This window comes from Tachypleus tridentatus, chromosome 8, assembly GCF_004210375.1.
Source record: "Tachypleus tridentatus isolate NWPU-2018 chromosome 8, ASM421037v1, whole genome shotgun sequence".
Classification (NCBI taxonomy): domain Eukaryota; kingdom Metazoa; phylum Arthropoda; class Merostomata; order Xiphosura; family Limulidae; genus Tachypleus; species Tachypleus tridentatus.
In genome coordinates, this window is record NC_134832.1 from 41,070,073 (window position 1) to 41,640,346 (window position 570,274).

The 570,274-nt window shown below is 33.2% G+C and overlaps 4 protein-coding genes, 6 long non-coding RNA genes and 1 pseudogene across 30 annotated transcripts; 7 read left to right on the forward strand and 4 right to left on the reverse strand.

Moving 5' to 3' along the window:
- Window positions 1-29,594: 29,594 nt before the first annotated feature.
- Window positions 29,595-38,807, reverse strand: LOC143222253 (uncharacterized). The gene is made up of 2 exons (XR_013012129.1): window positions 38,679-38,807; window positions 29,595-29,907 (listed from the first exon to the last, which is right to left on the reverse strand). It is a non-coding gene; the product is annotated as an uncharacterized LOC143222253 (long non-coding RNA).
- A 21,602-nt stretch (window positions 38,808-60,409) lies between these two features.
- On the forward strand, window positions 60,410-216,314 carry LOC143223889 (kalirin-like; annotated as a pseudogene). Its single transcript, XR_013013177.1, has 43 exons — window positions 60,410-60,567; window positions 61,668-61,854; window positions 73,455-73,574; window positions 81,058-81,247; window positions 87,000-87,271; window positions 87,691-87,806; window positions 88,862-88,990; window positions 90,013-90,137; window positions 92,328-92,556; window positions 93,043-93,140; window positions 93,743-93,884; window positions 94,046-94,208; window positions 94,375-94,445; window positions 100,021-100,291; window positions 117,533-117,791; window positions 138,237-138,333; window positions 140,940-141,051; window positions 141,529-141,606; window positions 142,927-143,109; window positions 145,222-145,287; window positions 145,726-145,940; window positions 147,582-147,648; window positions 150,471-150,583; window positions 150,824-150,983; window positions 156,484-156,576; window positions 156,832-156,966; window positions 157,465-157,650; window positions 159,522-159,705; window positions 166,039-166,084; window positions 176,946-177,531; window positions 185,446-185,660; window positions 186,193-186,331; window positions 186,761-187,241; window positions 191,383-191,514; window positions 191,859-192,023; window positions 192,369-192,465; window positions 193,937-193,988; window positions 196,922-197,070; window positions 199,812-199,950; window positions 200,221-200,399; window positions 202,299-202,527; window positions 206,812-206,886; window positions 213,908-216,314. The product of XR_013013177.1 is annotated as a kalirin-like (transcript).
- Window positions 216,315-218,972: 2,658 nt separating this feature from the next.
- LOC143222251 (uncharacterized) lies at window positions 218,973-240,704 on the forward strand. Of its 2 annotated transcripts, none has more exons than XR_013012127.1 (4): window positions 218,973-224,388; window positions 224,572-224,757; window positions 238,804-238,902; window positions 240,516-240,704. It is a non-coding gene; the product is annotated as an uncharacterized LOC143222251 (long non-coding RNA). The 2 variants fall into 2 exon arrangements; XR_013012126.1 differs by having other exon boundaries at window positions 218,980-224,388; window positions 238,804-238,891.
- On the reverse strand, window positions 237,224-308,493 carry LOC143222252 (uncharacterized). The gene is made up of 3 exons (XR_013012128.1): window positions 300,680-308,493; window positions 242,547-242,634; window positions 237,224-241,031 (listed from the first exon to the last, which is right to left on the reverse strand). It is a non-coding gene; the product is annotated as an uncharacterized LOC143222252 (long non-coding RNA).
- LOC143222246 (prolyl endopeptidase FAP-like) lies at window positions 251,937-415,794 on the forward strand. Of its 10 annotated transcripts, none has more exons than XM_076448484.1 (22): window positions 293,379-293,641; window positions 315,401-315,537; window positions 321,732-321,846; window positions 335,385-335,483; window positions 338,098-338,192; window positions 339,120-339,191; window positions 340,261-340,313; window positions 349,831-349,900; window positions 356,705-356,825; window positions 358,568-358,737; window positions 359,245-359,342; window positions 362,531-362,657; window positions 365,316-365,462; window positions 375,997-376,076; window positions 381,728-381,960; window positions 382,292-382,390; window positions 397,198-397,273; window positions 402,590-402,784; window positions 404,861-405,018; window positions 406,002-406,133; window positions 410,579-410,652; window positions 411,219-415,794. In XM_076448484.1, the coding sequence occupies exons 6-22, from the start codon at window positions 339,144-339,146 to the stop codon at window positions 411,366-411,368; spliced, it is 2,031 nt and encodes a 676-aa protein (XP_076304599.1). In that variant the 5' UTR covers window positions 293,379-293,641; window positions 315,401-315,537; window positions 321,732-321,846; window positions 335,385-335,483; window positions 338,098-338,192; window positions 339,120-339,143; the 3' UTR covers window positions 411,369-415,794. The 10 variants fall into 10 exon arrangements, 9 of the variants coding, with proteins under 9 accessions (XP_076304594.1, XP_076304597.1, XP_076304599.1 ...); XM_076448480.1 differs by lacking the exon at window positions 315,401-315,537 and adding an exon at window positions 315,689-315,784; XR_013012124.1 differs by lacking the exons at window positions 293,379-293,641; window positions 315,401-315,537 and adding an exon at window positions 251,937-252,088 and having other exon boundaries at window positions 405,986-406,133.
- Window positions 318,405-321,712, forward strand: LOC143222254 (uncharacterized). The gene is made up of 2 exons (XR_013012130.1): window positions 318,405-320,977; window positions 321,220-321,712. It is a non-coding gene; the product is annotated as an uncharacterized LOC143222254 (long non-coding RNA).
- Window positions 415,795-418,157: 2,363 nt separating the features above from the next.
- On the forward strand, window positions 418,158-419,613 carry LOC143222248 (uncharacterized). The gene is made up of 2 exons (XM_076448488.1): window positions 418,158-418,592; window positions 419,269-419,613. The coding sequence occupies exons 1-2, from the start codon at window positions 418,332-418,334 to the stop codon at window positions 419,611-419,613; spliced, it is 606 nt and encodes a 201-aa protein (XP_076304603.1). The 5' UTR covers window positions 418,158-418,331.
- A 349-nt stretch (window positions 419,614-419,962) lies between these two features.
- Window positions 419,963-420,628, reverse strand: LOC143222250 (uncharacterized). The gene is made up of 2 exons (XR_013012125.1): window positions 420,506-420,628; window positions 419,963-420,052 (listed from the first exon to the last, which is right to left on the reverse strand). It is a non-coding gene; the product is annotated as an uncharacterized LOC143222250 (long non-coding RNA).
- A 28,974-nt stretch (window positions 420,629-449,602) lies between these two features.
- On the reverse strand, window positions 449,603-556,287 carry LOC143222256 (voltage-dependent L-type calcium channel subunit beta-1-like). Of its 8 annotated transcripts, none has more exons than XM_076448496.1 (14): window positions 551,521-551,607; window positions 491,178-491,294; window positions 489,425-489,488; window positions 486,268-486,384; window positions 485,798-485,938; window positions 484,079-484,212; window positions 480,452-480,549; window positions 478,860-478,993; window positions 476,062-476,201; window positions 468,138-468,250; window positions 464,805-464,956; window positions 464,043-464,138; window positions 462,336-462,587; window positions 449,603-459,355 (listed from the first exon to the last, which is right to left on the reverse strand). In XM_076448496.1, the coding sequence occupies exons 3-14, from the start codon at window positions 489,443-489,445 to the stop codon at window positions 459,032-459,034; spliced, it is 1,722 nt and encodes a 573-aa protein (XP_076304611.1). In that variant the 5' UTR covers window positions 489,446-489,488; window positions 491,178-491,294; window positions 551,521-551,607; the 3' UTR covers window positions 449,603-459,031. The 8 variants fall into 8 exon arrangements, with proteins under 8 accessions (XP_076304611.1, XP_076304615.1, XP_076304609.1 ...); XM_076448500.1 differs by lacking the exon at window positions 551,521-551,607 and adding an exon at window positions 520,923-521,089 and having other exon boundaries at window positions 485,798-485,920; XM_076448494.1 differs by lacking the exon at window positions 551,521-551,607 and adding an exon at window positions 520,923-521,089.
- LOC143222255 (uncharacterized) lies at window positions 492,795-500,926 on the forward strand. Of its 2 annotated transcripts, none has more exons than XM_076448490.1 (2): window positions 492,795-492,881; window positions 497,527-500,926. In XM_076448490.1, exon 2 carries the CDS (start codon window positions 498,355-498,357, stop codon window positions 499,078-499,080), a length of 726 nt encoding a protein of 241 aa, XP_076304605.1. In that variant the 5' UTR covers window positions 492,795-492,881; window positions 497,527-498,354; the 3' UTR covers window positions 499,081-500,926. The 2 variants fall into 2 exon arrangements, with proteins under 2 accessions (XP_076304605.1, XP_076304606.1); XM_076448491.1 differs by having other exon boundaries at window positions 492,801-492,881.
- Window positions 525,407-564,019, forward strand: LOC143222257 (uncharacterized). 2 transcript variants are annotated; one of them, XR_013012132.1, is made up of 3 exons: window positions 525,407-525,557; window positions 531,775-531,921; window positions 561,727-564,019. It is a non-coding gene; the product is annotated as an uncharacterized LOC143222257 (long non-coding RNA). The 2 variants fall into 2 exon arrangements; XR_013012131.1 differs by lacking the exon at window positions 525,407-525,557 and adding an exon at window positions 526,633-527,161.
- Window positions 564,020-570,274: the final 6,255 nt, after the last annotated feature.

A 570,274-nucleotide genomic window follows, 5' to 3' on the forward strand; every position in this document is an offset into this window, starting at 1 on the left:
TAAAACAAAATCGATAATAAGCCTCTGAATAATATTCTTAACATAAATAAAAACAGTTTATGTACCGGAAAGTTTGTTATTAGTCTGATAATTTTGATCCTGATAATAGAAATATAAAATATGTAAAGGAACCAACAGAAGAAACTTGTACAGTTAACAAAAACTATGTAATCTAATTAGAAAAAATATTGGCCGAATCGAAGATTCTGATAAAATAATACAAACCAATGTGTATTAGTAAGAAATGCAAATTAAAACTGCTAGAAAATTATAAACAGTTTATTAATAGGAAATGATACGATTGGTCTGCAGAAAACAACGCTGCTAGTAAATCTTACTTGGATAATGTAACTGGAAAATCTATATTTTTGCCAATGGAAATGTTGTCACCAGTGGTGATACAGATGTTTTTTTGATACAAATATTCAATGATAAACTTTTATATATGTATACAATATTTATGGAACTCAAGCGAAATGCAGTACCCAAAATATATACTTACAAAGCTTTGCAATATTAAATGATTTTTTCATTAATAATTAGAAAACAAGAGCAGTTGAGTCCATTTGAAACGATTGAATAATATGTATAAAAATGTTGTTTTCTAGAGATTAAAAAGTGATAAGATAGTGTTCACTGCATAATCTATTGATGATAATGACAGTCATATATCCTTAGAAATATTTAAATTATGGATTGATAAAATATTAGAGAAATGAAATAATGAAATAGTCACAATACAGCGAGTTAAAGTAATATAAATTATAGTTATTGATTTTATAAGGTTATTTTTATTTATTATGAAGAAGTTGGGCAATTCTTCGATATTTTGTTACATTTTTGGATGATATTTTGTTATATATATCTTTTACATTTTAGTGTTGTTTTTTTAAATTGGATCCCTTATATTTTTTATCCCTCCAAATGATGAAGTTAAGCCCAAGTGGCACAGAAACCTCATATCCTCTAACTGAAACCGAACCATTATTCCATTCAAGAGAAAAGGCAAAACGTGAGGACTGGTGGGAAGAGCAACAACAAAACTAAACTACCGTTATTAATTCATTACCTGAGGGTCGCGGTTTCGAATCCCTATACTATCAAACATGCTTATTCTTTCAGCCAGTTGGGGTATTATCATGTGACGCTCAATTTTACTTTTTGTTGGTAAAAGTTTGTTTGTTTGTTTGTTTTGGAATTTCGCGCAAAGCTACACGAGGGCTATTTGCGCTAGCCGCCCCTAATTTAGCAGTGTAAGACTAGAGGGAAGGCAGCTAGTCATCACCACCCACCGCCAACTCTTGGGCTACTCTTTTACCAACGAAAAGTGGGATTGACCGTCACATTATAACGCCCCCATGGCTGGGAGGGCGAGCATGTTTGGCGCGACTCGGGCGCGAACCCGCGACCCTCAGATTACGAAGCGCACGCCTTAACGCGCTTGGCCATGCCAGGGCCCTTCTGTCTCATACTTCTGATTTTCAAGTTAACAATCACATTAGTAGTGATCACCTTCCTGTTTCCTTTCATTTTTTTGATAATTCTACTCGCTCTCCCCCTCCCACATCCCCTACCCTTAAATTTTCTAATACCAACTGGGATGCTTTCAACTCTATTCTGAATAATACCCCTTTCTATGTTTCTCCTTTAATCTCTGGTTCCCAAGTCCCAGACGATCTTGTGCTTAAATTCACTAAATTATTACTGATGCTCTCCATTCTGTCACTCCCACTCAGGCCCGCACTGTGCCATTAAACCATTGAATTTTAACCCCTGAAATCCATAGTCATATTACCGAAAGACGTTGCTTACGCAGACTTTTTATCTCCACACGCAACCAACATCTTGTTTGTTTGTCTTGAATTTCGCGCAAAGCTACTCGAGGGCTAGCTCTGCTAGCCGTCCCTAATTTAGCAGTGTAAGACTAGAGGGAAGGCAGCTAGTCATCACCACCCACCGCTAACTCTTAGGCTACTCTTTTACCGACGAATAGTGGGATTGACCGTCACATTATAACGCCCCCACGGCTGAAACGGCGAGCATGTTTGGTGCGACCGGGATTCGAACCCGCGACCCTCGGATTACGAGTCGAACGCCTTAACCAACATCTTAAAACATTAGTCAATCAATCAATCAATCAAATAATACCATTAAACGACTGATAAAAGAACAACAAATAATTAAATTGGAAAACATTCTGCGCCTAAATAGACAATTCTCGCAACCACCCTAAAGAATTGTGAAAGAAATTTAAATTTGTTTGTAAAACATCACTATACTAAACTCATAATTTGGTATATAACAACCAAACGGCCTCTACTGATAAAGATAAATGCACAATATTCGCCGAAGTCCTCAAGAAATCCTTCACTACACCTAACCTTCCCACTTTTGACAGCACTTACCTCCTCAAAATAAATAATTTCACATCCTAACATCACGAATTGTTAAATCCCAACTTTAGTTTAGACTTTCCCATCCATAACTCCTATATCGGCCTGGCATGGCCAAGCGCGTAAGGCGTGCGACTCGTAATCCGAGGGTCGCGGGTTCGTGCCCGCATCGCGCTAAACATGCTCGCCCTCCCAGCCGTGGGGGTGTATAATGTTACGGTCAATCCCACTATTCGTTGGTAAAAGAGTAGCCCAAGAGTTGGCGGTGGGTGGTGATGACTAGCTGCCTTCCCTCTAGTCTTACACTGCAAAATTAGGGACGGCTAGCACAGATAGCCCTCGAGTAGCTTTGTGCGAAATTCCAAAAACAAACAAACAAAAACTCCTATATCACCAAACCGCTCACGTTAGCCGAGCTCAAAATTTCCATTAAACGACTCAAAATCAATAACGCCCACAAAGAAGATGGCATAAATAACCGCGCCATTAAACATCTACCCTTAAACTTTCTAACTCATTTACGTTCTATTTACAATTACTCCTTTTTGCATGGCTACTATCTTAATTGTTGGAACACAGCAACAATAACTGTCATACTCAAGTCTTCAACTAATTTTTCTGACCCTTCTAATTACTAGAGAAAATCGTTACAAATAGACTTATTTTCTTCGCTGAGACTAATAATTACCTATGAAATATTCAGAACGCCTCCCGGCAAAAACGTAAAACTGCTGACCACCTCGTTAGACTATTTCAAGCTTTCAACCGGAACCAGGGAGCCGTGGGCGTATTCCTTAATGTCAGGCGAGCTTTTGATTCGGTGTGGCATAACGCTCTCCTCTATAAGTTATTCTCCATGAACATTCCGTATACCCTTATCCGTTGGATAGCTAGCTTTTTAAATAACCGTCTCGCCAGAGTTAAAGTTATCAATGAACTCTCTCACTCGTTCCCCTTATTAGCGGGAGTCCTCCAAAGCTCCGTGCTCAGCCCTTTGCAATACATTCTCTTTGTAAATGACATTCCTTTCCCTGCCATTACTCACACTAATGCCTCACAATACGCCGATGACATAGCTGTTTGGAGTACGTCTACTTACCCGGCTACAGCCGCTTATCGTGTTCAGACTACCATCAACGCCATCACACAATGGTGTGGCAAATGGCGGGTAGCACTCAATCCTCACAAATTTCAAGCCATTTTATTTTATAGATGTTTTAAAAATAAAAATAAAAGAATGTCCAAGGTACAAATTAAAATCCATGATACTGTGATCCCCCTCTCAAAATCTGTTAAATTTCTAGGTGTCCATTTTAATTCTAAACTTACCTGGTCAACCCATATTAACATAATTGCATCACATACCAGTCAACGCATCTCCTTCCTTCGAAGGATTAGCGGTATAAACGAAAGATGTACTTCTCAACCTATTATGTTCATATACAAAGTGTATATTAGACCTCTAGTAGAATACGGTTGCATGCTACTCTGTAACATGCCCGACTCTCTCACCAAAAAATTACAAGCAATTACACGGCTATCAGGACTGCCTTCCGTTTACCGTACTACACTTTCCATTGCTACCTTGATAAAGTATACGTCGTACCACCTATCAAAACACGTTTACTTCAACTAGCCATTAAATTTTATAAAAAAGCAGTAAACCATAACTCGCTTACAGCGCGTTTGGGCCCGGCATGGCCTAGCGCGTAAGGCGTGCGACTCGTAATCCGAGGGTCGCGGGTTCGCGCCCGCGTCGGGCTAAACATGTTCGCCCTCCCAGCCGTGGGGGCGTTATAATGTGACAATCAATCCCACTATTCGTTGGTAAAAGAGTAGCCCAAGAGTTGGCGGTGGGTGGTGATGACTAGCTGCCTTCCCTCTAGTCTTACACTGCTAAATTAGGGACGGCTAGCACAGATAGCCCTCGAGTAGCTTTGTGCGAAATTCCAAAACAAACAAACAAACACTTACAGCGCAGTTTAACGATTTATCAGCTACCCCCTCCTCTTGGCAAAAGCACATTTTATCTTTTAATACACTCAATTCTATTTGCTAATGTCTTTTCTCTCAATTTAGTTATGATTATCTTGTCTAATTGTCTTTTTTATTTACAGCTCAGGCACTAACCAGACATATTTTTCGGGATCTGGTTAGTGAAAGTGGGGTTTTTCTCGGGGTACTCCCGTTTTCCTCCCACAGCTAAATTACCGGGTATTAGGATTTACAGATCCCTACCCTCGTATTTTTTTATGGAATCAGTATTTAACCTCTCGCGAAACACCAATGGACCTTTGCTACCAGTTAGTTGACTGCATAATCTCGTTAACTTTAAATTTTGTAGGTATAACTATTACTCATCAGTCCAGCTAAATCTAACTTCGCGTATAAGGCAAAGAGAAGGTCTCTTCTGAGCGTATTCGATTGCTTTGCACCTCTTCTTGAAATGCAAAGTGTTAAATCGAAATACCTGCCACGAATTTTATTTATTTAACCGTTATTATCAAGTGTATTATTATTTTTATATTAAAATATATTTGTGTTACGAAAGAAAATTTTGTTTGTCAATCGTGTTGGTAAATATCAATTAAAATTTCCGGCTACTTGAAATTGTAATACGTAACGTATGTAACAAGTGTTGATTGGCCAGGTCTGTTGGATGTTGAAGAATTTGATGAAATCAAGGTGACAGCTAAATTGCCTGTCCATAGGGAATAAAATCGAAAAGCTAATTGTGATGAAACAAGATATGAAAAAGGTGATGCAACTGTATCATTTATGATTACGTACAGGACCGATACTTTCAATATCATACTGAATCACACAATAGGAAGTCTGACGGCAGTTTTTGCAGAACATGGTCAAATGTATGCTGAAATTCATCGTTTTGACGCAAAGAGTTTTGCTAACATAAAGAAAAAGGACTTGCCTGCCGAATCACTGAAGAAGGTAGGTCAGCTCATTTCACATTTCGATCTAACAAAAGTAAGATCTGAACTGAAACATTTTACAGGTGTGTATCTAAAGTTAATTCGAAGTTTAGAAAACAAGTACATAGCTTTGAAAGAGGTACTGAGTGAGGTAACACAGCTGATGCATATGAGACCGATCATAGAGCAGAACACAATAATGTTACTTCGTACAAGCTTTCAAGAGGTGCAAGTGGTTTGTAACGTGCTTTTCAGTTACTTTAGAATTACATGCTACATTCAAAAGCACGTAGCAATTTAAATAAAGTACCACTTTCTTTGAACACTTTCAATGACTCAATTCGCTGTGAGAAATGTTTCCCGGTGCTAAAGTTATAAAAACCATACCGAGAAGCCTGTTGACAGTTCACCATCTCGAAACCCTCATAATCGTTAGCACTGATACCAACATCCTAACCAAGCAGTTAAATCATAGACATGCTCTCAAAATCATCTGATGAACTCAAACGACTGTGAAATATTGAATTCAGATTTTCAAGTACTGTTAATGCACGCAAACATTGGATAATTACATGTAATATTTCAAGTATGTGTTATGCACATAGAGAACAGGAACATACTATAGTATAAATTATACATGTATTTTCCTTTTTATGCACACCACAACTCTGCGAGAAATTATACTATTATAAAAGAGTTTTGTATACCACCAAAAATTTTAATATCACAAGTGTAAAAAAATAAATACAACTAATTAGAAAGTAGGAATGGGATTACGAAAAAAAATATAAAACAAAAATTAATGGATGGGATAACATTACGACATTTGTTGTTTTTGGACACAATGCAACCTCAGAGTGGGTGCAGCTGTCTCTCTGCACATTCCTACTTCATGTGCTTTTTGTATACTTTGTAATTTTTCAAACTAAGTGAAAGATGTTATGTAGCTAAATTTCTCGTGATCTTTGAAATTTTAAATATTTTTGAGTATTTAGGAAGGATCAGCTATTGATAAAACTCAAATCGAAGTTTAGAGTAAAACATGAAGTAGGATTGGGCAGAATGATGGCTACACCCACTTTGAGGCTACATCTCATAAAAAACCACCGAATGTTGTAATGATATTCCACTGATTCCTTGTTTTGTTACGTTTTTGATGCTTAAATTGTTACGTCCTAATTTTTTATTTACATATATATATATTTTTACTTGTGTTTCATAGCTTTTTTGGTTTGGTTTGGTTTGTTTTGTTTTGAATTTCGTGCAAAGCTACACGAGGGTTATTTGCGCTAGCCGTCCATAATTAACAGAGTAAGACTAGAAGGGAGGCAGCTAGTCATCACCACCCATCGCCAATTCTTGGACTACTCTTTTACCAACGAATAGTGGGATTGACAGTCACATTATGACACCTCACGGCTGAAAGGGCGAGCATGTTTGGTGTAATGGGGATTCGAACCTGCGACCCTCGAACTACGTTATTCGTTCCTCTACATAAAAATTTTCTTAACCCAAACCAACCGTTTTTACATATATATTTCTCTACAAGTGGGTTTTCTCGTCATCACTGATTATTAGTCCGAAAGTATATTTTAAGTTGTTACGGTTTGCTTTCTATGCTTTCTTTTTAGAAAACACCCATTTCGAATATTGTACATAATCAGGTCTCACCTTTAAAAACGGAAATAATAGCAGTGTCATCCTCCCACCAAAAGCAGTTTCAAGAACTTTGTATAGTAGGTTCTCTTACCAGAGCCTTTATCGAGCTACAATGCACTGAGCGAAAAAATTCGTTAAACTGTGGAACACTGTGTTAAAATATGTATCTAGGAGAGAATTATAATAATAACTATAACTGCTATAAAATGATAAATATAGAATATAACTGTTTACAAAACTGCATATAAATTTACTTACGTTATGAGTCTTAAAAAACAACTTTTATATAATAGTTTGATTTATTTCTTAAGTATTGCAACACCGTGACCTAAAATTACTGTTCTACTAATATTGTTAAACATTCCGTCACCATCACTTATCGATGCTATTTGCCATGCTTGCGATTTTCTTTACAACAAGTCTTTTGTTAAAAATAATGAAACTGCTGCTCACTAGTCTCTGTTATAAATCATTACCATATTTTCAATCTATTTCTAATTTATTGTTTCCGCCGCTACGAAAGGATGTTGTGATCTTAGGCATAGTTTGAGAAACTTAATAAAGCAAAGACATCGTGCTCTTAGTCTTAAAGACTTCTTGCAGAACTAAAATTCTCTTTACCAACCTCTGTAGCAGAACAAGAGATGATCAACAAGGATCAACATCAGCAAAGAGCTGAAAACATCCACATGAAAACGGAAATCAAACCTAATGGCGAAAATTATTACTTTGATTTTACATACTTACAACCTCGTGTCTTCTATTATAACAATGAAGTCGCTAGAAATCAAGACTCCAAAGTCACAGGCATGACAACAATTGGCGTTATAAATAACAATGTAATTTACTCTGACCCAAGTCTAAAACAAAGGAGTTATAGCGTTTCTACTGGCCCAGCAAAAGCGAAAAAACCGAAACATACGTTTAGAAAATTTGTTTCAAAAACGACTGTGAAGCTCAATGGTACAAGGCATGTATCTATAAACAGGAGAAACGAAAATTGCGATGATTTGGTAAAAGGTTTAAGTAGCAGATTTCAACTGTTTTCTTGTTCTCCTATAAATTCTTTTTACACCAATAAACAACCGAATTCAATGTCTTGCGGAAGCAATTAATCGATTAAAGAAACAGAGTAAAAAAGGAGACAGTGCCCAGTTCAGTTAAAGGCAATTTTGAAAGAAGATAAGTATGTTATAGAGGAAGATTGCGTTTTCAAAATATCTACAGGGAAAGTTCGAGTTATTAGTTTAGCAATCATACCTAGATAGTTAATATTAACTTAAGATTCTCCAACATACGAATGTTGTAAATAAGTTAATATATTAATGCGAAATTGTGGATTAAAGATATACAAGACTGTTAGAAATTGATATTTTCACCATTAATACTTTTGTTGATGACGAGAAACCCACTTGAAGATACTAAGAAGGAAAACATATATATAAGCAAACTCAAAATCAAAGAAGCCCTACTTATACAGTAAGTAAAACCAAAATTAAACCAATATGAAGGAACACCTTTATACCTATACTAATTAATAACCTAACATCCAACTGAATCGTCCCCTATTCGGCCTGGCATGGCCTAGCGCGTTAAGGCGTGCACTTCGTAATCTGAGGGTCGCGGGTTCGCGCCCGAGTCGCGCCAAACATGCTCGCCCTCCCAGCCGTGGGGGCGTTATAATGTGACGGTCAATCCCACTATTCGTTGGTAAAAGAGTAGCCCAAGAGTTGGCGGTGGGTGGTGATGACTAGCTGCCTTCCCTCTGGTCTTACACTGCTAATTTAGGGACGGCTAGCACAGATAGCCCTCGAGTAGCTTTGTGCGAAATTCCAAAAAACAAACAAACAATCGTCCCCTACAATCCCGTACCTGTTTATACTCTCGTCCCTAAGACATGTGTCCGGCAACAGCACTTTCAAACTCTCTCTTTCTTAACCTGAACATGACATAGGGAAGTCGAAAGGTTGTTCTCTCCTTATCAATAAAAGTGTTAATACCCATACCAGCTGTTCTGAGATACTTTAATGCTTTTGCTTATTTTTAGGTTCTTTTTTTGAGTTAGCTTTGCCAATTTCTTGTTAAAATATTTTTTTCGCCAAACTTGCGAATAAACGGTATTAAACAATAAAATACGTGTATGAATACGTTAGAATTTCACTGAAAATCGGATTTTTTTACAAACTGTCTTAGGCCTTAAAAATTTACAACTGTATCAATACAATAGCAATAAATATTTTATTCGAACATTCTGCACTATGTAATAAATTGAAAGTGGTAATTTTTAAAAAAAAATTACTAAAGTAAATCAAGATACAAGCTTCGATAACAACACCAATAAAAAATTTCAAACGGATGCTGGTTTTTACGGTACACTAACTCGCTGAAACATCGGGTATTCTTTGCACACAGGGGTGTAGATCTTTTACACCCGATGAGGGGATGATTTTTATAACCACTTATGTGGATTGTTCAATTTGCAAATTGGTAATCTCTGATTATGTGAACCTGAAAGCTGTAAACATGCAGTCACAGAGTAATCTTGTTGCCACGATACTTGCATGTATACTTAGGCCTACTGACTGATACGAACTATCGCTTAGATCGAAAAGCTTAGAAGCACGCCTATATTAAAGATGTACATTTCAGCTACTGAAAAAGCCTACATCTAGGCCTAATTATGTAATTCGATTGGTAAGAACACGAGAATCACAAGAACAAACACACAATTTGTAGGCCTGTGATGCAATAAAACAATTCAACAGACCAAACTGTAGGGGGGATGATTGTATGCACTATACCTCCCACCTAAAATGAAGGGCGGATGTATAGCCCCATCTCCCCAGGATCTACGCTCCTGTTTGTACAGGTCGATGTACACATAACAATGAACAATTTAGAAAGCATCTTGAATAATTTATATTTTAAAACTTGTATTTGTTATGATAGAACTGTTCTTCAATATCTGTTTATTTCTTGTTTGTTTGAATTTCGCGCAAAGCTACTCGAAGACTATTTCCCCTAGCCGTCTATAATTTAGCAGTGTAAGACTAGAGGGAATGCAGCTAGCTATCACCACCCAGCCCCAACTCTTTAGCTGCATTTATCAACGAATAGGGAAATTGAGTGCCACGTTATAAATCCTCCACGGCTGAAAGGTCGAACATGTTTGGTGTGACGAGAATTCAAACCTGTTACCCTCAGATTATGTCTCGAGCGCTCTAGCCACCAAGCCATGCCGGGCCGTCTCTTTATTTCTCTCTGTTTTCTTTCTTATAGTACTGTGTTTTATAATATTAACAAAAGCTCCCTCGAAAATAGTTCTATAGAGATCGAACTATCCACAATAGTCCAAATCAGTTGAATAAATATCAGAAGTCTGTATTATGAATTCTTATATCATAAGAGTGAAAGTAAAGAAGAATGTATCGCAATACGTTAACGAACTGCGTATACTGTATTTATCAAATGAATATCAGTGCTCATCAGGCGGGATGGAATGTGACAGACGTTGTAGCAGTTGTAACGGTCTTCGTGTTATCAAGTTACATGAACAAAGACTGTTATGGTGTGAGCTAGTTTAAGCTGGTAAAATATATTTCTTTATCATTTTTGGTTCATTTACAAGTGAGAATAACAATAAGGATTAATGACAGAATATTATTCATTTTAATACCAGTTACTTGTTACTTGAATTAATGTTACCTGTCATTCAGAATAACTGGAGAGGCAGCAAGTTTGTAGTCAGAAAGAGAACACGAGAGAAGCATTGGGAACGGTTTCGAAAAGATCAGTTACCTTCGTAAGGTTCAATTCTATAGGTGCTGTCTTTTGGCTATGATGACAATATTGATAGAACCCAAATGGACAAAGTACACATAATGGAAAATGTGGCGACAAAGACATACACGGAAAACAGTATTTTATCGGCGCTGATGAGCATAAAAAGTGAAACACAAAATAATTGTGTACTGCCGTAGAATTAAAGTGCTTAAATGTCGCAGGGGATCAAGACTTACTGAAAATCTTCGTCACGACGTCTTCCCTTGTCACAGACAGAACAAGCACTGGGAAGAAGGATTGTCTGTGAACCATAATAGAACGCATGCATACAGACAACCGAGATATAAAACTGGTGCTCCTCCTGAAGATTTCATGTACTGTGCCTAGATCCAGTCTAGTTTGATAATCAGTGAAAAGATACAATTATGGAGATCAGCCACATTCTCCAACAACTGACTGCGGTGTTCTTTCTCAGGAATTCGTCTTCATTCCATGAGCTACAGGTAATGACTATTCTTTCTTATAGTACAGTGTTCTATAATATTAACAAAAGCTCTACTGGTGTGGTAAAGATTATTATAACTGAGTAGGGGAGGTCTGATATTATCTTTCCAAAAGCGATCATTTTTCGGCTTCATCACGCTACCCACAGGCCCCCCAGTGGCTCAGCGGTATGTCTGCAGACTTACAACGCTAAAAACCGAGTTTCGATACCCGTGGTGGGCAGAGCACAAATAGCCCATTAAGTAGCTTTGTGCTTAATTCAAAACAACAACAACAACAGCTACCCACAGAACGCTAAACAATACCAAAATGTAATTCAGATATATTTCGTTACACCGTTATTTTCAGACAGTTAATTTGCATATTTAACATTACTTTGTAACATAGTATACTCAGCATTTTCAGATTTGTTTTTCAACTTTTTTGTGTACTTTCGAACGTTTAGTTTCTTTGTATCTTAGGCAACTGTTTTAATACAAGCTAACACTTATTGTTAGCTGGGGCTTGATCATAGAGACATTGTGCTGGAACATCAACATCATGTATTCCCTTAAGTTATCATTGAGGCTAACCCATGTAGTTAGAGAATACAGATGGTCAGTGACAAAGCTTTTTAAGACTATCTACGGTTGTTCCCAGTCTTGAACTGCTAACTAGAAGGAAGACAGCCAGTTATTAGCACTCTGTCACTCATCAATCGTGCCTATGGAGGGATTACCATTACAATGCCCCCAAGCTTAAAGTGGGGAAAATATTTTATAGTATTCCGTGTATTCGTACTGAGCTCATTAGATTTACTACAAGATCAACTGATGTCAAGAGACAATCAAACTGATTTGTTTAGTGATCTTAATATGGTTTTACGAGGAAAATGTCTTCTGTCTTATACCTTGGTCAAATGTCTTGCAACTGTTTTCTTTGTCTACAAATGACACACGTAAGATTATTATAACTGAATAATAAATTACGTTAAATTCATAACAGGTTACGCTAATACATTTTGCTGTTATGGTGGTAAAGATTGCATTATAGTTTTATTTTTAATACAACTGTGTCTAGTCTCGTAATTTCATAAACTCTTACAATATCGTTCATTCTGTCATTGTGTAAAACATTGGTGTTATCTGAGAATCTCCAACATGCTATAACACTCTGTTTATTTTGAGGTCTGTTTTCTAGAAAAGACTGAAAGAATGATAATGAAAATACACTGTGATCATAAAAACGTTATAGTGATACTGATAACTGATGGGTACAGAATGAAATGCATAACATACTACTTTGTAATTCTGATAGTTTAACAATACTAAAATTGAAAGCTCTCGATCAAGAGAACAATGTCATGATACCTAAAATTCAGAGAAAAAAGGAGTATTTGTGAGTCCTACCAGTTTATCTATGGTAATAAGATTAGAAGAGAATTTGCTAAGATAACCGTTTTATAAGTGCAGAGAAGAAAGTCGAAGTGTTATAGTTAAATGACTGAAATTAACATAGTTCATTTTCAGTAAATCAATTTGATATTCTCTCCTCGTGACTCAGTAGTAAGCTTGAGGTCTTATAGCCTTAAAATCTGTCGTTTAATGCTCCTCGTGCATCTTTGTTCTTAACATAAGAGCAGAAATGGAATTAATGCTATTTAACATAAAATGACACTATATGGTATCCTAATTTTAAATATAGCTAATTAAAATAAAATGTTGTCAAGAATTAAACAATTATTTTCACTTTTTATTCTATATTTGCCCATGTATGAAATTAAGACTTTCTTTGCTAAGTCTAATTATTTCTGTTTTCTTCCCACTTCCACTTTTTTCATCTACTTATATTTTCTAGCTTTACTTGTTTCCTGGTCTTGACAAATGCTTGGTATTGAATTAACAATCAATGTATAATTACAACCAAAAACACATGGAAGGAAAAAGAAAATATGTAGATGGTTGAGTACTTTATATTAAAATGGTTTTGATTAGGAAAATCAACGAGTACTTTATAACAACATATAATTTCAAGTCACTATGGAGCAGGATGTATCAAAACTACATTTTGGCATTTTTCTCGACCGAAAATTGATTGCTTTAAGTAACAGTTATTTAAAACAGTTATTTCTTATGACAAATATTCACACACTCAGACCATAAAGACGTGTTTAAATCAAGAATTTAGCATTTACAAGATGGAAATATTCCTTCCTACTTAAAGGAATTAGAAAACAAAGGAATATGGATCAACTTGTGGAACAATTTGTACCCCAGCCATGGTAAGTAAGAAGTGATGTCTTGTAATAGATGAGGATGAACAAATACAAAGCACAGTCGTAAAACCCATTTTAGACAACAGTATTTAACATAATCTGAAGGATCTCTATTGTAAAGAAAGTGTACAAGTCACGTGTACACACGTTTTTTCCACGACATTATTTTAACTGTCATTTACCTCAAGCTTTAAGAAAAGAAAACGAATATTCATCATAAAGTAGCTAGAAATAGTGTCTATGGATTTTTGTTCAGTTGGACTATTTACATCGGCACTGGGAAATCGTCCTCGTACACTAGATTGATTATGGAAAGGTACAGGACAAAACATTTTGCAATGGAAATTACACTGCAGGACCAGACTTCGTGACATGGATTGTTATGAGTTGGGGAAATTCCAAGATTGTTTCAATATAATGCACTCATTCATTGTATTCGAATGCTAAGGATTCCATTAGATGATAATTCAAAATATTTAATTCCATAAATTTGTCATGGAAGAGACTTTTAACATTAGATAAGATAAGGACCACAAGGGACGATTTGATCCCTCAGGACACTTCCTTTCAAACTTAAGTGATCCTTGTAAAAGGTAGAAAATTAACTTCACCTTTTATTTTTCAAAAACATTATCGATTACCCTATAAAAATCCTCTAGAAAGCTGCTCACTAGTATTGCCGATTGCAACTATGGTGCAGAATGGTATCATGTACTGACTATCCCTTATTTGATATGTACATTTTTCAAATTTTGTATTTTTATATCTGTTCAGTGTAGGTGCATAGTCATTACATTAAATAACTCAACTGTCCTTTGTCTGATACCAATGAGATTTGGATCTGCTATTTGGCCATTAGGAATATTCTATTACAGGGAAGAGAAGATAAATGTTATTTCAACCATAACGTCTTGAGGTAGACGGTGTCACAACTCCATCATTGAACAAAGTGGACAAAGTCACAAGCACAAGCATCGTTGTTTTGTGTATTAAACTTGTTAGCATTTAAAGTTTGTTAAACAGACTTAGACTTTATTAATATTTTCGTGCAAAATTGAGAGTTTCTAAGGCTTAACCCTATTGAGCCCAGCTTACCATTCTGTTTTTTCTTCGTTTATATTCAGATTTAATCAATTGACTACAGTTGCTCTGAACGCGCTCGGAATTTTGCAACCCTACAGCGTATATGGCACACTTGTATTCAACTGCCGGAAGCGGGCCGTACCTTATACAGCAAATAAACAGTCAATGGGTTAATTGAGCTTTCAGAGGATGTTTTTAATTTAAACCTTTAGTTACATTTTCTTACAGACAGGCTTTACACTAAACTGATAAAAATGATCTATCGAAAGGTTTTTACACACTTCTCTTACCAATTCGATTCATTCGCAACAAACACCTGCGCTAGCTTGTTTTTGATTGTGTATTTGTGCTTTGATTCTTTCTGTTAATAAAGAGTATTGTTTTGTACCTTCTATTTATTGCATCTTTTTTTACCAACGAACTTAAAATTCTAAGAAAGACACAGGCCCATACTCTATGATTTGACGTCTTACGAGTTTAAGATTTGGAAAAGACAGGATAGACTCCAGAATTAAATAAGGGAAGCAGTCAATGGTGCAAAATCAATGGTGAAGTTAAATAACCAAATGATTCCTTTATTGATTTATTATCCTTATTTTTTAAAGACTTGTAAGGGTACCATTCATTTCTCTTTTATTTAAGATTGTTTTGAAGTCTGTACATGTCACATTACTGAGTGTTAATTTGAAAAGAACCTGAAAATGCACTGTGAATGTGTTTAAGAAATACGCCATGAAAAATATCTTCTACCCTTCTCATAATGTGATTTTAATACAATTTTATTTTTGTGCAAATATGTTTTCTGGATTTATTTAATTATTGGGTTCCTTATTCAAACGAAATCAATTGTTTTAAAATAGTATTTTGTGGCTAATACAGTTGTTAGTTATCCATTTGAAAATAAAACCAATTTCTTTAAACCAATTCAAGTCATGTAGTGTACCTCGAACACGACTTTTAAAATCATCGTTAATAACTAGAATGAATTACACAAATTTAACATCATTGTTAACCCAGACGAAAACTACTGAAAAGGTGAAAAATTCCATTTTAAATATAAAGTACCAGACATAGTTCTAAGATTATCGTCAAAACACTAACTTGTCTTTCTTTTATGCTAAGCAGGTAAAAGCATGCAATTCTTTACATTTCATTCTCTTCAATTCTATCAAAATATTATAGTTGTTTTCTCTTTCTTTGTTGTTAATCCGTTGGATACATATTAAATGTACATTCACACTCATGTTTTAAACATATAATATTCTTATTGATTATATCTGTATAACAGATTGACTTCCGTTTTCTTTATTTCTCTATTCAAAATATAGATTTTTTCCCCATTTTCCTTCATATTAACAAATGTTTTAGGTCTTGTCTTAATTCTCCTCTGAAAAACTGTTTTTGTTCTTCCTCATTCTTTATAAATGTTACAGAATACCATCCAATTTCTTCTTCATATAAGAATTATATTATATTATTTTTTAAATTATATTATTTTTCTTACTCTAGTCAAAGCAAAATGTTAAAACTTGTTGTCTTGCATTGTGTTTCTACTGATAAACTCTCAATGGCACAGCAAAATGTCTGCGGACTCAACCATTAAAAAGCAGGTTTCGATACCCGTGGTGGGCAAAGCATTAATAATCCATTGTGTAGCTGTGTTCTTAATTCTAAACAAGCTTTCTTGTATTTTGTGGAAACATATTTTCATCATTCTTTCCTCTGCTACTCACTCAAAAAATAACTTTTTATTTTATTTTGACTGTTAATGACAAATGTGTATTTTATGTTCCTCATTTTAAAATGCAATCCAGACTTTTAACAATTCACTCCTTGTCAAAATAAACAGGTGTAAACCTTGTGTAACAGGTTGGTTTCCATTTTTGCTCATCCTGTCTTTATGTAAGAAATTATTTAAATTATTTTTCATTCTTCCTCCTTCAGGAATGCATATCTCAAACTACCTAAAATTTTCTGTCATCCCCTCAAGACATAATAAACTGTTTCCTACTCTTCATCATCATACCATAAAGACATTACAACTATCTCTTATTTTGTTTGCACCCTGTCAAAGTATAAAGTGTATTCCATTTTCTCTTATATAGTGTCAAAACCCTGGTTTTGGAAGTGTTTATTGATCAAAAAATTGTCAAAGTGCTTGAAAAAATGAAAATCTGTAGGTAGATGAGGTAGAACCTCGATTCCCAATTCGTCAATTTTTGGAGCGTCATCTTTGATAGGTCTCATTACGCCAATTTTGTTGATCTTCAGTCAGCTCATGCGGAACCCACTTATCCAACTTTTTCGTCTTCCCAATCGCACTCATAATTGATAATGCTTGATTTGCTTGTGCCTAGCTTTTCTGTCGTGCGAAGGTCTGTCTCAACTGCTTCCCTTAATATGTTTTCATCTAAGGATGGCTTCCTTCCATGTCCTTCGTGATCTTCAAGACTTTCTTATCTATGTCGAAACCTTTGGAACCATCGTTGCACTGTACGTTCAGTAACAGATCCAATGTTGAAAGCCTTGTTAATGTTCCGTGTAGTTTCGGTAGCTTTTAGACCAAGTTTGAGGTCGTAGAGGAAAATCAGACGAACGTCCTTCTTGTCCATGCTGCCTTAGGGGTTGCAAAACGTACTCTGAACTTACTTGTGAACGATAATACCAACGACATGTTACTCAATATTCAGCTTCTAAATGCCATCGTAAGAATTCCGACATTTATTTCTGGATAACCTAATATTAACGTTTTATAGTTGTTTCTAAAGAGATTTTGATGTAGATTTCCTTGATATTTTAAATGTTAAGCATAAATATTGCTTTTCTTATAAAGGGTTAATAATCAGATAAAAGCTTAAAGTAATTTACTTGAAAATATATGTCAAAGGAAGTTATTATGTCCAACCAAAGTTTCTTTCATTCTTAAAATAAAGTCATTTTCAACAGTTCAATAATTCCAAACTTCGCGACTGTTAACGGAATATCACTGATATTTAAACGTATTAACCGCTTACTGACACTTATCTCCAGAAGACTTAAAGACAAAGAAACCTTCTGAGAAGAGTCAGACATTGGTAACGGAAAGAAAACTCTTCAACTCTCAGAAAGAGTAGAATAGAGAACCTCGAAACGGGAAAGAGTGCTAAAATTAATAGAAACACTAATCTCCTTACACACATCCATAATGGCCCCCTTCTATAAAAACCGTGGAATCACTTCATATGATAAATCCTGACCTCGTACAATTCTAGCATTTGCAAACTCTTTAAAATAAAGCAAATGTCATTGATTATAAGCCAATAATGGACTGTGACACAATGACAGATTAAAAATATCCAGCGAATTAGAAGCGAGACCCAGGAGAGACCCACCTGTAAAAAAAATGCAACCCCAAAATGCTTCCTGAATAAGAGAATTTAAATACCGTAAACTCCGAGGAACAATTCAACACCTCAAAAACAATTTCAAGATTCGAATATGTACCAAGAAAATAATCTATTAATGAACCCAAAACCTCAAGACAATCCCGGTTGACTCATTTCTGCAATAATTTCAAGCAAAAAGCGTACTAATAATAGATTTAACTTAAATATTAAACTTTAAGGATCCTCTAACTTATCCTTACAGATAAACACTACACAATAAAGTATTGATTCTTGTTTCTTTTTCCAAGACATGTTTTCCAATGACTTATAGTACTGTCGAAGAGTTTTCTTGATACATTCTACACCTCCACTTTACGGGCGGAAGCTCTATTACTGTACTCTTTCATTATCATTATATTTTAAACATAAACTTGAATACACCAAAGCATGGGAAGCTACATATTCAGCTTTTTGTTTCTTAATTTCGTGCAAAGCTACATGAGGGCTATTTGCGCTAACGGTCTCTAATTTAGCAGTGTAAGACTAGAGGGAAGACAGCTAGTCATCACCACCCACCGCCAACTCTTGCGCTACTCTTTTATACCAAAGGATAGTGGGATTGACCGTCAAATTATAATGCCCCCACGGCTGAAAGGGCGAGTATGTTTGGTGTTATGGGGATTCGAACCTGCGACCCTCAGATTACGAGTCGAGTGCCTTAACCACCTGGCCATCCCGGGCCTACACATTCAGCCTCAGATATGTTGTAAGCAAAATTAACCTAGAAAAGTGGTTTTTGTCACAGTGAAGTTACATGAGTAGAATTTCCCATTGTTTAGATGAAAAAATAATGGTGTGATAATATAGAAAAATATGTCATTTGTTGTAAGTTGATTGGAAAAATCAAATGTGCGTCTTTTGCGCGTGTGTGTGTGAAACCTCGTGGAAATTTTGACCCCTTCATGTTATTTGTAGGGAACGCAAGATTCACTATCCCATGTTTGGTGAGCATAGTCAAACAGTCTACTAAATATTAGCAGATAAGCGTACAAGAGACTTTGCTTATATATATAGCCAGAGGCAGACCGGCCTGCTGGATAATTGAAAAAGGTGGATCTCACTTGAATTCGAGTAGTGGGATCCACTCAAATCTTTGGCCCCCAGTGGCTCAGCGGTATGTTTGCGGTCTTACAACGCTATAAACCGGGTTTCGATACCCGTGGTGGGCAGAGCACAGATAGGCCATTGTGTAGCTCTGTGCTTAATTCAAAACAACCCTTCAAATCTTTTAGTTTATCACTTACTAATATCTAAGCCCGTGCTCATGAATTAAAACTAGTGTTCTTTGTCTATCTTGAATGACCAAATTGATGTAGAACGCTACAATAAATACTGAATATATTTAGACCTACATTAAACAGCCAGTATTTATACCACCGTTTTGAAGACCTTATTACAGGTAAATATAAAACACATTCAGAGATTCTTTAGGGAAGTGTTTTAAATGCCTAAATGTTTCACATTCTGCAGACCACTAATTTATTCTTAGAATTTTGCAATTTTCTACGTATAGATGTTGGTGTTTTTCTGTCTTGACATGGCTAAACATGACTGCATGCTGCATGGGCGTATATACAAGCTACAACACCATAATTCTCTCCTGACTATTATCTCATAGTTTTATATGTTGAATAAAAATCTGAGAAAAATCATGAAATGCTTACAGAATAGGAATAAGTCCTAGGCTTATTGCTTAAAGCTGGGAAAAATCTGTAGATTTCATATTTTAAAAATTAAAAACTGTTGTAAAAGATGGAACAAGCCAGTAGATTCCAAAAGTGTAAATCTTCTAAAGTGAGAAAGTTGCAAAAACCTGCAACAGTTACTAGAAATAACTGTTTCGCTCCCATAATAGTGTGTGTGTGTGTTTTTCTTACAGCAACCGAACATCAGGCTATCTGCTTAGTCCACCGAGAGGAATTAAACCCCTGATTTTAGCATTGTAAATCCGAAGAGTTACCGCTGTACCTGCCCATGAGGTAGTCGGTCTCACACTGTTACAGTAGTAAGTCAACGGATTTACAAAGTTAAAATCAAGAGTTTCGATTCTCATCGGTGGAATCAGCAGATAGCCTGATGTGGCTTTGCTATAACGCACACACACCGCTGTACCAGCATAAGATCCCGTAAAAGTAAGGTTCTGAATTCAATTTTCAGCTTATAATTTTTAGTATCTTTTAAAGAAGGCCTTGTTTTTGCTCAGAGTTGTAGTAATCTTAATTTCTAGTACGCTTCAGTTTTCGAGAGCATCTTATATTTAACTTTACATTTAGTGTAGTTTATAAGGGATAGCACACAGAAATGGTAAGAAAAACTATTGAATTTCTCTCACGTTTCTTTTGCATGTTCAACATATCCATAATTTTTGCTTTTGTGTTAGTATTGCTGATTTTTGTTTGTTTGTTTTTACTTTATTTGCTGTACACAGTGACATGTGGATTCGTGTACCGTTTCTTTCTTTGCAATGAACTCAACTGTAGTTCTAAAGAAAACACAACAAATTTTTCAAGCTCCAGTTATTGGGCTTTAAACAATGCCACAAACATATAAGTACTACACAATTAGAACTTCCTTTGTGCTAAAATAGTTAGTAAAATAATAGATTAAATTTAAATTGAATTTGAGTAACTGATGCCAACTTCTACTATGTATGTGTTTTGTAATGCTATAAAACAAAAGTGCACTGTATTACATAAATTATTTAAACTCAAATCCATCTCATAAGGTTGATAATTATCATCTGAAAACTTGTGTGCTAATACAGGGGCTACCTTCACTTTGACTCACGTAGACTTGAGTTCACAAGTAAACGATCCAGCATAATATATTGAAACTACCGTAGGCCCATTATATTAACTAAGCTTAAAAATTTTACTTAATTGATAAAGAATATGACTAACTTGCAAATTAACTTTATTCGATCAACAACTACTTGGTCTTTCATATACTGAATACTTCACTAATTGTCAGTTACTACTCCATAACATCGCAATAAATTATTTACAGCTCATTCACTGAGTACTCATATGTATAAACAATGTACTCGTATCTAGATAATAGGCAAAGTTGATGGCTTCTTGATATTATCATATTCTTTCTCTTTATTCTAAGACTGTGAACTTACTTGGTTTTAATGTCATGCACCCTTTAGCTAATATTAAATATTAAAAATACAACTTATAAAACAGTTATCTTCCTGTATTGTGAAATCCTAATACAAAAATAAAACATTACTCTAAACTGTCCATACACCAAGCTTTTTGGGTGACTTTCTTTTTTTTATGCTTTTGTATACAAATATGATGACTTTGTGTCCCTTGGTGTCCCGTTACTTGGGTAGGTGATCGAACAAATTCACTGATGGCTCTATACTTATTGATCTTTTTAATGTGGCCTCAATAGAATCCTTAGGTTCCTCAGTATGTTGATTTTTTTCACAGGTAAATTCTTTTTTATGCAACACTATTTCCTGTTTTCTTATCAACATAGTTCTAAAACAAATCTTTTACTCTGACTGCCTATCCTTCTGGATTCTTTAATCACATCATTGACTATTCTTCTGAACAATTTATGGTCCTTTCCAACAACTATTATACTTTAAGGTTCATCCTTTCTTGCAAAGACAGTTTTTCATTCTTTCCGTGTTACCTTGGTGAAATTTGGCCTTATCAGCATTGACATCGTAGCAACGTTTCAATTTATTAAAAGCAGATTTAAATACTTCCTGGGTAAATCATCTATGACATCTTTGTTTTCAGATCCACGAGAGATTTTCCAACCATCATCACTTAGAATACGCAAATTGTGTGGTCTTATTATGCCGCAGTCATTAGATACAAATTTATTTTTACTAACTTCTGGTAGAGGTGTTCCACTTCTTGGTAGTACAATCACCAACTACCTTCCTTTTCAACCGCTGGTATAGTAATTGTCATGTAATACATATATAAAGTTTTCCTTGTCATATACTAGAAGGCTATTTGAAGAGAACCTAGCCTTATATATAGATCTTTACAAAAAAATCAATTCCAAGTATGCGCTCTGCAACTTTATCAATCATCCGCACATCATGCGGATCTATTGGCATAGAAAGGCTTCTTAGAGTAAAAATAACTTACAAATTCTCTTTTGCTGAAACTTTGCCCACCAACTGTTTCTAGCAATTCTTCTCCTATCTTCATTTCTGGAGCTAGTTCCTGTCTTTTTTATTGTTTCTGTTTTATTCTTTGTTGTTGTTCCTTTGACCTGGTTGGGCTATGGAGTACATCATTACGGTGTTGTATCCTTGGCTTATTTACAGTTTTAGCCTTAAAGTTTCATTTTTCCATTATCCTCTAGGAACAGTTCTTATATTGTACAAGCATTATTCTATAGTTCTTTGCAATGTATTATCTCAAGTTAAACTTGAAAAATATATTTTCTTGCGATCTTTTTCTTTCATTATATGTAATTAGCTGCCTAATTAATTTTTTCAGCTCTTCTGGACCATCTTCGGGTTGATAGTCACTATAAAAATAAGACTTAGGTTTGCTGAGTACAGTATATAGTAGTTTGTTATTTCAGTACTACAGAACCTGATGATGCTGTAACTTTTAGAGATGCCTTTAGTAGTTTAACTGTGATTTTAATGGGTTAAGTTTCATCACCAACTGGAAAATGTTCTTTAAAGATGTACACATTTTCTTTTTCAACTTAATTAGGATATTGTCGTTTATTATGGCATTTATAAATTTCACATGAAGCATCTATGCAAGATAATTAGACAAGCCTTTCCAAATATTTTACAAGTTCAGGTAATGTCTCTTCTTTCCTTTATATCTTATTCTAGAACTTGGCTCTGGTTACTTTCTTCTGGTGTGTCACTCCTAATCTATAGATAAGACAGATATCAATAATACGAAGTTGTTATGGCTCTCAGCTGAGAGGTTACTCAATGACATTAAATCTGGTCTTTTTAAATGGGAAGCAAGATGAATAGCTTATTTTTTAGTCTTCCATTTGATTATTTTGATTTGACAGGGATTTGAGCCCAAGACCCTCAGATTATGAGTCGAGAGCTCTAACCACCTGGCATGCCGGACCCGGACTTCATTTAATATTATATTTTATTCTTTTGATTTACTATCTCTTTCTTTTATTGATTCTTTTTTGGTTGTTTCATCGTTTCTTAGAAAGTTTCAATCTCGCTTCTTATCTGTATTGTCATCATATTAAAAAAATTAAAGTTTAGTTTGTTTTGGAATTTCGCGCAAAGCTACACGAAGGCTATCTGCGTTAGCCGTCCCTAATTTAGCAGTGTAAGACTAGAGGAAAGGCCGCTTGTCATCACCACCCACAGCCAACTCTTGGGTTGCTCTTTTATTAACAATTAGTAGGATTGGGCGTCACATTACAATGCCCCCCACGGCTGAACATGTTTGGTGTGACGGGGTTGAAGTTTAGTTAAAGTTCTATATAAATTTTACTAAAATAATGCTACTTTTTATGATAGTTGTTGCAACATGGCCCGGCATGGCCATGGCGCTCGACTCGTAATCTGAGAATCATGGTTCGAATCCCCGTCATACAAGGAACATGATATTTTCATAGGCCTTCCACACAATATGATCTTCACTGCGAGTGGCGCTTCTAATTAAAATATTATTTGACAGGTTTTCCAAGCCCCTATACCGAACACAAATCTAGTGCGTTTTTTTTTGTTTGGAAATTTCGCACAAAGCTACTCGAGGGCTATCTGTGCTAGCCGTCCCTAATTTAGCAGTGTAAGACTAGAGGGAAGGCAGCTAGTCATCACCACCCACCGCCAACTCTTGGGCTACTCTTTTACCAACGAATAGTGGGATTGACCGTCACATTATACACCCCCACGGCTGGGAGGGCGAGCATGTTTAGCGCGACGCGGGCGCGAATCCGCGACCCTCGGATTACGAGTCGCACGCCTTACGCGCTAGGCCATGCCGGGCCAAATCTAGTGCGAACAAAACAGCTTCCAGACATAATAGTATTGCCTAGCTTTATTAGCTTGTTGTTAAGCGCTAAGCTACACGATAGTATATCTGTTTAGTACTCACTGCGGGTATTTAAACTCGGTTTTAGTGTTATTAAATTTCAAATATAACTCTGATGATATGGGTGCTAGACTTACAATCTATGGGTCACGAGCTCAAATCTCTCATACCGAACATCTCGCCGTTTCGACCTTTGGACCAGGGACATCGCTAGGCATCAGCACACGCATTATTTGTTCCAGTTTTATTTGAGAATGACCCGAATTTCCAGTTTGTGCCTTGAAAAATTACAATAGAAAATCATGATCGATATCATACTAAAAAATCGAAAATTCCTGCACCTATGAGGCCTAGCTCAATTCTTTAAAATACCTAGCGACATCTCTAGTTGGCACGTTATAATTTAATAGTTAATCGCACTATTCGTTGGTAAAATAAAAGAGTAATCCAAGAGTAGGTGGGTATTGTTGACTAGTTGCGGTTTCTCTAGTATATCTCTACTAAATTTGGGATGGAAAGCATAGACAACCTTTGAGTAGCTTCGCTCGAAATTGTTGTTTTTATGAAACGCACACCTACACAAAATCACAGACAGGATGGTAAATATTTGTCTTCTTTGGTTCCTCGTATTAAACAACCTCCTCTCACCCAACCATTGTAGATTTTAATGACAGCTCTTCACCTTAGACTACCTGAATCGACTAGAAATGACAATAAGTAAAGCCCTTCTCGAGTGATAAGATCTTGTTTTTATTTCTCTTATCTTGGGAAAGCTTATGATATTACGTGGTGGTTGGGCATTTTGTGAGACCTAACAAAAATTTTTAATGGAAAAGTGATTCCAAGTTAGTGTGAGCTCGACACTTTCCTATTTTTTCACACAGGAACTTGGAGTTCCTCAGAGCTATGTATTTGAGTGTCACACTGGACAACTCCCTCCTGCAGTTACAAATGGACTCGATGTTGATGCATTTTGTGTCAGTCGTCGAGCATGAGGTTTATTAAACAGCAGTTACAGACTGCCCTCAATCGTTCGGTGAAGTGAACCACAGCAAATGATTTTACCTTTTCTTTCTCTAAAATTGTTTGCATGGACTTTTGGCCTCATTGGGGTATTTACCCCCATTCAGAGTTCATCTCAGTGAAGATATCCTTCCTGTGATCCCCGAAGCAAAGTTCTTGGAGCTTATATTTAATCGTAAGCTGACTTTCATTCAACACATCAAGCACCTATGTGTACTGAACATCCTCCGTGCCCTCTCTTACACTTGTTGGGATCGATGTTCTTTGCTAAAGATCTATTGTAGCCTCATTTGACTGAAACTGAACTATGGGTTTCTGGTCTATGGCTCTTCCAGAAACTTGATCTTGAAGATGGACTCAATTTATCATCTGGGGTTTGATTCTGCATAGGAGCTTTCCACGCTTCTTCAATCCAGAGTTTGTACATTGAGTCTCATGAACCTCCTCTTCACCTTCGCTGTTTACAACTCTCTTTGTTGTATACTTCAAAAGTTCGATCCTTACTACAGTATCTAACTTGCAGTTGTATTTTCCTTCCTCAGAGGGTCATTCTTTTTCAGAATAAGTGGTTCTGCATTTTCCTCTTGGCTTTCATATCCAGGCATAACTGTAATCCATTAGAATTACCGGTGGAATCGGCGAGTAAATTGACGAAGAACTTGTTGAATTTGGAGACATCTTAGCAGTAATCAATTTGTACATCTGGTCAGCTCGGACACTATACTCGGGAAGAAAATAAAATATGAAAGTAGAATTTATCCAATTTATGAGTATTGGAACCGATGCTCGATAAATAGATCTTTGAGGAATGTTGTCTTTATGAACTTTAGGTAATCCATTAATGAGACCTTGGTGAGAGGCTATAGGGTAAATGTCTTCAAGAACGTTTTCTGAAATGTAGTTGCAATATTTATAATTTTTTAAGGTTGACTGTATATTTTCTTTACGTTTTATGGTGAGCTTTAATCAATCAAAATTAAGAGCTTTGAATTTTATTTATTTACTGAGTATACTTTGCATTTTATTAATGTAATCCGGTTTATTAAGTATAACCACACCTGTACCTTTATGAGGTAGGGTGACAATATTTTTGTTATTAACTAATTCTTTTAGGGGAATATATTCTTAGTGAGTAATAGTAGAAGCAGATTTATTGGAGTTGTAGTTGTTGAACGAAGACAGAGCAGCGTATCTGGATCTTGTTTTTCCAAAGTTCTTAGGGTTAGGGAGCCATTCCTGTTAAAAATAGGTTGAGATTTTATAATTTAATAAGTACTCAAAGTAAGCAAAACTTTAGGCCCTTTGCTAATGCATTTTCACAGTGTTCGCTGAGCACAACATCATTAAAAATCACCTTTTTTAGAGTCTCTAGTGTTGGTATTTTTATGTGGTATTAATTAATTCAGTTTAGCAGTCTCGTTTCAGTTTTGGCACCAATGTTGTTAATGAGGTTAAGCAGGTGGTTGAAGTCGATACATGATATGTTATTCCTTAATTTATTCTTCGTTGATTCATGTTGAATGCTACACTGTTTCTTCTGTTTCAATTTGGACTTCTTCTTTTAAAAGACGACGTTAACAGTAAAAGTGTTAATACCCGTACCAGCCGTCCTGAGATACATTTGGACATGAGAAATTTTTGAGAGATTTCTGTATAAAACGGTTTGTAGTTTTAAAACAGAGGAAATTATTATTAGACACTCATTTATTATCAACTAGCAAACACGATCAAGTCATCCCCAAATTCCTTGGGAATCAAATTCAGGTTTTAAGTGTTATAATTCCGAGTTTACGTCTGTTGTGTTTGTTGGTGAATTGTGCTTCAAGCTTATGTCATCGAACTGTTATCTAGTTATTTTACTTGTTTCCAAAAAGGCCTGGCATGGCCAAGCGCGTTAAGGCGTGCGCTTCGTAATCTGAGGGTCGCGGGTTCGCGCCCGCGTCGCGCCAAAACATGCTTGCCCTCCCAGCCGTGGGGGCGTTATAATGTGACGGTCAATTCCACTATTCGTTGGTAAAAGAGTAGCCCAAGAGTTGGCGGTGGGTGGTGATGACTAGCTGCCTTCCCTCTAGTCTTACACTGCTAAATTAGGGACGGCTAGCACAGATAGCCCTCGAGTAGCTTTGTACGAAATTCCAAAAAACAAACAAACAAACTTCTGTGGCCATTAGATACAGATGTTGTGAATGAGTTAGGTAAACACGCAAACGTAACTCGACGTACTCGAGTTCCCTCGAACACCAGTACTTAATGATAACTGGTTAAAAAAAGGTAGAACGTGAATAAATTGTAATGTATAGGGCGTGATCTTCGTAATTATGTATTTTTCCCGTGTTGATTTAAAGCAACATTTAAATTTGGTGTATATAAATTGGAATTTTTGTTTAAGAAAGTAACAATGATAATACCGTGCAACTTTAATCTTTACAAACTGGTGTTTTAGTTTTGTCAGTTGCCTTTAAAATGTCTTTGTACTATAGTTAGCTTGATACAATTAACTGTTATTAATATATTTGTGGTTAGCTCAAATTATGAGCTAAGTCTAACATTTAAAGTTAATAATACAAAACTAACCAGGAAAGAAGTTAAGAATAAAACTAATTTGATCTAGAGGTTATTGGAATCTGTAATTTCTAAATTTTTCATTTTCAGAAAGGCTTTTATCATGATGTTTTAGTGTGTTAATGTTAATGCAGTTTGAATTATTTCAAGTCTATTTTGAGTGAAGGCCTGCCCTGTATCATTTGCATGTCCAATAGTTCAGAGTTGAAGGGGTACATTTAGTTTGTTTTAAGTGTTTTGGTTCATTATTTCAATAAACGAGAGGTAACTCACTGTTACTTTTCTCATTTACATGTTCCTAGAGTAAAATAATGTATATTTCAAGATAATAACCTACATAAAATTTGTTTAAAAACAAGTACAATCCAAGGTATATATGTGTTAATCAGAAATTGCATGGAGAGAAAGATTGGGAAAATTACCTTAAAATAGGCTTAAATGGTAATATGTTTGCAATGTGGTATCATAATAGCAGTAATAATGATAATAATTTAACTTGTATCATTCTCTACTGACTTGATATGGATACAATATTAATTGTCCTCGGGAGGGCCTTTTACTCAATATTGTAGTTCTTCAGACTATTTGGATTACTGTGTAGAAAGTGGTGGTACCATGCTATTGATATCATTCATTTAAGCTGTGGTTTGTTTGTTTTGGAATTTCGCACAAAGCTACTCGAGGGCTATCTGTGCTAGCCGTCCCTAATTTAGTAGTGTAAGACTAGAGGGAAGGCAGCTAGTCATCACCACCCACCGCCAACTCTTGGGCTACTATTTTACCAACGAATTGGTAAATTGACCGTCACATTATACACCCCCACGGCTGGGAGGGCGAGCAGGTTTAGCGCGACGTGGGCGCGAACCCGCGACTCTCGGATTAGGAGTCGCACGCCTTACGCGCTTGGCCATGCCAGGCCGTGGAATACCTAAGTTAGTGAAATATAATATGTAGTAACAGCAGTGTGTGACATTACAACATATATAGTTGAAATGCTAGTAAAAACACTTCTTATTGGGATAGCAAAAAGAATGATGTGTTTTAAATTATAGGTCTTGTTGTCATGTTATATGTATGTATTATAACTTTCATATTCCATCAGTTAAGGTGTCTAAAAATGTAAATAACTGGGTAACTTAGTAATAAGTTAATCAGGTTTACCAAAAATAAATGAACGAGTTCTATAACATAAGTGTTCTAACCAAAATTATTATTCTGAATGGATGAATAAGGAAGTTAATTATATAGGAAAGTAATCTATACAAATAATAATAATAATAAATAATAAGAGTGACTAAAAGTGTTGGAGGCATTTAGAAAAACAATTTGAAAGCTAGTATGTAGTTTTAATATTTTCAATATATTTCAAAAAGATAATGACCTGTTTTAAAAAAATTTGTTTTTTTTATTATGTGCCAGGCAAAAAAATTAAATTGATAGGTCCATATAAAAGGCATTCTTAAGTAACCTTTGTTTTACCAAAACTTAATAATAGTAGTTACAACTTGCATGTAACATAATTGCAATTAAAGTGTATTCTTGTATAGTGGAAACCAGCATTTGCGAACGTTTCCTACTAGGGACACCTCAAATACCTAAGTAGATAACCCTCTAAAACATGGCTAAGTGTTAACATCAAACTGGAAGCAATAGTTCTATCAATACATCATCATTTATAAAATATACAGGTGTTTTATAGTAGTACTGTGTAAAAAGAAATTATGCTTCATTGTTATTTAATTTTTACAATAACTGTATATTTGTTAATGCTCTTTTAAGAAACAACTTCCCTAATGAGAAGAATAATGCTGTTTTTCATCACACAGTAATTTCAAATCAGGAGGAACAGAAGTCAGTTTGATCCTCAAATTTGGTTCAATGTCTAATCTGTTCCTGTACTTGTTTTTTAAGAAAACCAATGTTGAGAAGGCTGATTTGCATTTTTAAGTCATGACAAAGGACACAAAAAATTTCAATGCTTTTTTTTATCAATTTAGATACTGAGCACAACAGATCAGTCTAAAAATTTATGAGACTTAACTAAAACAGTCTTTCAGTGCAGTATCATGGGACAGTTCAATAACAGATTCAATTTCTGATTCACTGAGTTGTAAACCTTCCTCATTTTCCATATGAACAATAAAGGGTTCCTGATCCACATTTTACTCTTGTCAGTTGGAGGAAAATATTTCTCCAAGCATGATTTTAGCCCCAAAAGATGCTTTTTGATTGATGAGAAAGTCTCATCTGGAATATCATCTTCTTCATCTTAGTTATGCAATTCTATTAAAGTAGAGAAAGACTTATAATTTCTCTTCTTAACTTGAGGTACCCACAATGTAATTTTTTATAGCTGCTTATATTTTTTGTTAGCACCTTGTAAATTTAGATTTAACACACTTAAGAAGCCAAAAATACCACATAAATAGGCCACCTTAATTAACCAATGCAAATTAGGAAAGCTTTCTCTAAATTCAAATATAACATCCTTTGCTGATAGGAGATGTTGCTTCAAAAACAAGATAAGTTCATTCTTCATTTCATTGAGTCTTTTAAAGATGTTTCCTTTTGATAACCAACGAACTTTACAATGTAACAGGAGATGCTTGTGTTCACTTCCTAATTCTTTGCACAAAGCAGTAAATATTCAGGAATTCAATGAACTACATTTTATATAGTTTATTACTTCAACACATTCTTAACACAGCATATTTGAATTCAAAGGTAAGGGCATTTTCTTCACAGCTAATGCCTCTGTGAATACCATAATGCACCTATTAGTTTTGAAATTTCATATGAGACCATAAACAAGTCTTCATTGGAAGATCTCAAGGAAAAAGTGTGTGATATTATTTGTTTGGAAAAACAATTTCATTTTGCTTGTGTAGAAAATAATCTGTTGGCTTAATCAAGTATTCTGGATGTCTGGTACCCAAGTGACGTTTTAGTTTTGAGGGTTTCATGTTCTCATGTTATAATATGGAAGAGCAAGGAGCACATATTCCAATAAGTAGCAAGTAATTATTGCTACCAGCAGTTATAAAATCATACTTCAAATATTCATCACTTGACTGGTGAGTCCAGTTTGTCTTTGTTTTCTTTTCTTGCTACCATGCTCCATATTACTTAAATGTCTATAATTATGCGTATTATTTTCACTAACTTCAGTTTCACTAGAACAAGGCTGCATTTATGCATCATTTGAGGTTTTCTTGTGTGATGCATGTTTCTTTAGCCATCTATCCATATCAGAGAAAAGTTTTCTTAAAAATGAATAACTTAAATTTTTAGGTCACAAACAATTTTTTTTCTCAAAACAAACTGACACTTATAGCACCAGCCACCAATAACTTGTCTGCTACCACCTGTTGCAACTAAAAGTAAGACTCAGGTCTTGCGTGCCTGTCAATTTCCATAAACAGAGTAAGAAAATTTAACACATTTGGAATAAAATTCCTATAATATTGATGTTGAAGAACTGGTTAACTTGAATGAAAAAATGATCCTTTTATGAGAGATAAAATACTTTATTTGATCATACCTGCAGACAGGGAAAGATCAGCTTGGACTCAGCAGGGGGACGTGTCAAGCTAACATGATTAAATTTATGTGCAGTGTATTTAAAAAAAAAAATTTAATTTCAAATGAATGTGTTTTGGTTTAAGGCTTAAATTTTCAAACTATATACCAAAACACATTAACATGAGATAAAATACGCTGCATATTTAAAAAAATAAAAGTCCCTGGGTATAAGCTACAACATGGGATTATAAAATGTATTCGAAGTTTTGAAGGTGACTGTGGAAGTAGGACCCACATTGCACTGAGGATACACTGTCTATCAGTTTCAACCTCTAGTTTGCTAGTCTCTCACCCTAAGTGTGGATTCTTGTATGTGGTGAGGGGACCTCCCAGGGAAGGTTCTGTTTTTTCAGTTGATCTCCTCTGGGATCTAAACATCCACCCATGTGTTTGCTGTGCCTAATGGTTGAGGAGTCCAACAATAAAACACCATTTTGGCCTTGAATTCCTGTAGACAGGCAGCCTTGGGGTGGCTCCCCTAGGATCAGTCAGCTGGTCCACTTGGGCTAGGGTCAACCAAGTACCAGTGTTGGATGTTTTCATCAGGTGTCATGGACATTGTGTCTGGTGTTGGTGTTTGGGTATAGTGCTCATGAAACTGCAGTGTCCTTGTTTGGCATAAAAGTATCCCCTTGTGGGGCTTCATGGTGGGTGGGGTCAGTGGACACTGAAACATTCTTTTTTTTTTTATTATGGATCCTCCAAATAAAAACCATAGTGAAAAACAGTCCATAGGTAAATGACCACGATTTGAAGATTCTGAGCAGCAATCTTCAACATCTGCAACACCTGTACTTCAATTTCTTATATTACATTCTCTTTTAGGCAAACTTTTAGGGCAGATGTCTCCCTTTTTCAATCAGAAGGGACTAGAGGGACTTGCTGGCTCTCCAAAGTCAGTCAAAAAACATCCATATCTCAACACAGTGAATTTCTCTTGTATTCAAAGGTGTTTGGAGATTTACCTATTGAGGTTATGCATCATTTTACTTTGAATTTGTGATGATGAGTTATTGTAAAGAGGGTTTTGAAGAACATCGCTGAGTTGGAGATTCTCACTGGTTTCTCCACCAAAGGAGTTTCTGTTGTGAGGCATATCTCCACTTGCAAAGATGGAATTATGATGCCTACCTATGTCCTCATTCTGATATTTACATCACTGCATCCACCTACCAACATCAAGGTAGGTTATATTAATTGCAAGGTACTGCCATTCACTCCAAACACTCTCAGATGTTTCCAATGCCAGTAGTTCGGTCACTTTAAGACATCATGTTGTGGCTCCTTGATGTTTGCTCATTGCAGTGGCAATGACCACAATGCCTATGAGTGTGAAAAGGACACTCGTGTCAGTTGCAATAGCTGTAAACTGTCTTACTTTTGTTCTTGTGCTAAATTTTTGGATGAAGAAGAAGTGCAGCATTTGAAAACAATTCAAAACATCACTTACCTTGAGGCTCAAAAGTTGCTGTTTACCACTTCATCTTGGACGTATGCTGCTGCACTTTGTTCCACTACCACAGTGGGAGTGCAGACAGATCTCTCTGTGCCTCCAAAAGAATCATTCTCAAACCAAATGAAGTCTTTTGACTTCCATGGTTAAAAAGGTTGATGAATCAATGTCAACACCCATCTCTGTCACTAACACACATTCCAGCAAACTGCTACGGAAAGTCTTTTACAACTTCTTTTACTCTGGTTTCTCTCATAACATTGTAGACTAGATGTCAACATTGGTTTCATGCTATTTATGTTTTTCAATGCTGTTTTGTTTTACCTTCATTTCCTTTTATGAATTTTACTACATTTACTTTTACCTTTTTACCGGACATTTGGCGCAGATAGCCGAGCTGCTTTGGGCCATTAAACACTAAATCAACCAACCATCCAGCAAACCCCAAGATCCACTTCCACTGGTTCCAGGTATGGACATCTCTCCCACTCCAAGATTCAAAGTGATCATTTATTCATTCATGTCCTCAGTTGCTGGAATCCTCTTTTAACAACAATGACCTGCCCAATCAACACAGGGCAGATCCATGGAGGTTGACAGACCCACTGGAACAAAGACAATAAAGAAAAAAGATGTGGTTGTAAACACAAGGGCTCTCCACCCAATTTGCCTACACACAAATAAAAATGGCCACCTTGATATAATGGAACTGTTGAGGTTTATGTTCTAATCTGGATGATATTAAAGCACTGATTGCTTCCTACCATCCTGAATATCTTTCCTTACAGGAAACATTTCTGAAACCTGCTGATACATTCATCTTTCAGCAGTTTTCTTTGTACAGAAATGACATGCTGTGTGATGGATGAGTGCATGGAGGGGTGGCACTGTTGGTTGACCAGCATGTGCCCACCCTGTCTTTGCCACTTGACACACACTTGAAGGCCGTAGCCATCCGTGTTTCCTTGGGTCATATCATCACTGTTTGTTCTGTCTATCTGTCGCCTGGAGAGACATATGATCGACAGACCTTGATGCTCTCATTGAACAGTTGCCATATCCATTTTTAATTCTGGGAGACTTTAATGGGCATCATCCTCTCTGGGGAAGTGCTGATATTGATAGGAGGGGTCGCTCTGTAGAGCATAAGCTTTCTGATCACCACCTTTCTCTTTTCAGTACTGGTTCTTCTTCTTATTATTTTCATGCACCTAGTCAGTCCTGCTATTGATCTCTCAATTTGCTCCCCTTCATTGTTCTCCCATTTTTCATGGAGGGTTGACAATAATCCATAAGGCAGTGATCATTTTCCTATAATTTTGAGAGAGACTGGCTGTGGTTGATGCTACCTGACTCGTGTGCCCCAGTGGAAGCTGGTTCAAGTAAACTGGACCTCTTTCATTGCTCTCGAAGAACTTGATCCTGCCATCGTCTTTAAGCCATTAATAGACAACTATGTGGCTGCAGTAACTGACTGTATTATGCAGGCAGCTGCGCAGTGTATTCCTAAAATCTTGACACATTTTCCACTGTATCCTTTTCAATGGTGGAATCCTGCCTGCCACATCCCACGGAAGGCTCAAAAACGGGTCTGGGATACTTTCTGTAGATATCCCACACTCTTGAACTGCATTGCTTTCCAGCAGGCCTGTGCACATGTTCAGTGAGTAAGACGTCAAAGCCAGAAGGAATCTTGAAATAAATTCACAACTTGGATATCTTCTACCACCAGTTCCAAAGTCATATGGGACAAGATTCGAAAGGTCAGTGAGCAATATAATTCTGTCCCCTCTTGATCTTGCTCTCTGATGGCCAGGAAGTAGCTGATACTCGAGGTGAAAGCTTTTGCCGGGTATCTAGCACTTCTGCTTCTTCCTCCACCTTCTTAGCTATCAAGACTCAGGCAAAGCGATCACCTCTTTCCTTTTGAGCTGATTGTCTCTATGATTATAATCGTCACTTTACACTGGTGGAACTCAAACCGGCCCTTCTTCAGTCTGGCAGTATATCAGTTGGACCTGATGATGTATACTATGAAATGTTGCCCCATCTATCTATGGCTTCTCTTGCTATTCTTTTGATTGTTTTTAAACAGATCTGGCAGGAGAATGTTTTTCCTGATTCCTGGCACCAGGCTATTGCCCTAACTTTCTCTAAGCCTGGGAAGGATCCCAAGATTCCTTCAAACTACCATTCCAATTGCTTTGACGAGCTATTTCTGTAAGACATTAGACAGGATGGTTAATGCCCATCTTGTTTAGTTCCTCAAATCAAACAACTTCCTCTCGCCAACCCAGTGTGGGTTTGACGACAGTACTATACCATGGACCACTTGATTCGACTTGAAGCATTTCTCAAAAGACAATATTTTGTATTAATATTCTTTGACATTGAGAAGGCTTATGATTCAACATGGAGGTATGGCATTTTGTAAGACCTCCATATATATGGGTTACATGGCCATTTGCCCATTTTTATTAAACTTTTTCTAATTTACAGGAGTTTCCAAGTTCGTGTGAGTTCGACACTTTCTCGTTCTTTTTTACAAAAACTTGGAGTCCCTCAGGCCTGTGTTTTGAGTGTCACACTTTCCAGTAAAAAATTATTGCCATCGCTGAACACATCCTTCTCAGTGTTGCAAATGGGCTATTTTTTGACGACTTTCACATTTCGTCAGTCTCCGAACATGAGGTATATTGAGCGGCAGCTATAGACTGCCCTCAATCGTTTACTGAAGTGTACCACAGCAAACAGCTTTAACTTCTCTCTCTCTAAAACCCAATAGGGTATTCACCCTGATCCTGAACTCTGTATCAGTGAAGTTGTGCTGCGTATGGTCTTTGAGACAAAGTTCTTGGGGCTTTTCTTTGACCTTTATACTGACCTTTATACCACACATCAAGTAGCTACGGGTAAAATGTACAAGAGCACTGAACATTCTCCGTGTTCTCTCTTCCACCACTTGGGGAGTAGATCGATGTTCTATGCTAAAAATATATTGTTCCCTTATTTGATTGAAACTCGACTGCGGATCACTGGTCTGTGGCTCTGCTAGACCCTCAGCGTTAACGATGCTGGATCCCATTCATCGTCAAGGACTTCAGCTCTGCACTGGGGCTTTCCACACTTCCCCAGTTCAGAGCTTATACATAGTCTCATGAACCTTCTTTGCAACTGTCTTTACTGTATGCTTCAAAACTTTTGTCCTTACCACAGCATCCTACCTGGGGTTGTGTTTTCCTTCCTTGGTGGGCCATGCTTTTTCAGAACAAATGATCTGCAATTGCTCCTTTTGGCCTTTGTATCCAGGCACAGTTGGATAAATTGGGTCTGTCCTTGGACAATATTGCTGTATCCACTGGTCAACCCATCTCACCATGGCTTCTTACAATCCCCAAATGTGACCTATCATTAAGTCATCTGAGAAAAGCAGACACAGCCAATTGGAAATACTGTCTGCTGTTTGCTGAACATCTTTTGAAAAATCTTTCCATTCCTATTTATTCAGATGGTTTGAAATCAGGTGACTGTGTTGGCTGTGCCATGGTTTGTTGCAGTTCAGTGGTTGCACACAGAATCCCTTCTACAAGCTTCTATGTTCACTGCTGAACTGTATGCCATTTCTTTTGCCCTGGATCACATAGAGTTAAGCAGTACTCAAACTGCAATATTTATATTGACTTGCTTAGTTCTCTACTGGCTCTGGAATTGCTTCACGTTAGTTCACACCCTGTTCTTGCTGATATTCATAACTGACTTGCCCATTTTGGTAACATCTACTTCTATCCAGTTTTACTTGACATTGGGCCACGTTGGTATTTGCCTACCACAACTAACAGATTTCAAACCTCGAAAAACTATCTTTATGCTTCATATGGTTAATAAAGTCAAATACATTTTGCCCAATGCAACAAAACCACTAGACTTCATAATCTAAAAATAGTTCAGTGTTTAATATGATGACTGAAAAATGATTTCACACAGCAAGAAAACTTCGGCTCCAAGATTATACTGTATATTTGAATTACACTAGCCTGCTAGTGGACTCTCAGATTTTATTGAGAGAGTCAAATTACCATACAACTGTCACTATGAGCCTTCAACTTATTCACCAAAAAAAGTGAAAAATGGCCATGGCAAGCTAAACACTTTCTACCCAATACAACTACTGGACTCTAAAAATTGAAAAATGATCTTCATACTTCACAGGGCTAAATACATTCTGCCCATCAAAACTACTGAGATCTAAAACATAAAATATGATCTTCATACTTCATATGGCTGAATAGATCCTGTCCAAAACGTGGCTCGGACATTAGCAGCTTTAACATCTCTTACTGTCACGATACATTTCACACAAGGTCATATATGTTAACAACACAATCTTCCGACAAATAACTTTTTTCTAGAAAACTTCAGTACAAACTGATGATCAGTTTACAGCTCACTAGATGGCATTGCAACAGGTGTTCTCAATGACATTCGACAAGTGGCACAAATTAGAAAGCGTGGCACACGGTTCTTAAAAAAACAACAAAGAAACAGTTCAAGTATTATCATCATTATAACTAAACACACAGTGAGCTATTTTAATGGATTATTCATCCATAACATTCTCGTCATTATCGTCCAATTCTGGTACAAAATCCAACTGCAAAACTGACATGTTTCTATGAAACTTCCCACAACTATGGGGTAGAAGATGTAGAAATATAAACAAATAAAATAATTAGTTCAATAAATATTCAAAATAGAGATGTAAACCCAAAGTATATAATCATTTCATCTAACTGTTTTGCTGTTGATATATTTGATGCTATCTAACACTGAATATCTCCTGGCATAAAAAAAAAAAATTCATACTTAATGTTTCTTTAATTATAATAGATCTAGACTGCATCACCTTACTCCATAACTGTAAGCAAAACAATGTCCTTCCTTTAAAGTCTTAAAGATAAAACTGCTTACTGAGACCTTACAATATCAAAGACTAACTCAGAAACTTAAAAAAAAGTAATGCTCCAAGTCAGGATCAAATAAATAAATTCAGAATATAATCTGTATCAGAAGAGAACTAATATAACAGATAACATAAGCTTTAAAAATATATGCATAACTAGTTACTCAAATATCATATCAGCACACACACATCTATACAAAAGAAACTCACATACGATAAACTAAATTCATTCATAAGTTCTCAAAATAAGAAACCTCTTGATGCTAAAAACATATCGTACCGAACTTAAATAAGTGACCACAGTAGTTGTAACTGCCATATTTTTATAGCAGCCCTACAATAATTGTTGTAAATACTAATATTAAGGCTAGCTGACAATGCTAATAGTATAACTATCTATTGATAACTCTCATAAATAATGTATACACTTAACTACAATATACGTTTGTCTTTAACATACTGGATGGTCATGTTTCTTTGTTCATTACCAAATGCACTATTCTTAGACCAAACAAGTTGTTGCAATGTTCTGTTTCAATGTGTTTACTCTGACATCTACCAACCCATCCATTCCCTGTCAATCTTTTACACCTACAGACATCATATAACTTACACTAAATAAAAAGGAAAAAACAGGAAGCCACTTCACTATTAGATAATGTATATGGTACGCATGAAAAACTCCCTAAACAGTTACTAAGAAATAGCCAAAAATAACACAACTGAGTGCAAAACATGATAATACACAGGCTTATGTAACACAGTGGTTATTCTCAGAAAAAATAATAATACCCATCTCCTTTTATGAATTTTACTAACTTTAACTTTTTAGCGGGTGTTTGACGCAGATAGCCTAGTTGGTTTGCACCGTAAAACGTCAAACCAACCAACCGATCGCTTGTCTCGCATTAGAAAATTAGAAGTTAGGATAGCGAGATGTGGGTGCGCGTGCCCACAACATCCCACATCTATATCACACTTTACTGTCTGCAGACAGTTGTGACTGCTCTCCCAAGTTAAAATAAGAAAAAGATAAAGATGAAAAGTAATAAATAATACCTGAAAATAAGGTACTACCCTATGTGGGTAAGTAAGATAACACTTAGCTTCTGAAGTTAGCATTCCTACCCCCAATATCGTACAGGTACTAATTAACACGACGTTAGTAAAGTGATAGTTTACTGTGACTGTCGTTCCTTGATATTTAACTTATGGTATACATCCACATAAAGTTGTGCCAAGTTCTTAGATGACCTTAATTTTAAATTAAAATAACTTTTAATAATTTTTGTTTTCTTTGTATTTATTTGAATAATTTAATGATTTTGTCATTAACCTTTTTGAAACAGGCTCTGTATAATGTAAAAAGAGTTTGTCTACACATTTGGAAATGTTAAGTATTTGCACTATAACTTTTGATATAGCATGTTCATCTTCACAAAATTCAGTAGACCCTTAGTAAAGATTACAAATGTTTTGTACACAAAAAAATATTTTTAATGAAATATTTTGCTAAAGGTTTGTTTGTGAAAACATCAAGCCTGTTTCTTTGCTAGTCCAAGTGCAAAATGATTTCACGTTAAAATTAAAAAAAAAAAAAACTTCTTTATCCCAAAAATCTCAAATATTTGTGTGACCTCTAAAACCTCCTAAATACATTTCAGACATCTGTTTTCAGTAAGACTATATTTTATATTAATTTCTATACCATAACTATGAGAGGTCAACTGACCAACCTAATAACCATCATAAAAAAATTAGGGAATAAAAATTATGCTTCTTTCATTTTAGAATGACTAAAAATTATGACACAACAATACAAATGTGTTTAGTCTAAGTAGCTTAAGTCTCATAACATTTATATTTATATGTACATTTATGACTATATTGACCTTCCAGTCATGCCTAGCTAACTTGCACTTGTGTTACCATATTCAATAATATAAAACTAACCTTTAGTCTTCCCTGTCTTAGCTGTATTTTAGTGAACTGGTGTTTTATAACATACATTTACATTTAAATTATTATGCATATATGTATATGATACTTGATAAAATAGAAAATATAAGTATTAACAATAAAAGACATGCACTTTGGATAATAGAAAATTTCCAACCTATTTTAGAATATCTAAGAAAGTATGAGCAGGTAAATAGTATTCAAACATTTGATTTTACAACATTATACACCACAATACTATTAAAAGATTTAATCTTTGTTTCAAATTCATTAATACAATAATACTGTTATCCTTTTATTGAACTGGCAAAAAGAAAATATAGTTCCAAAAACATCAGAAATATATTAAGTTTCTTTATTTATAATAATTTTATTTTTTCAATAAACAGGTTTTTAAACAAGTAACAGGAGTTCCAGTGGGAACTAACTATTCAACTTGTGTAGCAAATTCATATTTATATTACTATGAAAATGTATTTATTGAAAACTATGCAAACTCAGATATTTTTACTTTAATTTACAGATATATTGATAATTTACTTAGCATAAATAATGCTGAAGTATATAATGTTATTGACACCATTCATCCACCAGAATTAGAAATTGAAAATACTTCTATTTCTAATACAGATATGCATTATTTAGATTTAGAAGTTAAAGTAATTGATAAAAAGGACATCAATATTTTGACAAAATAAAATATTTTGATCTTCCAATTTATGGTTTACCCTCCTTACATAGTAATGTGCCATACCCATCTATAACAAACATTATAACTTTACAGTTATTCAGATATACTAAAATTTGTAATAAATTACAATATTTTATTTATAACGTTGATATACTGATACAAAAATTAAAAGTTAATGAATTTAATAAAGAAATTTTTGACAAAATCATTAAATTATTCAAATAAATACAAAGAAAACAAAAATTATTAAAAGTTATTTTAATTTAAAATTAAGGTCATTTAAGAACTTGGCACAACTTTATGTGGATGTATACCATAAGTTAAATATCAAGGAATGACAGTCACAGTAAACTATCACTTTACTAACGTCGTGTTAATTAGTACCTGTACGATATTGGGGGTAGGAATGCTAGCTTCAGAAGCTAAGTTTTATCTTACTTACCCACATAGGGTAGTACCTTATTTTCAGGTATTATTTATTACTTTTCATCTTTATCTTTTTCTTATTTTAACTTGAGAGAGCAGTCACAACTGTCTGCAGACAGTAAAGTGTGATATAGATGTGGGATGTTGTGGGCACGCGCACCCACATCTCGCTATCCTAACTTCTAATTTTCTAATGCGAGACAAGCGATCGGTTGGTTGGTTTGACGTTTTACGGTGCAAACCAACTAGGCTATCTGCGTCAAACACCCGCTAAAAAGTTAAAGTTAGTAAAATTCATAAAAGGAGATGGGTATTATTATTTTTTCTGAGAATAACCACTGTGTTACATAAGCCTGTGTATTATCATGTTTTGCACTCAGTTGTGTTATTTTTGGCTATTTCTTAGTAACTGTTTAGGGAGTTTTTCATGCATACCATATACATTATCTAATAGTGAAGTGGCTTCCTGTTTTTTCCTTTTTATTTAGTGTAAGTTATATGATGTCTGTAGGTGTAAAAGATTGACAGGGAATGGATGGGTTGGTAGATGTCAGAGTAAACACATTGAAACAGAACATTGCAACAACTTGTTTGGTCTAAGAATAGTGCATTTGGTAATGAACAAAGAAACATGACCATCCAGTATGTTAAAAACAAACGTATATTGTAGTTAAGTGTATACATTATTTATGAGAGTTATCAATAGATAGTTATACTATTAGCATTGTCAGTTAGCCTTAATATTAGTATTTACAACAATTATTGTAGGGCTGCTATAAAAATATGGCAGTTAGAACTACTGTAGTCACTTATTTAAGTTCGGTACGATATGTTTTTAGCATCAAGAGGTTTCTTATTTTGAGAACTTATGAATGAATTTAGTTTATCGTATGTGAGTTTCTTTTGTATAGATGTGTGTGTGCTGATATGATATTTGAGTAACTAGTTATGCATATATTTTTAAAGCTTATGTTATCTGTTGTATTAGTTCTCTTCTGATACAGATTATATTCTGAATTTATTTATTTGATCCTGACTTGGAGCATGACTTTTTTTTAAGTTTCTGAGTTAGTCTTTGATATTGTAAGGTCTCAGTAAGCAGTTTTATCTTTAAGACTTTAAAGGAAGGACATTGTTTTGCTTACAGTTATGGAGTAAGGTGATGCAGTCTAGATCTATTATAATTAAAGAAACATTAAGTATGAATTTTTTTTTTTTTATGCCAGGAGATATTCAGTGTTAGATAGCATCAAATATATCAACAGCAAAACAGTTAGATGAAATTATTATATACTTTGGGTTTACATCTCTATTTTGAATATTTATTGAACTAATTATTTTATTTGTTTATATTTCTACATCTTCTACCCCATAGTTGTGGGAAGTTTCATAGAAACACGTCAGTTTTGCAGTTGGATTTTGTACCAGAATTGGACGATAATGACGAGAATGTTATGGATGAATAATCCATTAAAATAGCTCACTGTGTGTTTAGTTATAATGATGATAATACTTGAACTGTTTCTTTGTTTTTTTTTAAGAACCATGTGCCACGCTTTCTAATTTGTGCCACTTGTCGAATGTCATTGAGAACACCTGTTGCAATGCCATCTAGCGAGCTGTAAACTGATCATCAGTTTGTACTGAAGTTTTCTAGAAAAAAGTTATTTGTCGGAAGATTGTGTTGTTAACATATATGACCTTGTGTGAAATGTATCGTGACAGTAAGAGATGTTAAAGCTGCTAATGTCCGAGCCACGTTTTGGACAGGATCTATTCAGCCATATGAAGTATGAAGATCATATTTTATGTTTTAGATCTCAGTAGTTTTGATGGGCAGAATGTATTTAGCCCTGTGAAGTATGAAGATCATTTTTCAATTTTTAGAGTCCAGTAGTTGTATTGGGCAGAAAGTGTTTAGCTTGCCATGGCCATTTTTCACCTTTTTTGGTGAATAAGTTGAAGGCTCATAGTGACAGTTGTATGGTAATTTGACTCTCTCAATAAAATCTGAGAGTCCACTAGCAGGCTAGTGTAATTCAAATATACAGTATAATCTTGGAGCCGAAGTTTTCTTGCTGTGTGAAATCATTTTTCAGTCATCATATTAAACACTGAACTATTTTTAGATTATGAAGTCTAGTGGTTTTGTTGCATTGGGCAAAATGTATTTGACTTTATTAACCATATGAAGCATAAAGATAGTTTTTCGAGGTTTGAAATCTGTTAGTTGTGGTAGGCAGAATGTATTTAACCTTGCCAAAGTAAATTTTCAAACTGTATGTAGGGTTTATTTCGTGTCATAAGGTTATAAGAGGAGTTTACAAACTTGGTACATAACAAAAAAAACTTCTAGTGAATAAATAAAATTAACTTGTTAACATCATGTTACACAAAGTTACATTTCTAAGCAAGAATAATGGAATGATCATTCCCTCCATGGAGTTAAGAGGTGGTGTTGTAATTACACTTTCTTCGTATTGCCTTATTTACGTAATAGAAGTCTTGTTTTTGTGGTGCTTAGCTTTCATGTTTATGTTACCCTACTGTTTACTGTTACCTTGTAGTTGCAAAACATAACATATAGATGTGTTAAATATATCTTCCTAATGCCAATTAAAGAACCATTATTTGGTTATGACACTGTGCAATAGATAAATGCAACAATGTTGATAATTAAAATAAGAGTATGTTGTACGTGATGTAATGTCTGTAAATGAAAACCATAACCTAACTTTATTAACCTTGTGTGTCGTTTGTTAGAGATTTATTGGTTACATTAACATTTTTGGTGGATAATTTGGAGGTTCACAATGACAGTTGTTTGGTAATATGACTCCCTCAGTAGAACCTTAGTCTGCTTGCATCCTAGTGTCACTGAAAGTTGAATATAGGGTAGAGAATGACATTGCATTATGAGCAACTGACCTTTTTAGATGTTAGTAAATTGGTTAAACAGACAGTGTTTCAACATGTGGTGACTTTTAAGTCAAAGAGTTTTTGGTCTCATGAATCAGATTGCCCTTCATACATTAATGTATCCATACAGAATGTGGATGCTTGTTTAAAAAATTAAGAGAAAAGTTATTTTTTTATGTTGGTTTGATATCTATTTTAGTTTAAACACCACAATTATATAAAACTCATTCTAGTATAATTTTATAATATGATTTTCATAGTTTGCTAGAAATTAAACAGCATTGTCTTTTCCAAACTGTAGGCCAAAATAGTTTATGTGGGGTGGTTGGCAGTATGACATCCTTTCTTTTAATGTGGTTATGATAGTTAAGTAGGTATGTTTTAGTTATTATTGTTGGTTAATTATTTTAGAACACAATATCAGTGATAGTGGTTATTTTACTACTTAGAAGGATGAAAATTACTTGAATGGACCATTTACACTGTATGGTTTGTTTTTTTATTAGAGTTTTTACTATTCTTTATAACTGGTGACAATATGCATCTACTTTTTTATTATAATATTTCTCCAAGGTTAAAGGTTGTGATTTTCCATGATGGCAGCAATAAATCTGTGAAGGTAATGTTAATGATCTATCTTACTGTGGATGAAAGCTATAACCTTGCTTCACAAGGATTAATTAATCAAAGAACTACTTTACCTTATGGTTGAAATTTGCAGTTGTCCTTTTGGCTTACATCTCTTACAGGGATGTATTAAATGTATCTAATGTTTAATAGTTACACAATAAATTTGAGAACATGTTTCATTTTGAACAGCTTCATTTTAGATTTATTGCATACTATTAAACGTTGATTTGATTTCGTAAAGTGAATGAATTATTTCACACCATCTTGATTCTACATTACTGAAATCTTGTTACAGTTATTTTCATTTACTTATTACCTTTACTAATCCATCTCTACACTCTGTTTGTTGGTTGTCTGTGTGTTTCTTGATAAACCACATTTGTTCTTCCACTTTCCTGAGTCCAAATAAGAATATGTTTTGGTAATCTTACATTTAAACACTTAACATAAAACTGACCATGTTAAATTGTAAAAGGTTCTTGGATGTAACCCTACTACTTAGGGTTTGACCATGTGCTTTGTTTCCTATTTTGTTTCTGGCAAAACTGTGAATGTTTGATATTTTTAATGAAAAACTTAATTTTCCAAGATAATCTAAATTAAGATTCTAGAGAAAACTAAAAAAAGTTAAGAATAAAGATTGGTTCAAGACTGTGGAGTTAAAAATATTTTTTGCTATGGAGCCGAGTACTAACTACTCTGTCGTGTGTATCATACTATGAAGTTTGGTTGAAATTGATCCAAAGAAAATCGTGACCTTGTCTGTAGCAGACGATAATGAGTTTGCACTGAATTGATATTAAGAAGACATATAGTTCCTGGATTGAAAATTATGATCTTTGCTTTGTCAGGTAACAATCTTTTGTAAGTGCAGAAATTAATGTTATAATATTCTCTAATGTGTTGAAAATTATGATGATGAAAGTCCCCAAGAATTGCACAGTTAGTTAAAGGCAGTCTATATATTCTTTAACTTGTTTAGGACATTGAGGTAGCTTGCACATTTCATCACCTTTGAATGTAGAAAATAGAAATCGTCGGGGATGAATGGTTTTGTGGAACATCAACTTCCATGCATAAGAAATATAAGAAAATAGTTATTTACGAACTTTAAAATTTTTTTGTGAAATTACGGTAAACACTAACCAACACCATAGATGTACACACCATGACTGAGGAAGTATTCATAGTTGTTCATCTATATGTATTTAATGCTGAATTATTATAACTCCTTTCAAAAAGTACGTGAAACAAACTGTAATATTACAATCCAAACTGCAATCAGTTTTCACTTTGGGGAGGGAGGGGCAGGCATATTCCAAAATAGAACAAGTTTGAATGTTTTTTTCTTTTCAACATTTATCCTGCCATAAATAACAGAGTGATACATAAAAGTTAATATGCCAGATAATAAATGTTCTTCCTGTCCATGTATGTGCCATGAGGGGGTAATTTTTATGTGGGTAGATTTGTTTTAAGATTTCGTACATGACAGGTTCCTTGAAATGTGCCCATTGAGGTGGCAAGGGCCATGAGGCCTGTAAGTGCACAATAGACCCTCATTGTGTTAACTGTAGTGGCTCTCACCCATCTTACTATTGTTCATGCCCTAGGTGGGTGGAAGAAAAAGAGGAACAGCATTTGAAAACTGTTCACAACATTTCTTACCTTGAGGCTCAAAAATTACCCAATCAACCCAGGGCAGGATTCATGAAGGGGTAAAGACCTCTTTCAAATAAAGAAATTAAATAAAAAAGATGTGGTCAAACACCCAGTTTGCCTATACATAAGTAAAAATGGCCAATTTAATACAATGGAACTTTTGAGGTTTACATTCTTATCTGTGTGACATTAAAGCACTGATTGATTCTTACTAACCTGTATGTCTTTCTTTACAGGAAATATTTCTGAAACCTGCTGATACAGTCACCTTTTGGCAGTTTCCTTTGTACAGAAATGACAGGTTGTGTGATGGAGGGGTGGCACTGCTGGTTGATCAGCATGTGCCCACTCCATGTTTGCTACTCGATATGCCCTTGGAGCCCATAGCCATCCGTGTTTGTTCTCGTTACCTGTCTCTTTGAGAGATCTATGATCAATCAGACTTTGATGCTCTTGTTGAACAGTTGCTGTCTCTCTTTTTAATCCTGGAGAACTTTAATGAATGCAATTCCTTCTGAGGAGGTGCTGATATTGATGGGAGAGGTTGCTCTGTAGAGTGTATGCTCTCAGATCACAACCTTTCTCTTTTCAGTATTGGTGTTTATACTTATTTTCATGCATCTAGTCAGTCTTGTGCTACTATTGGTGTCTCGGTCTGCTCTCCTTCACTCTTCTCCCACTTGTCATGGATGGTTGACAGTAACCTATGAGGCAGTGATTATTTTCTTGTCATTTTGAGAGAGACTGGCCATGGTTGATGCCACCCAACCCAAGTGCCCCACTGTTAGCCAGATTAAGCCAACTGTCCCTCTTTCATTGCTCTCTTGGAACTTGATCCTGCCATTGATAGATGACTGTGTGGCAGCAGTGACTGACTGTATTATACAGGCAGATGCTAAATGTATTTATAAAACCTCAACATATTTTTCACAGTATCCTTGTTCATGGTGGAATCTTACCTGCTACATGACACAGAAGGCTCAATAACAGCCCTGGGATACCTTTCATAGGTATCCCACACTTTCAAACCAAATCACTTATCAGTGGGCTTGTGCACATGCTCAGCAGGTAAGATTGCAAAACCAGAAGGAATCTTGGATTACATTGTCAGCCAGTATCACTTTTACCACAAGTTCCAAAGTCATATGGGACAAGATTCAGAAGGTCACTGGGCAGTATAATTCTGTCCTCCTTTCTATCTTGATCTCTGATGGCCAGGAAGTAGCTGATACGTGGAGCATTGCCGATACTCTAGGTGAAAGATTTTGCCTGGTATCTAGCACTTCTTAGCCATCAAGATTTGGGCAAAGCAATCACCTCTTTCCTTTCAAGCTGATTTTCTGTATGACTATAATCATCCCTTTACACTGGTGGAACTCAAACTGGCCCTTCATCGGTCTGGCAGTACATCACTTGGACCTGATGATGTACACTATGAAATGCTGTGCCGTCTATGTCCTGCTTCTCTTTCTCTTCTGACTGTTTTTAACCACATCTGGCAGGAGAATGTTTTTCCTGACACATGGAGCCAGACTATTGTCCTACCTTTCTCTTAGCCTGGAAAGGGTCCCAAGATTTATTCAAACTACTGTCCAATTGCTTTGACGAGCTATTTCTGTAAGGCCTCGGAGAGAATGGATAATGCTCATCTTGTTTGGCTCTTCGAATCAAATAACCTCCTCTAGCCCAATGACAGAACTCCACTGTGGACCACCTAATTTGACTTGAAATATCAATCAGGGAAGCCCTTCTTAAGTTGCAACATCTTGTGTCATTCTTTTTTCACCTTAAGAAGGCTTATGATACTACGTGGAGATATGGTATTTTGGGTTGCGTGGCCATATACTTTTTAACGGATAGGTGGTTCCACGTCTGTGAGAGTTTAACATTTCCCTGTTCCTTCCTACGCCATTCAGGGCTTTGTCTTTTTTCAGTATAAAGATTAATGCCATCATTGGACAACTCCCTGTTACTGTTGCCAATGGGCTCTATATTGATGACTTCCATGTCTTGTGTCAATCATCAAACATGAGATTTATTGAGTGGCAGTTACATGCTGCTCTCAGTCATTTACTGAAGTGGACTACAGATAGTACTAGGCAATAGATAGGGACAGTGAGAATCTCGTTAATCCATTAATGCACACCACTAATTAGATGCCGAAGCATTTAGCTACCTTAAGAGAGTCATAAGATGCTGTATCCTGTTCATCATCAGGGACTTTCTGCACCCCCAGTCCAGAGTTTGTACATAGTCTCATGAACCTCCTCTACACTGACACTGTTTGCAACTATTTTTACTGTATGCTTCAAAACTTCGATTCTTATTACAGCATCCCATGTGAGGTTGTGCTTTCCTTCCTCAGTAGGCAATACTTTTCAGAACAGATGATCTGCTATTGTTCCTTTTGTCCTTCTTATCCAGGCACAGTTGGATGAATTGGTTCAGTCCTTGGATGACATTACTGGTATCCACTGGTCAGTCCATTCCACCATGACTTATAACCATCCCCAAATGTGACTTTACATTGAGTCAACTGAGAAAAGTGGTTACTCCTAATTGGAAGTACCATCTTTTATTTGTTAAACATCTTTTGAAACATATTTCCATTCCCATTTATATGAATGGTTCAAAATTAGGTGATTCTGTGGGCTCTGCCATGGTTTGTTGTGGTTTGGTGATGTCCACAGAATTCCCTCTACAGTATGGCATTTCTCTTGCCCTGGATCACATAGAAGCTAAGTGCTACTTGAATTGTACTATTTATAGCATTTATACTGATTCACTTTGCTCTCTGTTTGCCCTGAAATCACTTCACATCAATTTTCATCCTATTCTTACTGATATTCAAAATTGACTGGTCCAGTTTTTTTTAACATCTACTTCTATCCAATTCTTCTGGATATCAGATCACGTTGGTATTTGCAGGAACGAGCTTGTTGATACCACAGGTAAGTCTTCTGCTCTGGTGTTATTACTGCTGTACTTGTTCCATACATTGACTATAGTCCTGTATTCACTCCATGCCAGTTGGAGTGAGCATTGTGGAAACAAGCTTTTCCGAATAAAACCCTCTTTTGGACTTTGGCTGTTTTGTTTCCCTAAGGGATTGGAAGGAGGAATTTGTCGTGACTAGACTTGCCCATTGGTCACAGTTTTTTAACTCATTGTTTTCTTTTATTTGGGACACACAAATCACAATGGCCTATATTTTACTGTCATGCTGTGGTTACAATGGTACCATTTTATTTTTGTTTTATCCACAGCCTTCACCGTGATGCTGGACAGTGTCATTGGTGATGGTGACACTGTCCACCTTACAAATGTTTTTAATTTCTTTAGGGCCATTAGCTTTTTTAATGTTATTTACATTTTAAATAAAAATTAGACTTTATTTTGTTTTAACATGATTCCTTTTTACAAATATTAATAATTATACTTTATAATTTATTACCAGTTGTTTGGCGCAGATAGCCTAGATGCTTTGCACCATAAGATGCCAACCAACCAACCAAGTGGACAACAGCAAAATTTCAATAGGCATGCAGACGCTATCAAACTGGTGAGCCTAACAGATAGGGTATGAAGCGTATTCATTTCACTTGGTAATGTTGTTTTAAAACTTTTTCATAGCAACGTTGTTACTGATTAAAAGCGGGAAGTAGAGTATTGAATATTTCAAAAACACATCTTAAAGTATTGTATTGTTTCAAATAAAGCTTGTTAAGTAGGTTCAATGCTATTGATTATTTTTATAATTTTTGCATTTCACTACAATGAACAATTTAAATTTCCTTGTTAATTTCATTTGTGATTATTATTTTACACACTTAAATGTGATACATCTTCCAAATTTTCATCTTATAATTGAAATAGCTGTTATTTTCTGAAAAGAAGGAGAGAGTATGTTCTGGAATAATGTATAATGAACTATAATAAATATAATATGTAAATGTACATTGTATATGTTTTGAGCAGCTAGTCCTTACCATTTATATATTTATTCAGACTTTCTTTAAAACCCCACTAAATTAACTGAATCTGTCAAATCAAAAGGCAACTAGTTCCAAAAGATAACCTTCGTTTTACAAATATAAAAGCTGTCTTATCCGAAGATGACTTCTACCCTGCTAAAACTTGTAATTTTGTCCTGCCTAATCCAAGTGGGAAATTACTGGTGTAGATTACACATATTAAATATACAGCGTGGCACATTGTAGTTTAAAATTGGGAGCACAACATAGCACATATGATGTAGTTTACATTCGAAGAGTGAAACTTAGCATGTTAAAGTTTGCAATTGTGAACATACCATGGCACACTGTAGTTTACAATATAGAGTTCAATGTGACATAATTTGAGATATAGTTTTCTGCTGTATCAGTGGAAAAAGTACTGTCTTGCATCTCAAAAATTTGATTCACTGTAGTGGATTTTAGTTTGGTTTGTTTTGAATTTCACACAAAGCTACACAAGGGCTACCTGCCCAGGATTTTCAGTAAAAAAAACACAAAAAACTTTGACTAAAGACCATTTGATAGGTAGAAGTACTTCATTAATTTGACACTACCGTTGCGTTGGCCTGGCATAGAATATGTTAAGGCTCTTGCCTCGTAATCCAAGGGTTGCGGGTTCTAATCACCATCCCACCAAACATGCTCGCCATTTCAGCCAAGGGGGTGTTATAATGTGGCAGTCAGTTCTACTATTCATTGGTAAAATAGTAACCCAAGAGTTGGTGGTGGGTGGTGATGACTAGCTGCCTTCCCTCTTGTCTTACACTGCTAAATTAGGGACAGCTAGAGTAGCTTTGTGTGAAATTCCAACAACAACAACAACTAGCGATGGATTATTGAAAGACTGGAAAGTCTATACTTTGATTTAAGAAGACCATGCTGAATGTCTGGTATATTGTTTACCACCACCATTACATACATGAGTCAAAATACATCCATAAAAATAGCATTATTTGCAACACATTTAAAATTAGTATTGTATTTAATGATAGAAACTGCATATATGATGTGATTATGTTCTAAAACTTTGAGATTCATTATTAATATTACATTATACACACAATGGTAATAAACTAGTTGACTCGTTACTTCAGATATTATTAATAAAGTACATTTAATGTACTTTATTATATTTAATATTATCTATTAGTGTTCATGAAATGTAGCTTCTTTTTTAAGTACTTGTAGACCACTTTATTTGTGTTGTTGCAAGATGATAGTTTGAGTCCTTTAGGTGTAGCTTTATAGTTATATCATGTTTAGTCCTTACCCCATTGGCATAGATGAGAGTAAAAGTGCACATGCCATTACCTTTTCACAGAATGTCATTCAGTATGATATGTATTTGTTAGTTATGAACTATTCATTTCATCATATGTGCTGATTTACTGACAGTTTGTGGTAAATAACAGAATTATTAAACGAAAATACTGCAAAAAAATATTAATATGCATTTTGGATGTTGCAAAGCTTATGTAAATACAATATACAAAATGTACAGTGACCAAAAGTATTTTTATTTTTCAAATGGACTTACAGCCCAACTTGTCAGAGTGTATTAGACTGTCATCAACCATTTTCAGGCATATCTGGAATAGAAATACTTCTCTAACACACTTTTTGTATGTACAACAGACTTGTAACATTTTACCAAAAGCTTGGTACATTTCATTTGGTTAGACATTTTTCACTAAGTAAAGATAATGCACATTAATGATATGATCTACTGTAGAATAGGTGGTAAAAGACAATGTATTTTACAATCTTAGCATTGATGTGATTGGAATGTTTCTTTACATTTTTTATTAAAAGTTGGTGAGTGAGAATGTTATTGTTTTGTCTTGAATAAATTATAACATTATATTGGAATTATGTATCTCTTGTCTTTTCTGTATAATATTTAAAATCATGGTTAACAAAATCTGTTTTCAAGGTAATAGTATGTTCATCATTGTAGTAATTGTTAAAAGTTTTTAAAACATAAGTAAGATGTACAAAAGTTGAGTATTGGACATTACATGATTATTTTTAAGAATTAAAATAAAGCCAAAAACTGGATTAAAACAAAAAATTATGTGATGTTTTCAACTAAGTTGTACATATTAGCAGTTTTGATTCTGTTTTTAGTTATTTTGTAATTACTTAACTATTCTCCTGTTTAACTAATTTTATTGTAAATTATAAAACCAAGATAAAATTGATACATTATCATTTAAAATAATACCTTCTGTATTTTTTTCTATTGCATTGATGAAGAATACTATTTAAGTATGGTCTTTCAACAAACAAAGTATAATCACAAAATTTTACCATTTAAGTATCACAATGATTATGTGTTATTTAAATTGCCTGTTTACTTAGTAGCACAGTACTGTTTGTTTTAGTTTCTTCATGTTTATGGTACGTTAAAATACACAAATGCAACAGCTTTTATGCAATTTATAAAAGAAATTGCATACAGTTGAAATTTTAAAATTTTATTTATATGAATATAATAACACATACAAGGTGTATAGTGTGACATCCATACTTTAGTATAGACCTTTTATTTTATTTGTTATGTATATCTATATGAGTTTAATTTTAGTGGCAAATGACACAGACAAAGAATACCAAAGGTAAGATTCTATGGTTTAGGTGTGCTCATATTGCATACTCTACAATGACTTGTTAATGGTTGGTTAATATAACCAAATCTTTTATCAACTTTACCTTAGTACACACTAGAGATACATTTATAATGCATATTCATGCCAATTGTGCAGTCTATAGCATTGACAGATCTGAAATTATGAGTTAAAAATCATTATGAGAATGTCAATTTTAAGATTTTGAGAAAAATGTGTTTGAAAATTTTGGCACAGAATTGTCAGTTTAAGGGTCTTTGTATAGTTGAAAAAGGTATATCACATCATAGAAATTGTGAAACTTGCACCCTTAATGTTTCTGGGTTTTATTAAGCTCCTCGAGTACAAGTTTCACCTTCTTTTCTTTCTTTGACTTCTTATCTCCATTTTTCACATTTTCTTATCTATTGGTGCTTTACTCATTTCGTGGAAGCTGTATTTTGTGCTTCAAATAGCCTATTTTTGTCTGCATCAGCAAAGAGTTTGTTGGTGAAATTTCTGACGTTGATGTTAATTAAGCAAATTGAGTTCCTTCTTTCTTGACTGCATTTCATCAATGGAAGTACTGTTAGCATCAGCAGTGGCTCATTTTGTACATTTTGCACTAAAAAAGGTGTTTTTGAGGTAAAGATTCCACATTATATGGTTTAGGAACTCATTAGCATTCTGAGTGATACAATCTAAGCATTTTATCAGGATATCATAACTAGATAATCATTCATAGATGAGCTTGATGGCTTTCATTTTACTCCCTTTGTTAAGCATATAGCTAGCTCTCTTACATTGTATCAATAACCTTATCATTTAGTCTGCCAACACCCCTTATTTCTTTTTCATTTCTGAGTCCTTTCATATCCTTCCAGGTTTTGAAAAACTGTTTATAGCTTTTACTGAACATGCCCTATACACATTTTTTCTCTACAATTGTTTCTTCGTATTGTCATGACTCCTTCACTGTATGAAAGAATCTGCTGTCACCATTCTCAGTGTATTTTGAAATATCATCATGATGCATACTAATTTTATAGAAGGCATGTAACCATCATAGTTTGTTAAGCAAACTGTAAAGTTCCTCTTACTCTTTTGTTCTCCTGTATTATGTTTGAAGAGCAGGAATAATAGCATCTGCTCAGCAGCTCCTGGTGTATGAATTTCCAAGATTCACTTGGAAGAACAGTGATAACACTATGCAAGGAAGAGTAGTTTCATTTCTACCAGGTACCATCATATGTTGCAGGTGTTTCAGTAACTTTGCCATATTTTTACAAATCTTCAGTAGCTTTCTTCATGTTTTTGATGAGTTGTTTCAGTGACATTTAAAACAGATATGAAATGCTTGTTCCAATACTTCTTTGTGTTTGGTGGTTTCATGCTCATAATACCACAAAAAATTTTGTCAGTTTCTACCTTTCCCAGTGCATGATGTAGGATACACAAATTACTTGTTAGTAGGAAACAGTTCTTTTCCATTTTGTACTTCTATGCCAAATTTTCTCATTACAGTTCATCCCTTAGCACACAAGATTTAGAGATGCAGTAAGTCCACATCCATTGGTAATTTCTAAGCTCAATTTATTTTTCCACACAAACAGTGACAAAATTAATTTGTTATTACTGACAGAATTGATATATCAATATACATATTACCACTTTGCATAGAATTTTGTGTGATCTTTTTGTGGAGTACCTTCAAAAGAGTACAAATGTCTACATTTTCTTTTAAAAGCACTTTGCACCATGGAATCTTGCACAGAAGTTAAATTTGTGAAACTGGTACCTGCAGTATGAGTACCAAAATCTTGTGGCAACTTAAGTGGTTCACTTGTACTGTTACTGAGCTTACCAGTCTTTTGTTCACTCATTTGTTTCTGGGGGATCTATACCATGAAATTTCTGCTATGATTTGTGAGGACTACTCCTTCTGTCCATCCTCAAATATTAAGAATTTATGATGAGAATAAACACTTCTGATGGCAAGTTAGACTACAAGAATTAATAAAAGTATTTTCTTTGTTCAATGCATGTGTTTTGTTCAATACTTCAAAGGGAGAATTACTGATATATTTCTTCAAAGTGTTTCAAAACAAAGGAGGAAGAAGAACAATTTTTAATTACATTGGCATATAAATGAAGTGTAAATAAAAGAATTTAAATAGAAAACCTTTTTATTTTACATTCTTCTTAAAGGTTTTTAGTTTGTTTTTTTGCTAGACTTTGAAAGTAAAGGATTTAAGGATTCAAAATATGCAACAAAATAAACTATTTTTTTGACATTTGAAGGATTTATGCTACCTCATTCTGTTCTGATATAATTTACCCTTCTTTGTATATTTATTTTATTACCAGTATGATTCATTATTGTTCATTTTATGCACATAGTTTTACATAGATGTTTATTATGGTTTGTGTGTGTCACTTCAGTTTGAATATTATTTAGTGGACTGTATTAAACTGTATTTATTTATTATTCAGTTATTTAATTTTTATGTTTGTTAGATTTGGATGAACTTGATCTACTCTCAGAGTCATGAGTTTGTGTATTGTATATAATTTGCCAGAGAACTTAGGTGCATATTTCTTACGAGATAGAGAGATAGTGAAATATTACATAAATTGCTAAAATATAGTGTGATTAGAGAGGTGAAACTGCAGATATCATCTGTTTAAAGACAAGTACAGATGTTGAGGAGGTAACAGCTAGACTGCAAAAATTTGTTTTCCAACTTTTCTCTGTTGCAACTTGTTTGTTGCCTGACTGTTGACATGTCCATTGGAGTTTTGTGGTTCACTGCCTGTGAAGGACAAATGATTACATATGGAGACATGCAGTTACATGGTTCTTTATTGTACAATGTGTAAGTGAAATATTTGCTTCATGACCTCACTTTAAAGAAGTGTACAACTTCATCTTTGAATACTAGTTCACTTAGTATCATATGTTAATTACCTGAACTCTCATGGAACACTGTTATTATGACATCTTTGAAAATACAGAATAGATATTATAGAATGGCCTTTGTTAGCACTGTTATATTATTTCATAATTGGATAGTAGTAATCTTTTTAAAACATAACCTTTTATTTTTATGTCTTACTGACAAGACACAGAGGGTTTAGATTTTTGTTTGTGTATTACATATTAAATGAAAAAAAATTAGTATTAATTAGCCTTTCTTCCTTCATTTACTTGTCTTTTGCACTTTAACTTGCAAGATAGGTGTGTACATATAGTGTTTATATATACATGTTGCATGTAAATTGTGATATTTAGTTGTTGGACATAAACCTGTGCATGTGTTATGTGTTACCTTTTCAACCAGGGTTGTTAATTTTTGTGCCTGTATAATAAGAAATGTAGTTTTGTACTTCTTTTATAACAGAAGAACTACATAGTAATTTGTGTGTGTAATATGTAGCTGTGTTTAACTTTTAAATTGTTTGGGCATGATTTAAGTATAAAGATGTCATAAAGATTGAAAGTCAATTTGTAGATGTGATGAAACTAAAATGAATTGAAAACTTCTTTATTTCTGTTTTTCAATGTTTTGAAATTACTGAGTCTGTCATGCTGAATTACTTATTTTTATATGTGACTTGTATGCATAAGATAATGAAGCACTTGCTATAATTATATACCTTCCTGTCATGTTTTCTTTTATATGTTTTAGTGTTATATGTTGATGATGGGTTTAAAAGCTATGTAATTTTCAAGTTCATCTGCTATATCTTAAAAGAAAATATTACACAAGTATATACATATACTATGAATATGATGGTGCACCTTGAATAGCAGAGGAATGATTATTGTGTTGTTTCCATACTGTTTTATATAGAACATGTACTACACCAATGCTGAAAAGCTGCTCGTAGCAGCTGAAGAACTTGCCCAGACTGGAGAGTGTAATGCTGATGAAATATATGGTGTTGCTCAGGAATTGGAGGCTCACATTGCCAATTTTGCCTCTTGGGTAGAACAATGGCACCAACTTCTTCAGCTAGCTGTAATGTTCAATGATTTTGATGTGTTCTTGATATATTAGTTGAACCTTAAGGATTGTAAACTTATTTTGCAGATTGTGTTTCTTTTTAATTTATTCATGACAAGCAGTTTAAATGTTGCAATTTTAAGTTTTATTTCAAAATAATATTATGAACTAAAGAAATTCATTGGATATTATAGTATACATTTGAAACAAATAAAATATATTAGTGGATTGCGTAGGTGAACATAATAAAAAATTAAATTATGGTACAAACAAAATATTTTAACAATTCAAGATTGATATTATGTTACTTAAAGAGCTAGACATTTAATAGGTAGAGACAGAACTTGAGTCTTTAGTATGTGCAATATTTTTCTTTGGAATTGCTGTTTATAATTATGATGATATATGGGTTCATTATTAAACTTTGGCCAAGTCCTATACAAAGTAGAAAGACAAAACATTTCAAAAAATATATAATTTAATATATGAGTATTAGTAGAAATAGATAAGGAAAACATCAAATTTTGGTATTAATACACTTTGGTATTGTTTTGAGATGTAGTTATAGGATGACTATTTATTAGAAACTAATATATAGTAAACAATGTTAGATTAGAAATAACTGGATTGCTCAAATTGTATTTTAAAACATACACTATCACATGTTTTTCTCATTTGTGTGATGCAGTCCGGACTTCATAAGTTATGCTGCCTAGTTTTTATATTGAATTTTCACCTTTGATTTAGACCAAATTTCTACCATAATATATTCTTTTGATTTTTAATAATGTTTAGCATTTAAATTTTCAAAGTCTGTTAAATTTTATATCCATGCTAAAATGAGCATTATTCAGTTCTTGTTCACAAGATTATTGTTCTTATTCACTTTGAAGCAAGAAATTTTTCTTGTTATATGAACTGTATTTATCAGAAATTTTCATTGTTCTTAGCTATTTTAGTGATACATTATATGGGATGTAGTTTTCCCAACTATGAGTGTTAACAGTACTGTTTCACTAAATGAGAAGAAAAACTGTTTTCTGTCAGACTATGTCAGATGAATTTTTAGAAATTTGAAAATATACTTATTCCATCATATGATGAAAAATATAATTTGCAAAAAAAAAAAAAAAATCTTTTTGAAACCCAGCTGAATAGTTGGTTTGAAGAATACAATTTTTTGTCGTTTAACATTTTGTAAAATAGTTATCTTGAAAGCTTTCTCTTTTATGCAATTTTTAGGAACATAGATTTACCAAATCCTTTCATAGATACTAAATAATTCTCCAGCTATAGTTTAGTAATATTTATGAATAAATACTAAATTCAATTACTAAGTTGATTTTCACTTAATTTTTTTAATATTTAGTGGCACAGCTACGTGCAAGTTTTTTTTCATCTTATGTTTCATGAGTTCATATTAAGGAGTATGGAAATTATGCATTAACTATTTTAATATATTAAAACATATGATGAAATATTACAAATGTTTAAGATGTTGAAATATTTAAGTGGATGATAAAATAATTCTCTATTTTAAGGGTTTTGGAATAAATACGTGATGAAGTATTATTCAGTTTCAGTTTTTCTCTCAATTATTTTCATTCAATGTTTAGGAACCTTGGTGTGACAACAGAGACAGATACATCTGGTTCCTTCACAGCTATTGGTATCACCCTAGAAGCTTTAAACAGAAGTCATGAAGAATTGCAGGAACTTTGGTCAACCCATAAGCTTTGATTAGACCTATGCCTCCAACTGAGATTATTTGAAAGATTCGTTGGAGGCAAGTAGTATTTTATTCATGAATTAAAGCTGGTAACATCACATTAGGTGAGCTTAAATTAGTGAAAAAGTCTTTGTAGAGTAGTTGGTTTGTATTATTTAATTAAATTAAAGTTAATTATTTCATAAACATTCCAAATTTAAGTAAATTTTATTATAAATATATAGATATTGGTAAATGTGGCATCAAAATATAATTAAACTCAAATTTTCAAACTGCATAAGTGTTAATTTCTCAAAAAGAAATATTTTAATAAATTTTCACTCATTGCTTTTTTGTATCATGTGATATTTTGTTGTTTCAAATAGCCCATTTGAGATTTTTTTCTATCCTATGTGTGACAATTTAAGTGTTTTGTGAATTTACACACACTCATACTATGGATATTTCTTAGCTAAAATTCAAACATTCAGCATCCAAGCTTTTTGTTTTACTGAGATATAAACAAATAAGTGAAGCACACATTTTTGTTTTACTGAGATATAAACAAATAAGTGAAGCACACATTTTTGTTTTACTGAGATATAAACAAATAAGTGAAGCACACATTTTGTTTTACTGAGATATAAACAAATAAGTGAAGCACACATTTTTGTTTTACTGAGATATAAACAAATAAGTGAAGCACACATTTTTGTTTTACTGAGATATAAACAAATAAGTGAAGCACACATTTTTGTTTTACTGAGATATAAACAAATAAGTGAAGCACACATTTTTGTTTTACTGAGATATAAACAAATAAGTGAAGCACACATGCCATTCCTTTCCTGTCACATCTCGTCTTTCAAAAAATGTGAATAATTCTCTGCAGTTGGATTATTTGTAATCAAGAGAAAGTGAAGATTATACTTTCAATTATACAAAATAAATAAAATCTAACAATTATAAACCTGTCAGGTAAAATAAGAAAACATAAATAGGAAAATAAAAAATTTTTGTATGAGAAATACATGTAAGCTGTTCAACTGCAACGTAATTCGGTACTTTGTTTTACCCTAATTTGCACTGAGCTTTTGTTTAGTGTTTTATTGCTTTGTGATATCAACATAATAGCTACACTGTTCAAAAAGCAATGAAACAATAAAATTAAATATTAGAAGCCTGAAACTGTTAGTATAATTAATTGTAATTGTCTGTCACAATTTAGAAAATAAAATCGATTTCATTTTATATTTTTGAACTTTCACTACGGATGATTTTGCTCCAGTTTTTGTTGAGAGAGAAAATGTGAGGCATAAACATAAAGTTTTACTAAAAAATACTTGATGTTCAATTATGAGGTCCTTGAGGATAAACAAATAACATTTAAAACTATATGATGAATAGTATTAGTATATAAACTAATGGCATGAAAATGGCATTGCAGTCAGGCTAGTTAAGAGTCTGAGTCAACAGGCAAATCTTTAGAAGAAATAATTCAAAATTTAAATTTTTTTTAAAAATGTGTGACATATCTGTATAGTTTTCAAAAAGCTTATGAATTTCATGAAGTTATGTTTCAAGTAAATATGGTATAGTGAACATTAATATTCAAATATAGACCATAGTATTGTAAATAAATTTAAAAATATCAATCCTATGTGCTTGTTTTTGTGGTATAACAACACTAAAAAAAAAGAGTACTTAATGATTAGTTTTTTGTGTGTACTTAATTATTACTTAAGAAATATTAAAGTGAACTTTTTTAAATACTTCACACACACAAATTGACCAATTCTTCCATGTAGTGTTATGTAAATTATTAATAGAATATATTGTAACACATGCAATCAACATCTAACTCATTTTAACTGTTTTGCTTGAATGGTTTGAAAGTTTGGGTAATATAGAAGCAAATGACCTATTTTCATTCAGATTTATTATTCTTTCTAATATCTCAATTTGTAAACTTCTCATCATAAAGATTTATGGTATGTTTAAAACTTAAATGTTTTGATTGGTTTGCTGTGATAATAATTAACATAGATTCACAGCAGAAGAAAGTTGTATAGTTGTAAATTTTTTTTTATCATTGATTAATGGTCAGCTAAAGCAATATTACAAGTCACTATGATTCTAAGAAGCTTGTGTCTTCTACATAGGTTTCTTCTCAGCTGGAATTATGGGTAGAAGAACTTCAGCATGGAGAACTTTCACACGATATAGGAAAGGCTGAGCAGTTAGTTCAGATTCACATCAAGAGTGTCACACACATGCAGCAAGCTACTTATGAAGTTTTACATTGAGAACAGGAATTATATCAGGTATAACATAATGTTGAAAACTGAAATGTTTTGAGGTAGGCTAAAAATTATCTTAGTAAAATAGTGGCATGCAAGCAAGACAGTAACTAATATATTTAAATATTATGAAAATATGTGGTATAATATGTAACTTTATATGTAAGATTATATTTGGCTGAATTTTTCTATATGTGTTAGGTAATAACACGACCAGACCTTGTCAACAATTTTAAATAATACTGTTAAAAATGTTAGTAGCATAAGATAATATCAACTACATTTAGTAGTAAGGTTTAAAAATATATCATGCATAATATATGTAACAGTTTGGCTAGATTAGGAAAGATGTAATAAGTAATGTGGTTAGATTCTGTATATATTTTTAATTTGTAACATGAATCATACTGAATACGGGAAAATTCTTCTGATTGTTTAAATGTTAGTGTGATTAGGTAATGTCAAGTATATTTAAAAATAGCAGGCTTGATTAATGTATGTGATAGTATCATGTTTTAACTGATGTTAAGTAGTAGCAAGGTTAGATATGGTAGATAGTAACGTGGTAAATAGTAGTGTGGTCAGGTAATATTAAATGTGGTAAATAGTAGCATGGTTAGGTGATATTAGATAATGTAAATCATATCATGCTCTGATAATGTTAGATACAGTAAATGGTAGTATGGTTAGATAGCATTAGACATGATAAATTATAGCATGTTCAGATAAAGCCAGGTTTGTCAGGTAGTAACATGGTTAGATGATATTTATTATTGTAAATGGTTAGACATTGTTAAATGTGATAAATGGAATGTTGTATCATGATTATATATTATTAGGTGTGATGAGAAGCTATTTCACTAAATATTGTTGTTTTTATGAGCTAGTAGCATGTACAAACGGTTATAGTAGAAAATGTTTGCAAATTTACAACTTCATGTAGTTTTAACAGTTTCTTATATTTTACCTTAACTTTGTATCAGTTGATGACAGTACTAATAAATGATGGTAATTATTTAGTATTTTAACCTGCAATTGTAATTTTAGGTTATTTGAGTCAACAGCAGTCACTATTAACATACTCGATTATTAGAAGATATTGAGTGTCATATTTTATGGATCAGAAAGATACTAGAGATATCAGGAATGAGACTGATGGCTGACAGTCAATATGATGCACCTTCAAGGGTTCAGAGTTTGTTAGAGTATCTACATGAAAGAGAGATGGACCTAGAGAACTTGGCTGAGATGAAAAGGGTGAAGCTGCAACAGTGTGTTCAACTCTGCCAGTTTAAGAATGATGCCAGTCTGGTAAATTTTGTAAAAAATAAATAAATAAAGAATAGCAGTTAAATTTAATTAATTTATTACATATTAGGAAGATCAGTTTTTAAAAATGTTTTCAACCCTATGACAACAATCTGCTTGCTGTACCCCTTGGTGTGTATTCCTGTATGTGGTGAAGGGACCTCTCAGGGAAGGTTCTGTTCTTTCAGTTTACCTCCTCTGGGATCTAAACATCCACCCATGTGTTTGCTGTGCATGGCAACCTGTGCAGGGGAGGAGAGAATCCTGGTAGTTGAGGGGTCCAACCCTAACACGCCACTTTGGTTTTGGGCGGCCTTGGGATGGACCCCTTGGGTCAGTCGATTGTTCCACTCGGGCTGGGGTCAACCGAGTACCAGTGTTGGATGTTCTCAACAAGTGTTGTGGACATTGTATCTAATGCTGGTGTTTGGGTATAGTGCTCACGAAACCCTGGTGTTGCTGCAGTGTCCTTGTTTGACATTGTGGTGCATCCCCTTGTAGGGCTCCATGGTGGGCATTGAAATTTCTCTTTCATTATTATGGATACTGCAATTAAAAATCTTAATAAAATAGTGAAAAAACAGTCTATAGGTAAATGACCACATCTTGAAGATGCTGTACCACCTGTTGTACCTCATTTTTTTTATATTGCATTCACTTTCAGACTACCTTCAGGGAAAATGTCTACCTTTTTCATTCAGAAGGGACTGGAGGGACTTGCTGGCTCTCCAAAGTCAGTGAAGAAGCTTTGATCTGGTGACATTGATGGAAACATCCACATCTCAACATAGTGAACTCCTCTTGCATTCAAAGGCAATTAGGGATATACGTATTGAGGTTACACATCATGCTATTTTGAATTTATCACGAGGAGTTATTGCTGAGAGGGATTTGAAGAACATCCCAGAGTTGGAGATTCTCGCTGGTTTCTCCACCCAAGGAGTTTCTGCAGTGAGGTGTATATACACTTGCAAAGATGGAATTATGGTGCTGACCAATGCTCTCATTCTCACATTTATATCGCCACGTCCGCCTGCCACCATCAAGGCAGGTTGTCTTAATTGCAGAGTACAGCCATACATTCCAAATCGTCTTTGATGTTTCCAGCATCAGAGGTTCGGTCACTTGAAGAAGTCATGTCATGGTTTTTTGACGTGTGCATGTTGCAGTGGCAAAACCATGATGCCTATGAGTGTGAAACAGACCGTCATTGCATCAATTGCAATGATTCTCTCCCATCCTACTTTCGTTCTTCCCCTAAATGGTTGGAAGAAAAAGAGGTGCAACGTTTGCAAAACGATTCATAACATTATTTATCCTGAGGCTCGAAAATTGCTATCCACCACCTCAACTTGGACGTATGCTGCTGCACTTCATTCAACAACAACAGTGGGAGTGCAGACAGATCTCTCTGTGCCTCCAAAAGAATTGTTCTCTAAACAAATGAAACCTCTTTTGACTTCCATGGTCAAAAAAGTTGATGAATTAACTTCAACACCTATCTCTGTCCCTAACATACATTCTAACAACCCCCAAGATCCACATCCTTTGGTTCCAGGTAAAGGTATTTCTTCAGATACATCTTATTTTCCCACCCCAAGATGCAAAACAATCATTTGTTCACGTCCTCAGTCACTGAAATCCCCTTCCAACAGCAGAGCAGGATCCATGGAGGTCGATATATCTCCCTTGAATAAGGACAATAAAGAAAAAAGATGTGGTCATGAACAGAAGAGTTATTCACCCAATTCGTCTACACATAAATAAAAATGGCCACCCTGATACAGTGGAACTGTTGAGGTTTACGTTTTAATCTGGATGACATCAAAACACTGATTGCTTCCTACCATCCTGTATGTCTTTCCTTACAGGAAACATTTCTGAAACCTGCCGATACAGTCACCTTTTGGCATTTTCTTTGTACAGAAATGACAGGCTGTGTGATGAACAACTGCATGGAGGGGTGGCACTGTTGGTTGATCAGAATGTGCCCACCCTGTCTATGCCACTCGACACATCTTTGGAGGCTGTAGCCATTTGTGTTTCCTTGGGTCATACCATCACTGTTTGTTCTCTCTATCTGTCACCTGGAGAGACATATGATCAATGAGATTTTGATGCTGTTGTTGAACAGAGGCCATCTCCATTTTTAATCGTGGGGGACTTTAATGGACATCATCCCCTCTGGGAAAGTATTGATATTGATAGGAGGGGTCACTCTGTAGAGCGTATGCTCCCTGATCACAACCTTTCTCTTTTAAATACTTGTTCTTCTATTTATTTCTATGCACCTAGTCAGTCAGGCCATGGTTGATGCCTGGTGGAAGCTGGATCAGGCAAACTTGCCCTCTTTCACTGCTCTCACAGAACTTGATCCTGCCATTGTCTGTAAGCCATCAGTAGACGACTGTGTGGCAGCAGCAACTGACTGTATTATTCAGGCATATGCTCAATGTATTCCTAAATCCTCGACACATTTTCCACTATATCCTTGTCCATGGTGGAATCCTGTCTGCTATGTTCCACAGAAGGCTCAGAAATGGGCCTGGGATACTTTCTGTAGATATCCTACACTTGAACCGCATCGCTTTCCAGCGGGCCCGTGTACATGCTTGATGGGTAAAACGTCAAAGCCAGAAGGAATATTGGATTAAGTTCACAACTGGCCTATTTTTTACCACCAGATCCAAAGTCATATGGGACAAGATTCGAAAGGTCAGTGGGCAATATAATTCTGTCCCCCTCTCGATCTTGCTCTCTGATGGTCAGGAAGTAGCTGATACCCAGAGCATTGCCGAACCTAAGTGAAAGCTTTTGCTGGGTATCTATCACTTCTGCTTCTTCCTCCACCTTCTTAGCCATCAAGACTTGGGCAGAGCAATCACCTCTTTCCTTTCGAGCTGATTGTCTCTTTGCCTGTAATTGTCCCTTTTCACTGGTGGAACTCAAACTTTCCCTTCTTTGGTCTAACAGTACATCAGTTGGACCTGATGATGTACATTATGACCTGCTGCATTATCTAGCTCCTTCTTCTCTTGCTGTTCTTCTGATTGTTTTTAACTGGACCCGACAGAAGAATGTTTTTCCTGATGCCTGGTGCCAGGCTATTGTCCTACCTTTCTCTAAGCCTGGCAAGGATCCTGAGATTCCTTCAAACTACTATCCAATTGCTTTGACGAGCTGTCTCTGTAAGACCTTAGAGAGGAAGGTTAATGCTCGTCTTGTTTGGTTCCTCAGATCAAGCAATCTCCTCTTGCTCACCAAGTGTGGGTTCTGACAACAGTGGTCCACCATGGACCACCATATTCTACCTGAAACGTCAGTCAGAGAAGCCTTTCTCAAACGACGTCTCATATCAATATTCTTTGACATTGAGAAGGCTTATGATACTACATGGAGGTATGACATTTTGCGAGACCTCCATATATATGGGTTACATGGCCACTTTCCTATTTTGATTAAAATTTTTTTAACAGACAGGAGATTCCAAGTTAGTGTGGGTTTGACACTTTCTTGTTCTTTTCTGCAGGAACTTGGAGTCCCTCAGAGCTGTGTTCTGAGTATAACACTTTTCAGTATAAAAATTAATACCATCACTGAACAACTCCCTTTCACTGTTGCTGTCGACGACTTTCACATCTGATGTCAGTCATCGAACATGAAGTATATTGAGCGGAAGCTACAGACTGCCCTCAATTATTTACTGAAGTGGGCCACAGTAAACGGCTTTAACTTCTCTCTCTCTCTAAAACAGTTTGCATGCACTTTTGCCTCCAATGGGGTATTCACCCTGATCCTGAACTGTGCTGCCTGTGGTCCCTGAGACAAAGTTCTTGGGGCTTTTCTTTGACTGTAAGCTGACCTTTATACAACACATCAAGCAGCTACGGGTCAAATGTACAAGAGCACTGAACATCCTCCGTGTCCTCTCTTCCACCACTTGGGGAGCAGATCGACGTTGTGTGCTAAAGATATGTGGTGCTCTTATTCGATCAAAACTCAACTCTGGATCACTAATCTATAGCTCTGCCAGACTTTCGGCCTCAAGGATGCTAGACCCTATTCATCATCAAGGTCTTTGGCTCTGCACTAGGGCATTCTACACTTCTTCAGTTCAGAGCTTATACATAGTCTCATGAACCTTTTTTTGCACCTCTGCTGCTTGCAAATGTCTTTACTATGTGCTTCAAAACTTTATTCCTTACCAAAGCATCTCATCTGGGGTTGTGTTTTCCTTTCTCGGTGGGCCATGCTTTTTCAGAGCAGACGGTCTGCCATTGCTCCTTTTGGCCTTCATATCAGGTTCAGTTAGATGAATTGGGTCTGTCCTTAGATAACACTGCTGTATCCACTGGTCAGCCCATCCCACCATGGCTTCTTACGGTCCCAGATTGTGACCTATCTTTCAGTCATCTTAGAAAAGTGGACACTCCCAATTAGAAATACTGTCTGCTATTTGCTGAACATCTTTCGAACCATCTCTCCATTCCTAATTATACAGATGGTTTGAAACCAGGTGACTGTGATGGCTCTGTCATGGTTTGTTGTGGTTCAGTGGTTGCTTGTAGAATTCCCTCTACAGCTTCTGTGTTCACTGCTAAACTGTATGCCATTTCTCTTGCTCTGGATAATATAGAAGCTAAGAAGTACTCAAACTGCACTATTTATAATAACTCTCTTAGTTCTCTACTTGCCCTGGAATCTCTTCACGTTGATTCACACCCTGTTTTTGCCGATATTCAAAACCAACTGGTCCATTTCTCTTTAACAACTACTTCTATTCACGTTGATATTCATTGGAATGATCTCGCTGACATCGCAGCTAAGTCTAGCTGCTCTGGTTCTATCACCGCTGTGCCTGTTCCATACATGGACAATGGTCCTGCATTCAAGTCTCAGCTCCACGCCAGCTGGTAGTTGACTTGAGGTGAGTAATGTGAAAACAAGCTTTTCCAAATAAAACCCTATATTGGACTTTGGCCGTCTTGCTTCCGTAAGGATCAGAAAGAGGAAGTTGTTCTATCCAGACTACGCATTGGTCACAGTTTTTTAACTCATAGTTTTCTTTTATCTGGAACTGAAGCACCAATATGTAGTTTGTGTAACACTCAGATCACTGTAAGCCACATTTTACTTACAACTCTCAGTGACAGTACCATTTTAAACATGTTCTTCCTAAGGTTTGTTCATAATGTTAGACAGTGTTATTGGTGATAGTGACACCCTCCACCTTGGTGATGTTTTTATTTTACAGACCATTAATCTTTTTAATGCCATTTAAGTTTTTTAATTCATACAGTACACCCTTTTTAATGTGGCTCCCTTTAAAAAATAACATTTCATTTAGTTCAATTTGAAATTAGAAACTAGCCGTAACATTAAAGATCTCGAAACCAAGACTGGATAGGCCAACTTCAGGTGACTAATTCTGCTGTTTGAACTATCCATTTGAACTACCTGTTAGTCATCTTATTATTATTATAATTTTGCTACACGTTTTTAAAACTTTTTTTTACTTTCATTTTTGAAAATGGTCATAACACCAAATAACCCAGAACCAGGACTGGAAAGGCCAACTTCAGGTGACTGACGGTGGTTTTTTGTACTTTCCTGTTAGTCTTCCTGGTGAGCTATGATAATTACAGTTATAGTACAGAAAGTCCTTTACAACTTGCATTACTGCAGTTTTTCTCTTAATGTTGTAGACTAGATGTAAACATTTGTTTTATGCTATTTATGTGTTTTTTTTTAAACTTTGTTTTGTTTTACTTTAATTTCCTTCTACGAATTTTACAAAATTTACTTTTAGTTTTTTTACCGGATGTTTGCTGCAGATAGCCTAGCTGATTTGTGCCATAAAACACTAAATCAAGCAACCAACCAATCTACTTACATTATAAATTTGTATGTAACTCATGGGAAAGTTCTTTATAACAATGAAACTAGGTGATTAAATGGTTTTATGTTGAATGATCCTAAGATTATATAATTTTAGAAAATTAAGATATTAATTTTGATTTCTTGTAGTATATATAATAAACATTCGTTATTTAATGCAATGATTTACACCTGCATTATGAATAGTTAACATGCAATGTGATTTTGATTTTGAGTGTAAAAATACTCATTATTACCTTACAGTTTTCAAATTTCATATGCATAATCTTTAGAACCTCCTTAATGAATATCAAATGTGTTTTAAAGTAAATGTTTGTATTTTCTCTATTATGTCATTAACTCCAGATATTATCATCAACATACAATGAAATTAAATGATTAAATTTAAGAAACAGAAATATATAAATACTGTTTAAACTTATCAAGGTGTTTTGTGTAATTTTGTATAATTTCACATTTTTATCTTTTTATTTATAATTTAACTTTTCTTTCCAGTTCTGTGTCTTTTATTCTCGATGCAGATATGCTAAACCTGTTCCTGCCAATGGGACCCAGCAATTATTATAGGGCAAAGGCTGTCCACAAATATTTTAATTAACACTTGCACACACAAATAATGCCATTATGCTTGGATATTTTCACAAGCGAAACTAATCAAGTTAAATGTATAAAATCAGAAAATTTTTAAATATGCATTTATGAATAGAAATAATACATAACTAATTAAGACATAAATTTAAAACCCGAATGTGAAATAACTGTTTAGCAAACTAATACATAGAAACAAAAAACACAAGCCAAGCACCAGATGCACCTCAAGAGAACAATACAGCAAAATTCTTTTCTATCACATGCTACAAATCTATACACTGGTAGAGGTTTCTTCATAATATAACTGAATAGTGTGTAATTTCATCTTTCTGTTGGTTGTAAGCATGCCATTCAACTTTAAACTGCCACATGGCAACACAGCTTTGACTTTACAAGTGGGCATGGCTGACCTTTAACTTAGAAATATTAGAATGCAAAACCATCATCAAAACATTTTTAGAAATTTTTCCAGATACCAATAAAAGACAGATGAAACTTTAATTTGACCATCCGTGCTAACAATCTTTATTCTATTCTCACAATATTATATATGATAGCTCCTAAATTTAGACTTGTAACTGTGAGTGGATTAGTGCATGACAGCAGAAACCTGTTTTAAATGTTTCTAAGGAATAAAACTTAGATAATATAAAACTTTAAGCTTTAACTTGTTTGATAAGTAATTTCATTAAATTATATTTATGTTAAAGTGGCTTAATTAAATTTTGAATGTAAATCAGAAGGGGTTTAAAAATAGCATCAGTGAAATCCGTTGTTGAAAGTTTATACAGTTAATATATGAGGATATCTGACTAAAAAACATACAGTTTACTGAAGAATGCACAGGTATTACTTATAATGTTTGATGTGTTAGATGTGTCCATTTGTGAAAGATGGTGTACACTCAGATTGTGGTGGACGATGAACCAAAACTTGTCTTTGGAAAAATAAAGAACATGGAGCATCCTCATGTTGAGGTTTTTTGAAAGCAGTAAAGTCTAATGGACTGTGTGACAAAAATTAAGTGCCTTATCTTCTCGCCATGCATTCTGTAAGTCACAGACTGGAACTTTGTGCATTAGATGCAATGAAGGATAGAGAGACAAAGATCTTTGATTTTAAAACTGTTTTGTTGGATTTGCACAAACACTGTCATTGAAGTGCAAAAGCACTGAGGAGAGCTTCAAATGCTATCTGAAACTTTGGAGAAGATGATAAAGCCTATAAATTGGCTTTATAGAATTATAAAGGAATGAGTACATATGGATGTACTCCCATATCCAAATACTTTTTTCATTTCCAAAACAGTGGAAAAATCAATCTTTTTCCTCCAGATTGATTTCTCATTCTGCAATCATTGTCTCAGAAATATTTAAAGGAGATATCCACCTTTTTTATTGAAAATGTATTAGAGAAGCTTACTGGCTACCCCAAGCCAGTAAGGAAACTGCATTCAGTAGACATCTTGGTGAAAACATCTTCACCACAACACACCAAACTCTTTTCAAGTTCAAAGAGCATTGGGAATACACCCATCAAGGTTACTCCCCATGCTACTCTGTATTCCACTAAAGGGGTTATTGTTGAGAAGCACTTGAAGAATATTCCAAAGTTAGAGATTCTTGCTGATTTTTCCAGTCAAGGTGTTTCTGTGGTGCACCAAATCTCCACTTGCAAAGACAGTATTATGATGCCTATTAATGTTCTGAATTTGATGTTTACATCACCATATCCAAAGTTATCTGAACTGTAAGGTATGGTCATATATTCCCAACCCTCTGAGAGTCTGTTTCCACTGTCAGTGCTTTGGTCATTCAAAAACATCATGTTGTGGTTCTTTAAAATGTGCTCATTGTGGTAGTAAAGACTATGATTCCTATGAGTGCAAACTGGTACCACACTGTGTGAACTGTAATGGTTCACATTCTTCTTACTCTAGTTCTTGCCCTAAGTGGGTGGAGAAAGAGAGGTGTAATGCTTGAAGACTGAACAGTATCTCCTACCCAAAGGCTAAGAAATTATTATCTCCCACTCCATCTTGGACATACGCTGATGCACTTGGTTTCACTACCACAGTGGGAGTGCAGACAGACTTCTCCTTGCCTCTAGCAGAGTCATTTGCAAAACATCTGTAAGAGTCTTGCTCTCCACAGTTAAAAGAGTTGCTGAATCTATGTCCACTCCCATCTCTGTCCCTGCCATTCCTTTTGGTGGATGCCCAGGTCTACTTTTTTTTACTTTGGGTTTGGGCATTTCCTTAGGTCCATTTTCTTTTCCAGCCCTGAGATGCAAAATGATTACTTCTTCATGCCATCAGTCACTGGAATCTTTATGCACAGACAGAGACTTGCCTATGCTACCTAGGACAGGATCCATGGAGTTTGATAAATCTTTGTCCAACAAAGAAAAAACGTTTTTTAAAATAGAAGGGGTCCCTGCTCCTTTTTCCTCCAGATATATAAAAGTGGCCTCTGACACAGTAGAACTGTCAAGGCTTTTGTTCAAATACAGATAACATTAAGGATTTGATTGATTCTTACCATCCTGTGTGATTCTCCTTACAGGAAACATTTCTAAAACCTGCTGATGTAGTCAACTTTTGGCAGTTTTCTTTGTAGAGAAATGATTGATTGTGTGATGAATGAGTGCATGGAGGGATGGCACTGCTGGTCAGTCAGCATATGCTTGCCCCGTATTTGCCACTCTATACACCCTGGAGGCTGTAGCCATTCATGTTTCCTTGGATCATACCATCACCTTTTGTTCTCTCTATCTGTCTCCTGAAGAGACTTATGATTAGTCAGACCTTGATGCTCTCATTGAACAGTTATCATCTCCCTTTTTTTCCTGGGGGATTTTAATGCACATAATCCCTTCTGGGGTGGTGCTGATATTGATGGGAGGAATCATTCCATAGAGTGTATGCTTTTGGATTACAACTTTTCTCTTTTTCAGTACTGGTTCTGCACTTAGTCTTTTGCTGTTATTGATCACTCTATCTGCTGCCCTTCAATTTTCTTCTACTTTTCTTGGAGGGTTGACAGTTGGCAGTGATCATTTTGAGAGAGTGGCTGTGGTCGATGCCACCCAACCATTGACCTTTTTAATTCTATTTAAGCTTTCATCCATTGTTGGGGCACCGTTTTTGTGTTAACTTAATATCCCTTTATGCTTTTTAATACTTTCACTGTTATTTTATTTTTGTACTGGTTGTTTCACACAAATAGCCTAGTTTCTATGCACAATAAAATGTCAAACAACTGTAATCTTACCCATTACATGCACCTTGTAAAGGATTTATTACCTTTCTTGAGCAATCTCTCATTACAGTTTCAAAAGTATTACCTTCTGTACATTTGTATTTTATTTTCTACAGAAAATTAGAGAATAGCTTGTAAAGAAACATGTTAATGCATTATTATAAAGAAATAAATTGATCTATGTTCTGTTTGTAATATTGATTTGCTTTTTGAATTTACAAAGAGGTTTCAGGATTTACTGCATAAATCAAATAGTTCATGCTTTATTTATCTTTACTGTAAAAAACGAGATTGTCAAATTTTGTTATTTGTCAAATGAGGGTAGTATAAAAATTCATGGCGAGTTTGGTTAGTTAGCTATGTTCACACTAGTCTGTTAGTTTATAATTTAAGGAAAGTTTTTGCCTATATATCAGATTCATCTTCTGTTGCTTTGTGTAAAAATTCTAAAACAAACAAAAAAAGGTCTGAAACATTATAATCTACTTTTTCCCCCTACTAATTCTGACATACAATTAACAAATGTAGTTCATATTGTTTTACAACAAATTAATGATCTGTATCTTTTGTTGTTACTCAAGTTCTTCAACACATTCTAAAAGACATAACTAGCTCTGTATTTAATCATTATTATACAAGATAATATTTATTGAAAAAGTAATATTATGGAATGGGATAATATAATCAAAACACTACCAATTAAATATGTGAATACTTTAAATTACTAGGAATAAACAGGTGAATTAGAATACTGAAGTTGCAGATGTGTAAAGTAATACTTTTTATTCTTAAAGCAATGCCTGATTTTACCAGTGATCTTAGATATAGGTTCCAGTAAGAACTCTCTGGTTAATAGTATATTTAACCAAAACTATGTTGCACTGATATTGTGCTATCTATAACATATTTGTAATTGTGTCATTTATCTTGATTCTTTGTAATTAGAAGTTATTTATCACACATGCTATTTATAATTAGTCAAGATATTTTTTATTTCAAATGTGTTGATCAATTTTGTCGTGTCATACTGAAATATTGCTAATGTTATATGAAAACGTTTGTTTCTAGTGATGTACACTAATTTCCTAAGCATGTTTTTATAGTAATCACTAAAATTTAAAGTTTATTATTTTTTATAATGAAAAAGGATTGAAATTGTGATGAACATTTTGTAAAATTGTTTATTACATATTTGAGACTTAAGTTATGTTGTATTGAGTTGTGTGTGGCATTTGAAGAGCTTAAAATAACACTTTTGGTTGTATTGATTACCCCAGAGTGCATGTTAGAAACAACTTCTAAGAATTTCTTTACAAAAGGTATGTTCCAGACATGCTTGATAGTAGAGGTTGTCCTATACACTAAACCTCTAAGAAATACATAAGATTAGTTTTGAAAAATCCATTCATATATATCACTGAATACAGTGGTTGAATTTTCTGATACAAGTGAATTCCTGGAATGGTAAAGAAAATGTAAGGTGAAAAATTTTAAAACAATACTTGAGTATAAAACACCTGAGATAACATATATCGTACTCATCAAAGAAATGGAAAGAAAGGATGTTTGTTGAAAGGTCAGTATCTTTTACAGATCGTATTCAATGGTAATCTTTCTTATCCTACAGGGAATAGAAAATTCTGTAATTACAACCTGCTAAAGACCCAGTGAGAAGCCATCTCACTAACAAATGAATTTTTTTTTATCTGCAAGCTGCATTTTATATTAAAAAAAGAATTAAATGAGGTTGGGCCTTTTCATACGTCTTTGAATAAACAAAATTCATGACATTTTTGTTATTATATATGAAATACTGTTGTGAAATATTACACTAACATTGATCTGTTTTTACAGGTTTTATCATGGATAAGGAGTAGAAAATCCATGCTAAATGTCAATTTCCTCTTTCCCATCAGCTTACAGGAAGCAGAGCAGCTACAAGCTGAGCACAAGCAGTTTCAACTTGCTATTGAGGTAACTGTTTGTCAGGAAAAGTTATGTTCTCTTCCTTGCAATGAATTATGGTATTAAAAAGCTTTATTTTAGCATAAGATCATATTAATTTAACCACTGATTTCACTTCTATGCCTTTTGAAACATTACTAATTTGATTATTTTCGAAATAGGATCTACCAATTCTTATTAAGACTCACTGAGTTTTAATGAGCTTTTTTTAATTTGTATATTTTTATACTTTAATATGTATATTATTCATTCATCTGTCCATTTACTTGTATCAATGCGTATGAAGCTGTTTTCAAAATTTTAATTAATTAATAATTTTTTAGAATTGATCCTTAAAACTCTTATTAGTTTTCATCTACATTTTTCAGATTAAAGACTGTAAGGAAGTTAATAATGTAGTTTAATGAACTTGTAAGGACAGTTTATTCTCACAAGTCCTCAACAACTTATCTTGCACAAAGGGAAAAAGCCAATGTTGTAAATTAAGATCACTTTATAGGTACTTAAGATTTGTTGACAGCAAATTGTCAGTCACTAAGTGTTGGAGAGACAATGATTAATATTTTTCTCTGAAGTATTTGCTCTGTTATAAATGCATTAGCTGCTTTTGTGTTTTTCTGAAATTTGCTACTATAGTGGCAGTGTCAAGAAGTTAATAACCTTGGAACTGTTACCTAGGTATTAGTTAACTTTGTTACTACTGTAAAGAAGTTAAAGTTTTAAATGCTTTTATAAATATTTAGTAACTTTTCTGGCTTTCTGAATATATTAGTACCTATAGTGGTGGTGTCAAGAAGTTGTTTATTTTGATGTTGCTAATATGTTAGTTGCTTTAGTGTTAATGTAAGTAAGCTAAGGTAATTGGTAAGATAAGAAGACAGACAATGATTTATAAGCATAAATAAATGGTTTACTTGTGCTGAAAAATACTTCATATTTTGACAGAAGAAGACAGATCAATGTTGTTTCAAAACGTATATTCCACTGTAAATAAATCATTTCCTTATGCTTTAAATTGACGTTTGCTTACATATTATTATATTAGTATAATGTGTTTTCTTACTCAAATAATTGTACTATTATTTAGAAGATAGTAATCTTGATGCAGCTGCTGAGATATTAGTTACTGTGTAGAAGTTAAGATCATCAATGCTGTTTAACAAAAGTTGATAATCTTTGTGTTTTTACCAAAAATGTGAAAACATTGGAGGTTTTTGAAAGAATATACAATGTTTTTGCAAAATTTACATAGTTCTAAATGTGTAAATTTATTACAAAGAAATTATGTAAGGTTCTACAAATTTCTACTGGGAGCGCTTACTTTCTTGTTAAGTTTTGTATGTAACAATTATAAAAGATGTTAGGAGCATTTATGCTTCTTTTGTCAAAAAAAACTATCTGGCATATTAATGTTATTTATTATGAGGTTCTGATAAAGACGTTGTTGGAGTCAACAACTAATTATTTTTTTAAAGTATGTAGTATTTTTGTCAAGTGGCTTTGCAAGAAATGAGCTATATAACTATCTTCCACAAGTCAACTCCTTTCTCCTGAAGTTGTTCCACTTCCTCACAAGCAATCAGAATCTGTTCATTCTGATGAAGTTTTTGATAGAAGTTTTTCACCACTGGATTTTGCCATGTGTTTCTGTGCTCACTCTGTGGGAACTTCTAAATCTAATATGATATTTATAGATATGATTTCTCAGGTTTGTGATGTTTTATCCATTTCCCCTGATTTCTGTGATCCTCATTTGTTGCACAATAGTTCTTGTCCTTGTTTAGTTTTCTCACCTTCCCTAGACATAACAGTTCATTTAATCATTTTGCTTCCTGACTGGTTGGAGTGCCAGCATGTCTTGCCCCCATTGACTACAGATCAATTTACTTTGGTATTTCATTATGCAGACTATACATTTCTAGACTCTCAGTTTTTAAGTTCTTCTTTGTCAGTTTGATTGACACTTCGTGATTTTCTGTGGCATTTAACTCATGTGCTCAGTTTCCACACCTTTATCTTACTCTTGCTTCATTTCTACAGTATTTATCTACCATACGTCCACTTTTAGAGGATGTGCAATGAAATTCTTAGTAATTTTTAAGGGACAGCCTCTCCCTTGTTACCTCCACATTGACTCATTAGTCATCCTCTGTTCTTACCTTACATACGTAGTTTTTCTGTTTTAGGGATCTTATGCATCATGATCTGGCCTTGTCACAGGTTTATTTGCCACTCATGTAGCTCAGAAAATTATTTACAGCTTCTTTTGTTAAGCAGTATGTTTTCAACCATATCCCTAACTCTTTGGAATTTTATGGAATCCCCGTGTTAATACTACCCTTTTTTTCTTTGGAAGCTCATTTGTGGCAGTCAGAATGATGACAAGCTCCTATTTCTGTTTTTTGTTCTAGTCTTTCTGAAACCTTTCCTGTTCTTTCTTCCAGGGTTTCTGTATCTTATTGTTTTATTTGATGTAGGTTGGTTCAAAACCAATAGTACCGGTGACTACTTGATGGATTCTGGTCTTGATTGCAAGACTTTTATTTTCCCTTTTGGCAATAATTTTGTCACTGATTAACGGGTTATTTGAGTTTTCTCAGACAGACAGTTCCTTTCCCTTTCTTCTTTGTCACAGATACCAATTTTCTTTTTTGTGTCTTCTGTATCAAAAGATCATTAAACCTGTGACACATCTTTCTTCCAGTTTTTATTCCCAGCTGTTTGTTGTCCCAAAGAAACCTGGAGACTGGCAGTCTATAATAGATTTGTACCACCTCAATCAATTTTTCAGTCTTCCTTATTTTACCATGAAATCACTTCTCTCAGTTAGGTGGGTTTTTCTCAAGGTTAGTGGATGAACAAGATGGATGTCATGAAGTATATACATATACCAGTAGCTTGGCATTTGCAACTATGTCTTCAGTGTGTTCATTGACGGGTGATTTATCAGTTTCTTGCATTGCCCTTTTGACTTGCCTTTGTCCGAAGTTTCATTTTTTTTTTGTCAGATGATTCGAGCTTTTCTCTACAATCTTCATACTCTTTGGATACGTTTTCATTATTATACGGATGACTGGCCACTGTTATCTTCTTTCAAACAGGAGACTGCTTGTCATAATCTTCAGCTGATTCAGAATGTGGCTGAAGTAGGTCTGTTAATCAAACTGATGAAGTCTTTCCTTTGACCTACCTGATAATTGATCCATATGAGTAATTTATTAAACACTCATTTCTGTAGGGTCCAATCTTCTTCTTGTCAACTTTGTTTGATGGAGCTTTCATTTTTCTATGCTTTTACAGCTCTGTTGCTTTTGTGGATATGGTCTATCATGACTACACTTATTCACGTAGATTGTGCTTATATGCTTGCTATTCATGACAAGTGGAATTTTGCAAGGAATCCTTGCAGGCTCTTATTACCCTTCCTCCTACTGTTGTTGACAGTTTTCATTGCAAGTTGGACAGGACCCATATGTTGTCAAATGTTCTCCATTCTTCTTGTCAGGATTTACTTATTTTCATGGATGCTTCTTTCCAGGGATGGGGTGTGTGTGGTTTGATCAGCAAGAGGCTTCAGAGTGTTGGTTTGAGGCCAAGAAATCATTTCAAGTTAACAGTCAAAGCTTTTTGCTGTCCATTGAGCCATGGATCATTTCCTCTATTTGACCACTCGCTGACTGGAAATGATTCATTGCAACAATTCCACAGTGGTTTCTTATCTCAATCACCAGGCTGGCATTCTCAATCCTTATATTTTTGCATGTTGGATCTTCTTTTCTGGGCCTTCACATGTGCAAAATGTTCCAAGTGCTTTCAGTTTCATAGATCCTCTTTTCCTTTTAGACAGAATCTGTCTGATGAAGTTGCCTCTTGATCATATTGTTTTCCAATAACTTTTTCTTCAGTGGGGTACTCCTCACATCAGTGCATTTGTTACATTGCTAAACCACACACTAACTCTGTTTTTGTTTCTGATTCCTCATCCTCTTTCCCATGTTGTTGATGCTTTCTGTCAGGATTGGGCCAACAAATACCTCTGTGTTTATCCTCCTATTCAACCCTTCACTGACTAATTTTAATCATCCCTACCATTCTGTGTTAGGTCCTCCTGATTGCTCCTTCAAGGCCAACTCAGCCATAGTTGCCTCATCTTATCCAGCTCCAACTTATATCTTTGTTTCCCTCCATTCTTCAGCAACTTTAGTCATTGGTGCTTCATCCCAACCTTCAGTTGGTTGTTATCCAGGCCTTGGTGAGGAGGTCTGGAGTGTCCTGATATGTAGCTTTGTTTCTGGCTTATTCCATATGCCTTTCCTTCGTGGAAGTTGATCAGGGTAAATGGAATGTTTACTGCTGTTGGTCTTTTTGCTGGGTTTTTTTCTTCTGATTGACCCACTGTTCCTTGTATTGCAGAATTTGTTACCTGGCCATTTAATCACACATTGACTTTATCCCACACCTACTATTTCTCCTGATACCTCTTCTGCACTTTCCTTGTTGATCTGTTTTTTCCAGATTACTTATCCTTCATAACAGGCTACCCTTCTGGACTGGATGCTAATATGGTCTTCCATTGCCTTACAGTGCCTTTGTTTGAACCACTTTCCACATGTTTCTTTTTTAACCTTTTCCTTAATATTTAATTTTTTCTTCTTTTAACCTGAGAAAATCTGGTGTCTGATTTATTTGCCATTGATGTTTTATGTATGTTCTTTATATATTTTCCCCTTTATCTTTACCAACACTGCCTAGGCCCATTGGACCAAACTTATAACTGTATATTTATTACGGTTTACATACTAGTAACTTACAATAAATGTATCTTCACAAAATTTGGTAGACTTTTAGTAAAATTTACAAGGCTTTTGTACATGAAAAATCAGATTTTTTAATAAAGTATTTTTTAATTAATATTTGTTCATGAAATTGTTGATTTTTTTTAAACAAGTACGAGAGCAAAGTGATTTTCATTTTGAGATTAAGAATACTTTTGTCTTGAAAATCTTGTATCCATTTGTAAAACCTCTAAAACCTTTTAATCACTAGGTCTCAAAGTACATATTCTGAGAATTGCAACTGTTAAACATATCCCATAAATTTTCTGTGTTTATTTTACTTTCAGCATCTATAGTCAAACCCACTGTAAATAAAACTGAAATCACTGACTGTCTTAGCATGTTTAAGCCCATCATTGCACACAGACCCATAATACGACACCCTCGAGAGCAAGAACACGTGCAAAACTGAAAAGTGTCATTCATATGTGCCCTTGCTTCAAGAAACTATTGGACTAAGCAGCTTGTGCTTCCTACAACACTTACAAAAGAAACTCCCAAGGGTAATAAAATTGCATTTAAAATGTGTGAAAACATTTATTATATGGTTCAAAGTTGTGCTTGTCCAATAAACAGTGTAGGTTCTGAGCTTTGCTGATCCATTTACATCACACTGGTTTCAGTACCACTGCTCATCCGTTTGATGTCTATTGAATTTCACAGCATATGTGTATTGTGTTATTTGGTTTATTCCTCTCTGTTGTTTTCCTTATATACTTTGTTCCAGGTATCTTTTCATCAAATATGACACCTAACCTTTTCTCTTGCATCTCATTTTTTTGTCTGTTGAAGGAAATTCTTCTGTGGGTGATGTGGACTACACCTAATACATTAACCTTTCATTTTTTGCATTGGTTTGTTTCTTTCTTTTTAGAATATCATCTTGTACCTGAAGACTTTATTTGGACTTGTGTGTGACTATGAGACTGGATAAGTTATATTTATTCTTTTCTGAATTTTACAGGAGTTAATTTCTTTTTTTTATCATAAATTTCACTGTTTGAATCCCACTCTGTAGTGAGTTTTGCTTGAGCAGGTGTTTTTTAACCTTTAAAATTCACACTGCTCAGCTGTGTCAGTGAGCTTAATATGTTCCATGGCCATGTAATGCATACTGTTGAGATGGGGAGTTCCACAAGGTTGCTTGTAATGAAATTGAATTGTAAGTATGTCCATTTTGGATCATACCACCCATGTACTACATGGGTAAGGCAGGAAGGGATAGCTACCCATCCCTGCTGTGCACTGTATTGAATAAATCTGTATGTACCAAAGGCATGCAATATCAAATTGCAGTTCACACATTTCTTTGGGATCTCCCATCTTACCCCCATGTGGATGGTGGTTTTTGATATATAGATGAACCAATCAACATAAATCTTCACACATGCATTTATGGATATCTTTCTTTGTCAACCATACTTCATCTGTGTTGTTAATCATGGTGGAGGTTCTTGTAATTGTTATGGTTCTTTTCCTTTTGCTCTCCCAAGATGTATCTTATTATGAGTACTTTGCATCTGGGTTGGTTCCATTGATTTTCAATGTTGAGGGTAATCGTCATTTATGATTCCAGATGTTAGGGGCCAACATTGATATATGTACTTTTCTATTCTTAACATGTGCCTTGTTTTAAAGTTAGGGAAGTCTGAGATCTCCTCTGGTTTCTTGAACTTGAGTTGAAGACAGAATCATCCTCATCCTACTGTCTATGGATGTTTGTTCCCAGTGGCATGGGTTTTGGAGGTAGTTGACTTGCTGAGTATGGTCCATTGCACCTTAGCCATTCTACACCTGTGGATACCAGTTTGATGTGCTCTTCTGTTTTCTGCCCAGATATATAACACTTTTCTCAGATGAGTGAAGAGTATATAAGATTCAGACCTTTAAATCTAACTCTGTAGTCTCAAGGTGTGTCCTTCAGATGCTTCATTCCTTCCTTCACACAGTCTCCTCTTCCTATCAGGTAATTATATGACAGAGGATAATGTACCATATCAGAAGTTATAATCTTCCTGTACTAAAAATGTATTTTCGATAAGTACATGTCTCCTCTAACATTTCCAATCTTTTATTTCCACTGAAAACAAGTGCTTCCATTTTCTGCTAAAACTCAGTGTTAATTTGGTGTATGTGGTACTCTCTTTGGTGAAGGGTTGTCTCATGATAATTTGCATGAGAAACAACCTGGAATGAGTCATTTTCAATGGAGAGAAGGCCGAAGGCTTTTGGCATGCATATAGAGTGCACCACTGAGCAAGAATAGCTAATTATATGAGAAGAGGTAACTACCTATTGGAAATACACTTTCAGTATGAGAAAATTGTGACTTTTGTAATTTTGAATGTAAAACTACAAATGTTGTTTTATTGATAATATATAAATTAAGAAAAACATATTTTTTAAAAAGTAATAGTAAACAAACAAAAGGAGAAAACATTATATGAAATAAATAACTCTTCTTAAATTGTAAGAATTCACATGAATTTAAAGTGTATTTCAAAACAAAATTGCTGAAAGGAATTGTATATGGTACTTAAAATCTCTGTAGCTAATGACAGTTTTATAATTCATGAAACATGGATGTATATTAAAATTTATTTTGAAGAAAGCTTTGTTGATTATCCTGCCATTATTTGTGTCTCACGTTTCAATAGAAAACCCACATTAGTGCAGCTCAGGTTCAGCAGCGTACAGAAATATTGATGCAGTCTAATCACTATGATCTGCTGACCATTTGGGAAATCGCTGAACAAGTTGGAAAATGCTGGTACACGTTAATGAGCCATGCTGAAGACTGACAAAATTGTGATGGCATCACTGAATTTATATAAAACTGTAGAACAGGTATGTATATGTAGGATTGGAATTCTCACATGCTACATACATACATATTTAGTGTAGCAATTAGTGTTAACTACAGTTGTTTTATTTTCAGAATTATTTTTAGTTAATTCCTCAGTGTGGATTCCTTTATGTGGTGAGGGGATCTCCCAAGGAAGGTTCTGTTATTTCAGTTTACCTCCTCTGGGATTTAAACATCCACCCATGTGTTTGCTGTGTGTGGTAACCTGTGAAGAGGTGGAGAGGATCCTGGTGGTTGAAGGGTCCAACCCTAACACGCTGCTTTGGCCTTGAATTCCTGTAGGAGGGCAGCCTTGGGGTGGCCCCCTTGGTTCAACCAAATACCAGTATTGGATGTTCTCAACAGGTGTTGTGGACATTGTATCTGATGCTGGTGTTTGGGTATAGTGCTCATGAAATCCTGGCATTGCTGCAGTGTCCTTGTTTGGCATTGTAGTGCATTACCTCATAGGGCTCCATGGAGGGTGGGATTAGTGGGCACCGAAATATTCTTTTTTTTAATATGGATCCTCCAAATAAAAACTTAAATAAAATAGTGAAAAAACAGTCCGTAGGTAAATGACTACATCTTGAAGTTTCTGAGCAGCAATCTTCAACACCTGTAACACCTGTGGTACCTCATTTTCTTATACTACATTCTCTTTGAAACTAACATTTAAAGCATATGCCTTCCTTTCTAATTCTCCCTGGTGACATATTGGTGAAAACATCCACATCTCAACACAGTGAACTCCTCTTGCATTCAAAGATGATTGGGGATATACCTATTGAGATTATACCTCATGCTACTTTGAATTCATCACAAGGAGTTATTGTTGAAAGGGTTTTGAAGAACATCCCCAAGTCAGAGATTCTCACTGGTTTCTCCACCCAAGGAGTTTCTGCAGTGATGAGTATCTCCACTCGCAAAGATGGAATTATGATGCTGACCAATGTCCTCATTCTGACATTTACTTCACCTCATTCACCTGCCACCATCAAGACAGGGTATGGCCGTACATTTCAAACCGTCTCAGATTTTTCCAGTGTCAGTGATTTGGTCACTTAAAGACGTCATGTCATGGTTCTTTAATGTGTGCTTGGTGGCAAGGACCTCGATGCTTATGAGTGTGAAATATATATATGGGTTATCAGACCATTTGCTTATTTTTATTAAAAAGTTTCAATGGACAGTTTGTGTGGGTTCAACACTTTCCCATATTTGGGATGTGTTTTGAGTGTCACAGTTTTCAGTATAAAGATTAATGCCATCACTGAACAACTTTCTCTTACTGTTGCAAACGGGCTCTGTGTCGACGACTTTCACATCTCACGTCAATCATTGAATATGAGGTGGTTTAAGTGGCAGCTACAGACTGACCCTAATCATTTACTGAAGTAGACCACAACAAATGGCTTTAACTTCTCTCTCTCTAAAACTGTTTGCATGCACTTTTGCTTCCAGTCAGGTATTCACCCTGATCCTGAATTTTGTATTGGTGAAGTTGTATTGCCTGTGGTCCCTGAGACAAAGTTCTTTGGGCTTATCTTTGACTGTAAGCTGACCTTCATACCACACATCAAGCAGCTATGTGTCAAATGTACCAGAGCACAGAGCATTCTCCATTTCCACTTGGGGAGTGGATTGATGTTTTGTGCTAAAGATATGTAGTGCTTTTATTTGATCGAAACTCAACTATGGATTACTGGTCTATGGCTCTGCCAGGACCTCGGCCTTAAAGATGCTGGACACCATTCATCATCAATGACTTTGGCTCTGCACTGGGGCTTTCTGCACTTCCTCAGTTCAGAACTTATACATATAGTCTCATGATCTTTCTTTGCATCACTGCTGCTTGCAATTGTCTTTACTCTATGCTTCGAAACTTCGTTCCTTACCAGACCATCCCTCTTTGAGTTGTATTTTCATAATTCAATTGGCCATACGTTTTTAGAACAAATGATTTGCCATTGCTCCTTTTGGCCTTCGTATCCAGACGCAGTTGGATGGATTGGGTCTGTCCTTGGATAACATTGCTGTATCCACTGGTCAGCCCATCCCACCATGGCTTCTTACAGTCCCCAAATGTGACCTACCTTTAAGTCATCTGAGAAAAGCAGGCACTCCCAATTGGAAGTACTATCTGTTATTTGCCAAACATCTTTCGAACCATCCTTCCATTCCTATTTATACAGATGGTTAAAAATCAGGTGACTGTGTGGGCTCTGCCATAGTTTGTTGTGGTTTGGCAGTTGCTCACAGAATCCCCTCTACAGCTTCTGTGTTCATTCACTGCTGAACTGTAGGCCATTTCTTTTGCCCTGGATCACGTAGAACAGTAGTACTCAAACTACACTATTTATACTGACTCGCTTAGTTATCTACTAGCCCTGGAATCGCTTCACGTTGGTTCACACCCTGTTCTTGCAGATATTCAAAACTGACTGGCCCATTTCTCTTTAACATCTACTTCCATCCACGTTGGTATTCATTGGAACAAGCTCGCCGACACCATAACAAAGTCTATCTGCTCTGGCTCTATCACTGCTGTGCCTGTTCCATACATATACAGTGGTCCTGTGTTCAAGGCTCGGATCCATGCCAGCTGGCAGTCTACTTGAAGTGAGTAACATGAAAACAAGCTTTTGTGTACTTTGAATTCTTTTAATCCTATAATAATGTATGCATATCATTACAAAATTTTGCAGTATATTAGCAAAGGTAACAAAGTTTTCATACACGAAGTATAAAATTTCTAAGTCAAGTATGAAGATTTTTTTATTAAAAATTTTCTTGTGAATGTTTTCTTTTAGAATATTGACTATCCAATGTGCAAAGTAATTTTGATTTTAAGATTAAAAGTACTTTTCTTTATATGAAAATTATGAACTTTTATTTGTGTAATCTCTATATTCTTCTAGGTAATCAACAGACGTTTCTAAGAAAAAAACCATTTGCTGTTTTATCATTGTTAATCCTATACGGTGTTAGTTGATTTGATTGAAATTGTAACCATGTTAAAAATTAGGAAATTTAACGTACATTGTTTTTAGAATAATTGTAAATTGTAACAGAAACCACAGCTTTTTATTATAAATATTTTAAATCTTGTAACAGTATACATCTATTTATATTTATTAAGTTTTGTTTTATTATCATTTGAACTATATCTGACTAAAAGTCTCTCAATACAAATTGAAAGGCACACAGCACAGATGCAGCTCACTTTATGATATCAAATAGTGTAATGCTGTAATGTATACTCCCTTAACAATTTTATTCTTTTCTTATTATCTTACATAATAAGTTTCTCTCTTTTTACATTTTAGTTACTTTTATAATAATAAATAGTGAAAATAAATGAAAAGTAAAATACCTCAGAATTAAATATCAAACAATATAATTTTATTTTTAATAAAGCTTAATATTATATCTGCTATTTTCTTTACTGTAACATTATACTTGATTCTCCAGGTTGTAGGTAAGTCATCAAAGTATAACACAAATAAAGATTGCAAATCTAAAATGTAATGTATAGTATTGTTAATAATGATCACAAAATTTCAAACTGTTTTTAGTCGGAGTTTACACTTCTCACCTTTTCACATTTATTTTCTGTAGTTATTTTATTACTAGCAGATGGCTTGGAAATTAGAAGAAGCAAAAGGAATAATAATGTCTGTTCTCTTCAGTACCAATCCAATAAAGTTGTTAGGTATTTGAAGTTAGGTTGATAAGCAGATCAGATCCTAGCTCTGAAATCACAGTTGGGATATGATTTATTGGCTTCTTTACACAGTACAGTAGTTGCAACAAAATCTGTCTGAAGTAATATATAAAAGTGAGAGAAAATATTTGTTATTGTTCTGTACAAAGTTGTATCCAATCCAGTAAATTTGGATGGTCAGGATTTAGTGGTGATATAGGTGTGAAAATGCTTATGAATGTGTTGTTTTTTATGTTATCATGCTTACACAGTAACCAATAAATGTGTAGTTTCCAATTTTTTTGAGGTACGGTGAGGTGTCAGGTACCATACGTAACATGTGTGTTTGATTATTATTTACAAATAAATATTTAAATTTCAGTTATTTTTCTTAATGTATAGCACAGTAACTAAAAAATATTTGGAAAACAATTCATGTTCAACAACCACAACTGTATACAAACAAATGGCCTAAGCATGGGCAACCCAGTATCACCAGTTCCAGCCAATATTAATCAGTGATGTCGAGAAACCCACTTGTAGAGAAATATATATGCAAAAACAGCTTGTTTGGGTTGAGAACGAGGTTCAGTGAACCTGACGATGACCGAAAAAGGTCGAAATGTTGTTCGCTCTTCTATGTAAAATATTTTCTCAACCCAAACGAGCCGTTTTTGCATATATATTTCTCTAGCCAATATTTTTATGACAAAAGTTGAAACACAAGCAATTAACACAGCATTACATCCACCACTATACTGGTACAGATATGTAGATGACACGGTTGCAGGATTCACATCTACAGAACACACACTTAATTTTTTCAATCACATTAACGCTATACATCCCAACACAACTTCACATGTGAACAAGAAGAAAGCAATCAAATATTATTTCTTAACCACAAAATTACAAGAGCCGATACACATTTAAAACAGAAATCCACCAAAAAATCACCCATACTAAACTATACATTTCTTGGGTCTCAGGAAAATGAGGCCCAATGAGGCAAAATGAAACAAAACAAAAACTCAACATACTAAGAAACCAAATAAACACAGCCATAAAACTATGCTCACCAGATAAAATTAATGATGAATTAGATGAAATAAAACAATACTTCATCAACATCAATAAATTTCCTCCACAAACCGTAGGAAACATTACACGCACACACCTAGACAAAAAGCAAAATCAACCAACAAAAGTAAATATATCTCACAAATCAAAAAAGAACGAAACCATATACTGCTGCATACCATATATTCCCGACATCAGCAGAAAAATAACCAACATTTGGCAAAAATTAGTAACAAAATATGACATTTCTGTGAATACCAAATTTATTCAAAAACCAGGCACAAAACTAAGGTCTATACTATGTAAAAACTACACTGGCAAACACCACACCAACATTATTTATAAAATACAATGTGATAACTGCCACAACTTCTGTATTGGAGAAAGAAGTAGAAAAATGGAAACCAGATTCAAAGAACATAAAAAGTCACCTTCACACATTTTCGAACACTGCAAGTCAAATAAACACAACATAACCATAGAAAACACTCAAATACTAAATAAAGAGACAAACATAAACAAATACAAAAGTAGAGAAGTCTTGCTTATACAACAACTCAAGCCCAAAATAAACCAATACAAATGAACACCTTTATACCTATATTAAAAATAATATAATAAGTAATAATAATTAAATAAGTAATATAAAATTATATATTCAAACATCTAAGCATGCCCTCTACATTCCGACACTCAGTTACACAACCCCTTTCAAACTTGTGATCAGCTTCCGGTCAGTTACCTTTTTCTTTCTTTGTAAACCTGACGATGACCGAAGAAGGTTAAAACATTGTTCTCTCCTCTACGTCAAAAATTTTCTCAACCCAAACGAGCCATTTTTACATATATATTTTTCTCTACAAGTGGGTTTTCTCAACATCACTGAGTGTTAAACTAGGATTTTGTGGTTTTACATACACCATAGATTATGGGCTTTGATACTGTGTTAATGGTTTTACATATTTTAGGTTGGTTCTGTGTTAGACAGTCTGGATCAAGAATACAGGTGAAATGAGGACTGGTGTGGAGGGAGTAGTGGAACACCAGGAAGTGAGGAGGGTGATCAGGACAGTCAGAATCGAGTCATGTTTGGTGTCACAGTATCTAACAAAGCATCAGGAACAAGAAGAGAGTTTTCTTCGTGCTTGTACTCATGCCCGTTGGAGTGCAGAGACATTTCTAAAGTATGCAGCACGTTGTGCCCAGTATTACTCTAATAGCAGTGATGCAAAGCTAAGAGGTCCTGAAAATGAAGTCAAAGTTTAGGCTTCATATAACCATTCATATTTTTAATAACAGGCAAATACATACAGCTAGAGTTTAGTGTAAGTGACTTGTGAGTATGTATGTGATGATTCTGTGGGTTACAGCATTCAAATCTTTGTAGCATAAACTAAAACTTGTATGTTATAACAGAGGTTGCATCAGACTTAAATTTATAATTTACGCTATAGATTCCAAACTGGAAGTTACAGTTTAGGATTTCTTTTTCTCCAAGGAATTTTATTACAGTTTTATTAAACACATGAATATTCAGTTGTCTGAAGTGTAACCTTTTATCAGTTGTACTTATACTGTCATAAATGGGTTGATAATCTAAACATTTATTTCTTTGCTTGTTTTTGCACCATTATAACAAGTGTTTATCCTTATTCTCAGGAGTCATGGATCAGATGATGAAACAAGAAAATAGAGTCCTTGAATACTGGACTACGAGAAAGAAATACTTAGATCAGTGTCAGCAGTATGTATTGTTTGAGATGAGTGCTAGGCAGGTACTTAAAATATTTTACAAAAATTTGCAGATTTTATTCACTGCTTCTGGTGAGCACAACACAGATAGCCTATTTTGTAGCTTTGTATTTAATAACAAACAAACTAATGACACTACAACAAGAGGGAATTTTGATTTTCTTGTGTTTTTTTTTTGTATAGTTATGTTACAAAGTTAAGTTTTATAACAAAATTTTAAACTCTAACAACACATTCTTACGATTTTATAACTATTATTAAGTTAATTTTAAGTAACTTATCTCATGACAGTGCTTCTCATTAGTGTAAAAGTTTATGTAAGGTTCTCAAGAAGTTTCTACTTTCTTCAGTATGAGCACATTTCTGAAGCAGTGAATAGAACCTTCACTGTGTCATATAGATAGACAGATAATAAATTAACAAACATTTTGTATTTATTTTGTAGGCTCAGAATTTTGAGGTTTATATGAAGTATTGTATAAACAAACCAGAGTCCAACTCCTTGCTAGTCCATAATGCAGGCAATTTTTTTTAAGTGAGTTACGTTGTACAAGTTGCAATTAAACCCATATCTGTTCCATATTTAGCTATTGTATATAAATGTACATAATTTTATTGAAGCAAGTTCAGTAAGATGTAATTTGATTGTTTGTAATTACTGACTTCTTTGTTGTGACTTTTTAATATGATGTAATGTTCCTCTTTATTTGTTGATGTTGGGACAGGGTTATTTAAACTGTGGTAACTGTGTAAATATAGACATCATAATTGTAACAAAATAGCATCTTCATACAACTTTCCTGAACATTTTATGAAATTGGTGTATTATTAATTAAAGACAAACATCTGTACTTTAAAGTTTAGTAAGACTAAATATATTTTGTTTATTATGTAAATGTGTGGTGAAAAGAGCTTGAGAATATTTAAGGTAACTGTTTCCTGTAAAGATTTGTTACAGTTTTATGTAATTATGTGTGTAAAGATATTTTTATGGTTACAGACTTAAAATAATCTCTAACTTTATTTAAATATATACATTAAAATAATTAAAAATTTTCTATCTTATTCTTTGGTATAGGAGGTACAGCATCACCATTGTATGCCTCATCGCATTGCAGATTATTTGATCAAACCTGTGCAGCGAATAACTAAGTATCAGGTTCTGTTGAAAGATCTGCTGTCATGTTGTGAAGAAGGGCAAATAAAGGTTGTTAGCATGTAGATTTAAACATTTGGTATAGAGAAAGAAATAGTTTGTCAGAACTTAACTGGAAAATATAAATGTTCTTTAAATTTAAATTTGGGGTTCAGAGAAGAAGTAGCTGAATTTTAGGTGTGTAATGGGGAATGTTTAGGAGATACACCAAAGAAATGTAGATACGTTTTGGTATTTAGGTTTAAACTTTAATGTAGAAAAAGTTGGTATAAAGATTTAGTGGAGAGAATGTTTGGCAATTATGTTAAAGTTTTACACAGAGAAATAACAAAGAAGTTTGTTTAGATTTAATGTAAGCAAGAATAGAAATAGCTCTAATGCTTTAAAGCCCTATATTCAGTATTATACCACCTTGAGCTTGCATTAATAATTCATAAATAGCATCAACTCTGATATACAAGCATTTCTATTACATAATGTGTGAAACTGGAATATGGTTAACAATTTTCTGATTGTTCTCTTCAAGAGAGAAAAATGGTATAGATGTGTAGATCTAAAATATGAATGGAAGAATTTTCTAACTGTTGCCTTGAGGAGATAAAAGTATAGATAGGTGGATCTGAAATAGGACTAGGAGAGTTTTCTGATAGTTGTCATGAAGATAAGAAAGTGGTATAAATGTGTGGGTCTAAAATGTTAATGGGAGAGTCTTCTGATAGTTATCTTGGGGAGAGAAAAGTGATGTAGGTGTGTAGATCTGAAGTATAACAAAGAGAGTTTTCTCATAATTATCTTGAGGTGAGAAAAGCCATTGTACAGATGTACAGTATTTGCATCTGAAATATGATGAGCAGTCATAAAAATGATATTTTGAGTACAGGTATGTGTGTACCTGAAATGTACACTACTGGGAAATTCAGGTTATTGGAGAGGCTAAGGGGATTTAAAAAAGGTTTTTTGAATGAAAGATGAGACAGACTTAGAACACCATCTTAAGTGTAAATGTTTTCTTCATTTTGCATGTAGTATTTTTTACCATTTGATATCAACGTTTTAACATACTTTTTTTTCAGGATGAAAAAGATGTGATGTTGAATGTACCAAAAAAAGCCAATGATGTGATGCATCTCAGCATGCTTGATGGGTGTGATGTAACTATGATCAAGTCTCTGAAACATTACATAGTTTTGAATGCCTGAATATGATAGTGATATTTTGTGCCTTGATAAGTTTCTTTTTTTTGTGAGTATATAATATTTTCTTACAAAACTGGTGATTTTATGTAACAATGAAGTAATTTTTCACTCTTAAAACTTGTGCGATCAAAGAAAAACATTTTGTTTTAATATAAGTATGTTGTGGGCAATTTTTATATTTTACTTGTAAACTTATTTCTTGTGTTCAACATTTCTTTTTCTATATCTTTTAAAATATCATTTGATAGACTATGGATTTTTTTTCTTTCTTCCTGCTTGCATTATTTTGGCCACTTATGCATTTGCATTCATAAATGAAACTGTCTGAATTATAGATAAATCAAACATAAAGCCTGATAACCATTAAAAGTTTGAGCCTAAATTAGGTTTTGAAGTGAAATCTACCATTTTTAATAAAATATAACTACTGTATGCAACTGTATATTATGTCATTACAAAACATGACCATAACTATTAATCTGAAAGACACATTTTATTATTGCTTATTAGTGATACTATAATATTGTTGAAACTAATATAAATAGACACTGTTTATAAAAGTTCCCCTGTAATCATTTTAGAAACAGCTGTTTCAAAAAGAATCTTTCCCTGTTAACCTCTAAGCTCATATTGTAGCAAAGTCCAATTTAATGTTCAATATTTTCAGATTGCCAATGGATTGTGTTTTGTATATGAAATAGGAACTGCCAAAGTATTTTATACTTCAGTATAATAAACAAGTAAGGGAGCCACTGGAATTAATTTTATATTTACATTGTGTGAAAAACTACAAAACAATGTAATTAGATTATCTCAAAGTAAGGGGAAGCTTTGACATTTTTATTTACTTATTATTAGTTTTTCTAAAAGAAATGTTAATCACTAAATGTAAAAGACTTGTTCCCTTTGTTGCACTGTCAAGAATGTTTCACTGCTTTGTTTTTGATAATACTGAAAAATATACACCATCACTTAGCAACAAAACTGTTGTCTTATTGTTTTCATGCCAACTGTGTTGTTTATGTTGAATGCTCAATATTCATGTTGACTTGTTAGAAGGGCTTGTTTTTATTATTTATTTTTTATAACTTTAGCGATATAACAGTAAAATAGAGTTTAATTCAAAAGTTTTATGACATTGTTTTGCAGCAGAAACAAAATAAAATTTACAAGGTGGCATTTCAATTAAACCTTATGTAACGTTTATGTATCAGGCCTAATGCTTAAATTAGTGTACAAATAGGTCTACTGTTACTAATGTTATAGAATCAATTCAGTGCTTGAAGATTTTAAGTAGGGAATAAATGTCATTTAATAAATATTCTTTTGTATTTTAGCACACATTATCTACTTGGCCTTAAAGCATCAAGAAAAATAAATATTTATTACTACCAAATATCTTATTTTACAGTTAAAAGAGTTGAAAATTTGAGTTGTAATGTCTGCACTATGTTTTCTACTTCCTAACCCAAATCCCACGGAAAAGACTCAAGAATACTCTTTAAGTCTCTTTCATTGTACACACATACTTCTTTTTTTCATGATAACATTTCATATTTCTGTGTTATTTTTTACTAAATATGAGGTGGTGAAGTGAAGAGTAGATGAATATTGGAGGTACAGACAAATTATACTATTTTTGTTAATGATTCAAAATGAATTCCTATCATTTTTCCTTTTTTACACAAGCAAATTATAAATCAAAACACAATTTTAAAACTAAACTTTTTCCATACCTTTATTTTGGATGTTATTTTTGAGGGGATCAGATCAAAATTTTTAAAACTGTAATGAATTAATTTTCTCTCTAAAAAGCACAAGACACCAGATTAGAATGGGGTTAAAATTTGAAATATAGGTATACTGTTATTTTTCAAATTTTATTCATTTGTGTATGAGAGTTATTTGAAAACAGTACATTTTTACAATTTTTTTTATTGATTCAATTGATAAATTTGCATTTAAAGAGCTGTGTTTTTGTATGTTTAATTGACTCACTTGAAGTTATTTTGAAGTTAGGTTTATAGAATCTTGTTTCTACACATTGTTTTTTCACTTATTTCATTGAATGAGACTGTTATTAAAACTGTAGTTACAAAACCATGCTGTTCATGTATTTCTAATGGTTTGCTTGATCATGTTATTTTTGAGGATTAGACACGGAGAACCTTGTTTCTTGCTGTTTTTCTTAGTTCAACTGAGGTGGTGTTTAGATATCAGAATGACATTTTTTTACAGATTTATTTGGATCAGCTGGGTGAGGTGGTACTCCAGGACACTTTCCAGGTGTTTGAAGCCAAGTCTTTGACCCGAAAAGGACGAGAACGTCACATTTTTCTTTTTGAACTTTATCTGTCATTCAGTAAAGAAGTCAAAGATTCAAATGGCAAGGCCAAATACTCGTACAAACAGAAACTTCTGGTAAGCATTCTGTTGTTTTTTTTAATTTGATACTAGGATTGTGTTCCTTAATCAAAGGTCACAAAATATAAAAAAATTGTTAATTTTTTTTGTTATCTGGATATTTCTTTATTCAATAATAATAAAATTAAGGTAAGTTTGAGGTTAATTGTTTTAATTTTGATCTTGGTTAGGAAGTAAAAGAGTAACCCTTGCAGTTTCAATTAAAGGCTTTTATATGGATTTTGTTTTAAATATCACTAATCTAAGTTTGTTCAAAAATGTTTTACAACTTTGAATCAGTAAGGATAATTAATTTCTTATAAATCTCACTGACAAATAGATTACAATTAATCTAAGTACTCTGCTATAAACTTGATTTAAATTTTAAGTAAATATGTTGGATACTTAGTTCTTCCAAAATAAGTTTGGTTTATATATATATCATAATGAATTTGCCATTTTATTTTTTGACATTTTAACCACATGTAGTTTCAATTTTTTTAGACATCTGAAATAGGAATCACTGAACATGTGGAAAGAAGTGCAAGTTTGCTGTTTGGACTGGCCAAGCTCCTTTTCCTGAGTACAAGATTGTATTAAAGGTAAGGGCTTTGCATAACTGTATGAGACACTAGTTTGATGCCATTACCTTCATATTTTTTCAATAAACATGTATATACAGTAACTGTTAAAAATATGCAAGCTAATTATTAAATTACATTCAGTCAAGTGATTGAGGATTAATTCTATTTATTTCTGAGAGTTTAGTAGCTACATAATTTTTTTATAAAAGAACTGATACATATTAAGGAATGACAACTGAATGGTATTTTAGTTTAAAGATAATTAACAAACCACTCACACTACCTGGAAATATTGAACAATATGAAAAATAGTGAGCAATTGGTACTTAGCAAGAATCAAAGACTGTTATTCTTGACTAACGAGAATTGCAGAGTGATATGGCTTTTAACATGGATCTAGGAATTAGCACTGTCCATAATGATAAAGTACTTAATAATGGGAAGTGGACTTTGATACTGTCTGCAAATAAAACCTGAAAGAGATGCTAATGACCTTTATTGGTTTTGTTGTGAAAAAAAAAAATTATATTGTAATTTAAACATCATAATTGCATAACATATGCTGTGAAATTTCCTTTTATAATGTGTAAATAATTTTTGCCTTGTTAATCTTCATGAAGGCAGCATCCTTCGATACAAAACAAACTTGGGTGAAAAACTGTGGGAAGTAATTCAAGAAACCTATTTCAGTAGTGCTCTTAGAACTCTGAACCTTCCAAAATCTCCACTCAAAGTGACTTCAAAGTCTAATAGATGCAGCAGGTTTGTACATTTAAATTTGTTTAAGTAAACCTTACTAGATATTCTCTCAAACAGACATTAAATTCTACTAACTTTGCAAAATTAGTATATTTTGTGTGTTATTTTCTCCATTTGCTTTTGATTACTATAATTCTTCAAGTCATGTTTTTAAAAAAAAATAGAGATCTTGGTGATTCATCTATAGATGAAGGAAGCACTGATCAACAGGAAGAACAAGGTTCGGTGGCTTCTTTTGGATCAAGCAATACAACTGAAAGTGAAAAGGCAAAAAATATTTTGAAATGGAGTGAATTATATTTAACTATTAACATCAAAGTACATTATTAAACTGAAACTGACAAGTAAGTTGCAAAATGCTTGATCATATACAGTTTGCCAAATAGTTTTGTCATTATGTGAGTGAAATAAGTGACATATTTTCAGTTTTAAATAAACTTAATAAAGTATTGGTTTTTCATTCTGATAAGACTTATCTCTCATAATTTTTTAGGTGAAGAACCAAATTAATATTCCTTTTGTACATGCAGAAAGTTATTCTGTACAGTTTTTAGATTTTGGAGGGTTTGCTTAGAAGTGAAATGAAATTAATTTTTCAGTTGTCAGTCACACACATGCACACACTCACACAAAACAGTTTCGTAAAATATGTTCTTTAAGTCATTGGCTAGATTTAGAAGAAAAGTTGAAACAGAAAATTAAAAAAGAGGAAAATGTGCAAATAGTTTGTTGTGGGAGTGATGTTTTTATTTACTTAATTTTCTTTATATTAGAAGTTCATTGGGTGATTTTATTGTGTCACGGATGGTTTACACAAGTGCCAGTCAGATCTTGCTATTCGATTAGAATAGCCCTTGAATTGATGATGGATGGTATTGACTAGTTAAGTTTTCTCTACTTTTTCAGAATTAGGGATGTCTAGTCTTTAGTTGGCTTTGTACAAAATTCCACTAACAACAACAATTAATTACATTATTTGGACAAACACTAAAATTGTTATTTGTTCCAAAGTGTTAGGAGAAAGCCAGAAATTATATTCCAGGACACTTTCAAAGAATAATGGAAGGAAAATCATAGGTGAAACATCAAAAATGTGTTACTTTTCATATTTAGTACAACAGAAACCCAGTAATTGTGCTTTAGCTCAGCAAACACTTAATACTATGTGTGCATGGTCTGTCCCTTTTGCTTTGTTAACTGCAGACAGTCTTTCAGGCATTGCTGCAACATGTTTAATCAAAGTTTTGTGATTTCTATCTAAATATCTCCAATACACCCACAAAGTTTTATTGAAAGTAACTTTTAATTTGTCAAGTTTTTGGTCTATCAAATCCCAGATCTGCTCAATTGGGCTGAGATTGGGGCTATGTGGGAAACATTGCATCATTTGAATGACTCCAGAAACGTCTTTCTTTGCCAAGTAATTTTTGTATAGAATACAATTTCTATATAGTTTGGATGAGTGTTTGAGGTCATTATCTTCTTGTTAGTAGAATCCTTTACTAATAATACACATATCACTGGATATACTGTGATGAGTCAGTGTCAGATGGTATTGTGCTGTTGCCTCAGCAGAAAAACATTTCCAAACCATCATGTTACTTCCCCTTTTCTTTATGGTAGGGATATACATTGAGGTAAGTGTCTTTCATCTTTCTTCCACTGGACTTAAAACCTACACTTTGAACCAGATATTTGAAAATTGAACTCATCTATTTATAACACCATTTTACAATCATACAATCCAGTATTTCTACTTTTTTTAGCAAATTTTAGTCTCTTGATAATACTTTAAAATCAAATTAAAGATTTTTTAACTGCTGTATGCTCAAATGTTCCATTCTCATTGAGTCTTTTTGATACTGTAAATCTTAACACTTTTCTGTCATTTGGTACTTGGGCAATTATCTTGTACTTGAGATCAGTAGCAGTCTTCCTTCTGTTCCTGAAGACTGCATAAATGAATATACTTAACATCAGTATCATTGAGTGTAGGTGTTCTGCCTCTTCCTTTTCTATTTTTAAGTTTACCTGTCTCACGATATAGTGTACTTGACAGTGTTTGAGGAACATTTCAAGTCTGTAGCAATTTGTCAGAGTCCAACCAACATCACATAAAGCTTTTATGTTAACTCTCTCCTTTACTGACAATCCCTTATGTGTGTTGTTGTGGCTGTGGCAAGACAACAAAACTTATAATGTAGTGTTAAACACTGTTTTTATCAAGATTTATTGTGGAGTGCTGTTAAACTGATTTATGTTAGAAAATATCGATACCAAGTGCTAGTTTCTTACTTCCTCCTTTCTGTGTAGTTAAGATATTGCAAGGGATACCATGACAGTTATTTGAGACCTTAAATTTGATCAGTATGTTCAGTTAGGCAAAGCTCTTATGACATACTCTTGTTATGAATATATGAGAACTTTAAAGAATATGTATTCTCACCTTGAATCATTCAGTTGTCAACAGGAATCAGTAAAGCATTACCATAGTATTAAAATTTATATTCTGTAATTGCCTGAAATACTTAGCCTTATAAAATAGAAAGAATGACAAAATATTCTCTTGTCATAACACTTTTGCATGGTACTGTGTGCAAAAGACTGATCATGAAAGATATGAAGTGGTAGTTTTATCTTTTATCTACACTCATAATTATTCTGCATGACAACAGACACAAACAAGGTTCTATGGTATATAGAGAGGAGCATGAAAGTGGCAGTTTGTCTAGTGGGAGTGTCTTTTAAAGACCATTATTCTTATTGGTTGCTTAAAGTCGTTTGTCACCAGGTGTGTCAGTCAAACAAAAATATCTCCTGTTTGGAAAAATTGTGGCTAGCAATGGCTGGTAATGGACCAAGGAAAATATAATTGGACAAGCATGTTAAGTGAAACTCACTATTATATTATTATGCATCTGACTGACTCAATCAAAAATGACAATGCTTCATTAATATCGAACTGTTTTAACTGAATAACGTTTGAAAACTTGTCTGCTTTACTTGTATCAAAGGTAAATAGAAAACCCATTCTCTTAGTGATGCTTGTACCACATTTTTTTTGCAGTGGGTGACTGGAAGGGCTTTATGAATAATTTTAAAACTTTTTCACTACAGGTAATAAGAGGAATCTGTAGAAAAAAAAACACCAGTATCACTAGGCATTTGACCTTATTCTTTATCATTTCAAAAGTGCAACTTACTGGGGGAGGATAATGTTCTGACATAGAAGGGTTTTTTTAATGTTTAATGTCCTAAATGTTGGGTAATAATGAAGCTCACTTCATAGTGTTGGACATCGAGACTCTTGAACAGAGGCTATTCCAGTAAAAAAAAAATCCATTGCACACAAGTTGTCCAGTGCTGTTTACATTCATTGATATCTGAAGTAGCTGTTTTGTGACTTATTCTTCCCGACTTTTCCTTATTTTTGCGTAATGTAATAATCTGTAGTTATGTGAAATGCAAAGGTAACTGTGAGAAGGGATGTGCTGAACTCTTTGAAGTTATTGAAGATACAGTCCTTATTGACATCAGCACTTTTAGGCTTTACAGTGGTTTAATGTTTCATAAAAGTACAAATAAATTAAATGTGTTTAAAGCATAAAATCGTGATATCATTTATAGTCATTTGAGGTAAAACGAGGTATTTCTTTGGATTACAATTTTCACTTTCAACAATTAATCCAATAAGCAAAAAGAATAATATTGTTAAATATTTCTGTTCTTATAATATTAATAGAAAAATAATGAATACATTTCTGTGGATTATAATTTTCACTTTCAACAATTAATTCAATAAGTAAAAATAATATATTGTTTAAAATTTTTATTATAATGTTAATATAAAGATAATGAAAGTATTACATTCTCTTACGTCGTCTGCAGTGTTTACCAAACTGAGAGACCGCCCCTATGGATTGGAGGGTGGCCTTTCGGTGGTAGAGCCCAAAAATAACGACGGAAGAAAGAGAAGAGTTGGAGACGACGTTACATAAGGAAACTAACACTGCTCACAAAACATATCTCGTTTTGTTTTGGCTCTGGCATTTGTTTTTTCATTTTAAAAACTTTAAAAAAAAAAGGTAAATAATGTGTTGATTTTGCTATTATCGTTTGCTGAAAAATACTTAAATGTGAAAGGGAGCGCGACGAAATCTTTGAGTTGGGGATACTGCTATTTAATATTTGGAAAACTGCTTTAATAGAATCGGGTAAACAACGGGATTCGATATGGCAAATTGTTATAGCGTTTGTTTATATAGAAAAGCTTTTATGTTGGAAATCCTCGGTCTGTTGAGAAAAATCTGCTTATATTAAGCGCGTACAAGGCGTGAAAACTCTTGAGTCATTACTGCATATAAACATTGAGTTTAGAAATTCGAGCTTGTAGAAGTTCGGGTGGGTCTCGTATAGAGATAGGAAACCGGCATATGTGATATAGACTATACTACTGAAGGAAGATACCAGCATACGGTTGCCCTTAGCAGCGTGCGTCTCTTGCTAGAAATAGCTTGTGTATTCCGGAAGTGGGTCATGTACTCGGTGGGACAGTAATGTCGCCTTCCTAAAATATCTACGTGACTCGATGTACTTTACTTAAAACTTGATCTGTACAGTTTGTGCCTAATAAATATTTTATGTAATTATGTTGTAATAATTGCACAGTATTGTAAGGAAGTATATGTAAAATTATATTTAAATAGGTATTTAAAAGGAAATACACATGGTTATATTAAGTTTGTTTGTTGTTGTTTTATCGCACTGTGTGTTTTTCTTCATGAAAGTGATTATATTGTTTGTATTTGAAATAGTGTATAAAGCTCGGTAATGATATCGTAGTACTTGTATTCATTCGAACTATGTCAAGTCATGCTGCTATTTAATTGTATTTTCACCGAATTACCTTCTGTATACTGTAGATACAGGTCAGCAAAATCTATGTTCTAAAGACTCAGTTGATGTTAATTACAGTGCTTAGTGTATTGTTGACAGTTATACTGTTACTGTAAATATTTGCCATACTAAAGTTCTGAAGACTTTATTAATGCTCAGGTTATTCTACAATTTGTAGTTTAACTGGTGCTACATTCGGTATAATTGCTGAACGATTACTTGTTCGTCTAACCACATGGCTGTCTTAGAATTGATTCCACTGGATATCATATCTATAGTATTCCAAGTACCACAATTCATAATATTGTATATTGTACAGTAATTGTATCAACATACACGCCCTTTTCCATATATATATTGTAATACTGTAATCAAGTGGGTTTTTTTTTTTCACGTTAGAACGTGTGTAAAATTCATGGTACCGTAGACTATTTAACCTTAAACTATATAATGTGTGTAGGAAGATTAGACTGGGATTATGCCCTCTACTCTATAATGTTTGTAGAAGGAAAGACCCCGTAACTACTCTGACGTGTACTAAAAATTATGACGGAATCCCGTTGCTACTAAGCATTTGCTAGTTGGTACGGATGGAGTTTCCTGACCACATTCATGTTCCTTATGTCGAAATTGGTTGACGGGCGGGAAGCTCCCCCGTTGACCACAGATGGCAGCTGCGACGCGTTTTCTAGAACTACCTTTACTTGTAGGTGCTGACGTCAGAACATTTGCTAAAAATATCCTTCAGACTGGTGTCGACACACGAGATGTCATGTCAGCTATAATACCAGGCTTCAACGTTAATCTGGGCTACTAGTTTTCTTCTTGACGTAAACAGGCGGGGCTTGTTATTCATCTCTGCTCCACCCATTGACTTGGATAATTTTGGTTGTGGCTCCCATTGCGGTTAAAATATCAGTCCAGAATTATCAGGTATAAGTCGACGAGCTCGTCGCATTTATTTCATGAATTAATTCTATTATGTTCAAGTATGTGTTCTTGTGTTTTGCAATAATATTGATTTACTCCGGTGCAATGCTGGTTCATCCTATTCGTGCGTGTGATGACCTTGTAGGTCACTTTCAGTAATCGGTTTTTCTAACAGTAGCTCTTATTCCTCTTGCGCTAGTTTCTTAACCTTATTGAGATACGACACACCAGTGATGATAAAGTTATTATCTGTATGTCGTAGGTTAAACGAAGTTCTTGTTGTAACAATGTTGTGTGGACACCACTAATGAAGTATGCGAAAGTTCAGTCTTCAGTGGTTTAAAGGATCTTACAGCCCAGCTGAAGCTTCCACTAGCAACCAGGATGGAAAATCTTACTCACAGTATGAACATAACACCGACCAACATAATAAAGGATCAGCTCAACATGCTTGCCGTTCGTACATCCACGGTCGTCATCACACCACACTTCCAGAAGGAGGTGTAAGTGATATCTGTGTACAGGATGAACACCATACATATTTCAATACTACTCGTCCAGAGGATAGTCTAGCGACTACAGAGGTCGTTACTTTATTGTAAATTTTAGATTGTGGTTAAGGCAAAGTAAATAAATTTTGGCGTATATGTAAGATTATTTATATTAATACTTTTTCAGTTCTAGTTATTTCATATTCTTCTGGTAAATACCAGGCAGTGTAATGCAAGCATATTTTTTAACAGAACGCTTTCGAAATGTAGGCTTTTTGTCTGACAGGGAAAAAAACAAACAAAAATCAACTAATGATTGGAAATGAATTCTAAGATATTTATCAATGTAGTGTCAATTCTCAATTTTTACTCATAATCTTTGTAATACTTATCATTTGTTACGTTTGTAGTCATACCTGTTTAACATTTCTTTTTAACTTATCTGCATTTAGCACTTTTATTTTACTTTATCAATACTTAGTGCAATTTCTCTTGGCCATTTTTTTTAAAAGCACATTTCTAAGATCTCTATACCTAACATTTTCGTTTGTGGTAATATTGCATTAGAAATGAGGTGCTTGTATAACAAATACATTGAAGGTACTCCAAACACTTACGGATTTGCATGACGTCACTCACTTCACTTTTGTCACACTTTGCTGTACTCGGTCATTCCCAGTTTGCTTCAGAAGAAGAAAAGCCCTTTGAAAGCAATCGGGCTGTAGAGCATCCTGTCTTTGTGTTAGATTGATTTCTTGAGCTTACTTGTTTTTCTAGCATCACGAATACCAGTCAGTATGATATATTCAGGTAGCTAAAAATGTGTTAAAGTACTAAATTTTATTGTAGTGTATTGGTCTAATGGTTAGTTAGGGTAATTATGTCATTTCTTACTGGTGAGAATTACATTAATGCAATTTATTGTTGTCAACTTTTTTTATTATCAGTGACATTAAGTGTACGAATTAATTGTAGTTAGAAATATAGTCAGAATAATATGAGCACTATAATCACGTTGGGTTGTGTGACTGATGTTGGTGTTTCTGCAGTCAGTCTACTTATCTTGTTTTCAAGTGTATTATTCTGGTTTCGTGGCTCAGCGATAAGCTTGAAAGCATATAACATTAATATTCGTAGTTTGATCACTACGGTGGGCACCAATACAAATATGCCACTATGCAGCTTTATGCTTTAGTAATAAACGTGCTATACAAACATAAAGAACCAAACACGCTCACGTGTGCTACCCGCCGTGACATAACACTGGGTTTTGATGCTCGTGGTGGGCCGAGCACAGATAGCGTATTGTACAGCTTTGTGCTTAACTTCAAAATAACTACAGTCTCTTGTGTGGAGGTTTATGTGCTTTAAAATATAAAATTATGGTTAACAAATACTTTAAAGAAAGGTCTTTCTGAGCTTGAATTTATTTTACTTTGTGTTTCTCTTCAGAACATTGGTTACATGGTTTCCTGTATTAATTAACTCGAGGAAAAAATGTTTAAAACTGTTCAGACTGATTTAGCCAGTTTGTAGATTTTTGTCTATTTGTGATCTGTTGGACTACAACGGACCGATTCTAACTATCCAAAGATGGGTAAGTAGTTATTACGTGATAAAAAAAAACACATTTTAAACTGTGTAGTCAACTTATGTGGTTCAGTTGGATGGAGCATCTGTTGTCTGAGAGTAAGCTTTATGAAGTTAATAATAAAGTCATGTATTTATAAAAAAAAATTAATAATGAGAAATTGAATTATTGGAGCAAAATAAGATGTTTGAGGTCACATCCTGTGACTTGTATACAAGTAAACATACATACAAACATGAAATCTGTGTGTCTTAGGAAACTTGAAACAGATGATAATAAGCATTAAATTATGTAAAATAATGGATTTCTTTTACATTTACGAATCATGAACTATATAGTTAAGATTAACCAATGAATTAGTTAATAACCCATGAAATTAAGACTAACTTCTGGAAAAATATAATTGTAACTTATGTGTTAACAAACTTGACCTGTACAATATTACACTTTAAATATTACAACAATAAATACTAATCACACAGTAACAAACCATTGCTTGTAATTTACCAAACATTATCCTGTACAAGAATAATTATTGATCCTATCAATTGCAGTAATTAACCTAAGTATTATCATCTTTTATAAATCAACCTGCACAAAATGTTGTTGTTAATAAACTTTAATGCTTATAATAAGACGTTTATATTTAGAAAAACAAACATTTGTTACAGCAATAAATAGATATATATTCGTAAAGTAATAACCGGTATTCTATATTAATGTGAACGAAAAGCATGAAATTTACGTTTTCTAATAAAAACTAACTTGCGTATTACTAGTTTAACTTTCTCAGTTAATTTGAACTATTTAATAAATTTTGTTTGCGACGTGAGTGAAATATCGGGATCGAATTTTGACTATCTGCATTTGTATTTCCGGATTTTTCTAATATATACAACACTGGCGTGCGTCAACTTTTAAAATTAAAACTTTTTCAAATAAGTGGCGCAATGTTTGATTACAAAATTATATACTAGATGAAGTTGAAAAACACATCTTTCATGTATTTTTTCATGTAAATCTTTAAACAAATCCTCCATCGCGAAGACGCCTAAATGGATTGCGAATTTTCACAAATAAACAAACTTACTGATTCAACCTCCTTAAAAAATGGGGTCAGAAAAACATGGGAAAATTCTTCAGGTCTAATGGGTATCGGCGGCCTAAACGGACCTCTGTTTTAGGCTTGTATTGCTCTATGCAGTAGTGAATATTAAGTTTTGTAATAAAAAAAGTGCTTGATTGTGAGCATAATTTTTATGTAACGAATTCGAATACCTTATGCTTGAAAGTAAAGATAAATGTAGAAGTATAACATTTCAATTATAATACATTTCGTATAGACCTTATCTTTCATAGGTCAATACAAAGACAGTGGTTTAGGCGCTGTTTATATCGTCAGTTGCATTGAGAACTGTTAAGCTGGTTAAGTGTAATTATAATAAATTTTATTTAAGTTTTGTACAAAGTAAAATTAGTTAAGGATTAATAATACAGTATTATTTTAATTTTTAGCATCAATTATTTATTAATATATTTTTTTAATTAACTCTATCAGAAGAAGTAGCAAATCAACAAGCCATCTTCTGTAACGTGCGATGAAGTATTATTTCGGCGGTAATAAATTTAAATACGTTCTGCAATTGGTGATATCTGTGCAATAATTAAGATTATCGTGTGCAATAAAGAATATTTATATATTCAATTAAGAAATAACATGTTCTAATTTTAGTAAATTGTTGTTACTGAGAAAAAATGTATCGATATTACGGATTGTTAAATAAGTTTGTCAAGATTTTATTGAAAGTTTAAAGATAAAGTAAACGGCTAGAACTTTATACTTATTGTTTTGTTTAAAATATATATTTCTTGACCTCGCAGCGTCACGTAGAAATTTGTAGGTTGAAATACTGATTACATTTTTTGGTATAAATTGAATATGAAATATTCGAATACAAATATTAAACAGAAGTAGTATATGAAAGATTTGTAATAAGCATTGTAAAATCTAATACAATACAAATCTTGATGTTAATTTCTAAAGAATAAGTTCGTATTATGAAGATGTACCTTAGGCTAATGATGAATGCGTAATATATAATTACGTTTCTTCACAAACAAAACAAAACAACAAAAACAAATCGCCTAATTACGACTTTTTTGAGTTGGATTATTGGAATGCAAACTGGCTTTGGGTAGCTTATTCTGGTGTTTATACGAGCGTCTTTTTCCAGTCTCCACAATTTTTGGTATCTGTGACAGCTTCAAGTTCTTCGAAGTACTTTTTCTTTCTAGGGGGAGTGGGTATTGCTGCATAGATTTTTTTATGTACTAACGATCCATACTTTTGTTATCAATATAATGTATAGAGTACATGTCTCTTTACGTCTATAACGGTTTTTTTTTGCTTAAATAAAAGTTATGACTATTTCCAACAATCCTAGTTTCAGTGATGTAACAAAGTATTTAATTATGGGAAAACTTATTAGTGCTGAAAATATGCCGCCAAGCTTTTGGAATCTTTAATGTTGTAATTGTCTTCCGATGGTTTTGCATTTTGTGGCTTTGTGTGTAAGAACAAACACACAAATAAACAGAAAACACACGATCGATTTCTCAAGGCAAATAAACGATATAATTTTTTGTAGCAGTTGCTTCTGGCAGTCAGTTGTATTGGCATTCGTGTTGTTGGTCATATATTCTATAGAATTTCTTCAACAACAAATGGAAATCGCTTATAAAAGTGTATTTTGTGAAGCTAATTTAACTAAACTTCAATAAGTAATTATAATAAAATAGTGTAACGTATTCAGAAGTTTAAGGCCTGCTTCATAAAATATAGTTTTACATTTTTTTCCTAACATTTCAATGGAATTCAGTATAAATAGTTAATTTTACTGTTAAGCATGAAATATTCTATCTTTTCAAAGCATCAAATAATTTTCATCCATAATATCTTTGTATTTTAATGAGGGGAATGTAAATTTTATAATATAATTATTTGGAAGTTTTTAAGAAAAGACTGTATAACTAAAAACAAATGCTGGCTTGTAGTGTGTGCTCCTTAACCCAAGTGAACCATTTGTTAAAGTGATGGCCAAGTGGATAAGGCACTCAACTCGTAATCTGAGGATCGTGGGTTTGAATCCCCGTCATACCGAACATGATCGTCCTCTCAGCCGTGGTGGTGTCATAATGTTACAGTCAATCCCACTATTTGTTGGTAAAAGTGTAACCCAAGAGTTGGTGATGGGTGGTGATGACTAGCTGTTTTTCTTCTTTAGAGACGCCTTGTGCAGATAGCCTTTGAGTTGCTTTGAGCAAAATTCAAAACAAATTTGTTAAAGTAATAATTTTGCAAAATAGGCTATTTATCACCAAATAGTTTTGACTTCAAATAGACATTTTCAGTGTCTCTTTGCTAGTCCTTTGGTGAGACAGCAGTAAGTTTACGAATTTACAACACTACAATCAGGGGCTCAGTTCTCCTTCTTGGACATAATAAATAACCTCATGTGGCTTTGTTAAAGAAAAAACACATTCACTTTATTACTACAAGAAGTATAGAATTATCTTGCATCTAGAACCAATGTTTTTTTAATTAAAAAAACATTAACATTATTTTTTCACACTGTTTGTCATAAAGTTAGGCTTTTTTTTTTTTTAATTTGTACACAGTTTTTGTTTAAAGAGTCTTATTTGTTGTTAATTACAAGATTGGCTTAATTTTTGCATAACTAATGAATTAGTATAACATAAACAATTGAAGAATTAATGAGATATTTGGCACCCTATCCCATACATTTATTTGTATAAAAAATAAGCAGAAAGTGACAAGTCATGGGATCTGATAAATTGTAACTGAAAGAACAGTATGTGTTCTTATTTAGTAATTTGAACATCAGTAGTTTGCATTAAAATATCCATGTTGATAGTTAAGTGTGTCAGAACTCCCAACAAAATACTTGGACATATCCATGACGTGTAAAAGCAGTAAGTTAGCTTGAACATATCATATGTAACAAGCCATTGCATAATATAAAGTTTTAAAGCATCTGGCTAGAAAGGTGTGTACCAGTATGGTTTGCCAGAGCCATAGATAAGATATGTATATTCAATAATTCCACAAGGCTATTTTGTATGCTATGATATGATGCTGGTAATGCCACATGATACAATGTTGCAGCTTAAAAAATTGTAACTTATGCAGTTGGTCAGAATTCTATTCTGATAGATGAATGTGTGCTGACATCATGCACAAGATAACTAGAGAGCAACTGCCTGGAAGAAGAATATATTAAGTGAATGGATAGATCAACAGGTTTCAAATCTTAATCTGACTGAATATGTTGGGATACAGCACATAATTTATTCTAAATATTGACGATGATTTTAAAGTAACTCTGAAAGTATGTGCTTTATTATTTTAGTTGGATTACTCATTTTAAGCATGCTATCTCAATGCCCAACTTGCATTAGTGGTTGAGATAATAAAAGAATGTGGTGAGAAACATTAAATTATCATTTATCGAGCTGCAAAGTCTGTACTACCAATAGACTTTATATTTGCTTTACATGAAAATAAATTTAGGAGTGCCACTGACATAAGCTAATAGTTGTAGTTGTGCATTATCATGGCTAAAATATAGAAAGAAAAAAAAAACGTGATCCATTAACTCTTTCATGATTGCATTTGTTGACTTTCATTTGAAATTTTTTGAACTACTATTTTATTAATTTATGTCAGTAAATTTGGAATCAAATTGTAGTTTATAATTCAATATCAGTTAATATTTTATATGAGACAATTTTTTAATTTAAAAGTAAATATTAAAAGAACCCATGTAAATATAGATATTAGTGTGATGAGGTAGTTGAATGCATCACTGTTTAAAATTAGATGTTTGTGATGTCAAAATAGTAAGTCTCTAGTTTTGTACAAAATAAGAACACAAAATACTACTATTGGTAAGTTAGAAAATAAAATAAGAATTTCATATCTTTTTATTTTGCTGATATGTTGCTTAGGTACTGAATCAAACACTGGTCCCTTTCATCTCTTTCCATTTCTGGAAATGGCCCATTATATACACTTATTTCAATATATGGCATGTGAATAACCAATTGACAGCTGAGAGTGTACACCTCATGGTTTTCTCAACCAATTTAATCTGTGAAAAGGCTATCACATTCACTTAAGTCAATATTTCAAGATTTTATTTCCAAATAGTAGCAATCTATGTACTTATATTATGTATAATAATTGAAATGTGACTATATATTACAAATTACTAGTCCACTAAAACACAGCCAAAACAGGAATGACTAATGGTTCATTTTATATTACTGGATATATAACGTGAGTGTACGTGCACCACATCAATGCAAGTTATGTAATGTTAGTTACGACTGGAAGGTCAGTATAATAAAAAAATAATGAATATAAATATATAACATTATGAGACTTAAGTTACTTAGACTAAACATCTATGCTTTTGTATTATTCTAGCATGAAAAAAAAAAACATAATTTATATTTCCTATTTCTTTTTGTGATGGTTACTGGGTTGGGCAAGTTAAATACTCCACACAGTTAGAGTATCGAGAATAACATAAAATATAAAGTCTTACTGAAAACAAGCATTTCTGATGTAATTAGGAGGTTTTAGAGATTATGCAAATAATAATTTATATTTTTGGGAAGAAGAATAGTTTTTCTTTATTATAATATGATCTCACTTTGCACTGAGATGAAACAGACTTGATATGTTTAGAAATAAATCTTTAGTAAAAATATTTCATTAAAAAGTCTGATTTTTTTGTTTAAAAAACTTGTAATCTTTATTAAACGTTTACAAAATTTTGTGCAGATTAATTGTTTTGAGTAGTGTGAATCATCAGTTGTATTTTCAGTAGTTGGTTTCATTCTATATTTGTTGGACTCTTCTAAAAGAGATGCATAGAAATACAGCTATGGTCATTGAAGTACTCCACACACACACTGTTACTTCAAGTGTTGGTGATAACTCTTAGACGACGACAAAAAAAAAAAAAGTGGTAGATATTCAGTTTTGTAACTTACTTTTTTCTGGCCTCCCATACCTCATGCTGTGGAAACATTTTCATCCACAGATCCATTTTCTCATATTCATTCTCTTTTGTATGATGGCAGTCTTTTCATATGCATTTCTTTGATTAACTGCAAGGTTTTAGTAGTAGAATTTTGTAAATACTAAATTTGATGTGCAGACTCTTTATGACACTTTAAATAGCATATTGTACAGGTCAGCTTCTCAGTGAAACCTTCAGAATATTAAAATAATTTTCATTCTCATCCTTCATTTCCTTTATTATTTCACTTTTATTATTAAAAGTTTAAAAATTTATAAGTTAGAAGGTAGACCTATGTTTTAAATTAGGATCTTTGTTTTAATGTTTTCTGTACCATAGATATGTTGCCATAATTGTAAATGTTTGTGGAAATTAATGATTTTATGGAATATTTGATGTGGGACACTAATTAAGACTTCATTATCAGTATCATCTCGACTTGTATGGTAAATATCTCTCATCACACACAAAGTAATGAATTTGTTTTTAAAATTTTACAAATGGGTACAGAAATTCACCAAATTATTTATATATATGTATTTAACTCTGTATTTTAGTTTGGGAATATACAATTTATTCCTTATTTTTACAAAAGGGAATGTTAAAAAAAACAAAAACTTTTATACTTACTTACTGAGAGCCCTGCCCTTTGTTTTCTTAATATTTTATTTAGTGTTATTCATAGTAATGACCTATATTTTCTTTAATGGTTACTGTTTTTTAATATATTGTTCCTGGTGTTTTTTTCTTTGATTTTTTTGTCACACTTTTTGAGTACATTTACAATGTTTGCTCCTCTTTTATGTGTTTCTGTCAAGATCTCTCATTGTTTTGTATCATTATTTAATCGTCCTTTTTAAATTAGTATCATTGTTGAAAATATTTTATGCAATGTTATCAGTTTACATATCTCAGACTTCTAGCAATTGTTATTGGCTAATGTTTCTTTGATGAAAGTTAAACTTGTTTGTGGTTGGCCTGCTATAGTATAGTGGTTAGAGCACTTAAAGTGCTGCTGAAATGTGGCACTGAATAAGCTTTGCCATTCAGCTGTGAGGACTTTATAATGTGATGGTCACTTTCACTCTTCTTTGATAAAGAGAAACTCAAAAGGTGGTGGTGAAGACTGCAGTTTGTTTGTTTTTCAATGTTCATCAGCTCAAAATTATGGATTGTGGCAGATAGTCATGGCAGTTTTGCTACAAACAAAAGAAACTTGTAAGTTTTATAACAGAACATCTTACTGGAATTTTAATTTTCCATTATCAAAAACAAAAATAGATGATTTGTCTCAAGTATTCAAATTTTTACTTTGCTTGCCTTCAGCTTTAAATATAATTTTCTGCAGAGGTATCACTCATTGTGAGACTTGCAAAATGCTGAAATACTAAAACAGAAGCCTAACATATTAACTACTCTGTATGAAGAGATATTAAGATACTTTTTTTTAAGTAAAGGATGGGCATATCAAAGGAGTTGTGCAAAATATTTTTAACATTTTGTTTTACCTTCCAGACTTTTCCACTTTAAGTAAATATAATGTCATATAAAGACAAGTGAATGTCATAGTTCTGTGTTTTCCAAAACAGCTTCCTGTCAGTCTGGGATATTTTTTGTTATTAAGCTCCAAGTGTTAGCTTTAGACTTACAGTTGTTACTTATAATCCAGGTTAAAGTAATTTCAAGTTAATGATGAGTGGCTGATGACTCTGAGTTTATAACTCCTTGATGGTTTATTAAATTTAAAAACACATCTTTGTCACTTATTTTGTCTTATTAGATTACTTCTATACCAGTCTGTTAACTTTTTATTCTGTGTTGATTTAATAACAAAATCCTGCTTCATTTGTACTTTGAAGCTATGGATGTGATAGGAGAGAGAGATGATCAAGTCTCACTATTCGAACAGAGAAAAGCAGCCCATGAGTCTGCTGCTGTTCACTAGCTGCCTTTTGTTCAATTCAAAAATAGAGTGGCTCAACTCAGATGGCTCTTTGTGTTAATTTAAAAAAAAAAAAACATTTATTGATTTGTTAATGTGTAGTTAAGACTATATACATAATTGCTGAGTTACTGCTAGGTTACTTGTGGGCCTTGTGATTCATTGGTTAACCATAACTTTTAAAGTGGTTTGTAAAAGATATTGGTATGCTCTTATGAGAGGGAAGAAGGTAGAGTTGTTTCATAAGGTGAAACAAAACACTTTCACTATAATTGCAGATACAAAAGCTGCCAGATATATGATTGTAGTAAACCAAAGATATGTGCATATAGTGTTTGCAGCAGTATAATTTTTTCTGTAGTTTTTATTGGTATATCATACTACATTCTTTCAGGTATGCTTACCCTGCCCACTACAACCATTGGTTACTCATGATAGTCTTTAAAATTACTGGTTGGGTTACTTATTTGACTCTTATTTCATTCTGGCACTAGCCAAAGTGCATTCACTCACTAAATCTCTTTGGATTGTTTTCAAAGAAATATTTTAATTTCTTTGTGTATTCATTGGTTTAACAATTAGTCCAAGAGCTTATAACGCCAAATAATGGGTTCAATATCTATGGTTGGTGTAGCACAGATAGCCTATTGAGTAGCTTTATGCTTAATAAGAAGCAAACATTTCTTCATGTAACAGCTTAAACATCTTCCATGTTCTAGTACTAACCATCATCTTTCTTTTTGATGTGCTTGTGACTAAATTCATGCTATTTTTTAGTGTGATGTCTGTCATCCTGCATGATTTTTTTTAGGGAAGTTAAAAATTCATATTATACCATTCATATCATTTAATTTACAGATCCCACATCCCCTCTCTGATACAGTTTTGTAAATATTGATGGATGCTTCTTTTTGGGAATTAGTAGGAATTTCCTTTCATAACAGATCGTTTGACATTAACAGGGCTGTTGTCATATGTTCACAGGGGTGTGAGGATCTAATGGCCACTTCCATTATGCTTTTTTTTTATAGTTAAAATTCATTTAGTATTATATGTCAATTACATGATTAAGTCTTATTGATTGTATTAAATCAGTACATCAGTAGTAATCATCAAATTAATTTTAGACAGTTGCCAAAGAACATTTTAATAATGAGGTTTCAACTTTAGTGTATCATATATTGGTTGTGTGATAATTATTTATATTTCATAAATTTCATTTGCATTCCTGAGAGCTCATGTTTCCTGCAATTCATATCTATACTGCTATTGCAGACATAATTTGATTACATCATATACATCTGTTGAGCATTTCATAATTGGTGGATTGTCATGAATAAAGCTTCTACAGAACAGCTGGTAAGTGATTCAGAAAACAAGAAAGGCAAACAGATCAAAAGAGGAATTATTCAAGTGAAGAATTCAAACCAAGAAATAACTTGGTAAGAAGGATTAAAATGGATATTAAATTAATCAAGAGTTAATGTTAATAAGCATTACTTTAATACCTATTTACTTAGCAAACAAATGTCTAAGAAAGTTACCTTTTAAGCACAAAAAAGAAAAGAGCAAAAGCAATTGCAGAGAGCCCAAAAATTGCAAAAATGCGCACTTCATAAAATTTGGATTTCTAGTATTTTACCAGAGTAATAGCTGACAATGAATTGAAAAAACAAAAGTTACATGGAACAAAAGTCATTGAAGATATTCATGGCCACAAAATCTCTGCCCAACAAGGGTTACATTAAACATGTACTGGTGAAGATAAAAGGATTATTTTTCTAGCTGATGAAGAACAGTGTGAAAGCTGATTTTTAGAAGGTAACTATTTTCAGAAAATGAAAAATGTGGAAAAAATGCAAATATTGGTTTATGGCCACAAAATGTTCTCTGCCCAACATGAGTTGAATTAATAAACATGTATCAGAGCAAGTAAAAAGTATTATTTTTCCACCTAAAGTAAATCAGTGTGGAAACTGATTTTTGGAGGATAACTATTATCAGAAAATGAAAAATATGGGAGAAAACACAAAATACAATTTTTTTTCTTCTTGTAACTTGTGTGATGACAAGAAAATGCAGTGGATTGATGAAAGTTTTATTCCTGGCAATATACAAGATGAATGCACCCTAGAATCTCACAATGAAAGTGGTGTACGTATGAAATGCAAGGAATTAGAATTCCATTTGAAATCATAGTATGATTCAAAATTCAATCAAACTTGAAAGCAAAATTTAGATGTATTTAGTAGGTTAGCTGCAATAGTTATGCATTTCACACACAGAAATCAAGCTTTTGATGGAACTATTGGTGATAGGTTAAATCATTTTGAAAAGGATTTTTATGTTTTCCAGCTCTAATGGAATAGATGGTAAAGGTTTATCCACTGTTGTAGGTTCAGTAAAGAAAGTCACCATCATTTGATCCTGAAAGTTCTTGAATGAGGTATTGTGTATGGTTGTAAAATAAAAGTCATTAATGCAGTTGTTCCAAGTATCAAAGCTATAAAGTACTATTGCATATGGCGCAGGCTGACTCTGTGCTAGAGCTCTGTATTTCAGAACTGGTGAGCTGAGCTTGAATCTGAGTAATTCTACAAAATATCATTCCCCTTGTGTAGGTGCATCATATGAAGGATGAGTGGAATGATGATGCTGACTGGATGTCTTACCTGTGATCAGTAGTTTAAAATCATGTATGGTGGCAAATATCTTTAGCAGCTTTACCATAAATACAGATACTATATACAGATACTCTATAATAGAGGACTGTGCCCCTTACTTTAGTCTCCAAGAGCAGCGACGTTGTTATTAAACATTCAAAAAATGGAGGTAAATGATGAAAAAAAATTCATATCTTTCATTATTGTTTAGGATACCACAAAACATTGTTAGTAGTTATTCTTGAAGAGCTTACAAACAATAAAATACCATTCAAAGATTTACAAGGTGCAATGGGATTAATAACAGCTCAAATATGAGAGGTGAGCAGAAATGTGTACAGTGCAGGTTGTTGCAGCTAAACTAGATGTCATTTTCTCAATCTATTTCTGTAAATGGTCATAAGGTTTTAGCTCAATGAATGTATACTATATTTGTGGAAACATTGCCTGAGGTATTCTTTTGAAATTATTTGTTAGAATCACTCAAAACTTCTTTCTTTTTGTGTTTGTAATTATGTCACAATCATTCAGGAAGAATGTAAACAATAAAACCTGAGTACAACAGATTTCTATTAGTTTATAATGAAGTTTGATTAAGTAACAGCAGTGGTTAAAAATCTGTTTAAACTAGCTGATTTACACACTCAACACACAAAAAGGAAATGAAAATAGTCAGAACTCATTTACATTTCTTTCAGCATCAGTTTGTATTCTTCAGGAGCTTCATTTGACTGTCAGTAATTCTCCTCTGCTTTAATTATCCTGTTTTTTTGCTGATTCCTTTGTTTTACTATACCATTCATCTACTTTTTCTTTCTTCCATTTTTGCTGAACTATTTTTAGTTTTGGTTAGAACTATTAGAATTTATTTCATAGATGGTGTTAGAAATGAAGAGCTGGAGTCACTTGATGCTATGAGGATGTCGTGTTTTAATTCGAGTGGTAATTAACATCTCAGATCCCAGATTTAATCTATAACGGTATTGAAGGAACTTGCAATATATGTGTGTGTGTGTAAAAATAAAATCCCAACTTGACTGGTAGATTCAACGAGAGTCAAGAGCTGAAACCACTGAGCCACTTTGATATTCATTTTTTGAAAATCTGATGTTAACAAATATTTGTAACAACTTTCCCGAATATTGGAAGATTTTACTACAAACATGATCATTTACAATAAAAAAAATCCCTATTGTACTGGAATTTAAACGCTAGATTTCCGTTTCAGGCAATTTGTACGTTACAAAGATATAGTGGCTTGTATTTATGCAGTTAAGGGTAGATCATCAAAAATACAGAAAACAAAAATTGTTTTTGCAGTTCTCATAAAATAAAGCACATTCAGCAAATTGGTTTTTGTGAGCTACCTGAATTTGAGGGCATAAACTACATAGTCTTTTTTTTGTCAATTATCTTACAATAAAATTTTGATAATATCACAACCTAAAAATTGTAAGTATTACTAAATCTAATCAAGTGAATTTTTTATCCAAAACTGGATAATGTTTAGAAAGTTTAAGTTTCTAAAGATGTGGCGATAAATGATACGATTTGTGTATTTTCACGAATTTTTGGAAGCTTTCAGCATACATTTACGTCTTTAATACAGAAAAAAAAAAATTCTAATTAAGTATTTTAGCTTGAAATGATTCAGTGAAGGAAAATGAGTATTGAGAACTACATGTTGTCATCATTTCTTTATCAAAAACGTTAGATGCAATGAAACTTAACAAATTAAGAATAACAAAACAGATAAGACATATATTAATTTGCTTTATTTTACTTCTTTTGCCGGCTAACAAAAAGGTGATCAAAGCAGAGAATTGGAAAAAAAAGAGTGTGAAGTACTTCTAGTAATATAGATAAATTACAAACTGTTGTATCTAGATGCGTATCGTATCGTGGCATCATTATCTAGATAACTATTGTATCGACAACTATGTTAAGATAAGGATCTCTAGAAATTTCACAGTTTGTGCAAGTATCGCCTTGTGAGAAAAAGGAAAAAGTAAAGATATAGAAAGGGGGTAATTAATCAGTACAATTCTTGGAATTATAGCTTTATTAGCATACGTATTCTGAGAGTGCAACCCCTGCTCGTGCTAGACAAAAAGTAATTACTAATATGAAGAGGTCCGGCATGGCCAGGTGGGGTAAGGCGTTCCACGCGTAATCTTGGGGTCGCGGGTTCGAATCCTCGTTGTATCAAACATTTTTGCCCTTTCAGCCGTGGGAGCGTTATAATGTTACGGTCAGTTCCATTATTTGTTGGTAAAAGAGTAGCCTAAGAGTTGGTGGTTGGTGGTGATGACTATCTGCCTTCTCTCTAGTTTTACATTGCTAAATTAGGGACGACTAGTGCAGATAGCCCTTGAGTAGCTTTGCACGAAATTCAAAACAAAGTAATATGAGGACGAGCCGATTACTGCTGTACAATAATTGCTGAAAACTGTGTTTTTCATCGTTGTAGTTGATTGTGTTGTGATGAAGTTAGACGATAAATTCTGGGTTGCTTTCTGATTGCATGCGAATTTTTAAATTTCTGTGTTGTGTTAAAATATTAAATGTGTAGAATACAACAAAGTAGTAAAGTCATGTACTTAGCACCATCTAGAAAGATAGAGGTAAGAGGCATGGCCAGGAAAGAGAAATTGTACGAACGTACTCTAAAAGCAGATGATTATATTGGTATTAAAATTATAATCAAAATAAAGTACAGAACAACGTTTCATCCTTTTTAGGTCATCTTCAGATAAACAAAGAATGAGTTTGCAACTTCCTGTTGCCGGGCTCTTGTCTTAGGGTCGAGAGTATAAACGGGTACGGGATTGTAGGGGATGTTGCAGTTAGATGTTTGGTTATGAATTCAGTGATGTCGAGAAAATCCACTTGTAGAGTAATAAATTTTCTCAACCCAAGCGAGCCGTTTTTACATATATATAGGTTATGAATTATTATAGATATAAAGGTGTTCCATTATATTGGTTTAATTTTGGATTTAGTTGTTTTAGAAGTAGGGCTTCATTGATTTTGCGTTTGTTTATATTCGTTTCTCTACTTACTATTTGGGTGTTTTCTATGGTTTGTATGTTTTGAATTTCGCGCAAAGCTACTTGAGGGCTATCTGCTGCAGCCGTCCATAATTTAACAGTGTAAGACTAGAGGGAAGGCAGCTAGTCATCACCACCCACCGCCAACTCATGGGCTACTCTTTTACCAACAAATAGTGGGATTGACCATCACATTATAACACCACAACGGCTGAAAGGGCGAGCATGTTTGGTGCGACCGGGATTCGACCTCGCGACCCTCGGATTACGAGTCGAACGCCTTAACACGCTTGGCCACGCCGGGCCCGTTTTCTATGGTTATGTTGTGTTTATTTAATTTGCAGTGTTCAACAACGTGTGAAGGTGTTTTCTTGTGTTATTTGGGTCTGGTTTCCATTTTTTTGCTTGTTTCTCCGATATAGAAGTCATGGCAATTGGAGCATTGTATTTTATAAATAATATTGTTACGTTTGTCAATGTAGTTTTTACATAGTATGGATTTTAGGTTTGTATCTAGTTTTTGAATAAATTTAGTGGCTACTGGAATATATGGTGTGCAACAGTGTAAGATTTTATGATAAAGTTTGTTTCTTTGATTTTATCATTGTTTGTTTGTTGTTGGTGTAAGTATGTGTGTTTTGCCACGGTTTTTGAAGGAAATTTGTTGGATGTCATCGTTAATTTTATCGTGTGAGCATAGTTTTGTGACTGTGTTTGTTTGGTTTCGTAATATGCTGAGTTTTTGTTTTGTTTCATGTGTCGAGTCGCAGAGAATGTATAGTCGAGTACGATTATTTTTCTGTGGATTCTCTTTTGAATTATGTATGGGTTCTTGTGATCTTTTAGTTGCGGTATGTTATTTGGGTAGTTTTCTCGTATTCACCAGTTTGAGCAAACATTTTAATGATACAGAATGAATCTCAAGCGATCAATTCAGGCTTACACTCACCATTATACTGATGAAGATATGTTGACGATACAGTTGCTGAATTCACATATACAGAACACACACTTAGTTTTTCAGTCACGTTATCTCCATACAACCCAATCTTTAGTTGTTTCTCAGCTTCGGGCCAAGCGTGACCAATGGCTATCGTGTTAGATTGTAAATCTGAGGACAGTGTTTGCATTCTGTTATCGCAAAAACCAAAGAATAATCACACTGCAATTTGTAGCCATAGGTGTGTGTTATAAGGATAACGATTAAATGTCACTGTTTGTTCGGACAATAATAGCCCAGGAATTGAAGATGGGCGCTGTTGACTAGTTAGTTGCCTTCTCTTTGATCTTAGTCTTTCAATTAAAAAATAGAGACGTCTAACGCAGATAGCACTTTTTAGCTTCATGTCAGGTTTAGGGAATATGCTAGTTCCTTATCTTTAGCTCCACAAACTAAAGTTACTGTTAGTGATAGCAGTTTTATGTCTTGTTAAAACTTGAGTAATAATTAATGAAATCTCAGTTTCACCAGTTTATGTTATCTGAGACCGTCACAAAACTTTGTAATGGCAGAGCCCACAATTTCCTCCGTGCACTCAAGTTTATAAATTACGATATTTTTACAGTTTTAGGTACTGCATTATGAAAAAAAAAATCACGATGGATAGAACGTAATATGTAGAGATGAAAGTGAATTAAATTTCATTCTTTATGTAGCAGAGACTGTCATTCCAAGAATACAGAGAACGTCCGGAAAGCAACATATTTACAAATTAGAATGAGTTTAGAAGACCATCAACCTTTACGTTTTCATATATGAGAAAACAATGAAGTTAATTTTTAAACGCTATGTGTGGTTACAGTTACTTTGATCGATGTGGTTGGTTGGTTTCTTTTCGCCTTGTTTTGTCTAAAATTATGTAGTACGATTTCAGAAAACATGTTATCACACTTACGTCGGTCGTGATCATTGTATTAGTTTCAAGAACGGTAATATAGGTTGTAACTGTTAGAATAACTTAATTTTTTAATCGTTTAGGGAACTGGCGAAGTCACGTGGGTAATAAAAGGACATTCTGCACCGTTGGGTTCTCAAGAGCTAAGTGTTATATCTGGTCAGCAGGTAGAGTTACTAGATTCTGTAACTTCGGGCCCGGATTGGTGTATGGTGCGTTTGTATTCATCTGGCTGTGACGGTATTTATTCTTCATCTCAGGAAGGTTTGGTGCCTTTCTCGTGTTTGAAACCTACACCAAGCATGCGTAGTTCTACTAACACTACTAGTACTGAAAATGAAGGTAAGTTTTCCTGCAGTAGTATCACCATTTTTTTAACGTTTCGTAAATAATATACTGAACTGCCTAAATATTTCAAGAACTGGGTGAAAGTGAAGAGTAATGTGTTACAGTATGTCAAACACATTTTCTTCTATATCCAGTGCCGACGAGACCTTCCGTAAAATGCCGGTTCATCAAGCCTATAAGCATACTACATAAATGTTAATGGTTGCAACTCTTTTTATTTTTTTATTTTTATTTTTGCGTGAACAAACTGTTATGCTGTAAACTAGATTACGTTGATGAAATTTTATATCATATTCAAATGAGTGGTAGAATAAGTTTTATTTTTAGTGTTCCTCTTTTTGATAGCAAATTTTAAGTAACGCGTATTGATTATTTTGTAGCATTTTGTATACGTAGAATATCATATAATAGCATTTAAATATTTAGTTATGATTCATCGAATTGATTTAATTAACAGTTGTTTAGCATAAACTCGTGAAAAAAATTAAGTATTCCTCAGTCAATTACATGTCTCATTCATGACTATTATTTACTACGTGTTTAGACCAATGAAAAGTAACAGAACTTTCCAACATCTGGAAGTTTTATAAATTGTATACTACTTAATTAAAACGGTTTGTTTTCCAGCTGTCTGTGCGTGCGTAGCGCGAGCGAGCATGGGTTGATGTAACTTCTCTCTTGTAAATACGCGCTCTTGAGTCTCTGTGATGGCTTCGTACCATAATAGGACAGTTGGGTCTTGCAGTTATTACAAGGACTTTGTTCGTTTTTTAAGCCTACCGACATCAAGGTTTTGGTTTGACGATATTAAAAAAAAACAAACACGCAAGGTTTCAATATGAAATTGCTTTTCTTATACTTCAAAACTTAGGAGAAACTAACTAACTCATAATTAATTTTAAATTACCAACGCGTCTATTGTTAAATTACTCATAAGGCTGTCCTCTGACTGATCGGTTAGGGTAACCCTTTTTCTCTTAAAACTTCAACAGTATCCAAGCGTTGTGTAATGTATTACCTAACGTCACCGAGTAATAGAGCCAAATTTCCTACATACTATGTACAGATTATGTGAATCTCATTTTAATAATCCCGAATGGTGTGTAATAAAATTCTGTTAAATATATTCTTGGTAATCATATGTAATATTGTAAAAAATGTAGGTAAATAATGAATAGTTTCTTTCAGTGAACTTTAAAACTTCACATCATTAATATACAGCAGTTGAAGATATGTTGTTTAATATACTTAAGATATATAATTTCAAAATAAATAACTGAAGAGATGAATTTGGTTTTCTTGTAACGAAAGTTTTAAAGTTGTTAGTTAAGTGAGTAAATGCTTATTGTTCATTGGGTAATTATAGTTTTACATTTGTGAAATTAAAATATGTTTTGGTTATAATTGATACTTGAAATTGTCGGTACTTGATGAAATTACATAATTACGGAATCGACAGTAAAAAAGAAAGGTTCTTGTACTTTTCACAAATGCTTCCTTTATCAACGATCATTGTTTCGCCTTACTGGTTAAACGAGGGTCGTTAATAAATAAATTTGTTGTTGTTAGGTTAAGGATAATAATACGTATTTCTAATTGGGTGACAAATAAATATTTTGTGGCCTGGTATGGCTTTCGTAATTAGGGCCTTTGATTCGCAATCTGTGGATTGTGGATTCGAAATCTCACGCCGAACATGCTCACTTTTCAGCTGTGGAATGGGTTAAATGTGGCGGTTAATACCATTATTAACTGATAAAAAGTAGTCCAAGATTTCCCTGTGACTGCTGCGGGCTGGTTGTTCTTCCTGTGGTCAGCAGTTCAAAATTAAGGACGGTGGTAGATAAACTAAGCAGTTTTGCCAGAAAACTGAACGACTAAGCAAATAATTAATAGTTCTTTGTTGAAAATACAATAATATTTTACTGATACTTCTAGCCGCTGTATAGCGGCTTATAGAATAGCTCTTAAATTTTTATTTATTTTTTCCTATCTCCATCATCTTGACTCATTTCAGGTCTAATTACAATTTTGGACTCCGGAAGTAAAACCCATGCCCAAAGTCTCAGATCAACCTATTCTAATCCTGCTTAAAATAATTCTAATTTGAGGATAGGATTATTAGAATGGTTAATAAAATCGAATCGCGTATACACTGGTGCACAAAAATATAACTAAAAATGTGGCCCCTGGCTATGGAGTTGCCCACCCCTGTTCTATACTCTTGGTTCATGGTGAAATCTTGATAGTTTGATGTACAATGTCGCCATGCATGGGCTTATAGCTGAAGTTCTTTATCTACAGCTCTTTTCAATAAAGGATATTTTTATGGCAGTACTGTGTAAATGAATACAATGCTTATTTGTGAGAATGTTAACAAGTTACTGCTGATAAAGAGAGATCTACTTCCACATAGGTTATTGAGTTTCTTATTCTTTGATTTATCTGATTTTCGATTTCTTGAATATGTAGTGTTTGAATGCATAGCGAAATTGTTAAACGATGTATAACAAATCGACAGTAGTTCAACGAAGTGAGGATGTATCGTTTCTCATGAAAGTGGAAAACGCCGCGTAGAAGAGATTTAAGAACAATAAAACTTTAAGCCACTATGGAGCAACACCATAAAAGTTGGAAAGTTTAGGCTATGGTTACAAAAGAAAATTCGCTGATTTAAAAAAATAATTGCATTGGAGCTGGGAATATCTCTTGTCATTGGCAGCAAGATTAAAAAGAAGGATTTCAAGTTGATTAAGGCTTACAGTTCGAAATTTTGCATGTTTTCAGCCACATCATCATCAATTTTTCTTGTGCCTAACAACCTAAAAACAGGAGAGAATATTTGTAACTTGTGTTTTTGGTCTGCTTAAATGTTGTCCTTTAAGTCAACATTCACAGATAGTGGAAGGATTTGTATAAAATTTTTAAACATATATGGTACGAGATTACCCTTGCCAACCTTTGTAGATACTGTATGAATTGTTGTGTTTGATAACAGTATTTAATCATGACTATCAGAATGATCATAACGGTTGAAGGAAAGAAGTAGTGTCAAAGATTGAATGAGTTCTGAAACTTCATTCTTTTAAACATTTATTGACCCTAAATAAATAGTAGCAATCAGTAAATATTGAAAAACTTTATCCCTGTTTAAATACCTGCTTGAACTATCAACATTTGTTTCATCGTACTGTTACAGCGGATTGGAGTACGCTATGTTAAAACTATTTTGAAGACATAATTTTGTTACGCTCCATATTGCTAAGCCCAGTCTTTCCCTAACTGAAGACCGTGCATCTCGATAGTAGCCCTTAACGAAGTTTATATTGCACTACCTTCTCTATAACCAACCTTCTTTACAAAGGCAACAATTTTACAGCGCTTACTTTAACTGTCCGATCACATAGAAAATACTTGTTTCATTCACTAACTGCTCGAGGAAAGCATCAGTTGAACAATAAATTTGTCTTTGTCAACCAATTCCTTGTTGGCCTCGTTTCCAGATGTAGATCATTCTTGATTATGTTGAATAATGTTACTTTTGCCATTGTTTTTTGTTCTCAGATTCCCACCCGTTAAACATCGCTGCATTTTGCTTATCACATCTGTAGGTCTATTATGATAGGTCTATTTCTGTAAGGTTCTGGTGCGCCAACTTGAAACGTGTTATCTTGTTTTCAGTGTCAGTAAATACAAGAGATAAATTCCCTCTTTGAAATTCTAAATTCCTTCTGTGAACGCATCCATATGGTGTGTGTGTATATATATATATATATATAGATTACATTAATATTGAAGAGATATGTAAAATAAAAAATCAATATATATATTGCTTTAGAAAGGGCTATATCATTTGCTCCCCAAAAGCGATAATTTTCGTTGCCATGACATTACTTAAGGAAGACGTAGCTTTATATCGGCTGCGGTTATCACGTGACTAGCCGATTTGCGTATATAGTATCATTTTAATATTATGTGCTTAACCCTGTAGACCAGGGGCGTAGATTTTTTACACCCGATGGGGGTGTAAAAATTGCAACCACTTATGTGGACTGTTCAATTTGCAAATTGGTAATCTCTGATTACGTGAACCTGAAAGCTGTAAACATGCATTCACAGAGTAATCTTGTTGCCACGATACTTCAAGGTTTCCATGTAGGTTTGTATAAGTGAGGTGTTGTGAAGTTTTCAAAATGTTAGTAGAATGAAGACAGATGTGTTACAAATTAACTGCCACATGAATTTATTCCTGTAAACTGTACAGTATAAAAGATGGCCATTATACTTGACAAGGTTACTAATAACTTTCATTGCATGAATTACGTTTTCAAATATTAATAAAATTAGTAATTACCATTGATAAGTTTATATCTACTGAAAAACTGTTCATGTTGTTTGATAAAAATAATTAAAATGTCTTTGCGAACTCTTGAAAATTACACATCACTACAATGTAGCACATAATTATCCATGCTTTTTATTGAAGTAAGATTCATTTAGTCCTCTAGTCTACATGTTTCCAAACGTAGACCTCCTTTCTGATGATCTGTTTATGAATTTTTTCATAAGCTCTTCTATATTTATCTTGTCTACCTCATCCTTGTGAGTGTGACAAACTGCCACATGATTGAGGCGGCACTGAGACATAGTTGAACTTAACCACGTCTTCGACAGTCTTAATGCAGAAAAGCTGCGTTCACATTCGCAGCTGGATACTGGACATACAAGCAAAATTTTCATGAGAAGAAACACTTCACTAAACATCTGCTGGCTTGTTTCATGCATTTTACAGTAAGCATCCTTCGCACCTTTCAGAGATACTGCTTTTGTTGTTCCTTTGAACATGGGCAACTGAAACTCGAGCTGTTGTGCAGAGATGTCTGGATAGAAGTTTATAACTGAGTTGTCAATCTTGTCAGATGTGACCATGTTTTTTCTCAAGTGCCAGGTATTGCCTCAAGTCATTGTTGTCTACATTGAATCTTGTGGTCAGATGTTCTATGACTGTGTCCACAAATTCAAAATATTGGCTTCTGTAGTAATCTCTAACTGTTGCAGAGTGATGTGCTGAGCCATCACCTGTGATCCTTCTGCGGGTCTGCGAATGCGTGGTAGTTCAATAGGCACCAGATTTAGGGAAGTTACCTTTTTCTCAGCTTCATCAAATATCTTGTAATTTTCCTCTGTTCGCAATACCCGCAATTGCTCAACTGTCATTGCAGATGGTTCAATCATGCCAGATACTGTCGCTGATTTTGCTTGGAATGCACAGTTTAGTTCCTCTAATGCAGCTAATGGATGCTGAGCCATCAACAATCCTAAAACTGTCTTTCCTTTGTCAAATCTATCCAGCAGACCTCGTGCTTTCACTGCGACATCTGATTTTTCATTTGCTAATTCAGACAAAGAATCAACAATGTCACTGTAGTGATCATTAGCACATGTAATTGCAGATAGGCGGCACAACCAGCGTGTTGGACACAGTGGGCAGATGTATTTAACTGGACCATTGTGGCTGTTTGACGATACAATATTTTCAAAGATTGTCTTGTATTTGCCTGACCTCTGAAGCAAGACACCAAGTTCATGTACCCACTGGATAGAATCTCGAACACTTTCACAAGCTTCAACTGCATGTTGCATTATTAAATTAGCCTTGTGTGCTCCGCAGTGAAAAAACAAAGCTGATGGTTGCTTCTCTTTTATTTTTGCGTGGAATCCACTGTACGCACCACTCAAGTTAGCGGCTTCATCATAAGTTTGTGCTCTTAATCCTGACAGTGGTAAATTGAGTCTAGTCAGTACATCAAATATTGTCGAGGATATTGTTTCACCCCTCGGTGTGGATTCCTGTACGTGGTGAGGGGACCTCCCAGGGAAGGTTCTGTTCTATCTGGTTACCTTCTCTGGGATCTAAACATCCACCCACGTGTTTGCCGTGCGTGGCGACCCGTGAAGGGGAGGAGAGGATCCTGGTGGTTGAGGGGTCCAACCCTAACACACCACTTTGGCCTCGAATTCCTGTAGACGGGCGGCCTTTGGGTGGCCCCCCTTGGGTCAATCGGCTGGTCCACTTGGGCTAGAGTCAACCAAGTACCAGTGTTGGAAGTTCTCAACGGGTGTTGTGGACATTGTGCCTGATGCCGGTGTTTGGGTATAGTGCTCACGAAACCCTGGCGTTGCTGCATTGTCCTTGCGTGACTTTGTAGTGCGTCCCCTTGTAGGGCTCCATGGTGGGTGGGGTCAGTGGGTACCGAAATTTTTTCTTTTTCCTATGGATCCTCTAAAAAATTTAAATAAAATTGTAAAAAAACAGTCAATGGGTAAGCGACCACGTCTTGAATACTCAGAACAGCAATCTTCAACATCAGTAACACACGTACCTCATTTTCTTATATTACATTCTCTTTCGGAAAAACCTTTAGGGCAAATGTCCCCTTTTTTTATTCAAAAGGGACTAGAGTACAGAATCAGTACAGAAACTTCGATCTGGTGACATATTGGTTGAAACATCCACATCCCAACACAGTGAACTCCTCTTGAATTCAAAGGCAATTGGGGATATACCTATTGAGGTTACACCCCATGCTACCTTGAATTCTTCACGATGAGTTATTGTTGAAAGGGATTTGAAGAACATTCCTGAGTCAGAGATTCTCGCTGGTCTTTCCACTCAAGGAGTTTCTGCAGTGAGGCGCATCTCCACTCGCAAAGATGGAATTACACTGCCAACAAATACCCTCGTTTTAACATTTACTTCACCACGTACACCTGCCACCATCAAGGCAGGTTATCTCATTTTGCAGAGTTCGGCCATACATACCAAACCCTCTTCGATGTTTCCAATGTCAGAGATTCGGCCACTCAAAGACATCCTGTCGTGGTTCCCTGACATGTGCTCGTTGTGGAGGCAAGGAACACGATGCCTATGACTGTGACATGAACCCATATTGCGTAAACTGCAATGGTTCTCACCCCTCTTACTTTCATTCTTGCCCAAAATGGTTGGAGGAAAAAGAGGTGCAGCGTTTGAAAACGACACATAACATTAGTTATCCTGAGGCTCGGAAATTGCTGTCCACAACTCCATCTCGGACATATGCTGCTGCACTTCATTCCACAACTACAGTGGGAGTGCAGACAGATCTCTCTGTTCCTCCAAGAGAATCGTTTTCAAAACAAATGAAAAGCCTTTTGACCTCCGTGGTTAAAAAGGTTGATGAATCGACTTCCACACCTATCTCTGTTCCTCCCATACCTTCCAACAAACCTCAAGATCCACGTCCTTCAGTTTCAAATACAGGCATTTCTTCTGATACATCTTTTTCTCCCACCACAAGAGACAAAACAATTATTCGTTCGCGTCCTCACTCACTGGATTCCCCTTCCAATAACAAAAACCTGCCCACCCGACACAGAGCAAGATCCATGGAGGTTGATAGACCTCCTCCGACTAAAGACAGTAAAGAAAAAAGACGTGGTCGTAAACCGAAGGGTTCTCCAGCCACTTCATCTACCCGTTCTTAAAAATGGCCACCTTGATACAATGGAACTGTCGAGGTTTACGTTCTAATCTGGATGATATCAAAACGCTGATTGCTTCCTACAATTCTGTTTGTCTTTCTTTACAAGAAACATTTCTCAAAACTGCTGATACTGTCTCCATTCGGCAGTTTTCTCTGTACAGAAATGACAGGTTGTGTGATGGTCGAGTACATGGAGGGGTGGCACTGTTGGTTGATCAACACGTGCCCACCCTGTCTTTGTCACTCAACACACCTTTGGAGGCTGTAGCCATCCGTGTTTCCTTGGGTCACACCATCACTGTTTGTTCTCTGTACCTGTCCCCTGGAAAGACATATGATCAATCAGATTTTGATGCTCTCGTTGAACAATTGCCATCTCCATTTCTAATCCTAGGGGATTTTAATGGACATCATCCCCTCTGGGGAAGTGCTATTATTGATGGGAGGGGCCGATCTGTAGAGCGGATGCTCTCTGATCACAATCTTTCTCTTTTCAATACTGGTTCTTCCACTTACTTTCATGCACCTAGTCAGTCCTTTACCGCTATTGATCTCTCAGTTTGCTCCCCTTCATTATTCTCCCATTTTTCATGGAGGGTTGACAGTAATCCACTAGGCAGTGATCATTTTCCGATCCTTTTGAGAGAGACTGGCCGTGGTCGATGCCACCCTACCCGCGTGCCCCGGTGGAAGCTGGATCAGGCCGACTGGTCCACTTTCACTGCTCTCGCAGAACTTGATCCTGCCATCGTAAATCAGCCATCAATAGACGACTGTGTAGCAGCGGTAACTGACTGTATTACACATGCAGCTGCTCAGTGTATTCCTAAAACCTCGACACGTTTTCCACGATATCCTCGTCCGTGGTGGAATCCTGCTTGCCACTTAGCACGGAAGGCTCAAAAGTTGGCCTGTGATACTTTTGGTAGATATCCCACACTTTCAAACCGGGTTGCTTTCCAACGGGCCCGTGCACATGCTAGGTGGGTAAGACGTCACAGCCAGAAGGAATCTTGGATTAAGTTCACAACCAGTATATTTTCTACCACCAGTTCCAAGATCATATGGGACAGGATTCGAAAGGTTAATGGACTCTACAATTCTATCCCCCTCTCGATCTTACTCTCTGATGGTCAGGAGGTGACTGATGTTCGGAACATCGCTAACATTCTAGGTGAAAGCTTTTGCCGGGTATCTAGCACTTCTGCTTGTTCCTCCATCTTCCTGGCCATCAAGACTCGGGCAGAGCAATCACCTCTTTCCTTTCGAACTGACTGTTTCTTTGACTATAATTGTCCCTTTACCCTGGTGGAACTAAAAATGGCCCTTCATCGGTCTGCCAGTACGTCTGTTGGACCTGATGATATTCATTATGACATGCTGCACCATCTATCTCCTGCTTCTCTTGATGTCCTTCTGATTGTTTTCAACCGGATCTGGCAGGAGAATGTTTTTCCTGATGCCTGGCGCCAGGCTATTATTTTACCTTTCTCTAAGCCAGGGAAAGATCCCAAGATTCCTTCAAACTACCGTCCAATTGCTTTGACGAGCTGTCTCTGTAAGACATTAGAAAGGATGGTTAATGCTCGTCTTGTTTGGTTCCTTGAATCAAACAACCTCCTCTCGCCAACATCTTGTATCAATATTCTTTGACATAGAGAAGGCTTACGACACAACATGGAGGTATGGCGTTTTGCGAGACCTCCATACATATGGGTTACGTGGCCATCTACCCATGTTTATTAAAAAATTTTTAATGGACAGGAGATTCCAAGTTCGTGTGGGTTCAACACTTTCCCGTTCTTTTGTACAGGAACTTGGAGTCCCTCAAGGCTGTGTATTGAGTGTTACACTCTTCAGTATAAAGATAAATGCCATCACTGAACAACTCCCTCTCACTGTTGCGAATGGGCTGTATGTCGACGACTTTCACATCCCATGTCAGTCATCAAACATGAGATATATTGAGCGGCAACTACAAACCGCCCTCAATTGTGTACGGAAGTGGACTCTGGCGAACGGCTTTAATTTCTCTCTCTCGAAAACTGTATGCCTGCACTTTTGCCGTCGACGGGGTATTCACCCTGATCCTGAACTTCATATCGGTGAAGTTTTGCTGCCAGTGGTCCCGGAGACCAAGTTCTTGGGGCTTATCTTTGATCGTAAACTGACCTTTATACCACACTTAAAGCAGCTTCGGGTCAAATGCACAAGAGCACTGAACATCCTCCGTCTTCTCTCTTCTACCAGTTGGGGGGCAGATCGCTGTTCAATGTTAAAGGTATATCGTGCTCTTATTAGATCGAAACTCGATTATGGATCAATGGTCTATGGCTCTGCCAGACCCTCGGCCTTAAAAATGCTGGACCCCGTTCATCACCAAGGACTTCGACTCTGCACTGGGGCTTTCCGTTCCTCTCCAGTTCAAAGTATATACATTGATTGTTTGTTTGTTTGGAATTTCGCACAAAGCTACTCGAGGGCTATCTGTGCTAGCCGTCCCTAATTTAGCAGTGTAAGACTAGAGGGAAGGCAGCTAGTCAACACCACCCACCGCCAACTCTTGGGCTACTCTTTTACCAACGAAAAGTGGGATTGACCGTCACATTATACGCCCCCACGGCTGGGAGGGCGAGCATGTTTAGCGCGACGCGGGCGCGAACCCGCGACCCTCGGATTACGAGTCGCACGCCTTACGCGCTTGGCCATGCCGGGCCATATATACATTGAATCTCATGAACCTTCTCTACACCTTCGCCGTTTGCAACTATCTTTACAATATATTTCGAAACTTTATTTTTTACCAAAGCATCCCACCTGGAAATGTGTTTTTCTTCCTCGGTGGGCAGTACTTTTTTAGAACAGACGATCTGTCATTGCTCCGTTTGGCCTTCGCATCCGGGAGCAATTGGATGAATTGGGTCTGTCCTTGGATAACATTGCAGATTCCACAGGTCGGCCCATCCCACCATGGCTTATTACAGCCCTCAAATGTGACCTTTCTTTCAGTCACCTAAAAAAGGCAGATACTCCAGATTGGAAGTACCGTCTTTTATTCAATGAATATCTTTCAAACAATCATTCAGTTCCCATTTATACAGATGGTTCCAAATCAGGTAATTCAGTGGGCTCTGCTATGGTTTGCTATGGGTCAGTTGTGCACAGAATCCCTTCTACAGCTTCTGTGTTCACTGCTGAACTGTATGCCATATCTCTTGCCCTGGACCATATTGCAGCTGAGCAGTACTCCAACTGCACTATTTATACTGATTTGCTGAACTCTATACTTGCCTTGGAATCGCTACACGTTAGCTCACATCCTATTCTCGCTGATATTCGAAACCGACTGGCCCATTTCTCATTAGCAGCTACTTCAATCCAGTTTTTCTGGATACCAGGCCATGTTGGTATTTGCGGGAACGAGCTTGCAGACATGGCAGCTAAATATGTCTGCTTCGGCACCATCATTTCTATGCCTATTCCGTACATGGACTATGGTGTTGTCTTCAAGGCTCGGCTCCGTGCCAGCTGGCAGTCCACTTGGAATGAGCAACGTGACAACAAACTTTTTCAAATCAAACCCAAAATTGGACTTTGGCCGTCTAGCTTCCATAAAGTTCGGAAGGAGGAAGTTGTTCTCACTAGGCTACGCATTGGTCACAGTTTTTTAACTCATCATTTTCTTTTATCTGGAACTGATGCACCAATGTGTAGTTTGTGTAACACTCAAATCACTATCAGCCACGTTTTACTTTCTTGCCATCGTTACAATTCTCAACGACGGCAGTATTTTAAACATATTTTTTCCCAGGGTCAGTCTGTAACATTGGACAGAGTTATTGGTGATGGTGTCTCTGTCCACCTTGATAATGTTTTTAATTTTTTAATGACCATTAACCTTTTTAATCTCATTTAAGTGTTGCATATTTATTCATTACACCTTTTTAATTGTGGTTCCTTTTTTACAGTTTTAATCTCTCTTTTTCAATTTGAGATTGGAAAATGGCCAGAACATTAAATAACTCGACACCGGGACTGGAAAGGCCAACTTCAGGTGACTAACGCTCCTGTTTGAACTATCCGTTTGAACTACTCGTTAGTCATCCTGGCGAGTTGTTATTATACTTTTGCTGCATATCATTTCACACTTTTACTACTTAACTTTTTAGCACTGGCCATATTGACTCATAACCCGGAACCAGGACTGGAAAGACCAACTTCAGGTGACTGACGGTGGTTTTTATACTTACCTGTTAGTCTTCCTGGCGGGTTACGATCATTACCATTCTGCTACAGGTAATTCTTTACAACTTTGTTGACTGGATGTCAACATTGGTTTTTACGCCATTTTCTCTTTTAATTGCCGTTTTGCTTTTATCTTCAATTACTTTTACAAATTTTACTCCATTTACTTGACTTTTATCTTTTTACTGGACATTTGGCTACTCATTATTACGATTTTGCGGAGTATCTTTTAAAACTTTTATTCTTTTACATTTTGATAATAGCTGCTATGACACATAACCCGGAACCAGGACTGGAAAGGCCAACTTCAGGTGATTGACGGTGGTTCTTGAACTTACCTGTTAGTCTTCCTGGCGGGTTATGATCATTACCATTTTGCTAGAGTAAATATTTTACAACTTTGAAGACCGGATGTCACCATTGGTTTTTACACCATTTTCTGTTTTAATTGCTGTTTTGTTTTTACCTTCATTTACTTTTACAAATTTTACTCCATTTACTTGACTTTATCTTTTTACTGGACATTTGGCTACTCATTATTACGATTTTGCAGAGTGTCTTTTAAAACTTTTATTCTTTTACATTTTGATAATAGCTGCTATGACACATAACCCGGAACCAGGACTGGAAAGGCCAACTTCAGGTGATTGACGGTGGTTCTTGAACTTACCTGTTAATCTTCCTGGCGGGTTATGATCATTACCTTTTTGCTAGAGTAAATACCTTACAACTTCTTATACTCTGCCTTCTATCTTAACATTGTAGACTAGGTGTCAACATTGGTTTTATACTTTTTTGTTTTACCTTCATTTCCATTTATGTCTATTACTAAATTTATTTTTTTTATTTTTTTTTACATTTTTACCGAATGTCTGGCGCAGATAGCCTCGCTGCTTTGTGCCATAAAACACTAAATCAATCAATCAATCAGTCAATCGATATTGTTTCACCAGTTGTATTGGAAACACTGTACAAACCAAGAAATGTCTCATAGACGTCAAGGTTCTTATCTACGTATCGTACACATATTGCTTCCTGTTCGGTGCCTGTAACATCTTGAATGCCATCAACCATTAATGCAAAGATTTTACTTTGCTACACTTCGTGTGTTATGTTCCTCAGTATTTGATGGCTGAACATCTCCATTATTTCATTCTGAGCCTGGGGTGATGTGAATGTGGTTTTCTTTGACAAGTAGCCCATCAGCTTAGGATCTTCCTCTTCATTAACTGCAGGAAGCTCCCTTCTATATCAGTATGTCCACGTAATGCTAAAGCTTGATGCAGTAAGAAACGTAAACTTCTGAATATTTTGGCTAGACTTCTTTTGCATTCTTCCTGCTGCTTCTTTTTTCCATCATGTAGCTGGACAGTCACTGGAGTTACATCAAGTGAATCTTTTGGAGATATACCAAATCTGTGCTGAGAGGAGGATTGGTGTTCGTTGAATTTCTGTTTTGCCTTTTTCCAGTTGCAAAAACTGGTGGATATGAAGGTATACTTCACTGGCCTCTCCAATTTCCCTGTAAAAAGGGTTCTGTTTTACGCCTTGGCACAATGAAAGTATATGACTATTTGAGTCTGATTGTCAAAGTGCAGCCATGGGAACTCATAAAACCACTTGCCTGGAAGTTGATATTTTGCTTTCTGTCGTGGTATTAGTTGAGCATCTGGATGATATGACTTTCGACACTGTATGTGTGGTGTGTCAGATTTTTCATTCCTGCACAAACTTGTTTCACAACTATCTGGTGGTTCATGATGTACAATAGTTGCACAAGCATTTTCAGACTCGTCCTCTGATGAACATGGTATTTCCTCTGTATGGCAAGTTTCTATTCCTTTGCTTGAGGTTGTTGGATTATCTGTATCTGCATTGTCACTTGTAGTACTAGTAACTGGCTTGCAGAACTGTCTATTATCGGAAAGTTTCAGACGCTTGCTTGTCATAATTGGAATCTGTTTCCCAGGTGGCTCAATAGGCTAAAATACAGTTTTTATTAATGGAAAACTCTAACGTACAACGAACGAAGATAGAACAGAATGGAAGTGGGACTGAACTGTACAATGTATTTAAGTCGAACGCGCGAACCTCACAATGACTATCGAGTCGACTGACCGCCTGGGCATCACTGGGACAATAATGTGTGCTAGTTACGAAACAAGTAATTGCAAGTTTCTCGAAAAATACTTAAACAATCACAAATATATTATATTCCTGTTAAAGCTCATCAAAAGGCAAACACGTTGTGATATAATGTCTATAAGCATGTCTAGTGAATAAAAACACCTAAACGAAAATTAGCAATACAATTCGAGTAGAGGCTTCAAGCCATTGAAATTGCCCCTTTTTGTGTTCCAATTATACAAGAAAACACAATATTTTTACTATCTATGATAAGAGAATATATTGTTCTTTTACCATAAAGCACCAGCACTTTATTAGAGGGCGGTGATAATCTGAAATTTCATGGATTAATGAGGGCCACAAACACAGGTCTAATGAGCCCTGTTGTAAAATCGAAACTCAGACTAAAGGGAGAGGAGGGGGGTGATGTAGGGCGCGTCTGGATCTGAGCGGCCCAAACCTGTCATTAACTGTATACTAAAGGTACAGTATGGTCAGCGGATTCGGCAGCTAAGGAGAGTAAGGTGTTCGACAATAAAACCGGCTAGACATGCATAAGGACAAATAGCGTAGGAAAACCGCACAATATACACATAAGATTGATGCAGCTACAAGCTACAAATGGCCTGCCAGATCTAGATCACAGGAGTTTACGCTTGGGAGTAATATTTTCGAATTTCATGCTCTGTTCAATCTGTTGTGATGAAAAGTTTACTTAATCTTACACTACGTACAAGACGTAGGTAGATTCTGTGATAGTTCTTGCAAGCCTTGTATGTATACTTAGGCCTACTGACTGATACTTACAAACTATTGCTTAGATCGAAGCTCAGAAGCACGCCTATATTAGATGTACATTTCGGCTACTGAAAAAGCCTATATCTAGGCCTAATTATGTAATTCGATTGGTAAGAACACGAGAATCAGAAGAACAAACACACAACTTGTAGGCCTGTTATGTAATAAAACAATTCAACAGACCAAAATGTAGGGGGGATGATTGTATGCACCATACCCCCCACCTAAAATGAAGAGGGGATGTATTCCAACCATCCCCCCAGGATCTACGCCGTGCTGTAGACAGTAAGTATCTACAATTTTCTTATCCCATCTCAAATTATGATCAATGCCTTTAATTACTATCACTTTTTATCTTAACTATTTTCCTTATTTTGTTTTTAAATAATTTCATTTATCACCAAGAATAAGTTTAAAAATCATTATTTTACTTTGTTTTTATAGTTATGTGGGCTTTTTTTTTCTATCGATGAGTAGGGCTAAAACATTTCATTGTGTAGCTTTGTGCTCAACTTCAAAACAAGCAAACCATTCAGGTACATTTGCTAATTGCTAAATAATTAAACATTTATATCAAACAATGCATCTGCAAAAGTACTTCACCTAGATGTACAAGTAAAGAAGGTCTTTACGAAAAGAAAAATGTAAGATTGATGCTTCTAAAATAAACAGTAGAAAAGAATACAAAATAAACTAGACTTATAAGAAACGAACCCAGGTTGTACAAAAACAAACAAACAAAACACACACAAACAGAAGAAGAATAGTGTATATAGTATGTCTGGCACATATGAAGAGAATAAAAGTTACAATCGTACAAACTAGTGAGAAAACGATAAAACACATAATATGTTAAGCTCACAAGGAACAAATAAAACTTGCAGTCAGAAGAAAATACATACTGTGCCAGGCTTAAAATAAAAATTATAAAAGTAGGAAATAAGGAAGAAGTGAGTATCGGATATGTTAGGCTCATAAGGAAATAAATGTTGTACTTCATTAAAGTAGTGTTAGAAAATGAATATTGATTAAGTCTTGATTTTTAAGAAGACACCTGGTTATTTGAAAAAATGCTGAATATGCTTGTTTTTGACAAATTTAATGAAAAAATGTTTCCAATTTTTATTTATTTTTTAATGCGGTACAATAATAATTTTATTCGATGTACAGTTGAATGCCAGAGGTTTGTTATATAATAGAGATAGAAAAGAACGATGTGGATGGCTATGGTGGCAGGTGAATCAATATAGAAAGACTCCTTCTATTAAAGTTCACTCCCCCTACTTCTGGACAAGATGCAGGTGCAAAAAACTCACCTAGCTAAGATGCAGCCGATCTAGGTCTTCTTTATTATCTCTCTTCCATGCCTTGCACATCCATTGCTAGGATACCGTCTAGTTCTTAAAGGAAAACCTTCAACCTCCTTTGCTCATTGACGTAATTCAAGAATTGACCTTGGGGTGTGAGTCGGTGTGAAGCGTGCTCTGTATAGCAAGGCAACATTCAACTATGATGAACATGGATAGAAAACATCACGTGCGCTTCAAACTGTGCGCAAGGCATATCAGTTGATTATTGTGTAACACGGAGGAAATGACCGCATTCTGCCATTATGAGAGATCATATTAGATATATGTTGTGACCATGTACTCAGCCACTGGGCATCATATCGTGTTGTGTTATATCAGGTTGGAGAAGCATTACACTGGTAGAACAGGTGAGGTGAACAACCAGTTCTTGGTGACATTCCTGTGATTCCACTGTTATTTTAATTTTGCTTTATATGTTGCTGCTTTTAAAACAACCAGTATTAATAGCTATTCAACATGTTTTCATGTGATAGTTCAAATGATGTACGAGAACAACTACGTTATACATGTTTTCCAGTATGTTGTATAAATAAATATTCGGGGGACACTGCATTGTGAAAGTTGTGTGTGCTAAGTTTCTTAATTTGGGGCTTTTAAAATATTCCGAATGGGAAGGTTATTTTGATTTTTAGTATAATTTTCTCAGTGTTGATGGTTTGTTTTCTTAATCAAAGGAAGGTGAAGACTAGAGTTGTATTTACATATCAGTGTGGTTGAACTTCAGTTGAAGGAACCAAACAAAGACGAAAATTATAAGAGAGGTAGTAAAGAGGTGATAGGAGGGGACTATATTGATGTTAGCTAAACAGATTTTAATCAGTGATGTCGAGAAACCCACTTGTTGAGAAATTTATATGCAAAAACGGCTTGTTTGGGTTGAGAAAATATTTTACATAGAAGAGCAAACAACGTTTCGACCTTCTTCGGTCATCGTTAGGTTCACAAAGCTTTTTTTTTTTTTCTTCTTTTTGCATATAAATTAAATGGATTTTAGTTAATCTGATCCACAGAAATAAGTTGTTTAAGTGTTTTTGTTTTTTTCTTCTAATTTATACAAGTATTTGTTGAAAAAGAAATGGAACCATGTTCGTCCAGAAGCAGATGTGACCTAGTTCTTCAAAGAACAAAGGACCCTTCTATTATTACAGCTGAAAGGAGGCAATCAATAGTAGTTCTTGTTCTGAAGCTGTTTGTTGACTAATCACAGGCTAGTGGGAGTCTGTAGTCTGGCAAGATAATGCTTGTAGTCTAGCTGAATGTGTAGGATATTTGTAATCTCTTTTAGCATTCTGAGTTGTGATGTAAATAGATATACAATATCTATAATGTGTTGTTATAAGCATAGATTATCTGCAGTGTGAAGTAACAGGAAAATAATATTTGTAAATTTGTTTTTCATTTAAAGTGATACAATACAAAAATCCTCCTTTAAAATTTTTCAACAAACTAATTTCTTAAAATACTACAATATTTTAGAAGGACAGCATAGATATTGGTTTGTAGTTTGAACTAGAGATAGAAATTATGTATATTTAATAAACAAGGTGACGTTTACCTGTAGTGTAATGTAATGTACTAGACATAAGTTGTTTGCAGTGTAATGCACCAGATTTTAAATGCCTGTAATATTTTCCCAGGAGTAGAATGTAGTATAACAATGTTTGCTGTATAATGCATCAGATGTATGAAGTCTGTAATTTGTGTTTCTACCGGTAGTATGTAGTACCAAAATGTTTGCAGTATAATGAACAAATGTAAAATACATGTAATCTATTTTTCTGTCAGTAGAATGCAATATGAAAATGATATAGGAAGTTTAAAATATGATGTGTAACGTGATTTATGAAGTTTACATGTCAGGTTTACAATACAATGTGCAATCAGTTTATCATTTTTATGATACAGTATATGTATGATTATTTGGTTTAAAGTCCAATATATAATGTGCTTTCCTTGGTTTAAAATATACTGTGCAGTGATATTCCAGGTGTGAAGTAAGTTATAGATTCATCTACAACCACTAGTCAATGTATTTTTTTCTACAGTTAGATATCTCAAAAGGCATTGATGCCTTTTCCTTCTTGTAAATAAATGGTGTCATTAAATTTTGTTTTTATCACTAATGATATCATTAATTATTGTTTAGAAGTTGGATGAATTGTAAAGTGATGGTAAGAAATCATATGAATGTTATGAAGGATAAAATTAGTGTATTTCTAGAATCATTTTAAAAAGGTGACCCACAGTCAGACTTCAGGTCATATCTGAAGCTATAAATATATTTATAATAGCTGGATATGAGAAAAAATGTGGTGTTTTGACCAGTTAATATTAAACATGATGGGTTACATTGTATTTGTCTTATAGAGCTAGGTTAGTTTTCTACTTCTTAAAATTGTTGTTGTTGGTTCAGTAGATTTTGGGTAGATAAATCTACTCTTAATTTATTTGTTTGAAATGGTTCAGGTCACAGAAAACATCATTGATCATATGAGTGTTTTGATGCTCAGGTTTGCTCCCACCAAACATCATCATTTATATGTGTAAAGGTTTGAGTCTGGTCAAAGCAAAAATTATCCACCACGTGAGCATTTAGAGGCTTGAGTTTCCTGGTTAGTAGTTTATGTTAAGAAACTTGTATTATGTCAGTACTTATGAAATATTATTTTTTTCGTTTCACTAAATTGAGGCTATTCAACTGACCCTATTATATAATTTCTAAAATGTAAGTATTGTTGTATGTTTAATATCTGTAACTGCAAGTGTGCCATTGGCCATACTGTGATCATTCCATTTGCAGTGTCACAGGAAAGAATGGTGGAAACAGAGCAACTGAACATTAAGATAAAGCACTGTTTGGCATTAAATTGTCTACCAAATTCTCAGCATGGACTGGGTTTGGATGAGTGGTTAGCATGTCAGCAGTTCACATGTCATTGCTACATAATTTTACTGCATATATTGGAACCATGGTGTATTATAAGAGTGATGGTCAAATCCCACTGTTAAATTAGTGTAGTGTTGGTGCTATTGACTAGCTGCCTTTCCTGTAGTCTGTCTGTTGGTTCAAAATTAGTATGATTAACACAGATAGCTCTTGTGGTAGCTTTAGGCAAATATCCATAGCAAAAAAATAAACTGCACTGCTGTGCTTTTGTGGTACAATATGCTTTTAATCTTCTAACTACCTAGTATACTTTGTAATATTTAAACTGCCCATTGAGCAAGTAGTTTACAGATTTAAAATATAAGATACGTGCAACAAACTCATGCAATTCATTAGATACATTTATCTTTGAAGTAGAGTGGGAAAATGCTATAATATATATAAAATAAATATATGATAAATAAACTGATTATCATGATGCACCTTTCTTGGAGTGTGATGTTTAACAGACAAGTGTATGCATCTTATCTAAATGATTCATAAACAAAATGAACCAATAAGAATGAACCTCTTCTATTGTTGCAAGACACTGGGCAGGATTTTATGTATTTATCATACCTGTTACCATCTCTATTCTAGATATTGCACTTAGTGCAATCAACTTTCACTGTTTCATTATAATTTCATTACATTTCTTTTACTGACTGCATATTTAACTGATCTAGCAGTAATTTCATCACTGATGATAAAGTATGTTGTAATTTGCTGCATAAAATCTTCATAATTCTGCTTATTTTTCAAATGTTTTTGACAGTGTTCTTCAATATCATTATGGGTTTACTGGTATATTATTACTCATGCCATGGAACATTATTGCATCACTGTGCCTTTCAGTATTATTTTCAAGTTAGCAGGTGCAACTCTGCTTGTGTCTCTGACCATTTGTTGTATTAGTGTTCTTCAAACTTGTTACGTTAACTGGTATAACTACTTGTCATTGTCTCTTTGCTGTCTCACAGTTCTCTTCAATAATATTTATTAAGATAATTGGTTAACTGTATCCATGTCACTTACAGTTTGTTGTATAAGTGTTATTCAGTGTCATTATTAAGTTAGCTGGTGTTATTGTAATAGCTGTTTTTTAATAGTATTTCAGTATCATTAAGAGCTTTCCTGATGTATCTGTACCATTAGTATTTTATAGTATTTTGTTATTACTTCAAGATTAATTAATGTAACAATGCTTATACCTCTAATCATATGTGTGTGTGTATAATGTTGTAATATTACTTTTCATTTGGAATATACTGTGCTTTGCTAGTGCTATAGTATTAAGATTTGTTTAACTGACTCAACATTACATGTGTTGCTGACTATTTTGTATATTTTCTTACAATACTTCTTTATTAGTATATGTGTAACTGATTTGATCATACAGGGATTCAATCTAACTTTTAATACTGATTTCCTTGTTGTGTTATTCAAGATGCTACAGTGGCTGCAGGTGAAGCTGCATCTGGGAGCTCAACCTACTCCCTGCCTCCTTATGTCTCTCCAGCCAGTAAACATCGAGGACAATTCCGGTAAGCAGGAGAATACTAAAATTAAGTTGTTGTGAAATTAGTTTGAGTTTCTAATTGATAGAACAGGAATGTAATCCGTATAATTAAAAAGTTGTATAAACATGAACTCAGAAGTAATAATGTATAATATTTGTGCCTCAAAAAAAAAAAAGGAAATAAGCTACAATTCTGAAGTTTATGTTGAGCTTTCTCAGAAGATGGGTAGATAGAAAACTTTGATGATTGGTATGAATGTGCTTGTTTTTCTAGAGTAAACAAAATACACACTAGTATACTGAGTTATTTTTAAGTTGATGCTGTTATACAGTGGTGCACAATGAACAGGAAATAAATTTGTGCATTTTCAAACAGGCATAACATTTGTAAAATCATAACTTTTTGGTTTTGAAATTTCATCAAATTACATATAGAACATTATTAGTATGCTATTTTTAACTTCAATTTTAGGTTTATGTTGTGATAGTTATATGACATGATTTTTATTATTTCAAAATTTTAAGAAATTTGTACAGTGAGGTTAGATATTAAAATAGTGAGTTATTAAAAACTTTCATTTGCTGCTATGTCAAGGCTGTCAATAAATTTATTTATTTGGGGTCTTAAATGTATTTTGTAAGAAAGCTATGATGGCACTTGTAAAACTTTTAAAATTACTTAACCTTGTCTTCACTGTGCATCCTATAATATAACTATTTCCATGTAAAATCAGTTTTTTTATAATTTGTCATTATATATTTTGTAAATCACATTAAACATTTTATACTTATTTATTTGTTTGTTCATTTGCATTTCTTTAAAGATCATATAACTGAATTTGTAAGACCAGCTGGGCTAAAAGTCTATCTACAAAAAGGTTAAAGCAGATTGAAAAGTCATTATTTCCTCATAAACACAGTTGAAAGTTAACTACTTGTATATATTATATAGGGTCTAGTCACATAAAATATATATCTTTTTGTGTTAATTTTATTACAGAGGTGCCTATAAAAACAACTAGCTTACTCACAGTTAGATCTGTCATTCCCATATGATCATGTATTCTTTTAGCCTTGAAAGATGTGATATTAAAAAAAAAAATTTGTTTCACTGTAAAGAAAGGATATTGCCCTTCAAACTTCCCAAAGTCTGCCAGTTTGATATTTCAGTTAAGGAATGAAATATTAGTGAGTTTTTTGTTGTTATCGTGTATTTGATTAAACCTGGCACTAGGAGAATTATTTAAATTTTATCAAGAAATATATATATTTATATTGTTTTTATTTTTACATGTGTATATATTGGTACTTGTGTTTTTATATCTACAGATATTCATTACATTATATTAAAATGTGTTTGGAGCCTCTGTACATTGTTACAATCAATGTTGCTGTGTTTGCTCATCCACTATGTTAAAAGTAACTCTGCAGCTTAGTTTTCATTGTAATATACTTTGTTGTAAAACTGCCATACCCAATGGACATCACTCTTCCTTATGTACTTTTCATAATCTTTTTAGTGTATAAAGATAATTTCTCCATATCTATTTCAACAATTGAATCACATAAAAAATCCATGAATGCTGCTTCTTGTGACTTGACTAATATGGTAGGAAATATGGACTCACTATGCCACAATCTGGGGTTTGATTCCCTATGGTAGACATAGCACATAACCCAATGACTTCACTCTAAAATAAACAAACTTTACTGACCTGTCTTCATATGGAATAGCATGAATATCTCTTTTGTTTTCCAGCTGCTTGAGCTAAGAGGTATAACTAGAAGCCTTATCTTGGTGAACTCATGCTCTGTTTGCCTCATTTCCAGTCTCATATTCTTCTTAATAATGTTGCGTATAGTTTTATGTAGCATATGAACAGCTTTTGCCTTTGACTTTTGTATCTGTGGTTCCTCACTTGTTTGTTACAAACACTGCTTGCCACAGCTGGCATGTGTCGTATTCAAGGTCTGTATCTTTATATTTTATTGAGTTAGTTTCAACCAATCGGTTTACTCACTGATCAAGTTTGTTAACAGGAAAATCACTAAATAGGCAAATTTGCAGTATAGACTATTTAAGATTCAGAGATTTAATAAACAGCATTTTTATTATTTGCTCACATCAAGTATTTGAGTAATAAAGCTGGATCCACTGTTTTTCAGTATTAAAAGACTTCAGATTGTACCTGTACTGAAATAAATAATAGATAAGAAATTGCTTTTCTATATTTGTTGTAATTATGCTATATGTAAAAAAGAAATCATATTATGTGTTTGTGTTTTTGTCTAGAATTAAATGGTAACTTCTAAAGTCACAGTTCTTTGTAGTTTTATTCTTTCTGGAACTAGAAACTCACTCTCAAAAGCCACTTTTCTCAATAGTATAGTTCTCTCTATGTCTTGAAATATACTGCCAACCATATGAAACCAGTTTATTTTAGTTTTGGAATTTCCACTTAATCTTTACCATTAATTTTCTTGACATAAAGCAATATAATGTTAATAAATAAATTGTTACTTATAACTTAAAAAGCATATTGTTATTTTGAAAATTTTTGGAAAAATAAATTATTTATACACAAAATTACTTATTTATAATTATTGAATGACTATTCATATTTCTTACAGAAAATGGCTGTCAAATCCTGTAAGGAAACTGAGTCATGGTCGATTGGACAGAGCTTCAAGTGATAATACTAAGCCTGCAACTAAAAAGTCCTCTGCACCACATCACTGGAAGGTTTATATTTCATTTAGTGATAACAGTTGTTTTTAATTTTAGAACAGTATGAAATCATATTAAAAGTTAAATAATCTCTGTTAGAAGTAGATTATTGATTTTTAAACACTATAATTTGAGTAAAGGTTCTTTGTTTCTAAAACCTATTTCTATTTCCATTTTGGTATTTTATTATTAGATTGTTTTTTAGTAAATGTTATTCTTATATTTGCTGGTATATTGTGTTTTCTCACTTTTAAGTTAACTTTTTAAAATGTCTTTATGCAATGGCTCCTGTTTTTAAATTTTTCTCTCCAATTAAGAGTTGTTAGTAAAATTTGAATGTGCTACCTTTTACTGAACAGTTAATACACGTTTATTTGCAATAAATATGAGTTGTTTTTAACTTCCTTATAAGACTTAAACCTTTTTAGTGAAGTTGGATACCAGTTAGTTTAACATCATTCCAATTTAGAACTTAATTGTTGGTTTTCTCAGTTGTTGAAGGAAGAAATGGGAAACAAGCCAGCATCATCTGGTGCAGTAGTCAAACAACCTGACGAACAGGACACAGAGGTTAGGGTATCATTTATTAGTTGACTTCACAGTGTAAGTTAAAATATTTTTCAAAATACCTAAAATTTCTGTTTACGGGTTAAATGACTTACAATTTAGTTTTTAGATATTTCAAAATATCATAATTGGCTTCCCATAGAAACTTTGGTCTTCTCATATTCAGATCATTAACTTTCTTTATATTTTTGGTAATGTTGTTCCTAGAATAATTGCAGATTAAGTTAGACTATCATTTATTAGTTGACTTTACAGTGTAATTTAAAGATTTTTCAAAATACCTAACATTTCTGTTCACAGGTTAAAAGGCTTACAATTTAGTTTTTAAATATTTCAAAATAACCTAATTGGATTCCCATAGAAACTTTGGTCATTTCATATTGAGATCATTAAAAACTTTTTTATATTTTTGATAATGTCACAAACCACTCAAAGAAAGAGGTATTAAAAATGAATAATATAAATATTTTCTAATTTAAAAATTACATAAAAATTTTTCACTTGTTTTTTTTTTAATCTTAAAAATCCAATAATCTTTTATTTTCACTTACAGACATATTCTGTTAATTTTCTATATTTTTTACTTTTCTCCATGTTGTATTTAGTTTCAAATATGTAAAAATTAAATTTGTTTTTAAACTCTGCTTAGCTTCAAAGATACACATTCATTTTATCTCCTAGTCTGTTTCTAGCTACAGAGATATAATATAGTTTTATTTTATCTATTTATATATATAAAAAGCTTCATGTGTGTATTTTTGCTACAGATTTTGTGGTTGTCTTTATAATACACACTTTCATTTTTTTATGTCACTCTTTGCTATTTTACTCTTGGGATAAAAAAAATTGTTATTCTTTGTTGCCATTAGTTTGAGAAATAAGCCATAAATAATTTTATCTCTTTAAATTTTCAGGCATTTATTTTCAGATATAAACATGTTTTTACTGCTGCTATTTCTGTTCTCTCATACCTGCTAATAAGGAAGATTTCAGAAAGTTTTTTTTATGCATAGTATTACACTGTGGATAAGTTTTTATTGTGCTATTTTTAAAATTTTTCTGTGTGAATCCTAGTTTTTGATGAACAAATATTTTAAGCCATTATTCATTATTTTATGTGACTATCCATGGAAACTATTTAGATTTTGAATGTATTTACGTTTTACATATCAGCTAAATATATATTTGGTACATTTTTTGGAGAACAATAGTTTTTATTCTTATTAGTAGTATAAGATGACATAAGTAGATTTAGTGATTAAAGAAAATTGTATCTAAGTCAAAACTTAAACATACTGTATGTCATTTCACTTGATCCACCAGAAATCTTCTCCATTGAAACCTTGGTTGACCCAAAAATCTAAGTCTCTAGAGTTAAATGGTGGTGAATCAACAGAAGAAGTTTGTGATGTTGAAGTTCCACCTCCCATGAAGATTCAAGATCACACTTTCACTCCAGTATCCCCACCTCCTCCTCTTGCATCAGAGGGAGGTGGAAACAAAATAGTAAGACAATTTTATAAAAAGAATGAGTACAAAAAATTCAGTTATATGCATTTTTGTATCATTTCTCTATAGCTAGCATGTTTTCGCTTACCAGTAAACTCCATGGTAAGAATTGATTGAGAAGACAACTTGTACTTATATGAGTATTCAGCTTTCACTTGCAGAAATTTACTTAGGCACTTACACATATGCTTAACTGTTTCTGATGCACTATGAAATTATGGAGGTGTTACACACTAGATCAAACATGGAAGATACAATAGACTCATCAACATTGTTGAGATCATGAAAGAGGCTTTTTGGTATTTACACTGTTTTTTGCATAACTACAAAAGACAAAATCACATTATATCATATCTTACAAACTCACTTTGGTAAAGGATTATGCCATGTTGTCTGATCCTGCCTGGGAAAGTGACAAGTAATCACTTTTGGCAATCTATTTCTAATTTGTTTGTGTGCTGTTCTCTTGAAAATTAACAGTCCATGTAGGTACCTGTCATTGTTCAAAACTTGAAGAACAAAGTTACGTAGTCTCAATATGATTATCTGTATTAACCCTTTTGCTACTGGCTTGGTATAATATACATAAGTTCGTCTACATGTTTGCAGACATTAAATATTTGTGCTTTACCTTTTGATACAATGTGTGTATTTTCACAAAATTCAGTAAACATTTAGTAAACAATACAAGTATTTTTTTTACACAAAAAAAGTCAGATTGTTTAATGAAATATTTTTACTAAAGATTTGTTTGTGAAAATAGTCTATTTCATCACTAGTCTGAGTGCAATGTGATTTCATGTTATGATTAAAAAAAAACTATTTTTTTGTCTCACAAATCTGAAGTATTATTTGCAGAACCTCCAAAATACATTTCAAATATTTGTTTTAGTGATAATTTACATTTTGTTATTTTCTGTACTCTAACTATGTGAGGTCTGTCATTTGACCAACCTCATAAGCATCATTAAAAAAATTGGAAATAGAAATTATGCTTTTTTCATGATAGAATGATCACTTATTTTAACATAAAATTAAAAATGTTTAGTCTAAGTAGCTTAAGTCTCATAATGCTATATATTTACATATAGGTATTTATTATATTGACCTTTCTATCATGCATAGCTAACTTTACATAAGTTGCATTGACACACTGCATGTGCATTCATTACATATCCAGTAGTATAAAACTGTCTTGGCTGTGTTTTAGTCGGCTAGTATTTTGTAATATACCATTACATTTCAATTATTATACATTATACATAAGTATTTATATTATTACTATTTAGAAATAAATTATTAAACTTATTCTTAAAATATAGAGCAATAAATAACAAAGTAAAGAAAATTATTTTTTCTAGTTACGACTTTTGAACTTGATTGCTGCTGGACATACGTTGCTAAGCCTTTTAAAATTTTGCACATGGAGGATATCAAGCAAACAATGATACCAAAGAATTCCACTGTAATTTGTTAAACTTAGAAACTAAGATGTATATAGAATTAAAGAATTATGAAACTGTGAGCAGACTAAAGACACAACTCACTGAAATCTTGTATTGAGAGAATGTGGCAGCTATTTCAAAGATTAAAATGGCTGAGAAAACCACTCTGTGGATTTTCTAAGCTGTAAGTTGGTTATTCACTTGTAATATATTGAAATAAGTGTATATATATAGACTGTGATCTACAAATTTTTGTGTCACTTTGGCTAGAACATACATGCAGATTGTGATGCATTAACCATTCCCTAAGACACAGCTTGTTTGTTACTTTTTGTGTGTTTCCACAATTATATTCATAATTGTACATATGAAGTATTTTCAGATTTTCACCAGATTGCTGCATAATAATAAAACAAAAATGTCTTGTTATGAAACCTAAGAATCAAATATTACTTAAGAGGTCCATTTAGTTTTTTAGAGAATCAAAGTGATGCATTAATCTCAGAAAGTTCTTTCAGATCACTACTAGGATTAGTTATAATATAGATGCTGAGGCACTGTTCTGTAAACCTCCACTTGTTATTAATGTAACAGTGTCTCTAAAGATTGCATGTTGCAAAATGTTTTTTTCTTTTTTGCTTAGCCTTTAATTCATTCTTTCCAGACAACAGAAGGTACAAATTCAGCAGACTTGGCATCTGAAATAGAACAGATCGTGAAAGAAAGAATGGTAAGTGTAAGTTATATATCATTAAGAAAATAAAATGGTAAGTGTGAGTTTTATAACATCACAAGTAAGAACATAATGATAGCAATGAGTTTCAGTATATGAAAAAACAAATAATAAATTGTGTCTCATGTCAACGGAATAAAAAATTTCTGTGGCAAGAAGTTTTATGACCTCAGAAATAAATTATACATCCAAGAAAATTTTACAAACAACTATTAGAGTAGATAGAAAAGAAAAAAAGGATTAGGCTGAGTTTAGTTATAAACTAAAACTACAAATGGTTGAATAGTGAATTTTATAACATTGGAAATAAAATAAATAGTTGAAGAAAGAATTGAAAATATAAATTGGTTTATTTATTAAAAATAAAATATTTGAAATGTGATATAGCTTTAATAAACCAATATAATATTCCAAGGTATTTTCTTCTGATAACAGGAACATCACTTTGAATACAACACAGATTCATCAGAGATTGCACAGGCTAAAACATCAGATGTAACATCTTTTCCGCCCCCACTACTTGAAAGCAAACCAGAGCTGAGAAGTCTTTCATTGCCTAGTCAAGAGGAGCCAGAATCACCACGTCCAGTTTTTAGTGGATCCCTAACCTCTGAATGTGGTGATAAAGAAAAGGCCTTACAGAAAAGAAAGTATGTATTTTATTAAGTATTAATTTTTAGAGATTCTGATGTTTTTTATACTGGACTTTATTTGATATATTAGAAATAAATAAGCATCATTTTAGTTTGCATTACTGCTGATAAAGTATGCATTTCCATGTTTAACAAGTTAGTATATGATTTTATACATCTGCAAAAAACATTTTTTAACCTCTACGTAAATTAAAAAATGGATATTTCCTACACATATGATTTTCTGTGTAGTTACACTGCTCATATTTTGCGGCTGTAGGAATCTTTAGAACAAGGAAAATTTCTACATTTCTGCATTTGCTGGTATAATGCATCATAATTCCTATATTTCTGACATCTCATTAGTGGAGAAAGTTTTTAATTTATCTTAACTTTCTGTGTTTCTTCAGTACAATAATTTGCTTACACCTGTTTACCTTTTTGTATGTTATAGCAGGAATACATTATTTATTTTTGATACCTTTCTGTATACCTTGGCACAGATACTTTCTTAGTTTATGGTATCTTTCTGTTATAGCACATCTGCCTCATTTTTATCGACTATGTAAAATATAAGACAGCTATTTTATACAGATTTCATGGGAACTAGTCAATTTGTTTTTTTAAGAAATTATCCAGTATTTCCATATTTTCTTTTTTTTGGATGGTGTAACCAATATTTAACAATTCAAAATGTGTTTCATTTTGTAGGTTTTTTAAAAAGAAAACTAACAACAACACTGCATCCATAAAATATTATTAAATCTTGTACAGCTTAATACTTTATACTATTTCTTTGGATTAATATATCATTTAAAATAAATATAAAGTGACTTGCTGTTATAGTATTTTTAATCCTATTTTGTTAATTCTGAATTTGCTACATAATCAGACCAAAATCCCAAATAATCTAAAATTTATTACATCAGTAGATCTTGTAGTGTTATTTTTGTACTGTTAATTGTTTTGTTTGTTATACTTGGTTCTAGAGATTTTAGAACTAGCACAAAAACTGTAATTGAGTTTGTTGGTGTAAGTTAGGCCAATAACTTAGATATTTTATTACAAACTTAATGGAGAAATATTTGAATAAGAGCAGTAACACAAGAAGATCTTTACAAACTGTTTTAACAAAGGGAACAATAAATGAGCTGTGTTATCATTTGAATCACAATTTTAAGGATCCGAGAAAACATCAGTTAAAAGAAATGTTTTTTTCACTTCTAGTTTTCTTTTGATGAAACTAGCTCATTTGAAACATCTTTTTAGTCTGATATTGCAAGTAACAGAGTATAATCAACCTTGGATATTTCCATGGTTCTACATTAATGTTGTACATTTTAAACCATCTAAAAAATAATAATAATTGGCAAATGAAGAACAAAAAATATTAAATAATTCTCTTTTATTGAATGGAAATTCTTATCTACAGCTGTCTTTTTTGCATTAATTTTAGTAAATTAAAAAATTTTCTTCATGTTACGTACTTTAGATTTGTCTTTCTTCTGGGCATGATTAAGTTATGGATTTGGAGTTAATTTTGACACAATACTTTATTTGACCTTTTGTCTCTAAAAAGAAATTTTGAGAAAAATTCCCTTTGTCATGCAAAATATATTCTGAAAATTTTTTTCATTTTAATAATTTTTTGCTGTACAGGTATGTGATTGAAGAACTTATTGATACAGAGGAAGATTATGTAAAAGATTTAGGAAGCATTGTGGAGGTAGGTTCTGTTTTATTAATAAAAGGTATAGTATTGTATGATCAGTAATCTGTAATTTTATTGTGTTGTGATCAGCAAGTGGTAGCTAGCTCCTCATTAAGTGAATTGTGCCTATGTTGATTCAGAATTAATTCTCTCATTGTGAACCATAGGAAAAAAATATTCAGTTCCAGACAGATAGTGTTTATTAAGTTTAAAAAACTTTTGTATATAAATCATTATTTATAGTAACCATTATTATAAATTGTAGCATTGTATATTAAAATGTATTTGTATTAAGAAAGGAAACTGTGTGTATCAGTCTTGTTGGCAAATATCATAAATTTGATACATTTCAACACTTCTAAATTCAAATTTAACTCAGTTTCAGGCTATTCAAAATCATAATATGTAACACAGTTAATTGGAGGCTTGTTCAAGATAAATTATAATATGTAGCAACTTGCATTTAAAATTTTATTCAACTACAATTTTATGAATTTGTATAAGTTTAGTGTCAAATTATAGATTATACTTCATTTTAGTATTGTACATTATTGAATTTTTAAATTTAAAAGTAAGTATTAAAGAAATGCATCTAAACATTTATTTCTGGTGTGTCACTGGTTAAAATTAGATATTAATGATGTCCAAATACAAATTCTATAGGTTCTTACAAATTAGGAACACAAATTACTGATAGTGACAATCTAGAATATAAAATAAGAACCTCCTGTCTTTTTTATTTGCTGAGATATTACTCATTTATTGAATCAAACAGTTGTCCCACTCACCTCTTTCCATTTTGGAAACTTCTTCATACACAATTACTTCTGTCTAAGAGATGTGGATAACCAAGTGAATGTTCCACTAGTAGTTTTCTCAGCCTTTTTTAAGTATTATGAAGTCAATTCATTCTTTCAGTACAAGCCTTCTAACTGGTAAGTTAAATAAAGCTTTAGTTAGCTCAAAATTTCATATTTTATTTGGACCCAAGTACAGCTTAGTTACTAAGCTTCATAAATTGTAGATAATTTCTATGGTATCAGTAATTTATGATTTTTTGTTATTTCAAATGTTATTTTGTTTCACATTTTCCATGTGCAAAATTTTATAAAGCTTGGTAACTCATGGTAAACAGCAAACAATTGCAAAGGTTGTAACTAGTAGATATTATTGTTTGCTATTCTTTATTTACTGTTCTATGTTTTAAGAAAATTAAGTTTAAGAACTTATTTGTAACTAGTAATACTGTATCTACATAAGTAATGCATTATAATTAAAATGTGACTGTATTTTACAAAATATTAGTCCTTGAAAACACAGTCGAGACAGGTCACTTTGTAAAAGTCCGTTTTATATTATTGAATATGGTAACGTGCACTTTGTCATTGCCACTTTATAAAGTTAGCTAGGAAGGGCTAAAAGGTCTGTCTTATAAATATATAAAAATGTATAATGTTATGACATTTAAGCTATTTTGATTAAACATATGTGTTTACAAGTTATAATTTGTTTTCATTTTAGAACAAAAAAAGCATAATTTGTATTTATTTCCTAATTTTCTTACAGTGGTTACGAGATTGGTCAAATCTTCCAAACCAGTAAAGAGATTTGATGGTGAAAATAACAGATAAAATATAAAGTTTTAATTTTAGTTAATTGGGTATATAATATGGAACTTTTATATCAGGTATAATAAACAATATAAAATTCTAAATTATAAGAAACTTTTTTATCTAACTTTTAGAAATTTTAATCAAATGAAATCAAATTTTTTAAACTGAAACTGGATACTGTATGGGGAGTTTGCCATAAGTTTCATGCAATTTGTTTAAGCATTTCTAGTGCACGAATGTAAAAGTCAGGGGATGTGAATGATATCCCTTCCCTAGGGAGTCCTTTTTCAGTTATACAAATACTAAGAACTTCTGTTTGGGCTGCTTTATCTGTATTAATATGACACCTTGCTCTACTTTCTAGATATATAGCTGTTATTTACAACATTTAAAACAACATAATTGTTCTTATTGCTTTTGTTATTAGGAGGGGTCCATGAAGAAATACTTTTCAAAGCATTTATAAACATTATTTCTATTTATAGAATATTATTTAATATTAAAATTAAAAATTGTGTATCAATTTGTTGAAATAATAATATTTTAATAATTGTGGTTTTCTTCATTTCAAATGTAATTATGCCATAACTAAGTATAAGATATTTTGTACCTTGAAAACCTCTGATCTTAATTTGTAAGAAAACTGCTTACCTAGGATTTAAAATTGTTTTGGCATTAGAAAGTAAAATCCATTAATGAAGTATTTGTTAAAAGCATAATCATTTTAGTTTTTGTTTGCTTTCCAACAAAGCACAAGTATTGTAGTCTAAGAACCTTCTGGTTTATCTATTTTAGTATTGATTTGTTCTACAAATTAATTATTTATTTATTATTTACTGTCTTGTTATCTTTACTTTAATAACTTAGTCTGTAGGTTTGTCTTGTTTGTTTATGATAAATATGGCCTCTTGTTTTCATAAGGATACTTAAGAAAAACTTAAGGAAGGTTTGCTATATTGTGTAATAAATTTGTTTTTCAGTAAATATAGTTTTAAGTTTAATAATGTTATAATAATAATGTAAGTCTTCAAATAATGTTTTACATGTGATTGCTCAGACTGTTTTTTTTTTATCAAGAGAACACATCATTGTTGCAGTTTCAAGATGTTTTTATTCACTTCGTATGTTCATTTTTGTATTACAGTTTTATTTTAAATATGAAATCTCATTAATCTAGTTTTAAGACATATGTTTTACTTGTATATTAAATTTTTCTTTGGAAAGGGTTATATAGCAATAATGAAGTCTGGGGAAATACCTGTACCAGAAGATTTGAAGAATGGGAAGGATAAGATAGTTTTTGGAAATATTGAAGCTCTGTATGAGTGGCACAGAGAGTAAGTTACTAATTAAAGTTTAGCTAAGTATATGATAATATTTAACTATTGAGGTACTTAGTACATGGTATTAAGGTTATTTTTTTATAGTGATATTTATTATCAACTTTTAATTTATTTAAATATTTATTTTCTCCAACTTTTGAGATTATTATAAGTAAAAAGGTCAGTATCAGTAATAAACTGCTTAATTATTTAGTAAATTCATTTTCTTCTGAGTTTTATTGCTTTACTTTGTAGTACTTTCTTTGGGGAGTTGCAGAAATGTGCAGCTGAACCAGGGAGACTAGGTCCACTATTTCGTCGTTATGAAAGGAGGCTACACATGTATGTTGTGTACTGTCAGAATAAACCAAAATCAGAGTACATTGTTTCAGAGTTTGTTGATACCTATTTTGAGGTAAATAATTTGTCAAAAGTGGAATTTTTTTCAATATTTATTTATTTAATATGTAAGAAGACTTTTCTAACAAATTTTTTTTGTGTTTAATTTCAGTTAAACAAACAACATTTTTAAAAATCTTATTTTTTAAACATAGCCTTTCAGTGGGTTTACCTGGCATCATCATATGGCAAACTTTGAATTGAATTAACAACAGTTCAGGCTTGTGTTGTACAAATCAGAATGATATTACATAATTAAACAATGTAATAGAAATCAACAATTGCTAAATAGCCCTATCCACCTTTGTACTTTTTATTGAGCATGATACAAAGTTTTAGTGTCTTATATTCAAAATTTTATTGAACTACTTTTTGTTTGTTATAATCTATTAGAATAGCATAAAATCTTTGCTTTTTATCCATAAAAGTTTTAAGTTCTTAATTCTACAAAGCAATATGTTAAAATGTCATGAATTTCACCTAGTATGGCACACATGAAACATTTTCTCCTAGCATACCATCATCCCTATTTTAACCACCACTCCTTGAAAAAGCACGATATTAAATGTAAATTATTCTAAATAAAATCATCATTGCTCAGATAAACCACATTTATTATAGTCTTCAACTTTGGTTACAAAGCCATCAGATAGAAAATCAGACTCCTTCTGACACACCCAACTGTTCCATTCTCTCTTTTGTAATTCATTAATAGTTCATTCTTATATTTAATTATATATTACCTACAACCAATAAAAACTTAAGGTCTTCATCTATCAAATGACGTATTTTATAATGTTAAGTTTTGAATGGTTGCAGAGTTAGAAAGCCAAGTAAGGGAATTTGTCTACTATCTGTACAAGTCTCTATCATATAAAACATTATTTAATTAAATAAAAATTATTAATTGAAATACTGTGAGTAGTATAAAATAATTAGGGGGAACTCTCTTTGACAACTGAGAGTGTGAAAAAAGATTTGACAAGTATTGTATTTCTTGTTTTTTATGTGTATCCTTTATCTAATCTCAACTACTTTAAAACATCTTGATTTTCATAGTTTTAGTTGTTTTTATAATTACATATAAAGTAAAATAAATAATAACAAAAATGTTTCATGAGGCACACACATGAGCTACTTGTACTAGTTGTAGTAGCTTGTGGGTATCGTAATTCAATAGAGTAATGTGAGCTGCATGTTCTGTGAGTGATTTACAACTTAAAAGTGCATGGACAGTAATTAGTCACAGCTCAAAGGGCAAGAAAACAAAATTTAACTATAAATAGATGTATGCTGTTAAGAACTTAGAGATAATTTGGATAAATTAATGTGGTTTAATATTACAATGTGAAATCATTAATGAAAAAAGAAAAAGGGTAATTTAGATTTATATCTTTTATTTTTGTGGTTACAAGGTTGGTAAGGTTGAGATAATTAGGATCAATGAATGTGGTTTAATATTATAATATGAAGTCATTAGTGAAAGAAAAAAGGGGCAGTTTAGATTTTTTTGTGGTTACGAGGTCAGTCAGAGAATTTATTTTTGAGTTAGGTAAGAGAAAAACAAATCATCATGTTTTACTGAAACAGAAACATATGAAGTGTATTTAGGAGGTCTTAGGGATTACACAAAGGAAGTTTAAAACTTTTGAGATAATGAAAAGTATTTTTAATTTTAACATGAAAATTACTTTGCACATTGACTATTCAAAACAAATACTCAATATATTTATGGACAAATCTTTATTTTATTTTATTATAAGTACTTCACTAAAAAAATGTAATTTTTGTTCAGTTAAAGACTTATAACATGTAGTGAAACATTTCCAAGTTTTGTGAAAATATACACAATATATTGAAAGTTAGAAGTTTGAGATCTGCAAAGACCTGCAAAGAGGTCATCTGGTCATTGATACAGACTGACTGTGTTGAAAGAGATAAGAAAAACAACAATTAGAATAAATATTATAAATCTAAGCATATTTATTAATGTTAATTTTTTATTTTTGATATACAGAGCTTTAATTTTTTTTTGTTTATTATCTTTGTTAATGATTTCAACATCTGATAAAATCCTAGGATGGTTGGTTGGATTGGTGTTTTATGGTGCAAAACAGCTAAGCTATCTGCACTAAACATCCAGTAAAAAGTTAAAATTAAAGTAAAATTACTAAAATTCACAAAAGAAAATTAAGATAAAACAAGGCAAAGTTGGATATTTGAATTAAAAACATAAATATCATTAAATCCAATTTTTACATCTAGTCTACAGCAGTAAGAGAAAAGCTACAGTAATACAAGTTGTAAAGAACTTTCTGTAGCATAATTGTAATTATCATAACTCACCAGAAAGACTAACAGATAAGTTTAAAAACCACCTTAAGTCACCTGAAATTGGCCTTCCAGTCCTGGTTTCGAGTTATTTGACGTTCAGGCCATTTTCTAATTTCGAATTGAACAAGATGTACTTTGATTCTTAAAAGGGAATCACATTAAAAATGGTTTAATGTATAAATTAAAAAATGTATATACCATTAAAAAGATTAATGGCATTTCAAAAACTAAAAACATTTCTAAGGTGGTCGGTGTCACCATCACCAATAACACCGTCTAACATTACGGATAAACCTCAGGACAAAACATGTTTAAAATGGTGCCATCGTTACGACTCTCAATGAGAGTTAAAAAACTGTGACCAGTGTGTAGTCTAGTTAGAACAAGTTCCTCTTACAGTAGCAAGACAGTGAAAGTCCAGTAGAGGGTTTTAGTTGGAAAAGCTTGTTTTCACATTGCTCACTCCAAGTCGTCTTCCAACTGGCACTGAGCTGAGCCTTGAGTACAGGACCATAGTCTATGTATAGAACAGATACAGCAGTGATAATGCCAGATCAGACAGATTTAGCTGCAGTGTTGGCGAACTCGTTCCTGATAATACAAACGTGGCCTGGTATCCAGAAAAACTGGATAGAAGTAGATGTTAAAGAGAAATGGGCTAGTCGGTTTTGAATATTGACAAGAACTAACATGAAGCAATTCCAGGGCCAGTAGAGAACTAAGTGAGTCAGTACAAATAGTGCAATTTAAGTGAAGTATCAGCAAGAGAAATGGCATACAGTTCAGCAGTGAACTGTCAACTTTTCTCAGATGACTTAAGATCTGTCACATTTGGGGACTATAATAAGCCATGGTGGGATGGACTGACCAGTGGATACAGCAGTGTTATCCAAGGACAGACCCAATAATCAGTGATGATGAGAAAACCCACTTGTAGAGAAAAATATATATGTAAAAACAGCTGGTTTGGGTTGAGAAAATTTTTACGTAGAAGAGCAAACACCATTTTGACCTTCTTCAGTCATCATCAGGTGAACCTGTTGTCTGGGTAACACTCAGGTCACAATAAGCCACATTTTACTGTCTTGCTGTTGTTACGACTCTTAATGATGACCAAAGAAGGTCAAAACGCTGTTCACTCCTCTACATAAAACTTTTTTCAATCCAAACCAGCCATTTTTACATACATATTAAGGACAGACCCAGTTCATCCAACTGCTCCTGGATATGAAGGCCAAAAGGAGCAAAGGCAGATCGTCTGTTCTGAAAAAACATGGCCCACTAAGGAATGAAAGCAGAACCCCAGGTGGGATGCTTTGATAAGGAACCAAGTTTTGAAGCATACAGTAATTATAGTTGCAAACGGTAGATATGCAAAGGAGGTTCGAGAGACTCTGTGTATAAATTCTGAACTTCAGACATGTGGAAAGCCCTGGTGCAGAATCGAAGTCCCTGATGATGAACTGGGTCTGGCAGTCAAAATAACCTACCTTGATGGTGGCAGTTGGACTTGATGATGTAAATGTCAGAATGAGGACATTGGTCGGCATCATAATTTCATCTTTGCGAGTAAAGATGCACCTCACTGCAGAAACTCCTTGGGTGGAGAAACCAGCGAGAATCTCTGACTCTGGGATGTTCTTCAAATCCCTCTCAACAATAACTCCTCATAATGAATTCAAAATAGCATGATGGATAACTTCAATAGGTATATCCCAAACTGCCTTTGAATGCAAGAGGAGTTCACTGTGTTGGGATGTGGATGTTTCCACCTATATGTCACCAGAGCAAAGTTTCTTTTCTGACTGGTGGGTGAGGTCAGTGGGCACTGAAATATTTTTTTCTTATGGATCCTCCAAATAAAAACTTAAATACTATGGTCAAAAAACAGTCCCTAGGTTAACGACCACGTCTTGAGGATTCTGAGAAGCAATCTCCAAAACCTGAAACACCTGTACCACATTTTCTTATACTACATTCTCTTTTGGACAAACCTTTTGGGCAAACGTTTCCCTTTTTCATTCAGAAGGGATTAGAGGGACTTGCTGCTCAGAATCTTCAAGACGTGGTCGTTTACCTAGGGACTGTTTGTTGACCATACTATTTAAGTTTTTATTTGGAGGATCCATAAGAAAAAAAATATTTCGGTGCCCACTGACCTCACCCACCATGGAGCCCTATAAAGGGATGCATTACAATGCTAAACTAGGACACTGCAGTAATGCCAGGGTTTTGTGAGTACTATACCCAAACACCAACATCAGATACAATGTCCACTACACCTGTTGAGAACATCCCATGCTGGTACTTGGTTGACCCAAGGGGGGCCACCCTAAAGCCACCTGTCTGCAGTAATTCAAGGCTAAAGTGATGTGTTAGGGTTGGACCCCTCAGCCACCAGGATCCTCTCCTCCCCTTCACATGTTACTGCACATGGCAAACACATGGGTGAATGTTTAGATGCTAGAGGAAGTAAACTGAAAGAAGAGAACCTTCCCTGGGATGTCCCCTCATCATGTACAGGAATCCACACCTAGGGGAAATCATAGGAGTGACTATGTTTAACCTTATGTTCAAGTATATTATCAAAAGTTGTTTGTGTAGTTATCACCCAGGAGTGATTGTCAGTGTAAAGGGAATAAAAGATGAAAAGATGTGCAGCTGTACTATCTTTAGCTTTCTCAGTAGAATACTTTTTGTAATATTAGTGGAAGAAATCATTATGTGCTTTTATATATGTCTATTCTCTTAAAAATATTTAGCTTTTATTAGACTAAGAGGTAGAATATAAATTAATTTTTATATATCTTTAGTGAAGCTGTTAGTAGTATGTTAAACATTGGACAAAAGATTAAGATTTTTTTTTCTTTAATGAATTTTCAACTTCTGTCAAACATTATACACAAAGTTTGTATGTAATAAAATCTTTATAGTAAGAGTTTTATGTGTTGTAATGTCACTAAAACTGTAATATGCTGTGCTTTCACTCACAGTTCTACTTTATGTTGTTTTCTCCATTACTAGGTGGTAAGTGCATATGTCACCATTTCGATAGATGATTTTGTATATTGTGTTATATAAATACTCTGGTTAGTTAATTTAGGCTTTCATCAAGACTGTAGCTGTATAATATTATTCAATTTCTTGAGTTGTTGTTTATCCAACAAGAGAACCTCTTTCAGGAGGTGAAACAGAAGCTTGGTCATAAACTTCAGCTGCCTGACTTACTAATTAAACCTATTCAGCGAGTGATGAAGTATCAGCTGCTACTGAAGGTGGGAAAATATAGTTGTACAGTTAACCTGAAGCATAAACTTACAAAGTTGATTACATTACACTATCATTAATCTAAAAGATAAACAAGTTGAAAGTACGTATACATTGTATTTAGAATGATGCAACATTTAATTGGTATCAAATGACTAAAGCATTAGAGCAACAGTCTATTTTTAGTGGGGCTATGAATATATTTGCACTTGTTATTAAAGATATCATGATATTTACCTTTAGAAAGTATGTTTGAATTTCAGGATATACTCAAATACACAGAAAAGGTGGGACTTATAAAAGAAGGAGAAGACTTAAGGAAGGCTGTCCATATTATGCATGTGGTACCTAAAGCTGCTAATGATATGATGAATGTGGGACGCTTGCAAGGTTTTGATGTGAGTTTTTGTTGTTGTTATTGGTGTTGTCATAGTAGTTTCTGAATCAGGCAAGTATGTGTTTAAATTTATAGGATAAATTAGAAATACTGCGATGCTTTTTTGTGAAAAAATATAAATAGCATTTAATAAAGCATCTTGTATCACACCAAACTTCTATTTTTATTTAAAATAATTAATAGTACTACTGTATTAATTTTTCTGTTGTGATATAAATGTTCTAAACAAATCTGGACTTTATATGGAAATTACAAAACAACTATATCATATATGTAGGTACTTTTTTTCTAAACAAGGTGCACTTATTTTCATTTGGATTACAATATGTACATGTATATAGGACACACATATACAAAATGATATAATTATTAAAATGTTTTTAAAAGACACAGTTGTATTCATATTCTTTCAGGAGGGGAGCTAAAATTCAGGGAATTACAGTGTGTACATTTTTCTTTTTAAAGTTGAAAGGTTGTTTGTAAATTTTTTTCTTACCAGGGTAAAATTACTGCTCAGGGAAAGCTGTTGCTTCAAGGTACTCTCTTTGTAGGAGAACCACTTTCTGGTGGCAAAATGAAAGAGCGTCAGGTCTTTTTGTTTGAACAGATTATTATCTTTAGTGAATCTGTTGGTCAGAAATCACAGTTTTCAAATCCTGTCTATATCTACAAAAATCATTTACAGGTAAGTCTTTTAAAAAATATAAAATCTTTTCTGTTTCAGTTACTATATAATTATGTTATTATTTTCTTTATTTTAGTATATTGAAGAAAGAAGCATGAAACTGTATGATTAAAACATTGTACAAAACTTAAAGGAAAGGGAATTAAAATCTGACTATTTGTTACTGGCATTCTTTTTTAAGGAAGATGCATGAATGATCACTTGAGATGCATTATAAGAAAACACCAGATTTTTGCAAAATTACATGACAGTATTTGAATAGCATAAGAGAAAATAAATTTTAAGAATATGTCTTAACCTTCTCAGATGGGCCACAAGTCAAAGTCACAATTTGTTGACTTGCATTCAAAATTTTATTGAACTTCTATTTTATGAATTTATCCTGGTAACTTTGGTATCAAATTGTAGATTATAATTCAAATTCTCATATTATATGTTATTTAATTTCTTAATTTGAAAGTAAGTGTTAAAAAACACACTTAAACATTGATTTTTGTGTCTCATGTGGTATGTTGAATGCAGCACTGGTTCAGATTAGATGTTTGTGATATCAAAGTACAAAGTTTGTAATTGTGTACAAATTAGGAACTGGTTACAAATATCAAAAGGTAGGCAATAATGTAACAATCTTTTTTCCTTTCTATTTGCTCGGCTATCACTATATTTAGTGAATCAAACAGTGACCTCTGCTCACCTCTTTCCATTTTTGGAAACAGTCTTATATACACTTCTATATGTAACATGCTAATAACCAATCAGGAGCTCAAATTATTTTTTAATGATTTTCTCACTAATTTTCAAATATATTGGCATCCTCTCTTTCTTTTGAGACACAAATTGGAGCTGGAAAATTGAATCTTTTGTCTGATTTCATATTTTATACAGCTGAGTTACTAAACTTCATCAGTTATAATGGAATTCTTTGTATGGATGAAGTAAAAAATTTTCTTTCACATCCTCCATCTGTGAAATTTCTTATGGCTTAACAAGCTAGGACAAGCAGCAGTAACTAGAAAGGTCATAACTAAAGAGAGAAAGTTTTATTTCTTTATTTACTGTTCTATGTTTTAATAAAAATAAGTTTAAGAACTTGCTTGTAAATTGTAATTCTTCATATACATATAAATTTATAATAATTGAAATGTGACTGTATTTTACCAAATTTCTCATAAGATTTCTATGAGGTAGTTTGTGTAACTAAACATACACAGATTTGAGGGACAAGTTTGTGTAGTAAGTATTTGTTGAAGTACATTTCTTGTTTCTTGCATATCACGTGTAAAGGAATTTGATTTTGTTTGTTTTTCACCTACATTATGTTTAGCATAATTTTTACCCAGCTTCATGTTTTTTACTCTTGTATTTTATTTTTTATATTTTGAAATTTTTTAAGCTTCTTCAGGTATATTTTAGTCTTAGGTGAAATTTATTACTTTCAATACATTTTATTTTACACTTCTATCCCAACCAGGTGCTCATTAGAGGATCATATTCAATATAATATAAAATAGAACATAAACTGATATAAAATATGATATAAAATAAAATTTTAACATAATTTAAACACAGAGAATGGTTAAAATTTATACAAAGAGATTTGAGTTTTTCATGTTATCCATGTGTTCTGTGATAACCTCATTTATTATAAGTATAAGAGACATAGTTAATGACATTAAAAATTTTAGTATAAAAATGCATATGCATTGTTGTCTAGATCTTCATTTGCAGTAAGTTCTAAGTTGTTTTTGTTCTTTTTTGTTGCAAAAAAGCAGTTAAATATTTGTATATGATTAAATGTGTGGTAAAGTTTTGTGGTATTTCTCTTGTAGTATTGTCAGTTGGTATTAGATTTCTTCCTTGCATTTCTTTAGGTTAATAAAATGTCACTGGGTGAAAAAGTTGATGATGAAGATAATCTAAAGTTTGTTCTAAAGTCAAAAGACCCAAATCAGCAGGGTTTATGTTTTGTTATTCAAGGAACATCTCAAGAAGAACGAGATGAATGGGTTGCAAATATTCAAGCTATTCTAGACACACAGTTAGATTTCTTAAGAGGTAAGTAACTCTTGCATATTTATGGAATTTATATAGCTGAAGTCAGTCAAGGTATTTAGTGATCATATGGTCTAATACCAAATTATTTAGTGGTTATAGAAGTGCATATAAATTAAAGCAGTTTGCATTGACATGCTTATAAAATGCTTATTACACTTGAAGTGTGTCAAAGAGAAGTGTGTTAAATATTTATATAGCGATATTGTTGAGCAGTGTAGTTTCAAAAGATACACCAATTTGAAAAAGTGAGCAGCCAGTGTTTTACATGGAACTGGAAGATGCCACACAACATGGCATTTATGACCATCACTATAATTTGCAGAGTGAAGATTATTATTACAGAAGAGAACCTTCTATCTTAAACAATCATTGTGCTAAAACTGCTACTTTGATAATGGACAAGGATATGTAATTAATGGAGTTTGAATCCACATTTTTCTTCAACCCTTTTGCAAAGGGTCATGTGTCACAGACCGTTTCATCGTGTTTGTTGACTTGAATTCAAAATTTTATTGAACTACTTATTTTATGAATTTCTATCATTAAGTATGGAATCATTTGGTACATTATGATTCAAAATTTATTATTACATTTCTTAATTTTAAAATATGTATTAAAAACACACCTTAATAGATATTTGTTGAATGCAATACTGTTTAAAATTAGATGTTTGTTATGTCAAAATACTAAGTCTATAGTTTCATACATTAGGAACTAAAATTACCAATATTAACAAGCTAGGATATAAAATAAGAACTTGGTATCTTTTTATTTTGCTGAGATGTGGCTTACAGATTGAATCAAACACACTTACTTCGATATATGATGTTAATAACCAATCGACAGCTTACAATGTTTCCCTAGTGGTTTTCTCAGCTATGCTAATCTGTGAAAAGGCTACCTTGTTCTCTTGAACCACGATTTCTATGAGGTAGTTTGTGTCTTTAGTCTGTTCAAAGTTTTATATTTCGTAAAACCTAAATACATCTCGGTTACTATGCTTAATAAATTATAGTGGAATTCTATGGTATCAGTATAGTTATTTGTGATTTTTTGGTTTTCAAATGCATATATGAAACCTTTAAAAAAAAAAAGTCTGATATCCTTCATATGCAAAATTTTAAAAAGCTTGGCAACTTATGTCCAGCAGCAACTTAATTCAAAGGTCATAGTTAGAAGAGATAATTGTTTGCTTTACTTCTTTTTTTATTGTTTTATATTTTACAAAAAATAAGTTTAATGATTTTTATCTTATGAGTAATATTGATATACATATATATTGTACACTGGTTGAAATGTGACTGTATGTAACAAAATACTAGTCCACTAAAACCCAGTCAATACAAGGAAGACTAAAGGTCAGTTTCATATTATAGGTTATGTAATATGAGTGCATGTGCACCACATTAATGTTAGCTAGGCATGACTGAAAGGTCAATATAATAATAAATATATTGTGTTATAAGACTTAAGCTATTTAGACTAAATATTAGTAATTTCTTATTATAATATGTAGCCATTCTAGCACAAAAAAACCATATTTTATATTTATTTCCTGATTTCTTTTTGATTATTACTAAGTTGATCAAGTTAAATCCCCACATAGTTAGAGTATAGAGAGTAACATAAAATATAAAGTATCACCAAAAACAAATCTTTGAAATGTATTTAAGATTTGAGAGGTTACAAAATCATTATCTGAGATTTTTGGGATGAGGAATAGTTTCTTTAATAATAAGATAAAATCACTTTCCACTTGGACTGTTTAGACTTGATATTTTCACAAACATGTCCTTAGAAAAAATATTTCATAAAAAAATCTAATTTTTTTGTATACAAAAGCCAGGGTTCCTGCAGGTGCTGGAAAGCCTGAAAGATCATGGAATTTGAAAAGGGTATATATATAAGTCATGGAAAGTCCTTAAATTTTACATTGTAACAAAAAAGCTAGTAAATATTATAAGCATCAACAACGTTTAGTACTAATCTCTCGAGGCAAAGCTGAAACCTAAATGTAGTAATGTGGTATTTCCCTATTGTGTTTGGTTAATCAGAATTCATTATATTTTTTTTAATAAGGTGGTGAATAAAAGTGAGGCAATTATCCACAGAGCACAGTATGCCCTCAAGCTGACCAATCAGGGATAAGCTTATTTAGAACAGTTCATGTCACAGTTACATTCATCATTTTGTCAGACTAATTTTGCTGTGCACTGTTCAAAATGTTTGAAAGTGGCTAAAATACATGTAAAGAGCTGCTTACAGTTCTGGAACTCCTGTTACCATATGATAATGATTTTGATTTTGTTTTTGAATTATTTTCACATGATGCCAGTGAAGTGTAAATATCAGGAGAACTGAAAAGAGAATGAACTCTCTATAATGTGGCTTGAACAAGTGCTTACAAATAAACATGTGGCATGCTGCAGCACATGTAAAAAGACTTTCAGCCTTGGGAGCATGGGTGAACCTGCTGATAAATCACATAGAGATGGGAAAAAGTATAAAAACAACATGAAGCATATGAACAGCAATCTATACATTAATTCATTCATAAGCGAGGACAAACCAAGTACCAGTATAATTAAACATGTATATGATGACATAACTGAGAATGTTTCATCTGCAGGATGTACTTAGAGCTGAAATTATTTGGGCTATAAAATGTGTGACATCTCACTTCAGCTACAGTAGTTGTAATAATATTTACGAAACATTTAATCAAGTGTGTCCTGTTAGCAATATAGCTGAAAAATAATTTACATGTGGTGAAACAAGTGTGTTTACCTTGTAGGCTCTGGATTTGGCCCATATATTTATAATCATTGGGCCAAACACTTGAAATGAGTGAATAAAATTGTACTCATGTTTGATGAATTTTGCAACAGCAGTTTGAATAAGAAGCAAGTGGACTTTCATGTTAGATACTGGGATTCCATTGATTATTGCATTGTATCACAGTACCTCTGCTTTCATTGGTCATGGCAAGGCTGAGGATCTGCTTCCTGTGTTATTGGAATTCATTTCAAACATTAGAATGAAGAAAATTATCCAAATTTTCATGGGTGAACCAACAGTGAACTGGAAGCTGCATTGTTTACTATGTGATGAACTTGAACTAATAAACTTTGGAAGCTGTAGCTTTCATATGGTTCACAACTCCTTTAAAAATGGATGTGAAAAATTACAGTTGGGTCATCTGAACTAGTTAAAGTGATTCTGTTTTTGGTATTTTTACTATATATGTATGTTTGAAGTATATAAAAATCCTGGAAAGCCATTGATAAATGGGTAGATAAATCATGAAAAATCATTGAATACTGTAAAAGAAAGTCATGGAATCTAGTCAACTTTTATGTGCAAAAACCCTGAAAAGAATTGTAATTTATAATAAAAGTCTACCAAATGTTGTGAAGGTACATATGCTGTACCAAAAATTGTAGTACAAATAATTAACATGTGCAAATGTGTAAAATAACTCGTGTATATCAAATTTGTTGTGAAAGGGTTAAAATCAGCAGGTGTTTTTCATGAGAAAGATGGGGGGTTGGGGAAACAGAAATTTCATAGCCCTATTTAATCACACACTTTTTAAGTTCCAGTGGATTCTTGTACTTTTATTTGTTTAATCATGAAGTATTCAACCTAAGTCATTAGCCAATTTTATATAGAAAGCAGCATAGGAAGAGTTGGGCAATGTAATATGGCCAATCTCTTGTAAATATTGCTGCAGGATCATTAAGATGTGGAAGAAACACTACAAGTGGTAGTTTGATATTCATGCCAATAATTACATGAAGTTTTACATTTTTTAAAATTTAACAGTTAACTTAGTAAGAACAAAGAGCATGTCCACTATCTGAATTTGTATAACTCACATAATCCATAATTCTTCATGTTTTAACAGTTATTAACTTCTATTAACTAATTTCACTATATTTATAAATGTGTCATTAATACAAAACAACTGAGATGTATCATTTTTTTACGCATGTTACTTTCATTAACCAATACATGGATATTTGTAAATACAACATTGTTATACTAACTAATGTTGATAATTAATTTACTTGTACGTATTACCTTCTACATATGTATGTGATTATTTTGTAGAGCTTTGGAAGCTCTTTGTTGTAATACCAGGAAATGTATTTATAGTGATATATCACAAATAATAATTAAGCTAATAAATGAGTATAATTAATAAAATCACCATGCACTATCAGCACTCTAGAAACATCACTCAGTAACCCAATGTGTGGATTTTGTATTTACTGATGACTGACTTTATGAGGGCAACTCATTAAATAGTGTAGTCATATTAAATATGTAATAAAGGTAGAAATTGTCTGAAAAGTGAAGGTAGATGTTTTGATAATGGACAAAAAATATGTTTTAACTCTGTAACAACAATGTGCTGAAAGTGTAGCACATTAAGTATTTGTTATATTTCATCCTAGAAGTAAAACAAGTGGATAAAATTGTTTAACACTTGACAAGAGATTTGAGAAAAAATAAGTAAGTTAAGAAAAATAAAATATTTAATTTTGCTTTCTTCCAGTATTTCTAATAAAAATTTATTTAGTTTAGTTATTTGCACCTAGACTGAATAATTTACCTTCAAGTTAGTTTTCATTTTAAGTATTAAAATACTATTTATTATCTTACTTTGTTCACTTTTCACTCACATAAACTCTAGAATCTTCCAAATGAAATTTTTTTAAACTAAATGTTTATTCTTTATTTTCTCTTTTCTATACCATTTCACTAATTCTAGCTATTATCATTAACATATGGTGCAATGAAATGCTTGAAATTGCACAACATCAAAAAGATGTTTTAAGATTATTCAAAATATGTACATATTTCTATTTCTTAATTTTATGTCTTTTCTTTTTCACTTATAGCTCATATTTTAATGTTTGATTTTTGTTTCCTGTTCTTTAGCATTGATTATTTTTGGCACACATCACAGGTACCCACAGTGTGAATGGTAAAGATACCTTATTTTCTGGCAAAATCATTTTATGCACATTTGGCAATGCAGACTTGCAGAATGATGTGGACCATTAGTTATTTTAGAAAAATTATTAAACCTTTCAAATATGAATTTTAAAATGCAAGTTATGCATAGTTAACTAAAATATATAAATAAAATCTAAATAGAATTTAACTGTTTCTCTGACTATAACAGATTTAGGTAAGTAACAACTGAAGTGCTATCATGAACATATCAGCCAAAGGTAGCCAAATGCCTCGTCATCTAATTAGTGATGCGCATGAATGGATTAATGAGATTCCCACTGTCCCTATCTACTATCTAGCGAAACCACAGCCAAGGGAACGGGCTTGGAGAAATCAGCGGAAAAAAGGAATGACAATTTGGTGTCAATTTCAAAATAACCATTGTTTGATTATAGCTTTTTTGCAGAACTATAAACACATACATATTGCTTCTACAGCTCAACATTAAACTATAGAAGTTGGACATGGCATCTTTCAAGGGTTGACAGAACTTATTTCTTGTTTCAAATGCATTCAGAAAAGTACTTTGAACCATACATATCAAAAGGTTAGGTAACCTACATTCTTGTCTAGACTTGCATGTACATGACAATTGCTTTATGCTTCAAGGTATACTTTGTCAAATTTTGATATTGTTTGTAGTTCATGCATCATGTGACCCAAACCTATGAGATTTCATTATTGCTTTTACTGTTTCTTTTGAAATAAAGGAATAAAAACTAAATAGTAAAACTTTGAACTGTAACATACTCAATAATAATAATTTGGTTAAAATACATTGACAGTAAAGAGGTTTAATTAAAGTTTGAATATATTTCATTTGCATGCATGGAAAGAAGTTCAAAAATGGTATTGTCATAGGGTTAAAGAGGATGAATATGTACTTTACAAATGAAATAAAACAATGATTATAGTATTATTTTATTATAACAGGTAGTTATTACTTAAATGATTTATGGAAAGTAGATGTAATGCATTGAAAAGATGTGAATTTATTTCTAAAGCTAGGAACAAGCTAATATAACAACAAAAACAAATTTGCATGTGAAAGCCATTTGCTGCAACCAGAAAATAATTGTTTTTTTAAGATGCAAAAAACATCTGTACTACACTCAAATTATATGCAGTGTTTCATTCTTAAATATATATGCATCACATTAAATATTTTGATAACACTGTTAATCTAAAGTTATAATTATTCAGTAGATGTAAAGATTGTTGGTTGTTATTAAAATTAAAAGCTTGAATCATGAAGTAATTATACCAAGTATCAGTGTAATAATTATTTTTTACACTTATCACTCACAGCCTTACAGTCACCTATAGCTTATCAAAAGGAACTCACCAAAGATATGTAAGTAAAAAAACATCTTTGTACTAAAAACATTAAAAGAAATGTGGTTTTAGTATTTAGAAAAGCTCAAAAGGCTGTTTTTTGTTTGCTGTACTATATCTGTTGGTCTCTATAAGTAAATTTATAATCTATTATCAAATACAAATCTCTGATTGTTATAGATATATGTATTATTATTTCACTACATGAATGTAACTTTTGACCTGAAAGCCAGGTAGTGCACATAATTGTTAGTAAAAAATAGTATCATAATGAAATCATGTACTTGCTTATTTTGTTGATGACTTCAAAGATTGCTAAATGTAATAAAAAACATACAAAGTATTTTTATTACTAAAGCTTATTTGTGAAATTTGTTTCTCTTTCCTTTCATAATTTATGAAGAACTGTTTCCAAAACTCCCCTTGCTAATCTGGGTTCATATCAGAGCAAAGGCCACTTTAAAGTTTCATAGTTTCAAGTTACTAGTGTAATATTTCAAAAATTAAAAAGCAACTGTCAAAGTAACTATTTCAGCAAAATAGAAGAGCCATTAAAATTATTTTTTTATTTTTAAAGTAGCATGGAAATTTATATCAAATAAATTGGAATGAATAACTTTATATTTTGTATAGTGCATTTATGATTTTATAAGATATAGAAGATTGAAAAATTATAAAACAAATAATTTGGTTAAAATACATTGATAGTAAAGAGGTTTAATTATCACTTTATACACCACCAGCTTGAAACTACTGTTTCACAAACTGTTTTAGCTGAGGATAAACATGTACAGATACTACAGATTTGCAGATGCTATGTTTTGTATGCTGTCAAGGTTTATCTGTGCAAACAAATTTAAGTTTTGAGAGAGGGAAATTGAAATTAGTGTGAGTAATTTTTTATTACTTTATTAAAACTAAGTGGTTAATACTATGTATATGAACATTTCCAGTATAATTTTATTTTGTGGGCAATTTGAGGAAAGAGGGGAGAACAGAATCTTTTGTTGTAATGTGTTTCAGTAAGAAGAGTGATGTACTGGATTGGAAAGGATTAGTAACCTATAGTAGTTGTAAGATGTTTAGTTGAATGTTTAAAACCAGTTCAAACACTTCAATAATCTCAAATATTATAGTATTTTAATGTGTAGAGGAATAGTTTGACAAATTTATGATAAATAATCATAGCTTTTTGATATTTAATAGAACATTTAAGCCATTCAAAAAGCAATAATCTAAACCCTGTTATGAGACTTAGACTACTTAGACTAAACATTTGTATTTTTTTGTTAAAATGTATAGTCATTCTCGCACAAAAAACTTATATATATTTCCCAATTATTTTTATGAGGGTTATGAAGTTGGTTAGTTGACAGACCCCATATAGTTAGGGTATAAAAAGTAACATGAACAACAAAGTCACTGAAAACAAATGTTTGAAATGTATTTAGGAGATCTTAGAGATTATATAAATGATATTTGAGATTTTTGGGAAGAATAATACTTTTTTAATCATAACATGAAATCACTTTACACTAAGAGTAGTAAGGAATTAGACACAGTATTTTCACAAACAAATCTTTAGTAAAAATACTTAATTAAAAACATTTGATTTTTTGTGTACAAAATTTTGTGAAGATATACATGATGTATCAAAAGTTATAGTGCAAATACTTAGTGTGCAAATGTGTAGATGAACTTGTATATATTATACTGAGCCTGTTGCAAGTGGGTTAATTAAATTATTTGTCTGTGGTCTCTGAATAGTTCACCTACAAGATTATTTTCATGTTAATTATAAAAATACTAGTTTATCTTACAGTTTTCAAACCTCCTAAACTTGTTATATTCTCTACAGCATCACTAACTGTAGCTGTTATCATCAATGAACACTGCAATGTCAAAAATTAATTAATGGAAATATATACATACCTTTTATTTCTATTGAATAATCTTAAAGTATCTTCTTTGGGTCATGCACATTATCATGTTCTTATATTTCCATCATAGTTTATTTGTAATGTTAGTATTTACAGAGACAGTTTTGGCCTATGTCAAAATGTTGTTTTCTCTTGTTAACTTCATGAAAACTGGTTGAGTGAAGCAAAAGATGGAATAAATTAAAAAAATCATTAATTAACTAAAATATAAAAAGTAAATAATAAATACCAATTAAATGTATCAAACTAGTGTTTGTAAAGTGAAAAAAACAAAGTTCTAGGGACAACAATATACATAGAAATTGTACGCCTACATAGTCAAAGTTAACATTGTAGTAGGTATAAGTTAATTTATAGGAAAGCTTCTGCAGAATCTGCTTTTTCTATTGATTTTAAGCATGCCATTCACTTAAGAACTCTCTTAGCAACACAACTTCTGCTATGTTAAGTGTGCATAGCTTATCTCAAAATTGGGAATTTTAGAATGGTACAGTCCAAAACAAGTTCTTGAAATGTTCTTAAGTTACTTGTTAACAACCTGTATACAGTGGTCTTTGAATGTCTGACCAGAAAAATCTAAATTAAACGTAGTTTCTTCTATAACATTTCCTGAAGTTAATAGTTGTAACTATCAACCTTGATGATGGTTCCCACACAAAAATAAACATTGTGCAGTTTTAATTATTGTTTTAAAGGTTTCTTTTGATACAAGTGAATAAAAATTTGGATAATATATAGTTTTGAGTTGTAATATAATTGATGACAATAATTTGAAATACATTTGCAGTAAAGTAGTTTAATTAAATTATAAATTTAATGCAATAATATAAGCAAAAAGGAGTTTAAATGTGCTGTCATCCTTATTGGGCTAATCAGCAGAAGAGTATCAGTAAATTGGTTTGTGTTGTTAACGGTAAATGTGTTGGTATTATAAGTCAACAGACATGTGTCAGTAAATGTGTTGGTGTTATTAGCCAACAAACATGTATCATTAAATGTGTTGGTGTTATCAGCCAACAAACATGTATCAGTAATTATGTTGGTATCATTAGTCAACAGACATGTATCAGTAATTATGTTGGTATCATTAGCCAACAGACATGTATCAGTAATTGTGTTTGTGTCCTTAATCAACAGATATGTATCAGTAATTGTGTTTGTGTCCTTAATCAACAGACATGTATCAGTAATTGTGTTTGTGTCCTTAATCAACAGATGTGTATCAGTAATTGTGTTGGTGTCATTAGCCAACATAAGTGTATTGGTAATTGTGTTGGTGTCATTAACCAACAGGTGTGTATCAGTAAATGTGTTTGTGTCATTAACCAACAGGTGTGTATCAGTAAATGTGTTTGTGTCATTAACCAACAGGTGTGTATCAGTAAATGTATTGGTGTTATTAGCCAACAACCCTCGGTGTGGATTCCTGTATGTGGTGAGGGGACCTCCCAGTGAAGGTTCTGTTCTTTCAGTTTACCTCCTCTGGGATCTAAACATCCACCCACATGTTTGCCGTGCATGGCAACCTGTGAAGGGGAGGAGAGGATCCTGGTGGTTGAGGGGTCTAACCCTAACACACCACTTTGGCCTTGAATTCCTGCAGATGGGCAGCCTTGGGGTGGCCCCCCTTGGGTAATTTGGCTGGTCCACTCGGGCAAGGGTCAACCAAATACCAGTGTTGGATATTCTCAACAGGTGTTGTGGACATTGTATCTGATGCTGGTGTTTGGGTATAGTGCTCACAAAACCCTGGCATTGCTGCAGTGTTATTGTTTGAAATTGTAGTGCATCCCCTCATAGGGGTCCATGGTTGGTGGGGGTCAGTGAGCATTGAAATTTCCTTTCTTTATTATGGATACTCCACTTAAAAATCTTAATAAAATAGTGAGAAAACAGTCTATAGGTAAATGATCACATCTTGAAGATTCTGTACCATCTGTTGTACCTCATTTTCTTATATTGCATTTACTTTCAGACAAACATTTAAGACAAATGTCTCACTTTTTCATTCAGAAGGGACTAGAGGGACTTGCTGGCTCTCCCAAGTCAGTAAAGAAGCTTCGATCTGGTGATATATTGGTAGAAACATCCACATCTCAATACAGTGAACTCCTCTTGCATTCAAAGGCAATCAGGGATATACGTATTGAGGTTATCCATCATGCTGCTTTGAATTCATCATGAGGAGTTATTGTTGAGAGGGATTTGAAGAACATCCCTTCAGTCAGAGGTTCTCGCTGGTTTCTCCACTCAAGGAGTTTCTGCAGTGAGGTGCATTTCCTCTCTCAAAGATGGAATTATGATGCCGACCAATGTCCTCATTCTGACATTTACATCATCAAGTCCACCTGCCACCATTAAGGTAGGTTATTTTGATTGCAAGATACAGTCGTACATTCCAAACCCTCTCTGATGTTTCCAGCATCAGAGGTTTGGTCACTCAAAAACATCATGTTGTGGTTCCTTGACGTGTGCTCGTTGCAGTGGCAAGGACCATGATGCCTATGAGTGTGAAACAGACCATCATTGCATCAATTGCAATGGCTCTCTCCCATCCCACTTTCGTTCTTGCCCTAAATGGTTGGAAGAAAAAGAGGTGCAACATTTGCAAAACGATTCATAACATTACTTATCCTGAGGCTCGAAAATTGCTATCCACCACCTCATCTTGGATGTATGCTGCTGCACTTCGTTCCATAACTACAGTGGGAGTGCAGACAGATCTCTCTGTGCCTCCAAAAGAATCATTCTCCAAACAAATGAAAACTCTTTTGACTTCCATGGTCAAAAAAGTTGATGAATCAACTTCAACACCTATCTCTGTCCCTTCCATACATTCTAACAAACCCCAAGATCCACATCCTTTGGTTCCAGGTAAAGGTATTTCTTCAGATACATCTTATTTTCCCACTCCAAGATGTAAAAAAAAATAATTTGTTCATGTCCTCAGTCACTGAAATCCCATTCCAACAGCAGAGCAGGATCCATGGAGGTCAATATATCTCCCTTGAATAAGGACAATAAAGAAAAAAGATGTGGTCATGAACAGAAGAGTTATCCACCCAATTCGCCTACACATAAATAAAAATGGCCACCCTGATACAGTGGAACTGTTAAGGTTTACCTTTTAATCTAGATGACATCAAAAGACTGATTGCTTCCTACCATCCTGTATGTCTTTCCCTACAGGAAACATTTCTGAAACCTGCCGATACAGTGAGCTTTTGGCATTTTCTTTGTACAGAAATGGCAGGCTGTGTGATGAACAACTGTTTGTTCTCTCTATCTGTCACCTGGAGAGACATATGATCAATCTGATCTTGATGCTGTTGTTGAACAGAGGCCATCTCCATTTTTAATCGTGGGGGACTTTAATAGACATCATCCCCTCTGGGAAAGTGCTGATATTGATAGGAGGGGTCACTCTGTAGAGCGTATGCTCCCTGATCACAACCTTTCTCTTTTAAATACTGGTTTTTCTACTTATTTCCATGCAACTAGTCAGTCCTTAACTGCTATTGATCTCTCAGTTTGCTTCCCTTCATTATTCTCTCACTTTTCATGGAGGGTTGACAATAATCCCCGAGGCAGTGATAATTTTCCTATAAGTTTGAGAGAGACTGGCTATGGTTGATGTCCGGTGGAAGCTGGATCAGGCAAACTGGCTCTCTTTCACTGCTCTTGCAGAACTTGATCCTGCCATCATCTGTAAGCCATCAGTAGACAACTGTGTGGCAGCAGTAGCTGACTGTATTATACAAGCAGATGCTCAATGTTGTCCTAAAACCTCGACAAGTTTTCCAATTATATCCTTGTCCATGGTGGAATGCCACATGGCATGGAAGGATAAAATACGGGCCTGGGATACTTTCCGTAGATATCTCACACTTTTGAACCTCATCACCTTCCAGCGGGCCCGTGCACATGCTCAGTGGATAAGAAGTCAAAGCCAGAAGGAATCTGGATTAAGTTCACAACCAGCATACCTTTTATCACCAGTTCCAAAGTCATATGGGACAAGATTTGAAAGGTCAGTTGTCAGTATAATTCCATCCCCCTCTCAATTTTGCTCTCTTATGGCCAGGAAGTAGCTGATACCCAGAGCATCGCCGATTCTCTAGGTGAAAGCTTTTGCTGGATATTTAGCACGTCTGCTTTTTCTTCTACCTTTTTAGCCATCAAGGCTTGGGCAGAGCAATCACCTCTTTCCTGTCGAGCTGATTGTCTCTATGACTATAATTGTCCCTTTACACTGGTGGAACTCAAACTGGCCCTTCATAAGTCTGGCAGTACATTGGTTGGACCTGATGATATACACTAACATTCTGAGCCATCTATCTCCTGCTTCTCCTGCAAATCTTGTGATTGTTTTTAACTGGATCTGGCAGAAGAATGTTTTTCCTGATGCCTGGCACCAGGCTATTGTCCTACCTTTCTCCAAGCCTGGGAAAGATCCCTAGATTCCTTCAAATTGCTTTGACGAGCTGTCTCTATAAGACATTAGAGAGGATGGTTAATGCTCGTCTTGTTCGGTTTTTTGAATTAAACAACCTCCTCTCGCCCATCGATTGTGGGTTCCAATGACAGTGCTCCACCATGGACCACATGATTCGACTTGAAACGTCAATTAGAGAAGCCTTTGACATTGAGAAGGCTTATGATACAACTTGGAGATATGGCATTTTCTGAAACCTCCATATATATGGGTGAAATGTACAAGAGCATTGAACATTCTCCGTGATCTCTCTTCCACCATTTGGGGAGCAGATCGACGTTCTATGCTATCTTCGGCCTTTAAGACGCTGGACCCTATTCATCATCAATGTATTTGGCTCTGCACTGAGGCTTTCTGCACTTTCCCAGTTCAGAGCTTATACATAGAGTCTCATGAATTTTCTTTGCACCTCTGCCATTTGCAACTGTCTTTACTATATGCTTTGAAACTTTGTTCCTTACCAAAGCATCCTACCTGAGGTTGTGTTTTCCTTCCTTGGTGGACCATGCTTTTTCAGGCCAGACAATCTGCCATTGCTCCTTTTTGCCTTCATACCATCTGCAGTTAGATGAATTGGGTTTGTCGTTAGATAACATTGCTGTATCCAATGGTCAGCCCATCCCACCATGGCTTCTTACGGTCCCTGATTGTGACCTATCTTTCAGTCATCTGAGAAAAGTAGACACTCCTGATTGGAAATTCTTTCTGCTATTTGCTGAACATCTTTCGAACCATTTATACAGATGGTTTGAAATCAGGTGACTGTGTGGGTTCTGCCATGGTTTGTTGTGGTTCAGCAGTTGTATGCATAATCCCCTCTACAGCTTCTGTGTTCATTGCTTAACTGTACAACATTACTCTTGCCCTGGATCACATAGAAGCTAAGGAGTACTCAAACTGCACTATTTATACTGACTTGCTTAGTTCTCTACTGGCTGTGGAATTGCTTCATGTTGGTTTACACCCTGCTCTCCCCGATATTCAAAACCAACTGGCCCATTTCTCTTTAAAATCTACTTCTATCCAGTTTTTCTGGATACTGGGCCACGTTGGTATTTGTGGGAATGAGCTTGCTGACACCGCAGGTAAGTCTATCTGCTCTGGCACTATCACCGCTGTGCCTATTCCATACATGGACTGTGGTCCAGTATTCAAGGTTCGTCTCCATGCCAGCTGGCAGTTGACTTGGAGAGAGCACCACGAAAACAAGCTTTTCCAAATAAAACCCTATATTGGACTTTGGCTGTCTTGCTTCCATAAGGAATCAGAAAGAGGAAGTTGTTCTAACTAGACTACTCATTGGTCACAGTTTTTTAACTCATTGTTTTCTTTTATCTGGAACTGATGCACCAGTGTGTTGTTTGTGTAGCACTCAGATTACAATAAGCCAGGTTTTACTTTCTTGTTGTCATTATGACTCTCAATGATAACACTATTCTAAACATGTTCTGTTCCAAGGTTTGTCCATAATGTTAGACAGTGTTATTGGTGATTTTGACACTGTCCACCTTGGTAATGTTTTTGTTTTTTAAAGGCCATTAATATTTTTGATGCCATTTAAGTTTTTAATGTGGCTCCCTTTTAAAAATCACAGTTCATAACTGTGATACATTATGTCCACATAATACATAACATTTCATGTATGGGTCCTTAAAGTTCTGTGTGTGAGCCCTTTAAAACACAAATTTTTCCTGGGGAATAGGCCTTCTCTGATCTTGCATCAGTGTCATTATCCAAAAGGTATTTGTAAGTAAGTACATTAGTGTCACCTCGTGGCTCTGAACATGGGACGTTTAATATATTGTTGACTTGCTTCACTTCTTTTCGGTATTCTGCATTCAAGCCTGGATTGATTTCTCTCTGTCACCTTGAACCGACTGTACTTTCTCCATTGCTTTTCTCTGAAATAACCTTCACTAGGTCAATCTACACAACAATCTGATAGGAAACAAAAACTAGGAGAATTTAATTCAAACTTCCAATGCACACATCAAATTTCTGTCGTGAGCGGAGCAAAGAGGGATATAAATATCCTTGAACACCCCAGTTGGGAAGTTCATTTTCCTTTAAAACTAAATACCTGCCATGGAATTTTTTGTTTTTTTTACATTGGTGTTATTGGTTAACTATATAAACAGAATGATTTATTGTATATCAGTATTGTTGTCAGCATATATATATGTGGATTTTGTTAATCAACTGGTTATATTCAATAAATATATAAGTTCATTTGTTTAACTGATGTGTATCAGTGTTATGAACCATCTGTATATGAGTAAATATGTAGTGACATTGTTAATCATGTATTTTAGTTGATATGCCAGTTTAATTGTCAACTGGTGTGTCTTTAATAATACTTTTTATGAGAGATCTTAAGTTTTGTATATCAGTGTTATTACCTATATGCTGAAAATCAGTAAATATATTGAAGTCATTATTCAGCTTCTGTATATCAGTATGTATATTTACTAGTATAATCAATCAGCAGTTGTAAGCCAGTGAAAGTATCAATCACTGTCCAGATACTGTGCATCAAAACCAGTAAGTAATTATTAGTACTTAGTGGTGAATTATAATTTGTCAGTAAACATATCAGAGTTATTAACCAATTTTATACAAAAAAACACCTTTAAAAAAGAAAGGAAGTAAATATGGCAATAGGTAGAATCAGAAACTTTGACAAATGATGCATACAAGATAGTAGAGATAGCACTCAATGTAGTATAATGTTAATAGAAGAAATAGGATAATCTAAACTCACTTGTGATTGAATAGTTGCATATATATATTAATTCTTGCCTGTACTATTGTGTAGAGATGATACAAATGCCACATGCCAAATGAGATACTATCTCATTTATATTGTTTTTGAAGGACTGATATTAGCCATCCATAAAATTTCTTCCTTTTTTTGAAAAATATTTTCTCTACCTGTTTGCTTGGTTTTTTAATGCAGTGTTTCAGTAGATGTGGGAAGGTTGCATTTGTAATCAAGTTTTAAGTGCAGTGTGGTTCTTGGTGTAATATTTATTATTGTATTATTGACTGGCATTAACTGCTTTACCTTGCACTTATGGAACACCAACTAAGAACTAAGCTGCCTTCAAGTGATGATAATATTATTTGAGATAGAATTATGATTTTTTTAAAAATTACTACTAGTTATTAATAATGCTAATAATGGTGGATACTCCATTTGAAACTATGTCATCTTAGTAAATTTGGTTGACATCTTTGTTTGGTTTTTGAGTTATGTAATAAAAAAAAGAAGCAAAAGAAAGAAGAATAAGGAATTCAAATTTTTTTATCATGATATTTACAGACAATTCCAGAACTTATGATTCAACTATTACATACACTAACAAATTACCTGTGGCACTAGTGCTCACTTGGGGTGCCAGTAAATTGTGGGGATGACAGTGCACAGTGGCTATGAGCAGTTTACAGCTTTGTATAGTAATCTCTGTTGTATTCTTTTTTTATGTCCAAAGACAAAAACGTGCTGAATACTCAGTAAATGTCAAATCTGCATGTGACCTCTTCACCTTTGTTTTGCTCTACTACATAAAACAGATTCATTTGCCCAATGTTATTCTGTACATTTGAATAGAAAAAACTAAAATTCTTCATAATGGGAAACAGAGGCAAAACAAAAAAATTGTGACCCATATTGCAAATTTACATTCACACAGGATCAAAATTAAACTAAGTTGGGGATTGCACATCATGTAATAAAAATGTTTTTCTAGTATCATACATATAAGCAAAAGTTTCATTATTGTGTGATGTTGTTATAAATGAAAATGTTATATAGTATGGTCAAGTTCTGAAGACCTGCTGAGGAGATATTTAAAATATTATTTTGATGAACAATCCAAGCAATGCCTACATAGGCAGTGCTACTTCTCATCTGATATATCAATGAAAATTTTTTATTTTTTTTTAAATATTAACTTATCAGTATTATTGGTAATACTGCATCTTAGGTTGATCATTTTTATTTAACTATATTTTGTTAAGTGCTATTTTGGTGTAGTTATTCATTGTTATAAACTAATTTTTAAATGTAATTTAATCAGGTGTTCTCATTTGTTGTGAGTAACTACATTTTTGTTGTACTTGTAAAACATTAGAAAAATTTACATTTTACCTGTCACCTATGAGTAAGTAACTATCAAACAAGATCTTTTCACACAGAAAATGTGTTAAGTAGTGTATTAAGATTGTATTTTTATGCTGAGCTTTACATTACCCAACTTATTACAATTATGTAACAAGATACCCTTAACAAAATTGTCCATGGCAAATATATCTATATTTTTTTGCCAAGATATTTTCTTTATGTGGCATTTTATGTTGAAAGCTGTTAGTAAAGAATGATTTACCTTTTAATTGTATTAACCAAAAAAATAAATGTTCTTACTGAAGTAGCTTTCTATCTACAGATCAGCCCCAGAGTTGGGGTCTTTGTGGAATCCAACTTTAAGGAAAACTTTGTCCCACCCACCCACTTCCCATAAAATTTCCAAAGGTTCCAATTCAGAGGGAGTTAGCACTAAATCTTTAAGACAGCCAGGACGGGAGAAGAAGAGTAGATCTCATGAGGTGACACCTACTGAGCTGAGGCGAATCATAGTAAGTGGAGCTTCAGGTGATGTGAGTCAAGATACTGTTTCTGTTGCACCCATTTCTGTATCTCCACCAAGCTCTGCAATTCCCATAGAAGGGAAGCAAGGTTTGATATGGCTGGAAAGTCAGTGTATGCATTCATTTCAACTAGAAAAGCATAGAAATGTCCCACAACAAAGTCCTCCAAAGGGTAAACACAACTTTTTTGAAGGGTTTCGCAACACCCTTCGTCCCAAATCAAAATCTGACCTGATGGCTAGCAGTGTTGTAACTAGCTCACTCTGCACAAGCCAGAGCTTGGATGCTGCTACGTCCAGTCACTCCTGTGAACCCAAAACAGAATCAGACCCAAAAAAAGACAGTGGAGTAAACAGAAGATGGTCAGAAACTTCTTCATATGTGGTAAGGCCTGACTTGGTCTTTGAGTTGTCTGAATCTTCTATTTCACCAAAGTAGTCTTTATCTTCCATCTTTATCTCTTGGTGTCCTCTATTCAGATCTTGTTTTTCTCTTGAAAGTCAGTGGACTTATGCACTCCTCATGTTTTTGACAGAATTATAAGTAATGATGATCAAAACTTTTTCTTCTTTCTGGTTATTGAAACAGTGTTTCCTAATCATATAGAGTTATGAGTGTAAACAGTGACATTAATGAGATTAACTATGAGAAACTGTTTACAAGTGAAGGAAGCTAGTTTCCTATACCTGGGTGTAAATACTAAAGTTGTGTATGTGAGAAGTTAGCCAAGTGATGATGACTTTACTAACTGCTAACTATGCATTGATTTATTAGCTGGTTATGCTGTGCATATGTAAATAAAATAAGCATATATGACTGTATTCTGCAAGTTTGTGCTTATCAACACTTATTATTATAAAATAAAGTATGCTTGATTCCTGGTGTAAGAGTTGTGTTTTTTACTAATAATATATTCTGTTACCTGATATAATAGCATGACTACAGAATTACTGGATGCAGATTTTATATTTTTAATTCATATTTTAAACTTTGAGTATATGACTTCTTGATAATGTGGTTTTATGGAGAAATTAGTGTGTATTGAAAGGGGTGTTAGTGGATGTTTTAAAAACATTTGGTTCTGTAGGTATAGTTGTAAATAAATAGTTAATAAACTGATTTTGTTTATTTGTTACATAATAAAATGTTTGAAGAAAGGTATATTTGACAAAGAAATGGATAGAAAGAGTTTTGAGATATTGTAAAGTAATGTAATTCTTAAAATAGCTACATGTATGTTTTCAATAAGAGAAATACTTAATTAAGATGAAATTTATTGATACAAAAATTATGCATAAATCTGAAGTAACTGTTTGTTTCTCTAGTATTAAAATTTTAAATTTTTTTTATTCTCAAGACTCCTTACATCAGGAGTGTTTCAGTATAATTTTGAAGGAGATATAACTCTACTCAAAATGTTCTTTACTAGACAAAAGGAAAAATGTGTGAAGAGATGAGTCTTTAATCAGATAGTATTAAAACAGATACACAAGAAGTATGCAAGATTTGTATGTATGTATTGTTTATATTTATATAGTTGTGCTACTAGGCCACTTTTTGTTATTAAAGAAAGGTGTACCTTGTGTTTTACTTGAGTTAGTATACACTGAACGTGTGTGAGAGATTGGAATTTTGTCAGTGGTTTGTGTATCATTTTATTTTAATGGTTGGCATAATACAAGTTTAAAGAAAATAATTTATTCAATGTATACAGAGAAATGTTAAACTCCCAATTAGATAACACAGTGATGTTTTAAGTATGAGCTGTCAAAAAAACTATACATGTTAAGACTACCAAGCAGTTTACAGTGTGGGTGGTAAGCCAAAACTGAGACAAGAGTATTTGTTTTTTATATTGAACATATAATGAGCCAATACTGAGAAAGCATTTTCTAAATTTAATAGATAGTAAGCCATAATTGTGACAGCTTTTCTTGCATCAAAGGTGGGGTAGCAAACAAAAACCAAATTGTTACTTCTACAATTTATGGGTAACAAGCCAAAAGCAAGAGTTTGCATACTCCTGATAGATAGTAAGGCAAGACATATAAACTTCACAATACTTTTTCTACATATGATGAGTAATAAACTGTTACATTGACATGAGTTTTATTGCATCTAGTGGGAAGTCAGCCATTGTCCAGATTAGTCTTCTTGCATTTAATAAGTAGTACTCTATAGCCTTAACAAAACTATTCTTACTCCTAGCAGGGAGTGAGCTGTATCCTCAACAAGTTTTCGTACATGTATTGTTAGGCTTAGCCTTGACAAGTTTTTGTTTACTTATTTTATGCTGAGCCAAAACACAGGAAGTTCTACATCTAATGAGCGATAAACTATAGCCTTGACATACATTCCTACATTTAGTGCCCTGGCAATTTTTCCTACATATAATAGATAGTAGGGCTTAATCTTGACAGGTGATTTCTTACATCTGATGTATACTGAGTCAAAGCTAAGGCATTTTTTCTATATTTAACAGATAGTGAACTACAGCTTTCATAAGCTTCCTACATCTAATGTATAGTAAGTTATAGTAATGACAATAGTTTTTCTACATATAATGAGTAGTGGATGAAAATCAAGATGGTACTTCTATGTTTAATGGGTAGCAAGCCACACCCAAGGTGTTTAATGAACAGTGAATCATTTATTTGACAAAAGAATTTCCTTTATGTAGTGGGCATTGAGCCATAGCCTTGACAAGAGTTTTTCTGTGTGTAATGATTAGTGAACCAAAACTAAGACAGTGTTCATACTTTAGGGTAGCAAGTTGAAAATAATAAAATTATCTTACAAATATTGAATAAATAAGTAAGCTAGTGTTTTTATACAAATAATGGACAGTGAGTTACATATTTGACATTTCCCATATGTAATGGGAATTGAACAAAAATCAAGACAGTTCTCTTACATTTAAAGGATAGCAAGTCAACACCGAGACAATTTTTCTACAAAAAATTAATTGTAAGCTGTAGACTTTAAAGCAATTAACAAGTTTTGAATTGCTTAATAAGTATTAAGCCATAAGCTTAACAAGAATTTTCTTACATAGTGAACCAAAACCAAGACATCTCTCTTTCACTGGATTGGCAAATCAAAATTGAAACATCTTTTTTGCATAATGAGCCATAAGCTTACAAGTCTTTCTGCATTTAGTGAACTGTAAACGAAATTGTAGTTCCCAAACTGTTTAGCTTAACAGTATCTTACCTGCAATTATTTAGTTGCAAGGTCTACATGTAATAGATAGAAACATTTCTTCTAATGAGTAGTATGCCAGGTTAGGGTGCTTGACTCACACTCTGCACATTATCAGTTCAAAAATCCCCTTCATTGAATATGTTTTCTCATTCAGCTATGGGGGCATTATTATGAGACAGTGAATCCAACTATTTGTTGGTAAAAGAGTGACCCAAGAGTTGGTAGTAGGTTGTATTGACTAGCTGCCTTCCTTCTAGTCTACCACTGTGAAATTAGAGTAGTACTGTGTGAAGTTCAAAATGATACAAACCAACATAAAGGATGGTAAGAACCAAACCTGAGACAAGAGTTTCTACACATAATAGATAATGAGAGAATACCAAGAAAATGTTTTATTATGCTTAATGCATTGTAAGCTGTAACCTTGACAAGACTTTTGCTACACATTACTGATGGATAGTGAATGAAATGCAAAACTGTACTCTTACATTCAATGGGTGGCAACCCAACCCCAAGACATTTCTGTTACATCCAGTGAATAGTAAACCATAGCCTTGATGGGGTTTTTCTTCGTCTAATTGGTTATAAACCATATGCTCGACAGCAATTTTTATACTTCTAATGGTTTTGACAAACATTTTTCTATATCTAGTGGATAGTGACAATACTTTTTGTACATGTATCATAATGGATAATGAGCTAACACTGTGATGATTCTCTTATATTTAATGAATCGTAAGACATAGCTTTGACAAGACTTTTTATACATGTAGTGAGTATTGAGCCATTGCCTTGGCAAGAATTTTTTGCATTTAATATCCATTAAAACCAAAAACCAAGACATCTCCATTTAATTTGTAGTAAGTCAAAACTGAAACATGAGTTTTTCCCACTCCAAATGGACAATGAACCAAAACTGAGAAGTTTTTTGCAGTTAATGGATTATGAGCCAGCTAAATATGAGAGAAGACTTGTCCTACTTAATGGATAGGAATTAAAAACTGAGACGTTTTTCTACTTAGTTTCATTCATCTAATATGTAGTGAGCCAAAATAAAGACGGTTTTCTGACATTAATATGTAGTGAGCCAAAACAAAGACGGTTTTTTGACATTAATATGTAGTGAGCCAAAACAAAGACGGTTTTTTGACATTAATATGTAGTGAGCCAAAACAAAGACGGTTTGCTGACATTAATATGTAGTGAGCCAAAACAAAAATGAGGTTTTCTAACATCTAATGTGCAGTGAGTCAAAGCCAAGATAGAGCTTTCTTTCATATAGTTCATAGTGAACTGAAACAAAGACACTTTGCCTGCTTTCAATTCCTTTTTTAGTAATTACTGTAATAAAAACAAGCAATAAGGAAAAGTAAACTCTTGAAATGTGTTACTTTAATGTTCAGTTGCTAGCTATGTACAGAAGTTGATATATTCACACAAATTTAGATGCAAACAAGATTGTTTCATAAAAATAATGTTGTAGCTCAGATGTTACAACATAAGTTCATAATGTTAGAAGTAGTATTTCATACTAATATCAATACTGCAGAGTATTTTCATCAATATAAATTTTTCTTGTTAATTTTTCAAGCTAAAATAATGTGTTAGGAAACTTGGTTATTTGACTTTTTAGATCTCTGTAATTGAAATCAAATTTTGGCCTTGTGTTATGCTAGAAAGTGTTCTTGGTATAGTAATTATTTTAACATCAATTACAGTATTTGTTATTAAGCAGCTTTACTGCTTTTTGTATAATTAATCTTTTCAAATGTGCACACCTTTTATAAATGTTTCATTCATTGTAACTGCTACTTTTGCAGAAAAACTGCCAGTTGCAGAAAATTGCTAATTTTAAGAAATTATGTTTAGTAGAGAGTAGTTTGTTAAATTTTAGAAGCTACATTAATTACAAAATCTTGTTACTCTTCATAATCTGTTAACCATAGATTTCTGTTACTTTTCTGAATCTTTGTTAACTATAAAAGTCTCCTACTAGTGTGAATTGCGTTAGTCAAAAAACATTCACAACTATGAGCTCTAATTATGCAAAAAAAGCTTCAAGTCATTGGAATATGCTCTATGCACGTCAGTCTGCTGGCCAATTGGATATCATTAAATACAGAAGTCTACAGTATCCCTCCTTTCTTATTTTATGCAAAAGTATGCTAAACATCTGATGAACCTTTTACAGCAAAAAGTCTGATATTGATTAAAATCTCACTGTATAAAAAATATTTGATATCCACCTGGCTCTTATTGTATAAAAACATCTGATATCCTTTTGCATCTCACTATACAGAAACATCTGATACACACCTTGCTATATAAGAAACACCTGTCATCCTCCTGAATCTTAAAAGGCTAAAATTCAAGGAACTTGTGTAAATATTTAAAATACTTAAATGATCAATATTGAACAATACAGAATAAAAATCTTTAAGAGTTATTGTTGGTCTTAAAAGGCACTCTTTATGTTTTGATTCACATCATCCTCATGATACTTGATATTCACCTGAATCTCACTATTCCAAAAATACCAGTATATAAAATATGTGCTAGAAGTTTACTATATAAAAACATCTGATATCCACCTGATTTTTACTACATAAAAATATCTATTAGGTTGTTTGAAAAATTATGGCAAATTTAAAATTTCAATTGTAATAAGAAATAAAATTCAAAAGCAACTTTATTAATCAAAGTAGGAACCTAGTGAATCTATACACTTTTGCTAACAAGAAACAGTATATTACAATATACTTGTGATATTACAATAAAATTCTGAAGTTTTAGAACTCAAAAAACTATTTAAAGCCATTATTCTCTGCTGCTGCTCTGCTGTTGAATATTTTGTCCTGTAAAAATTTGTCCAAATATTTAAAAAGTGGTATTTGGTGGGCAACAGGTCTGGGGACTAAGCAGGATGAGGCAATGTTTCCACAGCCCATTTCATTCAACTTCTGCAGCATCATTTGAGCAATGTGTAACCAAGCATTATCATGAAGCACGATTGGTTCTCTTCGACTGACTAATACTTGCAACTTTCTCTGAATTTCTTCCAATTCTTGACAGTAAATCTCTGCAGTGGTAATTTGGTCTTGGTGGAGCAAGCTGTAATGGATAATACTGATCACAGACCACCATACAGTGACCATAATCTTTTATTGTTGCAACTTTGGCTTTGGGAAGTGTTTTGGAGCCTCATCATAGTTGAATTCTTGTGCTAATCACTTTCTGTTGTCATAAAGGATCCACTTTTCATCACAAGTGCCAGTTCGATCAAGAGATGGGCCATTTCTGTTGTGTAAAAGCAGCATAGAGCACAGTTCAAAACAGCGATTTTTCTGATTTTTGCTGAATTTGTGTGGAACCCACTTGACAAGCTTTTTCACTTTTACAATTTGCTCAAGATAGTCCAGAATTGTGGAAATGCCAACATCCAATCCTTGTGCCATTTCTTGAACAGTTTGGCATAGGTTTCTTTCCACTAATGTTCTCGGTTGTTTTCAACAGCAGAAGTGCATGTTCTGCACTCCTCATTAACAAGACTCGCATCTCTATTATGAAACTTTTGGAACCAGCACTATACTGTACATTCAGAGGTGGTTCCTTCATCCTGTGGTTGGCTGATATTGTGACCTATTTATGATGTATTATGACCAAATTCAAATGAATGCAAAAAATAATGTGCAACTTTTTTTCCCATCATTAATTGTAAGGGGCTGAAGTATTGGAAATAAAGTTTTAGATAAGAATAAAAGCACTAATGAATAGAAGAAAGCTTTAGTTTTTCAATGGTGTATATGAAGTCAAAGAAGACGGGTTTCTTATCCCTATAAATGACTAAACTTTTGGTATAAAAATTGCTATTATTTTTCAAACAATCTAATACTATACATATAAATCTTGTTTGTATAAAAGTCTGATATCTATCTGAATTTCATTATTCACCGAAGTCTTACTACCACATGCGTTCTCACTGTACATTGAAGTCTAATATTAAAATTTAACTTTTTATACAGTCTACTTGTGCCTGGATGTACATTATACATCCTACCCTACATTGTATACTTTTACCTAAATTTGTTGAAAGGTGTTACTATTATGAAACCATGTTTCCTGTAGAATTTGAATAATAGCCTGAACCTTAAATATCTTTATTAATTATCCTTCCCTGACTGCATGGATGTACATAATTTATCTGACCCTTCATTGTATACTTTTCAGTAAAATTTGTATTATTTACTGAAATGTGTCAACCCTCTTAAATTCTGCTTCATGTACAAATAATAGTTACTAATCTGAACTAAAACAAAAACAAACCAACCAAATTTGTATGATTGTGAGTTTGTATTATCTTTCAAAACCTACACAAAGCCTGAATTAAAATTATGAGGTAAAAGTATTGTCACACATTTGAGCTAATTTTAACTAAAATATTAATATATTTATAAATATTTGATTTATAGGGTAAACATCTGTCTCCAACCTGAGCTTGCATTCTTTATAGCTTGAGTACATACCAAAGGGTCACTTTACCCAACATAGTCAATAATACTTAAAGAAAAAGTAGTTTTATGTGAATGATAGTAACACATCATAAACTTATACCAAAATGTTTATAATTCAAATGGACCTAAAAAAAATAAATTTTGGGTCTTCGTGTAAAGTATGAGATGAATTCAAATGTTTTGGTGTTTATATGTTTGTACTTCAGTGTTTTATTACATAGTAAATTTCAGTCAATTGAACCTGTACAATAATCTGAATAAAAAAAAGGAAAGTCTTTACTTAACCATATGTTTTAAGATATTTTAGATGTACCATAAGTTAAACTGGAAAAGTCCATTTTAGGGAACTGAAATTTTTATGTCAACCCAAGATTTGTACAGTAAACGTAAACATATATACCTTCTTAAATGAATTGAAAATTAATTGTCTAAAATCTGTATCATCAATACTGAGTACTTTTAACTCTTGTACATACAACAGACATAAGCATACATCAACTACTAAAGCAGAATGAACAGAAGCCAGGTTTAAGCATTATATCTTTTTAAACATGCATTTAAAATGTATTTTACTGGTTATTAGGGTTTACCATCTCCAACCTTGGTGCGAGCTATTATGGATTTTGATGGAGTTAATGAAGGAGAAATATCATTGACTAAAGGAGACACTGTCCAGTTACTGGCTACTGACCCTCAGCAGAACCGATTTCACGTACAGAAAACAACTGCTGATTCTTTCTCACCTTATGATGGGTGGGTTCCAGTTAATGTACTAACACAAGTAAAGGAAGGAGGAAGGTAAGTGTTAATTTTACACATAACATTTTTAGGGGTGTCTCTGTTCAGGGCAAGCTAACAACTTATAGTGAAACTGAAAATTAACTTGGTGTTTAGCATAAGCTAAATAAGTATATTTTTCATGTGTTCTTACTTATTAAGATTGATTATTAATAAGTATACTTATTAAGATTAATAAAGGGGATTATTAAAATAAAATTTATTAGGCCATCATATTTGAGACTAGAACATCAACTGCAAGTGCATGTAGCAATTTTTGTCATGAAGGACGACATGCAGCTATCAGTGAAATTCTATTTTCTTAGTAATTATTATGAAAATCTATCTGAAAGTTTCTGTTTGTCAGCTGTACAATAAAAAAGTTACAAACTGTCATACGAATAGATGTAAAATTTCACTGGAAATACTGTTGAGTTACTTGTTATTTTCTTAAGTTTTCAGACAAAAAGTAAGATGTTTTTAAGGTATTTGTAAACACCATTCAGTTATACAGAGGAAGATGTTTATTGATAAAAATAGTACTGTTCATCAGGAAACACTGGTCATTCAAGTTTCGCAAGCCAAGTTTCAAATCAGACAAAAAAGAGAAGGAAAGAAGGTCACTTGATGAAAGTTTAATTCTTACAACACAGAATTTCCCACATTCATCTCTGTCTACTCCCAAAACTGAGGTAAAGGTGTTTCAGAAAGTTTATGCTTGAAAGCATTCGATTGCTTTAATACTTTGCTTGCTCAAATTATTACAACTATGCTTTTACAATAGGTTATAATCAGTGATCATTCTGTGTACATAAATATATCTTTAAAATTATCAGAGAATACAAATTTGTCTAGCAATTTCTTTAGACATATCTTAAGATTGCAGCAGTGGATGGCACTGCTGTAATTACTTTTATATATATTATATAACTTTTATGTGCATTTGTATATATGTGTGTGTTTGGATATTTGTTTAATAAATTGTTTCTTAAAATATATGATTGTTCTAAAACTTGGTCCCATATTTTCATTGCAGTTCCTATAATTATTGTACTGATTATTATTTCTCATAATTAATTTGTGAGAATCTGAAATAAAGTAATATTTATTTCTTCCTTCAGGATGCTCCATTCTTGTCTGCAGATACCTCATTTCATTTTTCAGAGTGTTTAAACAACCTTGTTGTTCCAGAAGGAGCAACAGCAGTTCTCACTTGCAGAGTTGTACCTTTTAAACAAATCAAGATTAACTGGTTGCTTCCTGATGGATCAGAAATCATCAAAATTCATACTGATCACTCCCAAAGAAACAAAGACATTTTTATGGGTGGCCAAAGGTCACCATCTCCTTCAGGCCACAATATTTCTTTTCCACTAGAAGAACGTTTTTCATCACCAGAGGGCAGTTCTCCATCACCAGAAGGATCAATGTGGCCATTAGATGGGGCTCCATTGAAGGAGAGAGTGACTGCAACATATGACAATGATGGCTACTGTACTGTTATTGTCAACAGATGTGTGCTGTCTGATTCAGGAGAGTACACATGTTTAGTGACTGCCAATCACCACATAGCTTCAACCACTGCTCTACTTACAGTTTTAGGTAAAAAAATGTACTTTGTAAACTATAGATATTTTTCTTATCTGGTAATTGCTAGGTAGCAACTCCGAATCATGAAAATAGAATGTGCACGTAAAGAACATATATTTCAGTCTTACAATGTAATGTAAGAAAAAGCAAAAGAAATCAAAATAAAGAAGTTGAACTTGAAATAAAAATGTATCTTAGAATGGCTGGTATGGGTATTAAAACTTTTATTGATAAGCAGAGAATAACATTTTGACCTTTCTAGGTCAACTTCAGATTATGTTTTAGTTTTACTAGTTTAATTATATGTGTAACTGTCAAAGACTGGTTAATTAATTCTTTTGTTAAAAAATTCACAAATATCAACTGCAATATACTCATGTTATGCTAACTGAAAATATTTTACCTTCGATGATGACCCAGGAAGGTCAAGACATTGTTTTATGCTTATCAATAAAAGTGTTAATACCCATGCCAGCCTTTCTGACATACAAAAATGAACATTTGTTTACATGAATAAGTATGTAAACATGTGCACAGATTATAAAGAAACCCATTTTGTAGGTTACATCCACAATAATGAAATAAATTTAAAGCTTTGAAAAAAAAAATCATTATAGACGAACATTAGTAATGTAACTAAATTATGCCTTCTATAAAGAACTCTGTTTATATACTAGTAGAAATGTGACTAAATTATGCATTTCAAACAAGTTTATAGATGAGCATATCTGATCCAATTATTTATTGGAAAGGAATTTTATAATAGAATAGTATAACAGAGTAAATTATACCTTGAAAAGAAATTGCTAAAGATACAATCTCAGAATAATCAACTAAATAATATATTATAAAGACATCTATAGGTTAATAGAGAAACCTGTGGAATAGTAAGTATAACCATTTAAATTATTCTTGTAAATAAATCTGTAGATTAGTTCAACTGAATTATAGCTTGAAAAGAAATTTTGTAGACTGCTATAACTAACTAGCTGCTAGATTGTAAAGAAATGTATAGCTTAGTACAAATGACTAAATTATACCATGTAAAGAAATCTACAGATTTCTATAAATGATTAAATTACACCTTGTAAAGAGATTATAGACCAGTATAACTAACTAAATTGTACCCTTTAAAGAAATCTGTAAACAAGCAACCTAACTACATAATACCTTGTAAAGAAATCTATATACTAGTGTAACTGACTAAATAATACCATTAAATAAATCTGTAGACTTGTGTAAATGATTATGTAAAGAAATTGCTATAAACTAAAATAACTGAACAGTTATAGATTATAGACCAGTATAACTAACTAAATTGTACCCTTTAAAGAAATCTGTAAACAAGCAACCTAACTACATAATACCTTGTAAAGAAATCTATATACTAGTGTAACTGACTAAATAATACCATTAAATAAATCTGTAGACTTGTGTAAATGATTATGTAAAGAAATTGCTATAAACTAGAACAACTGAACAGTTTATATCTTGTAAGAAAAAAATGTGTATAGACTAGTATTGTAAATGACCCAAATTATACCATCTAAAGAAATTTATAAATTTCTATAAATGATTAAATTATACCTGTTAGAGATCTGTAAACTAATATAACTGACTAAATTATAATTTGTAAAGAAATCTATTGACAAGTATATATTTCTAGCTTTTACCTTGTAAGAAAATCTGTAGACTAAATAATACCTTGTAAAGAAATCATTACAGACTAGAATGAGTGACCAAATTATACATTTTACAGACATTTTTATTGACTGGTATAACTGAATAAATTATACTAACATTGCAGACTATATTCTACCCTATATAGAATTTTGTTTAAGAAGTTACTAAAATGAATAGTTTATATCATGTACAGAAATTGCCTTTATGACTGTTAATTGGTAAATGACAAGATGGTACACATAAAGTTATCATTTTAAATTATTTTAAAGAGAAATTAAATTTTAATGATGAAAGTGGTTTTGTATATGCTGATTTTTTAATAATATGCATTTCATACATTGCTCTCAAATGACCTCTAGGTGTGGATTTCTGTACATGGTGAGGGAACCTCTTAGAGAGGGTTCTGTTCTTTCAGTTTACCTCCTGGGATCGAAACATCCATCTACATGTTTGCTATGCATGGCAACACGTGAAGGGGAGGAGAGGATCGTGGGGGTTGAAGGGTCCAATCTTTTTACACTGATTTGGCCTTGAATTCCTGTAGACAGGTGGCCTTGGGGTGGCTCCCCAAAGTACCACTGTTGGATGTTCTCATCAAGTGTTGTGAACATTGTATCTGATGTTGGTGTTTGGGTATGGTGCTGACAGAAACCCTGGCATTACTATGGTGTCTTTGTTTGGCACTGTAGAGCGTCCCATGGTGGGTGGGATCAGTGGGCACTGAAATCTAGCTTCTTTATTATGGATACCTCTCTTTCTGACAAAATAAATAAAAATGAAAGAATTGAAAAAAACAACAGATCATTAGAAAATGATCATGCACGGACGACTGTTGTACACTCAATATTACAGCTAGATTCTGCACTTCAATTTCTGATTATCCATTCTTCATCTGAGAAATCTTTGGGACAGATGTCTCCATTTTTCATTCAGAAGGGATTAGAGGGACTTGCTGGCTCCCCAAAGTCAGTAAAGAAGTTGTGCTCTGGAGACATTTTGGTGGAAACATCTTCATCACAACATACCAAACTCCTCATGAAATCAAAAGCCATTGGGGATATACCCATTGAGGTTACTTGCCATGCAACTTTGAATTCTTCCAGAGGAGTTATGGTTGAGATGGATTTAAAGAACATACCCAAGTCAGAGACCCTTGCTGGTTTCTCCAGCCAAGGAGTGACTGTGGTGTGCCAAATCTTCACTCGTAAAGACGGAATTATGGACCCTACCAATGTTCTGATATTAATGTTTACATCACCACATGAATTGGGTCTATCTTTGGATGACATAGCACTATCCACAGATCAGGTCATCCCACCATGGCTAATTACTATCCAAAAATGTGACCTTTCTTTGCGTCATTTGAAGAAGGCAGATACTCCTGATTGGAAGTATCACCTTCTATTTGCTGAACATTTTTTGAACCATCCTTCCATTTCCATTTATACAGATGGTTTGAAATTAGGTGACTCTGTGGGCTGTGCCACTGTTTGCTGTGACTTGCTTGTTGCACACAGAATCCCATCTTCAGTTTCTGTGTTCACTGCTGAATTGTACACAATTTCTCTTACCCTGGATTATGTAGAAGCTATGTAGTACACAAACTGTACTATTTATGCCAATTCACTTTGCTCTCCATTAGCTTTTGAATCACTTAATGTCAGTTCTCATGCTATTCTCATCGATATTTAAAACTAACTGGCCCATTTCTCTCTACCATCTACTTCTGTCCAGTTTTTCTGGATACCAGGCTATGTTGATATTTGTGGGAACAAGCTTACTGATATGGCAGCTTAGTCAATCTGCTCTGGTACTACCACTGCCGTGCCTGTCCCATATGTGGACTATGGTCCTGTATTTAAGGCTCAGCTCCACGTCAGTTGGCAGTCAACTTGAAGTGAGCAACATGATAATGAGCTTTTCCAAATCAAATCTTCTATTGCTTTTTGACCATTTTGCTTCCATAAGGATTGGTCACAGTTTTTAACTCACCACTTTCTTTTATCTGGTACTGATGCACCAATGTGTTTTCTGTGGACATACATGTTACTGTCATGCTGTCGTTACGATTGAGAGTGATGGCACCATTTTAAACATATTTTTATGGTTGGTTTGCACTTGACATTGGTTGCCATTGGTGAGGGGGATAATGTCCACCTCAGTTGTGTTTTTAAATTTTTAAAGGTCATTGGTCTTTTAACTTTATTAAAGATTTTAATCCAAAAATTGGACTATGAACAATTTTATCATGATTCCTTTTTACATGTTTTTTGATTTTGCTTTTTACTGGCTGTTTGGCACATATATAGCCCAATTGCTTTGTGCCAATAAACACCAAACAACCGACAAACTCTCAAATGAAAAAAAGGAAAAACATTTATGATAATTCATGTTGTTGATCCCTAAATTTAGTGTAACTTAAATGGCATCTTTATTTATTAATGTTCAAGCATTTTTCTTATATCTTCAGGAAAGCCATCACCACCTGGAAAACCATATGTTGTTGAACTTAATGGTAACACTGTGTGTTTACAGTGGAGTCCCCCATTGTATTCTGGGAATTCTCCTCTGGTAGCCTACACACTTGAATACTCTCATTCAGGTAACTTGTAAGCTCTCTCGATGTATTATAAGCTTTCTTTGTGTTATTATATCCAGAAATTTAAAGATAGAAATAGTAGTTGTTTTTGTTTATACTGACCAATTATGTTTAAACATATTTTGAATGCTTTGTGTTATCTGTCTTTTGCTTCACATTATGTGCTTACAGTAAGCGGATTAAACTCTTTAAGTGTCTGCTATATAGGAGAATGTTTAACATACAAAAATAAAATGTGTATTTCATGTTTATGAAATGAAATGAAGTGTGTTACCTCTGAAGAAAGATTATCATTTTCATTTTTAATTTATCAAATATTAATTTACTTTTATATCTCTTTCTTTTAGATTCTATAGTGTGGAATGTTGCCATAGTCTATGCACCCAACTGTTCTCAGGTGTTGGAAAACTTGAATGAGGGACAGTTGTATCTCTTTCGTGTCACAGCTAACAATGAGGTTGGAATAAGTGACCCTGGACAGCAGTCTGACCCTGTCTATATCCCTGTGTCAGGTCTGTTCAAAATCTTTTATTAATCTACACTTCTTCAAGTTTTATTTTATGTACATTTTAATTGAAAAACAATTAACTTAGATAAAATAAACTTCAGTTATAATGAATTTGCAAGACAGTGAAGCATTTCTACATGTAATATGACAAGAAAATTTAGTTCATCAAATGAAGTACAAAAAGTATTTATTTTTACTTCGTTGTAATTATAAATTAACAAATCTTTTGTTACAAATACATAGCCAACAATTGCTCTTACTGTACACAAAATGAACAGTATGTTTAAAAAATCCACAAAAAACTTGATGATATATAATAGCAGCAGTTTTGGTTACTATACCTTCACAGAACCTAAAGGAAATTGTGTGATTCCAAGGAAGGATTCACGTGTCAGGTGGAAAGAAGACTTTCACAAAATTTATGATGAGTTGGAAGAGCTTGGTAGGTAAGTGAAAGATTAACTTGCAGTTAGTATTGTTTTATATTCCAGACATTGTTAGAAGGACTGCGTAGTAATACATTAAGAAACTAGTAGTATCTATTAGTATATATTATGTTCCAAAAGTAAATTATACCCTCTTCCTTTAAATTTTACTTTCACTAACAGCATTAGTTAGAATATTTAATAAATTTATTATTTTAAATCTTGCATTGTCAGCTTGGTATATAAATTGAGGACTTCAAAAATATGAGAACAATGTATTTAATTTGCTAAGGTTCATTACCAGGTTGATCTTTAGTTATAATCTGTTTAGGGAGCATGCTTTGATAACAGAAAATGAACACATCCAGTACACCCCTTTTCACAGATATTTGTTAGGTTTTTAGGTATGTATGGGCAGGGTTCTTTACAGTAGGTGTCAGTGTCATGTTTACAAAAATTTCAAAAATAAACAAACAACACACAGTCCACTTATTTAAAATAACTTATTAAAATAAATTAAACGTGTAAAATTTCAATTACACAGTTAATCCCCTTAGTTGTATCCAGAGCTTCAAATAATTCTCTTTATCAAAGTTCACACAGGTTAGTTCAGTTGTACTTTGTAATGCAGCTGACAAGACAGATTATTCTCCTTTGCTTTGTTATTACAATAAAGTCTGGGATAATTTCACTTGTCACACTAATAATTACTACAGGTGTATCTGGAACTTAAATAACTGTCTCTTTTCATCAAAAGACTACACAAGTTTGTTCAATTACTTTAGAACACAATTGATAGAACAAGTTATTCTTCTTTACTCTGTTGTTATGATACAGTCTGCAATAATTTTACCTAAAAAACACACAACAATATGCTCCTTATAGCTAAACTTACAAAAATACAGTTTAAGTCTTTTTAAATATTTTATTAAATTTGTCTCAACTTGAACTACAATTCAGATGCATAATTATAAATAGCCCAACTGAGGCTTAAAACTTTCCATGTAGTATGAGGTGTTATGATAAAATAATACTCAAGAAAAACTTAAAAGGCTCAAGTAACGTGATTGAAAAATGCAATAAATGCCAATTTATCACAGTCAAACTACACAACATGTGATTTACACAGTTGTGTAAACAAACCTGTGATAAACTATTGATTCTAAAAATAACTAAATTTTACACCTGAACTATACTAACATTTATGTATATTTAACAGTATCATATATTTAATGTTTTATTTTTGTTCATTCTAACTCTAGTGTTGCCCAATATCTTTTCTATCTTGATATGAGTTATCTGTGAAGCCACTTCATCTTCAGTTCACTGGATACTGGGCAGTTTGTTTAAATAAAAAAAATGTATATATAAACTACAAAATATTGTTCCATACTGATGAGGAGTGTTGTTAACATTTTTGTTCATTAAGCAAAACAGAGATTCTAAAATGTGTCCACAACCATAAGGTAAATTTTTATTGTTTATAATGCAGAGGACGTTTTGCTGTAGTAAAGAAGTGTGTCCACAAACTCTCTGGTTCCCAGGTAAATAAATAACAGGAAGTAACTGAGCAGTTAATAATCGTATTATAGCATGTATTTATTTATTATAACTCTTTCAGATATAAAACTCAAATAATGTAGAATTTTATTATAAGGTTTTGATTTCAAAACTGGAAATGTGGATTGTAAGGGTGTTTTAAGTGAAAGATTTGTTTATTTTAAGAATTAATGCCTAAGATAATAAAAAACAGAAGGTATTTTCCTCAAAACCATTTAATTTTCCAGAGTGAAATCAGATAGTCATGTTAAAGTAAGTTTGTGAGTTGTCTGAATTCAAAAACATCAGTGTTATATAAATGAAACTGTAACCACTTTTTTACAAAATATGTTAACCCTTTCTTGATGGCTCAAGAAATAAAGGTCTTGTCATCTTGATTGTTGACTTGCATTCAAAATTTTATTGAAATAATAATTTATGAATTAATCTTGGTAAGTTTGGTATCAAATTGATGATTATGATTTAAACTTTAATATTATATACAAGTTAATTTCTTAATTTAAAAGTAAATATTAAAGGAATATATTTAAATATAGATTTTAATGAGTTGTGGTTTGTTGAATGCAGCACTAGTTAAAATTAGATGTTTGTGATGTCAATTAACAAAAGTTTATAGTTTTGTACAAATTAGTAACTCTAATATTGAAAAGCTAGAATATAAAATAAAAACCTCATATTCAGTGATGTCAAGAAAACCTAGCTTGTAGAGAAATATATATGTAAAAACCTCATATCTTTTTATTTTGCTATGATATGGCTTATGTATTAAATCAATGAGATATATAAATGATCTATGTTTATAAACATAAGGTTTATAATTTTTTCATAGAACTATGAGTAAGGTAAAATACATTTAGTAATGGATAACACATTCCTTCCAAGTTATCCTTCAGCATCATATATTCAGTATTTCTGAGACATGGCTTACATTCTGAAGCTAACACAGTTGCCCTGTTCACCTCTTTTTTATTTATGGAAACCATATTCTTGCTTCAATATATGACATGTGAATTACCAGTCAGTAGTTTACAATCTCCACCTCTTGGTTGTCTCATTCATTTTAATCTGTTAAAAGAATACCATATTCTTTCAAACCATGATAGATATATTATATCTTTAGTCTGCTCTGAGATTCAAATTTTTTTTAACATAAATACATCTTAGTTATTAAGCTTTATAAATTATAATGGAATTTTGTGATATTGATATAGTAATTTATGAGTTTTTTTTGTTATTCAACTGTAAGTGTAAGACCTGAGAAAACATTTTGTTTCATATTCTCCACATGCAAAATTCTAAAAGTCTCTGCATCCCATGTCCAGGAGCAATCGAGTTCAAAAGTCGTAACTAGAAGAGATAATTGTTTGGATTTTCAAGGCAGCTGGTATGGGTATTAAAACTTTAATCAAAATAAAGCACAGAATAATATTTTGATCTTCTTAGGTTTTAATACCCATACCAGCCATCTTGACAATACATTTTTACTTCAAGGGGTTTTCTCATCATCATGAATTACTTCACCATAGCGATTATACAATAAGTGTAAGTCACTTGTGTTTCTTTGTGTATTGTGTTATTTGTTTAAACTCCGTTATGCCTGAACTTACCTATATTACGTCATTGTTAACCATATACTACTTATGCAATCCTAAAGAAACTAAGAAACATAAACCAAAAAATTATCATTAGAAGAAATTATGTTCCTTTCATCTAACAATGCTGAAAGGTAAAACTAATCTGTAATTTTGTGAAGATAAAACTATCCAAGAATTTTTAATTGTTAACCTGAAGATGATCTAAGGAGGTCTAAACATTGTTCTGTACTTTGTTTTAATTAAAGTTTTAATACCCATACCGGCCATCTTAAGAATACATTTTTACTTCAAGTGGGTTTCTCATCATCACAAGACAATTGTTTGCTTTTACTTCTTTACTTCATGTTCTATATTTTAAGGAAAATAAGTTTAATAATTTATTTCTAAACAGTAATAATCTATATACATATATAATATATAATAATTTAAATGTGACTGTGTATTACAAAATACTAGTGTACTAAAACATGTCTAAGACAGGGTCACTTTGTAAAGGTCAGTTTTATATTATTGTATACAGTAACTTGAGTGCTCATGCACCGTGTCATAGCAAATTATGTAATGTTAGTCAGGCACCATTGGAAGGTCAATGTAATAAAAAAAATAATAAATATATAATATCATGAGACATTTGTATTTTTGTGTTATAATTTTTTGTTGTCATTCTAGCACACAAAAAAATGAATAATTTATATATATATTTCTTAATTTTTTGTATGATAGCTACAGTGTTGGTCAAGTTGTTGACAGTCCCATAACAGACAAAATATAAAGTTTTACTGAAAACAAACATTTGAAACATATTTAATATGTTTTAGAGATTACACAAATAATATTTGAGATTTTTGGGACAAATAATAATTTTTTTAATCATAACACAAAATCACTTTCTACTCAGGCTAGTGACAAAACAGATTTGGTATTTTCACATACAAATCTGTAGTAAGAATACTTCATTAAAAATTCTGAAGTTTTGTGTACAAAAAACTTGTATCTTTATTGAAACTTTACCAGATCTTGTGAAGATACATATACCACATCAAAAGTTATAGTATCAGTACACATGCAAATGTGTGTATGAATTAAGCCCATTGAGAAAGGGTTAATACTCCTGAGTACATCTATTTATTAATATATGTATAAAGCTGTAATAAAATATTAAACACTGAACAATCAGAATGATAAAGAAAAATGATTTGAAAATTATAATATTTTCTGCTTTCATTTTCCATTTATTAACATTGGTGGATTTTTCTTTTTTTTTTGATAGAAAATAAAATTCAATAAAAGATGTTTAACAGCATTTTTATATTTTTTTATAGATTGTAGCTAAGTTTATTAGCAAAAAGAGGCAAGATCCGGAAACAGTAGAGAAGGAATTATTGATGTTGCGAGATCTTCACCATCATCAACTAGTGCCAGCACTTGACACTTACTACACGCTACAGCATTTTGTTTTGTTACTTCATCTGTAGGTGATTTATATTGTGTAATATCTGAACATTTATTTATTTTCCAGCCCTTTATTTTGTTGTTACATATGTAGGTAGCTTATGTTGTGTAATGTCTTACCACTATGTTTCTTAGCCCTTTGTTCTGATATTCCATCTGCAAGTGACTTATATTGTTAAGTGTTTCAGGTCTATTATATTTTCAGGCTCCTTTTTGCTTCCACTCAATCTGTAAGTTCTTCATCTTGTTAGCTGCCTTAACATTTACTAGTTTGCAGCATTTTGTTTTGTTGCTACGGCTGTAGGTTGTTTTTATTGTTAAATGTGTGAAACTTCACTTTCTTCTGGTATAACCATTGTAGTTTGTATTGAATGTTTGAAGATATAATACATGTTCCACAACTGTTACTATGTATTTAACTGGTTTATATTTTTAATTAGATGCACATTTACAATATCATTGTGTACTTCAGTATTTTATGTTATTGAACTCTTTAAAACTTACTGTGTGCTTTTGTTTTTTGTAACAAACAAAAATGATTTCTTTGTTATACAGCTCAACATTTACAACTGTTCATCCAAATGCCATTTTAACATTTGTGTGTGCTACTCTTTCTAGCATTTTATTAAACTGTGTAATCCTCTACAGTTATGCACTTGCAGCATTTCACACATTACTTTTTGTGTGTTTTTGTAGAGCAAGGTAAATGTTTTTACAATAAAGAATGTTTTAGCATAAAAGTGTTCTGTACTATAAAAAACAACAACATATATATGTGATAATAATAGCACCAAAGATTGAAATGGCATACATGTTCTAAAAACTAATTTACTTTTGTAAAAGCTGTAAAATGTAATAAAAAAGTATGTGTGTTAAGCTTGTGTACTTGTGTAATATGTCTAAATTTTATCTGAGTTTACCATGATGCAACACGTAGATCTATGTAACTTTAGTACACTCGCTGTGTGCAAACATGTATGATCTTCATTTTCCTTATGCAAACTTTATAAGAATCAAACTTAAATTGTTGTTTATAAATGTATCTTATCAAAAACACCTTAGGTATGAAAAGAAAAAAGTATGGCCAAAAAAGGATTTACTGTGTGACTTAAAGGAGTGAAATAAAATTCCTTTATGTATCAATTCTGTAAGTGTAGCTACTGTATACTTTATGGCTTCAATTTATTTTCACATCTAAGTGTTTTTTATTAGATATCATGACTTTTTTTGTCCAACCACAATGAGTAAGAAAGTGACAGTTGATAGTAACCCATGTTAGCTTTAGGATCACAACCCTATTATTTGGAACAGACCTTTATTTTATAGAACCAGCTGGATTCTTTAAGATATAAAGTGGTAGTTTTCCATCTTTAAAACAGTGTTAATAGCTTCCTTTATAGTAATGGCATGGAATTTAGGTTAACAATTTTTTGTCATCACCCCACGCAATCTATACAGCTGCATCAAGCATCATTATTTATACTAATTGCGTAAGCTAATATCACATTATGCTAAATGCTGGTTAATTAGAATAATTGCTAGAAAGTTTGTAAATTTGAACTGAAAAGTTGAATTAGATACTGCTAATCTAGTTTACTTGGCATAAACAATAGTTTTTTTTATCTGCTCAAAATCAGCTGTCTTTAATCTGAATAACAAAATCTGAAAACCATCTACTTTTGCTCTTAGGTGAAGCTGTTGTAAATCTGTTAGACTTATAGTTCACAAGACTTTTGAGTAGATGTAATTGAGAATTTTTGTCAAATTTGAGTGGTTTTTGAACATTTGTAGATGTGGCATATATTTACCCCAAATAACGCTCCTAATTGTAGGTGGAAAAGATCTGTTAGTGTGCGAAATATGAAAAAAATTCATGAAAGTGTATTTTTCTATCAAATAAAGTTTCTATACTTTTGATACAAAGAAGAAAAAAAAAGAAGAGAAAACTCAATCAGAATTTGAGACGTTATATCTCCATGTATGTCTTAAAATTTGGTACATGAAGTAAGAATCCAGTAGAGCACATTTACTCAAAACAGGTGATAGTTTGGATTTTTAGTCTGAAATACAGAAGGTTGAAAATTTCTAAACTGTTACTTCTCTTAATAACACATGTGTCCTGCAACAGGTTGTTTTAAATGCTTGTTTTTAACTATATCTCATGTTACCTTTTTTTTATATTTTCTTATTTATATTGAGCTTGTCTCCACATTTTATTAATAATTTTTCTTGCTGTGCATGAATATATATAACAAACTTTTGTTATGTTCAAATCTTACATAATCATATCATATCATTGTCACAACTAATGGCAAAAGCAGTTTGACAATTAAGGAGTGGATTTTTACTAAAATTCCAACCACAACTAAGTGAATAACAAATTTTTTAAAGTTTTTTTAAACTGTAAGACAGTTACTTACTATCTGTATATTTTACATAATTTCCTATTGTTAACTTTATGTAATCTACTATGTATGAAAGTCATACATAAATTAGTTATAGATGATGCATAGTACCCTATTTAATGTATAACATTAAATACTGAATTATGTGTACCATAAAGAAACATCAAATTATTACATGACTTTATGAAATGTTCACTTATGTTAAACACTTTCACATGCTGTACATACTAGATTTAAATTTTACTCAACTTATTGTGGTAGAAGTGAAATTTATGCTAATAAAACCTACAGTGCTGTGTTATTCCTTGTTTTGGTACAGAATTTAATATGAAACTGAATAATTTGTATGTCATAGAATCCAAGGTCCACAGCTATTTGAATATATTTGTGACAAGACCAGTTACGATGAAACAACAGTTTGTATGTTTATGCGCCAGTTAGTAGAAGTAGTAAGATATCTTCATCAAAAAGTTATTGTTCATTTGGATATTAAGGTATGTCTTGAAAAATGTTGCATATGCAGTTTTACTGACAAAATATTATGTAACAGAAATGTGATATTAATGAGTAGAATCACAAGCTATCTAATATAGTCTTTTTTTCAATTTTATAAAATTTGAGCTCTTGAAGAAAAGTTTCATCATATTTATGAAAGTGTATTTTATTCTTTCTAATGAAGGATATAAACATTTGTGTTTTTTAAGTAGTATCTGGAAACTGCAAAACAGATGTATCATTATTACATACATACATTATTTTTACAGCCAGAAAATCTGATGGTGGATACCCAGCAGTTATCTCCATGTTTAAAGCTAATCGACTTTGGTGATGCTCACATCCTTGATAGTTGCAGCAAATATTTCCATACACTTTTGGGAAATCCAGAGTTTGCTGCACCAGAGGTTATTTCAGGACAACCTGTCTCCCACTATACTGACATCTGGTGAGTAAAAATTAGTCAAAACTTATGAAAAATATTTGCAAATAAATAATTAGTACTATGTGGTAGTGCTTCATTTGAGTGACCAAAATATTTGTTTACATCCTAGGCAGACTATATTTTCTGTGCTTCACATATATCCAGGCAACTTAAAAATTAAATCAAGAATATGCATTCATGACATTAAATTGATAAGACTCTCATATTTTTTGAATACTTAATTCCCTTGATCATAAATTTCTGTTTTTCATTCCTTCAACCTGTTGTATGCAGTTTACTTTCATATATTGGGCAATTTTAATGTTTTTAGGTGGATTCATTTTATTTGTATTTTCTTCTTGTATTCTTTTTGAGGAATAGCAAAAGCAAATGTTGATCAATTTTAATAAGCTTTTATTTAATATATCGATTTCAGATGTTTAGAAGTGAGTAGTTTTTCGAGATTTGCGACTGTAATGTAAATAACTTTCACGTATCAGCCCCCAAATATAGTCTCCCATCATGTTTTCATTATTTGCCCCTTGGAAGCAGAATTCAAAGTCCAGTATATCTTGGTGGAAGCACTTGCCTTGCTCCTCTGAGTATGGTCCCATGTTCTCCTTGAATTTATCAAGATGAGCATCAAGGGTATGGACTTTCAGAGACATCCTGCAGCCCATTTTGCTGTAATTCTTCACCCGAGCCTCAACCAGTTCCACATAATTGTTGGCCTTGTGACTGCCCAAGAAGCCCCAAACCACTGCGACAAAGCTGCCCCAAGTTTTTTTTTTACATTCCTACTCAGCTTAGGGAATTCTGTGCACTCTTTATTTAGGATCTTTATTTGTGGTCCAACAAAGACACCAGCTTTGACCTTTGCCTTATACAGCTTAGGGAAGAAATCTCGAAGGTACTTGAAGGCTGCAGACTCCTTATCAAGAGCTGTGACAAATTGTTTCATAAGACCCAATTTTATGTGTAATGGTGTGAACAACACCTTCTGGAGGTCCACTAGTAGCTCACACTTGACATTGTGCCACTCCACAAAGAACTTGGTCTGTCGATTGTCCCTGCTATCCTAAAAGCAAAGGTAACAGGGAAACTTGGTAAAGCCTCCTTGGATAGGTCTACGTGTTCACTTAGGCAGCTAGAACTAAAATGAAGTGATGAGTATTGAGCTCCTGTATATATATTACTATGGAAAGTTCTAGAAAATTCTAAAAGGTTCTTGAAAATTCTTGTAAGTTCGAGAAAATTCTCTATCAGTTACTTCATTCAACACTGAATTTACCTGGAATATTCTGGAAAATGTGTAAATTTGAAAATTTCATTACCCAGGTCACAAAAGCAAAGTTTGAAGAGAAAAATAGGTCTTTTCCATTTACTTTAGGCATAAGCAATTGGGAAAAGACATCTTCTGCCCAGAAACAAGAAAAAGTAAACATTTTGTTACATAGTGTAATATATCTTTACAACTGTCACCATGATGTTTGGAATCATTTGTTTTCTTTTGTGAATTGGCAGAAAGATCCAATAAAAGTTCCTGAAAATAAGAAGGTGTTAAAAAGGTAAATGGAAAGATGGTAGAACAAATTTTGAAATATAAATAGCCTGTTTAATATGAGATTATTAAGGGACAACTCCCTTAATTTATTCATTGCTAAAATTAATACACATTAGCTATATAAAAACTCAACTAGTTTTGACTTGCTTACATTAAGGGCATCTCTAAGTGTTAGCATCTTGAACCAATTTCTAAATGAAACTATTACAAGCATTATAATAATTTTAAATTAAAGTTTTCTCTAGAATTTTCCTGCATTATGTCACAGATTTGTACGACAGATTTGATTTTGTTGTATTTTACTCCATTAGAAAAGATGCCGTATCTTAATTAATGTGAATGAATGTTTGATCCTATAGGAGTGTAGGTGTGGTATTGTACGTCTTTCTCAGTGGAGTCTCTCCTTTTATGGAGGAAGGAGATGAAGAAACATGTTCTAACATTCTCAGAAATGATTTTTCCTTCCCAAACCATTATTTTGCTCATGTCACTAGAGAAGCAAGACATCTGATTAGCCAATTACTAATTAAGGAACCTCATCGAAGATTATCTTCAGAAGAGATTTTACAAAATGTCTGGTTACGTCAGGTTAGCTTTACTATATTTGCTATCCATTTCTTAACTTATAACTTTTTTGGTAAGCTGTATGGTTTTTAGGCTGTAACTAATTTATGTATATTCGTATATTATGTTGTATATTCAAGTTTTAATGTTAACTGGAGTGTTAACAAGAATTTTTTTTCCACATTTGTAGAGAAAAACAGTTTTGTTTACTTAAAAATTTTGCCTGTTCATCAAGAATAATTTTAATTCAAAGGTTGAATTTTATTCCTTATTTGTGGGAAAAACTAAGAATGAGTGTCATGATCCTCTCTGGGAAAGTGCTGATATTGATAGGAGGGGTCACTCTGAAGAGCGTATGCTCCCTGATCACAACCTTTCTCTTTTCAACACTGGTTTTTCTTCTTAGTTTCATGCACCTAGTCAGTCCTTTACTGCTATTGAACTCTGAATTTGCTCCCCCTTCATTATTCTCACATTTTTCATGGAGGGTTCACAATAATCAATGAGGCAGTAATCATTTTTCTATAATTTTGAGAGAGACTGGCCGTGGTCGATGCCACCTGACCAACATGCCCTGGTGGAAGCTGGATCAAGTAAACTGACCCTCTTTCACTGCTCTTGCAGAACTTGATCTTGCCATCATCTGTAAGTCATCAATAGACGACTGTATGGCAGCAGCAACTGACTGTATTATACAAGCAGCTGCTCAATGTATTCCTAAAACCTTGACACAATATCCTCGTCTGTGGTGGAATCCTGCCTGCCACATGGCATGGAAGGATAAAAAACGGAAAGCTCAAAAATGGGCCTGGGATACTTTCCATACTTTATTGCACACTCTCGAACCACATCGCTTTCCAGCAGGTACTTGCACATGCTTGGTGGGTAAGACGTTAAAGCCAGAAGGAATCTTGGATTAAATTCACAAGTGGCATATCTTCTACCACCAATTCTAAAGTCATATGGGACAAGATTCGAAAGGTCAGTGGGCAATATAATTCTGTCTCCCTTTTCCTGGTGGCCAGGAAGTAGCTGATGCCTGGAGCATTGCCGATACTCTAGGTGAAAGCTTTTGCCAGGCATCTAGCACTTCTGCTTCTTCCTCCACCTACTTAACCATCAAACTTCAGGCAGAGCGATCACCTCTTTTCTTTCGAGCTGATTGTCTCTATGACTGTAATTGTTCCTTTACACTGGTGGAACTCAGACTTGCCCTTCATTAGTCTGGCAGTACATCGGTTGGACCTGATGATGTATACCATGAAATGCTGTGCCATCTATCTCTTGCTTCCCTTGCTATTCTTTTTATTGTTTTTAACTGGACCTGGCAGGAGAATATTTTTCCTGATGCCTGGTGCCAGCCTATTGTCTTATCTTTCTCTAAGCCTTGGAGGGATCACCAAGATTCCTTCAAACTACCATTCCAATTGCTTTGATGAGCTGTCCCTGTAAGACCTTAGAGTGGATGGTTAATGCTCATCTTGTTTGGTTCCTCGAATTAAACAACGTCCTCTCGCCCACGCAGTGTGGGTTTCAACGACAGTGCTCCACAACGGACAACCTGATTCGACTTGAAACGTTAATCAGAGAAGCCTTTCTCAAAAGACAATATCTTGTATCAATATTCTTTGACGTTGAAAAGGCTTATGATACAACATGGGGTATGTCATTTTGCAAGACCTCCATATATATGGGTTACGTGGCCATTTGGCCATTATTATTACCAATTTTAAATGGACAGGAGATATCAAGTTTGTGTGGGTTTGACACTTTCCCATTCTTTTCTACAGGAACTTGGAGTCCCTCTGGGCTATGTTTTGAATGTCACACTTTTCTGTATAAAAATTAATGCCATCACCTGAACAACTCCCTTTCACTGTTGCAGACGGACTCTATGTCGACGACTTTCATGTCTCGTGTCAGTCCTCAAACATGAGATATACTGAGTGGCAGCAACAGACTGTTCTCAATCATTTATTGAAATGGACCACTGGAAATGGTTTTAACTTCTCTTACTCTAAATCTGATTTAGCCAATCATCTAGCCAATTTAAAACAATCATCTTACTAGTTGATTGTTGGTGAAGTTCTACTTCCCGTTGTCCCTTAGACAAAGTTCTTGGAGCTTACCTTTGACCGTAAGCTGACCTTTATACTACACATCAAGCAGCTATGGGTGAAATGTACAAGAGCACTGAACATCCTCTGTGTCCTCTCTTCCACCACTTAGGGAACAAATAGATGTTTTATGCTAAAGGTACATCATAATCTTATTCGATTAAAACTCATGCTGTTTGGAACTGTCTTTACTATATGCTTTGAAACTTCATTCCTTCCCAAAACATCCCACCTGGGGTTGTGTTTTCCTTCCTTGGTGGGCCATACTTTCTCAGAACAGATGATCTGCCATTGCTTCTTTGGGCCTTCCTATCCAGGCACAGTTGGATGAATTGGGTCTGTCCTTGGATAACATTGCTGTACCAACTGCTTCAGCCCATCCCACCATGGCTTCTTACAGTCCTCAGATGTGATCTTCTTTAAGTTATCTGAGAAAAGCAGACACTCCCAATTAGAAGTACTGTCTATTATTTGCTGAATGTCTTTTGAACCATCCTTCCATTTCTATTTATACAGATGGTTCAAATTCAGGTGACTGTGTGTGCTCTGCCATGGTTTGTTGTGGTTCAGCAGTTGTGTGTAGAATCCCCTCTACAGCTTCTGTGTTCATTCACTGCTGAACTGTGGGCCATTTCTTTTGCCCTGGATCACGTAGAAGCTAAGTAGTACTCAAACTGCACTATTTATACTGACTCGCTTAGTTCTCTGCTGGCCCTAGAATCACTTCACATTAGTTCTTACCCTGTTCTTGACGATATTCAAAACCGACTGGTCCATTTCTCTGTAACATCTACCTCTATTCAGTTTTTATGGATGCCAGGCCATGTTGGTATTCACAGAATGGGCTCGCAGACACTGCAGCTAAAACTTTCTGCTCTGGCACTATCACTGCTCTTCCTGTTCCATACATGAACTATGGTCCTGTATTCAAGGCTCAGCTCAGTGCCAGTTGGCAGTTGATTTGGAGTGAGCAATGTGAAAAAAAGCTTTTCCAAATAAAACCCTCTATTGGACTTTGGCTTCTTGCTTCTGTAAAGATCAGAAAGAGGAAGTTTTTCTAACTTGACTATGTATTGGTCACAGTTTTTAACTCATTGTTTATTTTTATGTGGGACTGATGGCACCAATGTGTTGTCTGTGTAAGACTCAGGTCACAATAAGCACATTTTACTGTATTGCCGTCATTATCACTCTCAATGACGGCACCAGTTTAAACATCTTTTGTCCCAAGGTTTATCTGTAACATTAGACAGTGTTATTGGCAATGGTGACACTGTCCACCTTAGAAATGTTTTTAGTTTTTAAAGGCCATTAATCTTTTTAATGTTATTTACATTTTTTTTTAAATTTATACATTAGACTTTCTTTAAAATGTAATTCCCTTTTAAGAAACAAAGTACATTTAGTTCGATTTAGAAAATTAGAGAATGGCTGTTAACATCAAATAACTTGAAACCGGGACTGGAAAGGCTAACTTCAGGTGACTTATGCTGCTGTTTGAACTGCCTGTTAGTCATCCTGGCAAGTTATAGTAATTAAAATTTTGCTACAAGTCTTTTAAAACTTGTATTACTTTACTTTCTGAAAGTGGCCATAATGCCAAATAACTTGAAACCAGGACTGGAAAGGCCAACTTCAGTTAACTAATGCTGTTTTTTGAACTTACCCGTTAGTCACCCTGGCAAGTTGTGATAATTACAGTTATGCTACAGTAAGTCCTTTACAACTTGTATTACTGTAGTTTTTTTCTTACCACTGTAGACTAGATGTAAAAATTGGATTTAATACTATATTTTCTTTTAATTTAAAAATTAAAGTTGTCTTTGTTTTACTGTAATTTCCATTTATGAATTTTAATAATTTTACTAGATAGCCTAGTTGCTTTGCACCATAAATTACCAAACCAACCAACCAAACATAACTTTTCATGTATGAATAACTACGAAATGAGGTACTTGTATTCTTTCAGAGATTATTGTGGCATAATACCATTGTTGTCAGTTTATCTTTTTCTCATATAAGTAATTCCATTTTTATCAATAGTAGAAGTGTAATAACATTATTGTTAAAACAGATTCACTGAGGTTGATTCTTATTGAGTTTTATTTGGATGTGCATGCAAGAATAAGAGAGGTTTTAATACCTGTTTACAAAATTCAAGTGAATCCATATTTTTCTTTTTTAATTTTAGGGTGGATATCGCTCACCTAATCAGGTACTGTCAACTGCTCGTTTATCCACTTTTGTGGAAAGACGACGTCATGTGGTAAGTGACACATAATTGGGATCTCTATTATGTAATAAAATTGTTTTCATGACAGCACAAATCCTTTGTCACAAAAGAAAATACTAAATGTACAAACTTTTTATTGTTGGTTTCAACACTAATTATATTTGTGTTATTTATTCAAAACTTGAAAGATATTTGACTTAAAGTGCATGTGGTTTCTTAAGATGAAATGCCATGCTCACTTCTTTCTGGTTTAGACAGAAATTTTGCAAATATTTATACTAGGGCACAAAAGTATTGATATTGGGTTTGTTTTTTTAGAATTGCTTTCACTCTTAATAATAATTATCAAGGACATAACCAGTTAAGGTAGTGTCATATTGTTTGTTGATTTTTGAAGTCTTGCTTTCTTTACTGTGCATTCTAGATCTACAATATGCTTGTCTATCTGTTAAACATATATAATAATTCAGTAGTTACAAAGCCTATAAATACATTAATAGGGAATAAGGAGCTTTTTGGTAAGCACTGTAAAACAATAGTGATGAAATTAACATAAACCAAAGTTTTTCCATTACTAGTTCTTGTCATCATTAAGATTCAACAAATAATCAGTGGCTATAGCATCAAAACAGTTTGGGAATATTCCACCTATCAGATAATAAGGAAAATCAGTTAAGGGTTAGGAGCTGATTGTTTGAGCCCACAGTGTCTCAACTTCTACTGTCATTAAAAAAAAAAAAAATTGTGACAGGTATTTAGTTTTTAAAGGAAAGATCTTTCACTTTCTTAAACTAGAGTGTTTGGAGATATTGTTATCCTCCTTCACTCTACTCTCTTAAAGGAAGGATTTTGGTTAAGTTGTGGGATTTAGAGAAATTTTAGACTTGATAAATGTCTGGTGGTTGATTTGTAATGAGAATGAGGACCAAGGCCTGTGACGATGACTATATTAGTGATGACCTTGAAAAGAAGAAACAAGGCGACAGTGTTTGACATGGCATATCTGAGCAAGTTGCCCTGTTTACAGGGTCACATAGTGGCTGGGCTCCATAAATCAAATGTCATGGTGGGGAACATAGGATCCTAGAGTGCCACAAAATGTGATGTTGGAGGAAACAGGGATCTCTGAGTAAACTCATCATAGGACAGGCACCGAATTATCTACCTGTCTTGTGCCCAGAACTGAAGATGAAACAAACATACATAAATTGGAAGAACTTAGTGGTATTATTGAGTTTCTTTCATGGTTAAGTATTCATTGTAAGAGGATATTGTTTTGTATGATGCATTTGTCATGGTGTGAAGTGTGGCAGTTGAGGATTTTCTATGGGCTGCTTCATTCTAGTATTGGAATCCTAAGGAAATTAGTCTATTGTTTATTATTTGTATATTGCCCAATTTGTGTAAGCAACTCATTGGAGTAAAGTTTAGAAATGTTAAAGCTAGTTTAAGAACTCTGTTCTGTTGTACTTGTAACGTGTATTTAATTCTGTTGGGCATATTGAAGGTGACTAGGCATCCATGCTCAGTTAGGGGATGTACATAGACTGAGTAGATTTTCATTATTGTTTTGGATTTGCTACCTTTATTTATTCCTGCTTTTAGTCTTAAGTATGCAGCATGTCTGCTGATGGGTTTGTGTATGTGCTTGAAATGTTCAGCCTGTGTATGATGGCTGTCAAAGTTATAACCTAGAAACTTAACTGTTAGGCACAGTTTTATTTCATTATTGTTTAATTTGATTTTAACATTTTTGAAGTGTTTGTTTAGGCTATGTTGTGTAAAGGATGTACTGTTTTGTATTTATTTTACAATCTGTTTATTACAGCTTAATAGATCTTTAGAAATGCGTATGTGTATTGCAAAAACCCTACCTATTCTCTAAATTTGTATAAGTTTATCAAGTATAAGAATCAATAATGTATATACCAGCATAAATACCAGTATTGTTGGGTCAACTGAACTTTTGAAAACTTCCCTTAAACATTATAAATCAGTACACCGAGAAACAGTTTAATGATATTGTTGATACAGTTTGCTACAGTTCGTATATAGTATAAGCCTTGGAAGCTATAATTGTTAAAAATGCTTATTAAGTAGAAAACTGCAGAAATTTGACTAGGAATGTTTGTAAATTTCAAACATTACAAACTTCAGACATCAGTATTTCTGTGAGGACATTAGATATTTATGTTGGGAAGAAACTTGTATATGAAGGAGCTAGCTTCCTTCTCATTGAGAGGAGTGTACCAGTGTATCAGCAAAGAATTAATTTGCTCCTCATGACCTCATGAACAATTGATAAAATATTTAGTTCTAGACCACAGTATTGTTTATAAGTTTGTAAAACTCTTGTATATAAACCACTATTTGTAATAATCATTATTATCAATTATATTATTATTGGTATATTAAAATATATTTGTGTTAAGAAAGAAAAATTGTGTGTATCAGTCTTGTTAGCAGATATAAATGTATTATGTATCAACATTTAATTAACTTTTAAATTAAAATTTTTAGCTCTTTGCAATCATAATATGTAACATACGTAACATAGAAAATTGGGGTTCATCTGGGATAAATTACAATATGTGGTATAGTAAACTGGGGGCTCATGGCCGAGATTTGAATCATAGACAAAATTTGATCATGTCTGATTATCAAGGTTTTCTTGAATCACCCTTCCTTGAACAACTATTAAGTTATAACAAAAGTGAATTACTTGAAACTGCCAAAATTTAAAATTAGAAGCTACTAAATCAGTGAGAAAAAATGAATTAAAAACATTTAAATATTAGTCAATGATAATTTATTGTCTGAGGAATCATAAGGGAAGTACACTAGTGTTTCCACTAATCAATTAGAGTTGAGTGATAAGTTGAAAGTTCAGTATGATCATTAGGTTATTTGTTTTGATTTTGTTATGTTCTGTCATGATTTTTGAAATTGTACAATTCCTTGAAGTGCATTGTTGTCACACACACACACATATGTATAAAATATCTTGGTTAAAAATGGCCTAACACCAATTTTTAATATGCTAAGGATGGAGGTGTAATTAACTTCCTATTATGTATTTATGTTTGCCATATGTGTTTGTTTCAGTTTAACACTTTCACGAAAGGCTTCATATAAAATACAGATGTTTGGCTACACATTTGGACATGCTAAGTATTTGCACTATAACTTTTGATACAGTGTGAGTGTATCTTAACAAAATTTGGTAGACTTTTAGTAAAAGGTTACAAGTATTTTGTATACAAAAAATCAGTTTTTTTAATGAAATATTTTTACTAAAGATTTGTTTGTGAAAATATCGAATCTATTTTATTACTAGTCTAAGTGTAAAGTGATTTCATGTTATGATTAAGAAAACTTTTCTTCATCCCACAAATCTCAAGTATTATTTGTATAATCTTTAAAACCTCCTAATTACATTTCAAATGTTTTTTTTAATAAGACTTTATATTTTATGTTATTTTCTATGCTCTATGTGTGGTCCGTCATTTGACCAATCTTGTAACCATCATAAAGAAATGATAAAATAAATATAATTTATACTTTTATTGTGCTAAAATGACTACATATTATAACAAGAAAATACAAGTAGTGAAAGTAGCTTAAGTCTTATAAAGATATATATATTTCATTATATTGACCTTCCATTCATGCCTAACTAACATTACATAACTTGCATTGATAAGGTGCACATGCATTCATGTTACATATTGAATAATATAAAACTGACCTTTTGTCTTCCCTGTCTTGGCTGTGTTTTAGTGGACTAGTGTTTTGTAATATGCAGTCACATTTCATTCACACACACACACACATACATAAATTATTACTTTTTACAAATAAATTATTAAACTTATTTTTCTTAAAATATATAACAAGAAATAAAGCAAACAGTTGACTCTTCTATGTTCTTTGAACTGAGTTGCTGCTGAAAATAGGTTGTTAAGCCTTTTAAAATTTTGCATGTATTAAATATCAAACAAAATTTGTTTTTAGGTTTTATATACATAGTTGAATAACCAAAAAAATCGTAAATAACTATACTGATACCATAGAATTTTGCTAATTTATTGTATTAAGCTAAGTGACTAAGATGTATTTACATTAAAATAATATGAAACTTTGAGCAGACTAAAGACACAAAATACTTTCTTGAACTCTTGATTCAAAAGAAAGTGGTAGTCTTTTTTATAGATTAAAATAGCTGAGAAAACCACAAGGAGGACATTCTAAGCTGTCAGTTGATTATTCACATCTAATGTACTGAAGTAAATGTATATAAGGGACTGTTGTCAAAAATGAAAAGAAGTGAATGGGACCAATGTGTTTGGTTCAGTACATAAACTGTATCTCAGCAAAGTAAAAAAATATGGGATTCTTATTTTATATTCTAGCTTGTTCATATTAGTAATTTGAGTCCTAATTTCTATAAAACTATATATAGGTATATATACTTAGTATTTTGACATTACAAACATCTAATTTTAAACATGACTGACTAAGATCTATATTTGGATGTGCTCTTTTAATATTTACTTTTAAGTTAAGAATTTAATTCATATATAATATTACAGTTACAGTTACAATCTACAACTTGATACCAAACTATTGAGATAAATTTATAAAATAGTAGTTCAATAAAATTTAAATGCAAATAAACAGATGTGATATTTAAAAATTTATGTGTGTTGTGAAAGTCCTGCCTGTTCTCTAAATTTGTAGAAGATTCTCAAGTGTGAGAATCAGCAAAACTTAAATACCAGTATTGTTGGTCCAATTGAACTTTCGAGAACTTCACCTAAAGGTTATAAATCAATGCTCCAAGAGACACTTTAATAATGTTGGTTTGCTACAGTTTGTATACTATAAATCTTGGAAGCTATAATTGTGATAAATGCTTGTTAATTGGAAACCTACAGATATTTAACAAGGAACATTTATAGATTTCAGTCATTACAAACTTCAGTGAATTAGCTTTGGATGTTAGTATTTCTTCAAGAACATTAGATATTTTTGTTGGGAAAAAACTGGCATGTGAAGAAGCTAGCTTTCTTCCCATCAAGAGAATTGTATACATGTGTGAACACTAGAATTAATTTGCTCCTTATGAACAGTTTATAAAATATTCACTTGCAGACATGACAGAAGACACAGTATTGTTTGTTTGTAAAACTCTTGTATATAAACCATTATTTGTAATAAGTAGTTGTAATAAAAAATATTATAAATTAATTTGTTTGTGTATTAATATATTTTGTGTTAATAAAGAAAATTGTGTGTATCAATGTTGTTGGCAAATGTCAGAAATTTGATAGGTATCAACATTAACTTCTAAATTAAAATTAAAATTTCCAGCTATTTGAATTTGGAATATATTAAGGTGTATAACATAATAAATCAGAAACTTGTCCTAACTAAATTTTAATATTTAACAATTGGAATATAATTTCTGTTGTTTTGAGTGGGTTAAGAATTACACAAGTTTTTACACCAGTTAACTAGAACATTAATGGAATCTTGGATTCCTAACTCCTATTAGAAGGTTTGTGAAGTGCTCCAAACAGTTAGACAAAATTGGTATATTTTGAGAAATATGTATATGTTAGGTTTTGAAAGAATATAAATAAGTGGTGAGAAAATAGAGCCTTGAGAGGCTCTTGCTGTGATGTTAAATGGGTTTGTATGGTGTTATTAACTTTGACAGAGGCTATTTGATCACTTAGGAAATTGGATGTCCATCTGAGGATTGTGTCATTTAGTTTCCTATTAAGAAAACAGTGTCTAAGGGTGTTTTGTCATACAGAGTTGCAGGGTTTTTTTTACATCTTGGAATACAGCTATAGTAGCTTGGTTATTATTAAATGCTTTGTAGATGGATTTGGTTAATCTATTTAAGTTGTCTACAGTTTTTCTACCTTTATGGAGAAGTTTAGAATGTTTAATAGTAGATTGTTGTTTTTACAAGATAGGAGAAGTCTGTTTAATATGACTCCTTCAAGAAGCTTTCTTAGGTAGCTTAGAAGACCAATTGATTTGAAGTTGTCAGGATTGGAGTTATTGATATCTGATTTAGAAATGAGAGTGACAGTAGCTTTTTTTCCAAGAGTCTGGGTAGTAGCCTGAAAGAAATAATTTCTTAATGTTGAGAAAGTATGCTAACAGATTGTTTGATGCATTTTTAAGTATTGTATTGAGGATACCATTGTGACTGGGAGCTGAGCTTTTTAGCAATCTAATGTTTATTTTAAGTTTGCCAGCAGGGATTTTTCTGTTAAAAAAATTCATTATTGTTGGGTGGTTATTGTGTTTGATTGTGTTTTTAGTTGATGTGGGGGCTATCAATTTAGTTGCTTTAATAATGATATTTGTAGTCTTTTTTTTTACGTAACTATCAAGGTAATTTCTTCAAGCTGACAGGATTAGGTAAGAGTCTAATGAAGTGTTGAAATTGTTCTGGTCAGTTTGTGTAGTTGAAAATCAGTGGAAAATTTGAAATAAAGAAATAGGAAGGTGGTTGCTGGACACAGCAAGGTGGTTCCTTAGTTGCTGGTTAGTTTGATCTTGTCTGATCCCCAACATGTTTGAGTGCTATGGCCACAGACATTATCTGTTATGAGTTTTAATAACGACAACAAGGACTGGTAATAGAAAAATTAATTTTAATTTTTTTAGTCTTTTTGTATTTTTTTTAATATACATTCATACATATACGTATGTATATTGGTGCTTTTTACAAACAGTTTACAATGGAAACTTTGCTATTAGGTTTATTGAGAACTGGTTGTAATTAACCAATACTTTACTTTTCATAACACCCCTGATAATATGGTTTTATTTTTTCTCCACGATGGAAAATGGAGAGTATCCAGTTTTCTCAGATGTTGGTGTATACATTTAATGCCAATGATGGAGCATTTATCTTTACATCTTTCAGTATGATTTATTTCTACATTTATAAGATGAAGAAAAAAGATCCTAACATAAGAATATTTGTTTATTTTTTAACAGTATTTGTAAACAAATCTTTTCTTTTTAGCAACACAGCATCAGAAATATTCAAGCACCAGGTGATGTCTTTGGTCACTTTCATTCAAATGCATCCAGCAGAAGTTGAATTCAAGCACACATGTCATAGGGCATACGGACCAATAGATGGTTTTTAAAGCAAACGTGATGTCACAAGACTTTTCCAAGATTTCTGTGCTTATGATAGGATTGTTTTTTATCAAATAATGATACATATTGGGCATCAGATAATCTCATATATTATAAGAAAAGATTTAGAAGAAGAATTAACAGTGCCAATCAAATGAGTAAAGTTACTAGAATTTGTACAAGATGTGCTTATTTTGCTCTGCAGTACAGAAATTTAGAACTCGCTTTTTTCAGCTACAGCATGGTACCATCAGAAAAATGCATTAGAATAATATAAAGATTTAATGTCAAGGTTTGGTATTTCTAATTCTGTGAAAAGTACTGTTGTGTACTTTGATGAATACAAAAAAAGGATAGAATCTGCATTTCATCATAATTTATATCTTTTTTTGCTGCACATGAAAAACAGGTTGGTATCTCAAAATGTCATTTTATTACATAAAGTGGAAGAACATGTTGATTCCTTAAAGTGCTTCAGATACCATCTCTCCCACAGATGAAGACAATATTGCTCATGTCAAGTGTTCTTTTGTGATTTTGATTAAATGTTACTAATGCTATGAAATACCATGAAAGAACAGATTTTTGCTACTGAGTATTACTTACATTCTGAGTTGTCATAGAAGAACAGATTGATGCTGTGTTATTTACATTCTGAACTATTATGGAAGAATGGTTTGATGCCTTAAAATTTCATACATTTGCATAGTTTCAGTGAAGGAAGAAGTTTGTATCATAAAGTGTAAAGTGATTGTTTTTGTAAAGTGTTGAATGCCTTAATTACAATTCAGAGATAAGTTAGTGCTCTTAAAATGTTTTGTATTTCTCAGCTGCAGTGGGAACACATTATTTTCTTATGGTGTTATTTATCTTTATAACTACACTTGAAGAACATCTAGGTTCTTCTCAAAGAGTGTTGTTAATGAAATGTTGTGCATATTCTAGACTACATGGGCATTTTATGTACCACCTTAATTATCCTGAAAGAACAAGTCAAGACATAAAATTCAATGTTTTAAGGTGTTGTGTATCTTCTCAACTAAAGTGAGAGACTGATGCATTAAAAACATTAAGTACTTTTTTTTAAAAGAAGTAGAAAAGCAGTTTGGCACTTTAATATGATGTTTATCCTATTATGAATGCTTATACATATTGATACTATCTCTAAATGGGTGGATACTATACTGTCTTAAGTTACAAAACATTATGCATTATGCAGATAAATTTATTTGTATTTTGGACTGTGATGATTCGTTTTTTTCATTAAAAAGAGTAGCTTGGTTGGTAATCTCGGTACTAATTACATTTAAGTAAGAAAAAATAGTTTCATGCTCTGTTTTATTAATTTGAACATTTATAAAGCCATTGATTACAAGCTATCTGAATTCATTAAAATATTGCCAACTTTATTAACCTGTTCTGAGATTGAAAGAGAAATGTTGGCTGTTACTCAGTGAATATTTGTACTTGATGAACAGTTGCATTGACTTTTTGGAATATTTGAGGCTCTTGAGCAGGATGTACTTGATTTGAATGTATGAAGATAAACAGAAACAAATTTTCTGGTATCATTGAAGGATACAGACCCTTCTATAGGTTATAATCCTTCTGTATATAATGTACTCTTCTTTTACAGTACAGAGAATGAATGATTATTTGAAATTAAATTCTTTAAAACTTCTCCAGCATTTTCTTGGTAGTCAAGTAAATGTTCAGTCAGATGGTAGGTGCAGTTTCATTTTTAAACCTACCATGTGTTAGTATGTTTCTAGAATTATTATTTATTGGATAGTTAGTGTTTTCAAATACAAAATTGTCAAGGTCTACCTCTACTGACAGCTGTCTTGCTCTTTTGGCAAAATTGAATAAATAAATACTTTGTGTTTATTCTTTCTGTTTAGTTTATTTAAAAAAAAGAAATGTAACTTGTAAAACACCTTTTCTGTGTAGTATTTAGTATAATAGTAACTTTATTTTTTGAATGTATCACAAACCTATGATGCAGATAGTGAAACAAAAAGTATTGTGAAAATGAAAGAGTTTAGTTAATGAGTGAGTTATACTTTTAGTAAAACCTGTTTACTGCCTGTTTTTGTTACTGTTAACTAATTAATTTCTTCTTAAATCCACTCTAGTTTTACTATGAACACTAACATTCCAGGTTACATGGAAAATTACAGTATTGTTAAGAGAAGTATTAAATTAGTTGGATTTTAATACAATCAAATTGTGTGCATTTTACCATTGTTTCAGTGCAAGTCTAGAATAAACAGTGATCAAATTTTCAAGTTGCAGCAATTTCTTAATAGAGTCAGTAAAATATTTATCTTGTGTTACCTATGTTTGTTGCATGTTAAAGCTCAAAACTTCATTGAGATACTACTAATTGGAAAAAAGTTTAAAGTAAAGACCATTAAAAGGTTTTTGCAAGAGCCTCTTGAATAATATGCAACAAGTGAGCAGTAGTTCCATAGGCAAGTTGTTAATTTTCATGTTCATTGTGCAGCGACATTAGTGGCAGACTACTATTTAGTCTGGTGAGAATCAATTGATATATGTTTATTGAATTAAGTGATAAATTTGATATGCATGAAATTCAGAAACAAATATTGAATATAAGTATTTCAGTGACTGTAGACAGTACTGATTAACACATATAGAATACATCAACTAGGGATTGGCTGCTGCTGACTAGGACAGATATGATCTACATGTATACAATAAAGTGGCTGAAGACAGTACTGATTAACAAAAATAAAGTACAGCAACTAATGATAGTACTGATCAAAATGCATAAAGTACAGTGATAAGTGGCAGTACTGATTAACATATGTATATAGTATAATGACTAGTGATAACACTGATTAACATGTCTGGAGTATAGTAAAAGTTGATAATACTCATTACCATGTACAGTGGTTAGTGACAGTACTAATTAATACATATGTTACAAACCATGATAGTGGTTCATAATAAGGATTGCACAAAAGCCTAGTAGAATGTTTGGGCAAAAACATTTTAAACAGTAAATGTGGAGCTCAAACAACACTTTAAAACCTTTACTATTGACTACTAAGGCTGTAAACATAAAAAAATGCACAAAAAGTGTGCAGGTTAGACTTAAAAAAGGAATAAAAAATCTGCTCAAAATTATTCTTCTCTGTCTACAATAAAAATGATTTGGTGTATTACACCCAAACCTTTTTAAAAATATTAAATAAGGTATATGAAAGTCACAGGAGTATTGAAAAGTTGATTTATTTCTTCTATATTTAACAGAAGTTAAAAGAAAATTATAGTATAAACAATGTTATCACTACTTGTTGAAGTTAAATTTTTTTACAAATATTTGGCATTCATTTAAAAAACTTAAGTATGGTGTGAAACAGAAATTACCAGCCAGTAACAGATGAATATTAGATGATTGTACAGTATGTGGCTGGTGTTTTTAAGGAGCCAATCCCTGTATTGTATATGAAGTAAAAGTGTAAGAAAAAATTCAGTACACTTGATATTAAATTACTTTATTTTTTACTGGTGAATTTTATATGCACTTTGTAGGGGTTATGTCTTAGTCTGTGCATATTTTTCCATTGCTGTGCATTATGTAGAGAGAATTTAGTTATGCAGAAAATGTATAGTATAGAATGCAGTAAATAGTGGAGTGCTGAGTAAAACTTATCAAGTTACTAGTGATAGTACTCATAACCATGTATATAGTATAATGATTAGTGATTGTAATGACTGGCATGTATAGAGTACAATGATTAATGACAACACAGATTAGTCTACATGCTGTACAGTGACTACTGACAATACTTATTAGCATGCATAGAGTATAACACTGTGTAACAAAATTTTTACTTTTTCTTGTTCATGGGTAGAAAGTGTTATTTCCCAATTGCTTATGCCTAAAGTAAATGGAAAAGACCTATATTTCTCTTCAAACTTTGCTTTTATGACCTGGGAGTGTATAACGAAAACATGATGGGAGACTATATTTGGGGGCTGATATGCTAAAGTGATTTACATTACAGTCGCAAATCTCAAAAAACTACTCACTTCTAAACATTTTTGTATAACTTTAGTATAAATACATCTAAATCTTGATTCATATGTTGTTTTATTCAGACCTCATGTAAATGAAAATGTGCAAGTTTGCCCATTTTTACATACAAATAGGTTAATTTCTAAATTTCGTTATCCAGGTCACAAAAGCAAAGTTTGAAGGGAATAATGTCCATTTTCTGTACAACATAAGCAATTAAGAAATAACACATGCTATCCAGGAACAAAATTTGTGTTAACATAATCAGTGATGTCGAGAAACCCACTTGTTGAGAAATTTATATGCAAAAACGGCTCGTTTGGGTTGAGAAAATATTTTACATAGAAGAGCGAACAACGTTTCGACCTTCTTCGGTCATCGTCAGGTTCACAAAGAAAGAGGTAACTGACCGGAAGCTGACCACATGTTTGAAAGGGGTTGTGTAACTGTGTGTCGAAATGTAGAGGGCGGTATTAGATGTTTGAATAAAATAAATGTCATTTCTTCTATTAATAATTCGTTGGTTTAAATTTCTTAGTTTCTTAACGATCGTGTGAGCGTGTACTGTTAATAGTGGTGTACGGTATGCTAGTTCAGACATAATGGTAACAGGTAAGTACAAATACACTGAGAAAAACACAAAAACTTACACTTCTCGTAAAATCGCCGTGATGAAATAATAATCAGTGATGTTGTTCGCTCTTCTATGTATTTCTCAACCCAAACGAGCCGTTTTTGCATATAAATTTCTCAACAAGTGGGTTTCTCGACATCACTGATTATTATTTCATCACGGCGATTGTACGAGAAGTGTAAGTTTTTGTGTTTTCACAGTGTATTTGTACTTACTTACCTGTTACCATTATGTCTGAACTAGCATACCGTACACCACTATTAACAGTACACGCTCACACGATCGTTAAGAAACTAAGAAATTTAAACCAACGAATTATTAATAGAAGAAATGACATTTATTTTATTCAAACATCTAATACCGCCCTCTACATTTCGACACACAGTTACCCAACCCCTTTCAAACATGTGGTCATCTTCCGGTCAGTTACCTCTTTCTTTGTGAACCTGACGATGACCGAAGAAGGTCGAAACGTTGTTCGCTCTTCTATGTAAAATATTTTCTCAACCCAAACGAGCCGTTTTTGCATATAAAATTGTGTTAACCTAGTGTAATGATTAGTAACAATACTGGTTAGCATATATATAGAGTTCAGTAAGTAGCAACAGTAATGATTAATGTTTAAAGAGTGCACTGACCAGTGACAATACTGATTAGCATGCATATAGAGTTCAGTAAATAGTAAAAGTACTGATTAACATATACAAAGTGATTAGTGATAATACAGATAAATATGTATAGAGTGCAGTGATTAGTGATAATACAGATAACTATGTACAGAGTGCAATGATTAGTGATAATACAGATAACTATGTATAGGGTGCAATGATTAGTGGTAATACAGGTAACCATGTATAGATTGCAGTGATTAGTGATAATACAGATAACCATATATGGAGTACAGTTATTAATCACAATGTTGATTAATATATTTATATATAGATTACAGTGACTAGTGACAACACTGATTAGCATATATAGGGTAGTAACAATACTAATTATTTAATTACATTCAACACAACTATGCAAGCAACTATCTACTGAAGTTTGCTTTTTGATCCAGATGCTCTCAATTTTATTGTTTATTCTTCAGCTAATATGTTAGTTATGGACTGTGCTACAATATATGTTAATGGATAAGTATCTGTCCACTTAGCAGAGTACTTCATCATGATCCAGTTTTCTTTGTTTCCAATAGAGAATTAACTGCATCTATAGTTATTTCATAAAATATTTTTTTCTGCATACCTCACTTTCCTTTTATCTTCCACAACATTCATTTATATTTAGCAAATCATATATATCGTTTTTAACTGATACAACGTTCATAGTGTCTGTAATTCGTAAAATCCACATCTTCTGTACATTATTAAACATCAATACTTCAAAAGATATTCACATGACCTGTACTTCACATAACACTTACATTACTGATATCTTCAACAACATTTATTGTGTATTTTATACAAAATTCACATTACCTGTACAACATGCATGTTCCACACATAACACACTAATTACCAATAACTTACCCATACAACTTCTGGACCTTATGAATATCTAGGGCTTTTATATATTCAGTCTTAGCACTTAAGATATTTATTTCTCGGCAGCAGATTAATTCCCCCATACTATTGCAACGTTTTGACTACCAGTTCTCTAAAATTCTTTGCTTTGTTAAAGCAGAAATTATGTTAAGTTTCTAGTTATGTCCATTATTTTCTCTACATGTTCTTTATGTATAGCCTAACATTTTTTTAATAGTTATATATAGGTTAACTGTGCCTAGATACGTTCATGTTTAATCCTTTATTTGATATTTTATGTATATTATAATCTTTTTAATTTTTCGTTAACAACAATTAAGTTGGTTGTTTCTAGTTATGTCAACATTTTGTATTTACTCTGAACATCATGCAGATTTTTTCACGTCACTGAAAATCAGTTATTTCGGTCATCTGTTGATTAAATACAACAAAACGCAAATAATTACTTTCTACAAGTATACCGTTTTTACTATAAAAAAGGTTGTTTGCTTTCACAACTATTTGCGAGTTTGTTCAAAACATCCATGTCACGTGCATGCACATCAGTTCTTTGTGCTTTAGTAGCGTTTGCTTAGTTCTCTTTAAAATAACAAAATTAACATAACTTAGTGGTTTTACTGCCCATATCGAATGTGTCGCTAAAAGCTTTCAACTTAGCTGATTACGATTGGCAAGAGGTTATTAACTATTGCTTAGTAAAAGTTTTATATCATGTAATACAAATTAAATAATTATAAAAGCTGTAAATTGTTTTTTACATATGTTTCTTGAGGTTGTAAGATAAAATATTTAGGGTTATAAACCACTTGTAAGCTATTTCTGGGAAACTTTCATTCTTGGACTGAGTGATTATGTAGTTTTGTGAATGTTAATTGCAAGCGTTCGTACATGTAAGCTTGTCTTTTTAGTTCAGTAAACACTTTTGCAAAGATGAAATAAACGGTTCCAAATTGGCTAGCTGGTAAGTTACTTTACTGAGCAAACTACTACTCTTTAGAAAAATAGGCAAAGCAAAAGCTGTTAAACAGGGTATTTGGGAAGTTATTTAAAAACAAACAACAACAATTAAGGAAGTCGGGTTTTCTTTAAAACATGTTCACCGTCTTGATAGGCAGTTTGCAGATCTTCCTTCGTGAGTAATTATATTTTATCAGGATTCTTCTGGCGTAATGAAACCTACCAACGCAGCAGATGAATATCTGATAAAACGATGCTACACTTAGAAAGATAGTTTGTCTTGGAATGCAACAACACACTTTCTTGCATAAATGAGATAATAAACAAAGATGTATTTTTGTAATTTTAGAAAAAGCACGTAATTCTAGTACAGTGAAACCTGTCTTAGGCGGAATCGCACGGGACCAAGTAAAATTTCCAGCTTAAGCAGATTTTTCGGCTTAGACGTAGCGAACATGTATTTTTTTAATTATATATAATTTTTGAGCGGAACGTTATACTTGTTCGACTCAAGGGAAGTAAGACGTTTATGACTAAAGTTATTATACTGTTTACGCTATATTTATTAGAATAAGAACAAAATAGACATTTAAAATATACACAAGTATACAAAATCTTAAATTTATTTGAAAAAAGTGTCCAATTTCAACTGTTTCGGTTTTTTTAATGGGATTTCTCATGCGGTTGAAAGAGAACGCTAATTCTACAGCCTTTTCATGAAGTTCATTTTCCTCCATTTTTGCATACAATTTGATAGCGTTAATATAACTTAACACTTGCGATAGAGTAGGAATTTTTATTTCCTCACTATCTTTTGCATTTTGTTCATCTTCTGAATCTCTCACGCTGTTATCATTTTGCGATTCTTTTATAAATCGATTTTATCAGTTTCTGTTAAAACATTCTTGTCAACGTTCACAAAACTTTCCGCGTTCACAGAATCATCTGCATCAATCTTCTTAGAGTTTGTATATCACTAGAATCGTCATAACAAACAACTTCTCCACAATCTCTGCTATTTTCAAGAATAAACCCATAGTTTCGAAAGCACTTTATTATGACTCATCTTTTACGCATTTGACTGAATGACTTAAAAATGCAATTGCATCTAACACGTCAGTTTTCGTGGTCATTTCAGATGCTCTTCCTCAGTCGTTCATGTTTGCAATAATATGCTGAAGCATCAGTTTTCTGTATTTCAATTTTATACACTGTATAATTCCATTATCTAGTGGCTGTAGAACTGATGTACATGGAGGTAGAAAGACTAAACGAATATTTGAAAGTTGAACTTTTGGGTGACAAATTGCATTATCTAGGAAAAGTAGAATATTTCTATTTTATTGTTTTATTCTTTTGATTAATTTGTTAAGAAATTCCTCGAATATAGGCAATTGTCATCTACGCCTTATTATTCGCTTTCCATTCCACAGGAAGTTGATTCTTCCTTAAATTTTTGGAACAGCGCGTATTTTCACTTTTACCTCAAACCAATGGTTTCTCTTGTTTTCCATCAGCAAATGCGACCAAAAATACAGTCAATCGTTCTTTCGAATAGCGACCTCCGGAATAATGACGACAGGAAAAAGGGCAATGTATTTAACCAACACTTACTGTAACAAAATTTCCGAGAATTTATTAATATTTAAATAAATTATTAATTAAATAAGAAACTAATATTTAATTAAAACATTTTTTCCGCCCTGTTCTAATTCTACTTTGTTGACAGATGATGAGATAGGTGAAAGATAAGTTTTCCGTCCGCGTTACGCAGGTTTCGCCGTATACAAAGCCTTTTATAAGAGAAATGGTAAGATAATGCTGCAAAATTTTGATATTTCCGGTTTATACAGGTTTTCGCCCTATGCAGTTTCCGACTTAGACAGGTTTTACTGTATTTAGTATTCACATATTATTCATGATTATTTCAAATGCTAGATCAGTAAATGTCTGCTGTATTGAAGCTTACCATAAATGTTTATTTTATTAAATGTTCCTGATCCTGAGATTTTGTCTAACTACACACACACGGACACAATATTTGTGACGTAACGTTTGCTCGTGTGTTTAGTAGTAATGCGTGCGTAACATGCCACCACAATTACTGATACTAATTTAAATCGTATCAGTATTTACTGATGCAATTCGGATTCGTATTATAAAGAGTTTAACAAAATGTTTTTCGAAACATATGTCGTTAACAACGTTGTTTATCGCTGAATACCAAAGCTAACTAAGCATATTCGAAATGCTATACATTATATACTACTATTAGAAGCCCGTATTTGTTAATTTAAGTGATTAACAATCTTTATGGTTTTGATCAAATGTTACAAAGAATGCCACTTATGTAAAGACACGTTTGCAAATGTGTCTGCAAAGGTTTGATAGAAAGGAAACTCGTATTTTAGAATAATTGAATCAATTAAACTCTAATATTTAGTATATTACCGCCTTTTTAGTACATTTGATAAATCTTGACATTTGTGTATGTAAAAACAAACTTAAGTTTAGGTAAAATGATAAAAAGTTGTTTATGGAAATAATATGATTTAAGTGAATCAATTGTTAAAAAACGTAACTGTTATTGTGCAACTTTTAAACTGATTGTTCCACTTCGTGAACGTAATAGTAATTGAAAGTTTCAGTACATCGTAAAAGTAACCAAACCAACTGTAATATACAAATTGAAGGTTTTGCTCAACGTATTTTCATTCAAAGTGAGAGAAAATTTCTTTTTAAACAAAAATATCACATTACTGTCAAGAAAAATATGTTACATTTATTGAACATTGCTGCTTTATTTTAGCTACAGATTTAATAGTTTAATGAGTGCCATGTATAGTTTTCTTTTATTTTCAAATACTGATAATTCCATGAAAGAAATGCAGGTTACCCCAGAAATTCTTGAAGGATTTTTCGTGCTTTTGGTCTATGTGTTGGGTCATCCTGTACACGACGCTTTTAGAAGAAAATATTCCTGAAACATTCCTGTTCAAATTAAACATGTTCTCTGCGTATGACTAATCGTGCAACCGGTTTTGATCGAGTTAAACAATGCTGTTTCTCCGCGATAGAGGTTTACAGTCGAGACCTACTTCTAGAATCTAGACAGCCTTTCAAATCTTGGACGTTTTAACGTCAGTTGGAAAACAACAGCTGAGTTAACTGGAGTGGTATATAAAGTATTTATTTCAGTACATAATTTTAAAAAGCTATGCGTTTAAAAAAAGATAATGATATTCTATGTTGTTAAATTGCTTAATATTTAGGTTTATTACTGGTCGTTGTAGAAGAATAATAAACTGATGTGTTTAGAGATTATTTTACTTATGTTTGTTGTTTTTTTATTTGTGTAGGCGTTGTTGACGAGTTTTCTTGCCAGAAAACAATGTGAGACTGAAGAGGAGAGACGAATATATCAAAACTAGTTTCTCTAATTCAAGACTTAAACATTTTAAATAGTTTAGTCTGAGTTGTTTTGTCGATTAATTGCTGAAGAGTGATTGCTGAATCTGTGTACTACCGTTTGAGTTGTTTTGTTGGTGTGTTGCGAATCTGTTTTATCGTTTAAGTTGTTTTGCTAGTTTGTTGTTTGTCTTTCTCGAAGATAAGACTTTTTACTAAATTTCTGAAAGTTTAATGGATATGTAAATAAAAATGTAGTTTTATCCTTTAATTACTACACATGGAGAAATTTAAAAATGTGTCTACACCTTAGTTTGCTTCTCGTTTTATTCATAAAATGTAGAGAGAGAAATAAAATGTTATCACAATACTACTGTTGACAGTTAAGAGTGAAGATTTAAATTGATTAATCAACTGGCTAGTGGAGTGAGAGGAAAGTATGTGTAAAAAATGACGTATTAACAGTTAACTTCCATTATAATTTGTAGAAAGTTAAATACTTTGTCAAGTTAGGTTATTTTAAACATCTTTACTGAATACAGTCATAGATTAGTTATAGTTTAGTTTTCAAGTGATTTGTTAAATTTGGTGATGTGAGTAAATGTGTGTAACAAAATGAGTTTTTTATGGGTTATTTGTAAAATTTTATGAAGAGGGAAATTAATTTTTTTGGTTTTTTACTTTTTAAAACAATAGTAATTGAAATGTAGGAATATTTATCTTCACCAAACGAATCACAGTATTATATTATTTAATACGACATATTTTTAAAGTATGGTTCAGTGTGTTTACTTGTTAACTGTACAGTATAATTAAGTTATTACTATTTACCTTTTATGCAGTCTAGTTAACTTGTTTTTTTTTTCAACTTATGACGACAAACGTTTGATCGAGATGTACTTTAAATTTTGTTTCCTCTCATCATGTTAATGATTTTCACTGTATATTTTTAACATTTAAATAATTGTTACGATGCAACATTTCGCTCCATGGATTTATTTTACAAGTATATTTTTTCTGTGATAAATTTGCTCTTATTGGTACAGCGGTAAGTTTGCGAACTTACGACGCTGGAAACCGAGTTTCGATACCCGTGGTGGGCATAGCACAGATAGCCCATTGTGTTGCGTTGTACTTAACTTCAAGCCCGGCATGGCCAGGTGATTAAAGCACTCAAGTCGTAATCTAAGTGTCGCGGTTTCGAATCCCGGTCGCACCAAACATGCTCGCCCTTTCAGCCATGGGGGCGTTATGATGTCACAGTCAATCCCACTATTCGTTGGTAAAAGAGTAGCCCAAGAGTTGGCGAAGGGTGATGATGATTAGCTACCTTCCTTTTTCTCTTACACTGCTAAATTAGGGACGGCTAGCGCAGATAGCCCTCGTGTAGCTTTGCGCGAAATTCAAAACAAAACAAAAACACATTATTTTAAACTAATTTGTTTTGAATGTCAGACTTTTGTTCAAATTGTTTGTAAGGTGTTAATGGAATGTCAGAGATATGTGATTTTTTTATGTAAAAAATAGTACACTTTGATTTACAGACTGATCTTTAAGTCCGTTACTTAGTGGCTAGCGTGCTCAGACGGTGATTCTGAAAAGTAATGGTTCGCGTTTGCGATCCATTGCTGCTTAACTGCATCCCGCACTTTAGGGTGGTGATGTTCTCAACTTGGTGCCTTCTCTCTACTGTCAGTTCAAAATTAGGGATAACTGGCAGGGATTTCGCAACAATTAAACAATTAGCTATGTTATAAAAGAACACCTCTAAAAGTTATATGAATCAAAAGTGGTCAATATTAATAGTGACACATCCAAGTATTTTAAACATATAATAAAGCGAAGCCGCTGTTTCAAGATATACTTTTATGTAACTATTTATATTTAATATTATTCATTTGATATTTTTAATTAACAGTATTCACTATTTAATTTTCTCCTAGCCACTAAATGGTATCTTCAGTTCATCGTCGGAATTTATTGAGTTAAATTGAAAATGTTGCCAATTTTAGTTGAGATACTGGCTCACTGATAAGCGATTTCATAATTGTAATTGGAGATTGTTTGTATTTCAGTCGACGTTGTTGTAATTGGTCTTTTTTACAAATGTGCCAAGTATTATATTAGTGAACTTAAATTACGAGTAGAGATTCTTAGCGATGCTATAGCTTGGACTGAAAGAATATGGCTGTGTATTCCAGCGCTTAAAGTGTTGACCAACATAAAATTAATGTTTTTCAAGGGTATGATTTTAGGAAAAAGATATATATTAACTTATTTTTTTAACAATCGACTTGGACGTCTTTTATAAGTATCATATTTTTATGAAAAGTTCGTACAGAGACAACTGTAAAGAAAAATTAGATATAAGATAAATATGTTTGTGGTCAGATCCGATGTTTAAATATTACCACTGCCTATAACAAACCAATCCACTGACTTTGTTGTTCTCCTTGTTAGTTTCACCTTGTCGGTATTTGGGTATTGATGATGTTAAATACCCAGGAGGGTCAGGTACATTTGACCTCTTCCTCCCTCCCGAACGATTATAGCGTCTGTCTTTAGGGTTTTTTTTTTTTTTTTTTTAAAGCTTTGGGCCAGAGTAAAAGTATAACATCATACTCAGGTCCATTTCAGGGCTCAGTCCGTGCATGGACGAACAAGAAGTTTTTTTGTTTTTTTTCTTCATTTAATTTTTTATATATATATTTTTGTATTTTCATATATATATATTTTTTTTCTCCTTTTTTTCTCGATTGAGAGAATGCTACTACTGCTTGTAGTAACACACACAAAAGAAAGTAATAATAATTATTATTATTCAAGTATTGAATAATAATTCAAAAAGTGAAAAAATAAATAAAAAAAATGATTAAAAAGAAAATAATAATTATAATAATAAAAAGAAACAAGGACTAAGTGTCTAGTGCATAGTGGCCAGCTTGTGTTACATTTCTTAAATATATGCTAAAAGGGGAGAGGTATTTAGGACCATTTACATCATGTACGTGATATCTGTCGAGATCACACATTAAGTCATTTTTATGCCAATTCTTATTGAAATATTTTAGAGAATTATGCAAGAGTCTTTCAGCTATTGTATCTGTGTTTGCATACTTGTGCATGAATGTGGTTGAGGTGCTACGTGGTACTTTATATGCTGAAGTTAGTACAGAATTTTGTATACGTTGAAGTTTCTGTACATGTGTGGGTGCTATGTTAATCCAGGCAGGTGATGCATATTCTATTGTTGGTCTAATGTACGTTTTGTAGATTTTAAGTATGTTGTCTGGTGATGTTCCTTGGATTTTACCTGAAAGACTTCTTGCATAGTTTGCTCTTTTCCAGATTCGTATCATACATTTTTAATATGTGGTAGCCACGTTAATTTTGAGTCATAGGTTAGACCTAGAAATTTAGCAGAAGTAGCAGTCAGTAAAAGTGATCCATTCATATAGAGTTTTGGTGGATCTTTTTTCAGCTTATTCAGTCTGCTGAATACTATGACTTGGGTTTTTTGGAATATTAATTTTGATTCCGTATTTCTGGCAGTATTCTTCGATGTTATTTATGACTGGTTGTAGGTTCGTTGCTGCTATTGACGGAGTGGGGGCACTTTTCCAGACTGCTACATCGTCAGCGAACTGTGATGCATAACCTAAATTTAGGTCCGACAGAGGCATATTACTCACGTACATGATAAATAATATAGGGCTAACAACCCCTCCCTGCGGGACTCCTGCTTCGGGTGAAAAGGACCCTGAGTGGGCCCCATTTACATTTACTTTACACATTCTGTTATCCAGGAAGTTGGACAGCCAGCGAATAGTTTCCTGGGGTAATGCCATTTCAAGCAATCTATGTCGTAAGCCGTTATGCCACACTGTGTCAAATGCTTTCTCAATGTCGAGAAAGCACGCTACAGTGCATTCTTTTTTTGTTGAAGCTGTCGGTAATTGATTCTGTAAGTCGAATCAGGTGGTCTGTAGTTTGGCGGTTTTTTCGAAATCCGTTTTGAATTTCTGGTAATTTTGAATTTTCTTCTAAGTAAACTGACAGACGATTACTAATTATCCTCTCTAATACTTTGCCAATACAACTGGTTAAGCTAATCGGGCGGTAGTTGTTTGGTTTATTCGCTGGCTTTCCTTCTTTCTGGAACATTAATATTATTGCTTCCTTCCAAGAAACGGGGATATATCCAGCTGATAGTGAGATATTAAATAACGCTGTTAGGTGTTCATATAATCTCTGGGTGCCTTGTTTTAGGAGGATAGCTTGAATACCATCTTCTCCAGGGGCTTTGTTTTTTGTGTTGTTAATAGCAGTTACGACTTCTGTTACAGTGATATGTTTTACCAGTTGATGAGTGCTCCAGTCTTTTGTTTTTCTTGGTGTGTAATAGTGTTGACTGGAAATTTAGGTGTAAAATGCTTCTGTTTTGATCAATATAGTTTGTGACTGTATTATAAAAGTATCTGTTCATGTCTGGTTCATGATGTGTTTTGAACGTGTTTTCTAGGTGTTTTTAAATATCTCGGCTTTTTCTGTGTTAGTGTATGCTGTTTCTCCATCCAGTTCCAGTGGTGGATATACTGTGTTTGTTGTTCCTGTGTTTGTAAATCTTTTCAAATGTGTCCAGAATTGTTTAGGATCAGTTTTGTGATTTAGATCGGAACAGAAGGTGTCCCAGTTTTCTTGTTTCTGTTGTCTGATTAAGTTTCGTATTTTATTCCTTATTGTGTTTATCTGAGTTTTAAGTGTGGGGTTGCGATTTTGAATGTACTGTCTGCGGAGTATACGTCTGTTTTTAATTAAGTGTATTATATCTTTATGTGGTTGCCATGAATGAGTTGTTGTGAAGTGTTTTTGTTTCGGTATCGAACTGTTGGCTGCATGTTTTAGACACTCAGAGATGATATGACAGTATGCATCTATATCTGATGCGTCCGCGGCAATATGTAGTACTTCTGGAGGTAAGGTTTCATTTAATATAGTTTGGAAAACTGGCCAATTAGCTTTTTTGTAGTTCAGTTGGTCTCTCACTATGATTTTATTTAAGTGGGGGGTGAGATTGAAGATACACCAAACTGGGAGGTGGTCACTATCTATATCGTGACCAACATGAAAATTTACGAATTTGCGACTCATATTTGACGAACACAGGCATAGGTCCAGTATTTCACTGGTGCCGTGTGCGTACGAGATATGTGTCGGTGTTGCATCGTTTAATAAAGTCATGTTTGATTCGTCCAAAAATTGAAAAAGTAAATTGTCATTTGCGTTTGAACAACGACAGTTGAATGCTATAGCATTTACTGTTTAGGTCGCCGATAATAATAAGATTACAGTTGCTATTATACAATATATTCAATAGATTTACATCTAACACTGTACTAGGCGAGCAGTAGATGCCCGCCACAGTAACGTCTGTCTGATTTTGCGTTTTTACATTAATAACTATAGATTCATTACTGGAAGGGATAGTAAGTTCCTGAACTATAAGTTCAGTCTTATACAATAATAAAAGACCTCTGTTTGGATCTCTATTATCCTTCCTGTCATGTCTAATAGTAGAGTAGCCGTTTAATTTAAATCTATGGTAGTTATATAGGAGAGTTTCACTAATTATAATTACATCAGGTTTTATGGAGTTTGTTGTATCTTCAATCTCATGTTTCTTGGAAGCAAGAGCACCCTGGATATTGATGTGTAGAACTGTGAAGTTATCCATGTTTAGTAGAGTTTATGATGGAGGTTAAAATTTGCGGCAAGAACTTGTGTATGTTTTACAATATGATTTTAACAATTATGTCTGTGAGACTGTTGGTGTTTGCGGGGTTTGTATATTCTGCCATTATTTCCGAGAAAGTGGAAGTTATGGCAGATGTCAGTGTTGTTTCAATTGTTGTTGGTTGTGTATTTTGAGGTGGTTTTGGTATTTCCTCTTCACTTGGTAATGGTTTATCCTGTCGGGATGATGAATTTTTAACCACTGCAGCGTGTTTGTCTGTGTAGTTGTACTTTGTGGTGCTGGAGTGGTAGGTGTTGGTTCCTTAATTGTTCGTGGTGGTGGCGGCTTGTTCATGTTGGGATTTTTAATTTCGTATAAGTGTGTTTTAATGGATTTATATTTCTGACAACCTTTATAATTTGCCGTGTGTTCTTCCCCACAATTGCAGCATTTGGGTTTGGGGTTCTGTTTTGTACACTGTGTAATGTGGTGATTCTCCCCACAGCCCACACAACGCGCATTTGCTTGGCATGCTGCTGCTACATGTCCAAACCTTTGGCATTGGTAGCACTGAGTGACAACCACTGCTGGTGTTTTTGTTTGTTCTACTGTGTACTTTTGATACCACATAGTGATACCATTATTAATGAATTGGCTGTTGTCTGTGACTACTTTGATTAGGTTTGTGGGTCTTTTAGTAATATTTGAAATTATACGGTCAACTGAAATATGTTTTATGTTTTGTGTACTTAACTCTTCCTTAATGTCTTCTATGTCTATTGAATTATGTACACCTCGTATCACAAAAGATTTCGGTGTTGGTTTAGTTCCTGGTAGGTGTATTGTAATGCTTCCTGTTTTGAACGCGTCTGGAGGCCAAGCTTTTAGTAGACTGTTTAAGTCAGCGGGTTCCTGTCCTTGAACCAGAACACCGCCTCTGGGCAGACGCTTAATATTAGTAATCTTTGTGTTAGGTTTGCACCTGTATATTTCTTTGGCCAATTGTGGTTGGTTGTAACTACCAGGAACTCCTTGGATTATAACTGCGTGCTTAGGTGATTTTGGTGCGAGTTGTGTATGTGTGTCTGTGGTGGTTGTTTTTTGTTTAATTTGTTTTTTCTGGCTTCGAGTCTGCACAAGCGTGAAGCCTTCGTCGTCAGAAAGAACTTCGTCTTTGTCTGAACTTGTTTGTTGTGGAGTATCCAGGGTGGGGTTTGGGTTGCTAGAACTGCTAGTTTTTGGCATATTAAAGTCTATAACCGTAGTCTTAGGTACATTGTCTTCACATGCTGAAATCATAATATCTTTTACTAGTTTTCTTTTTTTTTCTAGTCCTTACAGTATTTTCTTTAACAGGCGTTAACTTTGCTTTTAGTTCTTTTTCGGCTATGAACATTAAATATTTTAATTTTAAATTATCATTATCTATTTGGCCACAGTCACTAGACTTACTTTTTGTCCCTGAAACAGACGGGCTTGCTCCCTCAGTCTCAGACGCTACATCGCTTTCCCTGGTCTCCGTCTCCCCGGCCGGCATGTCGCCTCGTTGTTTAGCGAAGTTGACTTCCTGTCTTGGGCTAATTCAAATGGTAATAAGGTCTTCTGTCTACTGGCGTAAAACTCGAAGTGAAAAGTAAAAACAAAATATGAAGCAAAATATAACACGTAGAAATCTAGAGTCTTTCAGAGGTATGTCCTTCCTTTACCCTGTCCAAGCGCAGAATCTCTCCTTGTTAGTTTGTGGTCAGATCCGATGTTTAAATATTACCACTGTCTATAACAAACCAATCCACTGACTTTGTTGTTCTCCTTGTTAGCTTACGCAGTTTTTATCTATTCGTGTTCGCCCATACCATAAATCAAGTTATTCCATATCAGTGGTCGTATTAGCTTTCGGTGTAACTTCACATTCGTCATGTTAAGCCGCACCATTTTTGAAGTTACCACGAATAATTTATTATTTATATGAACATATTCACACATGAATGTTTATTAGCTATTCCATTTGTCGTTCTAGTATACATTGTACATGCCAATACATATCAGTTTCAAATTAGGCATGTGATTTGTTATCATTGTACACCTCATTTTTCAATTTAACACACATCAGTGTTCACTTTAATACAAATACACATCGTTATTAATGCTAACACGTACCACTGTTCGTGGTAGCCCACCTTATTCAAGCTAGCATACATCATTGTTCATAGCGCGCGCACACACCTTTGTTCAAGTTTGTATGCCATTTTTCATGTCAATTCACCCGGCTGTCCGCGGTAACTCGTGGTTGTTTGAGCTAACATACTGCTTACTATATGTAATCCACACCACTGCTTCGTAGTACTAACAACAGCTTTTACACTCAATTTCAATCTACTGAAGAGTAGAAAAAAAAAAAAACATTTCCTGTGAAGAAAAATTTGATTTATAAGGTTTTCTTTCCTAATGACAATGACGAAAAGGTTGTTTCGGGATGTTCTTTAGTAGGGAAAAGCATATTGTTATGAGCACACCTTATTCAGTGAGAAGTATTTTTGCGCCCGCTTGTTTATGTTACTTAACTCTATAAACTTCTAGTGGGATATAAAGTTAGTTAACTCATACTTCCGTATGGATATCTATTCTGTTGGTAGATAGATATTGTGAGGAATTACAGTTATATTCCATTATCTTCTAATTAATTTTCTTGCATGTTGTATCAAAAACGTGAAATGTTTGGTAATAACGGAGCATCGAAAAGTATCTTAGATATTTCATAAATCTATATTATTATCAAATAGGTAAAAGCAAAAACAAGTTTTAAGTTAAAGCTTAGTAAAATAAAATAAGCGATAACTACTCGAAACGCCTTTTATAGTTTTCATGAGCATATTTGTGGTAAATCACGTATAAACAAAAGATTCATGAATAGTAAAAACAAAATGGTGATTGTATTGAAATATTCTCTGTCAGAAGAGCTGTTTTCTGTTTCACATATCGTTTCCAATTCCAGGCTCAGCATGGCCAGGTGGGTTAAGGCGTTTGACTCGTAAACTGAGTGTCGCGGTTTCGAATTCCCGTCGCACCAAACATGCTCGCCCTTTCAGCCTTGGGGGCATTATAATGTAACGGCCAATCCCACTATTCGTTGGTAAAAAGAGTAGCCCAAGAGTTGGCGGTGGGGTGGTGATGACTAGCTGCCTTCCATTTTGTCTTACACTGTTAAATTAGGGAAGGCTAGCGCAGATGGCCCTCGAGTATCTTTGCGTGAAATTCAAAAACACACACACATCGATTCCAATTCCAGGAAAATGTTAACAGTTTCTTCATGCTATCCAGTATTGTTTTAGAGTGACAAAAACACAGCCGTTCAACTAAAATAAAGTTTACCATTAACTTTTTTTTCTTTTTACATATTCTCAGTCGAAGTGTGAGCAGCATCTAGTATGTTCTTTCTGTTTGTCATCATAAGCTCTCCTGCTTACTTAGCAATGTAGATACACAAACAGACATTGCGCAGTTAATAATTTAACTTCATTATCAAAATACTATTTTCACCCAGATTTAGGTTACAGAGTTCACAGAGCCATAGTAGGCATCTATTTATTTAGAAGGAACAAAATTTCCAATGATCTGCTGATAAATAAAGACAATATTTGTCTTTATTCATCCGCTGGAGATAAAAAGAAAAACACGATACGCTCTCATTCTGCTGAGAAACGCACACACTCTCGAGAGGAAAGTATCTTTAGATAGAGAATTCGGTTGTTTCTTTCTGTTACCAAGAAACACCACGCATATTGCTCAATAAATGAAAATTTAGCTGCCGTTTTCTTAAATTGCACTTAGCCTCTTTTTTTCAGCTCAGTTAAGTCAGGTTTTTCAGTTTTAACCCTGCGATACAAATTCTGGTTATCATTCGTTTTGTCTGCAGTTATTATTGAAAAATAAGACCACAAAATTATGAAGTAAACTTTTAGTGCTTTGACCAGGATTTTTTTTTTTTACAAACATATTTTTGTGAATGTACTTTTGTGCGCTTGTGTAATCTAAATTTTGTGCATCAATAAAACGTGGAAATGGTGCTCCTAAAATAAAGGGCTTATGTATGAGGGAAATATTTCCATATTTTACAGTAGTCTTTGATCCTAGAAAGTAGAAAGGTAAGTAGGTCTTTTGCTGATCCTGCAAAGGGACATACTACTTCGATCCTGCTGCAAACTCAAGAAAAGAATCACAGCTTCCTGAACATTTTCTACTTCTCAACATAACCTTTGACACAGAAAAGACATAGACGACTGTGGTTCAACAAAATTACTTTCAGGATGGAGGTAATGAAATAAAAAAGATGTATATAGGTGTCTTAGTTTGGTATTGACCAAGATATATTGTTTATACAGTCACAGTTCCTTGTGAGTAGGTGAGATAGATATCTGTGATATTTAGGGATACAGCCAAATAACACTTGGACTACTTTCTTAAACATTTCTATCAGATCATTTTGGAACAAGAGAACTAAAATAAAAACGTTACAATGGCTCGTGTTCGTGTATTCGAATGAGAAACAACTCAGAGACAAGGTTGCAGTTGCAGTGTCTGCGTCAGCCAAGCTATTTTCTTACTATACCTACATTGCAGAAGAGCTCGTGTTCTGCCAATGGGCTATCAAGTCACAAACATATTATGGAAACAAAAAACAGTACTGGGAACATTGTATACCAGAGAGTAAATAGTGCTTCCAAAGACCTCTACTAATGGCTGTGCCATAGCAAATGCCACTGGTGCCTATACCCAGACGTTACTGTAGAAAAGAGGACCAAAACATCTATTATGCTTCTGGACTGATAAGGTGTTATAGAATGAACTCCTCATATGATGCCCTGCAGCAAGATAGGTGAAACTTCGTATTCTATTGGAATGAGTAACGTTATAGTAAATGTTTTTTTGTTTTGGAATTTCGCACAAAGCTACTCAAGGGCTATTTATGCTAGCCGTCCCTAATTTAGCAGTGTAAAACTAGAGGGAAGGCAGCTAGTAATCACCACCCACCGCCAACTCTTGGGATACTCTTTTACCAACGAAAAGTGAGATTGACCGTCACATTATAACGCCCTCACGCCTGGGAGGGCGAGCATGTTTGGCGCGACGCGGATGCGAACCCGCGACCCTCAGATTACGAGTCGCACGCCTCAACGCGCTTGGCCATGCCGGGCCTGTAGTAAATGAAGTGGAACTAGTTGTACAACTAGAGTTATTTCTCTTACACCACGTCTAAGAACAAATACATAATTGCTAGAACATCTGATGTCGTCGATTCATGATTGTGTAATCATTTTGTATTCAACACAGCAAAAGAAACTCTGTGAATATGCTGATGTGTTTATGGAGTCAAATGTCAATTTGGGTCAGACAACTGTGATTCATCACTGTATAAATACAGATGACATGTATGCAATAAAACTACCACTGTCAGAATTCTATTTAGTATTGGAATATAGCTTTGAAATGCAATGAATGTTGAAGTGGTTAGTACTAGAATGAAGGAGGTACACTAAGTTTACATGTTATTTTTTTACTAGTAAACACAGTGACCTGCATTCATTTTTTTCCATTACGACTGATAAATGAATAACAATGGAAGGTGCTTGCTGATTCAGTTTAATAGAACTGGTTGTTAGAATATGAGAACAGACTCAAAACCGCTTTAATCACTTGAAATTGTCTGTACGACTTCCACATTATGCCATTCACTGCATTCAAGCAGCTGATAGAGTTCACGCTGAATTGATTGCATTGAAATACATGCTTTATCTATGTCGTTGACATTTTTGTGTTTGATCACGTGTTTAAGTCTGCTGTTGAAAACCTAGATATAGTTCTTCAGCAGATAATAAAGTGAATTTTGAAACTGAAACCAGAAAATGGTGCAATGATATATGCGCAGGTGGAATTCCTTGGACATATTCTAAGAAGAAACAAAGGGTAATTGGGCCCTGTTGTGATTGTAATAGTTATAAATGGATCCATCCCATAAACTGAGAGAAGATTCCACTTTTTTTAAATATTTAGTGGCCATAACTAACGATTTATGGTTTATTTAATCAAGATGCTACACTGACTAAATATATTTTACATGGGCTGATGACTGTAACTGTGCATTTCACTCTTTGCAACGTGCATTAAAAGAAATTTGGAATTAGCCTATCCACTACAAGATTGTCCATTCCTTTGAGATATTGATTCCTTTATAGTCATTGTAGCAGATACAGGACTGCAATATGTACGTTAATTGTATATTGATGGTTGGTAAACATAAATGCTACACAACAAAGCTGCTTGAAGTTCTAGTATTTGTTCAATGTTACCAATGCTAATGGTATGGTTGAAAGTTTACCATTTGTCTGGACCATATGTCACTGAAATGGCTTATTATTACACATTATTTCAATAGTATGAATTTATTGTATGTCATCAGCTGCGCTCACAACATGGATAGGGAGATGGATTGTCTTGGCAAATGGTGTGCTGAGTCATTATTATTAACCACTGATATGTAATTCTCATTATAGGCACAGTTAAATTTTAATCATGAAAGCGAGAACTGAAAGCCACAAGAATATTAAATGCATATATACTAATGTGTGATGGCAGTTTTTATAGACGTATTAATGTTATGGTATTAAACAATAATGTAAACATTGTACTGAGTGTGCAACTCATTAAAAGGAAAGAGGTAAAATAGGGTAATATATAACAGAGAGGTTTTGGATCATGATTGTTTGGAATTGTAATGCTTTAAAGTGAGTCACCGTAGAAAATTAAGGACCAGGTTGTTATCCAATCAAAAGTTACGTTTATTCTAGTAAATATAAGGTTGAGTTAATCACTCACTTGAAAACTTAACGCTTAATTTCTGTATAACTATTCTTAACTTTGAAATGAAGAATCTAGTCAACACATACTAACTGTTCTGAAAGGTAAGATTTCACTGTCAGTGTTACAGTTCATAAACAGTCTGAAAATGCGAAGCGTGCATTTTCGTCAACGAGTCGAACCACTGAATTATGCCTATCCAGATTGTATGTGGGAGTATTCAACTGTAGAGTTAGTGCTTTATAAACATAGTTGCACTCTTTCGAAGAGTTTGTTTCTGATACATGAAGAGAAAAGACTTGCTGTAAAGTGTCAACGTTTGGTTAGCGTAATCATTGCTAACTTTCAGCTGACCATAAGTTTCTTTTCTTTTTCACTACTTAATAGTTAAAGCCATATATATTCGTTGAAAGTTCAGTGTTTTCATTTGTGTTACAAATATTTTTGTTGTACTTACGTAAGTTGACTGTTTTTCATTAACTCAATACAATCTTCTTCCTTGTTTATTTGTATGCTTTGCGAGAGAGATATTGTATTTTAAAATAATCTTGACTCTTTCATGCATCATACAGCAAATATTATACTATTATTACTTTCTTTTTAATGGTGGTTAGTAAAATGTTTTAATTTCAAGTTTTGTAATAAACCAGGAAAATAGCAGAAGTAGTCCAGTTAAGTGTTGAGGTTGAAAGATCTAATTTCGGTTATTTTTCTTAAATACGACTAATTGTTAAGCATAAAGCTACAACTATCTGTGTTCTGCTAATTTCTGAGTTTGAAATCTAATTGTAATCATTACAGACTTGTTACCTCTGAGCTATCGGGAGGGTACATTCTAAGAGGTAAATGTATTAATACAATATTCTCTTTCGTTTTGGCCAGTAAATCAAGAAACTATCTGAAACCAAACATGTGAGAGTAATATTATTTTATACATTCTAATGTGGGGGAGTAAAGTTAACCTCTGCTCACCACGGGGTTTCGAATAAAACATTGTTAGTCCGTAGACATCCCGCTGTGCCACTGTGAGGCGTTTTGTTTGTTACTTTGCAAAATAACTGAGTTGTGCTTATTAGTCAGAATATACCGGATCTTTGGCATCTTTCCTAACTACTCCCTTCAACAATTGATTGTAACACTGATTACGTTTAAACAATAGCTTCTTGTAAAACATGAAGTTGTACAATTGGCTATCAGCGCTCAGCCCATTGCTGCTGTCGTAATATATTTTAATGTTTTAAGCCGACTGACTTATCGCTGAGTGCTGGGGTGGAGCAACAGTTTAAAATACCTTTAGATGTTAAAGTTTTTTTACCGTTATATCCGACAATACCTTCAAATGTTGTTAGCCTTACCAGTAAACGGAAATAAAGAGCCCCCTGTGTAGTATTTTCAGATAAGTATTTATATCCTAATTTTGTTGTTTATTATAAAACTAATTTATTCCCAACATAAATATCAAAATTAAAACTCATTCTCTGAAACATTGATTATAATTTTCTATGGAATAGTTATAAAATATTATTTATTGTTCAAGAGGAGTGACTGTTTTGCTTGTTCAGTACGAATGACAGTCTAAATTCAAATAAATTCCTAGATTTCATCAATACATCACCACCAAGGCAGACCAGGAATAGACGCAAGTAGTTCACAACCAGAGAGTGAAATGGATGCTCTGCTTTTTGGTAGGACTAGGGTAATTTTTTACTTAACAAATATTGGTACACTAAGGTTGAGATTTTAGGGTAGCTCTCATTCTCTAAAGGCCCCAAGAAGAGCTAGAAGCGAAGGTTATATCAAATTCTTTTCAGTTTATTTTAAGAGGTTAGAAAGCAATAAGTATTAGGAGAGGAACTATCATATTGTTTATGGATGACGTTAATAATGTCAGTTGATAGATCTAACGCTATATTAGAAGATTAATGCAGTGTCTATATTGATTTTGTAAAACTGGTACACCGTTGGACGAACTGTGTGAAACAATATCATAAAATATACACTAAAGTATGAATACAAGAAAGCATAGTTCATCGGATGAAAAGTATAAATTCAATGGAGTCCAACATACGACAAATATGAATTCAATAATGTACAGCTGAGATAAGTTCGATACATGTTAAGTATGGATTCAATGGAGTAGATGACAAATACGTGTCCAACAGAGTTTAATAAATGGCAAACATAAATTTTAACTCGTAGAACCATGCATCTAAATCCACGTAGATGGCTATGTAAAGCTCCTTCGAAAGTAATAAATATATCTTAATGTGGGTTAATCAATACAACTTAAATACAAGGCCAATTAAAAAAAAAGAAGCAATTATCGTAACTATTATAGTTTGAAACAGCACTTGCTCCTCTCCTACCTGTATTTATTTATCAGCAAAAAAATGAGAGGCTGAAGAAAAGATGTGACGTCATATGATATTAAATCTAATAACTAAACCATTATTTCATACTTCACTTTAATTAGAATTTCCACCGTATACCTTCGGAAACAGGAAACATATATAAATATTAAATAGACTTCAAATAATGTACGGATATTATTATTTTATGTGTCAGTGACTAATAACTTTGCGGTCAAGACACCTTGATTATGCTTTATATTTTAAAGGTTATTTCGCCAGTGATAAAATTATTAAATTGTTGTAATCTTGCCATTTATTGATAATATGGAAAAACCAAATTTTAAATTTAGTTATTTCATTTCTGATGTTTCTCGAGATATTTCAACAAAATAATTTGTAAGTTAAACATACACACTAACAAATGTTTTTGAAAGTTTGTATATTTAATCATGTTAACATTGATCAACTGTCATTGTTTTTGAAGGAGTATTATTATAACAAGACATTATCAGAGCAGTATGCTACAACAACCATAAAAACAATTGATTTAATACTGATATTCTTTTGTTATAATGTATACATTTATCCATAGCAAAATTCTTATTAACATAGCTATAATAATTCATATTCAACTATTAAATGTTCATAAACATCGATAAATTATTGTTTCTTATTTATGAGTGTCTGCAGTTAAAACATTTCTAAAGCATTTAAAAATACAATGTACTACAGTACGAGACGTCTAAATATATATAATATTAAAATAAACAATTTTCTTGATGATATCAATACGACAATTAATAACTCTTAGATAGCAGTTATTTCATACGGTTATTCAATAGCATATCATTAACGATTTACCAACTGTTTGTTATTACAAGTTTTGAAAATAAATGTGTGTATATATATTCGTAGTATATTTTGTAATTGAATGTATTTGATATTTTTCTTCTTTCAGCTGATTAGCACGTGGTTGTCTGAACTTCGCAAAAAAGAGATTCAAAAAAGAAACGCGTATAGTAATACGTAGTATTGAAATAAAAAAGTTACAAGGAGAAGATGAACTATAGGATAGCTGATGAATATGAACTTGAAAGTGTTAGTGTTTTGTAATGTTGTGTAGATAATAAAGTGCAAATTTAAGAGAATAATTTGTATTTAAATAAGTAAAATACAAATAAAAGGAACTTTCACTGATGAGTAACTGACTTGATCAGGATAAAAACACACGATCAGCACCAAGAGCAGAAGAAAACAAGGTATGATAGAACTTCACAATGGCGATTCTTCTAGACTCTCTCATATCGAGTCTGATCTCCTGAAAGATTAAAACTCCGAAACCATAAAATTACATTTACAATTCACGTTCCCCATATGTAGCCGTTCTGTCGGAAAACTGGATTACAAGAATCTGGAAGTATTTCTTCTCCAAGTGATAGTCTTAGAGCAGCTCTCTATTCTCATATTTGCATAACTGTTTCAGTGGGTAAAGATAATTAACAAAGATAAATAATCGGTGAAAATAAAACAACTTATACCTTGCTAAACATATAACATGAAACTTTCTAATCAATAATAGTTTGTTTCTTAAATCCAGTTTTATTTATTTATTTATTTTCAATATACAAATAACCTCTTGACTATTCATCCGGCTATATGAGCATATAGCCACGATCTTTTGTTTTATGCAGTGATATAAGAAATTACTGTAATAGAGCATTGCCATTCATTTCATTTTTTTTCTATATGTAATATCAATTATACCTGAATCATACATAATGCTTCGTAATTTGTCTGGGCGATGTTTTCTAGCAAGTAGTAAGATTTGACGGGTGTCATAGCAAACGCAATCGCAATCTCTTTCTATAAAGGAATCCATATTATAATATAAAATGCCACTTAGCGACGAGAGATCTATATTTTTATGTATTTGTTTCAAGTTAATCACATTGCTACACAGGGTTATCAGAACTCGGATTCTAGCGTTCTAAGTTTGCAGATTTTCCACTTAGGCGCGGACATCAATATGTAACCTGCGATAAAATTCTTTCCAGATCATGAGCTTTTGCTACTCTATGAAAAAGATGGTTGAAGAAACAAAAGGAAAGTAATCGGCCGTGCAACTCACTACTGAGACCTCTTGTTGGGCATTTCCTACACTGTTTAGAACTTCTTTTTGGTATGGTCTTAAACTTTTGACCAGCTAGTATTTAGGCTAATTTCAATTTTCCCTATTAAATACTAAAAAGTTTTTTATTTTTATTTTCCATTTTCTTATTTTCATCTTTCGAAGCTCTACTCAAATAAGTGGTTGAGTCAAACAACGCAAAATGCATATTTTTTCTTTATGTTCATTGGCCTTAAGATTTTGGCCAGCGGTCTATATATTACTATGGAGAGTTCTAGAAAATTCTAAAAGGTTCTTGAAAATTCTCGTAAGTTCTACAACATTCTAAGAAAGTTCTTGTAAGTTCGAGAAAATTCTCTATCAGCTACTCAGCACTGAATCTACCTGGAATGTTCTATAAAATGGGTAAATTTGGAAATTTCATTACCCAGATCTCAAAGGCAAAGTTTGAAGAGAAAAATAGGGTTTTCCATTTACTTTAGGCATAAGCAATTAGGAAATAACTTTTTCTGCCCAGGAACAAGAAAAAGCAAAAATTTTGTTACATAGTGTAATAGGAAATGAATATAAAATAAAAAAAAAAGATAAAAAAGAAGAGCAGGAAAGCTTGGACATATAGACATAGATAAATACACTGGCACACTGTGAATCACAAGTAGCCTGCAGGATTTTACTTTTTATATTAAGGAACATTATATCACAAACAAAGGTGATTTATCATTAATTTGTTGTATACTATAAAAAATATCAAACATTTAGGTGATTTATCACACTTGGACTAAATATAAATTAGCGGTATGCTGCATTAAAAAAAAAGGAGCTTAAATTTAACGTAACTAAAACTTTTTTTTCTCATTTTACCTCTGAAATCAATACCACTAGCCGTTTACTACTTTATTTCTGATACTCGTGGAGCGATTCCAAAATTCCTGAGCCATCCTGTGGTGGCCTTTAAAAGAAACAAAAATATACACAAACTTGGACATTTCTGTATTATTAACATAACAAATAACAATCACTTAAACATACATCAATTGATTATATTATAATTCTCACATACATTTCCGCATCACAAGAAGCGCTTGCTAATCCTTTCGTATATAAAACATGCAAATACACGCAATATAATGAGAGAACTACAAAGAAACAATATAATAAATTCGGTATATACTATTTTCGTATTTATAGTTGTAGGTGGATATATTCCTCATACACTAATTCCTTCTTTTTTTTTCTGACGATGATTAAAATACATTAAGGTGTTCTATTTTACATTTTTATGCTTGAAGATACATACATATATGTTGGTTAATCAACAGCATAAATTAATTTGTCAAAAGAAGTATATTATGTGTTATCTTGGATTATCATGAACAGTAGTTTTATTGGTATTTTTTTCAACCAACAAAATATATCTGTTTGTGTATTCTAAAGTTCCTTGTACGTGCTGATAAAAAAAATTTCGTAATCTCGTACAAATTAAATTACTCACATCAATTTCTCCAGAGATTTACAATACGTTTCTAAGTACAAGCTGCAGTGCAACCTTTTCACGTAATAAAATAATGTGTAATTTGTTGTAGATTACACACTAGTTTTATTTTTGATTTATGCTAGTCATAATTGCCCATCACATTAGAAAAGCGAATATTATATTAAAGTATAAAATAACAAAATTTTCAAACACATTTTTAAAATACCAAAAATCAGCACGTCGTAAAAACAAGTTTAAAACAAAACGCCTGTATCAGATCAATGTAAACACTGATATAAAATAAACACCTACCACGTAAATATTTGAATACACGTCAACAAAGTAAATAAATTAAACATATCCTAAAGTTATTAAGTGTTAAATTTTTAACAATATAGGCATTTTTATGGTGTTATTTTTCATTCATGTTTTATACAATCGTTTTACCATTAAGAGTAAGTATACATGCTTTTATTGCGATAATGTACAATTAAACCTTATGTCAAATAATTCTGTGAACACATTTAACATGCTACATCATGGAATCCAGTCGTGCTTATGAATAAAAATGTGATTTTCTTAAACATTATTTTGTTGTTTTTCAAAAATTATATCTACTTAATTAGATAACCTAAATTATCACTATTTTGCGTTTCTGTTACCTTTGTAACATGACACGTTTTAGGTTATTACAAATAATAAAATCGCAGTCTAGCACCTAAATTTAGCGATATATATATATTGAATGTATAAATAATTATTAGAATTGTGTTGAAATAAAACGTTTATACCTATTAATAGTGTGTTTATTCATTGAACTAATATTTTTAGGATTTCAGATTTTTTAATGTTTATACGATGCTGTGTAATTGTTAACGTTGAAGATTAGGGCAAATTATCCCGTTAGAACATGTTCTAAGAAAGATACGTGTTTAAGATAACGAAATGAATTATCGTTTAACATCCATTTTGGGTTTGTAACACATACTAAAGCAAATATTATACATTCGTAGTACATTTCCTAGTAATAAGCTAAATTTCTGCTAAATCCAACTCGCGGACAACAGGTACCAATAGTTAAGTGAAACTTTCTGTTCTGAAGCCACATTGATAACGATGCGACTATAAATATTGACGATCGAGTTAATTTTTGTCGTTTAAAATAATTAATATATCAAATCTAACTAGCCAGTGCATTCATACAAATCGAAAGAGATATCCGACTGTTAAACATGAACAAGGAGGGACACGAGCTTTTAGGAGTATCGCAATGGCAACTTAAAAATTGAAATGCGTTTATTATTTTTATCACTTGCTTGTTTCTTTGTTCAGTTATTAAGCATAAGTGTACATAATAGACTATGGGCTCACCGTATGGATGGAGCGCAAAGGTATAGCGTTATCAGAAAATGTTCATCCCAATATATGATGTTTAAGCTCTTAAAATCGCAATCTAGCACCTAATTTTAGCAATAATTAACAGTAAAGATATGAGAGAGACAGATATTAAGGAGGCAATTCTTCCAAAATTTCTTACTAGATAGCGACCTGTGCTTGCTAAGACCAGCATTCGTCACAAAGTAATAGAAGCTCGGTTTACCTAGAATGCGTATACAACTTCTAACTAATCTCAAGAATTGCGAAAAGAAAAAAAAGAGGCATTGGTAATCGCATTATTATAAAAATAATGTATAGCTAAACATAACAGATATAACATTGATTTTTAACTGACATCGGTATCTCACCAAAACTACCATTTACTCAATATCTACTTGTTTTCAAGTATCTCATTCTTTATAAACTTTTTTTACTGACATCGTTTGATTCCTACCATTTACGTAAAAGTTGAGTTTCGTATACAACTCATTGGTTTATTTCCAGATTTTGTTTTTATCTTGTCGTTTGACCAGCTAGTATTTAGGCTAATTTCTTAGTGTTCACATTTCCCCTATTAAATGCTAAATATGTTTTTTTCCCCCTTTTCTTATTTTCATGTTTCGAAGTTCTACTTAAATAAGTGGTTGAGTCTAACAACGCAAAATGCATATTATGTTCATGGGCCTTAAGATTTTGGCTAGCAGTGTGTATACAGGGACTCACCACTTCAGTTTAGATCTAGCTGCCTAAGTGAACACGTAGACCTATCTGATTTTATCAAAGGAGGCATCAAGAAGCTGCAAGCATTCTTTAGACGCATTCTGTTATGTATGTGGCCAATTTATCAAGACAAGAGCGAAAAAGTGCTTTGTGACAGCATCTGCTAAAATGTGTGAAGCCTACATAGCATATTTCGGCATGCCCGTCGGAGATCAAGACAAACCCTGAGCACCTCATTCTACCTGCGAGCACTGCAAAAAAACAACATCAACAACAACAAAAAAACTCTAGAAGGCAAGACGGACAATTTTTGCTTGTTTGAATAGTAAGATTTTATGTTATTCAAATTTTAAACCATTTAAAATTTAAATATCTTTTAATTTATTTTTTTAATTTCCAACAGTATAGAAAAAATATCACATATAAAATATTTTGTATGAATCTCTTGTGGATGAATTAAATTTATTCTTCATAATAACAATTTTGATGAAACTTTGTAGAATGGACGGTAACTGCCTGTTGTGGAGGCACAAGTGTAGAGGACGACGTTTCGAAAATCTTCCGCCTTTCTTCTTCAAGTTGCCGTCTATTCTACAAAGGTTCATCATGAATACTCTGCAGAATTGTCTCTTTTGTTTTTATTAATTTCGCGCATAGCTACACAAGGGTTATCTGCGCTAGCCGTCCCTAATTTAGCAGTGTAAGACTAGAGGAAGGGCAGCTAGTCATTACCTGCCACTGCCAACTCTTGGGCTACTCTTTTACTAACAAATAGTGCGATTGACCGTTACATTATAACACCCCCACGGCTGAAAGAACGAGCATGTTTGGTGCGACGGGGATTTGAACGCCTTAACCCATCTGGCCATGTTGGGCCTTAGTCTGCCTAAACAATCTATCAAAGAATAACAATTTTATTTTTCTCTTTTGCAGGATGGTACAGAGAGGAAAGAGAGCCATGGAATTCACTATTCCAAAACATTGGCGTGAACCCACTGATTACTCAAGCAATTGCTACTTCTGCATGGTGGACCCTTCCAAACGTCGGCTGGCAAGAATGCATCTGCTATCATGTATCCAGACCTTTCATCATCCATCGACCCAGTACTACACTGTCCTAAGCTCTCTGTACCCACTCCGTCAGAAAGAAAGTAGCCATTCTCAGAAAAGAGCAGCAAATCAGAAGTGGAGGTAGAAGTTGAAGATCAGATTACAATTTCAGAGGTGCAGCTGGTGAGAGAAACCCATACTACCCCAACCAAAGAGACCTCAATGACTTGATCAGAAATCTTGGTTTAACAAAGTCGAATGAGGAGCTTTTGACATCTCGGCTCAAGGAGTGGGATTTGTTAGATGAACGTATGGAAGTCGCAAGTCAGAGGAGGCGTCACCGACATTTTCTAAGCTTCTTCATTCGTCAAGATGGACTCTGTTTCTGCCAAAACGTATCCGGTCTGTACGAGGCAATTGAAATTGCCTGTAACCCGAACGAGTGGCGCCTCTTCATTGATAACTCATCCAGAAGCCTCAAAGCCATAACAAGAATAAGTACCCTGGCTGATTCGGTGCATCTCAAAGAGGAATACAACAGCGTCAAGACCTTGAAGTATAATGAGTATGGCTGGGAGGATATCAGAGACTTCAAAATGGTGGCATTCCTGATGAGTTTCCAAGGAGGTTTCACCAAGTTTGCCTGTTATCTTTGCCTTTGGGATAGCAGGAACACCGCAGCGCACTACAACAGGAAACAATGGCCACAACGAACCGAGTTCTCTGTGGGGAGGCACAATGTCAAGTGTGAACCACTAGTGGACCTCCAGAAAATGTTGTTCCCATCATTACACATAAAATTGTGTCTTATGAAACAATTTGTCCCAACTCTTGATAAGGAGTCTGCAGCCTTCAAGTACCTTCGAGACTTCTTCCCTAAACTGTCTGAGGCAAAGGCTGGTGTCTTTGTTGGACCACAAATAAATGAGGTCTTGGAATGCACAGAATTCCCCAAGAAGCTCAGTAGGAAGAAAGAAAAAGCTTGGGGCAGCTTTGTCACAGTAGTTCAGGGCTTCTTGAGCAATCACAAGGTCGAAAGTTATGTGGAACTTGTTGAGGCTCTCGTGAAGGACTATGGCAAAATGAGCTGCAGGATGTCCATGAAAATCCATATCCCTGATCCTCCTCTTGATAAATTCAAGGAGAACATGGGAGCATACTCAAAGGAGCAAGGCGAGTGCTTCCACCAACATATACTGGACTTTGAACGCCGCTACCAAGGAGTGTTTTTTGTTTGTTTTGGAATTTCGCACAAAGCTACTCGAGGGCTATCTGTGCTAGCCGTCCCTAATTTAGCAGTGTAAGACTAGAGGGAAGGCAGCTAGTAATCACCACCCACCGCCAACTCTTGGGCTACTCTTTTACGAACGAATAGTGGGATTGACCGTCACATTATAACGCCCCTACGGCTGAAAGGGCGAGCATGTTTGGCGCGACGGAGATGCGAACCCGCGACCCTCAGATTACGAGTCGCACGCCTTAATATGCTTGGCCATGCCGGGCCAAGGAGTGTATAACGAAAACATGAGGGCCTGGCATGGCCTAGCGCGTTAAGGCGTGCGCTTCGTAATCTGAGGGTCGCGAGTTTGCGCCCGAGTCGCGCCAAACATGCTCGCCCTCCCAGCCGTGGGGGCGTTATAATGTGACGGTCAATCCCACTCTTCGTTGGTAAAAGAGTAGCCCAAGAGTTGGCGGTGGGTGGTGATGACTAGCTGCCTTCCCTTTAGTCTTACACTGCTAAATTAGGGACGGCTAGCACAGATAGCCCTCGAGTAGCTTTGTGCGAAATTCCAAAAACCAAAAAAACCAAACGAAAACATGATGGGAGACTATTTGGGGGCTGTTGCGTGAAAGTGATTTACACTAAAGTCGCAAATATCGAAAAACTATTCACTTCTAAACATTTTTGAATAACTTTAGTATAAATACATGTAAATCTTGATTCATATGTTGTTTTATTCAGACCTTATTTAAACGAAAATGTGCAAATTTACCCGTTTGTACATAGAAAATAGGTTAATTTCTAAATTTTATTTTCTAGGTCACAAAAGCAAAGTTTGAAGGGAATAATGGCCATTTTCTGTACTTTTACAACATAAGCAATTAAGAAATAACAGGAATGAGATTTGTGTTACATAGTGTTATCTTTCTATGCGTATTTTTCCTTTCGTCTTATGTTCAGACGTAATTTTTTTTACTTTTTGTAGATAGTTTCATTTCTCTGTCCTACTATTTATTTTTGTTTCGTGCACGTACACTTCTATTTAGCTATATTTGTTTATGAGTATGTTTGTCTATCTTTTCATTGTTCATGCTCTTAATAAATTGATCTGAACGTTAAAAAACACTCTCTAATCTTTTTTTTTCCTGTTCGATGGATACCTTTTTTATTTAAATTCAAAATCTGACTTAATATCCTCTATTATTGCATTGGAAATAGCTTCCACACTCTACTTGTAAGTTTCTTTGCTTCCTTAGAGAAAATTAAGAGACCAGTATTGTAACTATTTTTCTGTTTTAATGTTAAACTTTAGCCAGTGACAAGCAGAACTTTTGTTTTACGGGGTTGCTGGTATTTTTTAACACTCCAACGAAAAGACGTTTCTAGTCCTGATTTCTCCAAGCCCGTTCCCCTGGCTGTGGTTTCGCTAGATAGTAGATAGGGACAGTGGGAATCTCGTTAATCCATTCATTAATGGATTTAAATGGCAATTTCATTTAAATACAAAATTATTAGCCTAATATTAATAACCTTTCAAGTTGCTCTGGGGCCTATTAGGCCCCACTTTTCGTAGGAGTGTTAAGTTATATCATCCAAATAAAAAATCGGAAACCAATAAATAAGCGTTTCACGCAAGCGGAGGAAGCAATAAATTATTTTTTAAAGCTGATTGACAAAATACATGTTCTGAGTTATGTATTGTTAGTAGCCTTATTTATTTCTTTACTTTGCACTATTTGCTTTTGTTTTAGTTACTGTTATTACTGTTCCTCTTCGAAATTTATTATTATATCTTATATACTAATTATGTTGATAGTTAGTGTGCGTGCGTATTGAAACCGAATTTTTTAGAGAAAATGGTTTCAAGTGAAAATTGTTTTTTAACTGAAAAAAATGCAGCTTCAAATGTATCTAGTACAGTGTATCATAAAGTTGACTTTGTACTCCTATTATTACTTTTCTTAACAAGCAGCCTAGACTAGCAGTTGTTGAGTAAAAGTTAAGTCATCTCTTATTGGCTGTTATCTTGTGTGTGAAAAATACCTGTAACTATTATTGAACTAACTTTATAAAGTAAAAATTCTCGTTAACAGCTGGTACTTAAAAACCTCCTTCTGAGTAAGTTGTGTGGTGCTGTATGTATGATTTTTGTCGTAATGTGTAATATTATTGTTATTAACGTACTGTAATCAACTGTTTCAGTTTTTAAAGAGAAACTGAGGAGAATAGAAACTAGCGCTATTTTTTGGTATAAGTATGTTATATTACAACGATTTTGAATATAGGAATTATCAAGCTACATAACAACCACAACTGAATGATGGAATGTATCAGAACTATATTTTGATATTTATTCGCGTTACGTGGACAGTGTGAGTTCATTGGAGAGGCGTTGGGGAATAATGTGTAACAGCTCTTCCCGACGCAAAATATTCATATACTTGTACAACAAAGATATGTTCAGATCGGACATTTAGAATTTCCAAAACGGAATATCTTTTAACAGCATTGGAAAACGAAGGGCTATGGATCAATTTAGAACATCTCGACCATTCAAAAGTAGACCTGCATAATGTCGGACACCAGCTTGAGTAAGCAAAGGTGAGAACTCACGAAACCAAAGGTCAGTAACAAAAACTTTCCGCATCCCTAGGTACAGAACATAAATGAAAAGGATCTCTGTATGGAAAAGCGACAAGTTATGCGCACACAAGTTGCTTTCACGACATATCCAATGAACTGTCATATACATTAAGTAGCTCGAGAATTAAATGCGAATTCGTGATATTTTATTCGAAAACATGTCAGTAAAGCCGCCTTTACATTTCTATGCGACCAAACTGTTGAAACTAGCACTGGAAAACCATTGTTCTCGTGATGAAATATGTAAAACCGACATGGAAGAGTGATGTGTTTTGGAGATTAAAGCAATGAAATATGTTCTGGAGGGTTATTATCGAAATGCACGGTCGTCAGATAAAGCATGACCGAACGTGACAACGAGGATTATCACGATACGGTGATATCCCAAAATCGTTTTAATCTGATTACTTAATCCCTGTACAACTTAAGCCACATTTCTTCTGTACGACCACCGAGAAGCATAAACAAAAAGTTTAATTAGTCAAAATGAACCTAAGCTAGGTAGTTATGTCATTATTATTTGTCTATAGGGCTGTCAAGCTCATTTTGGTTGCAGCTAACAATTTAGTCTGCGTTATGGTGCCTAGTTAAACTCAGTTATAGCTGTTCAGTTAGCGCCAGTTACAGTTGATGAGTTGATCTAAGGTATGGTGTCTAGTTAATTTTAGCTATGGATGTCCCGTTAGGCCCATTTTTAGCTCAAGAGTTTGTCTAATTTATGGTGCTCAGTTATGGCTGTTGAATTAATTTCAGTTCCTGCTGTCAAGTTGACTTCAGTTACAATAATTGCATTAGTTTAGGTTAGAAGTCTACTTAGCCTCAGTTATGGCTAGCTAATTAGCCTCAGTTACATCTAGTTTCCAAATAGTCACTTTTGATTAAACTTTGTATCATAGATAAAATATTTTCTTGTTGTACATTAGCCAACAAAATTCATATATATATAAGCACGCTTAAAGAGAGAGGGATTCTTTCTGGCTTTCAATCATACTTCAAAAATTTTGTTTCTTCGGGTATAATCATATCATTATTATAAATGCTTTTCTTTTAGTTTCAACTATTTTACACTTCTTCTTTGTTTGTGGGTGAATATTATCCGAGTGAAATCTGTTCTTATTGGCTGACAGTTTATCAAAGAAAAATCTGTAGTCCTATGTTAGAACACTTCTTTCCTCATGTAATTGAGTTTTTCTCGGACGGAATAGTTTTCTCTTGTCTGAAGTTATGAAAACCTATGTAAACGATTTCGTTCTAAAATTCTCATCTAGTATTCCTAGAGTTCTGTTTGAGTGATACTCAAATCTTAACAACGTGGAAACATTCACTTACTGGGCTCGTTTTGAGTTTAATACGTTTCTTTACGTAAAAGATGAACAAAATTAGCTAAATAAAATTGTATCTCTAATTTATTTACTGTATGAATACTTGTAATGAAACTTACTAGTTGAACGCATATTAATGTAATGTATAAACACTTCAATATTCAGGCTAAGCGTGTGCCCAAATTTTCCCGAGTTACGCAGTGCACACTGCGCTGGTCATGTCTCGCTTGTTAAAGGTAGCTGCACTGCAGAATTCCCGTTACTTCATCCACAGCACGATCGGTTTACGATCCACGCCCAGTGGTGAGCTGACAGCAAACAGTGTCCAGCAGTCGGTGTGCTGAGCTATCTTATCAGGTTCCATCCAAGAGTCCCGTTTGCTTTGAAGTGGAATTTATTTAGTATAAAAGTAATCGCTGGTCAGTTAGACACCTAGAATACGTTTGACACCTGTTATATCTAATTAGTTTAACTTATAATGAACTACAGTGGATCAGGAGTGTCCACAGCTCCGCCGAAAGGAGTGTATAGACCGGGATTGAGACAAAGTCAGCATGATAAGAAAGATGACGTATCTTTTACAGATCAGTTTGTGGTAAGTGTTTTTCAATCAGGAAATTAGAGAGATAATCTGTAGATTAGTAAGTACTGATTTCTATCTCTGCAATGACATTAAGTAGAGAAATATTCACATGCTTATTATATAATATTACTAATATCACAGACTATAACGAGAAATCAAAACAAAACGTAGATAATTATTTACAAACCGTATAACGATATTAACTAAATAAATGTTCGTATACTTGTTAACTTAGGTTGTTAGAATCGTGATGGTAAAGAACAGACTTTATAGGTTCCTAAATAACTATTTCTATACTTCATAATTTTGCGAATTAAAGAAATATAAACATTTACAGGGGTGGCTACCAAGCTTATTTTCAACATTGCACTTTCGATTCTGACCAAAATTCACATTTTTGAAGAGATAAAAATACCACTGTAATAAATTAGTTTCGAAGAATTCCACATATTATTATTAACGCAGTACACGAAAACTAAACAAAAGTAATAAAAGACCTTTGATAGTGGTGATCTGCATCTTTATAATGTCTTGTACTAACTACAAGGAATATAAACTGGCATTAATGTAAAGGATTTAATATTATTTTAATATCTGCGTTACTTTCAGTTAAATGTATATTTAGAACTGCATTTAACTTATATTGTTAAATTTGTATTGAACAAGTTCCGCCTGCTCTCTAAATTTGTTGAATATTCTCGAGTATAAGAATCAGCAAAGTACTAGGTGTGTATGTAATATTAATAATTGACGGTATTGTTGCTAAGTGCACTTTCGAGAACGTTTTCTAAAAAGTTTGTAAATCGACGCGCTAAGAGACAGTTATATATTGATGGTCAGTTACAGTCAGTATGCTTTAAGTCTCGGAAGATATAATTGTAGTTAATGCTTATTAATCGGAAGACTATACAATTTGACCAGAAACGTTTATAAATTTCAAACATTATAAAATGGTCAATTTCAGAGAATTAACTTTGGACCTCATTATTTCTACGACGACATTATATATAATCCTCTGTAAAATCTGAGCTCATAAACAGCGTTAGGCCAAACAAGAACAGAGCTAGTTAACATTCCCATCAAGTGAAGTGCATCTGTGTTTTAATATAAAATTAATTCGCTCGTCGTGGACCTGTACTGTCGATAAAATGTTGAGTTACAGAACAGATAGAAGACAGAATATTGTACGTTTGTAAATTTTTTGTATATAAATAATTATTTGTAATAACCATTATTATAAATTATATTGTTGTTTGTATATTAAAATATATTTCAGTCTTGTTGGCAGATATAAATTTCATATATATTGACATTTACTTAACTTCTAAATTGAAAGTAAAATGCCCGGCTCTTTGAAATCGTAATACGAAACGTATGTAACATAATAAATCGGAGACTCATCTAATATAATACGTAACAATAGTATTTGAAAAATAGGTAACATTAATACTACAGTTTAAATTATCATGTTCTAATCTTCATACATATTTACTAAGATATTTAGTTTTCTTGTTATTCTCGTCGTTCGATACAATTGACAAAACGATCACTATTCTTTCTTTCATCTCTTTGCGTGAGAAGAGTTGCAGATATTAATTGTGCGCATTTTTCAAATAGTTACATAAAAGTAAGTTACATTAGAAATATCATATCCTCATGACCTTATAATTTTGATTTTACATAATCGACAATAACAATAATACATTATTTACAAATTAAACATTTCGAAATATAGCTGGATGAAATAATTGTTCGTATATGTCTTGAAAGTTACGTGTACGCTTTTTGTTCCTAGGGAATTTAAAATTATTTAAGAGTTTTATCAGCGAAGTCACCAAATTAATATTTGGATGGAGAACTTGGAATACTGAAATAAATATTATATAACATCTAGTTATAAAAGTTAATTACGAAACATGAGTTAAAGGAATGGTCCATGTGAAAAGTAAAAGCAGTATTTCAAAGATAACAACATTTTCTTGTTTTAATTCTTGGTTTTGCAGTGATTACTGCAACTGGCTTTCTGGATGAGTATGATTTTTGTTTTTAGTTATAGATTAGACGACACTTTTTTCAAACAGAAACGTCAGATAAATAAACAAAGACAATAGGGTCATACAGTTGGTTGTAATGTAAGCTACGTAAAGAATAAATGAAGAGGACTAGTGCTTCTTAGCAGTAACGACTGTTTACATCTGTATTTTGTAGTTAGCCTTAATGTGCAGAATAGTGTTTATGGTTCTTAATAATTTCTAAAATATATATTAAGAAAAATAATGGTCGTTTCATTGCTGTATAATATAGATATACTGTTTTAGCGTAAACTATGCAGATTTGTTGAGTATGCAAATAGTAAAATGTATTTTCTATCTTAAATAATACATCTACTTGCAGCTTATAGATGTATAGTGAAGTAAATGAAGGACTTCATAATTCAAAAACACTTAAGTAACAACTTACTTAATTTAGCGTATTTTTACTAAAATCATTAAACTAAAGAAAGATGTTTTAGCTTTAAAAATAATGAGACTCATCTTTGATTAATTAGTTATTATACTATGGACCATGTGAAGATGGAACAAAGCACTGGGTAGATTAGGTATTTTTAAACTGTGTTACGTATCCTGCGCTTAACTTAGTATATAGAATTTTACTAATTAAAATGTATAGTTCTGACAGATGAAAAACAGAAAATCTGTTCTTGTTCATTTTATGGTTTGGAATAGACAACTACATACATACAAGGTATCAAGTGTACACTATGACCAACTGAGGCTAAACCTTTCTTATAGCTTACATTCACGTCAGTGTTGTTTTATTTGTTTTTAATCGAATAATTTTCGATTTTATGATTACGTAGAAGTGAAACCTTTGGATAGTACTGTTGAAAAATATTTTAATAAATTTTATGAAATACGTCATTAGTTGTGTCAAAAAAAAAGGAAAAGTTTAATAAATCAATTTTGAAGGGCACTGTATTGTTGACGCACGTTTCATAATTTTATTGTAAGAGTTGTAGTATTATCGAAGAACTTTCATGATTATACTTAAAGAGAAATTCTTGATATAATTGTCGAACAAGATGTTTATATATTTGAACGATATACCTTAATTAAGGCCTGTCTTGGCCAAGGTGGTTAGCGCGCTCGCCCTGTAAGCTGAGGGTAGCGGTTCGAAACCTCGTCACATCGAACATGCTCGCCATTTCAACCGTGGGGGAATTATAACGTTCACTCAATCCCACTACTCGTTGATAAAATGTAGCCCAAGAGTTGGCGCTGCACAGAGATGGCTAGAAGATGCCTTCCCTCTAGTCTTACAGTGCTAAAGTAGGGACGGCTAGCGCAGATAGCCTTCATGTAGCTTTGCGCGAAACAAGAAAAAAAATCACCTAAATTAATCAAGCCTTGAATCAATAAATGATTGACATTATTAACTTGACACTTGTAAATCCATCTGAATTGTACTGAGTGACCAACAATATAGTTTCTTTGAAATTATTCTTACTTGAACTATTATTAATCGTTATTGTTATAAGATGAAACACAATTTTGATTAAATTGTGTAACTATATTCTTCTTATACTACTGAAATATCTCATTACCTTTAAAGTTAGTTGAATCACTAAGATACGTTTTAACTTTCATTGCATGACAAATATTCTTCATTGCACAGTTGAAGGCTATTCATGACTATGCTGGAGATTCTTTTATTATGAAACTATTTCTAAACACATATTTTACATTTTACGAACAACTTTAATTATGTCTCAAGTTATATTTGTCATTATATTGTTGAAGGACTCTTTTCATTTTACTGAAAGAAATTATTGATTTATTTTAAGAAAGATATTGTAATTGCATTTTGCTCGGTATTCTTAGTGTGATATAAATTTGTAGTTGCATTACTGAAAATTGGAGAGCTTAATTTTGCAACCATTTGATTGCTAAAATTATTTTTCTTGTTCCATGAAAAGTCTTATGAATATAATCAATAAAAACATTTCACTAAATTATTAAAGAAAGTATGTTTACAAGTTCTCTTTTATAGTTTGAACGAGATTAATGTTGAATAGTCTTGATTTTCACGAATATTCTTGAATTAACTGTTGATAAATTTAGTTAAATTACATAACTGATTCAATATTTGAAGGATATTGTTGTTTGTATTATAGAATAATAGAATGCGTAATTTATAGGTAAGTGGTTTTCATCATAGTTTGTTTTTATTTAGATTGTTAAAGGATGTACTTTGTTTTTGACGAAGATTGGTTATTACAATGTAAAATATTCCTAATTATATTGTAAAATACCATTTTAGTTTACACTGTTGAAAATGATTATTTTTTTTACTGGAAAATATTCGAATGTTTATTACTGAAAGACATTCTCAATTCTAATTTTAAAGGATATCGTTTTGGTTGTGTTGTAAAAAAAAAAGGTATTGAGTCTATTGATTGTATTGGATGGTACATATTATTGATTATCTTGTATGGAGGATAATCTAGTTTATAAAGTTAAAAAAGCAATTATAATTATACTGAAGCAAACCGTCTGGGTTGATGTGATTTTAGATACCGTTTATATTATTTTGAAGGACATCCTAGATTACTTTTCAATAACTTTATTGATTAATTAAACTTTTCGTAAGACATCAGTATGATGCCTCATATATTTTCAACACTGCATTATTTTTTCAGTTCCTTAGGGTTTTTCAAGAAGAATTTAAATAATATTTCGACCATGCTTTGTCTACTAATCCATTGCTAACGATGCGTTAAGCTCAATACAGAACTTGTCAGGTTGGCTGAACCACAATATTTAAACTGGCATTCGGAACACTATTGATACAAACCATTTGTTTACATCAACAACTATTATATTATGGCATGAATTATACAATAACATTTATTGTTTAATTGTTTAAGGAATATCATTAACAAATTCTTGCAAAATATTTATTTGTATTATAAAAGGACGAAACTTGCTGCATGTATGTATTTACGTTTAGAAATATATTTTTGAAAGTCAACTATGATTACATAATAACATTAGTTGTTGAAAGACAGTCACAACTGTCCATGAGTGCTCTTGGTTAGATATCTTACGGGTATTTTTAGTGTAAAATTGAAATATTTTTATACCCTTTAAAGTCATTTGTTATGGAACTGGAAAAGAAAAAAAATTCATTGGACGAAGTACATTCTCAGTTACGAATTAATGATATACTTCATTCCATTATTAGGTTGGGTGTAGCCTTACGGTGATCTTCCCGCCTGTGAATTTGAATATTTATGGTTCGTTCTCTTCTTGTACAAAATTGCGACTCATATTTTGGGGCCATGAGTGCGTTATAATAAAGACGGCCGAATCTTAGTTATAACGAATCGCACTATTCGATTATCCTAGCACAAGATCTCCCTTCCAGTGGCTCAGCGTTATGTCTGTGTACTTAAATACAAAACATAGGGTTTCGATACTCATGGTAGACAATTAGCCTATTGTGTAATTTATGCTAAACTTCAAACAAACAACAATCCTAACTGGAGAGTCAGTGGCAAGTTCCATTAACTTACTGGCTTACTTTCAGTGCATGTTCTCAAAATTAAAGACGACTGACACAAATAATCGTTTTGTACCTTTGCGCAAATATTCGAAACAAACAACGTTTCGTTATTTCTAGCTGCCATTTTATTTTGTTTTTCAACCGAAATATTTCTGCGATAGCCTTGGTTTAGACGAAAAACTTTAGGTTTCGGGACACTTTGAAGTCCCAGACTTCTGGACTACTAAAATACTTTTCTATATCATTACTGCTACCTTTTCCCACTTATTTTGCATTTAAGTACGTACGTATAAATATTTTCCAAAATACATTGTTGCATACATGCTAAAATAGTAAATTTGGTAAAAGGATATCTTACTTACAGTTAATTGAAACACCCCAGTTATTAGCAGTTTTTCTGTTAATTTTCAGACAAATAATATGGGATTTCCTGTATAGTTTAAATTATCATAAAAATTACAAATTTCCATTACGTTATTCTTGATATATGGTATTGTCAGTAAACTATGAATTTGAAATTATTACAATAAACTGATCATTACCAAATCGATAAAAAATTGTGTCATTATTCTGATGGAGTTATCAGCGCGAAATTTTCAGTGACGCGAAAGTTTGATCCTATGATAATTATAAAACTTTTTTCAAGAACCGTTTGAGGAACTTTCATGTAAACAAACAGTGATGGTAATATTACGTCACGTCTTGTCCAGCGAGGTTGAATGGACTGAATTGAGCTTTGTTTGATATGAAAAATAACACATTAACTACTGTTCGTTTTAAACACATTGAAGACCGATATGTCTAAGCCAGGGTATCGTAAGCTAACAAGTTGAGAATTGTTTAAACATATCCTATTGTTTTAAGAAGACAGCAACGTAGATGCACCAAGAACAATTTATATGGTATCACGAGAGAGTGTTACATTATGTAATAAATTTTTTACTTTTTCTTGTTCCTTGGCAGAGATAGTTATTTCCCAATTGCTTACGCCCAAAGTAAATGGAAAAGACCTATTTTTCTTCACAGACTTTGCTTTTGTGACCTGGGAGCGTATAACGAAAACATGATATTTGGGGGCTGATACGCAAATCTTGAAAAACTACTCACTTTTAAACATTTTTGTTCATTTTTGTATAACTTTAATATAAATACATGTAAATCTTGATTCATATGTTGTTTTACTCAGACCTTATGTAAATGAAAATGTGCAAATTTGCCCGTTTTTACATAGAAAATAGGTTAATTTCTAAATTTCATTATACAGGCCACAAAAAGCAAAGTTTGAGAGGAATAATGGCCATTTTCTGTACTTTTACAACATAAGCAATTAAGAAGTACCACATACTATCCAGGAACAAAATTTTTGTTACATAGTGTTATTGTCTATGGTTTATGTAAACAGGTATTTTCCTGATGATTTAAGCAATTAGATCAGCTAAGTATAATTTGTATAACATGATATTCTATTAACTAAGTAACCAAGTTGTACTATGAAATATTCTTGTATAACTAAGCGTTCTGTTGAGAATGAGATCTATTAGAACCCCGGGATGGCCAGGAGGTTAAGGCACTCGACTCTAGTCCGAGGATCGCGAGTTCGAATCTTCCTCACACCAAACATGTTCGTTTTTTCAGCGTTATTAGCGTTCTTGTATTTTCACATGTATGCTAGATATTCTACTATTGCAATCTTAACGACGTAGTACAAAATTATTTTTTCATGTTAATCAAAATTTTATTACGTAAATGTTTAATGTTAAGGAAATGTGAGATATGGTAATTTGCAAAATAAACTCAAGAGATTTTAACCTTTATAAGGGTGTTTGCATTACAGAAAGTTTTAAATATATTTAGACTATCTGTAATTGACTCAAATAAGGGTTTGTTTTGTTGCAATATTTTATTTAAATGTCATAACTGGACTCGTATGAATCGAAAGTAAACATACGGAATATGGATTGTAAATATATACCCATCTTATTCACAAATCAAGGAGCCCGGTATGGCCAAGCGTATTAAGGCGTGCGACTCGTAATCCGAGGGGCGCGGGTTCGCATACCCGTCGCGCCAAACATGCTCACCCTTTCAGCCGTGGGGGCGTTATAATGTCAATCCCACTATTCGTTGGTAAAAAAGTAGCCCAAGAGTTAGCGGTGGGTGGTGATAACTAGCTGCCTTCCCTTATACTGTCTTATACTGCTAAATTAGGGACGGCTAACACAGATTACCCTCGAGTAGCTTCGTGCGAAATTCAAAACAAACATAAATCAAGGTAATGTTTAAAATCTGTTTTTGTGTGTTCACCAAATATTTGAGGGGTGTCGCTGTGACTAAATTTTTGACAATGTTTGCACCACTTCACCATTATACAGAGATATATTTGGAAAGAGAGCAATTGCGGGCATTGCGAACACAGGAAAATTACAACAAGATATATGATGAAGCTGAGGAAAAGGTAACGTCCCTAAATTTAGTGCCTATTGAACTACCACGCATTCGTAGACCCCCCAATTGCAACAACTAGAGATTACTACAGAAGCCAACATTTTGAATTTGTGGACACAGTCATATAACATCTGACCACTAGGTTTAATGCAGACAACAATGACTTGAGGCAATATCTAACACTTATACTGATCACATCTGGCAAGATTCACAACTCCATTATAAACTTCTATCGAGAAATCTCTGCACAACGGCTCGAGTTTCAGTTGTCCATGTTCAAAGGAACAACAAAAGCAGTATCTCTGAAAGGTGCGAAGGACCTTACTGTAAAATGCATGAAACGAGCCAGCAGATATTTAGTGAACATTTTGCTTGTATGTCCAGTATCCAGCTGCGAATGTGAACACTGCTTTTCTGCATTAAGACTGCCGAAGACGTGGTTAAGTTCAACTATGTCTCAGTGCCGCCTCAATCATGTGGCAGTTTGTCACACTCACAAGGATGAGGTCGACAAGATAAATACAGAAAAGCTTATGAAAGAATTCATAAACAAATCATCACAAAGGAGGTCTACGTTTGGGAACATGTAGACTAGAGGACTAAACGAATCTTACTTCAATGAAAAGTATGAATAATTATGTGCTACATTGTATTGATGTGTAATTTTCAAGAGTTCGCAAAGACATTTTAGTTATTTTTATCAAACAACATGTGCAGTTTTTCAGTAGATATAAACTTATGAAGGGTAATTACTAATTTTATTAATATTTGAAAATGTAATTCATTCAATGAAAGTTATTAGTAACCTTTTCAAGTATAATGGCAATCTTTTATACTGCGCAGTGTGCAGGAATAAATTCATGTGGCAGTTAATTTGTGACACATTTGTCTTTATTCTATTAACATTTTGAAAACTGTTCACAACACCTCACTTATACGAATCTAAATGGAAACCTTGAAGTATCGTGGCAACAAGATTACTCTGCGACTGCATGTTTACAGCTTTGAGGTTCACGTAATCAGAGATTACCAATTTGCAAATTGAGCAGTCCACATAAGTGGTTGCAAAAAACATCCCCCCCATCGGGTGTAAAAAATCTACGCCCCTGGACTGTCAACCAATAATTACGCTTAAAGATGTTCTGAAGAGAAATGAAGTTAATTGATATTATCACTTTGGGTGTTGGAGCTAGCGATCTTTGTTCAACTCCAATCGACTCTCCAAAATGTTCCTCGCATATTAAACTGGGGGTACGTTTATAAGAGGGAAGGTCACTCCCTTAGCGTAAAGTTGAGGGTGCTGTTGAATGTCTGTCTTACATTTAGCCATAATTTTAAATAAGGGGCCAGCAGATAACCTTAGTAGTTTGCCATAAATTACAGTACGGCTTAATGTCATTACAAGCTAATGAGTAACTCGTAAAGAAACTGAAAACGTAATGAGAAGGCACCAAATAATTTGCTTGAAATTTTCAAATTCTGTTAGACGTAACGGATTAGTCTCTGGAATGGTTCAAATGGTGTTATTAATTAACAATTTGCGTACAAAGCACAAGCATGGTGAGAAACAATCTATCAAAGAATAAGTAGATTTGTTCTTTTATTAGAGCTACTGAATTTAATCTGTCTATCTATTCAGGGTTCCTTCACAATAGTTCAGTGTATGAAAGAAGTATTAACGTTCTCGCATTCGACTTGATACCTTTTTTTCCCCAATAATTTGTTTTTTTCCACACTGAAGTAGTAGCGTATTTTTGACTTCACTTTTACAAAGCACTTGAGCGAAAAAGTATGCATATTTGATAAAAACAGTAAAATATTAATGCATTGTCAATAATTATGTAGTCTTAGATCATAATAAAATTTAAATTTGAAGTTGGAACTAAATTTCTTCATTTGATCATTTAGATTAATTTGATTTATTTCGTTTGCTCAGATTTATTAAGATAAAAGTAATAACTTTCAAGACACTTAAGTTTTTGTTCTACGATACAATTTTCTCTGCGAATAGTTTTATCAAAAAAATGTTTAACAAAAAATATTTAAACGTTAAGATTTTTTTTTTTTAGATACGCACTCATCATATAACAAGAGTATCGATAAACTACATGCAGAAAATACAAACGAGTTGTTAGTCATGTGAAAAAATTTTCAGGCCAATAATGTAGGTCGTTTGTTCATGTTTTCTGGTCGAACAAAATAAAATTATTTTAAACTGATATATATATAATGATATATATATAAAGTACCCATGAAGAAAGTACCATGCCACTAAAATACTTTTCAAAGTGTAACGGATTTACCATTATACATTTATTTTAGTGCCTACCTTGTTTCTATATAGTTTTCGTTTTTGAATGTGACGTATTTTCTTAACCGTGTATTGTGCAAGTCCTGCCTGTTCTCGAAATTTGTAGAAGATTCTTGAGTAAGAATAAGCAATGTACTAGGTGTGTATGTTATACTAGTGAGTGACAGTATTGTTGTCAAGCGAATTTTGGTGAATATTCTAGCGTCTTGCGTGATTGGTATATAAATATTAACGTGCCGAAAGACAAAGAAGATTATTATTATTATTCAGCTACAGTCAGTTTGCCTAGGAAGCTATAATTGTGATTAATGTCTGTTAATAGGAAAAGTACAGGACATGTCTAGGAACGCTTATAGATTTTGAACATTACAAACTGCTCAACTTCAGTGAATTACTTCGGATGTTAAAATTTCTATAAGAACATTAAATACCTTCATCAATAGGAAGTGAGCTTGTAAGCGATGTGCGGCCAATCAAGAAACGACAGCTAGCTAACTTAAGCGAGGAGTGATAACACCAACTCAGAATTAGTTTGCTTGTCGTGAACCTGGATCGTCGATAAAATATTCAATTCTAGACCAGATATAAAAATTAGTAATGTCTGTAAGTTTGTAATCTCTTGTATATAAACCATCATTTCTAACAACTATTAGTAATAACAGTTATTATAAATTGTATTATTTATATTTGTATATTAAAATATATTTGTGTTAAGAAAGAAAATTATGTGTATCAGTCTTGTTAGCAAATAAATAAATTTGATACATATTAACATTAACATTTTATTAACTTCTAAATTCAAATTCAAATATCCGGTTATTTAAAATAGTAATACGTTAAAATACGTAACATAATAAATCGGCAACTCGTCCGAAATAAATTATAATTATAATATGTAATAAATGTAACAGTTTAAACACTGAAGCTAGCAAAACGTTAGAAACTAATAGGCTTAAAATTTGTCATATAAATCACTTAAATAACAAATATATCTTTGGACTTCAAAATGGACAAATGAGGAAGAATGGGGAGGAGACATTCGTATATCATATATTTTGGGCCTATTGGTTATTAAAGTGCTGGCCCAATAAAATAAGCCAAAATTATTTTAAAATAAAAATATGCACACAGACAAACTGCATTCACTTATTGAGGATGTGAATCTTCAAAAGGTCACACATCTTTTTTGAAAATTTGAAGAGAAGTTGGGACTACAGACTGAGCTGAAGACAATAGGTGCCAAGTTGAGGAAAAAGCTACAAGATACTACGAAACTGTACTTCTCAGAAGAGATGGGAAGCAAGCCACGTCTCCTTCCACACCACGAAACATCTTGGTTAAACTTTGCTGAAAAGTACCAAACATGGGATGTAGAAAAGTGGACGAAGGTTTTGTTTTCTGATGAGAAAAAATTTAACCTGGATGGTCCAGATGGCTTCCAACATTACTGGCACAATAAGGATATCCCACCGGAAACATTTTCTTCACGACACAGTGGAGGAGGTTCCATTATGATCTGGGGTGCTTTCTCCTTTCATGGAACCATGGAACAGGTTATACAGGAGCGTCAAACAGCCGCTGGCTACATTGGCATGTTTGAGAGAGCATCCTTATTGACTGAAGGCCTTCGCTTGTGTGGAAGTGAGTGGATCTTTCAGCAGGACAACGCTGCAATCCACAATGCCCGCAAAACAAAGGACTTTTTCATGGTGAATAGCGTGATTCTTTTCGGGCGTGTTTGCCCGAACTGAACCCCATTGAAAATGTTTGGGGGTAAATGGCAAGGGAAGTCTGTAGAAATGGACGTCAATTCCAAACAGTGCATGATCTTCGTGAAGCCATCTTCACCACTTGGAATAACATTCCTACCCTGTTTAGTACTTCTTTTTGGTATGATCTTAAACTTTTGACCAGCTAGTATTTAAGCTAAAGTGTTCACATTTTCCCTATTAAATGCTAAAAAAAGGTTTTTTTTTTTCTTTTCTTATTTTCATCTTTCAAAGCTCTACTCAACGCAAAATGCATATTTTTTCTGTATGTTCATTGGTCTTAAGATTTTGGCCAGTAGTGTATAAGCAACATCTTTACAAGGATTTTCAGCGGCTTTAAAGGTACTTAAAAGATTTAGGGCTTGGGCCCACAAGTGCGGTAATATTCGTCGTTTTAGTATGATATCGTTCATGGTTATGTATTCTTATTTTTCTAGACAACAAATTGGGATTTGAGGCATTGTGAAATTAAATCGGGGTACCGGCCCCGAATTCCAATGCATATCGATGACTATGGTAATGCTCATTCCTTAAGAAAATTGTTTTAAAACTGTAGCGGAAGTTGAAAACAGTTGCGTCACTTCCTGTATAAAGCAGCCCATTTCACAACAGAGATGTGGTTAAGATTTCTACTGTATGAATTTGGCACATTTAATGCATTATATTTAATAATTATCTTGAATTTTGCTTCTAAGGAAAACTATATGTTACATCAATAACTAAAAATATATATTTAAAGTATATTTCAATTATCAAGTACTTCTCTAATTTAGGCTTAAGCGCTTGTTCTAGTCTGATCTAATGTGGCAATAAAATAGTATGAATCAGAAAAGAGTGGGAAACTTAAATAGCAAGTACATCTTTATTCTCCGCATTTTAGTTGGATATTATATAACTGTATGTGGGAAACAAGTCAAAATGCTTAAAATTTTATTTACAGTTTTTGGCTTATAGAATTTGATTATAATGTGAGTTTTGTTCAAAGTCAACAATTTACAATAGCTACTGCAGTAACAATATAGGAGTTATACTATCAAATATTTTTAATTTTCAGTATATGAGAAAAATTAACATGAATTTCGTTTGCTTTTAAACTACTGAGTTAGCCTGTTAAGTTTCATCTGGATTGATCAACTTGTTTAGGAGGAGATGAGTTCACATATAAACAAAAGCTTCCTCGATATTGAATAAGTCACTGCATTGGTATGGCTTAATCTGTGCAAAGAATTTGTGAAGAATGTCTGTACCCCAATTTTTATAACTAGCTTTGCCTTGTTTTGCTTGCCGGAGATGGATAACATCAGTATTATAAAAAACAACAACTATCATATCAGTATAAATACGAAAACTAAACTAAGTTATAAAGGTAACTATATATAACTAGTATACTACTCTGTGTCATAAAGATTATCTAACTTATATAAAAGCCAACGTGAAACGCTTAATTTCTCGAAATAAGAAAAGTCATACAACCAAAATGCGTTTATCCAGATAGAAAAATTCGACTACTGTCTGCCTATTACATTTTTAGTGACGGTGATGCAAGGAGACCGTGAGGGAGAATGCCGTGAAATCTTACAGGTGTAATGAGTGCTGGTATAATAAGCCTGAAGTCAAGACGTAATGTGGGATCACCTAGCCTAGAGCAATCTCCATAAAAGTTATCATGAAAGTAAAAATATCGATTCAATTTTAAACTTAAATCGTTTCTAAATTAAGCTAATTTTTGTTATATCACCAATGCATGTAACAAAAAACAAACCTCTTTAATCAATAGAGACTCTAAATTAGTTTTCCAATTTTGTTATACAGTTTATTTTATGCCTTCATTACATAGTCTAACAAAAGTATCAGGTTATATACAGGTTATATAAGGTTATACCATTGTTGGAACGTAATGTTACCAAAACACTCTGGATTTTCTAACTCGAGCATTAGAAAAAGCATCATAAACCATGATAGTTATTCATAATAGGGATTGCAAAGCATTTTACAAAACTGTTATAGAATGTTCTGGAAAAAAAGAACCTTAAATAATAAAGATTCAATTCAAACATCACATTAAAATCTTTATTTGTGGCTGTTATGGCTGCACACGTATAAAAATGTACAAAAAAGCACGCACGTTAGACTTACATGAAATTCCGCTCAAAATGGCTCGTTTGTATTTATTATTATCATTATTAACTTGTCAGCCTACAACAAAAATGGTTTCGCGCTCAAACCTTTTCTATAATAGTAAATAACCTGCTGCAAAGCTCATAAGGGTATTGAAAAAGTCGATTTATTTCTTTTGTATTTTGCATAAGCTGAAAAACGTCACAATTCTAGTGTAAACAGCATTATCATTGCCTTTTGAAGTTCGCTTACAAATAATTGGTGCTCGTGTAAAACTAAGTACAGGGTGAAACAGGAATTACATGAACGTTAGATGATTCTAATATGTACATACTCAATGCTCTGTACGCTATGTACAGATGTCTATAGGGATCCAACCCCTATATCATATGTGAAACGAAAACTGTATCAGCTAACTATTACTTATGTTTATTATCATTACAATGTATACATTTAGGCACCAGATCAGATACTCCTCTGTCCATAGTTGAGCATAAAAAAGACTGCAAACAAGATAAATAAAAATTAAAACATTAAAAAAACCTTTAAATAGAGATTATAAAAAATAAGGACAGAAAGTTGGAGATAATATAGACATTATTTATTCAAACTACAAATCCCTATTTTTGGCTCCGTTTTATTACCTAGAACTACATTTGGTAGAATCAAAATGAGGATTTGTCGTTTGAGTATCTCTATTCTGTTTTCTTACTATTTTACAATCCCTGTTTCCAAGTTTTTAAATTAACAACTCTTTATTTATTTTGCACATACATATATGTATATATTGTTTGATTAACTTTTTACAGAGCACTTGGTCTAATTTTCAAGTCACGATTTAGCATTATTAACCGAAATTGTAATCATTCTTTTTAATCCATATACATTTTAATGTGGATTAAAAGTATGCAAGTATGCTCTCTGGTGTTATAATATCGTTTACGCGTATGTATTGTTCCACGCTTAACGTTTTTCATACAGTGGTCACGGAATAAAAAAGCTGAGAAAGAAAATGTAATAAGAATAGACTAGGCATGGAGGGGCAAATAATTTGTCTTGAGTATGAACTTCCATAACTAAGTACAAACGTCTTGAGTAAGGAATACAATAACAAAGTGAAATGACTTCATTAATCTTGTAATAAAGAAATAAGAATCTCTTGCGTAAGGACAGAGTAAAACGATTTCAGTAAACTTGTAACAGCAAAGCACACATATCTTGTGTACTACTGTAATAACGGAATAGGCCAGGGCATGGCCAGGTGGCTACAATATCTTTGTTTGTATTTTAATGAGGGGAATGTCAATTTTATAATATAATAATTTGGAAGTTGAAAAAAATGACTATGTATAAAGCTTAAAAGCTGGCTTACAGTGAACCATTTGTTAAAGTGATGGCTCGGCATAGCCAGGTGGATAAGGCACTCGACTCGTAATCTGAGGGTCGCGGGTCCGATTCCCCGTCACACCAAACATGGCCGCCCGTTCAGCTGTGGGGGCGTTATAATGTGACGGTCAACCCTACTATTCGTTGGTAAAAGAGTAGTCCAAGAGTTGGTGATGGGTGGTGATGACTAACTGCCTTCCCTCTAGTTTTACACTGCTAAATTAGAGATAGCTAGCGCAGATAGCCCTCGCGTAGCTTTACGCGAAATTCAAAAACAAACAAACAATAATGGAATAAAAATGCCTAACTACGCACTGCAATTACAAAATAAAAAAAGTCTTGGGTATGAACTGTAGTAACTGAGTAAAAATGTCTTGACTAGTAAATGCAATAGCAGAGTAAAAATATCTTTAGTACAGGCTAGTGCGGTAACGGTGAACAAATATATTGATCAGGGTCTGCAATAACAGAATAAATATGTTTTGAGTAGCAACTACAGTAACAGAGCCGAAACTTCAAGAAGGAAGTAAAATTGTCTTGAGTGAGAACTGGTATAAAAGCTACACATTCACATTGTTTTAACAAATGTTTCTTTACTGATGAGCACAAGATACCCTGTAATTTGAAACTCTTCTTTATCATGTAGAAAGACTGCATTTTGACATCTGAGATTAAATAAGGATTTTCTATCAAAACGTGCATAAAACACCCTGCAACGTATGTAGATAAACAACCTTTTAAATGTTTTTTGGGCCAAGGCAAACAAATGAAAACAGCAAATAGCTTTCATTATCTCAAATTATCGTTAACATTTAACTAAAGCAAACTATTTACACATATCAGAACAAACCGTTAACACAAAGATTAAAAGTGTCATAGGAAGTATTATCATATTTTATAACTCATTAATCATCATTCTCGGTTTAACAAACTTTATGAAACATTTATAGAAACTTTATGTTTCCTGTTGGTTATAGTGTTCTATACACGCATTCCCAAACGTTGTAAAAATGCATACGGGTATATTTTAGTCAGTTTCCTGGAGTTATGAAACAATGCTATGTGAAGGATTTACCGCTTAACGTTTATTTTAGTACCTACATTTGTTTCAGTATAATTTCAGTGAATTAACTTCGGACGTTAGAATTTCTACGATGACATTAAATATCTTCATCAGTAAAAAGTCAACGGTGTGAGGCAAAATCAAGCGAGCTAGCTGAAGCGATGAGTGACAATACCAACTCAGGATTAATTTGCTTGTCGTGGATCTAGATTATCGATAAATTTCAGTTCTAGACCGGATATAAGACTCATTATTGTCTGTAAGTTTGTAAAACTGTTGTATATAAATCATTATTTGTAATCGTTATTATAAATTGCATTTCGTGATGACGAGAAACCTACTTGAAGTAAAAAAATGTATCTCAAGACGGCTGGTATAGGTATTAAAACTTTTATTAAAATAAAAGAGGGAACAACGTTTTGACCTTCTTAGGTCATCTTCAGGTTGATGATGTTGATATTGTTTCGTATTACCATTTATCTCGGACGAAGTTCCAATTTACGTTATGTACAACAATTTATACACGTGTATCCTGAAACTGAGTTAAATTATAATTTAGATTTAGAAGTTAATAAAACATCAGTATGTATGAAATTTATGACATTTACCAACAAGGTTGATACACATAGTTTTCTTTCTTAATATAAATAATTATTTAGATACAAAATTTTTACAACTTTACAAACAGTATTGAGTCTTCTGTCTGGTCTCGAACTGAATATCTATGTAGTATCACGATGAGCAAATTATTTTAAGTCGATGTAGATACAAGTTACTCGACAGGGAGCGTTTTTCGTTGATGTCACGTGTGTTTTTCACAGATAAGTCATATAATGTCTTCGTAAAAAATGCTAATGCCCGATGTGAATTGTAAAGTTCAAAATTTATAAATGTTCCTAGTCAATATCTAAAGTTCTCGATAAATGAACGTTAATCACAGTTATAGCGAACTGTGGCAACCCAATAATATATACTGTCTTTTGGCGCGATGCGTTGTTACTTTTTTAAGCTTAAGTTTGTTTGCTTTTGCTTTTGAATTTCGCACAAAGCTACTCAAGGGCTATCTGTGCTAGCCGTTCCTAATTTTGCAGTGTAAGACTAGAGGGAAGGCAGCAAGTCATCACCACCCACCGCCAACTCTTGGGATACTCTTTTACCAACGAATAGTGGGATTGATCGTTACATTATAACGCCCCCACGGCTGAAAGGGCGAGCATGTTTTGCGCGATGGGGATTTTAAGCTTAGAGGAGAGTTTTTAAAAAATCAGCCTCCATAAGAATGTTGATGATACATTAGTGTTTTTCTACACAAGTATACTGTTGATATTTTACACTCTAGAATATTTTACAATTTTAGTGAATATGCGTAAATTTCGCAATACATATTTAACAGTGTACAAACATGATAAATTGGGGGGCTCGTGTCCGAGATCTGAATTATAGACAAAATTCGTTTTAAATTCAAATATTAATTTAACTTATATTTATCAGTGTTAATTTCACGATATCCTTGAATAATCCTTTCTCGAACAAGTAAAAAAATATAACAAAGTGAATTGCTAGAAATTGTCAAAGTTTTGGAACTAGAGGTTAAGAAACCAATGAGAAAAAATAAACTAAAAAATCATATTATTGAAAGACTAGTTGATGATGATTTATTGTCTGAGGAAGCATTAGAAGAATAGTCTAGTGTCTCCACTGGCCAATCGAGTGATAAAGTTAGAGATTCAGTTAAAACTCAAAGTAATCGAGCATGACTCATATCGAAGCTGAAAGTGAAAATAAACGTCTTGAAGCCGAACAAGTTCGTATCGAAGCCGAGAAAGAACGAGCTCTCATTGAAGCCAAAAAAAAACTATGCTGAAGGAAATGAAACTTAAGACTCAATTGCGATCGACCAAGGCAAAATGACAACTTTAAACTTAATCGATATGTTAAAGCACCACTATTTAATGAAATTGAAGTTGATAAGTACTTCCAACATTTTGATAAGGTTGCCCAAACCATGGAATGGCTCACCGAAAATTGATCATTATTATTATAAAGTGTTCCAAATGGTAAAGCACAAGAAGTTTATGCCAGTATCTCTCTAGGAGATTGTACATATAATAAGATTAAAGCAGATGCTCTCAGATTTTTAGAAATTCATTTTAAGTGTGAATATTCTGAAATCCTTGTATGGGGAGTTTTTTTTTCACAGTTAAGATTTCTTCTTTGTGAATTGACTCTTAAAGAAAAGGTGTAAACAATTTCAACACTATTTTACAATCAGAAATTTTTTTGTAAGAAATTAATAAATATAGCTGTAAGTAATTGAATTAGATGTTTGCGTAGATTACTTTCTATATTTGTCTTTGACTTCTCTGTTAAAATTAGAGAAAACGGAAGACATCGTTAACGCATGGGAGCTATGATGTTACAGGAATTCTTGCTCATCAACAAGACACAAATTCAGTGTAAGTTTTGCAGTGCAATATTGTTCACAGTAGGCCTGGCATGACCAGATGATAGGGTGCTTTACTTGCAATCTGTAGGTTGCAGATTCATATCCCGTCACACCAAACATGTTCGCCCTTTCAGCCATGGGGGCATTATAATGTGGTCAGTCCCATTATTTGTTTATAAAAGAGTAGCCCAAGAGTTGGCAGTTGGTTGTGGTGACTAGCTGCCTTCTCTCTAGTAAGTTGTACACTACCAATTTAGGGATGGCTAATGCAGATAGCCCTTGTGTGTAGCTTTGCACAAAATTTGAAAACAAACAAATGAGCAATCTATATATGTAAAAACGGCTCGTTTGAGTTGAGAAAATATTTTACGTAGAAAAGTGAACAATGTTTCGACCTTCTTCGGTCATCGTCAGGTTCACAAAGAAAAAAAGAGGTAACTGACCGAAAGGGGTTATGTAACTGAGTGTCTGAATGTAGAGGGCGGTGTTATATGTTTGAATATATAATTTTCTATTATCTTTAATATAGGTATAAAGGTGTTCCTTTGTATTGGTTTATTTTGGGCTTGAGTTATTGTATAAGTAAGGCTTCTTTAATTTTGCGTTTGTTTATGTTTGTTTCTTTATTTAGTATTTGAGTGTTTTCTATGGTTATGTTGTGTTATTCGATTTGCAGTGTTCGAAAACGTGTGAAGTTGACTTTTTGTGTTCTTTGAATCTGGTTTCCATTTTTCTACTTGTTTCTCCAATATAGAAGTCGTGGCAGTTATCACATTGTATTTTATAGATAATGTTGGTGTGGTGTTTGTCAGTGTAGTTTTTACATAGTATAGTTTTGTGCCTGGTTTTTGAATAAATTTGGTATTAACTGGAATGTCATATTTTGTTACTAGTGTTTGCCAAATGTTGGTTATTTTTCTGCTGATGTCGGGAATATATGGTATGCAGCAGTATACGGTTTTGTGATTTTTTGATTCATGAGATATGTTTACTTTTGTTAGTTGATTTTGCTTTTTGTCTGGGTGTGTACGTATAATGTTTTCTACTGTTTGTGGAGGAAACTTACTGATGTTGATGAAGTATTGTTTTATTTTGTCTAATTCATCGTTAATTTTATCTGATGAGCATAGTTTTATGGCTGTGTTTATTTGGTTTCTTAGTATGTTGAGTTTTTGTTTTGTTTCATGTGCTGAGTCCCAAGAAATATATAGTCCAGTATGGTTGATTTTTCGGTGGATTTCTGTTTTAAATTGTGTATCGGTTCTTGTAATTTTGAGGTTAAGAAATGATATTTGATTGCTTTCTTCCTGTTCACATGCGAAGTTGATGTTGGAATGTATAGAGTTAATGTGATTGAAAAAAATAAGTGTGTGTTCTGTAAATGTGAATCCTGCAATCGTGTCATCTACACATCTGTACCAATATAGTGATGGATGTAATGCTGTGTTAATTGCTTGTGTTTCAACTTATGTCATAAAAATATCGCCTACTACTGGTGATACTGGGTTGCCCATGCTTAGGCCATTTGTTTGTATATAGTTGTGGTTGTTGAACATAAAGTTAGTCTTCATCGTGGTGAATTCTAATAGGGTTGCTAATTGGTTGTTGGGAATTTCTATAGTTGGGTTAGGGTCTCGGATATAGAGTTCTAAGGCTACCTTGCAGGCTTCAGCGGTTGATGTAAGATATGCTAGTTCAGACATAATGGTAACAGGTAAGTACAAATACACAAAGAAAACACAAAGACTTACACTTCTCGTGCAATCGCCAACAAAAAGAAGACAATTTTATTGACATCCAACAGACAAACTTCCCAAGAAAAATAAAAAATTTACATTTTCCAGAAACACCTAAAAACAACATCTTAAACGATTTTTTCAAAGAATTTTCTCACAAAATCCATCAACATAATTTCAGAAAACAGAAAGCTAAAAAACAATCTGACAAAAAGAGACATTAATTCCATTAAAAACCTAAAACAAGACAAAAACATAAAAATTCTGAAAGCTGATAAAGGAAACGCTATAGACATAATGATTGTTTGTTTGTTTTGGAATTTCGCACAAAGCTACTCGAGGGCTATCTGTGCTAGCCGTCCCTAATTTAGCAGTGTAAGACTAGAGGGAAGGCAGCTAGTCATCACCACCCACCGCCAACTCTTGGGCTACTCTTTTACCAACGAATAGTGGGATTGACCGTCACATTATACACCCCCACGGCTGGGAGGGCGAGCATGTTTAGCACGACGGGGGCGCGAACCCGCGACCCTCGGATTACGAGTCGCACGCCTTACGCGCTAGGCCATGCCGGGCCAGACATAATGAACACGAATGAATACATCCAAAAAATGAAGAATATCCTCTCAGACACTAACAGATTTAAACCAATAAATACAAATCTAACAAAGACACACGAAACGCAACTAAACAAAATACTACTAAAAATTAAAATAGCCAACACAATTTCACAAACACTTTATTCATACCTACGTAAAACTTACTCACGCACACCACAAATATACGGCATCCTCAAACCTCATAAACCAGATTGTCCATTACGACCAATAATGTCCACATATGAATCGTTTAATTACAATCTTGGTAAATACATAGCGTGGGCGTTCTCCAAATATGTAACATCAGCCAGCTCATTCATCAAAGACTCCTTTAATTTCAAGTCTAATCTTAATCAGCTTAATCATAAAGCCTTAATGGCCAGTTTCTTTACAGAAGTTCCAACCGCTGAAGCCTGCAAGATAGTTTTAGAACTCTATATTCGAGACCCTAACCCATCTATAGACATTCCAAGCAACCAATTAGCAACCTTCATAGAATGCACCACGATGAAGACAAACTTCATGTTCAACAAAGAGATAAGTATTTAATTATTTAATTTCATTTACGAAACCGCAAACAATTTTTTTCTTCTCATTCTTGAACATTAAAGATAAAAATAAAGAATCCCATATTTTTCTCTTTTCCTAAGTAGCAAATGACAAAAGATTTAACACTGGTTAATTTCGAGGGTGAACATCTCTTTTTTTACTTTCTTGCAGTAATTTATCTTCATTATTTTATAAGCTGGGTTCTTGGATATTTCTCGTGAGATCGCTATTTTAATATTTACATGATATATATATATATCACTGATATATTCATTTTTTAAAATACAAACAAGATGACTAATCAGATGTGTAGAGATCTGAGATTGTGAGATCTATAATGAGTCAATTCATAAAAACACTAATAATAATAATTGGCATCATGTTAAGCGTATTATTGTTGGGTTGATTATAAGTTAAAACTGGTTAGTTACAGTAATACAGTAACCATTATCAAGCCTAGTGTCTACAGTGATGATAATAGCTTGTTACTGAAACTAGTCGACTGTAACTATTAACAAAATATTTTGTCTTTCAATGTGAGAAAAAACGTCTGATTTTTTTTTGTTTTTATTTCAAACTTCACATTTATATGCCATTGTGTCCGACTATTACCATATTTCACAAGTGCATCATTTCAAACTTCACAACAATTTGTCATTGTGTCTGATTATTACCATATTTCACTTATGTATCATTTCAAACTTCACATTAATTTGTCATTGTGTCCAACTATTATCATATATTACATAAAACTAAACCTATTTCTGTCGTCATTTTTAACTTGGATGCCCAGTACTGTTACATTAAATCTATTAATGTGAATCACATTCAACTACGTTCGTTGTATTGTTACAGAACTTCGATTATAATGTTTACTTTGACCAAACTTTGCTTTGTAGTCGTATATCTTCCATTACCTTTGCTTTGAAATACCCATAGTTATGTGCATCACATAACTGAACTGTTTCCTTTACTAATAATGTCTTCAACAGTACATACAACTTGTAAGAATGATTTATTTCAAACCTTATATGCACAAATATATTTCGTTAATGAGATTAAAAAGTTTCATCTTGGTTCTTTTTTGCCACTGAAAACTTCTACATGCCATGAAAACATACACAGCGTAAATAAAGACTTCAGGTAATTTATTAACGAAGAATTGTGCTTTCTGGTCAATGAACGTAATATACATGTTTACTTAAAGTCCACTGTTAAAGGAAAACTGATTTCAGGTCGTTCATTTATTGAACTTATTTGAACATAAATGTAGCGCCTAAAATACTGCAAAATTAAATCATTCAAAGTGCTTTGTTGGATTTTGCTAAAACGGTAAGATTTTATCATTGCTATTTCTTCTCTTCTATATATATTATTTTTGAAGCTCTCATAATATATCATATTCTTTGATATGTTGTATGGTAACTTTGAAAGGTATTTATTTATGTTAAAACATACTTTTATCGGCCCGGCATGGCCAAGCGTGTTAAGGCCGCACGTGCGACTCGTAATCTGAGGGTCGCGGGTTCGCATCCCCATCGTGCCAAACATGCTCGCCCTTTCAGCCGTAGGGGCGTTATAATGTTCGGTCAATCCCACTATTCGTTCGTAAAAGAGTAGCCCAACAGTTGGCGGTGGGTGGTGATTACTAGCTGCCTTCCCTCTAGTCTTACACTGCTAAATTAGGGACGGCTAGCGCAGATAGTCATCAAGTATCTTTGTGTGAAATTCAAACAAACAAAACAAACATACTTTTATCATATTTGATGGCACAAATCTATGCTGCCCTTTAGTAGTGGGACTGGCATGGCCTAGCGCGTAAGGCGTGCGACTCGTAATCCGAGGGTCGCGGGTTCGCGCCCGCGTCGTGCCAAAACATGCTTGCCCTCCCAGCCGTGGGGGCGTTATAATGTGACGGTCAATCCCACTATTCGTTGGTACAAGAGTAGCCCAAGAGTTGGCGGTGGGTGGTGATGACTAGCTGCCTTCCCTCTAGTCTTACACTGCTAAATTAATGACGGCTAGCACAGATAGCCCTCGAGTAGTTTTGTGCGAAATTCCAAAAACCAAAACCAACCAAACCAACCTTTAGTAGTGTATAATATTAATACATTCTTATGAGATTTCTGCGTTTGTGAAGCGGTTCGACATGGTCAGGTGATTAGAACACTCGAATCACAAACTGCTTGTCGCTGTCTCGAATACGCGTTCCATCAAACATGTTCGCCCTTTCAGAGATGGGGGCGATATAATCCCACTGTTTGGTAAAGAGAAGCCAAAAACTAGCTGTGGGTGGTTATGACTAGCTGCCTTCCCTCAAGTTTATCACTTCAAAGTTAAGAACAGCTAGCGCAGGTCAGCCTTGAGTAACTTTTCATGAAATTCACATACGCATACGTATACAGCGAGGATACATAGCATCCTAAAATCGTGTCACGTTTAAAAAACAAATATGTCGTACTGTAGCGGAAACTATCAAATACAAATGTTGGCAATCTCTGTGTTAAACATCTTTTATGTTTTGATATTTCCTATGTTTTCCCTACATGGACTACTAGATGAACAATAATCAGTATCTACAATACTTGAAAGTTCGATCTTAATCATGCTCTACTATTGCAGCTTCCTCTTTTACCCCGAAAGATAAATATAATTTAGCTAATTTTAATTGGCTATTCTACTTTGTTTAATAAAAACAAGAGTGAATTCTCATTAGTCACGACACTTGAAATTATTTTAGGCAGTATTACAGAAATGTAATACATGATACTTTTTTTTTGTTCTTCATTTTATTAGCTATATTTTTGTGAGGCGTGTGTATACCCGATTCAATTTTGCTACACACCAGGGTCTCTGCCAGTCCGTTTGTTTGTTTGTTTGTTTTTTAATTTCTCACAAAGCTACTCGAGGGCTATCTGTGCTAGCCGTCCCTAATTTGCGTCAAGAGCGATATGTTTAGAACTTTTTGATTAAGGTGAATTCCTGATCATTTAATCATGTACTTCGCTCAAGACTTGTCTTGAGGATTTGAAAAAAAAATAGTATAAAGGGATTGTTAAACAATGTTTAGTTACACGACACCACTTTTTGAAGAAGAGAACGGAAAACCTTTATTGGAATTGGGAATATTAACCCAATGAGCCAAGTCCCCTCAGCCCCCCAAAATTGTTACCTACATATATTCTTAAAATATGGAAAACACAATCGTCGTTGTTGCTTAACAATTAACATCAAGAGACATAGATCTGTAGAACTCAACGTCTTTATTAAGACGGAAGTATGTGTCATGCGTTTCATAGCAACGTACTGAATGCACTGAAACTCACGCGCTGTATTGCCGCTCCCTGTGTAATGCCATTCTATCTTGAGCTTTAACGAAGATTAGACAACCACGTTGATTTCAAGTTACAACAGATCATCAGGGATTTTACTTGATAAACCAAAGATTTCACAGATATTTACCCATTAATTTCATTTATCTTTTATTGAAAAGTAAAACATAGACATGTATAAGTGTATTGTGTATAGGTTAAAACTATGAAGCATTTAGCCAGTGTTGTGTCCTCTGTGAGATCATTTTGCATTGTGTATCAGCCATCCAAAATTGTACTTATGATTGTGGCATACACTTAAAATTGTGACTTACAATCCAATTAATGTTATACTTATGATTAGATAATAACCTTACATGTTAACTGACCAAATAATATTTCTAAATAATTCTAGAATGGTTTTTGAAATTGTCATTGGGCTATTTAGAAGTGCCTAATATAATGTAATGTAGTAGTTACATTATTATAACAGGTGCTTGTCACACTTATGATAAGAAAAACAATATCACAATCACAGCTTCCTCTTTTACATATACGCATATTTTCATAAACAGATTTCTAATTTGTAATAATGAAGTATTAATCAGAGTATAAGTTTCCAATGAAAACTGCATTGAAAACGCAGTTCAAAATAGCACACCTTTCTGAAATGTATCTTGGTATTTACATTATTATAATTTACCATTTATACTTCATATTGATGGCATTTTGGGAAGCACCTTTACAGTTTACCTCAGTCTCCCCAACGAAAATATCCTGGCGCCTGTAAGACTGAATACCGTCACTAGGACAAGATAGAGTCTTACTGTAAGACTGTGTACTTTCACTACAATAGATTAAATATTAACATAAGACTGCGTCTTGTCATTAAAATAAGCTTATATAATGTCACTAGAGCACGATAAAGTGTTACTGTAAGACTGCGTTGTGCCACTAATGCATGATAACGTATTACTGTAAGACCAGCATAAAAGTTTCATTGTGAACTGCATAATGTTAATATAATTCCTCATAGTAATGCAAGTATAGTCTAGTAAGACTATACATGTTCCCCATAACCTTCATAATAGTGTTATAGCGATATTACCAATATTTTATAATACTGCTTAATAACCTGATAATCCGATTCACAGAAATCCATCAAGGACTGTTTTTTATACCGCATTTGTGTGGATAAAGTTAAATCATGATTGTGGTCAAATTGAAAGACGAAGGTCACCTAAAGAGGTGAAAATTGTCAGGTTTTGCGCTTCTACAATAACAACAACAAAACTTTGCTCAGTTACCTTCATGAATATTTTTAAAACATTTCTTGGATGTACAGGGCACATTGGGTAACGACCTAATTTTTAAAAAAGCTGTAAAACGTTATAGACCTTTATTAATCCCGACTTCAAGCCAAAGTTCTTAAAATAGAGGTAGATACATAGCGCTTATATTCACTTAGTCAAATTTAATTCTTTATCGTTTCACACTTAGGTTGTGAGACTTACCCAAGAAGAAAAGATTTGTCCAAATTATTATGAATTGTGAAATCGTCTCCCCTTGAATATATATATAACACTAATAAACAATGACGCAAATAATTTAGGATTAGACACATTAGACTAGAATTATATTCTGAGATGAAGTTATGATATAGATAGAACTCTCTTTCCTGGATAAAAACAATTTGCTGTAGTATTTTGTCTTAAGAAGGCGTGTTCTTACAGGTACAGCTTCGTCGGAGCTTAAAAGTTAGCCAGTACCGTATAAAGAAGACTTCAGCATGACAGTGATGTTCGTGTAAAATATATTATTGTTCTTTGTCTTACATTAGTGTTTGATTATTTTCTTTAATTTTTGGTCAGGTGGTTAAGGCACTTGACTCGTAATCTGAGGGTCGCGGGTTCGATTCCCTGTCACATCAAACATGGCCGTGGGGTCATTATAATGTAACGATCAATCCCACTATTCGTTGGTAAAAGAGTAGCCCAAGAATTGGTGGTGGGTGGTGATAACTAGTTGCCTTCCCTCTGCTAAATTAAGGACAGCTGAAGCAGATAGTCCTCGAGTAGCTTTGCGCGAAATTCAAAACAAACCAAACCATTCGTGTTCGTTTATTTTCTCGCAAGTATGTTCTTTCGAACCTTCTGTATTGCAGACTTAATGCCTATCTTGTTATTCTACAAATTCGCACACTTACTGCTGAACTACCAGTGGACAGTTGTTTTTGTCTGAATTCACTGAAATGTAAGTAAACTTGATTCGCCACATAAATTTATTATTTTGAGTTTGAAATAATAAAATATCTCAGTAATGTGAAGTTTGTGCAATATGTATTGATTATATTACTATACTTATTTTGTGTAACATTATGTTTTTGAAGAACAGAATTGAAAGTTAATACATTCCTTTTTATCCATATATTTATCCAACCGTAACCACATTTTAAATTTTGTTTTTGCATCATATTTTGTGTTTTGTCGTAAAGTCGGCTGAAGCAGTGTTGGACTCATCTGTTATATATGTATAAACATAAATGATGTTAACAAAATTAACCCACGAAACTTCACGTTTCCCTCGTGCGATTTTGTATACCTAAGCTCTCATAGGTTGGTGATCATTGGATTGGGCTTGAGTAAATGTTTTTACATATTTACAGTCATGGCAAATTAATAATGATTTCTTTATAATTTGTTTTCAGCAATATTCTAGAATAGAAGCACGTTGTAGCAGATAATTATATGATTTCCACTAAAACTGGTCACCAAACGTGCAAAACAAATTTATTGACTTTTCACTAGGCGACTAACAGTTAACACTTCGGGCTGTAAATCGAGGGATTCAAAATATGAAGAATGGTGCTGCTAAGCATATCCTGAACTTTCAACTGTGGACATGTTATAAAATTGATTGTCCCGTGGCAGTAGATGCTTGTAGATAGTTGTGTTTTTTTTCTCAACAGTAGTTAAACATTAGTAACAGTTACACCAAAGCTTTAAGGAGTTCAGATCTGTCCACTTGTGGATAATGTGCCGTTCAGATTTTAAAAATCCAATTCTGATATTTTATTTACATGAATAATAATAATTATTGCTAGTTTTTAAATGACAATAAAATATTATAAAATTATATGGGGGAACAAAGTTCTTACATTTCGCTGTAAGATTACTCAAATTGTACATATCGTACTTTCTAAATTACACAACACTGTATGTCAAAAACAATGCAGACATCAATAACATTATTGTGTACTATATATTCACATTGCTAATTTTTTTGGCTTGGTCGTAAATAAACACGATTTTTTTTAAAATTTAACTTTGTTGATTTTTTGTTGTTGTTTTAGATATTTGCATAAAGCTTTTAAAGAGATTTCAAAGTTAATCGTTCTTAATTATAAACTAATATTTCAGGGTGAAGTCTAGCCAATAGCACTCATAGAAAATTCTTGATGCACCCCCTTTATCACCTAATTTGACTGCCACTCTTATAAAACATGCACAGCCTCAAAATGCAGAGGGCATTTTTTGGTAGCAACGGAACACTAACAGTGGGTCGGTAAATCCATGGCTCACTTGGCCTGCTTTGTTTGTTATGTATTGCGTTAATAAAACAAATTTATGAATATAATAGAAATGCAGTTTACCGCTTAGTTCGCACCTTCTTTCACTGAAGAACCACTATGATTTGGTGCAGAAGTTTCCTACTTTTTTGGGACAAGGAAAAATATGTTGTATTCCTGTTAAATCTCAAGACTTAATTGTGTGGAACTTATCATATTAAAAGTCAGTTAATGATAAAAGAATAATCCCATTATCATCATCGACAGGTAAAACGGGTTAATATTGTACCTTTAATATGGAAATTGATTTAATATAGGAAAGTGTCTGATAAGAGAAATTGAGATAATGTATACTTAATGTAAAACATAATATTCTAATCAAACATGGATTTGGGCCACTAAACATAGTTAATAATTCCTGTCTAAGACCTCTGATATTAATTTTTACAATTTAACTGACTTTACTTAATGTTACAGCGAACAACAACGGGCTTATGGGGCTTGTGAATAATTGTGCTGAATTCACAACAATAAAGAGTTATTCCCTCAACAGGAAGTTTTTAATTCCGTTGATATTTACCAATTTATTTTAATCTTTCGTGGTAAAGATGTTTTTCAGTCTATGCTCTGCTTTGCATTTTTCTTGTGTTAATGTTTCTAGGTATTGAAAAATACATTTTAAAACTTTCATTATTCCATGCATTACATACTATAAACAAATTTTAATTGTAAATACTAAGTTACATCATAAAAATAATACTACGAATTTGTTAAATCATACCGCATGTGTATTTCTAGCCTCTCCCCCAAAAACAAAAACAAAAAAGAAGAATTAAAAGTTTTTTGTTTCTTTACTGATTAGGCCCGGCATGGCCTAGCGCGTCGTAATCCGAGGGTCGCGGGTTCGAGCCCGCGTCGCGCTAAACATACTCGCCCTCCCAGCCGTGGGGGTGTATAATGTGACGGTCAATCCCACTATTCGTTGGTAAAAGAGTAGCCCAAGAGTTGGCGGTGGGTGGTGATGACTAGCTGCCTTCCCTCTAGTCTTACTGCTGTGGCAGTAGTGTTGATAAGCGTGATTATGAGATTTTGGAATTTTAGTGTTTTGAGTCTTCTATGGAATTATTTCTTAGAAAATTAAGAGACGGTTGGAAACTAAAGCTGCATATAAAACAGAAGACATTTAATTACAAATAAAAAGATTTATTTGATTGGCATAAGAATTTCGTTAAAATTTATATACTGAATTATTGCGTGATTTATTTACTGTTTATTATATTACTTTATATTTAAGATACAATGCTGGCTAAAATCTTAAGGCCAATGAACATAAAGAAAAGATTCCCCCTAGTTCAGCGGTATGTTTCCGGATTTATAACGCTACACTGAGGGGTTCAATTCCCCGCGGTGGGCTCAGCAGATAGCCCGGTGTGGCTTTGCTATAAGAAAACACGCAAACACACATAAAGAAAAAATATACATTTTGCGTTGTTAGACTCAACCACTTATTTGAGTAGAGCTTCGAAAGATGAAAATAAGAAAAGGGAAAATAAAAATAAAAAACTTTTTTATCATTTAATAAGGAAAATGTGAACATCCTATGTTCTAGGAGCCAAATCACTTTTAATGTCATACATCACTGGGGACGGATACTTTTTGCTTGTGCTTAATATTTTTTAAGAGTCGTAATTTTAAAAAGTGTTAGGAGAATTAAAATTTGTAGATGCTTTCCACCACTTATTTATAGACTGATAACTAAATGTTTCCGATAAATACACCTCATGGCCATAGGATCAAAAGTAAAGTACCACCTTTTAAAACTTAAATTACCCATCATTGTCTTATTTATGCAACGGGTATAACAGTGCACAATTACAATACATGGCCAATAGTATGTGGACACCCGACCATCACACCCATATGTGCTTGTTGAACATCTCGTTCCAAAACCCCTTTGCCACTATAAATGCCTCCACTCTTCTGGGAAGGCTTTTCACTAGATTTTGGAACATGGCAAGAAGGCCTGGCTTGCAGTCGGCGTTCCAATTCATCCCAAAGGTGTTCGATGGGGTTGAGGTCAGGGCTCTGTGCAGGCCAATCAAGTTCCACGCCAACCCCGGCAAACCATATCTTTATGGACCTCGCTTTGTGCACGGGGGCACTGTCATGCTGAAACAAAAAAGGACCTTCCTAAAACTGTTTTCACAAAGTTGGAAGCACACAATTCTCTATAATGTCATTGTATTCTGTAGCATTAAGATTTCTTTTCACTTGAACTAAAGAGTCTAGCCCAAACCATGAAAAACAGCCCCAGACTATTATCGCTCCTGCACAAAATTTTACAGTTGGCACTATGCATTCAGGTAGATATCGTTCTCCTGGCATCTGCCAACCCCAAATTCGTCCGTGAGACTGCCAGATAGTAAAGTGTGATTCATCACTCCAAAAATCGAATTTTCACTGCTTCAAAGTTTAATGGCGGTGTGCTTTACACCACTTCAGTCGACGCTCGGCATTGCGCATACTTAGACTTATCTTAGACTTGTGCGCGGCTGCTTGGCCATGAAAACCCATTTCATGAAACTCCCGATGAAGAGTTCTTGTACTGACATTGCCTCCAGAGGCAGTTTGGAACTCGGTAGTGAGTGTTGCAACTGCGGACAGACGATTTTTATGCACTTCAGCACTCGGCGGTCCCGTTGTGTGAGATTGTGTGGCCTATCGCTTCGTGGCTGAGCTGTTGTTGCTCCTAGACGTTTCCACTTTACAATAACAGCACTTACAGTTGACCGAGGCAGCTCTAGCAGGGCAGAAATTTGACGAACTGACTTGTAAGAAAGGTGGCATCCTATGACAGTGCCACGTTGAAAGTCACTGAGCTCTTCAATCCGACCCATTCTACTGCCAATGTTTGTCTATGGAGATTGGAGGTTGCATGGCTGTATGCTTGAATTTGCGCACTTGTTAGCAATGGGTGTGGCTGAAATAGCCGAACCCTCTAATTAGAAGGGGTGTCCACATGCTTTTGAACATGTATTGTATATTCGTATAAATGTGTGTATATGCATAATATATGTATACACAAGGGAGGCAATAAGAGGGCTTGATGCCCCAGATCTTCTTTAACCTATTTTGCATCCCTTGCAGCAAAGGAACAATGCTTACTGTAAAAACTAATTCACTTATTAAATACTACAGTATATGTGCTTACAAGATGTGAAGTCCAGTTGCCTCACTGGGAAGAATGTGGCACTGTCACTACGTATATGTACTTGATTTTCGAAATCATGGTTTTGTAATGTTTAACAATATTTAAAGCATGTCTGATATAAAGGATTTAACTGACTGTATTGTCATTTTCCTTATTAGAAAATGAAAATTTAAATATTGACTTTCCGAAGATGTAGTTCAGACTTTTCTCTATACTAACGCGAAAGATCCTACTTCTTGTTATAGAGGTAGTTCTTCAAACACTTTATCAAGTGTACCCATGATATAGGATGTTAGAATGTTTGTAACAAATAAGATAATTATTATCAAGATGGAATGCAAAAACACTTAGCGCTGTCAAAATGAAGAATGCATACTTGTACAACGAGAAAAGTTCTATGAATATTATAAACGAATTATTAGAGCAGTAAACAATTTTATCAGACACTTATAAAAATATGTGTAGTTCAACAATTCACTTACCACAACAAAAATCACCAAAACATATATAATGACAAAATATAACATCAAATTATTATAAACAGTATCTATTTCCTTATATTAGTTCCTATTAAATATTTAATACTACGATGATTCTCCTCGTATTCTAATAACCTCAGCAAGACGACGTGACAAGCAGTCGATGAAGTCATTGATCTAATCCACAGTGATTTGATCCCAACTTGTTGCCCCTCAGTGGCTCAGCGGTATGTCTGCGGACTTACAACGCTAAAATCCGGGTTTCGATACCCGTGGTGGGCAGAGCACAGATAGCCCATTGTGTAGCTTTGTACTTAATTCAAAAACAACTACAACAACAATCCCAACTTGTCACTAGAAGGCGCTGCAACCTAGCTACAGCAACTGGTTTAGATTTATGGTTAGCAATTTTCCTGCTTATTTCTGCCCAACAGCTCTTAATGGGTTCGCAATCTGGAGACCTTACTGGCCATGACAATCTTGTAACGTCCTCTGGTCGAAATAATTCTGTACAACACATGCACTGTGGACATTAGCATTGCCATCCTTTAACGCAAAGTTATTACTAAACCTTGCATACGACAGAAATATCGTCTCCATGTGATGTCTGTAGGAGGCGTCATTGACGTTTCCCTCGAACATATGAAGAACAGTTTTTTCCGTCTGATCATACGCTACCTTCTTTGTTAGCACTAGGAGATTTACTTAAAAACTACTGCATGCATATAGACAATAATATCAACGTAAAATACTATACAAACATTTTGGCCAAGACTACATATCAGAAAAATACACGGCTCAATTGTTAACAAGCTAATTTCAAACCTGTGTTTTACACACCTTTTGTTATCAAAAATATTCAAACTATTTTTACTAGTGAATGCCTAAACCTCAACAACTAGTTTTTTCTTTTTTGGTACAAGTTTCACATATTTCATATCACGCGGTAAATTTGGGTTAAAAGCTCTTTTCAGGACAAAATGTAGAATCACAAAAATGTAGTGTTTATTACACTATAGAAAGTTGTGTTTTAAACTTGTAAATTAACAGAATGGCTAGAATTATTTCACAACACAAATTATCTACAAACACAGATTTGTATGTATTGAAGCACAACTAACTGAAATAATGTTATAGATCCACAGTTTGGTATCAGACGGCTGGAGGTTGTCATGGCGCCATGAAAGTTGATGAAATCATCTGCCTGCTGCCAGAGAGCACATGTTAGATGTCACAGTACACATCATAGCTCGAGGGTTACTCAACAGAGCTCCTTGCTGGAAATAATAATTCCATGAAGTAGTACATAAGGTATTGCTGTCATAGAGCAGGAGTGATTTCATAATTTAATACCATAGAGCAGGGGTTCCCAAACGGTGGGTCGCGAAGCCTTGGCAGGAGAGTCGCGTAGCCTTGTTAGAATTAGCTTGGGATAACATTAATTTTATTTCATGAATTACATTTTCATGCTCTTACATTTTTTTGTTTCGGTGCAAAGCAAAACGTGTGCTACGTTAGTTCAATGTCATTAGTTGATATTATGGGTGTATGTATGCGTGCCTGTGAGTGAATGTGCCTGTGTGAATGTGTATGTGTCTGCAACTGTATGTATGTGTGTACAAGTGAGAAGCGAGTATGCGAGTGCACGCGCATGTACGTATGCTTGTGTGTCTGTTTAGCTGTGATTAAGTGTGTGTGTGCTCGCTGTCGACACGTGAGTCACATGTCCGTTGCTGATTGGTGGATGACGAATCGCGCAACTGGCCACGCTCCCTTCCCTCCTAATACTAACCCCATCATTACTCTACCTGCACCCCCCACAAGTAGTCAGTGTAAGATCTACAGTTGCCAAAGCGTTCATTATTCAACATTTTTATTTTAATTTAACAAGGAAATAAGTAAGCAGTAGAGGTGAGTTGCATCCATGGCTAAACGGCGCAGATACTCAGAATGCTACTTTAACACTGGCTTCACCACTGTGCTCGCCAACGACGGCATCGAGAAACCACAGTGTGTTTTGAAACATCCAGAACACGCAAAGAAGGGTTTGGATTTCTTCAAACGACATGAACGGTGTCTTAAAAGCCAAAGAATCGATAGAAGTGGGTCGTTTCAGCAGCAGAATGCAGCCGTAGTGGAAGCTTCATATGAGATTGCATTCGAAATTGCTGAACAAGAAAAGCCTCACACGATTGGAGAAACACTTCTTAAACCCTGCAGGATGAAAGCAGTAAATCTTATTCTTGGAGAAGCCAGTGCAAAGAAGATGCAGCAAGTTTCCCTGTCAAATAATACTATACAGAGGCTCATTTCTAAAATGTCTATGGATGTGAAGGAACAGGTTTTGACTGAAATCAAGGTTTCCCTTTGTTCTCCTTTCAGCTCGACGAGTCAACAGATGTAAGTTCATGTTCTCAGTTGCTTGTCTTCGTGAGATACATTAATTCAGGTGACATCAAAGACGAATTCTTATTCTGCAGTGCACTTGAAACCACAACAAATGCTGATGATGTCATGGAAAAAGTTTCAACTTTTTTTCAAGACGAAGATCTTCAATGGGAAAACGTGTGTGGGGTTTGTACGGATGGGGCGCCGGCTATGCAGGGATAGAAATCAGGATTCCAGTCGAGAGTGAAGAAGCTAGCACCTCAAGCAAAGGGCATCCACTGCATGATTCACCGATATGCTCTCGCCAGTAAGACTCTCCCTGCCTCTCTGCAGGACGTGCTTGAATCTGTAATCAAAATTGTAAATTATGTGAAGACTCAAGCACTCAACACTCGCCTATTCAAAGAACTATGCAAAGACATGAATGCTGACCACGAAGTTCTTCTCTTCTACACAGCAGTACGTTGGTTGTCGAAAGGAAACGTTATTAATCGTGTCTTTGAAATGAAAGATGGAATAAAGCTATTCCTGGAGACTCAAGAAAGAAAAGATCTTGTAGCTCACTTCGAAGATGAAGCATGGAATAAAAGGGTTGCGTACCTAGCCGACATTTTTGACCAGCTGAACAAGCTCAATTTGAAGCTTCAAGGAAGGGAAACACATGTTCTCCTTTTTCAAGATAGTCTTCGGGCCTTTGTTTCCAAACTGCAGAACTGGCGTCGGAAAACCAATCTTGGAAACATCGCTATGTTTGAAAAACTTTATGGAGTGACGGATGAGTCTCAGATCCAACTGGATCAGTTCCTCAAGGATGAGATTACCGAACATCTTCAGTCTCTAGAAAAGGAAGTCGAGCGTTACTTCCCTGAGCTATCACAGGAACAGGAGGCCGTGGTAAGGAACCCATTTTGTACTGAACTTGATGTATCCAGCATCCCAGATGATATCCAAGATGAATTTCTGGATCTAAGGAACGACTCTTCAGCTCGTGATCTCTTCAAGGTGAAATCCATGACTCAGTTCTGGTGCGCTATGTATCAGTCATACTCCAAAGTCAGCATGATAGCTTTACGTGTCCTTGTTCCATTTGCTTCTACCTACTTGTGTGAGGCAGGATTTTCCACTCTTGTCAATATAAAAACAAAGAATAGGAACAGATTGGATGTTGGAGATGACATGAGACTGGCTCTAACAAACGCTCGGCCACGAATTTCAAAGCTTGCTGCTGAAATGCAACATCAGGCATCTCATTAGCTGGGTTGGATAGCTGTTCAAACCTATGTTAATATTATTTTAAGAAATATATGTTCTTTTTGTGAATTCAGGTTGGACCAATGTGATCATTGGTGAAATTTGCTAATAAATAATTACAGAATTTTTAAATATTTTTTTTAGATGTTTCTTTCCCTCTCCTTCACAGAAAACAAAAGAAAAATTAAGCTGCTGATAGTAAGCCCTAAGTAGGGGGTCACATGGGTTTCAAACTTTTAGGTAAGGGGTCGCGAGTGCCAAAAGGTTGGGAACCCCTGCCATAGAGCCTGGTACTATTGTCACACAGTGTTACTAATGTTTTATAGGCGGGCAGTGTTACTAAAGTTCTATAGGATAATGGACTTATTAGGCATACTGTGTGTATTTTACAAAAGCAGACAATGTTTCTTTAAGCGAACAATGTTGCTGTACTTTTATATACAGATTTCCACTTGTCTCAGCTTATATTTATAGGTTTCACTTAACTGTTTTACATATGTTTTTACAAAGGAAGAGGGTGCACAAGACTAAATTCTATCACTCTATAATGATTAAAACGGAACATTTGTTAACAAATCAGAAAGTCTATTACACTATAATATTTTATCTTAATATTTTACCAATGCAGCAAATTTTTTTCACAAAAAATTAACATAGTTTTTAATCGAAAAATAACTTAAAATAATAATTTTAAAAGGACTTTTAGTCATAAACCAAGTGATTATTCTTTCATGTTTTATAAATCCAAAATGTTTACCGTATATCATTACAGAATATAATGTTTAACAACAACGTAGAATCAAATATTTGATTAGCCTTCAAAACACAATAATATACAACAAGCATCTTAACTTATAACTGTATTAGTTTTCATACAACTTTGTGCATTATACTCATATTACTATTCTAGTTGGAGTTTATGTTGTTAATTTTTGTAAAATTATGGAAATGAATATTAAATTTATCACTAGACGTTTAACACTCCTACGAAAAGTGGAGCCTAATAGGCCCCAGAGCAACTTGAAAAGTTATTAATATTAGGCTAATAATTTTGTATTTAAATGAAATTTAAATGATATTTAATGAAATGAAATCAAATGAAATGGCAATTTCATTTAAATACAAATTTATTAGCCTAATATTAATAACCTTTCAAGTTGCTCTGGGGCCTATTAGGCCCCACTTTTTCGTAGGAGTGTTAAATACATGGTATGAAAGACATGCCTTAAATAAGTAAATGAATAAAAGATTCAAGCACGTGCATTATAGTCAAATATAATTACTTTGTGACACAAGCACTATCATTTGTTCAGATTGCATGCTTAATACATGTAAGATTTCAGGTTTTAGGCTCAGAGAAACTAGTTTATTGATTCTTTCTTAACAGAGCTTTTTCTCGCATAAATTGTTTAACGTGTACTATCTTTCTATTTAAAAATTATACAAATCTGTGGTCAAACTAAAGATCATATTTTACATAATTGCATGTCTAGCTTTGTCTTTTATGATAAATTATACTCCATGAATAACAATTTCCAAGAAGCGTGTTTGAACATCCAATACAAGTCTGCATTTATATTTGTTTTATATAAAACTCATTTTCTTCATAGCCCAATATGCTATTATTAATATATTAGATAAAATCACAGGCTTAAGTATCACACATACTGAAACACACTTGTTAACAAAACTTCAAGGTACACTAACATGCTACTTACAGAATTCACAGTCATCTCAGTTGATAAAATACTCACATATAAATGTGCAGCTTAGTCTTTTTTTATCATGAATTACAAACCTTACACACCATGTATATGAGTTTCTAACAAATGTTTGAATAGCTGATACAAGTCTCTATTTATAATTTTCATATAAAGCTCATGTTTCATTATATCTCAATATTCTACCATTAATGTATGTGAATAAAATCACAGACTGCACAATTACAGTATATTCTGAAACATTTATGAACAAAAATATATATCCATCTTATTCATAAATCAAGGGGCCCGGCATGGCCAAGCGTGTTAAGGCGTGCGACTCGTAATCCGAGGGTCACGGGTTCGCATCCCCGTCGCGCCAAACATGCTCGCCCTATCAGCCGTGGGGGCGTTATAATGTGCGGTAAATCCCACTCTTAGTTGGTAAAAGTAGCCCAAGAGTTGGCGTGGGTGGTGATGACTAGCTACCTTCCCTCTGGTCTTACACTACTAAATTATGGACGGCTAGCACAGATAGCCCTCGAGTAGCTTTGTGCGAAATTCAAAAAAACAAACAAACCAAACTTTCAAGAACAAAATCCGTAAAAGTTGTTGAAAAATATTTTAATTAGGTTACTTCTTACGATAAAAGACATGGTTTGCAAAAAAAGACAGTTCTCTTACATTTTATAAATGCATTACATTTATTGTTTGTCATTACATAATATATCTCACCTCCAAAATAAATTGTATATAAGTCTACCAATGAAGAAAATATTTTAACTGTCACTCAACACAATAATTAGTAAAACAAAATGAATTTATCTATTCTTTCACTTTACTGAAAGCTTAAGGTACATTCAAAACATTTTTAAGATTTGATGGTAAATTAGAAAGTTATGTTTAGTTTTAAGTACTACTTTCTCTTTCCGACCTAGAATTTATATGTGTGTAGTCTAAAACTGCTATTGTTTAGTTTGCATCCGTGTACATCGAAAAGTGTGATAAGTCCAGATGTTTTCCAGATGATTAAGTTATATGCACTTTTCTTTGCCATATTGGGTCCTCCAAGTGGAACTGTGGTGAATTTATAGATTTGCAATGTTAAAATTCGTAGTTTGATTTCTTGTAGTGGACACACTAAAGAGCTTAATGGAGTTTTGATCTAAAACGAATAAATAAGCCATACTTTAGCTATTTAAACATATCTATTAACTCTTTGTTTAACCAGTAAAAAAGACAAAAACACAAAAGGCATGTTAAGACATTATGCTACTAATGTTTCTAAAAGAAAACAGCCGATTCTTATTTTCTTAGTTGTTTTAATCTTTATTGGTTTAGGATGGTTTTAAAATATCTATTTGAATATAAGCGAAAAATTCAAAAACAAAATGTGTTACATATAACATCTAATTAAGGTTTATTTTGTGATGTTACACACATTGACTGACACTTTTAATTTATGCTCTTCATCCACTGGCGATCCTTACAGATATTGAGTAGTTAAGGCTTCTGTGACACTACAAGTATTATGTAGGGACCATACATTCCAATATTATCAATAATTATGTTTCTCTTATATTAAAAAAAAGTATTAAAATGTGGAAATTTGTTGTACATTAAATGTGTATGAGGATCAAGGTTTTGTAAATCACATTTAAAACTTGCACACAAACACAAAACGATATAAACCACAGTACTTCCAAACAGTTTACTAGATCTGTCTTCATCATATACTGTATACAAACCAAATATTTCTAAACAAACATCTAGGACACAGAAGGAAATTCTATATGGCAATAGCGTTAATTGTGTCCTGTAGATCTTGACAAATATTTAATAATGTAATCAGTGAAGAAAAGCAGTACGAAAACTTAAACCTAAAGTACTGCTAACTTTCGAACAATGGATCAGGTACAAGGTTTGGGAATTCTCAATTTACATACATATTTCTATTGCGTTTGTGTATTGTGAACAAATATTTACTTGAAGTCATTTTACCATTGAATATCAACAAGATGTTACGCGATTATAGGCTAATTGAAAAAGTTAATGCATTTTTAAAATATATTACAAAATGCTTGTCACTAGAGGGCAACGCCTTACAATATTCACTTCGCGATTTATTAATAACAATCCAGGTTCAGTTCATGGTTATGTAAATAATTCGTCGGAAGAATTTCTTTAAAGGAACTAATATATAATGAAGCATAATAAATCAAATTGATGAACGGGTCTGTTTTTGTTATTTGTAGATAAACAGAATGTAATTCTGGTGTCGTTGTTTTGTTTAACTAAAATTTCTTATTCAGTTGACAATCAGAGTAAATTTCGTTAACGAAGCGAAATGCATTATTTCTCAGGTTGAAATCGATAACCTCTAAACGAAGTTCCAAAACATATATAAAGAAGAAATGGGACAGACTTGTCATGCATCTTATGGAACTTAATGTGTCTATTTTTAAACACAAAGCTACACAGTGGACTGTCTGTGTTGTGTTCACCTTAGATACTGCACCCCGAATTTCAGCGTTATAAACCCTTAAGGTTACTAATAAATCACCGAGTTTTGGTGGAGTTTAATTTATAGATTACTTCTACATTATTGCTTAAGAGAATGTTTAAAGACAGAAGAGTGCCCTTGATTAAATTTTTCTGAGGACTTATCTGCCTAAGATTTTAGATGACCGTTCGAGTTGCTTGTCTAGATTTTCATTAGATTGAATTGGCTGAGTGATGCTAAACTTACAAAGTATTTCTGTGTTTGGTTTGTAATATAACAGGTAATCATGACAGTAACTTTCACAATTATAATAAATACAAGTCACATTCAGCTTTTCTTTTTCACAGATTTGTAACAATATCACAAATGAGGTATATTCAAGGTAGAATGTGTGGATTTATTGTTAAGTTTTTTAACTGATGAAACACTATAATAGACGGAACCAAACTTTCTTCTTTGACATCATTCTTCACTTCAAAAAAAGACTAAATACTTACTGTTAAATATTTGCACAAGTGTCACTTGGAACTTCAATATTCTTCTGTTGCAAATAAAATTAACAGCAATATACTTTGTCCATGTTATATTTCTAGCAATATTCAGAGCTCTCACACAGGGCTAACCCACGTCCTAGTTTTATAAATATATGTTTACATTATAACAAATGACTCAGATTTTGCTTGAAACAGTTATACGCTGAACATGTATGGCTAACCAAGTTAGTTTTTCGTCTAACATCCCCCTGCAGATGGAATTACAGCATTAGATAACGTTAAAGTGATTTAAAGAGGTACAATAACCCGGATTGGGTCGTGTTATTCGTTACATTCTCGTTTCCAGGAATTGTATATCGCGTGAAATTTGTGTGCTACATACCCTGGTGGTTATCAAACATGTGCATCTGTTGTACGCAGAAAGAACGGTGTTGGTGGTCGAAGACTTCTTAGCAAATTGGCAATCCTTCGGCAACTGTAACTGTAGTGAGCTACTTTTATTTCTGAACATCAGAAAAAGAAAACAAAAGAGAAGCTGCAACGTGTGACTGTGTTTGATTTGACTTACGTTTTAGATTAATTTTAGTCTTGAGTTTACAGTACTTTACGATCAGCAAAGGCGACACGGAATACTAAGTCACTTACAGTGATGAGACAATCTTTAGAAAACATGGTAAGACTTCTTTTTTTTATATATTTTCGTAGGGTTTCTTTACCGTTCCACAAATATGGAATGAGAGCGGAAAGTTCAGTAAAGTGATAAATCTTTCTCTTGTCTCTCTGATGGTAACAGACTAAAGCATGGTTGTAGTTTGTCAACTGGCGTGTATAATGCTCAGAGAAGTTGAATGACAGTGTTTATAATTTTGTTTAGTCACTTCGCATCATTTTGAGACTGATTTCTACTTTCAAAGATGAATTAAGTTGTTTTGAAAGTAGATATCAATTTCCACTGCAGTTATGATGTCAAGATGGTGGGCATTTTCTAGTGTAGAGGACGACTACAACAGGCTGTTACCGTCAGTTAATTTGAATTTTATCATTCTTTGACAGATTGTTTAGGCAGAGTTGGAAGTTTAGGCAAAGTTTCGTCATGTTTTGCCGTGTTTTAGTTATTTGAAGGGCATTCATATCTAGTAAATAATACGTCTGGATACGTTTTCCCGTGTTCTAATTACCAGTAGAACACTAATATCTAGCAACTTTCACTCTGAATATGTTTCATCACGTTTTAAACATCAGAAGGATATTCATATCTAGTAACTTACACCTTCACAAATATATTACCATATTTGAATTATTAGTAGGACATTCATATCTACAATTTATACCTCGAAAAATGTTTTGCCGTATCTTATTTATCAATAACATATTCAGATTTTACAATTTACATCTCAAAATACGTTTTACTGTGTTTCTAATATCTATAGAACACTCATATCTAGCAAAGTATATCTTGTGAAAGAGTGAAACATTTAAATCTAGAAACTTACACTTCTAGAAATGTTTCATCGTGTTTCAAGTAACAGAAGAACATTGTGTTTCAAGTAACAGAAAAACATTCATGTATAGTAGGCCCCACATGGCCAGATGGTTAAGGAACTCGACTCGTAATCTGAGGGTCGTGAGTTCGAATTTCCGTCACACCAAACATGCTCGCTCTTTCAGCCGTGGGAGCGTGATAATGTGACGGTCAATCCCACTATTCGTTGGTAAACGAGTAGCCCAAGAGTTGGCGCTGGGTGATGATAACTAGCTACCTTCCCTCTAGTCTTACACTGCTAAATTAGTAACGTCTAGGTGCAGACAGCTCTTGAATAGCTTTGAGCGAAATCCAAACCAAACCATATATCGTACGATACATTTTTCGACGTGTTCCAAATACGAGCAAAGCATTTGTATTTAGTACCTTACACTCTTAAATACGTTTTACTGTATTTTAAGTATAATTAGGACATTGATAGCTAGTAGGTTGTACCTCTAGATTCGATTCTCCATGTTTTAAATATTAATACAGAATTCATATAACATATCTTACACCTCTAAGTATGTTTTACTGCATTCTAAATTACAAGAAGATTCATATATGTTGTCTTACACATCTAGATATGTTTCATTGTGTTTTAAATATTGATATCTAGCAACTTACACCTAACAAATGTTTCGCCATATTTGCATCTAACAGCTTACACCTGTAACTATATTTTATTGTGCTTTCAATATCAACAAAGCATTCCTATCTACTAACTTAAACTTGAATATATGTTTTAATGTGCTTTAAATATTCATAGATCATCTCTAGATATGTTTCACGGTGTTTAAAATACAAGTAGAACATTTATTTCTGGTAACTGACATCTATATATTTCACCGTGTTTTATACCTCAGTAACATATTCATATCTAGTTCTTACATCGCTGGATATATTTCATTGTGTTTTAAACATCAGTAAAATATTTACATCTAGTAACTTACACCCCTATTCATCCAGTGGCTAAACGGTAAATCTTAAATATTATATATAATACTGTAAACATAATGAGAACGGCACTGATATTCCATTGTGTAACTTTTCGCTTAACAAGGAGACACAAACAAACATCTCCAGTTATTATTCAACTATTTCAGTATATATTTTTTTAAATTTATTACTTTACTAGTTCAGCTGAAATTGGAAAGGAGGTAATTAACAAAGAGCACCCATAGCCAACTCTTGTCTAATGGAATAGTGGAATTTAATTGTCAGTCTTTTGTATCGAATTTTTGCGGAAATGGATTGCAAACCATAAATAATTGTATCCACTATCCATATAAATGTATGGTATGGATATAGATTACCATGTGTAGCTATTTCATAAAATTAGTTAAAAAGAGACGCTACATATCAAACTTTTTATTTTAATAAATTTAAACGTACGTGTTATTTTATAGATTGAACTAAAAAGTAGAAAATGGGTATAATACTTTCCGAAACGTGTTTCGACATGATTGGCTAATCTTAATGAGAGGATTTTATGACAGAGTCGAGCTTTCCTTTCAATATGCTCATCCCCCGGTAGGTCGTCGTTAAGTCTGAGGACTTATAGTGCAAAATATCGGTGCTCGATATCCGCGGTAAGCAGAACAAAGTTAAACCATTGTTTATTTTTGCTTTATACAACAACAACAACAATTTGTTTGTTTGTTTTGGAATTTCCCACAAAGCTACTCGAGGGCTATCTGTGCTAGCCGTCCCTAATTTAGCAGTGTAAGACTAGAGGGAAGGCAGCTAGTCATCACCACCCACCGCCAACTCTTGGGCTACTCTTGTACCAACGAATAGTGGGATTGACCGTCACATTATAACGCCCCCACAGCTGAAAGGGCGAGCATGTTTGGCGCGACCGGGATGCGAACCCGCGACCTCAGATTACGAGTCGCACGCCTTAACACGCTTGGCCATGGCGGGCCCAACAACAACAACAAAAACACATCCGTTTAACATTACTCTTTTCGTTATTCAGAGCCCCCCGCTAGTACAGCGGTATGTCTCCGGATTTACAACGCTAAAATCAGGGGTTCGATTCCCCTCGGTGGGCTGAGCAGATAGCCCTTTGTGGCTTTGCTATACGAAACACACACACACACACACGTTATTCAGAGAATAATGTGTTTTCTGAAACGTTCAATTATTCTCATCTCTAAATGTGAGTTCCGCGATTACTTATAACTTAATATCTTCTACGAAATATTTAAGAGAAATTATTTTTTCTGTGCTTGTATTTTTACTGCTATATTTCATCACGACATCTCATAAATACTAAGGCTTGTGAATGCTTTGTTGTCTCCGGATGAAATGTAGACGTTACTTCCGTAACTGTACGTTGAATTTGGTTTGTTTGTTTGGAATTTCGTGCGAAGTTACACGAGGGCTATCTGCTCTAGCCATCCCTAATTTAACAGTGTAAGGGAAGGCAGCTAGTCATCATCACTCACCAGCCAACTTTAAGGCTACTTTTTTACCAACGAATAGTCTGATTGATCGTCACGTTATAAAGCCCCCACGGCTGAAAGGACAAGCATGTTTAGTGTGATGGGGATTCGAAACTGCGACCCTCAGATTGCGAGTCGAGCACCCTAACCACCTGGCCATGCCGGATTCTGTACATTGAAACTGCATATATGTAATGCTATTCAGTGTTAACAAGTGGCTACAGAGAACAAACTTTAGACTAAGTTTGGCTTCGTAATTAGCGTTTACGATGCTGAGAAGATATTTTTCGCACTTTTGTGTCATTTTTCGCTATAACAGTAATGGATTGATTGTCATATCCATAAAATAGCACAAAAGTTAGCGGTTGGTGCTTGTTGACTACCCGTTTTATTTCTAGTCTATCAAATTCAAATTAGGGTCGATTATACACAAATAACCTTTTGTGTGGGTTTGCATATTCTAGGACAAATACATACAAATATAATTGCTATAGTGAATTTTTATGATCACTTGTATCGAAATTCTTGTAACAGCATGTTTTAACTATATCTACAATATGTTTTGTATTTATTTTTTATGGCTAGCAGTTCACGCTTGTCCTCAGAAGTGAGTACATTAATCTACAGTGTTTTAAAAACATGAATATTTTATAAAGGTCGAAATTCAAAATTCTCCACAAATAAATGCTAATATACAATTTTTAAAGTAAATCCTCCTAGTATTTCATTCAGATAACGTAATGTTAGTTATATCATGAATACTTGGTGTGTATCACATTTTTATCAAAGCATAGGAAAAATAATAATTTAATACTTGATAACTGATAACAGTACAAATATCTTTATAAGCATATGTTCTTTGGAGCTTAGACGGGTTCCTATTTTTATTTTCGAATACATTGAACATTGCTATTAATTCGTGTTGGATTTAACATGCTATTTCACAATACATATTTGTGTTATTTAGTGGTGACGCCTAGTGGCATGCTACTATTTCTGGAATACACCCACAATTCTTGAGTATCGAGAAGCTAGGGCTTCATATTTTTGTGACATCATGGAATCAACTTTGTCTTACAGGAGCATGAACTGCATGATCATTACAGATTTAGGATATTATTATAAAAAATTTTTACTACTTTTCGTTACATACAATCTCTCAAAGCATATGTTTTACACGAAGAATGAATTACACTGTATAAGCTATATATGCTAATAGAGGGGCGTGCTGGACAAGTTATGGTACCAAAATGACGTGTTTGGCATCTATATGTTTTGTGAACTCTTGATCATTAATTACGAATTTCTTATGGCTTAAAAAACATTTCACAAGATTTTCGTACTGGAGATTATTAAATTGATATAACCAAAGGACACGGCGTTTTAAGAAAAGTATTTTCCAAAGAAGGGTGAACACACTCGTGTGATATAATATTTAAAACGGTAAATGGCTAAAATTGCACACCAACTACTCCGAAACAGCTTTTTCATCCTATTGAGGAAGGGTCAAAAGTAAGATGTTTACAAGCTTTCAGTCATGCTTCGAAACCAGTAAATGTTTTTGTTTTTTTTGAGAAACATGATTGAATAAATTAAAATAATAACAACCTCACTCGACCACTGAAGTCCCCTACTGGGATACTTACCACACTAAAATCAGGAATTCGATTTCCCTCAGTGGACACAGCAAATAGCCCGATGTGGCTTTGGTATAAGGAAACACACTCGATGACTGCACCTATCACACCCTTTGACAAAGATTATATGTAATTTAGTGCACCTGGTTCGCTTAACCGTGGTCTTGGAAGTCAACATTCACTTACAATTAAGGATCTGTGAAAAGTTTTCAAGGTGCGTGTGTGCCATTATTCATAGAAGCTTGTCATAATGGAGGTCGTGATAATGAGCAATAATGCTTAATTAATCATAGTCATTAGGTTGAGCACAATCAACGATGTTCCCAGAGCAGCAAGAAATATGGATAATCATTTTTATGGTACATTACATCATTCTTGGTTAAACAGAAATTTTTTATCCAATTTTAGGCAAATACGTTTAATATAATTTTTTTTTGTTTTTTACATTATCATAAATATATGCATCTAACAGTTGATTGAGTAAAAATTTTGAATATACTGATTTACTACTGAAGATTTATGAGATAATAAAATCATAATTTTTTAAAGCGCTGCCCCTAGTTTAGTAACTAGCCTAGCATTGTGAAACACATTTCTAACTAACTTAAATGTATTCAATAGTACATTATATAAAAATTATATATGTCAAAAATTGAAATGTTTAGTGTACGAATTTAACTAGGTTCTGCTTACCATAGTTAAAACGCAGAGCTTTAATGGTATGTAACCTATTGTTGTGGTGATTATTCAGTAAGAAAGCATGATGACTGTATAACTTGGAATATATATAGTGTGGAAATATGTACATTGCCTAAAATATCCAATATTTTATTGGATTATCAAATATACAATAACAAGAGCTGTGATATTTTAAAGTCAATAAATGGTTTCACATTTCTCTCTAAAATGCTTAAATCCACCGGTATTTTTTTTTCTTCGAGGATATATATATATATATACTGTTAACACAGCGGTTTAGAAACGAATAACTATACAGCGAACAACTGTTTGTATTAGAACTTATTTTTTTTACACAACTGACAGAATTAAATTTATATATGTATAAATAGAGTAAAAGCTATTAAAATAAAATTCACATACATTATTAGACTTTTAAAGCATTAATTGAATAAATGTCATATATCTCAGGATGGCTGGTATGGGTATTAACACATTTACTAATAAAGCAGAGAACAACGTTTCGACCTCTTTAGGTCATCTTCAAGTTAACAAAGAAAAAGTTTGCAACTGATCGTTGGCGAGCACATATCTTAGGGACGAGAGTGTAAACGGGTACAAGAATGTAGGGGGTGTTGCAGTTAGATGTTAGGTTATTAAATAGTATATGTAAAAAGGTGTTCCTTTATATTGGTTTAAGTTTGGTTTTAGTTGTTGTGTAAGTAGGGCTTCTCTGATTTTACGTTTGTTTATATTTGTTTTCCTACTTAGTATCTAGGTGTTTTCTATGATTATGTTATGGTTATTTGATTAACAGTATTCAACAACGTGTGAAGGTGTTTTTTTGTGTTTTTTGAATCTAGTTTCCATTTTTCTCCTTGTTTCTCCAATATAGAAGTCGTGGCAGTTGTTGTATCGTATTTTATAAATTATGTTGGTGTTGAGTTTGTCAGTGTAGTTTTTTTACATAGTATGGATTTTAGGTTTGTACCTAGTTTTTGAATAAATTTAATGTTAACTAGAATGTTGTGTATTGTTATAAGTATTTTCAAATTTTGTTATTTTTTCGTTGATATCGAAATTACTCGTATATGGTATGCAGCAGTGTAAGGTTTTGTAGTTTGTCGTATTTTGGGATTTATTATCGTTTGTTTGTTGTTGCTTGCGTTGTTGGTCTAGGTGTGTGCTTATAATTTTTTCAATGATTTTTGGAGGAAATCATAAATGTCTGGTATGGACTCATACAACGCAACATCAGTCAAATCAAAACGACAAGGAAAAGAAGATGCGTCACAATAAAAACTAGATAAACTAAGGTGCAACAAAAAGACACCAACACGACAAACCACCAACAAAGCCTGTAATTAACAGATCCGATCGACAATTAAGAATAAAGAGGTACATCTACTCAACAAAGGACTCACCTTCGCAGTAAGTCCCCCGCTGGTACAGCGGTAAGTCTTGTGATTTACAACGCTAAAATCAGGCGTTCGATTCCCCTCGATGACCACAAAGAGATTGTCCGATGTGGCTTTGCTATAAAACACACACAAGCATACACGCTTCGCAGTAACACCTAGAAATATTCCATCCGTTGAAATGAGAACCTGCCTTGAAGACCTAGCTAGAAGACTTGGTAATCTATTCTACAAAAACTGAAAACACCAACAAAACAACGGAAAACATCCACCAGAAAGAAAACAACTTTGACAACACTTCCATCGACAACCAATAACCTATTTTTCCAGTTAGAACTGAAAACATCTACTTCCCCGAAACACTTCAAAACAGTATCTTCCAAAGAATTTTTACGCAAAACCTTCAATATAATTTCACAGAAAAGAAAACTAAATGCAACCTCACACGAAAATATATTAATTATATAAACAGCTTGAAACAAGACAACAAGATCAAAATTCTAAAAAAAAAATAAAGACAATGCTATAGTTATAATGAATACATTCAAAAAATGAACATCTTATTGGATAACAAAGAAATTTAAACTAATACACACAAATCCAACAAAAACACTTGAAAAACAATTAAACAAAATATTATTACAAATGAAAAAAAAAAACCAACATATTTTCAGAAAATCTTTATTCCTATTTGCAAAGGGCCTACTCACAAAAACCACAACTATACGGCAACCCCAAACTTCACAAACTCGATTGTCAACTATGACCCATAATATCTACCTATCAATCATTTAACTACAACCTTGGTAAATATATAGCATGGGAATTTTCTAAATATGTAAAATCAGCCGCCTCCTTTTTCAAAGACTATTTAACTTTAAGTATATTCTTAATTAACTAAATTATAAAGCCTTAATGACCATTTTTGATGTAATCTCCCTCTTCACCGAAGTTCCAACCACTGAAGCCTGCAAGATAGCTTTAGAACTTTATATCCAAGGCCACAACCCATTGATACACATCCATAGTAACCAATTAGCAATCCTTATAGAACTCACTACCACCAAAACTAACTTTATGTTCAATAACCAAAACTACCTAAGTACAGGGAATCTCGTGTCACCAGTTCTAGCCAACATTTTTATGACACAGATTGAATTTCAAGCGATCAATAGAACCTTACACCCACCACAATACTGGTACTGATATGTTGACGTTACAATTACTAGAATTCACATTTACAGAACACACACTTAGTTTTTTCAACCACGTTAACTCTATACACCCTAACATTAAGTTCACACGTGAACAGGAAAAAAGTAACCAAATAACATTTCTCAACCTCAAGATCACAAGAACAAATATACAATTTAAAACAGAAATCCACAGAAAAATCACCCATACTGGACTATACATTCCATGGAACAAAACAAAAACTCAACATATTAAGAAATTAAATAAACACAGCCACAAAACTATGCTCACCAGATAAAATTAATGATGGAATCAACAAAATAAAATAACTTTTCATCAACATCAATAAACTTCCTTCAAAAACCGTTGAAAAAACTTATACGCACACGCCTAGATCAACAACAAACAAATCAAAGATAATAAATCCCAAGATACAACAGACTACAAAATCTTACACTGCTGCATACCATATATTCCCGACATCAGCGAAAAAAGAACAAACATTTGGAAAAACTTGTAACAAAATACAACATTCCAGCGAACACCAAATTTATTCAAAAACCAGGTACAGAACTAAAGTCCATACTATGTAAAAACTACACTGACAAACCCAGCACCAACATTATTTATAAAATACAATGTAACAACTGTCACGACGTCTATATTGGAGAAACAAGCAGAAAAATGGAAACCAGATTCAAAGTTTGTTTGTTTGTTTTGGAATTTCGCACAAAGCTACTCGAGGGCTATCTGTGCTAGCCGTCCCTAATTTAGCAGTGTAAGACTAGAGGGAAGGCAGCTAGTCATCACCACCCACCGCCAACTCTTGGGCTACTCTTTTACCAACGAATAGTGGGATTGACCGTCACATTATACACCCCCACGGCTGGGAGGGCAAGCATGTTTAGCGCGACGCGGGCACGAACCCGCGACCCTCGGATTACGAGTCGCACGCCTTACGCGCTTGGCCATGCCAGGCCCAGATTCAAAGAACAGCAAAAAACAAACAAATAAAAACGCATTCACACGTTTTTGAACAATGCAACTTAAATAAACACCCAAATACTAAGTAGGAAAACATATAAACAAATGGAAAATCAGAAAATCCCTATTTATAAAACAATTAAAACCAAAATTAAACCAATATAAAGTAACACCTTTATATCTGTACTAATTAAGAACCTAACTGCAACGCTCCCTACAATCCCGTACCCGTTTACGCTCTCGTCCCTAAGACATGAGCCTAGCAACAGTCAGTAGCAAACTCTTTCTTTGTTAAGATGACTGAAGAAGGTCGAAACGTTGTTTCTGCTTTATTAGTAAAAGTATTAATACCAGCCGTCCTGAGATACATATTTACTTGAAGTGGGTTTCTCGTCGTCATGAATAGTTGTAAGTAAGCAATCATAAAAAGAATAAAAATGAAGAAAAATGCCAATCTGAAAAGTTGTTATATCCCATTATAAAATGGTTTTACTTTTCCAAGAAGACGGCCCTAAACATATAATTACTACAAACAACACTGTGAGGTAAAGTGTAAACAAGGTAAGAGATAATGCCAGAGAGAAAACGTAATATCTCATCACGTTAAGCAATACATTTGACAACATGTTTTATTAGAATGAGGGTAAAAGAACAGATAAAATGAAATTAATTACAGTACAAGCTGAGTTCATATGTTATTATATAACAACGTTCACGTAGTGTAGAGTGAAGGTAGTGGTACAGTTTTTGTATCAATATATATAATACAAGCTGCTTATGGTTGCGGTTATCAAAATTACATTAAAGATTTGTTTGTTTGTTTTGGAATTTCGCACAAAGCTACTCGAGGGCTATCTGTGCTAGCCGTCCCTAATTTAGCAGTGTAAGACTAGAGGGAAGGCAGCTAGTCATCACCACCCACCGCCAACTCTTGGGCTACTCTTTTACCAACGAATAGTGGGATTGACCGTCACATTATAACGCCCCCACGGCTGGGAGGGCGAGCATGTTTGGCGCGACTCGGGCGCGAACCCGCGACCCTCAGATTACGAAGCGCACGCCTTAACGCGCTAGGCCATGCCAGGCCCCTACAATAAAGAGCACACATATTATTCAATAGCTTTTCGCCTACTTGTTTGTCCTTAGTAAATGAATAACTCCATAACAACGAGTCATTGTTTGGTTGTATGGTTGAAAAGAAGTGATATACCTGTTCATAACCGATTTAGTGTGAATGTGGATTATGATATTTATCATTTTAATATGTAGTTAAAAATTGATATTTTGGTAATGGTTCATACATTTTCCTCTTTGAAAATAATAGTTGGCGATTAACAGCTTCATAATATATTATCTACAAACCATTTTCCACGTACTACCTACCACATCATTAGTAAACCACATTCTCCTCTCAGCATGTAAAAGCAAGAACCTTCTCTCTTTGCCCATCAGTAGCACAACGTATTCGTACTTACAACGCCAGAAACCGGGTTTCAAAACTCATGGTGGGCAGAGAAAAGATTGTGTATCTTTATGCTTACAAACAGACAAACTCCTGTCTTTTGCACTAAGGACAATCAACTGAAGCAAGCGGTTGAGAACATGTGATCCTCAATAGCCGTAGTACTTGAAATTCTTTTAGGTAGGATTAGAATGAATTAATCTATGAGACCGTTTTTCTTTTCTATTTTATTAGCTATATTTTTGTGCGCCAACAATACCAAGTTTTGTGCGCCCGTATGTTCGATTCAAATTTGTTGCTCACAATGATCTTTATTAATTCTCAAATGTAAATGCTTTTAGGCAAGATTAAATTAATTAGTGAGAGATTGGGCGTGGTCAAATACATCAGTCGAAATGGTTTAACCTCCTGAGTCCAAAGCTGTAATTAAATCACAAATCAGTCATGAGATGTTTGTTTGTTTGTTTATGAATTTCGCACAAAGCTACACGAGGTCTATCTGCGCTAGTCGTCCCTAATTTAGCAGTGTAAGACTAGAGTGAAGGTAGCTAGTCATCACCACCCACCGCTAACTCTTGGGTCACTCTTTTACCAACGAATAGTGGGATTGACCGTCACATTATAACGCCCCTACGGCTAAAACGGCGAGCATGTTTGGAGCGACGGGAATTCGAATCTGCGACCCTGAGATTACGAGTCGAGATGTTTAACCACCTGGCTATGCTAGACCGTCATAAGATGACGGAACTAAAATCATGTTAAAATTGTATCATGAATAAGCTTTGCCAATGTGTCTAATGTTTTGTTATTTTACATTGTCTTTAAATAATGAACTTGAAGAAACTATTATTTTACCAATTTCTCAAATCAAACATAAATAGAAATATAATAATTTAATAAAAACACCTTAGGTGTAAAAAAAGGTGCGGCTATAAAGGTTTTTTTTTCACACCTAAGGTGTTTTTGATTAGATATCATGACTATTTTTCAATACACGCTAACAAACCACAATAAGTAAGAAAGTCACGCTCGATAGTAACCAACGTTAGGTTTGGAATCGCAACCCCATTATTCGGAACAGAATTATATTTTACTTTGCTCTAAATCAGCGGTCCTTAATTCAAATGATAAAAAACTAAAATCAGTCTAGTTGTACTTTAAAGTGAAGTTGTGGTGAAATTTTCAGACCGATAGCTTACGTGAGGGTTTGCGTAGTCGTGCCCAAAAATATTGGCCAAATCTGAGCGTTTTATGTTAAATAACTTTGTGCATGTGGTTTACATTTGTATTGAATAAGACTTCTAACTGTAGTTTCAAAAGATCTATCACTGTATCAACTTTGGAAAACTTTATGCGAATAGCCAGGTAGAGAATATTGCCAGTGCGTTGACCAGTGATGACGCCACATCCTGATGTGCACTGTAGCGAAACCAATAAGATCGTTGTGACCAGTCACCATCAACAATGAATGTAATGCATGGAGGTCACGTCTGGATCAATATCACTAATTATAACCTTTCTTTTCCATTTTCTTACATTAGCTTGACCAATAGCTTTCCCATAAATGTAAAATTAGTAAAATATTATAACAGTTAAATATGTTTATTTTTGTGTTTGTGAAGGGGGTTGATAGTTGTTTTAATAAGAAACAGTTATCTTAGATTATATATATAGCATTACTAAAGAAACCAGGTGCAACTGAAATACATCAAACAATAAGTGTTATGAGTCATTTAACAAAGATATTATTGAGAACAGTTTATGTGTTTTCTTATATCAAAGCCATATCGAGTTATCTTCTGAGTCCACCGAGGGGTATCGAACCCTTGATTTTAGCGTTGTAAATCCGTAGACTTACTACTGCACCAGTGGGGGAGTTGAGAACAGTTATGATGACGGCAAGAAAAAGAATCAACCTGAAATAATCGAGGAACAATGTGGATCTGTTAAAAGTAAAGGCACTGTCAATGCAATTTACATTCTGAGGGTCTTCATAGTGCGTACAATCGAAGTATAGCGAAATTTGTATATTTATTCAATAGACTATGCATAGTTTGACTATGTGAGACATGAAATCATAATGCAAATTCTTGAAAATATCAGTTTAGTTGGCAAAGCTATGAGATTCAAAGCTTAGAATGAGCTTGGCCAATTTCGTAAAATAGAAAGAGGAGTTTGTCAAGTATGTGTGTTATCCCCTGATTTCTTATCCTTGTATAGTGAAATGATCACGAGAAAGATAGAAGACATATTAGGCGTAAGCATTGGAAGCAGCAATGTTAATAATATCAGATATGTTGACCACACAGTGTTAATAGCAGGAACGGAAAAATCTTCGGTCCTTACTTAACACTGTAAATAAAGAAAGTGGAAATATGGGACTCAGCCTAAACAAGAAAATAAACTGTCCAAAATGAGCTTTATTATTAAATGGGACCCTACTCAATCAAACCTACAAATTCAAATATGTAGGGACATGGATTACATCAGATGGAAGATGTCAAAATGAGGTCAAAAGCAGAATTACACAGACTAAAAAACATTTATGAAGATGAAAAATATATTAAACTGACTTTGCCCAGTAGCAAAGCGTATCCATATTTACAACGCTAAAAACCAGGTTTCCATAACGACTTGTGGTGGGTAGAAAATAAGATAACCCATTATGTATCTTTATGCTTAATTGTAAACAAACAAACCCCTATAAAAAGGTTCTTCTCAGCTGCTACGTCGAACCAATCTTGAGGTACGGTTGCGAATCATGGAAATAAAAAAATCAACAAAAAACAAGTGGTAAAATTACTTAATGTGACCGAAATATAGTTCCTGTAGGAAATTCTAAGCATTATACAAAGATTGAAAACAAATGAAGAAGTTCTACAACAAGCAGAAACAAAAAGAGTACTGAAAACAAAAGCATGAAAAAGACGAACAGCAGTCTTTAGTCAAGTGATGAGGAGAAAGGGAATGGAACATCTGGTGACAACTGAAACGTCTGTGAGGAAGTGAAGTAGAGGTAGACAGCGAGAAAAGATCTTGGCCAATTTAACAATTTGGCTACACAAAAAATTGAATGATTGATTGGAATTAAGCAGGGAGCTACGAAGTGGGCTATCTGTGCTCTCCCCACCATGGATATCGAAATCTGTTTTCTAGCGGTGTGAGTCCACAGAAATACCGCGGTGCCACTCGGGGACTCCAGAAAGAGAGGGTAACTGATGTAATGACAAATGCCCGCGAAAGGTGGAAGGATATGATCGCCTCCGCTACAAAGCAAGGAACTTAATGATGGTGATGCTCTTAGATTATATAGTTATAGCATCATAATTGTGAGATTTAAAAATTTTTGGTTCTGTGAATGCTACGAAACATTTGGTAACTGAATGAAGATTTAGTTTTTCTATCCAAACTCTGAGAAAATCCACATTGGGAATTCACGAGGATTCGAACCCCAGATTGTAGCATTGTAATTCTGTAAACTTATTGCTGACTCATCAAGTTACTCCAAACGTTTGTCTTATTCAACTGCATAGAAATATGCCGATATATGTTGAACATTTTACGGAAAAATATGGGAGACAAGTGTACTTTCCTTTACTATGAAGATTTTGCACAATGTACAGCTTGCTGAACCGTACAACGTATGCTTATCTTCACAATACATCTGTAGGGTACCGATCAAATGTACAAAAGTAAAAGAACAACCATAGAAATGATTAAAAAGTCATTTACCTTGCTTAATTTTTTCTACTATAGGCTTCAAATACACCTGAGAACACTTAACTGGAACACTAAGTAATAACATCACTTCTTCTAATTGTGACTAACACCTCCCAGGTGGCAGCACCGTAGATATCTAGATGAACCTCTTCTGCTTGTTCAACACTAAGTTGATTAGTTTCTGTTTCTGTATTGATATTTATCAGCTTCACTATATGACAATGGTTACACTTGAAATTTAAGATGCTTGATAGAGCTTCTCATTCTTTTACATGCCCAAACTCGCTGTAACATACCCTTTTGGGAACCTTTTTCTGTAGATAAGCAGGTTGTGAATACTTTTGTAACAGTCCAAATAACACGTCTTTACAACCAGGTATTTATTCACTTCGTTAAATCACAAGAGTACAACTTATGTGAGCATAAATTTGTCTAATCTTTTGATACATTAATAACATCAATATGTCAATGCTGGTCTCCATTTCATAATACATACATATTTACTCAAAATACAAATTATTATGTAGAAGGTGAGCTAGTGTTTTATCATCACTAAAAATTCATAGATAAACTAAGCTATAGAAAGAATAATAAATGAACAATAAGCAAAACCAGAACCATAAAAAAATAGAATTTTCTCTCTCACACACTAAAGATGGCTCATTGCAAACCAACATTTATGCTAATTTTATTTTCAACATGCTTCGTAACATAAAAATGTATGAAAAAGAGGATGCTTTGTTATGATCACCATAGAAGTTTACAGCTCACCAGAATTAAATGGAAAGAGATAAATGAGTATTTGTTTTGAGTGCAAAGCTATATGATGAGCGATCTACGCTCTGTCCAACACGAGTCATCAAGATTCGGTTTTAGCGTTGTAAGTCCACTCAGCAGCAGTATGTAATATTATGGTTTTGTCTTCCTTCATGTTTGTCGAAAACAAATAAGTATTTTATATTATTTTGTATGCGATTTCAACTAATAACAGGATCTATCTATATCTTATATGTGTGAACGTTTGGAACTTTGAGAAGAGACATCTGCAGAAGTTCGTAAAACTCCTGGTTTTGCTGTTTTTGAGTAAAAAAATTATCCCATGATAAAATTTTATAATAGGAATATAATAATACGTATATATATATATATAAGTGTGTGTGTGAGTGTGTTTGTATATGAAACAGATAATACTGAACCAAGACAGAAGTTATATAACAAGTAATAAAGACATTCTGCCATTATTGACGTTTTTTTGTAACAAATATTATTGGCAAGTAACTTTCTATAAGACTTCTGTAACTAAATTAACAGTAATAAAGATGCTTATAAATAAACGCAACGTTGATCGGATAATAACGGCCACTATCGTTGTAAAGAAGTGTTAGTTGTTCCTTTCCTTGATAATAGGCATATATACTAAGTTGAATTTACATTTTCTGGACACAGAACTAATAATTTTATTGGATGACAAGTGTCTTTAGTTGCATATATCCACTAAACCATACCAGTTTGTTGCTGCTTAACAGCCAATAGAACTAACAGAATCGTTTCATCGCAAGCTATGAAAGAAAGTCATTATGATGCTCTAAAAGAAAACACAACATCATAAAATTACATGGAAATCATGCGAATAACTTCAAATCACAATAAAATAACGCTAAAAACCAAACTAAATACACTCACAAACATTATAAGAAATTAAACAAAAAGTCTCATAGCAGACAAATGGGACGAAAATTGTTTAAAACTTAACACACATACAAAAACAAACACTTAACAAACTTACAAAATGCAAAAGTATTCAGAGAACACTTCGAAAATACCTACAAAACATCAAATGAATCAACAGTGAACACGTCTTTCTATGATAAAGTTAATAATTACATGAATGCAAATAAGGACTTATGCGCACCTTCATTCCTGGTCTCACTTCGACAGACCCAGCCGGAAAGTTTTAACACTCAATATAACACAATAAAAACTATTTAATAAATCAATATGTATAAGACAAATATAAGGTACCTAAAATAAAGCACATAAATAAGGCTTTAGACCAAGATAATATACAATACATACCAATTTTAAAAGGCCCACTGCGATGGTACGAGTATTTAGACTCTGAGAGGCAATATTAAGTCTATCCCTCAAATGAGGCTATATACCAACTGTTTGAAACCTAGCAGATGTCTTAATACTCCTGAAAGAAAGAAAACAAGTCAACAGATCAGAAAGCTATAGACCGATCAGTCTAATCAGCTGTATTGGCAAGCTTCTAGAAAACGTTATCAATTCCATACTATTGACCTGACAACAAAATTACCGGAAAGACAGAATATTCCAAAAACAAAACGAGTTGAAGACCATCTGGTAAGATCTACGATTTTACATACATAGACATACATGATGATGAGAAATCCAGCTGAAGTAAAATTGTATCTCAGGATGACATGCATGGGTATTAACACTTGCTAATAAAGCAGAGAAGAACAAAGAGAAGTTGCAATTGCCGGCCAGTTGCAAACTCTCTCTTTGTTAAACTGAAGATGACCTAAGAAGGTCGAAACGTTTACCTCTGCTTTATTAGTAAGTGTTAATATCCATACCAGCCGTTCTGAGATACACATACTTAGACATAGCCTGAAAAAGGTCACTTGCGCCTATGAACAATTGTAGCGCGCATGCAGTGGCTGCATGATGTTTGATTTTCCTAGCTAACGGACCGAACAATGTCGGATAACAATGTGGGTTTCATGGACTACGTCTAGGTAATGAAACAACAGTCAAGTAGGGATATCCAAGGTTTACCTAGTCCTCCTGGGTCTCATGACCAAATAAAGATAAAAGTAACCAGTCTATTCCCATTTGATGATTTTTATTGTTAATTAACTTCCTCGGATTGTAACCTTAAGAATATAATATTTTATTCACTAATCTTAAGTAACACATTAAAGTTAACAGCATAGTGAAGTATCATATAATATAAAATGTTCAGAAAGCGAAGAAAAAGAAATCTTAAATTAATGTGAGCTTAATTGTTAGTTACCTTGGATATTGATCTTTACTCATCTACCTGCAACAAATTACATTATTCCTAACTTCTGTTTAAAGGTTTAATGTTAATAATAAGAGTTACAAATTTTGTATCTAACGATATTTTCTTCTAAGGTTTTAAAGCAAATGCAAATTTCTTCGTATAAATTTATTTCTGTAATGTGTTGAAAGTTTGTTTTCGGTTTCGCGCAAGGCTACTCGAGGTCTATCTGCGCTAGATATCTCTAATTTTGGAGTAATAGGGAAAGAAAGCAACTAGCCACCACAAGTTCTTGGGTTATTTTTACCAACAAACAATGAGAGTAAATGTCACATTATAACGTCTCTGATGCTGAAAGGAAGATCATACTCCGTGAGGAGATCAGGTCTCTTCTATTTAAGTTGACAGATGTCAGTAAATGCTGGGTAGTTATCTTTATTTTCGTATATATGAATAATAATATCCAGAAGAATGGATGATTTAAACAAACATAATTATTGCTGCCAGAAGAGTATAAAAATAGTATTTGTTGTTATCTTTTTTTCAAGACATTCGCGCAAAGTTATGCAACTGTTACCTGCGATAGCCATTTATAATTTAAGTTGATAGACTAGATCGAGGGTACCCAAATTATAGTTCGCGATATGTTTCAAGAGGTTCTCTGGAAACATTTCGTAATGGCGAAAGCAAAAGTATTTGCGCGCATTCATAAAGACTCCTTGTGAGAGGTGGAAAGGAGAAGGTGATATTATTTGCTGTTTTTTATTTTTATTAAATAGACTCCTAGTCATGTTTTTAAAATTAAAACGATGTTCAAGTTTAGGCTTAATCATAGATTAAAAGACTGAAATCTTAGAAGAGTGTTCCTGTTTTCGTAATGTAATAAATTTAATAATGTAATGATAAATAATTACGTAATAATAAATAGTATGTAATAAAAGTGTCATAAGAAAACCAAATTTTATGTTTCCAAGATCAATATTTTTCATTCATACTGAGGTAAGGGAGAAAACCCCTAAAAGATATTTATTTTTAGAAGAAGGTTAATGAAATTTGACATTTTCATGAAAGGGGTTCTCAGAATGCTAAAGTTTGGGAATCACTGGACTAGAGGGAAAGCAGTTAACCAACAAAGCCCATAAAAGTGTGTAGATAGCGAAATTTTTAATAATTTTCTATTTTCTGAATGAATGAATGAAAGAGGACCCGTGAGATCTACAGTACAGCATGCTGACGACTGGGACATGCTTGGCCCTACACAAAATTAAGATTTTGCAAGAATACACTTAAATTGCCTACTTTTGTAGAGTTGAAAGAAACAGTTGTTTATATAATACGAGCAGCAGTAGAGCTAGAAATATCAAATAATCATCTATATATTTCTTATAGTTATTTTTCTATTACTTAATGTTGGAGTGTATTCTACATATATTTTAAATTAAACCGAAGGCATAATATTTAGTAGTAAATTATTTTTCAGTATTTTTCTTATTACTAAGTTTTAGACTCTTTGGTAAGATGTGTCAATAGATAACAATAACATAAAGCTAAGAAAATTAGATCATTGAATCCCATCATAATATAGTAGACAGACTTTCGAAATATTTCTTTCTAAACAAGCTTTCCTCTTCAAAACTTGTACTACTTTCATTGAGAGAGGTGCATCATTTAAGACCCTGTTTTTTAACTGACTGACTTAAAGCTCCACTTTTGAAGTTAACCTTTAGGGTGTACAAGCTATGTGTATATTTGGCAGCGAGTTTAATAGTGAATTTCTGTTTTAGTTTTTGACTATTTAAATATTTGTTCTGCTATCACGATAGTTTGTAAAAGCGAAATGAAATTAGGTGTAACATTGAAGGATTTGTTTGTTTGATTATGAATTTTGCGCAAAGCTACACGAGGGCTATCTGCGCTAGCCGTCCTTAATTTAGTAGTGTAAGACTAGAGGGAAGGCAGCTAGTCATCACCACTCACTGCCAACTCTTGGCAGATGAAAGGGCGAGCATCTTTGGTGGGACGAGGATTCGAACTCGCGACCTCCAGATTACGAGTCGAACGCCTTAACCCACCTGGCCATGCCGGACCAACATTGAAGGGAAGTCACGACCATCCTATCAGTTTTTTTTTCATATTTAGGGGGTAAATGGAACTTTAACTTGTGTAAAATTATATATATATATCTTTGGAAAAATATTTTTGTAATAAATTCATAAATTTAATTTTTCAACAGATCTGTAGCACTATTGGTTTATTTTAATTTTATTTTAGCAGTCAAAACAATAAGTAAATAATAGACAATGACAACTACAGAAACTGTTTTATGGAGGATTTTACGTGTGCATATATTTTATTCTGGATAAGAATAAAATTTTTGTAAAATATAAATAAATACAGCTGATCATTCTATCCCCCAAAACAATATAATATTACGAAGAAAATTCTAAAACAAAAATAATACTTGTAAAATAAGTTCGACGAGAAGTTAATATGTAACCAGTAGGGTTTTAAAGAAAAAACAGAAATTACAGTTTGACGGTTTTATTGTAAAGCTACATAACAGGCTCTGTCTACCAGGAGAGTAATCAACCTCAAGATTTTAGTGTTAAGAATTCGTAAACTTGTTGCTGATTAACCTGTGAACCAAATCAAAGGAGGTATGGCTATTAAATCCGATGATTGCTTGTTTTTGAATTTCGCGCAAAAGGTACAGGAGGACTATCTGCGCTAATCGTCACTAACTTAGCAGTTTAAGACTAGAGGGATGACAAGCTAGTCATCACCACCCATCACCAACTCTTGGGCTACTCTTTTACCAACGAATAGCGGGATTGACCGTCACATTATAACGACCCCACAGATGAAAGGGAGAGCATGTTTGGTGTGACGGGGAATCGAACCCGCGACCTTCAGATTACGGGTCGAGTGCCTTAACCAACTCGCCATGCCGAGCCATGAAAATATTGTAACTCATACGCAAACGCAAACTAACGTGGCAGGGGTTTAGTTTAGAGAGAGAGAAATTAGGAGTGTTCTCTCTCCAACTGGGGTGTTCAGGAACGTTGTGGTTCCTCTTCGTCCCCTTTCGTGAATTGTTATTAGGTTTAGTTTTATTATTTATTTATTAAATAATTTTTACTCATATGTAACAAGAATGCAAATTAATATGTATTCGTGTAGCTTCATGTAAATGGACAATAAATGAATAATTGTTAATTTGCAATCACACAGGAGCGTAGCCAAGGAAGATTAAACTGTGTGAAATTACCACTATGGTACGTAACTTTACGAAATGTTTTTTAAAAAATGTATAAGCGTTATATTCTGAGATAACGTCTTTATGAATACTAAGTAACCACAATCGTAACGTAAGTTTACAAATGTAGTTACTCACCATTCATAAAGATTTTACCTAAATAATAATATTTATTCATTTTTTTAAAACGTTAATGAAGGTATGCCAGTTACATATACAATTCTAAAATATAACAGCTTGTTTGGAATTTAGCACAAATTTACACAGTGGGGTATCTGTGTTCTGCCCACCACAATGATCGAAACCCGGTTTCTCATAGTGTAATTCCACAGACATACCACTGTTATACCAAGTATAACAAAAAATACGTTATTTTTTCCTGGTAAGATTTTTATTAGCTGTAGAGTACCTTTTAACATTTGTTTGTAAATACTTTATTTGTTTCCAACAATATTACTGATAAACTACAACCTGTTTGTGAATATTTTTTTTGTCTGCAAAAAAAACAACAAAAAACTTTCGGACAAAAAATAGTTGGATAAAAATAAACAGTGAATTCTAAGTTGGAATACTTGTGTGGCTATAGCCATTTCAAAACAAAGAAAGTGGCAAAATCTTTATTCTGATTTGTAATAGTAATTTTTCTAAATTTAATTTCTATACGCATTGATATACTGCAATCGATTACACTTATTATCCTTTTATGTGTTCATAAAGTGTTTTTGTTTTAAAGTGAAGAAACTGTCACAGTCTCTTATCTTTTGGTTGTGTTTGAATTTGTAATGATCTGCAAACACTTTATAAGAATCTTACGTTTTAGTTTTTTACGTGTTAATTAAGTATACTTATCAAAAAGGAAAATGGTTATAGTTAACTACTGTATACAAATAAACAAAAATCGAATGTTGTTTTGTAATGCATCCCCCGATAAAGTTATTTAAAAATATTTTACATATACCACATATACGTATCTAGAGTTTTTTCTTTTCTATTACAGTTAGGTAAGTTTCCATTTATTATCATTGTTTGTTTCTTAATTAATCAGAAATCTAAATATATTTTCATATGAAACAATTTTAGAATGAAGCAAGTAAAAATTTAGCATAGAAAAACTTTTCTATGTTTTGTACAACGCCACCAGCCGTGAGTCAGTAAAAGCAGCTGCTGAAGCTTTTCTCTCTATAATCGAACGAAATAAACGATGAACGATCGATCAGGTATGTACCTGACTCGCTATTGAAGTTGTTATACTAAACAAGGTAGATATCTAATACCAGAAGGGCTGGATGCTTTTGCGTAAGGTTAGATACAAATAAACTAATATACATATTATTATAAAAAAAATTTAGGACTCTGTTTTTTGCATAGTACTAAGCTATCAGCTGAACTATGACCGGCACAGAGCAAAAGACAAGTTCGAATGGACAAACTAACCAGACCCAAGTTCCTGCAGAAGCACCGTCGGTAGGTGAAACTAAAGTCAACAGCAGGAGCTGAGACCTTATGACTGAGTTATGTAATAGTAACTGTTTCTTATTCAACTCTAGAAAAATAAAAATTACTAAAAGGTGTAAAGATTCCTACTAATGCTTCTTCTTTTTAACATATCAAAACGTTGCAGCTTTCAGTGAATGCATACAGATTATTATTACGTTGGATGAGTGTTTTAGAGTTTTTTTTAAAGTTGCGAAGCTTGTTAGTTAAGAGTTTTTGTGTTCTTGAAATTTAGCCATAACTCTCAAATAATGTCTCTATTGCATGCATTATGCTAATACGAAAAGAAAATGTTTTTTTCTTTCAATTTCTTACTTAAATTGGTCTATATTGCACAAAAATATTTGTGAAATAACATTGTTGAATTGAGGAACCAACCCAACAAAAATAGTTCCAAAGTTTATTTAGACAGTTATTTTAAAGTGTATATCTACAGAATTTAAACACTCGGTTGCGTATAAGGAACAACGATAGATTTGTTTTGTGTATTCTTAGTGTTGCAATGTACAATCGAGGGCTAATATATTACATATATATAAATTTTTTGAGCAAAGATTAACATTTAACTTGTATCTTGTAAACTGAATATTTGTGGCATACTTACCATTTTGTTATAAAGGTTTAACCTTATTGATCAGTTTTGAACTAGCGTTAATTGTACGATTAATAAGAACAGATTTGTACCCCAAACTTAGTACTCTATTTGCTTTAATTTTAGAGAAGAAATGTGTATTATTTTAGTTAATAATTCAAAAGAATAACTTGACCATATTATTTAAAAATAAATCCTGAGCCACTTTTATATATAAAAAAAGAACCTGCACACAATATTAGATGCAAAAAATGTTCTATGACGTAATAAAACACGTAGCAAACAACTTTGTGAATTGCTGAAACTTGCAGAAAATACATTAGTTTATAATTCTATAGGGCATGTCGTCCTTTTTAGGTGTATTTAAAAAAATTGTAAAATTTTTATTCAAGTCTCAATAGCCAAGGCCTAGCAAATATTGTTATTTCCTGACATTTAAGGTTTAAATGGATTATGTGGGGTTGATAAATAACTCGTAGATTTACGAGAACCTCCACCCCTCCCGGTGAATCAGTTCTAAGCTTGATGACTTATACCACTAAAAATTAGGCTTTTTACCATGGGTGATGCACACGGTGCAGATAGCTCAGTCACTTGAGTAGGTAGCTTTTCGCTTAAACACAGTCTTACGACAAGTAAAAACTTAATAAGCTATCAAATATACGTGTGTGTGTATGGTTCTTCTGTATAGGATTATTCAAAAATTTTGAAATTGATAATTCCTAAAATCAATACTAATCACACTTTTATTTGAATACCAGTGTTATAATGTTTCAAAGCATATTTGAGAAATTTTAATTTATGTAGTACCTTTCTTATAGCTCGTCATGACATATAAATTTTACGAACCAAACCACACTCTTAAACTATAAAAAAATGTTTTTGTGAGTTTATTTTTTTTAACAATTCTCAAATTTCTGGACAGGAGCAACAAAAGATGCTGAAAACCGAAAATGCTTGCATTCTTTGAAAAGTTAAATAAGAAATGTACTTAAGCGAATTATATGAATGCTGCTACTCTTAATGTTATATCAACAAAGAAGTTTTACTAGGTAGTTTTTATAGATAATTATTTATTGGTTTATAAAGATGTCGCATGTAATAATTAAGTGTATCATATTTTGTAAATAAAATGTTTGACCGGCTTTCTTTTCACTTTCTAAAGAAATAATCACACACAGAAATGCAAACGTTTTTGAGATTGGTCAAATATTCATTGTTCATAATATGTTGGGTAACAACAAATATAATAATTATAAAATGAAGGAAATACCACATTAACAACAGTTGTTATTAAAAATATCTTAGATTTGTTCAAGAAGTTCTATTGCCGTAGGGCTCTAGATATTGGTAACTATTTGGCTGTTATTATTATCATAAGTTTCACGTTTTTTTTTACTGGCTGTGTTTGTAGCGTCCATGTATTACTTCTAAGTACATGTATAATGTTGCCATGGTAACGTTCAGTTTCAGAAACGTCGCGATATTAAAAGATCGTAAATAACTTCTCGAAAAAGAACCTATATTATTATTCAACTATGTTTGCGCTTGTTTCTTGTTTATTTCCATAAACCTGTATATCCTGTTTGAGAGATCTGACAGGCATTTTAGATCTCTACTATTAGCTCGACAGTGAACTTTCTGGAAGAACATAGATCTATGATACAGGAATAGTAGAAAGGAACTCAAGTTATTATTGGCTGTAAAATATCTGATAAAAAATGACATGATATTCCATCTCCTTTAATCGATTAACATTAAAACTGTTGTATATTATTATCGCATGATAAATGTCAACATTATTTAAATAAGCGTAAAAACTCGAAGAAGGGTAGGGATCTCCGTACATATTTAAATGCTCTCTTTAATAAAAACTTCCAGTAATCAGCGTTTACTGCGATAATTTTACTTATTGCAATAAACATGACTACATAATGTTGTTTGTATTTTATGTTTTTTGTTTTGTTTTTTAAGAATAAATTTGAAGCGAAAGTTATATCAGAGCGGTTGTCTCTTAAAATTCGTATTAAATAATTACATGGGGTCCTAATCGAGAATATCCAAGTCCCTGGCTAAAAGGATTATCAAGTTCTGACATGAAGTTAATGTTGTGACACATTTCCAGAACACCTTTCGGGTTTATTATCTGTTGAAATTAAATACAATCGTATTGTTTATTTTTTCTTAGAGTAACCACGATGTTGTATTTCATACTTGTTTAGCAAGGAAACTTGCAATGTAAAGATAGTTATTTGCATATTCCAGCAGAAGTATGTGCGTCATCCCCACCATATTGTATTACTATAAATTAACTGCAAGTTTTAACCGTTATGCTCTGCTAATACTCTATCCAGGAATTTCGTTCTATTAATCGGTATAGACGCCTACCTTCCTTTCACGTTGTTTACTCTTAGATTTATTGATCGATGGTTGAGGACAGTCGCATGGTTTCATTATACATCTTTTTAACACTTTTTCCCTATGATTATTATATTTCTGACTTCTTTTGGTGTAAACATTATGCATTATTTGAGTTAATAAACGTTTGTAAATTACGTAAGGTGGTAAACATAATTGCGGAAATATTTCGTGAAGGTAATCTATGTATAACTTTTATACAGCGTATTTGGATTTACATTAGGTTTCTACAGTGATCATACAGTATATGTTTAAAAGCTAATGTTTTTGTCAATTATTAAATTTTTAAATTTAACAGTAATTATACTGCAAACGTCTTCATTTTTCCATCTAATTTCTAAATTTGCTTCGAGGAATTCTTTCTTATTTTTGCTTAAGAAATAATAGTTTACAGCTGTTGTAGTTAAAATTGTTCAGAACGTGCCATACTAGCAAAAGCTGGTAGATTACCCTTTCAACTCAATTTATAAAGCACTTATGTTTTAGTATCTGTAGTCCTGGATTCAAATCCTTCAAACAGAAGTTAAGACTGATATTACCATAAGAAAAAATGGCTCACATCTAGCTTTCGTGCTCACTACCCTGAAGTAAGGCCATGAGCGTACTGGTGGTAAGTACAGTGTTGTGCGAAATGTTTCAAGTTCGATTCCGGCCAGAAGAAATAAATTTTACATAGCCAGTGGTCGACACATGACTCTGTGTTGAGGGCCGAGAGTGGTCCTTGTCTCTGAGAGGGGGAAGAATCCTGGACACCTACAGAAGTATTTTCCGGTGGGAGGGGCAAAATATGTATGCAAAGGATCGACTTTTGCAATGCAAGTTAACAGACTAAAAGGATATATGCTACGTGTGTTTAAACACAAACAAAAATTTACAGTTGTAATAAGAATTACTAAAAATATTTATCTTAACTACAATGTTAAAATTACGTCACAATACGTGCATTTTTTTTTAATGTAAAGGGAAGAAATATTCCCTCTACGCTTTCTGCAGACGTCCATGGGGAAAATATAATTGTGTGAATTGTTTAAGTATTAAAGTGACACTCGGTAATAACCCACACTAGCTTTAGGATCGCAAACCTTACAGATCTTTAGTTTAGAAAATCAACCAGGTTCTTTAAAATATGCGTTGATTGTTTTTCTTCTATCTTAAAACAGTGCTAATAGTTTCCGCTATGCTAATGCCGTGAAATTTAGATCAACAGTTCTTGCTATCACCCCATGGAATCGGTACAGCTATATCAAGCATCATTATTTATGCTAATTGCTTGAACTAATATTATGTGAATTTGGTAAATTTGTGCTGAAAGGTTGGCAATAAATAGACTTTTTTTAAAAAAAAACTTGAGCTAGAAAATGACATTCTGTTTTGCTTGGCCTGACCTATTATCATTCTTTCAGATTTGTTTTGCTGTTCTATAGTAGCCATTTTTAATCCCAGTGACAAAAAAATAAAAAAACAGTCCATTTTTAGCTAAAGCTGTAATAAAAATATTACACTTGATAGCTCACGTGAATTTTTGCATAGACGTGCGCAAAAATTTTGTTTAAATTTACGAGGTTTTGTTGAATAGCTTTGCACATGTGGCTTATAGTTACACCACCAGAGGTTCCTATTTGTAGAATGATAAGATCTATCACTGTACCAAACTTGAAGAAAAAAAAGCCTCTAAAGGTTAAGTGTGCTTTTCCTGTTCAATAAAGTTTCCGTACTTTTGGCGCGAAAAAAAAGTGGAAAAAAATGCAATCAAAAGTTTTATACCTGCCACATTTCTTAATAGTGGCCTTGAAATTTGCTATGTGAAGTAAGTGTCCAGTAGAGAACATTCACTGAAAACTTGCAGAAGCATGGATTACTACAGCCCGAAATATAGAAGGCGTAAAATCGTTAAACTCTTAATAACACACAGCGTGTCCTGCAGCATGTTATTTTGTCCGGCGACACACAACTGTGTACCTTGATTCAGTGAAAATTCGGTGTATTTGAAAAAAAGTGCCAAAAATCTGACGAAATTGGAAAAAAAGAATCGTGAAACCTGTTGAACTCCGGGGAAATTGTGTTGCTTTAAATTTTCGTTTTATCTCGGTACCTACACTCACACTCAAATCATGCTGTTTGTGATAACTTTGGTATTGTTGAACATAACCACGGTTAGTCACTCTCATTTATGTGATTATAAATATCTAATTCATTATCTGTAGTGATATGCTAGAATACATATTCTTGTATAAATAAAAAAGTAACAATTTATTTTATACCACTTATTTGTAATTTTCTTGTTTCAAGAGATTTTTTCTGTATTACTGTTGTAGGAAATAAACATGTCCTGGAGTTTTTATTATATTTTATAACCTGATTACAAGTTTGAAATATCAGTATTTTGCCCGTGTAGCTCAGGAGGAATATGAAATGTTGACTGAAAAGTCAATGAAACCATCAGGATATTCACACAAATCTGCTTAAACGATTGTCTACGCACAGCTGCCCATAATTTTGAATTGACAGACTAGAGGAAAGACAACTAGTAAACAAAACCAATTACAAACTCTAGGGCTGTTCTTACATAATCGAATAGTAGGTTTGTTCGTCACTTGTACAGTACACCTACGACTCCAAAGTTCAGAATCTGTTTTTGTAACAATGGTATGGAAATTGTGAACCATCTAATTAACAATCTGGACCTAACCACTAGTAAACGCCCAGCCCTTTTTGGAAATAATTATACTGCACTAGAAGCTTCAGTAAATGCTCTACATTATTTTAAAATCTTCCATGAATAATTTTTACTTTATTTGACTGTTTTTGACAATGCTATATTTTCTTTAACTTCTGTAATGGTGTTTAACCTGCATTAATATACTATGTTGTTGTGAAAGTATCTGTAATAGTATAATATTGTTGTAGGAACTTGTATCCTCGGGACAGGATGAGCGAAACTGGCGAGGTATTGGAATTGCCCTTCTTGTGATAGTAGCAGTTTGTTCTCTGATAGCGACAGCTGTAGTTCTTCTCACACCAGGTTAGTGTCATTTGTGTCAAAGGCAGAAAACCATTATTTATAAGAATGTCACCCCCTTCATTTATGTGACAAACTATACATTGAAAGTCAATAGCAGTGTGTTAAAGCGATGTTTCAAGTCTCATGGTGTACTTAAAACTTCTTATGCGATCATTGATTGTGCCTAGTCTGATGGCCATAGTTATCCCCTTTTTCCTTTATAAACAAGATTTTGTGGCAAATAGCGACAGACACATCTGGCACCAATTTCACATATCCTCATAGGTTCTTAGAATTACAGATGTGCAGGGTGGCCCGTAAGTCCCTACCCATACATATATCTTATGTATCCAGTGTATCTGTGTGATGTCCCTCATTGTTGCTGCATAATATTATGCGACGCAGTGGCGGCGCCAGGAAATTTTCGTTAGGGGGACTGAGGTAAACTGTGGAGGGGCTTCCCAAAATGCCATCAATATGAAGTACAGATGGTAAATTATAATAATGTAAATACCAAAGTACATTTCAGAAAGGTGTGCTATTTTGAACAGCGTTTTCAACGCAGTTTTCATTGGAAACTCATACTCTGAATAATAATTCATTATTACAAATTAGAAATAATCTGTTTATGAAAATATACGTATATGTAAAAGAGGAAGCTCACGTTAATTCCACCCAAGGTAATACATAATAATAAAGAAAATCAAGATTAGCTTAGATTGAACATTTAATATACCATTAAGAGTAAAGCGACAAATCAAAAGCAATATAACATAAAGACATAGTTTACATAACAGAAATGAATTATCCCATGTAAAGTTCATACACATTGAGGAAAAGTAAGGTCACTATCAGGCTACTTATCTTTAATATGTTGTGTTTATAGTCAATATTACTTCAAAACAATGCGCCTGTTCTGGTGATTGGCAGCAAATGTGTCTATAACAGTATCAATATCGAGTTGTTTTGCCCTCCTGGAGTTTACACATGACAGCAAGGTTTCTGGTGCGGTTGTTACTGTTGCTGTTGCGCAAGTATGTCTTGAGAAGCTTCAGACATGAGAAACTTCTCTCACAGGCAGCTGAAGTAAGAGGCAGGGTCACAGCGATGCATACAAGTTTGTGGAGATCCATGAAGGCATCCATATTTGCAAGCTTCAATGGTGTGGATACTTCCTGCTCCTTGTCTTTCTTCCTGGCTATTAGCCGGTTCGACTGGTGGACCTCCAGTGCGAGGTCATCCTCTGCCACACCATAGTTTGCTGCCATTCCTAAGAGTGCTTGCTTGTCCAGAAATGTAGAGTGTTTGGGGTTCAATTCAGTTGCACCCATCAGAACACTGCAGGCATCACAGGAGAATCTTCTATTCGGCTCGTTGAGTATTCTGTCTATGATGGCATAGAAGGTGTGTCTCCTGACATCTGGTGTTGGTTCATCTCTCTGGCCAGTACTAGATGTGATTATGAATTCGTCCAGGTGTCTGGGGGCAGATCGCTGTCCACCTTGGCACACTGTCTCAGTGCGTATTCCCACTTTCTTACATATCCTCAGCAGACTCTTCCAAGTCTTTCCATGCTGCTTCAGTTCTCATTTCTGAGAGACCAGAGATGACAAATTGTACTAGGTCCTCTGCAGAGGCCAGCTGCAGGTTAGGTGACTGGAGGTGGTCTGATATCTGTTTTGTCATCAGCAGTAGTTTTTCTATGGCCACGAGACTGGTTACAAACTGCTGATCTTGGAGGATGCACAGGCTCTTTGATTCAGTGGCTCTCTGGATATTGTCCCCCTCCACAAGACGCTTTAGGGTTGTCACAATGGCAGGGAGAGTACTTTTCACAGCCAGACAAGCGGCATGTTGGCAGGCCCATTTTGTGTCTGACAGTCGCTTCAGGTCTATGTGCTGGTTCACGGGTTCAAGCTCCTTTTGTACCATCAGAAATTCTTCATGCACAACCGATATAGAGAAGAATTTGTACAGCTTCTGAATTGTCACAAAGAAATCTGCTGCAGCCTGGACGTTGTGCACACAATCAACTAGCACAAGGTTGAGCCTGTGTGCATAGCAGTGGACATACACAGCCTGAGACACCTCTCTCCTGAATCTCTCCTATACGCCATTGATGTGCTCTGACATGACTACGACTCCGTCATATCACTGGCCAATGCAGGCATCATGGTCAATACCACATTTAGCCAGAGTCTTCATGATTTTCCTGAGCAATGAATCTGCATCCAGATCCTCAGCAGCTGTGAAGTTCAGGAACTCCTCGTGAAGGCTCTGTTGGTGGAGGTACCTTACCACAATGGACAGCTGTTCTTCTTTGCTCACATTCTTTGTTTCATCCACCATTAGAGCAAAATGCTTAGCTTCCATGACCTCTTTGCTGATATCCTTCCTGATCATTCCAGTTATGATGTCAAGCAGTTCGTTTTGGATATCATAGTGCATGTACTTGGCATTGCCAGGACCACTCAGCTTCTTCTTCACGATTTCATCATACCTGGAAATCATGTCAAGAAGTTCCAGAAAATTGCCCCTGTTATCTGACTGACTACCTTCCCTGTGACCTCTCTGCGTCTGGGCTTTATTCTGGCAGGCTGTGTATACAATGTCGGTTTTCCTCCACAGTCTTAGCATGACTTGCATCGAGAGCGTGTTGGATTCTTGCAATATTTGTTTTCTGCAATTTAAACTCTGCCCAAGCTTGCATGACAAACTTGTGTCCTGCAGAGTTATCATGGAACTTCAGTGATGTGGTTGCTTTCTTCCAGTTCTGGAAGCCTTCATGGGTGAAGGACTTCTCAGTTTTACTGAATGGTGTGTGACTGAAAAGACGACATGCGAAGCAGAATGCAGCATCTTGGGTCACAGAGTACTCCAACCACGAGTGCTGATTACGCCAATTCTTGTTAAATGACCTTGGCTGGCTGCTATATTCTGTGGCCGGTTATCTCTTCAAGTCTAGACAGGTAAGATCACTATCTGGAAGCTGACTCAGTTCCTTGGGTCCTGGTGGTATTTTTTCACCCTGGGTGTGAGTGGTGCCCTCTTGCGGCTGGGGTCCCGCACTAGTCGTGTCCGCATTCTCACCATCACGACCACCATTGTCCTCTTCATTTGCACCACGTGTATTTGTAGGACCATCCATTCGCTGCCTCTTCTTGGGTAGCTGGTAGTGTTACATAATCAACCCTATGTGTAGTATGACCGGTTTATGTTTTGGTGGGTGGTGTCTGACTCTTGTTTTGTGTGTTGGTGTCCTTGTTTGAAAACGAGTCGCTGATTTTGATTTCCTTTTATTAATCCAAACTGAGTATGTGTTCCAGTGAGAGACTGAGTACCAGAGAGAGCGAGAGCCGCGTAAACGCAAACTAACGTGGCAGAGGTTTAGTTTAGAGAGAGAGAAATCTGGAGAATTTTCTCTCCAACTGGGGTGATAAGGAACGTTGCGGTTCCTCTTCGTCCCCTCTCGTGAAAGATTATTGAAATTTGCATGGGGTTTTGCCTTTCTTTTATTTTGACTGTTTTTAGGTGAAGGAGTGAGGTTGGTCATAATACTGATGAGCGAGACAAAGGTAGCACCGGAGAGACCAGCCAGATCAGATCCCAAAAAGCAGATGTCAAAGTAAATATGAACATGAACATAAACGCGCAACGACCCGATTCAGGGCATGGCAATAATGTTGCCTTGGCTGGGATCTAAAGATCCAATGCCTAAGATTTGGCTGTGGGGGGAAATGGGAGTGCCCCGAGAAAACCCACTTTCACAGGACAGGCGCCGAAAGATTTACCTGTCCTGTGCCCGAGATTTGAAAAAGAAATACATATTATATACGTAAGGTTTATCCTTTATGTACTTTGTTGTGTGACTTGTAATTGCTGAAATGTGTTGTATGGTGAAATACATTTGGTTGATGCACCGGCTAATTTACATAGTGATGCAGTTAGTTTGTTTCTGTGTTCTGCTTTTAAATAATAGTTGTATGACATTTCTGTCAGTCTGTTTCTAAGAGTTTGTAAGTTACTGATTTGGTGTATATAGTTTACGGGAGTGTATGGTGGTAGTCTGTATGCTGCTCTTAGTACTTTGTTTTGTTGTACTTGGATTTTCTGAAGTGTGTTATTTGATATATTATATGTGACTTGACATTCATACTCTATTAACGGACGGATGTAAGCTTTGTATATTTGGATAATGGTCTTTGGTGAGCAGTTTGAGTGTTTGCTAGTTAGAGTCATTAAATATGAAATGCGTTTTCTGATTGAGTGTATGTTGTTAATAATGTTTTTTCTATGTTAGTTTTGTGTAGAAAGTGATGCCAAGGAATGTGATGTGTTTGCTCATGTTAATGGACGTATTTCCGAGTGAGAATTTTACTTTTTCTAGAGTTTTTCTTTGTCTTTTTAGTTTCCTGTAAAAGGTGATTGCTTGTGTTTTGGTTGGATTTAAAACTACTCTTCACTTGTTACTCCAGTTCGAGACATTGTTTAGTGATTCTTGAACGCGAGACATAGCCATTACTGGGTTTCTGGAGGTACTCCAGATAGCAATGTCGTCTGCGTATTGCGAATTATGAGTGTATGTTAAACTGGGGAAAGGTATATCGCTGACTAAAATAATATACAGTAGTGGAGAAAGGACGGATTCTTGTGGCACTCCTGCAGTTATTTTGAAAGATTTGGATATAGTTTCATTGAATTTTATTTGTGCTGTTGTATCTGTTAGAAAATTTGATATCCATTTAATAATAGTAGGATTTATTTTCAGATGTGTTAATTTGTACTTGATGGCGTTGTGCCATACGCTATCAAATGCTTTTTTAACATCTAAAAATACACCTGTTGTTACCTGATTGTTATTAAAAGCTTTGTAGACTGATTCGGTGAGTCGTGTGAGGTGATCTATTGTTTGTCTGTTTTTCCTAGAGGCATTTTGAGATTTCGGAAGGATATTATTTATTTCACAGAAGTGAAGAAGACGATTTGAGATAATTTTCTCCATCAGTTTGCCAAGGCAACTTAACAGACTGATGGGACGAAAATTATCTGGATTTGTCCTGTTTGTTTGTTTTTTTAGAATCGTGGTGATGATGGCTTTTTTCCATGTGTCCGGGTAGTAACCAGTTGTTGGTGAGATGTTCATGGTGTTCGTGAGGTGTTGTAATAGGAGAGTAGAGCCTTTTTTGAGAATAATGTTTGGTATTTGGTCGTGTCCGGGGAAGTGTTTTTCAAAGTTTTAATGTTAATTTTGAGTTCTGTGATGGTAATTTTCCTGTTGATTGAACTTGAGCATCTTCCTAATGTCTCGCCAAGGAATTGTGGTGTGAATGAAGATTGATTAGTGTTTATGAAGTTGTTGACATGTTGGTGTTGTGTGTTAAAGTCGACTGAATTTAAGTCGCTGAAGGAGGATTCGTAGTAGTCGGCTAATAGGTCCGTCCTTGCGATTATGTTGTTATGTGTGATGTGTTGAAGCAAGTAATTTATGTTTTTGTTGGAAGAAATACTCTTGAATTTTCTTCAAAATATTTTGGATTATTTTTGGTTTTTTCCAAGTTTTTATGAACGTTTTGCGAGTTAATTTCTTTTGCTATTTTAACTTGTTTAATTTTTGCATTTGTTCCGTTAATCTATGTTTTGATAGTCGGATCACGTGTTATGAAATGTGTTCGTCTTAATTGGCAGCGTTTCATTATTAGTGCATGAATATCAGGTGTTGTGTCCATTGATTATGTGAGTGTTTTTTCTTTGTTTTAGGGATTGTGTTTTTAATGGCTTTGTGTATGGCATCTGTTACTTGATTAACATAGTTATCTAATTCTGTTTGTTCTTGGCTTGTTCAGTTGAGCGGGGTAGATTGGAATCTAGCGAGGCGTTAAACGAGAGCCAATCTGTTTTGGTATACGTGTAAACAAACATAACTCCCTTTTATAAAGAACGCGCGAACGTCCAAGTGATCCCCGAGCCGGCTGACTGCTAGTATCACTTCTTTCTTCCAAGTTGTGTTAGTTTCTATGAAACCAATAGGAATTTCTCTCTTTATATTGGCATTAGGGCTTACAAAGGATATTCATTTTAAACATCGAAATCTAAGGAGGAAAAAGATACAACATACATACTATTGGGTCATTTCATGAATAAGGAACAAATAACAGTTCAACATAGTTCAACATTACGAACAACTACTCAGCAGCATTGAAATCACAAAATTATATTAATTGCACATGAAAATCCAGAACATCTGGAAACTGAGCGACATTTGAAAAATGGGATATTGCAGTCCTTGTGAGTTCTTGGTCATCTTCAATGATGACTGTCAAAAAGAAAAAAGAAGCTTCAAAGTTCATCGTGGACTTTAAGTATTTGAACACAGTTACACACATTGATATATTTTCATTGCTGAATACAGACGAGATCTGGATGTATTGAAAGGCAACCACTTACTCAGCACACTAGATTTAATTTCAGGTTACTAGAAAATTTAATAGGACAAGGAAATTAGTCATAAGATTGCTTTCAGAACTCGTGAAGGACTGTTTGAATTATTTATTGTACCAGTTGATCTGTGTAATTCACATCATTAAAGAAGCTGATGGATCTTGCATTGGATGCCATTGGGAGGGGTGTCTATATGAATGATTTACTGGTTTTGATCAAACATTTCATACCACAACTTGGAACTTCAGAATGGTACAACAGTAACTCAAGGATACAGGCTTAAAAGTAAAATCAAGATAAATGTCCATTCATGTGAAAGAAAGTGGAATATTCTGGTCACATATTGGGTATAGTGGGATATTAATTGATTCATTAGAGATTATAATGGTTAATGATTGGCCATAGCTTGAGACCAAACAAGAAGTTTATAAGTTTCTCGGTTTTTATGTTATAAGTGGTTTGTGCTCAATTTTTCTGGATCAATAATGACTTATTTATATTTAGGAGCAGCCTTAAATCTGGAAGGTGCCTGTACTATAATCCAGCTGTTCAGGTTGCTGATAAAGTGTTCAGAATAGATATCAGTGTAATATCTGTAAGAAGAGTTCTAGCTGCACTACTACTACCACCAGAACAAACCAGATGCCATGTGGTAAATTTTTCTGATATCATACACACGTGCAGTAAAGGCTCAAACAAAAGTGAGATAAAGAGCAAGATGCAGCCATCCATTAGCAGGGTTTAGTAGGTGGTGCAGTGACACAGTAACATCTACCAATCCTGTTAAACCACAGTTATGTTCTGCATACTGAACGACATACATGCTAGTGAGAACAACCATCACAATTCTTTTTAAAACTGCTACCCTTCTGGAATAAACACTGAAGTACTTAACTATCTTTGATAGACAGCTAGGTTAACATCTTGGTAATTAGAGATACCAAAAGCATCAATGTACTGAAAACTGCAGTAGGAAAAAGAGCTAAAGAATCCTACCTGCTTATGCTGTACTAAAAGATTTATCTGCTCTATCTTGGGTTAAACACTACCAATGATGAGCATTACAAAACCAGATAAGATTTATAAGATTCAAAACATTTATTTAAGTCTGGTCATGTGATCAGAGTGTCACTAGCCTTAGCAGAGCTAATATTACAGAATACAAACATCTTTTCAAAGCAAAATTCTTCATCTTGTATAGTAAATATTATACATTATGTATTTAAGCTACTGCCATTTTCAGCTAGAACATTTTAACTTGTTATGTATTATAATTTATCTTGGACAATGTCTGATTTATTATATTATGTATTGCAATTTCAAATAGCTAGAAACTTTAATTTAGAAGTTAAATGACTGCTGATGTGTATTGAATTTATGATATTTGCCAACAAGAAAGATGTGCACAATTTTTTCTTAACACAAATATACAACTAACAATACAATTTATAAAAATGGTTATTACAAATTATGATTTATATACAAAAGTTTTACAAACTCAAAAACAACACTGAGTCATCTGTCTGGTCTGGAATTAAATATTTTACTGATGTTTCACAATCAATGAATTAATTCTATCTTGATATTGGGATAGTTCACTTAATGGGTAAGCTATCTCTCACTGCTCACACATTTTTTGTTTTGCTTTTTACAGAGGAAGATACGTGATGTTCTCGTAGAAATATTAATATCCAAAGTTAATTCACTGAAGTTAAATTATTTGTAATGTTGGAAATTTGTAGACATTCCTGGTCAAGTATCTGTACTTTCCTGATTAATAAGCATTAATTACAATTATAGCTTCCAAATTTTATAGTGTACTAAGTGTAGCAAGCCAGCAATATTATAGTCTCTCTGCATGTTGTGATTTATAAACTTTAAGGTGAGGTTCTCAAAAGTCCAGCTGGCAATAATACTGGTAATCTCTAGTATTTTACATACACACATAGTACATTGTTGATTCTTACACTGCAGAATATTCTATAAATCTAGAGAATAGGCAGGAATTTCACAACACATGTTTAATAGTATAAATTACATGTATTTCTTCATTTAAATTCAACTAAAACGAACATTGATATTAAAATAAATACATTATATTAAATTTGTTACAAGCTCCAAAATAACCCCAAGGCCAACAACCTAGCAGCTGATTGCCTAAAAGGGACTTCGGGCAACAGTCATGGGTTGACAGGTGTTATACAGTTACCAGTGAGACAACCAATTGTTACCAGATATCAGATCTTTCCATGTGGGAGAAACATCTTGAACCATCTGTGAAAATCAGCCTAAACATAAAATATAGAGATTGGGCAGAAGAGAAAGCAAAATGACTGCCTATTTAAAAATAGTTACAGGTCATATCTAAACCAAAGATAGCAAGGGAGGTGTTTGGGGATTTAGCATTTCACAAAGGAATAATATCTTGCATAAGTCTTTTAGAGCATTCAAGCTTCCCACATGTAGCACAAGAATGGAGCTGAATGAAATAAAATAAGCTGTTCTCTGGATTGCTGAAAGGAATGAACCACAAATAGACAGTCACACCAACATAATATTTGTGACTGATTTGTAGGCAGTACTGTATAAATTTCAGAATGGTTTATCCCTAAGTGGATAGCACAAAGGAAAGAATCATCATCACTTGGATGTATATGCCAGGCTAGTAGGAGTGAGACTAAACAAAGAAACTGTAGGGTTAAATTCAGTAAGACTCTACTGGTAGGTAAGGTGAAAGCAGTATACATGGAAGGTTTTTATCAAAATACAGAGAGAATAATCTGCTAGTGCAGCTAGAAAAAACAGTGGGAAAATCAGTAAGACAATATCAACCCAGAATACCTCTGGTAACATAAACTGCGAAGCAACTGGTCTCCACATGAGGAGTTAGACCTGTCAACAGAGTGTTCAGTGTTTCTGACTGTAAAATCGCTATACATATATATCAGACATAGTTCATCCATCTATTTCTCCAACAGTATATATATAGGACTGAGGAGAGGCACGTGTTTCCTGTAGCGGATACCATAAAGCTTGCTTCTTCTGCTGCACACTCTTTGCAACCAGCTTATTCAGTGCACAGTGAAGTACACGTGTCATGGTATTGTTTTTGGTGGCCTGAGATACATTTTGTTTGTCAAAAATATAATATTTTTAATACCCATGTATTGTAAGGCTTTATTGTGCAGTTTTATTGTGAATTATCACTGAGATTTTTCACTGGCTAATGAACATTTCTGACTAATTATCATCTATGATATTCTACTGCCCAGTAGAAGCTGGTTCCCAGGTAATATTTCAAATAAAAACACCAGTGGTAATCTTCATGAATATCCACATCCTATTTATGAGTTGAACTCTCTGTGATAGACTTCTCAGTTCCCTTCCAGGTCAAACTTCTAAAGCAGCTGCTCCAATTGGATGGATGGATGAACACCAATGAGGTGCTCAAGTGCATGCAGTTTTAGTCCATACAGAATCAGGAAGAGATATTAGGTGAGTTATTATTGGTCAGACATTCCATACTGTGACTAAATCCTATGCACTGAGGCCTCTAAGGTGTACGAGTTAGTCAGCTGTGGAAAGATTCTTACATTTTGGTTTTTATGCATTGTACCTGGCATTATAGGGAACTTGGTGTGAATTAAGAAAAGTGACACAACTCCTTGAGCCTCTGTAATAGTTGACCAGTCTCTTAAACTGTCCAAGCAATTTTCTGTTGCTAGTAGTAAGACAAATGAGGTTTTAGGTTATGTCTCCAGAAATATTGTATACAAGTCTAAAGAGGTTATACTTTCATTGTATAGGAGTGTTGTAATCAGTATTTGGCTCCTTGGCTTAAAAAAGACATTGAATCCTTTGAAAGTGTTCAGAGGAGGGTTATTGAAATGGTACCTGAAGTGTAGGGTTTGTCATATGAAGAAAAATTAAGGATCTCTGGAATTGTTTTGTTTTCTCTTGAAAAAAGAAAGTTAGAGTGGATTAGATTGAAGCACTTAAACTTTTAAAGGGAATTGATAGTGTTGGTTTGTTTTCTTTCTTCATACTTAATGGCAAGAAAAATAGGACTAAGGAATACAAATATGAATTTTGGTAAGATATGGATTATTTTCAGCTAAGACAGTTTGTTTTCTAACAGGGTGGTTGGTTTCTGAAATGGATTGCCTTTACATGTTGTGAAAACAGTAAGTTTAAGTGACTTTAAGAGAAAGCTTGGAATGAATAATAAGGGGTGGCTTTAAGATTTAACCAAAATATTATATATAGTTTAGTTTAGAGGATAGGACAGCTGAGATGGACAAACTGATCCCTTGTTGTCCCTAAACATTATTTTATTTTCCATTTATGGTCCACTTTTCTTTAGGAAACATCTTGTAGGCTTATCTTTAGTTATATTTGAGAATATGTCTAATTTTTTTTATTAAAGAGACTTCTTTCTCATAGAAATGGCTGTCCTTAACTTCATATTGAAAGAGGGTTTTTTTAGTGCTTTTTAGTAAACAGGTATAATTACCTATGTAATTGAGGCATTTTTCCTTAATCACCCAGGTTTATGCTGTACATTTCCATTGTTGATAAAAATGTGTTAGCAATTGCCCATTCCTGTAAGTAACAAAATTTTTACTTTTTCTTGTTTCTGGGCAGAAGGTGTGTTTTCCCAATTGCTTATGCCTAAAGTAAATGGAAAAGACCTATTTTTCTCTTCAAACTTTGCTTTTGTGACCTGGGTAATGAAATTTTCAAATTTACCCATTTTCTAGAACATTCCAGGTAGATTCAGCACTGAGTAACTAAGAATTTTCTCTAACTTACAAGAATATTCAAGAACTTTTTAGAATGTTGAAGAAGCCTCAAAGCTGTGCTGCTCCATAATGGAAATAAGTATCCATCTCATCTCCTGGCTCATTTGTTGCACCTCAAAGAGGAATACAACAGCATCAAGACCTTGCTAGAAGCCTTGAAGTATAATGAGTATGGCTGGGAGCTTATCAGAAACTTTGAAATGGTGGCATTCCTGATGGGTCTCCAAGGAAGCTTTACCAAGTTTTCCTGTTATCTTTGCCTTTGGGACAGCAAGGACACCGCAGCATACTACAACAGAAAGCACTGGCCACAACAAACCGAGTTCTCTGTGGAGAAGCACAATCTCAAGTGTGAGCCATTAATGGACCTCCAGAAGGTGTTGTTTCCACCATTGCACATAAAATTGGGTCTTATGAAACAACTTGTCACAGCTCTTGATAAGGAATCTGCAGCCTTCAAGTACCTTTGAGACTTCTTTCCTAAGCTGTCTGAGGCAAAGGTCAAAGCTGGTGTTTTCGTTGGACCACAAATAAAGAAGATCCTGGAGTGCACAGAATTCCCCAAGAAGCTCAGTAGGAAGGGAAAAAAGCTTGAGGCAGCTTTGTTGCAGTGGTTTGGGGGTTCTTGGGCAATCACAAGACGAAAAATTATGTGGAACTGCTTGAGGCTTTGGTGAAGATCTATGGCAAAATGGGTTGCAGGATGCTCCTGAAAGTCCATATCCTTGATGCTCATCTTGATAAATTCAAGGAGAACATGGGACCATACTCAGAGGAGCAAGGCAAGTGCTTCCACCAAGATATACTGGACTTTGAATGCTGCTACCAAGGGGCAAATAATGAAAACATGATGGGAGACTATATTTGGGGGCTGATACGTGAAAGTTATTTATATTATAGTTGCAAATCTTGAAAAACTACTCACTTTTAAACATTTTTGTATGACTTTAGTATAAATACATGTAAATCTTGATTCATATGTTGTTTTATTCAGACCTTATTTAAACGAAAATGTGCAAATTTGCCCATTTTTACAGAGAGAATAGGTTAATTTCTAAATTTTATTATCCAGGTCACAAAAGCAAAGTTTGAAGGGAATAATGGTCATATTCTGTACTTTTACAACATAAGCAGTTAAGAAATAACACATGCCATCCAGGAACAAAATTTGTGTTACATAATCTGTGATGACAATAAAACCCACTTGTAGAGAAAAATATATATGTAAAAATGGCTGGTGTGGGTTGAGAAAAATTTTTGGTAGGATGATATGTTGATTCTCATGTAGATATATTTATCTCATGGTTGTAGTTTGATATCATCACAAATTTGATTATTATTAACAATACTATTATCTATGATATATGAAGAGAGATTTTTGCTTACCTTAGATCAGCTGCATAATATATGTTTAATACTTTGCAAGAATTAAAGCATATTTTGTTTCTAATATAATTCTGAGTAAATTGATAATTTTTTCTACCTTTTCATCATCCACTTATACAGGATGTTCAGAAAGTCGCTGTGCACTTGTATAGTTATTAATAGACATGTTTCAATATAGAGGTAAATATGAATGACAATTATAAACAATGTTGAAAGTGACCCCTGTTGGCATCAATACAGGGTTGGATCCTTCTTATTTTGTTTCTAAACACTGCTATCAATTGCTGGCTTGAAATAGACTGAATGGATATATTATAAAACTGCACAGTGACTTTCCAAACACCCTGTATGTTAGGAAAATATATTAATAAACTAATTTATACAATTGAAAATTTTCATTGAACTTAAGACAAATCATATTTATCGATTATGGCTAGTACTGGCATCATCTTAGTACTAAAGTGCATCATTCTTTAAGAACCAATAGTTAATAAGTCATGCCACCATTTATAGAAAAAATTATGAATACGAACCTGTATGTTCAAAAATTTACATTGTTTATCGACATGCAGCACCAGTTGTAAATCATGACAAAGGAAAGTAATGTGAAGCCCCATGTAAACTTTTCTAGAAATACTGATAAATTATACTAAACCTGTTAAATTTCTAACTGTAGCATAAAATATGTAATAATCTATTCAAGATCCACCTTCAGTGGTGTAAACCCTTTTTAAGATATCTGATTATAACTAGTGTATTAAGCATTTTATTGAGTCATCTTTACTAAAGTATATAAAGCCTTAGAGAAGGTAACCCATTTTACAATTTCTATACAATCTCTAATGAACATTTACATTCAATTTCTTTAAGTGTTTTCTTATGCTGAATAAACCTAAACAATATTATTCAAATTTTGTTTTTGGTGTTAATTAGGTAATGATAATTCTTACATCAAGAATGAAAAGCTGAATTTAGTGGAACTTTTAGATGGAACCTTCTTACCTAGGAGATTTAATGGAACATGGATATCAGGTTAGTCACAAATGTTCAGATTGAAGTGGAATGATAAATTTTGAAAATTACTCTTAGTTATAATATTATATCAACTTTTCATCTCCTCTTTCCTAAATAAATATATACATAATTAAGCATTATTTTCTATTTTTAATTTTTTCTTCATGTTGTTTATTTTACCAACATTCCCTTAACTGATTAATTTATACATCATCAAACCTAGGCTTTCATATAAATGTTGCAACAACAGCTCCATATTTTGTTCAGTGCAAGACATTTATAGTAAAGTACTGATTGTTCCAGCAGTAAATTTTGAGCAGGTTATTTACTGTATTTTCAAATGTTATATACAGTGGTGTAGTGTTAAATTTTAAAGTGACACAGTGCTGCCAAAATTTGTGATGCATGCAATGTCACCATCATGGTAAAGATTTCATATTCCAAAATTATTATTTTTGAAGCACCCCTCAGTAGCACAGCAGTATGTGTCTGGACTCACAATGCTAAAAACCAGGTTTGTATATCTGTAGTCAGCAGAGCACAGATAGCCAATTGTGTAGGTTTATGCTTAATTCCAAACTAAGACTATTTTTGGGATTCAATTTTAAATAAAGTAATTATATGCAGCATTGTTTGAGACTACTTTCTCCAGTAATAAATTGAATAAGCATATATTACCAAGAAAAAACATGGAATTCAACTTCCTTTAACTAAAGTAACAAGGAAAAAAAAAGAAAACAACAACAAATGGCTATCATAACCATATACTGCAGTAGCAAAACTTTGTGATACATAGTGGAAGGGTCAACCAAACTTATATCATCATGTGTGAACATTTTTTTTAGCTACAGTTTTTAGATATATTCAGAAGCTAAATATTAAATATGAGTAATACTTCCATAAATACAGAAGGTGACATAACCATGTAGTTGTTATTTTTTTATTACAAGAATAAATAAACGAAGGAACATTTTGTAGGAAGTAAGGAAAAGATGAAAATCACTAACATTAAAAACTTACACACATATACATTCTTAATTTATTTAAATAAGCTTGAATTTATTTTTTTGCAATAATTATACATCAAGAGAGAGGATAGTGTAAGTGCAACATATTCAAACTTTAGATGAAAAAATGGTTAGACTTAATTTTGGATGCAGCAACAAAACAAGCATCTAACAATAGGACACAAACTATAATGTGAGCTATTATATAAAGTGGAACTTTGAGTTAGAACCTTCTTACCTAGGAGATTTTATGGAACATGGATTGATAGGTTAGTCAGAAATATTGAGATTGAAGTGGAATGATAGATTTTGAAAATTACTCTAGTTATAATATTATATCAACTTTTTGTCTCCTCTCTCCCAAATAAAAATATACATAATTAAGCATTATTTTCTATTTTAAATTTTGTTTTCCATTTTGTTTATTTTACCAACATTAACTGATTAATTTATGTATCATCAAACCTAGGCTTTCATATAAATGTTCCAACAGCTCCATATTTTGCTCAGTGCAAGACATATAAAAGTACTTACATACATTTATAGTAAAATACTGATTGTTCCAGCAGTAAATTTTGAGTGAGTTATTTACTGTATTTTCAAATGTTATATACAGTGATGTAGTGCTAAATTTTAAAGTGACACAGTGCTGCCAAAATTTGTGATGCATGTTATGTCATCATCATGGTAAAGATTTCATATTCAAAAACTTTTATTTTTGAAGTACCTCCAATGACACAGTAACATGTCTCTGGATTCAGTGCTAAAAACCAATTTACTACCTTTTGTTGCTTGCAGCCAGGAATGGGAAGTTGGTTGCTCTATTGTTACATTTAGGTAAAAAAAAAGAAAAAAAATCAGTAAGAAAAATAATAAAGTACTGTATATTAATATAGGAGACAGAAAAACTGTCCTTGAAGTTGACACTTCAGCTCCCATTATGATGTTTGTGTATAAAATCCAAGATGTTATGGTATTATGATATTAAACCCAACAATTTGTTTAAGTATAGCTTCCATCCTCCACCATTTCATGCTGCTCTCTTGATATCTTCAGTAATACCTCTTCAATGGTTTTAAAAAAGATCCATGTAGCTGCAAAGGTCCTTTATAGAGTAGTTGATGTAACTATATTAATTCCCTTATATAAGATATAAAAATGTTCAAATAAGCAATTATAATTACTTGCTTTCATACATATAAAATTAAAACCAGATTACATTTTCCTTATTTGAAGAGCTTTATAAATATAAGCTATGGTTGTTTTGTAAGGTTTGTGAAGCATCTTTATATGAAAGAATCAATATGGTGCAAAAGTTAAGTTTTTTAAAATGTGTAATATTTTCCTATTGCTAAAATAAGTGATTATGGAAACACTCAAACTGATATAAACACATGGCACATATAACATTATGGAAAATGACAAAGGGAGTCAATTGGTAAAATTCTTTAATCCTTAAAGAAATATCTGGATTAAATATCCATCAGTGAGTGACTTAAAAGTTCATTCAGTACTGTATCACTATATGTTCCAATCTTTGCAGTGGTATTTGTGATATGACATCATTATTATATCTGTTGGAACTATATTTCATGTGTTCTATTTCTTGGTACTTGCATTTTAGAAAAAAGAATTTATTTTCCATAATCCTGATGGAGCTCTTCTCATCTTCAATGCAGAAAACCTTAATTCAACTTTTCTTATATCCAATACTACCTTTGTGAGTATTTATATTTTATTGTGAAGAAAACAGAGTAGTTTACTTGTCTAATCTAACTTCAGAAAAATTCTAAACAAGTAGTAGTAAATTTTAAACTTTAAACTTGTATTTGGATTCAATTTTCAACACTCGAAATTACTCAATGAGAAAGAAATTCATTCAACTGATGAAATGAATAGTCCAAAATGTTGTCCAGTGCTTAAAGAGTATGTTGAATTTCAGACACTGTAATTAATGATGCTTTCCCTTATGCATTTTGGAAATTGGAAGAAGAAAGTTGTGATTGATTGCTTTATTGTAAATGTAATTTACATTTAAAACTTATTCATACATTTTGTAAGTTCAGAAAAAGTGAACGTGAATATGTCAGTTAGTTTCAGTAGATAATGCCAGTGTACTGCCAGAATGTTTACATACTTGTTATTGTGCATACAAAAATACTCAGCCAATCAATGAACATTATATATTAAGTACTGTATGCTCTTTACTACTTACAATTTAGAAACTTGATGTCATTATTAACATTGTATTATGAAATGTTATGTTTTGCTTATAATTAAACAATAGGTGCCTGGTAAGTTTAACTAATCCATTCTGCTTTATCTGCAATACAGAAAGACAACTGTCAGTTATTGGTTTACAGTTAAACTAACACTTTCAAACAAATTTATAGAAAATTTACATAAAAAGGAAGAATTGATATAACATTAACTTTACAAAGTTTTGTGATCAAAATCAGAATGTTAGCTTTTTATAATAATTCAGAATAATTTGAAATTATTCACAAAACAAATGTTATTCGGTATAATTTATATTCATTTTGGGATTAGCATATTAATATATTATTTCTACTGTTTTTGTTTGAGTTTATACAAACTAGTTAAGACCATAATATGATACAACTAAATTATTATATTTTTCGTCCAGGAGTACAATCCTAGAAAATACTACATGTCAGCAGATAAAAGATATGTGCTTCTTACAAATTACATGAAACAAGTAAGTCTTGGAAATAATAAAACTTGTTGAAATAAAATGCATTTAAATATATTTAAATGTGATATATCATGTAAATGTCCAATGATTTTATAACATTCAGGAATGAATGTTTTATAGTGGTTAAAGTGGTAATCTGAAGATTAAGGATCTAGTGAATAATCTACTAGATCATTCCCTTTAGAAAATTTCCAAAAGCCATTTATCAAATACAACATTTAAAGTATTTAGTATGTGTTAAAAAAGAAAAAATCGCATCAGTTTTCACAGCATTCAGAACTGTACAACCTTGGACCATAATGTGTGACAAGGTAAAAGGTGTTCCATGGTTATCACTTCTAGATCTTTCCATTTGTTAGCCATAATTTACATTTTATGCAGTGAAGACCAGTTTTGTCGAATAATAATGTGCTTCTGGTTTTTGTTTCTACACAAATTTTCAATTATCCTACAATCTTGATTCACCTTCCTTTTTTCCTTTGTTGTATATACTTACAAAGCACTAGGCATTCTCATCAATTTAACCACTGTTTTTGCCTACATGTAAAAAAAATAAGCACACCACAACATTATATTTTATTTTAATAATTTGTTATTTTTAAACCTTAATTATGTTTCATTTTGGTGCAGTACTTTGTTTTGATAACTTCATTGTTTTTTCTAAAATGACTAAGTGTGTCTTTCAAATATAATTGTTTTTTGTCATTATGCTACTTTTGTTTGAACCATCATTTTGTTGTGTTAAATATTGTTACCTAGTTATTAAAACTTTCATGTTTAGTTAATCATTCATTTTAATCTTATTAAGTCAATTTTTAGTAAAACTTCGTTGTTTTGATCATACATTTAAAATCCTTAGTGTCTAAGCACCATTTAAACAATGTCTTATTTTATGAATACAGAAAATTAAACCTTATAACTCTAATTATTGAAACTAAATAAGAGTGTAAAGTTACAACTTTTACTATGTGATTCTGATGCAGCTTTTATTTTATTATCTGATTCATTATGTTTTTCAAATGCACACTGTATCTTATTGTTAAAGATATATTTACATGTTTCTTTACATCAGATTTACAGACATTCCTATACAGCTAAGTACAAGATTTTTGACTTGAAAAATGAGTAAGTAGCCTCTTGATAGCCTTTTATTTCTTCATTGTAGTCAGGATTTATATATAAAGGCTGGATTCTTTACAATAGATGTTTGTGACTTGTTGACAATAAATTTCAACAATAAACAAACAGCAAGGAGCCCATTTGTATTAAATGTGTATAAAAATGTTCATTACACTGTTGGTTATCATAGTTGTATCCAAAAGCTTTAACAAAAAAGATAGTTATTTAAAATCCACACAAGCTGGTTCAGTTACTTTAGAACACTTTGATAGCACAACTTATTCTTTCTACTCTGTTATTACAGTGCAGTCTATGATACTTTCTCTTTAAAATCACCACTATAACTATTGATTACAACAGTTGTATCCAGAGTTTCAAGTAATTCTCTCTTATCAAAGTCCACAGAGTGGCTCAATTACTTTATAATCTGACAAGACAAATTCTTCTTCTTCACTCCGTAATTATAATACAACCAATAATAATATCACTTTAAAAATTGTCATTATATGCTCCTTTTGGCTAAGTATACAACCATGCATTATAGATCAATCTCTATTCAAATTACATTTTGAATCCTTATTTATAGCCTGATCAAGGCCTATAATGTTCGAAACACCATAAGATATTATGATGCGATAATACTCAATTAAAACAATAAAGTAAACTTAGAGGGTTTTAGTAATGTGATTTAATAATACAACAAGCACAAATTAACAATAGTTGAACTACACAACATTTAATTCATACACAGTTGCATAAAGAAACCTGCAACAAACTATTGCTTCTAAACATAACTAAATTTAACACTCATATCAAACTTACATTTAAACAGGTCTGTGTGTGTGTATATATAAAACAATAATCCCCTTTTCAAGAAGAAATGTACAATATTTTTTAATGCTATATAGAAGGACTGTTTTCAGTTCATGGGCAAACTCTACTTGAACTGTCTGCACCAACATTTGTAGTTCCCTTGATGGCTTCAATAAAAACCAGTAGTTCTGGAGATACAGTGCTTCCCCCATTATCTTCACACTGTCGATTTTGCACATAGAGATAGTTCTGAAATTACTGGATAGCAAATATGATGGCCAGGAACTCTCCTACAATCACAGAATAGTTCTTATCACTGCTCAACAGCTTCTTACTGACATGCATTACGAGAAACAGTCTGTCTACATGATCTTGCAATATTACTGGTCAAATTCCAATTGTTACATATGATAACTTATTCTGGATGAGTCTCTGATTCATTATGTTGCATATTGCGACTTCAAATAGCCTGAATCTTTCATTTTAATTTAGAAGTTAATTGAATGTCAATATATATCAAATTTATAATATTTGCCAACAAGATTGATACACATAGATTTAAATGTAAAAGTTTTACAAACTTACAAACAATACTGAGTCTTCTATCTGGTCTGGAACTGAATATTTTATTGATGGTTCTTGATGAGTGAATTATTACTGAGTTGGCATTGTTATATTCCTCTTAAAAGCTAGCCTAACACCATTTACTAGTTGACTCTTTTCAGACAAAGATATGTAATGTTCCCATAGAAATACTAACTCTGAAGTTAATTCACTAAAGTTAAATGGTTTGTAGTGTTCAATATTTATAAACATTCCTGCTCAAATATCTTTTGTTTCTAGATTAATAAGCATTTATCACAGTTATAGCTTCTAAGTTTAAAAGTATACTAACTGTAGAAAACCAACAATATTAAACTCTCTTCACGTTGCATTGGTTATTTTTTTTTTAATAAGTTTTAAGTCAAGGTTCTCAAAAGTTCAGATGGCAACAATGTAAAACATGTTGTTGATTCTTACACTTGAGAATCTTCTACAAATTTAGAGAACAGACAAAACTTTTGCAATACACATTTAACAATACAATTTACATGTATTTATGAAACAAACATAGATATTAAAATAACTATATAATATTAAATCCATTACACAATGTCTGATGTATCTGTTTTAATGATGAACACGTTGTTTGATGTCTGGTATTCTAAAAATTAGTGAACTTACTAACATGTTTTTCATCTTCTGAAATGGTATCTACTGTGGTTGTTTCCACTTTTATTTTTATGAGTTGGCTTTTCCTGGTGAGGTCAGTCAGTGGTGATATGGCATCAGCATAGCTTAGGATAAACTTGTGTAGAATCTTGCTAACCTCAGAAAGGATGTGACTTGTTGATTGATTGTAGGAGCTGGTGCACCTTTTATGTAAGATAGCTTTTCCTAATCCATGACTATCTGTTAGTTACCCACCTTTTGTCCAACAACGTCCAGTATAGAACAATATGTCACAAAAGCTCTTTGGCTTTAGGTTCTCTATATCATGATGTGACAATAACTTTTACTGTAGTCAATCTTAAAAAAGAACTTGGCCTCATCTAGCTTCTCTGTAATAGCCCATAGATTCAGAGTTGTACTTCATCACAAGCTCAGCTTCTGGAAATTTATGCAGGAGTTTCAGCCACTCCTCTTATTCACAATTGCCACTGGTGAATAATTTGCTGAATTTAGAAGCTCAATGATTCCAACTCAGGTCTCTCATAACACAGGATATCTGGTAAGACTTCACCTTTTCTGGTTTTCTGGCTGTGGGCTTGATCTTGGGTTGCACAAGGTCTGTCTTGCTTAATTTATCTGTGAAGACATTTTCATACTAGCTCAGTAAATGTTGTATCTCTTCTTTCTGCTTGCCAGTCAGTTTTTTGCTAATCTTGATATCTTTGTATGTCTCATCTCCACCCAGTTGTTTTAGATCTAATAGGTCTTTATCTTCTATGGTAGTCAGTCACTATTGTCTTGTTCTGCTTCCATGAGAGCCAAATTTGTTATGTCCATCTATGCCTAAATAAGTGCATCATTAAATCTTTTTTTTTTTCTCAACGTATCTCATCAACAGATTGGTGCATCTGTCCATTTTCATTCTGTTGGTTACTTCCTGCACTTGAAAAGGCCCTCTCCAGTGCAAAGCGAGTTGTTGTTGTCTGTGAGTAGCAAGATTAAATACATCTATTTGAATCTGAAATATAAATTTTTGATTTTTTTCTTATAGGAGTGCTTCCAACTGCCTGAAGTGGTAAACAGACTTCCTTGAGCTGGTTGAAATGTCTATTCATGTTAGTTTCTAAGGTTTAATATATACTGATATGTATTCCTCAGTTTTGACTCTTATTCTCCTGTTCACAGTTCTTTCAACATCTGCATAAAACCTGCATAAAGTAGCTTGAAGAGTGAAAATCCTGTACTACTCACTTATGAAACTTTTCAGTAAATAAATAAAATTGCTTGTAGATACTTAACTACTCGCATGATTTCTCCTGGCACATCTTCAGCATGCTCTTTAAGACTCCCTTTACTGACTCACAAAATCCATTACATCTGGGGTTGTACAGAGTGATAAATAGCTATTTAGTGCTTATGAGTCTGTACACCTCATTCACCAGTTTGGAGATAAACTTGATCCCTCTGTAACTCAAGATATCTTTTGGAAAACCTACTCTGCAGAACACTTCCAGGAGGACTTCTACCACTTTCTATCTTTGACAGTGCTATAGCTTTTGTGTAACTTATCAAATAGTTGGACTACTATCAGTACATAGCAGTTGTTCTTGTTGGATACAGATGTTAGTGGTCATATAAAGTCCATATCTGCTCACCTGAACAGCTCTTCTATGAAAGATATCTCACCCACTTGCTTCTTGCCTACATTTTCTCTAGGCACTGTCCTTTATCATCCATCACAGTTCTACAGAATCTGGTCACACCTCTGATGACACTAGTGAGTGGAAGCTGCTGGTAATTCTGTCTTTCATCTCAGTTGAACCTAGATGCTCTTGAGCCTACTCCATCACTTGAGATAGATATTCTGTTGATCGTATGACCTGTTTAACTCTTTATGAGAGTGTACCCATGTAGCTTCTCACGTAATGAACAAAATAACATAAGTATAGAAAATACTTTTTCCAAATATAGATTTCATATTTGGAGGTTTTAGGGGTTATGCAAATCAATGTGAATATCAAAGGCTGTTCTTAAATTTAGGTTACATAATTTTATATATATATTTCACTTTCTCTACAATATTACTTAACTATTTAGTTAAAGTACATTACAATGAAATGCTTAAAATTAAGACATAGGAAAAATGTGCATTTTTAAAATATTTTGTGAAGTAATCTTAAAGCAAATTCTCCTTTTTTATGCATGTACATTTTCACATTATCCTTTCCTTACTGTCATTTATTGCAACACACATCAATGGCCATCCCTTCTTAATATTATTATAAGGTGGGCAGAGAAACTTTAGCCCTCAGCCTCATCAGCATTTGCATGTTACATAATCCCTTGTGAATCAAGCAAATGTGCATCTTGAAACATAAGTAACACATAATTAAATAGAATATAAAACTAAGCCTAAATACAGTACAACTCCATATCTAACTAACATATTTCAAGGTGAGAAATAATGCTAAAGTGGTGGACAAAGCAGCAGTAATGCAAAGAACAGTTTGACTAGTTCTCTTTTTAATTCTTTGCACCAATTTTAAAATATCAATTCTGAGAATGTACTCTAAAAAGCACTCTTTCTATTGGTTATTAAAAGGGGGGGGAGCTCAACGTATTATAATTAGCTGAGACAGTTCAACTCTTAAAAAGTACAAATTGGGTGTGGCATCTAGAAAGAGTTCAAAAACAGTAATTACTCCTTTTTATGAATCTTCCTTATGGAACTTAAAAGAGGAATATGTAAAAGAGCAATTAACCTAGATTATTTCTATATATGAACATTTGTGTGAGTCAAGAACTGTTCAAACTACAAAGACAGAAATTTACCATTTTTTTAAATTTGTAGATCACAAGACAGTAAAATAAAACTTTAATAATTTTTCTTTAATGTTTCTTTGGAAATAAAGGAATTAAAACTTGTATAATATAAAACTCTGAACTATACTGTATGTCTTTAAAGTTGATTTCATAGATAAAAGTTAGTCATAAAATAGCTTGATGAAGTTTTAAATGTAACTGAGTAAAATCTTATGACACAAGCAAAGTAGAATCACTGTAAGAAAGGTGTTAACTTTTCCAGTAGAACTGTATTTTTAGACCCAGTATAGCACTCCCTTCCAGTCCTCTATTTTTGTAATTCCTCTTCCACTTTGTTTTGTGCTTGATTTTCTCTTAGGCATTGTTATAAAGTTTCTGCAGTGAAGGGTCTTTCTTCTGCACTTCCTTCAGTCATCTTTCAAGACTTGTGAGGGCTTGATATCTTGCTTGTTTTTCGTTTCTTGAGCTTTTGTGGTGACTGCAGGTGTCTCATCAGTCTTTATGTTTGGCTCTTTCAAACTTTTATTGCCTGGAATATTACCAATTACCAACACATGGCCTTAATACCTCCTACATATTCTGGAGTGTCCACCTTTATTTTTGTTGTGGGAACATTCTCACTGTTTCATAAATCAGCTCACACAGATACACCTTGCCCATCATCTGGTCATCAGATACTAGACTTGTGCCCATTATCTTGTAGAATTTTCACTTTCTTATCCTTAATATAGCCTTAACCTACTGGCATGTTTGTTGGCACCTCTTGATGTTTGTCACATGCTCTGATTACCACTGGCACTGTTGACTCCCCATTTGTTAGCTTGATCTGACTGTTTAACCATGGTGATGGCACTTCCTTCTTGTGGAGAATTTTATGAGTTATCAGTATTGTGTTCATGGTGAAAGTCACTATTTTTCTGAGTTGAGATTTCTGTTGTTGCTTGTTGGTGACAGACTTGTGCTCTCTTACAATGCACTCCATTTTATAACAAGCATAGCATCTCTACTCACTTTTGTCTGTTGACTTCTTGTCATCTTTGGTGACATCCTGCTTCTATTCAGCCACTTTGATGGATTTTTCTTGGACTTCCCCATATTCTTCTTCCATAGGCTTTCACATACTACCCTGACAGCTTGATCATCTCATCCATGTCTTTTAGTCTTCTGTCTTTTAGGAACAATGGCATGTAAGTGGAGCATGTGATCATGAATTGTTTATATATTAGTGTATCTGCTAGTCCTTCAAAACTGTCTTCACATTTGTCCATGTCAGTTCACCTTATGAAGTATTGCCACAGATATGCCACAAATTGAAATACAGTTTTTCCAATATCTGGTTTGACTTTTCTGTGTTTTATGCAAATATATGTTTCAGTAAGTTGATAGTGTTTCAGAAAGACAACTTTTAATTTGTTATAGCTCATGGCACCTTATGACATCATGCCCACATACACTTTGAGGCCTTTTCCTTTGAGAAGGGGGCTTAGATAGACAGCCCAGTTACCTTTTTCTCAGTTTTGACCTGGGGTGAATCTTTCATATATACCCAGGAAAGCATTCGTGATCTTTCTGTTCATCAAACTTGGGCAGTTTTGGTCAGCTGGCCCTAATACCATTGTCATTCATTCAGTTTGGTTGAACTTAAGAATCTTACTTTGTGCTCTTATCCTCTTTATTTTAAGTCTCTGCTTTCTTTATTTTTCTTTTGCAAAGTTTTGAGCTTGTATTTCATGTTAACCTCCTTTATATCTTGCACTCCAGTGGAATATTGGTATGTCTGCAGATTTACATTGTTAGAAACTGTTTCCATACCGGTGGTGAGCTCTTTTTGTAGTTTTGTGTTCAATATCAAACAACATAAAATATATTAAAACAAGTCTAACATTTATGCAAATGTTCACTATACTGTTGTTTATCACAGTTATGTGCAGAGTTTTAAATAATTGTTTCTTTTTCGTCAAAGCCCACACAGGCTGGTTTAGATACTTTAGAATTTCACTTTAAAATCACCCCTATAACTGTCAGTTATCACTATTGTATCTACAACTTTAAATGGTTGTATCTTTCTTTTGTCATAAAAGTCCACACTGGCTAGTTCAGTTACTTTAGAATACTATTTGACAAGATGAATTATTATTCTCAGCTCCTTGAAACGAGAAACCCACTTGAAAAAAAAATGTATCTCAGAACGGCAGGTATGGGTATTAACACTTTTATTGATAAGGAGAGAACAACATTTCGACCTTCCTAGGTCATCTTCAGATTAAGAAAGAGAGAGTTTGAATGTGACTGTTAACGGACACATCTTAGGAACGAGAGTATAAATTGGTACGGGATTGTAGGAGGCATTGGATGTTAGGTTATTAATTAGTATAGGCATGAAGGTATTCCTTTATATTAGTTTTAGTTGCTGTATAAGTAGGGCTTCTTTGATTTTGCATTTGTTTATATTTGTTTCCATACTTAGTACCTGGGTGTTTTCTGTGGTTATGTTGTGTTTATTTGATTTTCAGTGTTTAAAAACGTGTGAAAGTGTTTTGTGTGTATGTGTATGTTCTTTGAATCTAGTTTCTATTTTTCTGATTGTTTCTCCAACTAGTACAGGTATGTTGATGATACAATTGCTGGATTCACTTTTACTGAACACACACTTAGTCTTATGAATCACGTTAACTCAATACACTCCAACATTAAGTTCACCTATGAGCAGGAAAAAACTAACTAAATAGTGTTTCATAACCTCAAAATTACTAGAACCGATACACAATTCAAAATAGAAACTTGTACAAAAATCACTCATACTGGTTTATACATTCCCTGGAACTCAGCACATAAAATAAAAACTAAACATATTAAGAAACCAAATAAACACAGCCACAGTACTATGCTCACATAATAAAATTAACGATGAAATAAACAAAATAATACAACACTTTATCAACACCAACAAATCTCCTGAAAAAACTGTAGAAAAAATTATATGCACACACCCAGACCAAAAACAAACAATAAATCCCAAGATACAACAAACTGCAAAAACTTGTACTGCTGCATACCATATGTTTCTGACATCAGTGGAAAAATAACCAACATTTGGAAAAAATTTGTAACAAAATGCAACATTCCAGTAATAACCAAATTTATTCAAAAACTAGGTACAAAACTGAAGTCCATATTATGAAAAACTACACTGACAAACATAACACCAACATAATTTATAAAATTCAATGCTACCACTGCCATGACTTCTATATTGGAGAAACAAGCAGAAAAATGGAAACTAAATTCAAAGAACACACAAACACACCTTCACACGTTTTCGAACACTGCAAATTAAATAAACACAACATAACCATAGAAAACATTCAGATACTAAGTAGGAAAGCAAATATAAACAAATGCAAAATCAAAGAAGCCCTATTATACAGCAACTAAAACCAATATAAAGGAACACCTTCATACCTACTCTAATTAATAACCTAACATCCACCTGCAATGCCCCATACAATCTCATACCCATTTGTACTCTAGTTCCTTAAAGATGTGTCTGTCAATGGTCACATTCAAACTTTCTTAACCTGAAGATGACCTAGGAAGGTCGAGATATTATTTTCTCCTTATCAATAAGTGTTAATACCCACACCAGCTGTTCTGAGATGTGTATTCTAAACTCCGTTATTACAATACAGTCTGTGATAATTTCATTTTTAAAATACCCATTATACTCTTTTTCTGGCTAAACTCAAAATTATGCATTTAAGATATTTTGCTTTCTATCTATCTATCTAACTAATGAAACTTAAATTTTGGATACAAATTTTGGTGTGATTGAGGCGTAGAATGTCCCACATAGTACAAGATACTATGAAGCAATAATAAGCATTTAAACTGATGAGTAAAATTTAGAAGGTTTTTGTAACATGATGCTATAATACAAAAAATGGCAGTTTACAACAACTGAAGTATGATTCCTACACAGTTACTCAAACAAACGATAAACTACCACTTCTATACCTTAGCAATTGCAAGGTTCTTACTACATATCTGACTACTGTTTTGAAAGTTAAATGTTAATGCAGTATATCTTCATGTTGGTAATGTAATAAAAGCAGATAAATGAAAATATACTTGAATGGCCCAGCGTGGCCAGATGGTTAGGGTGCTCGACTCGTAATCTGAGGAATGTGGGCTCAAATCCGTGTCGCACCAAACGTGCTCATCCTTTCAGCCATGGGTGCATTATAATGTGGTGGTTACTCCTACTATTCGCTGGTGAAAGAGTTGACAGTGGGTGGTGATGACTAGCTACCTTCCCTCTCGTCTTTTACTGTTAAATTAGGGATGGCTGGTGCAAATAGCCCTTGTGTAGCTTTGTGCAAAATTCAAAAATTATCAAATAGATATACATACAGGTGTACAGTAAAAATATGTGTCATCATAGCTCCATTAAATAGTAAAACAAATGATAAACTGAGTTATAATTGTTACACTTACAAATTATCTAACTATAACATACTGGGAAATTAAATAATTTTGTTTGCTGTTTTTTGTTTTTCATAACTGCAACTTCTTTGTCACAAATGGATATTTTCCTAAACATATTATCTATGACTATTAAATTTAAATATCTTAAATCTGTGAGCTTTAATTCAACTTTTCTACTTTGATTGTTTAGAGAAATGCTTACCCTGGAGGATGATGAGGAGCTACAGTATGCAGCATGGGGACCAGTTAATAATCAGATGGTAGGTCCACATATGGTATTTACCTACTGTAAAGAATCCACCTTTCATACAAAACCTGACAGTGATGAACAGCTGGGATTTTACAGTGGTAAACAGCAGTGCATGTAAACAAGAATAAGCAAGAATAAGCCTGTATATGCTCAGCTAGAGTTGTGACAAAAATATTCTGTTCCAGCAGTTCTCAAACTGTGCACCATGGGATATTTCAAATTTTCAAGGGAAACACAGTGATATCGACATCTATCAGACACCATGCAAAATACTGCTTTGATGTAGTTTACAGTTTTAACATTAGATTGCACTACATTTCTTTTGATGACGTTCTTGAATGTTTGAGATATGTTTTTGTTTACTTGTATTTTCGGCTATATCAGTAACTTCTCAAACTTTCTCATTTCTTAGATTTTGTATATAAACACCTGTTGACTCTCCAAGTCAGACAGTAATTGAAATAACTGAAAAGGTGTTGTGATCAAGTGTCTGCGAGGTCTAGTGAAGTTCAGTGAATTATTTTGTTGATTTTTAGTCCTAGTGTATGAAGGTGATAAGAAGGTTTGAACATTAATAAGAAGTGTGAGAGTGAAGAAAGGATGGTGAACCACAAACCAGTGGCAAAGTTATGAAGAAACGGAAATATCAGAAATAGGATGATATTTATCTACATTTTGGTTTTACTTCAGTAGATATCAATCATGAAGAGTGTCTTCAGTGTGTATTATGTCTCAAAGTTTTGGCTCCAGAGTGCATGCTTCCAAGTAAACTAAAATCCCACTTAGTGACCAATCATCCTAACATTGCTAGTAAATTATGTTATTATTTTACCAGAAAGTTAAAAGAATTGAAAGAACAAAAAGGTACATTTTTGAAACAAGTTTCAATACCAAGCAATGCTTTGCTAGCATCCTACAAGGTGGCATATAAAGACGTGAAATGTAAAAAGCTTCACACAATCACATTGGCTGCAATGGATATGGTGAGCTTTATAGTTGGTGAATCTGTGGCAAGACTACTTTCAGAGGTGCCTTTATCCATCTATCAGTCATAGAATCCAACATATGGCCAAAAACTTCAACAATCAACTAATTGAAAAAATGAAAGGGAAGGAATTCAGATTACAGCCAAATGAGGCAGCTGATAGTAACAAAGATGCTCATTTGATTTGCTACACGTGGTTTGTGGATAGTGATAAAATTGTGAAAGACCTCTTTTGTAAAAGTATCGCTGCAGGTGCAAAGGCTCAAGACTTGTTTGAGATTTTTGACACTTATATGTGTGAAAACAACTTAGACTGGACTACATGCATTGGTGTCTGTACCAATGGTGGTCGGCTGTTATAGAGGATTGCAGGCATTCATACAAAGCAAAACTCTTGATGCACTGTGAACCCACTGCATAATCCATAGGGAAGTCTTTGCATCAAAGCACATGAGTCCTTCACTAAACTTAGTTTTGGAAAGTGTGTTGAAAGTGATGAACTTTATAAAAACTTGACCACAGGAGGCAGGTTTTTTTTTAAATAACTGTGTAAGGATATGGGATTTGAGCATACAACTTTGTTGTACTCCTGTAGCTCACAATGGCTCTCCCATAGGAATGTACTGCCCCACGTGTTTGAATTACAACAGGAGCTCCACTCTTATCTCAAAGAAGAATAACACAAATGTGCTTAAAACTTCTTGGATACTGAATTTTTGTCAAAATTAGCATACCTGTGCAATCTCTTTAAAAAACTGAATGCATTGAATCTCTCTCTGCAGGGAAACAACATGCACATTCTGAAACTCACAGAGAAGGTTTCAGCCTTCAGAAAAAGTTATGACTGTGGAGAAGAAAAATGAATGAAGATGGTGGCAATGACTGTCTCCTCATGTTGCAGCAGTTTGTTACATCCAATGAAGTTGATTTGACCCATGAACTAAAATTTATTTTTGAGAACTGAAACAGCATGGAACTGAGTTTTGGATATCAGTAAAAGATGAGTAATTGTGGCTATTTAAAAATAATATAAAAATATTGATTCTTCTTTCAATTTATGTGTATTATTCTTTCAAATGGCTGCTAAGTTGTTAGAACATAAATACTTACTAAGTATTAAATTGTTTGGACCTAACACCTTAATAAACTTAATAAATGGTACTGTTAGGTTTTTCTTTTTGCCTAGGGATGCCGTGAAAATTTTGCTGAGACACTAAGAGTGCCATGAACCAAGAAAGTTTGAGATACACTGTTTTAGTCTCTAGAATTTAAAAATTACAGCCACCCTAAACAAGCATGCTGGTTAATTTTGATAATTTGGTAGAGAAGGGCAAGTGACTTGAGCTCAAAGATGGTGATCTAAAAATGTTTATTATACAACACATAGATCAATAGAGAGAAAAGAGCACTACGAGAGGGGAAGAAGAAAGAGAAAGACTGAAAGCCAAACATAAGCATGAAATACAAACCTGAATTTTTAAGAAAGCGAAAGATAGGAGATACTAGAAATAGAGAGAATAAGACCACAGATTGAGATCCTCAAGCTCATTCAACAGAAAAACAGAAGACCCAGTGGGATCAGGGCCAGCTTACTTAAGCTGCTCAAATTTGATGAAAAGGAAGGCCTGAATGTGTTCCTGGATATTATGAAAAATTTTCCCAAAGTTGGAACTTGGAGAAAGGTGGCTCAACTGTCTCACTCAGCCTTCTTTTGTGCATGAAAAGGCCAAGTGTATGAGGATGTCTTCATAAGATGCCATGGATTCTGACAAATTAAAATTGACCTTTTCGAAATGTTATGAACTTACTGAGGAAGGTTTTGCTGGAAGTCCTGAGAAGTTAATCTTGACGCTGGAGAAACTGTATTTCAGTTTGTGATATATATATATGGCAATAATTCACAAGGTGGACTGACATGACCAAGTTTGAAGATGGTTTTTGACTGGCAAATTTATTAATGTGTGAAGAATTCATGATCTCATGCTCAACTCATATGTAACTGTTTCTAAAAAAAAGAACACTTAAAGATGTGAACGTGATGAACCATTTGGCTGAAGAGCATGGGTATGTCCATGGAAGGAAGTATAATTTGAAAGTCTAAGAATAACTACTTAAAATCGATACCATACGAGGCTGACTAAAAACAGGATGCCACTAAAAGTGACAAGAAGTCAAAAGACAAAAGGGTGAGAAAATGCTATGCTTAGTCTAAAATGGGGTACATTTGCAAGTGAATGCAAGTATGTCACCAAAAAACATAAAAATAACATAAAGCAATTGGAACTATCTGTGAAATTATAGCAGAAAAGAAAGAAGAAAAGAGTGACTGTTAAACAATACATAATTGGAGCATATAACTAACATTTAGTGTGTGCCAGCAATGTTACAACATGTCAGCAGGTGAAGGTTATATTGGGGAGAAGAAAATAAAAGCCCTATGAGATATTTGGTGCAGCAGTGAGAACCAGTCTAGTATTAGGTTACCCAGAAATAAATGTTGGAATTCTCACCATGACATTTAGAAGCTAAATATTGAATTACATATCATTGGTTGGTTGGTTTAATCCAACGTTTGTTGCTTACAAGGTATTTTAATTGTTTGATGTTTCAACTCTACTCAGAGAAAGTTTTGCAACACCCAAGGCAGCATGGACAAGAAGGGCTATCATCTGATTTTCCTCTTCAACTTCAAACTTGGATGAAAAGCTACCAAAATTATATGGAACATCAACCAGGCATTCAGCCATGGATCTGTTACTAAACATACAGTTCAGCATTAGTTCCACAGGGATAGAGATGGAGATGAAAGCCTTGAATATCGTGGAAGGTCTTGAAGGCCATGGAAGGAAGCCATTCTTAGGTGAAATTACATCAAGGGAAGCAATTGAGACAGAGTCTCAAACAATAGTATATGAGCTTGGAGAAAAGCTAGGCACAAATAAATCAAGCCTTGCCAACCACCTGAGTGCAATTGAGAAGACAAAAATGTTGGGTAAGTTGGTTCTGCATGAGCTGACTGAAGATCAATAAAATTGGTGTTATGAAACCTGTCAAGAATGACACACCAAAAATTGAACGAATTGGTAATTAAAGTTCTGCCTCATCCATTTTAATCCCTATATTCTTCCCCTACAGATTTTCATTTTTCAAGCACTTTGACAATTTTTTGAACAATAAATGCAGGCAGCTGCAAAAGAAGCTTTTGGGGATTTCATTGACCAAAGAAACTGATTTTTCAGCAGAGGCATAAACAGCATCATTACATGTTGGCAAAAGTGTGTTGAAGCAAATGGTGCTTACTTTGACTAAAGCATGTTTTACAACAATGGTTTATATTTTTCCAAACTTCGCAATTCAGAAATGGCATTTATTTCTGGACAACCTAAATTTGATGACCAAATGATGGATAAGGTACATCTGTATGCACTGATGGATGATACAGTGAGAAAGTTTCCCATAGCAAGAATAAAGGTGAATACTCCATACTATGTTCATGAAGACATTAATCTGCAACTTGGTGATTGGTAATTTACCAGGCAGCAGAGGTTTGAAGGAACCAAACATAAAGAAAGTTGATAAGGCATCTGCAGTCACCACAAGAACTCAAGTAGAGCAAATCAAGCATAACATCAAGCCCCTGCAAGCCTCTAAAGGTCTACAGGAACTGAAGGAAGCATGTGTGGAAGAAAAGCCCATCATTGCAGAAACATTGGGACAACGTATACGAGAAAGTTGAGCACAAGACAAAGAAGAAAGGGATTTACAGAATAGAAGACTGAAAAGAGGCTTTGTACTGGATCTATCAAAGTAGCCCTACTGAGGAAGTTAAACCAAGCAGAATCAGTAGAATATTGGACTCAGGAGGTGAAGTTGGCTCATGGGCTAATTATGGAAGAACAACTAGGGGCAAATAAAATGGCAGAGAGAATCACCAACAGCTTTAACTTGCTTAGGGTCATCAGAGGTGTTACTAGATTTTGCAAAATCTGTGACATCTGTCACAGGACAGTACCTGGGAGAAAGGTAGCCAAGGAGCTAGTGAGTGAGATGTCTCTCTTAGCAGAGTAGCTGTGGATTTTATTGGACTGCTAGCATCTGTTTCCAACAAGAGCAACTTGTATGTGCTGACAGTAGTCAACTATACTATAAGCTACCCATAAGCCATAGCACTGCTAAAGGTAGAAAGAGAGAAAGTGGCAGAAGCTCTGAAGCCCTTCTGGAAGTGTTCTGCAAGGCAGGTTTTCCAAAAGAAGCCTTGAGTGACAAAGACACCCAGTTTACTTCAGAATCGATGTAAAAAGTGTGAAGACTTCTCTGCACTAAATAGCTATTTGCCACTCTGTACAACCCCATATGTAGTAGACTTTTTGAGTGAGTAAAGGGAGTCTTAAAGAGCATGCTGAACATATGCTAGAAGAGACAAGGTGACTGTTTAAGGATCTGCAAGCAGTATTATTTTCTTACAGTAGTTTGATATAGAATAGGTTGATATAGACGACATGGTTTTTACTTTAGTCATTAAGAGTATTTAGTGGTGATTTGTGATAACTGAGTGTAGAAGTATTTGTCTTGTCAGTTTTGTTCCAAAGTAATTGAACCAGTATGTGTGGAATTTAACAAAAAAGAAACAATTATTTAAAGCTTTGGATACAATTGTAAGTACCAACAAATTTTTTATATACATTTGATTTGTTTTAATATATTACTTTATAGTTGAAACAGCAGAAGTGCTAATACACATACCAGTCATTCCAAGATACATTTTTATTTCAAATGGGTTTCTCGTCATCAAGAATTAGCTATTTAGTGTGTATATCTAAATTTTGAATATTAATTAATTTAAAATAATATCACTTGATCATATTAAGAATATTAATTAACCTAAAATGATCTTAGACACATGACTTTACAATATCTTTTAGACTGAAAATCATTGTAGTTAATGCAATACTGTTTAATTACTTTCATGTAAGTACTCTTGTAATTGTAATTAACATATTAATTGAATAAAAGAACATATCAGTAGGTGACATCATATACACAGAAATCCCAGAATAGTGTAAACTAAGGTGGATTAAAAAATAGTTTGCTTTTGAGTTGAACCTAAATAACAGATTGAATATTTAAATATTAAGAAGAATAGATTCATAAATTTCTTTTTCCCCACCAATCAAATACTTTAAATAACAGAAGCTTAGTTAAACCTTAAAAAATATCAGTAAGAGAATAACTTATTTCAGTTATACTGAGAAGTATGAAACTTCTAGATAAGATAAATGATCAAACAAGACTGCTATAAAGGCTTTTTCTTTATCCTATACAATATGGTAAAGTATGACATTTTTCAGTTGTAATGCCACATTAATTTTAAACTTTCTCATAATTCAGGACACCACATCAAACTTTTAGTTTATGTAATATCTTCAGTGTTTGTGCTGCATACAAGTCAGTTTTCACAGCAAATTGTGCATGTACAAAAATATTAACTATTAACGTTCTTTACTCCTATATATATATATGTAAAAACGGCTGGTATGAGTTGAGAAAATTTTTTATGTAGAGGAGCAAACAATGTTTCAACCTACTTCGATCATCATCAGATTCACAAAGAACCTTTGTTTTTACATATATATTTTTCTTTACAAGTAGGTTTTCCCGTCATGAATCTTTACTCCTGAAACATTAGTTAAAACTTAATGGTAGCCTTAAAACATTATTTTTGGAGATTTGCCTCTGCTGTCAAACATTTGACAAACTAAGCAAGATTGATGATAAATTACTAACAATTCAAAGATAAGTTCTGATTTTATTGTTTGTTTTCAATTGCAGGTTTTTGTGAAGAAAAATAATATCTATTATGTACCAAATGTGGGTGCTAACCCTATACAAATCACCATTAATGGTAAAGATGGAATAATTTACAATGGAATACCTGACTGGATTTATGAAGGTATATAACTGCATTAATTTTACAACCAAACTATAACATTTTTTTGAAAATGAAATTATAATTAAGTCAGAATTTTTAAAATAACAATCATTTATCACCTTAAAAATGTTCAAGTTGCTTTTTTCTTTGCTTTCAAAACTTATTTTTATTACTTTTATTTAACCACCAGCTCTTTTCGTCAACTTTATGTTAAAGTTACTATACTGTTTAATTCTCTTTGTTCTATATGTTTACATTCTGTTCTTGTGTATAGCTTCCTTGCAAAATATTCCTTTCGTTCTCATTAACTGACAGGCTTATTTTTAACTTGAAAAAGAGGATTTGCTCAAAATGTCAGCAAGAAAACAAAACATAGTCATAGTTTTTCAATGTGACTTGTATATAAAAGTCTCATTTATTTATTTTGCTATTTTCACAATTTTCTACTTACTATAATTTATTGTTTATTTGATCTTTGTATCTAGATGTCTGTAGTCAGATCACCAATGAAGGACTAGTTACTGTCACAGTGTCAATGAAGGATTGTGTGAATTTATTGTCATTAATAACTGTGTAACCATTAAATAGTTTTTAGAGTTTCTGCCTCAAAAGAATGGTCTTAAATATGATTATCATGATTTTGATGGACCGTTTGAAGCAACTGTTATTGAATAGTTTTATGGAACATTGCTTCTGTTGGAATTTTCTGTTGAGCTTTAATGGCATTAAAGAACAATTGTTTGGGTTCACTACTGAGGACTATCTGTGCTAGTTTATCATAATTTAGGGATTATTTTGTCATTGACGTTTTTGTGTGAAATTACCACTGTTGAACTGTTATGCGGAGTTACACTTAGCAGTTAAATAAACGTCTAGAGTGTAATTTTCATTAGCTGTATGTGCACAGGTGGGGGTCAAAGTTTGCATACCATGTATTTTTATAAAGTGACATTCAACACGTATATTTGATGTCACGGTTATCAGCTATTCATTTTATTCTATACTGCTGATCTATCAACAGTTTATGGTAAACCAGACACAATAGAGATACTGAAGAAAATGGTAAATATGCCATAGTGTATATGTCATAAAATAGTGTGTAATATACACACTATACAAAAGTGTTTTCGTTCTTCATGTGAACATCACTTATGCTATAACTTGTTATTGTCTGAGCCAGACTGATGTCAGCAATTCAGAGACATATCTTTAGTATGAATACTTTTGTAACACATCTGATTTTCTGTGTACAACAGACTTGTACTTATTATTAAAAGCTTACCACACATTTCATGCACAACATAGTTAAGAATTATAGTCTATATCTGCTCTCTTGTACTGAGCTGATCCATTAGACTGACCCTGTACACATTTGGTTAAAGGATTGTGTGAAGTCACTGTTGTTGAATGTTTTACTATAATCACAGCATCATTGAAAGTTTGTGTTAACTTTCTGTTGTGACAGAAAAATTGAATACATTCATTGGATTTGTACCAGTTGTATGAAGTTGCTAGATAATTTAAAAATTAAAACGATATGTTCCATAATAGCCTTGTATTAGCAATAAGTATTAATAGTAGTTTTATATGACATGTACAAAAGTATACAGTATGAACTTGTTGTCATGTATTGGTGAATATAGATTAAAATGGGTATAACTGTGTTTATGATAATAAGCAGTAGCACAAGTTCACATTTTCTTAGAAATTAAAATCTGACATTAACATTCTGCATATTACATTCTGCTCATTTTGTGTTTCAGAGGAAATCTTAGAAATAAACCATGCTATCTGGTGGTCAGATGATGGGAAGAAATTCTGTTATGCAGTTTTTGATGACACTTATGTTAAAGAGATGAAATATCCTTTGTATGGCAGTTATGAAGACGAAAATAATATCTATCCAAAGATTATTAGCACAAAATATCCCAAGGTATATGACACTTATTTTTTCTTTGGTTTTTGAATGACAAAGAACAAATTAAAATAGTTAATTAGTTGCATTTTAATAACTTTACATAATTGTACTAAGGTTAATAAACTGAACTGTTATATGTATATGTATATTCGTTCAAAAACAGGTCAATTTAATCCAGCTCTGAGTACCTTTACCTCTTTTTGAGATTTTCTATGGTTGATACTTTTTACCTTTACAAATTGTGAAAACCATTACAAAGACCCTCAGTTTGCTCAGTTTCGTCTGAGAAATTGTCCTTATTAATCAGAAGTTTTTTGCACAAGTTATGTTTTTTCTGAAATGTTATTAAAAATGAACTTTGTACTCCTGTGTGTTTATTTAGAAAGGAACTTACATGACTGTATCCTAAATGATGGTTATTATAAGACTGTCATATTTTAATGTTTTGTAACTGTAACATGGTTATGAATGTTCTACATTTGCATGTCTGTGTTTCAAAGGATATATGCTTTTCTAATGCAGCCAGGTACTACTAATCCTGAGGTCACTCTTAAAGTTGTGGAACTAAGTAGCAAACTTGTACCTAGAGATCTTGTATTACCACATGAGATGAAAGATAAGTAAGTGTTTGACTTGCAATTAATTCTACAAATTAAAAAGAAAATTGTTCTTAGCTTTCATAGGCACACATCAACAGCAAAACTGAATTTTATGTAAGAGGAGAATCTCACAATGATAAGGTTTCACTGAGTTTATTAAACTCAGTAGTGACACCCCTGACATTGTGAGGGTCACCATTGAAAACAAAAGTTTAAGTACAAAATCAGCAAAAAACTCAAAATAACATTGAATATTAGAATTTAAATGTTTTAACATTAGCTTTTTGATTTTTTAAATTGTTTCATCTATTTGTATACTATTTTTTACAGAGAGTGAAATTTATGTTAAAACAGGAATATTTCTACTATGTTTGCTGTAAATCAGGTTTAAACGTTAGCTTCTGTCTTTTTTTAACATGAAACTTGGTTATTTCATTTACAGTTGGCTAACATTGTAAACAATACTTTATAATAATGTCTTAATTTTGTTTGGAATAATCTCAAAGTAACCTTAATGCTTAATTTTAAGGTCAGTAAAATTGTTAAATGTGATTGTCTAAAAGAAATCTTAAGTTTCACTCTTAAAATAAACAGGAGATTGTGAATCATCCTTAAGCTTAGGTTGAGGAAATCTACCATTTTTTTGCAACTTTAAATATGTGGTAAAACATTATAATACATCAAATTTATGATAGAGAAGTTGAATATAACCTCCACCATATTCATATCTTTTCATGTAAAGCTTACATTTATTTTTCTATAATCTTGGTCTGTGTTATATCTTTAAGTAAAAACCCAACCATGCATCATTAGGTAAATTATGAATGTAAATTTTAATTTGGTTTTTAGTAAATGCTAATGCTCTATGCTTTTCTCAGCTGTTTCTTATTTGTTTTAATTTACTTGTAATATCTTTTGTTATGCCCCCCAGTGGCACAGCAGTACGTCTGCAGACTTAGAATGCTAGATACTTGGTTTTGATACCTGTGGTGGGCAGAGCACAGATAGCCCACTCTGTAGCTTTGTGTGTAACTTCATGCAAATAAACCTTTTTTTAATTAATTCTATTCAATGAAAAATATGTTGAATGAGTTAAAAAGTTTATAAATAATATTAAAATAATACATTGTTCAGTAGTAGTAACTTACTGTAAAATATTATTTTCTTATTGGTAGCAGGCTTCCAGTGGCACAGGTAGAATCCATGTTTCAATACCTGTGGTGGGCAGAGCACATGAAGGCCATTGTGTAACTTTGTACTTAATTACAAACAAACAAACAAAAATATTGGTAGTGGTAACTTGATTTAGAATAAAATGAATAACTTGGTAATTAATGAAAGCCAATGTTTCTGTCTGTTATGATTTTAATGTTTGCAAAAGTAAACAACCTATAAATTATCTTTAACACTGGAGTAATATATTACATTATGTTTGCTTGTTACAGGTGAAATGTTTTAATGCACACAGTATCAAAGTAATATATTAACACTACATTTTAACACATTTTATTTGAAACAGAATTTTAGTTAAACTAAAATGTTTAAACATTTGAAATTTATTAATATTAAAGGTATGAATGTAAAGTTTACTAATAATTGCCTCATTTACAGCAACTAAATTTTTTAAAAATTAATTTCTATCATGACTTTCTGTATGTATTGATTTTTACTTTGGGGAGCTTCAGGTAAAAATTAAATGTAGGAGTGTAATTTATTCTTAGTTTCTAGCACTTTTTTAAGTGTAGTTATGATTTTTTAATTTTAAAGTTTAATAAAAATTTTGCAATTTAATATTAATACTTTGAGTTGAGAGTAGATATAATTGATAAATTTGTTTAGTTGTGCCGCTGTGTTTCTTGTTTGTTGATTATATCAGGTCGTCCCATAACTAATGTCTGAAAATTTAATACAGAAAGTGCATTATCATATCTCTCTTTGTAGAAAGCTGTAATAACTAAAATATGCAGTAGGACGTGTATAAAAATGTTCAGACAAATAAAAGGAACTAACCCAACTCCACTTTTCAGATAATTAATCAGATAAACCTTTATGAAGATGGATGTCTAGGGAGCATATTAGGCATATAATGCATTATGAGTTTAAAAAAGGCAATAGTGCAGCAGAAACTACACTTAACATTCAAAATGTTTATGGTGCAAAGTTTTTCAATGAAAGAAATGTTGAAGGTGGTTTCAGAAGTTCAGATCAAGTGACTACAGCTTAAGTCACTTGGACATTCAGGTTGTCCTGTTGAGTTTAATGATGACTTACTGCTGGCTGCAAGGGGTGAAGATTGTGCTGTAACAGTCAAAGAACTAACACAGAAGCTTAATTCAACCCATTCAACAGTTCACTGTCATCTGCAACAGCTTGGAAAGGTGTCAAAACTTGGAAAATTGGTCCCTCATGATTTGACAGAAGCCAGCCTTAAAGAAAGAGTGGATATTTACACTTCTCTGCATTTTTGTGAACATAACTCGCTTTTTTTGGACAGGTTAGTGACTAAAGATGGAAAATAGATCTCCATTATAGGAAAGTCTCGTTAAGCATTTGGTGTGATCCACTTTGAGTTGCTGCCCTTTAATCTAACGATTACATCAGACTTCTGTTGTCACAGTTAGAGCACTTGAATGTTGCACTGAAAGAAAAGAGGCCTACTTTGATCAATTGTAAAGATGTTGTGTTACACCAGGATAATGTGTGGCCTCATACAGCAAGGATCACATCTGCAAAGATTGAAGAGTTAGGCTGGGAAAAACTTCCACATCCTCCTTATTCTCTAGATCTTGCCCCATCTGACTGTCATCTGTTCTGAAGTTTGCAGAACTATCTTAATAGAAAAGAGCTTGGAACACATGAAGATGCCAAAACTACCCTCTCTACATTCTTTTTTTCCAAACCCCAATAATTTTATAAAAGTAGTATTCAGAAGCTTATGAATTGTTAGCAGGAAGTAATTAATAATAAGGGAACATACATTATTTATTAAATAACATTAAAAGCATTTGAAATCCTTTCTCTTTTTCTGAATCTAAAATTGGACATTACGTAAGGGATAACCTGATAATTATAAAGTGGTATCGATTATGATCTGTTTATACCTTAATGGATTAAGTGACATGCTCTGTTGTCAGCTGATATTATCCTTTTTTGAGTGTGATACATGTTAAATGTATATAAAGCAATATACTTAAGCATGATTTTTTCAGGGAACATTACTTTACTCAAGTTGCTTGGATTGACAACAGTCGTTTAATAGTAGTATGGTTACAAAGGTCACAAAACTATTCGATAATCAGTGTATGTGAAGAAAAGAGAAACTGGCAGTGTTTAAAGGTAAGAATTTTTTTTTAATTTATGACAATCTCTTGCTATATTACTCATTTAAATACTTCCCCTTTATGTTATAACATTATCGTAAATAAAGTTATTTCTATTTTATAGATATATCAGTTTAATTTGACCTAATTATATATGCTTTGTTGTTTTGTTTTTGAATTAGCAGCCCTATGTAAATAGTTTAGATACGTTATTTTCAACAGGTGAATACATCTCAGAATCTTACGTTGTTCTTGAAACCAAATAGGTATTGTTTATTAGTTCATTGCGTATAATAACAACTAAAACACAAACTGTGTATAAAAATTATTAAATAATCATATGAATATCATTAGTTAAATTAATTAACTACCTGAGCAAAATAAGCAAGATTTAGCCAAGACTTAGCTGATGTAACTCTTTCATTATATGAGAAACTTTCTCATTCAACATTCCACTATATTATTTAATAGATTTTTCCATATGTACTAACAATTAGATGTATTAATTTAATATGAAGTATGAACTACATCAAACATCATTATTATTTATTAGCTACAGTTTAGCTGATTAAAAATGTGATGTCTTTAATAAAAATGAATCATTCTGTTTTCTTTCAGATGTAAAACGTAAGCTAAAAGTGTTATATTTTTGACAAGGTAGCTGTACTATATCAATTGTGCTGCCTAACAAAATGTTAACATTAAAACCTACTACCTTTCATAACTACAAGTTTCTGAGCAGTAGGAGAACATGTTAGAAGTACATTTTGTGTATATACAGTAAGTTTAGCTCTTTTGAAAAAATTGAATATTTTCTACAAAATATATTAATAAAGTTTTAAAACAGAATCCTTTTCTGAAAAGACAAAATAGATGTGTTCTTTAAGACTACATTAGGTATAGAATAAATAAATATAGAATGCCATAAATAAAACACACAGGTAAATATGTCTCTGTAATCTCCTTAAGTTTATTTATGGTATTTTTGAGTTAAACTGATTTGAACTTTCAAGCAAATAGACCTCCACTTAACTGGAGATTCAGTCAGAATATTGGTCATGAAATATTGCTAAATCTTTTATTAACTGAGTTTTAATGTTATGAATAAAGTGAAATGCAAAATAAGCAATTTTTATTTCAGCACTAAATACAAATATTGTGTACTTTGCTTTCAGTTAATGGAACTCTCACTTCTACTCAGTTTTCACAGCTGTTTCTCTTTCAAGATATTATTCCAGACTGTTTAAATTCAACATTCTTTAGTTAACAAAAAATGTCACCTTTATTCAGAGTGACCATCACTACCCATGTGACTGGTTATTCTTATTGAAACAATAGAGGAGACTTTAACCACCATATATCACTTCAATAAACATAGAAAGACATCACTGCATATGTCTACAGCTCAATTCTGCTGCATAAAATGCAAAAAAAGGCAATAAATGCAGACTTACAATGGATTGAACCTTGATTTCGATACCTGTGGTGGGCAGAGCACATATAGCCCATTGTGTAGTTTTGTACTTAACTACAAACAAACAAAAAACTTTTCTCTCTGCATTCTTTCCCTCCAAACCTCAAGAATTTTTTGGAAGTGGCATTTCATAAGACAAGTAATTTATATAATACAGAACCTAAAATTACTCAAGATTTTTATGAACTTTTGACAACCCCAAAACTAGGCATATAATGCATTATGAGTTTAAGAAGGGCAATAATTCAGCAAAAACTACATGAAACATTCATGAAACAAGACTTAGCTGATGCAACTTTTGCATTAAATAAGATACTTCCTTATTCAACATTCCATTATGTTATTAATTACATAAGTCTCTTGCTGTTAAAACTAAATAAAGATTGTGTTATAAGTAATTCTAAAAGTATATATATATGACCAGTTTTTACTCTTCATATGTGAAACTACTTTAGTAATACAATATTTTGGAATATTGTTTAGGAATATAAAACATAGAATAAAGTGAAGCTGTATTTGGCAAAAACGAAATAAACTTCTCTAATAATATAGGTGAATCAATTGAAACTATGACACGACTTTCACAGTGAATTTTAGCCCATTATAAGGTCAGAAAAGAATCTGTTTGAAAACATCAAAATTACATTTGCAATTCACTTTCTCTTTGTAGCCAATCAGTCAAAAACTGGATCACAGTAATATATGAAAGTATCTCTGGAAATTAAATAGCTTTCATGATCAAACCTTGCTTCAGAAAGTAATGATTGTGAATACGAAACATATATTAAGAGAGAGAGTGCAATATTTAGTATTTGTACATCACTGATCATAATGAGGCTCTAGCTACCATTCAAACGCATAATTAAATACAATTCAGGTTGACTCCTAGACATGTATCAACCTACTGTCACATAAGGTTTGAATATATACATTATAACATGCAAACTACAACCATGAGGATCAGTAAACAAGGGAATAACAGAAGCATTAAAATTACAACTAATATAACCAGCTGCAATTGCAGAAAATGAGTTTTCTTACAAAAATATCCAAGCTACATATCTGTTGAAACAGCAAACATCATTGTTCTCAGTATAAATGTTTCATAAATAAATGGTAATGTTTTAATGTACTTAAAACTTGAGATTCAACATTTTCTTGAATTTTAAAGACTATAAAGGAAAATAATTTGAATTTCAGAATATAGAAGAAATTAGTAACACTGGATGGGTTGATCTATATGATACCATCATTGTTAGTAAGGATAAGAAATCTTACTTTGTACGCCTGCCAGTAAATGATGGTACAAATGGAAAGTTTCGCCACATAGTTATGGTAGACATATTGGTAAGTTATGTATAATACAATAATCTTTTTCATTTAGGGTATTTGGAGGTACTTGATAATGGAAATATATGGAGTTCATCTCTAATTGCTAATGATAAATATAAAGTTATGCTGACATAACTATGGTATTATGATAAATAAATTGCATAAAAATAGTCAAGAATATACAACTTTAAACTGCAGTAATTTTAAATTCAAGTATGTATTTCACATTGTACCATTAAATTTTGATAGTCATGTGTCATTCCTATATTCTTGTTTGTGTTCCTTTTACTACTGTAAATTATTTTACATTTACAGTATGTTCTTATCACTTCTTTTGTAACATTCCTCCCCTAACTTAAAGTTATTGTATTCTATGAATGTGTGTAATAAAATTCAATACTATGTGTCTTGTTTCTTTTTTTTACTCCTTCACTTTTTTCTTACATAATGTAGGGGTTAGCTCCCTAAAAGACACCTAATGTATTGTGTATAAAGCATTACATATTCTAGATTTTACAGCCATCTATTATTGGATGTTAATTCCTGTTCAAACCTGTACCTAAAATTTTTAAAGGAACACCATATCTCTGAAGAAATAATAATTTCAAGGAGTAATAATATTGTTTACACTAGAATTATAATTTTTTTTTAAATTACTTATAGTTATTACAACTAAGCAATAACATCATGCTTTGCCCAAAAACACACAGCGGATTTAGGTTTAAACTAACATCATTGATAAATTAGTTGTAGAGTTATTTCAACTCAAGAAGAATGATGTACAATTTGATTAGATGGTTACTTTCTGGTTTGGTATCTCAGCAGTAATTTCTTTTGTTGTTTTTTGGGCTTGTTGGATAGAGAAACAAATGAAAGTTAAAAGTAAAACAGTGTGTATTTACTGATTGTTTAGCATTCATATTTGTATTTGTTGATATGTGTTTATTCATTGACTACACATGTACAAAAAAAAATATCCTAACTACAGGTGGCAGCACTTATCTCAATATTCTTAACACTCCCACTTCATTTTAAGTTTTACACAACTTACAATTACTGTCAATAATCTTACAGTTATTCTAAATGTTTTGTAATTACTTTCAATCTATTATTATAATCGTCACTTTATCTGGTTCATTTATCCATTGGTGCCAGTCCAACATTATCTCTGAACCTTTCAACTGCATTTCTAGCAAGTGACTTTGTAAGAATGTCAGCAGTCATACTGTTTGTGGGACAATATTCCAGTTTTACTGATCCGTTCTGCACATATTGGCGAATGAAGTGGTAATGAATATCAATGTGTTTTGTTCTTGCATGACCCACTGGATTCTGTGCCATGGCGATTGTTCCTTGGTTATCTTCCATGATACGAACATGGTCATCAACTTCAGAACCTATATTTTGCAGTAGTCTTCTCAATCATACTGTTTCCTGTACTGCAAGACTTAAGGCTATATACTCTGCCTCTGAGGTGGACAGGGCCACCGTGGATTGCTTTTTGCTAATCCAACTTACAGCTGCTCCTGCTTGAATGAAGATATTTCCTGATGTGGACTTCCTATCATCCAGGTCTCCAGCAAAATATGCATCTGAGTAACCAGTAATGACGTCTTCTGGTACCTTTTTAAACTTAAGACCAAGATCAGCTGTTCTTTTCAAGTAACATAGGATTCTCTTTGCTGCTGTCAAATGTGCTGTGTCTGTGTTGGGCTGAGCACAATGTTTTGATATTGCTCCCAATGCATATGCAATATCTGGTCTTGTTCCCATTGCAGCATACAGAAGGCTGCCTACCAACGATTGGTACAAACTGTGGTCAACCTATGTGCTAACACCATCATAACCCTTTGCAGTTTCACGTTTACATCTGATGGAGTTGCAACTGCCTTACACTCAATCATTCCAAATTTCACCAGCATAGTTTGGATATACTGTCTTTGATTTAACCATACACAGCCATTCTTTTCATCCTGAACAACACTGAGTCCAAGGATGTAATGGAGCTTTCCAAGGTCTTTCATGCAGAATTTTTCCTTCAGTGCTTCCTTTATAGTGATTATTTCATCATCACTATCAGCAATCGAAATAATATCATCCACATATACTGTAACTATTGCTAGATTTTCACCCTTTCATATGTAAACACATGGATCTGTTGAACTCTGAACAAATTCCAGTTCCATCATCTGTTCATGAAATGATTTGTTCCAACAGCATGGTGACTGTTTTAATCCATACAGTGATTTCTCAGTTTACACACAAGGATTTCCTTCCCTGGAACAGTGTAGTCTTCCCATTATTCCATGTATATCTCTTCATCCAGATTTCCATTCAGAAATGCAGTTATAACATCCATCTGGTGAATTTTCAAGTTGTTCTGCACAGCAAATGCAATCAAGGAGCAAATTGATGCATAGCACACCACTGGGGAAAAGGTTTCCTCGTAATCCAGACCATAATTCTGAGAGTAACCTTTGGCAACCAGTCTACTCTTGAACCTCTCTACGTTTCCAGTATTTCCATACTTAACTTTGAATACCCACTTACAACCTATAGGTTTTCTTCCAACTGGTAATTCCACCAAGTCCGAGGTGTCATTTTCTTGTAAAGACCCAAATTTTAGATCTGTGGCTGACTTCCACTCCTTTGCATTGTCGCTTGATATTGCTTCACTAAATATGCTTGACTCTAACATACTGCACAAGTTTTCAGTGTGACAAACTGATTCATTTGCTGCTGCCATATCAGCATACTCATCATATCCATAGTGGATGGGGGGTTTCATGTTTCTTGCTGGTCATTCAGCTTTATCTTCAGCTTTAACTTCTGTTTCTTGGGGCACTTGATGAGACATTCTCATTTGTCACAGGCTCTTGACCAAATTCTGTTTCATTAAAGATAACATCTCGCCGTATGAAAATCTTCCTGGATTTTTCATCATACAGTCGATATCCTTTGGTGCAGTTATCATATCCAATGAAACGTACCTTCATAGACTTCATGTCTAATTTCTGTCTTGACGCATCTGGCACATGTGCATATGCAAGACATCTGAACACTTTCATGTGTCCTACATCTGGATCCATACCATCTCTCATATGGCATACTACACTCTTTTATTGCCGATGTGGATACTCTGTTACCCACATACGCCGTAGTAGCTACAGCTTCTGCCCAGTACATTCTTGGTAACTTAGTATGTGACAGCATGCTTCTTGCTGATTCCACAAGAGTTTTGTTCCTTCTCTCAGCAACACCATTTTGTTCTGGACAATATGCTACTGATATCTCATGATGAATGCCTCTTGACTTCAAATATTGCTGGAACTCATTTGACATATATTCTCCACCATCATCTGTGTGCAGGGTTTTTATGCGCTCTCTAGATTCATTCGAGTACAAATTCCTTGAATTTCTCAAAGACTTCTGACTTCTGTTTCAAGAAATACACTTTGCAGTATCTTGAGTAATCATCAATAAATGTAACAAAGTACTTGCTACCTCCAATAGATGGAGCTTGCATAGGACCACAGACATCACTGTGTACCAGTTGCAGTCTTCCCTTTGATCTGATTTCTCCCATTGACTTAAATGGCTTCCTGTGCATTTTACCTTCAGTGCATCCCTTACAGAAACTGACTTCATCAGACTTCTGGAATTTGATTCCACTTATATTTCCACTCCTGATAAGCTTCTGTAACTGTGAAACACTGACATCCCCTAGTCCTTGATGCCATATATCCAAGCCATTCATGCTGCTGTTTGAGGCTACTGAGGCATTCTCAATAGCACTGGTCTTACAGTCCAGTTGGTATAGACCATCATTTTTTCTTGTACCCATGCCATGGAGTTGTCCTTATTTACCTCGGATGTAACAGCGATTAACTCCAAAATACACAATATTTCCTTTTTCAGTAGCAGCTCCTACTGAAAATAGATTGCTAGCTAATTTTGGTATATGAAGGACACTCTGCATTGTGACATGCTTTAAATTACTGACTTTAAATGTCACTTCTAGTTAACAGTTTCCAACTCCAAGAGCTTCAACAGTTCTTCCATCGCCAATCCTAACTTGCTGAGGTGTGCTAAACTTGTGATAATTTGATAACATGTCACTCTGGTGTGTCATATGCCTAGATGCACCAGAATCCACCAACCATTCCCCATTTCCTATTCCTTTATCCTGGTTTGTTGCAAAGGCAACACCATTATAATCTTCTGCCACATTAATATCTGCATTCTTAGCTTTGTGGACCATTTCCTTCAGTGTTGGACAATTGCGTTTTATATGTCTCTCTCTGCCACACTTGTAACACTTCACTTGTTCCATGTGGTTTGAAGTTGCTGCGAGTGGCTAATGCAGTTGATGATGTTTCATTAGATGTGGTCTTTTTCTTTTGTTCTTCATTAATCACTGCCTGTTCCACAAATTCTAATGAGATATCATCAATTTTAGTTTCCAGGGCTGTTATAATTGTATCGTAGCTAGCTGGCAAACTACCAAGTAAAATAACAATCTTATCTTCTTCTGCTATTTCCTACCCAACTGCAGCAAGCTGATCCGTTAATTCCTTCATTTGTTTCAAATGTTCCTGGACCATCATGCTTTCTTTCATCTCACATCGAAAATATTTCTTTTTCATGAATAGTTAGTTGGCTACTGTGTTCCTATCAAAGTAAGCACGCATTACATTCCATTCTTCCTTAGGAGTTGTGCATGAGGTAACAAGATAGAGTTGTGCACCTTGAATATTCAGAACAATTGTTGAAAATGTTCTTTCCCTTTTTCTGTTGAAATCTGCCCTTGTTTGATCATTGGCTGTCTCTGCCAATACCTCTGTTTCAGTCATATGGTCCCATAGGCCTTTTCCTTTCAATAAATGTTCCATTTGAAATTTCCATGTGGCCCAATTATTTTCTCCCAACTTATCACCTGATATTTTATTTTCCATTGTCAAACTATTTCAACCAGAACTGTAATATTCCTTTCTTTGATATAGATCTATTTCTCTCTTTATATGACTTGAGAAAATAGAGTGTCAATCAATATTTTATTTACAGTTTATCTTTGTATTTCACAATGGCTTCCAGAGAAATTAAACAAATCACCCAGCGCTTGTGATAAAGTATCCATGTAGATCCTGTGCCATCCAACAAAAATTGTCATCCAAAACTGTTCTTCAGTAATACTCAGTATCTCCTGGATTACTTGTACTAACAATTTTAAAACAGTTTTATCTGTTTAAGCACTATGTTTGTTGATATGTGTTTATTCATTGATTACACATGTACCAAAAAAAATCCAAACTACAGGTGCCAGCACTTATCTGAATATTCTTAACAGTATTCTACCTATAGAGTACCTTGGCCACCCTTGCATGCAGTCTAACGACTGACTCATAGGCTTAAAATATGATGTACTAGCTATAGATATTTTTGTGATTGTGTCCTGTAACTTTAAATGTTTCAGCTACTGATATAGGTGTTACTGATACACATCATTTATAAATAAATAAAAATTCAATTTCTACTGGGGCACCTTAGAATTTTGTGTATTTTGATGAAAAACACTCAGGAAAAAACGTTTTGCAAAGTAAAATGAAGTTAAGGGGTTGATAACAGCTACTAACTTTGTGCTCCTATGTTATTTTAACCACTTTCACATTTCAGTGTTAGGGTTACAGAAAACAAATAAACAAAAACGTTATTTTTTAAAATTCTTACAAAATCTATGTATGTGCATTTTAAAAAGTGTTCAGGTTGATTACTTATCTGGCGTAGCTTTCTGTCCGTCAGAGTATTTTTCTCAGAATTTCTTGATTACCACCAGAAGGTATTGTTTCTATTCCTATTCAGTTGCCAGAACTTGTTATGCAACTTCTCATTTAGCAATATCATTTATGGCCTACATACAATTGTGCATTTAACAAAATTATATGTGCTATCATTAGGCCACTCTTTGAAACTTTTTATGTCAAGAAATAGAGTAGATAAATTAGCAATTTCAAAAAATTTGCATATGTTAGATGTAACAAAATCTTTTAAATTTTCCCTGTCATCAGCACTGAAGAGTCTGGCTTTGTACATTTAATTGGATGCTTATTTCTTTACTTTTCCAAAGCTTTGATCATTATAAATAGGGCTATTATCGTTAAAGAATGGAAGTGCAATGTGATCCTCTGTTAAATACTACAAGTGATCCAAAAATTTCTGTGGCACTAAAGATGACACCTTTTCATCCTTTCATTATAGCTCTTGAATATCTTGCTGAGGAGTAGAAACTGAGGCAGCTACTGTAAACATAATTTTTACATACCATTGAACAACAAAAATCCAGGTATCTTTCAATCCTTTTTCATCCATGCTGGTTAATTTAAATTCACTTCTAAACACCCATTCTTTGAACAAATAAATAGCTTTGACCATCTACCAAGTCCTGCTGTAGCTTTGAAGGATATTTTCTTGACAAGCATTCCTCCAAGGAATATAATTTTAAGCTCTAATAATTCTTGATAATCATTTCAATGTTTAAATTTTTCTTATTGATCAAATGCAAATGTCATTATTTCTTATTTGAAGTCAGCCACTTCATGCACAGCAAATTAATTACTTATATATGGTAGCTTTTGTGATCAAGACATGGCCATCTACTTTAAAACATTTTGTGATAGGTGGAGAAGCATATACAAGAGACACAGACATTATCTCTAAAATATGGTGATGGCATGTTAACCACAACAGTGTTTTCTTTATCTTGTACTCGCGTAGAACACAAGCTCCTTTTTAATTGTGGCCAATGTTAGATGCTGTTATAACAAAATTTGTGCATTTAATTGTATCACTAATTTTCCAAGTTACAGACATATTGTAAACTGCTGCAGCTATAGCTTTATTTGTCCCTAAAGAAACCCTAGGAACTGCAAGAAGTTGAGCTACTTCTTCACTCAAAATCAATATAGGAAAACAGCCAACAGTCACGTTTCCAATTATATCCTCTAATAGCTTTCCATTTCAGTGAACTATCAGAGGAACTTGTGTCCTAAACTATCTGCATATTTTCAGATATGTTCTTTGTCTTTGAACGGATGAATAAACTAAATTCAGCTGGTTCATGGCCAATGCTTTGAATTGCAGATGCTGTCCATTGGCCATGACTTTGGTTGCATGTAGAGAAGCAGACAACCTGTCATTTAATAATAATTTTCACATTATTGGCCTTGCATATTCACCATTGTTACGTAGTGCCTTTCCTCTATCAGCTGATTTGGCTACCATTTTAGTCTCAGGTGAGGACTCTGAAAACAATACAAAATTAACTTTTTTTTTTACCATTTTTGTTCAGTTTTTCTTGTTTGACTGTTTTTTATAGACATACTTTTTTTTTTCAATAGCATACTGTTTCTTTGTTAGTACTTGGTCTTGATGGTATGAGTTTTTTCCATACTACTATAACATCACCAGTAGCGAAATGTGATGCTTCTCAAATAATTTGACTCACAATATTTTTATAATACATAAACATTGATAAAATGTTATTTTTTGATGGTAACTCAGATGAACTGAAAGTGTCTGAAGGTTGGCCCACTAGCCAAATATGTGTTTGCTTCCTTGTGGTAGGTCCTATGTCTGAAGATGCTATTATTTCTGAAATAATAAAATAATATTATAAGTAAAAAAACGCATCAAAATTTAACAAGTAATACATTACTGAAGTTTATAAAGTTGGTATCATTATGCTTTGCAACAAAAAGAAAGATATAATTACTTTATAACACTGAACAAAATAGATCATGTGACAATTAAGATTACAAATAATAAGCCTAACAGTAAACAAACGTTTTCTCTTAAATTTTGTATAAGAATATCACAGTAGCTCCTAAACTTGCATAATATCACACTATCATCATTTCGTATGAATAACATTTAACTGTAACCCTGGAAATGCAGGAAACATCTATTTAACATTTGAGTAAAAGAAAAACACCATCTCTCAAGAAAAGCTGGCACTATACCGAGAGTTTGAGCCTGTGGCTTGAGCACTTATAATTGCTGTCGTAGCTAGAAACATTTCCTGTGGTCAACCTTTAAATGTGATCTAAATACAATGCAATTTCATTCAAAATACTCTTTTATTAAGAGAGACAAAATAATGGGATATGTCTCTAAAAAAACTGAGATCTGAAATTTTTGAATTACCCTAATATTTATGGAATGCAACAATCAGCATTATAGTAATCAGTGTTGGACATTGAACTTGTAGTGAGGGCCATCACACTAATCAAGGATGCTTTTGGTGTGTGTTTTTTGTCAGTTGTCTGTAAACTATCAAAATGAGAGGTTATATGGCAGCAGTTTGATTAATGCTTCATGTAATCCATGGAAGTAGTTGTGATAACTTATAAGAACGAACTGCTTGGCTTTAAAGGAAATGTTTAGTATAAGCAGTAAATCTATTAGCTGTTGATGGTGAGATTTCATCTTGTTCGTGTATATGGACGTTGCCAGGCCATCAAATGTGTGCCTCTGATGCACTGAATTACATTGTTCTTTTGATCAGCTATAACAAAAGCTCAAACTCTATGAAATAAACAGAGCAAAAGCACTGTGGTTACCAATACAGTTGAGAAAGAAACTGGGGGACACTTAGCTGTTCCTTATCCAACTTGTTAAAATTCAATCTTTCATGCCCTAAGTCATATAGATAAGTTAGTACCTGAAAGTAAGTGATGTGACCATGCATTAGATTGATTGTGTAATCAATTAGGGATTGTGTGGCTGAATCAAGCTGACAAAATGTTCAGTTCAGAATCCATTTAAGTCATGAGACACATTATTAGAGCAATTGACATCTTGCAGTGTGAGAACAAAGCATTTATGGAACTACTGCTTTCTACCTTGCCCGTTTGTCTAATCAAATTGGATGATTTGCTAATTCATAAATCCCTAGTTGAAGTATTAATGCAAAACATAAACACTAAGTTTGACAAAATGTTCAGGGATGATAATTCAGTTATTTCAACATGTTTTCATCCAAGCTTCAAGCTCTTCTGACTTCAAGAAAATCAGAAGAAAAAGTTCAACAAAAAATAATCACAAAGATAGAATACCACAGGTATTGTTGAGCATGAGAGAAACGAAAGATGTAGACGATTATTTCAGATACCTGAAAACAAAGGGGTCAAAAAGTACTGGACATAAAAGTGCTGAAGTAGTTGTTGCTCTTGGAAATATATCTGTTAGATTATTTCATAACAATTTATAGATCAATATAGATAATAAGTATATTTGTTAGTTTAGTCATTTGTATTACTTATCACATTTTTAAATAAGTAATGTAAAATAGTGGGTAATGACACTACTGTTTTTAGCAGTTAATGGACAAAATAATTTCTTTACTTTTGTCTGGTAACGCACCCAACACTGGTAGTAATCATCATTGTTGCTGTTTTATTATATTGTTTCTGCTTGTGTTTTGACCTGTATTTGCAACACAACTTTTTATTTGTGTTATGTTCTTAATTTAACAGCATTTTAAACATCTATTTTACATTTAGTAATAAACTTGTCATAGAGTTGACTTTACTGAGATTTGGTGTCTTTGTTAAGTAAACTGTCTGTAACTGTTATTGTTCTTAGTTATTTGAAAATAATTTTCATGTACAAGTGAAGTCACATTCATCAAAGGTGGGTTATGATTAATATACTAAGTTTTTGCCTTGATTTTTCGTATTGGAGTAATTTCCAGATATAATTTAGGTCACTGAGAATGAAATTTCAAACATATTTATTAACACACAGAGTTTACTATTAAAATTATTTTGAAATGTCACCTGCAATTAATATTAAATGATTTCTTTTATATATAAGAGAGTGCTTTTCAAGTGATAGAAGCTACTATTAAATGAAATCACTCTCCTCTAAGTTTATTACTTAAACTGTAGAAGTAATTATCTGCTTTTATTTGGTTCTACTTGGCTTTGATTTTCTTCATTTGCACTATCCTCTGACATTGACAAATTTGTAATGGTAGTGTATACTTATTTACCCTTGTACGTGAAAAGTGAGTGAAATGTACATTATTGTCAATATAAATAACTACTCAACTTAGTGAAAAATAATAGTTAACAGAGAGAGGCACTTTATTCTATGACCCTAACATGATTATGAGAAATATTATCCACAGTATAGAGTTTAACATTCCTTGTGTTCAATACATTCTAAGTTGAATTTCATTATATAACTGCGATATTTAATATATTTCAATTTGTAACATATCAGATAACGTATATGAATGAATAAGAGATTTTTAGAAATTCATTTTAAGTGTGAATATTCTGAAATCCTTGTATGGGGAGTTTTTTTTTTCACAGTTAAGATTTCTTCTTTGTGAATTGACTCTTAAAGAAAAGGTGTAAACAATTTCAACACTATTTTACAATCAGAAATATTTTTGTAAGAAATTAATAAATATAGCTGTAAGTAATTGAATTAGATGTTTGCGTAGATGACTTTCTATATTTGTCTTTGACTTCTCTGTTAAAATTAGAGAAAACGGAAGACATCGTTAACGCATGGGAGCTATGATGTTACAGGAATTCTTGCTCATCAACAAGACACAAATTCAGTGTAAGTTTTGCAGTGGTAATATTGTTCACAGTAGGCCTGGCATGACCAGATGATAGGGTGCTTTACTTGCAATCTGTAGGTTGCAGATTCATATCCCGTCACACCAAACATGTTCGCCCTTTCAGCCATGGGGGCATTATAATGTGGTCAGTCCCATTATTTGTTTATAAAAGAGTAGCCCAAGAGTTGGCAGTTGGTTGTGGTGACTAGCTGCCTTCTCTCTAGTAAGTTGTACACTACCAATTTAGGGATGGCTAATGCAGATAGCCCTTGTGTGTAGCTTTGCACAAAATTTGAAAGCAAACAAATGAACAATCTATATATGTAAAAACGGCTCGTTTGAGTTGAGAAAATATTTTACGTAGAAAAGTGAACAATGTTTCGACCTTCTTCGGTCATCGTCAGGTTCACAAAGAAAAAAGAGGTAACTGACCGGAAGCTGACCAAGTATTTGAAAGGGGTTGTGTAATTGAGTGTCGGAATGAGGACGGTGTTAGATGTTTGAATATATAATTTTCTATTATTTTTAATATAGGTATAAAGGTGTTCCTTTGTATTGGTTTATTATGGGTTTAAGTTGTATAAGTAAGGCTTATTTAATTTTGCATTTGTTTATGTTTGCTTCTTTATTTAGTATTTGAGTGTTTTCTATGGTTATGTTGTGTTTATTTGACTTGCAGTGTTTGAAAATGTGTAAAGGTGACTTTTTATGTTCTTTTAATCTGGTTTCCATTTTTCTACTTCTTTCTCCAATACAGAAGTTGTGGCAGTTATCACATTGTATTTTATAAATAATGTTGGTGTGGTGTTTGCCCGTGTAGTTTTTACATAGTATAGACCTCAGTTTTGTGCGTGGTTTTTGAATAAATTTGGTATTAACTGGAATGTCATATTTTGTTACTAGTTTTTGCCAAATGTTGGTTATTTTTCTGCTGATGTCGGGAATATATAGTATGCAGCAGTATACGTTTTCGTGATTTTTTGATTCGTGAGATATATTTACTTTTGTTGGTTGATTTTGCTTTCTGTCTAGGTGTGTGCGTATAATGTTTTCTACGGTTTGTGGAGGAAACTTACTGATGTTGAAGTATTGTTTTATTTTGTCTAATTCATCGTTAATTTTATCTGGTGAGCATAGTTTTATGGTTGTCTTTATTTGGTTTCTTAGTATGTTGAGTTTTTGTTTTGTTTCATGTGCTGAATCCCAAGGAATATATAGTCCAGTATGGGTGATTTTTCGGTGTATTTCTGTTTTAAATTGTGTGTCGGTTCTTGTAATTTTGAGGTTAAGAAATGATATTTGATTGCTTTCTTCCTGTTCACATGTGAAGTTAATGTTAAGAGTTGATGTGATTGAAAAAATTGTGTGTTCTGTAGATGTTAATCCCGAAACCGTGTCATCTACATATCTGTACCAGTATAGTGGTGGATGTAATGCTATGTTTTTTGCTTGTGTTTCAACAAACCAAAGAATTATCAATAGAAGAAATGACATCTATTTTATTCAACAATGTAGAAAGGAACAACTAACCCCTAATTTTGTAAAGGTAAACCTTTCAAAAAATTTTAATACATACACAAACATTATCCAAAATTTACAGAAAAAACTAGTTAAAGCCATGTTGAACACAAAATGCAAAGAACTACATGATTTACAAAACAAAAATGAACCTAGATCATCAATTGGCATACTGCATTAAACCAGAGATTTACGGACTTATACAACGAAACATAAACCAAATCAATACTAGGAATGATAGAGACAAAAAGATCTGCCACAACAAAAAACTAAGATGCAAACAACAGAAAAGACATCAACATGACAAACAGTTAACTAACCTCATAATTAACAGATCCGACCGACAATTAAACACAGACGAGATACATCTACTTAACAAAGGACTCAACTTCGCAATACCACCTAGGTACATTCCAACCTTAGAAATCAAAACATGTTTAGAAGATCTAGTCAGGAGACTTGTGATACTTTCTACAGACAACAAAAACAAGAAGACAACTTAGATAATTTTATTGACATCCAATAGCCAAACTTCCCAGGAAAAATTAAGAATTTATATTTTCCAGAAACACCTAAAAACAACATCTTAAACTATTTTTTCAAAGAATTTTCTCACAAAACCATCAACATTATTTCACAAAACAGAAAGCTAAAAAACAATCTGACAAAAAGAGACATTAATTCCATTAAAAACCTAAAACAGGACAAAAACAAAAATTATAAAAGCAGATAAAGGTAACGCTATAGTCATAATGAACACGAATGAATACATCCAAAAAATGAAGAACATCCTATCAGACACGAACAAATTTAAACCAATTCACACAAATCTAACAGTCACACAAAACGCAACTAAACAAAATACTACTACAAATGAAAAAAGCCAACACAATTTCACAAACACTTTATTCCTACCTACGTAAAACCGACTCACGCACACCGCAAATATATGGCATCCCCAAACCTCATAAACCAAATTGTTCGTTACGACCAATAAAGTCCATATATGAATCGTTTAATTACAATCTTGGTAAATGCATAGCATGGGCATTCTCCAAATATGTAACATCAACCAGCTCATTCATCAAAGACTTTTAATTTCAAGTCTAATCTAAATCAACTTAATCATAAAGCCTTAATGGCCAGTTTCGATGTTATATCCCTCTTTACAGAAGTTCCAACCACTATAGACATTCCCAGTAACCAATTAGCAACCCTCATAGAATTCACCACGATAAAGACAAACTTCATGTTCAACAACCAAAACTATATACAAACAAATGGCCTAAGCATGGGCAACCCAGTATCACCAGTTCTAGCCAATATTTTTATGACACAAGTTGAAACACAAGCAATTAACACAGCATTACATCCACCACTATACTGGTACAGATATGTAGATGACACGGTTGCGGGATTCAAATCTACAGAACACATACTTAATTTTTTCAATCACATTAACTCCATACATCCCAACATTAACTTCACATGTGAACAGGAAGAAAGCAATCAAATATCATTTCTTAACCTCAAAATTACAGGAACCGACACACAATTTAAAACAGAAATACACCGAAAAATCACCCATACTGGACTATATATTCCTTGGGATTCAGCACATGAAACAAAACAAAAACTCAACATACTAAGAAACCAAATAAAGACAACCATAAAACTATGCTCACCAGATAAAATTAACGATGAATTAGACAAAATAAAACAATACTTCAACATCAGTAAGTTTCCTCCACAAACCATAGAAAACATTATACGCACACACCTAGACAGAAAGCAAAATTAACCAACAAAAGTAAATATATCTCACGAATCAAAAAATCACGAAACCGTATACTGCTGCATACTATATATTCCCGACATCAGCAGAAAAATAACCAACATTTGGCAAAAACTAGTAACAAAATATGACATTCCAGTTAATACCAAATTTATTCAAAAACCACGCACAAAACTGAGGTCTATACTATGTAAAAACTACACGGGCAAACACCACACCAACATTATTTATAAAATACAATGTGATAACTGCCACAACTTCTGTATTGGAGAAAGAAGTAGAAAAATGGAAACCAGATTCAAAGAACATAAAATGCCACCTTCACACGTTTTCGAACACTGCAAGTCAAATAAACACAACATAACCATAGAAAACACTCAAATACTAAATAAAGAAACAAACATAAACAAACGCAAAATTAAAGAAGCCTTACTTATGCAACAACACAAGCTCAAAATAAACCAATACAAAGGAACACCTTTATGCCTATATTAAAGATAATAGAAAATTATATATTCAAATATCTAACACCGCCCTCTACATTCCGACACTCAGTTACACAACCCCTTTCAAACATGTGGTCAGCTTCCGGTCAGTTATTTCTCTTTCTTTCTTTGTGAACCTGACGATGACCGAAGAAGGTCGAAACATTGTTCGATCCTCTACGTAAAATATTTTCTCAACCCAAACGAGCCTTTTTAACATATATATTTTTCTCTAGAAGTGGGTTTTCTCGACAAATGAACAATCTGTTTATAGTAATTTTGTATAATGGAATATAAAAAAATTAACAATTAAGTAATATGTTAGTGTTCTCTCTTTTTCTCCCTCTTTCTTTATATATATAATATTAATACAAAACAGTCAAGTAAAATAAACAAAATTGAAAGGAAGGACTGCATTAAAACCAGCAAATTCAAACCTCTGATTAATGATAATTTGTTATAAACAAAAACAAGCCCAAACAAAAATTAAAAATGTTGCACTAATGAAAACGATCCTCAGAATAGTGGCTATAGTGTGGGATATAAAATTTACTGTTGGTTTTGGAGGTGACTGCTGAAGTAGGACGCACGTTGCAGTGGGGATATAATACATACAGTTACACTGTGGTATCCTATTGAACTATATAATAATTCAATAGAATATCATAGTATTACTCTATATAATGTTGGAACAGCTTATTAGGATATCATTTTTCTTGTATTTAAACATGATAGCAGTTAATTAGTATATTACAATAATCCCGTACATAAACAATATAACAGTTGATTTGTATATCAATATTCGTTCTTGTAAACATTGTAGTAATTCAATGATCCTCTGTATAATCATTATAGCACTTCATTACGATATTAGTGTTTCCATATATAACATTACAACAATTTATTAAGATACCACAATGTCTATATGTATATAAAAACGTTATAGGAGTTCATTAGGATATCATAGCATCTTTAGGTTACAGAATACAGCTGTTCATTAAGATATCACAATGTTCCTATACTATATATAATCATTATAGCTGTTCTTTAGGATACCAATATACTTATATAAAAACATTACAGCTGTTCACTAGGATATTAGTGTTATGTATTCACATAGTTGTTCATGAAGATATGTGTTCCTATATATAGCAGTGCAGCAGTTTATTAAGCTATCACAATGATCCCAAATATAAACTTTGTAGCAGATCATTTGGATATCAGTGTTCCTGTATATAAAACTTATAACAGTTCATTGGTTTACCTCTGTGGTTTCATTCATAAATATTACAGTAGACTTTCGTAATGTTGCCATATATAAACATTACAGCAGACAGATGGGTTTGGGGTGGGAAAAGCTTTTTGTTTTTATAAAGTACAGTAGATGGAAACAGATGAAAGATAAATTAAGAAGCTCTAACGATAATGCTTTATTGGGTGGTTTGTCCTTGTATATGGTTGCATATCAACTGAATACATTATAACCTTCGAGATATATATTTAGTAATTTTTTTAGTGAAAATTTTAGGATGGAAGAAAAACTAAGATGTGATGACTATCACCTCTTTTCTTTTCTTGGAATGACCAATGAGAATTATAACATACCACTGTATTCTTATAAAAACAGCATTAACAGTTTACTGTATTATTGAAGTTTTGTAAAATAAACTTTACAATATACAGTTAGAATATGATTGTATTCGAATAAAAAGTTTATTAAGAAAAATAGGTACTTTTATCAGTATACAAGCAAAGAAGCAGGATATTAAAATTATTTTTTGTACATTTACTATCCAGCATATATACGTAACAAGTCACTGGTATAATTTATGGACTATTACTTACTTTAAAGGTATTACGTTACCACTTTGGAAAACAGACCTGCAGAAAGGCATATTTTTAGTGTGAAAGTAATGAGTGCAGCAGCTAAGCAACGATCAGAGATGTGCTTATCTTGTGATCTTGGAGATGGGTGTTTGTATAACAATGCTGCTTTCAGTCCTGGTGCCAAATACTACATTCTAGAATGTTTAGGACCTGGAATTCCGAGAATAGAACTGCGACAGATCACTAATAACAAATTAAGTAAGTTTCTGATTAAATTGATACTGTTAATATTTTGCATAAAAACTTATTTTCTTATATTTTAATAGCATAACAATGTTTTCTTCAATTAAGAAATTAAACATTCATTCTAAAGATTTCCTGAACTTGCTCCATTGGTAAGCTGTAAAATTGAGCTGTAGTTAAGCAAGTCCCATCAAGGAACTGTTTTAGAAAAAACTTTCAAAATGAGCTTTAGCTTAAAATTTACCTTGTTTATGAGAGCAAAGCCAATGTATTGTAAATACAGATGACTAGAATGAATAAATTAATGACTTAATTATGTTCATTTTAAACAAGCTTTTCTTTTCAGTTTATGTGCTGGACAGTAATGATGAATTGCAAAAATATTATGACCGAAAGGCACTGCCGAAAGTTCAAACTTTTCAAGTCCCTGTGACTAATGAATTTAGTAAGTAATTATGTCTATGATATGAAAAGTAGTTTGAGCGAGGTGATTTATTTAATACAGTGGTTCCCAACCTTTTTTATGCCCCGCACCCCTAAAAATTTTAATATGTTCTCGCACCCCTCACAGTAATTATTTATTTAAGAATAAAGGTGAAGGTGGACAAAACAAATGTTATCTCGCACCCCTGGTTGAGAACCACTGATTTAATACTATCATTTTATTGTAAGTTTTTCATGAATAAAGTATTTGGCAACTATATGACGTATAAAACACACTACAAGCAAACTGTGTTTTAAAAAGCTTAGTCTAGTATAGGATAACAGTTTGATATGTCATCTAAACATTTAGATCTAATATAGTAAAACCTGCCTAAGCCGGAAACTGTATAGATCGGTAACCTGTGCAAGCCGGAAATATCAAAATTTTACGGCATTATCTTAAAAGTTTTCTTATAAAAGGCCCTCTATATGGTGGAACCTGTGTAACGCGGATGGAAAACTATCTTTCACCTACCTCATCTATCAATAAGTAGGATTAGAACCTGCGTAAGGTGGGAAAAGTTTTGATTAAATATTAATTTCTTATTTAATTAATAATTTCTTTAAATATTAATGAATTCTCGGACATTTTGTTACAGTAAGTATTGACTAAGTATATTCTGTTCTTTTTTCTGTCGTCATTACTTTTGCAGTTGAATTAAATTAATGATTTGTAGAAATACTGTCGTCATTATTTTTGCAGTTAAATTAGATTCATGATTTGTAGCAATATGTCATTTAAGTGCAAAATTCTACTCTTTAAATAATTCTCACCAACGAAATAAATTCCTATCTTCCCTTATTTTAAAATTTAGGGACAATTTACTTAATATCCCCTCATTTAAAAAAAAACACTACTACTAAATACCCTCTTTTTTTAAAAAAAAAACGCTATTAAATATGCATATAATCTTTTAATGAATTTAGGATTAAGACTAGAGTCAAATTATTCATTATTACAACCCAAAGGGTATTGCAAATGCAAATAAAACAGCTTTGTTTTTCAGAGCTCTTCCCAATAAAACGTTACAGATTAAAGGAGAAAAGTATTCCAGAGGTCACTATTCAAAAGAACGATTGACTGTACTTTTGTTATCATTTTCTGATGGAAAACTGTAAAAACCATGGGTAATAGGTAAAAGTGAAATCCACGCTGTTTCAAAAATTTAGGGAAGAATAAACTTCCCGTGAAATGGAAAGCAAATAATAAAGCATGGATGACAAGTGCTATATTAGAGGAAGTTTTGAACAAATTAAACAAAAGAATGAAACAAGAAAATAGGAATATTTTACTATTCCTAGATAATGCAACTTTTCGCCCAAAAGTTCATCTTTCAAATGTCTGTTTAGTCTTTCCACCTTCATGTACAACATCAGTTCTACAGCCACTAGAAAATTGATGCTTCAGTTTGTTATTACAAACATGGACGACTACAAGAGAGCATTTTAAATTACCATGAAAATTGAGGTGTTAGGTGCAATTGCATTTTTAATTCATTCAATGAAATGCATAAAAGATGAATATGTAATAAAGTACTTTCGAAACTGTGGATTTATTCTTGATAATGGCGGAGTTTGTGGAGAAGTTGTTTGTTATTATGATTCTAGTGAAATCCAAACTCTGAGAAGATGATGATTCTGTGAATGCAGAAAGTTTTAACAGAAATTGATGAAATTGGTTTAAAACCTATAATAGAATCGCAAGATGTAAAAAAAAATTATGAGATTCAGAAGATGAACAAAATGGAAAAGATAGTGAGGAAATAGAAATTCGTACTTTATCGCAAGTATTATGTTATATAATGCTACCAAATTATATAGCAAAACGAAGGGATAAAATGAACTTCATGTGAAGGCCATAGAATTAGCATTCTCTTTTAACTGCATGAGAAAGCCCATGAAAAAAATAGTTGATATTGGACACTTTCTTTAAAAGCAATTTGATTAAGATTTTGTGTACTTATGTATATTTTGAATGTCTATTTTTGTTCTTATTCTAATAAATAATGCATAAACAGTATAATAACTTTATTCACAAACGTCTGGCTTCCCTCAAGACGAGCAAGTACAACATTCTGCTCAAAAATTATATATGATTAAGGAAATGCGTGTTCACTATGTCTAAGCTGGAAATTTTCCTCGGTCCCTTGTGATTCTGCCTTAGGTTTTACTGTATTATATTTTATTTGTAATACCTTATTGTGTTCTAATTAGGCCTTATATTTTATATTTCAATATTTATTTATATTACACTGTAATATAGCGTATATTGACCTAGCATCTTGCTTTATAAACTTAAGCAGATATTCATGCTTTTAAAATTTTTTGTTTTGGGTAATCATTAGAAATTTGTTTTCATGTTGTACTTTGTCCATGTAGGGATCAGAATTTTTCCGTTTAGAATACACTGATATTTTTTTTTTTTTTTTGCATTTTAGGTGTTTATGATGTACACTTACCATTTTTGTTTGACATTATTATTATGCTTATACTTTTTGAGGTTATCATTATGTGAGGTTTTCTTTGTATCACTCTTATGTAGATTATGCATGTAATTTTATTTTTAATTATGTGCTGTTGTGTATTTTGTTCTGATTTTTTTTCCCAAAAAGGACTTACCTTCTTTCACACAACAAGCTCTCTCAACTATGACTGCTCTTTAAGCATTGCTAAAATAATTTTAGTAATCAGTGCACTAGTCTTTATACACCAATTTTGTGATATTTATGAAATGTACATATCATGTGACAACTCTCCACCAATAGTATTGTGCCAGCTATCATGGTGAAACTAGCTTCTTGCTTCCTCCACTATTCCCATTCAATTCCCACTTTCTTGATTGGCATTATGCAGTTGATGTGTGTTTAATTAATGTGACTGCAGTTTTAGATTTTGTATTGTTACTTTTCATTCGAAGTTTAACCTCCAGTTTTTTAAATATTATGCTTCTTTTCAATTACTTCTATAGTTTTGCTATAACCTCAACTTTTGTTTCTAATTTCTACGTTTTTAATATGAATTCAATATTTACTGTAATGGACAATAATATTTCTACCATAGGTGACAACATACATGCCACAACTTCCCAGAACATGGGAGCTACTGCATCTACTGAGAAATTCAAGCCTTGATTTGTAGGACTAAGAATTTTAAGCTGGGGTGGTGATTTTTTCTCTCATTTTTTTCTGAAGACTCTATTTTCTGGCACCTTCTGTTTTTGGTCTGTTACAGTCTTCACCAATCAGGTCATTTTATTTTCTATTTCCTTCTTACAACTTGTTAAGACAGGTATAACATTTTAGGTGTTTCTCCAAAGCTCTTATCCTTTCACTACCTCATTAGGTGAAAGCCCATCCTTTCCTCTTTTTCAGGATCCTTTCTTTCTTAGTCATCTTGCTGAGGATGTAAGATACCTATACAAAGGAGCTATCAAGTGAGTAGTTACCAGTTATTCAAGGTTTTTATTCCTGTCTTTTTGTGGTCCCCAAAAAAATAGTTATGTTGTTGCTGGATCTGTGAATTTCTATGGTTATCCTCCAGTCTAAATCCTTCTTATCCAAACCTCTTTCTTTCATCCAGGCCACTCCTTGTTTCATTCCGCTGGCTGCTCTGTATTGGCCTGCACAGCCTTGGTTCCATCTGTTTTGGCATTGGCTTGTGCAACATTTCTTGCCCATACCTTTGTTTTTGTCTCTCCTTCTACAAACATAATTGGGCAAGTTCATTATTATGCCAACAAAGTCTGTCTTCATGCTTGACTTTGTCCAGTCCCTTACCTCAGCCCAGGAACTGACTCCTTATGTATCTTTTAGTATCTTTTCTTTTTCAAGCCATCAGAACTTCTTCCTTAATCATTTATCAATGGCAGTGGTCTATCTTTTGATATTGGTCTATCCACAATGGCTTCTGTCTTTCCTCTCCTTCTGTTCCTCAGCTTTCCCAATTCTTCGCTTGGTCGTTCGACCAGGGCCTGCCTATTTTAAATGTTTATTGCTATTGGGTAGCCATATTGTACACTTTACATTTTTCCTGGTTCTATAACGTTTTCTCCTTCACTGTCATTTCCCTCTTTTTCTATTCCTTCCATATTGGTTGTCCTCCACATCCCTATGTTTTACCGAATTGGGATCCTAACGTGGTCTTTTATGCTCTTTGTTTTCCCTTTGCAGCATTTGCTATGTGTTCTTTGAACCATCTTTTCATTACTACCTAATCCTTTTTCCTCCGTGTCTGTGGATGCTGTAATTTTGATGTTTTTCCCATTAATTTTTCTCATAATTTTATTATTTATCTTGTGTGATCCTCTACCCTGACTAATCCTTCCTGTCTAATACTTATGAAAGATTATATGTCTTTCTCACCCGTTTTTTTACTTTGAACTTCCCATTTGTACTCACTTTCCAATTCAGTTAGACTTCTTTCTTTGTCTTGTTTGATACTTGCGATATTATGTGGCTCATGCTGCTTCATTTGAGGGTTTGTGTTCCCAACTATTTTTCTTGGAACATTTGTTTCCCATGACCTGTTTCAAGTAACTCTAACTTGTTGGGTTTGTCATATCATCAGGATGATTTATTCAGCTCTGTCCATAGAAGGTCACCATCTCCATAATGTATTTTTGCATGAAATTCGTTATACCACCATATCTTTTAAATGGTTGGCTTTGCCTTGGAAGAAGTCGTCGTAACTGTTATATGGACTAATACCTTCATTGCTCTTGAAATGTATGATTTAGCTGTTTCTTTCCCTAGTGTGTATCATTTTCCTCCTGTGACAATTCTGTACATGTCCTTGCACCTTTAACTGGAGTAAGTCAACACGTTTCCTTTCTTTTATATTTTCTTTTCACCTTCCCAAAACTTCTTTACAGATCCCACCTAATGTCAGGTATTGTTCTTCTTGTTATGGATTCCTGTATGTGGTGAAGGGACCTCCCAGAGAAGGTCCTGTTCTTTCAGTTTATCTCCTCTGGGATCTAAACATCCACTCACGTGTTCGCCATCTGTGGAAATCCATGAAGGGAAGGAGAGGAATCCTGGTGGCTGAGGAGTCCCCCTAGCACACCACTTTTGTCTTAAATTCCTTTAGACAGGCAGCCTTGGGGTTGCCCCTCTAGGGTCAGTCACTGGTACAGTTGGGCTAGGGATGTTCTCAACGGGTGTTGTGGACATTGTATCTGATGCTTGTGTTGAGTATAGTGCTCACAAAACCCTGGCATTGCTGCAGTGTCCTTGTTTGGCATTGTAGTGCATCCCCTAGTAGGGCTTTATGGTGGGTGGGGACGATGAACACTTAAATATTCTTTCTTTATTATAAATCCTTCAAATAAAAATCAACATAAAATAGGGAAAAACAGACCATAGGTAAGCGACCACATTTTGAAGATTCTGAGCAACAATCGTTAACCTTGTCAACACCTGTACCTCATTTTCTGATACTACATTTTCTTTTAGACAAATTTTTAGGTCAAATGTCTCCCTTTTTTGCTCAGAAGGGCCTAGATGGGCGTGCTGGCTCTCCTAAATTAGTCAAACAGCTTTGTTCTGGTGACATATTGGTGGAAACATCCACTCCTAAACACAGTGAATTCGTCTTGCATTCGAAGGCCATTGGTGATATACATCCCATTAAGGTTACTCACCATGCTACTTTGAATTCATCACGAAGAAGTTGAAGAACACCCCCGAGTCAGATATCCTTACTAGTTTCTTCATCCAATTATGATGCCAACAAGTGTCCTCATTTTGAAATGTACATCACCATATCCACTTGCCCCCTCAAGGCAGGTTATCTAAATTGCAAGGAGTGGCAATATATTCCAAACTCTTTCAGATGTTTCCAATGTCAGAGGTTCAGTAACTCAAACACATCATGCTGTGGTGGCAAGGGCTGCAATGCCTGTGAGTGTGAAATAGACCCTCATTGTGTTAATTGTAACGGCTCTGACCCATCTTACTTTCATTCATGTCTTAGATGAGTGGAAGAAAAAGAGATACAGCATTTGAAAAAGGATTATAACATTTTTTGCCCCATTACTGTCCACCACTCCATCTCAGACATGTGCTACTGCACTTTGTTCCATGCTACAGTGGGAGTGCAGATGGATTTCTCCATTCCTCCAAAAGAATCATTCGTAACTCAGGTGAAAAGTCTTTTGCCCTCCATGGTTAAGAAAGGTGATGAATCAATGTCAATACCCATCTCTCTCCCTACCATTCCTAACAGCAGATCCCCAGATCCACTTTCTTTGGTTCCAGGTTTGGGCGTTTCCTTAGATCTATCTTATTTTCTCGCCCCAATATGCAAAATGATCATTCGTTCATGCCCTCAGTTGCTGGAATCTTGTTCCAATGATAGAGACCTGTCCAGTCAACCAAGGACAAGATCCATGGATGTCGATAGAAAATAAAGAAAAAAGACATGGTCAAAAACATAAGGGCTCTCCACCCAATTTATCTGTACATAAGTAAAAATGGCCACTTTGATACAGTGGAACTGTTGAGGTTTAGGTTCTAATCTGGATGACATCAAAGCACTGATTGATTCTTACCATCCTGTGTGTTTTTCCTTACAGGAAACATTTCTGAAACCTTCCAATACAGTCACCTATTGTACAGAAAAGACAGTTTGTGTGATGGATGATTGCATGTGCTCACCTTATCTTTGCCACTCTACACATCCTTGGAGACCATAGCCATCCGCATTTCCTTGAGTTGTATCATCACTGTTGGTTCTCTCTACCTGTCTCGTGGAAAGACCACTGATCGATCAGATCTTGATGCTCTCGTTGAACAGTTGCTGTCTCCTTTTTAATCCTGGGGACTTTAAAGGATATAATACCCTTTGTTTATAGTTATTTTCATGCACCTAGTCAGTCTTTTACTACTGTTGATCTCTTAGTCTGCTCCCCTTCACTATTCTCCCAATTTTCATGGAGGGTTGACACTAACCCATGGGGCAGTGATCATTTTCCTATTATTTTGAGAGAAACTGGCTGTGGTCAATGCCACCCACCCCACATAATCCCGGTAGAAGCTGGACCAAGCCAACTGGCCCTCTTTCACTTCTCTCTCGGAACTCTATCCTGCCGTGGTCTGTAAGCCATTGATAGACAGTTGTGTGGAAGCAGTGACTGACTGTATTATCCAGACAACTGTTCAGTGTATTCCTAAAACCTCGACACGTTTTCTACGGTATTCTTCTCCATGGGGGAATCATACCTGCCACATTGCATGGAAGGCTCAAAAATGGGCCTGGGATGCCTTTCATAGGTATCTCACACTCTCAAACCACATCACTTTGTAGTGAGCCCATGTACATGTTTGGCAGGTAAGACATCAAAACAAGGAGGAATTTTGGATTAAATTTGCAACCAGCATCTCTTCTACCACCAGTTCCAAAATCATATGGGGCAAGATACGAAAGGTTAGTGGGCTATATAATTCTGTCTCCCTTTCAATCCCACTCTTTGATGGACAGAAAGTTGATGATGTCCAGAGCATCGCCGATATTATTGGTGAAAGCTTTTGCATGGTATCTAGCACTTCTGCTTCATCCTTCACCTTCTTAGCCATCAAGACCCAGGCAGAGTGACCACCTATTTCCTTTTGAGCCGATCGACTCTGTGACTATAATTTCCCCTTTACACTGGTGGAATTCAAGCTGGCTTTTCCTCAGTTGGACCTAATGATATGCATTACGAGGTGCTGGGCCATCTATCTTTTGCTTCTCTTGCTATTCTTCTTATTTGTTTTAACTGGATCTGACAGGAGAATATTTTCCTGATGCTTCGCAGCAGGCTATTGTCCTACCTTTCTCCTAGCCTGGAAAGGATCCCAAGATTCCTCCAAACTATTATCCAGTTGCTTTGATGAGCTGTCTCAGTAAGGCCTTAGAGAGGATGGTTAATGCTCATCTTGTGTGGTTCCTCTTGCCCACCAACTGTATTCTAATGACAATGTTCCACCATGGACCACTTGATTCGACTTGAAACATCAATCAGAGAAACCTTTTTGAAACAACATTTTCTATAAATGTCTTATCTTGAGAAGGCTTATGATGCTGCATGGAAGTATGGCATTTTGCGAGCCCTTCACTTATGTGGGTTATGTGGTCATTTGCCCATTTTATTAAAAAATTTTAATGGACAGGCAATTCAAAGTTTGTGTGGTTTGACGCTTTCCCGTTCTTTTTTATGGGAATTTGGAGTTCCTCAAGGCTATGTTTTGATTGTCACACTTTTCAGTATAAAAATTAATGCCATTACTGAATAACTCCCGCTTACTGTTGCAAATGGGCTCTATGTCGACGACTTTCATGTCTCATGTCAGTTGCCAAACATCAGGTTTATTGAGTGGCAGCTACAGACTGTCCTCAATCATTTATTGAAATTGACCATAGCAGATGGTTTTAACTGCTCTTTCTCTAAAACTGTTTTCATGCGAATTTACTGCCAAGGGGGTATTCACCCAATCCTGAACTCTGTATTGGTAAAGTTCTACTTCCCATGGTCCCTGAGACAAAGTTCTTGGGGCTTATGTTTGACTATAAGCTGACCTTTATATAACACATCAAGCATCTACGATCACTTTGGGAGTGGTTTGATGTTGTATGCTAAAGATATATTATGCTCTTATTTGAGCAAAAGTAGACTATGGGTCACTGGTCTGTGGCTCTTCCAGGGCCTCGGCCTTGAAGATGCTGGACCCATTCATCATCAGAAACTTCGGCTCTGCACCAGGGCTTTCTGCACTTCCTAAGTCCAGAGCTTGTACACAAAGTCTCATGAACCTCCTCTACACCTCTGCTGTTTGCAACTACCTTTACTGTATGCTTTGAAACTTTGATCCGCACCACAGCATACTACCTGGGATTGTGTTCACCTTCCTCAGTGGGCCATGTTTTTTCAGAACAGACGATCTGCCATTGTTCCTTTTGGCCTTCGAATCCAGACACAGTTGGATGAATTGGATCTGTCCTTGGATAACATTGCTGTATCCACTGGTCATTCCATCCCACCATGGCTTATTACAATCTCTAAATGTGAACTTTCTTTAAGTCATCTGAGAAAAGCAGACACCCCCAATTGGAATTACTGTCTTTTACCTGCTGAACATCTTTTGAACCATCCCTCAAATTTGGATAGCTCAAAATCAGAATACTTTGTGGGCTCTGTCATGGATTGTTGTGGTTAAGTGGTTGTGCACAGAATCCCCTCTACAGTTTCTGTGTTTACTGCTGAAGTGTATGCCATTTCTCTTGCCCTGGATCACATAGAACCTAAGCAGTATTTGAATTGCATTATTTATACTGACTCGCTTATTTCTCTACTGGTCCTGCAATTACTTCACGTTAGTTCTAACCCTGTTCTCGCAGATATTGAAAACTGACTGCCCCATTTCTCTTTAACATTTATTTCTACCCAGTTCTTGTGGACACCAGACCATGTTGGTATTCACGGGAACAAACTCTGACGCCACAGCTAAGTCTGTCTGCTCTGATGCTATCACTACTGTGCCTGTTCCATACATGAACCATGGTCCTGTATTCACGGCTTGACTCTGTGCCAGTTGGCAGTCGACATAAAGTGAGAAATGTGAAAACAAGCTTTTCCAAATAAAACCCTCAATTGGACTTTAGCCATCTTATTTCCGTAAAGATCGGAAACAGGAAATTGTCCTAATTAGACTTCCCATTGGTCACAGTTTTTTTAACTCGTAGTATTCTTTTATCTGGGACTGATGCACCAATGTGTTGTATGTGTGACACTCAGTTCAGAATAAGCCACATTTTACTGCCTTGCTGTCATTATGACTCTCAATGACAGCACCATTGAGATGTTTTGTCCTAAGGTTCATCCATAATTGGTGATGGTGACACTGTCCACCTTACAAGTGTTTTTAGTTCTTTTAAGGCCATTAATCTTTTTAATACTATTTAAGTTTTTAATTCATAAATCGGACCTTTTTTAACATGATTCATTTTTACAAATTAAAGTACAACTAGTTTGATATGAAATTAGTAAATGGTCATAATGTCAAATAATTCAATAACCAGGACTGGAAAGGCAAACTTCAGTTAACTAACGCTGATGTTTGAACTTACCCGTTAGTCATCCTGGCGAGTTATGATAATTAAAATTATGTTACAGAAACTTCTTTAAAATTTGCATTACTGTACTTTCTCTCTTACTGCTGTAAACTAGTTATAAAAATTGGATTTAACACTGTTTAAGGTTTAAATTCAAAAATTAAACTTTTTGTTTTACGTTGATTTTTTTCACATATTTTAATAATTTTACTTTACTTTTAACTTTTTACTCGATGTTTGGCACAGATAGCCTAGTTGCTTTGCACCATAAGGTGTCAAACCAACCAACCATAATACTAGGTTCAGATGGTTTTGAATTTTGCACAAACCTACACGAGGGCTACATGTGCTAGCCGTCCCCAGTTTAATGGTGAAGACTAGAGGGAAGGCATCTAATCATAACTACCTACTATGCTAATATTTTACCAAAACCTAGTGTGATTGATTATAACATTATAATGCAGTATGGTTGCAAGTGTGATCATATTTGAAAGAACATGGATTTGAACTGACAACCCACAAATTGTAAGTGCCCTAACCAACTGACCGTGCTGGGCCATTTCAGTTTGTTGTATTTCTTGCTCTCACAGTGTTTTGAGGAGTTTGGTTACAACTATTTGTTCATCTCCTCTTCATAATATCAGTTATTACATTATTACATTTTTCTTATCTCATTATGTGTTGATCTAACCTCCACCTTCTTAATGTTATATAACTGTGAAAGCATTACCTTTTCCATCCATTTTATGTTACTTTCCTAATTCCTGGGTGAAAAGCACACCTATTCCAGAAATAGTGTGGTACCCCACTGGTGAGTTTTATTTCCATCTATGAACACACCTATTTTCATTCTGGGTGATCACTTTCTGCTTGGTTTGTTTTTGTGTGCTTTCACTGGCCCTCAATTTTTGGAAATAAGTCCAATCCAGAATTTAACATTTTCTTACAATGAAAATGTTTTTCCAATAGATACTTACCTCTTTTGCTCTTATACTTCTCACTCTTTCTCACCAGTTGAAATGTTGTTTTTATTCTAGTACCTGCCAATTCTTGAAAGTGAGGATTGAATGGGAATAGCAGTGGGAGTTAGTTATGCAATACTGTTGGTTGAGAGTAGTCACATGATATGTACATGTTTGTAAATGGCCCAAAAGGTATAAAGACTGGTGCATGATTACTAAATTTCTTTTAGCAATGCTTAGAGAGCAGTCAATGATCAATATAGCCTTTTGTATGAGAGGAGGTAAGTACGTATCAAATATACATTTGCTGCTGTGTTTAAACACCTTATGGTCAGTTTTTACTTGATAATGTAACTTATGATGCTTCTGAATTGTTTGATTAGTGCTGTTATGTTTGTACAATATACCTTCCTGTCCATAGTTTATTTGATATTGTCATTTATGCTATTTCTCAGTTGTTTATTTTCTGCAGTGTTTATTCACAGATATTTTTTATTTTTTTAGAAATATATATGGTGGTTTATTGTGCTTTTCTGTTATTTACTTTTACATGCTTTTGTGTTTTAACACATGACTTTCCTTTTGTTTGTTGAGTTAGTTTTTTTTATGATTTAATATGCTCTCCAGCAGCTTAATAAAATGCTGTTGTATTTCAGCACTTTATCATCTTTTGCTTTACTTTACAACACAGTAGCATGTAACTTAACGAACAGCATATTACATCTGTTCTATTGTTTAGTTGAGTGCAGTTGTGTTTTTAATTTCCTGTTTTTTATTTTTTCAGTCAAAGTTTTACTGTACTCCTTTGTTGTAGTTAGTTATTTTTACTTAATGGAATTTATATACTTTACTATTGTTTTGTTTAAACTAAGGTAAAGGTCTTCTGTAGTTTCTTTTCACTAGTAGGGTACAATGTGTTTCAATAATACGTGATGACGAGAAAACCCACTTGCAGAGAAAATTATATATTTAAAAACGGCTGGTATGAGTAGAGAAGCACTAATAGAGGAGCGAACAATGTTTCGCCTTTCTTTGCTCATCATCAGGTTTACAAATAGAGAAAGGGTTACTGACTGGTAGCTAACCACATGTTTGAAGGCGATTGTGTAATTGAGTGTAGCAATGTAGAGGGCGGGCTTAGATGTTGGATATATTTATTAATATAAGTATAAAGGTGTTCCTTTGTATTGGTTTATTTTTGGCTTAAGTTGTTGTATTAGTAAGGCTTCTTTAATTATGCGTTTCTTTTTGTTTGTTTCTTTATTTAGTTATTAGGTGTTTTCTATGGTTATGTTGTGTTTATTTGATTTGCAGTGTTCGAAAACATGTAAAGGTGACTTTTTGTGTTCTTTGAATCTGGTTTCCATTTTTCTACTTGTTTCTCCAATATAGAAGTCGTGGCAGTTATCACATTGTCTTTTATAAATAATGTTGGTGTGGTGTTTGTCAGTGTAATTTATACACAGTATAGACCTTAGTTTTGTGCATGGTTTTTGAATAAATTTGGTATTAATTGGGATGTCATATTTTGTAACTAGTTTTTGCCAAATGTTGGTTATTTTTCTGCTGATATTGGGAATATATGGTATGCAGCCGTATATGGGTTCGGGAATTTTTTAAATCATGGGGTATATTTACTTTTAATTAATTTCGATTTTTGTCTAGGTGTGTGCGTATAATGTTTTCTACGGTTTGTGGAGGAAACTTATTAATGTTGATGAAGTATTGTTTTATTTTGTCTAATTCATCGTTAATTTTATCTGGTGAGCATAGTTTTATGGCTGTGTGTATTTGGTTTCTTAGTATGTTGATTTTTTGTTTTGTTACATGTGCTGAGTTCCAAGGAGTGTATAGTCCAGTATGGGTGATTTTTCGGTGGATTTCTGTTTTAAATTGTGTGTGGGCCCTTAATCTCAAAATTACGAGAACCAATACACAATTTAAAACAGGAACCCATACCACCCGTTTTTAAATATATAATATATAACAATGTGTTTCAGTTACTATTCTTTTATTTTATACAGTTTACTGTTTTTTCAGTTAAACAAATGCTTTGCTTTTACTTTACTGTTCTCTTGTCTATATCAGATTCTGATTTATATGTAATTTTTAGTTTTTCCCTTGTACTTTGCATATTATTAATAAATTAGGTGCTGTTGTATTTTATTGCATTGTTGATTACTTAATTACTGTTTTATTTTGTACTTCATTATCATTTTGTTTAAATGAGAACAATGCAGTTAATTCGACACATTCTTGTTTTACTGCACTTTTTTTTCGTAGTTAACTGTTTTAAAATTTTTTATTCATAATGAGATCTTCTGCTGTTTTTCTGTATTTTAGTATAATAGCTTGCATACACATTGTTTCACTATGTTATTCTTTTATAAAATGTCATTGTGCATGTCTATAACTTTATTACAAAATTCAGAGTTTCCATGAGCTTTGGAAAAGCTGAAAAATCATAAAATTTGAAAAGGGTATTTTTAAGTCATGAATAGTCATTAAATTTTACATTTTAGCTAAAAGGTAAGTAAATATTAAAAACATTGACAACGTTTAGCGCAAATCTCTCCAGGCAATACTGAAACCTATGTGACGACCTGGTATTTCCCTATTGTGTTTTGCCAATTAGAATTCATCATAATGTTATGTAATTAGTTTATGAATGAAAGTGAGGAAATTATCCCAGAAGTGTGGGATTTCCTCAAGCTGACCAATCAGCAATGAGCTTATACAGGACAGTTTGATTTTACGGTTGTGTTCACCATTTAGTTAGATTCGTTTTGGTGCACAGTGCTCAAAATACGTGGAGAGAACCACTTGTAGTTCTGGAACTATTGATATTGTATGGTAATCATTTTGATCTTATTTTTGAGTTATTTTCACATCATGCCAAAGAAGTGTAAATATCAGGAGAATCGGAAAGAGAATGAACTCTCTAAAGCGTAGCTTGAACTTGTGCTTACAAATATACATATGCACAATGAAGCATATGTAAAAAGACTTTCAGTCTTGGGAACATGAGTGAACTTGCCATTAAATCACACATGGATGGAGAAAAGTATAAAAAGAAAATGAAGAACTTGCATAGCAATCTACACATTAGTTCATTCTCAAGTCAAATCAAGAAACTTGTAAAATTTGTGACATCCCACATTCACTTACAATAGTTGTAATAACACTTATGAAACGTTTAAACAAATGCTTCCTGACATCAGCATAGTTCAAAGATTCCTATGTTGTGAAGTCAAGTGTGCTTACCTTGTAGGCTTTGGACTTGGTCCTTATTTTGATAATCATTTGGTTACATGATTGAAACAAGTGAATAAAACTGTACTCATGTTTGATGAATTTCACAACAAGAACCATGTGGTTGTAGTGGTTATACTTGGTTTAATCTAACTTTTCAGTGCAATTAGTTTGATACACAATAGAACATTATGTATAAATAGACATGCCACAGAGTTTATTTTTGGTATTTTTACTATATATGTATGTTTGAGGTATATAAGAATCCTCAAAAGTCATTAATAAATGGATAGATAATTCATGAAAAATCATTGAATATGGTAAAAGAAAGTCATGGAATCTAATCCACTTTTATGTGTAGGAACCCTGTACATTAATCTCTGAACATGCTTTTTAGGAAAAGGTTTCTTCCTTCTTTTTTTTTTGTTAATATTTATTTTGCTTTTTTCTTTGTTTTTGTTTGTAGATGCCATTGTCCGACTGTTTCTTCCTCCACAGCTTCGAGATGATGAAATCACTAAATATCCTTTGGTAGTCTATTTGTAGGTATTGAGTAACATATCTGTGTTAATAGGACAAAAGTACGAATAATGAAGAATATCATAATAATAATAATTAAGCTAGCATATAGAAATTTTTGTACTGAAGAATGTTTGTTTTCTTCCTCATGTCTGTAAGATGTCTGAAAAATCATTAATTTCATTTCTATACTAAAATTCCATATTTTGAGAAAATATTTTCATAGACACAAAATCTAATTAATAACAATATGCTTTTGTTGCCTGTCTGGAACTTTTCTTGCAAAGTTCTTGATCAAACATATTCATAGAAAAGCTTTTGTTCAGTGAGTCAGCATTGCATACTGGTTTTCAATTTAGAATCATCTTACCTGTTTAGTCTAACTTTCCAGTGCAATTAGTTTGAAACACAATGTTGTTGCCATCAGGTGACAACTGGCTTTGTTTTCTACTTTAGTTTTTTTACAAAGTATTTCAGTGTAAATTCCTAAAAAAAAGTGAATATTACACTAAGTGTAATTATTATGAGCTTTATTAAGGTCTAAAATACACATGCACAGTTCATTAAAAGCCATATGCTTAGCACTTTGAACACACATTCAGACATATTCTGCTAAGTTTTCCATTGTTGCAACTTTAAATTTACTTTACTTTGGAGTAACTTAGCCTCAATTCATTTGATAACTGCTCTAAACATATTTTAGTGACTTTTTTATTTATGTCAGGTTTTATTTTTCATTTTTTGTGCTTCTTTGTTTCACTCATAAAATCATGTCATACACTAAATACTCACACCTGTTTCATTCTTTGCACACTATTATGCACATCATTACTTTTTTGTTTACTCTGTGTAGTTGTATTAAATAGAGTTATGTATGCATGAGTTTGTTTGTCTGACAATGTAAAATATTTCCAAATAGACCAGGACTGATTGATTTAACACAAATGCCTGCAAGAAAATACTGCTTAAATGTTGTGCGTGAAAATGGTACAATAAGAACAACTTAATGAAGTCATGAAAACTACTGCAAATTTGTTTTTTTGGGGGTCACAACTAGTATTCTTTAAATTTTGCAATATGGAAAAATTTTGAGCATAATACAGTAAATATCTTCATGACATTAATTCAGTAGTTGTTGTTTAAAAATAACATTTCAGGTTATTCAGTCCTGTTTCACAAAACAATTTGATGTTTGCAGTGGTTGTTTTATTTATATTTATTAGTATATTGATAGATGCTAGAATGATGGTGTCAATTAGCAGACAAGTTTACTGCCATGAAGACAGATGTTGGTATTAGTTACTAGATATTTGCTTAAAATATAAAAAGACTATGAATGGTTATCAGTGGTTATTTATCATATGGGAAAATGTTGGTAGTGGTTATTAGATATGTTTATTGTCATATGGAGTGATGATGGTAGTGTTTATTAGAAATATGTTTATAACACACAAATATTATTTGATAAATGTTTATATCAGAGACCCCAAATTTTGAGCATAATTGTTCCTACTGTGCATACAACTTCTGATTAGATGCAAGCTAGCATAACAAGCAGCACCTGCTGACCATTGCTGTAATTCATTGCATGGTATGCTAACCACTTGGTGAAACCTGTTCCTTTGGCATATAATGAGATCCCTCCATTCTACAGCCTGGTATAGCTAGTAGGCTAAGCCTGGTTCACTGGCATATAATGAGATTGAGTAGTGATATGTATTTCTGCATATATAAAGAAATGTAGATAGTAGTTATTGGCATGTTGGTAGTGATTACTTAACATAATTAACCCTTTCCAGATGGGTCAGGGGTCAAAGGCCTTGTCCTTGTGATTTTTGGCTCACATTGAAAATTTTATTAGACTAATTTTATAAATTGATTTCAGTAAGTTTGGTATCAAATTGTAGATTATAATTCAAATTTTAGTATTGTAAATTATTCAGTTACTTAATTTAAAAGTAGTGATTAAAAACAAACATTAGTTTTTGTATGTTTCATGGTGTTTTGGATGCAGTACTGGTTTAAATTAGATGTTTGTGATGTCAAAATAGAAAGTTTATAGTGTTGTATGAATTAGAAACTGAAATTACTGATATTGAGAAGCTAGAACATAAAATAGGAATCTCCTATCTCTTATTTGATGAGATATCACTCGTGTACTAAATCAAACACATGGGCCCTGCTCACCCCACTTCATTTTTGGAAACTCTCTTGTATACACTTATTTCTGTATATAACATGGGAATAGTTAATTGAAACCTCAGAATATCCCCTAGTGGCCATTTTCAAGTGTTATGATGCCATCTCTTTCTTTTGAAACAAGATTTAACGGAACTAGGTTGAGTCTTTAGTGTGCACAAAATGTTTAGTTACTAAGCTTGATGAATTATAGTGGTATTTATGGTATTGATATAGTAATTTATGATTTTTGTATTTTTTATATATATAAATATATATATTAAACCTACAAAAATTAATCCATTGTATATCCTCCACGTGAAATTTTAAGTCTTGGCAACCTATGACAAGCAGCAACCAAATTGCAAAGGTTATAACTAGAATTATTTGCTTTACTTCTTTATTTACTTTTCTGTTTTAAGAAAAATAAATTAAATAACTTAGTTTTAAATAGTAATAATCTACATACATACATAATATATAATAATTGAAATGTGACTGTATTTTCCAAAAATACTAGTCTACTAAAACATAGCCAAGGCAGGTCACTTTGTAAAGACTGAAGGTCAGTTTTATGTTATTTGATACGATAACGTGAGTGCATGTGACTTCTGTATTTTTAGCTAGGCAAGGCTGAAAGGTCAGTATAATAAAAAAATATATATAAGCTTATAATGCTATGAGATTTAAGCTACTTATTCTAAACATTTACATTTTTGTGTTATAATTCAGCCATTATACAATGAAAAAGGCATAATTTATATTTATTTCCTAATTTTTATGGTGATTATGAGATTGGTCAAATTGACTGAACCTATACAGAGATTTATTAGTGAAAATAACATAAAATATAATTTTTTCTTAAGGAAGGTTTGATAACTATTTGGATATATAAAGATTTTGCTTGTGAAATTTAAAAGGTTTCTGGTGCATAAAAGTATTTTTAAGCTTAAAATGAAAATTACATGTTGGACAGAGGCAACATGCAAAAAGAAAAAAAGGCAAGAGAAAAACATTGCTTAATGAACCTTAAGAGTTAATTTTTGGAAAAACAACTGATATTTGCACATGAAAGCATTGTAATGTTTACTGATAATCTGTCAAATTTCGCAACATTACACTTACTGATTTAATAGTTGTAGCATGAAAACTATAGTAAGCACAAAATGGTTATGAGGATGGTCTCAGGAATCAAGCCTGTGTTAATTGAGTTAGTGGAATATTCAGAAGTATAGGTAATGGTTATTACATGTTTGTATGTTTCAACATGTGGAAGATAGTTTTAGCATTTAGAAGATATGCATGGAGTGGTTGTGATAACACTATGTAACAAAATTTTTACTTTTTCTTGTTCCTGGGCAGAAAGTGTTATTTCCCAATTGCTTATGCCTAAAGTAAATAGAAAAAGACCTATTTTTCTCTTGAAGCTTTGCTTTTGTGACCTGGATAATGAAATTTTCAAAGTTACCCATTTTCCAGAACATTCCAGGTTGATTCAGTGCTGAGTAGCTGATAGAGAATTTTCTTGAACTTACAAGAATTTTCAAGAACTTTCTAGATTGTTGTAGAACTTATGAGAATTTTCTAGAACTTTCCATAGTTATATATATATACAGGGGCTCATCACTCACCACTTCAGTTTAGTTCTAGCTGCCTAAATGAACACATAGACCTACCTGATTTTATCAGAGATGGCATCAAGAAGCTGAAAGCATTCTCCAGATGCATATTGCTATGTATGTGACAAATTTGTCAAGACAAGTGAAAAAGTACTCTGTGACAGCATCTGCTAAAATTTGTGAACCCCCTACAAGACATATTTAGGCATGCCTGTTGAGGATCAAGACAAACCCTGGGCACCCCATTTTACCTGCAAGCACTGCAAAAAAAAACTCTAGAAGGTAAGACAGACAATTTTTGCTTGCTTGAATACTAAGATTTTATATTATACAAATTTTAAACCTACTAAAATTTTAATATCTTTCAGTGCACTTCAAAGAGGAATACAACAGCATCAAGACCTTGCTAGAAACATTGAAGTATGATGAGTATGGCTGGGAGGTTATCAGAGACTTCAAAATGGTGGCATTTCTGATGGGTCTCCAAGGAGCCTTTAGCACGTTTCCCTGTTATCTTTGCCTTTGGGACAGCAGGGACATCACAGCACTGTACAACAGGAAGCACTGGCCACAGCAGACTGAGTTCTCTGTGGGGAGGCACAATGTCAAGTGTGAGCCACTAGTGGACCTCCAGAAGGTGTTGTTTCCACCATTTCACATAAAATTGGGTCTTATGAAACAATTTGTCACAGCACTTGATAAGGAGTCTGAAACCTTCAAGTACCTTTGAGACTTCTTCCCTAAGCTGTCTGAGGCAAAGGTAAAGTTGGTGTCTTCGTTGGACCACAAATAAATGAGGTCCTGGAGTGCACAGAATTCCCCAAGAAGCTCAGTAGGAAGAGAAAAAAACACTTGGAGCAGCTTTGTCGCAATGGTTCGGAGCTTCTTGGGCAATCACAAGGCCGAAAATTATGTGGAACTGGTTGAGGCTCTGGTAAAAAAGTATGACAAAATGGGCTGCAGAATGTTCCTGAAAGTCCATATCCTTAAGGCTCATCTTGATAAATTCAAGGAGAACATAGGGACCATACTCAGAGGAGCAAGGCAAGTGCTTCCACCAAGATATACTGGATTTTGAATGCCTCTACCAAGGAGTGTATGAGGAAAACATGATGGGAGAGTATATTTGGGGGCTAATACGTGAAAGTGATTTACATTAAGGTCTCAAATCTCAAAACTACTCACTTCTAAACATTTTTGTATAACTGTAGTATAAATACAGGTAAATCTTGATTCATATGTTGTTTTATTCAGACCTTATTTAAACAAAAATGTGCAAATTTTCTCTTTTTACATAGAAAATAGGTTAATTTCTAAATTTTATTATCTAGGTCTTGAAAGCAAAGTTTGAAGGGAATAATGGCCATTTTCTGTACTTACAACATAAGCAATTAAAAAATAATACATGCTATCCAGGAACAAAATTTGTGTTACATAGTGTAATTTTTGTGCTATGTGTTAAAGATATTGTTACTGTTTTATATGCATTACAACCATTTTTATAGTATTGCCTGTGTATGTAAAAAGAATATTTGTCATTAGGTACTGTGGTCCTGGCAGTCAAATGGTCACTGAAAAATTTGATGTTAGTTGGGGAACCTATCTTGCAAGCAGTAAAGGTTTTATCTATGCTATGATTGACAGCAGAGGAAGTGGTAATCGTGGTGATAAGGTGTTGCATGAAATATATAAAAATTTGGGGAGTGTAGAAATACAAGATCAAATAAATGTTGTCAGGTGAGAGAAAGTAATTAATTTAATTTTTTGTTAACTATTTTAATTCCTTGTCTCTGTGTTATTTGAAGAAAATGGCTAAACGTTTACACTAACTTGTGATATTTTATTATGCTTGGCAAGAAAGAAGCACTTTTGATGGTATGACAATGATTAGATCATATACAAGGCAGAGCAATGGAAAAATAACTACTTTGTTAAAGTGAATGTTTTGCATAAGAGTTGCACAGTACTTTACCAAACTATAATCTTGACACATCAAGAGTAAACTTATTTTTCTGACCGTATCCCTGATAAAAAGAAAAAGCAAACAAAATAAACCCTTACTCATGATGTTGTGTACACAGCATAGCAGTTGAAAATACCTTTATCAGTTTATTTATATCAACAGCAAAAACATGCTTCACCACTTTTATATGATGAGTATTATTAATAAAAAAATATTAATGTGATATATTAATAATGAGACAGCTATCAGCTTGTAATCATAATTCATTAATAGTAAGTAAATATATATATACAAGTTCATTTTATTGTATAGTATGAGTAATTAGAATAGTTTTTAATCAAGTAAGAGACTAGTTGAGAATTTTTTTTCATAATTGTATTATATATATATATTTGTTAATTTTTGTTAATGCAGTGATAAACCTAGATACAGGAACATGATCTCCACAAAATCAAGAGCTTTGTGGATAGGGTGACCAGACATCCCAATTTTGCTGGAACAGTTCTGTTTTTGTTAATTTGTCCAAGTATCCCAAGAAAAGTTCTCTGAATCCAAAAAAATGTCTCAGTTTCATGATAAAGACATCAAACTGTTAAGTTAATCACATTGAACCACAGTGGTAATGGGCTTACTTGAGTTGTTCCTTGTTGTAACACTCACTTTTCTTCCACAAAACCCTTTAGAAAGATTAATCTGTGTGTGGTGAGAAACTCAGGTCTGAATGTGGGGACATTTAAGGCAGTGCTTCATGTTTCATTAATTTTTTCATAAAAAAATGTCTTAAAGTTTTAAAATAAAGCAAAAATTAAAAGTAGTATGTGTAAAAATAGTATGTGTTCTTAAATAAATTCAAGTTTGAAGTAGCTTATTTTAAGATGAAGCAGGTAGTGAATAATTAAATATTTTTCAATGAAACATTGACTAATTTTGTCTTTCATCAAAAAGTAGTTGAAATTATTACAGAAACAATGCCAGTGTTAATATTTTTAAAAGTATTATGTAACAGTTAAATAAATGTAAAGTAAATTTAATAAAATTTAAAATATTTTGAATTTGTAATAACCATTTTGAAACTCGGGGAAATGACTGGTCTGTTCCAGTTTTTGGATTGGAAATCTGATCACACTATTCATGGATGTAATGTGCAGAAAGACGGGTGTATCAGTTTGCTGGTTAAATGAGAGTAGAGGTCAAAATAAAATGAATTAAAATTCTTTATTTGAATTAAAGGAGAAAGAAAAGTAAGTACAAGTAATTATTAGAGCTGAAGGATTATTGCAGATAAGTGGAGGAAGTGTACATAAATGAGAGTAGTTAACTTGTTTTTAAATGAAGTGAATGGAATGAATTAGTATACAATCACCAGGTTTGAAAGAGAAGTATTATAGATATTTATCACTGAGTCTTAGTGCTCTCTCACACATGAACAAAATGTTTCCCTCAAAAGTTGGAATGAACTGCTTGATGTGAAAACATCAATACTGTATGTACAATACATATTCTCTCTAGAGCTGACAGATCAGAAAAAAAGAGCACCAGAATGTAGAAATATTCCTGCTTTATGTGAGAATCTCAAAATATCCTGGATACACCAGGTCAAGCAGAACCAAGTGTAACAGTAGATAAGTACTTTGACCAATCAAGCAATAAAAATTTAATACTGCAGTTTAGAACATTGAAAAATTAAAACATTTAATGTATAGGAAGTATATATTGATAGGAGGGTGAGGTGTGTAGTATTTGTATATTACACTGTTACATAGGAATATATTTTATTTTCAATAAAACTCACCATGAATTTTGTTAAACTTATTCTACTAAAATGTTAATGAACAGATCTTTTAATTTAGGTTTCTTAGGAGTGAATTTCCATTCATTGACGTAGGAAAAATTGCACTTTGGGGATGGTCTTATGGAGGTTATGCCACAGGCATGGCTCTGGCTACTGATACAGATGTGTTTCAGTGTGGTTTATCTGTAGCTCCTGTTACTAACTGGTACTACTATGGTGAGAAACGTTACATTCTTCATATTAATGTGATGTATAATTTGCTCTAGATGAGAGAAAGTGACATGTTTAATTATGATATTTTGTGTATTACTAACTTAAGGTAAACAGTTACAATTTATTAGGTATTTTACAGAGTAACAACAATACATGTAAAGCAGATTCAAAGTACTTGTATTTGTAATAATTCCATAGAAGCTGAATAGCATTCTTTGTTTTTAAATTTAAAAATGCTTATTTCTTTTTATAACTGAGCTAATTATTTTTCTGTCACATTTGTTTGTTAACAAATTAAGTATGAGTGCAGAGTATACAAACTGTTACAAATATGCTTGATAAGGAGAAAGAAAATGTTAAAATAAGTATATGCATGAATGTATATGTGTGTGTATGCTCAAATTTTTAAGTTATTTTGAGTGCAATGCTTAATCAGAGTTACTGCATGTAAAGGTTGCATTGCTTCCTACTGGTAGAGGACTATTGTTGCATAATGATGTCATCCATACTGCAGTTTCACATTCATATGTGAATTTTAGGTGGGAGTTAGCTCATAGAAAGATCTGGGAGGGATATAGATATTCTGTGTGAAGATAAGTATCTATTGGGAACATATTCTTGATGATGAGAAACCTACTTGAAGTAAAAATGTATCTTACAATGGCTGGTATGGGTATTAACAATTGTTCTCTGCTTTATGAGTAAAAGTGTTAATACCCATAACAACCATTCTGAGATACATTATTGGGAAAACATTTTCCGATTAGGAAAATGTTAATATTAGAGCTATGATAATACTTAATGTATGTTTTTTTTTTTATAAAACAAAAGTGTTAAGGTTAAATATTTTAGAAGAAAAGAGCATTGAATGTTTATTTGGTGAGTTTTAGACAAGTTATATAGGCTTGTTAAATAACCAGTGATGCAGTGTTTCAGATATCCTCTGTAACTTTAAATGTTATTAACACAGATAATAACATCTTCAGATTCTGTCTATACTGAGCGATATATGAAACTTCCAGAAGAAAATTATGTTGGATATGAGAAAGCTAATCTTTTAAAAAAAGCAGGAAATATCAAGGGAAAAAAGTACCTTTTAATTCATGGAACAAGTGATGGTAAGTTTGTTATTTAAACATTTTCGTTATTCATCTAGTTAGAATAGTTTTCTCCAACTTTTTTGTGCAAACCCATACATAGTATGTACTCGCCAAATTACACTCAATTGAATCTCCATCAGGGCAAGATAAGAGATCATTCAGGGATGGCCACAGTTATAGTTTATTATTAAATTTATGAACTCTTTAAAAACTCCTAAGGATGAAATTTTTTTATTATTATTATTAGCATTCAATAAAGAAACTTAGAAACAAAAGTGGTTATTTGACCATTATAAAGTCTGAAATCACACTCCTTTATATTTTCTGATATTCTCTTTTTGTTTTTCATTTGCTGTAAAATGAAAGACTTGGTCTTCTAATAAATTTTATGGAATTTGCTTCAACCATCTATTGGTGATTTATATGTATATGGAGCTTTAAAAAACAACAACAATGTGGCAGTGATAGAGGTGGTAAATGTAAATTTAACATCTTTGTAAGATTGAGCTTACAAAAGTTGAGAGTGCTATTTGCATGATTCAACTTAGTAACTTTTATAAACAAAACTACCTTAATTTTATTGAGGCTTCATGAACTTCACATGAACTGTCTAAATCACCAAGAAGGGGCATAGATCCCATGATAGAAATTACTAATTCGGAATGAAATGTTTTGATTGCACTGGCCTGAGAATTTAAATTTCATAGAAGTTGTTGGTTTTAATAACAGCTCTTCCATAATTCAGCAATGCAAATTTTGAAAATAATATTCCTTTTTTCTTTCTATTACTCAAGCACTTTTTTACAAATTGGGAAGAAAAAATCCTCTTACTTGGATCAAATTATCACTTCATTTACCACAATGAACATTTTTTATTATTATGATTTGAATAAAAATACAAACAAACTGAAGACAAAAGAAGAATATTGATATCAAACAAATATGCATCCTCATTTGTTCTGAATTTTTTTGTGAAATTTATGTTTTAGTCTTAGAACTATGTGTTGTGATCTTTCTTTTATGTATTGTGTCTTGAGCATCTTATTTCAATGACTAGCAGTAACTAGCCATCTTGCTAATGTTCCACCTATTGTGATACCTTGTCTCCTTTTCCCTGATGTCTTGATAAAACCCTTCCCCTTGTTCTTTGCTGACAGCACTGAGGTTTTCAGGGAAATAGTCAATATATGAGTGTAAGAAATAAACTTTGAAGCTTGTATTACAACCCAAATTTTTTGAGTTTATTGAGCATATTATTTACAATATTTTTGAAATTTGGGTACATTTGATTCCTTAAACATTTACCAGTAACATCTTTAAAGGCAGTCTATTCTTCTTTTTCAACTTTTTTCATTGCCCTTTTGAATTGTTCATTTTAAAGTTTATTCCTAAACTGAGGTCCAACAGAAAGTAAGTTCTTAAGCCAAAGTTTGAAGTTTGGACCCAAAATCTCTCAAGAATCTTTTGAAAGACCCAAGTCTTTCACAAAATAATTAATTTCACCTTTTTGTGAAAAGTTATGGTTCACCAGATGTTTCAGATTGAAAGCAATCCCTGCCATCATTTCTGTTTGCATCAGATAAAGAATCATATAAAACTGTATCAAGAGTCTCCAGTGGGGTAGGTACAGATGCATCAGGCCTATGGGCAATGGGTCTTACAGCAGACTGAAGGTTTGGGTAAGAAATTTCCTTTTTATTTCAAGTGTTATAACCTTGCCTGTATGTAAGCAAAAATGACAGTCATCTCTCTAGTTTCTAGGCTCATGCCAGACCATTGGAATTCCAAAGGGCAAAGACTTTTTCTTTCCTTTGTCTCAGCTCTTTAACACAAATGATGCAAACTTTGTGCAGAGCTCACAATTTGTCTTGGTCCCCAATTTTTATTTGAAAATATATGTAATATGTTTTTTTCAAGAATTCTTTAATGTTTTGCCTTTGTTTCTTTATAACAAATTTAGCACTCCTCATTGCCATAGTGATGAATAAATAAATAATTAAGTATTTTTGATATATGCTAATAGTGCTACTATATCAAAAACATACTCCTAGATGTTTTATAAAATTTGGATGGATGAATTCTTTGATATACAATGTACATAATATTCACCAAACAGCTTCTTGGTTTGTCAGTAACTAATCCAATATTCCATGCATAAATAAGTATTGAAACTGAAGATTCTGTGGTTGGATTGCTAATAACTAAATAACTCAATTTTCTAAGCTTAGTTTAGTTGGTAGCCCAGTCTCCTAAACTTATTGCAGTATGTTGTTTAGTATATTATGCTTAGTGCAGTATGAAATCTATTTTCCATGCTTTCTTTAATATGCAGTCCAGTATTTTATATTAAGTGGAGTACTTATTCCAGTTTTCTATCTCTGTTCTGCTTTGTACTTTATTTAGCACAGCCTGTTTGGTATTATGCAATGTGAAGCTCAATCTTCTACGCTTCATGCTTGCCATATTCCAGTTTTCTGTACATATTGCATGTTATGTAACCTATATTGGTTTGCCTAGTACTCTGTTTATTCCAGCTTTTTATACTTAGCGAAACATTCCAATCCAATTTTCTAAGCTTTGTGCAGTGTGAAATCTGCTATTGTTACAGCTTTATATTAACATCTGTCTTAGACTGAACTGCTGTTTGTAAAATATTATTTGAAAGTTCAAGAACAAGCATTGAACATTTTCTCTCATATTATGTAGAAGTATGTATAAGTAGAAAACGTGAAGGTGATAGAATAAAGAATTTAGACTTTTTGAGATAAATCATCTGTAAAAACTATGGCAGTAATTTATTCTCTTGGTGAAGTTTCAAGCAAATACTCTTTTTTAAGTCATACGAGTTTCAAATAATAATATAAGAAATTCACTTTACTTAATATTTTCATGAAAAATGTCACACAGTGAAGCTTTATATATCTTTTTTGTAAAAATAGTATAGGTTTAAATGTAGCTTTACACATACATATATATTTGTTGTGACAAAATTTAGATAAATTTATTTTTCCATCCAGGGAAGTGCAGTGCTTATCTGGTTATATGATGAATTTGGTTAATTAATATAAATTAATGTATATTCAAATATACAATACTGCAGGATGAAAAAAAGTGTGTCTACAAATGCAACCATAAAGGTAGATATTTGGAAAATGTTTTTTTATAGTATAGGCAGAATTATATGGGGGTGCACCTGGAACCACCCTCCATCTTCTTCATCCATTTATGATACTCCAACTACATCTGTAAAATGTAATGCTAAAACTAAATATGCAAACATTTGAAAAATATGGCTTTTCCATTGCTAAAACGCTACTGGTCTCTAATCCAGCAAGGTGATCTTTCTCTTGTAATTCCACAAAGCAGTCAATAATGTATAAAAGAAAAAGACAATTAATGAAGATAATTTTTCATAAGATAAATTAGGTGATATTCCCTATATCACTGACCATTGCTTGCAGCTGCTGTTCTCAGGTAGTAATAACACTGTTTTTCTCATAACTTTCTTTAAGTTTATGTTTTGATAAATACCATAAAACATGACGAGATGAAAGAAAAATAGAGGCTGGACATTTTCTGAATCTTTCCTTTCACAATGAAGTTGTAATAGTTGTAAGTATAAACAAAGAATATTCTATTATAGCCAAAGATTTTTTTGTTTATTTTTAGTCTTCAAAATAATTTCAAGTTTGTTTTTAAACAAGACTCTATGGATTTTTGAACTTTTGTTGAATAGTATACACTTTCCAGCAGATATGCCCTTTTTGATGACCATGTACTAAGTGCAAACATTAATGCAGTGTAGTAGCCTATATATAAAATCAGAATTTGAAATTAAAATTTTTGTTCTTCTCATGTTCTGTCTCGTATGTGAACTGTTTGCCTCAGAAGTGTATGATGTGTTGGAATTAAATAAGCTCATTATTATAAAAATGGCAAATTTATTAATCACAATACATTATACAAATTTCAAATATATTCATGAAACAAAACAAGACTTGTAAACATCCAGTCTCACAGTATAATAACAAATTAGGAACAAAGTTACTGAAGAAGAAAAACCTAGTTTTTAAGATTACATGACAGAATAAAATATTAATTTGTTTCAAGAATAATGTCAAATTCCAAATAATAAAGAAGTAAATATCTGTAATTAACTTACTTCAAATAATCAACAAATATATCTTAAATATCATTCAGTCTGTCTACTCTCTAATTCCCTACTTACTTTCAGGGCAGATGTTACTTTTATTTCCATGCCACGCTATGAGATTAAATATCACATTACTAACAAATTAACATTTGTTTTACATAATTACACCTTACGTTAAGGTGAAATTATGTAAAATGATGTAAATTGTAAGTAAAACTATATCTGAAGAGAAAATACAAATTATACCTTATAGACTCTTTCATCTTTTAGGTAAAGTAAAAACACTTTAGAAAATTTATTTCCTTTCCAGATAATGTACACATTCAGCAGTCCATGATGTTGATGAAAGCTTTATCCGAAAAAGATGTGCTCTTCCAAATCCAAGTATGAATCTAATTTTACACCTCCATTGAACTCAGTCTAGCCATAGATTGATTTAAGGTTAATTACATAAAAGCTAAAATAGTCCAACATTTTTTATTTTTTCTATATTCTTCTTTCCTTTTATGTTATTTATCAAAGTTTTTTTCTAACAGATTTGTAAATTTGTGACTGATACCTGTCAACAAATTAGTACTTACATAATAATAACTGAAAATTTGTTTGGTATTAGTAACTTCCTATTAAAATATCTTCTTTGGACTCCATTTGGGTTATCATTACATCACAAATGACACCTCTTTGTTTTAAATAACAATAATCCTACTTCTATGGCCACATTAGTTGAAAAGAGGTGTTAGTTACCTATAATATAGCAAAAAAATATAAATTATTTTTTTCTACTAACCTAACAAAGTTTGTTTGCTTTTTACATTGTGTCTTTTATTTTGATATATACTCTTTTAGCATTGATATATACTGTTATGAAACTACTAGAAAACTGTTATTATGTCTCCTTAATTACCAAAAAACTCGCTTATAATGTTGCTTATGAGCAATTTGTTCTTCAGTTATATCCAGATGAGAATCATTCCCTTTCCCACATGAAGCTGCATCTATACAGAACCATGGAAGGTTTCCTTGATCGTTGTTTTGATATGCATGCAACAGAAGAAATTGGTCTTCAGAAAGTCAACAAGAAAATTAACAAAGGAAGCTAGTTGATTTCATTCTCAGTACTCAAACTTTTTAAAGCTATTTCTGCAAGAGAAGAAATTGTTTCAAATTTTCTTAACTCTTCTTTCAAGTGAATATGGAATTCTCTGTAATAAAATTTGTCCTCCCACTTTGAACTGACTAACCATAAAACTGTGCCAAATTGAAATACATGATAACATTAGTAATGAATTTAAGGTGATTATGATGAAACGCACTCGAAGAGTATGTCGAGCCTGCAGATAACATATCCTAATGTTAATGTTTCCTTTACTTTAATTAGTATCTTTATCATCTTTTCAATGATAACACATTTGTAAACATATAAAATCACTTGAATTACATGTGAATTGTTTCCATGTAAAGATTTGTATTTTTAACTTAAAAGTATTTATCCAACTTAAACCTGTTTTTTTTTTTTCACAACAGATGTAAAACTGTTTTTATGGATCTACTTAAATGCATCATGGGAACATCGGATCATTTTGATATGTTTGTCATATGGTGTCACTCATTTTCTAATATGCTTTATTTTTTTACTCCTTTCCTCTAACAGGTTCATACAGTGATTCACAGAATGACAGGCTGTGATTTTAATTCATAAAAATCAAACAAATTCTTTTCAGAAATAAAGAAAACTAGATACTGTAGTGATTAAGTTATATGTAGATGATGATGATTATAAGACATTCTTCATACTTAAAATGATTGTCTGAAAGTTACTTGTCTTATAGCAACAACATTTCAACAGAAATACACTGAAAATCAAGTTTATTTAGGAATGTTTGATCTCGTAAAGGGTGTTTAACCTGTTGACTACCAATTATTTCAGCTGCTACAATACAACTCTAATGCTTCTTCATTTTGTAACTTTTTCGTGACGCCATTTTGGATCGAAAGTGAAACAATTTGTAAGTAGGTCAAATACATGTATAGTGCTGATATCTAGCGTTAAAGTTTGGTATTATTGAGAACGAATTAACTTTTATGAATCTTTTTGACTCCTCATGGGAAAGATCATGTTTACAAGTGTTCCATGTGTCAGTCACTTGTTTGGAGTAGTATAATTACATAGCTGTTAATTATGTTGGTAATAATTGATTAATTTATATTACACATATTCCAACATTGTTCATATTATTTATTTGTGCAAAATGTGAATTCAGTTATGTTTACTCTATGAAAACTAAAATGAAAAGTAAGTTCCTCCTAACTCAAACCTTCTAACTACATCTTAAATTGCAATACTGTTTATTATTTATTTTTATGAAGAGAAATTATGTTTTAACACTATTTTCTAAGTCTCCATATATGTTACATTTTGTCTTACAATCTTTTATAAAGTACTGTAATTACAGTTTACATATTCCTAATTATCTTATAAGTTATAACAATATAACTTCGTAATATTGTTAAGTCTAAATTACTTACATTGTTGATCTTAGTATTTAAATTATTTTACAGTTCTGTACAGTCAGGAGTATTGCCAATTTCAGCAGTAAATGAAATTTACATTTAAACAAGAAAAATGCACAGAAACTATTCTTTTTTGTTAATATAAACAGATTTTGTTTTATTGTACTATACTGTATAGTATATGAATATTACAAATTTCAAGGCAGAAGTAGAAATATCATAATAAATAAGTTTTAAATAGAGATAAAAATATTTGTAATGCAAGGAGTGCAAGTTTCAGTGTGGAGGAGAGACAAAGTTTGTTTTATGAAGAATACATGTATGAATTGGAAGGAAAAAGGGTTTCACTGTGGGATAATTCAAATTAAATGACTATATAACTATTTTTAGGTAATATATGCATATAATGTTGATACTGTACTTAAATAGTTGCTGTTCTTTTTAATTTCAGATATTTTTGTTTCAAGATATATGCAGCACATTGAGTGTAGCCTTGAATTCAATTAACCAGATTCCCAATATTTTGGTGACATAGAGAGAATGATAAAATTAATTACAGTGGTACCTCGGTTCTTAAACTTAATCCGTTCCAGAAGGCTGTTCGAAAATCGAAAGTTTTTCCCATAAGAAATACTGTAAATTAAATTAATTCATTACAGATCTCCAAAAATTACACATTATGAAGCATTTTAAGTAAAAATATTGCTTATTTATACCTGTACAATAATACTTACGTGCATAAAGTCAACCACAAAAACTATAAACACAATAAAAAAAACAATAAATGAAAATTTAACTGCACTTTACCTGTGCTGAGGAGAGCTGATGGCATAAGTGAAAGGTGGTGATGAATGCAAAGAGTAGGAGGGTTATTATTGTTTGGAAGGGGAGTCACCTTCTATAAAAATGTCAGGTAATTCTCCTTCTGGGGTTCTTTATCTTTTCTGTCTCTTTGCACCGCTTCAACCTGCTTGAGACTCACTGGACCTATTTCTCACTAAAAACTTGTCTAATGAGGTTTGTTTCTGCCTGGCACTAGGGCTGCGACGATTACGGACTTTTGTAACCGGTTAATCTTTGCCTCGTAACCGAACCGTAACCGGTTAATTGTGTAATCGTCACAGCCCTAGGAATTTGCACGTGACGGCCGCAGCAAACGTTAAAAAAAACTCTAAAGGCTTTCAACAACAACAACAACAACGAAAATTCAACCAAACAAAAAAGGCAAGCAGTTCATAAAATTGCGATAGGCAAACATACCAATGTCAAGGTCAAATAATGGAATATTTACATGCAAATGTCGATAATGGTATTGTTTTCCCTCGTTTATTTTTTCTCGGAAAAAAATCTTAGATTAACCGGTTAGGAAATCCGTAACCGGTTAAGAGCAGTAACTGAAACGTAACCGGTTAATTGTGTAATCGTCACAGCCCTACCTGGCACTCTCCCCATGTCTCACCACACTATGTATGCTACTTCTCTTCCTAAATTTTTCAAACCACCCCTTCTAGCCTTAAAGGCATCACGTGAATCAGCACTCATTCCAGGGGTGTTTTTCAGGTCAGCATGCAACTGCTTTGCTTTCTCACAAATGATGGTCTCAGAAATGCTATCACCAGCTAACTGTTTTTTGTTTACCCAAATCAACAACAGTTTTTCTACCTCTTCCATTGTTTGTGATCTTTGTTTTGTAAGCACTGTCACTCCTTTTGCAACATCAGCTCCTTTGATGACCTCTTTATTTTTCAGTATGGTGCAGACTGTAGACTTTGCCATACCAAACTGTGTAGCAAGGTCAGACACGCGAACACCACTCTCATACTTCGCTATGAAATCTTTTTTCACCTCTACTGTGGCTCTAACAACTTTTCTTTTTGGTTTGCTGCTTTCATTATCCTTCTTTGATCCCATGGTGGCTTATTTAATCAGAATATTTAGAAAAATAACAAAAAAGAAAGAAAAACAAGAACATTCACAGCAGATTTTAGAGGGGATGTGGACTGAGCAACAGGTGTGGGTAAAATGTTTTGGACAAGCTTGGTGTGGGCCAAAAAATGGTCAAAGCGTCATTCAGCTCATCAGTCTAGTTATTTTGGGGTTTGGGCCATGACAGCTTGGGTTGGGAACCGAGTTTATGTTCCACAACCAAGACATTTCTTTCTCAAACAATATGTTCAAAATCCTAGGTACCACTGTATTCGTATTTAATATTATACATGCAATATCAAATTCAGACATTTACAATGAGACATTTACCATAAAGTTTTATAGTTAAACAAAAAAGTGTATTAATCCTGTTTTCCTCCATTTCTCAAGTACAGTATTAACAGTAAATTTTAGGTTATTATTTATAACATTTATCCAATTTGTGAAAATGCTACAAGACTGTCAATTTTATTTTTTAGTTAAACAGGTTTTAAAATTTGATTATCTTAATTAAGGTAAAATGTGCTGTCCTATTCAACAATTCAACAGCCTTGAAATTATCAGTTTTTTTCTTTCTAATATTTGGTTTTTTTGTTTAAAACTGTATTGTTCATTTTAATTTGTTTTGATTATGTGATAATAAGTTCATGGAGTCTGTGTTTTTTATCAGAATTTTCTTTTCTCGATCATCTTTAAGATCATTGTCATTTTATTCAGCTCTTTCATTTGATTCTTTTTTCTCTGAAAACCTTTCTTAGTGTTTCATCGAAGACTTATTATCTCACATTCATTCAAATCTTTCTTTTACTGCTCTTTTTCTAAAATGTATGTGTAGTTTATTCTTAAAATACCAGTTTTATGCAGTTTTCTGTTTGTTGTATATAGTAAGTGACAAGTTTGATGCTGATCATTAATTACCCAGGATGACAGTGATTCAGAAAGTGTGCCTGTGTACATGTTGCACTGATATTGCTTCAGATGTGATTAATTTTGTTTTCTACTTTCAGTTCAGCTGCAGCTGATGTACTGTACCTAAGTTGTAGATGATTATAAAGCAAGAGGTGTTCAGTAATAAAGGATTTGAGCCTATTTTGTGCATATCATTTTTTATTAATATTTACTGAAGAACTGAACACATTTTAGTTAGTGGGCTTTCATCTACATTTTTTAAAGCCAATGACCTACAACTTTATCAATGTATGAGTTCAAAGCAGTTTATTGGAGTTTTACTGACTGTTGATAATGAAATAATGTTGAATACAAAAAACAAATTTAACTCATTTTCTTTTCATTAACTTTGAAGGATTTTCTTGGATTTATTGACACATCTGCACCTATGAAAACACAATAATTGAATAATGATAGTACAGGAATAATAAAACAAGGTAAACTGAACAAAAAGCTGTTTCACCACCCTTTCTAACTAGGCATACTTTATGATGGAATTTATTTTGAAGTTTAGGTTTGGTTTTATAGTGAAGCCCACCCAGATGTGAACTCTTCTAACAGAAAAATTGTTCTAGTAAATAAGTTTCAATGTTTGGTCATCCTTCTGGAAGTTTTGTGACTAGGACACCCATAGAAAAGGATAATTTTAGGAGGACTTATATTAACCTGTCATTCCAAATCATAACAGCAAAAGCAGTTAAGGTAAAGATGCTACCATATATAACCAGTATATTGATATTTTCATTCCTGCCAATAACATCTGAGGAATAATAATACTGAGGACCACAGCCATAATGTTTTGATACTGAATTCAGATAACAGTTGCAATGTTACCTAGAAGTCAATAAAATTGTGGTAAGACATCTCAAGAAGGTACAGAATACTTGCATCACAATGCAAACTAGCTACCTAGATATTATGTATGTAAATAATCATATAACAGCTGCTATCACATATACATTCTTTAGTTGTTGAGATGAAGACTAGTATATGAAAAAAACGAGTTTATCAAATTTTCATAGTGTGTCAAGATGCAATAATGAGCAAAGAGATGCTTTAGAGTCTGAAACTGCTCAGTACTATACTCAGCCCATTTCCAAACTCTAAGAAGCCCATCCTGGGCATTTTAAATCTTTTGAAGCAGGAACACTCTTATAGACTACTAAATAAGTAATTAATATTTTCAATAATTTCTACTAGCGAGTTGTCATAATAAGGAATGAAGACATACCAAGCTACCACATAGAATTTAGTGCATAAATTCTTTACTTGGCATTCATTAATTTTCTGTAGATCTAACGTCTGTATCAACGATTACATTATTATATACTTATCTATACTAGATAAGAGGGAAAGCTTATTTTAAATACCGATACTATTATGACTGATATACGTGTGTATTGTATTTAATGATAAGCAACACACAACGGAAAGCATTAGTAACGAAATACCGATTTTCAGAGATTATAAATCTTTATAAATAATTATAGTCTCCCGCTGGTACAGCGGTAGGTCTACGGATTTACAACGCAAAAATCAGGGGTTCATTTCCTGAACACAGCCCGATGTGTCTTTGCTGTAAGAAAACACAGGCGTACATAAATAATTATCACATTCTTATTAACGATATTCTTAAAATGTAGTAAGATATTGGAATTTTTACGGTAAATATTACACAAAAATGAAATATTTAACTCTGCTCTAGAGCCAATAGAGTTCTATTACTTTCAAAGCTGGTTTACTAATTACTGAATAACTTGATAGAGGCACCGAAACAGTCAGTCATTTGCCAAAAATATCCTGCAGTTTAGTCTGCTGAAGTAAAAGGATTATAATTATTTGTCACGAGTAGTTAGTTATAATATGAATACATTTGTGTATTCTGCTTGTTTCTATAATTTGCATTAACACAAAATTTAACTATTATGCTTTTGCATACATTAGAACCATTTCCTTAACTTATTATTTTGATCTAATGTAAAATTAAGTACACGTTGTTATCAAGTGTGTATGTTCATATAGTTTAGTTCTTAATATTAATTTTGTTTTACTTTGAATCTTCTGAATCAGAACGTTTTTAGTTCACCGATACTTTACTTTGCTTGAACAAATTTCTTTTTAGTTAACTCAATTTTAGATTTCCTTTTTAACCCGTTAGCCCCCAACCAGGTGCCTCAGCGATAAATTTGAGGGCTTATAATGCTAATATTAAGTTTCAATACTCGCGTACCAACGTCAGGCGAAGATCAAATAACATATTTTATAACTTTCTGCTTTACAACAAATGTATTTCCGTAAATGCATTAATTTTCACATAATGTTTCCAAGTTTATTCTGAAATGTACATACTTTTGCTAAATGATAAGTCAAGTTTCTCAAATATTGTAGAATATAAACATAATTCACTGATCGTTAAACAGCCGAGATGCTACGTGTATATATAGAGGTTTTGCGTGAACATATTAGTGTCACGTGACCACAACGAGGTTTGTAAACATACCGCCATATTGGGTGGCAAGTGTCCCGCATGACTGAACGAGTTAACAACTGCTGTATTCAGTACTATTCACATGTAAATGGCTGCCCCTGGCTTTTCATCACTTGTAGCACACCTGACAGGTGCTGAAAAGGCCAGGTATGAGGAAAAAGTGAAGGAACTGGGTGTATGAGACCCGTATATGCTCCCGCCACGTGTATTTACGCCAGTAATATCCAGCCAAGACAACGTTGCTCAGCGTCAAGCTGTTGCCGGAGTAGATCTGCCAAATATTACATATGGTGACATTTATATATATTTGATAAACAGGACTTCCACCTATACAAATGAAAGTCTAAAAGGTTACAAAAGCCTTGATGCGTACAAGTACTTTGTGGCAGGATTTGTAAAGAATGTCCAGATAACCAGGGCAACGTCGGATAAAGTCATCATTACAGCAAAGGTTTGTACATCATGTTATATTACATACATGTATCATGTACTCTGTATGATAGATTTAACTACATTTTAGACGAAGACTAGATACTGAAGTAAAGTAGGGCCCCCATTTTAATAAATGGTTCAATATTATTGTACTACATGTCAGTGGTGGGATTCAGGGGGTTCGCAGGGGTTCGCGCGAACCCGTTCTTAAAAATTTTTGAGCTTAGCGAACCCGTTGATGGCTTCAATTATACCGTCGAATTGTTGATGTCGTGGAAACATCTCCTTGAGAGAACCCCTTCTTAAAATTTTTGAATCCCACCACTGCTACATGTGTACTGACTGTTGTCAAAGCTCTAGCCTAGGAGCACTTCTATACATGTTTGTATAATGATATTAAGACACCTAATTGGTCTAGGTGTCTTAGGGTCTAGGCTGTTTCAAAACTTAATTTTTGATTTATGATTAATTTTTAGTACGGTATCAATATATAGATAATAAATAGTACAAGTAGACATAGACCGTTAAAGCTGGTCAATAGCCATGTTAGGTTTCTATAAAAATAATTTAATATTTAACTGTTCTATTATTTTTTTATATTATTATTTGAGTGACACATGTATCCCAACCTGATACCCAGTTGTCTTTAAAAGCTTACATATACACAACTTAATATTTTCTTTGTTATTTTACAGGTGTGCCACTCTCAGCGGCTAAATGAACCACCACTAAAGCCATGGGTTGCTAGCTGCAGGAATGGAGAGATAATATCTTCCCACTGCACCTGCAAGGCTGGACTAGGTGAAGTCTGCTCCCACGTAGCAGCAACTTTGTTCTACATGGAAGCTGTCGTAAAGAGACATCACAGCACAGCTTGCACGTCAATGCCTTGTGAGTGGATTGTGCCATCCAGAGGAAAGAGACACTTAAAGCAGGTCACAGACATGGACTTCACAAGTGTCACAACCAAAAAAAAAACTGACCGAGCAGTCTACAACAGCATGCCAAGCAACAGCACCAGCATGCCCCCCAATGACTGAGGAAGAAGTAAAGGCATGCTACCTTGCTATCAGTGGCAGCAGTGCCAGCAGATTCTACGAAAGCAAGGTCAAGCAGCCCAGCAGCAGCTTCATGTCTCTTTTGTTGTTCTTTTCTCCTTTTGGCCACTTCTTTCCTGTTTTCATATTTACACAATTCAGCAGCTTTCCTTCTCTTCAGGGGAGAACGTGTAAAATTAAATATGGAAGGTACATAATCAGGTCACTTCTTTCCTGTTTTCATATTTACATAATTCAGCAGCTTTCCTTCTCTTCAGGGGAGAACGTGTAAAATGAAATATGGAAGGTACATAGTCAGGTCACTTCTTTCCTGTTTTCATATTTACACAATTCAGCAGCTTTCCTTCTCTTCAGGGGGAACGTGTAAAATGAAATATGGAAGGTACATAGTCAGGTGATAGGGGATCATCACTCTTCGTCCCTGAAACTGAGTACAATAATTTAGTTAAGATATAGATCTACAGGCATCATCAGATAATATTTATATATATAACAGATACACTGTACACTTTTAACTGAATATATATATATATAACTGAATATGCTGAACATTGTTTAACAACTGAATGTACAGCTAACAAGGTAATTATTTGCACACTTTTTAATCTTGTGCAAGTTGTGGTTTTCTGATGAATCACTTAAATTGGTCCTTTAAGAGATATTAACATTTTGTCTTAACGTACAAATGGCTCTATAACCTATTCATCATGAATGATATTGTTCCTTCAGTAAATTTACTATTCAGTTATTTAACAGTAAAAGAAAAGTGTGCAAAAAAATTTCTTTGACTGGTGCTGCAGTGTGTTCTGCTATACATATATCATGCATGTAAGTTTCAATTTATTCAGCCTGGCTATAGATGAATTATACATACCTGACACAAAATGTTTACTACAAAGTCTGGTGTGCTCTGTGGGTGTCCAGTTTTTCCTATCGACAGCTGCAATCCATCGTCTTCTTCGGTCGGGATCTTTAGGAAATCTGTAGTATGACACATTTTCTACCTGTCCATGTCGATTTGAACAGTTAAATGCACAACACGAGTGTACCATCGCGCACTTTTGACTATGAAACACCAATGTGTTGGAATATAAACACGCCGAGCGTGCCACCCATCATGGCGATCAGCAGTAACTAGGTCAAGAGTGACGTCACACGCAAAACCTCTATAACAGTAAATTAAATTTTACGTGAAACCTAGCATATCTTACACAAAATTTAACTATTTCACCCATAACAGAGTTCATTTTTTAAAGCCATGCTTTATAGTCAAATAATTTCAACCTGTGATGACAAATAATGTAATATTTCGCAAATGTCGTGTATATAGCTCGACCCTAGGTAATAGAAGTATTATGGCCAGGTGGTTAAATCATTCGACTCCTCCTCCGAGGGTCGCGGGTTCGAATCCCCGTCACACCAAACATGCTCGTCCTTTTAGCTGTGGGGGCATTATAATGTCACAATCACTCTCACTATTCGTTGGTAAAAGAGTACCCCAAGAGTTGACGGTGGGTGGTGATGACTAGCTGCCTTCCCTCTAGTCTTACACTGCGAAATTAGGGACGGCTAGCATAGATAGCACTCGTGTAGCTTTGAGCGAAATTCGAACAGAAGTAAGCTTGAGGGTTTATATTTCTCAAATTTTGATTTATATTCCTGCTACAGATACAGAGCAGCAAGCCTTTGTGCAGCTCTGTGCAAAAACAAACCAAAAAGTGTACTGGCGATATTGTCTTGAAGTAATAATTAAACAGAATAATGACAAACATGTATTAATTAAAACCTTTATAAACCAACTTACCAGTCAGTTCTCTTTCAAATCGCCCACCCCCAGTACAGCGGTATGTTTACGGATTTACAACGCTAAAATCAGAGGTTCGATTCCCCTCGATTGGCTCAGCAGATAGCCCGATGTGGCTTTGCTATAAAACACACACACACACACTCTTCCAGATTACAAAATTTAAAAACCATCTACTTAGAATCAAGGCAAAATTACTGTGTAAATAGCAAAACGACACAAAGTCTTAAATATTTACTTAAAATTCAAATCTTATTGCAGGTACGCCTCCCAGTAGCACAGCGGCATGTCTGCGGACTCTCACAGCTGGAAACCGCTTTTCAATACCCCTGGGATGAAGAGCACAAACAGCCCATTATGTGGCTTTCTGTTAGATTCTAAACAAAATATTTATTTTAAATTTTAGATTATTTTAATTAACTTTTCTAAATAAAATGTAAAGTGAAACAAATTTGAACTTTGCCAGTGGGAATATAAATGTAATGATAATCTATATTACATAATATTTTTCTAGGTTCTCAACTAAGACACTCGCAAACAAGCATTATGTGCACTGAAGTATTTGGCCAAATATAAATATCTCCTTGAGAAAATAAACATTATGTAACAGCAAGAAAACTGCTCTGTTTCACCCTATTGTAATTAAATGTGGATATATCTTTATTTTAAAATATCCACGTGAATTTTCAAACCCCAAAGGGGAGGTTTTCAACGTGTATTTAATTGATTTTCTTATAAACATATTGCAAAAGGTTACAAAATTGTTCTAACTCTGTTTTAGATAGTTTCCTTACTAAACAATAGTTTAGTAAGGTTTATACTTTAACATTGTGTTTGTGTTGTAACATCCCTGAAATGTGAGTCGGAAGTCAACTCAAGTTTAAAGATGGTACAGAAACTTATATATGTAAAAATGGCAGGTATGAGTTGAGAAAATTTTTTTATGTAGAGAAGCGAACAATGTTTCGACCTTCTTCAGTCACCGTCAGGTTCACAAAGAAAGAAAGAGGTAACTCACCGATAGCTGACCACATGTTTGATGGGGGTTGTGTAATTGAGTGTAGAAACGTAGAGGGCGTGCTTAGATGTTTGATGATATTTATTAATATAGGTATAAAGGTGTTCCTTTGTATTGGTTTATTTTGGGCTTGAGTTGTTGTATAAGAAAGGCTTCTTTAATTTTGTGTTTGTTTATGTTTGTTTCTTTATTTAGTATTTGGGTGTTCTGTTTTTTGGTTATGTTGTGTTTATTTGATTTGTAGTGTTCAAAAAGTGTGAAGGTGACTTTTTGTGTTCTTTCAATCTGGTTTTTATTTTTCTACTTGTTTCTCCAACATAGAAGTCGTGGCAGTTATCACATTGTATTTTATAAATAATGTTGGTGTTGTGTTTGTCAGTATAGTTTTTACATAGTATAGACCTTAGTTTTGTGCCTGGTTTTTGAATAAATTTGGTATTAACTGGAATGTCATATTTTGTTACTAGTTTTTGCCAAATGTTGGCTATTTTTCTGCTGATGTCGGGAATATATGGTATGCAGCTGTATATGGTAAGATCAGCATCAATAAGTTTCCTCCACAAACCGCAGAAAACATTATATGCACACACTTAGACAAAAAGCAAAATCAACTAACAAAAGTAAATATACCCCACGAATTAAAAAAATCACGAAACCATATACTTAGCACCCCATTTGAATTGACTTCAATTTTTTCTAATGCAATGACATATCATATACGAGCCAGCCAAAGAGAAACCAGAGAAAACATCAGCATTAAAAGTATAAGGATAATGGCGCTGTACTGTGAATATATGTCCATCTTTTGAAGAAGTCGAGCTAGTCGAAGAAGGCGAGTCAGTTTCAATAAGTACATGGATATGTCCTACAGAGACAAATAAAAAATAGCAAAATAGAGTGTATTGATCTAAATGTGTAATATGTTCATGGTACAGCATGGTGACATAAAATTATATTATTTTGATCAACAAGCTTATGTTACACAGTTGTCTAGAAACCTATAAAAAGGCATTGAACTCGCTACGTATATCTTAATACCATTTTGATCCAACTTTGTATCATAAACCAAGAAACACGAAATGTTCTTCTCCTAAAGATAAATGAGAAAAAGTAATTGAAACGTTGAAACATTCGGTTACTGAATCAAGAAATAACAGCCTAGCAAGTTTAATGCGGATGGTTTAGTAAGCACAGATTTTCAAAAGAATTATTATCAGCAAAGGCATAATTATCTAAAATAAGTTCACTGGCCTCATAGGATTTATTATTACGTTTATTGTATTGTAATATAAAGATGATTATTTCACTTTTTTATTGTGTGTCTATCATTGCTTCAGTCGAGTTTGGAAAAGCTAACAGTGTTATACGTGTTAACATACACTTGCCAATAGAAACAGGAATAAACTCACAGCATACACTTAAAAAAGTCAATTCAAGTTATCGAATAAAGATGATAGAAATGATGGAAATGTTGTCAGTAGATGGTGCAAAATTCGTTAATATACTCTTCAAAAAAAGAAACGCAAAAGGCAAAATATGAGACAAATTGTTAACAAGTTTATATCGAGTAGTTCTGTATGACATGTGTGAAATTTTGCACATTCACTGCTGAACATCCAAAGTCTGCAAAGGCGAAGTCCACTCTCATTAGGTGAAGTTTAACGTCACTCAACGTCAATAACGAGTATGCCCCCCGTGAGCATTAATAACTGCTTGGCATCTCCTGCCCATGGAAGCGATAAGATGACGAATCACATCCTGTGGAATGGCTGTCCACTCAGCCTGCAAAGCTGCTGCAAGCTGAGGTAGAGTCTGCGGTTGAGGTTGTCGCCGTCGCAGACGTCAGTCCAACTCGTCCCAAAGATGTTCGATGGGGTTTAAATCTGGTGATCTGGAGGGCCAGGAAAGAACGTTGATGTTGTGGTGTTTCAAGAAGACAGTGGTGAGTCGGGCTGTGTGAGGACGGGCGTTGTCATGTTGAAAAACGTCGTTGACGTTCACCATGATGGGTTGCACATGGGGCCTAAGAATCTCGTAGACCGTTGCGTACGGTCTGATCGGAAATCCTACGCAGCCCTTGTATGGTTGAGGTAGTAGACGTCGCAGTGGTGGTCCTATCCCGAAGGTGAAGTAACCGGATGTTGCGATCTTGTGCGGGCGTGGTCACACGAGGTCTGCCAGATCGTGGACAGTCACGAGTTGATCCATGTTGTTGGTGACGATTCCATAGCCTTGTGATGGTGCTTGGGTGGACATTCACAGCTCTGGCAACATCTGATCGAGATTCGCCTGCTTCCAAGCGACCAATGGTATTGTTGCGTTGTGCTTCAGTCAGTCTTGGCATAACTCTATTGCGTGTCGGTGGCTTAACACTGAGCTATGGAAACCGAGAACCCGTCACTTTTATAGGGATTTTGCACATGTTGCACTTGCAGAACATGCTGATCTCTCAAACAAATTTATTGAACACGCATGCGTTTTGGTGAAAAATCCGATGTTTTCCTCCGTTTTCAAAGTGCACAATTTTATTGTCATTTTGGTCTCACAATCAGTGCCTTAACACGTGTAACATCACATACTTTGAGCTTGTAACGTTATTACATATATTTCTCTTTAAAATAACAAAAATATCCCTTTTGCGTTTCTTGTTTTCAAGAGTATATATAAATTGGTTATCTGGTAACTGTATAAACAAGGTTTTTTTGGTTTGTTTTTTTTTGCAACGGTAACGCAGTGAATACGTCTGAGCATGTTTTCCATTCCTATCGGGTTTTTTACCATTCTTTATCCCGTACAGTAAGTTACTTATATTTTATTGTAATTTTGAAATTGAAAACGGTCTCATTCTCATTTTTTTGAAATGCATATAAAATAATCGTTTTTTTAAATGAGAGTTTTTAACATGATAAGGACAAAACAGAAACATTCAATACAAAAACGTTTAGTGATTAAATGTCAATAAAATAAAATTATTATTAATACGAATCCCCAAGCTAATGTTTGATTAAATTATAATAGAATAAACCTTCTCTCCATCTGCTAGTGTTTAGTTAGATTATATATTTTTACCCAGTTATTTAATATAAAAAGATTATAGTATTTTGTATTGTGGTTTTAACATAAAACGCTTGTCACAGAATCAACTAAGTTACTTTCTTCTGGGTCATTCAAGTACGGTGTCACATATGTTTAATTATGGAAAAGATTTCTGCAAAGTAATGCATGCTATGTAGAGGTGGACTGTAAACTTTATCACTGGCAGGTCAGTGTACATTAAGAATAACAACCTCTCTTATCTTTCACTGGGAACGATCAACAGTCGCGTAGGCAGTGCACGCATCCTGAGAAGAATATTATCATTGTTTCATATATATACATATATATAATGCTATGTTTCCTCAACCTGGTACACTATTTCTTCTAAGAGCTTTCTCCAATAAAGTCGCCATAAAACACACTCATCTTGATTTAAAATGTTTAACATTGACTGACCAAATATAGTGTTTCTGTGTTTTATATAGTATCCTTTTTTCCTTCTTTTTTATTACTTCGAACTCAGTTAAAGTAGCAGAATCTAGATCTGCTATGCGATACATTTTCAGATTACTCTTAGGCGAAAGCAGTGCACCTGCTAATTTCACAGGTGTTACTAAAACAAAAACATCAATACACAAGGTAATGTTTTGATAGATTATAATAAACATTTTCTCTATTCAAACAATCGATTGACTAGGTAATAATAAAATAAAAAACATGCTCATTACTAAATAGCCAAACTAGTTTTGATTACAAGTAAAAGTGCTTGTCACTAGTGATGATATATAAATATATATATATGGCTTGATACTGACACATCAGAAGTTTGCATAGATTATTAATCAGAATGCGAACTGCAATAAAAAAGTAGGATAGTGTTCAAGCTATAATACTGCTTTTGGAAGTGCTTAATTTGTGATTACACCTAATGTTGTAATTTCTACAACATACAAAAGATCGAAGGATATGTCGGCTAGCAAGTTGACAAGGAAGCAGCTTTGCAAATAATAAACAGCGATAAATTTTGGCTTGCCCACTATCTCATCTTTCTTGCTGATGAAGGTGGTGTAGAAATTAGTGGCCATTTCTGTAAAAAGGCCCTATTTTGAAATTTCATTACTAGAATATTTTTTGTTTTGTTTTTGAATATTAATCCTGGACTATTGTTCCACGAGTTAAAGTATGACACTGTACAAAATAACAAAAACGACTGAAATGTTCAAAGTTCTTGTGATAAATGTGAATTGTTTTCATTATATAAATTGTATTACATATAAACATACATTTTAATTCATATGTCTGTTTGCCTCAGTTTTTTTCAAATCTCAATTCACTGAGCTCTATTTGTTTTACTACTTATAATAAAAAGGACTTCAACATTGACGCCAGTAATTATAGTTTTGTATACAGACTGGCTGATCTTCGTATCTCGGAAAACAACACTATATGGCACCATGATGACTACATAAAAAGTAGCAATGGGTATCAGCCAATCCCAGCAAGTTTTAAAAGCTCCACAGTGAGAGAGAGATTTAATTTGGACTTCTTGATAGCTGTTGTTTTTTACTCTAGTAGAGACGTGGAGTGTAAAATATTATGTAAATAAACTAGTTTTAAATAACTTGTTATTTAAGGAAAGATTGAAATATTTTTATCTTAAACACAAAATAACAAAACAAATAAACTAACAAAGAATAACTATCAATATGAGAAAGTCAAATGAACTTCTGAAATAAGGTAGTTCTAGTTTTTATTGTACTTTTAATAAAGAGATGGTGGTAACAAACTGTTGATTATTAACTAAAACTCTAATGAAATCCTTACGTTTGATAAAGTAACATATTGTGCAAGAGATTAAATTAAGAAAACTATTCTTTAAAAAAATAGCAAGTGTTTTGTCGATATTTTTCTAATATGTTATTAAAACATTGCATTATGCAAACATAATCCTTTGAAAATATTTTTAAATCATAGGATTTATTTTAATTTTGAGGGTGAACCTTTTAAATTTAATTACTTATTTGAAATACTGACACTTTCTACAAACTATACTAAAATTATCAAGTTTACCCCTACAGATCACATAACAACAAACATGTTCGACAATACAAATTACATAAAAACAAATAAATAAAGTAACACAAACCATAATAATACACAAGTTGTTTTATACAAACTACATAATAATAAATAACATCAGCCATACAAGCCACACAACAATAAACAAGTTGAGCCATACAAATATCATATAAAAGGCAAATTGAATCATACAAAGTACATAACAATAAAAAATTTGAGCCATACCTACCAATAACACTAAACAGGTTCAGTCATACAAACAACAGTGTTTGTGTGTTTTTCGTATAGCAAAGTCACAAAGGGCTATCTGCTCAGCCCACCTAGAGGAATCGAACCCCTGATTTTAGCATTGTTAATCCGGAGACATACCGCTGTACTAGCGGGGGACAAACAAACAACAACCCAAGAATGTCGAACTATACAAACCGCATAACAGTAAACATGTAGAGCAATAAAAACCATAAGATAAAATATATTGAGCCATGCAAACCACATAATAAATAAGTAAACTATACAAACTGCATAAGAGTAAACTAACTCAGCCATAGAAACCATAAAAACAAATGTTGAGCCTCACATAACGGTAAACAATCTGTGCCATATAAATTACATAATAAATATTTTGAGCCATTCAAACCACATAAATATAAACAAACTGCTTCTCACAAAGTACACAACAATAAACATATTAAGCAATACAAGTCATACAATAATAATAAAAAATAGAAGTCATACAAACCACATAACAATGAACAGCTTGAACTATACAAATAACAGTAAAAAAAGTGTTTTGAAGAAGAAAGAAAAACGAGAAAGAAACAATAAAAAACAGTATGTCTCTCTGCCGATGCAGAGATAGTAAAAACGTATATGAATAAACACGTTGAGTCATACAAATTATATAACAATACACAATTTTGAACTATATAAATTACATAACAATGAAAACTGAGTCATATAAACCGCAGAACATTAAACATATTAATCAAAACAAAACAATAACAAGTTGAACTATAAGAAAGGTATAACAACAAATAAATTGAGTAAAAGAAAATATGACAATAACAGGTTGACTTATATAAACCACAAAATGACAAACAATGTGATCAATGTAAATTTTATAACAATAGGCATTTTGAGTCATATAAATTATTTAAAATAAAAACATTTTGAGCCATACAAATAACATAGCAATAAACAAGTCGAGTTACAAAACCTGTAACAATAATAAAGTTGAACCGTTCAAAGTACATAACAACCATGCTGAGCCATGCAAACCAAACAATTATACATGCTACATAATAATAAACAAATTTAAGAGTACAAGCCACACAGTAAACAACTTAAGCCATACAAACCACTTAACAATAGAAACCATTGCAATAAACAAGTTGAGTCATTTAAACCAGATATCATTGAATAACTTGAGTCATATAAGCCACATGGAAATAGTAATATAAATCGCATAACACAAAAGATGGTGAACAACAACAAACATGTTCAGCTCTGCAAATCTCATAACAATAAACAAGTCAAATAACAAGAAACAAAGTCATACAGATCAAACAGCAATAAATACGTTGAGCTACAACAGTCACATAACAATTAAGATATTGAGTCATACAAACTATATAAAAATAAACAAATTCAGCAATACAAACACCAAACTGTAAGAAAGTTGAAGCATACATTATCCTTAAGACTTTAGGAATTTAGTCTCACAAACAAAAAACAATAGAAAAGTTGTGCCATACAAATTACATAGCAATAAATAAATAAACGTTACAATTTAATAAAAAACATGAAGTAAATTTAGGTGTAAAATTAAGATTTAAATTAAAAAACAAACAAAAGTTTTAAAAATATGTCTGGCTTCATCTGAATATTAATTTGTAAAACATATCCAAGAATAAAACTGTAAATTCAAATGTAAGAGTCCTAAAAAATATTTATTTGTGAAACTCATAAGCAATCAAAAAGGACATTAAACAATTTATAAGCAGATTATATTATTTAAAGGAAACTTTACTCAGTGTTGTAAATATTTAGAGAAGGTTTCTCATTGACATCATCTGCCTAATAGCCACAAGAAGGATTCAACTTGACATAAAGCAGGAGCTGTCTATAAAAAATATTTTCCCCAGATACATTATACTACCAAAGATAAGAAGACAATTCCTTTGAAAGAGAGAAGAGTTTCACATTTCATTTTTAGGATCTCAAATTAATAGAAAGCCATTCTATATTTGGTGTTAATAACAGCCTGTACTCATACTAACACTTGTTTCTAACCACTGATACAGATCTCGAAGAATAAATCGCAAATAAGATATTCTAGTGCAGTGTTTTTCAAGGTATGTTTTAAAAGATTTTAAATGAATTCAGGTTAGGTGTTCTGAAAGATTTAGGGCGTTATTTTTGTCAAACCATTACTGAACACGACTTTTGTAGCTGGTTTAAAGCTTTCTTGTCCGTGAAATTCAGCAATATGAAGTTTCTTACACGCAATAGATATGCTGATTGATTCAAGTCCTCGACTCTTATAGGTGATGAATTTTGTGTCAGATGTACAAATTCAATTCACAACACATTTCAAAATTTGTTTGAACTCAGGAGTAGGTGATTATGGACAGTTAATAGTCTTCCATTTATTAGATAATCCATATTGGACTGTATTGCATGTAATAATAATATTTTCCTTGTGTCACCTTAACTTTAACTAGTTATCTTGTGTCAAGGAATTGTAAAGGATATTTAAGCAAGAAGTATAGAAGCTGTAAGATTATAATTACAGTCAAAATAAAAACGTATTTAAAGAATTTCTAAATAAAAATATCTTTAAACATGAAAATGGAAGTTTATTTCAAGACAGGTGAAAATAATGTCCAAGCTTTAAAGTGAAAGTAATATAATAAAACTGTAAAAGCCGTGAAAATTTATTCAGTATTTGAATTTAAAATTAATTCAAGGAAAAAGTATTAAACTATTTATTCAAATGTGAAACTAATAGGTATTCAAGGTAAGGCGGATGAGAGATAAAAACCAGGGCTAAAATAAATATTTTATATGAACGGTTGTTTTAAAAGAGCATTTATTTCTAAAGCGAGTACAATACAAAATACTAACAAATAGGAAACTATTAGTTAAGGAAATAATACAAAGAACTTCCCTTTTCTTTTCTAAAGGGGTTTGTCAAAATTATAATAGTGAAAAAACTAATATTTGCTGGAATAAGAAAGGTGCAAGTAATTTGAAGTACGAATGCCTAAATCTCAAGATTAACTTTCATAAACTGAAAGAAAGTCAAATAAATTATATGAGAAGCACATAACAAAGATCTATTTAAATTAATGAGTAAATTTTTACTCATCACTAATGAATAATTTGAACATGTATTCATTATTTGAATTTAAAATTAATGAGTAAATTTTCACTCATCACTAATGAATAATTTGAAAGAACATAGATCTAAAACGGAAAGTTAATCTAAAGAAAATTAAACATAAGAATAATGTATTAAGGTAAAAAATAAATAACCTGAAAAAGACTCATAAGATAATAAAAAATGCTCTATTCTAAACGTGAGAGTTAACTAAGAAGGTCATAAGTATCTTTAAATCATTTATAGACATAAAACTGAGTGTTTATGTAAAAAATAACCGTCACATTCATAAACGTATGTTTTGCTTCAAACTAAAAAAAAAATTAACATCTTTTAAACTTTTTTTTTAAGAGAAACATTTATAAGTATTATCTGTGATTTTTATTTTTAGTAATACAGATGCCCCTGATCCTGTCGGACCAATAAAATACTGTATTATGTTCTCATTTTATAAAATATTCATCAAGTTTAATTTACTTGAATTCTCTTTTGTAGTCTATATTCTTAATACAAGGGTAACTTGTTAAACCTCTTTATTAGCACCGAGTTAATGTATTTATAATTTATATTTCTCTCTTAATATCATTTCTATTAAAACAAACTTTAATATTCTGATAATTTTTATATCAATATGATCTATCAAGCCTTCTATGGGCTTCTATTAATATATAAATTCACTAGCTATCCTTTCAAATGGTTAAGTTTAATAAAACGATCAGTTCTGATCCTGCTTTGACAACTTAATTAAAAAACACTGTTCTCTATTATTCTTTAATGATCTTCACCTTTAACAATCAATAGGAAATCTGAGCTTGTAAACATTAACCTTTTTCATGTGTAATTAAAAATAAATATATAATCCAGGCCACATGAAATATGAAACTAATCAATGCACCCATTTCTGAACTTTTCGTGCAATTATCATGTGTATAAGTGATGAATGTGTTACTGTACTTATGTATTAAACTACATGAGGAATCGCAAGAAAGTATTTCTCCTCTAACTCTGTATTTGATACGAAAGTCAAATATGAACAGTCCCGTAATGACTAGCTTTTGAAAATTAAATAAATAGTTCATGCCATGTATACAACACATTTCATGTAAATAAAAAATATATCAATTTTTAGAAGAAGAAAGTAAAATGAAGTTGAAAAAAATCTCCTGAATAACTTACATGTTTCATGAAACTGATTTGTATCTCAAGACGGTTGGTATGGGTATTAAAACTATTATTAAAATAAGATAGAGAAGAACGTTTTGACCTTCTTAGGTCATCTTCAGGTTAACAAAGAGAGAGTTTGCAGAGTGTAAACGTGTACGGGATAGTAGATAACGTTGCGGTTAGATGTTAGGTTATTAATTAGTATAGGTATAAAGACATTTCTTTATATTGGTTTAATTATGGTTTCAGTCGTTGTATAATAGGGTTTCTTTAATTTTGCCTTTGTTTATATTTGTTTCCCTACTTAGTATCTGAGTGTTTGCTATGGTTATATTGTGCTTATTTAATTTGCAGTGTTCAAAAACGTGTGAAGGTGTGTTTGTGTGTTCTTTGAATATAGTTTCCATTTTTCTGCTTGTTTCTCTAATATAGAAGTCGTGGCAGTTTTTGCATTGTATTTTATAAATAATGGTGGTGTTGTGTTTATCAGAGTAGTTTTTGCATAATATGGGCTTTAGTTTCGTACATGGCTTTTGAATAAATTTGGTGTTTACTGGAATGTTGTGTTTGTTACAAGTTTTTCCAAATGTTTGTTATTTTTTCGCTGATGTCAGGAATATATGGTATGCAGCAGTGTAAAGTTTTGTAGTTTGTTGTATCTTGGGATTTATTATCGTTTGTTTGTTGTTGATTGTGTTGTTAATCTAGGCATGTGCGTGTAAGTTTTTTAACGTTTTTTTTTTGAGGACATTTGTTGATGTTGATAAAATGTTGTTTTATTTTGTTTATTCCATCATTTATTTTATCGGGTGAGCATGGTTTTGTGGCTGTGTTGATATGGTTTCTTAATACGTTGAGTTTTTGTTTTGTTTAATGTGCTGATGTATGGGTGATTTTTCTGTGGATTTCTGTTTTGAATTGTATATTTGTTCTTGTAATCTTGAGGTTGAGAAATGTTATTTGGTTACTTTTTTCCTGTTCACGTGTGAACTTAATGTTAGGGTGTATGGAGTTAACGTGGTTGAAAAAGTGTGTGTTCTGTAAATGTGAATTCTAATAATTGTAACGTCAACATATCAGTACCAGTATAATGGTGGGTATAAGGCTGAATTGATCGCCTGAGATTCAATCTGTGCCATAAAATTGTTGGCTGAAACTAATGGCACGGAATTGCTTATACTTAGGCCATTTATTTGTAGGTAGTTTTGGTTGTTGAGCATAAAGTTAATTTTGGTGGTAGTGAATTCTATAATGGTTGCTTGGGGTGTGTATCAATGGATTTGGGGTCTTGGATATAAAGCTCCAAAGCTATCTTGCAGGCTTCAGTGGTTGGGACTATGGTGAAGATGGAAATTAAATCAAAACTGGCCATTATGATTTTAGGATTTAGTTGATTAAAAATAGATTTAAAGTTAAAAGAGTCTTTGAAAAAGGAGCCGGCTGATTTTACATATTTAGAAAATGTCCTCTCTATATATTTACCGTGGTTTAGTTAATTGATTGATAGGTTAACATTTGGGTCGTAGTGGAAAAGCTGATTTGAAACTCACTTGAAGTAAAAATGTATTTCAGGACAGCTGGTATGGGTATTAACACTTTCAATAAATTAAAGCAGAGAAAACGTTTCATACAATGAACAACAAACAAACAATAATAAATCCCAAGTTTGAAAACCAAAAATCCTTATATATTTCGACGTTTCGACCTTCTTCTCTACTTTATTTTAATAAAATTGTTAATATCCATACCAGCCGTTTTGAGAAACATTTTTACTTCAAGTGGGTTACTCGTCATTACGAATCAAACCGATTTGCTATTATATCTAAAAAAAAAGTATTTTGTGGAGCAAGTAGATCTTTTCTCTGCGGCATTATCCAACTTCTGTGTGAAGAGAATTAAATGCAGAGGCTGTTTGATAAGAAGACTTCTTCAGATTCTCTAGGCTCTGTTTTTGAAGGCACTTTTAGTAGGAAAAAACAAAACAAAATTAAAACTCTTTCACTAGTTATAAGGTTTTTAAATAATGTAATATCTCGTTGTGAAATAATGGCGGGTATCCTGAAACAGAGAGATTCTTAGAGATTATTAATATTTTATGTATAGAAACTTGTTTATTTTTATAATATAACTTTTCTTTGATTTATTTTCTAGGAATTCCTGAATATTTTGATGAAATAAAATAAATAAAATGCAAGAAAATTATCAGAATACCGATGTATAGCAACACAAATATATTGTACAACTGATAATAAATACGAAAAACGTTTACATTTTAGCATTCACATAAAATTCATTTTAATCGCTCATTTAAATAATAACAATAAACAAACATCAATTTGAAATTATTTTACTGGATTTGAAAGAATTTATCAATAAAATACTGAAAGAGAGAAATGTCTCGTATATGATCATAAAGTAATAGAAACTTATATATATATTTAAAATTTTTATGAGTAGATGATGTCTAATTTTACACATTCTAGGTGAAAAAATAATGCACTCTTGACATTTCTGGTATGATTCTGGAAGTTTTACATTTTTTTACCACAATTTCTATATTGCTCCAAACAATAACATGTACGTTCTAATTTCGCTAAACTTTTTTGTCCAAGAACCATTTTTGTTCTTAATTCTAACTCATTTAGACTTAATTAAAAGTAAAAACATTAGGAAATACGTACAAATACGTCGTGCTTTTTTCATTAAAACATTAGTTGGAGAAGACGAGTTATGATAATGAACATAATTTTATCCCGTAAAAATATCTAGTTATGAATACTAATTGGATAATAACAGGTACGTAGTTAGATTTACTGTGTGAAAATCTCTACTGGTTAAGATGAATTAGAAAATTATTGTGAAAACATAGAGAAAAGTGTTATATAAAATGATTCCATAAATACGTTTCATGTACTAAACACCTTACATTAAATGAACATCTGAAAGCTTTTACTGAGGGCTACGTGTTGTATACTCTTTGAAAGCCTTTAGTAAATAGCGTGCATTATAAACGGTATTACGTGAAAACCTTTAATGAAGAGGAAATGACACAGAAATGTACGCCGTAAAAACCTGTAATGAAGAGAATATGTCACAGGAATATTCTACATAAAATCCCGAACAGAACAGTATATACTCCCGAAATATGCTGCATAAAAACATGGAAAGAAAAGCATGTGTTACAGAAAGGTACTGAATGGACTTGTAGTGAATGTAAGAGCATATGTCACAGCAATGTGCCATATAAAAGAAGGCACTGGAAAAATATACATAATCCAATATTATTCCTAGTATCGTAGATGAAATATTGAACTGGAAACTTAATTCTTATGAGCACGTTTTGTAGCAGCTTACGTTACAAACTATTTATTAGCAAAAACAAACAAACCTAGTTACAAATATACTTTCTATAAACATGAATATAGACAGTATTTTTTTTTTTTTAAATATTTACTGGAAAGGACGTAAACTTTTTGTGCAAGAATTCCTAGTCTAGCACTTGCGAAAATGGGTATTGAATATGATAGGTTGAACATAAACGCATTTTATTAAAACATCAAGTAAGGCCCGGCATGGTTTAAGGCGTTCGACTCGTAATCCGAGAGTCGCGGGTTCGAATCCTGGTCGCACCAAACATGCTCGCCCTTTCAGCTGTAGGGGCCTTATAATGTGATGGTCAGTCCCAGTATTCTGTTTGTAGAAGAGTAGTTTAAAAGTTGGCCGTGATTGGTGATGACTAGCTGCCTTTCCTTTAGTCTTACACTACTAAATTAGGGACGGCTAACGCAGATAGCCTTTGAGTAGCTTTGCGCGAGATTAAAAAATAACAGTAACATCAAGTAAAAGATATAAATCATGCGTGAAATATTTTCGTGAATACTTCTTGCAAAAATATAAACTTATTCTTCTATGAATACATCTTACGGAGAAGACGAGTTAATACAGGAAAAGTGTTGTGAATACGTCTTGCAGAGTAGATGAAGTAATATAGAAATGAGTACTGCGATTACCAGCACTTGTACTGATATAGTCTACAATACAACTTCATTCAGAATGATTGTTCTGAAGACATCTTTAACTGAAACACTAACTTTCACAGCGGCATCTGTGAAGTCACCTGAAATGGCGCATGTCACACATGACAGTTTCGTTCAAAGTACAACACTCACGATGCATATTGTTTATATCTCTGTCCCAGGAAAAAATTACTTTTTGTGTGCATACAAGCAATTTCTTAAGTTTAACACTACGTAATGCCTATTTATGTTCGTTTTAAAGCTATATAATATTTCAACATTACTTTTCTGTTTCTGTTCAACGAACCTGTTATTGTGTAAAGATACTTGATTTCCAATATCCACAACGTATAGACAAAACATTTTTGTATTTGGACAGAATAACAAGTTTAAATGTTGTCTTTTCATAATTGTTTATGTGAAGCACATAATTAAATATGCTTTTCTGTATAGTTATTTGCATATTTTAAGGTATGGTTTAAATTATGTAACGGATTTACTATTATGTATTTATTTTAATATCGATGTTTGTTTTAGTTAAGTATATATTTAGAAATAAATGTAACTTACAGCGTTAAATATAAGTTGAAAAAGTCCCGCCTATTCTCTAAATTTATAGAAAATTATCAAATATAAGAATGAACAGTGTACTAGTTACTGCCAGTATTATTGTCAACTGAACATTTGAGAATATCGCCTAATGATTATCAATGATCGCAATAAAGTAAATATTGTTGGTTTGCTACAGTTAGTATACTATATACCTCGGAAATAACAGTGATAAACGCTTATCAATCGGAAACTCGTTCGATCGATACAGGTAATTTCAAAATATGAAAATACTATATGATATAAGTGAAACCCAAGTGTCAAACAGTGAATGAATGAACGATATTAAAAGTTATATTGAGGGAAATAATTAAAGCGACTGTGAAATCCAGAAGATTCAGTATGGTTTGTAAGTTTGTAAAACTTTTGTTTATAAATCATTATTTACCTCTGCGAGAAACTTTATATGAACAAATTAGATAGATAAACTATATATGTGTGTGTGTGTGTGATTGTAATAACTATATGTTTAAAGAGTAGATTATATGTCCGGCTGAAGAAAGGTAAAAGATATTTACCTCAATGCAACATTGCTTGAAAGACTGTTTGCAATTGTTAAAGCAAAAGAAAGACACACAAAATATTAACTGCTTTTTCATTTTAGCATTTCTACTGAGTTTATTCGTTCTACATATGAAGAATAATAAAGTTTTGATGTTTTACCTTGTGACTGGGATTTGATAGCTTTTATAGAATTAAGCATAAAGCTACACAATGGGCTTTCTGTGCTTTGCTTACCACAGGTATCGAAATCCGAATTTTAGTAGTGTGAGTCCGCACACATACCGCTGTGTCACTGGGAGGAGGAATTTGACAGATCAAAAATTTGACTAATTAAAACACATTTCCAAAGAAACTTACAGACTACCTCATTTCTTCCTTGAAGTATGACTTTATGTGTAAATCAGTATTTTAAATCTTCTTCAATATATGGATTATTTCACAAAATATCATATCTCTTCTTCAAAATAAGATTTGTGGAAAAAATAATACCTCATTATAAGATTTACATCATGTACTATCCCAGCTTTCCTGAAACTACAGTTGTGCAAAGAAAGTCAGGAGGTTATTTGGCTAAAACATTGACCATTTAATACATTTCTCTTCTTTTAACAATCTTAGCAATTTATTTGTGCTTTGAGATGTTGTTTTGCTGTTGCTTACACATGTTTGACATTCATGTTACTTTCCAACTATCATGGCTACATATAAAAGTTATTTCATATCTATTTCAGTGTGTAGTTAGATATCACGAATTATCTTCATTCATCAGAGGATATAGTTATATTTAATCAATTGTCTTCTCTCTTTCACAATATGTCATTACGTAGGAAAAATCATTTTTGTTTTGATTTAGAAGGTAGTTTTCTAACAAAACGATCTACAAACTAATAGAAAGGTTAGCTCATTTACATGATAACAATATCAAGGGTATCACGAAAGATATACACACAAGGTCTAGCTGCACATACAAGTCCCTAATTCTGAACTTATAAACTAAAATAAAAGGAAACAGCAAACAGCACTTTCTTCCAACTTTTAGGCTACTCTTATCTGACCAAATTTATTCATGTTGTTATATCTTAGGAAATATACAAACTCTGTTTAAAAGTTGATCACGTCTGAGTTAATAAATTTATATTATTAGCTCTTAGGAATTATCCAAGATCTGTTTAAAAGGTGATTATAACTGTGGCACAGATTTATGTTGTCAGATCTTAAGAACTATCCTTTCTTTGGCTGTACGTCGAATCTGACGATGACCATAGTTATGCACGTCTCAGTGACTTTGCAATTATTTCATGTGGCGCTGCAGTTCAAACCTGAATGTACACAGGCAGTTACTGACAGACATGGGAAGTTCGAAATGGATATAGTAAAAACATGTTGCACTGAGACATTTTTCTGTTGTAGCGGCGAGATGTTGGCGGTCATCCTTCAGTTCTGCGATGTTTTTGTTGGATCTATTTTTGACTATGTCTTTCACTTGGCGAGTGTGTATTCCATATAACATGAGGTTGCACTTCAGATGTCTTTATAACGAATTTTGGGCATATTTGGCTAGGTTTGATCTCGAGATTCTAATTCCTCCATCCATAGGACAAAGTCAGTCGATCAAAATTGGGCTTCAGTATCAGTGACTCAATGCTAGTTGTACTCGTCCTGCCGAGGACTTTTTGGCTGGTGATGCTATATTGCCAGCAGATGCTCATGCTCAAGTTCTTTCTTACAAGTCGAGATCTTCACAGACCAATCTCTATAACGCATTGCAGTTTGATTAATGCTAGGTGGTCGGTTGAGGAATTGGCAGAAGAGCTCTTTTAAGCTTGCATTTATCCTATCTTTGTCCTTGATGTTATGGTGTCATCTATTGGAAGTAGTGGTTCAGTTCCTGATTTTAGAGTTCCAAAAACATATTGGAATTGTTTGTATTTGCATAAAGCTGAATTTCGTTTACTTTATTTTCCTATCAACGACCCTGAAGTCTGCGAAGTTCCTGCTAAGCCATGACCTGACAGTCATCAAAGTAGGGCTTGGATGTCTGTCTCTACCAGTTAGTGAAGGCTTTTTCCTTCAGCAGTCTACCGATATTGTCTTCATTCTAATCGAACCAGTTTTGGTAAACTCTTCTCTTTGGATCAAAGACTGACTTGTCTGTCTCCATAATCATTTCTTTTAAACTGGCTCCACTTCTCACACTTCCAGTCAGTCCATAGGAAGCTAGCTTCTCATTTAGGCTGATATGAAACTCGCGTTTGCACTCTGGTTGTTGAAGTTTGATAATATCGAAAGTTAGTATGAGCTGTTTAGGACACTTATGATAGTGAGGGATGATATGCAGATTAAATGTGGTCCTGACAAATTTGTGGTCCATCCAACACTCTGCGTCGTGCATAGCTTTGTCAATGAGAATATTCGCGAGCAATGACATAGTATGTCATATGTTATTATTTTGATCTTGGATGCATCACATTGTCTGATATTTATTAGTTTACCCGAGCTTAGTGTTGACTAACATGAAACTGTGCTGGGCACTTTTGCTCACGAGAAGCAAGTTGTTACTTATCTCGCGCTTTCATATAACTCCTTTTAACTGGGTATAATCTTTGCCGACTCTAGCATTAATGTCAACCAGCAATATGAGCTTAGTGTTGATAGGAATGATTCTGAGAGCAGAGTCTAAGTCTGCGTGGAATTGTTTTATTTATTTTCTTCATGCTATATACAGCTGAAACATAACTGTTAATAATTGCTACAAAGCACTTATGGTTTAATGAGAGGTGCAGCTTCATGAGTCTTTCATTGCCGCTGGTTGGCACATCTAAAAGCTGTTTCAGTAGGCTTGATTTGATGACTAATCCAACTTCTTGGATTCTGCCTTTCCTCTCCAGAAGAAGATGTACCTGTTCCCTGATTCATTAAATGGCTCTTTCCCTGAGAACGTGGTTTTGCAAAGCACAACCCGGTCACCATTATAACATGCTAACTCCCTGTAAGTAAGGTTTGTTCTTCTCACCACATTGTCTCTGTTCACGAGTGCATAAAAATTTCATGCTCTTAAGACGAGTTTCTTAGTTCCCATTTTCAATATTTTCATTATTCTGTTTTGACTACGCGAGTGATGATCTGCCAGCCACGGTCAACTGACCAGATGTAGTTATAGGAGAGGCAATGAAAGATAAGAAAATTTTCGTTACACTAGAAGAACAGTATTTATCGTAAACGACATATAACGTAATTTTCGATATTAGTTATGTATAATTACATTAAACACTGTGGTTCATTTTTTAGTTTAATCTTGAAGGAGAATTACTTGATATTGAAACTTTATTTGCTGGTGTTATTAGTGTACTCTGCAGCAAGTTTTAGATCAGAAATAACGTTATATGTTAGTTTTGCAAGTTGAACGACTTCTCTCTTAGATGCAACGTTCAAAGAACTATCTCAATCTTTCACTGCTAGAACTATCGCAGTTTGCAGTCTCTTATTGTTACTAATGTTCAGATTTTCTTTCTTTTTTTCATTTTCTTTCCTAATGATTGCTTGGTTTCCAGATTTAAAAAAAAACGACATTACTGAAGCGAAAAATTAATATTTACGAATGTATTTTAAAGAACAATAATGTAAGAAGAAGAAGACTATCATTATCCCCTATGACACTGACTTTCTAGCTTCTTGCAACAACGAAATAGACCTTTAAAATCCATAAGTCCTACGAAGTTTTATTTTGAGTTTATGAAGGATGTTACTATACAAATGAACGTTATCATCCCAACTTGATAAATACCAAGTTAACTTATACTTCCAAACCTGATGTAGATCCTAAGGAACATGATGTTATTCCTTGATAAGTACAGTAACACCAAATGGAAATGTTTGTTTTCTTTGTAATATAGCACAAAGCTACACAACGGACTATCTCTGCTCTGCCCCACACGGGTATCAAAACCTGGTTTTGAGCATTGTAAGTCCACAGAGATGCCGCTGTTCCACTAGGGAGCCATTAAGTGAAAATGAACTTCACATCTGATAGAGATTCTGAAAATTATAATTCCTAACTTCATGTAGCTCCAACTTGAAACACGTTAGATTTTGAGAGTGACATTTCTGCTTGTATGTTTTACAATTATATAGTTATAGGCTCATCTAAAAAATGTCAAATGTCAAATATTGAAAAAAATATTAACTACAGAAAATGTAATCATCTTCATTAAATGCGATGATATAACTTTTATTTATCTTTGTCATTTATTTATTTATCAATGGCTCCCACATAAACAACAACAAAAGGTCATAATACACGTGTAATAATGAAGGCCAGATTAGCTAAATTGTATAGCTCAGGATTAGTTTTTTAATGAAAACAATACCTGTTCAACAAGTTGGAATTTTGAATAAAGTATTACCTTTTTTGTTTCTGTATGAATATCAATCGATTTATCTGAAAAGTTCTGCGAAGAAACTAAAAAGTAAATTCCAGTTTATCCCTTTGTGTTTTAATGCTACAGGGATTGACTTAACAAATACAGATTCAATAGAAAGGTTTCCCAAGAGAGTTAGGTTATTAAAGCAACAAAGCAGGCAAATATTTTTTAGTTGTTGTAAGTTTCAATATTCTATAAATGTCGTCAGAGATGACGTAAAAGAAGCGTCAGTGTTATAGTTCACATATTGTGAACGTAACAGAGAACTAACGGGCCTGGCATGGCCAAGCGTGTTAAGGCGTGCGATTCGTAATCTGAGGATCGCGGGTTCGCATCCAAGTCGCGCCAAACATGCTCGCCCTTTCAGCCGTGGGGGCGTTATAATGTTACGGTCAATCCCACTATTCGTTGGTAAAAGAGTAGCCCAAGAGTTGGCGGTGGGTGGTGATAACTAGCTGCCTTCCCTCTAGTCTTATACTGCTAAATTAGGGACGGCTAGCACAGATAGCTCTCGAGTAGCTTTGTGCGAAATTCAAAAACAAACAAACAGAGAACTAACTTTATATAATGCCCTTGAAACAATAGAGAGATGGCCAACCAAGTAAAGCTCGTTTTCTGGGGATTAAGTTGCATCTGTCTATCAACCAAGACGAATCCTTTAAAAGAAATATAATTAATCTGGATTTGCTGTAAATATGGTAGAATACCAGATTGTTATTTGGTTAGAGATCTTAAATAACATACGCTACATTTATGTCGCTGTAGAAACGTTTACGTTTTCTTGCTGCTTTATCGACTATCAATAAATAGATTACTTATATATTATCTCAAAAAACATAGTGCTTCTTTTTGTCTTTAAACAATAGAAGTTTAACTATTACCAACAACAAAACTTTCTGTTCAGAAATAATGCGCACACGTTTGTTTGTTTGTGTTTCTTATAGCAAAGCCACATAGGGCTATCTGTTCAGCCCACCGAGGGGAATCGAACCCCTGATTTTAGCGTTGTAAATCCGGAGACATACTGCTGTACTAGCGGGGGGCAAATGCGCACACCTAACTGAACTAACTTGAACGATAATCTATCATTGAACTACGATAAAAAGTAAAACTAAGATTATAACTGATTGTTTTTCAAACCGAAGTTAAATCACAGTAAACAGATAATTTATTTTTTAACTACGTTAAGATATAAAATTTAATGCAAACCTGTTAAATTAAATTGATAAACTGATCCTTTCGAATTTGATCTGAACAAATACCATGGACTGCGTACCTCTGATAATGAAAAAGAGACAGACTATTTATTGAAGATTTACCCTTCAGTGAAGGATAAGATAGAATAAACGTTTTATGGAAGTAATTTAAAGTGACAGTTAGTGATAATATCACACTGTACACTTATGTTGGAAGATGTATCTATATAAATGAGAAACATCGTGAATAAATAAATATCTCCCCTTATTCCTATAATACTTAACTTCCAAATTATCTTGGTCACATTGGTAAAAAGTACTTAAAGAAAATATGTTGATATGATTGCTAAATGTGACAGTTATAAAAAAAATGTATAAAGGAGATTTTTAAAATAGCCAGCGAAGCTCTATAGTCGCCAGCAGTGGAATAAAAAAAGGCCCTGGATTGTTCATTAGCTATTCAGTTTGTTTGTAGCTAAGTGCAAAGCTACAAAATCTGTGCTATGCCAACCACGATTATCGAAAATCTGATGTTTAACGCAAACTTGAATAATGGCAGACACAATTAACTTAAGATTATAAAATAATTTATACGTTAATAGATAAATCTTAAAATCTGGCTGGTGGCCATCCGTTGATGCACCTTTATTAAGAGCTATGAGACAGAATCTGCCTTAACGCCAGTTAGGTTAGTAAAATTGCCTTCTTTACATTTTAGAAAATCACGATAATAAACCAAGTTAGCCAAATAAAGAAAAAACTGTTTTTCTTTTTTCAGTTATGAAATCAATTACTTTAATACTGACCAGTTTCCGTTATGTCTTAAGAACATATGGTCTAATTCGGTATGAAGTCAATATAGAATGGCCCGAAATTTCTAGTGTCACTAAGACTCGGAACTTCGCCACAGTATTAAAGAATAAAATGACAAAAACTGAGAACATTTTGTCTAGCCAAACTTATTAGATGAGTCTAATCCGGAACTACTTTTGTTCAACATTGTATCTACTAAGCCACCAAAAATTAATACGAACAAGTTCATTAAGAAATAAAGTTACCTGGACCAGGTTTAAGTTTATTTAAAAATAATTATATAATGGGAAGAGAAATAACACAAGCACAACACAACCAAAACATGTCCAATGATTTCTTAAAAGATCTCTGACATCTACCACTACAAGCTATCATAATACAGCCATCAGAACCACAGAACTCTTGATTACACCCCATCAAGTAGATCCCATTTTACCTGCTAATCTAAAATACACTTAGGAGGCAATTGAAACTAGATATCTGTACTTAACAATAGTTCTCTTATACAAGTAGATATTATTTCCTTCTGGCGACGGAGAAATATTAGGGTAAAGAATTAGTGACAGAGATACACTGTATTTGGATTTCACATTCTTTTTTTTTTTTTCATTTATAGCAGTGATGCGAAAGATGTAAGTAAACATGTGTTTTCATAAGATTAATACTTTCAACCGAAATTACTTGACTTCGCTTGTCTAGTTATTTTCACGTTTTCACTGTATATGCCATTGGTCGTTAAGGTGCACCGTTCTGCCCTCAGGTAGCTTCTAGAAACGTTCAGACAAAAAGTAGCACTGTATTCCCATTTTTGGAGCCAATGTGTGTACTGTAGCATCAAATGATTAGCAAAAGTGGATTAAAAATGTACTTAAGTTCACCTTACTTTTCTGTCTCTCTCTATTCTAATATTCATCCAGTATTCCCTTTCTGTGTTTATATATATCATCAATTACCTTATTTGAATTTTTATTTATTGCAAAGTTATAAAGAAGAATAAGTTAATGAAGCAACAAATAGTTTGGTTCTTCTGCTTGTAAACTTACACACTTCTCTCAACTATACATCACCCAAACAAATACGTCTACCTTAATGTATATCTTAAAATTTGGTTTATCATTAGTCTGAGCTCTTGACTAAATACACAACTATATACTGTAAACAATGACGACATACTAAAGGTATTAGATGCATTAACGACGTAATGGACAACTAAATATTACAGAGACTGTAATAAACCGTGATAAACATTTCGGTGGGCTCAACAGATAGCCCAATGTGGTCTTGCTATAAGAAAACACACAGACACAACTAGTTACATATATTAAAACTGAAAACTACTCCACTAATGTATTGTTTCATCACTTGGGTAACGTAGATGTTAATGACGTGTTTTAAGGTAAACCCAGTAACACCCAACGAGGTTCGGTCCAATAGAACCTCTTGTTTTGGGATATTAGTAACTTATCAACGTACGTTGTAGCTCTTCTGTAAGTATGGACTCGCATCATAATTATAATGAAATATATTTTTAGTTGTTTTATAGGTAGCATTCCATCGTACGTGCAGAGAAAATAACATTGTAGCTCTTTTACTGATAGAATCACGTTGTATGTATACCTATTGTATTGGTAGGATTGTATCGTACTTGTAGTGAAATCGCGTTGTAGTTATCGTACAGGTGAGAAAATCACGCTTTCCTTCTTTTATAGATCGAATCACATCGAACTTATAGTAAAATCATGTTTTGGGTGTATTGTATCTCATCGCTCTTGTAGTGATCACATGTGAAGACATGCATGTCGAAACTATTATTTCTAAAATTGCAATAGATAGAATGTTTAGGTAGAAATGAAAATCAGTAGATACTTCTCTCACGATATTTCTTTTTTTTTTAAATCTTGCCCTGTGCAGTTTCTGAGATGTTATCTTAAAAAAGACTGAGAAATCGGCCATTAAATAATAACATTGTATTTGTTGTGACGTAATTGTTCACTCCTATAAATGCGTAGAGTTGCGTCCAAATCACTTGTAGTTTTTTGCGAAATCCAAAACAAAGAACAAAAAGAAAAAATTCTAGAAACAACTTCACTCCATTTATATACATGTGAATATTCCATACTTTTAGAAGAAAAATGTCTCCTTACTTGATTACTTGAACATATGGATCATTAATCATTTTGTACTCTAAGAGGAATACAATTCTTTACTTGTATATGTAAACCAATCCCTATCTGTAGAATGAAATTATTTTTTACCTATATGCGCTAATCCCTCCATACTTATGCAACAAAAATCAGTTTTTACTTGCACATGTAAACACTTAAGAAGATAAAGCTTTCCTTATTTATATTATAAAGGTTATCAGATTTTTAAAGCATAAATTGAGTTAGTACGTTGTTTCGACGTACCACGTGCACAATTTTCAAATAATATAAAATTAACATTAGATTGGCCAGACACTACTCTTTATTACTAAAAGCATTTGTACATGCGGCCGCCATTGCTTTGCGTTGAATTTCGAGCAGGTAAACAATGTAAACTGGCTGAGGTTTGGTTTAAATTACGTGAAAAATCTACACGAGAACTATCTATGCTAGCTATCCATAATTTAGCAATGAAAGACCAGATGGTATCTTGGACTACTCTTTTATCAACGAATAGTGAGATTGACCGTGAAATTATAACGCTCCAACGGCTGAAAGATCGAGCATGTTTGGTAGAACATGGATTATAACCCGGGAAAAATGGTCGGCAGTGAGTCGTTTGTTTAAATCACGACTAGAAAGAACGAAGGGAACATAGTGTTATGCTATTAACTGTTACATATACCGTAACCAAAGGTCGAAGACAGAGGATGTTACATTTCAAAAGTAAGTAATTTCAAAGTATATAAGCAAATCTTTTTTTGGAAAACATTTCACCTACACAAGTCGGCATGAAAGTTTGGTAGCTTTTGATTTGAAATATTGATAATATTAAGTACTGATATAAATTGAAATAATCGTCTATGATATTTTAAAGTCGCTTGCAGAGAACCCGCCCAAACCTACACTGTATACAAATAAAAGTTCTACGTACATTCACTTTTGTTGATATCACTGGATGTCAAGATAAACGTTGATTACATACACCACTTCTCTTAATAGATGATAGAGGAAATCGGGATTAATCTGTATGACCTATAACGCCCTAATAAGACAAGTCTAACCTGTTCAGTGATGTTATGGCTTATCCGGGAAAATTCACTATTCAACATAAGTCTAATATAATTAATTAATTACTGTGCCTCGATATATATACATATGAGAGTGCTTATAACAGGGTGAGCCTAGTTTTATTACAATATTTATGTATGTACATGCCTACCTGTTTGGTTACATTTAATTGTAACGTATGTGCGAAATATCATTTAAGTGTATTTGATGTACAAATCTTTTGCACAATTCTGATTGTATTTACATGTTCACATGAAATAGCAGAATTTGGCTAGCATATAATTATGAATTATACATTTAATGGTGAAAATTGTTGATCACGTTGTAGCTAAATATATTCTTGCGGTGGTCTTGAAACTAATACACTGTAGGCCTATATCTTTGATATTTCTCTATTTAATCACGTTTGTAAGATTTGTGTAGCATACATTACCCACATTGTCATTTTCTGAAGAAGAAAAGGGCATTGAGGGAAAATCGGATTTATATTTTAGTTTTTAGATTTGCTATTGTAAATCCTGATAGGCTAAAATAATTGTACATTTGTAAATTTATGCACGTTTAAAAAGGACTATTATGATGGGAAAATGTACTGGTCATAAAAAGTTAGGTATGTGTATGATAGAGTAAGACGCACAAGTACTTACAGCAAACATTGGACATATGGTATACAGATTAGATAACACCAGACTGATAAAATGGTATCAGATTTTGTCTGACAGATGGGATATCTAATAAAACCACAGACAATTTCCATTATGACTTTAAAGCTTAGTTTATATTAGATGGGTCGGCATGGCCAGGTGGGTTAAGGCGTTCGACTCGTCATCCGAGGGTCACGGATTCGAATCCCAGCCGCACCAAACATGCTCACCCTTTCAGCCGTGGGGGCGTTATAATGTTACGGTCAATCCCACTATTCGTTGATAAAAAGAGTAGCTCAAGAGTTGGCAGTGGGTGGTGATGACTAGCTGTCTTACACTGTTAAATGAGGGACGGCTAGCGCAGAGAGCCGTCGAGTAGCTTTGCGTGAAATTCGAACAAACAAACAATTATATTAGATACACACATATTTTTAAGCATTTGTACCATTTTTTTCACAAATTATCGAATAAATCTGAATAAATTATTATGTTTATATCACAAATTTTTTTGAAGTTATTTCCATCCACTTCAATTAAGAACCTTGAATGTTTGCAGGTGCAGATATATAAAGAACATTCTTTTTCACCCCAAAGAAATGGACACTGTTCATTGGCAACAGTATATGAGATGTATGTCTATGTTTTTCTATGACACATAAAAAAACTGAGTAAAAAGAACCGATTTTAATCTAAAGATTTTCCCTTACAATGCATTATTCTTACGATAGATAAGAAATTTTTGTGTTTTGTGGACGATTTTTATACTAATTTCTAAGTTAAAATCAGGTTTAGATCATTTAGGCTTGATAAACTTATTAAAATCAAATAACAAAATATCTTAATCATCTAGTTCAGATGGAAAATGGCCATAATTTGTGAGAAATTGGTATTTCTCATGATAAGTTTGAAGGCAGGCTTTGAAAGTTCAACACGTAGCTTGCTTATGCTTAAAAATCACCTTACTTCCAATCTAGCAACATCTAAAAGACAGTGATTCATTACTTCTATTTCAGAATCCTGAATTTCCTAGAAGGATTGTTTTTGAATTTCGCGCAAAGCTACACGAGGGCTATCTGCGATAGCCGTCCCTAATTTGGTAGTGTAAAACTAGAGGGAACGTAGCTAGTCATCACCACCCACCGCCAACTCTTTTATCATCGAATAGTGGGATTGACCGCCACATTAGCCTCCACGGCTGAAAGGGCGAACATGTTTGGTGCGATGGGAATTCGAACTCCCAAACCTCAGAGCGCTTTAACCACCTGGCCATGCCGGGCCTCCTAGAAGAAAAGGTCATTCTTTATTTCTGTATTTATATCATTTCGTGCTTTTACATAAGAAACTATCCCTTACCTGTATTTGGAATTATTCCATAGTTTTTAATGTGTAAAAACTATGCATATTTCAATAATCCATTTAAAAAAATGAGAATAAACATGAACATAAAATATTCTATGAATTTCATCAAGTTCTAAAGTTTAATTTCAGTTGTAGAGGTTTCCCAATAAATATGCACACAGAACAATTAAACAACGAGTAGCATATTTTGCTTCCATCATCATATTCCCAAATAATGGGTTAATGAAACACAATAAGAAACCATTTACCTAAACATTTATCTATGCTTCCTTTGATGATCATATAACTGGTTTGTGAAAAGTCACTTCCGTTGCTCATTAAATAGTTAGATCTGATTATTACACCAGTAGTTTTTACATTCATAATACGATGTTGTGTCACAATGAAATATCATACGATGTATGCCGCATGGTCAAATTTGTTTACACACCCAGTTTCACGACATTAGATCCATCAGTTTCTCATTTATAAACTTATAATCTTTACTTAGCTTTAAAGTTAAAAATAATGAGTTGTATTAACAAACTGATAAATATTTAGGAGGACTATCTTCTCAATAAGCTCTTCTTATTATTATTTCTTCCAAAGTGAAACTTGGAAATAACGATAAAAACATAGTTGTCATGTTTTAGGTATTATGTTATGCATTGTCTACAAACTTCATACTTTGTTTAGTGTAGAACAATAAAAACAATTTCTCGTCACACAAAGTTTGTGGTGAATTTTTAATCAGCCCAAAATTCCAGAGTTGACATATAACAAAATTTCTGTTATACATTTACATAAACAGTTATCTTAACCTATGAATTCCGCTAAATAACATAAACTGATGTCTATTTTGCATAACAAACATCACTTATATTTATTAACCTAATACAGACTGTTGTAATACGTTCTCATAATTTTCATCAAATGTGTACTAAAGTTTAAAAAAAGAAAGATTTAGTAAAGCATAATCACAGTTTAACAATAAAAACACAAATTTTGATTTTTATATCTTTAAAACTGTATACATGACTAGTTCGTGCGTTTTAAAAATAACAGTTGTTTTCTTTACTTTCAATCGATCTGAGTCTCAATAAGATCGGCGTCTGTTATTACAATAAATAAAAATGACTGAAGCTCACATACAAAGATGACGTACGTAAGTAAGTTTATGTAGGACAGTAACTAAATACACCCACTAAATACAGATAAAACAGTGTGCATCTTTTTCTTTACAAAACTCACTTAACCTTCTCTTTTAAACTGAACCTAGTTTAATACAAAAGACTTACATAAATTTCACTGACTTAGTTCTAAAATCAACTGTGTTAAATTATTTTGTAAACGTTCTGAATGACATAAAACTAATCATGCTTAAACACCACTTGAAGCTTTTGTACAGATATTACGATTAGCTCAGAAAATACATTCGATAAATGTCGGCACCAAAAAGAGGTTTCGTCAGTAGTTGACCTGTCTGGTGAGATTGTTCTAAGACAGCATTTCTAAGTATTTCATCAAAAGGTGGAATAAAAACAAGACAGGTTAGCCATAACAACAACTTTAAAAGTTCTTTTCTCGTAATGCATGTATAACTGATTAGGAACAAAAAAGTTTTACACATACAAACTAATTTATACTTTTTTTTGTAGTATAAGTATGTATGTGTATATATATATATATATTAAAGTGCGTTTTTCAGTTTATTTTCGCTGGCTCTTGTGATAAAGAAAATACTATGTTTATAAAATTTTCAGAAAACATTCGTTTTCTAACAAGATCGTTAACCAATCGTCCACGTTTTTACATAATACCAGTAACCACTTCGAAACAAGAATATGAAGTCCGATCTAAACATGGATAAGAATATTACAAAATAGACTACAAAGAAACCAAATGTGATACTAACTACTTAGAGACAAAGAGCTTTTTGCTACTATGTACTCTCTACGGTATGAATTATGCCTAGTTTTACATTTAAAAAGATTGGCTAACAGTTTTAATGTACTGTTAAGACATTTATACATGAATATCGTCACTTCTAGTCATCACACTGATAAAATTCCAGAAACTATGTAGCTAGAATAATAAAACGTTCAAAAATATACACCAAATATGTGCCAAGTATTTGAATAATCTGCAGAGCAAGATATTTTGTAACTGTACAAATATAATTATGTACAGAAGACTAATTTTAATTTATTTACATTTTATGAACATATGAAATATTTTAATATGTGATGGGAAGGAAGCCAAGCTTATGTAAATGTTTTAATGTGTGTAACTGCACACAGTTAATAAAAGTTTTATTATTTCAAGCCAATAAATACATGTTCTCGCAATCGTGAGTTAGATCGTTATCAAATGACAACGTCTATTTGATAAACGTGTTAATTTTCATTAACATAAATTTACTGCTTTAAACTTTCAGAACCACTTCACACGTAAAATAATTTCGAAATATTTAGAAAACGTACAGCCACTCAGGATCTTTACAAGAACTAAAGAAAGCTGAACGCAAGTCATCTACTTGTGAAAGAATTAATTTCAGTTATTCCATGTAACATTTTACTTTCTATTTGATTTTAAAGCTCTCCTAATTTAATGAAATATTTTGTTGGTATAAATTCTTCAAATATCAATAACATTGACCAATTTTATTATAAACCTTCCTAACTGAATCATTTTACCATGAGTTCTAAACTTCAGTTAGTTGGTTACCAGCTATACAACTGTTTCTTTGAAGCCTACTAAAAATTTGTTGATTAAATGAAAAGCTAAAATGACAAAATATTTGTTAATGATTTACTAATAACCACTTCCATTCACAGCAGAAGATATGCGGTTCCTAGCTATGTACACTGAATAAAATAAAGTATAAGAACATATAAGTGCTAATTCTAAAAAGTTCATCAAAAGTTGTCGTACAATGGTTTCGAGCTCTCACTTTTTTCAAAAATATTATCATATACCATAAATAAAATCCAATATTACTTACTGACGTTACGCTTGAAAAAAACTAAGTAATGTTTTTGGTGTTTATTTGCTCTTTTAGAAAGAATATATAATTTTTATAATGTTAACTATGTGTGCAATTAAATCGAAAGTTATTGAGGATAAATTTCTGAAGCGAAATCAACCAAGCATTAAGACAGGGAGAAAATTTATACAACTTCATTAAAGATAGAGAATTTTGAAATACTGCGAGTTATCCTTGCATTGCTTAAGGTAATCTCAGATGATGAGATTTTTCTTTACAATAAATAACTGCGTACGTTACTTCTGTTACATGGTATAGTATTTAACTGATAACCGCGTAAGTATAAAATACTGCATTTAAGTTTTTGTTTGAAGCATTTACGACTATTAAAACTCAAAGATGAGTTGCTGTCACTTAATTCATTGACTTACAAAATAAACTGAGTAAAAACACAACTTGGGTAACCTTATTTTACAAGCTTCAGTTTTTACAAACATATTACACATATCTACCACCCTTCAATGTTTAAGTCCTTCCATGTAAGTCTAACAAGCTGCTGTGCTTATCATCCTGAGTTATAAATCCACATCTTTCTTATAATTGGGTAAAAAATTCTGAAACCTTCAATAACTATGTTTACATCCTACCTATAAGACAGATAAACTCCTGTTTACCATTCTGAATTGCAAACTCGTGAACCCATTCATTTATTGACTATGAACAATGCTGTAAACCTACAACACCCCATTGCTTACTTTCAAGTGTGTAAGTCCATTTGACTTTCCAAATTAACCCTACACATTGTTAGTAACTATACATAATTCTGTCGACCTGAAACACTAATTTTCTTTTTAATAGCAAACTGAAAATTATTTCTAGTGATTATAAGCTATTCTGTAAAATACAAAACTTTTACTTTTTGTGTTTATATTTCAAACTGTAAAACTCCACACCTTTCACATGATCACGTATGTATTAACATATTTAATGCCAACTGGAACTTATTACTAGAACAAAGTAATAAAATACACAAGAACGAGTTATAAATTCAAAGTTTGTCGTTTATTGCTCAAGATTTCGTTCTACGATTTCTTCCGAAACGATCATTAAGAATGTCTGATTTGATTTGAATTTCGCGCAAAACTACGCTAGCCGTCCATAATTGAGCAGTGTAAGACTAAAGGGAAAGGCAGCTAGTCATCACCACCCACTGCCAACTCTTGGGCTACACTTATACCAATGAATAGTGAGATTGACCTCCCATTATAATGCCCCAACAGCTGAAAGGGCGAGCATGTTTGGTATGACGGAGATTCGAAACCATGAATTACGAGTCATTCCAGGCCTACTAATACTTGGAGTAAACTTGAATATAATATAATGATAAGCTTATGAAAAAGCCATAAGGTGAAATATGAAGCAACTAAAAAAGTTTTCCTTTTACTGGAATTGTCATTGGCTAATTGAAAACAGTTCTAAAAACATACCTCTTAACAGCAGTGTAATAAAACATTATTTATTTTAAAGTAACTTTTTCAAATGAATAAATTTTGTCTTAAAAACACTGAAAATGAATATTTATAAGGTGATTAAAATCTTTATTTGTAACGGTTTTTAGGGTAATACATTTTATTAATTTTGAAAAAAGTTGTTTTAGCAAAAGAGCACTAACCTGAAGTAAAAATATTTCAGGACTGCTGGTGTGGGTATTAACACTTTTACTAATAAAGAAGATTAACTAAGAAGATGATCTAAGATCGAAACGTTGTTCTCCGATTTATTAGTAAAAATATTAATACCCTTACCCGCTGTCCTGAGATACACAAAAGAACAGAAAGTTGTTTCAATAATAATCTTGAATTACAGATTGTTTAAACGATGCATATCAACAATAATGAATAAATAATATATATATATTTATATATAAATTTGATTCTCTCATTATTGTTAACATGCTTTGTTGAAACAATATTAGCTTAAGAATGTCAAATTTTACTGTTAACAAGATACGTTCTTTTACGGGACAAGAAACTGCTTGATTAGCCCTGACTGTTGTAGTTTGGTTCAATTTTTTAATAGTGTACTTATGCCGTAGTTAGGAAGTTATGGGCTATCACACCTGTAGAATGTGTAAATCCAAATATTAAGTAAGAAGAGGTACATGGGCATATTCAGGATTTAAAGGTTGTTATTTTACTTGTTTGTGCTCTTCTGGGAGTCTGTAAGGTTCCAGTGTTTGAAACATCCTCTACAAACCGACTTCTTTGTTTATGTACCAAAATGTAAACTGACATTTTTTTTCGTCATTGTAAACAATTATACTATATAAACATGCAATTACCATAAAACTACTGATAGTCTGGGTTACATTCCAAACCTAAATCAGTAATCACTTTCATAAGTTATTCTATAAGCCCAATAAACTCTCTTTTCCTTTCCTACAATGTGTAAATCAGTAACAAAACTTATCCATCCTTAATAATATTGTCTAAAATAATGAAAAAAGAAACTTATTTTAATAAATCAAACAGTGAATATCATCAAACATTCTAATTATTTTTCAAAGAGAGGTGCATTTCACATGATATGAAATAAGTGAAAAGTATATTTTTAACGATAAAGAAATCGGTTGTACTGAAGCGTATTTGCCTTTTAAAAAGGCAAGTGTATGGAGACAAAGATTTTTCTTACAAATATTTGTCATATTGTAGTACAGCAATATATGATTATGAGCATGAGAAATTGCAGTTTTTAGAGAGATAACAGGATGCTCATAGTTGAGATAGTGTGTTTAACAGTGTAAGCAGCAATGTTCATAAATATAGAAAATATTTAGGTAAATGATGTATTTCATGTATTAAGGAATCAGTTTTCTTAACATGATTAGCAACTATACATTACAGGTGAACAATTATTTAAATGTAAAAAGTGAATGTTAGATTAAAACACTAATTCTTCTCATGGAAACATTGTTATTCAAGTTATTCTAATGTGACAAATAAATAAAAGAAATGCAGAGTTTATTATTAAAATATAATCATAACATACAATGATAAAGCAATAATTTATGTTATGATTAATATAAAGATAAACAGGTTCTTAATGAGAGTGAAACTTAGCATGAGGATGCCAATAAGGGTACTATAATGTGAATAATGAATTTTAGGATACAAAAACGCTGTGTACTTATCATAGATCAGTGACTATATATATCCATCTTAGAATTTTCTGACAGTCTGATCAATGAATAAATAATATAGATTTATGTATAGATAAAGAAATAATTCTTTGTATTCTAATACTGAATGCAACAAAATAACCTTCTTTCAAACTAAATCAAGACTTTAAGAGGGTTTAATAAACTGCAAACAGGTATAAGTATATAAAAGTATATCTTTAATGTTAAGTATGAAGGTAGTAATGAAAAAATAGTTCTTTGAATGTGAAGATGCCAAACAGGTTCTTCCAACATAAACAGTCAGTAAAACTACTGATAGTTAGATTAAAAGGAAAAAAAATTAATGACTGTAACCATGAGTGGCCCAGCATGGCCAAGCATGTTAAGGCGTGCGACTCGTAATCTGAAGGTTGCGGGTTCGCATCCCTGTTGCACCAAACATGCTCGCCCTTTCAGCCGTGGGGGTGTTATAATGTTACGGTCAATCCCACTATTCGTTGGTAAAAAGTAGCCCAAGAGTTGGCAGTGGGTGGTGATGACTAGTTGCCTTCCCTCTAGTCTTACACTGCTAAATTAGGACAGTTAGCACAGATAGCCCTCGAGTAGCTTTGTGTGAAATTCAAAACAAACAAACAAACTGTAACCATGAATAAATATTTAAATGTTTAGAAAAATACAGGATGAGTAAATGATTATTCTGTTAATGTTAATACTTACGTGAATCTGAACAACACAAGATTTCAAGAAAATGAATGTAAAGATATAAGGAAGTTCTCCAGTGTAAGATATTTAGAATAACAATATCAGTTGTCCTTTAAATGTGAATATTTTTTTAAAAATTAAAACAATAAAAAGCTTTTCTTTGTAAACAATTAATATAGCAACTAATAAGTCATCAAATTTGAAGAAAATAATATTACCAGGTTAAAGAACTTCTCAAATGTAAACATCTAAAATAAGAATAGTGATGTTGTTTTTCAATATAAACAATGCTTATAGGTGTAATAAAGATGTCCTTCAATACGAACTATAAATATGAAAATACCAGAAAATGTGTTAAGTTTGAACAATAAGGACTCCAAAGGATTTTTCCAATGTGAACAGTGATTTACAAGAATATCAAAATCTTTTTTCTATATTAACAATAGATATGATAACTGTGTAGAAGTTTTCAAATTAAAATAATTAATGTAACACTACAAAATATTTTTTAATATAAAAATGAGTTTAAAGTCACCAGAGTAATTGACTTATGAATATTAAATACAAGAGTTCAAAGAAGTTTTCAATGTAAATAATGAACATAAGGAAACTGTGTTAATTCTGTATTGTGAATAACAAACATAAAGGCTTTGCAGCAGTTTCACAACATAAACTATAAATGTAAGGACACTGAAGAAACTTTAAAGTGTGAATAATTATTATGTTTTATGATATGGTAGTTTTGACAATATGAAAAAAGGAATTTAAAAATACCTAAAATGCTTCTCCACCATATTTTATGAGCATAAAGACATTGAAGAAATATTATGAATGACTATATGCAAAGCAAAAGAAAATATCTCTAATGTGAGCATTGGATGTAAAAATACCACAAAATGTTCTTCAAATGTAAGCAATGAATATGAGATATTAAAGAGGCTATTCAATGTAAACGATGAACACAAGGATGCTAATGAAGTTATTTAATGTGAACATTTTTTGTTTTTTTACAGTGTAAATAATGGAGGAAGAGTTGTGGAAGATGAAACTATTTCACATTTATACCTAGCTATATTGGAATTTTATGAAACTAACTTTAAAAGCATAAATTGGTATCATAAGAAACAATACAACCACAGACAAAAATAGTATGCAAATTTCTACTTTAAGTTATCTTATTCAATCCATACAAACAACTGATCTATAAAAAAGGCTAATAAATCATGCAACATTCAGTACAAATTAAAGTTGTCAGACAAAATCAGTAATACTTTCTATTATTTTGTCACTACCAATCAATAAGGAAGAAACTTTAATTAAAATATGGTAGCATTCTGTTTGTTGTTAAGAACAGCCTGGGTAATATGGTTTTCATTTTACTTATTAAGGATTAGCCTTAAACATATAGTTTATGTGATGACTCATATTAATCTCAGTTTAAGAACTCACTAGGAAAATATGTTTTCAATGAGTTACTGTCACACAACGTGGAAAAATAATTGAATCACTAAAATGTGTATATATATTTACAAAAACTGAAGTAAAGAGTTACTGAGCTCAAATATACATGAGAAATCACATACTCCACAGCTGGACATTGGAAGCTGTTACTTTAAACATGTTGAAACGTATCTAATCATAGGATTATTTTAAGGTTTAATTTTATATACTCCTTACTTGTGGACTTTGCAAGAATGACTCTGAGTAATTTGTATTAAAAAGGTGGTGATTCTAGCATGAGGTGATCATGCACGCTACATAAGTAATCCTGTATAAACTATTATATAATTCTTTCACTGCTATTTCATACAGGATCCTGACATGAATGTACAAATATATACCATGTAGGTGACAGAAAGATAATTTTACAAAATATACACAGTCTCATTGCCCTAAAGGATCATATTTGGTTGTTGTTTTGAAATAAGTTTCAAGTCATACCAAACAAATCCAGTCACTTTGTGTGTCTTTTTATGATAATTCATCAGTTTTAATATTACAAACATTCTGTTTCAAAAACAAAACAAACTTAACAAATCCAATTTTCAATTGATTTCTTAACTTGTATGATTAAACCAAATTATTACAATTGTAAGTTGGTAAACACAACTTGACCATTACCTATATGTAAATAACAAAGTCAGAATTCTGCACTCCTAGGTTATGTCACATTACAGATTTGTATATTTGTAGCTGGTGATCCTCTAAATATTTCATCTTAAATTTATTTGACTTTTCTTATCATTAAAGTTACTAAGATTATAAACAAATTATTGGAATAAAATTAGAAAGAAATGGAATTAGTAAACTACAGTTATTTTGCTAATATGTTTATTACAAGTGACAAAATGTACTAAATATCTGGTAAGGCTATTCAAAATATTTAATAAATATCTCATATATCTGTCCTTTATGTATGTGAGACTGGCAAATCATTAATATGTATATATAACAGTCTATATGTTCGTTTAGTGTTTGTGAAACCAGTGACAAATTTTACAAGACAAGACATCTTTTGTCTTTACATTGTGCTATTCTGTGTGTGTGTGTGTGTGTGTATATATATATATATATATATATATATATATATATGAAAGCTCATTTTACTAGATACCAGTGAAGATGATGTTAGTTTGTGTAAATCTAGTGATAATATCCAACAAATATTAGGTATAATCATGTGTGCTTAGTGAGTAAAAGACCTGTTTGTTATGTGTTTAAGTAGATCTGTACTTTCAGTGGGTGTAATAGTGGTAACAATGTTTACCATATCGTATATAACTGTGTTTTGTCAGTGTGTGAAAAATTGGTAATAGTATTCTTTAAATAACTGGTGTAAGCATGTTGTTATACCTGTGATTTTTAATAAGTGTAGGATTATTAATGGCGTTTAATAGGCATTGAGCATGCTTTATATATATATACATATATATATATATACATACATACATGTAATCATATGTTTATTTATAAGTTTAATGAGAATTTTATCACATATTTAGTATATGTATGTTTAAGTAATTTGCATAAGGAAAGTAACAACATCTAATGAATATTATATATATCAGTAGTGAGTTTGTTAGTATGTCTAAGAAGGTAAACAATTTTTCCTACATAATTAGATATTTTTGACCCTTTAGCAGTCACAGAGCTGGTACTACATTTTAACAGGACATAAGATATTACTAAGCTAAATGTTTCATACAACCCATAATAGCACTTGCTGTTTGTTTACTGGATAAATGAGACATCTGTTTCACTTCTATCGCTGGACATCTCATTCCATAATGGTGTGTTACATACCATTCACTGGATAACCAGAAAGTCTCTGTTCTCTATGATGATCTTGCTTGTCACACTCCTCTGGTTGGTGTTGGGAATCATAATCTTTTGCATTTTTGACCTGCTGAAACTGAGGGCTATGTGCTTTCCCCATAACAAGGATTTTGTCCATAAACCCAAAGTCCAAACAAGGGTCATTGTTATCTGGCCAGTTCATAGAACTGTTATATTCACTTCGGTGGAGGCTACTTCCAGAGGGAGATGCCAAATCCTGATTTTCTTGCATCTCATGAGACCTCGGTAACATGATATGTTGATCCATGTCAGGAGACAAAAGCTATAAAAGTTGAGTATGTGACTGAAAATTGGCATTTTGCACAATATCTAACATGAATTATTATAAAATAAGCTATTGGATTTCATGTGGTTATAATATTTGTAAAACATTCATATGTATGTTTCCAAAGATAATAATGGGAATACCTGCAACCTCAGTTAAATGTAGATGATTTTGACGACAGAACTTTCTTTGAAGTACATGTTTATAGGTTATTTAATATGGAAAGAGTGGTAAAGAGGTGGGGAAGGAGTGGCTCTATATGTAAAGTGTGAGTTACATCCTGTTGTAGTTGAGATTATAAGTATATAATAGCATGGAGACTAAATCCATTTGGGTTTCTGTTAGTGGATACCAATAGAAAAAGCTGGTAGCAGGAATTTGTTACAGACTACCAGATGAATCTGAAAAACTGGTGAGAAACTTTATAGTGAGATTACAATTTCAGGTCTTAATGAAGTCATATTATTCTAATTTCCAACATATTGACTAGGAAATGCTAGAATGAAACCATGAGGGAGAAAGGTTCCTGGAAACTGTTCAAGATGGATTTCTTCATCAGTCAGTCAAGGAATCCACTAGAAATAATGCTATTTTAGATTTATTTTTTAACTTCTAATATAAAGAGAGGGTTGAAATTGGAGAACATCTCGGTACAAGTAATATAAGGTCTGATGTTTTGCTGCATTTGGAAATAAAAAATAATTACATATATTTTTTCCAAATTTAAAAAAAAAGCAAATTTTGAAAGGATGCAACAATAATTTTGTTTTCTAATTGGGGAGCTAAGTTATTTGGAAACACTGAGCAAATGTGGACAATTTTTAAATAATTTTTTTTCCAATATTTAAAATAAATATATTCATTACAGAAAGTAACGGGTAACTGCAAGTATAAAACCAGGTTGCCTCACAAAGAGTAAAAGAGATAAAATTAAAGAAAATCATCACAAATTTGAGAAATTTAGTATTATTATAGATTATTATAGATGATTAAGAGTGTTGGTAACATAGAAAACTAGGACATCAAAAGGGATGTATGATAAATGTTGTGTGAAAACATAAACATTAACAGAAGAGATTTCTACAAATACAAAATGTTTGGATGGGGTAGGATGACAAAGAAAGATTTGTATCTGATGATTCTGAAATGGCTAGGTCATTAAATTCTGTTTTTTCTTCAGTTTTTACTAATGAAGGCTAAAGCAGTATTCCTTATTTTGAAGAACTGATAGATGAAAACAAATTTGAACAAGACAACTGCATAAAGTCTGAGCTTGTTAAAATAAAATTAAGAAATTTATAGAATGGTAAGGTTCCTGGGCCAGGTAATAATATTTCCTTATGGTTTTTAAAGGAGGTCATGAAGTGGATATGTGAACCTTATGCTAAAATTTCTTTGTAAATCCTTGTATAGTAGATAAGTACCAACAAATTGAAAATTTGCTAATATCTTTCCTATCTTCAAGATAGGTAATAGAAGTTGTCACAGTAATTATAGGCCTACATCAGCCATAAGAAAAGTTTTAGAAAGTCTGATAAAAGATGCTTTGCAATGTTATTTAATAAAATTTAGAATTTTATTTGATAGTCAACATGGTTTTACTAAGGGTAAATCTTGCCTTACAAATCTTTTGATATTCTTTAAAAATGTTACTCTTACATACATGAGAGTAAGTGTATAGATTTTGTGGATCTGGATTTTCAGAAAGCATCTGACAAAGTGCTACATAAAAGGGATGTGAAAAAAATATTTCTATAGGTGTGGTGTATAATGTAGCTAATTGGATAGAAGAATGGCTGGTTGGAAAAAAGCAGAGGGTTGTTACAAATGTAGTTAGTCAAGCTGGACTAATGTCACAAAGTTCTATCCTAGGACCATTGCTATTTTTGCTCTTTACACCAGAGACATAAATTGAAGAAATGATCAATAAACTACTTAAATTTGCTGGTGATATCAAGGTCTTTGTCGTTGCTGACTTTGAAGAGGATGGTACTGCTTTACAAAAGGATTTATATCATTTAGTGAGTTGGGCAAATAAATGGCAGATGTGTTTTATTTGTGACAAATGCAAAATACTGCATATGGGTCACATAATTTGAATTATAGGTATAATTTGGATGGGGCTAACCTTAACAGTAAAGGATCTCAAGGTAATGGTTGATTAGTCTCTTAAGCCATCCAAGCAGTGTACTGTTGTTGATGGTAGGGCAAATAAGATTTTAGCTTGCATTTACAGTTGAATACAAGTCTAAAGAGGTTACAACTTCATTGTATAGGAGTATTATATTCAGTCTTTGCCTCCTCACCTTAAGAAAGATATTGAATTGTTAGAAAGGGTTCAGAGTGAAGGAATTGTCATATAAAGAGAGAATAAGATCCTTAAAGTTGTTTTCTCTTAAAAAAAGAAAAGTTAGAGGGGATCTGACTGCAGTGTTTTAACATTGTAAAAGGCATTTATAATACTGATGTATGAACATTTTTATACTTAATAGTGAGAATTATTTGAACTAGGAGACCCAAATACATCTTCAGTTAAAAGAGTTTTATATTTCAAATACTGTGGTTGGCCTATGAAATGGGTTGCCTTTGGATGTTGTGAAGGCAGTAAATTTAAATAAGTTTAAAAGAAAGCTTGATAGATATATAAATGTTAAGGGCCGACTTTTATTTTTCAAAGGTATTAGTTTGGATTAGAAGATGGAACAGCCAAGATGGAACCATATGTCTCCTATTGCCCCTGAACATTATGTTATGTTAAATACTAATTACCCTTTGCATTTCAAAAACAGGAAACCATTTTTATACATGCTGCATACTGAAAAGGTTGTGACAGTAAGATTTTTAGTTAAAATTAACGTGCAGCAAATTGTTCTTTACTTTTGTAAACCAATCAAATACAAAGAAGTGATAGTAAATTATTGAATAAATTTCTATATACATTCTGACTATGATCTTTTCATGAAAAGAAATATCACACCTCATCTGTTATTCTTGTATGTGGTTTGTCACCATGAGATTTGAATCTGATTGGTGGAGTAGAATTATGTCTCATCAGACCAGTATTTCCTGCAGTTGGATCCAGTCGAGGAGAGGGAATAGGACGAAAAACAGTTGGCGGAGGTGCTTTCTCTACTGGATGTAAAGCTTTCCAGTAGGCCTCCAGTATTTCCCCCAGGTGCTCACATGCCTCTTCTAGCTGATTCTCATCGAGTATTGCATCAAACATTTCCTACAGAAATAAATGTAACAGTTACAACTATTCCAACATCTGACTATTTTCCTTTTAGAATAAACTTTTCACTTTCTTAGAGAGCAAAGATATTGTGCAAGATAGAAAAACTATACATGGTTATATATCTTAACCAATATACTTGACACTTAACACATGAGATCAAAATAATGATGTTAAAAACTGTTGGATTACAAAGTCATTCTGAAGTCAAAAGATAAAATGATGCACTGATAAACATTGATTTTAGCATTACAGTGGTTTATCAAAATGAAAACTATAAAAGTAAATAACATGAAACACTTTAAAAATAAATTTACAATCACACAAAATAAAAGTATGAGGATTTTATAATATCTTAAAAATGAATAATTCTAAACAAATTAACAGAGGATAGGCTTGGATACCAATCAAAAACATAAGTCACAGAAATAATGTCAAGAACTTAAGTTAAATTAAATGTTCAGTTAATCAGATTTCTTTCTTTTTCTTTTAATTAACAGTGAAATTTACTTCCCTCCTCAAAATTCCTTTTTTTCAAAGAATTAAGAAAATTATTATGATTGATTAAGAATATTTAAGTTAAATTTCAAATTTGTGATTTTTCTTATCAGTTTCATCTATATAAATAGATATTGTAACCTTGAAAAAGAGATTTCTAAAAAAGTGAATGAAACAGAACATTTCTGAATTAAACTTTTTACAAAGATTAATTAAGCTCTTTTTAATTTAATAAAATAAATACTCTATAAATGCCAGAGTTTGTGAAATCTAAAACAATATGAACATTCTTTTTTAATGGTTTTACCCAAATTATTGTGAATTTGAAGTGAAAGAAATACTTTGCTTAGTATAAATATAAATCAACAGTTGTTAAAGTTCAGAGGATAAACTAACTTTTGCAAGAATCAAACAAGTTTCAAATTACTGAGTAGAAGATTTATACTTGTAATCATTACACAGAAAATAGTTCCCCACTTCATTATAATGGCTTGATATGGTGAATAAAACAACAGAAGGTTATTCAGTTATTCTAAAGACAGAAGACACAGTTAAAACAGCAGTACTTTTTCATGAATGAGAAGAAAGTTTTTACTGAAATAAAAATATTAAGACTTAAAAGAGGAGTTAAATTTTTATTTAAGAAACATTATGAATAATTACAAGAGAAACTAGCTTTTTCATTAAAAACAAGGTGAACAGTTAAAAGAGTAGTTAGCTTACTATTTAAGAAATAAGAAAAGTTAAAAGATGAAATAACTTTTAATAAAAGAATATGAACAGTTATAAGTGAATATAAGAGAGAGATATAGAGAAAAGATAAATGGGTACAACATGAGTTTATTTTCCCTTAAAGAATCCAGATATATAGTTACAGGAAGATCTATGTTTTTCTTTTTAAAAATAAGATATAAAGCTACAAAAGGAATTAGCTTGTAGAAGATGCACACTTACAGGAGGACACTGAGCTAATTTTTCTGCTGCAACCATCTGGACATTTAAATTTCGACTTTGAGACTTTCCTCGAGATTTGATTAATCTCTGAAGGACCTATGATAAGAAGCATACTTCTACTATAGGATCTACAATATGCATAATCACATTTTGTTAAAAAATACAACAATCAGTATCAAATGTCAGTATTTAAGGGACATAATTAGATTTATATAACCAAAATATGTAAAGAAAATACAACAGTTGTAACATCTAAGTGAACCACTTCAAAATTTCAGAAAATAAAGTTTGTAAATGAAAAATAAATTTATAAAACAAAACAGACAGAATTCTATTTTACTAATATTCAAAACAAATAATTGTACTATAAATTATTATACAGATAATACACTTGCTATAAAACAGTTTCATACAAAGTCATTAATACAGTAGCTGTAACTATAGAAATCAATGAAGACACAAAAACTAGGATACAAAACACATCTGAATTAAAAAAGTGGTAGTACACTATTAGAAAATCATTCTGTTGAACTAAAAAATCTTTTGAGTTCACAAAATATATTAATAATGTAGATAGGACATATAGCTGAATAAACAACAGAAGGAAGAACATAAAAATATTGTAATGTTTCTCGTCAATCATGCTGTTAATAAATAAGTTTTGTGAATTTATCAGATATGCTAAAATATTGGTGATCCACACTACTGAGCAAAAAAATGTTTGAGCATATCAAAATTAGTATAAAAATATTCCATACTTACTTTTGGAGAAGATATTTTAAGATAGACAATAATGGGTGCTAAGGACGTCTTGGAAAGCTGGGAGGGATGGTTTATTGTATCACAGTCTAACACAACAAGTTGTAAAGTTCGAGCTATTTCAAATATTCTTTCTATCTCTTCTTGAACCTTAGCTAGAAAGGTATAAAATCAAAACAGAATTGCCAATAATTTGCTTAAAATCATCATATACAAAGGACTATGTTATTTAATGATACTTGTTCCCTCACCACCATCATATAGAAAAGTTTACACTGTTTAAGAATTTTGATGTAATGGAAATTCCTGAAACATGGTTAAATGTAGGTGATTTTGGTGATAAAAATTTATTTGAAATACTAGTTTACAAGACTATTTAATGGGAATGAGAATACTAAAGGTGGGGAGAGGAGTGGCTTTATATGCAAAATGTGAGTTACATCTTACTGAAGTTAATATTAAAGATAATAGCAAGGGTATTGAACCTATTTTAGCTTCTGTTAGTGGATATGAAAAGAAAAGGCTTTTAGTAGGAAGTTATTGCATACCACCACATGATACTGATAAAATCAATGAGAAACTTTGCAATGAAATTAAGATTTCAGCTGTTAATGAAATCATAATTTAGGGTAATTTTAATTTCAGGTATATAGATTGGGAAATGCTAGAGTCAAATTGAGAAGGAGAAAGGTTTTTGGAAACTGTTCAACATGGTTTGCTTCACCAATTAATCATGGAACCTACTAGAAACAACATTATTTTACATTTATTATTAACTTCAAATATAGATATGATTGAGAGGATGAAACCTGGGTAACATCTGATTCAAGTGTTCATAGCTCTATTAGGCTCAATGCTTGGCAGCATATGGGGATAAGGAATAAGAATATTTTGATTACAAATTTCAAAAAAACAATTTTTGAAGGGATACAACAAGAATTATCTGTTATGAACTGGGTAGCCGAGTTATTTGGAGATACTAATCAGAAGTGGAATATTTTTAAAAATACATTTCTTAATATTCAAGGTAAACATATTCACTATAAAAAGAAAAGAGTAGCTGTAAGTAAAAAAATCAGGTTGGCTTACAAAGAAAATAAGTAATGAAATTAAAGAAATGCATCATAAATTTAAGAAATTTAAACTGACTGGTTTGACACAAGATTTAGAAAGTTATATAAGATCAAGAGAGTTGGTGAAACATGAAATTAGGGCACCAAAAGGGATGTTGTTAACTCAAAATGTTAAAATTAACAAAAATGACTTTTTAAAATACATTAAGGGTAAACAAAATGTTAGGATGGGGGTAGAATCCTTGACAGATGATAAAGGAAAGCTAGTATGTGATAATTATGAGATGACTGGGATATTGAATTTTGCTTGTTCTTTAGTTTTTAATAACAAAGATTTACACAGTATTCTGCAACCTGAACAATTGACAGACAGAAGCAAGACCAAAAAAGATGACTGCATTAATTCTAAGCCAGTTAAGAAAAAATTGTGAAATTTAAAAAATTATAAGTCTCCTGGGCTAGATAATTCCCAAGGGTTTTAAGGGATGTTAAAGGTTGAATATGTGAGCTACTCTACAATACTTTTTTATCAGTCCTTGAACAAGAGGATTGGAATTTAGCTTATGTAACTCCTCTTTTCAAGGAAGGTGATAAAAATTGTCCCAGTAATTACAGATTTTTTCATCTTACATCAGTTGTGGGAAAAGTTTTGGAAATTCTGATAAAAGATGCTTTGAAAAGTCAATTAAAAAGGTTAGATTTTTATTGGATAGTCAACATGGTTTCACTAAGGGAAAACCTGGCCTTACAAATGTTTTGACATTCTTTAAAATGTTACTGCTTTTACATATAAGGGTAAGAGTATACTTTGGATGGGAATAACCTTAACAGTGTCATGAAAGAAAGAAAGGGATCTTGGTGTAATAGATGATCAGTCTAATAAAGTCCATTCAAGCAAATGTGCTGTTCTCAGTGGTTGGGTAAATAGGATTTTAGGTTTTATATAAAAAATATTTAATACAAGTCTAAATAATTTATAATTTCATTATATAGGTCACTAGTTAGACCACATTTGAAATATTGTGTTCAGTTTTGTTCTCCTTAACGTAGAAAAGACACTAAATTAGTTGGAAATGGTTAAGAGAAGGGTTACTAGAATGGTACTTGGGATGGGGGGATTGGGTTGTCATACAAGGAGAGACTAAAATCTCTCAGATTGTTTTCTCTTGAAAAAAAGAGTTGTGAATGAAATTGATAGGATAGATGCATCATCTGTTTTCATACCTTAAAGTGGGAACAGAAGGATTAGGGGACACAAATATAAATTTTGGCAGAGTTGTAGTAATCTTCATCTATGACATTTTTTTTTTCTCTAACAGGATGAATGGCCTTTGGAATAATTGGCTTCAGATGTTATGGAAGCAGTAAATTTGAGTGAGTTTAAGAGAAAGCTTGTTAAGTATACCTATGATAAGGGCTGGCATTAATATATTTTTAGAAATATAGTTTTAATTTAGTTCAAAGCCAAGATTGACCAATAGGTCCAACATTGTTTCAAAATATTATGTTATGTTAATACAAGAAGTATATTTACAACCACTACATACAAAGGACTACATTATTTAATGCTTCTTGTACACTCACTTCCAACCAATAGAAGGAACTGCTTCATCTAATACTATTGTTACATTCACTACTATCATATGCTAAGGAATAGATTATCTAATGCTACTAGTATACTTATAACCATCACATACAAGGAACTATATAATAAGGTCTACATTACCTTATGCCTCTAATACCTTCACTATCATCATATAGAAAGGGCTGCATTGTTAAATGTTACTACTTCCCTCACTATCATAACATGCAAAAAACCAGATTACTTAATGCTACTGGTACATATACTGCTATAACATGGAAAAGACTACCTTATCCAACTCTACTAAACTCTCTACCATACAGAAAGGACTACATTATCTAATGCTACTGGTACACTCATTACTGTCATATGCAAAGGAATACACTATTTAATGTTACATTTACATTATCTGACATCATAAAGAAAGGACTACTTTATGTACTGTTACTTCTACACTCAGTATAATCATATAGAAAGCTCTGCAGGGGTAAAAATTACTACCAATATTACAAAAAAAATGTAACTAAATTTATTAGTTAAGTTAAGTCATCTTTCTTCTAGAGTTCGTATCTTTTACCATGTTTTACACTGTTATCACTTGAAAGAGTGTAAGAAGAAAATTTAATGGTTATGCTATTGCCTCAATTGATCAATATTCCATGTTCTAGTATGTTATCTTACCTAAGCATGATGATCTACTGCTAGTTTTCTCCATTATAGCCCTTTTGTTTGGATTATTCAGCAGAGATCGCTTTGCTAAGGAAATGTCAGCTGTCACCCGGGTAATGATAATCCTTCAATAAAATAAGAAATACCTTGAATAGACATATTCTAATATATGACATGGAGTTAGAAAGATTTTCACAAAGCATCTTAAAGCTTAAAGAATATATGGTATCTGTATCAATGCAATTCCCTGTAAAATGTATTTACATTGGAAATGAAATCTTTTTTACTTTGAAAATACATTTATTAATAAACTTCGGAATTTCCCAAATTAATTACATGTTACTGATAATCATGTTTGATCAGAAATGCTTTCATAATCATACTAAATAATAAGATCAGACTAGTAACATTACAAAAATCAAAGTATAGTAATGAGTTTATTTAATATATACACACATATACAAAAAAATAATATTATAATAAGCTGTAGGTGTAATAATCATACTGAGTGGAGTATTCAGAGAAAGGTATTGAATACTTTTATATTATTTTAATTTAAAAACAGAGCCTTGCCCTCTTGAAAAGTTTTGAATCTTGAAAAATTAAGGCTTAAAATATCAGATTTAACCCTCCCATGTTTTTAAAAAAATCTTTATCCAGGAATAAAAAAATGCAGGCATTTAATAATAAACAAGATGGAAGAAGCCGTAATCTGCTTTAATTCTTGTGACAAGCTAAGGTTATATGCCATAAAGCTATTTTACTGACTTGGCTATACTTGTTTGTCATTAAGTTCAACCTCCTAATGATGAAACAGTGGTTTGTGCAAGTTAATATCATCTGAAAGCTAACCTCCCCTTGAATATGTGTGATGAGAATCACTAAAATCAATAGTTAATGATGAAGAGATAGTACACAATGTGTGGTATCTACATAATCTTATTCTCTTTTCGGAAAGTGAAGTTATGTTCTTCCCCAACATCTGCAGTCAGAAACTACAAAAGTTTCAATAACATATGATCTAGTGAAATACATGTTATTCATAAGAAATAAATACATATTATTTCTTTTATGACTCAATTTTTAGTACCTTATTTATGAACCTCACATACTGTGGATTTAATGCTTATATGTTAATTCCTTCTCTACCTGAGAATGTCACAAAATAAGTCACTATGATACAATGGTTTAGATCCTTGACCAAGTATTTGATTTGCAGTTTTTTTTCTTTTATGAACATGCTTCTTTATTCAATATTTTGAATCACAGTTTACCATTAATTTTAAAAACTATGACAATTAAAAGTTGTTTCCTAAAACCATAGAGAGTTTTCAGTGGAAAGGAGGGAATTGTTGTCGAGTTGATAGTTTAGTTTGAGAATGCAGAAAGGACAAGGAGAGGCATTCTTCCTGACCAAGTACTTTTGACAGCCATGTAGAGAGTTATATCCTCAATCTTGAACCATCTGTGGGCCAAGAGGTTGAAAATTGGCTAAGAAAAACTCTAACAACAAATCAACACAACCTCTAATAAGTCCTGCTAAATGTAAAAGCATGGGGTGGAAGAATGGGTAGCAATATTAATGAACAGTGTGGATATCCAGAACACAAACATGTGGGACTTTATGGGACCCTTAGATATTTAATAACCAGCAGAGACATCATAAAGTACTGGTCAGGGTTACCTAAGACAGGGGAAACAAGAAAGATCCATATAGTACAAGAAGCCCACTAGGAATAGCTGCAGCACTTCCAAATGTTTCAGCTAGTATTTCACCATGATTCTAGAAATGTCGCTTCCCATTGTTAAAAAAACAATGCAAAGTTAAGTAGAACACGGCAAATGAGAGCAGTTACAAAAAAATCGACTAAAGTTGAGTGTAGCAGTGAAAGAGTTAAGGGCATGATAGCAAGGGTAAAAACTCTGTGGTGCCCCCTTCCCTTTGTGCCCAGCTTATTTTGCTTAATGGTTAATCCAGGGCTGTATCATTACCTCAAAAAGTTACTGCAAAAGTCTACAACACATATCCTTAAAAATGTAGAATCCTTGTATAATATCAGTAGCAGAAAGAAACATGTAGAAACATCTTGTAATCATATTATACATTCACCTTAGTTATCAGATGCAATCTTGGGCATTGGAAGTGACTCTTTTTCTCTCTTGCAAAGCTTATTACTATTCCAGGCATTTCTAGAATCATGGTGAAGTGCTAGCTGAAACATTTGGAAGTCCTGCAGCTCTTCCTAGCGGGCTTCTTGTACTATATGGATCTTTCTTGTTTCCCCTGTCTTAGGTAACCCTGACCAGTACTTTATGATGCCTCTGTTGGTTATTAAATATCTAATGGTCCCATAAAGTCCCACATGTTTGTCCTCTGGATGGTGAAATACCATTTGTAGTTTCTGACTGCAGATGTTGGGAAAGAACATAACTTCACTTTCCGAAAAGAGAATAAGATTATGTAGATACCACACATTGAATCAGACATTGTGTACTATCTCGCCATCATTAACTATTGATTTTAGAGATTCTCATCACACATATTCAAGGGGAGGTTAGCTTTCAGATGATATTAACTTGCACAAACCACTGTTTCATCATTAGGAAGTTGAACTTAATGACAAACAAGTATAGCCAAGTCAGTAAAATAGCTTTATGGCATATAACCTTAGCTTGTCACAAGAATTAAAAGCAGATTACGGCTTCTTCCATCTTGTTTATTATTAAATGCCTGCATTTTTTTATTCCTGGATAAAGATTTTTTTTAAAACATGGGAGGGTGAAATCTGGTATTGAAAGAAATATTTCAATCATTCCTCCTGTTGTAGCTATTTATAAGAAGTTATGGGCAGTGGAACTGTTTTGTTTTACTTTTTACTACTTTATTCAGTCACATTTACAGAAAAATAACAGTATAATACCACAGAAACATAAGTCAAATGAAATGGTGACAGATGTGTAGAGACGTGGATAGTTTTACGTTTTTTTCGGCTTCTGTTTTCGTACGTTATATTTGGGTTATAGTCTCGTTTGATTTAGTTTTATTTGCATTAGTATTGCATTATTCATGTGCATTTTGTAATATTTCATAAGTGTATTTCTAACTAAGGCTTTTCTGAGCCGTAATTTTTTGGCTTTAAACAACTTGCTCTAAAAAAACAAAAAACTCCTTTGTGTGTATGTTTTGAAATTTATCATACCAAGAAAAAATTTGGAAAGGAATCCCACTGTAGCAACACCACCATTCATAGATTACATGCAACCTATAAGAGTAGTTGGGCATGTATGTATTCCCTTGCGTTTATGTAATAATAAAAACAGATCTAAAGCTGAGATTTACTAAGGGGATAAATACAAGGGTTCCCAGTCTTAAATGTGATTTAAAACCGGCACCCTTGTTTTCATCCCCATTTATAAACAGCCAAGAAAATTTTGTCAAATATGCCATTTTTACACCCAAAAATGGAGATCACAATTATATCCTCCTTACTTTCTCCTTGATCCTATCCTAACGTCATAATGCCTAGACTTGGCCCTCTGGTGATATTTTTATGAGATGAACGAATAATCCAAGACAGAAATACAGAGACAACGACGACAAACTTTTAGGTGTAATTCAACTATTTTGCGACTATAAATTCAGATCAGTATGTGTTCTATTACATTTGTGAAAAGCTGGGAAAACAACTGGCTGATCGGAGCAGTCTAGAGGCGATAATTCGACCTTTTAGGTCAAATTGCGTAAGACTTCGATATGTACGACATGTCCATTTTACAGTTTCATCATGTACGACATTGATTCTTAATGTCGTTATGTATACACTATACTACTAATGGTCATACAAAGATACTGTAAAGAACTGACAAATCAACAAAATCAATTTGAGATTGTCTGAAAAAGTGCATGAATTGAACAAGTTCATGTGAGCAAGATTAATACTGAGTATTAGGCTTAACGTTAGTGACATCAGTTGCACTGTATTAGCATTAGGCCTAACGTTAGTGTTGTAATTTGAGAACCGAGTGACCATAACGTTAGGCCTAAATACTGTAACTAGTTTAGTATAATTTCACTGGAAATGCTACTGTAGCCTGAAAAAATAAAGTGGACTATTCCCAATGTAAGGCTGTCATTTTGAATTTGCCTTTGCATCCAGGCGTGCAAATACACATGCCTATTTTGTTGAGGTATGGTTTGTTGGCTCATCTAGAGTTCCCAGGTCAAAACTGAGCTCAGAGTTCAGGTTACAACACATTCTTCTGATATTTGATTAGAATTAAGATAGTGTTTAGTAGTTCAATATGCAGTACAATTTACAATTGATCATACGTTCTGTATGTGTACCAGTACAGAATGATCACTGTATATATAGGGTCTACAATATGTGTTGTTGATCACAAATTGTTTTGGAAGACATTTTGGCTCACAATGGATTTGCATATTATCACCGATATTGCTTCTTGCATACAGCTACCATTGCAACAACCTTAATGACACTTTTGCAATCATTGAAAACTAATTCTCCTAAAATAGATTGAAGCCAGTCTCGAATTGTTTTCAACCAATAAGAATGCAGGAAATCAATGAAGGCATTTATGAATTCATGTTTATGGTTTATGTGTTGATGGACCTAGGTCATAGGATAACTTTCTGACAATCTTTGTTTAAATGCAGATTTTAAGTTTAGTATGTTTGACTGTCTTACCAACATTTTTCGTTATGAATTTCAGTGTTTTTCTAATAATTATAACTATATACAATCCATATTTTTTGTGTTTTTTTGTTTCTGTATTTTTCAGACTGCAAGATGAAACGTGTTCATCACTTAACTGATGAACTTAAAATCCAAAGCCTTTTGTGGCCAAGACTGGAAAGCTGATTAATTTTTTCCACTCAACTTACACAACATGATTTTCCAAATCAAAACCCATCTCTGCCACCAAAAGTCACTTGTACTGCATCTTACTCTGACAAGATTGAAGTTGAACCAAGCTCCAAACTTACAAATACCACATTGTCCACTTCAAGGTCAGAACATTATGATGATGTTGAGGTGTCACAGGTTCGCTCAACTGGCACAAGTCTCACAACTGATCTTACTTTGCCTGTAAATTATTTTGATATCTCTGGTGTTAATGTTGATGCAAGTTGCTCTACAAGACAGTCCGAAATTGAAATAATTGCTGATAATGAAAATATACTGGACTATGGTAAAATGCTTCAGTCTACAAAAGATGAAGAAACCAAAGCAAAAGCTCCAGGATTGTGGCTCGAATTCTCTGCTGATGATGTGGCTTACTGGATTGCTTGTGGACCCACTGACTGTCAACATCACAACAGGCCATTTGGCAAATCTTGCCGGACTTTCAATAGTGACAAACCAATGAGATACTGTGTGCAAAAACTTTTCTTTGGGGTATTGGTGAGCAATACAAGAGAGAATGGTTATTGTACTCATCATCAACAGGGTTAGTTTTCGGCTTTGTTTGTAAACGTTTTGCCCCTAAATTTTCCTCACATTTTCTTGAAAGAGAAGGGTTCAATGACTGGTGAAATACTATTGCAATTGATCATCATGAAAGAAGTAATATCCACTGAGTCTCTATGCTAACATACATAACTGGGAGACAAGGTTTAGGCTTGTGACAAGAGTTGGAAAAACAAATTAAAGAAAAGTGCAATTACTGAGAGCATGTCTTGGAGCGTGTAATAGCTGTTATTCGTATGTTAGCTGAACATGGCATGGCTTTTCAAAGAACAGATGAAAAATTTGGTTCACTGCAGACTGGGAATTTTTTAGGGCTGCTTGAGTTCATAAGTCAGTTTAATCCATTTTTAGCAGGGCACATTTTGAAATATGGAATATCTGGGAAAGGAAATCCTTCTTACTTTTCTAAAACCACTTGTGAAGAACTCATTGAACCAGTGACACTCAAAGTTGATCACCAGTCTCATATTTTTAACAGCAGTTTTTTTTATTTGTTCTGTTTTTAATTTCATGCAAAAACACTGCCAACTCTTGGGCTACTCTTTTCCTCACTTACTAGATCTTTTACGACTTGTAAATAAAGTTTCATTATTTGTTCATATTGTCTAAAGTAGTAAATAACGGAAACCATGGCCACTATTAAACACTTACCTTTAGCAAACAAATTTAATTTTTAAAATACTGGGGTATAATGAAAGCCTTCAAATAAGGTGTAGAGTGTTTCAGTTGAAAATTGGCATATGTAACTTTTCTATAACTAGAAAATAATGTATAACTATTTTGGCTTATTCAGAAATACTTTACAAACTTTCTTCATGCAAGTTTTTGCATTTGTTTAACAATCTTGTGAACAAAATAACAGTAGTTATAAAACTGTTCTAGCTCTTGCAAAGGCTCAAGGGTTCTAGAGAGTTCCTATTTGCTTAACCAAGCTTCTGTACATGTCTTTCTAGGTATAAGGGTCATATCCAAGTGAAGGAATAATGCAAAGGTTTGTACGAGTTCATAAATGTTTAATCTGTCCTCTAAAATGTATACTCGTAATGACCACTGGCAAACGTAATCAAGGCTTGCTGTGTACCACACAAGGTGTTTGGTATGTCTTGAAACTTTGATATAAGCAGAATCTTTCAGTCGAGCTGTTCACCTACTTCAGCAATCATTAATACACAGAATCTACTAAAGTTTCAGTACGTTTTATACAAGAAATAAAAATGAGTCTTTATTAAAATAGAATTCTAAAAAACAAATTTTAATCAAACTTCACATGTCACTCCCCTTTGGAATGGGAAAACTTGCTCATTATACGGCTAAAATGTTAAAAACCAAGTCTGCTTTTTCAAGAAATAAACATTGGTTGTACTTGATGACTAGAGTTTTGAGCAATATATTTTAATCTAGTTTAAATGTCATTTGTTTTGGGAATAATACTATTAATTTTGTGGTTAAAACATCAAAAGTCACACCTTAAAAACACAAAATTTGTTTCTACATAAAAGGAAACATAGTTAAAGAATACACGCACGTAAATATATCATATTTATTATCATATTGAAAATAAAACTAAACAAAAACTGATTGTCAGAATCTCGAGATAAGGCATTCTAATTTCTTAATACACCATTCTACTGACAGCTATCTTAATATTTTGCAAAAAAAGAGCCAAAAGTTAACAATATTTAATCATTGTCACAAGTTCATTAACAAATATATGTAAAACTTAAACATTTTGAATATTGTATCTTATGTTAAAAAAAATTTAAGTAAATTGATCTTGGTTCTGTATTTTTCTTCAAATACAATGTAACGTTCATCAAAGCAAGCTACATACACAGATCAGAACTAAAAGTATACCTAGTAATGAACGTAGGTAATTAAACATACTCTTCAAACTATCTCAATTACAACAATAATTAAAATGCACTATTTTATCATCAAGGTATCTTAACTTTAATAATATTTTCGGCCGTAAGCTCAATAATAACTAAAGAGGTTTCACAAGCCCACGATTATCAAGTTAATCATAAATTCATATATTAAGCGTAGATTAATAATGCAGAATAAGCATTATAATAAAATAATAAACATAAACAAAATTACAAGTACTAATAAATAAAAAGAAATGTACCACTGAAGCTTGATCTGCTAATTATCATATTTAAACAGAAGTTTGAAATAGTAGCCACAAAATTACTGAAAGTCAGCATCATTCCAACTTTTTCCACCTCAGAACTTTCATCATTAGTTTGTGAAATGTTAATCCCACCCTTGTATTTAAAAATAAATGATACTTTTACATCGATTAGGAATATAAACTCTATGTTGCTAGCAAGCTCAAATATATAACCAAATCAACACTAAAGTCACATCTTCTTGTGGCTTTAAACTTCTCGCTAGACCTATTTGTACTTGTTATAAAATTCAGTTATACATATAGTTTTGTTTACCTTCCTTCGAACTTGTGTTTCAAAAAGTCAAAAATGGCCTTCTGCATCATGTCTGTGACCTCATAACCTTTAAGAGATGGACCGACAAGGACCACTGGCCGGACGGAAGGCACTACATCGTATGGTGGAATACTCTCTGACTGCATTAGATTAAATTGCGAAGTACAAATAATGTGAAATTAATTACATATACACATTGCTTAATTGAATTCATAATGCGATTGTCCAGAAAATCTTATTGTTAAGAAAAATTCAATGCTGTGATTCGTTTTTACACAATCCGTTAATAAATGCTTTTCACTAATGCCGTCATGGAAAGTGGTTAGTGATACAAACTGATGCTGGGAATCCATAATTTTCAAAATTGTGTTACCAACTTTCTGGATGGTGTTGTGTCAGAAGGAACACATGCAAATGCTATTAATATATTATTTTTATCATAAAACATTAGTACTAGGCTATTATGTTATAAAACATCATGTTCTCTATCTAGTTCTTTAAATATTTCAACAATTTGCAGAGGGTATAAGAACAGTATTTTACCCACATTATTTTGCATACCCATTACTAACGACGCTTTTTTCTCAATCCAGCTTGATGCCAACTGGGATACAACAAACATAACATTTATACAGACCCTCTGTTAAAACAATACTTGTCATGGTGTAAACTTTTTTCCAAGCTCTCAAAGAATGGTTATAATTAATAAAAATAACATTATGATAATACACTCTTCTAATTCTTAAAAATATATAAGATTTGTTTGTTTGTTTGTTTTGAATTTTGCACAAAACTACTCAAGGGCTATCTCTGCTAGCCGTCCCTAATTTAGCAGTGTAAGATTAGAGGGAAGGCAGCTAGTCATCACCACCCACCGCCAACTCTTGGGCTACTCTTTTACCAACGAATTGACCGTCACATTATAACGCCCCCACAGCTGAAAGGGCGAGCATGTTTGGCGCGACGGGGATGCGAACCCGGCCCGCGACCCTCAGATTACTAGTCGCACGCCTTAACATGCTAGGCCATGCCTGTAATACATCAAAAACTAGATAAAGAATATAGTGTTTAAAAATATAATAGGACCAACATTAGCAACTAGTATAACAAGTATAACCTGGAAAATAATATCACAGATAATTTTATTTCAATTTGGAACTTTTTCTTTTTTTTCTCTTTAAAAAACTAGAAATGAAAAGGAATATCATAAAGAAAGGTTATCTTAGAATTAGACCTGAAATATAATTATTGGATATCCAAATTATGTCTGACAACAATACTAAAAGGTCATAAACTGATAACTACAATTACATAAAACTTACATAAACATTAAATAAGAAGTGAAACTCAAGTTCCCCGGTGGGGCAGCGTAAGTCTATAAACTCGTAACGCAAAAAAAAAAAACAGGTGTTATATTTCCCTCAGTGGACACACCAGACAGTCTTTTACGTTTTTGCTATAAAAATACACGTAAAACTTTATGTGCCACAGATTTTGTCTTATCAGTAATAATATTTTCAACTTTCAACTTTCTGGATAGTATTAATTTTATTTGCTAGTATAATTCGTTCACTAAGTGTCATTTCGTATCCGTTCTGCTCACTTGTAGATTAGTTTCACTGCTTTGGTTAACATCTGGAGCTGTAGAGATGAGGTCCACTCCCCCTTACCTCCAGAAATAAATAAAACGCCCTCTACAGCAGAGCACTGTACGTGCTTTATAAAACTGACAGTCAAATCCCACTATTTAGTTCAAAAAGAATTTGAGAGTTGAAGGGATGGAGTGATGTGTCTGCTTTTCCTCAAATCTAGCATGTCAGCTAGTATCATGTAGTTTTAACAAAATACAAACAAGCAAATAAATTCGCTACTTTGTTCTTTTGCCTTTAGAAGAGTGGATGATCATCATCTCAAACAATTGCATAATGAGTCATATCAATACATCCTGAGTTAATATAATCAAAATAAGTAATATAATTTTAATGTCTTCTTCCATCAGGTAATCCATTCTGCATCTTTGAGCTTAAACAAACTGAAGAAAAATATTTTGGGTCGGACGTGATTTAGTAACTATCATATCAGTACTGTGAACAAATTCAAATATTTGAACTTTCGAATGCGTTGCCAGTAAAACGTAAAAAATAATGTAGGGATTTATGTGCGTTATTCAAGAGTACCCCAAAAATTGACTACTTCTCTTTCCGCTGGTCTAGGAATTCAGAATTTAGGACGACTGAAATAAACCTTAATGTTGACAATTATCTATCTTAAACTGATTTTCTTTTTCTTTAAAAGTTTATAAAGCTAGCAAAAGTCCCTGCACAACGTATGGCATCTATTTCATTGGTTTCAAAAAGTTGCTGATACAGCGTGGGTGTGCATCATTTGCCATGAAAATCTACTAAATATTGGTATCCAATTTCGCTATTGGTTAGCTTTTTGATATGAGTGTAATTATTTTCAGCATATTATATAGCTTCCATTTCTTGGTGTGCTGGAAATCTGTGCCATAGCCGCCTGAATGTTTCATGGAAATCGGAGTTCAGTAAGTGGTCACGTAAGTAGTAGCAAGGGGATTATTATTGAAATTACTGTACGACTCGTAAATATTAGACGAAAAATAAAATTATATATTTTAAAAACTCTCAAGGACATACCCAAGGACTACTGGAAGACCATGGTAATCAGAGGTCAAGAAGTTGGAAAATATTTATCACAGACAGACGGACATAAGCTGCTGTATAGAAGAAATGTGACTATTTATTATTTTAAAAGTTCAATATAGAACTGACTTTTACCTTTTTGAAGAAAGTCTTTTTCCTCTCTTTGCCAGGATGTCCGCTAATACTTGTTTTACCGAGTTTAACGTTGCTGGTTGTGTCACTATCCTCGCCAGGATTACTTTCGGCACCATTTTGTTCCATATCAAAACCTAAAGTTCAAAACAAGATCAATTTTTAATTCCTATTTGAAGTACAAAGTACAGAATGTACAGCAAAATTACGTTGAACACACAAAGTTATATCCTATCAAAGGGGAGTAAACAGACACTTATTAAAGTTTTATAAAAGCATTACTATAGAGAAATTCTTCCTACATATAAATAAATTAATTTGTAAGTATTTTCAAAAGTCGGGTGTAGCCTATTTTGTAACGATCCCGAGTTTGAGACCAAGGTAGCGGTTTTGAGTACCGTTGTCACAAAATCGTTTTCTGTACCTTGGAACCGAGGATACGTAGCTTATTTCTGATCAGAATTTAAATTTTTCTGTTAGAGAACTCTGAAATATAGCTTTAAAAACTTTAATTATAACAAACTTCTAAATACTTTGTCAATGAAATATTTATTTCCACAGACTAGATAAAGTTCATAAATTGCAGTAACAAGAAGTTTTCAGAAACGCAGTTATTGAGACAAATATTTTGTTCATCCAATGTGTTTACTGTTACGTCGAAATTTTTATATTGATTACATTAAATTATGGTTTATTATCTATTATTCTTATCCTATGCTAAACAATGTAGAAATGCAGTATTTCGATTAATGGAGCTTTCACGATTACATTTAAGGGCATCAAAAGGAAATCACTGGAATTTTATTAGAAGACTTGGTAGATATATAGTTCAATGAGAATGTCGTGATTCTAATTTCATTGGCCTTCTGTCTGATGCTTTGATTATGAAACGTATCCGAGAAGTTGTGAGTCCTTGCTAATTTTAAATTATATTTATAAGCTTGCTGACTGTGGACATGTCCAGCTTGATTGTAATGTGTTTTCTTTTCTTTTAACCAAAAACTTCATTTTGTTAATATAGATGTTGTTCCAAATTGGCTTGAAGTGTAAATTTAAAAGTCCGTTGCTCTCCTGAAACGTTCAATTTATCGGATTGATAATATTTGAAGGCTCACTTCCTCGAAATGCTAAATCCTTAGACATTACATCATTTAACAATCTCAAAAAAATTCTTATAAAAAGTGATGAAGTCTCCGGGTCCTTTATGCACTGATGTTTCAAGAATATGTTGTTAAATTCTAAGCTTACTTTATTATAAAGAGCATATAATTTAGACCTTGAAAAAATTTGGTAAAATTGAACTATTTAACTCCTAAATTTGATAGGCATGTGACAAGTGAATAATCTTCATTCTGAATTTCTTTATGTTAAAGTATATTGAAAATTATACACCGTATAAAGTGTGGCTTCTCTGCATGCTGAACGTATGTGATTTGTAAATTGTTTCAGCGTAAATAATGTATTAGGATATGTTAATATGTAGGTATAAAAATAATGAGAGATTTATATCTTACAATTATCTTCCACAGACAAATAGAGTTTCAATACATTCATTTTTTTTTCTAAATGCTGGCTTGTCAAATTCCTGAATTTACCTGGTGTGGGAGGAGTAGATCCTCTAGACCCAGATGGTTTACTGGACAATACGTCATTTACTAATCCTCCAAGATTAGAAGCAGAACCTGTTTTGTTACTGGAAAAAACAAGAACAATATGTTTGTTAAGAGTTAGAATATTCATTCAAAATATGGTATGAAAAATGTATTTACTTCTTCAGCAAACAAACTTCTTGATTTAAAAAGTTAATATACGATAGCTAGATATACTGTATTCATCCAGCAAAAAGCTATTTGAAAAAAATAAAGCTTACTTTGACAGAACTTTTTGGGCTGGCATGTCCAAGTGGTTAAGCCACTCGACAAGTACTCCGAGGGTCGCGAGTTACAATTGCCGTCACACCAAACACGCTCGCTCTTTCAGCTGTGGTGGCGTTATAATGTTATGGTCTATTCTAAAATAATAGCCCAAGAATTGATAGTGGATGGTGATGACTAGCTGCCTTCCCTCTAATCTTACACTGCTAAATTAGGGACGGCTAGTGCAGATATCCCTCGTGTAGGTTTGCGCGAAATTCATGAACAAAGTGAACTATTTATGAGTTAGGACTCAGAGTATACTCAATAAAAATATGTTGTTTAAAATAATTCTGTATGTTTCACTCCAACGTTAAACTTTTCTTTGAAATTACCTATCACAACTAAGTTGTGTGTGTTTTATTAGGAATAGGTTGTATAGTGCTAATGTTTCGTGTTTTCAAAAACACCCATTAACTATTTTTCTGTTGTTCTTTTCTGAATATCTCTTTTACATTATATTTGGCTGGTAATTCTTTTTTCATCTTGTACTTAAGCTTTTTAAAGGAGCGCCAGATTTCTGTAAAAAAATAACTTTAAGAAGTAATGATAGCATTGTTTACAGTATAATTATATATTTTTTAATTACTACTAGTTATTACGACTAAGCGATGACATCTTGCATAATATGCTTAGAAATATATAGAATAGATTTAGATTTAAACTGATGTTAGTGATAAAGTCGTTGTAGAATTATCTCAAGTGAAACAAGAAGAAGAAAGATTAATATTTTGATGGGTTGGTCACTATCTAGTTTCATATCTTAGTGATGGTTTGGTGTCCAGTTTATCCAGTTTCAAGATAATGGTGTAATATTTACAGGATGAGACCAGTGGTCCAGACTGACTTATGGTTTGGTTCTGGAGCTTGGTGTTGCTCTGACTGTTCTGGAATGAGTTAGAGTGTCATTTGGAAGCTTGTTGCTATCTTTAGCTACCTGAATTTATGTAGGGTGCAGTTTCAACGTTCTTGCTGTTCCAAACGTTACAGATCGAGTTGGGGTGTAGTTTCGAAGCTTGTTGCTATCCTAAATGTTCTGGATTGGCTTTATAAATAGCTCCTGAGTTCGTTGCTGTTATAAACGTTCCAGATTGACGAGGGATGTGGTTTCAAAGTTTGTTTCTGTCTTAAAATTTCTGGGTTTTCGGAGTTTGTTGCTGTTTTATATGTCCCATATTAACATTTAGTGTGGATTCAGAGCTCTCTGCTGTCCTAAACCTGTACTGATGTGAGGTGTGGTTTTGAAAGTCGATGCTATCCTAAATGTATCGCTCTGTGGGTTATTCTGCTTCCTTGGAATACGTGTGTTATGTATAATAATTTTTCTCGGACGAGTATCCGATTTATTATATTACGTACGTTACGAATTAAGATTTCAAATAGCTGGAAATTTTAATTTAGAAATTAATTAAATGCAGCTATGTACTAAATTTTGATATTTGCCAGTAAGATTGATACACACAATTTTCTTTCTTAACACAAATATATTTTAATATACAAATAACAATACGATTTATAATAATGGTTATTATAAATAATGATTTATATATATCAAAGTTTTCAGAAACAATATTAAGTCCTCTGTCTGGTCTGGAACGGCATATGTTGTTGACGAATCAACAGGAGCAAATTACTTTTATGTCGATACACAGATACACTTCACTTGACGTGAATGCTAGTTAGTCCTATTTTTCACATATGAGTTTTTCCTAGTGGCATGTCTGTAGACTTACAAGACTAAAAACCGGGTTTCGATATCAGTGGTGCGCAGAACACAGATAGCCCATTGTGTAACTTAATGCTTAATTCAAACCAACAACAACTTAGCGAACATATCTAATGTCCTTGTAGAAACATTAACGTTCTAAGTTAATTCACTGAAGATTGTAATGTTCGAAATCTATAAATGTTTCTGATTAAATATTTGTAATTTTCCTAGTAATAAGCGTTTCTCACAATTATAGATTCCGACGTTAATAATATACTAACTGTAGCAGACCAACAATATTATATATAACTGTCCTTTGGCGTGTCGATTTATAAATGTTAAGGCGACGTTCTCGAAAGTTCATATTCGAAGATATGTTATTGCTTTCGTGAAACATACATTGCTGATTTTTACACTCTTATACAAATTTAGAGAAGAGGCGGGACTTGCGCAATACACATTTAATAATATACGTTATGCAGATTTATAAATATATATTAAACTGAAACAAATACAGATATTAAAATAATACTAAATCCGTTAAACATGTCTTTTCATTCTACATCGTTTAATTACCTCGTTACAGAAATATTTCCCTCAAGAATGTTACAGATATAATACTTCCATCACAATTCTGTTCAGGCCCGGCATGACCAGGTGGTTAGGGCGCTCCACTCGTAATCTGAGGGTTGCTGGTTCGAATTCTCATCACTCTAAACATGCTTGCCTTTTCGCCCGTTGTGTGTTATGTGACGGTCGATCACTCTATTCGTTGGTAAAAGAGTAGCTTAAAAGTTGGCAGTGGCTAGATCACTAGCTGCCTTTCTTTTAGCCTTACACCCCCAAATTAGGGATGCAGATAGCCTTTGTGTAGCTTTGCGAGAAATTCAAATTAAATAAAGAAACACAGTTCTGTTCGCAGTGGCATCGTTTTGTCAGTAAATCGAAAATGTATTCTACAGTAGAAAAATATGCACTAGAAAAGTCGCCCGTAGCACTAAAGTCATATCTATAGCGACAAGCCACCACATTATTACTTGTAAACAGTTGTTACAAAAGTGCGATTAACTCTTTGAATTCACATGGCTTTTCTGTAGCATTATCATAAAATAGGATGGTTTCTCGGTAACTTAGATTTTATTAAAAATAACAACAATAAATTTTAAATATTTATGAATTAGTGTATGTGTGATTTCGTATAGCAAAGTCGCATCGGAATATCTGCCGAGTCCACCGAGGGGAATCGAATCCCTGAGTTTAGCGTTGTAAATCCGTAGACTTACCGCTGTACCAGAGGAGGACTTATGAATTAGTTTCTCAGAAAATCAACAAACAGGAAGAGGTACTCAAGATGAAAGTCGTAAAATACAAGAAATAGTGAGACGTTTTGAGATGTTTGGGAAATCATACTTCCCAAAGATTTCTTCATTTCCTTATAATAATTAGTAATTCTATATTTAGTTATCAAATACAGTAAGTCCACAGAACTATATGTGACGCTACATATGCAGTTGATAATATTTTACCTAAGAACAATACAATATCACCTAATTTATGAAATATATGTATATGAAGTTTTGTTTTACTTCATATATTGATACCTAAGCTGGAGTTTACCGGCACGAGACTGAGACTGCTGAAGTTTAACATTTTCTAGCTTGACAGGACTTGGGATGAAGCCAATGTCACAACCTTCTTTCACCAGACGGCCTATCCACCAATCATTGTTATACTTCTAAAAAAAAACAAAAAAAAACACACACTTCAAATAATAAAGTAATGGACCAAAACGAGTCTCTTATAAACCAGTTCAATAAGTTACATATAAAAATGTTAGATGGTATCCATGGTAATACATAAGGTTTATACACACAAACACTCTAGTGGTATTCAAGATGACACGTCATACCCAACCACGAAGATTCCATTGTATTTAAGTTGATACACTTTTTCCATTCACATATTTGGTATTATTCATGGAAATACACCATGTTTACATATTACTTGTTACATTCAGAATAATACACCCTGTCCATACAAAGTAATATCCACAATAATACACCAGGTTCATACGCATTATGGAATATTCAGAATAATACACCATGTCCATGCATGTGACGAAATATTCAGAATAATACACATATCTATATACATTATGTAATATTCCGAGTAATACATGTGCCTATATACATTACGTAGTATTCAGAACAACACATCATATTTACACATATTCCGTAGTATGCATTATAATGCATCACGTATATACATTAAGCGACTGGTTTGAAAGTAACGTGCCATATCCTCAAATATTAATTTGTTTTAATCTACCAGACGATGAACGTTATTATCAAATGTTGTTAAGATTAGCAAACTATGGTCACACATTGTTCACATCTGTATTTCGTACTGAGTTTTAAATAATATTTTACTTATTATCCAATGTTTTTAGCGAATAATAAATTTTACATTTTATTTGTGTTATTTACCGTTTCTTAACAAAGTCGGTGAAAGAGAAAACAAATCGAAAGCTATTCAAAAGGTCTAAATGAAAGTTGTTTTAATATTTATCACAATTCCGATCTTTTACCTTTCGCCATTAGATATATATTTTTCATAATTTAGTTTTCGGTTGATGTTATGAAAGTTATGGAAATGTATATATTTTAAACTATTCACAGGTACAATTAATTGAAACTTCAAAAAAATGGAAATAAACTGTTAATGCAATACACTGATATCAACAGAGATTTTACGATGTTTACTGACACATTTTGACAACTTATAATATTACGTGTTATAATATATATACACTGGTCTAACATTTTAAAACGTTGCAATATGCTTTTTTATATTTTTATTATACGTGTTCACTGCAATTACATTTGATACATCCTCTTCTAAAGTACTTGTTCTATAGTTAACTTTTATTTTCAGTTAGTGTTTATTCTAAAAAATAAAAAAGCCATTGTATTTTAAATGCTTAAAGACACATGATATAATTGTAAGAGTGACCAACTGAAAGCTTTTGTCGATACAGAAAAAATATTCTACTTTAGCCTCAAGAGCTTGTAAGTAACTCAAACAAAAAGATGAAGATAATATAAATTATTGATACGAATGTCGATATTTGAAAAATCAGTTATGAAGTTATAATGTCTACGATATTTATCAATGTATAACGAACGCTGAACAACATGCACAAATTTTACTTTACCCTCACTAGCGTTTTTCGTATACCCCATAAACCATTGAATGAACCTATGTGAACCACTAATCAAAAACATATATATTCGAAACATGACAAGTGTTCGACATCTAACCTCTTTAATGTGTAAAAATTCCTTGACACCAAACGATACCGCGCAGCCGTGAACAGGAGAGTCGTCATCTAGAGTGCCGTCGTAAGTGAGGTTTGTACGAACTGCAAATGCTACGGGTTTAGACTGTAAAAACAGTTTTATCTATATGAGTAAAAAATATAAAACAATTCAGACAAACATTCTAAAAATGCTATCTGAAAAACACTGTCCTCTATCGAAATTAAAGCAACAACTTATTATACGATTTGTACATAAATTACATAATCAAACTAAACCAAAACAAACTGCTTCTAGATAGCTTTGCCACGTGGCCTTTTAAATCAGTGAAGGAAAGAGGAAATTATGACCTACCTCATTATTTTAAGAATGTTGGTCGGTTATGAATCCGAAACTGAACAACCATACCAGTAAAGCGAAAGATGGTTATCAGTACAATAAAATGAATTTATTAATATTATTTTAATACAAACCTTGGCTTTCTCAAGCTGTGCTAGGGCCTGTCTCTCAGTTTCTCTTCGAAGAACTTCACGTTCTTCATCAAGGGACAAATCAGAAGAGGGTTGACTGTAAGTGGAGTCCCCAGAACCCTTTGTCATAGAAAATTCTCAAGATTAGACTAAAATAATGCAAAACAAATACTATAATTTCCAAGCCAACCATAAACTACTGTTCGCAAAATGACGAGATTGAAACAAATCAATAAACATTGTTCAATATTGAGAGGAACATCTCATCATTAACTTTTTTTATTTTAATAATATTTAGTTTATTATATAAAAGGAACATATTCAATATGGCATTGCAGTCTCAAGTTAGTTTTAACACATACTTATGTGTTACTGGTATTGCTTACTGATTTTCAGTTAGAAAAGTTAAGTTGAAAGGTTCCGTGGTGGAGAGTATTTATTACTGTGTAAGTTATATACATTATTATTCTTGTATGCATTAGCTCTATTCAAGTACTTTACATTTTACACAGTTTCTTGAAAATTCACAGCATTGTTGTCGATATATGCTTGTATCTAAACTGTTAATATCAACTTTAAGTATTATCCTCACATGTTTACATCTAAGGTATAAAGGTCCACACCATCATTACTGAAGTACTGAGTACCTCGGTTCTCGAACTTAATCCGTTCCAGAAGTCTGTTCGAAAACTGAATTAATTTTTCCCATAAGAAATACTGTAAATTAAATTTATCCGTTACAAACCTCCAAAAATTACGCATTATGCAGCATTTTAAGTAAAGATATTGCATATTTATACCTGTATAATAATACTTACATACATAAAGTCAACCACAAAAACTATAAACACAATAAAAAAAACAATAAATGAAAATTTGACTGCACAGGTGTGCTGAGGAGAACTGATAACATAAGTGAAAGGTGGTGAGGAACGCGGAGAGTAGGAGGGTTATTATTGTTTGGAAGGGGATTCACCTTCCATAAAAACGTCAGGTAACTCTCCTTCTGGGGTTCTTTCTCTTTTCTGTCTCTTTGCACCGCTACAACCTGCTTGAGACTCACTGGACCTATTTCTCACTAAAATCTTGTCTAATGAGGTTTGTTTCTGCCTGGCACCCTCTCCATGTCTCACCACATTATGTATGCCACTTCTCTTCCTAAATTTTTCAAACCATCCCCTACTAGCCTTAAAGGCATCACTTGTATCAGTACTCATTTCAGGGGGTGTTTTTCAGGTCAGCATGCAACTGCTTTGCCTTCTCACAAATGATGGTCTCAGAAATGCTATCACCAGCTAACTGTTTTTCGTTTACCTAAATCAACAACAGTTTTTCTACCTCTTCCATTGTTTGTGATCTTTGTTTTGTAAGCACTGTCACTCCTTTTGCAACATCAGCTCCTTTGATGACCTCTTTATTTTTCAGTATGGTGCAGACTGTAGACTTTGCCATACCAAACTGTGTAGCAAGGTCAGACACGCGAACACCACTCTCATACTTCGCTATGAAATCTTTTTTCACCTCTACTGTGGCTCTAACAACTTTTCTTTTTGGTTTGCTGCTTTCATTATCCTTCTTTGTTCCCATGGTGGCTTATTTAATCAGAATATTTAAAAAACAAAAAAGAAAAGAAAAACGAGAACGTTCACAGCAGATTTTAGCGGGGGTGTGGACTGAGCAACAGGTGCGGGTAAAATGTTTTAGGCAAGCTTGGCGTGGGCCGAAAATGGTCGAAGGGTCGTTTGGGTCATCAGTCGGGTTATTTCGAGGATTCGGGCCACGACAGCTTGGTTCGGGAACCGAGTTTATGTTCGACAACCGAGACATTTTTTTCGCAAACAATATGTTCGAAAACCGAATTGTTCGAGAAGGGGAGTCGTCCGAGAACCGAGGTACCACTGTACTTGTAACTATACTATTGTTATCAAACTTTAAACTCTGTTATCGATGTAGTCTTGTGATTTATTGCTGTAAAACATTACACTAATATTTCATCGTATACTTAAAAAGTCATCCACTGTTACAATCATCCTGCACTGTTTAATATAGTCATTCTTGTCATAACCCACATTCGTTATTGATGCACATTTTATATCTTGTTCATTTTTATAATAACATTACTTTATATATTATACATGAATTATATCATAATAATATACTTTTTCAATAAAGCTGTATATAACTCATACTAATACATACTGTTATGAATTTTTGCAAGATTTTCACCGTTTTTTACCTTCGTGCATACAATTACTAGCATTGAACATTTCTAATTTACACGTTATCCAATTTACAAGATCATTATCGTTACACACTTTCTGTCACTTGTCGCTGTATCAAACCTGACACTGCGCCCAAATTTGAGAGTCAGCCCATCTAAATCTACTGTACACTTTATGTTTTTGGCTCTATAGTAAAACACAACAAAGTGAAGTATCAAATTGCAATGTTAGTAAACCTGCCTGATAACAGATTCATAAAAGGCTGAAAGCAATGAAAGTGAAAGTCAAATGATGAAGAAAATTATAGTTTGTAAATTTTTTGAAAATGTACCACTTCTATGGGCTAAAACATTACCGTATTTAACTGTTAAAAACATTTCCACGGTATAGCTATTCAGAATATTAAAAATAATAATTTGATTTTCCACTCAACTGCACTAAATTTATTATACGTGAATAACCACTACATTATATATGTAAAAACGGCTGGTATGAATAGAGAAAGCACTATGTAGAGGAGCGAGCAACGTTTCGACCTTCTTCGGTCATCGTCAGGTTCACCGAAGAAGGTCAAAATGTTGTTCGCTTCTCTACATAGTACTTTCTCTACCTATACCAACCATTTTACATATATACTTTTCTCTACAAGTGGGTAATCTCGTCATCACGGATTATTATAACCACTACACTATATAAAATCAAGAAAAAATAAAACATTTCGCAATGTTTGCATTTAAAAAAGGTACAGATTTGGGGATTCACTAAAATTACTTCACTAATCACTTTCTTCAATAGATAAATGATTATTTATATATTACATTTTAAACATAAAAAATTAAAACAATTGTTTTCTTATTCCCACACTTTTAAACCTTTAAAGTGCTATTAAGATACAATCAAATAAACTGTAAATAAGCAAGAGGAAGACAACAGCTTACCAGAGGTGCATACCGGGGCATTATAGAACACAAGGTACAGGCGAGAACACCAAGACACCAAAAGCTGACACATGCAAGAAAGAGGAAGGAAGTCAGAGAATCAAAAGTGGCTTTGTACTGTGAAAAAGCAAACCATTCAGTATATTTATTTCATAAGAGTAAGCTGTTCTCACGAAATATCAGAACATGGGTGGCATACTTATTACACTATAATCATAGAAATATGGAAACTTAATATTCCATGATCATACATGTCAGGATATCCTGAGGAATAATTTAATGTGGACCATCTATTCTGTGCTTCAAACAAGGTGAAACAACTTGTGTTAAATCATTGTGATTTACATAAATGAATATTAATGAATAAGCCAAATTTTAATATCAACAATTTAGTCCATATTACGATTTCATAATAAATAAACCTTGAGACCCAAATGCATATAAGGTTGTTCTGGTAGGTAACTTGATTTTGATACTGTACAACCTAATTCGCGCACAGTTTTCTGATGAATAAAGTAATACAATTACTTTATAATTAGTATAATTAGTTGATTTTGTAATTAGTTTAAACACAACACAATCGGAGTCAAGTTCTATACTCTAGTTGGTGTTTTGGGTAAGTTAAAGTTCGTAATGATATATTTAATGGTGTTGACTAATTCCTGCTGGAGGGTAATATAAATTAGTTAGAAATAAATGTAGCCCACATTATAATTTCAGACTTACATGTAAGTGGAGTAAATTAAACAAAGTTAACAATCGCTCTGAGGTGTCCCACTTCGGTTCGTTGCACAGAACTTAAATTATTAAGTTATTAAATTATTCCAAAACACTCGTTTTCCACTAAGAACATAAATAACTCAAATTAGAATTAGAATTATTACTAAAATTTTAATATCTTAGTTTCAAAATACATTTTGTTCATCTATTTAACACGACTGATTTAAGATACTCTCTCGAGAACAATCTATATTTAATTTTGTTTTTAATAAAATACAAAACTACGAACTTTAGGATAAATAACTGATTGTGAGCTTTTGAAACTGCAATTAAATACCTGAAATTCTTAATGAACATGCAAAAAAAAACTATCCAATTAACTCATCTTAGCTTAACTTAAATGTGTAAGAAAAAATTAGTTCTAGCTTATGTTAAATCTTTACTTGTAAGTATTTCCAATGAAGGTAATTTACAATGACAGGCTTAACATAATCAATAAAAAAAAACCTTTGTCATGCATACATAAAAAGTAAGAATCTCTTAAAGCAAAATACTAACATTGCAAATAAAGTAAAGACAGTGTTCATGCCACAACTACAACATGCCTTGCAACAATGTAAATGTACTAAAAGTACCGTAATTAGAAATAATTAGCCAAATTATTTTCTAAAACTCCTGAACTTATTCCCTCCCATACCAAAATAGTAGCCTTTCCAGAAAATAGTAGGTAACTATAACAGAGTACGTTACTACAATAAAAATTATAAATTCAACATGCTATAACATTTGTTAAAAACGATTAAACGGTTCACAATAACTAATAAATGTCCTTATTTTTTGTACTAAGTTGTAGTTAATATGGGTTTTATGAAATAATATTTTCTAATGTATCAGAACTAAAAAATGTAAATTATACATACTTCATTTGGATTTCAATAATTTAACTAGTACTATATTTTAAACTTAAGCTCATCTATCTAACTAAAATTTCACAAATGTAGCTGCAGACGTAGAATCTTTTTATTGACCTCACCAGTCTCCTTCGAGAGCTACAGTTTTTGTAGGTCTGGCCAGTCAAGGTTGATATTCTTGATTTTTTTATAGATGGTACTTGTATTTTTCAATAATTTTCACCTGTCTAGCTGGAGCTCTAATTTTTACAGATATAAAAAATATAGATCAAGATCTACATTTTAAAAAAGATTTCATCCATCTACCTAGAGATCTTTAATATATTTTCTCAGTGCTTATAGCGTTCTAGAGTTTTTGATAGTTAACACCAGTATATGTAGAAATCTATGTTATTTTTTATAGACTTCATCTATACAGTTAAAGATCAACAGTGTTTATCGATCTTAGTAGTGAACCTTGTAATCTACGGGTTTTCTATAAATCTCAGCAGCCAACATTGAGATGTATACTTTTTTATACGTCTTGCCAGTGCACCTAACACTCTAAATAAAATAAAAGTTGTTCATTTCGACTACCAGGGCATAGTCACGTCTATTTTCTGCTTTAGAGATATTGTGGTCGCTGTCGAATTGACTATCTAAAATGTATCAATAAGCAAGATGATTATCATTTTGTAGTCTTGAATGTAAAATTGACTATTAAGTAGTAACGATTATCTATTACTAGTCAGTTTGACTAACTCTTAGTCAACTTAAGCAATTAGTCAGCTTGACTACTTCCCAGTCAGAATGACCATGTCCCAGTCTGTTTGACAACTTCCCAGTCAGAATGACCATGTCCCAGTCTGTTTTACCACTTCCCAGTCACCTTGACTATTTCATAGCAGCACTACTACGCTAGTCTTAAGTACCACTTTGTGGTCAGGAAGACCAACACTATCTGCAGCATTAACTCATGAACTGACACTCTTGATGTTTCTTATAGCATTAAGGCGCAGTTCAAACAAATGACTGTATACATGTATTTTGTTCCATAAATGCAACAATTGAAACGTGACCAGGGCTAAACTTTGCAAGAATTTATTAATTTACTTTTCTTTTTTTAGGGAGGGGAATACATTTCTTTCACACAAAATAAATCCTACCTAAATAAATCTTATTTATCGACCACTACTATTTCTTCACTGTTTTATTTGACAATTATGTTTGTATATTGTTGTGTGCGTATGTTGGAATATTCGAATATGAAATCCAATAATCAATACATTTATTATTACAATCCACAACGATCTAAGTTATGATTGAAATAAGCTTTCCTCACGTGGTTAACACTCGCGCTGACACTACACGTCCGGGAAATGCATCCGATTCGTCTAGCGGTCCGCAGCGCAAATCGAGTACAAATGTAAAGCAGCTACATTAGGCGCGAGCGAGACTATCTCTTTTCCAGAGGGGTGTACCAGGTCGAGTTTATCTGAAGGCGGGAGTTCCTTGTGCAAGGAGGGCTGTAGGTGTTATTTGTGGAGAGAGGTTGATCATTCCTCAAGGTGGTTGAGGGGGAATTTAGGGGCTCACATACAACAATACATACACAGGGGGGAGGGAGTGAAGACGATACGGTCCACTCCTTAGCAGCAGCCGAAGGTATGGATGACACTATAAACCCAAAGGGGGCAGGGGGGAGAACTCACACACAGGAATATTTTGTCGCACATTGGAGAATTACATATGACGTTTATAGAATTTATAATGACCGAAACTTGTACTGACATTGCACAATTGCCATGCAACCGCGCATTACGGAATGACGGAAAAAAGAAATCCAGGTAAATATTAATCGTTTATGTCTTATTTTGCCATACTAAGTTTCAATAAAACAAAATAAGAACATGAATGTTTAAATTCTAGATTAGCTGAAGCGAATTCATCCGTACTTTTTGTACAATTCGTTATGTGTAAACAAGGATGGTTGCCCGTTACATTGTATAGGTCTGTACTACTGTAGTCTAGTAGTAGTAGAGTAGGAATATTTATATTTAGGTAATGCTTTGAAGCAAGTATAAAATCGAAAATATTCCCCAGTCCTGACATCACAAATGCACATATTTGGTATTTTGAATGCATATCCTGTGATAGAATCAAAAGCCCGCAATGATCCATGTTGCTGCTCTGTTAAATTTAGCGCCAACTACACTGCTGCTAAAAAGATTTGTTACGGCCACCGCTACACAGATGAAAGTTGTTTACTCATTAAAAGGGACCTCGTCTGTTATTATTTTATAGATCTTTGATAATGAAAGATGACATACGATAATACGTAAATAATAAATCAGCAGAGCTACAAATGCTGAAGCGTACACACTTTATGCGACGTGCGTATTATGGCGGGATCCACTGACACAGCCAACAATGGAGTTACAAATGGGGGCGGCAAGACAAATCATTTGAAAACAGCAAAAAAGTGAAACATATAATGTGTTTAAATTTCTTAGTTCTTAACGACCGTATCAGCGTGTACTATTAACAGTACACGCTCATACGATCGTTAAGAAACTAAGATATTTAAACCAAAGAATTATCAACAGAAGAACTATATTGTGTTTAATGTGTGTTTCTTTAATTTAATATTATAAACTATCTAAAAATTTCTTTAGGTACAAAAATGTATCTAAATTTTTAAACTCTATACTTTGAAATCGAATGGTGCGAGATAGGAGCCAGCGCCAGGCCGTACACTATGAATAGAAGGCCTGTGATCCTGCAAAATATTCCCCCAAACCCTCTCCCTTCTTTGCTCCCAGGGAACTTTCTCAGACTTTGGGTTCCTCCCATAGTCCATACCACATCCATACCAGTGAGAGAAATGTAGGATCCGGGGCTATTGCATCGAGTCATGAGCAACCGAGTTGTGTAGTTAAAATAATAAAAATTGTATACCTTTGCGAAAATCGGGGGATACTATGGATCACGCATCAGCATACGTATGCGTCTGCAGAGATTTCCTTGTGTTCACTCTACAGTCCACAATTCCTTTCGGATTTCTGTCCAATTTGGTGAATATGTTGGTTAGGTTGAGGTCTGGCCAATGAATGTTTTTGGCCACCCCCGGGAAGGGGAGTTGTGGCAAGAATTTACATTTTGAAGTACGTTTAAATTCGCTAGATTGAGGGCAAGTCCAAGGATACACCGTCGGTTCGCGAGCGACCGACATGTGCTAGTTGTTATTGTTGAAATTTATCATTAAATTTAGTTAAATAAATGATACATTTTACGTTCCAGAATGAAAACCCGTGACATTTGGATGCATGTCTTGCATGATATTTATTAATAGACACTGAAGTTTGGTAAACTTTGGAGATAAACATGGCAGAACAGTCAGAAGTTTTCAATATTTTCCCTTCCATTAAATGTAATTATAAGGTTAGACATTTTAGCAAGCTTCTTTCACATTTTTCTTTGGTTCATGAGCATGAGCCTGGATTTGTTGTCCCATGTGGGGTTAATGGATGTGAAAGACCATTTAAAAGCATCAGATGTTTGAAAAGACATAAATAAAAAGTATGGATGGCTTGCTACTACCATTATGCATGATAATGAAGCTGGTGGTGAATGTGCCGAGTACTTTATGGAACAGAGGTATAAAAACTCTAACAGTGATGAGGCAGTTGATGGTAATAAGGAGACGGTTGTCACAGACAAGAGAAGAACCTTAGCTAAAACAATTCTGCAGCTGCGTGAAAATGAAAAAAAAAATTACTTACAAAACTACAGGCCCGGCATGCCCAAGCGTGTTACGGCGAGCGACTCGTAATCTGAGGGTCGCGGGTTCGCATCCCCGTCGCGCCAAATATGCTAGCCCTTTCAGCCGTGGGGGCGTTATAATGTGACGGTCAATCCCACTATTCGTTGGTAAAAGAGTAGCCCAAGAGTTGGCGGTGGATGGTGATGACTAGCTGCCTTACACTGCTAAATTAGAGACGGCTAGCACAGATAGCCCTCGAGTAGCTTTGTGTAAAATTATAAAACAAACAAACAAATACAAAACTACAAGTAATTTTTTTTTTAATTTGTCCTGTTCTATTATGGCTTCCAAAGATGAACATTTATTCCAAACCATAAAAAGAACATTGATCAGTGAGGGGGTTCCTAGAAATAGTATAGTTGCAGTGATGGAAGCTTGCAAGAAAGAAAGTCTTGACTTTCATTCCATGATTGAAAATTTCACTGACCACAATAATTTCCAGTCTTACATTGAAGATAACTGTTGAGTATGACCCGGGAATTGCTGGTGATGAGAAACATGACATAATGCAATATGTTTTTTTTATTAGATACTCTGAAGTGTTTGCTTAAACATGATAATTTTAGCCAGGTTGTTTATCCTCGCCAGTCAGCTGATGATTGTCTTAGAGATGTCGTTGATGGTGAACATTTCAAAAATCATACGTTCTGACAAGAAACTCCCCTTGCCCTTCAAATCATTCTCTATTTTGATGAGTTTACAGCTGTGAACCAGGCTGGAATACGAGCTCCTGCTTACAAATATGCTGCTTTCTTCTATCAGTTAGGCAATATTGAACCTGCTTTGAGATCTCAGCTTCATTGTATATTCTTAGCAATCTTGGTGAAGAGCCAAAATGTAAAAAAAACATGGGCTAAATACAGTGATGAGACCTTTGATTGAAGAACCAGAGGGAACATTCAAATTCAGAGGTGCACCTCTTGTTGTTGTTGCAAATAAATTGGGAAGCAAATAATTGGAGGGTTTCTTGAATTTGCTCTCAGATCATGTAGATTCTGCATGGTAACTCGAGATGATTTAAGTTGACTGATATTTCAAAATGTCCAGAGAGATCTATTACATCCTAAAATTACCAAGTTGCAATGGTCGAAACTGAACCGACTTTGTCAAGTACATATAGAAATTTAAAAAAAAATCGCCCCTGAACATTCTGAAGCAATTTTATGTGGCAAGTACTCTACCACCTGTTATATTACATGACCTTTTTTAATCTGGTTTGGTGTCAGCAATTTTAATTTTACTCATACATCAGTATGTCTTGTCTGGATACTTCAGCCTTCAGTACCTTGCAGGCAGAGTGAAGGAGTTCCACTACAAAGGAACTGATAAAATCAATAGGCCTGAGCTTGTTATTTTGAGAGGGTCTGTACACATTAAGCAAAAAGCTATGCAAGTTTGGTGTCTCTTAAGGTTATTTCCATTACTGGTGGGTGATGCAGTGCCAAAAGGCAACAACAAATGAGAAGTTCTGTTGGCTCTGCTGGATATGGTAGAATTGATAATGTGTCCATCAATGTCATATGCAAGCATTGAATTCTTAAATGATGTGATACAACAGTTCCATTCTCTTTATGAAAAAGAATTTCCAAATAGAACTCTCGAGCCAAAGGGACATTTTACTTTGCATTACCCGCAGATTTGATACACTGATTAATGTGTGGACCATGAGATTTGAGACCAAACATAGTGTTTTTGTTGATGTTGCAAGACGTACCAAAAACAAGAGGAATCTAGCCAAAACAATGGCAATGAGACACCAGTATAAACTCTGTTCACATTTGGAAAGCAATGGATTTCTTGGAATAGATTCCTTTGACCTGACTAATCCTGTCAGATTGCCTGTGAATTCACTCGGAGAAGAGCGAAACCTTGTCAGTGCATTTGTTGGGAAGGCGATTTTGTCACTAAAGCATCAGGTTGTACAGTCAACTGCCTCACATACAACAAAAGGACAATGGTTGTCAGTAGCTATGAATTCGATAGTCTTCAATTTTCTTCAGTGATCTGTTGCTTTGTTCTTTGGGGAAAACCGTTTTTGTATTGTCAAAGATACCAAACTGTTGATTATCACAGGCATCTTCATGCTTACATTGTAAAGCCAATAAGAAGCTATGAACTCCTGAGCATTCCAGATCTTTATTATCATTACCCATTGTCTTGTTATGTGAACAAAGGTGAAAATATGATCATCCTACATCACTACATTCGTGGCGACTGAATGATGACAAATTTTAAACAGAACTCGGTAATCAGTGGTAAATTTTAACCTATTTTATGTAACTTGGTGTGCACCATCTAGTGACAAATTTCATCAAAAAATTTGACATATTTTATGTAAATTTGTTTCTGCCTTTTTGCGACAAATTGCATCAAACTTTTCAGAGAGAACTTGTTATATTAATATGTATCATGCATATTTGCACCAAAATCACCACTATCATTACCATCTATTGAGGTCAGATTGCTTATATTTGCTTACACCTTTTAAAGGCTACTATTTGTTAGGGAAAACACTAAATTACTTATTTAGCTGATTTATACCAGTCTTGCTGATGTTAAATTTATGGAAATGTAATATATCTTTTTGGTGTTTTGTAGTTGTTCTTCAATGACAACATTTCTTCATGTGTACACATATAAATCATTTTTGATCAGTACCATACTTTTAGATTCCAGAGAAACGCTTTATCCTACCACATTACCTACAATGAAAGAAAAATTGTGGTGTCAGTGGATGATCTGGGATTGTTGCCCAGTAAGATTTCTCACAAGCTAAATCTGGATGTAGATGCTACCAACTTGTCAGCTCAAGTGTACATGGAAGACTGGCAGGACTGGGTGGATGTTCAATGGTCTGACATTCCAAAACTACGAGTAAAGCTGTGCGTTTCTCTGGTTTCTTATGCTGGGGCCTCTGATGAAGAGATAGCTGTTGTAGTAAGTCGTTTGTAAGAATGCGCAACCCATTTAAATTTGAGTGATTATAATCATTTATGTAGTCATTGGAAATCACTCTGCAGAAACTTTATTCCTGAGAAAAGAATTAAATTGTTCAATAAACATTATCCAACATAGCACAATTACTGTTATCTTTTTATTACAAATTTAGACCCATAAACAATTTATTTTTGACCAGAATCCACTGAACCCTCAAGTGCCTTTAAGCGAGCAGAGTGCATCTTTACCTGGTCCCAGTACTGAATAAATTCAGTACATATCATCATGGTAGGATATGTCCTAATGTATGTCAAACAGATCTTTCAATCTGTTAGAGAAATAGTTTCATCTTTCACTTGAGACAATTAGGCCTTAGTTAGTATTTCATTGCATCAGTCAACCCCAATTTGTAAGTGTTTTGAACTATTTGGTAATCTTAGCATTCAAGCTTTGGCCAGTACCCTTTAAGCTGGAAAATTTGTCAAGTCTGCCTAGATCTACTGCTTTGCTGTTGTCGCGAGGGAAGCCTGTTGAGAAAGAAGGTCGCTTTCATTTACTGGATGCAGCCTACACTGAGGTTTCTAACTATACCTTGTAAGTGCTGTGCAGTGAATCCCACGTGTACCATAGAGCATTATCCTTTCCTTGTGGCATCACCAGCACAGCTATTGAATGAATTTAAGCGGCTAGTAAATGATGCAGAAAAAGGAGTGTCCAACTTTCTCTCTCAATATAAGGACTCCGTAAATTCTCACCTGCAGGACAGAAACATATCACCAGAAAATAATTCATTGCTAGCATTTCTTATGAAACAGTCCTCACACATGCCTGACGTTACATCTAGTATTACCATTCTTGGTATCCCTTTTCTTCTAAAAGAAAGTAAAAGTATCATGGTGGGTACTATAGTTAGGGAACCTGCTGAGAGTGATATATACATTCAATGTGGTTCAATTTCTCAGTTTTGTGATCAAGAATTCCAACTATATGTTGATGGCTTTGATATTTGTGCCACTGAAGATTTTGTGGAAGCATTCACTATGTATGTAGGGAATTTTTATATCTTCAACTTTGCATTTCCAACAAAACTCAAGAAAACTTTCAACTTTGTTGAAAGAGTTGTTCTGAAGCTCTATGATGAGTCCAGGAAAATTACCAAATCTGAAAAAGATGCAGACAGATGTGTTCTTCAGTTGCTTGATCTCTTGAATGTCAAAAAACATAGCAGCGGGAAATCTGTCAAAACGTCCAAAGGTAAAGGAAGAGGAAAGTGTTCAAAGCCATAAGGTTATATTAGATCTGGTAATATTAATTTGTCATGTGTATTTGATCCAGGGTGAATTTTCAAAAACCAAGTGTAAAGTTCAGTTTATTTCAAATTGTTGCTGCATTTTGAATTTTATTTTGGTACATGTATATTGATGTAAACTTGTGTTCAGTTCGGAATAAAAATGGTGCTGCTAAAATGCATTTTATATTTTTCAGGATGGTGGCAGATTACTAGGACTTAGGTTGAATCATCAGATGGCTGCGGGGATGACTGCTCAATGATGGTTCTGCTGACCACAAATGATTGAAGATGGTCTCTTTGCCTAACAGTGACATTGCACAGGTGGTCCTGACCGGGTCAACATGACTTCCATGGTCGTTGGATAGTCATAATGACAACAGTCCATTGTTAATGGATGGTCATAATGACAACCGCTCCTTGGACAAATAGGGTCACACTGACTATGTCATGACTACTCTGTAGTGGTTTGCAGGTTGGCAATGCGACTATTGTCAGGTAGTCAAGCATTGGTCAGAATGACTACCTAACGAATTCATAACGACTATCATAGAGCAGTCAAATTTATTACCTGCCAGGTATCCCTGCCACCATCACCTGACTATTTTCCGACTACACAATAGTAAAAATGACTAATATTTAGTAGTCATATTAGGTAGTCATCGATTTTAGCGACTACTTGGAGAGTCTCTTTTTTGGCACCTGATTTACTGTTCAAAAGTCGTCGCCTTGACTAGTTCTTATTTTCAGTGAGAGATGTACACTTTCTTACACATCACACCAATATAGTTAGAAATATACGGTTTATTTATAAAGATTTCAACAGCATATCTTGAGAACTATGTATTTTATTGACCTCACCAGCCTAGTTAGAAATCTACAGTATATTCACGATCTTAACAGTGTACCTTGAGATATGCACCTTTTTTACACATCTGATCAGTTTGGATAGAGATTTACACTCTTGTTACATATCTCACCCGTGTACTTAAAGATCCAGAATTTGTCTAAATATTTTGCCATTCTTGCTACAAATTTGGATTGTTTTTTTATAAATGTCACTGTCCAGTTACAGAAATACAGTACTATAAATATTTCACCAGTCGAGCTAAAAATCTACAATATTCGTAGACCATGACAATTTACTTAACGATTTAAAGTTGTTTATAAACCTCATCAATATAGTTAGGAAGCTATATTACATATATATATATATTGCCAGTGTACCTAGATTTACAGCTTTTCTGAAAATTTCACCAGTGTAGTTAGAAATCTGGAGTTTTTTTCACAGAATTCTATACTCTTGCTACAAATCTATACTTTTATAAATTTCACCAGTGTAGTTAGAAATCTGGAGTTTTTTTCACAGAATTCTATACTCTTGGTACAAATCTATACTTTTATAAATCTTACCAGTGTACCTAGAGATCAACAGGATTATTTATGAATCTCAGCATCCTAAATAGAATTTTTTTATGTATCTTATCTGCTTCTATATATTCGGAAACCTACAGTTTTTATATAGATCTACAAATTTTATATAATAGCTCAACCATCTAGCTAAACGCTTACAGTTTTTGTACAGATGTTACCAGTGTACTAAGTGATCTACAGTTTTTTTTTTGTTTGTTTTTTTTTATAAATAACTCACCCAGCTGGCTAGTGATTTACAGTTTGTCTTTATAAATTTCAAGAACCTAGTTAGAAGTCTAGAGACTTTTATGTATTTTTCCAGTGTTCTTGGAGATCTACAGTTTTTAACGATTTCATCAGTCGAACTAGATATCTACAGCTTCTTTGTATATCTTGCCAGTTTACACAATTTACGTGTTTTAGAGGTCTCACCAGTCCAATTAAACAGGGTGTTCGGAAAGTCACTGTGCACTCATATATTTATTAACAGACAAAATTGCACAGTGACTTTCCGAACACCCTGTATTACTATATTATTTTGTATATCTTCCCAACGTACCTGGGAATCTACAATTTTCACACGGGTCACTAATCTAGATGAAGATGTACTAATTTTTATAGATCTTACAAATGTACGTAGAGATCTATATAATTGTTTTAACGATTTCACCAGTGTAGCTACAGATTTACAGTTTGTTCTAAGTTCGACTGTTTAAGTAAGTTTAAAACTTATAAAACTTTTGAATGGTTTTAAAACAAAACTATTGTGTTTGGGTTAAATGTTTCGTTTACTCATAGCGTCTACGTTGGAAATTTTGTGTAATATATTTTTGTATTTTTGATGTTCTTAAAATGGATTGAGTGTTACTGAAGAAAATGTATAAATAAATGTTAGCCATATAATTACCAATGTTTTTGAAACACGATTTTCTAATTAATTTATGTACTAAATTGTGAATACATGCCTTGAGTCTACAATAACATATAAGTCACAAATAAACATAACATTAATATCGCAGTTTATCCCATCAATTGCACTTTCGTGGTACTTTAGCAGTTTACATGAGTGAGTTCAAATTATTTTAGTCAAGTCATTTATGCTGAGTATTGTAACAGGTAGATACATAAATTTAACGAATGTGATGCAACATATGGACACCAAGGAAAGTTAACGGTATAAAAACAAACCAGTAATTTGCAGGTAATTACACCGACAGCCAATCATTGAAGATGGAATCGCATATTAGTGAGAGCATCAGACTATCAGTTTAACATCAGTCTTCCTATAAATAATCAAATTTAAATAATGCTAATTCGTAACCACAATAACAAAAGCAAGGTTACTAAATATCACATCCATGAAGTTAGGTTTTGAGGTCGTAATTATCACCCATTTCAAATGAATGAAATTACATTAATCGTTCTCACTGATATACCAATACATGTCAGATTTCGAAAAGCTTGGTTTATCATAAAATAATAATAATATTCTATTATTAAGTTCTACTTACAGCGCTTAATAAAAGTCACTGAAAATTGAAATGAAGTTACGCGGACAATATAAAACCTAATTTGTTCTATAACAAAACCATGTATAAGAATTACTATTGTTTCACTATAAAACAATTGTTACATTGTGCATAACCTTTTGTGTAAAATTCCAATGTCTATAGAGTAACTGAATAAGCGTGATAACTAACATTAATTCGAATTTCTACTCACTCAATATCTCGCCAACTGAACTGATACTTGTACCATACTCGCCTGCTATACAAATTTTCATAAACATAATATCGTGTACCCTCTACCAAAATCTAAGTTAAAATATTAAAAATAAAGTTGAAACGAAACCTCATAGTGGCTCTAGTGGCTTTGATGATTATACGTATTACTTATCAGAACTTTCGCAACAGTGACATCCTACGCGCAAGGAATGAAAGTGCATTTTTAATACGATCATTTCAAATTTAGCGGAAAAACGCTAGTTATTACTGTTTTAACCTAGAAAGACTATTATGATTAGGTGTGGTAATAATGAAGATGCTCTCAACTATAAAGTTATTACTTTCAGCCCAAATTGATCATAAAAACATCTCAAAACCACCATCAAAGCCACTGAAATAATACAAATATTTTTTACATCCAGTTATATCTAAACATTTTCAACTATATATAATATTTTATGACATTTCAGTATACTTTGTTTCATGGCACTCCTAAAATTGCAATACTATCCTCTATATCTGACCTTTTCGGCACTTGTGATACGTCTTCACTTTGTCTCTCGTAACGTTTGGCATACTAAACGTATGCAGAAACAGAAACATTGAAAACTCCTTTCTTTCTTTTTTATAATGAGATCTCCTGACATACGACTTAATATTCTGGGTAATTCTGTAAAACTTGAATGTAAATATCCAAATTTTAAGAAAGTTTGTGTTTAATGTAACTATCCAGACTGTGCTTTTTGGATTAAAGATGCATAATATCACGTGCCATTTTAACAAGTTATCTGAAGATTGAGAAATTGACTTGGGACTTGGGAAAGTCTCTATAAGACTTCAAGGTGGTTTAACAACCAGCAAAAACAAACCTTATCAATGAATGGAGTTCAAAATAATTAGAAAATGACTCAAAGCTGAGAGAGTGGGATCCAAAGTTGCCAGACATCGTAGAGAGACCCGCAAGTATGCAAAGTACGAAAGTGGCATGTGTACAACTACTAACACATACTCTGCCAAAAAATAGTGTTAGTGCTAGTTTCTATTCAAATTGTCAGGTTTTAATGTGTGGGTTGGATTCTTTACAGTTGTGCTTGTGGCGTATTGGCGATAAATGTTTAACAATAAATAAACAGCACACAGCTCACCTGTTTTAAAATAATATGCTAAAGAAGTCAAACATATATATATATACAAATGTTCGTTGGACCGTTGCTTACCATCAGTGATGTCGAGAAACCACTTGTTGAGAAATTTATATGCAAAAACGGCTCGTTTGGGTTGAGAAAATATTTTACACAGAAGAACGAACAACGTTTCGACCTTCTTCGGTCATCGTCAGTTTCACAAAGAAAGAGGTAACTGAACGGAAGCTGACCACATGTTTGAAAGGGGTTGTGTAACTGAGTGTCGGAATGTAGAGGGCGGTATTAGATGTTTGAATATATAATTTTATTTATTTTATTATATTAATATAGGTATAAAGGTTTTTTTTTATATTGGTTTAGTTTGGGTTTAAGTTGTTGTATAAGTAAGGCTTCTTTAATTTTGCGTTTGTTTATGTTTGTTTCTTTATTTAGTATTTGAGTGTTTTCTATGGTTATGTTGTGTTTATTTGACTTGCAGTGTTCGAAAACGTGTGAAGGTGACTTTTTATGTTCTTTGAATCTGGTTTCCATTTTTCTACTTGTTTCTCCAATACAGAAGTCGTGGCAGTTATCACATTGTATTTTATAAATAATGTTGGTGTGGTGTTTGTCAGTGTAGTTTTTACATAGTATAGACCTCAGTTTTGTGCCTGGTTTTTGAATAAATTTGTTATTAACTGGAATGTCATAATTTGTTACTAATTTTTGCCAAATGTTGGTTATTTGTTTGCTGATGTCAGGAATATATGGTATACAGCAGTATATGGTTTCGTGATTTTTTGATTCGTGAGATATATTTACTTTAGTTGGTTGATTTTGCTTTCTGTCTAGGTGTGTGCGTATAATGTTTTCTACGGTTTGTGGAGGAAACTTATTGATGTTGATGAAATATTGTTTTATTTGTCTAATTCATCGTTAATTTTATCTGGTGAGCATAGTTTTATGGCTGTGTTTATTTGGTTTCTTAGTATGTTGAGTTTTTGGTTTGTTTCATGTGCTGAGTCCCAAGGAATGTATAGTCCAGTATGTGTGATTTTTCGGTGGATTTCTGTTTTGAATTGTGTGTCAGTTCTTGTAATTTTGAGGTTAAGAAATGATATTTGATTGCTTTCTTCCTGTTCACATGTGAAGTTAATGTTGGGATGTACAGAGTTAATGTGATTGAAGAAAGCAATCAAATATCATTTCTTAACCTCAAAATTACAAGAACTGACACACAATTCAAAACAGAAATCCACCGAAAAATCACCCATACTGGACTATACATTCTTTGGGACTCAGCACATGAAACAAAACAAAAACTCAACCTACTAAGAAACCAAATAAACACAGCCATAAAACTATGCTCACCAGATAAAATTAACGATGAATTAGACAAAATAAAACAATACTTCATCAACATCAATAAGTTTCCTCCACAAACCGTAGAAAACATTATACGTACACACCTAGACAGAAAGCAAAATCAACCAACTAAAGTAAATATTTCTCACGAATCAAAAAATCACGAAACCATATACTGCTGTATGCCATATATTCCTGACATCAGCAAACAAATAACCAACATTTGGCAAAAATTAGTAACAAATTATGACATTCCAGTTAATAACAAATTTATTCAAAAACCAGGCACAAAACTGAGGTCTATACTATGTAAAAACTACACTGACAAACACCACACCAACATTATTTATAAAATACAATGTGATAACTGCCACGACTTCTGTATTGGAGAAACAAGTAGAAAAATGGAAACCAGATTCAAAGAACATAAAAAAGTCACCTTCACACGTTTTCGAACACTGCAAGTCAAATAAACACAACATAACCATAGAAAACACTCAAATACTAAATAAAGAAACAAACATAAACAAACGCAAAATTAAAGAAGCCTTACTTATACAACAACTTAAGCCCAAACTAAACCAATGTAAAGGAACGCCTTTATACCTATATTAATATAATAAAATAAATAAAATTATATATTCAAACATCTAATACCGCCCTCTACATTCCGACACTCAGTTACACAATCCCTTTCAAACATGTGGTCAGCTTCCGGTCAGTTACCTCTTTCTTTGTGAACCTGACGATGACCGAAGAAGGTCGAAACGTTGTTCGCTCTTCTATGTAAAATATTTTCTCAACCCAAACGAGCCGTTTTTGCATATATGTTGCTTACCATAGTTGTATCTACACCTATAAATAATTGTCTATTTTGTGTTCAAAGTTCAGGCTGATTCGATTGTTCTAGAACACAACTAACGAAACAAATTCTTCTATACTCTGTTATTACAACACATTCTGCGATAATTTCACTTTTAAAACTGCCACAATACGTTCTTTATGACTAAATTCACAATCATGCAGTCTAGATCCAGCTATTTGTATAACATACTGGAACTACATTTTGCACATATATCTGACCAAGGCCCAGAACGTTCCATACACTAAGATATATTGTGGTGCGATAACACTTAATTAAAACAACAAGAAAAGATAGAAGGTTCTAGAAACATGAAGCAATAATACAACAATCACCAATTCACAACAGCTAAACTACACAACCTTATGTAAATGCAATAAGTTATCAATTCTAAAAATAACTACATTTTGCATTCACGCTATATAACTATCTAAATTCTAACTCTCACATTAAATTTTAATGAAAACATTTTTTTATATATTTTGCAATAAACAGCTCTTCCATATAAATACAATATATTCATACTATATGCAAAGGCTGTCTTCAGTTAATGTACAAAGTATACTCATATAGTTTGCACAAATATTTGCAGTCCCCTTGATGGCTTCAATGCAGAATCAGTAGCAGTCGTTCTGGAGAAACGACGCACAACTCATGCCTCCCTTATTCTCACTTTTACAACACTGGCATTTTGAGAATTTCCAGACGGCAAATATAATGGCTAGGCATTCTCATTCAATCTCATAGCAGTTTTCTCAGCACTCAACAGCTTTGTACTGACATATGTTACGGAAAACAGTCTACCTATATTTTCTTGCAGAATTACTCCTCCAATTTCAATATCTGATACACCAGCCTGAACAGTAAACGGTTAAGTGAAATATGGCATTCTAAGGATTAGTGAATTTCCTAACACATTTTTCAACTTCTGGAATGCCATCAGTCGTGGTTGTTCCCAGTTGACCTTGTTGAGTTGGTCATTCTTGAATAGGTCAGTCAGTGATGCAGAGACTGTTGATTCTACTAACTCCAGAAATGATCCGACTTGCTGTTTGGTCGCCAAAGATGGTGTATCTTGTATGTGGGTTAGCTTCGTTTCTTACATGGTTATCTGTTGGTTGTTTATTTAATGTCCAAACAAGTCCAGCACAAAATAGCCAATATAATTTAGATGGTATGATGGTCAGACCTGCTGCCCTCATTCGCCAAAACAGCTCTCTGAATGTTGTTCTCATGATGCTCAATGTTGATAGTTTTGTGCAACATCTTTCTTATCATGTGACTGAATGTTGTTGCTGAGTTGTCTAACCCAACTAGCATCCTCTCTTTAGATTGTGTCTCTAGTTGGATCTGTCAAAAACTTTTACTGAGGTCGATCCTAGAAAAAAACTCGAGTTTGTCTAGCTTTTACAACAGTAAACAGCAGGCTGAATTCGAAGGATAATTGATTCTGGCTACTAACATTACCTAGTACTTTTGCTTGGTGAGGTCTCTCATTATATTGGGTATCTGGTATGGTTTCACCTTGACATTTTTTCCACAAGATCTTTCTTGCTTGGTCTATCTGTGAAGATATTTTTGTACTTGTGTAGTAAAGCTTATTGCTCTTTCTTCTGTTTCACAGTGCATTCTTCACTGATGTTCACATATTTGTACAAACAATAACTAAAATGATGAAAATTCTGTACTCACTTATAGGACTTCTCAATAAGCAAACAGTAGTGGTTGCAAGTACCTGTCCACTCACGTGGTCTTTCCTAGCACATCTTCAGCACATACTTTTAGACTCCATTACTTTCTCACAAAGTCCATTAATATGTGGTAGAGAACTACTTAGTGCTGATGACTCTGGATACCTCTTGAATCAATTATGAGCTAAACTGAATCCTTCTGTCACTCAAGACTTCTTTTGGAAAGCCTTCCTGGCAGAATAATTTCAGAAGGGTTTCTGCAACTCTCTCCATTTCTATCTTTGGTAACGATATGACGTATGGATAACTTTTCATGTAGTCGAAAAGTGTAAGCACACCATTTGCTCTTGTCAAATACAGATACTAATGGTCTGATCAAGTCCATAGGTACTATGCTGAATGGTCCTTCTGTAAGAAACATCTCATCCAGTGGCATCTTGGCAACCTTCCCTCTAGGTAATATCTTTTGGTAAATGTAACATGACCTGCAGAATCTGTTCACATCTCTGATGGCCCCAACAATAGACTCCATCACTTGAGCCCGATATTCTGTTGGTACTATGCTCTGTTTAACTTTCCCAGTACAACTGCCTCGATGGATCTGTTATACCTCTCCCTTCCGAATTCCTTTCCCCATTTAGTTGTGCTCGATTTTCTCTTGAGCCCTGTCCCAAAGTTTCTATGGTGAAGAAGGTTTCCTTTTTGCTTTTCTCTGTTCCTGTAGACCTACATTCAGTATGCCCACTTATATTCTTGCTGTCTGAAACTGTCAATCAGCACACGTAAATGTAACTTTTCTGTCATATTTCATCGTATTCTAGACTGGTTCCCAATGCTCTACCCAGTGTTTTGAAGGACTTTCTCTTTCTTTTCCTTGATATAGCCTTCATCTACTATTCAGTTGTAGTTTCTTGGAATCTCAATTTTTGTAAAATGTTTCAATCACCATTGGCACTGTCAACCAATTTGCTAACTTGAGTTGACCATCAGTCATACACTGTTTAATCATGGAGATACCACTTCTTTCTTGTTATAAATCTGAGAAGTTGCTTGTATTCTGTTTTTCAGGCAGCCTGCATCCACAAACACAGTTATCTTTTCTTGGTTTTTGCCAACATCATCTCTATAAGTCGCTCTAGCTGCTTTATGTTAAGCTTTCTCCTACTGCTTTTTGTGAGAGACTTATCTCTTTTTTATCTGTTGATTTCCTGTCACATTTGGTGGTATCTTGCTTCTGGTCAGCTATACTTGGTTTTGACTTTGACTAGTAACTCTAGGACTAGTCAGTTATACTTTTTCCATGGACTTCCATATATTTTTCTACCAGCTCGTCCATGTCTTTTGGTGCTCTCTCTTTTAGGAATAGTGACATGTCCGAAGAGCACGTAATCATGGAATGTTCATGTATTAGTAGACCTGTTAGTCTATCGAAATTATCTTCACACTTGGTCATGCCACTTCATCTTATTAAATATCACTGCGGGCATGTTGAAATCTGAAATACATTTTCTCTAATGCCATGTTTGACTTCTCTGAGCTTCCGGCAAAAATCTTTCTCGTTCGATGACACTGATCTAAAAACTGTAGTGTACATTAAAATGTATCAGATACTCTAAGTGTAGTCACTCTAGCCTGTCAATACTTTGTTATTGTGAAATTAAGCTCTAGGTAAGTGCAGAATCACAACTTGATCTTGTTATTGAACAATATCTCTTACCACAAATCTAACATTAGAATTTTAGGGATAAACCTGCTGCTTCACCACTAAACATGGTTCCAAAAACTTACAAATTGTTTCAGCCTGAAACGTCACGTAATAAACTGCGCTGAACCTGCATTTCAACCACAAATGAAACATATCACACGTAAGTTTTGAAAAACTCTAACTGGATCTAAATGTTATTAAAACCAGCTCTAATCTAGAAAACTTCATTGTGCATTTTTATGCAAAACTGAGCAATGTGGATACGTTCTTCCACCACGCCTTGCCTTTTGCATTTTCAAAGTTTGAGGAAGCCGGGTTTTCCATGGTATAGGAAGTTTTAAATTGTTTAGAAATCTCTACATTTTCAAATTTTTTTATAAGTGTCTATTTCATGAGGATAATTTCAAATTAGGTCATATAGTATTCTCTATTCCAGCTGTGTCAAAATATAGTTTGGAGCAATTTCACATTTTGTGTTTTGTTACAATCACATCAGTTCACTGGGAAACTACAGTACTATCTATCATATATGCTTTGTATGCTACTATAATATCTTATAATTGGAAAGTTCAATACCAGACAATGACTTGTTTTTGTAAAGAAAGAAACTATCTACACAGTACACAAACCAAGCGAAATAGATGTATTTATAAATGTCATGTTGTATTTCAAATACAATGTTTTATACGAGCTTGTCAATGTTTTGTTTTTCAATTGAAAAGTTAAAAGGAGATTTAAAATACTTCTTGGGTAAAAGGGATTGGTTTGATTTGAATTTCGCGTAAAGCTGCACGATGGCTCTCTGAGCTAGCCGTCCCTAATTTAGCAGTGTAAAACTACAGGAAAGGCAGATAGTTATCACCATCTACCGCCAACTCTTTTTTTACCAACGAATATTGGGTTTGACCGTTACATTATAACGCCTCCACGGCTGAAAGGAAGAGCATGTTTGGTGTGACGGGGAGTCGAGTGCCTTAACCACCTGGCCATTGGAAAATATCAATCAAGCAAGGAATGGAACTAATTTCACATATTTTTTGGAAACCATGGTAACTTGTGTATTTTCCTTTTTTAACGATTTATAATTTATATTGCTTTCATACAAATGTAATTAATAGTCAGCTTAGTGGCTATGCTATAAGCGGAATTCCACTAGACAAGGCAAAAAAACAAACAAAAGTCACTAACACATCTAGACATACATTAAAACTACCAGAGAATAATCTCAAGACTACGTGGATCAGCCGAGATGTCCGAATGTCGAAGTGTGTAACGTCATAACTCAAAAATGAGAAATTTAACAATTGGCTATGTTTGTTTGTTTGGAAAAAACAATTAGTAATTTTAATTTCACTATCGGAGGTTTTTCTTCGTTCTACTTTATCGGCTAATTGTTAAACGATTTGACTTGTTCTACAGAAACTTACTTGTCTAAGCTGAGTCTTATCAAGTCTGTGTTTCTTCTTTTTCATGTTTTGTAGACCTAGAATAGTTTGTAGTTTAAAGCTAGCACGTTTCATCGTAATCACAGCAATTTGAACTAAAATAGTCTAAAAAGGCTGGCAGGCATGTGCGACAATTGATCGATAGTCGTGTCTAATATTTTCTTTTCATAAAAAAATTAATGCATTTTTTTGTTCCTTCCACGGTTTAGGTGAAAGATATTTCAATCATGTTGCATATTTTGTAGAAGCTTATGCATTTTCATTACAAATATATATATATATATATTTCATAAGTATCTACATAGGAACCTGACAAACCATTAACTTTTTTTGTTTGTTTGTTTGGGAATTTCGCACAAAGCTACTCGAGGGCTATCTGTGCTAGCCGTCCCTAATTTAGCAGTGTAAGACTAGAGGGAAGGCAGCTAGTCATCACCACCCACCGCCAATTCTTGGGCTACTCTTTACCAACGAAGAGTGGGATTGACCGTAACATTATACACCCCCACGGCTGGGAGGGCGAGCATATTTAGCGCGACGCGGGCGCAAACCCGCGACCCTCGGATTACGAGTCGCACGCCTTACGCGCTAGGCCATGCCGGGCCAAACCATTAGCAGAGCAAATAGTTGAAAACTTTATGTTCAGTATTATTTTAGAAGATAGTTAGGAATTTCCAAGTGACTTTCCAAAATAATCCACAGAAAACCTGCTAATAACAGTACGGCCAATACTTCTAATAGCCACCATACACTACTTGTTTCATCAATCGTTCTCGTATTTACTAAATTATCGGGTATTTACATCGCTTGAAAACACAGCTGTGTGATGGAGCATAAGCAAACACTTGTATCTAATGGCTCAGTACACAATCCTATTTCTAGTATACAGCAACGTTATGTACCATAGCAAACGCGCCGCCTGGTGATATCAAATTCATTATGTAGTTGGAACATAATTTCCAATGTTCTGCAGTTTGAGACATAATAGCTTTCATATAACAGCTATTTTTAAAGAAAATTCTTATTTTCACTGTTTTGATAAATTTCTTCGCTCTGTTACGAAGGGCATTTATTTTTTGCATTCTGTTCAAAACGTCTGATTAAATAAATAAATATATTATTAGTCGTTGTTTTTTTAAAGTCGTCTGCACCTTACTAAAAATTTTATTTGCATCTATTAAGCTCATGGCCCTAATTTGCAAGTCTAATGCAATGCTATATTTTTAAAAAATTACGTATTTCATGCTGGGCAATAAGCCAAGACGTTTTATGGTATGCTACTACAATACTGTAGACGCTGCCTACCATATTATTACATAGCCAATCAACACGGTGAAACATTTATAATAATCAGTAGATAAATACAAACCTTATTTGCAAGAATGACACAAATTTGAACCCAGATTGGTACCGATACTAAACACACAAGCAACATGTTATATAACACATGGAGAATTCGGGCAATAAAATATACACATGAACATCATCTAGTAACAATGTTCAAGAACATGCAATACGTAATTTAACACATGAATAATCAGAACAAACCATATATGACCAAACTGAGCACATTCCTTTAGCTATGTTGGTAGTTTTTTATAAATGTCTACCAGGCAGTTTATGGGAAGCTTGGCATGGGCGGAGGGTTAGGGCGCTAGACTCGTAATCTGAGGGTCGCGGGTTCGAATCCCCGTTACACTAAACATGCTCACTCTTTCAGCCGTGGGAGCGCTATAATGTTACGGTCAATTCTACTATTCGTTAGTAAAATAGTAGCCCAAGAGTAGGCAAGACAGTAAGTGACTATACTGCTAAATTAGGGACGGCTAGCAAATAGCCCTCGTGTAGCTTTGCGCGAAATTAAAAAAATAAAAAATAGGTTATGGAAGTATCGTTTCAGGTTTTAATGGATTTACAATTCACAGTTTCAAGGCTTAGAAAATCCTATGTTCATTTTTTTCAGGATTTAGTAAATTCTGCGGTCTTCTTATCATAATTTTTTGGTTTCAGTGAACTCTACGTTTGTTTTGATATTATTCCAAAAACATGCACTTTACGTTTCATACTGATGTTTTGTGAAAATGGAATCGTTATTCATATTTGCTAGATATATATATATGACCCGGTATGGCCAGGTGGTTAAGGCGCTCGACTCGTAATCTGAGGGTCGCGAACTCGAATCCCTGTCACACAAAACATGTTCGCCCTTTCAGCCGTGTAGGCGTTATAATGTGACGGTCAATCCCACTATTCTTTGGTAAAAAGAGTAGCCCAAGAGTTGGCGGTGGGTGGTGATGACTAGTTGCCTTCCCTCTAGTCTTATACTGCTAAATTAAGAACGGCTAGCGCAGATAGCTCTGGTGTAGCTTTGCGCAAAATTCAAAACAAACCGAGCTACACATATATGTGCACACGTGTAATTAAGCAACAAAAGTAAGTGAATAAGTAAAATGTGAAGAAAAAACAGTTAATTAAACCATTTAAAAATACCAGTACAATACGTAAAGCAACTGCAATATGCATATGACAGGTGGCACATTAACAACAGAAAATTAAACAGAATTTCAACCCAAAAATTAACTTGTTTAAATAGACAATTAACGGATTCCTGTTTGTTGAATTATAGGCAGTCTCCCACTTCACAATATTCAACTACTTTTATAAAATAACCTACATCTTGGTTTTATGAATGTTTTAAAAAGTAAAACTTATGAATATTACTGAACATTTTCAAACCATACTTATGTAGTTTGTTAGCATTAAAACGAAAGCAATATATATTTTAAATGTGCTTGTCTGTCTAAGAATTTTGTGCAAAGTTAGACATAACCACCTCTAATGTCTTATACATTAGCTGAAAGCACCCACAGTAAACTCTTGGGCAACATTCATCTTACTCTCGTTCACAAAACTGGAATTTAACAGTTATTCTTAAAAAGCATCCACGGTTCTAAAGTGCGGAGAACGTTCCTGTAGTAACGGGACTTGAACTCTTGAATCACAGTCCGACCACGCTAATCACTAGTTTGTATATCATTGTACAGCACCTAATAACCTTTTACACAACGTTACCTGGAATACACCATTAAAGCATCGAGCCAACAGCACTTCACTGCTGCAATTATAGATATAAAACAGGAAAAACATTAAATTTTTGTTTTCATTTTCATTTTAACCGTCCTGTTCACACTATCTCGAAAGTTTGTTTTCAAATAATAATGGCTGAAGAGATTAATCATGTGGTTTTAAATTCTTGCTCAGCTGTTGCAAGCAATTATTCTATTCCAGAAAATACAGAATTTTTTTTTGTCACGTGAAACCCACGTGAGATGACGTTAGAGTTGTGAATACTTGCCAGCTTAGAGAAACGTGTCATAGACACTGGATTAGGAAATATCCTAAAACATAAAATTCCTTATAATTATAAGTACACGCTGAGAAATGTTTCACAATGGCTTTAAATATTACATATTACGTAATTAAAAATTCCAGTTACCGCTGAAAAGTTTCACAAAAGAGGAAATCAAACAAAAACTAGTCATATAAGGGTATGTATTTGTGTATTTTTTTTTATAGCAAAGCCACAGTTGGCTATTTGCTGAGCCCACCGAGGTGAATCGAACCCCTGATTTTAGCGTTGTGCTAGCGGGGGGTCAGGTATGTAAGGAATTCTCCACAAAGATAGATAACGGTCACCACAATCCTACATGTAATCCACTAGTTGGGTAAGAGTATTTTTCTTTTTTTTTTTACACGTTAATATTGGTGAGTACAATTAGGAAAAGTTTTTAAAGCTAAAAATATCTGTGGATTGACTACAAGTTTTTATTTGTTGCAACATCGTTATTAACAAAGTTATCAAAGTTTTAATTTTAACTTCCTAAATTTAAAGTTTTGATTTCAAAACAACAGGTAGCCTATTTTGACGTACGCACGCGCACACACACACACACATGTGTGTGTGTATAAATTTCATTTTATTCAGCTTTACCCCTTATATTAGTGGTTCCCAACCAGGGGTGCGAGATAACATTTGTTTTGGCCACCTTCACCTTTATTCTTAAATAAATAATTACTGTGAGGGGTGCGAGAACATATTAAATTTTTTTAAGGGTACGGGGCGTAAAAAGGTTGGAAACCACTGCCTTATATGAAGAATGCTAGTTATAGTTTCTGAATAAAGTTTTTCTAAGTCCTCCTGAAAAAGAAAAACAGTTATTGTTTGGTAATTTATCTACATATTATAAAGGCTTTATGTACGAATAGTAGGATTGACTCACGCCTGATACGGTGAGCATGTTAGATGATGGGTTTCGTTAACTACAAGAATAATCTAGATTTAAGAGGATAGCTTAGGATATCACACGATTTACATTTGTAAGCTGAGCAGTATATAACAGTGCAATGTTACTGCGTGATTGTTCAGAGAACATTGTTACATTTTAGAAAGTTCTTATTTACATGCCAATTTCACATATCATAAATCAACTGATTTCGTATTTTAGAATAATTTTATGCTATTTTGCAGAATAAAAACATTCATAAGATGTCATTTACTAAACTGATAAAATATATTACAAAAAATTAGTTTCATGAATTAGAATGAATTAGACGTAACACACAAAACAATAAAAGTTATTAGAAAGAAACGATGTCATGTATTAATTACATACTATGAATTACAAATTTAGATATACAAATTCAGAATCTCCAATTATGTTTTAAGATATATTACAGACTGAATAAACGACATTAGATATTGCAAACGATTTGTAAAGTTATATTTACTACACAATGAAAAGGAAATGAAGAAAAAGAACGATATCTGAAAAATAGATGACACTGTAATTAAAGTGAATATGATCATTTTATTGTTCCATGTTTTTCAAAATCTTGAAACTTGTAAAGTATTACAAAAAAGAATAGGAAGCGTCTTTGCATAAGATGTAAAAAATGTTGCTGCTCAAAATTCGTATATTCATTCTTGATCACTTCAAAGACAGGTGTGTTTTGAGTTCACAACTATGGACCACATACATACGTTAGAGCCACGTAAATGCGCCAATTTTTTAATATTTCTATGGGGTGTTAACTAAACATTTTAAAGGGCATTTTACGATCAAAATTCGCGTGTTTCCAAATAATGTTATACGCTCTACATCTGGTTCCTTTGAGAATTTATGTTTTATGCTTTTATGTTGCTTTTCATTACGCTTTTTGTTGACCAACAATGAAGTAATTATAGTTGCCTTCAAGCAAAGATTCTGTTCCGCAAGGTGACAGACTACCTGATGCAACGTACATTAATACTCTTTTTGTAAAATAATAAACTTAGCTGATAACTTGGCATAATATTACTAATCTTCTAGAGTAATACAAAAAATCTATATCAAGGCTAATCTAATACATAACATTTCATTGCAGTTGCTACTCGAATCATTTCTAGTGTTTCTAATTCTTTTCTTGTTCATTTTTTGTTACAAGTTTAAAGATGTTATGATTCCCATTTCAAAAAGTCTTCTACTCTATTTCGTTGGCCTTCTTGTTTTATATCTTTTCTACTTATATCCATTCCTTTATTCTTTTTCTTATTTTTATCTTCTGAGTTATAAAATTAAGATTTGGGTGGACACGACGATTATGTACCTTTGCACTAAAACAAATAAACTTTTAGTAATCTATCGATTATTTTTTTCTCTACAGTTTATAACATTCCTTTCATTTATTTACGTAATCTATTCTTTAGCATCTTGTTTTTTCATACATTGTTAAGTTGTTTGTATTTTTTTCTTAAAATGTTATTAATTCTTACACTGTTTAAGGTTTTTCTCACAGTTAATAGTCTTTTCTCCTGGTCATCATTCTTGCTGGACTACAGATCTAAAGTCCCAAGGTTTGAGACGTGATGATACTGAATACTCTGAGTATTTTCAGTTGTAGACAAGTGATAAATATAACAATTTATCCCGTTATCGGGTGTCAAGCAAAACTTCTATAGTGGTAAGTGCTGCTTTCTAATTATCCTCCATTTGTTCAGTTGTTCAAAGTTAGAGGAGCGAACAACATTTCGACCTTCTTCGGTCATGTCAGGTTCACAAAGAAAGAAAAATGTAGCTGAACCAATAGTTTACAACATGTTTGAAGGGGGTTTGTGTAATTAAGTGTAGGAACATAGAGGGCGTGCTTAGATGTTGGATATATTTATTAATATAGATATAAAGGTGTTCTTTTGTATTGGTTTATTTTGGGCTTGAGTTGTTGTACAAGTAAGGCTTCTTTAATTTTGTGTTTGTTTATTTTTGTTTCTTTATTTAGTAATTGGGTGTTTTCTATGGTTATGTTGTGTTTATTCGATTTGCAGTGTTCGAAAACGTGTGAAGGTGACTTTTTGTGTTCTTTGAATCTGGTTTCCATTTTTCTACTTGTTTCTCCAATATAGAAGTCGTGGCAGTTGTCGCATTGTATTTTATAAATAATGTTGGTGTGGTGTTTATCAGTGTTGTTTTTACATAGTGCCTGTTTTTTGAATAAATTTGGTATTGACTGGAATGTCATACTTTGTTACTAGTTTTTGCCAAATGTTGGTTATTTTTCTGCTGATGTCAGGAATATATGGTATGCAGCAGTATATGGTTTCGTGATTTTTTGATTCATGGGGTATATTTACTTTTGTTAGTTGATTTTACTTTTTGTCTAGGTGTGTGTGTATAATGTTTTCTACAGCTTATGAAAGAAACTTATTGATGTTGATGAAGTATTGTTTTATTTTGTCTAATTCGTCGTTAATTTTATCTGGTGAGCATAGTTTTATGGCTGTGTCTATTTGGTTTCTTAGTATGTTGAGTTTTTGTTTTGTTTTATGTGCTGAGTCCCAAGGAATGTGTAGTCCAGTATGGGTGATTTTTCGGTGGATTTCTGTTTTAAATTGTGTATCGGTTCTTGTTATTTTGAGATCGGTTAATTTGATCGGTTACCTTTTTCTTTCTTTGTGAACCTGACGATGACCGAAGAAGGTCGAAACGTTCCTCTACATAGAATTTTCTCAACCCATACCAGCCGTTTTTACATAGATATTTTTCTCTACAAATGGGTTTTCTCGTCATCACGAAAGATAGCTATATTTATGCCTGAGTTCTACAGGATGAGTTCTTTGGGGGTTTCTGACTAAACTATCTAGCACGTACTTTAAGTTGCTATTGAGGTAAGAACTTCTTTTTCCGTTATTTTTACTTTTATGTAGTTTTCAATATACATTCTATTATTATATATTTTTTTCTTTTATGTGGGTACAGATTACACCTGGACTGGAACTCTGAATTTAGAAGCTTATACCTGTCACAAAATATCCTCTCTTCTTTTTAGGTGTGAAAACGTTATAATAGAGCAAATGAATCCCTTAACGTGGTTGGTAGTTTGTAGAGTGCTGCTGATTGGCTGTTTTCTTTCCAGTTAGTGGTTCTAAATTACAGACAGTGGATGGTAGCCTTGGTAGCTTGCCATAAACACAAATACATTCTTTACTATACTGCTGCTTTTTCTTGCTTTATGATACCTGTTTGATTGCAAACAGAGTAAAAACAACTTTCAAAAATAGTTGCTTCTTTTAAAACTATGAGAACGTATGGATCAAAATTAAATTTATCAGTGATTCTTCTTACAGCAGGCAAATATCTTATTAGGGTTTAACAGATTTCCAGAGTGAAACAGTGGAACTTTTTTTCTGTATGAAGTTCTTAAAGAGTTTAAATTACAAGAACAAACTGTTTAGCTTTTGATAAATAACCCAAGGCTTATAGCATCAGGTTTTAAAATCATTAAGAACAAAATATGTTAAAAACGTATCTAGTTAGAATAGTGTATCTCAGAACGGCTGGTATGGCTATTAACACTTTCATTGATAAGCAGAGAAGAACGCCTCGCCCTCCTATGTCTTCATATTAACTCCAGTGAGAAGTTAGAAAACGTAGCAGAGAGGGAGAGAAAACTGTACCTTGTGATCTGGCTTTCTCCAAATAAAAATTAGAGGAGCCGTACGTATGACACTCACACTGAGGTACAAGAAAGTCGAGAGTATTTAATACTTTTATTATTTCTGATTGAGACAAAAATAAATAAAACTTGGACGTCTGGTAACAATCATCTTGTTTAGACTTCGTTTCTTTGTTTTAGTACAACTAGTTGTACATGTTCCGTTAACAAATTTTCATCTTCTCGATTTACATTTGCTTGATTTCGTCTATGTAGTTATTCGAAATATGCGAAGAGATAGAATAAATAAACAAATACAGACGTAATACAAATGTCTACTGCTTTACTGTCAAATAGTTCCTGGTCCACTTATACGTACAAATCTAAATTCATTCCACAAAACCGTTTCAAAAGAAACTCTCATTATACACGAATATGTTCAAAACTAATTTTATATTACCAAAACCTTTTATAAAGAACTTTTGTATCATTTTAACAGAAAAAAAAACTCTTCTAATACATTAATATGTATCAATCTACTTCAATTCTCGAACCCCACAGTGGCATGTCTGCAGACTTATAGTACTAGCAATTGGGTTTCGATACCCGTGGTGAGCAGAACACCAATAGCCCTTTGTGTAAAACAAACAAACAAAATCAGTTCTAGAAAAAAGAGCGCACAAATAGATCTTTCAATGTTTTTTGAAAAAAGTAAATTGCGTTAACCATTGAATCTGTTTCAGTATAGTTTCTTGCTATAAAACCATTTTACAGTGAACCTGCATGTCTACATTTATGTCTAATCTAAGTTCGTGTTAAAAGAAAAAAATATATGTAATTTCTCTATTCTGTTTTTTTATTCGGAAAACGTTTTAATACACACTTATGTCAATACATCCGATTTTACACTATGAAAATCTTACTTCGAAAAACAACCTGTCTCTCCTAAGTGTTTTCAATTTATAATTATACAGATTTGGTTATCGTTTTGTTACAGTTTTTAGTTTCTTTGTTACCAGGAGTAAAGCCACGCAATAGGCTTTCTGAGATGTGGTTACCACCTATACTGTATCCCGAATTTTATTGTTAAAAGCACCCAAGCACACCGCTGACTACCAGAGGGCGTCTTATTTTTTGAAATACTCCAGTGCCAATTCAGATAGAATGGAACTTAATAATTTTGAAACCAAACGATATTAGAATCGATCTAAAATCTGACCTGTTTTTTTATTTTTGCTACATGTTTTCTATTTTTTTCTACGACCCTTACAGCAATTAAGTTGTTTTTAATAAAATACCCTGAAAATTAACTGTTTATAACACTCTTCTTTTAATTGAATAAACTCATGTTTTATCACGTATTGACAGTATTGAACACGTTTAGAAATATTTTCAAAGTTTTATCCTCTTTGTGTTGTTACTTTTGATAACTGTGGGAATGAAAGAAAGGAGTTTAAGAAATTTGGAGAACGTATTTATACATTTCGCGGGAAAGATATGAAAAACAATAATTTTCTTTGTTTTTTTATTTATTTTCTTCCTTTTCAGGAAATGGTTATGTAGAAAGAAACGTCAGTTTTCTTTAAAAGTGGTGTATGGTCCAAATTCAACGAACAAAACAGTTACATCTAAAAGTACACTTTACATATTTTTTGGTATTAATTCATTACTTAAGCTGTAGACAATCAGTTATTATGTACTAACAGTACTACATATAATCCTACATAACCTAAATAACAATTTAATACTGTAGTTGTAAAACAAGTATATTTATCTTGCACACAACAGATGACAGATAATTTAAGTTATACAATATAACAAATTAATACTACAACTGCGAAACAAGTATGTTTGTGCTCCACGCTCTATATGACAGACAATTCTACATATCCTAAACAACAAACTATGATACTACACTTCGAAATAATTATGTTTATATTTCACACATCATAAAAGAAATAATCGTGCACTTTGTTGCTTTGCTACCTAGAAAGCTACAATTACACAAAATATAAACGCAGCAGGAATGTAGCGGTCAAATTATCTACATTAAATCAACTTTTTTACATTTTTATGAATGTAACTTCATAAAAAATGTAGTAATTAGCAAGTAAAAGAACTAAAAATAGTAAGTCGAATTATACAAAGAACTATATGCTAATTTCGTTGTGTAAAGTAACATTGGTAGTTTTTAATAAAGGTCTAATCCTTACGATCATAACAACACAGATCTCTACAAATACTGGTAGATACAGTTTAAAATTCGAGCGCTCTTATTATATCTGGCACGTTATGCTTCCAGAAACACTTATTCATAGTTTGTCATTTTAATGAACACACACTTTACAAATATTATAATTAAAAATATATACACAGAGAGAGAACATACAAAAGAACTACTTCCTTATTATTTATTTTTAAAAATTAGTTATTTTCATGTATATAACATTAATATACTCCTGGTGAATTTACTAGTAAATAAGCATGGTTTAAAGATCATGTTAAAACTTAATAAGAACAGTTACTACCACTTTCCGCCATACCTTATTTAACTGTTATTTAACTCTGAAGTCTAAAATCTTGTCAGATCGAGGATAACAGTAAAAGGCTCCAAGTTTAAATCGTACAAACACTGTATTTAATGGATATAATAACGAACAAACACAACTCCTCACTACGTCATTACTGTATTGTGTGTGTGTTGAATAAGATACCGCTCTCCAGTGACTTCTGCACCAAGTCATAGCAAATATCTTTCTAAAAATAACTTGGACTACTCCATTTGTGGTGGTGTCAACATCGCCAACATCACTCTTCAGCCAAGTCTCTAATATAGAGGACTTTCGAAAATTATTTGTTTATTAAATATTCCATTTTTAAACGAACGTCTTTTACAGGAATGACCGAAAAGTACACGAAAATAAGGCAAGCAGACTAGTAGTGCCTATGGATTTGTTTGAAAATAAAAACCCGTAAAAAGAGAAAAACATCTTTCGTCCATTGCTCACTGCACTATATCTTTGACTATATCTCTATAATTATTACATACAACATGTATTTAATCCTACACTTATATAACTGTTTATGACTTATATAACTCAGCTATTCTCTTGAGTTATTGGTCTATAATTATAGCATGTAACTTAGCCGTTATAATTTGATAATTCAAGCAAGTAATCAAGGCCGTTCCTTTAAATATTTTTTCTATAACCATAACATATAACAAAGCCTATTTCTAAAGTTCATACTCCAAAATTACTACACTGAAATCAGTTGTTTTCTTCAGTTAACTCTCCAGAATTATATGTAATTCAACCGTTTCCTTGAGATATTCCTGTATAATTACATTACATAGCATAACTGTTTTCTACAGTCATTCCTATATACTAATAAAATGACAAATTATTTCAGCTACTTCTTTATAATTAAAGCAGTTCACACAAGTGTCTTCTTCCGCTTTTTATGCACAACTTCCAAACAGCACCCAAGTGTTTAAGTTAGTAATTAAAGCAGGTCACTTAAATGTTTTTTCTCTGTTGTTTCTTTCAAATTAGAAGGGCAATCAAATACTCCTTTCAAGTATTTCTTAATTGTTAAAACAGATTACTCACATGTCACATTTCTAATTTGTAAATAAGTATAATAATTCCCAGTATAACTTCTGTTTAATCACAGTAACTGACGTTTTTCTCAGTGTAATTTCTGTATAAGCATATTGAGTAACTGAAGTTCTTCCCAGTGTAATGTCTACAGAATTACAACAAGCCACTCTGGCTTTAACCTCTGTTACTTCTTTATAACTACATCACATAATTAAAGCTTCTCAGTATCATAATATCGAGTAAATTAAGTTTCCCCAAAACGGATTTCTGCATATTTTAAAGAAGTCATTTCTGATCCCCATTCTTTACTCCAATATAGCCACATTTGATAAATAAAGTTTTCCGAGTGTAATTTCTCTATAATCACACTGATAATTTCAATAGGTAATTTAAGAATTCCCCCCTTGCTTCCTATATAATTACATTAAGTAACGGAAGTTTTCTTAAACGTAATCCATTGTAATTAAATTGAGTAACTGGCTCTCTGTATATTTCTGTATATATTACTTAAACTTTCATAATTATTATTTCTGCATAATTGCATCCCTCATGTAGGCTTGCAGTACTAAAACTATGGTTTCGATACTCGTGCTGGGCAGATAATAGAAATATTTAAACTCTTGTGCACTATAATTTTTTTGATAGTAAAATTAACTTTTACTAAAGTTCCTTGATTAAATTTTAAGCAAATGATACCACATTGAATTATTATTATTTATGTTTTCTTTAGGAAAATTCAATGTAAAGTGGTTTAATAATATGCAAAATATGCACCAGTTAAATGTCTACTCAAAGCAGATATTCAGTATCTACATTTATTGGCCTAGTAAATGTTTATTTCGTTTCACTTTATTTGAAGCTTCTTTATTATTTTTTGTCTGCACTGTTCTAGTGATCAGTAGAACATACCCAATCATGGCATTTTGCAGTGGAAAAAAGAAAGCATTATGTTTTTATAGAAAACAAAATTTATGAATTACTTACAACTCCTGAATTTGATTTGGAAGATATTCAAACTTTTGAAAAAGATAAGGAATATACAGAAAGCAGTGAAAGGGAATATTTCTGCTTAGAAGGTCACAAATTAAACTCTTGACTGGTTATCACTTTTTTAGATTTCTGAAACAAATGTTTCTATGGCCCCATTCTTTCTCAATTGTTACCAATTTTGTAAAGGTGAATGAATCAAATGCAGAAAATATCATTACAATATCATGTAACAGATAATTAACAACATAATAGTTTCTTGTGTAGCTTTGTACTTAACATGAGTCAAGCTAAAATTTTTGTATAATTAAAAGTTTTTAAGTACTACATGTCGTTTTGTTTTTTGGTATATATACACGAGTTTTCTTTAATTTACCAAGAAATGAGTATGTTCTTCATAAGGTTACTACTAGGTCACTTCTTAAAATAAACAACTCATAAAACTAGTTTTCTTATAGCGTTAAATAGATATCTTATGGCCTTCTTCTAAACATTTCATATTCGTTATATTTTAAAGTAGTCAGGTTATTAAATAACGGTTAAATATATGTACTGAAAAAAAGTCATCAACTTCTAAAGAAAATAATAATCAAAGTGTTATATACAGTACTCGACATAATAAAACGATCTCTGAGTGGCCTGAGACATACAAAGTCATCTCCTTCAACACCCAGCTTCATAAACAGGCTATTTTAGCTGTTTCATGTGGCTGTTATTGAAAATAGATCCGTTTCCTCATTATTTCTAAAGTTTACCTGCAGTTCACTGCTCGAGGGCATAGTTTATCTTGTCATATTTAGTTAGCTAGGCGTTTATTGGACAATGTTGCACCAGTATAATACTTCATATCCTGTTCATTCAGAGCAAATCAATCGTTTTTGCATAATCAAAATATTTATACAACTCTTATGTAACACCTTTTCGTAATAACCCAATTAATTACACTGGATATGATGTATATACACGTGTGTTCGTTCTATGTGTGTGTGTTGTTAATGACAGTTTTCACATCTTAAATAAAGATAAAACTGCTTTATCGCTTAAAATCTGATTTAAAATATTTGAATCACAATATTATGTCATTAATGGATACTAGTACAGTGTACAAAATATTAACGTTTTGTATGAAACAAAAATATGCACCACCTATTGGCAATTCTTACAAATACAAATAACAACACCGTGGAAGGAGTTTGTATTTTATGCTTCATCAGAATCAATATATACAAACAGGCACTTATCCATAAAATCTTACACTTAGGTGTTCAAAATATGCATTCTCAAGGCGGCTGGTATGGGTATTAAAACTTTAATTAAAATAAAGTACAGAACAACGTTTCGACCTTCTTAAGTCATCTTCAGAAAAAGTTAACCTGAAGATGACTTAAGAAGGTCGAAACGTTGTTCTGTACTTTATTATTTTTATTAATAACCATACCAGCCATCTTGAGAATACATTTTCACTTCAAGTGAGTTTCTCGTCATCACGAGTTCAAAATATATTACATGTCACAAGAGGGTTGTACTCTCACGTGAAAATTCGTATTTGAATGAAGTACGGCTCTCTATTTGTGATCAAAATATAATAGTTTCATATAATATAAGACGCACCTGATCATGCTGTCTTTAGCATATTTTCTTTTCTTCTGACCTCCCAAGTCTTTCCTAACTGTGAGTTGGCTGGAACTTAAATGATATTGTTACATTACATTTGAAAGCTACTCTAGCTGTTCATTGAAATTTCCTGATGATGTAAAATTTTATCTTAGCTACGAAACCAAAATCAATTAAGCTTAGTCGTACAAAGATTAGCACATTCACATACCTGCGTACAAGAAAATTAGTTGCGTTACACAGGCTCTGCGTCTCAAAATACAAGAGATCTCGAAACTTGAACTTACAATTATGTGTACGAAACGTAAATGTATCAACAGTTTCCTGCGATTTACAAAGGAAACTTGAAACTAGTTAAACGTTCAGATAATTCGGTACAATTCTCTATTTTAAAACATCTTTAGGACTCATTAAAACGGAAATTTAGCCACTAATTTCTATTCTTCCTCTATAGTTCTTATAAAAATATCTTATGTATGTTTGTTTCATGTTTTTATTATGTACATGTATTTTAGTTGATGCAGACCAACACCCCCTTTAAACTATTTAAAAATATCATTCTATTGTACCAAGCATTGAGACTGAATTATTTTATGTATAGTATTAATATATTCCAAAGGTATGGTTACAAGTTACAGAAAGTATACTGTTTGGCATTGTTTACAATGTCTTCCTGTAAAATTTTCATTTTATTTTAGATAACTGTTCACCTCGTATTGTTTAAAAGCATGATATGTTTCGATCAAATCCCAAAGTGTATATCTTATGTTTTTAGTTATGTAGGTTACGTAACTCTTACATCTTGGAAAATGAATACACTTAGCTCCACAGTGGAAGACCATCTCAACACTTTCGGATGTTGTTTAAAGAAACAGAGACGGATAACTGTTCGCATTTCAGCGTCAGTTCCTTAAGCCCTTGTTGGCAACTCTCCAAATTTTAGAAATATCTCATCTTCGAATAACCTTTTACCAGGTAAGAATAGAACATATATTAGGACAAATATAACCATATAAGCTTATGATGTGAACGTTAAAAATGTATAAGAATGCCCTTCACGGATGAATGAACGAAGTAGCAGGTAGATAGATAGACAGATACAGACCAGCAGGTTTAATAAACAATCGAGACTAATCTTACAAAGTTAACACAGAAGAACAATCGTAGTTACGTTACCCTTAAAAAACTAAAAATGCGTTGGAGATTAGAATCCAAGTAGCATTTTTTTCACTGTATTATTTTTAATCCAGAATTACTCAATACAAATTGCTCTGAATATAGCATTTTTTTAAATTAATGGACCCTGTTCAACAACAACAACGACAGGAAATCAGACGAAAACATTTTAGACAAAATCCAGCATGTGTGATATGCTACTGCTATGAAATGATTTTGAATAAAAGTTTAACTCTTGACGCTAAAACAAGGCTGAAATCACTGCTAATAATTATATCATAAGTTTTCTGAATCACCATTAACGAATTTCTTAAATACGTTTGAAATATTTTGAAACGAACTTCGACCTTATCGACCCTAACGGATTTTGGTTCATGCAAGCTAGCTCACATTCTTCGCTTTGAACTCGCAAATTTTAAACATAATATTGATTACATTAAACTCTTTATCTTGACTTGAATTAATAGTTGCTGCCTGTAACTTACCTGAATACTAATGTATATTTATTTTAATGTTGATGTTTGGTTTAGTTAAATATATATTTAGAAATGCATGCAACTTATATTGTTAAACGTGTATTGCGAAAGTCCGTCTATTCTTTAAATTCAAGGAAGATTATCGAATGTAAGAATCAACAATGTACTATGTATGTATGTACCATATAGATTCATATGTACATATATATATTTACCAATTTCTATAGATTGCTAGTATTATTGCCAACTGAACTTTCGAGAATCTGGCCTTAAAGTTTATAAATTGCAACACGCGGAGTTTTTTTTTTTTTTAATTTCGCGCAAAGCTACTCGAGGGCTATTTGCGCAAGCCGTCCCTAATTTAGCAGTGTAAGACTAGAGGGAAGGCAGTTAATCAACACAACACACTGCCAACTCTTGGGCTACTTTTTTACCAACGAATAGTGGGATTGACCGTTACATTATAACGCCCCCACAGCTGAAAGGGCGAGCATGTTTGGTGCGACCGGGATTCGAAGCCGCGACCCTCAGATTACGAGTCAAACGTCTTAACCCACCTGGCCATGACGGACCTTACGCGGAGAGACAGTTTAATATTGTTGATTTGCGATAGTAGGTATACTATAAGTCTTGGAAGCTATAGTTCTGATTAACGTTTAATAATCGGAAAAGTGCAGATATTTGACAAGGAACGCTTTATATTTCGAATATTAAAAACCGCTTATCTTCATTAAATTAACTTCGGACGTTAATATTTCTTCGAGGACATTACGTATCTTCGTCTGTGAAAAATATTACGTGTGCCCAGCAAGAGATAGCTTACCCGTTAAGTGAACTGCACCAATATCAACTCGAAATTGATTCGCTCATCGTAAACTGTGTATGAAATATTCACTTCCAGATCAGATAGAAGACTGAATATTGTTTGTAAGTTTGTAAAGCTTTTATATATAAATCATTATTTGTAATGACTACTTGTATTAACCATTATTATACATTGTATTGTTGTTTATCTATTAAAATTTATTTGTGTTAAGACATTTCTGTTACTAACATCAATCTTGTTAGTAAACACCATAACTTTGATACATATTAGCATTCAGTTAACTTCTAAATTAAAATTCCAGCTACTTGAAATTGTTTTACGTAACATAATAAAATGGAAACTCGTCCGAGATAAATTGTAATGAGTAACATATCTCATCAAGATATGATGAAAGCATTCAACTTTTAACGCGAATGTTGGCTAAGGCTTAAGTACTGTGATAGCCGTTTTTTACACAATAAAAATGTCTGAAAGCCAAAATAAAAAAAGTCATTCTTGGACAACAACTTCTGGGATGAAATAGCTGTAGTTTGAACATATTTATTGGTTACATGAAAGAAGCCTATTAAATTACAATTTAGAACGCTAGTATAACTAAAATATCAAAGTGTATAACCACTTTTTTAATACCACTGGCCTATCCAATACATCATTCAGTACTGTATTTTCTATATTTATTTTTATTGCTTATTTTCCTCACACAAATAACACAATTCCTTATACTTAAGGACTGCTTTCACTGCGAATCAAGCTGTTGTAAGTATTTTTAACAGTATTTCAAGGATGACTTCAATGCAGTAATTAAGGGTTTCTGTGTGTCCACCTTGAGGCCTGTTATGTTTATTCAACGGAAGCTCGCTAACTCATTCTTAACCTTTTGTGTGGTACTAATATAAGAAACCTGGTTGGATATCCAGCTTCTTAAATTCGAGTAATATTTAAAATAACCTATGTTCATTTTATTTTTTATTTTATTTTTTGAAGTAGTAATTGTTAAGAAGAGTGGATATTTTAATTGCTAAAATACAGTCAGAAAGACGAATAATTGTCATATTATGCACAAATACACTTAGAAATATAAATACTTCTAACGTCAATAGTCGTGTATACTAAAGAATTAATTCTATAGACCAATGAATATTTACTTTACAATATAATGTAAGACATATTATAGTAGCAAGTGCGTACTTTTCCTAAATACGCTACACATGACAGTTCCGTTGTAGCAGAATACGTTGTGCGTACTTCCTTTCATATAATCATGGGATACTATTATTGAAGTTATGTGAAGAAATTTCCATTACATTATTATGATCAAGTTGGACAAACAATGGCACAGTAGCGTGAAACACTCTCAATGTTTTACAAGGAAGAGAAATACTGTAATCCATCTTCCATATTCCACTTCAATGTATTGATATTTTTCAAGATATTAAGAAGAGTAATATTAAACCTTACTTATAATTGCTCAATTTGATGTCACATATACGTAAAACTGAAAATGAAACCTAACTTCTCAACACAAAATACAAAAAGTAGTTAATATATATGTATATACATATATGTTTCAAGCATATGGCAGCTATTTTTTACTAAAAACTATTTCATTTATAAACTCTTGCGTCTAAAACAAATCCCCTATAGTAATAAAAATATGAACCTACAAAACAAATTTACAGTTTTAGTAGTGACGATAGCTAATTAACACATATTTCCACCTAACGGTTTAATTTTAAAACAGGAGCAGTAGCTTTTAAATAAAATTGGTAAGCAAACATGGAGATAAAAAAGTAACGTTTATCTTAGGCTTTGTTATAGAAGAACGTCCTTTAGTTGCTTGCATATCAAAAATTATTATTTTTCAAAAGTTAGAGAGATAATTTTAGAGCCCAAACTTCAATGTACATAAATATTTATATATGTACACACCTTCCGCGATAAGGAGAAACCCCACTTGTAGAGAAAAATATATATGTAGAAACGGCTGGTATGGGTTGAAAAATTTTTTTTTTATTTGGAGGAGTGAACAACTTTTCCATCTTCGTCTGTCATCGTCAGGTTCACAAAGAAAGAAAGAGGTAACTGACCGATAGTTCACCACATGTTTGAAGGGGGTTGTGTAACTGAGTGTAAGAATGTAGAGGGCATGCTTAGATGTTTCATTATATTTATTAATATAGGTATAAAGGTGTTCCTTTGTATTGGTTTATTTTGGGCTTGAGTTGTTGTATAAGTAAGGCTTCTTTAATTTTACGTTTGTTTATGTTTGTTTCTTTATTTAGTATCCGAGTGTTTTCTATGGTTATGTTGTGTTTATTTGACTTGCAGTGTTCAAAAACGTGTGAAGGTAACTTTTTATGTTCTTTGTATCTGGTTTCCATTTTTCTACTTGTTTCTCCAATATAGAAGTCATGGTGGTTATCACTTTTTTTTTTTTATAAATAATGTTGGTGTGGTGTTTGTCAGTGTAGTTTTTACGTTGTATAGACCTTAGTTTTGTGCCTGGTTTTTGAGTAAATTTGATATTAACTGGAATGTCATATTTTGTTACTAGTTTTTGCCAAATGTTGGTTATTTTGCTGCTGATGTCGGGAATATATGGTATGCAGCAGTATATGGTTTCGTGATTTTTTAATTCGTGGGGTATATTTACTTTTGTTAGTTGATTGTGCTTTCTGTCTAGGTGTGTGCGTATAATGTTTTCTACGGTTTGTGGAAGAAACTTATTGATGTTGATGAAGTATTGTTTTATTTTGTCTAATTCATCATTAATTTTATTTGGTTTTACGACTGTGCTTATTTGGTTTCTTTAGTTTCATACTATGTGATTATGATTGTCAGCATGATTTCTCAAAAACGTCTGAAAGGATTTGAACTAAATACATGTGAATAGTTTTTGAAGGGTGAAGGTTAAGGTCCAAGATCACAAAAAGGCTATGAATATCTAATAAATCCCTATCTCTTGACATAGAGACCGATTTTTCACACTATTTTGCTCTATGTCTCAGTCAGAAATGATCAGATTTTGATGAAGCTTAGTATTCTTATGTATGAAATTATTTCTCATTGTTCTGCGGAAAATAGTTCGTGTCCATTGGTAATGAAGGATACAGAGATAAAGTTTCTTATTTTTAGAGAGACCAATATGATAACACTGCATGGCATAAATATGCATTCGACTGAATGTCCCTCTAGTTTTATAAATTAGTAGTATATTTTTAAATGTGCTGGAATCCTCCTGATGTGAATATTGACCACAGTGGTAGAAAAAAAATGTATGTGTATTTCCAATGGAAAATAACGCAGGTACATGATAAAGGAAATTTTATTTTATCTAGCGATAAACAGTTAATTGTTGAAGACAAAAAATCTTTACAATATGTTAACTTACAAACAAGATTACGAGAAAATTAATTACGTAAATTTGAAAGAAAAATCGTGAAATACATCTAAGGGAATAAAATGAGTATGTTAATTAATCCTGGAGTAACTATCATAAAAGAATTAACAATGATGTAAACAGGACAAGTAGAAAATTATTCAAAGCTAACTAAAAATATTGCAATGAAAAAGATGTTTGTTAAACAATTTTAAGGACAACGTTTCCAGCTTAAATCAGAGTATACAGAAACGTGGATTAACTAGAGAGGCACTCAGTAGAGCACGTATCTCCACCGCACAGTGGCCCTCGAGAAATACGAAAATGTGCCCGCATCTCCATCGTTATCAACGAACACGGACCACTTTTCGCACAACGTTGTGAAATAATATTATACACGTCTACCAAAATTCATCTAAACGGTATTCTTTTCTGACTGAGTTATAGAGGCAACAAAATGTGAAAAATCAGACTCCATGTTAACAGATAGGGATATGTTCGTGAACTTTTAGCTTGAACCTTCCAATAAACTAATGACTTATAAATTGGGTCATAGTCCAACTGTATGTAAACTTTTGTCCAAATATATTCAGCCATTTCCGAGAAATTCTGCTGACAATACACAAACGTTCCTCACACATACACAGGGAAAAAATATAAACCCCATCAGCTTCAGTAACTGAGGTAATTAATGCAGGTGGGAGTATTTTAAAGGTTTTATTCAGAACTGTAACCACGAACGATTTACACAGGCTAAAGAAAATACAAGTAGCTCAATAGAAACAAAAGTGTTAAACTAATTTACAGCTATCCAAATAAAGCAATTAAAATCTTCACTACTAAAGTAGAAAAATATGTTGGATAACTAAATCAGATAATATAGAAATTTAGATTAAAATGACTTGTGCTTTATTAAACGAAAAAGGTCAAGACTGAAACATCAAATAGTTAAAATTTGCAGTTGATATATCATTGGAAACTAGGCATTATTTAAGTGGCAAAGTTGGCAGAGTATTTCTGAAGATTAAAACAAACTTTTACCGACTAAATGAGATATTGTACACCATGTATGAAAATAGTTCAAAGAAGGAGAAGACGTTAGATACTAACGTAGGCTCCTGTGGATGCTTATGCTAGAAGAACATATGCAGACCAGAGGTCGAGTGTCCTGGATTCTAGGCTAGCCCGGGAATTATAAATACTGTCTAAAAAGGATACATCGAGTCTGGAAAATTAAAGATAATAGGAATTAGTAAGACGTCATAATATTGTATGTAAAATAGTTGAGTAAAAACTGAAATAACGTATTATGGTATCGGCTTTGGTTTCACATAGAAAAGTACCAACATCCTGACTACTGGCTCTGATGTTATGGACAGAAGAAGTAGAAGTTACAGAGCTTGGAGGTGCAGTACAGTTTGAGTCCATGCCTGATGTAGAAATGTTTGGAACAAGTGTCACGGAGAAATCCCACCACACCAGGTTTGTGTAAGTTCAAATGTTTCGGTTAGGCTAGTTATGTAAATTCTCCAATACGTCTATAAAATCATTAAAAATTGAAGTGATTTATAAGTTGTTAAACATTATAGAAATCCTAATTAGAGAAATTATTAAAAACCTACCATAATTGTTGTAAATAATTTACATGTATTATACGTACATGTTCTATGTTCACTCAATGTACTGATGGTGTTCTTTGCTCTTTATGTTCTTAAACCTCCTCATGTTCGTTACTTGTAAACCTTGCCAATGACAACATAAATGTACACTGGAAGATAAACAACAACTATATTTATAAGGAAAGAAAGTTGAACCCACAACTCACGATACATCCACCTATTACAGAGATATATTGTATGAGAACGGATTTATGTGTTGTACTTGTTACGAAATGTATATGTATTATTTTATATGGAAGTGTCTTTTGTAATGACAAGTTAAGGTATTTTACCACTCGTCTATTTTACATGTAATATTCTGCATGAAAGTATCTTTCGTAATAATGGATTAAAGTATTGTATTTGTCGTGAATTTTTATGTTCTATGTGAAGGTATGTTTTAGAATAGCAGGTAAAAACATTTTACTCATCGTGAACTTTTCATGTAATGTTCCTCAAGGAAGTAGCTTTTATAAGGACAGGTTAAAGTATTGAGACTTCTCGTAATTTTTTTTATATTCCACAAGAAGGTATGTTTCGAAAAGAGTGATTAAAGTTTTCTACTTGTCAACTTTTTGTAACGTTCTACATGAAGGGAATTACACATTAGTGTACAGAACATGCCATCAATTTTTTTGTCGAAGTGTTCCACACGTTACTATCTGTTCCAATGACTTATTAAAGCATTATACTTCTCGTATACCTTTCTGGTAATATTCCACGCTCTGAAATATTTGGTAGTGGCAGTTTAAACTATTGTACTTATTTTCAACTATTATGCAATGCTTCATGTGAATATATCTTTTCTATCGTCAGCTTTTCATGTAATATTTCATACAGAGATATGTTTTAGAATGACACATTAAAGTATACTTGATGAACCTTTTTATGTAATGTACCATGCACAGGTCTTTTGCAATTACAGATTTTAACAGTCAACATTTTGTGTAATATTCCACTTGAAGGTATCTTTTCTCCTGAGGGGTTAATTTAATGAATATGTTGTCGATTTTACATACTATATTCTACATCTAAGTATCTTTTAGAATGACAAATTAAAGTGTACTTGAACATTTTTATGCAATGTTTGATGTGGAGGTACCATCTGCATCGAAAGGTTAAAACATATTACTTATCGTCAACATTTCGTATAAGGTGCTAATGGAGGTATCCTTTTTAAATGATTGATTAAATACACCCGTTGATAAACTTTTTATGTAATGTTCCTTAAGGAAGTATCTTTGATTATACTTGTAGGTATCATTTATAAAAAACCGTCAAGTATTACACTTATCATCAACATTTCATATAATTTTCCACATGAAGGTACCTTCTGTCATGGCAGAAAAAAACCATTGTACTTGTCGACAGTTTTTCACGTAATATTCTACATGGAAGTATTTCTTGCAATGACATTAAATTATTGCGCTTTCCGTCAACTTTACATGTAATGTTCAGCATGGAAGTTTGTTGTTTTTTTTATAAAGCATTATACTTGTCATTTTTTTATGTAATGTTTCATAAGGAAGTAGCTTTTGAAATGAGAGATTATAAAGTATTCCACATGACTTCAATATTTTATGTAATGCCTCACACAGAGATGCCTTTTTGATAGATTAAAGTATACTTCTCATCAACTTTCTAGGTAAAGCTCCACCTGTAGATATCTTTTCTATTGGCATATATGTAAGTTTCTACATGGCTGTATATTATTGAAAGAGGGTATATACTGTATTTGTTGTCAACTTCTTATACAATGTTCTATACTGAGATACGTTTCGTAATTATAATTTAAAGTGTTGTACTTGTCATGAAAGTTTCATCTACATTATGGTACTTCTCGTCAACCTACACGGTAGTATTTTTTTAAATGAAATGTTAAAGCATTATACGTTTCGTCAACTTATTATGTAATGACAGAAATAGATGTATCTTTCTAAATAACGGATTTAATTGTTATACTTGTCTTTAACTTCACATGTAACGTTCTGCAGGGAAGCGTCTTTTGAAATAATTGAATAAAGTATTCATTTTGGCGTCCGCTTTTTATGTAATGTTTCACATGAATGTTTCTCTGGGAAAGATACTTGTCTTTAATTATTCATCTAATAACAGGGTAAATTATTGTACTTTTTGTGAATTTTTATGTAATATTACATATGAGGTATTTTTAGAAATAAGGAGTTAAAATATTGTACTTATCGTCAACTTTTCATGTAATATTTCACATAAACGAATGTTTTATATTAGTAGATTAAAGTATTTGTTATCAATTTTATGCATGGAAGTGTCTTTTTGTGATGACTGATTAAAGTATTATACCTGTCGTAAACTTCACTTTTAAAGATCTATATGTAGGTGTATTTTAGAGTGACAGTCCAAAGTATTTACTTGCCATCAACTTTTATGTAATATTTCAGGTGTATGTACTTATATATGGATAGATTGTATGACTATTATTTAATGTTCAACGTTTAGGTAAGTTTTATAAGAATGCGTTAATGTATTGGAGTGTACTTTCTTTTTGACAACTCTTGTCAACTCTATTTCTTACCGTTTTGTTTATTCTAACACTCATTTTTATGGATGAGGCAGCTTCCACTGAATATTTGAATTTTCTGGAGAAATATTGTTAGGTTATAAACGCTTATTTAAATCTTCAACTTATTTTTAATTCATTTGAAAGATACCGATTCTTGTAATATTCACTACAAATTTCGCACTCTTTTACACTGTTTTCTGTTAAATCTATAATAATAAAAGGATGTGTCTGTGTGCGTGACCGCCATAACTCCAAGAGGAAAAAACCTAAAAACCTGAACTTTGCACTCATACTAAGTGAACCCTGAGAAAAAGCACCTCGGTATTATTATTTGTCTACGTGCGTACATGCATACGCACATTTTTAATGAGGTAAGATAGCGAAAAACCACATAAAAAATAAATCATTCCTTATATTATAAATCACAAACAGACAAATAAGCACGTGTGCGCTATTGCTGAAAGTATAAAATGAAATATATGAACTACAAAATAGAAAAAGTTAGAGACTCCGTTAATTAAAGAGGTTTGTTTTTATTATTCAAGTTTAAAAATCGGAGGGCAAATCAGAGAGAAAGTTACCGTTATAAATAGGTCGCACGTCGTAAAGAAGCAACAAAAGTATATAGGTTCAGAATACACACACAATGACGTAGTGATCTAGAATACATCAACCCGAGCGAATTCGGGATCCATTCGCTAGTAATTTATAATTTAACTATGATAACGATTCTATGACTAACTCTGTTGGAGATGGTATTGACAAGGAAGTATATATAAAGAAAATATTTACTTCACAAATAAAAAAACAACCCAATACACATATGCATTAATGCACTGACAAATTAAAAAAAAGCTCTTAGTGCAGTATATTTGTTATAGTCACAACTAACTTAATTGGTACTTCGTTTTACATCATAATTTGAATAGATATTATATTATTGGTTTAAAATTAGTTATTTCAATAAATTTCAATCGAAATTTCATAGACATCTATACCATAAAAAGTCCGGCAAGTTCGTAAATTCTGGCTGAGTTTTTCTTTTTCAACTTTCGGTTTATCAACAGACTATTAAATCAACTACTTATAATATTAGTAATTCTTTTTAGTGTTTCTTTTCTACTAACATTGACTGTAATGTTACTGCTTTTCTTTTTCTTCAAATTTCTATTAAAGTGGCTGGTAAATAAGTAATTATTTCTTCCAATCTAACCTATATAAAAGCCAAAGTGTGTCACATCACGTCCCGCTTGATTTCTCGAAATAGAAGGTATTTATCCATATTTCTATCGATCACTGTCTACCAATTACGATTTTAATGACGGTGATGCAAGATGGCCGTAAGAGGTGTAGGGTTCCGTCATGGTATAATAAGCTTAAAGTAAAGAGGTAGTGAGGAATGACCTAACCTAGAGCTAAGTGCATACATTTTATCATAAAAGTATAAATATCGATTCAATGTTAAACTAAAATCGTTTCTCAATTAAACTATTTCATACCACCAAGAACTTAAACAGAAAAATAAACGTCTTTAACCAACGAAGACTAAATTAAGAAGTCAATAAATATTTTCTAGTACAATACAAAAGTCATACTTTTCTTGTTTAGCAACATGATATAAAAGCCATGATTGAAACTTATTGCTACCAAAGCGCACTACATTTTCTATATATTAGAAATTATTAATATAATTACATTTTACCAATAATCGTTCTTTGAATACGCCATGAATTCATGTTATTAACGATATTAATTTTAATTGGGTCACAAATGAATTTACTGATGTTTGACTGCCTATGTTGATAACGCTTGACTTCGCGAACTTTATATATTTTCCTATGAAGGTTCTACTAACGATATGTACAGAGATATTCTGCCTAGAAGATTAGGCTGAAATAAAAATACACATTTTTAATAATATTTACCATGTAAGAAGGACACCAGATTGTGTCAGTCTAACATAGCTATAAAACATTTAGCTAGATCAATCTACTTGTATTTTTGTCTATTTGCTTACTTTTAAAATTGTATTCGTATAGTCTTCACCAAATGTTAAATATTTTGTACAAATAAGATCATTATTACTAAGATAAAATACAAACACACTTAGCACTGTCAAACTGCAATCTGCTTGTTATATTAAAAATCTACATTTGTAACTTGTATAATAAAACAGGTTCTGTGGAATCATGAACGATTTATCAGAACAGCAAACAATTTTATAAGAAGCGTGTAGAAATATATGTAATTCAGAATTTCACCTACTACAACTCTCATCAAAACATATATAATGACAAAATATAACACCAAATTATTATGAATAGCGTCTGTAACATTATACCAGTTCATAATAAATATTCAGTACTTGGTCGGTCCTCCTCATACTCTAACAGCCTTCGCAAGGCGACGTGGTGTGCTGTCAATTATTGATGTAATTCATCATAATTTCATTCAAACTGGTCACTAGAAAACACTGCAAATCAGTTACAATAGCTGTTTTAGGGTCTTGGTGCAATGTTTGACTTAGTTCTGTCGAAGTGTTTTCAACAGAACTAGAATCTGGAGATTTTGTTGGCCACAATCTTGTGGCGATAATCCTCTACAATATTCGCACTATGAATAGTAGTATTGTCATCCTTTAACACTAAGTTATTGTCAAACCTTGCTCTAGCATATAGTAGAAATATAGTCTCTATGTCATGCCTGTAGAATGCGCCATTGACGCTTCCCTGTGGATATAAAGACCTGTTTTTCCACTGTGATAAATATCTACCCAAACATGTACTGCACCACCTCCTATCTGTCCATTGAGGGTAAGACAGTCTTTCTTCATCTGTTCTCCAAGCAAACGACAAATATAAATCCTACTGTCAGCTTTAAAGAGTTGAAAATAGGAGTCATTTGAAAAGATGACATGTCGCCAGTGTCCTAACTGTAAGATGGCATGTTGTCTTAGTCAAGTAACACGCTAATGATGGTGAATATTTTGGTTAATATACGTTTTAGGATAACTCTCCTTGTAAAATAACCTTGTTTGGCCAGTCCCCTATTCACTGTACTTTTCGGTATCCTAGAATGAATAGGTTCATACCATTCCTGTCGTAAGATGTTGCAAGAATTCTTGCGATCTTGACGTGTTAACTTGATCAAAAAATGGTCAACTCGAGCATTATTTTGGTGTCTATTAACAGAACTTCCTGGAATAACGCTTCCCGTAATCCGATGGCGTTTCAGTATTCTGGACACAGTACACTGAGGTACCCTACTGTTCTGGCAATGTCCATTTGCTTCAAACCATTTCTAGACAGTCGAGCAAGTACATCAAGTACACAGAAACTGTCTGAACAAAGCGTTGATATGCTTCTAAAAGGATTATACCAAACATACACCCTTTATACAAAACAGATGTATACATTTGTTTTTATATACAAATGTTCAAAACAACTTATACATACCAGAGTAACAACTCATACACGTTTGTGCTACCTCCTTTAATACTGATCAAGTAATTACTCAACACATACTCCATGCATGTAGAAATACCATCAATATAGATCAGTTTGCAAACATTCTGGCCTAAACACTATGTACATTTTATTGGGAAAGGGTTGCGATAGCTCGTTGTATATCATAATTTTGATAGAGGGGGAAGATTGGTTAGCTCCTCAAAAATAACCATTCGTAAAGGGAAAGAAAGATACAACAACTCTCAAATATAAAGTGATTAAACAGTGAACCGATTTTTGTTTGAGAGCATTTGTATTCTTATTTTGTATTAATGGCAAAGTTACTAAGACAATTTGCCACCGTCCATAATTTCGATTGTTGACTAGCAGCACTCTATCATCTATGCTAATAGGTTAGTTGTCACTCTTATCAAGCACCTATAACTTAAAGAAGGGAATATTTTGTGGCATTAGAACTCGCCTTGTCAACTTCATAGTCCAGGACCAACCCATGACCTACATCTTTTAGTAAGAAACGGGTTACTTTTATCAGATATAAGCATTTCAAAAGGGAGTGATGGAGCTAAGAGATATGTTAGAGATAACAGATAAGATATATGAATAGAACAAAATACTGAAGAAACTGGGGTCACTTTTGAGGAATGACAGAAAACGTAAGGGAACGCATAAATAATTTCTCACCAAATATGCTGAAGGAAAGTTAATTCTTCAAATACAACTAGATAAAACGAGGAACAGATGAGAAAGTTGTTTAAAAGTTCCATATCATGCTGAGTTAATCAATTGCAAATAACTGTATACTTAAGAAGACATGGAACAAATAGTGAGATTCAGTAGAATTTGTCTGTAACAAGTAAACTTGTTATTTGATTTTAAAACGAAATATATGCCCGACTGACTGTCTGCACTTTGTAGCTTCTTTCTAAATACACATCAATTTGCTTAGCTATCTGAATGTTTTATATGCTTATATATCTGTATGAATGTCTGCTATTTATCTCTCTCTAAATATATATATAAATGCATGTCTATATTGATCTGTAATTGCTTGTCTCTCTCCATGCATAGCCACTTCTTTGTCTACTTTATTACGTATAATAATTTATCTCAGGCGAGTCTCTGATTTATTATATTATGTATACTACGTATTAAGGTTTCAAACAGTGAAAAATTTAAATTTAAATTCAGAAGATAGTAAAATGTTATTATGTATCAAATTTATGATACTTGCTAACAAGATTTATACATACAATTTTCGTTTTTAACACAAATTTATTTTAATATACAAACATTATTAAAAAATCTACCCATTTTTTTATAATATTTACCATGTCAAAAGGACACCAGATTGTGTTAGTCTAACATAGCTATAAAATATTTAGCTAAATTAATCTACTTGTATTTTTGTCTATTTGCTTGTTCCTAAAATTTCATTCGTATAGTCTTGGCCAAAATGTTAGCATATTCTGTATAAATAAGATCATTACAAATAATGGTCTATATACAATAATTTTACAAACTTACAAACAATACCGAGTCTTATACCTGGTCTGCAACTGAACCTTTTATCAATGTATACGGATAGTAAATTAATTCTTTGTTGATAAACCTGTACATTTCTTTACACGGCTGGATAAGCGTGAAGCGCCCTAAGTTTCACCGGCGACAATATCTAATGTCCTTGTGTAAATACTAACGTCCGAAGTTAATTCACTGAAGTTGAACAGTTTATAATGTTCGAAAACTATTAACGTTCGTGGTCAAATTCTCTATTTTACTGATTGATAGCCCCCCGCTAGTACAGCGGTGTGTCTATAGTTTTACAACGCTAAAATCAGGGTTTCGATTCCCCTCGGTGGGCTCAGCAGATAGCCCAATGTGGCTTTGCTATAAGAAAACACACATACTGATTGATAGGCGTTAATCACAGTTGCTATTTCCGAGGTCTATAGCACACTGACTGTAGCTGACCAATAATAATCTATTATTGTCTCTCGACTAGCTGCTTTTATGCGAATCACGCAAGATTCTAGAACGTTCAACAAAGTTCGAACACGCTAACGTTTTCGTAAAACAAATGTTGATGCTTACTCTAAAGAATCTTCTACAAATTTAGAGAACACGTGAGACTTGCGCAATACACATCCAACAATGTACGTCACATGCAAAAACGAATACTATACTAAAACAAACAGACATTAAAATAAATGTATAACAGTAAATCTGTTACAGCTTTTACCCTTTTAAATAAATATTTATTTATTCGTCACTGCACGCCGCTACTTATTCATCAAAATTTTTGACTGTTTAGTTATGATTTATTTGTTTAGTTGCTAAGGTGTTTTGACTAATAAACCAAGGATTCGTGATTCAGGGCCTATTACTGCAAAAACGCGCTCCGCATTTAAAGGCCGTGATTGCTGTATAAAGCAAATCCCACTACTTAGTCAAAAAGTGTATTGGTTTGGTTTGAATTTCGCGTAAAACTACACGAGGGCTATCTGCGCTTGCCGTCCCTAACTTAGCAGTGTAACACTAGATGGAAGGCAGCTAGTCATCACCACCCACCACCAACTCTTGGAATACTCTTTTACCAACGAATAGCGAGATTGACCGTTACATTATAACGCCCCCACGGCTGAAATGGCGAGCCGAGTCGAGATTACGAGTCGAGTGTCTTAACCACCTGGCCATACCGGGCCTAGTCAAAAAAGAGAGCCCAAGATTTTACGGTGGTTAGTATTACCTAGATCTCTAGTTTTCTAGTTCGAAATTAGGACTATAAATGTGTAGGCAACACTGTATAATGTATATAGCTTTAGTGACTTATGTATGCAGATCTTAATGCTTATTTTTAAACGTGTGGCTTCTTATCTATCAACATATGTGGATACTTATCTATCTACTTGTTACTGTTTATTTATAAAATCGTGGATGCTTATCTATTTACATATGTAGTTGTTTATGTATCTACATGTCATAGCTTATTTATGGATGTGTGGCAGCTTATATATTTACGTGTGTTGTCGCTTATTTATGTATATGCTACTATTTATAAAGGTGCGGCTGCTTACATATTGACATTTGTAGATGCATATACATTACTGCTTACTTATAGACGCGTGGCTGCTTATCGATTTACAAACATATTTTGTTCCTTACCTATCGACATGTTACTATTTATTTATATACCCGAGGCTGCTTATTTATCTGTACGTTAATGTTCATTTATATAATCGTTTGACTGCTTATCTATTAATATAATCGATTTCTTTTGTATCTATGCGTGAAGCTTTTACAATTACATATGTGATTGTTTGCATATACACAGGTTACTGCTAATTTATGGATGTGTGTGTATTTATCCATTTCAGTATACTGTTGCTCTTGTATTTATACGTTACTGCTTATTTATAGACGAGTGGCTGCTTATTTATTTACGTATGTGGTCGCCTATATATATATATATATCTTATTGTTTATTCACAAGTGTGTGGCTGCTTATCTATTTATATATTTGGTTGCTTATGTATCTGCATGTTTATGAGAGTATTTATCCTCATGTACCGGATACGTGTCATGTCTTATCTATATGCTTATTGATGTATTTGATTAGTATTTAGTAGTTACTTATTGACTTACCTTGAACTCTTAGCTTTAAAATATGAACATATATACACGATTACCATTATAAATAAGAAGTGTTTTGCACCCCAGTTCTCCTCAGAAAATATCTGAATGAAATGTGATGCGCTTCCATTAAAAATAAAACTTACCTTGCATCGTTCTTCTCATACAGTTCTTGTTTGATCCAAGACATTACCGAAAATCTATCTCAAAAGTAAACGTCAAAAAAACTTTTTCAAATTAATCAACTGATAACAAGTTTCCTGGCTTCATATGGTTTCTATAATATAGGTTGCCTAATTTAATTGTTATCACAACCATGGTAAAGCAAATTGTAATAGTTGCACAGGTTACTGCGCACTGTTTAATGTTGCATATTAACGTAGTTATCGAAGTTAGAAGTGATGCGTGTTCAAATGTAATTCATAAAATATGTCCGTACTAAACTTATGTCTATCTCTCACCAATGATATATTTTACAAGTACATTTATATAATCCTGATTGGCTACTTTATAAAATAAACAGTTTAAATTCTGTCGTTTGGTTTATTTTGAATTTCGCGCAAAGTTACACGATGGCTATCTGCGCTAACCGTCCCTAATTTAACAGTGTAAGACTAGAGGGAAGGCAGCTAGTCATCACCATCCACCGCCGACTCTTGGGCAACTCTTTTACCAACGAATAGTGGGATTCACCGTCACATTATAACGCAACCACGACTGAAAGGGCAAGCATGTTTGGTGTGACGCAGATTCGAACCCGCAACCCTCGGATTACGAGTCGAGCGCCTTGACCATCTGGCCGTGCCGGGCCAAATTCTGTCGTCCGCCTTCTCTCAGCAACGAAGTGTGGTTAATAAAGCAATCTCTATATAGCGTTTCAAATCTTAGTGGTTCGCGTGTTTTATTAATGACCGTTAGTCACGCAGCAACGAGAGGACTGCAGAATTAATTCTTTCTTAGATTGTTTAATACTACAGTTCTAGATTACAAAATGGGTGAATTTTTTTCTCATCACGTCTACAGATTTGTCTAAGCACGACTATGTTTCGTCTGCATGCCTATGGCTACAAGTAATCTACTTCTACTGTCCACTCAGAATTTTTGACTACGAAAAGAGGTTTGAAACTACAATTCATGTGTAGGCTGATCTACGGCAATACTTTTAAGTGGGAATATAACCCTGATTTTCATATTCAGACAGGAAAGAAAAACCAAACACATTTTTGTTTTTGCTTTGTGAGTGCGTAATTGCGAATGTGAAAACGTATCTATATACAATTTATTTATTAACAAAAGACGCTACTTTTTTGTATGTGTGAGTGGTAAAAAATGCAGTTTATTTTAATAGCAAATATATATATCATTATCTGAAAATATTCATTATGGTTATACAAGCTAAGGTATTCTGTATAAATACTGTATATACTGATAAGAGAGTATAAGCATAGAATATGTTGCATTACAAATGCAATTACAAATAAGTTTCTTCTGTGTACGACTATATTATCAAACACACATACAAAGATGGTCCATACTGAAAATGTTACACATTTGTATAATTGATTTAGAGTAACAACATGTCAGTTACTCGTGAAAATTCACGCGAATCAATAACTGCAAAAAAATATTAGCAGACATTGTTTTCCATGACTATTAATATTTTCTTGCCAGTTTTCAAACACATCCTTAAAAGCCGGCCCCCCGTTAGCACAGCGGTAAGCCTACGGATTTATAACGCTAAAATCAGGGGTTCGATTCCCGTCGGTGGGCTCAGCAGATAGCCCACTGTGGCTTTGCTACAAAAAAAAAAATACATACACAAATACATACCCTTACATGAGTAGTTTTTAAGCCCCCTTAAAAGCCCCCAACCTCTCTTTGATTCCCCACTGCGGAAAAGGCTCCAATATGAAAATATAATCGTATATTTAAATTTATTAATCCTTTACATGTTTTTGTCATTTCCCACGCAGACATAAGATTTATAGTCTCAAAACTCCTTTTTGTCTCATATGCGGACTGAAATTGTAAAATTTCCAATATTTGAAGTTTATATTATTGTTTTCATCTCAATGACCAAATCGATAACAGTTCACTTTAACCTAAGATCCCCCGGAACTTTTAAAGTCTCATTTTTACCCTTTTCTCCATGAATATTTCAAAAAAATGTTTCGTTGTTTATATCTTGCAAAGGATTATGGCCCCAAATGATTAACGCCAAGTTATTCTGTCAAAAATTAAAAACGGTACGAATAATTCAAATACCAAGCAAACAAATACATAGGTAAATCGGAAAATTATTTTATATAAAGGTAAATGTTTGCGTTACCTCTGACACTCCAATTTAAGTTTATTTAACAAAGAGATTTTTCTAATAATCGAAATATTTGACATCTCACATAAAGCACATTGTTGACAATTGTTGAAAGTTTTCAAAATGCCATTGAAGGTTACAAACGAAACATCTTTCGTCTAATAATCACATGGTTCAAACTTTCATCGAAAATTAATTTCGTGCTAATAGGTATTTATCAATTTAGAATGATGTTATAAATACCACTGGATATTACTTTATTTTGCAAAAGTACTATTGGTACTATTGTATTTGCCACTTAAGGTAACGCTACAACTTATATGTAATTTTTTTCTTATAATATATGTACTGTCACTGAAAGTAACTTTACTACTCATATGTAGCTCCTTCTGATAATGGTACTACATAAATGTCTCTTTACGTAACTTTATTACTTATGTATACTTTCTGATAAATGTACTATATAAATGTCACCAAAAGTAACTTTACTGCTTATATCTACTTCTTTATGATAATGGTACTATATGAATATCAGTGAAAACTACTTTATGCTTACAATTAGTTTTCACCTGAACTGTTGCCGAAAGTTGAATTAATTATTCATTTATTTATAAAAGTGACAATTAATTACGTTTATATGTTCAAATAAAGTGCTGCCGTTATGGTCAGTAGATAGCAATTATGGACGGCTGCACTCAAACTCCTGGGTCACTGACTTGGTCGTTTAGCTCACATGTGTATTAGATTCAGTGGCAGAAAACTATTTCAGTTGAGCTATAATTGAGTTCTTCAAAACATTAAATGGTTTCCAGTTATAAAAGTAATATTTTGATTAATGATGAGGTTCATATGCCACTTTTTGACGTCAGTAAGTGGAGTCAGGAAGAGAGAAATAAGTTCCATAATTCATCACCAGAGCCCACAAAGTAAGCTGTGTATAATATGGCAAATCATAATATTGTTAGCAGTTCTTCATAAAATATTATCAATTACGGGTTTAAGATTTAAAAATACCTAATACAATATTATTTTATTGTTCAATTAAAAGTGAAAGTACAAGTTTTTATTTTTGTGTATATTATTTTGCGTGACCGAAATTGTAACAACGTTTGATCAAACGTTAGTATTTTAATTATATACTCAAGTGATATTATACACGTGTTTTATATTAAATGTATTATTTTATAATATCGCGGGACCAAGATTATAATTACAGTTGATTTATTTTAAGTCGTTAAAAATGACTTCCTCTTTCTGTAAAATTATAAAGTATAAATGGACGTCTTTCTGAAATGTTGACTATAATTCAATTACAATATTTAATTCATATCATATACTTTAGCTTGTTGATTTGAAGTTCTTTTCTTCCTTCATATGGTTAACTTTCTAAAATACACAGTCTTTTCTAAAACACATGTATGTGTTTTGCTATACAGAAAATCTTAATTAACTTTGGTCTTGGTACAAATGGATCTTCCTACAAAATCACTTAAACTATTAAAGACGTTATCTAAAGTACAGCTTTGGTTAACTATCTTGAACATTCATACCATTTAATTTGAAGAAAATGCTTCCTCCTCGGTGCTAAACTAGTTAACATTCATAGTTTAGATCCTGTAAAGAACACAGCACACATAGCTCGCGTTGTAGTTTAGCAACAACCAAAGAAAAATTGATAAAATGTCAAATATTAGTTTACAAACGTGAATAGCCTAGCATTTTCGAAAACTATTATTTTATCTTACATTTATATATTTTTTGCTGTAAGTCAAAATAACTTTTCACTTCCCAGAGGTTCAGCGATAAGTCAAAAGGCATACGAAGCTAAAAATTGGGTTTCGATAGTCGTTGTTAACAGAGCACAAACAGCTTTGTATGGCATTGTATTTAACAACGACAAAATAGCTTTTCAATATATTTATGCTTGAATGAACATTTACATGTATAGCTTAAGTTTTTTCACATACTTAGCTTTTCAAAGGGCTCTTTTCTATTTTCGAATTATTTGCATTTAATACAAACAGTTATAATGTGTTCTCAAGTCGGCTGATATGGGTATTAAAACTTTAATTAAAATAAAGTACAGAACGACGTTTCGACCTTCTTAGGTCATTTTCAGATTAACAAAGACAGTTTGCAACAGAAACAGTTATACTATATTTATATCCAATTCAACACAAGAGTCAATGTTTATGATTTTTAATCAAATCTCTATTGCAAACTGAATGGTGTTTGTAACTTGTAGTACACATTTTGAGGCGTAATAACCTTTACATGTGAAAATATAAAGGCCTGTGATACTATAATGTTGGTCTAAAATGACCTATGTTTTTATCCTAACTTGCCAATTTTGACCTAGACTTAAATTCAAGATTTTTATTCATCAATGCCAAAACTGTATGTATCCAGAAAATCCAAAAGCCATTTTGTGGTTTTTGTAAATTAAGATTTTTTGCTCTCATGTAACGTCACTTCTATCAAGTATATTATCTACGATATCGCTAAAAAAGCATAACTTAAAGAGACCTGATTGGAAACGCTATTGTCTGATTAACTGAATCATTGGACATACTTATTTTTTTACTTTTTTGCATTTGAAAATTGAGAGAAATTTCGGAAAACCACTCCATTTTGTACCTTGTGTTCTGCACTGGACAAAGTCATATCAAATTGCACTATCCATCAAAAGTACTCTTCAAACCTATCACTTTAAACACTCCCCCACGGCTGAAAGGGTGAGCAAGTTTGGTGCGACGGCCATACAGTGGGTTTCAGGTATTTTTTTTAGAAATTCACCCTAAATACTTTGACACGTGAATTTTGTAAAATTGTGCGATCTAAATGAATGCCAACTGCTGTTAGTCCTACAAAAGTTTTAAATACGTAGAAATTAAGAATTAATTTCCATAAACTTCAAATTATATTTAAATACTTTGTAAATCATGTGTCATTATTCTCGGGTACAATGTACAGTTATCTGGAAGAAAGAAGGGGATATTTTCGAATAAACTTTGTACAGTATTCACCAAATGCAAAGGTTCTTCAAAGTTTTATTTGTACTAGGTTATATTTTCTGTTTAGTTTGATGCCACACTTAGCTTACTCCTTACCATTCTAGATTGTAGATCAGAATTCACATTCTGCACTGCGTGAACATGAATGTGTTTTAAGACTATTCGATTAGAGTAACCAAGAATTGGCGATGAGTGTTGTTAAGTTGCTGCCGTTTTTCTAGTCTACCAATTCAAAAGTTGGAACGACTATTGCAGATAAGCCTTGTGTAGTTTGGAGCGAATACTCAAAACAAAACAAATAAAACTATTTAAGTTGTATAATCATGTACATCTTGTTTTTACATTTTTTAAACATGTTAAGAGTACAACACTTTAGCAGCTGCAGGTGTTAGTGAACACCTAAGTATCCTATCTCTTACATGATCGAGTTTCGCTTTACCCATTTGCCATCAAAATTCGTAACACGTTAACGTAATTCCAGATCTTCCTTATAAAAAAATTTATTATCATTTTTCAAATACAGTCCACAGAAATGTAACAATTTAATTATATCTAAATAAACCATAAATGTCTCATAAGTCATCTGTTTACTACACCTATAGTAAGACCAGACGGTAAATATGTACATTGTCATTCATAGCAAAACAACAACAACAAAACGGAAGCAAGGTGGAATTTATTTGACTTGTGATGTCTTAAAATTACGAATGTATTCATCATCACATGATTAATATTGAAATGAAAATATAAAAAATTCAAAAATTTAGACTTTTCGTACATCTCTTCTTTTTTAATTTTGAGAAAAACAATATTTTATAAAATAAGAGTTCTGTTTCTCATTACACCTCCGTTTTTGAAATGTAACGAAAATTAAAATAGTAAAAATTATTACAGAGATAAAAATTATTTAGATTTGAACTATCTTGAATATTAAGTTATCCTAAACATATTCAACTTTAACTACAACTGCAACTATGTTTTGTGTTTAATTTAGCACATATATCTATTACCATATTTGTTTGTTATTATGTAAACGTAATGTTTACATAGTACCATTGTGACCATATATATGTGATAAGATAACAAAAACCTACAACAGAGCATATAATAATCCCTTCTATCCTAGAGTTTTCCCTATTCCTTCCTCCAACAACCCAAAGTATCGTCAAGTAAACTGCTGCTTCATAGGCTGACAGTAGTTAAGTCCAAATCTGAACTTGCAAAGATTTTACTCGTTGTCTGAACTTTATTATTTAGCCACTCAGACTTTCCAATGATAACTTATTTACCCTCTTATACTGTTTAAACTTCTAAATCCCATTGTTTCTACTTTACGATGAAAAGAGAAAGAAGTCCAATCCATTGTATCTTTCTTCCTAGCCCAAGGTTGTAAATAATGACAACATTCTAGCAAAGCACTCCAAATACATTCATACTAAAATTACAAACTTTAAATGTCTTGATATTTTAATTTTAAGTAATTGTAAATTGCATCTATTTCTGTATTATAATGATGCTATTCCAACTGTCATTGGGGCCCGGCATGGCCAATCGTGTTAAGGCGTGCGACTCGTAATCTGAGGGTTGCAGGTTCGCATCCCTGTCGCGCTAAACATGCTCGCCCCTTTTAGCCGTGGGGGCGTTATAATGTGACGATCAATCCAACTATTCGTTGGTAAAAGAGTAGCCCAAGAGTTGGCGGTGGGGGGTGATGACTAGCTGCCTTCCCTCTAGCCTTACACTGCTAAATTAGGGACGGCTAGCACAGATAGCCCTTGAGTAGCTTTGTGCGAAATTCCAAAACAAACAAACCAACTGTCATTGACATTTTCTTTATCAATTACAGGCAGTTTTTAGTATATTGAAGCATTTGCAACTATAAGTAAAGATATCTCTACTTCTTAAGCACAGCTACCTTTCCAAACTATCGGATTAAAATATTTTAATTCATAAACACTGATAAATAATGGCTTTGACTGAAGTATAGGTTAAACTGTAATTATGTAAGTTAAGGTTTAATATTTTTTAGATGTTTCACATTTTCTACATTAGTAGTTTCAAAGTTATGATCACCCTTATAGCGGGTTTAAAAAGCATGTACACATATAACCATGCTAAAAATAATCAGAGAAGACAAGAGAAGGAAAGAGCAACAGATAAGTGAACAAACAGTTACTTAGTTCAACACTGAAAATGAGAGCGATAACGTTAAAAAACGATAAGACATTTGCGATTTAAATCAGTGGACCTGTCTTCATAAAGGGAAAATAAGACGAATTAAAATTTACCATAACTTTTGTGACAATTTAGGAAACAAACGGTAAATTTTAGAGGTGAACGGTCGCTTCCTTATTCTTGTATCTAGTAGGAATGGTCCCACACTCCTCAATAACTCCAGTGAAATACTTTGTATTGTTTGTGTTGTTTTTTACTACTGGATTTTGATTTTAATGGTATAACTAAGAACGGATATACATTTTATAGAATTATTGGCAAACACAGGTTACATTTAGCATGTTTTATTTTTCGTATATATTCAGTGAAAATATAAATAACTGTAGGTACATGAAATAAACATTTGATATATGAGATGTTTAGGTAAACATATAGATATCGGGAAAGGGTAGATGTTAATAATGAAAGGGGATTTTCACTGGAAATGATTATAGTGTAGTCAATGAATTTTAATCGGTCAATGACCAACTGCTGGTAGTGATATAATATATTGTGTGTTCCAATAAAGGTTTCATAAATACATTGCAGCTGAGAGTAGCATTGATTTTTAACAGCACAAAGAAGAAGAGCCAGCCAGCTATGGTGTTGTACTCAGTAACTATCTTCAAACTTCCGTGTGTATTGTCATAGAAATAGAACAGATTTCCCCGCAACATGATCATGCTTAGTTCTGAACTTCTTGTCGAGCAGTAAATGATGCAACTGTACAGTTCAGGTCGACAGCTTTTTCTCAAATAGTTCTGAATTAGCACCCTATGACTTCCAACTTTTTGTTTCGCTCAACGTTTTATACTTTTAAAGCACCTGTACGCAACTGTATTCATAATACCACCCCTATATTTCGCTGAGTATAAAAAAAAACAGCTCAGGAACGATGGATGAAATACATGATCATTACCACTAATTAAGGTTAATTGCTATAATGTGATTAGGTTGGTATAGAAAATATAAGCCATCATTTATTCTGCTTTTACCATCCCTAGTAGACATGTAAAATATGACTAAAAGAAAACCAGATAATTGGTAATCAAAATCATTTCGTATAAGGAACAACTTGAATTGTATTAAGTGTCTTCTTAGGCATATGGGCTGAATAATCTTCATAATATGACACATAACAGAACCTCTAAAGTGCCGCAGAACCCTAATGATCACGTTCTTTTCAGTAACAAATAAAATTAGAAGAGTAAATAAACCAAAAAACATACTATCTGAAATTCAGATTCCTTACAATTAAATTTAAAAAACGTGTTTTCTAAAGATAAACTAGAAATGTATTCGATTTTCAAGAACATTAAAGTTATATAAAAAACAAACGTTTAATATTTAATACACAATTTCTAAATTTACACAAATGAGCTCTTGTTTTTGAAACCATTGATACTTTTCCCACAAGGGATCGAAACTGGAGTTTTTCTATTTATTCAAATCACATATATTTGAAAATATTTTCAACATCTAATCTATTATGCACCCCCACATTCATTAAGACGTGGTTTTATAGAAACAAGAATCCAAAATACAGACCCATTAATAATCTTCATAGTGGAGTCACCAAAACATCGTTAAAACTAACAAACAATATTGGTAGATATCGCTAAAAGTTTTTTTCAACACTTACAAGTAGTCTTGTGTTAAAATATTCAAACCATCACTAAAGTTTTCGTTATCACGTATGGATAATTCTTTATTACAATGGAGCATTCTAATATGCAAGGAAAAGTATTTTTACTTTTTACCACGTATAGCTACTTCTATAGGAATGATACTGTGTTATTTAATATCTACAAACATCTGTCTTATAATTACCGCGATAGTTTCTTTAACAGATGAAAGAGTTTTATATCATAATAGTGCTATTCAAATGCCATGAAATGGTTATTTAAGATTTATAATCAATTAATGGCTCTGATAAAAATTTTCATTGAATATTTCCGTTGTCACAACTCGTTTATAAATAATTCTATTTGATTTATTACTGGTATTTTTATCACTTTGAACCGTCACTTAAAATGTTCCAATTACAACAGCATTATTTGGACTATCTATGTCTGTTTCCTTTGGTGCTGCTAAAATGATTACTTATTAAAATAAACATCTGATATTAATACTATTTTGTTAATTCTGAAATGTTCTTTAAAACTAAACAAAATATTCTATGTGATAATGACGCTTCTGAACTTACACACAAAAAATGTAATCTATACAAAGTTGTTCTCACCTGTCTTACAATGGCGCTGTTCGAACTATCAGACACGCTACCATCGGAACGTTTAGGACGACCATGTCGTCTTGGCATTGAACAAGACTGTAAAACGATAAATCAGTTAATCAAAACCAATGATATTTACTCAGTAAATAATTCGTCTCATAATATCATTCTCCTCTTCCTTTGATGTCATTTTTCATTTAATCTACAGCTTATAATTCAGCTCCCGAAGTACCTATTGCTGATGCTGAAAGCCTACATCGACTTTAACAACCTTTTAACTGGCACACCAGAGGCCAATGAGGAAGATACTAAACCGTGTCAAAATTTATGGCAGGCTTTTAACCATTTGGTGCTAATAAAATAATTTTAACCTTTTCTTTTAATCTTAATTTGTCTGGTGCGCCAGTAAAAAAGGTTGTTAATATTATTCATCCAGACATTCAAACATGTCTTTTATATTAATATCCTTGATCACTTATAAATACGCCTAATCTTTCGACTATACACAAGTTACTGTAGAAGGGATCAACTACTATACAATAACATGATACAAAATACATGTTAATTTAGCGTTCCTCTATATGAAATGACACATAATCTGTTACAGGAGAGACATTTACTGCATAACACATACATCAAACAGAAGAAATATGTTTCCAGATGTCATATTTTATGTTGTAGCGTTCAACAGCACGTAATAGTAGTTTTAGATGTTTCTTTTGGATAAAATAATAACTATATACAACGGCAAGAACTCGTACTATGATTGTTCTGTGTGTTAAGTATTATTACTTTAAATAACCGGAAAATTTAATTTTAATTTAGAAGTTAATTAAATGTCGATATGTAGTAACTTTATAATATTTGCTAACAAGATTGATACAATTTTCCTTCTTAACTCAAATATATTTTAATATACAAACAACAACAGAACTTATAATAACAGTTATTACAGATATTGGTTTACATTCAAGGGTTTCACAAACTATTTTGAATCTTCTATCCAGTCTAGGACTGAATATTTTATCGACGATGTAGGTTCACCACAAGCAAATTAATTCTGAGATGATACTGTTTCACCTCGCTTAAGCTAGTTAGATTGGTTGGCCTCACACCAGTTATAAGCTTGCTTTTTACGAAAGAAAACATTTAATGTCCTCGTAAAAATGCAAACATAATGCCTCTAACCACGCAATTATACTAAGGCATAATTTATAAACTTAGAAATTTTTAGTGCAAACATATATAAAAAATCATACCTGTTACACGCTTTACCCAAAAAATTTGGAAGAATTTCAATACACATCACACTTTTCGCTTAATGCTTAAATTTTCTTTATTTACGTATAATATATAAATCATCTTATCCTTTTAGTGATCATCTTCTTTTCATTGAAAATAAATTTATGAAACCTACTGTTTATACAAACTTTGGTAATCAAAAATAATTTTCATCGGTGAAAGATCTGGTCTCAATATAATATTTTGTGCGATTTTCAATTTTTCTCCATATAGTTGGCAAAACTTCACACTTTTTTCTATTAAATATTTAACTCCTGTAATCGCAGGTGTGAAAAGGCTATATAAGTGTATACACTGTACACTACAGTAGTACAATCCGCATATTTTACTCCTTTGAGCACAAATATGAAAAGGCTATTTAAATCCGTACACTACTGCAATACGATCTATTTGTTTTACTACTGTACATACAAGTGTGAAAAGGCTAAATAAGTGTGTACACCACAGTAGTACGATCTGCTTTACAAGCTCTCACAGTTTTGTAACCTAACATATTAATAAAAAACCAAGAGTATTATGAACAAACACTGAGAAACGCATTCAATTCAAACGCGTGAACGTACCGCAGCTTGAAAGGTTATAAATTGAACACACGCAAATCATGTAACTCGGGCAGCGTCCACTATGGATAATTGCTTGGTGTTTGTTGACATTATACTAAACATTCAGTACGCATAAAAGTTCTGATAATTTAGTAAAAACCATCCTTTATAATGGTTAAGGCCTGGCATGGCCAAGCGCGTAAGGCGTGCGACTCGTAATCCGAGCGTCGCGGGTTCGTGCCCGCGTCGCGCTTAACATGCTCGCCCTCCCAGCCGTGGGGGCGTTATAATGTGACGGTTAATCCCACTATTCGTTAATTAAAGAGTAGCCCAAGAGTTGGCGGTGGGTGGTGATGACTAGCTGCCTTCCCTCTAGTCTTACACTGCTAAATTAGGGACGGCTAGCGCAGATAGCCCTCGAGTAGCTTTGTGCAAAATTCCAAAACAAATATAATGGTTAAATTAAATTGTGCTTATTTACGTTATCACAGAAATCCCCAGTTGTAACGACTTAAAATAATTCACGCATTAGACAGTGTGAATAATTCCGTGGAACTTGTTTACATTACAATAAAACTATAATTAACGGCTTCTAATAATTAAGGCATTATCCAGCTTGAATAACTGCATGGAGTTTGTTTACACTGCAATAAACAACTGTACTTATACGGCTTCTACTAATTCTGGTATTATGCAGAGTGAATAACTTCGTGGAACTTGTGTATGTTCAAGTGAACATTTCAGTTAAACAGAACTTCAAATACATCAAACAATCACACCGAACACCTGAATGGGAATAGCTCTCTGGTTGGCTGTAATATTATAATAAACATTATGTAGAAGCGGGTTAAAACACAACAGTAAGCTTTGTCAGATCAATTCATAATCATAAAGCTAATACAACACAAACTTTTTTCAATGCACACCGTATACACACTGTGTACTTATTTTACAAAAAACAAAACAAAAACAGATAAGATACATGAGATGCTCTTAGTATAGAATAAGTTAAGGCATAAGCTCTTCTTCTTTTTTTTTTTTCTTAGAAGTTTCGAAGATATATTTTGTTGGCTAATTCTATGAGCTGGAATTACGTGAGACGTGGTCTTAAACTTTTGCCAGTTAGTTTCATCGCCTACTGTTACATAGAAACCAAGTACAACATTTTTTTACCATGGAAGCTACTTGGTATTTTGCTAAAATACAGTCTCAAAATATACAATATATACTGCATCTTAGTTGATAATCTTCTTACCAGGTTGTTTTAGTATCTTTTGTTGATATACATGCTCAATATGATGAAGCATGTAATACTTTGCGTTTTGAAAATAAATATATTGAAATATTCAAAATAATTACAATTGCGTTTCCTGAGCAATTAATATATATATTTCTATTCTGCTAAAGCATATACCGTTAAGTTTGGTCTGTTTCAAAGCAGCACATCTAAATTATTAAAAACAACGTTAAAATTTACAAAGAATTTTGCCTATGTCGCAGTATATTCACTGATTTGGTTATTTTTTAACAACTGAGAGACTATTAAAATATTTGTAGAAAATTGCAGAAAGTCTACTTGAATAACTTTCACTATTTTATTAAACAGTTACTGTTCGACCTGAGCCGACAATTTTGTTTAATAGCGAATAATACATATTGAGCGATCTCGTACTGTGTTGTCACAATTGCTCGTTACTTAGCAACGACAGAAAAACGTTACCAGTGCATTTCTGCAAGGCTTACTCCACTGCTGTCCTCACATATAATTTAGACGGTACGTGTCCTCACATTTATCAAAATGGTATGTTAAAAAATAAATTAGTATTTATAATGCGTATACAAAATTTTCAATCAACTGATATCATCACATCAACGAATTACATTTAAGTTCTACCGTAACACAGTAAAAACGCAACAATTAGCGCATCACACCATTACGATTATATTAAAAATAGATCTATTATGAGTATTTTGAATATTTGAAAATTAAATGGCTAAAATAATAAATTAAAATTATTATTCGATTAAATCTGTTCATTCGGAGCTTTCAAGTGTAGTTTACGTTTGGAAATATAAGTAATAAATATTTCTAGATTATTATTTCTTATGCTAAATGCGACTAGTTACTTTATAAAGAGCTATTAGTGCTTTAACAATCGATATCGTCAAAGTTCTTTGCTGATATAGCCTGAACGAACATAAGTGTTTCTCAGAAGTCCTTGAATAAAAATACTTTTTGATAAAACGATAATCACATGAATCTTCATAGTCTAGCAAAAACACTTTACAATGTTTTCTAAATTTATTCACAAGTAGATGTTTTACAATACAAACTGTACACTCAAAAGCATAAGCCTACCTTTGACAAACAATGTTTTGATAGTAATGATTTGACAACTATCACTAAAAGCATTTTCAATTCTGGTTAGTCACAAGCTGAACGATCGATAACACAGTTCGTGCGATGAGGTCTAGATTACTATCTTAAAACAAATATCAATAAGAACAGATTTATCGAGCAATGATTCGGTGCTGTGTGTATGTTCATTCCTGGCATAAGATCATTACTATCTTTTGTTGTGAGAAATGTGCAGAAAAGCGTAAAACCATCTTACCTGTGAAAGTGAATGGGGATGCATCGGTCGGAAGGAGACTTGGGGTAACTCATCCAGAGGGAAAGCTTGTTGTTCGCCACCGTCTGCAGATAGTTCGGCTGCCATATCGATGGCATCAGATAAACTGCAAACACATGAATTTATCGAACCCCCTGTCGATCGTGGTTACCAATAGTACTCCTGTCCCATTTGTTACACAGATCTTAAAGCTTTAGTCACGCGATAAATAAGCTAACAGATGTCAAAATGCTGGTATCCCTACTTTAATAAGCGCACGTGTGGTTTGATGGTTGCTCACGGCACGCTAAAGCTGTGGCTCGAGTGGGATGTTAGTCTTTTAGTTACGCAAAGAGCAGTTTCATCGGAACAAGAAAAAGCCTTAGCATTTGTATTTAAGCACATCAAGTTAATTCGAGTTTTCTTTATCCCTTTCAAAGTATACATTTTGTTACAATATACAGAACTTACCACGAGAACAAAATTTGTTTTTATTTTCAAAATAACACTTAGATATATTCACAATTCTACAGATCATCATAGTTCAGCGTAATATACAAAATAATTTTGCGACAAAAAGTCTATTCGGTCGTTTCTTCCTTCAAATATTTTATTTTTTTCAGAATTTATTACTTTACTACTTTTTATTCTTTATTTATGAAAATACGCATTTACAATAAATATGTTATATATAATTCTTCATTTTATACTTTATATCACAATCCATCGGTATTCTAATTAGTTTCAAATTATATTGTGAAAATATAAAGTTTGTTATTTTTCTTTTTGTTAAAGTTATCGGCTAATCATTATATTTTATTACTCCATTCACTACAGATGTGAAAATGCTAAAATTCCAAAGTTTAGTAAGTATACATGTGTTTTGAGAGATGTTCGCAACACCCTGCAAGAGAAGTTGGTGCAGGAAGCCAGTATTTTAATTACAACAAAAATGAAATAATGAAACAGTATCACTTCCTGTATTTTAATGCGTTTAACCTTCCTTCCAAAAGAACTGTATCATAATTTTGTCACACGTCTTGTTGACTCCTAAATGAACATTCATTGGATGTTCATGGGCAACTTTCAATATTCCAAAACGATATGCTTTTAGAACAACTATTTCATAATTGAAGCTAGTATATTTGGTAGTCTCCGTTTCCTCGTAAACACATCATTTTTGAGAAAATGTAACCATTTGGAACTTTCTCCAGTTCATTTTGTGGAGTGCATATTTATATACTGTTGTTGTTATTATTTTGAATTAAGCACAAAGTTATCTGTGCTCTGCCCACCACGGGTATGGAAACCAGGTTTTTAGCGTTGTAAGTCCGCAGACATACCGCTGAGCCACTGGGGGGTATTTAAATACTGAAGAGATCTGCGGATCTCTTTCTTGCTCATTGATCAGCTTGTTTCTCGCAAACGGAACTTTACCAATTGGATTAGATCCCTCACGTCCATCATTGGCACTTCCCAAGGAATGTCAGTAGAAAAGTTATTCTCAAGATCCCTGTCAGATCCAAAGATGTTTGAGAAAATTCCGTAATATCATCCTCTGGACATGTCTCTAGCATTTTTTGGCTTAATTTCTTAACCTGAGTCACAGCATACGAGGAAAACACGTCTGGATTCTCCTCAACAACAGCATCATTCACCAGCTAACCATCTTGGGTTCGGCAACAACTTTTCCTCCAGCAAAATCGTTTCCCAACAATAATGATACACCCTTAATTGGCAGATTAGGTCTTATTCCAACCACAACTTGTCCTTAAACTAGGTCTGATGTTAAATAAATGTTATGAAGAAGAACATAAACGAAGCCACCCTCAATACCCTGAACAATAACAGAGTCACCAGTAGCATAACTTGAATCTAAGGGCAATATACCCTCTAACAACAATTATTAAGTCACCCCAGTATCACGTAAAATACGTATGGGTATAAGATTAGCAGTATCATATGTCAAAGACACAGAACCACAAGACATAAAGGGTCTAAATTCCTCTCTAACTACATCAGCCTTTTTATCAGTGGCCAAATTAACAACATCGGGTGATCTGGGGAAACTACGTCCAAAAGCACTAAGCGCTACCTCTTTTTCTTTTATTCTTGTTCAAAGGCCAACAATCGAACATAACGTGAAAAAGTTTTTTACGTAAATGGCAGAGAGGCTTTGTTGATTTTGAGGAAGTTTTATTCTAAATATCAAAATATTTTGAACTAGAGAAGCTGAGTTTTATATAAGAGTTCTCAATTTTAGTAGATTGAACAGGTAGAGGCCTCTGTTGAACTGGTCAAATTCCATAGTTTTCCGATTGATGGTCGTTAATCACAGTTATAGTTTCCGAGATCTATAGCACACTGACTGTTGCTGACTGAAAATAATCTATTAATGTCTCTCAGCTAGCTACTTTTATACGAATCACGCAAGATTCTAGAACATTCAACAAAGTTCGAACACACTGGTGTTTTCGTAAAACGAATATTGTTGATTCTTAGTCTGAAGAATCTTCTACAAACTATACTGAAACAAACGTAGGTATCAAAATAAACGTATAACGGTAAATCCGTTACATTGCTTATCTATTTCGTCCGCTTATTCTTTTCTACCGTCTGCTGAATGTCTCTGATTGTAGTTTCTCTATTTATTTGTTAGTATGTCTTTAATCTATATTGCTTGTTTATTCTTTTTACGCTGTGTCTAGTTACTCTACGTCTCTTTTTATTAATTTAACCTCCTTACCTATCAGTTTGTCTGTTTTATCTTCTACCATTCTTTTAACCTCCTTATCTACACAGTTGTTTGATTACCGTTTTCTTTCTATAAGTTTAACCTCTCTACCTATTCATCTGACTATTTATTTTTTTTACTAACAGTTTATCTACTGTATCTAATCATTTTTATGTTTATTTTTTTTTCTATGGATTAATCTCATTAACTATTAATTTGTCAATATTTCACTGTCCGTGTAACCTCCTTACCTACTAAACTATCAATTATTTTGTGTTGACCTGGCATGATCTTGTAGTTATGGTGCTAGTGGGTCGCGAGATGGAAATCCATCGTCGAGCATGCCCACCTATTTAGTCCTTGAGGTCTTATAATGTGACCGTCAGCCCCATTATTTGTTGTTAAAAGAGTAGTCCAAAATTTAGATGTCGATGATGTTGACTAACTGCCTTCTCCTTCTAGTCTATCATATTAAAATTAGGTACAGCTAGCGCATCTTACATTTGAGTAACATTACGTAAAAAATCAACAAATAAACTGTGTTTCGTTACTATTCGTTTAACATTTCAAATTATCCATCTGTGTATTTTGTACTGCCTATTTAACGTCTCTAACTACCTATTCACATGTACATTTATTTTTTTTCTTTCTCTCCGTTTATTCTCTTTATGTTTCAATTTGCTTCTTTATTATTTTAATACTACCTCTTTAACCTTTCCACTTATTAACCCTCATACACACGGTGGGGGTCAAAAATGGGCCCACTTGTGTTTAAGTTGTTATAGAAATATCAAAGGTGTGACTTTCGGGCCTAAAAATGTACCTAATTTAATCTATACTAATAACATACTATACTAATACGTTTAACGTGTATTTTATGCAAATGGGGTATTACACCCCTTGTCTAATGTCGAAATTCACGTTTTCCACATTGGGGGTCATTTGTGACCCCCGTTTAAAAAACTCAATTACATTTCTGGTAAACAATCAAATAATATATTGATATGAAATTTTGTGTTCTAGAACATTCTATAAATGTTCTCGAGCAATCTAGAATATTCTAGAATGTTCTGGAACACAAAATTTCTATATAAATGGAGAGAATTTTTCCCAACATCAACATCAAGATGAATTCACACGAAGCGTTGGAAGCACTGCTGGAATAATTCGGAAGAGATGAAACTGGCCTTTTGAATGATGAGAATGATTCTGAGCACAGTGATCAGATTATTGAAGACACAAATTTTGACAGTGAAGAAATTCAATCAGACGTAGAAGAAATTCAAACAGATGCAGAATCATTTAAATCAAAGGATGGTGAAATATGGTTTGACCAACCCAACTTGAATCAAAGGCGAACCAACTCTGAAAACATTCTAAAATTCAGGGAAGGGTTCAAACCTCAAGCATTGAGAAATTCAGACACTCCTCTAAGGGCATTCAAGAACTTTATCGACGATAAAATGATATGTTTGGTTCTAGAATCTACCAATTCATACATTGAAAATTATCGACCTGACCTATCAAAAACAGCATCAGAGGACATTTGGAAATTCATTGGTGCATGCATCCTTATTGGACTCATGAAGGGTAAGAATATGGATGTCAGGGAATTTTGGTAAAAAAGTATGGGCAGCCAACTATATACAAATCAATTTCCATTAGACAATTTGAAAAGATTTCTGCTTGTTTTCGATTTGACCAAAGGGTTTCAAGGATTAGGTCGGACAAATTAGCGCCTATAAGGTCAATTTTTGACATGTTCGTGGATGATTGTAAAAGGCATTATGTCTCAAGCGACCAGGTCACGATAGATGAGCAGTTAGTGACGTTCCGTGGTAGATATGGGTTCAAGATGTATATCCCTAGTAAACCAGGGCGTTATGGATTGAAAGTATGGGCACTATGTTATGCAAAATATGCATATTTGTATAATGCAAAAGTCTATCTTGGTAAAGAAAATGACAGACCAGAATCTAACCAAGGGGAGAATGTAGTGAAGACCCTTTGTGAGCCTCTATATAAATCGGGTAGGAACGTCACCACCGACAATTTTTTTACTACTCTTGGTCCCGCAAGATTTCTTTTGGACCAAAAAATGACAATTGTTGGAACCGTGCGTAAAAATAAAAGGTTTTTAACCCAAGAATTTCAATCATCTAAAGGTCAGCCTGGTGACAGCAAATTTTTGTTCAATGACAAGGCAACATTGGTCAAATATAACCCAAAAAAAGATAAATCTGTGGTGCTCTTATCTACGTTGCATAGAGAGCCCTCAATCGATGATGAATCAGGAAAACCTGAAATAATATAATACTATAATTCCACCAAAGGAGGAGTCGATACACTGGACCAAATAGTTAGATTCTTTTCCACAAAAAGAAAGACCAGAAGGTGGCCAATGGCACTATTTTATAACATTCTTGAAGCTGCCGCATACAATGCTTACCTTCTCTATCGCCAACGCCATCCAGAATTCGCATCAAAGTACCAAAAAAGAGCAAGACGTGAATTTCTGAAGTTGCTTACTGATGAATTACTGCCTGAAGAAGATACAAATGAAGTGATCTCTCCAAAAAGACAAAAAGTTGCTGAAGAGAACGTTAAAAAATGGTGTCAAATATGCACACGTGATTCAAGGAAAAAAACTTCTTCAAAGTGTATCAAATGTAGTAAAATGGCTTGCAATGACCATAAAGTTACCCAGAGTGTATGCATAAATTGTATAGAATAAATATTTTGTCCAAATTTATACTTTGCTTATATGAAAATAAATTTTTTTTTTAATATTTTTGGTGGGGGTCAAAAATGACCCCCAGTGTGGGCAACGTAATTTTTTTGAGTGTGTGTACTAGGGTTAATCTGTCTCTCTATTATTCTTTACTAAGTACTGAACTTTTCTGCCTATTTATTTATTTCCCTGCTTTATTTCTATCAAGTTGGTTTTATGTCTACAAATATGTTATTTTTGTTACATGTTAAACCACTTTACTTTTTATTTTTCTCTTTATTCTTTTCTTACTAGATTTATTATCTGTCATTCTAACCTTCCAGTGGCACAAGGGTACGTCTAAGGGCTCGCACTGCTAGAAACCAGCTTTCGATACTCGTGGAGGGCAGAGCGCAGTTAACTCATTGTGTAGCTTTATATATGCAAAAACAGCTCGTTTGGCTTGAGAAAATATTTTACATAGAAGAGCGAACAACGTTTCGACCTTCTTCGGTCATCATCAGGTTCACAAAGAAAGAGGTAACTGACCGGAAGCTGATCACATGTTTGGAAGAGGTTGTGTAACTGAGTGTCAAAATGTAGAGAACGGTGTTAGATGTTCGAATATATAATTTTATTTATTTTATTATATTAATATAGGTATAAAGGTGTTCCTTTATATCGGTTTATTTTGGGTTTAAGTTGTTGTATAAGTAAGGCTTCTTTAATTTCGCGTTTGTTTATGTTTGTTTCGTTATTTAGTATATGAGTGTTTTCTACGGTTATGTTGTGTTTATTTGACTTGCAGTGTTCGAAAACGTGTGAAGGTAACTTTTTATGTTCCTTGAATCTGGTTTCCATTTTTCTACTTGTTTCTCCAATATAGAAGTCGTGGCAGTTATCACATTGTATTTTATAAATAATGTTGGTGTGATGTTTGTCAGCGTAGTTTTTACATAGTATAGACCTCAGTCTTGTTTTTCCTGGTTTTTGAATAAATTTGTTATTAACTGGAATGTCATATTTTATTACTAGTTTTTGCCAAATGTTGGTTATTTTTCTGCTGATGTCGGGAATATATGGTATGCAGTAGTATATGGTTTCGTGATTTTTTGATTCGTGAGATATATTTACTTTAGTTGGTTGATTTTGCTTTCTGTCTAGGTGTGTGCATATAATGTTTTCTACGGTTTGTGGAGGAAACTTATTGATGTTGATGAAGTATTGTTTTATTTTGGTCTAATACATCGTTAATTTTATCTGGTGAGCATAGTTTTATAGCTGTGTTTATTTGGTTTCTTAATATGTTGAGTTTTTGGTTTGTTTCATGTGCTGAGTCCCAAGGAATGTATAGTCCAGTATGGATGATTTTTCGGTGGATTTCGGTTTTAAATTGTGTATCGGTTCTTGTAATTTTGAGGTTAAGAAATGATATTTGATTGCTTTCTTCCTGTTCACATGTGAAGTTAATGTTGGGATGTATAGAGGTAATGTGATTGAAAAAAATTAAGTATGTGTTCTGTAGATTTGAATCCCGCAACCGTGTCATCTACATATCTGTACTTTGTGCTTACTTTCAGTTAATCATTTATTATTTTTACAATCTTTTTAACACTTCTACCTACCATTTCTTTGCTTAATATTTTCCAATATCCGTTTCAACTTTCTAACCATTAATTTGTGTTTCCTTTTAAAGCTTACTCTTTTTAACTTACCTACCTGTACATCTGTTTGTTTAGTCTTTTCTTCCATTCTTTTAATTTCTCTATCTATCTATCTGTTTATTCTTTTCGTTTTTGTATTCACCTGTCTGTTTTACTGCTTCCTTATCCTCCCTTTCAAGTAAACTGTCTTTTCTATTATTCCATGAATTTTTCTGTCCATCTGTCTATTTAATCTTCGTGTTTTCCATTAAACCGCTCATCTATCTATTTCTTTGGTTTAAGATTTTCACCTATTCATCTCTCTGTTTATTATTTTTGTAATCGAATTAAACTCTTCGTCATTATTTATCTGTCTGTTTATTTTCTCCATTTATCTATTCTTTTGTTACTGTTTTTCTAAATATTTAGATATATATTAAGCTAATTTCTTTGAATATTTTTCAAGGTAAAAAAACTTCATGTATATGGTTATTTACCTATTCATTTCTGTATGTCTGTTAGTTTACCTACACGTCTACAATAAATTCGATAGAAGTGAAAAATGGAATGTTTCTAGTATGTCTGATTCTACAAAATGTAAGAAGTTGAAATGGACGAACTGTTCAAGTGGTGACTGAGATGTCCAGTTCATATGGTGTTCAGTAGGAACTTAGCTGTGCGCTGGAAGGGTATGATTTAATACTAAACTGCAGCTCACTTACTACCTTATTGTGTTGTAAAAATATATTATAAACATATTTTTACAAATAATTACTATATAATACCATTTATTATTCTAATGGATTACACCATTTTGTCGTATTTAGCTATATAAGTTGTAAAAACTACGTGCACTCCCTAAACATTCGCATAAAACAGTCACTTATTAATATGTAACCTACGTTTGTTTCATTTTTTATATAAAATGTCATAGAATGACATTTTCTAGAATGACTCTAGAATGTATTCTCGTTCTTATTTATCTTCTCATTGTGTGTTTTTTGTATTTGCTGTAGATATTTAATATTACAAGCTCCAGTTTTTGTAACTTTTGTATTTCTAACTAGCAATTGAAAAATAATGTTCTTCTACTTAAAAATAAATCAAATATCTTCAGTTCAATGTGTAAGTTATTTAGCTGAAATCTCTCCCCAAATTACACAAAACATAAGCCTAAATGTTGATAATGATTGATATTTTACTAAGTTAGTGTAATCTTATGAACAATTCCAATATATACCGAATGATAAATTGTAATAGTCACTAAACATCTTAAAAGTTAACTTCTGTAAATAATGTAATTCGTATGAACATGTGTTACGTAGAGAAGACAAATATATTGAATGTCAACATGAACATAACTGTTTTGTATAAAATCCTAATGTATAAGCCATGTTTTCTTTTCTTTCGTTTTTTACAAAATAGTCGAAAAATACAAGTTCCACTATCTGTAGTACAATGCCAGACAACAAAGCGATAAAATTTCTCATACACTCAACACTTTTCTTGATCAAAGTTGAGATGAACTTCCGTAAAACCATGTAGTTTGTCCTGATTTGATACAGGTATGCTCTTCTATATCATCATGTAAAGTTTTGTTGAAATTTCTTAGCTTCTTTTGAGCTCTATAATTCATACACAAACATAGTTACAAACACACACTATAGTCCCGCTGTTCCACAGTGGGCAAGCTTATTGATCTTTATCAAAGAGAATTGTAGTTTAGTGTTTTGTTAACCCAGAGAATAGAACAGAGAACGGCTTGTTCGTCACGCTAGTGTGGTATTCTTAGGTGTACAGATTTACCTTGCGTCTTTACCATGTGTAACTAGCACAAGAAATATGTTATGTACCACATAGACTGATTTTGTTTTTAAAATAACAAAGCCTGTAAACGCTTTGAATACGTGTTCTTTATTGTTTTCTTTTAAATAACAAATTGAAAACTCTGGTAAACTGAATAGTTTACCTTTCTAAGCTAAGAGAAAAAAATAACATAAAAGGTTATTTTATCAGCGAATTTCTGTTCGTTATCCGGATATGAAGCGGTACGATATATTACGTTGTCCATTATCCGAATACAACACGTTTAGGTGGACAGCTATTCAATGCAATATGTTAGGCTGTTCATTATCCTGATATAAACAATTAAATGGCTCCTTACTCCATACAACATATTAACTTATCTGCTACACCGTACGACATATGTGTTATCCTTTCTCCTGATATTACACGTTAAGTTGGATACTTACTCGATACAGCATGTCGCCCAGAAAGGATACATTGAGATGTCAGTTTACTGTATACAACATGTTAAGCATTCAGCAATCTCGATGCGCTATGTTAAAGTCTATACTATTTCATTACAACATGTCTGTTTATCTGTTTACCTCTTTTAGAGCGTAACTATTAATTTGGTTTAATACGTCAGTGGGCCTGGCATGGCCAAGCGCGTAAGGCGTGCGACTCGTAATCCGAGGGTCGCGGGTTCGCGCCCGCGTCGCGCTAAACATGCTCGCCCTCCCAGCCGTGGGGGTGTATAATGTGACGGTCAATCCCACTATTCGTTGGTAAAAGAGTAGCCCAAGAGTTGGCGGTAGGTGGTGATGACTAGCTGCCTTCCCTCTAGTCTTACACTGCTAAATTAGGGATGGCTAGCACAGATAGCCCTCGAGTAGCTTTGTGCGAAATTCCAAAACAAACAAACAAACAAACAATACGTCAGAGTGTCCATTAATTCGCCACGATATGTCTCTTTATTCACTACCCTAGTACAATGCTTTCTAGTGTCTGCTCATACTGGGTAGGTGATTCAGTGCTGCTGAATGTTATTCAGTGTGAAACCAGGAAAGAGCACAAAACCAGTTAGTGGACATTATTCGTTAAATTAGCCGTAAACACAAAAGATGAATAAATCACATTTTCGAAGTTAGATTTGAAACTTACATTTTTCTACCCTAGATAAAAGGTTTAGTTACTGATTATCAAAAACGTGTGTTTTTGATGTTTTCTTCGATTTACTTCACTTGTAGGAAACGTCATTAGACATGTTTATATTCCTTTAACTTAATCATCACAAAAAAGTAATGTCTTATAACAGTAATTATCTATCCCTTGTCGTTAGTTGTTTATAAAGTGGGTACTAACACAATAAAAACTTGCTTATACAGTATAGTGTTCTTGTATATAACAGTTGCAGTAAAAAATGTGAAATACAAAAAACAAAACCGTTCATAAAAACCCAAGTTTTATGTAGTGCATTTTGATAAAGAAATATAATTTAGAGGCTTAGGAAAGTCATGTATTTATACGGAAACAGTCTTTCTGAATATTTGTCTATCAATAAAATTTAAGGAGACAAGGTTTTAATATATTTCATTTATTATTTGCTTCATTTATTTTCGGTTTCGCAGTTCCTCTACTCTTCACTCGATTGATTAAGAAATAAATTAAAATCTCTGAGAAGCACCTAAAGCGATCTAACCGTACACAATTAATCATCTTACTTATATCATATAAAAGACGTAATAAATATAATTAAAATAACTTATAGCTGTAAAAGTGCGATCTGTTGTTTAATATCTCCGAAAAAAAAAGACTATTAGCCTGAATGCTTTCAGAAAGAGGACTTTCTTTATCAAGGATAAATGAAATATATGTATGTATAGACCTTTCATATTTTTGCCAATTCAAATTAAGTGATATATATATAGTTCGCATGTAATTCATCTATGGGTTTCAATCGAAGATATTTGTAGCAGATTTACCGTTATTATACGTTGTTGTTGTTTTGAATTAAGTACAAAGCTATACAATGGGCTATTTGTGCTCTGCCCACTACGGGTATCGAAACCCGGCTTTTAGCGTTGTAAGTCCGCAGATATATCGCCGAGCCACTGGGGGGGGGCGTTATTATACGTTTATTTATGATATAATACCTACACTTGTTTCTTTCTGAATAGTTTTGTTGTTGACTGTGTATTGCGCAAGTTCCACCTGTTCTCGGAATTTGTAGAAAGTTCTTGAAAGTAAAAATCAACAATGTACTAGGTGTTTATATAATGCTAATGTCGGACAGTATTGTTGCCAAGTGAACTTTCTAGAAACTCGCGTGATTTGTATAAAAAAACGTCCCAAGACAAGAGATTATTATTATTATTTAACAACTACAGTCAGTGTGCTATAGGCCTAAGGAAGCTATAACTGTAATTAACGCTTATTAATCGCAAAAATGCAGAATTGGACTAGGAGCGATTATAGATTTCGGACATTACAAACTTCAATGAATTGCTTCGGATGTTATTTATTCTAAGAGAACATTAAATTTTCATCGACAGATTGTTTAGGCAGAATATTCATGATGAAACTTTGTAGAATTGACGGCAACTGCCTGTTGATAAGACACAAGTGTGAAGACGAAAGGCGGAAGACTTTCGAAACGTCGTCCTCTACAGTTGTGTCTCCACAACAGGCATTTGAACGTCCATTCTACAAAGTTTCAACATTAAATATCTTCACTGGAAAAAGTGAGCTTGTAAGGGTGTGAGGTTAACTGAGAAAAGAAAACGTTGTTAGTTTAGGCAAGGTTTAACACTTAGAATTAATTCGCTCATCGTGGACCTGAACCATCGACAAATTACTCTGTTCTGGACCAGATATAAATATTAGTATTGTTTGTAAGTTTGTAAAACTTTTATATATAAACAGTAATTTGTAATAACTATTAGTAATAACTGTTATTATAAATTGTATTGTTTTTATGTTTCTATATTACCATATATATATATATGTTAAAGGAAATTGTGTGTATCAATATTGTTCGCAAATAACATAAATTTGATCCATATTAACAGTTAATTAATGTCTAATTTCAATTTTCTGATTATTTGAAATAGTAATATGTAAGGTATATAATATAACAAATCAAATACTCGTGCTTCCCAGTGACTCAGCGTTATGTTTTCTGAGTTACAACGCTAAAAACCGAGTTTCGATACCTGGGATGGGCAGAGCACACGTAGACCCTTGTCTGAAATAAAATTGTAATACGTAACATATTATATTTCTTAATATCATTTATTACAATTTTATTGTTAAATCTCAACAAGCTGCAAGAATGTTATTTTTATAATCCTTACCTACTAATTAATATTCAAGTTAGCAGATGAATTTTCCCAAAAATGAGGTTGTGTTTTGGTTTTGCATTATAGAGAATATACCTTCGCTTTTTATTAATGCAACAGTTAGTAAAACTTGAAAACATCATACATATGACAAATAATAAAGTTTAAAAAATGAATTTTACAAGTACTGTGATTTACTATTTTCACTTCAATAAATAATATTTATGCACTCGAGACAGTTTTAATACTTTACAAGTTAAAATAATTATCTGAGCGAGGTGTGTTAAACATCATACTTTTTTACTAACAGTCTCCATTTTTTATACTTACTTTCCTTCTGTGATCACACGGTTCCATCAAATGTTAGTAAGTTTATTAGGTTATTCCTTTTAATTCATTTGCTATACACAGCTTTTAATCACACTATAAATGTAGAGTTATTTGTAAAGTAGAAAATATCTGCTGACTTTGGTTACTCCACTGCTTCGCACTGGTCCAAGACTCGTTTTTTTTTTTATGGCACCAGTACTTTTAGCAGTGGGTCTAGATTATCAAGCCCTTTTCTCGTGAAGAAAGCTATTTGTTAACAATGCGAGCTGAATGAATACTAAAATCAAGATTCCCTCTTATAATTGCTAATATTTTTCGTTCAATTCCACAATAAACAGAAACACACTTTCTTTAAATTACAAGAATTATTTTAAACTGTTTTCAATTCCATGCGTCGAATTATCCCAAATATTTCCTGAATTTTTAAGTGTACATATATATCATATTGTGCAATTCCCTGAAAAAAATATATCCTCCCAAAAACCCTGTATATATATTTTCCAAGTGTGTATGTTCTTTCAAAGCAAATCTGGGTTATCTGTTATGTCTGCCCGGCATGGCCGAGCGCGTAAGGCGTGCGACTCGTAATCCGAGGGTCGCGGGTTCGCGCCCGCGTCGCGCTAAACATGCTCGCCCTCCCAGCCGTGGGGGTGTATAATGTGACGGTCAATCCCACTATTCGTTGGTAAAAGAGTAGCCCAAGAGTTGGCGGTGGGTGGTGATGACTAGCTGCCTTCCCTCTAGTCTTACACTGCTAAATTAGGGACGGCTAGCACAGATAGCCCTGGAGTAGCTTTGTGCGAAATTCCAAAACAAACTGTTATGTCTACCGAGGGAAAATGGACGCCTGATTTTAGCATTGTAATTCCAAAGACTTGCCACAGTCTTAAGGGAGAAGTATACTCCTAGAATTCGTATAATTACATAGAGTAACATATAACTGACTTGCAATAAAAAAGCTAATAAAACCAATTTAGATTTATTATGCATTCTACATTATTGGTAAATATAGGATATCTTCAGCTAGTGCCGAATAATTTGTTTACTATGGAAAACATCAAGGTAATTTTCGATTTTTTATGATAATAACACATTTATTTATAGCAGTATTTAAGGTTTATTTTACTCTTATATAATGTTACTGAATATTATTCAATAATAGTCTGCATTCATTTCTATTAATCTGACATATGCATTCGCATCCGCTATCTGTCGATTTCGTAAGTTGATTCTAATGTCTGATTCTAACGATCTGTAGTAAGGACATATTTTAATTACTTATATTGATAGGTTATGTATTTATTCGTATTTTGATTTTTTGAATTATTTCTGATATGATTCATTTATTTTCTTTCACATTTCACTAGGACCGAAATAAGTCCCTAACATAGATGAAGCAGGGATGAGATTTTTTACAATGGTAATAAAATTTCTGTAGTTTTTTTTTAGTTTTACATATTTTACTTGTGTTTTCTTTATTTTACAGACTTCAAGTAAATGCCCCTACTGTGACATCTTAATGTTAGGAAATTTTCGATATAACATGTGAAAAATAATATAACACCATGTCAACTTCATATAATGCCATGTTGAATAAAGTCTTGTATAGGTGGCCTCTCAAGAATATTATGAATTCTGTTACTAATAATTTAGAGGAAAATTTACCGGCAGTTATCGTGTGTATAAACTTATTAATATATGCTCACGTGACAAAGTTGTATTTTTATCTGACGGGATCTGTCAAATATAGAAAAAGTTAATCAGAGT

Excerpts from the sequence above, each read along its gene's own strand:
- LOC143222246 (XM_076448479.1), top strand. The coding sequence starts at position 251,972 with ATGAACTACAGTGGATCAGGAGTGTCCACAGCTCCGCCGAAAGGAGTG. Across the intron at positions 321,847-335,384 it reads TGTAGTTCTTCTCACACCAG|GTAATGATAATTCTTACATC; the intron begins GTTAGTGTCATT and ends GGTGTTAATTAG. Across the intron at positions 359,343-362,530 it reads CCACATGAGATGAAAGATAA|GGAACATTACTTTACTCAAG; the intron begins GTAAGTGTTTGA and ends TGATTTTTTCAG.
- LOC143222248 (XM_076448488.1), top strand. The coding sequence starts at position 418,332 with ATGCTCCCGCCACGTGTATTTACGCCAGTAATATCCAGCCAAGACAAC. Across the intron at positions 418,593-419,268 it reads AAGTCATCATTACAGCAAAG|GTGTGCCACTCTCAGCGGCT; the intron begins GTTTGTACATCA and ends GTTATTTTACAG.
- LOC143222255 (XM_076448490.1), top strand. The coding sequence starts at position 498,355 with ATGCAGCCTACACTGAGGTTTCTAACTATACCTTGTAAGTGCTGTGCA.
- LOC143222256 (XM_076448492.1), bottom strand. The coding sequence starts at position 556,075 with ATGGCAGCCGAACTATCTGCAGACGGTGGCGAACAACAAGCTTTCCCT. Across the intron at positions 464,957-468,137 it reads CAGTAGATCATCATGCTTAG|CTAAGGTTCAAGAAGAGATA; the intron begins GTAAGATAACAT and ends ATACCTTTCTAG. Across the intron at positions 462,588-464,042 it reads AATTAGCTCAGTGTCCTCCT|GAAATGTTTGATGCAATACT; the intron begins GTAAGTGTGCAT and ends TTATTTCTGTAG.